The sequence below is a fragment of the Ambystoma mexicanum genome, chromosome 4p (assembly GCF_040938575.1).
Source record: "Ambystoma mexicanum isolate Mex_15411 chromosome 4p, UKY_AmexF1_1, whole genome shotgun sequence".
Taxonomy (NCBI): domain Eukaryota; kingdom Metazoa; phylum Chordata; class Amphibia; order Caudata; family Ambystomatidae; genus Ambystoma; species Ambystoma mexicanum.
Window position 1 is genome coordinate 1,089,186,273 of NC_090927.1, and position 568,613 is coordinate 1,089,754,885.

The 568,613-nt window shown below is 47.3% G+C and overlaps 1 protein-coding gene across 1 annotated transcript; it reads left to right on the forward strand.

The window, feature by feature from the left end:
• The first annotated feature begins 91,621 nt into the window (after window positions 1-91,621).
• Window positions 91,622-486,812, forward strand: LOC138453641 (pantetheinase-like). Its single transcript, XM_069606674.1, has 7 exons — window positions 91,622-91,914; window positions 187,342-187,472; window positions 266,586-266,781; window positions 316,269-316,557; window positions 364,195-364,568; window positions 381,649-381,819; window positions 486,060-486,812. Exons 1-7 carry the CDS (start codon window positions 91,708-91,710, stop codon window positions 486,165-486,167), a joined length of 1,476 nt encoding a protein of 491 aa, XP_069462775.1. The 5' UTR covers window positions 91,622-91,707; the 3' UTR covers window positions 486,168-486,812.
• Window positions 486,813-568,613: the final 81,801 nt, after the last annotated feature.

Genomic DNA, 568,613 nt, shown 5'->3' on the forward strand with positions numbered 1-568,613 from the left:
AAGACTACGATGGTTTCATACAGGCCCTAAAGACCATGTTTGATCGCCCAGAGCAGGTCTTTAGTGCCCAGGAACGCCTCTTAGACTTTCAGCAGGGATCCCAGGATGTGCTCACGTATGTAACCCGATTCAAGCAATAGGTCAAGGAAGCTGATTGGTCTCCGGAGGCAAGTTTTACCCTTTTCAGGAGAGGACTAAATGAGGAGATTGAAGATGAGTTAGCCAGAGTGGCCCAACTGAACTCATTCCAGGCTCTTATGGACCTTGCCATGCAAACAGACTTTCGCATCCAGGAAAGGAAGGCAGAGAAGAAAAAATCTAGAGGAAACCCTCCGATGGTGTCTGTAGAACTCCTTGTTCCCCACAGATGACCATGACCTCAGGTGAAGTACCAGTAACTTCTTTATTTAGTTCCAGTACATTATGGTGGTCATATAATGTCAAGTACATCTGGGTTCAGGGCAACATACACCTGCATCCTCCCAGGTAGGCTTACATCTCCCAACTGACCACATAGAACCCCAGTCACACATAAACATTCTAACCCTTAACACTCCATTGTCAATCAATACACTGACCAAAGGTTCCATTAGGATGCAGGATAATACCAAATCTCTACATATCTCCCTTCCTTAGGGACATAAAAACACAAGTATATAACTTAACCATAATGGCTAATAACAACACGCACACAAACAACCCCACGTTCAATGCACTTGCCTCATCACTCCTAACTGAGAACATTCTGCTAGTCTCATTACATATTCCAAAATAGTCCACACAGCCGTGGGACACAATTACAATCAATGCCCCTTCCTCTTTCTACCAAGTGAGGAAAAGGCACCCAACTGCTCAAACATCCTTACTAAAAACTTTTACAAATAGAGGCACCCATACCTCTCTTCCTAAACTTGACTTCATCGTCCCACAAAAGAACACACACACATCTCCCTCACACCCAACAATGCAAACCGGTATGTACCTAAATACACACCACCTCCAACTAGACTGAGTATCCCAGATACCCGGGTAACTACTTCACTTCTTGTGACACCCTTACCCCTAAGTTGCCCATGTTGAAAGTATTCCTCAATACAATACAGTGTCATGATCTCTGCTTCCAAGAGGTCAGGGTTTTCCCAACTCCGTTGGAAGCAGATCCATAACCCAGGTTCCGAGTGCCAACCAGTCCCAATTGGGACCTTTTGGACCCAGTCCTGGCGCCAGTGGCACCAGGCTCATAAATATGCCCAGTCCCAGCGCTGGAAGCGCCGGGCTCATAATGCTTGGGTGGACTTACCTTCAGCAGACCATGCTGCTTACTTGCCTGCCAGTTGAGCCTCTGATCCTCTTCTGTTTGGAACTACTTTTCCTGTTGGGTGGGGCTGGAGCCACTCCCTAGATTCAGAACACTGGAACTCTTCTGGAAGGCAGGAACTCTTTTCTTACCAGGAACTCTTTTCTTACTTAGGCGTGGCTGTGGAAGGAGACACCTAAGCACTACAGGAGGCTATTTAAACCACACCCGGTGGATGAATCTTGCTTTGCGTTATTCTGCAACCTCTGCAGCAGAACGCTCATCGTGTCTTCTGCATCCGGTCCTGGGCCTAAGGAAAAAGGCTTACCATCCTGAATCCAGTCTTCAGCAACACCTATAAAGACAAGAAAGAACAGGTTAGCATTTCGGCATCTGAAAGGCAAAGGCTTACCATCCTGAATCCAGTCTTCAGCAACACCTATAAAGACAAGAAAGAACAGGTTAGCATTCCGGCATCTGAAAGGCAAAGGCTTACCTACTCTTCGGCGCTGCATCCCGCATCTGAAAGACAAAACAAGGTGCGTTTAAAGACATTGGGGAACTTTAATACTCACGTGCCATGACTCCTTTCCACATCTAATCCAGTGGGTATTCCGGCACCCTGCAGCCGCTCCGAACTCGTACCTGCAAAATAAAAAGACAGTTAGAGCGCATAGTGAAGCAGGCAACAAGCGCTTACTTACGTGCTTCCAGGCGCTTCTATTCATCACACGGGCTCCATCTTCAACTCACTTCAGCCCGTCATCCGCCATCGCCGGAACCCTGCAAAACAAGAGACATCATTACTAAAGACTTTAAAGACATTTGAATGACTCGAAACTTACCGTTCGTGTAGTAAACGACGGACAGCAGTCCTCTGAAGTCAAGAGGCCTGCGCTACCTATCCAGTGAAGAAACTGGTTACAGCACCCTGCCCCGAGGCAGATGGAGAGCTCGGCATTCACTTACCTAAGGTGAGAGCGTTAACCTTTGGGGGTCTACAGGAGAGGAGAAGAGGAAAGAGATAGGGACACCCCAATAACCCCAGTTCATTAACCCCATATTTTCTATCTGCAGACATCTTACTCTACACGTCAGGCATACAGTGCACAGAGGTCCAGCCCAAAGAGCCAACCGGGTGCTACACATCACCTTTGAAGATACGGTAGTCGCCCAGTCAAGACCGGCGCCTCTGCGAGAATCAGGTGAGCGTTACAGAACGCAAAGCCACTCGCAAAACTCTCGCCCAGGCGCTATGGAAACCTCGGATACTGACCCCCTAGCCCGGTTACTTGGGGAACTAAGGGCAGAAGTGCATGCAGCTCGTCAGGAAACGAATGCTCTAAGAAGGGAACTAATTATTTCCAAGGAGAGAACAGACAATCTTGCTAGACAAGTGCTACAGTCACAAGCCGGACAGACCCCGTTACCCGCATCAGGGGCAAATCTTCCTTCAACATCCTCTATGAATCCAGTGCAGATCAACCTACCTGGGAATGTACCTCTGGCTCCGCCCGAACGATTTTCTGGTGACCCAAAGAGGTTTGCAGTATTTATCAATCAGTGCCGGTTGCACTTCTTATGCCGGCCATCAGCCTTTCCAACTGATCAAGCAAAAGTAGCTTTTGTACTTTCGTACCTTAGTGGCAATGCGGCAGACTGGTCGATCCCTCTAGTTAATCAAGATGATCCGGTTCTCCATGATTTTCAAGCCTTTCAGCTTAGTATGGAAAAACTGTTCGCAAGACATTCACAGGGGCAGGCCTTGGACAATGAGCTTCTTTCATTGCGACAGGGTAATCAAGACCTTTTGGCTTATATTGCATCTTTCAATAGGCTAATAGTGGAAACTCAATGGCCTGAGGACAAAAGGATTACGCTGTTTTATAGAGGTCTACGTGGAGAGCTCAAAGACGTTTTAGCCCAAGTAGTGAATCCCCCACAAGACTGTTCGGATTATATAGACTTGGTCGTTCAAATAGATCACAGGCTGCAGAACAGGAAGGCCGATCGTTCCAAGTTTGATGCTCGAGTATTTTCCAAGCCGCCAACTCCTTCCAAAGGAGTAGACTCCGGGGAACCCATGCAAATAGGGGGTCTGAAAGGTCCTCTAACACAAAGGGAGCGGGAAAGGAGGAAACAGTTGCAATTATGCCTATATTGCGGAAACTCAGGGCACTTTCTTCGAGACTGTCCGGTGAAACCTGCCAAGAAGGCAGTAGGAGCTGCAGTTACCAAAGTTACAAACTCTGAGCAGGGAAACGACCTCGCCCGACAAGAATAGAGGTCCTCTTGCCGAGCGTGAAAACCAGTTCCGTGACCTCGCATTTCGTGATACCTATGGTCCTCATTAGCCCTGATAATCCGGATCGATTACATGCAATTGAAGCTTACGTCGACAGCGGTGCCATCGGCAATTATGTGGATCATGAAATGGTTTTGAGGATGAATCTAACTCTTTGTCCCAAGGCTGTAAAGGACGTCATTACTACGGTGGATGGTACGGAGATAGCCTGCGGGCCAGTAACGCATACCACTCAAGAGGTGACGCTAGTAAGTCAAGATGGACACCATGAGAAGATCGTGTTCGATGTGATCAAGGCCCCTCAGTTTCAGATTATTCTAGGAATACCTTGGTTAGAGAAACACAATCCTCTGATCGATTGGCGAGCAAGAACGGTCCAGTTTCCAGAATGTGTCTCTACTCGTCACCCTCCACCTGGTGTTGCACTGGCCGCAATTTCTTCAGAGACTCCCCAGTTACCTCCCGAATACCTAGAATACCAAGATGTTTTCCGAAAGGATCAGGCTAACTCTCTACCTCCTCATAGGTCTTATGACTGCCAGATAGACCTGATACCTGGATCTACTCCTCCTTGTAGTAGAATTTATGCCCTCACCGAGCCTGAGAACCTTCACCTTCGACAATACCTGGATCAATACCTGGCAAATGGGTTTATTCGTCCTTCCAAGTCCCCTGCTTCTTCAGCTTTGTTCTTCGTTCCAAAAAAGGAAGGAGACCTTAGAACTTGTATCGATTATCGCTCCCTGAACCAGATCACCGTTAAGAATAGATATCCGTTACCTTTGATCCCTGAACTCCTGGACCAAGTCAGAAAAGCATGCATATATACAAAGCTGGATCTTAGAGGAGCTTACCACTTGGTACGAGTAAAAGAGGGCGATGAATGGAAGACGGCCTTCCGCACCAAGTATGGGCTATTTGAATATCAGGTCATGCCCTTCGGACTTTGCAATGCCCCGGCCGCCTTTCAATATTTTATGAACGATGTCCTCAGAGAGCTCATAGATGTATGTGTTGTTGTTTACATTGACGACATCCTCGTTTATTCTTCATCGGAATCTGAACATCGGAAACACGTGAAAATGGTCCTCGAAAGATTGCGTCAACACAAACTTTTCGCTAAGTTGGAAAAATGTGTTTTCAACGTGACTGAAGTTGAATTCTTGGGATTCATATTATCACCTGGCGGAGTGCGTATGGATTCAAAGAAGGTCAATGCAGTTCTCAAATGGCCATCACCATCCTCCGTAAAAGGTGTGCAAAGCATGTTAGGCTTCGCTAACTTTTACCGCAGGTTTATCCCCGAATTCTCTCGAATAGTCCAGCCCATCACTGCCTTGTTAAAGAAAAACAAACGTTTTGAATGGTCTACCGAGGCGGAACAAGCTTTCCAGGATTTGAAGACTAAATTTATCTCTGCACCAATCTTAAAACACCCTCGCCCCGAACTCCCCTACATCGTGGAAACTGATGCTTCAAGCCTTGCCATGGGGGCAGTTCTATCACAAAAGGACCCGGTAACCACTCAGTTGCATCCCGTGGCATTTTGGTCCCGCAAATTCTCGCCTCCTGAAATCAATTACACGATTACTGACAAGGAACTTCTGGCTATCAAGTCTGCCTTTAAGGCTTGGCGGCATTATCTGCTGGGGGCCCGACACACCGTTACTGTGATTACGGATCACCGAAACCTGCAATATTTGAAGACCGCAAAAGCCCAATCCTCTAGACAACTCCGTTGGGCATTATTCTTTGCCGAGTTTGACTTCATAATTACCTATCGACCTGGTACAAAGAACGGTAAAGCCGATGCCCTTTCTCGGATGGGAGTGGAAGAACACTTGGTCAACCCTAAACCTGTACCAATCATTCCCGAACAAAGAATTCTGGGTGTAATCGCCACAGAATCCATAGAGGAAGTTAAGGATAAAGCCAGGCAACTTGTAACTCCAGCAGACATACAGAATTGGCATCTGCAGGGAAAGGACTTTGCAGTAAAGGACAACTTATTGTATTTCCAAGAACGATTATACCTACCCAGCACAGATTTACAGAAAAAAGTAATCTCTTGTTATCACGACTCTTTAATGGAAGGTCATCCCGGTATAGCCAAGACCTCAGAAAAGATCAAGCGCTACTTCTGGTGGCCGTCTTGGAAAAAAGATATCAGAGACTTTATAATGTCCTGTGGAGTATGCGCCCAAAACAAGAGTCAAAAGGAAAGACCAGCAGGCCTCTTACACCCTATTGACATCCCACCTCGCCCTTGGCATACGCTTTCTATGGACTTCATCACCGATCTACCTCCATGCTCCGGATACAACACGATTCTAGTAATCGTGGACTTATTCTCCAAGATGGCGCATTTCATTCCGCTCAAAGGCTTGCCAACAGCAGCAACTCTGGCCCGGGAATTTCTCGAAAACATCGTCCGACTGCACGGTTTTCCTTCGGTTCTAATTTCGGATCGAGGTAGTCAATTTATTTCTCATTTTTGGCGAAGTTGCTGTCGGTCGGCTCAAATTGATGTGAGACTATCGACCAGTCACCACCCTCAGACCGACGGACAAACCGAGAGGACCAATCAAACTCTGGAACAGTATTTACGCTGCATGCTGCAACAAACTGAAAAAACTTGGAAAGATATCCTTTGGATAGCCGAGTATGCCTACAATAACTCTGTCCATTCGGGAACTGGGAAAACCCCTTTTTTTCTTTTGTACGGCAGTCACCCTCGAACCTCGGAGTTGGATCCCCTCCAAGATCTTGAAACACCAGCAGTAGACTACCTGCATTCTACAATCACCCAAGCCTTTAAGGAAGCTGTTTCTCACCTTCAAAGGGCTAAAGAACAATACAAGAAAGGAGCAGATCAACATCGGAAGGAAGCCCCTCACTATCAAGTAGGGGATCAAGTCTGGTTATCCACCAAATATCTATCTCTAAAAGGGCCACGCACATTCAACCCAAGATACCTTGGTCCCTATTCCATCACTACCATAGTAAACCCAGTAGCGGTCAAGTTGGACTTGCCCCCGCACATGAAGATACATCCGGTCTTCCACGTCTCTCTATTAAAACCCGTGCAACCTCAAACCCGACTAACCAAATCTCCAAAACCTATCCTAGTGGATGGAGAACTCGAGTTTGAAGTCAAAAGCATTCTGGACTCCAAGATCTCCAAATCTAAACTATTCTACCTAATTGACTGGAAAGGCTACGGCCCCCAAGAGAGATCCTGGGAACCTGCTGAATATGTCCACGCTCCTCGCCTAATCAAAAGATTTCACCGAACATTTCCTGACAAGCCAAAACCCCCGGAGAAGCCCGGTTTGGGAGGGGCCTTGAGGGGGGGTACTGTCATGATCTCTGCTTCCAAGAGGTCAGGGTTTTCCCAACTCCGTTGGAAGCAGATCCATAACCCAGGTTCCGAGTGCCAACCAGTCCCAATTGGGACCTTTTGGACCCAGTCCTGGCGCCAGTGGCACCAGGCTCATAAATATGCCCAGTCCCAGCGCTGGAAGCGCCGGGCTCATAATGCTTGGGTGGACTTACCTTCAGCAGACCATGCTGCTTACTTGCCTGCCAGTTGAGCCTCTGATCCTCTTCTGTTTGGAACTACTTTTCCTGTTGGGTGGGGCTGGAGCCACTCCCTAGATTCAGAACACTGGAACTCTTCTGGAAGGCAGGAACTCTTTTCTTACCAGGAACTCTTTTCTTACTTAGGCGTGGCTGTGGAAGGAGACACCTAAGCACTACAGGAGGCTATTTAAACCACACCCGGTGGATTAATCTTGCTTTGCGTTATTCTGCAACCTCTGCAGCAGAACGCTCATCGTGTCTTCTGCATCCGGTCCTGGGCCTAAGGAAAAAGGCTTACCATCCTGAATCCAGTCTTCAGCAACACCTATAAAGACAAGAAAGAACAGGTTAGCATTTCGGCATCTGAAAGGCAAAGGCTTACCATCCTGAATCCAGTCTTCAGCAACACCTATAAAGACAAGAAAGAACAGGTTAGCATTCCGGCATCTGAAAGGCAAAGGCTTACCTACTCTTCGGCGCTGCATCCCGCATCTGAAAGACAAAACAAGGTGCGTTTAAAGACATTGGGGAACTTTAATACTCACGTGCCATGACTCCTTTCCACATCTAATCCAGTGGGTATTCAGGCACCCTGCAGCCGCTCCGAACTCGTACCTGCAAAATAAAAAGACAGTTAGAGCGCATAGTGAAGCAGGCAACAAGCGCTTACTTACGTGCTTCCAGGCGCTTCTATTCATCACACGGGCTCCATCTTCAACTCACTTCAGCCCGTCATCCGCCATCGCCGGAACCCTGCAAAACAAGAGACATCATTACTAAAGACTTTAAAGACATTTGAATGACTCGAAACTTACCGTTCGTGTAGTAAACGACGGACAGCAGTCCTCTGAAGTCAAGAGGCCTGCGCTACCTATCCAGTGAAGAAACTGGTTACAGCACCCTGCCCCGAGGCAGATGGAGAGCTCGGCATTCACTTACCTAAGGTGAGAGCGTTAACCTTTGGGGGTCTACAGGAGAGGAGAAGAGGAAAGAGATAGGGACACCCCAATAACCCCAGTTCATTAACCCCATATTTTCTATCTGCAGACATCTTACTCTACACGTCAGGCATACAGTGCACAGAGGTCCAGCCCAAAGAGCCAACCGGGTGCTACACATCACCTTTGAAGATACGGTAGTCGCCCAGTCAAGACCGGCGCCTCTGCGAGAATCAGGTGAGCGTTACAGACAGCTCCTATTAGGGAAAACCACAATTCATTCACACCCGCATCATACAAACATCAATAACTCTACTAAAGTTTTTTCTGTATCATCATGAAACACTGCATGGTTTCTAAACAAAACAACCATACAGTTTTTTCTGTATCATCATGAAACACTGCATGGTTTCTAAACAAAACAACCATACAAAAAACTTTCTTTGACACTTAGCACTCTAAACTTAAGCATTAAATAAGCTCCATACCTTCCAGCGTTACAAAAGTCCCACCTGTGGAGAAAACATTAGTGCAGAGAATCTCTTCCATAGTCAATGCATTAACCTATAGAGATTCATTTTCTCAAAAAATGTCCAACCTGAAAAAAATGTGTTAGCACAGCAAGCACATATCATATCCTTTAAATAACATTGCAATATTCATTTCCAATCTACAATGAAATTCACACAAAAGTGCCTTACAACCTATATTTAGCTAACAGAGGCTACGACATACCCACTTCTTGCATTCAATCCAACTCACCTTCACATACAGGTATGTCAAATTATTATAACAAGCCTCACATGACATCTTACCCAATAAAATTAACTAACCCAATTTGTTGGAACAAAATGTACATGTCATCACAACCACAAAACAAATTCCTCCATTAACTGCTCCTCGTGGCAACCTATTCCAAACTAAAAATACTTCCGGGGAAACAGCCCCACTTCCTTCAGGTGATCACCACCACCTCTTCCTAACATGGGCCTCAACACAATAAACATTTTCAGCAATCAGCATATGTTCCTTCTTTAGCTCTCAGAAAATTAAAAGTACCATTAGGTGGAGATACGGCCACATCCCAGCATGCCAACTGCTTCCTTTATCTCGTTTGCCGTGGCCCAAATCACAGACAACGTTTCCATACTGCTGTCTATTGCCGCCTCCTTCATCACGGAAGTGTTTCCATATTGCTCCTGCCATCATCAGAAATGGATTTCCAAATCCATCCGCCGCACTTCCCTTGGTGTACCTCATCTCCCGATACTTCCTTTATTAAGAACTTAACCAGGCGGTGTTCTATTATTCTGTCGCCGGACCCACATCGTAGGGTCCTTTCCTCAATCCGTCAAGAAGCTCCTGAGAAGGCACGTACAGTAACTCTGCGAATGCTGACACTTCTTCATTCCAGTCAAACGCCGACTCCCTCACCGCTCCAAGTGACGTCACCATTTTCACTTGGCATCCACAGAGCGCAGACCTCCAGGCCCCCAACCGTCAATACGCCGACCGCCGCAACATCTCTCAAACCACTGTCCACAGCGCCACTCCTACGGCTCCAGGATCCCAGGGCTTCCACTGTGCCCCTCTTCACCGCACAGCAGGCACTCACTCGCCCTCGACACGGATCCCAGGGCTTCCACTGTGCCCCTCTTCACCGCACAGCCGGCACTCACTCGCCCTGCTCTACTGCCCTCCAGGAAAATGGGACACGCCGATCACAGCAAGGTCAGTTCCAAAACTGTTCACTTAAACATGTATAGCTGCAATGCTACTTTTTACTCATTATTCGAGCTCACAGTCTCTCAGTAGGCTCCAAGCCCCTCAGGAACTACTCACAACATGCCCTCAAAGTTCCTCATCACCTCATATGGGTGATAGCTCCCCCAGGCACCTCCTTAGCGCTGCTGCAAATGGGCCCTTGCCCCTCCAGGCACTACACATGTTGTCTTGGGCAAAATTCTTTCATCTCTGCACATGGGCTCTAAGCCCCTAAGGTGCAGCCACGGGCTACAAGTCTCTTAGGTGCAGGTATGGGCTCCAAGCCCCCTCAAGCGCTGGAATGGCCCCCCAGGACCCTCCTCTGCTCCAGGCGCTTTTCACATTCGCCACCAATCTTCTATTTTAACATATAGGCGCAGCTTAGGTTCCCAACCTCTTCTATTGCTGCTGCCCCAACTCCAGGCCTCAAGCTGTACAACATCACTCCTCATTGTTTCTTTTCCCGGCGCAGCCTAGGCTCCAAGCCTCTCCTGTTGCTACTGCCTTGGGCTTATAGTCCTCAGTTGCACAGCATGCCTCCTCATTGCTTAATTTCCAGGCGCAGCTTAGGCTCCAAGCCTCTCCTGTTGCTACTGCCTTGGGCTATATCCCTCAGCTGCCCAGCATGGCTTCCTAATAATTTCCAGGCGTAAGTAGATCCCAGGCCTCTTCAAATTGCTACTGCCATGGGCACCAAGCCCTCCATGCTGCAGCTAGTGGTCCCAGACCCCTTAAGCAATCAGTCTCTGGGCCCTCAGCCCCTCCTCAGTCTCTTGCTTTCCTCTTTCCCTGACCTGTCCTTCTAGTGACAGGCCAGCTGGCCCCTGGCTTTCTGCCCCTGAGCTCCATGCGCTGGGCCCTTCTGCGCCTACAGTTTTAAGCGCTCGCCCTACCTGGGAGGTCTTCTTCTTGGGTTGGGGGGAGGTGTATGTGCCATCTTCAATGCTGTCCCCCCAGCACAGCCAGCATCCTCGTCGCCAATGTAGAACTCCTTGTTCCCCACAGATGATCATGACCTCAGGTGAAGTACCAGTAACTTCTTTATTTAGTTCCAGTACATTATGGTGGTCATATAATGTCAAGTACATCTGGGTTCAGGGCAACATACACCTGCATCCTCCCAGGTAGGCTTACATCTCCCAACTGACCACATAGAACCCCAGTCACACATAAACATTCTAACCCTTAACACTCCATTGTCAATCAATACACTGACCAAAGGTTCCATTAGGATGCAGGATAATACCAAATCTCTACAGTGTCCTTTGAGGGTACCTCCAAATCTGACACAAACCCAGGATCGGTAACCAAACCAGAACCCATGCAGATAGGAGCCTTCCGTGGACCCATATCCCCGCAAGAAAGGATGAGAAGGATTAATATGAGGTTGTGCATGTATTGTGCCTCAGACAAACACTTGGTTAGAGAATGCCCTCTGGCCCCTCCTCGGCGTTCGGGAAACGCCAACTCCCGATCCTAGATGGAGCAGGGCTTCGGGAGAGAGATGTTTGCTCCACATCAATTCCATCCTTGAACTCTCCTGGACAAAACAATCTAGTGATACTACAGGCCTTCCTATCAACCACTGGGAATAAGACCTATCCTGTTTTGGCCTTGGTAGACTGTGGGGCTATGGGAATATTCATTGATCAAGATTGGGTTTTTAGTCACCACATCCCATACGAAAAACGAAGCATCATGCAGCCGGTGGAATCGATCGGTGGAAGACCCCTCACTTCGGGGCCCATAAGCCTGCAGACCAAAGAGATCCAGCTTTCAATTAACCACCACCAAGAGCGGATTCGATTCGACATTATTAAGTCAGCTCATTACCCCATGGTACTGGGCATGCCCTGGTTACAGAAACACAATCCGTATATCAATTGGACAGCAGGATCACTATTCCTCGGCTCAGAGTTTTGTATGTCTCACTGTCTAATCCTGGATCCCTCCTTGACCCCTTCCAAAGAACCACCAATAGACCATCAAGCACCTCTCATGGTTTCCAATATCGTGCAGGTTCCTAAGGCCTATCAGGGATTTGTTGATGTGCTCTCAACTGCCATAGTCCAGGCCTTACCCCCTCACAGGCCTGAAGACTGCGTCATAGACATGGATCCCTCAGCAGTAATTCCCTTTGGCAGGATGTTCATCCTTTCCGAACCTGAGAAAAAGGCCCTCCGAGAATACTTGGATACCAACCTTGAGAATGGCACCATAAAACCTTCAAAATCTCCAGACGGAGCTTCATTGTTCTTTGTTCCTAAGAAGGACACTAAGGAAATTAGACCCTGCCTCGATTATCGTGGATTAAATCAATGCACCCTCGAGGACCGGTACCCTTTACCCTTAATCTCGGATATCCTGGAAGCGGTCATATGTGCTGGGATTTTCACGAAACAGGACCTCTGGGGTGCCTATCATTTGATTCTTATCCGGGAAGGAGACGAATGGAAAACAGCATTCAGAACACCCTTTGGTCACTTTGAATATCTGGTCATGCCCTTTGGATTAGCTAATGCCCCAGCAGTCTTTCAACGTTTTATGGACAGGGTGTTCTCTGACATGCTATTCCTCTTCGTCATCGTCTACCTGGACAACATTTTGATCTACTCCAAGGACCTTCTAAAGCATGAAGAGCATGTAAAGGCAGTACTACAACGACTCTGTGAACATAAACTCTTGGCGAAACCCGACAAATGTCTGTTTCACGTTGCTTCTGTTCATTACCTAGGATTTATCCTTACTCCAGAGGGAATTGGCATGGACCCTTCAAAGGTAAAGGCTATATTATCCTGGCCTGCTCCCACGTCCGTGAAACAAGTTCAATCCTTCCTGGGGCTTGCCAATTTCTACCGGAAGTTTATACCCACCTTCTCTGAGATTGTTCAACCGATTGTTGCTCTCCTGAAGAAAGACACCCCCTGTGTCTGGTCTGTACCGCAAGATAAGGCATTCCAACTCTTGAAGACGAGATTTACTCAAGCCCACATTCTGGCCCAACCCGACATTGATCGACCATTCCTTGTGGAAACGGATGCCTCTAACTACGCCATTGGAGCGGTGTTGAAGCAAGAATTTGAGGATAGACTAGAACATCCCATTGCTTACCTTTCACGAACCCTGACTCCCAGTGGGACACACTACTCCATCCTGGAAAAAGAACTTTTAGCCATCCGCCAAGACTTTACTGAGTGGCGACATCTACTCCTGGGAGCTAGATATCCAGTCCAGGTCCGCACGGACCACCGAAATCTTCAAATTCTACAGTCATTAGAGTGTCGGAAAAGTCGTCAGGCTCGTTGGGCCTTCTTCTTTGCCCAGTACCAGTTCCACATCACTCATGTTCCTGGATCACAAAACTTGATTGCTGACGCCTTATCTCGACGGCCTGACTATGAAACTACCGAAGATAAGGCCTATCCTAAAATGTTTCCCCACACGATTTTTGTAGCTCAAGCAGTCAATCTCCTGGAAGAAATCCGAGTACAAACCCAATCCTCTGAACTCTGGAAGAATATTTCAAGAAAAAAATCAATGGAACCTGAGAGTCAAGGAAGGATATTTGTTCAAGGACAACACTCTGCTCATTCCTACACAAACATTACAACAAAGAATAATAAACCTCTGTCATGATACCCTTCACTACGGACATCGTGGCATCACCAACACCCTCCGCCTCATACAAAGACAATTTTGGTGGCCTAAAATGAAGACTGACTTACAACTATACGTCCGAGCATGTGCAATCTGTAGTCAGAATAAACATGACAACAAGAGGCCGGCGGGTCTTCTGCTACAACCCGCACTGCCAACAAGGCCATGGGAATTTATCACTACAGACTTCATTGTGGAATTACCGCCTTCCAGAGGGTACACCACCATCATGGTCACCATTGACTTGTTCACTCATATGGCTCATTTCACACCCCTCAGTAAGCTACCATCCACATCTGAACTGGCTGGAATCTTCCTGGAGCACATATTCCGCCTTCATGGACTTCCTTCCAAGATAATTTCCAATCGAGGACCTCAATATGTCTCACAATTCTGGAAACACCTCTGTCAAATATTAGGAATCCAACGCGCTCTTTCATCAGGTTATCACCCTCAAACCAATGGGGCCACAGAATGTGCTAATCAGACTCTGGAACAATATCTTCGATGTTTTGCCACTAAAGTTCAGGATGACTGGTCGCTCCTGATAGCCGTGGCTGAATTAGCCTATAACAATTTTGATCATTCAGCAGTTAAGACCAGTCCCTTTTATTGCAGCCAAGGATTCCATCCATCAGTTCTGCCCTCAGTTCTTCCACAACCCACACCGGTACCTACTGTCGACTCCGGGATTGAAACACTCATCAACATACATAAGGAGACCAAAGAGCACTTAGAGAAGGCCAGAACACAGACCAAGAGATATGCGGATTCCAAAAGAAGACCCGGGTGATCTTATTCAGTTGGAGATCAAGTATGGTTGTCCTCAAAATTACTACCCCGACATCTACGGCCAAACAAATTGCCCCCCCCCGGTATTATGGTCCGTTTTCCATCAAGGAAATTATAAACCCAGTCTCATACCGACTCAAGCTACCAGAATCCTGGAAAAAGATTCACCCAGTTTTTCACATCTCCTTATTAAAACCTTACATTCAATCCTCACGGAAATCCTGCAGACCCACTCCTGTGGTGGTGGACAATCAACTGGAATATGAAGGGTCCCGGATATGCGACTCCAGGTATAAACGGGGTCAGCTTCAATACCTGGTTGAATGGAAAGGATATCCCCCCAGTGAAAGAACTTGGGAACCACTTTCTAATCTGAATACCCCTCGACTGCTCAGAAGATACCACCTCATACACCCAGGCAAACCTGGAGGAACAGGTTTTCGGAGGAGGCATGCTGTCATGACCCACAGGACGCGCCCCTTTTGGTCTTCCTGGTCCTTATCGCAAAGGGCCTTGCATTCCCTGACACTCCCAACATGGCCGTCCAGCGTGACACGCCTTCCGCGGTCTATACGTTGGACGTAACATATTCTACTAATAGACTGCATCCCCGCGGCTCTGCGTGTCTCAATGCTATTGCCAAGTAGCGATCAGACGTGTGCTCCGTAGTTCACTGTATTGCTTTCCTGGTTCTTAGTTTTTCTACTTCCATTCCTTGCCCCTTTCCCTTTCCTCTTGCTTCCTGGACTTGTGCGCCATCAGCACGTCTTCTTCGTTTCCCGGATCCCCGGATTGCTGCATCCCGGAATCTTAAACGCACGCTGGAGTCGGAAGAGACTCACTCAGCCTTATTCAAGTCTAGGTCTGTCCGCAAGAAGGCACCACCCACAGAGTTCAGGAAGGATCGGTCTCAGGTGAGAAGGGGGGAACTCCGTGACACCCTGATGCAGAACTGCTCGCTAAAGCGTATAACTCATGCTCTGTAAGAGGTGAAGGAAATGAGATCATCGGCACAGATGGGACAGTTACAACAGGTGTAGATGCAAGCGTAGGAGTAGCAGAAGGAGGAGATACATAGGGAGGTGGTTCAACTGGGTCAGTACTTGGATGATAATTTATTCACTCGTTCAGTATCTTATTCATCAATTCGTCTGATGTATGCAAATCTTGAGAAGGGTATATTTTCTGTATGTCTAATTGGAAGGCCCTATCCATGTTTCTAATGGCTTCTGTCTGCTTCTGTTGATCATGCACCAGCGATTTCTCTGAATTCGACATGCGTCTACATGCGTGTTTCTCTCTACTCTTTAGACGTTGATTGCCTTCCTTGCTCCAGTCCCTAATAGCGTCAAACGCTGCCACCTGGCCTTTTTGCGTAGCAGTACTGATCCTAAATGCTCTATGCGCGCTAACTCAAAGCTCCCATAATCCGCCCATTGAAGTTTTGATACACGTCTGGTATGCCTATGCCAAATCGCATTAAACACAATTTCCCCAATACTATACTTGATGTACATTTCATACACCGGTGACCCATCGGGTGGCGCGGCCTGGCCAGTTTCCAAAGATTGTCTACCGCAGTGGAAAAATCTCACTAGGCAGGAAGACAATTTCCCAGGCATGGCTAACTCTTACCTCTTACCAGGGCTTTTGTACTCGCAAGTGCAACACTCAACAAGTATAAGGATGTTTACCAATTTGTCACTCAGGATGCAATTCGTCCGAATACAGGTGCAACCAAGAATCGTCATGACCAACGTGTCTGGCACAATCTGCCTCCTTTACGGGACCCTCTCCTTGATGCTCTCTGGGCACTGCTCGTCGATCAGGGATCGGCTGTGTACAGATCTGCAGAGGAGTCTCTAATCACTTCTGTAGGGGCGCCCCGCACACCTTCCGATCCCGGTCCGACAGCTTCATCCTCGACTCCTCCTTCCTTCGATGTTGCGAGGGGGTATCACACAGAGGGTCCCTGTTCGGGCACCATTTTGTAAGACCATATATGGAATAAAGAAACAATATCCATATACTAATGACACACTAGTTGTGAGGTTCGCTTTCCCAAACAAGTCTGGTTTATTTCATAGTATCTCAGTCGGCCGACCGGGTCTCAACACCTCACGACGTGAGTTCACAGACACCGTGAGAGGAGAGAGAGCGAGCATCAATAATGCAGCAATACATATACATAACACATCATCATTGTACAGCATTATTCGGTCCGCCCCTATACATGACATATGCATGACATCCATGCTAGGGTTCAGTAATTGACAGGTCATGTACTTACTTTATTCAGTCTAAACATTCTGTATTTCTAGCCAAGACTGCAGAGACTGCTTACTGTTTTGGGGAACATGGGGCACTGGCACTGGGAAGGATATCATGTTCCAGCGAGGAGACCTTCCTTGCTTTTCAACTAACGTTATCTTTTCGCTACATTCATGGACTAAGGGTCAGACAGTTCTGAAGCAGAGAAAATACTGTTTTTCATGGAGGAGCACATTTAGCCGCATATAATTCTTATTTAACTGCCTTCTACAGCAGCGTTTGCAAGACAGGCTGGCACCTGGTTCGATGATTAGTCGATGCTTATGTACAGCTTCAAGGCTTCACAGAATAAGGAAAACAATGCATTTCTGCATGGTTTCACATTCCTGCCTTGTTAGCATTCAAAGTTCAAGCTGCGGCATCGTACCGCGTGTAGACATGAAGTACAGAATATATTTGCAAAAGTATTCAGAAAGGAAAATGGCGGATAATTACAAAGTGGATTCCCAGTGGTCACATTCAGGTTTTCTGGTTCACAATATTTATCACATGATGAAATTTGCTTCTGGCCAACAGTCTATTCATGCTACACAATTGCATTAAAGTTTTACAGGTGGAGTCACTGTACACCGATTGCTACTCCTTCCAGTAGAACACCAAAACAAATTACAGTACTATAAATTTTCAGCAGAATCTGCTATGGAGCTACGCAGAGTTTTGAAACAAATGAAAATGCTCCTAATAGAGGAGGTGTTTATGTTCTCCAACCTAATGTTGGCTTTGATTCACCTCAGATTGCAAGAGGTACTCAAAACAGACTACTAAGAACTCTTTGGAGGAAAACATGTAATTGTTTTCGGAGATCTCCTTCAATTGACACCAGTCAAAGGTGAACCGATCTTCAAAACCTTAGGACACAAACAGTGCTCTAAGTGTCTTGGAAGCATCGGGAATGTAAATCTTTGGCAATATTTCTAATACAGAGAACGAACTCAAAACATGCGTCAGTCTGCAGACCTCACCTATGCCAACATTTTTAAAAACATACGGAATGGTGTATTATCAAAGGAGGCGAAGTCTACCCTCAATAGTAGATGCATCCATGAGCTTTACGGGCGTAACACATGTGCTACTGATGTCATGTAACAATTAGCTCAGAAAAAGGTCAGCTGTATGGCCTTAATGCCAACTCTAGCAAGCTGTGCACAATTTAATGCAACAATGCTGCAAAAAGAAAAACAGCCACTAGTGCAAATTCATGCCACAGACAAACTGGACGTACACGGTATGACAATGCCCATGTGTCAACAAGGCATAGCACGACTACAAGCCTTGGAGAACTCCATCTCCAACACAGCTGGTCTGGAGAAAATGTAAACTTTGTGTCAGCTTTAGAGTTATGCTAAAGCGTAACAATGACGTAGAGCAAGGTTTAGTTAATGGAGCACTTGGTACCGTTGTTAGCTTCCAGACATACCCACGGGACAACCTCATTCAGTTTGTAAAAATCAAGTTTGATAAACTTTCAGAAATCAAAAATATAGGATGCATAACTGTGAGATTCCTTCTTTTCAAAGACTTGTATGTATGCAGAGAACAGTTTTCCCTCTCGCTGGCTTATGCAGTAACTATTCATAAATCGCAAGGTCTAAACTTAGATCAAGCATTGATTGATATTGGCAACAGAGTCTTCAAAGAAGGCATGAGTTACATAGCACTGTCACGGCTACATACACTGGAAGGACTGTAGCTAGTTAATTTTGCTGCAACTACAGTCAGTGCAGAAATTCCTTGCATCATAGAGTACAATAGACTACGTGCACAGTACACACCCCATCTAAAAATGTACCCTATTCCTTGAAAACCAAAAGGTTTGAAAATAAGGCTCATTCCATCAGAAGTACTAAATTATTTCGCCACACTACCATCAAAGAGATTGAAAGAAACTCATACTACAGCAACGACCAAAACCAAATACAAAAGGAGTAAAATAGACCAACCATACCAAACTCCACACACAAAAAAATGCCTCTGCAAAGAAACCACCTACCCTTCCATCAAAGGGCTCAGACACAGAAGTACCTGGCTCATTCAAATTTTCCAATACAACAGGTGTTCATTGCTATGCAAATGTAACAATCAATGTTCTATTCCAAATACCATGAGTTGTTGAAAACATTTATTTACATGGCGCAGACCTGTTGTGTTTGCAGATGTTCGTCCTTCACAGAAATGCAGTAGGTAATCCTGACACCATTTACAGTGTCTCAGGAATAAGGCAAGAATTGGACTACAGTGCTGGAATGGTGAAATTCACTTAAAACCGATAAGAAGATCCACAGGAATTTCTAATGTACTTACTACAAATACTGGAAAGGAAAAACATACTTATAAATTAAATCTTTCACATTTCCTACATGTGGAAACATACATGCACTCTTTGCAACAATGTCCTTCAGGAGCAAGTCCCTAAAGAATTCTTTGTGTATGTATAAATGCCTAACTGTGACTCCATTCCATTTCAGCAACTAGTGCAAAATGCAAACCATAGCATGTGGTGTACGTTGTACAATTCTGATATTCGTTCAACGCTACATATACACTCACATAGTCAATATGTGATATTAATGCTCTTCAGATACAATGCCGACGGTACCAAAAACAACTGCAAACCTACTGCCTTCACACAAAGACAGGTATCACTTGGCAAAAAAACCTTCACAACTGTAGCCATAATCTACCACACAGGGGATTCCACCAATGGAGGGCACTATACTACATACATTAGAAAGCAATCGTCATGGTGGGAATGCAATGATGCTTCCATCAGTCCAAAGCACAGACTACCCGCAAATCTTGCAAAAGCCTACTTAATATTCTTGAAGCCAAATTGTACTCATTGATGTACAAACCTCCTATACCTTACTCCCCTGCACCAACCAGTACCTTTGTAAGTAGACAAATAAAATGGTTTCCTTCCACACTATCGACCTAAAGCAACGTACCATACTGGAAGCATTGACGAAATGCACTAAAGTATGTGTTAGACAATTTTATCCCCAATGAACCCAAGGAGTACAGTCACACACACAGTACATGCACACAAAGCACAGTACCAGTATTTTCCACTGGATACGTGGAAGGGAAAGTGCTAAGTATGAGGTTTCAAAACTATCCTCAGTAACCTCTAAAATCACCACTTACGCAAATCAGTCACCAGCTCTCCGAGAATAGTGATACAACTCCAACACACATGGACGTATCACCACGTAAATCTGCAAAGGGACATTACCATTTCAAAATATACACAGATGTCCAAGTAACCACTGGAATGCACAAGCTTCTCTATGTACCCTTTACGAACGGGACACTGTAAACAGTTAGAATACGCCAGCTGGTATCTAACTGCAACCTGAATACGACAATGTTATTTGCAGCATCACAACTACCCAACTCAACCTTCAACAACTACTGTGCCACAAACATATCGTCAAACACGTCCAAACTATGAGCAGTTACAGTACGTCAACAGGTACGTAACTACGGTCAGAATTCTGCATTAGCACAAAACAATGTCATAATACTTGCAAACCACCACCAGTAGCAACCAAACGTATAAACAAACAGTGGTACAAAAAGGAAGCAGGAAAACATTTACAAATCACCACCTGCTATACAATGCCACCCATCCTACCAACATGTATAGTCCAGATATCGTACACCCTTACATTTCCTCCTACTTGAAGAGTACACCTTAAAAAGTTCTGTAACCACTCCAAACGTCACTATCATATATTCTGTACCATAGTAGCAACAAAATGTCAACGTTTTTTTTTTTTAATACAGCATGGATTTTTTTTTCCCACAGACCCAATGATTATGCAAAGAACCACAGGAACTGTGCTGATTGCACAGTACACTTGTTCAAAGCATAGTACTTGCGACTTACTAGCTGTGAGAGTCCACAAAATAAAGAAATGTATGCTATGTGTTGGACTGTAAACTAACAAAATATCTGCGCTAACATATTCTGTTCTCTTTTCCCACAGATAATGGAGCAACCAGTACCACAACATTTTACACTCCATACACAAAACACAGTGCAAGCCTTCCTCAATCCAAACAGTAAATCTGCAACGATTGCTAGTATACTTCTGTACAATATCCACAGTGCAACAAGTGCACTTATTTCTGCTATACACATACCAATACCACCATTTACAATGCACACCTATATTACACTATGCAGCTTGTGCCTACGGCCTACATGCTTCACTACACCCTGTACATTGTAGGGCCTCCAGCCATACATTAAACATTGTACACCCTGCTCACTATTGCCGCTGGAGTGCAGAACTATACATACAAACATCTATCCACATACCACTAACCCCACACATAACACAGCCACCTACTCCTTAGCCACTACAGTTGACATTGGCTGCTATTTCATGCACAGAATACATAACCTGTTTCCTACGTACACTGGTCCCCTAAGCCTATCATAAGTGCACACACTGAATTAACAACACAACAGTAACCTACCCTACAATCTGCACAATCACAACAATACAACTTCATGCATGCATCAATACATCTTACGTAACTGTCATAACTGCTGCAACATTTGGTTCCTTGCTTTCCACTGGCACCGTGTAGGCCATTAGGTCATTTTCATGGTTATGTACATCATTTCCAAGAAACGTATCCAACTCATATTTCACTGCAGCGCATATATCATATTTCCCCAGCCATATTGCAACCACTGTCTTACTGCTTAACTTTTTAAACTTCTGTTTCCCTTTTTTATTGTGTAAAGAAAACACCATTTAAAGCCCATAATTGCCTTACAATGTTTGACAAACGTTCACACTAACTGCTTTCCTTTCCTGAACAGTAGAAAGAATGTTAGTTGACAAAAAGGATCATAGTGTTTCTTTCAGACATGCTGCCTGGCTCTCCTTTTTTCACACCCACATACTGCTCTCCCCTTCCTCAGTGTGATGTTCTCCTCTCACCACTCCCCTACTCCCAGATCGACCCACCATCACTCCTTTGACTCCCTGGATCTTTATCCTCTGATGTCTCACACTCCTACTACTGCCTCCACCTTTCGATGTTACTACTCCCTCCTCCACAACACTGCTCACTCCTCCACACCACTATTCGCTCCTCCTCGACTTTACACCTCGCTCCTCCTTCCCCACACTACTACTCCTCCCCACTTTCTTCCCAGTCACATTCCTTTCACTCTCACAACCACTTACATTCACTCGCTACACTCCCTCCAATAATCCCTTTCTCTAGTCTTGCACTCAGAGCACCGTAACCCTTGCATTCACCAACCAATACCTCACCTGCTCTACAATTTACCTCCACACTCTTGTCCACCATCCTTCTGCTTACTGATCTCTTGGTATGCACATACTCCGCCTCTGACCTCACCAGAACAACCCCCCAATTTCCTGGGATCACTTTTATCCTCTCTCCATATTCTGGTTGGTCACCCGGCCCTGTCTTCCACGCCCAGGAGGTATCACATACAGAGAGACTTTCAAATAACGTTTTAAACTCTGCCACTTTTCTCTCCATGTGGGACCGGAGGGAGGTCGCAGTGGTGGCCCACCTCACACAACATCCAAGTTTGTGTTAGGGGGCTCTAGTGTAGTTTTCCCAAAGGTAAGTGCAGTCGATTTTACTTGTTGGGGTTCTGGTCAAAGCCCATGGTAAGGTGTCTGCAGCAGTTTTGCTGTTAATGGAGCAGAGCAGCATTGCGCACAGTATCAGGCAGCTGCGTAAGCTCTGCTGGTGTCCTCTGCTGGTTCTCTCTCACTTTGTCAGTTAAGCTTTTGAATGCAGGTGGCATGGGGCACAAATGGGTTGTGTTGTTTCTGCTCGTCTCTTCCTCCACCTGCAGTGTTGAATTCGTGTCTGCAACTGTCAGGTCCTATAAGGCGTCTTGCTTCAGTGCACAGGGTTGGAAGATGTTACACTAAGGACAGGAATTAATATTTCTTACTGTGATTGGTGTTCAACTCAGTTGGCTGAGAAGAGGTTAATTTAGTGACTTAAGAAGGGCTTGCCCAGTTCTCCCTGACAATTGTGATTCAAGATAGAAATGCGCAGTGCCTTAAGTGGGTGGCTAAATAGAGAGGGGGCTCTAGTTACGGGGTGTGGCCTAAATATGGGTGTACTTAGGCCACACCCCCTAACTAGAGCCCCCCCTCCTCACCTAAAGAGGGACTTGGGAGGGGGGTTTGGGGAAGGGGAGGGCTGGTGCGCACTGGCATTACCACCTTGGGTGCGCCCAGCTCCTCCTTTTAAAGGAAAGGAGTGGCTGGTAGCACCAAAGGTGTGACACCGGTACACCACAGCTCTCACGCACAGCAGGCAGCCCTTTCATTGAACCGCCAGCGGAATCTGTGGGAAATATGGTTTGATGTACCCCATCAGCAGGCAGGCTCTGCGCCACATTGCACACCCCAATCTCATCAGCCTGGGCGTGAGTCAGTTATCCATATAACTTTGTTTAGAAAGAACTGGGTTCTTGTTTTTCAGCCTCGACTCATGCGTTTGTTCATCAGAGCCATTTAGCCACAACTTGCAACTGGCTAGCCACGAAGTATACTTCAAAGTTGGGTAGTTTTATTCCCCTTAGTTCAAAAGAGTTATGAAGCTTCCAAAGCGCTACTCTGTATCTTGAGTTATGCCATAGGAAATTCTATGCTATGTGGTTTATTGAAGAACGACCTCAGTATGGCGAACAGGACATTTTGGAAAAAAATGAAGGAGTCCGGGAGCACCACCATCTTCAGCAGTGCTGCCCGTCCCATCATGGACAACGGTAGTCTAGCCCAAAAGGACATTGAGTTTTCAATTCCTTTCATTGCTCTCACTGTGTTTCGTGTGTGCTCTGAGGGTCATGATAAATATCCACCCTAAATAACGGCATGTGTTCACTTCCCATTTAATGGGCAACGCCGGCAGCATGCGCACTGTCTTCCCAATTTATCCCCCTATATTCCCCTAGTGGAAATAGACTCAACTTCTGTGGATTAATAGTTATATCCGACAAAACAGCGCATCTCCATCACGCCTAGAACATGTTGCAGATTTGTCTCAGGATGTTCCAAGTAAAGAAGCATGTCCTCTGCATACAGCGAGATGAGTTGCTTCTCTCCCGGCGTGTCTATTCCCGCCTCCCCATATTCATCCCTCAGATAAACCGCCAGTGGGTCCAACGCCAAAATAAAGAGCATCGGACACCACCAGCACCCCTGTCTTGTACCCTTACTCAGCTGCTACTGTTCTGATATGACTGCGTCCATCGTGACCCTAGCCACTGGTTCATTATACAACAGTCGCACCCATTTAATATATGTCGGTCCCATACCAAATCTTTCCAACACCGACAACCGCTATGGCAATCTAACTGAATTGAACGCTTTAACTGCATCTAATGATGCTACTACGTATCGTCGTGTCTCCTTGGGTACAATATACTACGTGGTGCAATCTACACAAATTAATGGTAATATTTCTATGCGGGACATATCCTGTCTGGTCTGAGTGTATAAGCTTGGCTGTCATTACTGCTGTATCTTCCCATCTTGATTCAGTAACGAAAGGGGTCTATACCAGTCTGTATGTGGCTTATTCGGTTTCAGAAGGGGGACAGTCAATGACTCTCTTAAGGATCCGGGCAATCTGCCCGTTTCCAAAGATTCATTAAGCATTTCCAGCAGTGGAGCCAGGATTTCTGTCTTATATTCTTTATAGAATTCCCTGGGGAGCCCGTCCGCTCCTGGGACCTTGCCTGTCGGTAGCTCTCTGATCACATGTTCTAGTTCCTCTATTGCAATGGAGACTTCCAACCTATCTCGTTTTTCTATACTTAGCTTGGGCAGGCTAATCTCAGACAGTGCTTCTTGTATTTCAGCCATATCACGCTCTGAGGTTTCCTCATACAATCTTTTATAATATTCATAAAAACAATTTACTCCTTCTTGTGTTTCGCACAACCTTCAATCCTTTCCCACCACTGCTCTATCTCTCGTTAGTTCTCGCTTTTGTAGAGCCAAGCTAGCAATCGCACCAGCTTGTCCTCTTCAGCGTGTTGTCTCTCAATGTACCTCCTATAGCTTAAGTTGCCTAACCTATCCCAATGCTTCCGACAGTCTTGTTGTAGGCGAGCCACCTCTTGTGCTTCTTCTAGGGACCTCTCCCCTGCTTGCGCTATAGCCTCTAACCGGCCCTCCGCCACCCGTAGCTCTCGTAAAACCACTTCCTGTTTGCCTTTTGACTTCGATATGGCTGCTCCTCTTACTACCACTTTAAAGGCCTCTCATAGTGTGCCTGCTGAACTCATACTACCCTTGTTATGTTGAAAATATTCCTTCACCTCCCCCCTTAGATGTTCCCGAAACCTTGTATCTCTGAGTGCCTGCACCCTGAGTCTCCATGTTGGAATTCTGGCTCTGGGGGGTGTGGAGGGAGGGGGTGGACCTGTCACGTGACCACCAAAGGTGCATGGTCTGAGAGGACCCTTGCTTTGTATGGGGGCTGTATAATGGGAATATACTCGGTCTTGCATATGCATTGTCCTCCACACGTCTTCCAACGTGAATGCTTGCAGCAGCATGTTTAAAGCTTTAGCTGCAGGGGATGGATGGGTAAATTTACCATCTGACCTATCTATTACCGGGTCTAGCATACAATTAAAATCTCCTCCCCATATTAGTACCCCATCTCTGTACGGGCCTATCTTGGAATACAGGGATTGGAAATATGCAGCTGTGTCATGATTTGGGGTGTATGTGTTAATCACACATTTTTCTCTGTTTTCCACCCTCCCTCGTAGTTTGACCATCATGCAATCTGCGTTGAAGTAGGTCTGGAGGACCTTGAGCGGAACCGTCGGTGCCACCCAAATCAGCACCCCCCTGGTATATGTCGAGTATGTGGAACCTATGGTCACCCCACCCCACTTCCGTGTGTCCGGTCTCTCCTTGGTCAGATGTCTTTCCTGCAGGAGGGCTATATCAATTTTTTGGCGTCTCAAATGTCATCACTCTGTTCTGTTTGATATAACTATTCAGACCTCTAACATTACAGGTTATTATCCTCATTTCACCCATCTTCTATAAGCCTTTCCGCCCTCACACTCCATTCGTCCCCTCCACCCTCTTCCCGCTGTGTGTGTCTGTAGGCCAACTACCCATTAACTATCCCAACTCCCCGCAATCCCCCTTCCCAAACTATTCCCAACATTTGCCCAGCTTGGATCCGAAGCTCAGGCATCCCCGCATCTTGCTCATATTCCGACTCCACTGCCGGTTTTCGGAGTGCAGCGGGAGGATACCGGACTACTAATATCCTAGCTAACCTACTGAGTGTGATAGTGCCATTCCGGCGCCATCTAGGGTCTGGCGGCACCAGTGCTTCCTGCATTTAGCCAACTATGAATTATTGTGCACTTTAATTATTTAGATGACATCAACTGATCTTTACACTATGGCTGCTTCATAGATCAAATGTACATTATGCAAGCTATGCAGGTTCACTTATCACTTCCACTTCTTGCCTGGCCGTCATCCTCCGACGGAAGGTTCAAAATGCCCATCCAACTGTTCACATCATCAGGACCTTCATTTTTGCAGAGTATAGCAACATGTATTTAAAATTAGCTGTGCGTAGCCTCCTCTTAACCAACACATAGTTTATCCTCTGTTTCTGCACCAAGAATGTATAATCCGGATACGCTGTGATTGTCGCTGATGCTCTGTTATCATTCCTCCTTTCCGAAAATGTTCTAGGATTCTTTCCCTATCTTTATAGTTTGGTATTTTGGGAATAATCGGTCGAGGTGGGGCTCCAGGCGGTGGTTTTCTTGTCAGGGCCCTGTGCGCTCTTTCAAATGTGAACCCCTGAGTGAGTGACTCTGCTCCTACAACAACATGGTTTCGATAACGACTTGGCAAATACGTCTATTGAGGACTGTTTCACTTTGGTCTTGTTAGGTTTTGATGCCATTATTGCGTATGCTTGTCCTACTGCTTACTCTTGCATTACAAGCGGTATGGTACACTGTCCATTCTATTGTTGTTCAGCATTGAGTAGCGTCTTGGTCAGCGCCCTTGTTTAGCTTGCGTGCTCACAATGCTTCCTGGTGGTTGTTTTAGTTACCAAATCTCTTTGTTGCACTCATGTAGCTTTGGAGCACGACCCGTAGTAGGGGATACGTGTGTACTCCTCCAAGGTCCAATCAGGGCCGTAGTGCTACCTGGCACCTTTGCGCTACACCACCTTGTATGTATCTCGGCTTCCAGTCTTAGTTAAAGTTATTGCCCTTTCACAGTATTAGAAGCTCTCTGGGCGTGAATGCGGCCGGTGCAGTTATGTCCCAAAGGGTTATGTGCTTGTATGGGCAGGCACGTGTAGGCGCTTGTTTATCAGGTTCAGGTACAGTCATACGCTCACTCTTGGCTATCCCTCCGTTCTATGCCTAGGAGCCTACGAAAACCTTTGCTTCATCCTCTGCCTGTTAGCACACCATCTGCCCCTTGCCAGGCTATGTTGTTCCATTCTGGGATCTTCATGTGGACTATGTGCCTTTTCCCGCACCTTCTCTGTCACCCACAATGTATGGTGGGTGCGTTTTATGTAGTGCCTAGTGCTTAACGTCAGCGCCTATGCTCTTCTGAGTGTCTTCGATCACGAATATCAGCATTGTTCGGGAGGTTCAGCTGGTGTCTCCTTGGTGTATCCAGGCACTGCCTGTATCGTGAACGGTTGTGAGCCTTATCGGATTTTGTTGGCATGTGTCGTCACACATTCGCAAGATTCAGTACCTCCAAACCTATTTTGTGGCAATTGTCTTTGTACTGAAGCCTGATGCAGTTTTTAGTTGGTACAGGCCTCTAGTGCCCTTCTAGCACCCTGTTGGTTCAACCACGAATGTCCGTGCTGGATCTTATCTGTCACCTTGTACAAGCGGAGTTCGTAGCTGGGCTGCTGTTGTCCTAGACCTGCGAGTAATAGTTCACAAAGCCGCTTGCCTGTTAGGAAAGATTTCATAATTGTAGGTAATTTTCCTTCCATGTGGCAACCCCCAAACTTTTTGCTGTTGTTTTACACCCTGATCTAGACTTTGCCAGAGAAGCGCAGCCTTCCGCGGCACTCCTCTGGGCTTTCGCTCCATTCTTACGGGGAAACTGACATGCCCTTAAGACAGTCAGTACCGGGAGATTTTGTTTCCCTTAGTCATTTCCTCATGTTGCAGCTTTTGAGCAACATGAAACAAGAGTGCACCGTAACTTACATTACCGCGCTCTTGGGTCTCTAGTTATTCCAAAGGCCCTAGAAACTCTCGTTGGACTTATCATGAAATATGCAAGTGTGTCACAGACGGGACTGGTGGCAGCTATCGTTCTTCGTGTTTTGAACCCCTTTTTGCCATGTTAACCGCGCTTCCCGCATTTGGCCCAAATGGGTGGCCTGGCCTCCAAAATGGCCATGCCACGAGGTTCTTTGTCCTGTCCGCTGACCGTCTTGCCCCTTCACCTTCCCCCAGGCCGAGCCGACCAGGGATAGTCCTTATTTGGTCATGCACTTTCCCGCGAAACACAACGCTTTCGCGGGCTTCTGCATGCCTTGTGTGTGCCTCCAGGATGTGGGCTGGGATGTCTGTTCCCAATACACATCCTGGTTGCCAGAGAGTCTAGAGTGTCCTGAATGCCTGGGACCACCGTGGTCTGTGATAGGTCCACATATGGTGTGAGTGTTTGGGAGCGGATCTCCCATTGGGCTCTCTCCGTTTTGGCACGAAGGGAACTTTGGATAAGAGGAGGCTGAAAACACCACTACCATGTCGATCTCTTGAGTTCTCACGATCAAAGGATAAGGAGCCAAGTATCCTGCAACTAAGAAGCTGAGTCGTGGAATCGCTGGTGACCCGCTGAAGGTTTGGCACCCTGCACTGCTGTCGTCCTGCGAGACCACTCGGCCTCTGATCGAACGAGAAGGTCTGCAAAGGCGCTTCAACCCTTTAGAATAGTGGGAACAACTATTCTCGGCATCTTCACCAAATCCTGTACGTAAGCCTTCGGAAGCGTCCCTGGGCCATCCAGTGGACTGACCAGCCTACACAGGAACCTTGCTCTTTCACCACCGTCTGGCTTACTGCTAATCCTGTGTCCTCGGAACTCTCACACGATTCGTACACTTGGTGTTCCCAGGTCTGAAGTGAGACGTGTGCTTTGGTACCGGAATACATGCGGTTGCCGAGTTGCCCTGCTGGGGTAACAATCTGTGCGTGCTCGCTGCTTTTGGGACACCCTCGACCCTGACTCCTGCCGTTGCGGAATCTACACGGCGTCGAGACATCCTGCTGATCGCATCTGAACCTGCCAGTACCGAAACGGAACCGGAGAAGCCTGGGTCTGCCTGCATCAGGGACCGGTGAGTAGTCAGTACCCTAACCGCAGGTGCCTGTGGCTTTCCATCGCTGTCGTAAACAGCAACCATTTTCCGCACTCGCGCCCTGCTTCTGCCCACAAGTGGAGGCTGCGCTTGAGTAGCGGGGATCTGTTCATCATCGTTTTGTTCACCTCTCTGAACTGCCTGATTTCCCTGAAGAGACTCCCCTTTGCCCGTTGGCACCCGCGTGTTCAGGTAATTTTGAGCACAAGGCTCCACTCTTCGTAGGGCTCAGACTTCCTTCTAGTTAGGTGGCCTCTGATGTCGAACTGGGTCTAACAATTACTTGCACTGCCTGTTTTCCTCCCCATTTAAGTGGTCTGCATATTTCGTGCTTCTAATTCCTTAGATCCCTTGGTCTTGTATATATATTGTATTGCTTGTGATGTGTTGGTTCATTGGAGTTTTACCGTGATTCTTTACTATGGTCGATGTTACAAAGGCCTTATAATAAATGTGTCTATATTTTTAATATAACACCTGTCTGGAGTAATTTGTAAGCGTCCTTGCTTTGTGTGCTCATTGCGGGCTTTCAGTCACCCTCACCCCTCTTGAGACCTAGTCTTGACCGCCACCATCGTTACCCTGATTGGTCTGGCTTGCCCAGAGGTTACCCTGTTCCAAGAAACTAGGCTGGCCTTCTGAACCTCTGCCCCTCCAGGACAGAGTTCAGAAATCCATCTTAACAAATTGGTGTACAGTGGTGGGATACGACTGAAGGTATCCAGTGTTGCGCACGAGCGAGGGCATTTCAAGTTACTCCTAACAGGACACGTAGTGAATTGTCGTAGTATAACTTTTTAAAGGCCATAGTCCTATCAAACAGTATGGAAACGGGTACCTTGTTAACTTTAAATGCTTCTAAATCCGAAACATTGAAAAAGATGTGTGCTGAAAGAGGTGTCTCCTCGCAAGGCACAAAAATGGAAATGATCCAAAGAATCATGGCGTGGCAAGAAGCTCAGCTTAGCGCTATAGCTTCAGAGGACAGTGCAGAAGGAGGTGGGGCTGCCCTCACTGGTAGAACTGACAGTTCTGCGGCTGCACTGGTCCACCGCGACCATGAGGGCAGTGAGGATGAAATGTCCAATGTTTCCTCTGCCAGTGCTGATGGGGAAGCCATGCTTGAATTCAAGAAGCAAGAGCTGCTGTTTAGGAAGAAGGAGCTTGAGTTCAATATGGCCAAACTCCAGGACGAGCTTGAGTTCAATAGGGCCAAGCTAAAGATCGAACAGGCAGAAAAACAGAAAGACAGGGCTCACCAGTTGGAACTGGCCAAGCTTCAAGTTGCCAATGGATCCAAGGGTCCTGGACATGGGTCTGGGGCCTCCTCTCATCCACGGTTTCCAAAAGATCTGCTCAGTGTATATGAGGAAAAGAATGACATTATGGACTGGCTGAATACATTTGAGTATGCATGTGAAGTTCAACAAGTTGACAATGCTGATAAAATTGCCTGGTTACTCAGCAGACTGCCCCATTCTGGCTGCAGTGTCATTATGGAAATGTCGACGGCTGAGTGAGCATATTTTGCAATATTGAAGCAAACTCTCATTTTAATTTTGGAAAGACTCCTGCCCAATATTTTAAACAATTCCGATAGTATAAGAAAAAAGAAGGTGGTACTTGGGAATCTTATGTAACCGAATCCTTAAAAAACTTGACTGGCTGGGTCGAAGGTTGTAAGGTTTCTACCTTTGAAGGTATGATAAGTCTTGTCATGCTGGAACATATTTTTGCATCTTCTTCCCCTGAGCTTAAGCAGCATTTGGCAGATTCAAAGGAGATAGATCCTAAGAAGCTTGCCATTGCAGCAGATTTATGGGTGTCACATCGAGTGTCCCATAAGGACAAGACTCATCCTGGTAAGCAGTAGGAAGGGAAAAAGTGCAAAGATAAGGAGGGTGGGGAAACTGATAAATCTTTTTTCCCAAAAGGGCCACAAAAAGAAAAATAAGGGTAAGACGCAAGAGAACTCACCGGGTAGTGGAGGTCAGCCTCCGAAACAGAACTCTGGTTATAGTAAGCCTCCCTATGTAAACCGACCCAATGGATCGTGTTTTGCTTGCGGAGCAACTTGCCACGTGAAGGGGTATCCCAGATGTAAGGTCAAAACCTTGGGGGTCCACTCTGCTAATCTGGCCTTCTACTCCTACGAGGAAGAAGAGATTACCAGAGCATCCTTCTCCTCACACTCCTTCCCCAGTGGGATAGAAGCCGAGGTAGTTTTAGTTTCCCTGGGTTCCTGGGAGCCTAAAGTCGCAGAGGCTTATGCTAGGATTCCAGATAACACCAAGCACTACTTTAAAGACAGTGTGCTGATCAATGGAGTAGATACTCCAGCTCTTAGGAATAGTGGGTGCAGTCGAACTGTAGTGGATTCTACCTTGGTAGACTCAGAGGAAGTTGCCAGAGCTACACTGATGCCCACTAAGTTTGCTGACGGCCCACCTCTCATGTTCCCAGTAATGCCTGTAAATCATACTATGTAATGATTCAACACTAACCTGTCTCGTGCAGCAATCAACGAGGCAAATGGAGAGTCCCCTGAGGCCCCTAACACCTCCCTCCTCCCTAAGAGGGAAACGAAGGGTTGTGCAAGGGATCCCAGGGAAACCCTCCTGGGGGAAAAAACCCTGCTGGAACGGATGTGGAGCTGAATCGGTTGCTTTATCCGCTGGCTGCAGCTTCTCAAGATTACAGGATTCACTGGATCTGGTCACAGAATCACGGCGAAGTCCGGATTCTAGATAAGTAAACAAGAGATGAGTAAAGGAACTAGGTACGAGAGGAATCAATGTAATGGTTGGTGATGTACCTAACGTTTCTGGAAGGGGAGGCTACCAGAGTTTCCTGTAGACTCGTGGGCAGCGGAACGGGAAGGCTAGGCAGAAAGGCAAGGCTGTAGGAAAGAGCAGGAAGGAAAGGTAAGCATAGGAATAAGGTTTAGAATAATAAACTCCCTAGTTGCGAACTCACGTAGCGTCTGTAGAGTGTAGCGACGCACTGAGCTTCGGCTCTGCTGGGCCATATCCGGAATCCATGAGAGAACGAGATGACGTCAGAGGACGTCTGCCATGCGAACGTGAAAACACTGCACCGTAACCCAGAGGATGAGGAGCCATCTTGGAAGAGGGGGAAACGGAGAGTGCTCGCAATCTCCAGCGTTGCCACAGGGAACGCTGGTGCCAGCAAGTCGTGACATACTATCAATGGTACAGCAGTCAGGATTCCAGTGAGCATTCAGAGAAGCGTCCCAGGAAAGGTCTTGTTGGGCAACGATCTCCGAGCGTTAGGGCTCGTGGGAGACACTGCTGACAGACCCTGCACAAGGTCTCAAACAAGGGCAGCACTGACCAAGATCAGTGAGCTGCCCCAGCCAAAGGGGAAACCCAAGGCTAAAGGAGTCAGAAAACCAAAATGAGGGAAAGAAAATATTCCCCCGAACTAAACTACCACTGCGGTGGAGGAAGTTGGTCAATCGCCCGGACCTGACGAGGAGGCAGCGATTCCTGAAGTATTTGATTCCAATGACCATCCTGAACTAAACAACTTGTTAGTAGAAGGTGGTCCTAACAGGGAAGAATTCAGTAAAGGCCAACGTGAGTGCCCATCTCTGGAAGGCCTAAGGAGACAGGCCTGATCCCAGCTTGAGGGTGAACCTCCTGGGAAGCATAGGATTTATTGGGAAGGTGGACTCCTGTATAGTGAGCCCACAGAGTCTACAGAAGGAAACCATGGGAGGTTGGTCGTTCCCCTTGCTGTAAGAACCTTCCTCCTGCAGCTGGCGCATCAAGTGCCCCATGCTGGTCACCTTGGTATTAAGAGGACCAAGCAAAGGTTATCCATGCACTTCTACTGGCCCAAGATGGGGGTGCAAGTAGAAAGTCACTGCAGGAGTTGTGCCTCCTGCCAGTTATCTGGTAAGAGTGGCTCAACAATCCAAGCTCCATTGGTACCACTCCCAGTTGTGGGAATACCATTCGAAAGGGTAGGGATCGACATCGTTGGTCCCCTTGACCCGCAAACAACCTCAGGCAGTAGGTTTATCCTGGTGCTTGTCGACCATGCTACCAGATATCCTGAGGCCATCCCATTAAAAACTGTAACTGCCAAGTCAGTTGCAAAAGCGTTACTTGGCATATTTACTAGGGTTGGCTTCCCTAAAGAAGTTGTGTCTGACCGAGGCAGCAACTTTATGTCGAAGTATATGCAGGCTATGTGGAAAGAATGTGGGGTCACCTACAAGTTCTCTTTCGCATACCACCCCCAGACCAATGGTCTGGTGGAACGGTTCAACAGAACGTTAGAGAGTACGATTGGGGCTCTGGAAGAACCCCAAAGAAGAAAATGGGATCTTCTTTTACCATGCTTAATGTTTGCCTACCGAGAGGTATCACAGGAGGGTGTTGGCTTCAGCCCCTTCGAACTTCTGTTTGGTCACCCTGTGCGGGGACCTTTAGCCATAGTCAAGGAGGAATGGGAGATCCTCACTCCCCCTATTACTACCAACGTAGTAGACTATGTGTTAGGGCTCAGAAAAAAGATTGTACTCCTGATGGGTCTGGCTAGTGACAAGTTGAAGGCAGGACAAGCCCTGGTGAAACATTGGTATGACCAGAAATCTTCCCTCATCAACTTCACACCTGGTCAGCAAGTCCTGCTCATGAATCCCATAAGGCCTAGGGCTTTACAGGATAAATGGTCAGGCCCTTACACAGTGGTGGAGCCCCTGGGTGAGGTCAACTATTTAGTGGACCTTGGATTGCCTAGACAGGCTCCAAAAGTGTTCCATGTAAATAGGCTGAAGGCTTTTGTCCCAACAGTCGAAATCGCAGCACTGCTACTGGCTTCAGATGTTGAGGAAGAGGAGTCTGAACCTCTCTCCGACCTGTTCCAAAGCGGTCCTTCAGATAGCTCCTTTGAGGGTGTCCGAGTGGCCCCTCACCTGACTTCTGATCAGCAGGCTGAGGTGAAAAGTTTGCTTAGGCAATTTTCCCCCCTGTTTTCGCAGTTCCCTGATTTGACACCTTGGTGCAAACATAACAGACACAGGAGACAGCGTACCTACCAAAAGTAGAGGATACAGAATGTCAGACAAAGTACGGTCTTACATTAAGACAGAGGTCAACAAAATGTTAGATCTTGGGGTGATTGAACCCTCTAGTAGTCCTTGGTCCAGCCCTGTGGTTTTGGTTCAAAAGGCAGGTACTTCTGAATTGAGGTTCTGCGTGGATTACAGGGCTCTGAAAGCTGTCACCAAGACAGATGCACATCCCTTGCCTCTAACAGATGAGCTGGTGGATACCTTGGGTGCCTCCAAGCATCTCAGCATGTTTGACCTCACTGCAGGCTATTGGCAAATAGCCCTAGCAGAACATGCCAAGGAGAAGACAGCGTTCTCAACTCCAGACGGTCTTTACCAGTTCAGGGTAATGCCGTTTGGGTTGAAGACTGCACCTGCCACTTTTCAGAGGCTTGTGAATCATGTGTTAAACCGGTTGGATGAATTCTGTCGTGCATATCTGGACGATATAGCGGTTTTCAGCGCCACCTGGGAAGACCATGTGAAACACCTCGGGATTGTGCTACAGGCTCTTCAGAAAGCACACTTGACCATAAAGGCTAGTAAATGCCAGATTGGACAAGGCTCCGTGGTTTACCTTGGACATGAAGTAGGTGGAGGGAGGATATAGCCTCTACCCAGTAAAGTACAAGCAGTACAAGACTGGCCTACCCCCACTACACAGACCCAAGTGAGATCCTTCTTAGGACTCACGGGGTATTACTGCAACTTCATGGCAGACTATGGTACCATAGCTGCCCCTCTGACTGCTCTCACCACTCCGAAGAAACCCAAGAAATTAACTTGGACCGACGAGTGTGAGAAGGCCTTCAATGGCTTAAAAGACTCCTTGTGCCAGGCCCCTGTTCTCAGGGCCCCTGATTACCAAAGACCTTTTATTGTGCAGACAGATGCCTCTGACACTGGGATAGGAGCTGTACTATCGCAAGTAGATGAGAAGGGTAAGGAACACCCTATTGGTTTCATTAGTCGCCAGCTTAAGGACAGAGAGCTCAGATGGTCCACAGTGGAGAAAGAATGTTTCTCTGTTGTGTGGGCCCTATGGAAGCTGAGGCCCTACCTCTATGGGACCCACTTCACTGTGCAAACTGACCATAAACCCTTAAAGAGGCTAATGAACATGAAAGGAGAGAATCCAAAGTTGCTTAGGTGGTCCATAAGTCTGCAAGGCTTTGACTTCACTATTGAGCATAGGCCAGGTGTCCAACATAGTAATGCTGATGGGTTGTCCAGAATGTTTAACCAACCTGAACAAGAAACTCATCCAGGGGTGGACTAGTTCCCCCTGTCCTTAGTCTGGGAGGGGCGAGTGTCATGAAGGATTTCATAACTGTAGGTAATTGTCCATCAATGTGGCAACCCCCAAACGTTTTGTTGTTGTTTTACACCCTGATCTAGACTTTGCCAGAGAAGCGCAGCCTTCCACCACACACCTCTGGGCTTTCGCTCCATTCTTATGGGTAAACTGCCATGCCCTTAAGACAGTCAGTACCGTGAGACTTTGTTTCCCTTAGTCCTTTCCTCATGTTGCAGCTTTTGAGGAACATGAAAGAAGAGTGCACTGTAACTTACATTACCGCGCTCTTGGATCTCTAGTCATTCCAAAGGCCCTAGAAACTCTTGCTGGACTTATCATGAAATATGCAAGTGTGTCACGGACGGGACTGGTGGCAGCTATCGTTTGTTTGTGTTTTGAACCCCCTTTTGCCATGTTAACCGCGCTTCCCGCGTTTGGCCCAAATGGGTGGCCTGGCCTCCAAAATGGCCATGCCACGAGGTTCTTTGTCCTGTCCGCTGACCGTCTTGCCCCTTCACCTTCCCCCAGGTCGAGCCGACCCGGGGCAGTCCTTATTTGATCATGCACTTTCCCGCAAAACACAACGCTTTTGCGGGCTTCTGCATGTCTTGTGTGTGCCTCCAGGATGTGGGCTCGGATGTCTGTTCCCAATACACATCCTTGGTGCCAGATAGTCTAGAGTGTCCTGAATGCCTGGGACCACCGTGGTCCGTGATAGGTCCACGTATGTTGTGAGTGTTTGTGAGCGGATCTCCCATTGGGCCCTCTCTGTTTTGGTGCGAAGGGAACTTTGGATAAGAGGAGGCTGAAAACACCACTACCATGTCGATCTCCTGAGTTCTCACGAACAAAGGATAAGGAGCCAAGTATCCTGCAACTAAGAAGCTGAGTCGTGGAATCGCTGGTGACCCGCTGAAAGTTTGGCACCCTGCACTGTTGTCGTCCTGCGAGACCACTCAGCCTCTGATCGAACGAGAAGGTCTGCAAAGGCGCTTCGACCCTTTAGAATAGTGGGAACAACTATTCTTGGCATCTTCACCAAATCCTGTACGTAAGCCTTCGGAAGCGTCCCTGGGCCATCCAGTGGACTGACCAGCCTACACAGGAACCTTGCTCTGTCACCGCCGTCCGGCTTACTGCTAATCCTGTGTCCTCGGCACTCTCACACGATTCGTACACTTGGCGTTCCCAGGTCTGAAGTGAGACGTGTGCTTTGGGGCCAGAATACACGCGATTGCCGACTTGCCCTGCTGGGGTAACAATCTGTGCGTGTTTGCTGCTTTTGGGACACCCTCGACCCTGACTCCTGCTGTCGCGGAATCTACACGGCGTCGAGACATCCTGCTGATCGCATCTGAACCTGTCAGTACCGAAACGGAACCGGAGAAGCCTGGGTCTGCCTGCATCGGGGACCGGTGAGTAGTCAATACCCTAACCGGTCGCCCTCGCGCAGGAGCCTGTGGCTTTCCATCGCTGTCGTAAACAGCAACCCTTTTCCGCACTCACGCCCTGCTTCTGCCCACAAGTGGAGGCCGCGCTTGAGTAGCGGGGATCTGTTCATCATCGTTTTGTTCACCTCTCTGAACTGCCTGATTTCCCTGAAGAGACTCCCCTTTGCCCGTTGGCACCCGCGTGTGCAGGTACTTTTGAGCACAAGGCTCCACTCTTCGTAGGGCTCAGACTTCCTTCTAGTTAGGTGGCCTCTGATGTCGAACTGGGTCTAACGATTACTTGCACTGCCTGTTTTCCTCCCCATCTAGGTGGTCTGCATATTTCGCGCTTCTAATTCCTTAGACCCCTTGGTCTTGTATATATATTGTATTGCTTGTGATGTGTTGGTTTATTGGAGTTTTACTGTGATTCTTTACTATGGTGGATGTTACAAAGGCCTTGTAATAAATGTGTCTATATTTTTAATATAACACCTGTCTGGAGTAATTTGTAAGTGTCCTTGCTTTGTGTGCTCATTGCGGGCTTTCAGTCACCCTCACCCCTCTTGAGACCTTGGCCCTCATTACGACCCCGGCGGTAAGTGAAAAACGATGCCGGTAAATGATTACCGGCATCGTTTTCCGCTAGGTTCCGATCATGACCCGTGAAAGTGCTATTAGCGGCATCGTAGTTAACGGTGCCGCTAACTGCACCAAGGCCGCGCGCACGCGACCTTCCACGCAGTAAATACCGGCATCGCGCAAAGGTACGCGAATCGCGAATCACGAACCAAGCGGACATGCTCTTAACTCCATCACAAAGGCTATTAAGTACCTTACCGCCATGGTGCTAATTCCGCCATCGCGAACCAACTGTAAATGGCCATGTGCAGTGTATCCAGCTGCCACAGGTGCACAGAATCAGCACAGGTGGAGGCAATACAGACTCACCAAGTACAAAAAGAGCACACCCCACCCCTTCCCACACCCAGTCACACTCCACAATGATTCCAATACGACTAGCAATGTTGGGGCTGGAGGACCTGATTGCAATGCAAGTGCTACAACTACAACTACAACAACAACAGGCAGCACAGAGGAGACGCAGGAGGAGAGGGAGGGCAAGGCAGGGCCAGCAAGCCCCACCAGCACAGCCAGTGCCACCACGCAGGCAGCCCACAATCCCACGCATCAGAGCCAGTCCATTCAACCTCACCGCTGAGCAGATCCACACCCTGTACCGTTTGGACCGGGACACCATCATCACCATCGTGGACATGATACACAACGACATCGTCAGCATGATAGAAACACCCACCGCCATCTCACCCCTACTGAAGGTAGTGTCTGTGCTCCACTTCCTGGCCACAGGCACCTACCAGCACACAGTGGGGCACTTGCATGGCATTTCACAACCATTATTTTCACGTACACTGATCCAAGTGCTCGATGCCCTCCTCAAGCACACAGACGACCACATCTCATTACCACGGTTTGCCCAGGAGATTGCAAACACCAAAGTGGGTTTCCATGCACTAGCCGGCATACCTGGTTGCATTGGTGCCATCGACTGCACCCATGTGGAATTGGTGGTCCCACATGCCATGGAGGTACCGTACCGCAACTGTAAACTATTACACTCAATCAACGTGCAAATGGTCTATGACTCCAACAGGATCTTCACACATTGTTGTGCCCGATTCCCCGGATCAACCCATGATTCAATGGTCCTGAGGAACTCCACAATACCATGCTACATGGAGCGACATGCAGGGCCAAGATCCTGGCTACTCGGTGAGTCTCATGTCATGGACATGGACATGTGAAGTGGGTAGGTGATCGACGTACCAATGCATACTTTACCTGGCTGAAAGGGGGGGGGGGAATGATGCATACTTTACCTGGCTGAAAGGGGGGGGGAATGATGCATACTTTACCTGGCTGCGAGTAGCAGAGGCAATGGAGCCAGCTCATACCCTAAAGCAGCACAAACCTCAGCTGACACCTGTACACATAATGCCCGATGTAAGCAGCCCTATCATGTGAATGAAGGTGTGTCCCAACCATGACACAACCATATGCAAGTGCATTGTACCGATTCAGACCACATTGACTGCAACGAAATGCACCTACATGCACGGCACCAAACACCATCAACTGAAAGGCCTGTCCGCCATAACTGAGCACAAAGGAGGCACATGACGGACAAACACCAAGGCCCAAAAAATGTCCCTATCAACATCAGTAGTGCTCAGTGGGGTCATCATGAGGCTGACAGCAATGTTGCCATGACGTGAGCGTTGATATCACAGGACACGTGCCAGGTCACCAAAACAAACGACATGAACAAACAGAGTGGATGGGCACTCACAAGGCACTTGGCCCCCCTGCATACATTGGTTGTTGGCATGCAAAACAGTCCATGAGAGTAATACACATATACCGGTCGCATAGTGTGAATCCATTTGTGCATGTTAAATTGGTACGAAGTAACAGTCAAATGCATGCCATGGTGGCACATCATGTTTGGTATTTGATGTCATGACTGACACATACATTGTTGCCCACATACAGGTGATGCAGGCTATCCCCTGAAGAGGTGGCTCCTTACACCAGTCCGGAACCCACAGAACCAGCACGAGGAGGACTTCAACCGTGCACATACACGTACCCGTGTGGTGATTGAGCAGGCATTCGGCCTACTGAAGGCACGTTTTCGCTGCCTCAGCAGGTCTGGTGGGGCACTCCTGTACCGCCATGAGAAGGTTGCAAAGATCGTCATGGCATGTGTCATGCTACACAATATGTGCATCAGACGAAATGTGGCCCTGCCCCCTGACGTTGAACTGCAACCACCTGACGATGAGGATGAGGAGGGTGGGGATGGGGCAGCACCTCAGGGAGGCAGCGATGCACAGGAGGGGTGTGAAATGCGTCGGACTCTGATCAACCAATGTTTCTAGCACACACAAATGGGGGGTGTCACATGGAGATGGCAATTGGGGCACTGTGTGTGTCTGGGATATGGACACTGTGGACTCTTCACCAATAAAGCACACATATGCAATTAGCAATGTCAGCACAGATGTCTTTGCTGGAGGATTGGATAGCTGCCTTGACAGTCTCGGCACATCTTTGCATTTCTGCACTGGCACCTCCACAATCGGCCACATGCTGAGTGAGGAGTGTGGACAGTTGTTGTTGCCTCGTCAATATTTGGTCCAGTGACTGTTGGTAATTTGGGGCATCGGATGATGCAATTGCTGGGGTCATTGGGCTACTCCCCTCCTCCACACCTCCCAATGAGCAGGGAGTGGCTGGCCAGGAGTTATCAGAGGATAGCCCCTGTGTGTTGACATCGTGCAGGCTACTTAGGGACAGGTGGGGGGAATGAAGGTGGGCAGTGGGGGGACATTGTGTCATCCTCATCAATCCCCACATCACTGTCAGAGCAGGCTGCAATGGCAGCAGTCTCCCCAATTGTACTGCTTCCTGCAGACACATTCCCCTCAGTGGCCACCAGTTGTTGCATGTCCTCTGCTGGTGGTACCATGCTGCTTGCCTTGGGGATCGTCGCTGCTCTGGGCTGTGTTTTGGCAGGCAATTTTGGCTGCTGTGGTTTTTTAGTGGGTCCAGCCGAGGTGGAGGGTTTGTGTGCTGTTGCCTCTGGCCTGGCCTTCTTGGCAGGTGTGGTGCCAGTCTCGTCCTTGCCGGTGTCCGATTGGGAGCCTGTGGTGGAGCAGAGGAGGGAAAGTGTTATTGATGGGTCAGCGGACATTGAGCAGGCATTGTGATGACTGCCATGAATTTGATGCATAGATGGTGCACTTTGTAGGATGTGACAAACAGGTTGTCTCCTTTTTGGGTGGGTTGAGCATGCAGGAATGTGGGTGCCTACTGTGGAGTGTGCATACTGCATGTGTACAGGGTGTAGGTCAATGATGCCTGTTGGCAGTCTTCTGCTGATGAGTTGCGTTAACCCTATAGGACAAGATTTTGATTCCCATGTATGTGGACTTCAGGGGGTTTCGCATGGCTTAATTTGAGGCACCTACCTGTGTCACCTGATGTCGGAGCTCCTCTCTCCATTCCACCGACCCCCTCAATGCTCTCAATGCCGATCGTTGTGGCACATATCTCCTCCCACGGCTGCATTTTAATTGGGGAGTCTGCTCCTCCGCCAGTTGCCATGCCCATGTTGCGGTTGGCCGACAGTATGCTCCTTACCCGGAGCCGGAGGTCGTCCCACCTTTTGCGACACTGCTTGGTGGTGCGGGGTGTAGTTCCTATGGCACTGACCCGTTGTGCAACTAGTTCCCATATCGCCTTTTTCCGTGCTATTGCTGGTCTGCTCATTTCGGTGGAGAATACAATGTCTTTTCCTGGAGCGTTTCCGCCAACATTGTTAGCTCTTCCCTACTGAAGCGGTCGTGCCGCTGCCGATCGCAGGCTTTTTTGACAACTTTTGGCATTGTGGGGTTGTGTGGATGTGGGTGTAGTTTTCTGCAAGGTCTCGGGGTCAGATGTGCAGTGGTTGTGGAGGATTGCAATGGATTGTGTTTTTAAAGATGGCTGCCGTGCTCTTTCCCGTTCTGGTGCGATGGCGTAATTTCCGGGTCCAGTTTTTTACAGTCACCGCTAATAGCGGTCACCGCTATTAGCGGTGGTCGCTAACATCGGTGGGTAGGGTGGCGGTGGTGCAGTTTACACGGCATACAATGGCGGTAGCTGACGTTTTTGGGAGGTTACCGGCATGACGCTGATTACATTAACGGCATGGCGCAATGGTCGTGCCCGAGAGGTCGTAATTTACTGCTTTTAACGGTTCATGACCAGCACGGACACGTTAGTTGCGCCATGCCGGTAATGTCCATTACTTACCGCCGGGGTCGTAATGAGGGCCCTAGTCTTGACCTCTGCCATCGCTACCCTGATTGGTCTGGCTTGTCCAGAGGTTACCCTGTTCCAAGAAACTAGGCTGGCCTTCTGAACCTCTGCCCCTCCAGGACAGAGTTCAGAATACCATCTAAACCCCTGTCTCTCCCCTGCAGCAGTCGTGCACAGTGTTGTGCTCCTCACATGCCTCTAACGAAAAAGGAGAATCCGTTGTTTGCTGTTAATCTGGTCAATTACCCATTTTTGGAAGCACTGCCCATGTATCTCTTATGCTGGGCTTATGCAACAAAGTATCCACTTGTTTCTCCTGTGAATGTGAGCTGGCTGTTTTTATAACTCAGTGTGCGGTCTTCTCTTACATGCTTCCATTTGTCCCGATTTGGTCGTTCGCACACTGATACTATGTAACCAGCGTCTGCTAAGAGTGCCCGTGTGCCAGCATCCACAGATGTAATTTCTGTAGCCTTCTCTGTGTTTCGGTATCACAGTGAGGTCGCAGTTCTTAGCCGTGTTCGGCTTTTCTCTCGGAAAACACATCATGCTTGTGATCAGGTGCTTAAACAAACATCCCTGCTACTTCTGTGAACCAGCATTCGTTTCCAGCTCCTTGTTTTGGTCCAGTGTCTCACGTATTGCAGGGACACTCGAGTTCATCCTTTCCCCATGGATGTGCACGCTTCTTGCACTACAATCTGATCTCGTCTGCCTCTACAGCTGCAGTCAGATTCCGCCACATCTCTATCCAAGCACTGCAGCTCTTCACATCTTGTTACGCTGCAGTCTCACAGCTCAATATTTTGTTCCCTTTGTTGCTGTCTGTCCGCCATCTTGTTTTGTTGTCATCTAACAGCTCCTCTGCTTCTTCTGTCTCCGGTCCGTGCATTGAATCCCTGCAGATTTACGAACACGCTGCTCCCAGTATCTTCATACACCTGCACATACAGTTTTACTCATCCTCACCTTCTGTAATCAGCGTTTTTTCCCCAGAATCTTAAAGGATCAGCAGGAGCCCATGGAATCAATGCTTATCCCATGGCTCCGTAGCCATGCCCCGGAGTCACCGGCTGTGTTGCTTTCACTGACGCTGCTTTGTTCTTGGAGCGAAGGTCGGTACCACGGCAGCTCGTGCTTCTCCCCGCCTTGATTATTGATGCGGGAGGGCCCCGGGTATCTCAGACACAATGCAGGATTGTTCAGTCTGGTTTCCTGGTCTTACTCTTTCTACTGTCAAGGTTTCCAGAAAGTAATGGTTTCTTGTCAAAAAGGTCAAGGGAACTTCCCTCCTTGCGATCCCCTTCTGTTTTGCCATCTTTCCTCTCTCGTTCAGCTGCTGTCTCGAAACTGCTGTTTTCTTGTGCGCTTTGCAGGGTGTCCTCTCGTGCTCTGCCTTTTATCTGTGTGGGGAAGCTTAATGGAAGCCCCATGTGTGTGATGGTCAGTAATTGCATGACCTCGCCTAACCATTGTATTGGGACACGTTCGGTATACGGCTCGGGTGTTAGTCTGTTTTCTCTCTAAGCAAGCTGTCTGTGAGAAAGAGCTTGTGTTGTAAAAGGGGGAGTGGAGAGTTCCTAAATATCCTACCTCGTAGGATGAGGTAAAGGTGTTATAGGCAAAGGGTTACCGTGTCTCGTCATCCGGTGTCCCACTCCCTGAAAACCCCTTGCCCAGGTGATCCTCCCACAATGGTCCACTCCCAGGAACTGGATCCAAAAATGATGGCCGTGTCCTGGCCACCTGGATGACCGATCCCTGGAGACCAGTGGGTGAGCCACCTTCTGGTTTCACACATGCCCTTCTCTTATGCGATTTAGCTGCCTCTGTTTCACAGGGAAATCCAGAATGGAAATAGACGTTCCCCTTGTCTTTACCTTTTCGGTGCTCCACAGTAAAACAGTAGCGTTGCAGGTCTAGGAACCATCGCATGACTCAAGGGTTAGAGTCCTTGTGTTGGCTTATCCACACGAATGGAGAATGATCTCTGACAAGTGTGAACTTCCTTCCTAGGAGATAGTATCTTAGATGGGGGATGGCCCATTTGATGGCAAAGGCATATAATTCTAACAGTTGTTTTTTTCACATGGGAAGAGTTTTCGACTATTGAATAGGATAGGGTTTTCTAATCAATTACAAACATATGGCAAAACTGCTCCTAACCCTGTAAGAGATGCGTCAGATTGTAACACAAACTCTTTTGAAAAATCTACTTTAAGGATCGGGTTCTGGCACAGGGTTTGTTTTAAGCTGTTGTAACATATATCATCCTCGTCAGTCCAATGAATTATCTGGGGTTTGGCGTTGTTTAATTTGTCTGTCATCCTAGCTGTTGTGTCCGAGAAATTAGGGATAAACCTATGGTAATAACCGATTTATCCTAAGAATACTCTGAGGTCTCTCTTGGTCTTAGGCGTGGGGGTATCTAGGATGGCTTTCACTTTTTCTTGCTGATCACTGCCATTCACAGGTATTTCACGGCTGATTAAGCCAGCTCACATTTGGATGGATTGGCAGTTAAGCCGGCTTCTCTCAGGGTTCTCATAACAGTAAAGAGATGGAGAAGATGGTCTTCCCAAGTCTTTCTATAAATGACTATGTTGTCAATATAAGCCCCACAGAAATCGGAGTAGGGCTGTAATATCCTGTCCATAAGCCGTTGGAAAGTGGCGAGAGCCCTGTGTAGGCAAAAAGGGAGGACTTTGAACTGAAATAGTCTGATGGGCGTTGAGAAAGCAGTCTTTTCCTCATCAGGTCGGTGTTGTCATGCCTGCGCCATGGGCGCATACATTTACGATCAATATGCACTTTATTTTCCATTTGCGAGACTTTGGTGCTTTTCTATTTTTCCCAACAAACTACACTTACCACATTGCACTTGGCTATAACCATCTTTTCCTGGCCATTCCTATTCGCCATCTTCAGAACTACAATCCCCAGAAGCCCTAGGGATCTCCTCTGCTTCCACCAGCTCAGGAACAGAGAGGGAGGTGGCCGATTGTCTGCAGGTGTGCTTAGCCAGGTGCGACCAATTAGCCTGCCTCTGTTCTGGGCTGGGCAGTATAAAACCTGCTGCCTGCAGGGGTTCAGTCTCTTGCATTAGGAGTCTTTCCGGCATCTTGTTGCTTCGAGTTACGGATCTTGTATGCGGTTCCTCCTTACTCCGGCTTTGGATCCAGTGCCTTGCTGGGCTCTCTACATTGCAGCTGATCACGCTCTGCTGCTTTCCAGCCTCCGCCCTTGCCCTGCCGGGCTCTCTGCTTTGCAGCCGATCACGCTCTGCTGCTTTCCAGCCTCCGCCTTTGCCCTTCTGGGTTTCTGCCTTGCAGCTGATCACGCTCAGCTGCTACCTTCCACCCTGGTCTTCCAGGCTCCTGCCCTGCAGCCTGCCTCACTCCGGCTGCCTACAGTCCTTGTCCTCTGGGCTCCCTGCCCTGCAGCCTGCCTCACTCCGGCTGCCTACAGCCCTTGTCCTCTGGGCTTCCTACCTTGCAGCTTACAGTCCTCTGCAGCCTTCTACAGTCAGCGGCCCTGCTCCTCTGGGCTTACTCCTTGCTGCCGGTCCTTCTGGCTCCTTGCCGTGCAGCCTGCTTCTCTCCGCTGCCAACAGCCCTTGTACTCGGGGCTTCCTACCTTGCAGCCGATCACGCTCCGCTGCTTGCTACTTACCTTTGTCCGCTGGGTTCTCAGCCTAGCAGCCCTCTACAGTCCTCTGCAGCCTTCTACAGTCAGAGGCCCTGCCCCTCAGGGCTCACTCCTTGCTGCCCGGCCCTTCTGGGCTCCTTGCCGTGCATCCTGCTTACTCCACTGCCTTAAGCCCTTTCCCTCTGGGCTCTCTACCTTACAGCCCTGCTCCTGTGGGCTTGCTCATTGCTTTCCTGCTCCTCTGAGCTCTCAACCTTGTTCCTTACTTTCCTCTGCTATCCAATCCTGTTGCACGACTTTCGCTTCATTTCCTTCTGCTAGTTTGCTATCAACTTCCTTTTCCTGGATTTGTCTGTAAGTATCTTCTCTTGTACTGTTTGTAGACCCTTTTGTACAGAGGTTGTCTGTTGGTTTCCATCAGGCAACCTCTGCCCCTTCCCTGGTCTCGTTTCTACGTTACAGACACCCATAGTTGTTGTTCCAAGTCATGAGCAAACAGCGTGGGCCTCTGTTATAGCAAACTGTGCAGAAGGCTAGAGTTTTTCCTAAGGTCCATGGAATACTCTTTTCCTATATCTGTATACACCCCTATAGGGAATCCATTCTGTTGTACCTTATTCCTTGCTACACTTGACTACTCTTCGTTCTCATTACTTTCAGCTGTGTGTGTACTCTTCTGTCCACCTTACTTCGGCACAACCACCCGAAACCCGTCCTGGGTGTCCTGTGCCTCTCTTTACAGGGTGTCATCCCGTGACAGGTGTACTGGGACCTGCCAGTAACCTTTGGTTAAGTCTAGGGTTGATAGGAAGGTGGCATTTCTGAGTTGATCAATCAATTTGTCGATGCGCGGCATAGGATAGGCATCAAAGTCGGAGATGGAGTTTACCTGTCGGAAGTCTGCAAAACCTCCGGGAATGATCAGGTTTTGTGACCAATACAATAGGGGAGGACCATGGGCTTGAAGAGGGTGCGATAATATCTGTCTACAGGTCTAGGTTCTTTAGGTGGAAATATGGAGCCATTCCTTGACTTCACCCATGAGTTTGCTCATAAAATTGGATCCCTGATCTGTTAGAATTTCCTTAGGGAAAACAACCTAGGTTTCCTTTCTATACATTGTTTAGAAACTTCAACCTTTTTTGGCTTGTAGTCCTTTCAAGGGCGATTCTAATGTGCCAATGATATTCTTTTTTGCTTGGATCTGCACTCCAAATGACTCTATTGTGGCTGAAACAATAATGACTAAATGTTTTTCTTTATATGTTGTCACTTGTCATTTGTGCGACTCCTGCACCAAATATGATATGATAGACTCTTAGTTCTTTAAATTTTAATTGATTTTATTTTTCATGTATTATTTTCATATATTCCAGTCATCTAGGTTTACATGAAATACACTTTTATTCTCCCAACACATGTTTCTCCACAGCTATTAGCCGTGGTTCCTCAGGAGAGATTCTGTACACAGAAAAATAATAATAATTTAGAATACTTTTAACAAAGTTATTGAAAATTGAGCTCAACATAACATTGTTACTTTCTATACAGTAATCCTTGCCTTAAGAAGAAAAAGGGACGTCCCTTCATGAATCCTTCCCCTTCAGGAATCGACTGCAAGAACGCCTCTGCAAGTCCTGGATCATTTTGCTGGACTAAGGCTAGATCGGGAAGGGTGGTAGGATGGAGGATTCTTCCCTCTTTGCTTCAGTGGTAGATGGTTCATCAGCTTCCCAAAGCCTAAGTTACCTCTCTGTTTCTTCTGGTTCACTCTCTATAAAACAGAGAAATAGAGCCCTTTCAAGAATTCCCTGTGCAATTTTTTTCCCACGATCTACTTCAGAGATTTGCCATGGTTCTGTAGCAGAACCTTTGTCTCCCCGGAAGTCAGGATCTATGATGCCCGCTAGGACATCCAGACCGAATTTCTAGCCCAGGCAAGATTTTGGAGCCAATCTTATATAACATCCAGGAGGAAGTAATAGGACCAAGTGTGTGGGAACCATTCCTTTTTTCCCCCATGGAGGGATAGTAGCTTCTCTGCTGCTAGAGATATAAAAACCTATGGTAACCTTTTGTGGGCAATAGAGGGATCTGAGGCTCTATGACTAAGCTTCTGTAATTTTAGGGTTCCCTAATTTGTCTCAATTGAGTCGCATCCCACTCCCTGACACCATATGTAAGGAAGGCATGGTATCAAACATTAAGACAGACACAAGTGATCACAGTTCAAGCGTGTTTATTGAACTTCAATTGGGTTTAGAAAAAGGCTAATCTAATCCTAAATCTAAAGATGGGAGCAAGCTATGAGATCAAATAATAATAGCGCAGTCCTAGTCGAGCCTGTCAAAATAAAAGGGCCTATACTAATAAACCTATTGGCAATCCTTCTAAATACAAATAGTGTGGGTAACAATGTCATGCAAAACAAATGTGTTCAAGAAATTATATGTCAGGATATTCAAGCCGTTGTCTTCTCTTCCCCACGTTTTCAGCACGGGACAAGGCGGCACACTTGAGCTTAGCACACTCTCTGGCTTTTCTAGAACGAGGATGCAGTTCAAAACTTCAACATCAGGGCCTTCTGTGCCAAAGTCTTGTTGGGAAGGAGCTAGTGCCTTCCTGCACCCACAAGCATTTTAGAATTATGCAAGACTTCTTTTGACTGCTTCTAGGCACTACAAGGAACCAAGGGGGAGGTGGGCACTGGGAAAGCTCCCTCATGCAAATATAATCATATACACAGACATGGGCAGGCACTAAAAGAAGGCAGATATTATTTAAATATAAGGTGCAAGTAACTATTAGCTGAATACATTTGTAAATGTTAAATCCTATGTAGTTTTAAAATCTTAAAGCACAGTAGATCCAAGCAGGCTCTCTGCCGTAAAGAAAGCAGCATGTGATAAAATTGGACCACAGGCTTTGCAGTGTTCATGCCAGCACTAGCAGCATGACTTCATTGACCAGCTGCCTGTTGTCTGTTTAAAAAGCCCATGCATGCATAAAGGGTATTTTAATGTGCACAATGCAGAATTATGGAAAACAAGGAGTTAAGGAGATTATAACACCAGATAAAGATATGAGTGGAGTATGAATGAAATGAAAATTAGTTACAGAAATCTTTAGTTTTTCCTGGGGCTAGGCCTCAAGGTTTATAAAAGTCTGCAGGGCTGCAGTGTGTTTCTATGTAAGGTAGCATTATGTAAGATAGCATGGCCTGACAGAAATCGCTGACAATTAAGAAAGGAAGAGTTTGCAACATCCCTTGTATGGAAGCAGGACGGTTTGGGATGGAGCCATGCTCATATCCAGTAACCAAGCCAGGCGTATATAAGCCCCTGCCTCACATCATTTTGGCAAGAGAAAGGAACGGAAGAGGGGCAGAAGGCTGTTTAGGAACCAGAGTTCTTTGCCCCATCCTCATTTCTGTAAAGAATAAACTTGTTATCCTTGCAAGATAGACTCTTAGCCTTACTTCCCTAGAGTGGTGCATTTACTCTGGTGTGAGCGTGGTTAGGGGTACCCTTATAGTTAGGGATAGCCCTGTAAGTTGGGCTACCCTCACAGTGAAGACGATCCGACGCAATCTCCGTTTTTTGCCCCTGTACTTTGCAAAGGCCCAGGCCAGTCACCAGGAGTCATGCCCATCTAAAGAGACTGGTCCCCCAAATCAAAAAACATGTGTCTCCTGAGCAGTTTTAGTAGGAGCCATTTTAGAAGAAATCCTCTCCTCTCACTGAAGCAGGGTGTGGCTCCAAAGAGAAAGACAGGTCAACATTGGGACTTTGTAAACGGAGGAAACTCGCGTGAACCAAGCACATGTAAGAATACTCTTACAAGTGATAACAAGACTGAGAGGAAAGGGAGCCTCAGAGTATGAAGACTGAGAGCTAAGGGATCCTCAGCCATAATGAGTTGAGAAGGTAGTACCACGCGTTATTCTTTTATGATGATAAAAGCATTGGAATCCTCAGCATATTAAAAAAGCTGGGAAGGTGGTATTACAAGGATATAAGGAAAAAAGTAGAGGCACGGTATGAGGAATTGGCTTGGACTTTAGTCAATTCTTTTTGTATATTTTCACTTGCTATGTTTTGTGGTAAAAAAGGAAGGAAGGTGGATGAGTCGCGGTGTGTGTGTGTGTGGGTGAAATCAAAGTGGAAAAAAATAAAAGGGGTGGGGGAAAAGGTGGGTTGATCTGTATTTTTGTGTAACAAGCAGCAGCGTGCGCAGCATAGCAGTAAGGTTTAAGTGAAGCATTAGGGGTGCGCGCAACATTATGGAGGAAGAAACTAAAATAAAACACATGCATAAGGTCCTGCCACTGTATTGTGTCAGGATAGATGAGTATCACAAACAATGGGCAGTGGAAACAAAGGAAGGGGGGGGGATGTCCTGTTCCTGGCCAGAGCAGGGCTCATTACAGAAACATGCTAGAAAAAATGTCCATCTTTTTAGCAGAAAAATATAAGGGGAACAATTCCAAAGAAAGAAAAGAGATTCTAGATCTCTGCCGATTATTCAAGGATATGGAAGATCAGGAAGGTGAAACAGAGATCCAGTATAAGGGGCTATACCCCATAATACCCAAACCTGCAGTAGGGTACACAAATCCAGTCTATAAGCCTCCAGTGGTGTAGGGAGTGTTAACAACAGGATTATCAGGATTAGCAATAAGGGGAGGAGGACTCAAGAACTTTTGCACCTCCATCTCCATATAATCCATCCACAAGCGCTGACATTCCCGTAGCATCAGTGTATCGAGAGGGTCCACAAGCACATAGAAACAATGAGTTATGACATTGTGGGAAAGGTTGGTCAAGTTACAAGAACCTGAAGAAGTATCACAAGAAGTAAAGGTACCGATGCAGAAAATAGGGGCTTGGAAGTCAGGAGATGTTTTCGTTAGATTCAACCCTGGGGCAATAAGAAATGTTTGTGTTGAAAAGGATGATGGAGAGAGGGTATGGACGGTCCTGGGACAAGAAGTAGAACAAGCAAGGGAAAATGAATGGGAAGATCAAGGTGGCAAAAAATAATGAAGAGGCAGGGCAAGAAAGAGATCAAGTGGAGGAGGCGGTGAGAAACCCGTCCTCGCCACAAGAGGCAGTGAGGAGGGGCAGACCAAGAAATAGACCAGATTTAATGGTGGTAGTAAAAGATCAGAAGAATACTAAAAAAGGGGTAGAAAACAAAATAGACATGCAGATGCCTCTAATACATAAAGGAGTAGGGATAACGCAGTATGTTAAGTCCTGCAGATAATGAACATGATGGAGCAGCCTTCAATGAGGTATGGGATGCCCTACGAAAAATGTACCCAGATACCCCGGACTTATATTCTTTAATGTAATGTACAATGGGTGATGATGAGGACCCAGTTAGGTTTATTCTTAAGTTACAGGAAATGTGGAGAGTTGAGACAGGAGGGCGGTGGGACCATTTGGCACCATTTTTCTATTTTATCATAAAGAGGGGATTACCAAAAGAGGTCCAGAAGGAACTAGATAAAATTGTGGGAGTTGAAGCCAAAGTGTGGATGGAGATACCAAGTATAATAGTCCACCATTGTAGGAGAATCAAGGAGCGGGACATGGAGACAGCCCAGAAGCGGCAAACGGACGAGGCAAAACTAGTGGAAAAGAAACTAAATAAGATTGTCATCCAACAACTGGTTATGGCACTGGTTCAGGGGGAAAGGACAGGAGATACTCAACAAATTGTGAACGCCACAATTGCGGCACTATGGGGCGAAGGACAGGGATAATGGGGTGGGTGGGACAGTACCCGTACCCACAGTGGCAGTATGAAGGAGCATCAAGGGGGAAGAGGAGGATTTTGAGAAGCAAGAGCAGGAGGCTTTGGGGGGGTATAGGGCCCCGGGAAGGAGGATTGGGGACATCACAGTGCTGGTATTGCGGGAGATGGGGCATTTCACAAGGGAATGCAGAAACAGGCCTGGGATGGGATTTAATTATGGGCCATCACCTCCAGGGCAGGGATTCCAAAGGCCTTGAGGAAGGGAACAACAGCAATTTGTGTGAGGGGGTCAAAATCAGTTCCCTTATGGGGCTGACAGGCAAGGGCAACATGGGCCAACAACCACAGCAGTGTGAAGGAACACATTTAACAGGATGGCAGGGGGAGCAGGTGCCCCATTCCAAGGAGTTACAATGGCGGGGGCGGCCCTTTTTCATTCCCAGGACAAATACATATTCTGATTAGGACAGCCAACAGAGAGCACTCGGGTGTCCAATCCTATTGACAACGGCACACCCTGAAGAGGAGTCCTTGGTGGAGGCGCAAATAGGAAACAAGCAATTTATATTTTTGGTAGATTCAGGTGCAACTAAATCATGCATTATGGGGGGGAACTTTTCATTATCGAGTAAAACTCTTGAAACGCAGGATTCTCTGGTGCTATTTCTACAGTTCCATACATTGAGGGCATGGATATAAAAGTGGGAGGGAAGGTAGTACGAGCCCCCTTGTTATATTCAGAGAGTTCCCCTGTTAACTTGTTGGGTAGGGATCTGCTCAGTAAACTAAATGTAACTATACCATTCACAGAACAAGGGGTGGTGTGTTCCACTCCAGGGATGTGTGTATATTGAGCAATGGTAATAATCAATGCAATTGCAAGGGAATCAGTATTCCGTGGGGTTCCTGTGGTCCCGGACATATTTGTCTATGGTATCGAGGTATTAGCAAAAACAATGCTTCAAATTGCGACAAAGTGTTGGAAAGTGCCCACAGATTTTATTTTCTGACCCATGGTGCCACCTGAGATGGTGGCAGGGACAATACTGTCATTAGATTTGCAAGGACTAGTAGTGTCAGAAAAAAGAGTCATCTTGATTGGAACAGACCAGGATGGGTGCGAGTGGCGCACAGTACTATGTATAGACCCGACAGTACAATTGAAGGAAATGACTGATGAGGAGTTATTTGAGGACAGTGAGCAAAATGGGGAGATTACTTTGGAAATCTGCATCCCCTGTGATGTGATATGACGCAGTATAGGAAGGTACAGTGCCCCCTGATGGCAGTGGTGAACCAGTCTTTATTTTTTGAGGAGGACATGCGATATACGCCAGCACAGTTATGGACTGTTAATCCACATAATGTTGGGTTGCCGAGAGATGTGACCACAGTACAGATAACATTGAAGTCAGGTGCCTAGCACAGTCATCCAGTATGTGGATTACTTGCTGGAATGTAGTGAAAATTAACAACAGTGCAGGAGGAATTCTCTTGCATTACTGCACTTGCTGCCTCAGAGGGTAGAAGGTAGATAAAAAGAAGCTACAATACTGCCAACAAGAGGTATTATACTTGGGCAACTTATTTATGCAAACGGAAAAAGAAAATATTACCCGATAGTGCGGCTGCAGTACACGCCAACCCTATGCCCAGTACTGTCAAGGAAATGCAGCAGTTTTTGGGCTTTTGTAATTATTGCAGGGCGTGGATCCTAGACTACGCAGTCTACACACGGCCGTTGCTACAAAGTCTCATGGAAGGACAGAGGACTTAAAAGTAAATTGGAATGGACTGACAAAAAGAATAGACAATTTGAGGACTTACAAGAAGCTATTTGCACGGCCCCTGTTTTGCAACTCCAGATTATACACAAGAGTTGTATTTATTTTTCCACTCTGATGAACGGCTCATGCATTGACGGAAGAGGACATACTATATGTTAATGGGTCATCAATAATGAACCAGGAGATGGGACAGAGGCACAAAGAGGCAGTAGTGGCATGTGGTAAAGGGGGGGGGGGAGAAATACTGAGCACCCCTGTATAAAGCGAGACCACAGTTCCAGACACAGCATTTCCCATATTACAACTGGACCATTATTACCAGGGGAGCTGATCAGCCCCAGGTGTCAGGGTCCTTATGAGGTGGTGGTCTGTACTCCTCTCGCCGTTTGTGTGAAGTAGTTAAGATATTGGGTGCAACTCTCAGATGTCAGAAGAGCACCCAAGAAAAGGCAAAGCTCTATTAACAGAATAAGAAGAAAGGATCCATGCCAGGGTGGTGTGCAGTGGTACACGCCTGATTTTATTATTTTTTCTCTCTTTTCTTTTTTCATTTTATTCTTTTACTTTTTATCTTTTTTAAATTTTGCAATTTTTGAAGGTCCAGAACCCTGTCGGCCCTGGTGGGAAAAGCATCTCTCCCCCTACTCACTCTCCCTCTTTCTCCCTCTCCTTCGCCCTCTCTCGCTTTCTTTCTTTCTTGATAACCCTTTCTCTCCTCTCTAGGAATAAGCAAGGATGCCAACTGATGTGTTCAAACCTCTGTTATGTAGGGATAGTGTTAAAAAGAATGTAATTTGTTTTAGGATTTATATATTATGCTTTTTAAGTATTATATTGTTTTGTATGACACTGGTTGTGGCTGTTGGAGTGTATGAAGAGATGTCTGTTATATGGGGTGGCCATATAAAGGGGGATGGACAGTTGGAAAATAATACTAGTATGACTGTCTATGATGAAAAAGAATCACAAAATGTCTCACTTTTTGCCGGCCAGCCCTACAGGTTTTCTTAGACGAATAAAACAGGAATTACGAATGGCATATGATTTATATAAGGGGTTGGGCTTTGATGTAATTTCTGACTGAATCCTCCAACAGCTGGTACCCCGGTATGCGTACTGCAGGAAAGAAATGTGATACATTAAAGCTGTTACTTGTGTCCACTTATCCCGCACGCATCAGGGGCTCTAAGGTTTTATTTCCACATCCAGTCCCATTTACAGAGGCACAATGCCTGGTACATCTTGCACTATGTAGGATAAAGGACACATTCCAGGCACAAAGCGTGCAGTTGAGGAGCATTGATCTAGACCCAGCGCTATGCAATGGCAATATGAAATACTGCAAGTGTCTACAAGTACCTTATTTTTCCTTGGGAGGTAACTCCCATGTCAACGACAAATGGCAGGACACCACAGTGACGTGCCTAGCAGATGGTCTGATCGAGTACAGCAAAGAAACAATAGCCCAAGCAGAGACCGTGTGTGCACAATTATGGTCCCAATACACCACATGGCTGACATGGATTGCAACAATGGAGAAGCCAGTGCGAATACCTAGAGCCATAGACTATGAACATTGTTTTAGCAATGAAGGAACAGTTCCTGTTGGCGCAAATACACAGTGCAACCCCACTCTTGTGATCCCTGATATGACGAAAAGGTATGGCAGCAGTGATGGATTACTACTCGATTTATGGCCAACAAGCCTACTTGCATCTCCCACTATCATGGAGGGGCAAGTGTTCACTGGCCACCCTGCACTCAGTGCTACTAGTAATCCCTGAAGAACACCTGAAGGGAGAAGAAATGCCTGCCATGGTGCCAACAGCCACTCCAGCACCTAAAGAAGCAGAAAGAAACTTGCAGATCACACAAGAATTTGATATGCTGCCAGAAAAAGGAGGATTTCAACAGCAGGGAAGAAAGAAGAGGTTGTACTACCTATCAGAAGACTCTTCCACATTGCTCAGAGGAATACCTGATGAGTATTGACTTTTTAGCTCAGCAGAGACTTTCTTTTTCATCTTTTTGGCTCCTGGAGTACAAACAGCTGCTAACGCCAAGTGGGTGCAGATAGTGCGATGGGAGCTAATCCAGCTGGCCAATGACACAGAAAATGGGTTCAATGCCATCAAATTAGAGCTCTGAGCATTGAGACTCTATCAATGCAAAAACCCCTACATGTTGGATTTGCTAACAGCCATAGAAGGAGGAGTGTGTAAAAAGTTAGAAGCAGCTGCTGCACTTTTGTACCCCCGGAGGATGCTGAGAAAGGGTCACTATCCCACGTCATCAAGGCAGTGCACAATCTAGGTGTTCAAATGAAGAAAGAAGTTAGAGTTCAGAACACGGATTGGCTATCACTTGCCTTTGATTTGGTCCCATCATGGCTGGGGGCAGCAGTAAAAATGCTGGTGCTTGTTATCGTATTCTTTTTGGTACTGTTCTGCGTGTGCCAATTGGGTCTCTGATGTTGTGTCAATATAGTCCCATGCAAATATAATCATATACACAGACATGGGCAGGCACTAAATGAAGGCAGTTATTATTGTAATATAAGGTGCAAATAAGAGGAGGGAGGAATGTTGGGTAGGAGCTAGTGCCTTCCTGCACCCCCAATCACTTTACAGTTAGGCAAGACTTCTTTTGACTGCTGGCAGGCACTGCAAGGAACCAGGAGGAAGGAGGGGCACTGGGAAAGCTCTCCCATGCAAATATAATCATATACACAGACATGGGCAAGCACTAAACGAAGGCAGTTATTATTGTAATATAAGGTGCAAATAACTATTAGCTGATTAAATTTGTAAATGTTAAATCCTATGTAGTTCAAAAATCTTAAAGCACGGTAGATGCAAGCAGGTTATCTGCCGGAAAGAATGCAGCATGTGCTAAAATGTATACAGGCATTGCAGTGTTTGTGCCAGCACTAGCAGCACGACTTCACTGACCAGCTGCCTGCTGTCTGTCAAAAGCCCATGCATGCTAAAAGGGAATTTTAACATGCTCAATGCATACAATGCAGAATTATAGAAAACAAGTTCTTAAGGAGATTATAAGGCCAGATAAAAATATATGAGTCGAATGAGTGGAGTATGAATGAAAATTAGTTATAGAAATGTTTAGTTTTTCCTGAAGCTAGACCTCAAGGTTTTAAAAGTCTGCAGGGCTGCAGTGTGTTTCTATGTAAGGTAGCAATATGTAAAGTAACATGTTCTGACCGAAATCACTGAAAATGAAGAAAGGAAGACTTTGCAGCATCCCTTGTATGGAAGCAGGACAGTTTTGGATGGAGCCATGCCCATATCCAGTGACCAAGCCAACAGTATAAAAGCCCCTGCCAGGCATCATTTTGGCAGGAGAATGGAACGGAAGAGGGACAGATGGGCCATTCAGGGAGCAGAGTGCTTTACCCCCATCCTCATTTCTGTAAAGAATAAATTTGTTATCTTTTGCAAGATAGACTCTTGGCCTTACTTCCATAGAGGGGTGCATTTATTCTGGTGTGAGCGTGATTAGGGGTACCCTTACAATTAGGGATACCCCTGTAAGTTGGGCTACCCTTACAGTCCCTTTTCCATTCAAAGTCTTTTATTTCAGAGGGAATGATGCAACACGACAATCATTAAAGTTCCTTTCTTCTTAGGTTTTCACATGCAAAACTTCTCGGGGGATTTACTATTCACCATGGGTACCCCTCTGCTGAGCTCAGACCCACTTTAACACAAAGCTTTCAATTTATCTCCTTCTGCCAGGATCAGACCAACTTGATCTACTTTTCCAAGCGTTCTTCACTTCAAAAATCAAAGACTTTCGACTGTGCGCAGGATTTTGCACAACCAGTCGCAGGACCACTCCGATTCACAATTACTCGCTCTCTTCTTGATATAAACTTTTTCTCACTTTCACTTTTGCCACTTCTCAGCTGTATACCTTACAGAGACCTTCGATTAAGCACCCACGCGGAGCTGGACCACTCTGTCAAAGGTATTGTATCTTGCTTTGAAAGTTCAATCACTCATCAGCAGTTCAACTTTACTTGCGTCTTTTGTCACATGCATTTTAACAATGTTCATTCCAGCGCTTGCCATACAATGTTGCTGCTTGCAACCTTGGCTTCAACACAGACCGGTCTTGCATCGGTCTCCCTAACTCACCGGCAGTGTTGATTTCACTGATGCTGATTTGTTCTTGGAGCCAGGTCTCTACCATGGCAACTTCTGCTTCCCTCCGCCTTGACTATTGATGCAGGAGGGCCCGGTTATCTCCAACACATAATGCAGGATTCTTCAGCCTGGTTTACCATTGTATTGGGCACACGTCAGGTATACTGCTTGGGTGTTAGTCTGTTTTCTCTCATAGCGGGCTGTCCGTGAGAACGTTTTTGTGTTGTGAAAGGGGAGGGTAGAGTTTCTAAATATCCTAAATGGTAGGATGGGGTAAAGGAGTTATAGAGAAAGGGGATACCGCGCCTCGCCAGCCGGTGTCCCACTCCCCGAAGACCTTTCACCCAGGTGATCCTCCCGCACTGGTCCACCCCCAGGAACTGGATCCAAATGCGATGGCCATGTCCTGGCCACCTGGATATGATATATATGGCATTTATAGCATGCCTATACACCAGGGATGACAGATCCCCAGGGACTAGTGGGTGAGACACTTTCTGGTTTCTCACAGCCTGTAGAAAAAAAAAGTGAGTCCAAAAAAGTCAAATATCCTCAGTATCAAGAAGAGCTGTGACAAGGGAGAGGTCAGCAGCTACTGGATTACGGTGGAAGTGCAGCAATTCAATCTGTAGACTAGCATTAGTCCAAGTTATTAAAATATGGTTTGACTAAAGAGGTATTCAGTTAATCTTGAGCGCAGAGAGGTTTCTAGTCCATTTGGTGCCCAGGGCAAAACACTAAAATGCACCCCCTGAACCCCATGCTCAGCATCAGCGCCACTCCCAAACTACACTCCACAGTTAAGTAACTCCTACCCAATATCAATAAATCACTGCTATACAAGTTAAACATGTTTTATTACATTGTGATTTAAGAACATTGTAGTAGTTCATGAGACAAAGCATAGTACACAAACAGTAAATACTAGTCTTCGTTCTTAAGGTTTTTGTGTCAATTTTAATCTATGGTAAGGGCACTCTCCTTGATTTTACTGCTGTGAAAAACATGTATTGCTGCTGCATAATCAATTTCTCAACAGTTCACTCTCAAGTGAAAGTATTGCAAGGGCAGATAGACATACTTGCGCTCACAATGGCCGGCGAAACTCTATCAGTTTCAATTTACTAAAGCTCCTCTCACCATTTGCCACTGTAATTGGAATGACCTATTTAGCTGGGAGATCTTGAGGCAGGGAAGTAAGCATTTCTCAGGTCTTCAAATGTTAACAAAATGAACAGTTCCTAGTTATACCCTCAAAAAGTAAGGACATGGTAGTGATCCGACCCCTCTGACCCAAACGGTGCGGTGCCCCCTGAGGAGCACTCCCCTCCCCACAACACATCAAAACCTGACTCTGCCACTGATGACCCTCCCTAGTGATAAAGTTCCCCATGCAATGACCCTCCATGCAGTACCCCCTACTCCCCTCAGGAGGTCCCACCCCCACTGTAGTGCAGCACCAGGGTAATGAAGCTCCCGATGCAGACGTGTCAATGCTTTAGAATTCTGTAACTCTCCCTCCCAGTTTCACTCTGCCCAAATCTTCCCTTCCTAGCCCCCTTCTCACTAACACAGGGGCACGTGCCAACCCAGGACAGGACCACCATCCATCTCTCTGCATCCACTGGGCAGCGTGGATGCAGCAAAAGAAGTGAATAATGACCATGATCCAACTGAGCAGAGTGACCCGGAATTAGAACACGGATACAGAAGTAGAGTGGGGGTGAATGGGGGACAAGGAGATTGTGAGGGAGCAGACATTTTGGGGCAGAAATGGGCAAGTAGATCATGTGACTAGGAAGAGCGAAGATGAGCAATATGACAGCTATAGCGAGAGGCTTAAGGGTTTAATGTGATGGCATGACAAGTGGAAAACATTGAAGCAAAAACAACTGGAGCAAATCTAGAGATGTTTGGAGCATCTCTGAGATGCTCACATCCAAATGTGTTCAACAAAGATTTCTGCAATGGTGTAGAAGCGCTCCAGGGTCCCCAGCATAGTGCAAATCTGAGATGCTCGCAGGAGTTACCTCCATTATCAGTTGCTGTAACAGTAAATGAGTTTGGTGGTATTAAATCAGGAAATATCACTTATAATAAGGCCGTAAGATTTTCAATGGGAGTGGTCCACTGCTTTTTAATAGGGAACCCGCTGTGTCCCCATCTCATTATACTAGGAGCACAAATGGAAACGGAGAAGCTGGACCACCCACATCCCCAGGGACTGCTCTGCTACAAGACCTACCTGCACCATGCTTAACTGGGACACTGAGACTCCCCAATACTTTGGTTGCCATTCAGACCCCTGTGTGCATATGGCAGGTGTCCTGCATTTTCAGTCGCTCATATTGCCACCTCACCCATTCTTGACCCCTCTGAGCGCCCCCCTCCCCTCAAGCCTCTGCTCTTTATCAATTTCCCCATACCCTGCCTCCTGGCCCTGCAATCTCTGATTTCCCGACTTCCTGCAATCCCCTGCGTGTCCACATCCTGCCCTCCTTAATTCAGCACCAGGTACAGCTCCCTTTGTGCTGCAAGCAGAGCTTCAGTAACCCGGCGGCATAAGCACACGTGAAAGGGAGCTGAGCTGCCGCCGGGTTACTGAAGCACAGATAAATGCATAACCTACAGGCCCATGGGATTTGCGTGAACCTATGACAGTGTATGGTGTGAATGGACAAACTACAGGGCAATTTGAGTAACATGTACTTATGCACCAGAACACATTCAGGTTTGTGCCTTGAAAGGTGGGGGGGGGGGTGGGATGTATCGAACAATACGGGAAAGGGGGTACAGAGTATGCTGCCCAACAGATGGCGCCAGAGGCAGAGAGATTTGCCAACCAAACCGTATGCAGAAACGTGGTAACTGACCTGCAGTATTTGAAGCATCAGCACATGCCACATTGAACAGTCAACTTGCACTGTGAAGAGGTGCATTTACCTGGAGGGTGGCGGGTTTTATCATGGCCCTGGGCCACCTAGAGTTGAGCCATGCTTTTTGGAGCGTAGGGATTTTGAAGGGTTGTGGATTGGTTTTAAGGAGATATTGTAGACAAAATAAATGTTCAACTAAAGTATTACAACCCCCCTAAGCTCGCAGGACACATTAGAATAATACTATTGGCCCGTTGCTCCGGCTCAAAACTCTATTCACACAAATTAAGGCAATTTATTTGTGCTGGTCAATGTATTTCAGTTGCACCGGATTTTATTAACAACAAAAAAAGCCTGCGTGCACCTAACACTGGTGGTCCATCAGTCCTTCTGATGTAGGTAAGTATAAAGCTTTTATAAACTCTTACCGAGCACATTTTCAGCCACACTCGATGCATCCCAGCACAAACGCACACACTATCACATGCAGGTCACTCGAACATCCATACCTTGCAGCCGAAGGACAATCTGTGGTGTGGCACGAAACTTAAACAAATGGTGGCCCCGCGCGGTTTCAGAGAGTGTCTGACTCGGGGCTGGAGGGCCGGGGACCCTCCTCTGAAATCCTGGGCGCCCCTTGCGCCCCCTCTACCTCAGCTGGGCTACTTTCTCTGCACTCCACCAGCGCCAGCGCAGCACACACACACAGGGCCACAATCAATTTTGCTGCACACCTTCTTCTTCTTCTTCTTAATTATCGAAAGCGTGGGCGGACCTACGCAGGCGCTTCCCCATCCTATAGGATGATGTGCACCGTACCCACTAATTATTATTTGGCTCCATTTAAGCTCACAACTCCTCCCACCTCCCCGTCTGCCTCACAAAATCCAACATCACACTATTCCTTCTCCTGCCTCCCTCCCCATCACCTCCCAGTATAATCCTCTCATTCAGCTCAGCCACACCCAACGCAGTCAACCGAACCCTCATCAATTCTCTCTCCGTAACATGTCTTTCACACCTAATCAAAAAATGTTCCACCGTTTCAGGCACCCCACACACCATACAGTCCCTTGATTCACGCTTCCCTATTCGAAATAGACAGTCATTCAGCCCCACATGACCTATCCTCAACCGATTCAGCATCACCTCCTCCCCCCTCCTCCATTCTGAACTCCCTGCATCCACCTTCACCGACACTTTCCCACGAACACCGAACATCCACCTGCCCTTCACCCCATTCACCCACCTCTCCTGCCACTCATCCAGGACCCGTCTCATCATCACAGCCTTCACCTCATCCACACTCAAAGGCAACCTCACATCAATCGCTCCCCTCCTCATACCCTCACCCGCCGCCAGATCCACCAACTCATTTCCCAAAATGCCACTGTGACTGGGAACCCACGCCAACTGCAGATCCATACCCTCGCGCACACACCGATCAATCTTCATCCTAATGTCCAAAATCACATCCTTCCTATCACCATCCCCTGCCACAATCACCTGTAACCCACTCAATGAATCTGAGAACACCACCACTTTCTCATACCCCAACTCATACACCCTGTCAATCACCATTGCAATCGCCACCAACTCAGCCGTACAAATAGACACATCATTCGTCAGTCGTCCTATTTTATACTCCCCAATGCTTTCTAGATAAAACGCCATTCCCACTCTCCCAGATATAGGATCCTTTGAACCATCCGTAAACACCTTGTATCCTTCCTTTCCTGCCACATACTCCTGACCCAAAGCTTTGATCTCACCCCGCATACCTCTCTTCTTTGATACCACATTCGCCAACTCCAAACACACCTTTGGAGATCTCATCATCCACCTCGGCCTTCTCTCCAAATCCGTATCTACCACAATCATCAAATCACCCACACCCCACTGCACTCCCTTCTCCCACATGTGAAACCCAAAAGTGCCCCCCTTCCTCCTCCACCGATCCCTGTAATAGTCAAACCTCCAATTATACTTCAAACATTCACGCACCGGATGAGCCACACTCTTCGCACTACACTTCACCCACCATCTCATATTTAACGCATCCCTCCTCAACCCCAATGGCATCTCTCCCACAAGCACCTGAACCGCATTCACTGGGGAGGACCTCATCACACCCGAACACACTCTCAATGCCCTCGCCTGTACTCTATCTAACCGCAACTTCTGACTCGACGTATAACCCACTGACACCCAAAATCCATCACACTCAAAATCAACCCCTTGTACAACATTCGTAAACACTTCTGTTGCGCACCCCATTTTTTCCCAGTCACAGCCCTCAACAAATTCATCCTACGTTTACACTTATCCACCACACCATCCACTTGCATATTCCAATTCAACTTTCTATCCAGAATCACCCCTAAGTACCGAAACTCTTCCACGCTCTTCACCCTCACACCTTTCAAAACCAAATTCAACTCCTGCTGCACTCTTTTCCTTGAGAACACCATACTCACACTCTTATCCACAGACACAGAGAAACCCCATTTCCCACACCACTCCTCCATGCGTACAATCGCAGCTTGCAACCGTCTCTGTACCAACAACAAACACCGCCCTCTTACCCAGACCACACCATCATCCGCGAAGAAATCCACCTGACACCCAATTCCCGCCAAAGCTCGAATCAATCCATCCACCATCGCATTAAACAGCATTGCACTAATCACACTCCCCTGCGGTGTCCCATTCTCCATCTTCCAAACTTCAGACAGTACCCCCCTCACTCTCACCTGAAATGTCCTATCTGCCAAGAATGCCTTGATCCACCGAAACATTCTTCCCTTCACACCCATCTCCAACAGTCTCACTAACAACCCTCCCTTCCACACCATATCATACGCCTTCTCTAAATCCAAAAAGAACGCTCCCACCAACTCTCCATCACATAATGCCTCCTCCACCCCAGTCTCACTAATGGATCAGCCACCGACCGATTCCTCCTGAACCCACTCTGAAAGTCACTCAAACATCCATTCGACTCCAAATAAAACCCCAATCGCTCAACCACCATCCGTTTCATAACCTTACACAACACAACAATCAACGCAATCGGTCTATATGACTTACACTCTGTAGGAACCTTGCCACCCTTCAAAATCGCCACTACAATCGCTCTTTTCCACATCTTCGGCAAAACTCCATTCTCCCAGATCTCATTAAACAACGCTAATACCTCCAACTTACATTCCTCAGGCAACTTCTCCAAAAATACATACATAATTCCATCCACCCCAGGGCTAGACCACTTCCCCTTCCGAATCGCTCCATTCAACTCTACCATCGAAAATGAAACCTCATATTGCTCCTCCCAAGGCCCAACATTCGCCACCACCTCTCGCATTTCCTCCTCTACCACACCCATTCGTATCCTCACCTCTTCTGGGAAGTTCCTTGAACTGTGAACCCCCGCAAAATATTCCCCCAATAAATTTGCCTTATCCCCATCCTCACTAATCACCTCTTCTCCTTTCAACAACACAGACATACCACCCTGCGACCTCATTAATCCGGACATCCGCTTGAACTGTTTCCAAACCTCACTCACACCAGAATCACTCCCCAGGGACCCACAATAGCCCCTCCAATATCCTCTCTTTCTTTCCCTAATCACCCTCTGCACCACCGCCTTAGCCTTCTTATACGCCACCAAATCCACCAACATTCTCGTTCTCACCGCTCTTGCTCTAGCCTTCTTTCGTGCCGCCACTGCTCTTGAACATTCCACCGACCACCAAGGAACCTCGATCTTCCCACCCTTCCCCTTCTCAACCTCCGGAATTGCTGCCACAGACGCTGCTTTCATTCCCTGCACCAAATGCTCATTCCATTCATCCAACCCCCCTCTCTTCCCCTTGGAACAATCAAATCCCGACACACTCCTTTGTACACCTCCCAATCAGCCTTCCTAAAATTCAACCGACTCCCAGTCATACGTGACCTGAACTCTACCTCACCCCTCACAGTTACCAAAATAGCAGAATGATCACTCCCCATGTCTCCATCCTCACACACCTTCCAATCACATTCACCTGCAATTGCAGCAGTCACCCAGGTCAAATCCAAGCACGACAGCTTCCCAGTCCTCACATCCAACCTCGTACCCGTCCCATCATTCAGCAATACCAGACTCAATTCATCCGCCATGTCTTCCAATAATTCTCCATTCATATCTGTCCTATCACTACCCCACAACATGTTGGCACTGTTAAAATCACCACACAAAACACACGGTCCCACATGTCCTCTTACCACTCCAGTCAACACACCCACTTCCACCACCTCACACGGATTATAATAATTCAGCACCAATACTTCCGATCCTCCTACCCGAATCCCTGCCCCAATCGCCTCTACTGCTCCATCCACCACAATCTCCCTTGCAATCAACCCCTTTCAAACTGCTAAAGCCACACACCCCCCCATCTCCCCTCCAACCTATCCTTACGAAACAACTCAAAACCTGGTATCACAAATCTCAAATCACCCCTCAACCACGTCTCCTGAATACAAACCACGTCAACATTCAACTCCTCACACAACAGGCCTTCAACTCCTGTCCATTCCTCAACAAACTCCTCGCATTCCACTGCAAAATCCTCATGCCGGCACCCCACTCAGCTTCCGCACTTTAGCAACCTTCTTAAACACATCTTCTTCTGATACATCTACAACATTCAAAAACCTCCTCCCAGCTTCCACTACTCCTTTCGTAAGATCTGATGAACTGATAAACGTATTCCTCTGAACCAGATCCAGCACATTCACTATAAAACACAAAAATTCAGTTTTCGGAACAACCACCATTTCCACACCTTTCACTTCACCCAGCACTTTCTTTCTTCCCACAACCTCATCCACCACCAACTTTTTCTCACTCCCCTCATTCACTACCCCTACTGGTTTCACCTTCGCAACAGCCTGCGCATAAGACAGACCTTCCGCCGCCCTCACCTGTACCACTTCTCTCGCTACCCTGTAACTCTCACATCCCCTAAACGCGGAAGAATGCTCCCCTCCACAATTCACACATTTCTCCGGAGTCCCCACCTTACATTCCTTTATATCATGCTCTCCACCACACCTCCCACAATGTCTCTCATTCCTGCATGCTCTCGCCATATGTCCAAATTGTTGACATTTATAACACCTTAATGGCATTGCCACATATGCTTTCACACGTTATCTCTGATAAGCCATCTCCACCACCTCCGGACACTCCGTTCTCTCAAATCTCACTGCCACAGTTGTAGACACCACATTCCCATGTGCATCCCTCCTCCCCAACCTCCACGCCTCCACCACCCCCACTCCCGCTAGTTGCTCCTCCACCTCAGACATACTCATAACCACTGGCACTCCATACAGCACCCCCTTACAAAACACTCCACTTTGATCAAACACTCTTACCGCATGTCTACCCAGACAATGCACCTCCAGAATCTTTGCTTTGCTATCAGCATCCGTCCCCTCCACCAACAACCGACCCCCAGCCACCACTTGTACCCGGGAAACATCTCCCACTGCTGCCTTCAACCATCTAGCAATCTCCGTCGGATTCACCGTCTTGTCACGATTTTCGGGTTTCAACACTACCTTCCACACACTATCAGACTGCATCTTCTCTTCAGGCATACTGCTCACTGAGGCTTCCAGCCCCTCCAAAACGCATTTTTCTGGAGCCCTCGACCCTGGGATGTCCCGGACCAGCCCCCCTTCATCATCCCTCTGAGGGGATCTGCTGCGATGCCGCCTCTCATTTCCCCCCTTTCCCCCCTCCACAGGTGTAAATTTCACAGAAGATGCCTTCCCCCTCTTTGCCTCCTCCTCCTCCACCCCCCCTTTCTTTCCAACCTTCCCTTTCCCCTTACCCATTCCTACCGCCTCCTCTGAGCACTCTCACTCCTTGCATCTGACTCCAGAGACCGCTCCTCCTCCTCGAACCCAGCACCCTCCACCCAGTCACTGCTCCGCCCTGCCTGGGTCCGCCTTCTCTGAGAGTCTCCTCTCCCCTGCAATAGAGCCAGCCCCACCGAGGGAGGGGCTCGCACACAACGCTCCGACGAAATGGGTCAGAAGCAACGTCCGTGTCCACTTCCTATCCTCCCTCCTGTCTCTGGCCCGTTTCTCCGAGCAGCCCGCCACTACCACTGAGTTCTAGCCAGGAGCAGCCCGACAACGCTCTCGGAAGTGCCGTATCTAGTTCTCCAAAGTGGCCACACGGTCAGCTTCCTTTGCTGCACACCAATAAAGAGCTGTTAAGTCACCCTGCAGCCAAGAGCAGCCCCTCCAATCAGCATGTAGCGCACGAAACCGCTAATGATAGGTCATTAGTAACTTAATTGGTTTAGTACCTACATTCTGATGGGAGGGGAGGTGATAGTTGGTGTGCAAAAAAGATTCACAGGAGATCTGTGCCCCTCCTAAATGTGATTCCACTGCGTAGTACTAAGTAACTATGCAGGTCAGAAGAGGCACAGGCAGCACATGCTGCTGCTACTTGCCCCATCACACCCTCCCACCCCGCAATCACAAAAGGGGCAATCGCACCCCCCCACACCCCCCTGGGAAATGTCGCCTCCCAGGGCAATTGCGTCACCTGGAGCGTTTGTGCTGCCCGCTTCGCTGCTTGAGCGCGGATCAGCTGAACATTACAACTTCTTGGTGAGAAAAAAGAACTGTGGAGGCACTCAGAGCAATGTGTGCTCAGACACTAATCTCTGGTCAGAGAAGCATCTTCCTGGCAGAGGAGCCCTCAGGGCACTGAGGAAGGGGAGTCACTCGCAGTAGAAGTCGCTGCAAGTTAGGAAAAGAAATGGTAAGTATCAGAGTGAGAAAGGTCTGCCAACAGCCAACGGGATTGATTGATTATTTATATAGCACCTACATACAATGTGTTTCAAAGTGCTTCAATGCAGGGAGGGAACAAGAGACAATACTATGACATTCTTACGAGTCATTGATACATTAAGAATGAGAAAATAACTATCATACTTGGCCTGGTGACATTTCTGATCGTGCAAGAGCTTTTGACAATAAGGAGGGGATAGGGGTGGGAAGGAGAATGAGACAGACAAGCGGCTACCTTACTAGGCCTGATGACAATTGTGGTAGTGCCAGAATATGACGAACGGTGTGGGTCGGGGGAGCAGGGAGAAGGAGAACAAAACAAGCAGCTATTGACTAGGCCTGATGACATTTCAGATAGTTCTGGAGGGGGAGCGGGAGGAAAAAAACAAATGAGGGGGGGACAAACAAGCTGCTATCATACAAGTCAGGCAACATTTGTGATAGAGTAAGAGCTTTGACAAGGGGGTAGGAAGGAGAATGAAACTGAGAATGAGACAGACAAGCGGCTACCTTACTAGGCCTGACGACAATTCAGGTAGTGCCACAATATGACAAGAGGTGTGTGGGGGGGGAAAGAAGGAGAAGAACAAAACAAGCAGCTATCATACTAGGCCTGATGATATTTCAGATAGTGCTGGAGGTGGAAGCGGGAGGAAGAAAACCTGCAACCTTATGGGAAAAGCAAAACTAGAAGTCCCACAATGCAAAGTGCAGTTGACTGAAGAGCCAGAGATATATGGAGTTTACACTGGACCTCTTAGCAATAATAAAAGCCTGGATGTAATTTAGTACCCTCTCTGTAGATCTTTAGCTGTTGCAGGTCAGCCCTGGCACCACAACCATATCAATGCAAATACGGTCCTTGCATATTTTATGGGAAAATTAAACTTCACTATTATACAAGAAAGCAAAATGGCATCGGTCAAAACACCAACATCGGCAGAACATCTCAGATCCTACAGGGGACAATACAGGAGCTCTGTAGCAACATATTTTTGACATATGGGTTTAACAAAGCTGTAATGCTACATGGCAAAGTTACCAGTTGTTTGTCAACATTAGTTTAGAGGTTACTTACATGCAAATTACTATCCTGTGGCTAAGCAATCCAAGGTGTATTGCTGCCGCACACTGCTAGCTAGGAAATATCAAATGTACACTGTTGGTTAAGATATGCGCCTGACAGAGTAGTTAGTCTCCCTTTAGACCAGACACAGGCTTTACATTTTCCCATTCCTCGCACAGGATACGCCACCAGAATACTATCTAAACCTCTTCAATCAATCCCTTTCAACAGAGAAACTACCAAGAGCTTTTTCAAAACTGCATACATCAAACCTTTAGTCAAGGACACAACGGGAATTGTAGAAGACTTCTCAAACTATAGACTCATCTCTAACATCCCTTACCTGGCAGAAATACTAGAGACCTATGTCTACCATCCACTACTGGAGCATATTGAAAATAACCAACTTCTGGATCAGGCGCAGGTAGGATTCAGGCCCTTGAGAGGAACTGAAACACCACCAGTATCAATATGGGATGACTTAAAGATGAACACAGACTCCAATACCAAATCGCCACTGATATTACGCCATCTCTCAGCTGCCTTCGACCCAGCCAACCACAACATCCTAATGAAAAGAGTGGAAGAAATAGGGCTCACCGACACAGCACTGCTCTGGATCAAATCATTCCTCGCAGAAAGGCCAGAGACGACCTGGTTAAAGCCTTTGAAATCCAGGCCACGGGATTGCTCCTGTGCAGTACCACAAGGCTCCTCACTATACCTGCTTCTTTTTAGCATCTACATGATACCGCTAATCAACCTCATCAAAAGACACAGACTAACATGCTACAACTATGCAGATGATACACAAATCATCTTCAAATTTGGGGACATACAAGAACAGAACACATCCCTAGGAGAGTGTCTCAAGGAGCTCTACCAATAGATGAACACCAACAAACTCAAAATCAATCTGACAAAACTGTAAACATGATTACACCGGAAGACAGAGGGAACAACCAGCACATACAATGGGTGATAGAGCTGGGAAACCAACCGATGCCATGCAAAGCTGTAAAAAAACCTTGGAATCCTAATGGACAAGTTAACACTTGAACTCCAAGTGATTGCAATAATCTGGAAATGCTTCCTTCTACAAATGATAAAAAGATCCTACCATTCCTCTCCTTCATGAGCAAAACACTGGCCATCATATCCCTCATTATGTCCAGAATTGATTACACCAACAGCATATACCTCAGAATGCCAGAATACCTCATGGGGAAACTACAACGAAGAAAAAACGCGGCAGTCAGGCTCCTCCTCAAACTCGCAAAAGAGACCACATCACACCAGTGCTCAGGATGCTACACTGGCTCCTGGTCAAAAAGAGAATCTCTTTCAAAGCCCTCTGCATAACGCACAGAGCAATACACGGCTAGGGAACAGACTTTATCCAAAAGAAATTCTCCATCTACAAACCAGTCAGAACCCTGAGATCATGCAACGACATCCGTCTTGAAGCCAAATGGTACCGGAAGAAAAACCAGGGCTTCTCAGCATTCTCCTGGTTAGCCACACATCTATGGAACTCCATTCCAAGGGAAATTCGAACCATAGAGGACCATACAAAATTCTGGAATATGCTGAAAACCTGGCTCTTCAACTCCAAACACATCGAAGCCGACTGAACGATGTTTGCACACCTCCTGATCAACCAAGCAGAGGGAAACGAGAAAGGATAAATAACCAGGAAAAACAAGAATGTGGAATAGGACTGGAAAGAGAAGCACCCCACACCCACCCACCACCCACCTCGCCGGCCAACATAGATACGCAAGAAAGAGAGGGTAATAAGCCAGAAAAACTAGGGCCAGAGAAATGGGCCAATGAAAATCCAGTGTTAGAAATGGGAAAGGGAGGCTTACCCCCCAGGCTTACCACGAGTAAGGGCATCAAAAGGGAACTGGACTAAACACTAACTACAACTCTACTAGAACTTAACCCCCTAACGAATCCAGTGAAGACCTCCCCACCCCGCTGATCAGCCTCTGGGCTAGGAACGGGCATCTAGTCAGAATAGGGACTGCACTCAGAATTCAAACATTCAACGGAGTAGCAAAACCCTTCACCCAGAGTCGACTTTACCGATACAACTAAAAAGGGCATGCAGAAGAAGGGGAGATGCAACTAATAAACTGGAAAAGCTGAAGATCAGCCACTACCACTAACAACCAACACTGTTACTAACTATTCAACCGTCAACCCTCTGCATACACCTTTCACATACTGCACTAAAACAACCAGATCTCCTCAGCACAGCAAACCGCACACAAGTCACAACACTGCAACAACAAGACATAGCACACAAAACCTTGCACAACACCACATGACATCCGCCTCCTGAATCTCACACACAAACTCAGTGAACAGTACATCAGAACCGAAGCTGCCAACAGCTCCCTTGCTCTATCTCTCGCTCCTCTCAATTAACCTATCCTCCCCCTCTTATTTTCACAGAACCGCCAGAGCACAGAGAGACCAAGCAAGTGGCACCTGTGCGCGGTTAAAAACCTTTAGCTTTAACATGAGCATGAAGCAGTGGATGTAGTGGATGTCTGTTTTTGGAACGTGCACCTTTTGCAAGTACACAGTTTCAAATGTGTTACCTCTTATAAACATGGCCAAAGTCAGGGATATGGACCCTGTGGCTCTCCAGGTGTTCTATACTATGATTCCCATGATACCTCACCATTGACTAAGGATGGTGGCTAGAGATGATGGGAGTTGTATTGCAAAACATCTGGACATAATGGTAATTATTTTGACGTTGGACTATGAAACACAATGTTGGCCATACCAAGGTTCAAACTTGTGTCAGAGATCACACAAACCTCTGCAGCGGGTATCGAACACACTGAGCTAGGCTACTATCATTGGCCTGCATGTTAAGGCATATCCATATATGAAAAAAACACAAGCCGTGCGAAGCCTTTCGCAAATTCCCTCCTCCACCACACTATTGCACAAAAACTACAGGAATTCAATCCTTTTAGCAGCATACAGTCCTTTATTGTGGATCCCTCAGCAGTGACATAAAAAAGCCAATGTTACGCATTTCGCAACAACTTGTTGCTTGATCACATACAATGAAAAAACAATGTGGAACAAGTCTTTATACATACAAATGTTTTCTATGGTCACACTGGCTAGAAGGGCATGCACCTTTCTCTATGTTGATTACACATGTGATTACACATACATACACACATACAAAAACTGTCGGCCATATTCGTGTGCCCAAGAAGATGTTGTGATAAAAGGCGTGAACCTGGGAATTTCCCCAGACATCTGGCTCGGCTCATATCTGTCTAGTACATCAGCATTAAAACATGCATGCAGACAACCCTAAAGTGCTTAGTGCTTTACCTGTCACACGAGAAATGAAAAAACGGAAGATGTATTTTCCGTTGGTGAACATTGCACAGATATATGGAAATCCATAAAAAAACGACTCAAAGGCCAAATGCAATTCATCATGAAAAGGACAAAACTGTATAATGATGATTCACATTAACCAGTAATCCAAATGGAATTCTGACACAAGCTATTGACAGGATCTAAGTGCATGGTGCTTAGCCTCCCAGTCACGGCCCAATTTAAAGTGCATCATGCTCTCTAAAGAGCGTGTCAAAAAGTGAGATTAGTATTCCCTGAATGAGATCTAAAAGTTCATAGTGCATTAAATATATATGTGTATATATATTCGCTGCCCTATAGTTAAGGTTAGTCAAACTCTCATAGAAGTCCCATAAAATGTTATTGTTAATAACTATTGATTTGAGTAATGTATTTGACCGAAATTTCGAAAGTGATTAAGAACTCGTGCCCCTCCCTGACCGCAAAGTTGTGTAAAATACATAAAGACATAAATACTATTTGTTTTCAAAGTTGCGGCCTACTTCCCATTCATTTTCCCATAGACAAACAAGGTAAATATTTGCTGTAGCGCACAGCCCAAACTGATGGACGGATTTGGACCAGGTCGGGAAGAACTTGGGCATAATGCCTTAACTCTCGATCCATGCTTGGTTTGGGGGTTATTCCGTGCAGTAGTTTTGAAAATATTTGATGGAGAAGGGGGTGCCTCTTTCTCAAAAATAGATAGCTATATCTCAGGCAGGGATTTACCCCAAACTGGGCGTTTTTAGAAATCAAACAGCTGCCATCTTGTTTTTCTCTCGATGTGAGAGATATTCAGGGTTATAGCCGAGGATATGGGGAAATAAAACAGAGGAAAAAAAGCCGTCTGCAGGTAAAAAACATGCAAATGTCATCAGGCTAGAGGTGTGGGGGGTTAGCTAAAGGGCCCCAAGTGAAATTTGGAGGAGGTCTAGGGACTGAGTTTGCAGCACAAAGCTTCCTCTAGCCTCGGCTACAGTCACGAATAGCCAACATCTGAAAGCAAACAGCGTCACAGAAACAGCATTTGTTGTGGAAGGGAAAGGGAAAGGGCAGACCAGGGAGGTGAGGTGGCCATCTGGGGACTGGGAGGAGCTGGCACAGATGAGGGGGCACTTGGTGAGGCAGGAACGCATATTCTTTTTCAGCTGTTTTTCCGATATTCGTGGCTATAAATTACTACGGATCGCCGAGGGTATGTGTAGTTAGGTACCCAAGGTTACAGGTTTTTTTTACAGCTATGGTAACAGAGTGACATCCGGGGTGAAAAATCACTGGCAACACAATTGCCATCCATGTAGTAACCAGGACAGACCCTGCTTAGCTTCAAAGTGAGGAAAGGGCCAGCTTCCTCAGGCCATGTTGCCAGATAAATTAGCCCAATTTACAAGATCTTGCCTTCCCAGTTATTACTGGCAAGGCTAAAGGAGGCAAGGTTTTCGGGGGCAGCACTGGACTTGTTTCGTGCTTTCCTGACCTCACGTTCTCAAATATTGTCCCTTCACCCTTATTGTTCATCATCGATACCAATCTCATGCGGAGTTCCGCAGGGATCAGCTCTTTCTCCCTTACTTTTTAATCTTTATATTCACCCTCTGTTGATCCTCATTCATCTGTTTGGCTTTAGGGTCTTTTCATATGCAGACGACACACAGATCCTGTTTAGACTTGTCGCTAAGCAGGATGACGTAAAGGACGGGCTTAAAAATTGCTTGGAAGCCGTCTGGGTCTGGATGGAGTCAAATTGGCTCCCACTAAATGGTGGGAAGACTGAGATCCTGATCTCAGGCCCGCCAGGGGCAGCTGACAGATGGACTGATGCTCTCTGGCCAGAATCACTTTGCCCACTACCTAAACCGGCTAAAGTGGTGCGTAATTTCGGGATTAAGTTATCTGAATCCCTGTCAATGGAGGCGCAGGTTAACACAGTATATGGTGCAGGCTTTGCAAAGCTCAAACAACTTTAAAAAGTCATCCCCTTTATTCTAGAGAAATGTCATGCTCAAATTATGGCACTTTGTGTAAATGGGAGCCTGGACTACTGTAACGCAGTCTACTTGGCGCAGCCTTCTTTCCTCATCCAGCGCATGCAAGTGTTACAAAACTCTGCAGTGCGTTTGGTTACACACATACCTGTTGGAACAGGAGTAACTAAGGCCAGACAATCTCTTCACTGGCTTCCGATTGAAGCTCGGGTAAAATTCAAGGTACTGTGTATCATACACCGTGCTTTAGGTGGGAAGGGATGCTTAACCATCCAAGAAAAACTGAACGGATATCTCCCGGCTCGCTCTCTGAGATCCTCAAATGCAGCTTTGCTATTGATACCTAAATATAAGAAAGAATGATTGGGAGGCCGTGCTTTCTCAGTTGCAGGGCCTAGGCTTTGGAATTCATTGCTGGAAAGGTTGAGGAAAATGAAGGATTTCACATCTTTTAAACAACATTTTAAAACATTTCTTTTCAAATCATTTCTGCCTCACAGGGTTACCTCTGATTTCTTACATCACTCCTGTTACTGTTTTTTTTTTAAGCACCATGATGCCTTTGGTGAAAGTGTGCTATATAAATAGCTGATTGATTGAAGATCGCTTAAAGAAACAGGTCAGCCCTTTCCTTGCTTTGAAGCTAAGCAGGGTCAGTTCCGGTTACTGCAAGGGTGGGCGACGGAATGGTCATCCACGTTTATTTTTAAACGTGCTACTGTCAGTCCTTGAACATTTTGCACACAGAGACCATTTTTTGCCTTTTGATGAATTGCATTCTGGTATTTGTAGTCTCCCAGTCAATAATAACAAATATATATATATATATTTACAACAATAGTGGGTATCCCATCCCTGCAGTAACTGGGACAAACCCTGCTTAGCTTCAAAGTGAGCAAGGGGCCAGCCCCCTCAGGCCATGCCTAATATATGAGCCCACCTTACAAGACCACTTAAAGCACTATGGCCTGAGGGGGCAGGATCCTTCCTCGCTTTGAAGCTAAGCAAGGACAGTCCCCGTTACTGCATGGATGGGAGACAGTCCCGAAGGCCGTGTACTTCCGTAGTTTTAAATATCTCATAACACACGGCATCGACACTATTTTTTTTAAACCGTGCTACTGTCAGTGCTTGAAGGTTTTGCAATTAGAGAGAATTTTTCGGCCATTTGCTGAATTGCATTCTGGTATTTGTAGTCTCCCAATCAAGATGGTGCGAATAATGCCAAAATTGTACACTTTTTTGCCTAACCTAGTTCTAGAAGGATTTATATATTTGATTGAAACTATGGTAGGTGTAATTTTCAAGTTATCCTTATGAAGCAGAGTATTGTTGAAAGCCAGACATAGAGGTGAGGAGGGGAAATGATGAGAGGGCAAGTAAGTCATGAGTATTTGCCCATGATGTGGCAAGGGAGTTTGCAATCCTTTACAATGGTGCAGTTATTTCCCCTTAACTGTGGCTGCTCTTCAGGGCACAAGTAAAGGACACATGTGGGTGGACAGCATAACTTTCCTTCAGAGGGTGGACGCAATGCCTTGGGGTTTTTTGAGGTTGGCAAGCTTGCTCAAATATTTGGTTACCAGGATTTTACTGTGGTTGTCATGTTCCCATTGCAGATGCTTACTCACACGACCAAAAACACCTGTTCCGTATTGGGATTTAGTTTTCCAGGGAATATTTCACAACAGATTGCCGGGTTTAAAAAGTGAGCACATTTAATATTTTGCCAGTATATTTCATGGAACATTTCCTCTCTCATGTTATTTTTCTGGTGTTCAGTACTTTTTATCCCCTCTTTGGGAGTCTGCAGCCGTTCTGAGGCACGTTATACAGTCATGGCCCATCTTAAAAGGGCAATACACGTTGGGAGGGACCCACATCTTAAAGGGGCAATACATGTGGGAGGTTCACACAACACACTCCTCCTTTTTCATAAGGAATAAACAAATGTTGCTGAAACATAAATGACCCCCCGCCCCCCGTTACAGAACAACAATGCGTATACCACTTGGGAATTGTACGGTAGGATATGCCACTGCTACACACAGGTATAGTTACAGACATAAAACACATATCAGCACACTCTAAATATAACCAGTGGGTGACAGTCGTGGTTAGCAAACCGCCAGTGGAATGTCGGCAGTTCTACCACATTTTGCAAGACCCTTTATTAACCTGGGGTAAGTGGAACTTCAACCACTGAATGACGCCATCGTTAGCTGCTGGCACCATTTAGAGCATGCCTATACACCACAGGCCCACAGCTTCACATCCCTTTAACTGGGACCACTTTAAGCACATCATCTACATGCAGGCTCACAGCATCTAAACACATGTCTACTGCATCTAAGGAGTACGCCTATTGAACTACATTTGTATGTTTCACTTTAAGATATATGTTCACTTACTGCGCATATATTCATGGGTGCCAGCTTTTGATTTTCGCTATGGGGCAAAAGTACCTGGGCATATGTTATTCTTGTAGCTGGTAATTATGCTTCCCTTTTACGTGCTGCTTAAATGCGGTTAGTTGGGGTTGTGCGATGTATCACAACAGTCACCAAGAGACCCGCCATAAAACATGGGGCTTGTAGTACGCTGCTTAACCAAAGTGTGTGATCCTCGGCAAATAATTTAGTCGCACAGGGCATTAACTAAAAACGTTGGGAGTTCTCAAAGCCTGCAATCTTTTATACATCATTTTAAAAAAAAGATTTTTTACAGCTACAGTGAGGCTGAAAAATCACTGGTGATCCAGATCTCCCATCCATGCAGTAACCAGGACCAACCCAGCTTAGCTTCAAAGTGAGGAAAGGCCAGCCCCCTCAAGCCATGCTGCCTACCTAATAAGTGAGGCAAAGTTACAAGACAACTTAGAATAACATGGCCTGAGGGGGCCACCCCTTCCTCACTTTGAAGCTAATCAGGGTTAGTCCTGTGTACTGCATGGATGGGAGACATTCCACGGGCTGGTGCTGTGTGTTAAATATCTCATAACACACTAAGAAAACATATGGCATCTGCTTTTTTTTTTTAAACCGTGCTGTCAGTCCTTGAAAGTATTGCACTCCGAGACAATTCTTTGGACTTTTGCATTCTGGTATTTGTAGTCTGCCAGTCAAGAGGTGGGGGAATAATGGCACAATTGTAAAGTTTTTGCCTAACATAGTTCAATAAGGATTTATATATTTGAGTGACTCTATGAAATGTGTACTTTTCAAGTTATCTTTATAAAGCAGAATATTGTTGAAAGCCAAACATGAGAGTGAGGAGGAGAAATGATGAGAGGGCAAGTAAGTCATTAGTATTTGGCCACAATGTGGCAAGGGAGTTTGTGGTGCAGTTATTCTCCCCTAATTGTGGCTGCTTTTGATGGCAAAAGTAAAGGACACATGTGGGTGAAGGGTGTAACTTGTTTTCAGAGGGTGGACACAACAAATGGGTTTTTTGAGGTAGGGAAGCTTGCTCAAGTATTTGGCTACTAGGATTTTACTCAGGTAGTCATGTTCCCAGTGCAGACGCTCACCCACAAGACCATAAGTACCTGTTTCGTATTAGGATTTTGTTTACCAGGGAATATTTCACAAAAGATTGCTGGGTTTAAAATGTGAGCACCTTTTATACTTTGCCAGCATATTAATTGGAACATTTCCTGTCTCAGGTTATTTTTCTGATGTTCATAACTTTTTGTAAAGGTCCAATGCTATTTTGTCTTGCACAATTTCTTCTAAGGGGAAGGTCCATTGAACTACAATTGTACATTTCACTTTAAGATATATGTTCATTTACTGTGCGTATATTCATGGGTGCCAGCTTTTGACTTTTGCTATGGGTGCAGAAAGAACCTGGGCTTATGTTATTCTTGCAGCCGGTCATTTTTTTTTCCATTTCCGTGCTGCTTAAATTGGTTTAGTTGGGGTTGTGCGATGTATCACAACAGTCACGACAAGACCGGCCATAAAACAAGGGGCTTGGAACACGTTGCTTAACCAAAGTGTGTGGTCCATGTCAAATAATGTAATCTCACTGCACGTTGCCTAAAAATATTGTGAGTTCTCAAAGCCTGCAATCTTTTATACATCACAATATCACTGACAAACAGGACAAAATCAGTTTGTGATTGACGAATGTCTTTGAGCCAAAGGCCATGGCTAGTGGGTTGGTAGTGTTCGGCCGTGCACACCAGCCATGGCCAAAGGCCATGGTTAGTGGTCGGGTAGCATTTTAAAATGGACAGTGGGCTGACCATGGCCAAACACCATGCTCTGGAAGCATTCTCAAATTCTGTGGAATAACAAAACCCTTGAATTTCAAGTTGCAGGGACGTTAAGGTGAGCAGTACATTGTAACAAAACCTTTGAAATTCAAGGTGGCAACTTTTGTTGCAGGGACGTTAAAGTGAGAACTTAACACAACAAAACACCTGAAATTCAGCTAAAGCCACCTTAACTTTGCATCCCCTGTTGTGCTGCCTACGATTTCAATGATGACATCAAAGATCACATCATTATTACATGTTGTATGAGAACACTGATGACATACAAATCACATCACTGGTGACAACACTAATTAGATTGCATATAACTGATTACATCAATAATGGAATCAGACACAATGTATAAGTTATCTCATGAAAACTTTGATTACATTAATAAAAATGTAGGCCATGGACTTGGCCATGACGAAGGCTGGGGTCACTGGCCAGCAACAAAGGCCATAGCTAATTGTCGGTTAGTGATCAAAAATACCAATGTGCATGGTTAAAAGCCATGCATAGTAGCCCATCACTGTTTTAAAATATACAGTGGACAATGTTGAAAGCTGTAGTCAGTGGCCATGGCTAAAGGCCATGGCTAGTGCCCATTAATATGTTAGAATATACAGTCGGCACAGCCAAATGCTGTGGCCACTGGCTAGTAATGTGCTGAAGACCATGGCTAGTCGCTGGTTAGTGTATATAATATACAGTGGGCACGGCCAAAGGCCATCGCTTATTGCATATTATTTTAAAATATACAGTGGATATGGCCAAAAGATGTACAAACTGCTCAAAGTCAAAGGACACGGCTAGTGGCTTATTTGTATGTTAGCATATATAGTGGGAACAAGCAAAGATTGTGGCCACTGACCAGTATTGTGCTAAAGCCCATGTCTAGTTCCTGATCAGTGTATATAATATTCAGTGGACACGGTTGAAAGCTGTATCCGCTGGTAAAGGCCAAAATCTATGGTTGGTAGTGTTTTAAAATATTCAGTGCACATGGGTGAAGGTTGTGACCACAGTCCATAACTGAAAGCCATGACTAGTACCCATTCATGTGTTAAAATATATTTGTCCATGCACACTAGCCATGGCTGAAGGCCATGCTTAATACCAGTTACTGTTGTAATGTACTTAGTGATGTCATCTTTGATGTCATCATTGTGTTCATAGGCTGTGCAACAGGGGACGCAAAGTTAAGGTGGCTTTAGCTGAATTTCAGGGGGTTTGTTGTGTTGGGTTCTCACCTTAACGTCCCTGCAACTAAAGTTTTTCCTTGAATATATATATATCCTTTTGCTTTATAAAGATCACTAGACAGCATTATATATTGGGGCACACCTAAAGATGGGATGGAATATAGGCTGTTGCTTGAATTGCAAAATGTGGAACAAAGAAATATTCCTTAAATGCTGGCTTGCCCAAAGTGTGTGATCTTGAGCACATCACTTTACATTGCTCCCGCTTTTTCTCTTAGCTGCCAAAACTGGGGTCACCTAGAAGTGATTTTCTTAAATGTGCTTTATAGAAAAATACTCACTCATGCATAATTTAATGTTGCTCCATTGACAGTATTGGTTGTTTATATAATGAACACAATAAGCTGAACTGTTTCTTTGCTCACTCATTGAATGCCACTAGTCATAGCCCTCCTGTCCCATATATATTACTGAATTAAAAGAGAGTACAATGTTTGGTGGGTGGGAGGGGCTTAGAAAATCATATTCCGAATTCTGTAAAGGAGCATGAAAATATGTAAAAATGGCTAGGGGTGTTAGAACTGCCCCACACAGGACCTGTGTTTTTTCACAATTGACTCTTTAACAAGCATTGACAATGTCAATAGTTTTGGCGTGTACTGATGTTCTTTGTACTTTGCATTTATAGGCACCATGGTGCAAGGAGGAGAGTGCACAGTTTCAAAAGAGGATGTGATAAGGGGTGCGAGGCGTGCAATAGAATAAGAAGGGTAATAGAGCAAACTATCAATAGAGGGTGCCATTGATGCTGAGCAAGAGAAAATATGGGCACGAGAGTGAGGGGGTACGAAATAAAGTGAGAGTGTAAGAGGAAGGATGAGAGGGGTTAGGGACAGGGGGGTTATGTGGCTGGAGGAATAGAGGGGGTAGGGTGGTGTAAGGAAGGTGGAGGAATAAAGGGTGTAGTGTGGGTGGAGCCAGAGGGATGAGAGTAAGGTTCATGGTGGGGGTAAAGAGACAAGGGGAAGGTTGAGTAAAGAAAGAAGGGGTAGGATGGGTGGCGGTAGAGAGAGGGGGTAGGGTGGGTGGGAATAGAGAGAGAGGTAGGGTGGGTGGATGTTGGTAGAGAGAGGGTAGGATGGGTGAGGTTAGAGAGAGGGGGTGGGATGCGCTGGTAGGGTAGGTGGGATAGAGAGAGTGGGGGTAGAAAGAGTGGGGGTAGGATGGGTGGGGTACAGAGAATGGGTAGGGGTAGAGATTGGGTCAGAGAGAGTGGGGTAAGGTGGGTGAGGGTAAAGCAAGTGGGGTTAGGGTGAGGATGAGAGAGAAGGGGTAGGGAAAGTGGGGTCATGGTGGATGGGGGTAGAAATTGGGGGTAGGGATAGAGAGGGTAGGGGGAGAGAAGGCGGGGGTGAAGAGGGTGAGGGTAGAGAGGATGGAGTAAAGAGGGTGTGGGTACAGAGGGTGGGTGGGGTGGTGAGGGTATGGTGGCTGGGGTAGAGGGTAGGGTAGTATGGTTGGTGGGGCATAGAGAGAGGAGGGGTATGATAGAGTGGGTGTATCGTGAGTGGATGGGTAGAGAGCAGGCATAGGGTGAGCGGGTAGGGTAGAGAGAGTGGCGGTAGGGCGGGTGGGGGAAGATAGAGCATGGGCAGGGTCTGTGGGTGGGGTTATAGAGAGTGGGGGTAGGGTGGATGAGTGCCTTTAGAGAGATCAGGGGTTGGTAGAGAGTGGTGGTAGGGTGTGTGAGGGTAGAGAGAGTTGTCGTAGGATGGGTGGGTGTGCATAGAGAGCAGTGGTAGGGTGGGTGGATGTAGAGCGAGCAGTTGTCGTGTGAGTGGGGGGCTAGAGAGAGTGGGGGTAGGGTAGGTAGGTGCAGTAGATAGAGCAGGGTTAGGGTGGGTGTGTAGGGATAGTGAGTGGGGGTAGGGTGGGTGGGTGCCTGTATAGAGAGTCGGAGTAGGGTGGGTGTGTATAAGAGAGTGGTGGTAGGGTGGCTGTGGGTAGCTTGGGAGGGTGGGCATAGAGCGAACAGTGGTAGGGTGGGTGTTTATAGAGGGAACAGGGGTAAGGTGAGTGGGTGGGGCTAGAGAAAGTGGGGGTAGAGAGAGCGGGGTAGGGTGGGTGGGGGGAGAAAGAGCGAGGGTAAGGTGGATGGGGTAGAGAGAGTTGTGGTAGCTTGGGTGGGGGGGCATAGAGAGAACAGCGGTAGGGTGGGTGGGTGTCTAAAGAGAGAGCAGGGGTAGGGTGAGTGGGTGGGGGTAGAGAGAGTGGGGGTAGTGTGGGGTAGAGAGAATCATGGTAGGTTGGGGGTAGAGAGATGGGTGTAGGGGGTGAGGGTAGACAGAGCAGGAATAGGGTGGGTGTGTGGGGTTAGAAAGAGAGGAGTTATGGTGGGTGAGTGCCTGTAGAGAGATTAGGGATTGGTATAGAGAGCGGTGGTAGGGAGGGTGGGAAGAAAGAGAGCCGGTGTAGGGCGAGTTAGGGGCTGGAGAAAGTGGTTGTATGGTCGGTGGGTGGGGTTCAAGAGAGCAGAGGTATGGTGGGTGTGTAGGGTTAGAAAGAGAGGCGTATGGTTTACGAGTGCCTGTATACAGATCGGCAGTTGGTAGAGAGAGCAGTGGTAGGGAGGGTGGGAAGAGAGAGAGCGGGTGTAGGGTGAGTTGGGGGCTAGAGAAAGTGGTTGTATGGTCGGTGGATGGTGGGTATAAGAGAGCAGGGCTATGGTGGGTGTGTGGGGTTATAGAGAGTGGGGGTAGGGTGCGTGAGTGCCTGTAGAGAGATCAGTGGTTGGTAGAGAGAGTGGTATTAGGGTTGGTGGGGGTAGAGTGGACTGTGATAGGGTGGCTGGGCATAGAGAGAGCAGTGGAAGGGTGGGTGGCCATAGAGGGAGAAGGTGTAGGGTGAGTGGGGGGCTAGAGAGAGTGAGGGTAGGGTGGACAGGGGTACAGAGAACAGGGGATGGGTTGTTGTGTGGGGTTAGAGAGAGCAGGGGTAGGGTGAGTGGGTGGGGGTAGAGAAATTGGGGGTAGAGAGAGTTAGGGTATGGTGGGGGTAGAGAGAATCATGCTAGGGTTGGGGTAGAGAGAGGGGGTAGGGTGGATGTGTCTAGATAGAGCAGGGGTAGGGTGGGTGTGTGGGGTTAAAGATAGTGGGGGTAGGGTGGGTGATTGCCTGTAGAGAGATCAGCGGTTTGTAGAGAGAGCAGTGGTCTAGTGGGTGAGGTTAGAGAGAGATGTGGTAGGGTGGGTGTTTATAGAGAGAGCAGCGGTAGGGTGGGTCGACGTAGAGAGATGTGCAAAACCTAAGGTGTCTCACCCGCTAATGCCCGGGGATCTGTCATCCAGGTGGCCAGGACACGGCTATTGCTTTTGGAGCCAGTTCCTGGGAGTGGATCAGTGTGGGAGGATCGCCTGGGTGAGGGGTCTTCAGGGAGCGGGAGTGGCACACCGGATGGGGAGACTTGGTATCCCCTTCCCTGTAACACCGAAGGGGATCGCAAGGAGGGAAGTGCACTTGACCTATTCAATGAGGAACTGTTACTTTCACGAAACCTCGAGAATAGAAATCGTAAGCCCAGGAAACCAGGCTGAAGAATCCTGCTTTGTGTGTCGGAGGTACCCAGGATCCTCCCATGTCGATAATCAAGGCAGGGAGAATAACCAGCTTCCGTGGTACTGTCCTTGGCTCCTACAAAAAAGCAGCGCCAGTGAAATCAACAAAGCCGGTGAGTTGGGGAAACTGATACCAGACCAGTCTGTGTTGAAGCCAAGGTTGCAAGCATCAACTTTGTATGATGAGCGCTGAAGCGAACAGCGTATGAAATGCATGTGATAACCAATGCAAGTAAAATTGAACAACAGATGAGTGATTGAACTTTGAAACCAAGATACAATACCTTTGACAGAGTTGTCTGGCACCACGTGAGTGCTCATTCGAAGGTCTCTGTAAGGTATCCAACTGAGAGATGACAAAAGGGAAAGAGTGGCGGCAAATAACTGTGCATCGAAGTGGTCCTGCAATGGGTCAAGCAAATTCATGTGCACAATCGAAAGTCTTCTATGTTGATACTACCAAGCAAGTTGAAGACAAAGTAAATAAAGTTGGTCTGAGTCTGAACAAGGGAGATTAATTGAAAGCTTTGGTTTAAAGCAAATTTGTGTTAGAGTGAATTAAACTGGTCTGAGTGCAGCAATGGGAGACTGATGAACATTGTGTTCAAATGGATCTGAGCCTGGCTGAGGGGATCCAGGGTGAACCGTGAGTCACCGAGGAATTGGATACATGAAAATCCTACGAGCATTGTGTTAAAGGGGATCTGAGCCCGGCTGAGGGGAATCCGAGGTGAACAGCGTATCACCTGAGAAATTGAGGGGGTACGAAATAAAGTGAGAGTGTAAGAGGAAGGATGAGAGGGGTTAGGGACAGGGGGGTTATGTGGCTGGAGGAATAGAGGGGGTAGGGTGGTGTAAGGAAGGTGGAGGAATAAAGGGTGTAGTGTGGGTGGAGCCAGAGGGATGAGAGTAAGGTTCATGGTGGGGGTAAAGAGACAAGGGGAAGGTTGAGTAAAGAAAGAAGGGGTAGGATGGGTGGCGGTAGAGAGAGGGGGTAGGGTGGGTGGGAATAGAGAGAGAGGTAGGGTGGGTGGATGTTGGTAGAGAGAGGGTAGGATGGGTGAGGTTAGAGAGAGGGGGTGGGATGCGCTGATAGGGTAGGTGGGATAGAGAGAGTGGGGATAGAAAGAGTGGGGGTAGGATGGGTGGGGTACAGAGAATGGGTAGGGGTAGAGATTGGGTCAGAGAGAGTGGGGTTAGGGTGGGTGAGGGTAAAGCAAGTGGGGTTAGGGTGAGGATGAGAGAGAAGGGGTAGGGAAAGTGGGGTCATGGTGGATGGGGGTAGAAATTGGGGGTAGGGATAGAGAGGGTAGGGGGAGAGAAGGCGGGGGTGAAGAGGGTGAGGGTAGAGAGGATGGAGTAAAGAGGGTGTGGGTACAGAGGGTGGGTGGGGTGGTGAGGGTATGGTGGCTGGGGTAGAGGGTAGGGTAGTATGGTTGGTGGGGCATAGAGAGAGCAGGGGTATGATAGAGTGGGTGTATCGTGAGTGGATGGGTAGAGAGCAGGCATAGGGTGAGCGGGTAGGGGTAGAGAGAGTGGCGGTAGGGCGGGTGGGGGAAGATAGAGCATGGGCAGGGTCTGTGGGTGGGGTTATAGAGAGTGGGGGTAGGGTGGATGAGTGCCTTTAGAGAGATCAGGGGTTGGTAGAGAGTGGTGGTAGGGTGTGTGAGGGTAGAGAGAGTTGTCGTAGGATGGGTGGGTGTGCATAGAGAGAGCAGTGGTAGGGTGGGTGGTAGGGTAGCAGTGGTATTGAGTATGTGTGAAATCCTGAGAGGAAAAGAACATACTGTTTTTTTGTCACATCAGACCCTCTGAAAGAAGAGACTTTGAAAGGCAAGGAGACTTGGGCACAGAAGACCCTGATGCTAATGTTTGAACTGCACCCTTGTGCTAGAGAAACCAGAGACTGTACTAAGGTTGAGTGTGCCGCCTTGTCTCTGTGCAGAAAACGTGGGGAAGGGAGGTCAATGGCCTCAATATCCTGACATATCATTTCTTGAACACATCTTTCTTTTTCATAACATTGTTTCCCACACTATTTGTATTTAGAGGTAAGGACTGGCAACAGATTTGTTTTAGTATAGTTTTGTTTTGACAAGACACCACTAGGACTACGTTCATATTATTTGATGGTCGTAGCTTGCTCCCATCTTTAGATTTAGCATTAGATAGGTGTTTTTTAAACCCTTTTTGAAGTTCAATAAACACCCTTGAACTGTGGCCACTTGTGTCGGTCTTACTGTTGTTATCCTTCCTTCCTTCTTCCTTACAGAGAGCAGGTGTCGGGTGAGTGGGGATCTAGAGAAATTAGGGGTAGGGTGGCTGTGTGGGACTAGAGAGAGCGGGCATAAGGTGGGTGGGTGTTGATAGGGGTAGGGTGAGAAGGTGGAGGTAGAGAGAGTGGGAGTAGGGTGGGGTAGAGAGAATGGCTGTAGGGTGAAGGTAGACAGAGTGGGAGTAGAGTGGGTGGATGGGGCAGAGAGAGTGGGGTAGAGGGAGTGGGTGTAGGGTGGCTGGGGGTAGGGAATGGGGTTAAGGAAGGTGGGTGTGACTAGAAAGAGTGGGGGTGGGGTAGCTCGGTGGGGTTATAGAGATTGGGAATAGAGTGGGTTTAGGGGGAGTAGGATTAGAGACAGTGGTGGTAGGGTGGGGTAGACTAAGGTTCCTTAGAGTGGGTGGGGTGTAAAGAGAGTGGGAGTAGGGTGGGTGGTGTTAGAGAGATCAGGGGTTGGGTGGGTGTGTGGGGCTGGAGAGAATTTGTTGAAAGAGCAGTGGTTGGGTGGGTGACATGATATGATAGGGTATTTATAACAGGCTTAATACCCAGAGGTTTCTAAGCGCTGACACAGGGATTGAACCTCTGTTGCTCCGTGTCGTCTTGCTTCCTAGGTGAGCACGTTGCCCCTGAGCTATCCTCCCAAAACTGGGCATAGAAAGAGCAGGCGTGTGGTGAGTGGGTGGGTGTAGAAAGTGCGGGGTAGCCATAGTGTTTTTTGTTAGAGTGCTTTGGTAGGATGGATGGGTGGGCATAGAGAGAGCAGGGTTAGGGTTGGTGGGTGGATGTACAGAGAGCAGGTGTAGGGTGGGTGTGGGGCTAGAGAGAGTGGGGGTAGGGTGGGTGGTAGGGGGTAGAGAGAGTAGGGTTAGGGTGGGTGGTGGTACAGAGAGAAGAGTTAGGGTGTGGGGTTAGAGAGAGTGAGGAGTAGGGTGGGTAGGTGCCAGTAGAGAGCCTGGGACAGGGTGGGTGGCGTAAGAGAGCAGGGGACAGGTGGGTGGGGGTAGAGAGCAGTGATAGCGTGGGTGAGCATAGAGATAGTGGGAGTATAAAGAGTGGGGATAGGGTCAGGATAGAGAGTGGAAGTAAGGTGGGGGTAAAGAGTGTGGGTTAGGGTAAGTGGGGTTCCAGAAAGTAGGGGTAGGGAGGGTTTGGGTGGTACAGAGTGGGGGTAGGGTGGGTGGGGGTAGGCAGGTGGGTGTAGTGTGGGTGCGGGTAAAGGGGAAATGGGTAGAAAAACTGGTAGTAGGGTAGGTTGGTGGGTGTAGAGTTAGTTAGGATAGGGTAGTTGGGTAGGGGTAGAGAGAGTGGTGGTAGGGTGAGTTGGGTTAGAGAGAGTGGGGATACGGTGGCTGGGTTCAGGTAGAGAGGGTAGGGTAGGCGGGTGGGAGCAGGGTGGGTGGGATAGAGAGAGCTGCATTAGGGTGGGTGGTTGGGGGTAGAGTGAGGGTAGGGTGGGAGGTGTAGGCAGAGCCATGGTAGGGTGGGTGGAGGTAAAGAGAGTGGGGGTAGGGGAGGTGGGTGCCGGTAGAGAGTATGGGTGGGGGTACAGAGAGCAGGGTTATTGTGGCATTATGGGTGGGGTTAGAGAGAGCAGGGGTGGGGTTGGTGGTGGGGGTAGAGACAGCAAGGGTAGGGTGTGTAGGGGTAGACAGAAGGAGTAGTGTGGTGGTGGAGGTATAGAAAGTGGGTGTAGGTGGTGGTAGAGAGTGGGGGTAGGGTGGGTGAGGTTGGGTAGAGAGAGCAGGTGTAGGGTGGGTAGGTGGGTGTAGCGAGAGTGGGATAAAGTGGTTGGGGATACAGAGACCAGGGCTTTATAGAGACAGCAGGGGCTGATAGAGAGATCAGGGGTAAGGTGGGTGTGTGCCGATAGGCAGAGCAGAGTTAGAGTGGGTGGGATAAGAGAGGGTGGGATAGGGTAAATGGGTTAGAGAGTGGGAATAGGGTGGCTGGGTTCAGATAGAGTGGGTGTGGGTAGAGAGAGTGGTGTAGATTAGGTTGGTGGGGGCAGGTTGGGTGGGGTAGAGAGAGCTGCATTAGGGTGGGTGGTTGGGGGTAAAGTGAGTAGGGGTAGGGTGGTCGGTGTAGGCAGAGGCAGGGTGGGTGGGTGGGTGGAGGTAAAGAGAGTGGGGTAGGGGAGGTGGGTGCCTATAGAGGGAGCATGGGTATGGGTGGGGGTAGAGAGAGTGGGGGTAGGGTGGGCAGATGGAGCTAGAGAGAATGTGCTGGGTGGGTAGGTGGTTGTAGAGAGAGCCGGATAAAGTGGTTGGTGATAGAGAGACCAGGGCTTGATAGAGAGATCGGGGTAGGGTGGGTGTGTGCAGATAGACAAAGCAGAGTTAGGGTGGGTGGGATAAGAGAGCAGGATAGGGTGAATGGGTAGATCGAGCAGGGGTCAGGTGGGTGGAGGTAGAGTAGTGTGGAGAGAGTGGGGTGGGGTGGTTGGGGGTTAGAGAGTGTGGGGGTTTTGTAGAGAGTGGGGGTAGGTTGGGTTAGAAACGGTGGGGGTAAACAGAATGGGGTAGAGAGGGTGGGTGTGGTTAGAGAGACTGTGGGTAGGGTGGGTGTGGGGACAGTGGGGATAGAGGGTCCCTCTGGCACAGTGCCTGCTCCCCTCTCACGATAGCTTTGAGACCTGCAAGTAAAGGAAACTGCCTCCAGTGAGCCAGGACTTGGAGGGCGGGGTGGGGAGGGGCAGATACAGCAGTGGTAGGGCCAACCCTGTGCCTGGGTTTAGAAGTTGCAGATGCCCTTGTTGAAATGTCCCAGAGCCACAAACCTGTTTCTTATGTGGTGAATGACCTTCACACTTAGCTGGCTCTGAGTTTTGACAGCATCAACAATTGTGTAAATAAATACTGTCCTTCGAAAAAGCTTTTCAGTGCAGCTATTCGCACCTCTAATCACATGACACTTTCACGAAAACAGACCATTCAGTCATCCTGCTTCCTATCCCTGAATTCTCATCACAGGATAAGAATCAATTCTGTGCTTTCCGTTTTGATGTGAGGAAAGCAAACAAAAGGCCATCTCGAGCATATCATCTGCGCCATAATGGGACAGAGAGAGCACACAGACACAGCGTTAATGATAAAGCAGTAGAAAAAATGTTGGTTGGAAATATTTAAGCAGAATAAAGATTACATTGTTTTACCTCATGCTGGAGCCACTGATCAGCACTCGAAAGCACCCTTTAGAGCATGCCTGCTCCCACGGGACGGAATCATCTTGCTTTCAACCCAACTTCACGGCTATGCCAAAAACAACAACAAAGGCAGTTTGCCTGCCTCATAAATCAGAGGCTTGCCTGCTGCCCCAGTCTCGTCTGCCAACGGATCACTCCGCTCGTACTTTAAACATATTCTTATAGGAGTTCATCTGACAAAAAGCATTGGTGCATACAAATGAAAATCTAATGTGCATCTAGTTAAGTACAGTCGTTTTGCTCCTACTTCGGTAGCACACACAGCTCCCGGGCAACAGCAGCAGGCCTGCAGACGCAAGCAAGAGGGTCAAGGCCCATCTGGTGCTTCAGCCATTTCATGGCCAAACATAGACAAGTTGCCATGCCAACGCCATACAGTGCTCCTGAGCTCCCCTTTTTCCTTTTTTTAAAAAACATTTACAGCACCAATGGTTTAGCGATTCCCTTCCTTAATGCAACCCAGAAAACCGTTCAAGAACGGCATTTTTTTTTAAATTCTTTAAAAATGTCATCCCTACTAGGGACTCGAACCTGAGCCCTGCTGATATCAGCCCAGTACAACATTGCACTGTGCGATCTCTCTGGTGCTGGAAGGGGATTATTGTTTTGAATAGGCTGCTTAGGACACAAAACCCATTCCCAAGCAGCCAAAACACCCAGCTTGATCTGCATGAATGTCTGTAGACTCAGACTTATTAGCAGGCAATGTGATGGGTGTGTCTGTGGCTGGCCATGTTCTTAAAGAGTTGTGAACCGAGGATGGTGAAGGGGGGGCTACATGAAGGTGCATGCTGAGCGGGACAATGACACACTAATGGCGATCGCTTAAATCCATTTTCTTTCATTGTGTTTTCTTCAATCTTACCAGAACTGTTGTAAAAACACAATGTTGTAGGTTGGAGAGGAGGAGAGGAAGGACCCAGGTATGGGGTTTGATTGCGGATCAGGGGGTGGCGGTGAGTATGGAGGGAGTGGGCAGAAAAGGGTGCGGGCAGAGGGAACATAGTTCCACTACTTTTTTTTTTACACTTCGATCACTGCCCATAAAACCACTAAACACGCCTGGTTTCACTCGCCTTGTGAAATCAGAGGTGTGCATGCAGGGTTGGCGCTAGGCATGGGAGGGTTAAAGCCGGACCCTCCTACCCCCCACTTTGACACAGCAGTCATCACTCTCTTGTTACGCCCAGCCAATGCTCCGATGGCAAGGACCTGACACATTTCTGACTTCGAAGAGCGGTGTATTTACTTAAGCAAATACACAGCTCTCCAAGGTGAGAGAACAGCCATTGAAGTGAACATAGAGGCAGAGGACAAAAGCCTGCCCAGGGGATATCAGTAGACCCTCTCTGCCCCCATGTTGCAGCTAAAGGCTTAACTGCTGGCTCAGCTTTTGCATGGCCCATGTTTTCAATAATTACCATTAACTAAACAAATGTATATTTGGGTGCATGCAGGGATTGTATGTATGCATGCATGAATGTATGCATGCATGCATGTAAGGGAGTGTGCAAGTGGTTGTACGTTTGTATACTGGGGGTGTCTGCAAGTGCACAACTATGAATGAATGCAGTGTGACTGGTGTACATGGGTGTGACTGCGTGTTAATGAGCACACAGTCTAAATGTTCTGGGTGTTCATGTGAATGACGACAGATCAGCTTTGTGGGTGCATGTGTCTGAATATGTCCATATATCTCTGTATCTGTGTGTATGCAAGCTGCAGCCTGGGGAGGGGATTTGGAGCATGAACATTTTTTGACAAGAGCATGGCATGTTTTACTGCTGTTTTTGGGCAAAGGAACGCCAACTTGAGTGTTTTTATGTGATGGTGCGGTTGGAGTGGGGGTTTGGGAGAAATACTACAGTGGGGCTGGCCTGGCTGGGTTTTACTGTGGCATTGAATGTTGTACTCGCATTAAGGTCAAAGGCAACATAATGAGTGCTCTTACATGGGGAGAGCATGTTTCCTTATTTTGACTTGGCTTTTTATTTTACTGGTGTTAAAGTCAAAGGCAACATAAATATTCCTACATGGGGAATATACCATGATGAGTGCAACATAAGTGTTCTTATATGGGGGGATTTGTGTAATTATATGCTATTATATAGTGCTTTCTCCAAAGAGCTGTACAGAGAACATACTTACATAAAATGTATCACCCAGCCAATGTTTGCACTCATTTAATGAGCTTTACTTGTGTATTTATTGCATTTATTGACAGCGCCCAAACCCCGTGAGTATCATGGTGCTGGTACAACTTGTTGAGCAGGGAAAACACGGTACAGTACAGAGTAAAAGCAAGGTAACAAGGTACAGAAGCTACATAATAGTACAAGGCCCGTAGAGGACAGGCAGGTCACTTTGAAGTATTGAAGGCAGAGTCGGCCTTGCAGGGATTTGAACCTACGAATCACACTCGAATTACCACAGCATGCGCTCAACCCACTGCGCTATCTTGCCGGCTAGCCAACAAGAGCATGTTTACTTACTGTGGCATTGCAGTTTATTACTGGTGTTAAGGCCAAACACAACATAAGTATTCTTATATTGGGTTGGGGGCATTCGTGCAGCCTGCAAGGCAATGTTTTTTTTTTTTTTATTACTGTGGCATGACATTTTTTATTGCTGTTAGGGAGCAAGTACAACATGATGAGTGTTCTTATATGGGGAGTTAGGGGGTTGTGTAGCCAGCAAGGATATATTTTCTTACTGTGGTATGGCTTTTTTTCCAGTGGCATTAAGGCAAAGCCAACAGGAGTATGTTCTTACATGGGGATACTGACATGTATTGGGAGAACTAGCATAAACATGCTTTGTTATAGTATCGTTACTAGCATTATGGACAGAGCAAACATGAGTATTTTCCTATGTGGGAATAGCGGCATATATAGGTGCACCATAATGGAGATGTGTGCGCACAATCGATATGAAAAGGTTTTACACTTGCAGAGTACTGGCATATGGTGGGCAAAGACATTATCAAAATGTGGTGCTCCTGTGCATTGTTGGTGGCTTGGCATCTAATGTACTTTTTATATCTTACCCTACAAAACCGATTGTAACCTGTGTGGCTTTTTGCCCAATTTATCACAGAAAGTGCACTATAAAATGCTCAAGCAGACAATGCCGCCCCCTAACCCCCATTGTTTCCCCTCCCTCACTACTCTCTGTCACTCCTATGCCTTTGGCTGGGAGCGGAACAAGTGCCCTTCCTTTTCAGGCTCTTCTTAGAGAGGGCCCTACTCCATTAGCTCCAGGCCCCACTTGTTACAGAATCATGGCTATGCCTCTGGTGAGTTGGGGGGAAAGATGGATTTAATGAGCCAAAGGAAGGCATAATATCTACTCAGCCTCCTGGGTTTGGGGAGGGGGGTGTAGGACAGGGATCAGTAGTGCAATAGGTTTAATGTCCTGTCTCACTAACAGTTTTCAAAACTGCAAGACCGCCTCCCCCCCAAAATATTTGAGGCTGGCCCCGCCCCTGTGTGCATGTGAAACATTAGCTACGCCATCAATTTGGGAAATCAGGTCAAGAGGTTTTTTTTTTTTACATAAGCACGGTGGCTGCAACCCATAAACACCCTATAGCCTTTTCTGACCTACCTTTCATTCCCGGAAAGGGCGCCCTGCCAGAGTACACACCGTTACGTAAGGTGGGGAAGAGCGACGTTCCAGACAAAACTTTCCAAAGTTTCGCAAGCAGCGCCCTTCTTAACCAAGGCCTGTGTAGTTCACTCGGTTAAAGCGGCCACGCTCCCCAGGCTGGCACTCTAGTTTTGGAGACGCTGAGTTCCAGTCATGGCTGCCTTTCGCGCCCTCAGCTGCGTGCTCCTTCTCTCCGTCTGTAACGGACGCACCGTGGACCACTACCTGGCCGCCGTGTATGAGCACGTGCCGGTTGTGCGCAATGCCAGCGACGCCCCTGCTACTGTCGGCCAGGCTTTGGAGCTGATGAACAAGAATATGGATATTTTGGAATCGGCCATCACAAGAGCGTCAAAAGCGGTAATGTTTATCTGCCGCAAGCACTTCGGTTTTGGAGAAATTCTCATGAAAAATGTTGATTTCCCTTTAAAAAAGGAGTGTAACTTTTTGTTTTGGTTTTCTGGTTCTTGGGGAAAATCCAGTGTTGGTGACTGTAGCCCTGTTTTGCGATTGAACACCAGGGGCCAGATTACAGAAATTTTGCACCTGATGCCAGTGCAAAATTGCCGGGTATTGGCAAGAGGGAAAACGTTGCCTTATTTCTAAAAACACTCGACATATTAGAAAACCATTGCACCATGACAAGTGCAGTTTGGCATGGTATAAAGCAGCAGTGCAAAAATCGCATTAGTGCAAAAAAGATACATTTACAGTGCTAATATTAGCACTAGGAAAACGTTTGCGCTAGTGCTTATACCATGTCAAACTCCACTTGCCATGGTGCAATGGTTTTCTAATATGTCCCAGTGTTTTTAGAAATAGAGCAATAGCACTAATAACGTACCACTTTGCACTTGCACCGGTGCACAGTTTCTGTAATCTGGCCCCATAGTCGCAGAACTATTCTCTCTGTGGCCCATACGTACCCTTTGTTGACATTTTCAGCTCGCCGGCCTCAACATGAAATGGGCATGGTTACGTGTGTTTCTATGTCTGGAAAGGATCCGGGGCTAAGCTAGTGTTGGGACTCGGGGCTTGCTAGCCTTATGGCTGTAGCGCCTGAGCTTCTATCTGGGGCTACAACCAGAAGACCCGGGTCTACAGCCCCTCAAAAATCCACAGACTGCGTTCAGTGCTAGCTGGGCTCTGTGAAGCGAAGATCTGGGGATAATACATCCGCCATAGATGGGGTGCCCAACTTTACAAAATGTTTCTGCAGGACACTTTCACCTCACACACTTTTGGCTGGTGTCACGCGCCATGTATTTAGCTCTCTCTACTGCCAAGCCCCACCCTCCACTCAAGCATGTTTCACTTGGATCTCAGCTCACCCACCCCCAAATAAATTATGGTGTTTCCAACCACCCCGTGGACACGAGAGGTTGAGAGCTAGGCGCTTTAGATGGAAAGGCCCATGCCACGCAGTCTGTGCTGCGCATGGTTCCTATGACATCATTCGCGCCACTCTTTTGTCCATGTATCCACTTTTTTGGTAAGATTAGTGGCAAAAGGCATTTTAACAACACGTACAGCAATCGTAGCAACACTGTAGGGTTTATAGGCATACAGGGCACTGACCTGTTAGATTGGCTTCCACTGGCTGCCCTGCGATTTCTGAGGCCCTGTAGGCAAAACAGAGGCAGGCTCCCTTAACTTGCATAAGTATTGACATCAGCAGTGACACTACACAGAAGGGGACATGACAAGGCGTGTCATCGGTCTTTGATACTCTAGGCCAGGGGGTCTGCAATCTGTGGCACTGCGAGTGTTTTGGACTACGACTCCCATGATCCCTCACCTTTAACATAGAAGCTGAGGGGTGATGGGAGCTGTAGTCCAAAACATCTGGGGAGCCAAATGTTGAAGACCACTGCTCTAGGGCATCATAGCTAGTGACATTAAAATAAGTTGCCACGAGAAAGCCAAGGGGCGACTACATTTGTGGTTTCGATATGCAGGGTCGCTATTATAATCCATATGGAGAACTCCACAGTCTAGTAAACAACGAGTCATGCTTTTTTAATACGGTATCGCTTCCATGGTGTCTCATTTTTGTCAGAAAACGTTTGCGGTGGTCATTTTTAATGAAGTCTTTAATTGCACAGAAGGAACAACGCCTCTGTTTGCACTCAAGTGCAAAAAGTGCCCATCCATGAGGTTTTCATCGTTCCCGATTGATTTGTGTGTAAAAGAAAAGCATGGATCCCGGCGTTAACAGGTTTAACACTTTTTTCTTTTGCGGTATGATTGAGGGAAATCGTAAATGTCTGGGCAACCGTTAATCGAGTCAGGCATTCAAAATGGATTCCTATGGATAACAACTGCATTTAGGAGTGGTAATTGCGGGCGGTTTCCATAGAAATCTCATGCTGCCAGTAATGCTGCCGAATTTCTGAGGTGGATCGGTATGGCCACTTCGACCTTATCTATCCACCTTGATAATCCACCAAAATACCCTCTAATGTTAAGGTGGCAGTAAGCATTGCCATCCCGTTTACCTCCACCTTTTCCTGATCCAGGGGTTTAGAAATAAAACCTCACAGAGAATAAATACCCACTTAGGTTTCAAGGTGAAAGCAGGATGTGGGCCTAATCTGCGAATTAATTACTTGACCACATATCTTCACAGCTTTATTTCGTGTACATATTTGTTAAGGTTTGGGCTTCAAAGGCTTTAATAATTAGTTTTATGGAAATGCGTGAACAGTATACAAATCAAATAATAAACAGACCTGATGATGTATAACATCGTTCTAGAAACGGGTTGAGCAAAAAAGTCATGGTCATATCTTTATTCCCCCACCCCATCCTCACTGGAACATTACAGTATCTGCATACAAAATAATGCAGGCCTAAATAAATTTAATTGGGGGTTTAAAACTGCATTATTGATGCAAAAAGACACAGTCCGTTATATTATCAAAACATTCTAATTGCATACAGTCGACCCCCAATGTTGGCACCTATGGGCTGTTGGCTCACCTGCATATCTTTTTCAACTTTTATAAAAACAGAGTGCAAAAGTAAGGAGTAATAAAAACAGGCGAAATTGCATTTACTGTCTGTTTTTACTCTGTTTTGTAAAAATTGTAAATGCTGCCTGCAAATTATGTTTTGCAGGCAGCATTTACAATGGATCTCTATGGAACCGGCCTCCTTTAGCAGGTGCTGAAACATTCCTTTTACGCCCGCTTGAATATCTCACGCGGTTATAAAACTGCGTGCCCTTTGAAGGCAGAGGTGTAGGAATGCATGATGAAAAATGTAAACTCAGCTCCATTGCCCTGCTCCACCTCAATCTGCATCTTTGTTTTCACGCCTTACCTTTGCACTCCGGGGGTTTGTAAAGTGATCCCCCACAGTGAACGAAAATGCAATATCAGGCCATCTGCTTGTTATAATCTTGCATCTTATTTCACACACAGTGCAACATTATGCACGCCTCGCATTTCTTATTAATCACCCACCGTTCGCACCTCTCTACTCTCTCTTAAGGGAGTACTGTCATTCCCAGGGGGGTAAGGGGGGAATAGAAGGGGCGAGATAGCCGTTCGGCTTCCCTGCACTTGAATCTGATCCCATGGCAGAAAAGTCGGCTCTTTCCCCATCCCGGACATGATTTATGCGGGTCACAGCGCATTGCATTGGCGCAGTACCTCATTGTAAGGGACAGTTAGCCACCCGAGTCAGAGATAAAGGTCTTGTGACTTTCGAATCCGAAGATCAGTGTTCAAATCTCTGAGATTCAGTGATTTTGTGATTCTCAGCCAATGGCTAATTCCCCTCACTTTCGTGAGAAGGGGGGTTAGATTACATTAAAGATAAGGAGGCGAGTATTATGCATCACAATCTTTACTTCTGAAACCACAGCAGCAAAGAAAAAAAAACTTTTACAAACAAAAAAGTTTCATTGACAGAACTAAATAGAGTTCAATAACAATGTAAGGGGGGACTCCCCAATCCAACATGGAGGACAGATCATGCCCTGCAGGTGACCAATGAGCAGGGACCCTCCTCTATATAAGTCCTTTACTCTAATCCCAACTCCTCTTTTTGTAGCTGTCTTCAATCAGACGTCCACTGCAGAGACCAGATGATATATCATAGAGACAGGATCCAGTGAAGTTCCAGGATCACCCACTCTCCACACTGTGGCAAAACATTCCTGAACAAAACATCTCAGCCCGAAGCTGTAAGAACAAGAAACAACTGGGTGGGTGGGATAATACTTGCCTCCTTGTCTTTAATAGAATCTAAACGCCCTTCTGATGATGGTGAGGGGGATTAGCCATTCTATGTCAAGACAGGAGGCTTCATATTATGCATGTTTGAAGCCCTTGAATCATATTAATTGCAACATGATCGATACAATAGTGACAATACAATAAAAAGAGAAAAATGTTTTAAATGTTTTCATTTTGAGCAATCAGCTGCCTTCAATATTTCTCTCTAGGCTAAGCCCCCCAGGAACTGTCCTAGATGGCATAGCAGTCTTAACTGCAAAGTACCTAGGAAGATTTGTCACCTCCAGTATCCCTCATAACCCACTAAATCCACTTGGTAAAAAGGGGGGCAGGGACACCAGTCAAAAGGTCTTCCTGTAGTAAAAGCATCTGAGAGGCATTAGGAGTACTAAGCTCCTCTGGGCCTCATTACACGGATGGCGGTGAACCATGGCGCTATTAGCGTCATGGTTCATGCCGGTAAAATACCGGCACCGCCTTGGTGGAAAGGGGAATTACCGCCCTATTCCAAGGTTGGCGGGGCGGTAATTTGCCCTTCCCCATTCCCATTTTTGCCCCATAGGGCTCTATGGGAATGGGGAAGGCGCTAATTACGGTACCGCAAATTGCGGTACCGTAATTAGCTCCCTGGTCCCTTTGCGGGTTGGTTTTTAATGCCTGCAAAAAGCAGGCATTAAATTCCCCAACCCGCAAAGGGACCTCGTAGTAAGGCGGTAAGGATTTACCGGTACCGGTAAACCCTTACCGCCATCTGTGTAATGAGGCCCTCTGTCTTCAACTCAAAACATTTCAAACACTAAATTTCATACCATCTTCTGGCAAACCTCGATAATAATAGTAAGAAGTTAAACACTTAGTTCTCCTGGAGATGAAGAAAGTTACTCCCTGAGGGGTGAATGCTTGTTGGCCACATCCAATGTTTTGATAACAGAAAAAGTCTTATTAGAAAACAAGGCATAACTAAATGGCTACCCTGGAAAACAGATGTTGGAAAGACAAATCTTCATTAGAAGGCCATGAGCGGGAGAAATGGGACACCATATTAACATCCCATAGGACAAAACCCTAGCTTTAGGTGGGACCTTAATGCAAATGGACCTGAGGGCCCTGTATTCCCAGAAGTGCCTACCTCGAGGCTCACCCTTAATTACAAAAAGATGGTCCTAGTCATATTTAACCCCTTTATACCAGTAAGCCTTTCTAAACCAATTACACCAGAAATGCATTACGTCTTCTGGAGGCAGAAGCGGGATGGAAGATTTGAGCCACACACATGTGACCCAGCGGTTACATGCTAAATAGTATCCTGACATAGAAGAGTCTTCTCAGGAAACCCTGATGACACAGAAATATTCCTGTGAAACCCCTGAAAACACCAGGAAGAGCTAAATCTTCCAAGGCACAAAAGACAGAGACCCTTAATGACCAGCTCGAGAGGGACCTGACGAGTCAGACCGAAGCCTCAGGAGGAGAAAAAGAAGACAAACCAAATCCACTGCCAATTCCAGAAAGGGGAGAAAACCCACCTGAAAAGGCCAAAAAATGATGTCGGCAAGCAACGCTTGCGTTGACGTCTTCCTGTGCCATTGAAAAAGGACTCTGCTATCAGTACAAGAGGGAAGATATTTACATAAAGCTGACCCCGAAGAGACAGAACTTGGCAAAGAGAAACCTGTCTTACATCCAGTTGCTCCCATCATAGAGATGTCTGGAATTCCAATCCGCGACAGAGTCGCTTACTCCCAGAAGACAATCCACTTTAACAGAAAGTCCCGATCCCGACCGAAACTACATACCCCTGCTAGATGTGCTAGGTGCTTGGACCTGATTCCCCCCCCCCATGATTAATGCATCACCTAGAGGAGACATAGTCCAACCGAAGAAGGACACACTAAATCCCATGGTCCTTGAGAAAGACTCTAGACTGCAAAAGAAACAGAGCACTAAACAGTTAATATGAAGTTGCTTCCCAGAAGAGGACTAACTTGCGCCTGAGGAAATCTGAACTATCCTGGCACCCCCAGCACACTGATCTGGAATCTGATTCCAGAGCGATCTCCAGAGAGAGAACCAAACAATGTTTACCCTTCTATGCAGGCAGCTAAGTGTCTGAACCACTAAAGAAGTGTCCACCTGCCCTCGGGGAACCGAAAAGACAGACTCTTGCGAGGATGATTGATGTTGAGGTTTTGTTACGCCCTGTGATAGAGAGGGTCGGAAGATTAACTTGGATGGAAGATGATCAGGATGCAAGGCCTGGGGTCCATATTGAAGCCCAGAAATTGAACACCTTACGCCGGCTTCAATTTGGACACCTGCATTTATAACCATCCCCCATGACTGTAGAAGGGACACTGCTAACTTCATTGGAGACTGGAGAAACGGAGAAGTCTTGAGCCAAAAGTATATAATCCGGGCCTTTTAGGACCTGAGGTGAGCCAGCAGCGGCTTTGCTAACCTGGTGAAGTACCAGGAAATTGACAAAAAAAAGCAAAGAGACGGGAGGCAAAATGCCCAGTGCGAGCCCTGCACTGGTCCTGAAGAAGAACTCCTGCTAAGGGAAAAAACAGAAACCAACAGGTGCTCCTCCCTGAGGTGTAACTTTATTATGCAATCCACCTGAAAAGGGGAGAAGTGGGTGTCGAGGGGGGCTTGGGAGTAGAATTATCGTGCTCAGAAATTGAGAGGCTGTGAAGGGATGCTGGGACCATCATCCCTTCAAAAAATGAGGTCTGTGACCTCTGCATGTATGAAAGCCTGACTGGCTTTGCCGGACCCCATGGGAAGGGTCAAGGAAAAACTGACAAGGGGATATTAAATTGAAAATAAAAACTTCCTACAAACTGCAACCCCACCCCCCCAGAGGTCTGAGGTGTCTTGCTGGCCCATTCTCCAAACTCCCTTGATGGTAAAAAAACTGGGCTTGTACTCCTCGAGCAGAGGAGAAATTGTTCACACCGATAGATGCCTTAGCGGGGACAGGCAGAGCCTTGGGAGGAATGGCTATAGGGGCGGGCTCTAAAATGTTATTTTGGTGATCTTTCCCCCCTAATACCAGCAAGCGGTTTCTAAACACTGAATCAAGATCCGAACCTGGGTTGCACAACGTTATCTTGCTTCCAAGACAAATGTGTTGCCCTTGATCCATCCTTGCCCCCGCAAAGATCTTTAATAATGGTCTTGTTTAATGCCATATTGGGATAAAGACACATGAGGGGGGACTACGCCGCTCTTTAAGGATGGAGGCATTGGCGTTGCCGAGCAGGCAAAGCCATCTCCAAATCAAGCCCCGCAGCACTTGAATGTCAATAGAGAAATTAGAGGTTACTTCCCTCTTAGCCAGTTGAGAAAACTGAGTTATCGGATGCAACACACAGTTACCACTCTTCCAGTCTTCATCTACCCCCTTCTTGGGGTCTTTCCCGTTTTTGGGCAAGGAAGGATACCAGGACTGTTTGATCAATGTCGTGAGGGCCAGCTTACCTGGAAAGTGGATGACACCGCATCCGAGGACTGTCCCTTTGATGAGGGAAAAGAAGAAAAAGGGGTCTAAGTTCTTTAGCGCCTTTATGAAGGTGAATAGAGTCCTCCAAATTATCTTTATAAGAAATAGGGACTGTGGGAGCAGTAGCGGAAAATTGTAAGCAAACAGGCCAATGAGGAACAGATTGGAACTGTGGAGACTCCTCTAACCTATGCTTCTGACCCCATTTTACGGAGGAGAAATGCTTTAGGGAAGTGAACACACTGAGTTGTCCTGTACATGTTTGCAATATTAAAGTATCTACAGGGAGTTTCCACTTAATGGGAAAGGGTGACCAACGGAAATGTTATTAATGGGTCTATGAAATACTAAGGCTAGTGTAGAATTGAGGTGTGAGTGATGGCTGGATAGGAAGGCAAGGCCCCCATATAGGTCTGTTAACGACCTCCTTCTCCAACCACTCTCTTTTCTTTGAAGTACATTAAATAAATAAATACAAAGTAATTTTTGCCTAAGAAGTGAAGTTACACCCGAACAGGGACCTGAACCCTGGACCCTTAGATTAAAGGCTTATGCTCTACTGAGCTATCCGGGCTAAGGGAATCTGCCAACAGGAAAACTTTAATGTGCTTAACACGGCGCGCACCGAAGCAAGTACCTGAAAGTACCGCTTGGCCGCGTTACTCTGCTTGGACCCAGATATTTTCTGCAGTTTTGTGGACCATCTGTACCAGAAGGCTTTGCTGCCTATCCCCAGTAGGCGGGGCTACATAAGCCAGAAATCGCACGCGCGCACTGAAGCAAGTACCTGAAAGTACCACTTGGCTGCGTTACTCTGCTTGCCCAGATAGTTTTTGCAGTTTTGTGGACTATCTCTACCAGAAGGTGAAGAAGACCCCTCCAGCTTTAAAACTCTTCTAACACCTATAAGGAGTTAGTATTTACCTTTGTTTATCTATTCACAGGCTTTGCTGCCTATCCCCAGCAGGCAGGGCTACATAAGCCAGAAAGCGCGCGCACCGCGCGCACGCACCAAAGCAAGTACCTGAAAGTACCGCTTGGCCGCGTTACTCTGCTGGGACCCAGATATTTTCTGCAGTTTTGTGGACTATCTCTACCAGAAGGTGAACAAGACCCCTCCAGCTTTAAAACTCTTCTAACACCTATAAGGAGTTAGTATTTACCTTTGTTTATCTATTCACAGGCTTTGCTGCCTATCCCCAGCAGGCGGGGCTACATAAGCCAGAAAGCGCACGCACCAAAGCAAGTACCTGAAAGTACCGCTTGCCCACTTTGCTGCGCTTGTTGCGCTTCTGCGGTTCTGAGCAGTGCTTTCTGGTACTTGCCCGTGTATTTCATTGCGGAGCGAATTGCCTTAAGATATCACTATTAAGAAACAAAATATTGCCTTACTGACGTTAGGCATGCCGTCGCGCACAGCAATTCAAAGGAACACCAACAATGGAATTTCTTTTTCCTCCCCGGATCGGCCTTTAAAACGTGTTCGCTCCTCCTCCACTCCGCTAACAACAAACGGCCAGACAAAGGCCGCCCCTCAGAAAAGTGAACCTAAGAACACAGACATTTGGTCCTTTTGTCAGGACATTACAACGTATAGCAAAATTCAAATTTCGAAATGAACCCTGCTCTACCTGCTTCACGGCTAGTGGGTATTCATCTGTCAGAACATGCTACGACTACCACAGTGGAAGCCAAACGCCATCAGGACTCAGTAAAGCATGGCTATGTTATTGAGGAGGTAAATGTAAAGGGGAAATCAAATATCAACGAATCTGAATCTGTAATTTTTGCAAAAGAAAATGTATCCCTCACGGACAGTGTTCTCCTTCGTAGTGTTCTAACTGGCGCAGCTGCTCTATCTATAAACACCTCTGGTCTGAGCATGCGGGAAGAGCCGGTAGTCATTGATTTAGACCCTAAGGCCACAGAGTTTTCAGCACATACTCTGCCCGAAAATCTATCTAAGTCACCAGACGTGTGTTTGAACTCTAGCATCTCGCAATCCATTAAAGAACTATCCTTCGCTGCCCCAACACCTCTGAGAACGAAACCTCAAGACCCGTCTCCAAATCTTCCCTCCACTCCTTCATTAGAAAAGTCTCTAACCCCCTCACCCATGGTAATGGAAAAAACAACTCCAAAAAAGGAGCTAACAGAAATAGCCCTTACTGCAATGATTCTCGCGATCCAATCCTTGGTAAGCTTGTTTGACACCTTAAATGTTAGACTAGCTTTCCAAGATACACAACTTGAGAAAATCTTAACTTGGCAACAAACATGCCAAGTAGGTCCGCGAACCTTGGAAAAAACGAAAATGCCTGCACATTCACTAAAAGTGAAAAACATTCAACCATCCACACAAGAAGGTGCTCGGGAAAGTAACAAATTAACCCTTGAATCCCCGGCAGTTCGCTTAATAACAACACCAATTGTTGAACAACAAAGTGAAAATGCTCTATCTATCACACAAACTCCTAAAGGCAATCCCATTGAGAATCAAACTCTACCAACGACAAAATCTAAAATAAATTATCCCATGTTCTCAGGGCCTTCTGATCAGAACACGGAACTGCAAGGCAAACGAAATAAGAAAAAAGCTGACCAGGAGAAAAAGCCACAGAATGTCAAAAATCTCAAACGAATTTCGTCATCACAATCGAAACAATTTATTAAAAATGTGTCTCAAACAAAATCGGCTGCTGTAACAGCCTCCAAAGCCATCTCAAAAAAATACTTATTACAATCGTCACTAAAGAAACAATCATATCTTGCAAATAGTGCGAATAAGGTGCAGATTTATCAACCTCTAGATGAATTGGTAGCAGCAGTATCAGCGACTCCAGAAAAGTGCATATCCCCTCCCATTGATCTAGAGCGATCAAGCAATGAGACACTGGCTCTGCGTCGGAGTGAAATACGACATGCTGTCGATGCCTATATGGCTGCTCACCCTACCCAAAAAGTTCTTAGATTTTGTCCCTATGACAAAGATATTACGAACTCAGAAATTAAACTAAATGATCACAGACCTGACGGGCCTTATTTAATCCAAGAACCCAAGTCTATTTTACGAAACCCCTCCTCACGAGAGAAAGACTATTCCCAAGTACTAGAGAAACAAATGGCTGAATCTAATTCTAAAATCTCAATAATCCACCCTATATCTGATCTTGATATTAAACAATCCTATCTCAAATGATAGAAGATACAAAACCTCAAAAAGAACAAGCAAAACAGATTGTGAATAGGACGACTCATCTCGTTAAAACGACTCCACCGATTAAAAGGCCAGCAATATATTCACTTACATTATCATGTTGTCCGTTGCCTTGCACCCAGTACAGTCTGAACCGATCTTCGGTACTTTGAATCTTTAGTGAAATTCCAGCCCTAGATGATATAGGAACAATTGATTTGGAATTGGTTGAATTTGTGGATATATCGAAAAGAACGTCCGTTACGCTGAGGTTGAATTCTAGAGTGGTGCTTAATACCATTTGGGCTGTTAGATCTCACCTTTTTGAACTAGGTTTTGTTCTCCTAATGGGCCCCACACAGTCAGAGAGCCAAACCACTGCTCACTCTTCTAAAGGGCCCTTGTCGGGGAAGGAAGTTGGGAACCACCAGATTCCAAATAATACTCTTTGTAAATGTGGTTCAACAGAGATTCAGAATTAGCTAGACCCAGCAAATCTTAGTACCTTGTCTCTAGTCAGCTGGAACTCACGAGGCTTCAAGCATCGGATAAACAATAAAGATTCCACACTGCAAAATAGGATATCATATTATTACAAGAAACCTGGCTTTCAACTTTACCTTTTTGGAACAATTATGTCCAGGAGACTCCAAGCGAAATCCGCTGCAGTCAGAAATGCAATGCTGTTGTATTTCTAAATGCTACGGCATTTAGAAATACAACAGTGTTGTATTACTGAATGCAGCGGCTTTTACTTTGAGTCTCCCGGGCTCCCCCGACCTGGGGGAGTCCAGGAGACTCAAAGCGAAAGCCGCTGCAGTCAGAAATACAACGTCGTCGTATTTCTAAATGCTTCGGTTTTCTATCTACGTTTCTCGGGCTCCCGGGAAACATAGAAAGAAAAACGCTGCATTTTTAAATACAACAACGTTGTATTTAGGTTTGCTGTGTCTTCAGCTTTGAGTCTCCTGGGCTCCCCCGACCAGGCTCGTGGAACCCCACGAGACTCAAAGCTGAAGCCACAGCAAACATAAATACAGCGTTATAAATGCTGCGGTTTTCTTTCTAAGTTAGAAAGAAAACTGCAGCATTTATTTTGCAGTGCTTTCAAAAAAGAATTAAATGTAAAGCACTTACCAGCAGCAGGTTGTGTTAATCTCTGCTCTCCGGCAATAATGAAGCAAAAGCCACCTGCTGGTAGCTTTTGTGTATTACAGCTGGCTGGCTTTTGCTTCATTAGTGGCGCAAGGGCAGAAATTAACACAAGCACAGGAGGCTCATCCATTTCACAAAATGGATGCTTCCTAGTGATTGACATTTTTGAGTTTGAGCCTCATTTGTTCAAAACTCTACATAGGAACTTTGTTTAAAACATTTTTTTATATATATTTTTGATTATGGGCCATCTTTTTAGCCAATAAAATTTTTGAGTGAACTATCCCTTTAATTGTGCGGGAAATGTATTCTATACATGTCGCCCCCAAATAACTGAAAAAAGGACCCCCCACTTGCGCAGCACCTAAAGCAAAGTCTTGCCAGGTTGCGTGTGGGGTCTGGAGTGGGCGGGTCACTGGCGGCAAAATTCCAATTTTAAACTATACAAGAAAAACAAGTCCTCACATATGGAAAACACGCACTTCAGTGCTTATTCATTTTTATTATATTATTATCATTGTTCTTAGATAACGCTGGAACAGCGCATAACGTAGTAAAGACCCCCCTGCTTCGGGGCTAAAGCTTTGACACGCCCAAGCATGTGGTGCCTGTGGAGGGAGTGCTGGTCGCCGCTCAAGCCGATAAGTATTTTTAATGAAAGAGAGAGCCCCCCGCCGCGCTTAAGGCCTTGAAGCAAATGCTTCTGGCAGGCCCGCATGAAACAAACTGAAGTGGTCGGCAACGCATGCCGGGTCTGAAGCGAAAGCTTCTGACAGGCCCGCGCACGTAGGGACTGTATAACGAAAACTTTGTAGGAAAAGGAAGAGGTAACATTATGAAGCAAAGGGGCTAATAAAAAGCGACGGACACACGCCGTTTCAACAAACCCTTCCGCAATAATACCAAGAAGCAATTTGCCAAAGCAGTAGAGTGTCGCTAAAATAAAACGAAATGAATTCTATACCATAAACATTTTTCACCTATACATTCTACACAGTGGGCCTCATCACGAGTCTGGCGGTAGCCCTTAATTGCGGCGGTAGCGCTATTACGGCCGCATTTAAGTGTCCGTCAGATCATGGCCTTGGCGGATTCCCCCCCCAGCTCTGAGCTGGGGGGAAATCTGTGGCAAATTTGCCGATTTTCGGCGCTATTACCGCCGGCGGGAAATCCGCCGCCGTTAATAGCGCGAATATTCCCCATTGGGCCCAGTGGGGAATGAGGAATTCCCAAATGGGCCCAATGGGGAATGGGCACTAACCATTTCGCCAAACCCGTGATCCGGCGCTAATAGCGCAGGGGGGTTTGGCGGTAAGGCTAATAGCACCGGCGGTAATAGTGCCGGCGTTACCGGCCAACTCGTGATGAGGCCCACTGTATTCAGGCCAATAATAAGGCAAACTACTGATTAGCATGCAAGGCACACAAGAAGGAGTGACTTAGCTGTGGCGTCAGCAGCAAAGAAAAAGGAGTTGGGATTAGAGTAAAGGACTTATATAGAGCAGGGTCCCTGCTCATTGGTCACCTGCAGGGCATGACCTGTCCTCCATGTGTTACGCTCACCTGGTATCCACGCGGGCGCCACACGATATTGGATGGGTGTCTAAGCGCTATCCCGCACACCTCTCTGCTTGGTTATGTGCCAGACGTTGGGTAGCACCTATAACAGGAGAATGGAGGGTTAAGATTCTGGTTCTGTGATGGGTGAACTCCCACCTCCCTGTTGTCCAAATCCCCTCCCTTGGGGTTATTGCTCACCTTAGGTTTTTGTGCGTTGAAATCTCTGTCCGGCGTCTCTGTGCAGTGGCGCGTGGTTGGTGCGGGCGTTCTGTGGATGTAGTTGCTTCACTAGTCCATGTGCCCTTATGTCGGGTCCAGACCGGCTATGACGCTGACTCTGCAGTGCTGTCTTCCAGGTGAGTTTTCTTTGCTGCTGTGGTTTCAGAAGTAAAGATTGTAATGCATAATATGAAGCCTCTTGTCTTGACATAGAATCACTACTTCCCTGTCTCTCATATTGTAAATATGAGCATTGTAATATGAATATTGGTATTGTCCTATTCGTTCAAATTTAATTGAACGCATGGTAGATTTGGCCAAATTCGGCAAGTACCATTTGTTTGATGTGCCGAGGTCTCATGGAAATGTACTGAGATCTGCAGTACAGATATATACAGTGAGCTGCTTCTGATTTTTATACGGCTGTACCTCCTACAGCAAGAAAAACCTTCAAAGTACAGTCCACGGTGGCACACTTCAACGTTCATGTGCAATGGCGTCACCTGCAGCCGTCTTTCAAAATGTGACCGCCGACCAGCTTGCATTCATGCATACCATCCTCACAACATTATCCCAGGTTCCTCTTCATTGTCCCATTGCCAGTATGAAGCTGGTCCTTCTTCCCATCAGTATCTTTGAACATACTTCTTTTCCATTTTGCTCCACAGATCTAGGTACAGAAGTAGGCCCTCACCACCAGCCCTCCTATTATTTGTACTGTTCTCCAGACAGTGTCTCTGCAGTGGAGCCAGGCAAGATCATCTCCTCAGAAATTTCAGGATTCTAAGGGATTTGTCAAGGCCCCTGCCAGTCCCACCCCCTGGCAGAGTCCATGGGGTGATTAACCAGTGGCTCAAGGGAGTAGCTGGGCTCAAGACTGTGAAATCGCAGGGCACCAATGGGGGACCTGCTGCAGGCCTCCTTGGTGTCGTCAGGGAGCCATGGGGGTGAAGAGAGGCAGGACTGCACCAGGTCAGTATGGCAATAGAGGCGGGCCCTTTGTTCACAACTCATAGGCCCTCATTAGGACTCCGGAGCTAAGCCATGGTGCTATTAGCACCATGGTCCATGCCGGAGTCCGCCATGGAGAAAGGGGGAATTACCACCCCATTCCAAGGTTGGTGGGGCGGTAATTCCCCCTTTCTCCATGGCCCTTCCCCATTCCCATTTTTGCCCCATAGGGCTCAATGGGAATGGGGAAGGCGGCAATTACGACGGTATCGCAAATTGCGGTACCGTAATTGCCATCAAGGACCTTTTGCGGGTCCCTACTTTAACGGCTAGTCCAGACCAGCCGTTAAGGTCGGGAGCCGCAAAGGGACCTCGTAGTAAGGCGTTAAGGGGTTAACGGCGCTGCAGCCTTTTACGGTGCCGTTAACCCCTTAACGCCAGGGTCCTAATGAGGGCCATACTCTGGCAGGCCCCTTCCATCCTACACTTCAGCAGGATCTGAATACCCTACTTCCAAAGAACATCACCCCAATAGCTGATCACTCCGCTCAACCCTATTTCTCCCTTTTGGTAGACCACCCGCACCCTTCCTCTGGCCCCTGACCATAACGGGACCTCTGTTACTCCTGCACCCTACTTGTAGCCCCCCTGGCTGCGTCCCCTTTTCTCACTTTATAAATCCAATACATACATACAACATATGTTACAGGTGCACTTTTCATTCTTCTCCATGCCATCCAGAAGGCAAAAATGATGTCTCATTGCTCTTAACCCATGCACTCTAGGTAATCCTGCTGTGCATGCCCGCCGGTGAATACAAATGTTGCTACGTCCTTGGCAGCACTGCTTCAACCCGAGAACCTGGCAGCGCTGCTTCTGTTCTGTTGTAAAGATGGAAAAGCCCTTATAAAAGAGAAAGCACAGGGACCCCAGCCCCTCTTCACCATCTTCTTTACCAGCTCTCCTGCTCCTGGAAAACGGCCAAAGAAACATGGATCCAGGGCTGACAAAGGACAAAAGGAGCAGATTTAGGGAAAATTGACAGGTGGAGAGAAAGGCAGAGAAGTGCAAGACTGGGAGTAAGTAGTAAAAACCTAAGGGCAACCCCTCCTCCTCAACCCTTTGTCCTTCTGATAAATCGAATAATGAGCCCACAAGAATAATTTGGAAGTAAAATCCAAAGAGGTGGTACTAGCCCATGTTTTACAGCACATGCAGCACCACAAGACATCAACAGGTTTATAATCCAGTCCCACCGTGAGGCAGTTCAGATTCTTAGCAAAGAAGAGGCTCCCCTTGATTAGGGATGACAAGGCCAAGCTGCTCAAGGAATGGCAGAGCCCTGACTGCATCCTTCTCACTTGCCTGGGAACCATCCAGCCCCCAAATCTGGCAGTTAGCTCTCTTGTCGAGCCTCACCGGTCATCCATGTATGACCTTAGAGGAGGCAGCGGCCCCTTGATTGAGTGGATAAAATGGTGGACTTGTCCCTAAGTAAGAACTACACAGGGACGCAATTATCACTGAGGAGCAAAACATATGCTTGCTAAACTGCACAAGTGCTCCTTGAGGATCTTCACACCAAGATAGAAGAGGGAGTGGACACGGAGGAGTTGGTGAAGAGAATGCACCAGAAAATAACGTTTCCTTACCATGGGCACTGTAGTGGCAGTAAGGTGACTGACAGATCCATGTGCAGGATTTGATCAGGGGTGCATCACACAAGATGGGAGTCCTGCCTCTTCATTTCAAGGGACCTAAATCTTTTGGAACGGAGCTGGAGAAAACAAGTGTGCAATGTGCACACACAGGCAAGTCAGTGGACACTCCCCAAAGAAAGTGCATGACTGGCAGTGCGTGTTAGCCAGGCAGAGGTGCTCAGACTCAGCAAAGAAGGGTCTCCCCTGGATTAGGGATGACAAGGGCAAGCTGCTCAAGGAACGGCAGAGCCCTCACTGCATCCTGGCGCAGTGCTTCACAGTGAAACTGTACCAACTCACTTGCCTAGGAACCATCCAGCCTAAAGGGAGCTAAATCTTTTGGAAAGGAGCTGGAGGAAAAAGTGTGCAATGTGCACAAACAGGCAAGTCAGTGGGCACTCCCCAAAGGAAGAGCAGAGTCCACCTGGTATTAGTGCTGGTATGCAGGCTCCCATACCAGCAAACTAAGCCTGGCTACCAACAGAGAAAGGCAAAGCCAGGCTATAGGGTTCACCGAAATAGTTTCTGCCCTTCAACACGAGCCTCATCTACCACCAAAGCCTCCCTTTACTGACTGGGCTGTGACCCTAATGGACTGCGGGTATGAGGAAGGCTCAGTTCTCCAGAAAGCAAAAGGGCACAACTCCACTAGGGATCCCTGAGTGCTGGAAATCGTCAAGAAGGGTTACACCAACTAGTTTGCATCATCAATTCTGAACTCTGGGAAAATTAGAACACCCTGGCCTATTGGAAGAGGGCAGGTGTCTCCTGAGGAAGGGGGCCATTGCCTAGGTTGCACTGTCTTAGAGGAACCTACGCAATAATAATGTTGTTATTCAATTGTCTTATTGGTTGAAAAGTCATCAGTATCTTTCTGGACGGTCATGGACCTGAAGATTGTGAACTACTTCATATCGAAGTTGAGATTCTAGATGGAATCCTTGTAGAGAATCAGTTCCTGCATCCCTTCTGGGGATTGATAAGCTTCTGTGAACCTCAAGGATGCCTACCTTTGCATTAACATTCACCTAGGGGAATCCAGATTTCCATGCTTTGCCATTCAGGACAGCTTTTCCCAATTTTCCTCCCTCTGGCTGAGGTTTTGCACAGTCCCCAAGGTTTTCACAAAAAATCTGTCCATCCATGGTGGGTCTGCTACATGCTCAGTGGGTAGCAGCCTTCCCCAGTACCCGGTCTAGATGAATGGCTCATCCAGGAAGCTGACCATCAGAGTGTAAAAGTGTTAACAAGGCATGCATTTCCTCTAGACATAGAGAAATCTCATCTGACTCTAACCCAGGAACTTTAGGTCATAGGTGTTCTCTTCTTTACCCATCTAGGAACAGCACACCTTCCCTTTGGGTGGGAGCCAATTCATCCTCAGAGAGTTGACAAGGCTCAACAGCTGTTTGATGGCCTCAGAAGGCAATTTCTATAAGTAATGGGACTGATGTTGACATCAGTCTTTGTAACTCCTTGGGCCCACATCCATCCCGTTTTACCACACCTCCAGCAGCATTGGCCCAACATCCATGGGCTGCTTGGACTTGGCTCCCATGAAACTGGCCCTGATACAGCACCTGCGGTGTTGGTTAGTTCCTTCCAGCCGGTTAATAAGGTTTCACTGAACCCTTCACCCCTGAAAGTCTTGACAATGAATTCCAGGTGGCTGGGATGGGAAGAATTTCTGGGGAACTTGACCATCTAGAGATTGTGTTTTTATATGGAGTTGGTGATGACTTGCACCTGGAAATAACTCAAGGTGGTCCACATAGCACTGATATTTTTCGATCCCCAGGTGAATGGAGATCTGGTTCTTGTCAAGATAGACAACACAATTGCCCTGGCCTACATCAAGGCCTGGGGTTGGGGGGGGGAGGGGTTAGTCAGCTCAATACCCTTTAAAGTGAACCATTTCCCCTGGTTTGTTGGATAGGGAAGAACCTGTTGTGTTTAGCAGCATCCCACATCATGAAAAACCCACTGGTGGACTCACTGAGCCAGATCGTTCCATCTTGCCATTGGGCTGCATCTACGTCCACATTTGTTCTTGTTGATCACACATATTTTCAGGCGGTTGACCATGGATTTGTATTTTTTAAGGGAGACCACCTGATTGCCTCAATTCATCTCAAGGCACCCAAATCTCAGAGCATGGGGCACATATCCCTTTGTCACCGTCTCGCCCCTCTCTTATATTGAGGTTCTTTTGCAGGGACAGAGGTTCCAGCTGCAAGGTTGTCATGATAATGCCCCATTGCTCAAATAGAATCTGTTTACCTCTCCTAACAAACCTTTATGTCTTTCCCTAGAATAAAGATATTGCGTCCTCCCCTAATCATTTTATTTGAATAATTGCTTCTTTTGGCAGAGGGTCTTCCACTGATCATCCCTTGGTCTACTCCCCCGATAGACAGTGTCTCTTCCTCCCAGAAGATCAGCAGTTTGGCTTGGGTGGCACAATCCTTGAAAGGGTAGCGTTTATCCCCCTCTGGCTCCAAGGGGTGTCTCCACTTCTGTCTAGGGTTCCCACTGCCCCTTCACTGGACGTTCCAATCACAAAGACTGCGGTACTTTAACAATATGGTGTGGAAGAAATGCAGCACTCCTCAAACATCCCTGTTCCTAGATGAATGGTTCCAACAGGGTCTTGTCCCGTCCTCTCTGACAGAAATCGGGGTGGTCTGTCAGCTCTGGGTGGGCATGATGAGGATGAGTGCCTGGTCGCCACGCTGTTCAAACAATTTTCTTTTGCCAAGTTGAGGGTTAGATCTTTCACTTTTTCCTGGGACCAGTGCTTAATCTGTGCCGGTGTTGGCCGGTGGCTAACAGCACTCTTTTTTTCTGCACCAACACTGCACTGCATGCACCGGCACCTGACCTGGTGGCCCAGCAATCAAGTTGTTTCTGCCATTTAAAACAGAAGCTACGCCGCTCAGTAAGCAATCATGCTCTAAGCGGCATACCAGCTTATTTTGTTTTTTTGTTCTTGCGAGTCAACGTTGGATGTCACATGGCCCAGGTCAGCAGGTCACCAGTTTTTTTAACGTCGTCTGCTTGTGCAGTGCATGACTGGCAGTGCATGCTAGATAGGCAGGGGTGCGCAGACTCAGTGAGTCCTAGACATACCCTGGTGCGCACCGGGAGGCAGTGGCACAGGATTCAGCAGAGGCGGGCGGCTGTCGTCGAATGGGCCTTTTTTTCGGTCCTTGCAGTCAGGAACGGGACAGTAGTCCTTTCCTCTGACTCCACTCTAGTTTGTCCAGCTCCCACTGCCAGCATTCCCTTGGTCAAGGTGAGTAAAATAAATGTGTCTGATCCCAGGAAACTCGTTCAATCTCACTGTGCCTAACCCAGGGGAGAAAGTGGAAACAAGGAACAAGTGGTACTCAGTGGTACTCAAGCTACATCCAAAAAGGAGGGAGTGGGATGGTCAGACAGATGGTCAGGAGGGTGGGGGGGGGGTAGAGTACTGAGTGCTGGTGTGTACCTGGTCTCGAGGTCCTTTTGGACAGGAAGCATGACAATGATAACCAGGACCGGATGTGAGGTGAATGTGACACAGGAACACCAGCCTACACCTGCCTTCAGAGAATGTGACCTCTCAGAGGCAGGAAATAGGCTAGCTCTCCCTGCATCTGAAAGGATACCCCAGATTTAATGTGGCGTAAGGACAGTGCAGAGCACTGGACTGGCGTACCACGGCTCGTAGGCAACTGGTAGGCAGCTGGTATGAAAGAAGCCAGAGCACAGGTAGGGTACGAAGAAGACAAGAGAGCCAACAGAATTGGGATGAAGATTAAGCTGAGAGATGGCCAGCTTTTCCAGGAGCGTACCCAAAAAGGGAGTAATGGAAATTGGGCGATAGTTAGCCAGACAAGACGGATCAGCTGTGGGTTCCTTGAGGAGAGGATGCACAAGGGAGTGCTTCAGAGGGGAGGGGAAAGATCCAGAGACAAAGGAGAGGTTGCAGAAATCAGCAAGGGTCGGAGCGAGGGTATCAATGTTGTCTTTAATGGTTTTCGAGGAACAGGGATGGACCTGTTTTGATGAGGCTCTCATAGATCGGACTTGTCTAGCGACCGCATCAGGGGAGAAAAGAGGAAAGGAGGAGAAAGAGGGAGGGGGGTAGCTGAAGGAGGGTCATCAAGCCGAGAAGGAGAGGGGAGAGGAGGGGAAGCGGAGGAGAGGGTGGACAAGATGTCCTGGGTTTTAGAGATAAAGTGAGAGACAACGGCATTGGAAAGAGCCTGGGAGGCGAGAGGAGGGTTGGAGACTGCAGCAGGGTTGGCCAGCTCCTTACAGATTTTAAAGAGTTCGGCTGAGTTGTTAGATGCCGCAGAGACGCAGGCTTGAATGTGCACTCTCTTCTTGGTGCGGACAGAGAGTCGGTGTTGCCTTTGGAGCAGGCGGCAGGCCAGTTTGTCAGAGGATGAGCAGGAAGGCCTCCATTCCCTCTCGGCCGCCCTACACTTACATTTAAGTGTAGCTAGGTCAGAGTCATACCAAGAATTACCATTGGCTACGGACTTCAAGCGGATCTTCATGACAGGGGCAAGAGCATCAAGAGTAGCAGAAATAGAGTAGAGCAGAGAAAGGGCTGTGTCAGGGAATGAGGCAGCCCAGGGTGGAGGAGGGGGGGGAAAAGGCGGGCATTGAAAGCCTTGACTGACACACGCTTCATGGGCCGGATGTCCGAGAAGGTGGGTGGCAATCTTGGGGTAGGCTTGGCTTGAGGGGAGAAGATGGAAAGATGAGAGGAGAGGAGGCAGTGAACGCTGCGGGAGTGAGGAGTGGTGAAGGGAGTAGAGAGGGGGAGGCCAGAGGAGATCAAGACATGAAGTGACCAGCAGAGTGAGTAGGGCAGGAGGGGAGGGTGAATCGCATAGGTCGTGAAAGAGCGCAGATGAGGAGCAGGGAGAATCAAGAAGGATGGTGAGGTCACCAAGGAGGAGGAGTTGAGTGGTTGAGGCCAGGAGGAGAGGTTAGCCCACTCAGAGAGGAAAGAGGTGATTAGACCAGGGGGCCGGTAGAGAGTAGCAACAGTAAGAGAGTAGCTAGGAGAGAGAGAGTCTGCAGACTAGCTAGGAGAGAGAGAGAGTCTGCAGACAAGGCATTCAAAAGAGAAGTAAGTCTGAGTGGGGATGATAGAGGCAGGAATCCACTCAGGGAAGATCAGGGCTACACCCCCTCTGGGCTGGGTGGATCTTGGGGTGGAGAGGATCTTGTAGCCATCAGGGAGGCGAGTGCCAAAGCTTGTGACAGAGCTGGCCATGAACCATGTCTCGGTAAGACTGAGGGCATCAAGGTCAAGTTCTCTCCTAGTCTCTCTTTGTTCTCCTAGTGCTCCTTTGTCTTGCTACTCCCTCTTCCTCACCCCTCATCCTAGTCACAATTCCTTGTCCTAGTCCCTTTTCATTTTCCTCATCCTTTTTCCCGTCCTAGACTTTCATCCCTCTTCCTAGTTCCTCTTCCTTTTCCTAGTTTGTCTTCCTCATCCCAGACCCCTTTCCTCTTCTTCATTCCAGTCTCTCGTCCTCGTCCCTCTTCTGCATCCTAGTCCCTGTCCTTTTTCCATTGAAAGCTCCTCTCCCTCATCCTAAACCATTGTTCCTGTCCCTCACCTTTGTCTTTCATCTTATTCTCTCATCCTAGTTATGTGTCCACTTCTTCATCCTGGTCCTTATTCCTCATCACAGTCCTGCTTCCTCATCCTATTACTTCTTTCTCCACTTGTTTTTCACCATAGACTCTCATGCATGCCCCCATCCCCATCCTTGTCCTGCATGCTAGTTCCTCTTCCTTTTCCTGATCCACACCCTCTTCCTCATCCTCATCCTTGTCCTAGTCCATCTTCCTCATTCTAGTCCCTTTTCCTTATCTCAGTCCCTTGTCCCCATCCCTCATTCTGGTTCCACGTCTTTGACTCAGTGCCTCATCCTTGCCCCTTTTTCTCTCCTTTCCTAGTCCCTCATTTCAGTCCCCTGTGCCTCTTTCTAGTCTCTTGTCCTAGAATCTCATCTTACTCCTAGTCTCTTGGTTTAGTCCCAGCTCCAGCTCCAGCCTACTCTTCATCAGTCTCTTATTCTCAGACACAGTTCTGCAGCCAGGCACTGTCTCTGTGTTGACCCCCCCCTGTCTCTCTTTGTTTCTCTCTCTGTATTTCTTTCTCACTGTTTCTCACTAGATGTGTTGCTGAAAGTAATGGTGGAAATGAAGCAAGAGAAGGTGAAGTAAGAGTTAAAGTCTGCATGGTATGTTTCTACGAGAACTGGATGTTGAGAAAATAAAATGTGATGTAATCTACAAGAATGCTGCTCTGTTATGCCGAAGGAACCACCCACCCCAACCTTCCCAACCTTCCCTATGGATCTGTGTATAGTAGTGTAGTATTTATACATTTGGCACTTGAGGCACTTGCTTGCTTGGAGAGTCCGAGGTATGCATGGAACTGTTATCATGCATGACAGTTACAGATAAGCACAGAGTAACACTGAGGAGAGCAGCTGCCTCACAAGTTCTGGGGGTAAATGGTAGGGCATCAGTGCTGCACAAATGTTTCTCAGTGAGAAAAGTCCATTTGACCTGCATACTAGTAGATCATCCTTAAATAATTTCTAACTAGCAGGTTTACATTTGTGCTGATGCTTTTTTTCCATGGCCATCCCTTGTAAAAAGATGGGATGTTAGTACATCAAAATATTATTTTTCGGCTGCGACCAATAGTATCAAGCAGTACATGCCCCCAAAGGCAAGGTTTCATATACCATGGATGGCTGTGTTATTTTTCAAAATTATATGGTCCTACTTTTTGTCCTTTTAGTAGACAGATTTTTGGAGGTTACACAGTTTTGTTAGACAACATTTACGGCCTTGGGTAACTGCGGCTTGAATGATTGTTTTAGCATTATTGACAATGCAATGCTGGATGGTACAGGGATAAAATAGCTGCAGGCCTTGTGCCTTAGTTGCCAAAATAAAATGTTAGAAATGTTTAACTAGCCTGCCAGGGCTAACAGCGCATATAATAATAGCCATTTGATAACAGGCACTTAAGCTTGCGTGTTCTCTGAGCTGACCTGTTTTCTCATGTGGCCAATAGAATTCCATGCAAATAAAAGTAAAATCCCTATATATAAAATGATTACGTATGTTTCTGTACTCAGCTGATGCAATTCATCAGTGTTAGGTTGTCCTCTGCTGTCCAAATGGCAAAGTGCACCTCTGTGTGCCCTTCCATTTCCACAATAGCTATCATTTTAACAAACAGAATAAGCACAGTTCTACGTGGTCACCTTCACCTTCCACTATCGCCAAAATTCGGAATAATTTCAAGTTGCATCTTTCCTCTCTCACTTCTCATCACACAGGACACAGTGGTTCCAGTGTCAATGAAAAGTTAATGACCGGTTCAACATTGCTGTCTCTAAAGTGTGAAACACAGTACTAATGCCTCCTGACAAGCTAAAACTGTAATTATGCTACTACGCAATCTCATGCAATGACAGGGATTCTGAAATGGAACAAGGTTGACAATTACTCATCTAAAAAGACACATAGAGGCCTGTGTAATTGGTGCAACCTACTGTTCTTATAACGCACATACCTCTCATTCCATCTGATACAAATATGCCTTTCAAATTCAAAAGAAGAATGTTACCTATATGTCTATCCCTTTCAATGACCATTAATAATTCACAGGGACCTACGCCCCCTTCCTAGAAGCGATCGATGGTAATTCCGACATTTAAAGGGGTAGTTCGCTCAAAAACATTGTTTAAAAAGATTGCCCATGATGATAAATATATATAGAAAATATTTTTACAAAAAGTTCCTATGTAAACTTTTCTGCAAATGATGCTCAAAGTCAGAATTTGTATTCACTAGGAGGCACGCATTTTGTAAAAGGAAAAAGCCTCCTGTCTTCATGTTAACTCTGCTCTCGCGGCAGTAGTCAAGCAAAAGCCCCCTACTGGGATCTTTTGCTTATTGCTGCTGGAGAGCAGAGAATGTTGTCAGACTCCAGCTGGAGGCTACACCACCTCCCAGTTGGGGGCTTTTGCTTGATTACTGCAACTAGAGCAGAGTTAACATGAACACAGGAGGCTTGTTCATTTTACAAAATGGATGCCTCCTAGTGATTAAAAATCCCGACTTGGCTCATTTGGCAACTATTTTACATAGGAACTTTTAGTAAAAATATTTTGTACATATATTTTTTTATCATGGTTAATTTTTTTAAACAATAAGATTTTTGAGTAGACTAGCCTTTTAAGAAGGGGGGCAGAAGAGTCCCTATGAATTACCAACCAATATTGACCTTTAAGATCTGATAGAACGGCATATGTTACGCCAGGAACGGCTAGTGAAATGAAAATTCCATATGCTAAAAGTAATGGCAATGTTTGTCATTATTAATGTTACTCAAATGTGTTTGTATTGAGTAGTGTCTATATGATCCATTCACAAACTAATACATAATAATATACATTGATCTGCAAAAATGGTAGAATGTATAGTGTTACAGCAGACATAGAAATGAGCACACTATATATACCTGTTTATACTTAATCTCAAAATCTATGGTGCTACCCATAAACACTAAACCTACTAATATTGTACTACTAGATAATGAGCTGGAGACGAAGTAAAGTTGATTGAGGCCTTTAAAGCAACAAATATGGCTGTTGTCTCGGATGATGTCAGCAACTCTCCGACTTCAAAAGATGCTTCAAGGGGTTTTATTTTCAAGATGTTAAAATCCTTTTTATTTTGGTTAGGGTGAGGCAGGATTCACTAATGGGCTTCCCTCTCCCGTCTCCTATGAGCTCTGTCTACTCTAACCAAGGAGTCCCTACACCTCAGGTTTTCCAACTACTGATCAGTAGCACCTACTGTCTTATTTTGGCTGCAGCTGATATCCTAAAGGCAAAAGGCTGTATCTATCTGGCCTGGCTCTCTACGGGGTTCCTCCAGGGGTGTCATAACTTAACACTGCCCAGGTTTGCCAGTGGGACTTGATGGTTTTCGTGTGCCTGTAACAGACACCCCAGTATGTTCTCTCACTCTTTTAGTCCCTTTCTCTCCTCTCCTCTCCTCTCCTCGATCTTACTACATCTCTCCCCTTCTGCCCTTTTTCTACTCTCACCACCCCCTCACTCCACTACTCTCCCCCTTATTTTGTCATCCCTTCTCACCTCCCCTTCCCATATGCAGGGATATGGTGCCCTGCTGACCCTTCTCTACTAACCTTATCCTCTCTCACTTCTCTGCACCACACAGTTTTATAACTACGCAACTATGTCATATTCTTACCACACTCTCTCTGCTTGTCTATTCAACTACCTTCCTCACTCCTCCCCCCTCCTTCTCTCTGCCCTCACCACTACTTTCACTACCACCTTCGCTTTCTCCACCTCCTCCTAACATACGCTCTCTCTAATCACTCGTTAATTCCCTACACTTTCTCGCCCTCTCTCTGCCTTCACTGTCCTTTCACGCTCATCTTTTACACCCCCCTCACATTACACTACATACAACTGGTACGTCTCTCTCTCTCTCACAATCAATAACTCTCCCGTGCTCTTCTGCAACTCTGCCACCAACCCTTTTGAATCCGTCCTCTGCCTGGTCGGTTGGTCCATCTTAATACCTTTTGACCTCACTCCTGCAACCCACAATCTACTTTCCTTCCTTTTTTTAATGTGCTCTCTTCCTAGCACTGACACTGCCCACCTCTCCATTGGATCCAGCGCTCACCTGACTGTGTAGGTCAATCTAAATCTGTTATTTTCCTTAGGGACCGGGTTACTCAGTGCAATCTCGACTCTCTCTCCCCTTGCGTTTTCTTCTGCATGTCCGGCCTCCATTACGCCGAATCTGGATGTAACGCTCACCTGAATCCCTCGGAGGCGCGGGTCTGGTCTGGGCGTTCTCCGAACCTTCCAAAGTCACTCGCAGGTCTTTGGCACCACCCTGGAAGGGCCCCCTCCTTACTGTGATCTTAATCTGGCGAGTGAGATGTCTGCGGGCAGAGAAGAAACAGGGGTTAACGTCTGCCTGACGGGGTTTCGGCCCTTTCCCCTTCCTGACACTCCTACAACTCCCCTAGGCCGCACATGCTCACCTTAGGTAGGTAAAAGCGGCGCTCTCCATCCTGCGTCTGTGCAGGGGTGCTGTAGCCAGTTACTTCACTGGACGATAGTTCAGCCTTTTATTGCGGAGGTAGAGTCCAGAAGGCAAGACCGTCGTTAGCTGCACGAACGGTGAGTGCCTTATATGAGTCTTTTTATTGTCCTTTCAGAATCTTGCCTCTTTGCAGGTCCGGTAGGCTGATCCGGTAAGTGGAGAAGTCCGGAGTTTTTGCAGGCAAGTAAAAAGTTCATCTGAAGTTAAATGCACTTTTAAAAGTCTTTTTCCACTTTCTTTCAGGTCGCGGTGCAATCGGCGATGAAGACTGATGCCGAAGGATCGTGCCGGAGGATGGACAGGAATCACCACTTAAGGCACGTGAGTAGAAATGGAGTCCTGAGCTCTAATAATGTCCTTCTTGTATTTTACAGGTGCGGACAAATGGCGCTGAACGGAGCTCGCGGAAACCGTGGCACAGGTAAGCAGATATCACAGAGTTATCGCTAACCTGTATTCTTTGTAGTTGCAGATGGCTGGAGAACGAAGAATCGCGGCACGAGGCCTTGGAAGGCGCCGGAAGGTGGTAAGAGCAGCTCTGGTACTTTCTCGTGCTACTCTAATGTTCTCGTTTTCCTTTTCAGATGTCGCGGAAAGCTGGAGCTGGATTCAGGAAGGTAAGTTGAAGATTTTCCTGTTTTCAGGTGCAGAAGAAGAAGATCAGCTGGAGCCGACACGGTGAGCGTCCTGCTGCTATTGCAGAATAACGCGAAGCACGTGAAACCAATCGGGTGTGGTTTAAATAGCCTTCAGTAGTGCTTAGGCGTCTTCTTCCACAGCTTTCAGAGGTAAGAAAAGAGTTCCAGTATGTAATTCTTGGGAGTGGTGCTGGCCCCACCCAGCAGTTAAAGTAGTCCCAGCAGGATTGGATGAAGAGTTCATCCTGCAGGTAGGAAAGCAGCATGGTCTGCAGGAGGTAAGTCCACCCAAGCACCAATCCTTTTTATATGAGCCCGGCGCTTCCAGTGCCGGGACTGGGTCCCTTTATGAGCATGAGCCTGGCGCAGCTGGCGCCAGGACAAGGTCCAAAAGGCCCCTACGGGGGCCGGCATGTGCCTGGAATAAGGGTCATGACCCTGCTGTCAAGGATGTTGGGCTAGGTCTGACACCTTGGAGGCAGAGGTCATGACAGCACCCCCCCTCAAGGCCCCTCCCAAATTGGTCTTCCCCGGAGGCTTTGGTTTGTTGGGGAAGGTCCGATGAAATTTTCTGATTAGACGAGAAGCATGGACATTTTCTGAAGGTTCCCAAGATCTCTCCTGGGGGCCATACCCTTTCCAATCAATCAGGTAATACAGTTTTGACTTGAAAAACTTAGAATCCAAGATGTTCCGAACCTCGTATTCGTTTTCTCCGTCTACTTGGATTGGCTCTGGAGGTTTAGTCAGACGGGTTCCGGGTTGCATAGGTTTCGGGAGTGAAACATGGAAAACAGGATGTATTTTCATTCGAGTGGGCAATTCTAATTTAACCGCCACAGGATTTATCACAGCCGTGATCGTGTAGGGTCCTAAGTACTTTGGATTGAAGGTGCGTGGTCCTTTTAGAGACAGATGTTTAGTAGACAGCCAGACTTGGTCTCCTACTTGGTACTGAGGGGCCTCTTTCCGATGTTGATCAGCACCTTTCTTATAAGACTCTTTGGCTCGTTGAAGGTGTGCGACGGCTTCCTTAAATGTTTGAGTTATGGTCACATGAAGATGGTCCACAGCGGGTGTTCCGAGATCTTGAGGCGGATCTAAATTAGAGGTCCGAGGGTGAACCCCATACAACAGGAAGAAAGGGGTTTTACCTGTTCCGGTATGTATTGAGTTGTTGTACGCATATTCAGCAATCCAAAGAATGTCCCTCCAAGTACCCTCTGATTGTTGTAACATGCAGCGAAGATACTGTTCCAGAGTTTGGTTAGTCCTCTCAGTCTGCCCGTCAGTTTGAGGGTGGTGGCTGGTAGAGAGTCGCACGTCAATTTGTGCAAGACGACAACAACTTCTCCAGAAATGGGAAATGAATTGGCTCCCTCGATCAGAGATTAGGACTGAAGGGAACCCGTGCAAGCGAACGATGTTTTCAAGGAATTCTCGGGCTAGAATGGAAGCTGTGGGTAATCCTTTCAGTGGAACAAAATGAGCCATCTTTGAAAAAAGATCAACAATTACTAGAATTGTATTATATCCGGAACAAGGGGGTAAATTCGTGATAAAATCCATTGAGAGGGTGTGCCAAGGGCACGGTGGGATGTCTATCGGATGCAGTAGCCCGGCTGGTTTTTCTCTCTGACTCTTCTTTTGTGCACAGATGCCGCATGAGGCCACAAAGTCTTTGATATCCTTTCTCCAGGACGGCCACCAGAAATGTCTTTTAATTTTTTCGGAAGTTTTGGCTACACCCGGATGTCCCTCTATTAAGGAATCATGATAGCAGGTGATGACCTGTTTCTGTAAGTCATCACACGGTAAATAAAGTCTGCCTTGGAAGTATAATAGATCTTGATCTATCGTAAAATCCTTTCCTTTCTGCAGCCAAGTCAAGGAATCTTCGGGAGTTATTATTTGCTTGATCTTCCTTTTTATGTCGTCAAGAGACATTGGCCCTCATTACGACCCTGGCGGAAAGTGACTGACCTGACCGCCATAGCGTAAATAGCGTTTCCGCCATTGCACGACGGAGCAAAGTGCGGCTAATTCCGACCCATCGGGCACGAGCACTACGCCATGGCGGAAGTGCAAAGTCCGCGATGGCGGAAATGTCCCCAAAACGCCCCTCACCGCCGTCGTACGGTGCCCTAGGTGCAATTCCGCCACCCATCTTAGCGGTCACCGTAATGAGCGGCAATCGGAAAGTACGGTGACCGTAAATATACGGGAACGGAAGTAAAAACATGGTCCCGGAACGGGAAACAGCACGCCGTACACCTATAAAATCAGAATTCCCACACAACCATAAAAAATACTACCCTGAGACACATCCCAACCCGTCATCCACCCTAGTGAAAGCAATAAAAATGGGAAAAGTAGCGAAAAAAGCGTGCGACCGCAAGCGGCAGGTCCACTTCTCCCGTGAGGAACTCACTGTGCTCACAGAGACCCTCCAGGAGAATGCTGCCGTCGTCTTCTCGACGCAAATGACCAGGACGGCACTTGCGAACAAGAAGGCCATATGGGCCCTGGTGGCACAGCGGGTAAGTGCGGTGGGGACCGCACCCCGCAACCCACAGCAATGCAGAAAGCGATGGGACGACTTGCGGATACGCGTACGGAGCATACTATCCGCCAACCGTAACATTGCCACAGCTACCGGGGGAGGATCGGAATCACCCATCAAGTTGACCCCCTGGGAAGAAATCTGTGCCTCCACCATTGGAATGGAGAGTATAGAGGGAGTCGGAGGGATGGAGAAAGGAGTGCAGACATCCAAAGAATCAGGTAGGTGGCCCAAATAAAACAATGCTAAATCCACAATGTCCAATCATGTGAAGTACCATGTGTCCACATACTGCAACAGTAACACATGTCCAGGAGAACGTCCACATACATTGGCCTGATAGCGCACTTTAAAACTCACATTAAATACATAAATAATTAAAAATCCTAAAAACACCCTCTACACGTGCAGCAGGCACACCCTAACTGCAGGCTGCAAAACAACTGCATCCTCAATCCACACAAAAATGAAACCACCTCCAAGGCCCTGACCCAAATCACCCTCAGGTACCACCCCAATGCATGTGATACATTGCCATTCCAATTTCCACAGACCCATTAATAACGCTCGCCCTCCTTTACTCCACCACAGGGTCTGATTCAAACGACGAGCTCCAGGACACCCCTACCAGCACACCTGCAAAGAGGGCCAAGACCAACGGCCAAAGACCCTCCACCTCAGCTGCACGGATCAAGACACGGCAGCAGCACAAATCAAGTGGCAGCACACAGGAGGGAACATCAACAGGCACCCCAGCAGCCAGCATGACCACAACAGCACCACCACAGGTCCCCCCAATGGATGCCACAGAAGGCACTGCTTCTGGTGCCAGCAGCACCATAGGTGACACTGCATTAATGGCAGCATGCTCCGACACAGAAAACGGGGATGTCGATGTAGGATCCATCCATGACCTGTCTCAATCCCCCTGTTTGTTTCATCCCGTACACCATGAGGATACCACGCAGGGGCACCCACAAGACGACGACTGGCCATCCCCCACAAGCCCTGTGGCAAGGCAACATGAGGTGACCAGCCCCTCTGTGACACCACCGCAAATGGCCATGGCACAGCAGAGGCAACAGTCCCTCGACCAGGTGATCATGCAACAGCAGCAACTGGCCACGCTCCTCAAGGACCATGCTGATGAATGTGGGGGTACTAAGGCAGCCATAGAAACATCTACTGAGACACTTACGGCAGAAATGGAAAGAAGTACAGAGACACTAAGGGCACAAATGGAGAGAAGCACCGAGAGCCTGAGAGTACAAATGGAGAGAAGCACCGAGAGCCTGAGGGGGGAACTGCATGCGACGTCCAAAGACGTATGTGCTGAACTTGCCGCTGTGCGCCGTGTGCTCACTGAGCTCTCACAAACCCTTAGGGACATGCCTGGACGTGAGCAGGCAGAGACATCATCCGTTGCAAGTTCCGTCCAGGGCAGCCCCCAACGTAGATCTGGGAGGAACCTGCGCTCCACAGGCAGGGGTGCCCCTGATACCCGGAGAGGGGGCTTGCAATAGCGTCTGCCCACTGACAATGAGCATCTTTGGACACTGGTGTTCGGGGGGGAGGTAGGAGGGTGGAGGGGGTGTGTTGGGCTCACTTGGGTGGCGGGTCGATGGGGTGTGTAACATAATTTCACATATGCTATAAACAATGCACGATCATCCAATGAGATGTGTGGACATTGATCTTTGTGTACGAGGCCTTTATAGGCGTACAGTCCATATTGTGCATGTTCCAGGCACACACAGTGCCACAAGTCCCGTGTCCATGTATCAGCCACCAGGCGTGAGTGCTAGAAGCATGAATCTATGAGAATCTGACGAATGTCACGGCCCTCCTGTGCCTCGCGGACTCCTTGAGGTGCTGCCACATCCCCACCCTCATCATGACCATCTTCAGGTGCTTGCAGTTCTGCGTCAGGGGGCATGGGCACATTTCTACGTACGCACATGTTGTGTAGCATGACACATGCCATGACCATCTTTGCAACCTTCTCATGGCGGTACAGGAGTGCCCCGCCAGACCTGCTGAGGCAGCGGAAACGAGTCTTCAGTAGGCCGAATGCCTGTTCTATGACTACACGGGTACGTGAGTGGGCATGGTTGTAGTCCTCCTCATGCTGGTTCTGTGGGTTCCGGAGTGGTGTAAGGAGCCATCTCTTCAGTGGATACCCGGCATCACCTGTATGTGGACAATAAAGGATGTTTGTGGAATGACATTGCTACGTACGCACCCCCCCCCTTCCTGCCAGGTCATTGCCGCATCACATACCCCACATTATCATGCATGAAATGAGACTCGCCGAGTAGCCAGGATCTGTTCCCTGCGTGTCGCTCCATGTAGCGTGGTATTGTAGAGTTCCTCAAGACCATAGAATCATGGGTTGATCCAGGAAATCGGGCACAACAATGTGTAATGATCCTGTTGGAGTCACACACCATTTGTACATTAAGAGAATGAAATTGTTTTCGGTTGCGGTACTGGGCCTCCATGGCATGTGGGACGACCAATTCCACATGGGTGCAGTCGATGGCACCAATGCAACCCGGTATGCCGCCAAGTGCATGGAATCCCACTTTTGTGTTCGTAATTTCCTGCTCCGAGCGTGGTAGAGAGATGTAGTCGTCTGCGTGCTTCAGGAGGGCATCGAGCACTTGCAATAGTGTCCGTGAGAACACTGGCTGTGAAATGCCATGCAACTGTCCGACTGTGTGCTGGTAGGTGCCTGTGGCCAGGAAGTGGAGTACAGACACCACCTTCAGTAGGGGTGGGATGGCGGTTGGGCTATCTATCACGCTGACAAGGTCAGCCTGTGTCATGTCCACAATGGCGGTTATGGTGTCCCGGTCCAAACGGTAGAGGGTGTGGATCTGCTCAGCAGTGAGGTTGAACGGATGTGCTCGGAGGCGTGGGATTGCAGGCTGCCTGCGTGGTGGTAGTGGCTGTGCTGGCGGGCCTTGCTGGCCCTGCCTTGCCCTCCTCCTCCTCCTGCGTCTCCTCTGTGCGGCCGGTTGTTGTAGTAGTTAGTGTTCGTCTTCTTCTTGAAGTTGGAGTACTTGCAGTGCTATCAGGTCCCCCAGGGCCAACATCGCTAGTCCTGCCGGTAGCATTTTGGAGTGGGTGTGGTTGTGGGAGGGGGTTGGGTGTGCAATTTATGTGTTTTCAGGCTGTATAGCCTCCACCTGTGGTGATTCATTCCACCTGTGCAAGCTGCAATCCCCTTTGGGCGAGCACGTCCCGCACACAACGCTGCAATGTGACGCATGGCATCTTGCTATTGCAATCATGTATTTGATTCCGATGGCAGTGAAATATTGGTTCATATGTTCATTCTGCTATGGTCCCATTGTTTCACATACTATCTTTGCAGTCGCGAACAAACTTGTGAAGGGTCAGTGGAATGTAGTACTCGATTAACGGTGGACTCTCATGCAGCACTGTACCGAGGTTCACCGACGGGCGGGGCGTCCCATTTGTGAGTGAAGCCAGTTACCATTTTCACACACTGCCGCACTACATGGATGAATTTGTGATTTCAAGCGGTCACAGATGCCTTTTCGACGTGATGTTGCAAATGAGGAATTCGAAGGACAGTGCTTTCGGTTTTCAGCTAGCGGCGAGGAGACGCCCACAGGTCTGACTGCAGACATAAAGTTCTATTGTTTAATGTCCTTCGGACAGGGGCCATGGCGAGAATGCAATGATTGATATGAATAGTATGGGATGCGCAATAGCGTAGTGGACGATAAGGCCGGACGTTCCCAAATACATGTTACTTCACAACACTGGAATTCCGGCCTGGAGCACAGTGGATTTTGCAGACTGCATTACGCACAGACTCAATGGAAATTTCACATGTTATGTGAGTAAATAATCAGGCGTTTTCATTCCGGGATGAGGGAATGATGTATGGATGCATGGACAGATGATTTAATGGAGAGTTTGCCATGTACAGGGCTTTTTGGAATCTATCCACCTCCCCTGCGCTATGTGATGCAGAGCTGCCATAGTGGGACCATCGTCTATCTGCCCTTGTTGAACCCTCCCTGTCTCGACGCGCATTCAAACACTTGTGTCTATGCACGTTACTAATCCCATCTAATGGATTCTGTTTTGACAGACGCATGCACACAAACACTCGTTTGTAATAGTGTTTTCACCTCGATTTTTATAGTTATGATTCGCAAGTGATTTTTGGGTGGGAATAATCCTTTTGAGTGGGCTAGCATGCATATGGCTGTGGATTTAGTGTGATCATTGAAGTGAGTAATTCAAATGAAGTTCTGATGCCCATACTATTCTTTTTCATTTCATTTGGGTGACAGGTATCTCCTCCCCTTTTGCCGCTGCCATCTGTATGCCACTCCTGCAGATGGCTTTTACTCCCGACACCTGCTGCTTCGTGTTAATCAGTGGAGCACCATTACGATTTTATGGGACGATCGCCAATGGGCCACATGCCCTTACGCAGTACTAGTGGCTAGGAGCAACATATCGACCTTTCAGCTGGACTAGTGCCTACCTAATGGGACGGCCCTGAGGTTCTAGGCGCATCCATGTTGCCTGTTTGAACGTGAATGTAGCCCCTGTGTACCATGAAGGAACAGGGCGTCACACAAGAAGAAGCTGGTCATTTATTGCGGATGCAGCCCACAATAATGAAATATATTTTGGAGTTCATGACCTAATGGCTGTATGGGCTTGGTGATTTTGTTGTGCATTAAATTTCTATTCTGATATTAACCGTATAGCGTTCTTCTTTGCAAGTAATGTAGCATATTCCTATTTGTGGAGCGATGTATTGTGAGAAGATCTGCATTGGGTTCCGGCTTCTGAGTATAGTTGCGTGGTACTGTACTGGCCGCGTTTGCCTACGAAGCCCAGTGTGGTCAGGGATAGGGGCTACCATTATGACTGTTTTAATGATGTCATGCTCAGGGGCGGGGGATTAGCTTTTGTGTAACAGATGCCGGTCAGCCAGGTGGATTGGTGGAATGATGTGATTATCAGAATATGGCTGGTCACAGGTGCCTGTGTTTGCGTGCGTTTCTTGGAGGGAGACTGAGGTCATGTCCATTGGAATAGCTTCTGTATTCGTGCCATCTGTGCCCTGCAGCTCCCATTGGCCCCTCTTGAGATGAGCCTGGCTGCTCAGTCACTCTGCCAACTTGTGTGGTACATGCTTATGCTGATGGTTGGTGTGTTTACTGGCAGGAGTACAGGGCTGGTGCAGTCTCACTTAGGATACTGCTTTGAATGTTGCCTTACACTGGTGTCAGTCGATGGGGGGGCCTGTTTTTGTTTGTCTCATATTTCAGTTCATGTTGCTGGACTTGAACCTTCACATGCCTGTGCTGCATCAGTGCGGCAATGGTGCCATGGCAAATATGGATGGCCACTCACAAGGCACTTGGAGCCCCTAGATTCATTTGTTCGTTGGCATGCATGGGTGACTTGTACATTTCACTGGTTGCATTGTGTGACTTCATTGCACCTACGAGGAGTTGTGCAATGTGGCCAGGGAGTGGTGTACAGGCACTCAGTAGGGCCGTTTACGGTTGGTTCGCGATGCCGTACTTCTCACCATGGCGGAATGGTACTTTCCGCCATGCTTGATGGCGTTAGGTACATGTCCGCTAGGGTCAGAATTCGCGTACCGTTGCGCCATGGTGGTAATTACGGTTTGGCATGGCGCGCGTGCGCGTACTTGGTGCAGTTAGCGTTGGCGTTCACTACGGTGTCGCTAATGGCATCATACTTTACGGTGACGGGTCATAATCGCACCGAGCGCTATTCGATGGCGGTATTGCATTTCCGCCATCGTTTTTCGATTTCCGCCAGGGTCGTAATGAGGGCCATTGTGTTGATGACTCCCAAAATCTTTTGTTCGGGGATTATGGGTACTGGTTCTGGATTAGCTGCGAGTTCGTTAACGCCTATTCGTGAAAGGGCATCAGCTTTTCCGTTTTTGACGCCCGGCCGAAACGTAATCACAAAATCAAATTCCGCGAAAAATAAAGCCCAACGGAGTTGTCTTGAAGATTGGGCCTTGGCTGACTTCAAATATTGGAGGTTACGATGATCAGTAATTACAGTGACAGTGTGCCGGGCTCCTAGGAGATAATGCCGCCAGGCCTTAAAGGCGGACTTGATTGCCAGAAGTTCCTTGTCCGTGATTGTGTAGTTGATTTCCGGGGCCGAAAATTTGCAGGACCAAAACGCCACAGGGTGTAATTGGTGTGTTTCAGGATCTCTTTGTGACAAAACTGCCCCCATTGCAAGGCTAGATGCGTCGGTCTCGACGATATAAGGAAGTTCTGGACGAGGATGTTTCAGGACTGGAGCAGAAATAAATTTGGCTTTCAAATCTTGGAAGGCTTGTTCGGCCTCTGGAGTCCACTCAAATTTTTTGTTCTTTTTTAGGAGAGCCGTGATAGGTTGGACTATTCGAGAGAATTCGGGGATAAACCTTCGGTAAAAATTAGCGAAGCCCAACATGCTCTGTACTCCTTTTACCGAAGTCGGAGACGGCCATTTGGTGATAGTATCCACTTTTCTTATGTCCATGTGAACACCGTTGGCTGACAAAATGAACCCCAAAAATTCGACTTCCTTTACATGAAAGGTACACTTTTCCAACTTAGCAAATAAACGATGGTGGCGAAGCCTCTGCAAAACTGCGGTGACATGTCGTCGGTGTTCAGTTTCGGAGGAGGAGTATACCAGGATGTCATCAATGTAGACGACTACACAAACATCAATAAGCTCTCGGAGAACGTCATTCATAAAGAACTGGAAGGCGGTCGGTGCATTACATAGTCCAAAAGGCATTACTTGATACTCGAATAATCCGTATTTTGTGCGAAAGGCCGTCTTCCATTCGTCACCCTCCCTGATTCGTACCAAGTGGTAAGCTCCTCTGAGATCTAGTTTTGTGTAAATGCAGGCGCCTTTTACTTGGTCCAATAGTTCGGGAATCAGAGGCAGTGGATACTTGTTTTTGACTGTAATCTGGTTCAGGGCGCGGTAATCTATACACGTTCTCAGGTCACCTTCCTTTTTCGGGACGAAGAACAAAGCTGAAGAAGCTGGAGATTTTAAGGGACGAATAAATCCGTTAGCCAGGTACTGGTCTAAGTATTGTCTGAGGTGAAGATTTTCTGGCTCAGTAAGAGCATATATTCTACTGCACGGTGGAGTGGATCCGGGTATCAGGTCTATCTGGCAGTCGTATGATCTGTGCGGGGGCAAGGTGTTGGCCTGATCTTTCTGGAAGACATCACTAAACTCTTGGTATTCAGGAGGCAATTGGAGGTTCTCGGAAGCGATGGCTGCCAGCCTGATGTCGGGCCGAGAATAACAAGCTTGGGCGCACTCTGGAAACCGGATTACCTTGGCTCGCCAGTCGATCTGAGGATTGTGTTTTTCCAACCAAGGAACTCCTAGAATTACTTGAAACTGCGGGGCCTTGATTACATCAAACACGATTCCTTCCCGATGTCCGTCCTGGCAGAGCAGCGTCACTTCCACGGTGGTGTGAGAGACTGGTCCGGAAACTATTTCTGTACCATCCACTGTAGTGATTACATCTTTTACCAATTTAGGACATAAAGGAAGATTCATCCTAACTGCCATATCTTGATCCACGTAGTTACCGATTGATCCGCTATCAATGAATGCCTTAATAGCATGCATACGATTTGGTTGGTCGGGGCTTATGAGGACCATGGGCAGTACGAAATGCGAGGTCAAGGAACTGGTTTTTACGCTCGGCAAGCGGACCTCTACGCTTGCCGGGCGAGGTCGTTTCCCGATTCTTGTTGTTTTGCATCCTTATCGGAAGCTCCCAAGGCTTTCTTGACCGGTTTCACTGAACAATCTCGAAGGAAGTGTCCAGACTTCCCACAGTAGAGGCACAGCTGTAACTGTCTTCGCCTTTCTCGTTCCTTTTGAGTTAAAGGTCCTTTCACGATGCCTATCTGCATGGGTTCCACGGAATCATTTCCTTTAGCAGGGTTTTGAGTCTTTGAGAACGTCCGGGTTTCAAATCTGGAGCGATCAGCCTTTCTGTTCTGTAGTTGATGATCTAATTGAACTACTAGGTCGATATAATCGGAGCACTCTTGCGGAGGATTTACCACCTGTGCTAAGACATCTTTAAGTTCTCCACGTAGCCCCCTGTGGAAAAGCGTGATCCTCTTGTCTTCTGGCCACCTGGTTTCAACCACCAGTCTGTTAAAAGATGCTATGTACGCCAGGAGATCTTGGTTACCTTGTTTTAGCGATAGGAGTTCATTGTCCAAGGCCTGCCCTTGTGAGTGTCGTGCGAACAACTTTTCCATACTGGCCTGAAAGTCTTGGAAGTTTTGGAGGACCGGATCATCCTGTGTCACTAAAGGAATGGACCAATCAGCCGCATTGCCACTAAGATAGGAAAGTACAAACGCTACTTTAGCTTGGTCAGTTGGGAATGCAGCGGGTCTACACAAAAAGTGCAAGCGTCATTGGTTGATGAATACTGCGTAGCGTTTAGGATCACCTGAGAAACGTTCTGGTGGAGCCAGGGGCACATTCCCTGGCAGATTAATCTGCACCGGATTGCTTGAGGTTGTAAGTGGATAATTCCCTCCCGAGGTAGGCAAAGGTGCTTGCCCAGCTTGAATTTGTAGCAATTGCCTGGCCAGGTCGTCCGCTCGCTCTTTGGAAACGATCAATTCCCTTCGTAAGGCATTTGTTTCTTGACGAGATGCATGTACCTCGGCCCTCAGCTCCCCAAGCAATTGGGCCAATTGGTCTGTATCCGAGGTTTCCATTGCGCCTGGGTGGGATATTTGTGGTGGCTTCGCGTTCTGTAACGCTCACCTGAATCCCTCGGAGGCGCGGGTCTGGTCTGGGCGTTCTCCGAACCTTCCAAAGTCACTCGCAGGTCTTTGGCACCACCCTGGAAGGGCCCCCTCCTTACTGTGATCTTAATCTGGAGAGTGAGATGTCTGCGGGCAGAGAAGAAACAGGGGTTAACGTCTGCCTGACGGGGTTTCGGCCCTTTCCCCTTCCTGACACTCCTACAACTCCCCTAGGCTGCACATGCTCACCTTGGGTAGGTAAAAGCGGCGCTCTCCTTCCTGCGTCTGTGCAGGGGTGCTGTAGCCAGTTACTTCACTGGACGATAGTTCAGCCTTTTATTGCGGAGGTAGAGTCCAGAAGGCAAGACCGTCGTTAGCTGCACGAACGGTGAGTGCCTTATATGAGTCTTTTTATTGTCCTTTCAGAATCTTGCCTCTTTGCAGGTCCGGTAGGCTGATCCGGTAAGTGGAGAAGTCCGGAGTTTTTGCAGGCAAGTAAAAAGTTCATCTGAAGTTAAATGCACTTTTAAAAGTCTTTTTCCCCTTTCTTTCAGGTCGCGGTGCAATCGGCGATGAAGACTGATGCCGAAGGATCGTGCCGGAGGATGGACAGGAATCACCACTTAAGGCACGTGAGTAGAAATGGAGTCCTGAGCTCTAATAATGTCCTTCTTGTATTTTACAGGTGCGGACAAATGGCGCTGAACGGAGCTCGCGGAAACCGTGGCACAGGTAAGCAGATATCACAGAGTTATCGCTAACCTGTATTCTTTGTAGTTGCAGATGGCTGGAGAACGAAGAATCGCGGCACGAGGCCTTGGAAGGCGCCGGAAGGTGGTAAGAGCAGCTCTGGTACTTTCTCGTGCTACTCTAATGTTCTCGTTTTCCTTTTCAGATGTCGCGGAAAGCTGGAGCTGGATTGAGGAAGGTAAGTTGAAGATTTTCCTGTTTTCAGGTGCAGAAGAAGAAGATCAGCTGGAGCCGACACGGTGAGCGTCCTGCTGCTATTGCAGAATAACGCGAAGCACGTGAAACCAATCGGGTGTGGTTTAAATAGCCTTCAGTAGTGCTTAGGCGTCTTCTTCCACAGCTTTCAGAGGTAAGAAAAGAGTTCCAGTATGTAATTCTTGGGAGTGGTGCTGGCCCCACCCAGCAGTTAAAGTAGTCCCAGCAGGATTGGATGAAGAGTTCATCCTGCAGGTAGGAAAGCAGCATGGTCTGCAGGAGGTAAGTCCACCCAAGCACCAATCCTTTTTATATGAACCCGGCGCTTCCAGTGCCGGGACTGGGTCCCTTTATGAGCATGAGCCTGGCGCCGCTGGCGCCAGGACAAGGTCCAAAAGGCCCCTACGGGGGCCGGCTTGTGCCTGGAATAAGGGTCATGACCCTGCTTCCAAGGATGTTGGGCTAGGTCTGACACCTTGGAGGCAGAGGTCATGACACTGGAGTGGGACCCTGGTCGCCACTAAACAAACCCTAAAACATGGGTCTGGGCGTTAAAACATAAGGGCATCCCACGCGGGTTGGGTCCTTCCTCCCCGATTTTCCATAATCCAGCCTTCTCTCCTGGATCCCATCCACTGAACTTCAAAAATTGGATTGCGGGGGACTTGAATCCCATGGACAACTTTTCGAGGATAACCAGCCTTGCTCCTTCGATCAATGCAAAGCAGCCTTTCATCTAACGGAGACGGACAGGTTCTCTTACATGCAGCTTTGACACTGGTGCTCCCACCCCCAAAACCGTCAAGCAGCGATACGCACCCCAAGCCCTCTTGAGCTTACCCTAAAGGATCTACCGCTTCGGGGGAAAATCTCCACGCTCTACAAACAGAGGGATATACTCACCACAGGGGCCCCTACATGGCACAATGGGAGGCAGATTTAGGGCATCCTCTCGAAGACCAAACGTTGGTGGACATATGGTCTAGGACTCACTCCTCATCCTTCTGCATCACTAACAGGGAATATGTTCATAAACTGCTTCTGCAATGGTACTACCCTCCGCTAAGCCTGCATCACTTTAACCAGGCCCTTGATTCCCAATGCTGGCATCTATGTGGACGGCCTGGGTCATACTTCCATACATGGTGGTCATGCCCAACGTAAAAACCTTCTGGGCTCAGTGCATTGCTGCCATAAAAGACATTACCCAGGTGGTGATCCCCATGGAGCCGGAAACCACCCTACTAGGAGGCCCGGCACCAGGGGCTTACCCGAGATCTGGGAAAACAGCCAAACCTCTAACAAAGCTTCTACTGGCAGGGAAAATTACAGAACCCTGCACCTGGATAACTACTGAAGGCCCCCCAATGACTCTTTGGTGGATCAAACTTTGGGACATTTTGGTTGCAGAAAAAGTCACAGCCGCTAAGGCAGACCTCCTACATCGTTTTGCAAACTTATGGGCTCCATTCCTAAATTATGATCAGAACTTTCCGGCGATGACCCACAAGACCCAGTTTGCCAGAGGGGCCCTCCATTCGGTCATACCCGCTCTACTGAACCAGGAGGAAGGTTGAGTCAGAGAAGGAGAGGGGGGAAGAGGGTGGAGGAGAGTGAGCTTTGGGGACCCCGAACTATGCCTGCTCAGTCTCATCTAACGGAAAGGGGGGTTATTATATGTCTGATATGCTTGTATTGTTTTCATCTGTGCTATCGGTTTAAAATAAACATGTTAAAAAAAACTCTTAGCCCACCCCCTTTTCGGTCTATGTTTACAGGGTTTTCCACATGGCGTTCCTCATGTGCTGGTGAGTTTTGTTTCAATTTAGCTTGTGCAGGGTTTCTGTGTCTTTCTGGCTCCCCTGCAGCATCTCCTCACTCCCAGTTCCTTTTTGGTTGCCCCTCCACCTGTCAGGGATCCACCTGGGGTTGGTAGATCAGTTGCTTGCTGTCTAATCTTAGTTGGGCAAGACAAATCCCAGTTCAAGCCCTTTTAGTTCTTGATTCCATGCCCAGGGTCCCGGTCTGGGTCTTCTTGGTTACGCGCAGGTGCATTCTGAGAGTTGTTTTCCTGAACGAGATAAAAGAGAACTCTTGCCAGATAATTTACTTGGAGGCATCATGTGACAAATAGAGGTACCCACATTTACTTTCAATGAACTTGAGGGTGTTTGTGGGACTGCTCCCATTTGCCTCATATAGTACCGGGCTGGCACTGGCTTCCGTCCTGGTAAGCCTTCCGCGCAACGTGACTGACCTAAAGAAATGGACATGAGGATACCTGAGAAGGAGAGGGCGAGGAAGTGATGCCGTGAGACTCTAATCAACACTAAATATGCGTATGTAATAATCAGCTCTATGGTTTTGCATCACACATTGTTAAGTGATATTGCTTAAGGTATGCCTGGGATTACGTAATGAAAATTACATATGCTATACTTTTTGTCAATTTAAATTACTCATATTTTGAAACTTAAGAGTTCTTATCAATTGCAGAAAGATTAATGTTGCCTCTCTTGGAAGCTCTGTCAATTTGTTCTTGTGTAGTACTCTCTCTCACTGTCACTCTCCTCTCTCTGGGTTTCTCCTCTGTCTCTATTGGTGATTATTATAATATATTTGTTTAATGTATTGTGCATTGGTTCAAACTGTGAACCTTTCACAAAATCCATAAGAACACAAGAACATTTAAAAACACCCACCATCAAAGATGCAACATCAATGAATCATATACAATGTTAAAGAGAACATTCTCCACAAAGTATTAAACCAGATTCATACACAGCTCTCGTGCAAAGAAAGTATTTCCCGAATTATAATTGGCTACTACAGAGGAACAACACAAGATTATTTTTTCAGTGTTTGAAAACTAGCCAGACGGCTCGGCCTCCACTCTATCTGCCTGGGTATCTTTCGCATCAGCAGCCCTGTCTGTGAATGGTACTGCAGCCAAGCTAAAGTTAAGAAATTATCCCCAGTAGTAGCTCAACATGACTTGATTCTGTGTGGTTGATCTCAGCCACATTTAAATGCCCTCTGCCTTAGCCTGCACCTACCTCACGTGGACTCTGCCCAGCATGTGGTGAAGGTACTTCAGCTCAAAAAGAGCAATCTTCTCTACCTTCACTGTCAGCTTTTGGCGCAAACACACTGCACGTTAGGTTTCCACTTGTACTGAAGATTACAATGTCATCCAAATATGCCATTGCAAACAATGGCCCCTGTGCGGTCTGCACTTGACTTAACAGGTATTAGAAAGACTGGGGCATTCTTACTGGTGAAGGTTTGCCTGTTACTCAAAGAGTGTAGGGAGCAGGCGAAATCCAATCAGATCCATGCCCAATTGGCTGGATTTACTTGCCAGCGTACCCATGTTAGGTATGTTGTGCACATGTATTGAGTTGAAACACACTATTCATTAACACATCATGCATTAAAAAAGAGGGTTAACAGACTGCAACTTGCTGAACAAATGCTCTTTTTCTCATGATACGTCTGTCTTTGAAATGGCTGCCACTTAGACACAGCCATTATGCTGCCACATTGTTAGGCTTTTTGTATTTCAATAAAATCTGATTTAATTCCAATTCTTATTTATTTAATGTGTTTTAGTTCATTAAAACGTTACACATTTATAACAATTCAAATACATATAATTTACATAAAATTCCAACAATCTAAAACAGTAAAACTCATATCAAAATATAAATTTCATATCTAATATCATTCCTCAATAAGCTTATTTTTTACATCCAGCCATATTTTGTAGGGAGCAATTTGTGTTGAATTTGAATACGAGTTCAAACACCTTAACCAAAATTCACGATCCTTTATGGTGTCCAAGTTATGGACGAACAGGCTCAAATTTCTAATATATGTAGGCCCCATCATAGGGCATGCTGTTAGAACATGTTTCCCCGTTTCCATGCTCTCAAAGTTCTTACATATTCTATCCTCCACTGGGAGTTTCAATATCACACCGGTATTGGCCAGGACCGGCAAACGATTCAGTCGCAAGAAAAGTACAAACCTCTGCAGCTCCATGAATGGGCACAAAGAAAGGTAAGCTTGTGGCTTCTTATAATTATAAATCATTAAAGATACACATTTATAATGTTTTAATTTAGAGAGATGCGTAAAATTACTTACCCAATCCCACATTTCCATTTTTCTTACCAAACAATTTTTCATTACGTGTAAATCCTCTTTCCACTCAGGTTGCCAGTCTATGTTTTTTAATTGTTTCCCGATTTGAGCCATAAATACCTCCCCATTCTTTGTTTCTGTTTCCCTTCCAATGGACTAAAGGAGCCGACTTTTATCAGAGTTTTTAGCCTTTATATACATAAGGGCTCTTTTCTGCTTCAGGAGAGTTACCAAAGAGATTAATCCCAGCTCTAAGCGGCCAATTTCCATTGGTACACACTGGGGTAGACCTAATATTTTCCTCCAGAAATTACTTTCAATCACATGCAAACCATTTCCAATGTATTATTGTAACGCCTCGAGCCCATAGAGTACCGAAGGTATGAAACACTGGCAGTACAGCATCCTGGCACCTAGCACCGTGAAGCCTCCCGTGCGTTATACATAATGCGAGATTAGTGCAGTTAAATGATTTGCTCTTCTCGCATGATCTCTAATACGTTCATTGTATCCCCGCTGGGGCTCCATAATGATACCCAAGTATCTGTACTGCTCAGTATATTGAATTTGTTCAATAAACCAACAGATAAACAACCTCAACATCTCCCTACCCCCGCCTCTTTTCCCATATTACCCCTTGCGTTTGACCGAGCATCTATTGACCCCTGTACCATCTCCTCCCTACCCCTTTCACCTCCTCTTCACCTATGTCCTCCAATCTCCCGTCTGAACAGCGAACTGGCTGGTCATCTGTGTCCCTCTGGAGTTCTCCCTGTGACATTTCTCACCCCTTCTCTTCCCTCTCATCTCCCTTCCACCCCTACCCTCCCTCCTACACCCCTTTTGTCTCATGGTGGTCTCAAATCTTTTGTTATGCACAGGTCATTTGACAACTGACCCCAGTCTGCTGTTACCCAATCCTCATCTGCCAAGTTTCGATTAGCCTGCAGTATCTCCAGTTCCGTCATAGCCCACCTGCAGACATCCCCCTGCCACAGCGTTGCTGACGTGCCTTGTGGGTGTTTACAGGCTGTATCCACTCAGCGTTTAGTTAAGATCAATAGGAATCTCACCAACTTATTCTGTGACTTATGTCTCTTCCCCTCCGAAAGTATTCCCCACAAACACACTCTTGGGTTGCACTCCAGCCTCTTCCATAACAATTTGTTTATCCCTTTGACAACCGTTTCGCAGTATCTTGCTATGATTCTGCATTCCCAGACCATAAACCAGTGTCCTGCCAGGCCCCTCCCACACCTCGGACACTGGTCAATGAAAGTCCCCTTCATCGCTCGGAGCCTAGTTGAGTTGGGGTCACATATACTCTGTGCAACAGGATAAACTGAATCAGTTGGAATTTAGCGTTTCGCGACACCATTTGGACCTGTTCCCAAATCTTTCTCCATTCTTTTTCGGATATCTGAGACCCACCATCCGCTTCCTATTTACTCTTCACCTTCAATTCCACACGGGGGTTCCTCCTCCTGTAGCGCCCTATAATTGTGGGAGATTTTCACCCTCCGCCTGCCTGCTCGAGTAGTAATTGCATTAACGGGCTGACCATTGGTTTGTCAGGTATTCTCTCCCATAGCTCTGCCACTCTCTTAACTACCGCTCCATATGCCAGGAACAGCCCCTTTGGGACCATGTACATTACGCACCACTCCGAGAATGTCATCATGGTCCCTCCCTTTAAAAGGTCCCCAACCACACAGCAACCCTTTTCTCTGAGTCTCTGTGCCCCAACCCTCCCGATTGCCTGCCTTAATTTTGGGTCCGTGCTCCAGGGCAAGGCCCACTGTACAATCCCTTAGGTCACCTCCTCTGAATATACTTTCACCACACTTCTTTGACCACCTGAAACACATTTGTCATCCCCTTGTTTCCCACCGAGTCCCACAACAGTTGCACCCCCCACTCAGTGTGTCAGTAAATTCCCCACCAATCATTTCAGAGCCTCTCTGCCTAGATGCCCCCATTCCAACACCATTTGCAGTTGTGCTTCTAAAAAATAACCCTCATAATACGGTAAGCCGAGGCCACCCTCCAATCTTGGATGTCGTAGCGTCACCAGTGATACTCTCCTCCTTCCAGTGTTCCACAGTAATCTCCTGATTCTACCATTCAACATCTTAAAAAACACCTTTTTAGTCACGTATGATATGCTGGTAAAGTGGTAGATCAGTCTCGAAAGTATCCCCATTTTACATATCGCCATTCTTCCGATTAGGGAGAGGGGCAACCCTTTCCAAAACTGTACAGAGTCTCCTATTTTAGGTAGTGGCCTCCCCGTGTTATGTACGAATGTTTCCTCCATTTTATGAGAGCGCCACTCTCCTAACATCTTTTCTACCAAAGAGAATCGCCTGGGTTTTATTTCTGTTAATACTCCATTAATTTCCCCTCGCAAATGTCCATAGTTCTTCCATCACTCTTTTCAGTCCCCTGAATGTGCAGTCCAAAATAACCAAATCATCAGCATACGACAATGTAGTACAGCTATGTCCATCAACCTTGGGGGGACAATTCACCATCCTATTCAGGGCTAGTGGAAGATCAGCCAACTAGAGGTTAAAGAGTAAGGGGGCGATAGCACAGCTCTGCTTCACACCCCTACCTATAGCTATCGGGCCTGTCAAGGTTCCCTCACCATCCAACCTCACTCGTACTATCTTATTCTCATGGAACAGCTTTACAAAGTATAATATATGCTCTTGCCATCCACATATTTTCAGTTTTTGGCACAAACGTTCCCTATCGACCGAGTCAAATGTAGTTTTAAAATCTACATATAAAGCGTATCGACCCGGACTGTCCTTTTTTTCTTGCTCTCTTATTCAGCATTTCCATTAGTTATAGGTGATCCCCTGTGGAACACCCAGATCTAAATCCTGCCTGAAAACAATCTAGTATACCCTTCGAGGCTACCCATGTTTGCATCTTTTGTAGCAGAAAATAGGCAACTATTTTCCCTGTAACATTCAATACTGACATGGTCCTATAATTTCCTGGATCCATCACATCTCCCTTCTTATGCACGGGTATCAAAATTGCTGACTGCCAATCGTGAGGAATCACTCCTGTTTTTATGACGTTCTCACACAGTATTCCCAGTATATTGTCCCAGGCCTCTGGCTCATGTTTCAATACAACATTGGCCAGTCCATCAGACCCTGGGGTCCTAGACGATTTGAGCCTTCTAATTTTATATTTAATATCGTCTTTCTCTATGAGAAAACTGGGGTTTCTTATGTACTGGTGGTTCTTTGGCAGCACCCCCACCTATTTATCCAGAGGTGTCTGGAGATGATTAACCCATTGATTTTCACCAATCAGATTTATGACCCTTCTATTTTTCAACCCTTTAGCCTCTCCCAAAGTTTTCCATATATCACAGCCATTTCTTCCCTTCAAAACATTGACCAGGCGTTGCCATTCCCTTATTTGCTACGTATGTTTCCACCAATATACCTGATTTCTATATTTATTTTGTATTCTCTTAAGGGTGAATACTTTACTGCTCATTGAAAGATCACCCTTACTTATCTTCTGTACCTCGCTCCTCATTTCCCGTTTCTTATCTCTAATCTCACAATCATAAATCCTTTTTTCCTTTCCTTCACCCACTATTTGTGTCGATTTAATGATCCTCAAAATTCAAGGTAAATTCGGTAAACCATTCCTTTATTTCATCCCCACTCTTGTCATCAAATTCTTTCAACAACCTGGAGCAGTTACCCAGAATTAATTTCCGGTCAATGTTATTCCACGTCCATTATTACATTGTTTCCAGCATGATTCACTTGGATACTACCACAATGACTGTCTTTATTCCTTGTTCTACTACCTTCTATGTCAAAGTAACTGTTGCATGATCACTGTATGTATTCTCTTTTACTATCATACCAGTAATGTTTGTTAGTAAAGATGTTTAAACAAAGAAATAGTCTAAGGTAGCACTCTTCCCACCCATTTTCTATGTGGGTTTACCGGGTTGATCACCTTCAACATGTCCATTGGCCATCCTAAGATCACATTCCCCCAAAAATCTCAACCATCTGTTCCCCTCCTTTGAGAATCTATCTTGAGCCATCCTACACCAGACTTCCATTCACAGGTGGGCAATATTTCATCTGTCCATACACATCTACAATTAAAGTCTGCACACAGTATGTCCTGTTCACTAGTACCCCCATCCGACCATTCCGCCAACATATCGAACAGCTCATCCTGGATCTTTTCACTCATTCCTCCTCCAGGAGGACTATACAGATTGACCAGAAGTGTTCTTCCACCAGGAGTGGGGTTTATGACCTCTACCTCAACTGCCAATATGAAATAAGAGGCTGGTCCCCAGAATAGCATTCTCACGTTCAGGGAGTGCCTAGCATCCACCACTAGCCCACCATATGCTCTGTCTTTATCCCCTTTCTTTGCCATAGTTTGGTATATTGCAAAACCTGCCACTAATGATCTGACTCTCAACCATGTTTCCTGTAAAATAAATATATGATTTTCAATCAACATTTCCAAAACTTCCTCAGAGCCTAAAATATGACTAAAGCCCTGAGTGTTCAGGTCATTATGGAAACGGTTCAACAAGTTTCTACAGGTACTGTTGTTAAATATTCCACTAGCCACTATAACATTATCTGTACACCTGGCAATGTAATTTCGTCCGACTGCCCAGGACTAGGTATCTTTAATTGCGTGCTTTCCTTATTGTTGAATCCAGGTTTCAGCAGTGTACTGACCTCTTTCTCTGTGTCCACGTTGATCTCCATGCCACAGCTCCTCATTTGGATACTATAGGACAGCAGTACTGTGGCAACAGTTCTGCAATGTACTCTGGACACATTAGGGATATTACATGCCAATGGTTGTATAAAATCAAACTCTTCCATTATCAGGACTCTTAGCTGGGAAATTTGATGCAATGCCTTCAAAAGGACAACTCGATTAGCCCATTTATTCCTCTGTTTTTGGTTAAGATGCTTTATGGTAACAATGTTATAATTGAGGTCAGATGGAGGTCTCAGCTTCTCAGGTATAGATTTAAGAATCAGATTCATGGGGGTATCCTCTCTTTTTCTCTTTCGGGTGTAGAGGTCTGGTTATCGTTAGCCAGCACTCGTGTGTCGAGCTCCCCATCAAGCGAAGGGTGATCCCCCATCCTCCTGGAGAGATCAACGTTCAGTTCCCGACTATCATCATTAATAAGCCAGCTGGTGTACTTTCCTGACCGTTTAGATAAGCGTCTATGTGCCCGAGCCACTTTTTTCTAAACTTTCCTTGTCGGCTTTGGAATTCCAGGGATGGTCTCAGTAGTGCATTTCTGTTGCTGCTTACCCAGTAGGAGTCGGCCGCTTTACGCCTTTCTTTTCTGGAAATTGGAACTTCCATTTCCTCCTGCGTCACCAGATTAAATTCAGCAACTTCCACATTCTCTATCCTACTGGGTTAGGGTTGCTGTAACATCAATGTTGCACTCCCATTTGCCCTCATGGATCCGGTAACTTCACCCAATATCCGCTGACGTATGCTTGGTGTCCATTAGTCCCCCCATTTCAGATAAAGTATCGAAGTTTCTCCGACTTAGCACGAGCAAAATGTTTAAGTAAACTGTGTCGTTAACATAAAATTGTAATTCCACGTTGGTAACTGATCTTTCTTCATTCTCAGCCGACGAATGCGATGCCTCAAGCTGGATCATTAAGTTTGGCGATGCCGCCAGTCGAGTATCTATAGTAGGCGAGTATATGACCCCCTACCCCCCTCCCCCCCATCTCAACTACTTTTTGCAAACCGGGCGTTGCAGGGCATGTTTTTGCAATAACCCCTGGGGCCGCCCTGCTAATACTCTGCTGTAGGGAATAACACAGGTAGAGTACAGAATTGTTATCGACCCCTTCAAAATCTGAAGCTTCCCCATGAATCAAAGTATTAGTAGTCATTACTGCTTCTGCTTTCCCAACTTCATTACTCACTTGGGCTGCGTTATCTTTTGCCTCCAAGTAGTTTGCTTCTATCTGGAAAAACTTGGTAATTAAGCCTCCATTTTGTTTATGTATTTTGTTTATGTAACGCAGTCTTCATGCTAGTCTGCATTGCTCCAGTCTCCTCGATTGGTTGCTTGGGTAATATCACTGTACCTCCCTTTTTCCCTCTGCAAATATTATACCTCACAATATCACTTTTATTCTTATTTGACATTTAGATACAATTTTTTTATCACGATAGATGTCGGGATGTTGAAACCACACGAGTCCTGCCACCAGCTGCCTTCCGAACCGCAGACAGCGAGACTGCCCCTTAACAGTCCACTTGCTTGGACGCGCACCAGCTCCTCCTTAACACACACTCAGGACCGTGTGTGGAGTTCAGAGCCAGGCAAAAGCAACAATGTAACAATCTTGCCCACAGCGTATCCAAACACTGGCAGACTGCGAGACTGCCACTTAACACACTTAACAGCCCACTTGCTTCCAATTCTAACCCCGCCAACCCCTGAAAATTGAAACACTTGGATTCCTGTATTAAATTTCAATTAAAAGCAAGGTCAGTGCTGCCATCTACCAGACATTTACAGGGCTATCCAGTGATTTTTACCAGAAAAATGTTTTCGATGGATTGTTTAATGAAACAAATCCATCGAAAAAACACTGATTTCAAAAAATATATATATATATATTTTGGGAGGCTAAGGTGTTTAAACGGGTGGGGTGGGGATTGGGGTGCGGTTAAAAACATAGGGAAACAGAGGGCTTGGTGGGGGGAACCCAAATAAAAAGAAACATAATTCTGTGATTTCTTAGATGGATTTTATTCAGTTAAAAATCAATTGAAAAAGGTTTTTCGGAAAAATAGTGTACCATTTTCAGGCATTTTCATACTGAATGTGATTTAAACTGATCAAGACATATATATGCTGTGTTCCCCTTAATAATCAGTTATTGTATAGGACATGTACTTTTTTTTAAAGTAGCAATTTGGAGTTCATTATTGGATTCTCGAAGATATAAGGCAGAAAAAGTTCAGTTAGCATTTATTTATTAATAAAAACCACAGGGAAAGCAATACCTTTTTGCCACGAAAACACATACAGAATTTACAATTGATAAAAGAGCAGAGGACATCAGAGAGTGTGACTTTAAGACCAGATGTTGCAGGGGAAGGTGGAAACATAAACCACGGACGAGGACAGGACACAATGACATAGGAACAGGACCGTGGAGAAAGTGCTGAATTAAGGATGGAGGGGTGATGGGGAAAGTGCAGTAGCATTGTCCGTGAAGGGTTAGGTGAGTGTAAAACAGGATGATGCAGTAGTGTAGAGTGCTAGGAAACCGGTTCTTCAGAGAGAAGAGCTTTGAGGTTGGATTTAAATAGTGGCAGAGTTGGAGTAGTACATAGAGGGGTAGGGAGAGCCTTCCAGAGTAGGGGAGCGAGGAGATAGGGAGAAAGAGAGAGAGAAAGAGAGAGCGGAAACAAGATGGAGCATAGTGGGCTTATGTGGTGGCAAGGAGGTGAGCTGAAGATGATCTTAACAAGCTAGGAGTAGAGTAGGGCATGCGATGAGCAGGTAGGGTGGGGGCAAGTCCATGGATAGTTTTGAAGCTGATGAGAAGCAATTTATACTTAGCCCTTTGTTGCATAGATAGCCAAGCAATCTGGTGATGGGCAGAGGTGGTAGAGGTAAAGCGAGAAAGGTTGAAAAGTGTGTGGTCCGCGAAGTCGAGGACTTTGTCCGGAGGTGAAAAAGCATAGTTGGGAAGGCCCTAGAGGAGACTGGCACAGTAGTCAGATCTAGAAAGGACTAAGGAGGAGAGTAGCCCTTTAGCAGTATTGAAAGGAAGAAGATGACAGATTTTTCTGATATTGAGGAGGTTGAGCCTGGTGGCAGTGGCAGATTTGGAGTTGAAGAGCAAGAATTTGTGAGATGGGTTACGGGTGGAAGGTAGTCTGGAGAAAAGAGAAGTTGAGGGGGAGGGGGAGAGGAAGAGACCTGTTTGGCCGGGAAGTAGAGAACTTCAGTCTTTTCCTTTCCACTCCTCCCCTCTAATCTAACCCACCCACCCCTTTCTTTCAAATCCACTGGAGCTCCTGGACCGCATGCAGATGGCAGCAGTATGTGGTATAAATCCCAGTAACGTTACATGTAAAACAGCATTGCCACATGATGTGATTTCTTTCTAAAAGTTGTTGTATGATCTTAACTGTTGCTTTGCTTTGCTAGACCATCAGATTTTATTGGAGAGTTTGAAAGTGATAGGGGGGCTTTCGGAGAAAGCAATCTTCTGGGTACAATCTTTTCTGGAAGGACGTAGATCAAAGGTGTAATGGGGAGATAATGCGTCAGAGGCAATTCTATTGACACGTGGAGTCCCCCAGGGAGTGTGTTTGTCGCCACTACTCTTTAATATATATATACAGCCATTATGCCAGGAGTCGGAGAGATTGGGATTCTTTTTCTCCAACTATGCTGATGATTTTCAGCTCACAATGGAGCTGAATGGAAGTTACTCAGAGGCTCAAGAGAAGGTAAAAAACATATCAGGAAATTAAGAACTGGATGTCTACAAACTGGTTATGTTTGAATGCAGCCAACACTGAGCTTATGATCTATGGCTCTAGTCAAGCAAAGAAAAGACTAAGTCAGTCATATGGAAGCTTTTCTATAGAGGAGAACCTAATTTTAGTAGTGGCCACGGTCAAGACTCTTGGTGTCTATATGGAAGCAAGCCTTAATGCTGATGTCCAGGTCCAAGGGATCGTGAGAAATACCAACTACTACCTTAGAATGTTAATGTAAGTTAGACTGATGACTACAAAAGAGAACTGTGCCAAATTGGCTAGAGCTGTCATTCTTTCACGGCTTGGAACTGCAAGTAAAAAGTCCATACAAATATTGCAAAAAACCCAGAATGCAGCAGTACGCATTGTGTATAAACTGACATGGAAAGACCCAACATCTGTAGCCAGCAAGGAGCTGCACTGGCTACCTGTGGCAGCTAGAATTGGCTTTAAGATTCTGACCCTGGCTCACAAATGTATTTTAGGGACTGCTCCCCAGTATCTTAGGGATAGGCTAGTAGTGCACTAACCTATGAGCGACTTGCAATCAGCCAAAGCCCTTCTTTTGAATATTGACCGTATAAAAAGAGCTTAGGGAAGAGGGCGCTCCTTTCCGGTCCTGGCAGCGTGAGCATGGAATGAATTGCCTGAATCCATGCAGAAAGAGGAAAGCCACCTGGTGTTTAAGAAACTCCTGAAAACCAGGTGATTTGTAAAGTGTTGTATTTTCAGAATAGCTCATAGGCCTTTTGTACTGTCGAGCGCCTGGACGCCCAAGGGCTTTGGCGCGGTATAAATACTTTACATAACAACATAACATACTGTTACTGTATGGCTGTTTACTAAGTTTCCCATAATAATCATATATATGATGGTGATAAAAGGGAGAAGTGGTCCTGAAGAGGCAAGGGTAAAAGCCGGGGACCATGTAGGGGCTGTGTGCAAAGAGAAGGTAGAAAATATGCAGACAAAATGGGCCAGAGATAGATAGATAAGGTCAGACCCGGAGACCATAAAGTTCTGATCTGTCGCAAGAAGGCCGAGTATGTGCAGACTGAAGGGAGGAATGGTATTGAAGAAGAAGTGGGAAAACCGCAGGCCAGGCAGGGCCTGTGCATCAAGAGAAGTCAGGAACTATACAGATAGGACGGGCTAGAAATGGGCAGACAATGGCATAGTCGGAGACCATGAAAGGCCCATGCTTCACTAGAAGGCAGAGTACACACAGGCAAAACAAAGCACAGCAGTAGTGTCAGTTTCCTGCAGAAAACTGCCAAGCAGATCAAGGTAGGGGTGGAGGAATGGCTGCTGATGCTGACACCGAAGCCGTATATTAAAATAGGCATCCAAGCGTCAGTGGTAGCAGCAGCTGGCCACAGAGAACCTCCAAGCAGAGAGAGGTACGCTCACGCTTTTAGCAAAGTAGAGGAGGAGGAAGTGCTGCTGATTCCGATGTTGGTTATTGTGGGAGGCATCGAAGTGTCATCGGCAGTTGCCCGCAAAGAACCGCTAAGCAGGAATTAACAGGAGTGAGCAGCAAGTTGGTGGATATTATAGGAAGTGCACACGTCTCGGCTGTTGCCTGCTGAAAACTACAGCGCAGGAGTGAGAGGTAAGGTGACGTAGCTGTTGACGTCAGCATTGGATAATACAGGAGGCGTCCAAGTGTCAGCAATAGTGGTAGTTGCCTATAGCTTCCTGCTTTTCTACAGATTTCTCAAGGTGTCTCTGGTCTCCAGCAGCCTTCAGTTGGATATGTAAGGCTTGTGAAGCTCTGTGGTACTTGCCACTGTTTATCACTCACTCTAAAAAGGGTTGTTTTTTTGGACATCTCTGGGACATGTGGTATTTCGGAGAGACTTGTTTCGAGAACCCTGAGGATTTGGAGTGTCGCCAGGAGCCGCAAGAAGGTGATACAAGTAAGGTACTATAATTGTATAAATCCCTGAGATCTCTGAGGCTGGATCTAACTATAAGCATAGCATTATCTAAGCTGAGACTCAGTCTGGGTAAATGGGATGTGATTACCCATTATTGTCATAGTAAAAACTGGACATTTTAAAAATTATTGCTGATGGTTCACTTGACAACCACCTTGAGTAAGCTATTGGAGGTAATATTCAATGGACTCCTGCGGTTGGCACATTTTAAGAACCTCTATGGTAATGTATCTGGTACCCAAGATTGTGGTTCTTTCTTTCCTTTAGCACCTATAAGCCTAGCAGAGGAACTTGTGGGTGAAGTAATACAAGTGTAGTCTCTCTCAAAATCGTAAAGGCCACGGCACCAGATTGGTTAACGATAGACCTATTTAACTATCCCCTAGATTTGTGGGTGCGTCTTCTTCTTAATGTATTCAGTGCAACACTAAGGGCGAGAATACTACCCTCGACCTGGACAACCTGTGCAATTTTACCTATCTTTAGGAATGGAGCTAGTGCCTACAGCCTAATTGTGATAGGCCAAAAGCCCTTGCAGAAAGTCCTTTGACAATTTTAGGCAAAGCCAGGATGACTAGGTTATGTAAGTGAGTCAATGAAAACAATATTCTCAAAGATTCTCAACTAGGCTTTAGGCCGCACCTCAATAAGACTGAACAGTATCTCAAGAGCTGAGGTCATGCACTAGTAACTGCCTGAGATGAAAACGAAGCCTTGGGGAAAAGGGAGGATTTCCAGCAATGACACATACACCCTCCTGGTAAACTTAGAACCACTCAAAACATGTACATTATCACTTAAATATGATGGCTGTTTCTGGGCCAGAACCTTGTACTTTATGCAGCATAGTTTGAACTCAGCTCAAAGGTGAATAGGCAACCAATGAAAGGAAACAACAATCAGAGTAAACTGATCAAATATTCTAGTATCATTAATCGGTGAGCTGAGCGAAGAATCGCCTTAAGCAGAGTTAGTGTAGAAGTTGCTAAACTGAATAGGACTGTATCACCATTATCTTTTCTGAAATGTACCTGGGCTTGCACAGCAGTTCTGAAGCCAGATGTTTTATACATTGAAACAGAGATAGCTGGATATGACATATCTCCACCAATTTACAAATGTCTAATTAAAAAGTTTAATGATGTGTCATTAATAATGCCCAGAGATGGGGGGGCGTGGCTAGCAGAGCCATGGAGTAGGTCGCAGGACACTTGAGCTCCTGTGATCCGACATCGATCCTGGACAGAAACTGGCGCGAATTTAAAAAAAAACTACTTTGCCTTGGAGCTGCCGGTGCGAGAAGATTTACGGCGTGGAACGAGCAGTGCGGGAAGAGACACGGGCCCCCAGGCGAAAGTGTAAAGAGTTCGGAACCGGACAAGTCGGCACATCCGCACAGCGAAAATGGCGCTGCTGCGGTGACGGCGGCAACAAAAGACGGCGATCGGACCTGATGAAAGACTGCAGCACGGGATTCCACACGCCTAAGAGCGTACGACTGTGGCCGCCCACACCGAGGCGGCTTGCAACATTGTAACAGTGAGCCGCTGTGAACAGTGACACGCGGCTACTGTATCGAGCGGCTAGCGGATGGTAGCGGAGGAACATGTTGACGAGAGCTCGGGCTGTGACATGAGCGGGGCTCGTAAGGCACAAGATATATCTGCCGCGGATACAAAGGAATGGACAGGCTACCACGGCATTGTGTGGGGGTCAGAAGATAGCCGATCGAAGATGCGCATCGGATGCAAGATGGCGCCGGTAATACTGAGAACAAAGGAACCAGCGCTACATTGAGTCGCGCAGCAGAGTGGAACCTGGCAAAACACAAGCGCAAAGCCGGTAGCATACGGACCGCAGTCAGTTACTGGACCGACCAACGCAGAGCAGATCCAGTGCACTGGTGTGAGTGCATCTAACTTACTGAGCAACGCTGTATGAAGAGGGGGCGTGGCCAAGCAGTGTGTGAATGCCTGGAGTGCACGGACGTACAATACACAGTAGCAGCTTCCCCCTGCTCAGTGAAACATGGGCTGGTAGGCAGCACCACTGGGACACTGCTGGTGTGGAGCGCCAAGGGAAACTTGGGGGTTTGGATGAGCATACGCCAAGCACGGAAGTACATACCACGGGGAACTGAGGAGATGCAGGAGGCTCCGGAGGGGTCTAGGGCCTGCAGTGTGTGGATATAGGCATTTGTGCACCAGGTGCGAAGCTACTGTTGTAGGGGAAGCTGTGAGTGTTCGCTGGCCCCGGAAGATAAGCCATTGCAACAGTGACAGTGGTGTCCAGAGAAAAGACACGAGAGCATTGAACCTAAGCTGGGCATAATAGCTGTGAATGGTGTGCGGTCTCTTGGACGCAGTGGCGCGTCGGATACGGGGGAGGACACAGCCCACTCAGAACTTGGAGCTCAGCATACAGAGGCTGCTTATGCCGGGGGAGGTGCACCGGGGGCGAGCTTACATGTGAAAGCGAGGTTACGCACTGGAGGCCAGTTAACCCGAGTGCATAACGAAAGCTGCAAGATGTCGGGGCGAGGGGCTGGGAGTAAGACCAAGATTAAGCAATCCACAATGGAAGCATTCTCCAAAATACAGCAATCTCCGGCGGTCATAGCGTCTAAAGAAGCAGAGGCACCAGGGGAGAGCGCTGCAGCTACTGACAAACATCAGATATTAGCGGCGATAACGGAGCTGCGAGACTCATGGGGGACAGCGATGTCGGACCTGCGCACTTCCCTGGAGGCCAAAATAGATGCAGTGGGCATAGAGGTTACCCTGCTGAGGCAAGACGTCAGGGGGCTGGCGGAGAGAACAAGCAGCCTGGAAAGTGCCGTGAAAATCAACACGGACACTAGCACTAGCAATGTACAAGAGATCCACGTGCTCAAACAACAGGTAGCCAATCTGGAGACTCGGGCGGAGGAGGCTGAAGGGAGAGCGAGGAGGAACAACATTCGTGTGGTGGGTCTGCCGGAAGGAGAGGAAGGACGGGACCCGACGGACTACATCGAGAATCTGCTCTTACAAGAAATAGGGGCTGCAGAACTCTCGCAGGGGTTTGCAGTAGAACGTGCGCACAGAGCCCTCATGAGGAAGCCACAACCGGGGGCTCCCCCCCCGGCCTATTTATTTTTAAATCTGTTTATTGGCATTTGTTATTTGTTACAAGCACAGAAAAATTGTCAAATCTGTTATCAAGCAGTAAATCAGATTGCGGCTCAGGTTATTAACATTTATAACTTAACAACTTAACATAGAAACTTTAACTATCTCCAGGTGTCTGCTTCTTGAGGGGTCGGTACCAAGTGGGGCTCAGGGAGGGTCAGGATTTACAGGAGGTGAGGGGACTTCCTTTAGGAGGGTTCACATGAAGGTATGGCTGGACTTTCTCGAGGACTCTGCTCCTGTCCTCGGGGCCTTCTACTGCATGCTTGTGGTGATTCATGGGGGCTTATCATCAGAGGGGTAAAACAGGGGGTCTGTAAGCCCTCTCCAGGCATCTAGGGTCATACTCGATGCATCCGTGGATCTGGCTACACTTTCTTCCCAAGCTTTCGTTTCAGCTCGCACCCATCGTTTCAGTTCTCTGTGCCAGATTTTTGGTTGTGGTCCCGATGGTTTCTTCCAGGACATTGCAATTGTCCTCTTAGCCAGAATGCTCATAATGTCCATTAATCTAATGAGGTGTTTTAGTTTTGCTGGTCTGGGGTATGTGCCGAGTAGGCACTCCTTAGGAGTCCATTCATATCTGGTCAGCCCCAGAGTTTCGCTTGTCTGCTGTATGAAGGACCACAGTGAGTGTGTCTTGGCACACCGCCAGAACATGTGGAACAGGTCCGCATTGTCCATTTCGCACCAGGGGCATCTGGAGCTCTGAGTATTATGGAGCTTGGCAAGCCTGAATGGGGTTAGGTATGTACGATGTAGAAGGTTCAATTGTATTTGCCTAAATCTATGGTTTCTGGATACTGTTTTAGGAAATATGAGGGCCCTTTCCCATTCACAGTCTGTTAACTCTCGACCTATGTCTGCTTCCCATTTGGATTTTAGCCCAGCACTGCGTGGATTGGGGGTGTCGTTTAAGTGGCTGTAGATCTGTGACACTGGTCTCCCTCCCTCTCCTAGTTCGTATAGCAATGTGATCAGGGGGTTCGTGTCCGGTTCCTCCGGCCATGTCGACCATCTGGCGCGTGCCGTGGATCTAAGTTTCTGGTACCATAGAAACTGGCCAGTGTGGACATCATTTTGTTCTTGAAGTGTTTCGAATTCCATGAATTCCCCCTCCATGTACAAGTCCCCCCATGAGTAAATCCCCTTCTGTTCCCAGTGCCTGAGGTGTTGCAGATCTGCAGGAGAATTGCATAGGTCTGAGATAAGCGGTATGTTTGGGGAGTACTGGTGTCTGACGTGTGCGAGGGATTCTGCCCTATGCCAGATTTTGCGTCCAAGCGAGACCAATAGGGGGGAATTTCTTATCAAATGGGTGGGGGCCCAGGGAAGTTCTTTCAAGTATAACGGGGAGACCAGCGGCTGCAGGAGTGGCGTCTCCGATGTGGCATCGTCTGCTAGCCACTTGGTGACAAAGCCAAGCTGCGCTGCTAGGAAGTACTTTTCGAAGTTTGGAAGTTGGATTCCCCCTTGAGTGTACGGTAGTGACAACGTGGCAAGCGCTATCTTTCGTCTTCCCTTCCCCCACAGGAAGTCTCTCAGGATAGTTTCCAATAGGCGAAAGAAGGGCGCTTTGATGTAGAAGTGTACGTTTTGAAATCCGTACAGGAATCTGGGAAGGACAATCATTTTAGTTATGGAGGCCCTGCCCATCATGGATAGGGGGAGTTTCGCCCAGAAGGCCATGGATTTCCTCAGGGCCGGGAGAGCAGCTTTAGTGTTGCGCTCATGCATTTGTTCCGGGGAATGCATTATGTGTATGCCCAAGTATTTGAACGAGGTGTGTTCCCACCTTATTCCCACCAAAGGAAGCTCCGATGGTTCTTTTCCCTTAAGACTTGCCAGGGGGAAGAGGCAGGATTTGGCTCTGCTGAATTTTATTCCAGAGACCTTCGCAAAATTATCTAGGACCTCCAGCATCGTGGGCACATTATAATATGGGTCCTTGACAAATAATAGGACATCATCCGCATAGAGAGAAATGATGTGGTCAGTGTCTCCCAGTCGGATCCCAGCATCAAAAAATTGCTTTCGAAAATAGATTGCAATGGGTTCCAGGCCCAGTACGTAGAGCATGGGGGAAAGGGGGCAGCCCTGTCTGGTCCCTCTGCATATGTTCCAGACCTCCGATACATGCTTCCCAGTTTTTACTCTGGCTCTAGGCTTCGTGTAGAGTATCTTGATCCACCTTATGAACCTAGGGCCAAAACCAAACCCCTCCAGAACCGCCAATAGCCATTCCCAAAAGATCGAATCGAACGCCTTGATGGCGTCTAGGGATAACAATGCGAACGCTTCTGTGCCATCCCCAGTTTGGGCGATGACATGTTGCACTCGGCGCAAATTCATGGTTGTGTTTCGGGCAGGTATGAATCCGCATTGGTCCTCATGTACTAATTCCCCTATAATTCTGGCCAGTCTATTTGCTAATACTGTTGTCAGAATTTTCGCGTCGTAATTAAGCATTGCTATCGGGCGATAAGAGTCGCATCTATCGGGGGGTTTATTAGGCTTGATAATCGGGATCAGGAGGGTCTCTCTCATGCTATCGGGTAGTATCCCTGTCTCATATGCTTCGAGAAAGACCTCATGTAGCAGGGGCGTTAGTGTGGGCTCATACGTCTTGTAAAACTCTGTGGGTAGGCCATCGCTCCCAGGGGTCTTGCAAGTGGCTAGTGATCTAATAGCGTCCGTGATTTCCTCAGTTGTGATTTCTGTGTCTAGGGCCTCTGACTGCTCTGGGGGCATCCTGGGGAGTCCTATCTCTTCAAGGGTGTCCGTGATTTTTTCTAGGGGGACCTGGTCATCATGTGAGTAAAGGTGTTCATAGAAGCCCTTAAACGTTTCGTTAATAGCTTGTTGTGTTTGTACCACCTCCCCCTCTTCGGTGTGTAATCCTGTAATAGTGTGCCTGGGGTGTTCTTTTTTGCAGAGCCAGGCAAGCATTCTGCCTGGTTTGTCAGCCTCCGTGTGTATACGATTGGTTTTGGTGGCATAATCAAATTTGGCGAGCCTATTCCATGCCGAGGTGGAATTAGTTCTAAGTGCTCTGAGGTTGTCTTCCCTGTGTTCCGTGTCGACCGGGGCTGCTTCCAGTTGTTCTATTTCCCGCTCCCAGTGGGCCAGTTCACCCCTAAGTTGTCTCCTGATGCCCCCTGCTTTTGCTATTATTTCTCCTCTCGTCACTACTTTCAGGGCGTCCCACATTGTGCTTAGGCGGTCTACGCTCCCAGTGTTTCTTTCTATGAAGTTTTCTATGAATTCGTGTAGGTCCTCCCTAAATGCCGGGTCTCCCAGGGCATCTATCGGCATTCTCCACATTGGGATAGGAGGTCTGGGGCCAGTGTGATTCCAGCCCACCAGGAGGGGTGAGTGGTCCGAAATGGTTCTGCCCAGATATTGGGCTTCTTCTATCTGTGGAAGGTGCTCATCGCTTATAAAAACATAGTCCAGTCTGGTGTGGAGGCCATGTGGAGTGGAGAAATATGAATACTCCCGAGCGTCGGGATGGCACTCCCTCCAGGTATCTGCCAAGTGTAACCTATTGACTAGTAGGGAGAGGGCTGTGGTAGCTGCTGAGGGCCCTTTCGGGTGTGGGAGGGACCTATCTAGTATCGGATCATGGACACAGTTAAAATCTCCCCCCCAAAACAGGATTTCATGCCTGTTTAGTGCAATCTTAGTGTACATGGAGTTTAAGTGTGATGGGATGTTAGTATTGGGGAGATAAGAGTTCACTATGCAAATATCCGATTGTTCTAGCCTGCCCCAGATTATTACAAATCTTCCCTCTGGGTCGGACTCGGTCTTAGTTATCCGGAAAGGGAGTTGTGGGTGAATCCAAGTATATACCCCTCTTGCATACTTGGAGTACGAAGATCCGGCCCCCTGGCCTCCCCAGTGTTCACTTAGTTTCGCTAAGGATTCAGCCGTGCAATGTGTCTCTTGGAGTAACGCTATCTGTACTTTCTTTCTATTTAAATAGGACTTGACCCTATTCCGGCGTAGGTATGATCCCAAACCTCTCACATTCCAGGTCAATATCTTTATATTCATCTTAGCCGCCATTACAGAGTAATTGAGTCACACTCACAGTTGTCAGACCCCTGTTACCTTCATATGTCCTGCCACACCGTCCTGGTCTTCTCCTCGCCCGCCCTCTCGCTCCGGCCCCAGGTCTTTCGCTGGTTGGAGATTTTTTAACTTGTGTAAATCCCATTTTGGTGAACGGGAGGAAAACTAAACTAAACTTTCCAAACTGACCCTAGCAGCCGCTTTTAACTTGCAGCGCTCAGGGGCTCCTGAGCCTTCCAGGCCACTCCTGGCCTTCCGGATCAGGTTGTGTGTGAGCAAACTGCTTACACCTTTGTTGGTGGGGTGGGTTGTTTGTCCGCCGCTTGTGTGCTCCTTGGGTCTCGCGTCCGATGTAGCGGGTTTAATGATAGAACTTTCCTGATGGTTCGTTTAACTACGATTCGTGTTGCTTCCCTTTCAATTGCTGCAGGGATTGCCGTCGCTCACATTCATCCGGGGGTGGGTGGTCATCCCCGATCTGAGTTCGGTGGGTCTTCCTTGTCGTCCGCCAGGTTGTTATGCTCAAGCCACATATTGGCTGCGGCTGGGGTCTCCAGGAACGTTGCTTTTCCTTTATATAGAACCTTGAGTCGTGACGGGTATAAGAGCATATATTTTAAGTTGAGCTTTCTCAGCCGGGCTTTTATCGGGATGTAAGAGTTCCTGGCTCGCTGTACTGCAGGGGTGTAATCTGGGTATATGACTATTGTGGAGCCATTTCTTTTAATCTCCCCGCCTTCTCTGGAGAACCGGAGTATGATTTCGCGGTCTCTGAAGTTTAGGATCTTAGCTATGATTGGGCGTGGATGTGATCCAGGTGGGGGACGTCTCTGGAGAGACCTGTGAGCCCTTTCAACGGAGAACCCCTGGGAGAGTTTTGCCGCCCCTATTTCCTGCTGTAGGAGCGTTTCGATGAAGGTTGTCGGGTCCGGGCCTTCCAAATCTTCAGGGACCCCCAGTATACGAATGTTATTACGGCGCGCCCGACCTTCAGCGTCCTCAGAGCGGGCTTCTAGCCTTGCTACCTTCTGTTCCAAGTCTCTAACCGTCATCTCCAAATCTCGGGTGTTCTCAACATTTTCCTGCAGGGCTGTCTCAGTCACCGTGACTCTTTCCGTTAGATTGCGGGCGTCCTGCCGCATCAGTTGCATGTCAGATTTCACTTCTTCAAGCCGTCCCTCGAGTGATGAGCGGAGGGCCGCTATCGCCTGGAGGACTTGCGTGTGTTTAAGGTCTTCCTCTTGTTGAGGCGGGTCCTCAGGGGTTTCTTGGTCTTGTTGTGTTGACTGTCGTTGGGGCCTGACTGTCGTGAAGGAATCCATCGTGACTAGTTTCGGCTTGGACCTGGGGGGAGACATCCTCTGATTAATGATCTGTAAGTGCTGCCCCCGGCAGGGTGAAGATCCGTCGGCGATCCCTGTGTTGGGATACTAGGGAACTTGGTCCAAAGGATCCTACCTCGGGTACTCGGTTGCTTCTGGTTGCCGGTGTTTCCCGCCGTTTGGTTCAGAGAGTATGGAGGGCCCTGCTCAGGGAGTGGTTAGGCCCAGGGCCACAGGTTGCGTCCGGTATTTTCGGCTTCCTGCCGGTTTCTCCAACGGGATACCGGCCTGTAGGTGTCAGGCTATTGGCCACCCGTGGTGTGAGTGGGTTCTGCCCGCTGGGGTCTTCGTCTCGCGGGTTTACCCGCGTATCAGGCAGCCTCTAGAGCAAACGGGCCAGTCCTCTTCACAGGAGTCAGTATTGGGCCCCAGGCCTCGCTCCCCCAGGCTGCTGGGACTGCGTGAGGTAAACTGCGGGTGGTCCCGCTGGGGAGTGTTGTAAAGGGGACCCAATCTCACTTCAAGCGTTTTCTCACCGCCGGAACTGCTCCGTGTTCCCCGCTCCAGCGTCCGCGGCAAATGCGACCTCCTCCCGGCCGTGCCCGCGCCGCGATTTCATCCACCTCCGCAGCCGACACTGGCAATCGCTGGCGCCGGCCTCCCGCTCTCAGATGTCCGCCGGCGACAGGCTCCTCCGCAGCAGCCGCCCCCTTCTGCAACAGTTCGTGGTGGGACCCAGGGGGCCGAGGCTGGCCTTTTCCTACTCTGCGGCGGGCGCCGCCATCTTGGAATCCCAGGGGGACTCGAGTTCGGGCTTCCCGTTCTCCGCCGTTCGGTCTCCGATTCCACCCAAAGTTGTTGTCGGGTGCTGGCGATCGGTTCCCCCACACTATTCTGGCCTTAGTAAGTCTCGTAGACCCGGTTTCAGCGTAAGTTGTGCGATAGTTTCAGGATCGCGGACGGAGCTCCGTGGAGGTCTGTCTTTACGGCATGCGCGCTGGCCACGCCCCATCCCCCCCGGCCTATAATAGCGAAAATACTGAATTATAAGGATCGTGAGAAGATTTTGGAATACTTCCGCAAAGGAGGAACCATTGAGAGGGCGTCGTGCGCCATCACGGCATATCCAGACTACACAATGCTGGTCCAAAGGCAGCGATTCAGCTATGTGGCGATCAAAAGAAGGCTGCGTGCGGCGGGGATCAAATATATGCTGCTATATCCTGCGAAACTGAAAGTGATACATAAGAGCAAGACGTTCTTTTTCCACACGCCCGAAGAAGCGACGACCTGGCTGGACCTGCAGGGTTGTCCGGAGCAGGAGGCGGACCAAGCGCGAGAGTGACACGATAAGTGGCTGGGGACATTTCATGTAGTGTGACAGGATGTGCAATGGGTGTCCAGTAGAACTGTGGGGGATGGCTATGGCTAAGGGGTAGTACTGGGTACGTGTGGCACTGGGAGCAGAACCCATGGACTTGGGCGCACGCAAGGACTTGAATATAGTAAAGTGCATATATAAGTGTCAATTGTACAGTTAAGGGTCAGAGTTTATAGCAATCAGGAGCGACAGGATGCGAGCACTCTACCCCCCATATTAGTATTAGTACTAGTAGGCTAGCCAGTAGGGCGGCCTCACCCCGTGGAGCAACGAGTACAGGCGTCTGCCAGAAAGGTGCTAGATGCGGGGGAGCCTGAGATCCAGGGATGGAGCTGGGCAACAGTTAAGGAAAAGGGTAAGGGGGTTAGGTGGGAGGATGGGGGGAGGGTGGTGTGGGGAGTTGGGTGTGGTTGGGTGGGATAAAGGGAAGGGAGGGGTGTTTGGGGTGTGTGTAGTTAAGGGAAGTTTGAATGGGGATACGAGCCTAAATATACGAGACCGGATACGAGTAGTGGATCGCGCGGGTGGGATGGGGGCGGGAAGCATAACAAGCCATGGGGGACCTTAAAATAATTACGTGGAATGTTAGGGGTCTAAACAGTTATTTGAAGAGAAATAAGGTCATGTTATACTTGCGGAGACAAAAGATAGATATTGCACTGTTGCAAGAGACCCATTTGACGAAAGAGAGACTGGGAATGATTAAGAGGAAATGGAAAGGAGTGGTGGTGGGTTCAACATACTCGGCTTATGCTAGAGGGGTTCTTATTTGGGTGGCCCCGCATGTCCCCTTTCATGTGCTACAGGAAACTGCTGAGGCGGACGGGAGAATGGTCATACTCAGGGGCATGGTTGAGAACAGAGAGATAAGTGTAATTAATACATACGCGCCCAATCAGAGTACGGCAATGTATTTCAGAACCCTGAGTGTTCACCTTGGTATGTGCATGGGAAGTGCAGTGCTTTGGGGGGGGGACTTTAATTGTGTGTTAGATCCAAGGGTGGATAGATCAGATCAGAAATGGGAAAAACCTGCCCCAGCGGCACGGGTGTTACAAGCGTTGCTCAATGATTTTGACTTGACTGATGTATGGAGAATGAAGCACCCCCGAGAACGTCAGTATTCTCACTATTCGGCCCCGCAACAGCTGTCCACTAGACTAGATTATGTCTTTGCTACGTCAGGCTTAATAACGGAGATGGTGCGGGTGGAATATAAAGCGAGAGTCTTGTCGGACCACTCGCCCTTGGTTGTTAGCTGGCAATATCGCCCTCCAAGGGCAAGGATCCCGACGTGGCGGCTCCGAGCGGAGGCGCTCAAAGATCCTGTGTTTAAAGAAGAGGTGAGGGAGGAGATCATAAATTACTTTGAGGAGAACACGGGCAGTGTAGATTCGGCGTGCACACTGTGGGAGGCCTTTAAAGTGGTGTTGAGAGGCGTGGCCATAGCGAAGTCCCGAAGCCTGCAGGGAGGTGTCCTGGCTGATTTACAAGAGGTTGAGAGGGATTTGGAGAAAGCGCAAAAGGAGGGTGGTGATACTGGTTCGAATGCAGAGCGGGTAATTCAACTTCAGCAGACGTGTGGAGAGCATTGGGATAGGTTGTGTAAACTGAACTATAAGAAATACATAGAGCGGCAGCACGCGGGTGGGGATAAAACAGGACGGCTCTTGGCATGGCTGTATAAGAGCGAAACCCCCAGACCCACCATCAGGGCAATAACGAGGGAGGACGGGAGTGTAGCGGATACCCAGGAGGGAGTCAATCAGGAATTTGCCACGTATTACGGGAAACTGTATGGGGATGTTGAGGAGGATATTCAAGAGAGAATAAGGGAAACGCTGGAAGACATAGGTCTGCCCAAGATAAGTGCTGAAGAGAGGGAAGAGCTGGATGCTCCAATCACTTTGGAGGAACTAGAAGCGGTGGTGAGACAATTGCCAACTAGTAAAACCCCAGGGGCGGATGGGTTTCCGAGCGAGTTTTATAAAGCATACATGGCGGAGGTGCTCCCTCCGATGCTGAATATGCTAAACGAAGCGTTTGAGGTGGGACAGCTGCCAGAGTCGCTAAGGGAAGCAGTCATAATACCGCTCCCTAAACCGAATAAGCCTGAGAACAGTTGTGGCTCCTATAGACCGCTATCAATGCTGAATCAAGACAGCAAGATACTAACGGCTGTTTTGGCGGGTAGACTGCGAAGAGTCATAGACAAACTCATACACCCGGATCAGACGGGTTATGTTCCCAACAGGAACATAACTCACAATCACAGGCGATTACATCGAGTCGTTGAATGGGCGGGGGATAAAGAGGGTGACATGGCAGTAGTGTCCCTGGATGCGGTAAAGGCCTTTGATTCCATCAAGTGGCCATGGCTACTGTCGGCTTTGACGGAATATGGGATGGGGCCCGGATATGTAAGATGGGCAAGGATGTTATATAGTGAGCCGCTCGCCAGAGTTAAGACGGGATCAGTTATTTCAGAGAGATGGAGGCTGGGCAGAGGCACCAGACAGGGATGCCCATGGTCCCCTATGTTATACATATTGGCATTGGAGCCTTTGGCCATATACCTTAGACAGCAGTATGACACCATAGGCATCGAGGTGGGCGGGGAGCGACACTTGATCTCTCTATATGCAGACGATATGTTGTTGTATCTGACGTATCCGGAGGAGAATCTCCAGTATATCCTGGAGGTCATGGATCGGTATGCGGGGTTGTCTGGGATAGCTGTGAATCCTCAGAAGTCTGTAATTTTCCCGTTGGGTAACTATAGGGGACTTCCCGTAGACCAGCTGCCGGTGTTGCAAGTTCCTTGGACTGTTGCTACCTTTCGGTACCTTGGGATAGATGTGTATCATACGACTGAACAAGAACATAGACACAACACGGAGATAGCTGTGGGGAAAATTGAGAAAAGTATGCAATTTTGGGGGAAGCTACCGCTGGCCATGATGGGGCGTAGTGCAATGCTTAAGATGGTGGTCTTGCCTAGGCTCCTGCATTTTTTTGGAAATATTCCACACCTCATACCTGGGAAGTTTTTTGCCAAGCTCAATAGTATATGTAGGGACTTTTTATGGCAAGGAACCAGGCGCAGGATGGCATTGTGGAAATTGCAAAACGTTTATGAAAAAGGGGGGATACGGCTCCCCAACTATGAGGCCTATTATATAGCGAGCCAACTGCAGTACGTGGCTAAATGGCTATCGGATGAAAGTACCCCCGAATCCAGATTGTTTAGTGCAGACTGTGCCCCATTTTACTTAAAGGAAATGATCTGGTTATCCGAAACAGACATGAAGGGGCGCTCCAAAATGATGTTACTTGGGTGGAGGATCTGGCGCCGCGCGTGCAGGATGATGGAAATCCTGGCTCCGTGCTCCCCGCAGATACCGCTGGTTGCGCTGGCGAAAGGAGATAAGCAACTGCGGAGGGGGATTAGAACCCACTGGGAATCAGTGGGGTTGGCAACGATGGGAGATGTTTGGCGGGAGGGAGCCATCATAAGTTGGGAACAGTTGGGCGAGGAAACAGGTCTACACGTAGGTCAATATATTACATATCGTAGATTAGTGTGGGAAATTAAGAGGGCTTGGCCCGAAACTACACTCGAAGCAGAGCCGGATGGTACCGTGGACACTATATATGATATAACAGAGGGAGGGCACGAGATTTCAAGATTGTATGAAATGTTGATGCTTAAGATTGGTAAAGAATCAGTACAACTTCGATCAGATTGGGAAACTGAGGTGGGGGCCCCGATGGAAGATAGGATGTGGGAGCGGGCTTTGTGGTATCATCAGAAGGTGTCGAGAAATGCCAGGCTGAAACAAATACAATTATATATTACGCATAGGGCATACATGACGCCCCTGAGGATATCAAGGTTTAAAAATGCAGGCAGACAAGCATGTCCCAAGTGCAATGAAGAGCAGGCAGACATGATACACATGTTTTGGTCCTGCCCTGTGGTTGGGCGCTTCTGGGGCGAGATAGCGGCGAAAATGGCAGACAAAGGAGTTACACTGGTGGTAGAGTCAGCATGGGCCTGCTTATTGGGGGGGTTCCCTAGATCGCAAAAACTGAAGCACGTTAACAAACTGAAGGACTTGGCATACGTGCTGGCTAAGAGGAGGATTGCCATGGGGTGGAAGGCTTGTTATAAACCGCAGGTGGAGATATGGTGGAAGGAATTGCAAAAGTGGGCGGAAGCAGAGACCGTGGTATGGCAGGAGTCCAATATGATGGGAAGGGGAGAAGAGGTGGGAACCCTGTTGGCTTGGAAATCATTGATATCGGAATTGTTTGGAACGAAGCCGAATTTGGCAGATTCCAATGGAGAATGTACCACACCGCGCAGCGCAAACACAGAGTAAACAGACTTGATGGGCTCGTAGGGGGGGTGGGTGTGGGGATTGGATATCAAATTGCATACTGTACACATCCAAACTGTATTAAGGTATATTGTATTGTATATTTGGTCTGTATTGTTTGTTGGTTGAAATAAATAAAAATGTTTTAAAAAAAATAAATAAATAAAAAAAAAATAATGCCCAGAGATTTTGTAGCAGAAACAAGTCGAGGATAAATGCCCAACAATGTAAGAGCCAAAATGCATAATTGTGCAGCGGACAGTGGAAGAAAAAAGAGCCTGAGGACAGCAAAATAAATATTGTTTTTTTTGGATAAGCTAAGCTGAACAGTTTGCCTCCATTCCTCATAAGATCAGAGACTGTACTTTTGGTAGAGGACGCCTACCAAAGTTGAAACCCAAACATAAAACTGGGTGTTAGCTGCTTAGTGGTGAATACAAATGTACTCGCCCCCAGCCACTGTTAAAAAGAGTAGGTGATGAGCGGCACCCTGTGACAAATCACAGAACATAGAGAGGTGGAGGCCTGCAATCACAGATGTATACCTACTGAGTTGGGCCGAAGAGAATAAACTGGGCCGCTCTAGGACTCCGACCCAGTTCACATGCCACCTGCCAAAATAGAGGTGAGTGTCCTATGGTCTGCTGTATCGAAAGCCGCTTGAGAAGTCTAGAAGAACAAGCAAATGGGCACCCCTACCACCCAGAAGCCTCACTGCGTTGTCCACTGCCTGAAGGGTTGCAGTCTTAGAGCATACATAAAGCACAACAGATTAATAGATCTGGAGGGAATCATTAGTTGAGAAGCTTCCCCAAAAATGAAAGATGAAAAAGAATTGGGATCCACATTTCTACTTTTAATAATGGCAGATCCTCTCCAGCCTTCAAGCCGTCGGGGACACGTCCCTGGGAAAAAGAAGAGTTAATGAGGGGAAACAAGGGGAAGTTAATTAAAGGAACAATTAGCTACAGGGATGTTGTCAATCAAATAAGGACATTCTTACTCATTGAACTGCTCACATGGTCTGATGGTTGTATTGGGGTGGAGGTTCACACCATCGGTATGCTGGTGGCTGTGTATGTCAATGCTCATAAGCCCGAGATACCCTCTTCTGAAAAGGTGAAATCATCAGTGAAGTAAGCCCTCCTCTGCCTTGTTCTTGATAGCTGTCAGGACTGTTGCCGCCCGAACAGACAAAAGAGTGTCCTACTCCTGAGATGGACAGCAGGGAGAGGCAGGACACAAGATCTAGAGAGAAAAGAGAAGGGATAATCAGGAACGTGATCACAGAATAAACCACTCTATCCCCCACCAGTGCAACTAAATACCTGTGTCAGTTCTAGAGCATCCACGTAGGACGAGGAGGTGAGTGTTACCAGACACTGCGCCTGACGCCAGAAAGAAATAGGAACCAAAAAAAGGGATCTCCTAGGCGGCACGAGGGCAAACCTAGGGTAGCATAATAAAAGGTCAGAGAATAGTTTCAGATAGTTTGGGAGAGGAAGGAATAGTCCAAAATGAGAGAAGAAAATGACCGAATGCGTGATTTGGGCCTTTCGAAAATTCCAAACGGCCGAAAAAGTTCGACCAGATCACACATTCAGTGCTGGCGGCTGCGGGGGTGTCCCCCGCAACCCTTGCTCTCTATATTGTGAGCAGGGGCTGCAGGGTGTCCCCCGCAGCCATCCCAGCATTTTTTCTTTTAAAAAGGAGGACTGCAGGGTTGTCCCTCGCACCCTCGCTCACTATACTGTGAGTGGGGGTTGCGGTGGTGCCCACCGGAGCCATCCCGAAAAAAAAGGAAAGGACCCTGCGGCGCTGGTTCCTGATCACGGAAGTGAAAGGGAACAGGCGTTGCAGAGACACTGCGGGTCAGCGCAAGGTAAGTAGGGAGGTGATGGGGATGTGGGCAGGGGCTTGTGGGTGGGGGCGGTCGCAAAGTTGGAAATGTTCTGGGGAGAAAAGACCGATTATTATTTCGGAAAAATAATCTTCTGTCGTTTCTCCCTCGAACATTTGGATATCAGGCTTTCAACCCCGATCTGAGAGGAACTCCAAGACCAGTCCAAGGCCAGAATCCAACCAGGGGTAAGTGATCAGAGAATAGCGAGTCAAGACAGTACATATAATCCTGGGGTAGGTAATTCACACAGACGGGAAGACAAGGGCATGCAATTCCTGGCAGGTAAGGACTCAAGGATGGGACAAGCAATCCAGGCAGCAGGCAGTCCTATAACAGGTATGGTCAATAGGGTCTCAGGCAGGACAGAGACAGAATCGCAAGCAGGGAGTACAAGAACTAGCAGAGTCAATAAGGTTTCAGGCAGGTGTGATGAATCCAATGGAGTCATCACGGATCTCCTGGCAGTAACCTCCTCCCAGTGGACGGCAGCCGCTAACAGATCCTGACCCTGGGGGCGGCTACATGAGAGGAGCACATGGGAGGAGACAACTACCAAGGACATGACATGACTTCATTAGATGAGACGGGGTATCCCCCATATTCCTACGAGAAAGACCCCCCAGATTCCCAATATCCTAATAGGCTATTGCCATGCATCCATTCGCCCCTTTAGGGAAACACCTTTTCCCAACACCCTTAATGCCTAACTCTCCCATCAATGGTCTGAAAAGTAAAAGCTCCAAGAAAACCTTTTTCAGTTCTAATGCATATATATAACTGATCCCTCATATAGAATCATTGACAGAGACTCTCCAAATACCATCAGTTGAAGCCATTGGACTCCAATTCCCACAAGCACCAAAGTACTGAGACGAGGAGGATGAAGGACATGATGCAGCGCAGCAGGAGCCTCAAGCTCAATGTGCGTGCTAGTTGTTTTGAGAAGGTACCTGTGCGTGGGACAATTAAAAATGAAAACCAAATTATAAGAGGCGGCTCAGAAGAACATTTTGCATCCACCTTGGAGGCGGTTGGAAGCGGTGTGGCGGAGCAAAGGCAGTGATCGAAGTCAGTAGGAGCGGTGTTCCACTACTTTTATTTTTTTCTGTTTACCATTCCTCTACTTTTTACAGCCATATTCACCATTCAATATAGAGGATTTGTCCATTCATGTCCCTGCGCAAGTGCAACGTTGTAATAGGAGCCTTAGTTACTAGTCATGTAGACTATTGCAATGCCCTGGCCGCAACACCTAGTCACATTTCACACTAGGCTTCCGCCTACCATCTCCCTTGCCAAGACCATAGTTCGACTACATGTTTCCGGTACACTTCTACCACTGAGCAAAGGGGCTCGCCAGCAAAGAGGGAAAGAATTGTTGCGCTAGCAAGCGGGGCTGCAGAAATGCGACGAACGACAAGATGATTCCTGGGCGTTCGGTAGCTGGAAGAAGCTGCGTTACCCTCACCGGGACATGAGGTTGGGCAAGCGTGCAGGAGCGGAGCCGCAGGAAAAGCCAGAGAGACGTCAAAGCGGTCCAGAGTGGAAGGCAAGCGGCAGAGCTCTGCCACGTATTATATTGTTTATTTGTATAGCGTACCAAACCCTCGGGTATCTGGGTGCAATATGGCAGTTACATTTGTACACAGAAAACAGTTACAGGTTACATAGGCACATACACAACGCATAATAAAATAATATTTAAATCATAGGCAATTTACATGAATACGATATAATAAGGCTTATTTACATGAACAGCATATCATATATGATAGTGTACATGGAAGGAGTCGCGCCACAGTGGTATCTTGGGGGTTAATTAGTTTCTAAAGATACAAGCCAGCTTTTGACGCTTATCCTGAATTGGGAAAACGATGGTTCAATTCTTAGGGCTGTGGGCGTGGAGTTCCAAAGTTTGGACGATAGTACAGGGAAACTACTAACTCCAGATTTCTGACGGTTATACCTCAGGACTTTGAGGCAGTGTAGTTGGGCTGATCTAGTGGGTCTGGATGATTGATTTTTGGTGAATCTGCAGACCAGGTAATTAGGTGCTGAGTTTGTTAGGCACCTATGAGTAAAGGTCAGTGTTTTGAGAGAGATTCTGTTTTTGATGGACAGCCAACCTGCGCTGCGTCTGAATTCAGAGATATGGTGAGAGCAAGGTATGTTGAAGGCTGCTCGGATAGCGTTATTTTGCAGGACATGAAGTTTGTTTAAATTTATTTTGCTAGTTCCTAGGTAGAGAGCATTGCAGTAATCCAATTTGGATAGGACCAGCGCTCTAACTAAGGGGGAACACCTTGTAGGTGAGAGAAAGTGTCTGCAGGCGTTTATTAATTTGCAAGTGTAGGCCATGCCGGAGGCTGAGGTGTTCACTTGTTTAGTCAACGTTAATGAGGAGTCGAGATAGACGCATAGCGTCCTAATGCCTTTGGAGACCGGGATGTTCATTCTGTCAATATGGAAGGAGTTGAAAGTCGTGTCAAGTTTATTTAGTTTGGCTTGTGAGCCAGTTAAAAGTAGTTCGGTCTTCTCATCATTGAGGCAGAGGCCATGTGTGACCATCCATACCTGAATGATGAGGTAGATCTTATTCAGTAGTTTAGAGTCATTGTCATGATTGCCAGAGATCGGGATGAGGACTTGGGTGTCATCTGCGTAATTCGTGTAGGTGACACCCAAGAGGTCCAGATCATCAAACAATGGCTTGGTAAATATATTGTAGAGCGTTGGTGACACACAAGATCTTTGCGGTACACCACATGTCACCGTAGCTGGGTCGGCTGAGGGTTTAGGAGAGAACACTCTCATCATTCTGTTTTATAGAAAGGGTTGAATCCATGCTGTTGCTTCTTTGGAGAAGTAGGCTGAAGAAGTGAGGTGGTTACATAAGACTTCGTGACTAACAAAGTCAAATGCAGCTGATAGAGCTAGCAGTTGGAGGAGCGTTGTGTTGCCTTTGTCTATTTGATCATCAATTAGAGTTTCAGATCTATGAGCGGAGTTTCGGTGCTGTGTGTAGGCCTGCACCCTAATTGTCGTAGGCCCAGGAGATTGTTTGTTTCCAAATGAGTCTGTATTTGGAGATAGGCTGCCCTGTCGAGAATTTACAGTAAGAACAGCACAGTGGTGATAGGCCTATAGTTCGTAGGAATGTCTGGGTCAAGGTTTGTTTTTTTTAAGAGAGGGAGGACCCAGGCATCTTCCAAGTTGGTAGGAACTGTTTTGGATTCAAAAGAGGAGTTTATGAAGAATGTGATGGTCGGTGCGAGTTCTTTAGCTGCCTCTTTAATGATAGTCACTGGCCATATGTCGCCTTGGCAGTGGGAAGGTTTTAGGCTAGTGATTATGTTTTCCACTTCTGAAATTGATAGTGGGGAGAATTTGAAGAGGTTGCAGGGATTCTCTGCTAGGTGTTGAGACTTAGGTAGTCTAGCATCTCAGCTGATGAGTTTTTTCGTTTCCATTTTGGTTTGCAGCGTAAGCGCGAACGTGACCAAAGACGCCACACAGAGCCGGCGAGTCAGCACAAGCGAAGTGGGGACCCCCAAGACAGAATACAAATATAACAATATATGAGTGCATGGAATACCTATATGGGGAAAACTGAATGTGAACATTGAAAGAACTAGAAATACAGAATTGAAGAAAAGACATACAATTGTGAATGTAAAGAGAAACTGTTACAAGCGTATGGAAATAAGAAGTCCTGGCAGGTGAGCTAACCAGGCAAGCTAGAAATGCTTAAGAAGCCCTGGCCGGGAGTATACCAGGCAACTGCAAACCTACAGAGAAGTCTGATTGAACAAAGAAGGAACTTTTTAAAAGAAGGAAAATACAAGGATAAACAGCTTTCTACCTAACAGGAATTGTTGTGGGCCATGGAAAGACATAGAGAACTGTTATACCAAGAGACATTGCCATACCATTGAAGAATCCAGTAGAAGGGAACCACCCTCTAGAACCCAGGGTCTGTTACATAGGATAACCTTTATGTTGGAGCTGTTATTTTTATTTATGAACACATTTTGCAAATACCAAGTTAAATACCAAGTTCAAGACATTTCCCTTCTCACCTTATTATTTAGATTGTAGTGTGATGGTCAGGATAGAACTTTTGGACACAAGGATGGCTTTTGATTTCTGACACCCTAACAAAGACAGCCCCTTAGTTTTGGTTTTAGGTAGGGAAATTCCTCTTAGAGCAGGGCAACAGAAGCATTTTCCCAACCCGTTTATGGTAATACAAGTCTTTAACCAAAAACACAACAACTTTGTGTCTGGCTTTCATTTCTGACCCCTCACAGAGGACAGAGACAGAATTGCTAGGCAGGCAGCCCAGGAACAAGCAGGGTGAAAAAAGGTAAGGAAATCCAGAAAAAGAAGAACAATGGTAGGCATCACAACACAGGGCTCACCGCAACATTGTTGAACACTAGTCATCTTTCCTTGCTTCCTTTCCGGGATTTGTGGCAGTGGCTTCCAGGACTCTGTGCGTGTCTGTGTGTCATGTGTCAAGGTGCGTCATATATTGTCCTGTTGTGCACACATGCTAGCCTCTCTGGGTATGGTAGTTCTGTGACGAAGCATCCAAGGCAGCCGACAGCTGGACCATAAATCCTTTGGTCACTGTGGCCCAGCTGTCTCTTGAAAATAGCCCTTAACATCATTGCTTCCCAGTGCTTTGAGGCATAGTCCATAGTGATGCAGTGAAATCCCTTTCTATGGCTGTTCAGAGGATTGTGGAGACTACCTGTGTAAACCCCAACAACTGGCAGATGAACCAATGAAACCTTAGACTTCTGCTTGCCTTACCAGTGAACTGACACAACCTGCAAAACTCTTCTATGCTATGTCACTCGTAATCATGGGCCCTGTAAAACTGATGAAAAATCTGGTTTGGTCTTTGTTAAGATGAATTTCTGAAATTTGACCTGGTGGGCAGAGGTTCAGAAGGCCAGCCTAGTTTCTTGGAACAGGGTAACCTTCTGGACAAGGCAGACCAATGACGGTTGCATTGGCGGAGGTCAAGACTAGGTCTCAGGAGGGGTGAGAGTGATTGAAAGCCCACAATGAGCACACACAGCAAACGATACCACAAATTACTGTTAGTCAGGTGTATGTTAAAAATATATATACATTTATTAAAGGCTTTCTAAGTCAAACACAAAGTAATTATTCAGGAGTAACAACAAAACCAACACAACACAGCCAACATATATACATCAACCAATGGTCAACAGGGATATTACTCAGTACAGTTCCACAACCTGCAAAGAAAGGGTGTAGAGGAGGTCCCAGACATGGCCTGCACCCCTTCCCCTCATTTCGAGGTACCAGGACCGTACTCACCAAGGTATGTGACGCATGAAGAGCACATGAACCTACAAAGAGCTGCACTGGGACTCTGCCCAGTATACATCAGAAGATCCCTACCGGTTGAAGCACCCATAACCAGACAACCCTGGGCAGCACGGTACCCTATCAGACAGCCATACCAGCCGCTGATACGAAATGAGGAGTACCTACACACGGTCCACGAAGAGACCCCAAAAGCCTTAATGGAAGACCAGTGGAAATGACAAGGGCCTGAACAGATCCGTGAATGAACAAAAGCAGTTATCGAAGATAACACGCCAGTGCGAGTAACTACGAAATTGAATGGAATAGGCACAGAGAGGAGACAATGTTACAACGTGAGGAAACAGTGTTACGAGACAAGATGGAAGCAACCGTCCTGTTAAAACGTGTGTAAATAGGCTTGAAACGCAAGATGCTAAGAAATCCATACTGCTTGCAATGCTTAGTAGAAGATAGAGCGGCAAGAGCCAACCATATATCTTCCTTTAATAGGGCACATTATACAAGTGCGACTCCATTTTGTAAAAGCAGAAAGGTACCCAGGTGGCCAGAGGCCTGACAGGCCAAGTTTCAAAACCCAGCCAAAGGCAAGAAAAGGAGCAAATCGAAACTCAACAAAGAGCGGCTCATGCCTAGGAAATCGAGGGCAACCAGAGAAGGGGAGGAGAGTGTCAGCTCACAAGACTCCAACTTCAGAGTATACCAGCCTGCTTCATGAAGGTCAAGATAAGGGGGGCCCATGCAGGTGGCTAGACACAGAATTAAATGCACTAAAAGCTGGAAACTGAAGCAGATTCATGGTGAACTAACACGTGACCAGCCAGGCACGAAGAAGTACCATTGCCTGATGTCATCCAGGACCCGAGGATGCCATAACCTTTCCCGATAAGAGACTACAGTTTCGAGGCCATCCTTAGCCAACTAATTGACACGTCGCCCTAAAACGCTGATTGATGGAAGGGAGACAGGGTGAAACTTGGGACACCAGGCACAGGGGTGTCCATTCTGCATGCTGCTAATTAAAAGTGGAAATTTATGTCTAGGGGTGTGACCTGCCCAATCACAATGGACCAAGTTATCTGGAGTCCTATAGATATTGTAACCAATAGGACGTCGTAGTTATAGTGACGTCTATCATGCGTGATGTAGAGGGATGGGCGTAGACGCCCACCCGATAAGAGTTATCCAATTTGCATTCCCTACTATCATATACAGATATAACACCTATACTTAAGTTACCTTTCCTAACCAATTATATTGCATTGTGATTTTTGTAAAGTTAGACGTCAGTAATGACTATTTTTGCCTATAAGAAGTGCTGTCCGACTGAAGTTCGAGGAAGTCGGAGCGAGACAGGTGATCGCACTACAGCTGATTCCCGTTTGTTTCCCTGTTTGATGTACTTGTCATTAAACGGACTTCCCTTTGCCAACCTATTGAGTCCTCGTTATTGAGTCGTGTCGTCCTCACATGGTGCAGCTATCTTGTCTTAGCAGTTCTAGGAGGTGAGTGCTGACCAATGGGCCCGTCAGCGAATTCCTCTCCTCCAGAACAAGGGTTTGTACAGTGCCAATATCTCTCTGGCAGCCCTTCACAATTCAATTTTAACTAAGAGGCAGTCCAGTCTCTAGGATGAGTGGAGCCTTGAGCTCAAAAGTACTTTCGGTGCTGGCACACGCTTCTGTGCCGTTAAGTCGAAACAGGGTCTCTTCAAGGGGCTGTAGCGACTCAGGAAGGTGGGTGAGGCGGTGAAGAATAAGTTCCCACTATTGGAGAAGGGGCTCCCTAAGAGAGCAGAACAGGATCCAAGAGTTGGATCCAAGAGTTGGAATAGCTCAGTAGCACAGGCTACCTTGATAAAGAAGAGTGGCCCTCATGGGACACTGGTGCATAAAAATGAATGGATGCAGCAGGGGCCACCGGTAAGGGTTGCAAGTACTCACCAACCCTTGGCACACTCCAGACCAATCTTTGGCAGTTGGGTCCACTTCGGTCGCAAGTTCAAATCCTGCAGTTGCATGGCTCTGCGACTTTCAAGGGCTGCGTTCCAAGAATGATGCTGTGGTGGGAAAGTGGTGATTTCTCCGCTCCTGATGAAGGGATCAGTCCAGTTCCGCTGCAGAGAGACTGAGGGCACAGGGGGGCACAGCAGCAAAGCACCCACAAAGTTCATCACCAAAGCTGGGCGACACAGTTTGTTTGTTTGTTTATTTATTTGATAATGCGCACCAAACCCTCAGGTAGCTGGGCGCAGCAGATACAAGAATATTCGAAGCTTAGTTACAACATAATAGGTGAGTACAGACATAAAACAATTACAGTGAATACAGTAGGGATACAAAAAAGCAGCGGGTGGCAAAGGTACTGTGCAGGTATACAATAGTCATGTCATACACAAGGAATCGTGCAGAGTATCCTAAGGTAAAGGTCTGAGAGTCCTAGGTGTGGAGCGATATTTAGATGTCCTTAGAGCGAAGCCAATTCAGTAAGTTACTTCTAAATCTAGCGTATGGCTGTTCCACTCTAAGGGCCATAGGGAGAGCGTTCCAGGAAAGAGCCGCTTTGACAGGGAAGCTGCCTCCACCCGCTTTGGCGAGTCTGAATGTAGGTATTTCAAGGCAGAGATGGTTAGATGATCTAGTAAGGTGAGAGTATGTTTTTCGGTTTTTCTAAGTCTAGCAGAGAGATAGGGGGGTGCGGCCGTATTCAGGCATTTGAAGTCGAGGGATACTGTTTTGAGGAGTATTCTATTGCTGATTTTTAACCAGTGTTGGTCTCTTCGGGGTATGTTCAGCGCTGCTCTCAGGGCATTGTTTTGTAATATTTGCATTTTGTTAAGAATTTTCTTGTTAGCGCCTACATAGAGGGCATTACAGTAGTCTAGTTTAGACATTATTAATGCATTTGCAAGCGTGATGCAGCTGGTTTTAGATAAAAAGGGTCTGCAGGCCCTGATCAGTTTACAGGTATAAACTGTAGATGAGGCCATGGAGCTGACTTGTTTGTTTAGTGATAACGTAGAGTCAAGGTAAAAGCCTATGGTTTTTACCTCTGTTACTACTTTGATATTGTTGCCATTGATATTGACTGCAGAGTATTTGGGGCTAAGTTTAAGGTTGGAGTCAGGGCCCGGATTCAGTATCTCAGTTTTGTCGTCATTCAGGCAGAGGCTGTGTGAGGTCATCCATGCCTGAATGATGAGGTATATCCTGTTTACCAAAGCTGTGTCTTCGACAAAGTTGCCTGATAGGGGTATGAGGATCTGGATATTATCAGCATAATTGGTATATGTGACGCCCAGTCTATCAAGTTTGTCAAAGAGTGGCTTGGTAAAAATGTTATACATTGTCGGTGAGACGCATGAACCTTGTGGAACACCACAGATAATTTGGATTGAGTCTGCTGAGGCTGAAGGGGAAAACACTCTCATCGTACGGTTAGCTAGGAAGGATTGTACCCAGGCTATAGCATCACTCGAAAAATGTGCAGCTGATGCTAGGTGTTCGCATAGCACTGCATGATCCACCAGATCAAAGGCTGCAGATAGGTCGAGGAGGAGTAGCATAGCTGTTTTACCTTCGTCGATTTGTGTCTTTAGATCGATTAAGGCCGTTTCAGTCCCGTGTTGTGACCGCGTATGATCGGGTTCAGGCACACTCTCCTAATTCCAGACCTAGGAATGCTAGGTGTACGAAACTCGGTGCGAGGGTGCCTTACAGTCTCCAAAGGCCCAAGTAAAAACTCAAGACAGCGGCAGTTCCAGACCAAAGGTCCCGTATGAGCAGGTCAGCTCAATGGGCGGTCCAGGAACACTTCCAAAAAGGCTTGCTTACAGGTTAAGTTGGAGGTGCCAAGCATAGTTGGTCCCACTATTCCAATGGGTCGATGCGCCCTTGCAGGCCTTCTAGTTTCGATCAGAAACAGGGTGTCAGACAGGACCATGAGCTCAGGGTGCCAAACCTTCCAGCGGGTCACCAGCAGTTCCACGGATCTGCTTAGTTGATTCAGGATATTTGGCTCCTTTACTAAGTTCGGTGTGAACTCAGAAGATCAATCTGGAATGGATGTAAGATGCCTTCTCTTATCCAAAGTCTCGTTTGCGCCAAAACGAAGACAAACCAATAGGAGATCTGCTCACATACAGCCATCCCAGATGTGGACCAATCACGGACCACAATGGTCCCAGTCATCCCAGCACACCATACATCCTGGTACCCAGGATGTGTATTGGACATAGACATTTCCAGCCCACATCCTGGAGGCACTCACACAAGACACGCAGAAGCCCATGAAAGCTTCGGTTTGTATGGGGGTCTACATGACCAAATAAAGAATTTTCCAGGTCTGCTCGACCTGGGGAAGGCAAAGGGACAAGATGGCCAAAGGACAGAACAAAGGACCTCGTGGCATGGCCATTTTAGGCACTGGCCACTGTCCTGGGCCAAACCCCGTAAACGCGGTTTGGTCCATTGAAAAGAGTTGAAAACACATAATAAGTAATGGCTGCCACCAGCTCTGTCCAAGGCACACTTGTACATTCACCAAAAAATCCTTAGAGGGTGTCTAGGGCCTTAAAAATTAAAAAGGGACCGCAGCGTTCTGTACTGTAAGCTGCTTTGTGCACTGATAAGATGTTACCAAAAAATAGCAACAAAGTGAAAGACTAAGGGAAACAAAGTCTCCCTGTACTGACTGTCTTTAGGGCATGTATTTTCCACATAACAAAATGAGCAAAAGCCCAGCGGAGTACAGCAGAGGGCTGGGCTCTACTGGCAAAAGTCAGGCTAGGATGGTCAGACAACGGCAAAACATTGGGGGTACACAACTGGAAGGAAAATAACCAATAAATGGAAATCTGCCCTAACTGTCTTCTACAAGACCACGGGGGTCATTATGAGTTTGGAGGTAGTACCCGCTAAGGATGGCTGGTTTTACCAGACGGCCTTAGTGGGTACCGTTAAGGGACCTCGGGATTCGGCGGTAAGGGGTTAACGGCACCAGCATCCTTACCGGTGCCGTTAACCCCTTACCGCCGCACTCGTAATGAGGCCCCATGTGTCAAATGGACACATTCCTAATTTCCCACAATTGAAGTGATTTCCTCTCGAATAATGGAGGGAAACCACCATCCAGAGTCTGGGTTCTGTCAGGGATGGCATTTGGGTTTCACAGTAGAATTGCCTATCTTCCCAGTACATTTAATACCTGGGCAGATGGTAGCATAATTAGAAATATGTGACGAGCCTGCTGTACGGCCATGGTTGAACCTGACCTCAGTGATTCCCTTACCTCTCTGACAACGAACTCCAGTGACCATGAAGTCCAGAGAGCCAGAACGTCTGCCTGTCATGGCCTCTGCTCAGTTCTATAATGTGAGCCCTTGTGGCCCGTGCAAGGGCAACCTTTCTCATGGTAGGAACAGGTGGCTCTGGGGTATGAGACTGCGAGGCATGGAATGGGCACTGATGGTGCACCAGCAGAAACATCCATCTTTCAGGCTCGACTCTGCGTCACCATGACATGAAATTCTCCCTTTAATCCAAACCCACAAGGCAAGACACAGGGTCTTTCTGAGAGGTGCGTTTACCATTTGTCGCCTTTGCTATTTGACAAGTGACCTGTTGAACAAGGACACCGGGGTCATCAAACATGGTTAGCCTGTTGTTATTGTCTGTCAAAGCTAGTACCTCAGCTCTTTTGACCTATATTGGTACCAATCGGTTCTCTAACTGTATGTTCAATCCCAAACCACTGGAATTCGAATAGCAGTCTTTTCAACAAGATACGTCCTCGCACTAAGCTATGAAATGTACACCGGCCAGATGTGGTGTACCCATTTATGTCATTCATGCATTTGTGGGCTACCACCCCACACTTATAGCAGCCCTGGTCTCTGTGGATAATCACTGGTGACTGCTTGGAAAATAGAAACTAAGCAAGCAGTTAACACCTTACTGTTAATGGTTTGGTGTCCTCTTCCCACAAGAGTATCTCTGAATTAGCCTGCAATGCTATATCAAAGAGAAGACTGCATAGATCAGGGACCATTCATGACTAATCCTGTATTTGGAAATCTGTAATGGCCTTCAAGCTTTTATCACCTGGGTTTTACCCGTTATGATAAGAACCACCCCCAGGATGAAAACCTAGAAATAAGAGCAGTACGCCAATAGGGAGTCTGTAGAGATGTGGAGAATTCCCCGTCCAAACAGATATGGGGAAGTTGGGGGGTGTATGAAAAGAGCACATTTAACCAGAGGAGGAAGACGCTGTCTAGAGCTGGTGTCTGGTGTGTAATGCTGCCATGTGATGTCCATGTAGAGCTGTACCTGGAAGTGTCCTGACTCTGCTGTGTTCTAATCCAGAAAGGGCTCTAACCTGGTGTAGCCCCTGTTTTATGGCACTGGTCTGGTTAAAGGTGTACACTCCCTCACCCCAGACTAGGGACATGGAAACCACCCTCCAGGCCCACTTGGTAGGGAGGGGCGCTGCCCCGGTCACAAGAAAATTGCTGTTAACATGAGATGGGCTACACCCATAGTTTTTAAATTACCAATGGACACAGACACCAGAGTGAATTTTATAGGAATCCCAAAGGAGGCCCCTCTTTATTTATTAAAAATAGTTGTCCTTATACTACTTTTTCCTTTTCTACTCTGTAGGATTCCCCTGGTGTGAGCACCAACTAAATGGAGACCTGCTATGCCAGCTCACCCTTTTTTGGAGCGGTCACAGGGTCCCTCATGGAGAGTCTAACGCAACAAACTCCTTACCTAAACTCGGGTACCACCTACATGGAGTGGGAGGCCAGAGGATGGCCTCTGTGGGTGGTGCCACCTCCCTAGGCGGGCTCAGGCAGGCCACCATACTATTCTGTTACCCCACCCCAGGGTACCTCTCTTGTACTTCCTTTCTCTTAACACAATAGCCTTCTCCTACTTAACGTTTAACCAATATAATACTCATGGAAAAACCCCTATTCCCTACGTAACATCTTAATTTACATCTCTTAAATATATATATATAAATATACATACATATATACACTGACATACACCATATTTACAACATATAACATTATGTCAAAATGAGTTCACAGCTGCAGTCAGTCACCTCCTTCACAGTACCTTCATGGGTCTGTCCATGGTGGCTCTGGAACACTGAGGGCTGCTTGCGAAGTTGGTGGAAGGTCAGGCAGTTGCAGGGCTGGATGAGGTGCCTAGTTGTTACAGTGCTGGTTGCAGGCTGGCTGGGTGCCTGTCCCCTTCTGTGCCTTGGTCCTGGCCTCACAGTTAATTCTTCTGGGTGGCCCGGTCGGCAGCATAGGGCCACCCACGATCACTGCATTGCCTGCTCTGTATCACAGATTCTGGGTTGTCCACTGCTCAACCCAGGGTCCACCCGCGAACACCAACACACCTGCAGCTTGCTTTGAAATCTTAGGAGCTGCCCCGTTTGTGTGGGGGCCACCCCACATCACTGATGTGGCCCTCGCTGTCATTTTGACTTCAGGTGGCATTCCTTCTGCCATGGGGATGCCGCCGCTTTCACTGCCACTTCTGGGGCAATCTTGACTTCTTTGACCACCGTGTTCACCACAGCATGCCGCGACATGTTGGGGCTTCTTGGGCCACTCCCTTAACAATGCTTCGTTAGACACATGGGGTGGGCCGCTAGCCTTCACCGAGGTTGCTCCACAAGGCAACCCGAGGCTTTCCTTCACCTGTGCTGCCTAGCGGAGCACCACAGCAATAAGCTCCTTTCTCCTCTTCACCTGGGCTGGCCGGCGGTGGAGTGGACTTCCCTGCTCTTCACCGCCCGTGCCGCGCCTGACATATGCAGCCCTGGAGGGAGGACTTTTTTACGAACGGCCTGCCTCGCTGGCCACGAGGCAAGCAGACTGGGGGCATGGCCGGGCAGCCTGGCCTGCCCCCCTCGCATGGCCCGGGCTGGGCTGTCGTTTTCAGCCCGGGCAGCACCCTGCATGCTTGATAATGCTGGGCCTGTTCAGTCTGCCCACTGGGTGCGCCACCACCTGTCATGCCCCTGGGGAGGCCAGGCTGCACCTGGCAATCAGCTTGGCCCTCTGGCTCACTCCTGGGGCAGCTCCCCACCCGCCGCCCAGTGCAGTTGATGGATTTAGGCCCAGGGTGGGGGGGGCTCAATGCAACAGCCCCCAGGTAAGTCTTTTCCCTTTCTCTCGCTGCTTCTTCTCTGCTAACTTGCTCTTTTCTTAACCGACTCCTCCAACTGTCACTTTTATTTTCTTAAATCCTCTCACAATTCTTTTCTGCCCTGCCCAGCCCATTCTTGGGCAAGGGAGTTCTATTCCTTTTTTCTTCTTCTTTTCTCTACTAAAGATTCCATCCAGCCCCAGGGTGGGCTGGGTGGTTTGATCCAACACCAAACACATGAGCACACCACATACAGAAATAAAACACACGCTGCATATCTAATAAAGTACCTTTAATACCCTTGCGCCTTTGTCTTTATTTCTAGGATTCCTTTGTGGACAAGCATGTAGCCCTTACTAGCCCTGCCCTGTAGGGCCACGGGCTACACTAGACTTCCTGTAAACCCGAAGAGCCCTGAATCAGTGAAATTCATGAAATACAATGGTGGGTGAAGGCTACCTGAACCTGTACATGGCCTTAAAGCCCTGAAGCAAAGTTTAAAATGAGCGCGAATATGGGTGCTGTATCCTTAAAAGTGGGAATTGCTTGAACCTGTAAGGTATCCTGTAGGTGTGGCAACACCGCACAGTATGACTCTGTAAGAGTGACAATATGACTTGGCGAAGTGTCGTGAAGTGTTTTCATTGCTGCCCGAATGTTTGTAGGAAGGCTACTTTCTGGTGTACTGGAGTTTGGCGCTACAAAGAGGAAAAGGGTTGCTGCCTCTTTAAAGACGTATAAAAGCCTCTCCCTACCACGTAGCGACGCAAAGTGTTATGAAGTGTTTTCTGTGTTCGTGGTGGAAGGCGGTGGCTGGCGGCAGGACCCACGACCCCACAGATCCATGTAGAGCTTGCTGACCAGGGGCCACTTAGAGGTTAGCCACCGGTTTGACCCTCCCTCTGGCTCTGGCTTGGCGGATGACACCAACTTCGTCAGTTGCAGTAAGTGTGCTTTCAATAACAGTGATTTGTTGGTTCCATTGCTTGTTTGGGTGGTCATTCACCAGTTATGAAGCTAAGCAAACAGAGGAAGTGCACTATGAGGACCCTCATGAGGAAGGGAGCAAAACGTGCGTATAGCCCCAATCCATCGGGAGCTGCACACTCTGCCAAATCCAAAAAAGACAAACCTTGCAGCTCAGCTGCACAACAGCCCAAAATATCATTTCTATCTCCAGCGCCCAATATTACAACCACCATATCTCGAGCTAGTCACCTCCCATTGCCAATTGACCCATTTGCTCAAGACATCCCAAGCCGGGATTTTACTACTATTGATAACAATCACTTGCACCTAAACACGTGCTTAGGGCTTAGGCAAGACTCAGTCGGAGAAAGCCAGGCACCTAATGGAGCACGCCCAGACTTTGGAAACATCATCATGACCAACCTTTCGGCTAGCCCGGACCTGCAGAAGGCTGGCATTGTATTCAGATTCTCAGAATCATCTAATGATGATGAGAGCACAGCTCTAAATAAGGCCTTAATGTTTGCCAAAGGAAATAATTTTGAGAATGCTCCCAATGTTGCACTGAGTAACTATACGAACAAGATCGACGCCCTACACTCAATGTGAAAAAGCATTGCAGAAGACCAACAGGATATGAAATTAATTCTAGCCAGGGTTGTAGATTCCATTTTGGTGGGCCAAATTACCAAGGCTCTGGATTACATAAAGACCAAGCCGGCCGACAGCAAGGAGAGTCGATAACCAACTTTAGTCCACCACTGCACCCTATTGTTAGGATTGTCAACAAAGAGGTGGTGGGCTTTCTGCCGGCCATCCCTCAGTCCATTGGCAACCCGTCCCGGATGGAGGAAGGGCAGGCTGTGGGTGTAGTATGTACCTCGACGGAATTAGTACCTATTATCAATTCAAGGAGGAGGCGTTGACTCATTTTCAAGAGGAATCTGGGCTTGAAGGAAGTGTGGAAGGGCAGCCGGCTCAGTGCCTTGTCAGGCACAGGGTAACCCGAAGCGGGGAGGGCCCCAATGTAAAAGGGGTCAGAGTCTCTAAACAGCAAGGTGACAGCTCCATCAGGGAGGTGCACTTATGGGGCCCCCTGGATGGTTGGGCCGTACCTAAGGGGCCCAGTTCCCGGGCCTGCGTGATGACACAAACTAACATGACCGGCACAGAACCCACGGAGCCCCCCCGGATCCTGGGCACCCCTACTTGGGCCATTCACCGGACAAGACCCGGCACGATCATTCCACACTGCTGGCTCCCCCTATTAGGGGAACGTTTCTCCATGCTGAAAAAAGTCCAAGAGCCTCCCACAGTGCACTCCTGGAATCCAGCAACCAGGTGCGCTTACCAGTTGGGAGGTGGGTAATCCTATGGGAATTAAACCCAGCATGCGACAGCCCATTTTTGAACCGTTTCAACTTGATGACTCTTTGGTCCCTAGTGCCCAACTTGGTGGAATTCAGTACAACGGACATGACTTGCATCTAACTGCCTGCTGTGGGTGATTGTTATAACTGGGCTCTAATCGAGCTTGTCTCCCCAGGGGTGGTAGCTCTATTGTGCTCTTGCACTTCTGAGCTCCATAGCCTCGGATTTGAACTGACGGTTTGTAGTAAGGCAGTGGCCAATCTGGAGGTGGCACCCAGATCTCGGGCAACTTTCCAAGGTATTGTGAGCATAGAAAGAGCCAGCCTCAGATCATCACTAATCCATAATAAACATGGCTCGTCTGCCCCTTCAAATAGGGTCTTTTGGCTGACGGATAAGCTGAGAGTGGGCAGCAATTGAACCTCTTGCTATCAGAAAGTTATTAATTGGCTATGCTGGAATATGAGAGGGCACAGTTCTATACTAAACCAGGGCCCAGGGTTACAGCATTTAATAAATTGCGATGTTTTTCTATAGCAGGAGACCTGGCTCACCTCTCCGTTCAGGCTGGATGGCTTCCAAACTCTTTCGGAATGCCACACAATCTGATAAAGGTAGGCCGAAATGTGTCATGGTGATTGGTGCCAGGTTGCACATCAGTATTAAGACTTTTCCACATGATTTTCACTCTCACTACATCCTGCCGGCAATAATCACCTTGCCGGGAAATAAATTGCAACCAACATTGGTTCTAAATGTATATATGCCTACCCTTGGAGCTGTTTCAAATTCCGAAATGTTTCATGTTATGACACATATGATTACTTCATGGGAGGTCATGTGCCCTAAAGGTTTGCTGTTGATAACTGGGGACTTTAATTCTCTGTTTATGCATGTTGATACATCAGCCACCTCTGAGGGCTTTATCTCTGAACAGGGAACGCTGGGGAATCATTCTCAGCGGTGCACAAAATGGGCGACGTATGACATAAGATTTGGCATGTCTTAATGCCAAACAATTAAACTGAGGCAAATTGCAACCCACCTGGACCAACAACACTGTATACTCTTGCCCAGATTACGTCCTCTTGGATTGGTCGCTTTGGAACTGCTGTGGGGCCTTAAATATTGGCTTTAACACTTTGAGTGGCCATGCAGTTCTAACCTGGTCTAGTGTATTGGTAAAGCCAGTTGCCCAATCACATTTAGGTACTAATTCCACAGCTACTTTCCAGCTAAATCGCCTAGTATGGTCCGACACCAACATCGGCAGGCTATCGGTTATTTCACCATTGACGGCCTAGCAGTGGTCTACCGGTTGAGCAGGAATCAGTGGAACATCCAACATATAATGAAGATCCTGGCCGGCTGCTTCGCTCTATACCAGCGGGCTAGGCCTGGTTTGGACTCCCGTGGTGGGGTATTTGATAGCACAATACAGAGCAAGAAAAGGGAACACAAAGTCTAAAGCAGAGATTAATAAAAGTCTGAGTTTGTATAATGGGGACACGCTTAAGCAGCTCGCCAGTTTGGCGACCAAATACAAAAACTGGTTTAGAATGTATAAATGTACCCTATCCAATGCAAATTGGTTATTTTTGTTCTAGCTTCTCAGGTCCAACGATAATAAGAAGTTTTGGTCTCTTATTAGGGACTCCCTAGTTGGTAGCATGAAACATAAGGATGTTACCATCTCAGAACAAAATTGGACAACCTACATCAAAGCACTTTATTACAAAGTCCCCAAATTGACCACTTATCCCTTAGTGTATACTTATAAAGTCAACAGGGAACATGACTTTGAAGTGCATGTTCTCCTCATTATAAAAGCCCTTAAAAATGCAAGAGAACATAGCCCTGATGGTTTTGCCAATGTGGTGCTTGTGTCCAATCCGGAGATGTGGGCTTACATTCTTTACAACCTGTTTGTGAATATTTGGAGGACCGGTATCATTCCTCCTAGCTGTAGGAACTTCCTTTCTGATAGAGGTGCTGAAAAAGGGGGCAAAGGACAACCCATCTAACTATCGGCTTTTAGCCATGTTAGATACTAGTTAAGAATATTTGCATCCCTTCTGCCAAAAAAATGTAATGGGTGTGTTGACTCTAATCAGTTGCTGCATAAATGTCACACAGGCTCTCGTAAGTACTATTCCACCTCACATAATATTAGCATCCTTTTAAGTCTGATATTTTCTGCAACAACTGTGAGGGTAAGCCATTATACCTCTGTTACATCGATGTTTCGAAGGCTTTCAACATCATTACCTGCATTTGGGCAAAACTGAGGGATTGGAATATCGATCCCCAACTCCTCTTTTTTATCCAGTCCCTCTATACGGATACCACAGTCAAGATCTGCATTAACCGCGAGGGTTTGTTGACATTGCCAATATCAACCAACATTGGGCTAAAATAGGGCTGTATGCTCGCCCCTATTTTATACAATTTACACACCACAGACATGGTGCAATCCATTAATCAGGTCCATAACTTTCCTCCCTCTATCTGAGGTGAAGGCATCCCTTGGTTATATTACGCTGATGACACAATTCTAATGGACCAAACCCCTATAGGCCTACAGCGCTCCATCACTGCATGTATGCACTATGCTAAAGGAAATGACCTGACACTCAATATTGATAAAAAACAAAATAATGCAAATCAGGCCGGGTGTCAGGTCTAAAAATGTCATCTAGAAACGTAACCATACCCAGATAGAGGTTGTGACTAACTAGCTCTATTTGGGCTTCCCTATCAGGTCTCCCACCTGTAATACTTTTTTTTCGCGATTTTTTGTTACCTAAGATAATGAATAAGTGACAGGTAATAAGGAACTTTATCCGCATCCAAGGGGGAGGGAGCTTGGAAGGCATGATCAAGGTCTATTGTACATCAATAATTCTGGGGATGTTATATGGTTCAGCGTTCTTGCCCAGGGATAGGACCTCTTGGTTAGAAGCACTGGAGGGGAAAATCCTGAGAGTTCCCCAATCAGTGCCTCTGGCGGCCCTTAGATAAGAATTGGGTGTTCAATCTCTCCGATTATTGTGGTGGTGTCCTGCGGAGACCGTGGAAGCTTTGGCATTCCTGGAGGCGCCATAGACTTCCCCGACACACGGCCATAAGGTGAAGTGGCCGGTGCGTAGCATCTACGTCTTTCCGCAGGTTACGCTTGCTTACTTTCACTTTGCCTTCCGAAGTTCACTCTTCCGTGTGAGTTCTTCTTGGGCTCTTCTGCCCTAGATTTTTTTCTTTTCCAGTTGTTTGCTTGCCTTCTGTGCAGCCCCGCTTCTGCTTTCTCCTTTTTTCTTTTTTTTAACCTTCCTCTCAAGCTCCGTCTCCCTTTTGGAGTCGGGTTGTTTTGCTTAGTGCTCTCCGTTTCTGCTTTAGCCTTTGTTTTTCTTTCCATCCCTGTTTCAGGTGTGTCCTTGTCTCCCACACGCCGTCCTTTCTTTCATCCTACCCTTCACAGTAATTCCTGTTATTTTTCTCTCTCTCTAGTCCTGTTTTCTTACTGTTGTTTCCCTTCTCCTGCCGCTCCAGCCGTATACCTCACGCGGCATTATATTTTTCAGTATCACTTTACTTTTCTATACTTACCTTATACTTCATCTCCCCTTCCTTCTCATTGGGATCTTTCCCATTACCACAACCCCTAAAAGACCACTTCAGTGCCGTGATACTTACCTGTGCTGCAATTCCTGGATTGGAGTCCATCTGCTGAGTGTTCCATCGTTTCAAGCATCTTTTATACAGAAAATTAAGGACATTGACTTTAACGCCACATTCAAGACTCTTCAGGGTTTTTTCAGCCAGGAGGCTTTTTCACTGTTTTGGGGCTTGCTCCCGGGGATCCCCGTTGTCGGGTGTTCCGTCATCCAGACAACGTGGCCTGCGACGGAGCTCGCCCTTACCTGCACGAAAAGAAGACCAGAAAGAAGACAGAGGGAAATAAGGAATCCCGCAGCAGACGAAGAACCGACCCCCAGGAGTCTCCATCTAAAAGCAGAGGTGAGGAGGAAGGGCGGGAAGGACTTTCAGACTTTGACAGGTTGATCGCCAGGTGCAAACTCTGGCGCACCATCTTTTCCGCGTGCAATGGCTCGTTATTATCTCTGGTTGTGAAATCATCGTTGACAGCCTCCAATGCTTACTTGGCTGGTCTTCAGACCCCCATCCACGGCCATTTGGCGATGATTGGCATGACACCCAGTGTATTGCTGGCTTGCGCCATGCCTTTCAATCCTTGAAAAAGAAAACTGTGGTCTGGGATGTGGATTTGAGTTTAACTTAACTGCGGTAAAAGAAATGTAATACACATACGTAGGACAGAGTTTTACACCTAACATCCTCTGCCCATACCTGACCAAACCCGCCAACCCTCAACTCAGGGATTTCATTACTTAGTTAAGATTCAACATCTTGCCTACCAACGGACATCTGGGTAGATAGAGGGGGATTCCCTATGAAGAAAGGACATATAGGTTATGTAATTGTGCTATTGAAACTAGCCGCCATGTGTTGACTCTGGCCTATAACAAGGGATATGCATTGGACAGAAATCATGAGTACTTCATTACTTCTGACCAATTTTGGAGTAATCTCTGTTGTGCCTGGTCCCTCGTTGTTACGGCGGGGGCTTTCTATATTTGGAAAGAGATGTTGAAGAGGGTTGAGAACAACATTGCTCAGCTGAGTGATACTACTTCAATGTTATGTACATTTTTATGAGCTGGTCTCAGGGATTGCATTTTATAGTATGTTTTATATATGGTGAAAACTATCGGGTTTAAAAAAAAAAGAAAGATTTTATATGCTTTTGAGTTTTACATGTGCTTTCCAACAATGGTTGTATCATATGTAGGAAACCTTAGCATGTTATGTTTGTAGTTGTTGTTCACGTCAATGATGTTGCATACGGTTTATTTTACCATTGTAAAATAATAAAACAAAAATAAAAGACTCTGTGAGAGCGATGTCCTGTGTACCTGAGGCTGATGTGTCCTGAAGGTGTTGTAGCGCTGCATGCTTTGATCATGAATGCTGTGCCCTTGCTTGTTATGGGCGAGTGCCCATGAGACACGCTAGGGCCCAAAGTCAGTGCCGGAGCTAGTTGGATGCTGGGAAATTATGTGCTGTGTGTCTGGCAGATGCTGTCCACAGGAAATGCAGTAATTTTGAGAAAACCTGGAACCATATACTCGTCCCTGCAGTCAGTCCTGGGACTTTTAGTAAACTTTGTAAATAGCTGTGCCAAAGCAGAGTATCATGTGATTTGAAGTGAACCTTATAGGAACTGTACCCAAGCAAAGTATCTTGGGCCATTTAGTGAACTCTTATAAGAACTGTGGCAAAGCGAAGAATCCTTGAAATGTTGTGAACATCAATAGCCTATGCACATGAGACACAGAAATGCACATTTAGTGTCAATGAAGTATTATAGTGCGTTTTAAACATATAACTTGGTGAATAATAGCATAGTGAACGTGTGACTGAACTAGATAAAGATTTAGGCTCATTGGAGGATGTGTGAGGGCATACACTAGCAAAGAGCTTTATACCTGTGCGGAAGTCAGTGTCCTGAGCTCATTTCAAGAGCTCAAGGGGAGTCTGTTCATCAGGAAAGTAGCTCTACTTGCACCCTCAGGCCAGCACCCTCAGCTACATGGATGGAAACAAAGGCAGGAGGGAGACACCTGGGATTGAGAGAGAGAGAGAGAGATAGAGAGAGAGAGAGAGAGAGAGAGAATTGAAGTAAGCTAAGACCTATATTCTTCGAAGTGAGATGACACTATTTCCATGGGAGCTAACCATTAGCGAGCTAGGCGCTATATTTCTAAGAGCAATAATTATGCTTTGAGCTATATCCCTGAGACTATTTTTGACTAAGTGTCTTGAAAAGTGCTGCTAGGATAGGTCTGAAGATTACGAGGAGGAAATTGTAGGTCACCATTCACTTCATCTTCTGTGGCTTCCAGATTGACTTAGGGGCAGTGACAAAAGAACAAGCAAGGGGTACTCAGCTTTTCCCACCTTGTACCGCCTCCAGGCGGCTTACAGCTTTCACTTTTCATGTGTAACAGTGTGCACTCCCTGTCTAGGAATGAAGTCTTGCATCTAACATCAAGGCATAAAATAAGCAGTGTTGCATAGCAATTTGCCATGCAACTCTGTAGGTTTGCCAATCAAATTGACACTTGTGTAGCAAAGCTAGCTATTTAGGTTACCCTGTTCAATGAAAGAACAGCTCACCCCGCAATCCTCTCTTGCCCCTCGGTGTCTGGATTAGGGGCTGGGGCAGACGAGGTGTTGTACAGTGTGGAAGATGACTGGTTGGCAAGGGAAAGGCTGTGTAAGACTACATCAGCCTTGGAACTGGATTTGCCAGCAGCACTTGGGACCTTTTTGTAGTTTAGCGCGTTCACACGCTGTGGCAGCTGACATTATTTGCAGCCGGCTTAATAGTTGTCAACCGCCCATGCCAGGTGTGGATTATTTTTTTTATTGCACGGGCGGTGACGGCGGATAAGAAGAGGATCTCTGGAAGCAGCAGCGGCATGCCGAAGGACTGGGAAGGCGAAAGAGCACTCCAGGCCATGCGGCGGAGAATAGCAGAGTGCCCACTCCTAACGCTCAACGTCTTCTGTTCCGGGATGTCCCGTGGGGGCTCCCAAACAAAAAGCTAAGTGCAGAGTGCTCGTTTGATTCATGATGTTTGTGTTGTAGTTGGTGTTCCGGCTGCCTGAAACAGTTATGCTACCATTCTTCAAAATGAAAGTGTGACATGGTGATTGTGAACTCAATACGCTCCGAGGAGGAACGTGCTATTTTCTTTGGCAAAACAATTGTATGAGTGAAAACCATTACGCTCCGGTTGAGGAAGGAGCATGGACTTGTAATAGGTTGTTCTGTTTGGAGGGAGCAGGGGAATTGAGTTATGGCTAGGACATGTGTGCTCTAATAACACATATCAGTACATAATGGAACAATGCACGCACAATCATATATATATATATATATATATATATATATATGAGAGAGAGAGAGACTCTCTCTTTTATTAAGCTAACTATATCCTGTCTGCCAAAGACCAGTATGTGTTATCGTTATTCATTTTTAAAAGACAGTCGTGCAATTCCATTCCTAAAAATGTAAGTTGTTAAATAATGCATAATTACAGTATTGATACTGTAAAACACTGCATCATCTCCATCATATTGACAAGTGAACACTTCTGAAAATGTACATGATCACATGTGCTTTTAATGGCAAACCTAGTTCTGTAACTTGCCGGTTGCATAAATCTGTGCAACTGGTGCTCAACCGATGAGCTGATCCATACACCCTGGCATTCTAACTTATCACCCTGTTGCTTTATACCGGCTACCCTGAAAGTGAGAAGGCCGGAAACTACAATATTCCCCCTAATTTGCCCAGTTCTCTGCCTGCTATGCCAACCACTCTGCTTAGTCTCTTACTTTCCTTCATTTTACATAATGAATACACAAAGCTAACTAGATCAATGTAGAGCAAAGTAGTGATCAATAGTTCCATCCATTTTTTTAAATCGACAGACCTACTGCATTACCATGCACTGTAGTTAGCCTCCCCAGCTCGCTTTGCTCTAAAATTATGATTACATTATATAGTGGCACCTGCAAGACACAGCTGGCCAAACTGTTTTCAGGGCCTTTTTATCATTTCTATCTATTTGTATCCATTCAAGCAGCTAACCTTTTACAATTTAAAGACGCTCATTAAGGGCTCCCAAAGTCTTTTCACCTACTCAAATAGTCAAATAGATTTTATGAAGGGTGAGTACCATTTGCAGGGGATGTTTTAAACGTGTATTTAACATTGACTTTTTTTTGCAGTAAATGTCACATAAAGGTTTCAGTGTGCATGGGCGAACTCTGGGTGGCAGCAGTGTTCCAAACAAAAGTGGATTTGTGGTGACATGCAACATTTCACAGAAAGCCTGTTTAAATTAGTTGTCATCTGTTGCCATGGGTCAAACGCATGTCTATTAGGTCGAGTTGACTTGCAGTTCTAGTGAAATTTTAAATAATCTGCAAGGCCTGACTCATCTCACAAATGTCTTTCTTCAGCGGACTGATGCATTGCTGCTCATTTTATGTCTTGGGTACAAATAACCTCTGGTGACAATAAAATATTAGTACAACATTGCTAATCAAATGGGGTTGTTTCACTAATCAAGAACATTTTAATTGGCAAACTCTGCTAATCAATTTTTGAAAACGAATTTATGCCTTAGACGGTATCCCTACAAAATATCTCCACCAAAAATATCGCCGTACATATGGCCGTTTGTCTCGCCATAGGAGATATTTTTGGGGGGGATAATTTGTGGGAGCGGGGGTTGCGGGGGTGTCCCCCGCACATTTTAAAATACTGCAGGGGCTGTGGGGGTGTCCCCCGCAGGGACCATGGGTTAATATTGCCACAAAAATATGGCAATATTTTTGTATCGCGATACTTTTGCGGGGATATTAACACATGAAACCCCTTGGACTTTATCATTAAAGACAGATTTCTGTTACCAAATGATCTTTTACAGATAATAAATCAACTAGCTGGTTCACATCATCAGTGTGTGGATATTTCACTTATAAAGCAACACATTTTCTTTTCCTCGCCGACACCCCGTCCCCCAGCTAGAAACCGCAGGGTGGAGGAATTTATAACCATCTGAACTTTAATACATTAAGAATAGATACGCTGATTGGCCAATAGCATACTTGAATGTAGTTCTTTTATATGAAATTGAGGGAAGTAGCCTATTGTAATAGTTGTTCCAGACATGGAAGTCCCCTATACTGATGTCCTTTTCCTTAGGCTGAGATCCTGTTCCTGAAACGAACTGAGATAGATACCCACCAACCCAAGTGCCCAATCAATGAAGTGCAGTTTTTGTGATGATGTTTTGATGCATGTAGTGACAGTACACCACCCCATAAGTGCGATGGTGGATTGAAGCCTTTTTGTTAGCACACAGGGCAGAGTATACCTTAGCATATCACTTTTTAATAACCTGTACAATTATTTTATATGCACAAGGCATGTTAAATGTTTAGTATTTACAACAGCATATTTTAAGATTAAAATTCACACACAATGAAAGGCATGTGCATCACAGGAAAGGCAATGAAATATTTTTGTTAAATGTACCCCAGATGTATATACTTCCATAGTCCCAACTATGCCAATAAATATGAGAGTGCAAAGGTTGTATATGTGCTACTGCCTGTTTTGAAAAGTACCTTCATTTCAACAGGGAGCCTCCATCATTGTGACTCCAGAACTTGGCATATTTGGCTGGAATTTCACAAGAGAGAGCATTGTTGCATTCCTTGAAGATATCCCCAGTCCAGCTGCCAATTGGATTCCTTGTGCTGATCCAAAAAGGTATGAGTTTGGAACAATTCTGAAGTCTAGATAAGTAGCATTTTTCTTACTATGCCCATGTCCTTGTGTGTAAAGGGAAAACAAACAATATGATTATGAAATAAGCATCACCTCCCACAAAGGTCCCATTATAAATGCAGTACATTGTATTGCTGGCGGTGTAGTTACCTGCTGTGGTGGCTCTGAAGAGGCCCCAGTACTGTTTGTTTATTAGGCCACTTTTAATGACTGTTGCATATTTTGACCAGATCTTTTAAGTTTCCAGCTATTAGGTCAGAAAGTCATGTGACTCTCCTATTGCTGACTCTGTTAGTTCCCTGTTTTTAGCCAACTGTTTGGAATTCTATATTTTTTTGCGTACAGGGAAACATCTTGTGAGCTTCCTAGAAGGCTGAATTCAGATCTGATAGCTGACTTAAGTGGCCCCTAAAGCTAAAAGGGCAGTGACAATACCAGCGTGCCCCATTTGTCCCAGGGTGATTACCTCGCTATGTAAATGTGTTTAGTGTCACAGGCTGGTGGCAGCGTTATACTTTTTTATTTGGCTGCACTTTGTACTAGCCTTTTTCCTCCATTGGAAGTAACTTGCAACCTGAACAGAAGGAGAGCGACGAGCAAGGTTTTGTAAGCACTGTGACCTAGCCACATTATTTTGTGTGTGTTTTCCCAGAGAAACTGGCATTTTGGGTATTTGTGCCTTTGTGGTCTCTCTCCAGAGTCCATAAGGGTTCCTTTATGTGAGCAGCATCCAGTTTTGACTGGGTGAGAGACTTCCAGACATCCCAGTCTGCATCGTTATGTGTTGGTGTTCCTGTGAAAGTAGATTTTGACTAGTGCCCTGAATGGATGCTGCCGAAACCTGGAGCATGGATTCTGATTGGAGGACTGGGGTAGCCCCCAACCCTCTGTTTGTGTATACCTGTGGTGAACCCCAGGCATTCCTTAGAACTTATCTGGAATCGTGTACAAGTAGCTGAAGAAGAAGGTGCTGTCCTCAAGATCTTTGTTGCTCTGTTGGCCTGTGTTGCTTTCTTGATATGTTCTTAAGGCGAAGCCCTGCTTCTAAATGTACAGGGTAATCCTGTGTCAGGCTCTTCCTCCTTTTGATCCAGTGGGAACAACTGGGCCCTCCTCGTCTGCAGCCTGCCTTCGACTTGGACAGATGTGTTTGCCCTAATGGTATGCTGAAATTGAGCGACATATTGCTGCTTCTCAAACTCTTCTGCTCCATTTTGAGACACTTGACCAGACTCCTGCAGCCATTCTTCATTGAGGGACCCATCTGCCAGAAGGCTTTTGTTCTCCCTGGAGCATTGCTGGCCTGCAGCCAAAAAGCCAGCCCCATGGCATCTCGCTTAAGTGGAAGTTCTGTTGTAGACCATCTTGAGGGTCATCTCTTGTGGATTAGCTGACTTCATCTGGGTTGCTGGAACCATCCTTCTGGGCCCAAGGGCACTGTGTGCTGTACCTGGATCATGAGTCAAAACACTGGCCAAAAAAACCTGCTGTCTCCAACCACTGCATCCTCGAACTGTGGCCATTTCCACAGGACTCTGCAGCCTCTCAACCTCACCTTAGGGTCTTTGGTTATCCAGCACGTTGATGGTGGTCATCTTTAGTCCTTGGTCTGCTTCTAATCCTCTTGGGTCACCTCTGCAACCTTCTCTTTCTGGACCTATGGTCATCTAACCAGGGCGAGAAACCGATCTGGTTTGGTCCTCTTTCATTTGTCATTCTTAAGGTTGCAGGTTTCTGCAGCTCCCCTGGATCTTCTGTAATGCCTAGATCATTTACTGTTTTTTTTAAATACTCTTTTTACCTATGTTTCGAATGTGTATTCCTAATGCTTTACCTTAACACGAAAGCATATATCTTTCAGTGAATATACTGCTTGGACATTCCTTTTTTTGTGCGTTGTGAGTCAATGAAATGTACTTGGTGTCTATCCTTGTCATCTCCTAAGAGAGCAACCAAGTTGCTCAGTCATGGTACTAGGGAGAGATGAGTACATTGGTGGAAACAACTACCTAACACTGCACATTGGTTTTTCAAATTCTCCAACTAATGACACTGGAAATCCCACCCTAAGACCAAGACTTTGAGGAATTATTATGAAATTTGACGTGCTTATCATTGTTTAAAATAGGGCACGTAGTGCTGAGGACTGTACATGTTATGTTGACTTTTACTGCGTACTGCTACCACCCAGGGGCAGTCTTCGGGCGCTCCATGCTATCTATTTCTGTATACCCACGGCTTGCATGCCTCGCAGTATTCCTTTTCTACCACCAACAGAAGAGTAAGGATCTTTTGTATAGATCATCAGCATTACAGTTTCCCACTACACAAATGACCACAACTTTGGGAAATGTATTTATGAATGAAGAGGTACATTGCAAGTGAAAGGAGTGAGGAGAGAATCCTCACAGTTGCATAAGGGCCATATGAACACTCCCAAACACCATGTTTTAAGATGTTATCATATCATTTTGTTTGAAGGCGCTTTCCAGGATTTTTGCTCAGTATACGTTTGTGTATTTAGGATGCTGCCTAACTGAAACTGTAAGAGGCATTGTGTGCGATTTTTGCTTGTAGAAGGATTCATGTGAATCCGAAAATATGGCCATGGAGGCCAGGCTTTTTCTGCCATTCCCTGCACATTATCATCACTTTTATGTAAGTCTTGTTTCCCTTTTAGGTTTTGTCTCAGATTTATGTAGCCAAAATGTGTTGTAATTCTATTGTATGGTGATCAATGATGGGATTCATGGATATTTACATCAATTCCAGTACAATTACCAGTAAAAGATTTGATCTAACATCTAAATACATGTTACATTAAGCTGATTTACCATGGCCATATCTGCCTGCAAATAAAAAACTGTCTGGAATCTAGTTGGTTATGTTCAGCTATAAAACCCTTACTTATGTAAATCCTCCACGGTTACAGTGATTTAGAAAGAACAGCTGCCTGAAAGGTAATGGTTTACTTGTGGCTAAAAAAAGGAATACAAACATTTCAACCAAGTGTGCCTCCTTCAGACACTTGTTTTCTTAGCAAAACCACTTCCAGCATGCAGTCATGAATGAAAGTACTGCAGTCATGAATGAAAGTACTGCTTTGCACAAAGGAGATTATCCCCTAACTAGTGATTCAAGCCCAGATGATGCATTTAACAATCTAAAGTAATCTTAAGTAATCCAATGGAATGCAAAGCAGCCCAAAGTAATCAGTGAGTAATTCAGTGCAATGGTTAGTAAACCAAAAGTAACCTGAAGTAATCTGGAGTTTGTTTAGGTTACCTGATTGTCAACTAAAACCCTGTGTCATCAAGTGGATCCTGTAAATAACTTGCAAGCTCCACTCTTTCCCTTCATTGCCATCCCTCTTTTCCAAACTACTCCCTGCTCCACTTTCCCTCACACTTTGTTATATATGGCAGTACCCTACTGCTGCCTTGGAGCTACTACAAAGCGCTCTGTGAAATTGTAGATATGCAAATGCGTAAAATGACAAAATGGAGGTCTAGAAACACACACACACACACACACATATTTTAGTTGACGGGGCATAACGATTTTCTTTATTCTTCTGGCTTCATTCTGCCAGAAAAGGGTGTGGCGAAGGAAGGCATGGATGTATTTGGGTATTTTAGCTGTGTAGAGATAACATGCACAGACATGCGAAGAAGTCAAAAGATCTGAGGCACATCCCTTCCTGTACCATTACTCCAACAATGCAAAGCAGGGATCTCTCATTGCCTCATGCCAGTGTCATGAACGTGTTTGATCATGGCTAGGAATACCACAAGTCCCAGGAAACAAAGTTCATGCTTGATGCTAACATAGCTATAATGTTGTCAATAGATGTCTTGCTCGACTCATTTGTGCAAAATGCTGGGTTCTGTCACATTATGGGAAAAGTCGATCATCACTAGTAAGTTCCAGGCCATATTTTCTCTCGCAAAGTGTCACCGGTATTGTATGATAACGTTATGGTTACAGTAGGGTGGGTACTACAGCAGGCCATGGTTCAAAACGTCCTCTTCACTATGGACTGGGCCTAGTGTTCGGAGCATTGGCAACATGGCCATCACAGCACACTGGGTGGTCTTTCCTTCTTCCAATAGCCAAGAGGGATCCTGAGGAATTCAAGGTGGCAGCAAGTGTATGCAGTTCAGCACCAGGCAACATTGGACAAGCAAGGGTTGCTGGGCAGAAACCACAGGGGAGGTGATAACTGGGAAAAGGTGGAAACATAGAGTCTAAAGCAGGGTTGTCCAACTCTAGGCCTGGAAGGTCAGACATCTGATGGGTTTGCATGATATCTCTCATTAATATTCATGAGCAAAAATGGGCATACATTTAGAATCATTGTATGCAAATTTAAATCATGAATATTAATGAGGGGTATCATGAAAACTGGATCCAGCCCTCAAGTTCTGTAGTTGGACAACCCTGGTCTAGAGCCTCTTAGTTTGCATTTGGGTGATGCTGCAGCAAATAATATATAAAAGGTTCTTGCTGCATTATGAATTGGCAAGACAATACATGCCCGTGCTTTGCACATGTTCTAAACCAAGTGGTCACATGCTTTGTCAGCAGTTGTGAGCCTGTCAAAGATATGATTGCTCTGGCTCAGAAGGTCATCTCCCATGTCAGCTGGACTTGCATTGCCAAAAATTAACTGTAACAACTTCAAGTGTGCCACAGTTTGCTACAGCATAACCTACAGATGTCAGTGGCCACCCATTGCAACTCTACTTTGCTCATGCTGGGCAGGCTAAGTGAGCAGTACCTTGTAGTTCAGATCACTACAACACACATAGCACAGCTATAGATGGGGAATTTTTAACACAGTATCAGTGGCAGCTGTTATCTGTCTGCTCTGTCTCTGGCCCCTAAGGACACACCTTAGTGGTACACCCTTCTGTTCCACTGGTGCATGTTGTCTCTGATCAGTATAGTCTCTAGGGCTCCTGTTGTTGCTTGCCTTTTGCCCCTGCTTGACCTGCTTCCCACCTTGCAGAATACCTCAGGCTCCTTTGATGGTCTTTGCTAGTGGCAGGGCAAAATAGTTTAACCCACTGTACCAATTCTCCCTGTTGCTCCTCCTGACTTTCTCGCTCTGACTGTACCTGCCCCATCGCCACCCACCTCTTTCACACAAACACTGGGCCGAGGAATAGGGCGTCTGAGAATAAAAAGGCCAATCCTTACATATTGCATAGGACATGTCCCGCTAATTGGGTCAGGCAAAGCAGGCACTTGACTTTAAGTACATACATCTGATACCAATTAGCTCTCCTCACACGGATAAAAGGCAAAGCATAGAGACACAATCTGAGCAAGGTGAAACACGAGCAAGAGCAGAACTTCTGGGGCAAAGGTGAACCTACTGAGCAATGGACAGAGGGTGGAGAAACCCAGGAGTTCCCTGTGGGAGGTTGTTGCCTCCAAAGGGCCGCAAAAGACTTGTGGAGCAGGCCATATCCCAAACACGAAGGCTGCATTGTATTTCAAGGACACCAGCGACCCTCCCGGGGGAACGACAGAGTTGGGGAGGCGAGGCCAAGCCAGTGGTACTAACCTTGACTTGTGAATTGAAAAACTGTTAAGACAAGAAAGAAACGCACACAGCCGATGAGTTGGCAAGCGACATGAAAGACCAGTGTGTGTTAAGGAAAGACTTGAAGCTGCAACATTATATCGCAAAATTGAAGGCTGCATGCGTGTGGATGAGATGCGAAGAAAGGCAGACCTGTGAATGCACTTTGAAGTAACGATTGCTGCGAAACCAGCGATACTGAGTAACAGAGTGGGCTGGTGAAAGGAAGTAGTTCGCTCGAAAGTCTCTGTGAAAGGTGAAATGTTTGTAGCGATAGAGTGAATTAACTGTCAAAGTGAAGTGGTCAAAATTAACCCTGATGAAAGGGAAGAGTAAATAGGTGAATGTTGAACTTTGGTGTTTCTCGACATTGAACTACCCAGACCGAGAAGCACTGCGGTAAATAGTCCAAGGGTGTGAGCTGAAGGGAAAGTCTAAGTGGTCCTACAGAGGTCTGTAAGTTAAAGCCGCACACATTTGAAAGTCTTCGACATCAGAAGACGTCTCAGCCCGACTAAGGGAGACTGGAAGTGTAATAAGTTAGGGAAGGGAACCCCAAAAGGATGTGAATTAAGCTTGTGGAAGGGAACCCATGCAAGTGTTTTGAACGTTTGCTTTGAAAGGTCTGAGCCCGACAAAGGGAGACCAGTGTGAACTTTTTGTTGAACTGTGTTTTGAAAGCTGGACAGAAAGACTTCAACGTGGATGGCCAGGCGGGCCTCGATCCATGTTTTGACCTGCCTTGGTGATAAGAACTTGAGCCAGAGTGTGTCAACCTGCCTACGGGGACCGTCTTGCTGTCTAACGTGGGGAGGAGAGCTGACTCAGCCACATTTATTCTTTATATTTGAACACTGACTTTCTTTTGCATACATATTCTCCTTTACACACTCTTTCTTCAAGAGATAGGGCAGGCATTAGGTGTTGTTAATATAGGCCATTTTGATTTCACAGACTCAACTAGGACTGTATTATTTATTATTTGATGTTTGAGACTACTCCCATCCTAGCTATAGGGCAAAGTAGGAGTTTTTCCAAATGATCCCATGCCTGATACCATGCCTGTCTAACAGTATATCCGGGGGAGACCCTGGACCCTTTGCAGATCAGTTTGGAACTTACTTGGAAACTTGATACTGATGACTCCTGATGCTGTTGTGATCTGCTCTCCTGGCTGGTACCTGTCCTGTTGTGGAAGTCGTCTGCATCTGCCTTGATGGTAGAAACCTTGCTGGTCTATTTCTGGCCTTTGTTGCTAGTAACCCAGAGATGTTATATGTGGTAATTCTGGCCTACCCTGATTCTAGTCAAGTAACTATTTTAAGAACACTTTACACAAAAAAGTTCTGAGGAGGGGGACATACCAAAGCCGCTCACACACAAATTTAAACATGCTTAATCCTATGCCCTCTGTTAAGTAACATCCACGCATTCCACCACTGCATGCATACCTTCCCCACTTTACCTATATGTCAAATCCTTACCCCTCCTGCCTTTTCAGTAACGTCCTTTGTCCTTTCTTCTGTTTTTAATATGGATCTCTCGTGTTCACTTTTCCAATTCTCTTAATGTCCATCTGCTGAACATCCTTTCCGCTACCCTTCCATGTTGTGACCAAACATCTATGCTCTACTTCCCTGTGTCTTATTTTATTTCTTCTGTGTCATATATTTGTGTCTCCCTAGCCATGTGCTGAATTTATTATCCCCACTGATCGCTCCAGTTGTCTTTGATAAAATCCTAATCTCTTGACAAGAAGTACAAGGGGGGGAGTGAAGGCTTCTATTTGGTGTACCCAATCTTATACCACAACTTGTCTCAAAGGTGCTTCTGTCGTAAAGGTGAAACACAAAGGAAATAGTATATCTCCTTCACCTTGGGTAGCCTGGTATGAAGACATGGAAAACTGAGCAGACATGTGGATCAACAATCAAATTTTCCAAACATATCACGGTACGTAATGTGGGAAGGTAGACATAAGAGACAGACAAGAATACATGTTTTGTTCCAAAATCCTCTTATTAAAGAAAAGTAAGGCCAATTCTAATCCTACTTCTATTATGAGTTCCCTATTCTGAAAAATTATAAATGTGTGCTTATCAGGATGTCTTACAAAGAAACTCTGTCTTCTGTTCAAACCTACGCTACCCTACATCGGTATTAACACCAACAACGGATAACATATATTTTAGGTTTGGATAGGATTACTTCCCTCTTAGGATGCTAAGCCGTGGCTGGCTTTCTGACCCCCATGAAAGAGTTCTCAGTGTCTTTTCCAGCTCTGGTTGTATTTTTGTAGTTTGGACAAAAAATGTCTCTTAGGCTTTCTCCTAGCCAAAAGGCCTCGTTAGGTAGTTCGAACAGTACCGGATCTATCCATCTCCAGCATGTGTTCTATTTGTTGGAAACAGCAGGCTCTCCTCACCCAGAGTTGGTCAGACTTCACAATACTGAAAATGTCACTCACCACAGTTTGGGGTAATGTGTGTTGTTTAGCATTTTGGATAATTCCCTTGCTCAGGTTGTAAGACGTCTTATCCTCCTGTGGAATATTTTGTGTCTAGGCACAGCTTGGGCTCCTCCACTCTTCAGCCTCTGTTTGGTGATTAATTCCCTCACTCCCTTGCAGGGTATTTAGATTTTCAGCCCAGTGTGGGCTATGGGCTTTCCCAACCCTGATTTGATGCTCACATTTCTCTCCCACTCATGGGGTATTTGGAATCTCAGTCCTGCATGGGCTATGGGCTTTCTGAGCTCTGCTTTTATTGACAGTTCTATTAGCCCCTTGTTGGGTATAGGGATTCTCTGCCCGGTATAGGCTCTGTTGTGCCCACACCGCTCACCAGCCAATCGTTGTATGATGCCGAGTACCTGCTTTCCAGCTGTGGTGCTTGTAAGGGGAGGTGTTCTCTCTGGCCAGCATGGACCTGCACCCTTGAGTTCGCTCCGGTCTGCGCAGTTGGGTCTCTCACATTGGTTCCTCCCCTCTCTGGACTGACAGGACTTTGGCGTCGGTTAGGCAGGACACTGGCATGCTGCTTCTGGCATGGCTGTGCTTCCTTTTTCCTCGGCAGGGCTGAGCTTCTCGGGCTCCCTGACCTTCGCCAAAGGGGCTTCATTCTGCAGGCTTCCTTGGCTCTTCACCCTCTATGCTGTCTGTGTGGCTCTTCTTTCAGGATCCTCCTGTGAGGGAGTCACTCCTTCTTCTGCATGGCTGGGCAAGCCAGCATTTCCCACTCTTTGGCTTCTTCCCCTTTGTATCTCGGTCCCCGGACCATTATGTTACTCCCTGGAACTAGATAGGAGAATCGATTAGTTCAGCTCTTCATGTAAAGGTTCATCTCCCTAGTCCCAAAGGGGGTGGCTCCCCTTGGGGAGAATGGACACATTCCCTGGATTCGTCTCAGTTACAAACTAGCAGTAATGTCCATGCAAGGTTCAATAACAATATGTAGAAATAGGTCGTACCTTGTAATTTTATATTTACGAGGGGCTTGTGGTATATAAGGTACTTATCTATGAAGAAAATGTGAACCACAAGCAGGAGGAAGCTTGTGGTTCACATTTTGTTCACAGGTTAAATAGCAATATAGTATTTACTAAAACACATCACTGATTTCACTGATTAAAACCACTAAACCCCAAATCCTGCAAGTGAAAAGACATAAGAAATCGAGGTCAGGGACATGCTGATATGCAGGATGATTGGTGTGGTAATTGTACTGCAGGCAGGAGGGAAAATATAGATAATTTCTTTTTTAATTGTCTTTATTTTTGTATGGTTTTAAATAAACCTTTGCAAAAAAGTTACATCAAACTTTAAAAAATTGTCATTCTTAAAAACAATATTTTATGGAAGTACAAAAATAAACAAAATGTCATCACATAGTATTAAGACACATCTCATTAATAGAAAAACAAAAAAGAAAATCTTAGAATTTTTTTATTTTATTTGAAAAATCTACAGTTTTAACATATGTAAAAACTTTTGTTTCAATTCTACTGACATTACCCACTAAACTCCTCCAAAACCAATAGCTCTTCACATCAAAGAAAGAAGGCAGATGATCAGAAACTAAGATAAGAACACATCAGCCAGTTTGTACACGACATGCAAGGAGTCAATTCATTCTCTGTTTATTTTCACCAAAACACAGAATTGAATCTTGAGGTCCCAGCTCAAAACGGGCATTTCAGAAGTGCATCTAGATAGTTTAAATTTGCACCAACATGTTTTGCATTTGCGCCAGATGAAATCTCAATAATCACTAAACAGCAAACGTATAAAAGACTCTTTCATAGCTAGTCATACAGTTTACAAACGTTTTAAAAACCTTAAAACGGACCATTTCAAAGCAACTGATTTGCCATTCAAGATGTGTTGCCGCAAATTAGCTCCACCCAAGCCAGGCTAAGAGTAAATATATCAAAATAGGCAATACGGTTGACCCAAAGGACTGGACATGTCAACAGCAAATGATACAAGGTTTCATTCTCCTGGATAATTTTACAAAAAGGACAGGAGGCTGAATCCGGGTGGGAACGATTTCTAATACATATAATCTAATTTGTTAATAAAACGTTAAATGTAAAATGCATAAAATAATTTCTAAAATTTCTATCTGGAAACTGCCTCAAATATTGTTCAACATTCCCTGAACATTTATGGTGAAAGCTTTAATGGACATATAATGTAGACTTTCCCAAGGTTTCTCTTGTAGCAATCCAATAATTTTTCTGTATTCTTTTCTTTACTTTATCCAGATTGGATATTAGTGTTTCTGGCGATATTTCCAGTTTGCATAACAGCTGAGTACAGTGAGCAGTAAACACACTCATGGGGCATTCTTTAAGCCCAACCAATTTCCCCAATTCTGCATATATCGTCTGCTTGGGGGAGCTAAGAAGTTTAATATAGAGAGCTAATTGCCACCCCATACTTTGCTCTGCAACAACTATAAACCCAATTCGTGACGTATTGCTACAATCGAGACACTATGGGGGATGAAATACAAAACTTTTCTCCACATTAATGCTTCATATGCATCAAATTCTAATAGCAGCCACACACGTCCAGTCCAGTCCATAATTAAATTTCGGAATTACCTTTCTTAGGTAAAATTTCAAGACCGGAAGCATAGTGAATTTCCTGTTTTTTTTTTCTATTTTATGCATTTGGGTAGCTAGCATATTTGCTTTTTCTTTCCAAAAAATCTATAGACGGGTGAGTAACAATTGGATAGCCTAAGTACAGCAAACCTTCTCTAAACAGTAGCTGGGAACGATTTATAAACCATGAAAAGGTATTTTTCTTTCTCTGTTTACAGAATTTTAAATTTTCTGAGGGTTCATCTTCAGCCTATTTTCTAAAAAAAAATGAGTAAAGGTATCAATTAATCTCTGCAGACCAATTGGAGTGCGGTCGAATAGGACAAAATCATTGGCTTATGCAAGCCAAGTAACACATAAATCTTCAATTTTGGGAGGTACAAAAGAAGCCTTCGATAAACACTCACCAACATCAGTCACATAATGATTAAAAAGGCAGGGGGCCAATATACAACCCTGTCTAAGCCCATTTCGGGTTGGAATACATTTTGGCATTGCCCCTTCATTATTTAGACGCACTTGCACTGATGTTCTTTCCTGTAGATACATCGGGATACTCAATAAGCCTTTTGGGAGGCCTAATTTGTTTAACTTGGCCCACAAAAAAGTCCTGATCAACTAAATCAAAAGCAATGGATGGATCAATAGAAACGGCATGACTCAGTAAAGTATCATCTTTCTAGGCTAAATTCTGTATGCAAGACATTAGGAGACCCCCAGAATCCGTACCTATCTGTATTATAAAGCCTATTTGGAACATATGTAACACATTGTTTGCCACAAGCCACTCCGCCATTTTGTCCAAAATCGATTCTGCAAAGATCTTAGAATCAGCATCCAAGAGAGTAATTGGCCGATAGTGGGGGACATTTTGTCCCCCTTTCTGGCTTTGGCTTTTGGTGGCATATGCCACCAATATCGCTAAAAAACATTGAACTGTAAAACAAGAAAAGGGGAGTTTGGGAGCAGTGTATGGCATTGGCATGGCAACTTGCCAACGCCTGGCCATGAAATGCCTGAAGCACCATCTGGGCTTCACCCTCTTGCTCATGTCTCCCGGCCGGCTTCTGTTGCCTGGGAGATGTGCGCGCTCTGAACTAGGAGCAAAACGACGGCACTTAAGTAGATGCCCGTTCTATTTTCATTTCTATGCACCAATCCTTTTTTTTCAGTTGAGCTCATGTGGACTATGTTTAAAGTCTGGCGCGAGTGATCTCTCAGAGTCCTGTCCTGTGGGGGGCGGACACTGCTCGAGCAGTACATGGCCCTGGCGGATTGCGTCTTTCTGAGCAAGGTTATGCAGCACGGGTGATGCTGTGAGTGTCCTATGAGAAGCACAGTGCAGAGACGGTGGTTTTCTCGTGGAAGCGAGCATGGATGGATGTCTGCTTCACCGAGAGCGGTTACTTCCCCGAGATCGCGGTGCAAGGGTTCCATGAGGTGTAGGTGCAATGGCGGTAATGCAGCGGTAATCGAGTACGCATATGACAGCTTACTGTGAGAGGGTGCAGGACTGCTGTTTTTTAATGCGATGCACAGCTTTGTTCAGGTTATTGGACAATATGAAAGGAACTTGCTTCATATCGGCGTGGGTGTTGTTTATTTAATATACACGTGATGAAGTAGCGTCCAGCTAGATGTTTAGGGAGCTCCCCATCCCCCCACCCTTTGGGGTTTCACTAAGGATCTGTGCCTTTTGTTTAAGCAGTGTAGGATTTGTGTGAAGAATCTTTGAACTCGCATGCGTTGATTATCAAGCTGCAACATGCAGAGCAAAAACGGGAGCATGAGCTGCTGTGTTAAAGTTCATTTTCGTCCCTTCTGCAGAGAGAGAATCAGTTTGTAGTTTAAAGGGCAATGGTAGGTTTGAGGGGACTTGAGTGAATTCTGTTCCTTTACGCTGGTTTGTGTTTCTGCGCACAGCGTACTTGCAATGTGGATAAAGTTGCAGGGCTAGGGGTGGTGCACGTCTTGAGGGCGTGGTGCTTGGGGTGATCCCAATAACTCAACGGGCGTGCATGCGTTACCAGTGGCAAAGGCCTTGGTTCAAGCTGACGCTCAGGCACAGGTGTAAACTTGCAATCATGAATTTGGTTATAGAAGACATCCAGGCGCCTTCTGGCCTGTGATCCGCAGCGCTACAATGAGCAGTCACGGGGCAGAGAAGGTAACACCACAGGAGAGAAATAAAACGCCATAAAGAAGCATGGGACAAAGGGTAGAGTAGAGGCAGAAAGAAGTCACAACACTGGCCAAGAACTGCTGAGCGCAGGCGCGGCGAGATAAACAGCCAGAATGCAACGCTGAAATAAATGCTAGGAAAGAAGGGGGAGGGTGAGGGTAATGTGTTCGTGTCCAGAGAAAGGAGTGAGTGGGCACAGCTTTTTTTATTTTCTTAAGTGCGTTTTGCAAAACGTACAAAAAGAGGTTATTTGGTCCTGTCGCCAGATGCCTCCCCGTTTGCGAGAGGTGGTATGAACTAGTGATAAACAAATGACTGGATTGGATTCTGCCAGTTCGCTGGAAGGACCTGCGTGGGAAACTCCACTAATTGTTTATTGAATTCTTTTCATTGTATATTCGTGTTCATTGAAAATTCCTCAAAAACTTGCTTGGTGCAAATTTATTTATATTTATTATTCAAAATCGCTTCATGGTAGGCCTATTGCAATGATTATGTCGTCCAATGCATTTCTGTCTATTTGAGACCTTCTTTGGGGACTGTTTTAGAGAAATAAAAAATAACCATTAACATAATAAATGAAAGGTAAACCAAACGTGTTTTAAACATTATTCAATGTACTCAATCCAGAATAACGTGTTCGGTAACATGTTCGTGCACATTGTCAGTCTTCTCTTTCCAGGCTGTGCACCTCTTTTACGCATGGGTAGGTGTGATGGGATTTGTAAAATCTGTCCACGGTCGTTTCACTGCACTTGACTACAAGAGCACCTATTACAATCATATGCTATACACCGGGCTTACTATCCAAGCAGGTGATGGCGGATTGCAGAAAGCTAGCTATATATGCCAAACTATTACACCCCCTTCATCCTCCCTCCTTGGTGATTTGAGGAGGCAAACATCTGAGAGCTCATGTAAAGTTTAAAGCAGTCTCTCAGTCTCTGTTTATCTCTCTCTCTGCCTCTCTCTCTATCTGTCTCTCTCTCTGTCTCTCTCTGTCCCTCTAACCCTCTCTGTCTCTCTGTGCCTCTCTCTCTCTCAGTGCCCCTCTCTCTCTGTCTCTCTCTGTCTCTCTCTCTTTCCCTGTCTCTCTCTGTCTCACATATCCTCTTATTCCATCTTCTTCATGTAGCCCCTGTTTTTTTTCCTGGCCTGTTTGTATTATAAATACTCCGGCCGAGGAACCGACTCACTGACACCACCCCACCAACCTAAACCAGCTGCTCTGTTAGAGCGCTGATCAAACTGCAAATAAACACGTTATCAATCCAGGAGATGGTCTACACCCTGAGTTCTTAAATGACTAAGGACACAGACATCAGAAAGAATTTATCATAGAGACGCCAACAGGGCCCTTCTTTATTGAGCATACCCTTATTCTTAGCTCCTAGACCCTAGGATTCCCCTGGCGTGAGCTCCATCTAAGCGGGGACCGGCTACATCAGCTCACCCTTCCTTGGAGGAGTCCCAGGGACCCTAAGGATGAGCTTGCCGCAACTAATATCCTTCCTAAACTCAGGTACCACCCACATGGAGGGTGAGGCCAGAGGAAAGACTCTGTGGGTGGTCCCGTCTTGCGAGGTGGCCTCAAGCAGGCCGCCAACCTATCCCACAAACTCACACCAGAGTACCTCCCATCTACCCCCTATTTAGTATAATGACCATATAAACATTCTAACCTACTTATCATTTACCCTACTTAACATACCCCCTAAAACCACAGCTTCCCAACTCCCCCTACTTAACGTTTAACCTACATTACATTAAGTGTACACAGAACTTACATATATGAATAAACTCACAACATGTAATAGCATACAGCATCATGTCACAATGGGGTGACTCCTGCAGCCAGTCACTCCTACACAAGGTCTGTCCTTGGGTGCTGGCTCTGAAGGTGTGGATGCAATGCTGCTCCTGAGGGGTAATGCTGCAGATGACTGGGCTTGGCTTTGTTCCACAGATGACAGACAAGGGCTGGCCCCCTCCTCTTCTAGAGTGGCACCATCCACCACTTAGGTCCCCCACATTCACTTCACAGCAGCCCAGGTTCTTGAAACTGTTTTGGGTGGCCACCTGTACGTATGGGGGACCGCCCACTCTCATGGCCGCACACCTGTGGTGTTGAAATTACTCTAGGTGGGCCCCATTGGCAGGGGGGCCTCAGCCAACATCACTGCCACGACCCGCTATATGAATATTCTTTTAGGGTGTGCCCCATTGGCTGGGGTCCACCCGACATCACCACCATGACCAGCGGCATGCTCCCAGTTCACAGGGTCGGCCCTGTTGGCTGGAGGGCCCACCCAATCTCACAGCTGCAGCCCAGGCGCCATTTTTGTTTCGGCGGCATCCTTGTTGCTACGGGGACACCACCACAATCACGCTGCAGCCTCTTCCAGGCCTGCCCCCTCAGCAATGCATTGTAGCAACGCAGGTGGTGGGCCGTGTCTTCACCCGGGACGCTCCACTGGGCACCCTGGAGCTTTCTTCACCTGGGCCGCTCAACAGACCGACCCGGGACTTCACCACCGCCTCATCTTGGTATCCGGTAATATTTTCCCCAAATATATGGTCGCCATACAGAATGTTGCCAGGAAAAGATTATGGCAACATTATATATGGTGACCATATATATGGGGTCAAGGGGAGCAGGGGTTGCGGGGGTGTCCCCCGCATGTTCAATGTAATAATGTCCCTGTAAAAAAACGCCAATCCTTCTGGATCATTCTTAGGCAGGGGAGTTTTTTCCCATAGCTCTTTGCTTTAACATTCCATCCAGCCCCATGGTGGGCTAGAAGGATTCTTCCAAACACATACACAGAACACAAAGAAATAAACACACACTACACTTCCAATAAATAAACCTTTATTACCCTGGTGTCTGCGTCTTTCTTTTCTGCATGTTCCCTCATAGGGCCAGCATGTAGCCCAACAAGTCGGGCCCCATAGGGCCACGGTCTACATTCAACTCACACCTTTGCTCCCAGCCCTTACTTTTTCTCCCATCCTTCCTCTCACACTAACTTTTTCTCTTACTCTCTCACACTTTCCCGCTTATATTTCCTCTTGCTCATCATCTGCACCCTCTATCCATGGCTTTCTCTGTTGCTGGATTCCCCCTCTCATCCCATTGCACACCTGCACCCCTTATTGCATCCTCCTTTAAAACTTAACACTCTCCTCCTTGCACCCTGGTGCCTATAAATGCAAAATGCAAAGAATAACAGTAAATGCCAAAACTACTGGCATTGCCCATGCTTGTTGTAAATAGGAATAACACAGGCTGTCTTCCATGAGGATGGTGAGGACATGCATGCCTTAATATCCATAAACAAGATATACAATATGGAGGCCCATAGACCCAGAGCATTCTTAAAGATTTAATTTGATAGGTGACTAGGACCTCCCACTCGAAATGGACTTGCCTTAATTATTAATCTTTCAATATCGTCTACTGTGACCTCCAATGTCCAACCGTAAGAAGGGGATACTTGACTATCCTCAAAACCACGCCCCTCATTTCCATAGAACTTTGTAAAAGGTGAGATCCATATATCATACGAGATAGGGTTACTTTGAGCAACCATTTGACTCAATTCCAATCCATTGATCAAAGACCAGACATTTTTAGAATTGACCTGGTTCAAAGCAGCCATCTTTGCCTCACCATCCTGTTGGTACAGATTACGTTAAATGTTGCTGTTCTTTTTTTTATCATCATAATTTTCACTGCCATATCTAATGAAGACTTTTTTATCTGGCTGATAGATTTGCGTATTGTCCTTCTACGGATCTGGACCTGTTGATCAAATTTATGAGTATGTTGTTTCCAGGGAAGATTATCCGCAGAGGACACATGTAGTGACTCAACTGCTGATTAATAGTCTTGGTGGTGCACCTAGACAAGTTAGCTTCATATGAGCAATTCACATACTCTTGCACCATTACCATATTAAAACGATTACTATTGCTCTCATGCCAACTGAGCCGATTAATGCTCATGTTTACCAACAAGGTTTTCAAATTCTTTAACAGGAGATGGTCATTACCATTCCCTTCAAATACAGATACCAACATACTATGGTCACCAAGTTGATTCGGGACAATTTAAAATTTTATGCAAAGTTCCAATAAAGTCTTACTTACAAAAATGTAGTCAATAGTGGGTGAGCAATTTCCCCCATGCCAAGTGTGATTATCCTTCACGTTACCCCCAATAGCTCATTTAACATATCAAGACCCCAACCTTCCGAATTCCGACGCCATTCTACCACTTGGATTATTTTTCTCCGGTCTACACACACACACACTCTACGCCTTGATAATCTAGATCAAGACACCAAGAACTATTGCATTCCGCATTGAAATCCCCAGCCACAATAACGTGTCCTCTTGTGCAGGATATGAGCCAGTCATCAAATGGTTCATGAAGCTTTCCCATTGTCTAGTTTATATCCATTTTAGGACTCCAATAGATATTGACCAGTAAGATTAGGCTAAGTGCTCCTTCAGCTTCATTCTTTATGTTTACTACTAAAACCCCCTTAAACAGGTTCACTTGTTTAAAAACACCATACCCAATATTGTTACGTATAGCCACTATCAGTCCTCCAGCAGGGCACCCCGTAGCCTTGCACAGCCGGCTGGCAGACAATTGTGCACCCATCAAATATTTTTGACTAGCCAGGATTCCTGCAACAAGATGATTGAAAAGTTTTGCAGAAAAGTACATAGGTTTGCACCCGCCAGCCAGGCACGGAAACCTCTCGCATTCCAGGAAATATAAGAGAAGGTTTCCTCTCTACAGGGGTTGCTTGTTCATGTTTTAAGGTCTTTAAGTTGTAAGATTGCTTCTCTCAAAGATAATGCCAACCATCGCCATTCCACATCTTCAACCCCATGAGTTGCTTTCCCATAGGGTTCTTCTTTCTGACTTCCAATCCTCCCACAGCCCTCACAATTATTATAAGCTCCCCCCAATAGAAGCCTGAGTGCCTCTAAGTCAGAACCGCTTGCTTCATAAGGTGAACGCTCATCACCTAATTTGCATAAGGTAGAAGCTTCCTTTAGCAAAACTTCATACACCATTCAAGAGGGTATTACCAACTTACCCTGGTTCAATCTTGAGGGACGTATATGTTCCACCAATTCAATGTCCGTAGTGGCGATTAGTGGAAGGGAAGGTATTTCATTACAAACGGCCAAAGCTCAAGATCCATTCAAAATACCAGGGCCTCCTCTGTGGAACATAAATTCCAACAAACTTATATTTCTGAGCAGAGGTTTGTCTCCTTCTTTGTGCCAACCTAGGCCGAGCGTCTAAGACAGTATTAGTCTCCACCTGTAGGTTGCATTTGATCAAAGGTTTAACTGGGGGCTGAACAGTATCTCTAGTTATCGTCTCACATTGTGTTAGGCTCTGAGCATCCTGCCTTTTCGTTTAGCTGAATCATTGCGGGGGCGGGGGGAGGCAGTATTTATCTCTGCATGTAAGTTACCCTTAATTCAAGATTTGACAGGGCTCTGCACAGTGTCTCGAAGTGTCCTCTCGCATAGTGATTGACTCTGAACATCCTGCATCTGTTTTGCCTGAATCCTTTTGGGTTCGACAGTAGAATATGCCCCCCTTAGATCACTAAGAGACTCCGGTCCATTGGGCCACTCCATCTGTCCAGCTTTAAGCACCTGTGTTCAATTAGATCCCCCACCATCCTGCTTGGGCTTCAAGCCCTGCATCAAGGTCTCTGCCTGGCTTTCTTGACACTACATATTAGGTTTGTCCGTATTTAGTGACTGGGGCACAGACGGGTCTTTTAAATATGTCAAATAGCAGGGCACCTTTCCCAGGGCTATTATTGTTATCAGGTTTCCTGCCCTTATTAGCGCCCTTTCTCCACATCTTCTTTAATGCCCAGAATAATAATTGAAGCGCCATCTTCTAATATGATAGGGCTGCTACCTATTGTATCATCCAGCATAGGCTTATCACCTTTTTCCATTGCCAACTTCGAATCATCATCACCCCTGAGGGCCAAATTCACAAGTTCTTCTAGAGATGCTACATTACGTTAAAACTTCCTGGAAGACTTTGTGGTCCCAACCTCTGGATTTTGAACTTGAGATTTCTCCCCATGTGATCCCTTGTTCAAGGGAACATCCAGGTAACTCAAATCAACCTCCGCAATAGCTCGCCCACATTTCTCATAAAGGAGCCCTCTATCTGTTCTATTCACATTATAGCTTTTCGCCCGTGTTTCTCTCCGACTATCCAAAGCTATCTTTTCCAAAGAGGACAGTCGGCTTAATATACTATTTAAATGGCATGTTTGTTCCTTCCACTCACCACACATGTTTTCACATAACTTCTGAAAAACTACAAATAGTGAATGGGAATCAATCCATCTTTGTTAGGTATTAGAGGTTTGCACCTGGGCTGACGTTATGCTCCCCTCAACCACCTGTTCATCCTGTAAACGGTCCGATAGAGCTAATGGAGGAATTTCTCCATCCAAGAAAATTGGGGAGGTATTCAAAAAAGAATTCATAGCCCCCACATTTATTTTGCATGTCTCTGATAACTGTAAATTCACAATACCAAAAATGTGACTTTGTATTGTTTGAGGAATATTATCTATGTCATCATTTTGGAGCAATAGGGGTAAGTTGCTTTTATTTTTGGCAAGTAAATCAAAATGGTATTTCATTTTCCCCCCTCTTTTCTCCTTCCCGTTATCCTTACTAACTAAAACGGTAATTGGTTCTTCCACAGGAGAAGGGGGCAGGGGCAGAGTCATTCCATGATTCAAGCTGTCACGCCTTTGAGTAAAGATCAGAGGTGCTGTTATAATATCTGATCTAGTTACACATGAATTATCCTTCTTCCGCATTTCCAATAAATCAGCTGCTACAATTGGATTTCTTTGAAAAATCAATTAAAAAAAAGGTTACGTACTTGCGCTAAAAACATTGAGCAAAACAAAGGTAAACTCCACTGATCTGCAAAGAAAATATATCAATAAATACTGTCCAAGGCCTCACACTGGCAGATGCTTGGGATTCTTGCCATTATTAAGGTCGCTGTCGGCTCAGGAGGAAGGATCACGGGGCGTCACAAAGCCAAGACGCTACCACAATAGCACTTTTCTATAAGTCTAAAGTTCCTTGATGTGACTCGCACTTCAGGGAAAACCAATGCCATAATCACTTCTCCTGGATGCGCCCTCCTTTTATAAGGCTGCTGCGCCCCCACAGATGTGTAAAGAAAAGGAAAGCAGTCAAAGCAATGAATAAAGAGCGATATCGGCCAGGCAGATAACCACTCCTTTAGTTCTGCATCCAAAAAGACACACGGATCGATCAACCAATAAGGTGAATGAATATTTTGTGCAGCCAGGCAATCTGCTAGCCGCTCCTCTGATAGGAGGGCACAAGGATCAGTCGACCAATTAAATGAATGAATATCGTACGGGTAGCCAATCCAGTAGCCGCTCCTTCGAAATAGCCAGCAGCAAGCTTTCCTTATATGAAAATGCAATGGCAAAAAGGTACTGCTCAAAGTGAAGAAGTGAGAATCTCCACGCTGCAGTTGCCAAGACCCTACCGTCAATTTAGAAGCTGCGCCTTCAGTTGGTTTCGACCAGGACTGGGCAACCCTCCACAAAGCCACAGAACACTCTGCAACACTCCGCTAGGGAGCGGGTGTTTTATGCAGGTGAGACCTCCTCCAGGAGGTAGACACTGAAGACAGACTGTCAGCTTCAGCACAAATTAGCATTGCTGGCACACAGAACACTCTGCAGCACTAGATAATTGATTTAGAAATGGGAAAGCATAGAAGTAGTTCTGGAAATCCAAAGGTTGAGGAATGGGAATCTAAGCTGTCGTCAGGGCCCAGGGTGCGCCCAGAGGTTTAGGGTACCTACGATGTCTGGGATAGCACTTAGTCAACATGTTCTCTTGCTTAGTTCATTGTAGAAGTGTAAGCAGGTCTACTAGGTTCTTCCTATGAATTTGAGCCGCAGTCAAAAGGTAGGGGGCGAAGAGGGTTCAGTGCAGATGTCTCAAAGATGGTGAGCAGCTTGAAGATGTTCAGTTGCAGCATGGTAGACTTGGAACCAAATAGCTGCACCATTGTCCAAAAGAGTTCTTTCCTCACACGTAATCCAGCTCCGCCACCTCCCCTGCTACCATGTATCTTCCTATCGAATCCTGAATACATTTTGCAACTTCTGTTTCACCTCCCACCTTTTGAACCTTTCAACCGTTTAAGGTACTCCAAGACCCTCTTGGTAGGGCCAGCACTCAAAAATATTTTAAATAAAATAGCTCAACTATCTTTTCAGATAGCTTGATCGGAAATAACAGTATGTAAGGTGTATAATGCCCTTAATTACATTTGTATGAGGATTACCCGAGGGAAGGTAAGATTGAACAGCAACCTGTAGGTAAACGTGAGAAATGGGCCTAAACCTTACCGCGCCCATGCGCGTATGTAGAGCATCCTGGGAAGGCCATGGGAAAGTATGAGTATGCACCTACTGGCTGGTGTAATTAGTGCCTCCACCTGTGAAAAGAAAACACCACAATGCCCTTTCTCATGGACAGGTTAAGAATGAATGTTCTCTGAGTGAGAATATTGGCAAAGTAATACATATACCATTAAATAACTACCTATAGTGGTAGCGTGTTAGCAACCAGTGGACCAATAGTTTGAAAAGATAGTACAGACAATGCGTAGGCAGTTTGTAGGAACACATCTCCCCCATGGGGGAAACAACTTTATAAAGGCATATAATTTAAGTATGAATTAGGTTAGCAATACATATTAAATACATAAATAAACCCTTCTAGGTATTTACCATGCACCAGTATGCTGAGTTGTGGTACCTAATTATGACCATCACTCCCTCCATCTTATCATAACAGTTCCATATCCTAACGTGCAGGCATACATTACTTCATAAATAACTAACACTTGCTGCCCTTTTTCATGTACTTAAGCAAGCAACATTGGTTTGAACAGGTGTAAAATTTCAAGAGAAATCCCTCCTTCTTTGAATTACTTAGAACTCCTGTCACTATTGCACTGTTCAGCGCAGTGAGACTGAGAACTGTGGGTACCTTGGCCTCTTGGTCCTCACCTGCAGGCAAGTTTCAACACTCTTCCATAAAAAGTCTGTTATGTGCTGGGGAAGTTAAGGGAAGTGGCTCTCTCCCTCCTTGTTTCAAATGTCTTCACCCCTATAGAAGGGAACTTGGAACGGTCTGATGCTTTCTTAGCTCTGCCCATGTACTGTCTCCTTGTACTGTCTACATGAGAACAAAAAGTGCAATTAGCATCCCTTGTCCATATCCATCCTTCTGAAAAGGCTTGAGGGGTTTGGTATGGGTTCAACCCAATCTATGGATATTGTCTGTTTGGAATCACAAAGGAATTCCTGGTAATGGCTGCAGCCATCTAAAATTTATGAAGTGGAAATTCTTTTCAAACAAATTGCCCTTAAATCAAGAACCGTGGAAATCGACAAAATATGTGAAGCAAAGGTATACCGCCTTGCCACATCACGTATGTATGAATTCCTGAAGTTCAATCTGAGCTGTATATTCTGAAGATATGTGACAGAACTATATGCACTCTTCTCTTTACATACCGACACTTCTGACATAAGCGGAGGAGGTCTGTGTTCATTTGAACAGTGATTTACAGTGGACACCTGTGCAGCAAAGGTATTTGAAGGAAGAGGCCCTGATGAATTAAGGTAGGTAGAAGGAAAGCACGACTCCGACGCTGCCACCATAAGTGGTTTGACCACCCTTATAGTTATTGCCCTATTAATTCACTTATTTCTATCTTTTTTCCTTCTTAGTTGGACCCAAAGAATTGTTAGACATATCCAATTGGCATATGTTCTGATTGACCATCTTTATACTATGTGATGAATCGGGACTATTCGTCCCTTCTCCCCATAGGGGAGTGTGGTGAACCAGAAGAAGGACTCGGACTGCTATGGGCCATGGTGTAGATAGAATCGTTCAAATAAAAATAAAAATGCCTCAATTGGCCCTATCACTATGAGGGAAGTTCTGTGCTTAATAAAACAGAACTAAGTGTGCTCATCATAGCCCCAAAATAAAGAGTCTTGAGTCCAATTCCTAGTTACGAACTGACCCTACCACTTTAGAAAAGCCTGACTAAAAATAAAAGCATGCTTCACAATAGCCTCTGAATTGGCATCTACCTGGCCCGGCTTAGAATTCTGTTCGAATGCACAGTCTTTATATATGGTTTGTCGGTTAAAATGATCAAAAATGTCTTCCATGTGGGTTTTCTCTTCCCCCTCCCTAGAAGCAGTTTACCACTGGTCAAATCCCTCCAGGATCACTTTGCATATACGTTCTTTATTCCGCCTTTATGGAACTGGGACTCCCCAAAGTCCTGTGACTTTTTTTGCGTAGGATTATTGGTTCTCAGTTCAATTGATCTCATACATTTGTTGGCTTCCTCAGCCTGGGTATGAAGCACAAATACCCCACACGTACACCCTCCACTCCATGGTTCACAGGATGTGTTTCCAAGACAGTTATCTTAGATTCTTATAATGTGTATGGCTTCCCAATACTTCATATACAGTGTTCGTCTTTCGTACACTCTGATTTGCTTGGGTCGCATATCCTTTCCACTGTTTCAGACTTTCAGTCTCTTTGAGGCTTCTCCAGCCTTCATATGTAGGATTCACATTTCTCGAATTCTGTTTTACATGGGTCTTGTGCCCGTTCTAGTTTTCCAGCTTCTCGTACCGTGAACGGCTTTGGCAATCTCTGACCCCACATGTTTTTATTTTTATTTCTTTATTTCTTTATTGGTTTAACAATATAAACAAACATCCAGTATTATCAGTGCAAACAATCAAATACATCCATCATTAATTCCCTCCCTTCCCTCCCGCTCCCCCCCCTCAAGACCACAGTCTGTTCATCCGACCTCGCTGTGCCAGCATTTGAGTTAGGGTTGTCTGGGTCCTCTGAGATAGTGTCTTCCCCACCAGGATGGAGCAGAGGCACTGTCAGCGCCACCCATTGATGCAGATCTCCGCTGTTGTCCAGCCTATGTTCCTGTAGCGCGGTCTCCCACGCTCCAGTTTCGACAGTCACCCACCGCAGGAGGTCCTCCCACCACTGTGCCGCACTTGGTTTTTTCGGGCTTTTCGATCCCATGGCTATGCCTCTCTTTGCTGTTATGTATATTAGGTCCTTGAGTTTATTTAGAGGCTTGTTTTTCCTGCTACGTTTGTATCTGCCCAAGATGCAAGCCACCGGTGCCAACATCTCCATGTCGATGCCCACCCCTGCCATTTTTGCCGCAACCTGTGTCCAGAACTCCCGTATCACTGGACATCCCCAGAAACGTGAGTCATAGAAGCCCTGGGTTCATTACCTTTGGGGCATACTTGGATCCCTGCTCCTCTAAACTTGGAAATTGCTTCTGGCGTGAGGTATGCTCTGTTGGTTATGTAAAACTGGGTGAGCTGCAGGCGTGCGTTTCTGGAGATTCTTTTGTGATAGTGAGTTCTGTTCTCCCATTCCTTGTCATCAAATTCCAGGCTCAGTTCATGCTCCCACTTCACCCTACTTTTGAGCTCGTTTCTGGTCGTGCCCTCCGTTAGTGCCCCATATAGTGATGAGGTTTCATGACCTCCTTCGGCCGCGTTTAGCATGGTTTCGATGACCTCGTGCTCTGTTACCATGTTCGTGGCTTCTGGCCATCTGTCCACCATGCTCCACACCACAGCTCTATGGAGCAAGAACTGCCCTGGCGGTAGACGCGTGGTCTCATTGAGTTCTGCAAACGTTAGGATCTCTTGTTCTTGAACCAGGTCCCCCAGCGTGGCCACTTCGTGGGGCTCCCATTGGCTACGTGTTTCCATTTGTTCCCAGGGTCTGTTGGCCATGATTGCTGCTATGGGGATTTGTGGAGCGTATGGGTCATCCACTCTCACAGTTTTGCAAGCGCGTTTCCACAGCCGGGTCCCCAGCTTAACTAGGTATGGGCTGTTTTGCAGTGTGGCGGTCGGGACCTAGAGTAGGTCCCTGAGTAGCAGCCGAGGCAAGGCTGGTTGTAAGAGTCGGGTGTCTGTTGTGGTTTCGTCCGCCATCCATTCCACTATATGCTTGAGCTGACTTGCCAAGTAGTAAAGTTCGAAGTTGGGGATTTTCATACCTTCCCTTTCATAGGGTCTCTGTCGTGTCTCTAGCGCCACTCTGTGTCTGCCTCCCTGCCACAAGAACCGTCTGCAAAGTTTGTCTATTTCCCTGAAGAAGGGAGGGGGGACATTGAATGGGACGTTGGTGAAATTGTGTAGTAACTGGGGCAGCACCACCATTTTGAGGAGGCCAGCCCTCCCTGCCACAGAGAGCGGCAGTTTTCCCCAGAAGTCCATTGATTTCGCCAGGGCATCCTTGGCTCTAACCGTGTTGAGAATATGTTCAGTTCTGGGGGTTCGATGTATAGTGATTCCCAAGTATCTGAAGGAGGTTGTCTTCCATTGGAGGTCCATGGGGGTTAGGGGTCCATATTCGTTGCCGCACAGCGCAGCGAGGGTATAGAGGCAAGATTTGTCCTTATTAAGCTGGATCCCCGTGTATCTGTGGAATCCGTCTAGTGTTTCCAGGATGTATGGGAGTAGGTGTTCAGGGTTGTTTCGGTATAGTAGCATGTCATCAGCGTACATTGAGATGAGGTGGGTTACGGCGTCTATCTCTATGCCCCCATCTCCATATTCCTGTTGTAGGTAAGCTGCTACGGGTTCTATGGCCAAGATCTATATCATGGGGGAAAGCGGGCATCCTTGTCTCGTGCCCCTGTGGAGGGCCCATTTATTGGAGTATGTTTTATTAGTGCGTACCCTGGCAGTGGGATTGGTGTATACCAGCTGGATCCATTTCAAGGAGACAGGCCCTATCTGCATTTTTATCATAGTGGCGTACAGCCATTTCCACCGTACAGAATCAAAGGCTTTGGTAGCGTCTAAAGACGCCACCGCGTATATCGGGGGCCTGTTTTCGGTGCTGTATATGACGTGGTGCAGCCTGCGCAGGTTTTCAGTGATGGAGCGCCCAGGCACATAGCCCGTTTGGTCCTGGTGTATCAGTAGGGGGATCACTCTACGCAATCTCTGCGCTAGCAGGGCCGTTAGGATCTTATTGTCTACATTTAACATGGAGAGGGGCCTGTATGAGCTGCACTCCGCACCGTCCTTCCCAGGTTTCAGAAGGGGAATGACAACGGCTTCCCTCATGGTTTCAGGGAGGGTGCCAGTCTCGTAAGCCTCATTGAACACTTGGGCCAGTAAAGGGGCTAGAGTCTCCTCGTATGTCTTGTAGAATTCCTCTGGGAGACCATCCGTGCCCGGGGATTTTCCAGACGGCAGGGATCTAATGGTTGCCTTCACCTCATCAGGTGTGATGGGATCGTCCAGGGCTTCCGCCATCTGCGTGTCTAATCTGGGTAGCTTAATAATATCCAAGACATCTTCTATTTCGATGTCCTTAGGGGATCTGGTTTTGGAGTATAGGTCTTGGTAGAAATCGGAAAAGACTGAGTTTATTTCTGTCTGAGTGTGCGCAGTGGTGCCATCTGGTTTCCGAATGTGGAAGATAGGTGTCCGGGGGGTTTCCCTCTTATAGAGCCAGGCTTATAGTTTTCCGGGTTTGTCCCCCAGGGCGTGGGTTCCCAGGGCCTCCGAGTGAGTTAGGCAGGTTTATCTAAGTTCGATCTCCCTCTGCAGGTGTTCTAGGGTTGAGTCAGCCTTCCCCTCCGGATCTCCCAGCTCTTTTTCGGTGCACTCTAGTGAGGCTATGATGGATCTTTGAGCTCCTCCCACCGTTGCAATCATGACCACCTTATATGCTTCCCACACCGTGCCTATACGCCTCACGCTATTCAGGTTCGATTGCCAATACTGTATGTGCTCTGGAAAGCTGAGTCGAGTAGGGCCTCGCTCCTGAGCCTCCAAGTGGGCACCGGAGGCCTGGGTGGGAGCACCTCCCAGATGATTGCTAAAGGAGAGTGGTCAGATAGCACCCTGGGCAAGTAGTGTGCTTCCCCAAACTCGGCCTGTTGCTCTTGGCTCACGAATATGTAATCTAATCTGATGTGGACTGCGTGCGGTGGGGAGTAGAAGGAGCATTCCCGTTGTTCCGGGTGTTGCTCCCTCCACAAATCTTGGAGTAGGAGCTAATGTGTTAGTGTGGTTAGAACTTTGGCAGGAGGGTATGGACGGGTGTGTCTGTCATCTGATCTGTCCTTACGGGGATCAAGAGTGCAGTTGTGATCTCCCCCCATATCATGGTTCTATCTCTGTAAGGGCTGAGCCGCGAGTATAGTGAGCGGAAGAAGACTGTGGCATCATGGTTGGGTGTGTAGGTGCTGATTAGACATACCTCTTTTACCTCTATGGTGCCATGTGCCAGCGCCATCCTCCCCTCGTCGTCCGTTTTGGTGCCTGCCTACTTGATGAGAATGGTTGGGCTGATCCAGATCAGGACCCCTCTGGCATAGGAGGAGTAAGAGGATCCTATTAGGGTTCTGCGCCAGGTCTTGGCAATTGCTTCTAGCTTTTTTGTGCTCACGTGGGTCTCTTGGAGCATGGCAATCCCATCTTTTTAAATATGCTTGTATGCGGCGTTGCTTGACAAAGCTGTTCATGCCTCTGACATTCCATGTCATAATTTTGATTTTGTCAGCCATGGGTGCCGGGTGGTTGAGCATCCGAGCGAGGCATCTCTCGAGGCTGTTCTTTCGCTGAACTGTTCATGAAAGCTCCTAGTGGTCTTGGTGTTTCCCCCTTTAGGTCCCCAACTTTAGTGCCAACTCGTTCCCTCCCCCCATAACTTTAAACTCCCCAAACCAAAAACAGGTCCAGTGAGGTTTCCCTCATTATGACTGTCCCGTTTCCGCTCCGTTTGACCGCACATGGTCTCCTGGTGCACTACGGGCGGGTATATATACCCCGATAACTTCAGGGGGTAGAGGGGTGTTCGTCTTCGGTGTCGCTCTTTGAGGAATCATGCCAGCTGCGCCTAGCTTTGGCCATTTTGTTCCCTTATTCTGCGGGTTAAGGACCCTGCTTGCGGCCCTGTGCTATGACTCACCGCAACCTCTGCCTTTTCACATCGGCATCCGGGATCTGTTCCCCGTCCATCCATTTCCGGGCCTCCGCTGGGGTGTCAAACAAAAGAGCCCTGTTGTTGTGTATCACCTTTAGTCTCGCCGGGTATAAAAGCATGTATTGCAGTCCAGCCTTTTTCAATCTGGCTTTTGTGTATATGAATTGTGCTCTCTTCATCCATCTGAACCTGGAAGGTGTAGTCCGGGTAGATAGCTATTTTCTCAGAGTCTCTCTGTATCTGGCCCCCCGATCTGGAGAAGGCCAGGGTGGTCTCACGGTCCCTGTAATTAAGCACATTTGCTATCATCGGTCTAGGCGCGGTGCCAGGGGGAGGCTTTTTCGTGAGGGATCGATGGGCTCTTTCGATCGTGAAGCCTTGCAAGAGTTTTCCAGCTCCTATCTCCTGTAGCAAAAGGGTCTCTATGTAGTTCGTGGGGTCTGATCCTTCGATTCCCTCCGGCAAGCCCAAAAGTCGGATATTATTTCGGCGTGCCTGCCCTTCGGCTTCCTCAGCTCTGTCCTCCAGGTTCTTCACCCTCTGTTGCAGCACGTCCACATCTTTTAAGAGCTGTGTTTTAGCTTCAGTGTTTTCTCGCACCTGGACTTCCAATGTTTCGGTCCTGCTGGCTAGGGAGCGAACATCTTGTCGTAGTAGGCCTAGATCTATGGCCACTGCATCGATTTTATTTTCCATTGTTGTTTGGAACATTTTGATGGCTTCCAGGATCTGAGTGTTGCTTGGTTCAGTTGCCCCCTCAGAGGGATCCGGCAGCGCCTTGGGGGATGTCTTATTTGTGGTTTCAGATCCTGTGGGCCCTCAAGCAGTGTAGGTGTCCATGGTGGTTTGGTGCTGTTTGGCCCTTGCTCCTTTCGTGGACATCCCAGCCAGGTTGCGGTGGCCTTGCTGGGCCTGCACTAGGTTCCAAAGGACGAGGGGGTCTGTTCGATGGGGCACCGCTTACTAGTGTCCGGGGCGGGCCGCTCGGCTGTCTGCGCTCGTTCGTGCTGCACTCGACTTCGGTGCTGCCAAGATGTAGAGGAGGGCAAGTGGGGCGCTCACCTCCACCGCTCGCCTCTTCTGTTTCTCACTTGCCACTGCTTCTCCGACACTTGTCCGCCCCCCTCCGGAGCAGGCTCTCTGGCGGCGACCCTGCGGGCCCCGCGCACCTCCGCCACTTCGCGCTCTTCGGATGTTGCCTCTTCCGCCAGGGGTCTTCTGCCGGTCCGGATCTATGGACGTGCCTTTTCAGCTCCCAGAACGGGGCAGTGTGCTCCCTCATTCCGGACTCGTGGGCCTCCGCTCGGCAGGTTGCGGACTGGGGCCGCAGCTCAGTTTTGGCATGCGCAATGATATGCAGGCTAATGCCTGGGAGCCGTCATCTTGGACGCGGCTTCGAGGTGCCGCTTCGTGAGGTGTATCGGTTCCTCCGGGGCACTCTCGGTCACAAAACTCCATCTGGGGCTTCCTGATGTCTTCTGCGACGGGTATGGTGGCTTACAGGTACCTAGGGCTTCTGTAGTGCATGAAAAGCAGCTTATTGTGGGCACATCGCGCGGAGCTCACCCAAGACACGTCCTCTTCGCATGGCGGTTAGCCACGGCCCCCCTGTCCCCACATGTTACAGCTTTTGCTACCGTCATCACGTTGGGAGCAGTCGCTTCCCTGTTCATGCTCCTCTCGTAGGTAGCACCACTCGCTTTGTGGACTATGGCTCCTTTCTCCCTCCTGGTCTCAGGGTCGACTGCTGGGCACCCGACCCCTCAATGTTCATCAGTGGTTGTGCCACTAGGGAAGACTGTTTGCTCTCTGTCTGTTGTCCGTTCCTGACCGGAGCCTCTTGCTCAGTCAGCGTACCCACTTCTTGGCCTTCAACTAGCGGGCCTCACTCTGGTTGCGCCACTGCTGGCTCCATGGCTTTGCGTAGCTTTGCCCCTCCAGGACACCTCCACAGAGGTATGCCTCTGCGTATTGTAGATTCTCCTCCCTCCATAGGAGTCACATACAGCAAGGAAGGTCTCCCTCCATTCACAGTTCTTTCTGTGACTAAATACGTGATCACAATCAAAAAAGGTATGACCTCCTTGACGGCAGCGTTCAGTTGAAACTCAGCATTACTTGTCTTCCTGAGTAGATATTCTATTTTTTTTTTATTTTTATTTTTTATTTGTATATAATCTTTATAGATGTTTTAACAAAAAAAAGGAAAAGCCGTTTCTAACTCTCGAAGTTCGCACTATTCGGTAGTTAGTTCAAAAGAGCCGGTGGAGCTTTGCATTTAGTCTGTGTGGGAAGAAGCTCGTTAAAGATGTGTTTCATAATGTTTATGGTGGCCAACTGCCATGCCTGTTTGTCTCCGTCCAGCAGTTTGTACCAGCACGTTTCTTCCTTTTGGAGAGTAAAGTTTGTAAAAATGTCTTTCAAGTATCTGTCACGAATTTCTGTCGTCGCCGGACAGTTCAAAAGTAAGTGGCGTATAGTTTCCTTGTCCATAGTGGACTTGCAGAAACGGCAGCAGCTGGACAAAGATTGTTGTCTAGTCGCCAATATTTGCGTTGGTTTCTAGAAGATTTAGTCTAATTTTTAAGAAGTCATTTCGGGCTGCTCTGTTTGGAAATAATTTCAGAAATGGTTGAATGGAGTCAAGTTTCTTAGAGAAGGGAGGGAGGTGACTGCTAAGTTTATAGTTGGAGGCAAGGTCATTGGTGTTAATCCAGTCGAGTTCTTTAATTTTCTTGACAACTCTGACTGGATTGGTAATTAGATCTTCTGTATTGCAGGCAACTGAGTCCAAGATGTTCAAAACTTTAATTTCCCATCGAGTGAGCATATGACAAGTACACAGCCGGATTTCTTCGCTTATCAGATGGTAAGCATATGGCGTATCTTTCTGTATGCATTTCCGGTAGAGCATAACACTGTTACAGTCCACAATTGCTTTTAACGAGGAGAGAGTTAGTTCGCGTCTGATTACTGATATCGAAGTTGTTTTCGGGAGGCCCAAGATTGGACGCCAGAAATTTGCTTCTAGTTTTGGCCATAAATCAAGTGGAAGGTTCGGCATTGCTTCAACGCCGTATGTCAAAGATGGAATTTTCTATTTTTAACATGCTTTAATCTGCCAGTTTCAGATTTTATCCCCTTCCACATACCTATAATTTCCTCCCGATTCCCAATGGTGCATTTGTCTACTGCACATGTAGATTATCTAATCATAGAGAGCCCTGCCAAGATATTAGCAACATTTGTGCTGAATATGATTTGATTTAGATATTGTATCTATTTTGTTAGGATAGATTTATTTGCATAATGATGTTTTCTCAGCCACTGGACCATCCCTCTGCAAGGCGATTACTGTAATGATCAGAATTAACAAAACAATATACTAATTTCTAGACAATTACATGACATGACCATTCAAAAATGTCTAGTAACATCGCTCCTTTGAACTGAGAAGTGTTTCCATTCTGTGAAAAGTTTAACGTGAAATTTCACTAAAGGACCGTTAAAAAAAATATTTCTTTGTTGTACAGTCCCCCTTATATGGCTGACACCTGGATCCGAACACAACGTCGGATTAGTGGTCAACCAATCCTTAATGTGGAGAATGATGTCTGTTGTCAGTATCTAGCTGACCATAGCTGCATGTGCCCAAGCCACGCTTTGTGCAGCACAGCCGGAGTGTTGTGCCACAATGACAATCAACAAGCATGCATAGGACACTGGTGGGCATCGCCACACAAAGAGGTCTGCATTCCAACACATGTCCTCCTCCCAGGGTGCCAGAGTCCCATGGAAGAGATATGATGCCGAAGATCCTCTTACTTGTGAAAAGCATGTGCACAGAAGTATATGCCGTCTGTGGTGACTAAGTTGGTGTACTCCCTCGATTATGGGTGCAGAAGTATCTGGTGGTAGGCCGAGCTCTTCTCAAGGTTGGCATACATGTTCTTTACCCCCCACCAGACTCCAGAGCTCCGAAATCTTGGGGAGGGGGATGTACATTAACTACTATGTTTGAATTAAAACTCCACATGGCCACACACATGCATCCATCTTCATTCGACACTAGGACAATAGGGGAATCCCACTCTGTGGATTCCCCTTCTTCATATATGCCCCGCTCTTGAGATTTTCCAGTATTCTCTTGAGAAGAGGTATGATTCAGACATTATGTTAGAGGGCATAGAGTCCATTGTCAGTCTAATGTGATGTTGGAGGCAACTGAGTTTCTATGTAAAAACATGCAAGTACCTTTCCACAATGCCTGTGCTGTCCCTATGTTCAGAATTTTCTGTGATTTGTAGGACCTTATTATCTCCAACTGTATCCATCCTGCCATCCTAGAAGTGAGCCTTGAAGCTCACTGTGGTGCTCAAATACCGTTGTATGCCCCCGTTGTATCCCGAGTAGTATCCCAGGTCAATGTCTGCAGGCTTAAGTCCAACAATTGGCTTGAGCTCATAGTCGTACAAATCTCTGGCGATTTCTGGTGTATTGTGACCCAAAGTGCTTGCACCATCACTCCTCTTTTTAGGACATCAGCCTCTGGGGTGAAAGCAACATTTGAGGTCATAGTCACTTCTCCAAGGACAATTGAGGGTTATATCCAATCACCCATTGGCTGATGGATCTTGGTTGACCTCTTGAGTGAGGGCCACCTTCATCATGATCAGTACTGATTTCTATGAGTGGCTTTTGTTCTCACAGACTCTGAGAAAATGTCCTCCTTTGCTGTACCCAACACAAGTTTTGACCATATCTCATTGCAATCACTTTCCCTCTGCCCTTCTTATTTTTATCCATATGTAGGGGCAGAACTTCTCCACCTTTGAGGAGAGTACCGATACTCAATAATGTTGCCACTGTTCCACATTTCCTTCTCCCAGCTCAGTGTTCACACTTTCTCATGTGAAACATTAAAGCAAAAAAGTACAGCAGCACCCAGAACAACATACATGCTCACTGTTGTGACTCAAGCATGGCCTGCGCTGTCACATGTTGCTGCCCAAGTGATCACAGCACGTCTCTAACCAGGACGGCTGTGATCACGTGTAGTTTGTTAATAAAAGAGGCTTGCCAGTTATTTTCACTCTTAATCTGGCTCCTTTGTCTCATTCTGTTGTGTGCACTGTAGCTGGGCCCGGCCTCCCCGGGGCCCATAACAACTGGCGGCAAGGGTATAGACGTAACGTTTGTCTGGCTCTCTGTGGTGTGGAGCTCCCTGCGCATGTGTATCCTGCAGTGTGGTTGCCCCCTGCCACATCAGTGTGAGGGTTCCCCCTGATAGCGGTGCTGCTTTCCAAGCTTGCCACTCACATGCCGTTTGGGTCCCGTTGAGGGCCCACAACAGACGTGTGCATCGCTTCTGCAATTGGTAAAGGAAAACAAAAAGCAACATGTAACGTCGACGACAGGAAGGGGCAACTGTCCAACCTGGCAGCCCGCGATCTGCCTGCTGACTCCTGTGGCCCGCTCATTGCCTGCCCACGCTCCCACCTGGAGGATCCCCTCGATGGTGGAGCACAGGCGTCTGAGTTGAAAAAAAGGGACTTGCAGCATTCCAAGTAAGGTGTTCCATGGCAGCAGGACGTCGACCGCGCTCTCAGCAGGGTGCAGTGCGGCTACTGATAGGGCTACAGTGCAAAAAGCCCAGCTGGGGAAGCCTGCAGCAGCAATGCGTGGGGCTGGAGTGAGAGAAGAGGACAGCAGCCATACAGCAGACCAGACCACAGGTCTGGTACACAGACCAGTGGCTGTCTGTAATGAACCTTACTGACAGCTAATACAGTTACCTTGAAGGGGGCCCAGCTCCATTGCTTGTCCACCAGTGGGTGACACTGCCCCCCCCCTCTCAAAAAGGGGAAGAGGCAGGTTATTGGAAGTGTACCCAGCCTGGTGCAATCGGGTAGAGGAGCACCCAATTACATTGGCCTTTCTGCCGCAGCCCTCGAGGGGTGCTTGTGCGGCAAGGCCGTCAGAGGGACTTTGTTGCTGCAACTAGTGGAAAGCAGTGACCAGACACAATCAGACCTCTTCTGCCGCGGCCAGCAGGAGGGTGCTCATGTGGCAGGGTTAAAAAGGGGCACCAGGCGGTATGCCAGTGCAGGAATGTTAGCAAGGGCCCATCATGCAGCGAGGCTCAAGATTTGCCGCAAGTGATAGAGGTGCCGAAGCCCAAGGGGGTGGGCTTGCAACCCCAGGGCTTCTGACCTTCCAGATACCGAGCCCAAGCCCAATGGGTATAGTGCAGGATCTACACATCGTTTCACAGCCACCCGGTGCCAGAGTTTGACATGAAGGAAAGTCCAGCAACCCTGGGCCCGAGCTGGGCTCACAGGCTGAAGAGGCAAGACGTGTTTTCCAGAGTAACAGATGATGCAAAAAAGAAGACACCCTGCTGTTTTATGCAGGGAGTGAGGGAGGTCAATAAGCTTTACAGAGTCCTTCCTCCAGGCGTTGGGTCGTATCAAGCTGTGGAGAGGGCACTGTCCAACTACTTTGCACCAGTGGTCGGTGCTGACTAAAAAAGATTGCAGCGCCGACAGGCTGCTTAGGGGCCCGCTGAGTCCATTGACACGTTCTATACCCGCCTGTGCCAATTAGCAGCATCGTGCGCACATGTAGACGAAGGAGAGTTGAGAGGCCAGATAATTAAAACATGCTGGTCAAATACGCTGGGAACCGAGATCCTGGAGGAACCAGGAATCCCCCGAGTACGAATCCTAGAGCTACTATGAGCCCAAAAGCGTGCCAATGTGCGATCGGCCCAGATGGAGGTGGCGATGAAAAGGCATTAAGTGGAGGAGGTACACACCATAAGGACACTGTGAGAAACCAAAGGGTGTCTCACCCACTTGTCCCCGAGAATCTATCAGGTGGCCAGGGCACGACCATCGCCTTTGGATCCAGTCCCTGGGGGTTGACCAGTGTGGGAGGATCACCTGGGTGAGGTGCCTCCGGGGAGTGGGGTTGAGGCAGCCGATGGTGAGATGCGATATTCCCCCCTTTTTTGTTCACTAAACCCATCCTATTTTTTAGGATTCTCTGAGGTCCGAACCCCCCCGTTTTTACTCAAACACTGGGCCAAAGAAGAGGGTGACTGAGAGTAGCAAAACAAACTTGTATACATTGTACTGGACATGTCCCGCTGATCGGATCAGGCAAAGTGTGGCACTTTACTAAGTGCATACACCTGATCCCAATTAGCTCTCCTCACTCGGATAAAAGGCGGAACCTAGAGGCACACTCTGAGCAAGGCGGAACACGAGTAAGAGCAGAACTTCCGGGGCAAAGGTGAAACTACTGGAGCATAGTGACAGACCAAGGGACGAGAGCAGCGGGTCAAAAACCTCAGAAGTTCCCTCCAACTACTAGCCGTGAAAGACACGTGAAGAAGGTCAGATCCCAAATCAGAAGGCTGCATTTGTTCCAAAGGTGCCAGCGACCCTCCCGGTTGAATGGTAGAGTTGGTGAGGCGAGGCCAAGCCTGTGGTACTAACCTTGACTTGTGAAGTGGAAATCATAAAACACGAAAGAAACGCACATAGCTGGTGAGTTGGCAAGTGACCTGAGAGACCTGTGTGTGTTAAAGAAAGATTGAAGTGGCAAACATTATATCGCTAGTGAAGTCTGCACACGTGTGGATGAGACACGAAGAAAGGCAGACGTGTGAATGAACTTTGAAGAACAGACTGCTGTGAAATCAACGATACGGAGTAACGGAGGGGTCTAGCAAAAGGAAGTAGCCCACTCGAAAGTCTCAGTGAAAAGTGCATTGTTTGTAGAGATAAAAGTGAAAGAACTGCAAAAGCAAAGAAAGCTAAATTAACCCTGAGAGAAGGGGAAAGTAAAATGCTGAACAGTGAACATTGAGTCAAAGTGGTCCTACAGAGGTCTGTAAAGAAAGCCACGCACATTCGAAAGTCTTCAACATCCGAAAACGGTCTGAGCCTGATTGAGAAAGACCCATAAACGTAATGAGCTTGGGTAAGGGAGTCTCCTTGCAAGTATTGTGGAACTTTGTTGTGAAAGGTCTGACCCTGACAGAGGGGGACCAGCGAGAGGTCTGAGCCCGACAGACGGGGACCCATGTGAAATTTGTTGCGAAAGGTCTGAGCCCGACAGAGGGAGATCAGCGTGAACCTTTAGTTGAACATTGTTTGAAAGGCTGGGAAGAGAGACTTTAACGTGAAAGGACAGATGGGCCTTGATCCATGTCTTGAACTGTTTTTATGTTAGAAACGCGAGCCAGAGTGGGTCATCCTGCCTACAGGGACTGTCGTACTCCGTGTGGTCTAACATGGGGAGCAGAGCTGATTCAGCCACATTTATTTTTTCGAACACTGATTTTTCCTTTACATACATTTCTCCTTTATACACTTTTTGTACAAGAGATAGGGCACGCATTAGGTTTTGTTAGCATAGGCCTTTTTGATTTGACGGACTTCACTAGGCCTGTTTATTATTTGATGGTCGAGACCACTCCCAACTTAGTTATAGGGCACAATAAGAGGTTTCCCAAACCCAGAAACTTTAATAAAGATTTTACAAATTGTACCTTTTGTGTCAGTGTCATACTTGTGATACCATGCCTCCCCTACAACACAGAGCAAGAAGGCCGCTCCAATGACATGGGATGGAAGTGGAGCTACTCCAAGGAAGGGTAAGGATGACGCACACCAGAGACTGTGTGAATTCTGTGGAGAGAGGTTGCTACATGTAGGGCTCTGTCCGGCGGTGGGGTGACGGTGTGGCTGGTGCCAAGCAGGACATTATTCCAATTTCTGCAAGGCACCCTCAGCGTCAAACACTGCAGCTAGTGGGCCTGAGCCCTAGAGAACCAGGCGGGTCGTAATAATGGCCAACATGACACTCATCGCAGAGAGCGGCAGCTGAACGAAGGATGATGGAGGGGAAGGCAGGAGCGATATGGAAGTGGTAGCCCTAGTTGAGTACGAGAATGAGGAGGTATTCTTCAGTACATAGCAACTGCAAGGACCCCCAGCACACAACCCATTGGCGGCAGAGAGGAAAAGACACAAGAAGAGGGCAAAAAAGGGCTGGGCCTGCCACCGCAGAAAGGCTAGAAGCCAGGGCTAGCTGCGCAAAGGAACTCTGCAGCTGAGTCTTGTTGAAGTTATAATGGTTATGCTAACATTTTGTGTTTCTACTCTTGGCATGAGATGTTGTGACTTAAACACTGCTACGTCACGTGTTTCTGCTCAAGTGATCACAGCACGTCTCTAACCAGGTCGGCTGTGATCGCATGTAGTTTGTTAATAAAAGAGGCAAGCATGTTCCCGCTCACCAGTTACTTTTAAACTGACTCCTGTGTCTCATTGTGTTGTGTGCACTGTAGCTGGGCCCGGCCTCCCCGATGCCCATAACACCCACCACCCAATCCACTGGCACAAAGTACAGTCTTGCAATCCAGCTCTGTGAGTCGGTGTTGAAGGGTTGCGATCTGTTTTCCTCTTGCAATTGTGTTTAACTGTAACGCAGCAAGCATTTCCTGCTGATACTGAAAGCAACGTATCTGGATTGCTGTATAGTGGCTGTCACCATCGTTGTGCGGCAGACTGTGGTGGCGTGTCAGAGACCCTCCCCACAAAAGCGCTGTTGCAGTGAGAAGCTCAGCGAAGGACAGTCTTACAGTTTGTTGTTTGTAACTGTAGCTTGAGGTACCAGGAAGAGTGAACAACTGTAAGCTGTAGTCCTGTGTTTTCAAGTCTCATTGTTGAACGACAGGAGTGCGACTGAGTGCAGTAGCCTTGTAGCCTGGACGGACTGGAGAAAGAGGGCTTGACAGCTTGGAACGCCTACCCAGCAATTAGACTTTGCACTACATGAGAAGGATATTGAATTGCTGCACCTTGTGTTAGTCGGCGCAGTGTGAAATTATTTGTGGGTGCTACTCTTTGAGCAGGGATGACCTAGTCCTAGAGAGTGGCTAGAATAGTTTGTAATCTACGTAACTGGAATATGGCGACCCGAATAACGCAGACAAATTGCAGTCTGTAAATGTGGTAAAGAGTGGTAAGCCGGTTGCCATGGGGACTGATGGCGAATTCTGGGTCAAATAGTCGAGCTGGTAATGGAAAAATTACAGAATACTTTCATCAAGTAAATAATGTGGACTGCAATCGTCAGCCCCAATCAGATATTAATAAATACTCGGCTAACTTATCATCACATATGCGCATTGATAACAACTAATTCCTGAATTTTTGCTATTTGCTCCAAAATGAAGCCAAATCAGCTAGCTACCCAACTGAATGCCCCTAGTTCTGGACATGATGTGGACGATGCTCTCTTAGTAGATCAGCCTAATGATGTGTCTCCCAACATATATTTAAAACTAGAAATGAGGATGAAATATCGACAGACTCAGGATGACTGGGGGAGAATGTTCATTAAGAAGCAGTGAACTTCGCCCAGAAAATCCTATTGAAGATGACCTTGAAGATTCTAGAGGAGGTTGATTGGAACACTTGTACCATAGATAGACTGGAAAAAAGTCTGATAACTTCAAGTAAAGGAAATTAGATAGTGGACCGAGACCGAAATTGCTCTTGAAAACAATGATGGTGCTGACGCTCTATCCTCTGGGGGTACTGAAGGACGCTGGAACCACTTATTGTAAATGAGGATGGTAGTAATGCAGTGATGGAAATCTGTGGAGCTTCGGTGAATAACTCCTTCCTGTCAAGGAAAGAGAGACGAAAACTAAAAAGACTAAAGAAGCGAAAAGATAACAAAGGAGACATACAGGAGGAGGAAGTGGTGTCTTTGGGGCATGCCCAGAGTGTATGGGACCACAAGACATTGAAGAAAATATGTAAGAAAGCATGCAGACATTCAAAAAGAAAGGCTAAGGGAGATATAAAGACTTCAGGGATTTTGACAAGTTGGTTGATAAACGACTCGTCATTGGTAAATAAGGATGCTGAAGATCCCCTTTTCTCACCTGCATCAGCATCTTTTGAATCTAACAGCCTGTAGACCTGGAATTGTCGGGTAAACCTGAGGTCTTGGGGCCTTCTTCCCAGGCCATTTATGATCAGAGGTACCGTCTTATGGAAGTGAAAAGGGTAAGATTCAGAAATGTGAGTACGGAGAATCGCCAGGCTTCCGATATTACAGTTAGCTGTCTTTTCCCGTATGGAAAGAATATGCTGCTTAATTGTTCAAGATTGCTACAACTATTAGAATGTTAACCTTCCTTGAGAGCTTTAACCAACAAAGACTTTCACCTCGTGGAGCAACTAGAGCTGACACGATATCCAACAACAAGGGTCCATTGTTGCTTGTACGAGGCGGTAAAAACAATAAAAGAACATGCTCCCTCTTTACTTAAACTTGGATATGACATTGATCAAAATTGGATGGACATGGGTCCAGATGAAAGTAGTAAAAATTGTGATATTAGAATGAAAATAACAACATAATATAGGGGCCGCTCCGTGACAATGATGCAGTCACAAGCTAGGGAGGTTGTTGATAATGAAGAAGGGGGACGAGAACTCGTGGGACTTGCTCTCCTCGTTCTTGCCAATCCAGCCAGATAAAGACCATGATGTCTGAAAATTCAAACTTTGGAACATACTTTGCCATTCCATCCCTTAAGGGAAATAATGGGCTCAAGCAAATTGTTTGGGGCAGTGGATGTTATAATGCTGCAAGAAACTTGGTGGATGACTACGTGAGGTTTTTCAATGCAGCTATTAAAGGAATGGTAGGCCGCCCTCTAGGGGATTTGATCACTGCATGTCTTAATACATATCAAGCGATCAAATTAAGTATGGGGATGGAGATACTAATGTCTTGATTTGTTTTTCTTATCATTAGTCCAAATCTATATTGTTTGTGAATATTTATGATCCACCGGGGGCAGTGCTACTGAGCGGATTAAAATGTATGTATATGAGGTAATTGCACATTGGGTGACCCTCAATGTAATGGATTTTGTTATACTGGGCGGGGATTTCAATACATGGGCCCTCATTACGACCCTGGCGGAGATCCATGGTGCAATTTGCACCATGGTCCATGGCGCAGAGCTGCCAACTCCGCCATGGGGGTTGGCGGACTCACCGCCCCATTCCGACCTTGGCGGGGCGGTTAGTCCCCAATCCCCATTTACCATTCCCATTTTTGCCCCATAGGGTATAATGGGAGTGGGGAAGGCGTTAATTACGCCACCGTAAATTACGGTGGCGTAATTAACAAGAGGTCCCGTAGAGCCATGGATTTTTCCGCCCGGAAAATCCGGGCGTAAAAATCACCATGGCGCTACGGAAAGTCGTGATCTGGCGGAGAGGTACGCCATGCATTACGCTGGCGTATACCCCTCTCCGCCAGGGTCGTAATGAGGGCCATGGTGTTTGGAAAGGAAGGATCTGATAAAACCTCTCACCCCATTGAAGGTCAAACAAATGGATATACTACATATAAGAGGTATGGATATCACTGGATGGATTTTTGTAGGGATCTAGAATTAATAAGGCCAAATGGTAAGATTCTGGGGGATATTCCAGCATCTATGATGTGGAGCAAGTCATCATTAATTGATTACATGTTTACGAGGAAACAAGGGGTGAATCAGGCAATGTCCCTACTTCTGAAGTTTAATTTGTTCAGTGATCACGTTATATTATCTTTAGAGGTGAGGATGAGGAGGATGGGGAGTATAAGAAGGTGAGGGAAGTAGAGATAAATGGTGGGTGGGGTCAAATTGGTTGTACTGACTGTAATTTAGAGGTCATAAATCAATGTATCAGTGATTATGATGATAATAGCATAAACCCTTTTCAACAGTGTGCTCGCAATTACATTTTGAGGTGGATGATAGACCTGATGCCCGCATTTCTTCTGAATGGAAATGTTATCATTAGTAGGGACTCAAAAAGTAATGCAGGATCTTATTATAAGGCTATAGATATGCATAGAGACGAATGAGGCAGGACATTCGAAGATGTAATGTGATCTATACTGACCCTGACTACATCTTTTGAAATGTTACAAGAATAAAGAATTAAATTGAGTTGGAACCCACAAGTGCTCGAAAATAAATAAAACATGGCAAAACATGTATTCCATCCTAAATAAGGGTGACAAAAAATTATGGAGTACTTTTGTTAGACTCAAGAGTGAGGAAAAAGATCCCTTAATAAATATTATTGATGGGGAAGAATGGTGTAGATCTACCGCTTTAAAATGAAGCGTGGGTAGGATCTACAAGCTGATTGAAAACACTTCCGTAAAGGGCCCCCAGCAATACTCTTCTTGCTAGATACTGAGAAAGCATTTGACTGGGTTGAATGGTCCTTCCTATTCCGTACTATGGAAGTTATGGGATTTGGCGTATCCTTTCTACAGAAAATCCGGACCAATTACAATAACTGACAGTCAGACCTCTTAAAAATAGCTAACCCTCCCAAACAATTTCACTAAGGAGAGGCACTAAACACTGGTGCCCTTTGTCCCCACTCCTCTACGCAATACACCTGGAAACGTTTCTCAGTAAAATTAGATCTTTGGAGATGATTAGAGGTGTCCCGTTCGGGGTATAGGATCACAAAGTGATGGTATTCGCAGACAATAAGCTCCTCTCACTTATGGACACAGAGCACTCACTCCCAGCGGTCATCCGAGAAATAGTCATTTGGTGCAGTCGCTAGATTGAAAGTAAACATCACCAAATCAAAATTCCTCAATTTATCGGTTGAGGGGAATCATTGACACGGGCAAAGCTATTCATCTCTTTCCGTTGGGCACAAGGGGACATAAGCCTATTGGGGGTGACAATCACGAAAGCTCTGACAGGGCTATATGGGGCAAATTACCAACCATTGCTAGAAGCCAGCAAAGCACAGCTACGTTAATGGGGCCCATTAGCTAACTCATGGCTAGGGAGAATCAACACCATCAAAATGGTAGTTCTGCCTGGAATACTTTATTACTTCCAGGCTCTCCCAGGGTGTTCCCCCAATCTTTCTTCCAAACACTAAACAAAATGCTCTCCACTTTCATATCAAACAACAAAACCCTGGGGGTAGTGCTGAAAACACTAATGGCCACAGTGCACGAAGGGCAGTTGTGTCTTCCAAATTTGCAATATTACTATAGGGCAGCCCAAATGCAGATAATCAGGGAATGCCTAACAGGGTCCACAGAGAAAAATCTGGGCAAGAATGGACAGGGCAGTGCCAGGAGTGCCCCTGGAGGAGGTCCTCTGGCTTAACAAGGTAGACAGAACACTAAATATTCATAGAAGCACCTTTAAAGAACTGGCGGAGAACACTTGGGACAACCTATCAAAATCACATGGGATCACCTCGTGCCCCTCACCTTTTACTCAGTGGCTCCACAATCCCCAATTCACCCCATGTTTGGTACGAGGTGCTTTCTCCCGTTGGAAAGTGTCAGGGTGCGTGAAGCTGGGCTATATGTTCACGAGTCAAGAAATAAAAACATTTGAACTATGTAAAACCAAATTAGGGCTTTGCAAAGGGGACTGGCTGCAATATCTGACGCCAACACATTGGTTAGCGGAACCGTGCAACAAAGAAGCGACCATTGGACCCCCAACACTGTTCCAGAAATATCTGTTCACTAATCCTGGAGATAGGAATCTTATATTAGCCATCTACAAATGTTTAGCAGACAGCACCCGTCAGATACAGGGGACACACAGGAAAAGATGGGAAGACACAAAAGGGGGGCCATTTCGCAAGAGGAGTGGGAGAGGCTTTGGAGAGACATTTCTAAACGTACACAGGCCAAATAGACAATGGAAACATGGCTTAAGGTCATGACCCAGTGGCACTACACTCTCATGCGCCTACACACAATCAGCACAAATACACCTCAATGATGCTGGAGAGAATGCAACTGGTTAGGTGATTGGGCCCATGTCTGGTGAAGCTGTCCAGTCTTAACAGGGTTCTGGGGAACAGTTAATGACAATATGAGGAAAATGCTTGGTAGTCGGATTAAAAGAAATATTGGGGCATTTTTGTTGGGACTGCACGATCCCAAATGTGGATCACGGCCGAAACCAAGGCACAAAGTGTACACAATTCTGAACCTAGCATTGCTGCTGGTCATTGCACAAAAATGGCGATCAAGAGATCCCCCAAGTGAACAGGACTGGATTGCAAAGGTCTGGAACATTGTAGCGTTGAATTGGATTACTTATTCTCTCCAAGGGGACCACTCCAAGTTCTCGCCTGAATGGGAAATGGTCCTGACCTTTTTCCATGAAGATTTTAAAGAATTGTACTGCCCGCAAAGATTACACTTACTGGGAATCGAATGGGCTTCCTACACACAAGAACTCAGCATGTGCATCCGCAACCCATATGAACAAGGCGGGTCATGGGGGACAGGAGGGGATTATGTTTAATGTTCTTATACACGAAAATGTCAATAAATATACATAAAAAATAAATTGAGTGGGAGAGGACTATAGACTCTGTGGTGAAGATTTGGATATTAAGTTTGAATTAGATGACATTCTGGGGATAATCTGTAAATTGAATTCTTCCCTGGCGCTATGGCCAGATGGGATTGCAAATATAGCAATGAAAAAAGATCCAGAGAGATGGGCAAAGACCCTACTGGCTTTATATTTAATTCAGTGAAAACAATGTTATCCCAAAGTCATGGAAGGAATCTCACTTAATCCCCATTTATAAAAAGGGAAATACGAAGGACCACATTTATAGGCTTTTCTCTTTACTTGAATTTGCCAGCAAAGTGTTTTCTGCATTAGTGCTTAAGGAAATTAGTGAGTAGGTAACACAAGCATATATTTTAATTATATTCTAGACAGGTTTTAGGCGAGGCTTGTCAACTGTTTATAATATCTTACTATTAAATAGTATAGCACAAGCAAGAAGGAAAGAGAATTCCCCTCTCCATGTAATATTCATAGACTTCACATCTGCTTTTGATTTGGTCAACTGGTACAGGCTTTAGAATAAATTAAGATGCCTAAATATGCCCTGCAACTGACTTTATGTTATCCGGCTTTTGCACTGTGAGACGAGGGCTAAGGTGCAGTTGAATAGCATGGGTGCTTTTACTAATGATATACCCTTGAGGAAGGGGGTAAAGCAGGGTTGTGTACTGTTGCCTATGCTTTTCAGTCTGTACTTGGCTGACTTGGATAAGGTGTTGCGTATAACTAATAACTATCCTCCAAATGTAAGGAACACTCATGTCCTGTGGCTTGCATACGCAGACGACGTTGTCATTTTGGACCATACTTTGTAGGCTTAAAACAATAAAACAAAGAAACAAAGTAATGGAGCATTATTAAATTATGCCAAAGAGAATGAGATGATTGTCAACATGGAAAAGAAAACTTCTATATATATATATATATATATATATATATATATATATATATATATATATATATATATATATATATATATATATCCAATACATTTGCATTCCGTTATCACATCTGACATTTACATCACACAGTGCTTACAGAGGTTCTGCTACTGGCTGAAATTGTCCATGCTGTTCAATGGTCCCCCCCCTACGTCTTTAAGGTAACAGTGAACGTAACCAAACATCTTTGGGTCTGCTCCTTGTGTGTACCAGTCGTAAGAAACCTATGTGCGTCCTCACTTCCTTTCCCCCGGCATCGTCTGCTCAGGTGGCCAGGGAAAGGCCATCTCTTTTGGATCCCGACCCTGGTGGTGGATATGCGAGGGAGGATCACCTCGGTGGAGGGATCTTGGGGAATGGGATAGGAAGTCCTTGGGTGAGACATGGTATCCTCCATTCCCTTTTCACAATGAACCTGTCATGATGCATACCCCCGGGCAACCAGACCAACTCCATCAGCCCCGGGAGCAGGCATCATGTCGCCTTGAGAAAACCCAGCAACCCCTGTTAGGGGCTGTCTGGGTTCAGTCCTGGTGCCTATGGCGCCAGGCTCATATGGGACATCAGTCATAGGTGCACACTTACCTGAAGCAGACCATGCGGCAAGAAGATCCAAGCCCATGTGAGGCCTGGAAGGGACTACTTTACCTTAGGGACTATTTTGCTACTCGGGTGTGGTCGGGAAGGAATACCTACCTGGGACTACTTTGGAGGCTATTTAAACCACGCCCGAAGGGCAGCACACACTTCGCGTTATTCTGCATCCAGCAGCGTAACACTCACCATGCCAGCAGCAGCATCCAGCCTTCTGCCACGCCCGCCTCGAACCTGGAGCACCTAGAAAGAAGGAAAGAAGCAAAGGTTAGAACAAGAGTATTACCTGATTTCTTACCTGATTCCGGATTCATCGCATCTTCAAACCAGAGGAAAGACTTTGTTTTAAACACGTCGCATCGCCCGCAGCAGCGCCGCGCCAAACTCACTGTTCCACGCAGCATATCTTCGATCCGGCTCTGTCTCCATCTTTACATCGCCGAATCCCGGCACCTAAGGGGGACAAGAAACAACAAGGTGAGCAGAGGGAACAGACAGAGACAATCTCTTTAGCCGCCATATACTTACCTGATTTTACCACCGGAGGTATAATTCATCAGCACGCCACATCTTCTTATTCATAGAGTCAAGCATTAGCTGTAGTTCTGAGGGTGCAGTCACTGATTGCTGCTCTGTAGCGCCTGTTCCGTGGTGTGATGTTTCCCCATCTCTGCAGGGGGTGGATTTGGTGAACGTATCCAGGGAGCCTGCTTTTTTCCCTCCTCCAGTTCACCTCATCATGACTTTAGGCTTGCTGGGTGGCAGGGGGCCTCCTGCTTCAGATATCTTCGGGCACTGTATAATCTGGTAGCTGCTGCCCAGTGCAATATTCACTTCTAACCACATTCTCACTGGCGGCGCCCGTTCCAGGCACTGTCCTCTTTCATATTCCTCTGGTCCAGGACCGCTGTGTTATCACTTGACATTCAGTGACAACCCCACTTTCTACCCCTTGCTTCCTGGTTACAGACTGATGTGGATTGAAATGGAATCAGGGGCCCGCCAAGTACCAGAGTGCTCGTCCCCTCACAAGGGTAGGTATTGGTCCTAGTTATACTGAGCAGAGCCGCAGCTCCTGCAGCAGCTGCCCGTGGCCGCCTCTTCCTCCTCTCTCTCGTCTTGCGACTACCGTGTCCTGTGCCCCTCAGTGGTCGCCACAGTTAACCAATGATCAATGCGCTGCTCACTCTCAGTGACATGCTGAAGCACTAAGCTCCGGTACACATCAGGGTCTTCCCGGACGCTCTGCGATGCCAACCTCGCTGCGTTTTTTGGCAGCTGATCAGGCCGCATGTTGTTCTGGCAGCCACACAAACAGATCTGCTCACAGCAATGGGTTTGGGAGTTCTGGATTGCGGGTCCGCTTTGCGAACCTGTTCCGCTTGCCCAGAATAATATTTTGGGCCAGCCATCTGCGATTTCGGCTACATATTTTGTCGCCTCAGAGCAGAGATTTGCAGCAAAGCAGCCACAGCACCCCCAAAAGACAAAGTAAATGTGTTTTGGAGGGAAAACCCCTGACCTCTCTGGAATTTCTACAATGGCAGGGAATATAGAGAGGGTTGGGTATTATATTTGTTTAGGAACTTACATTGTGTCTAAGGTAAATGGTTCAAAATTAGTCATAGGAGAGGTAAAGCAGTGTCTACTATTGTATTGTATTGTGCTTGTCATTTATATAGCACCTTTTACCATTGCTATAGTCTCAATGTGCTGATATTGGGAATGCCCTTGGTGGACCGAAAACCAGAATGTTTGTGGTAATGAAGTATGATTAGAATGTGTGTGTGCATTTAGCCAATTAAGGAATACCCAGACGATACTATGTGATAATATAGCTTTTTGCAGGTCGCCCAACAAAAAGACCAATTATTTTCGGCCGATTTTGGGCAGCCTACAAAAAGCAAAAGCCTACATTGCCTCGCTGTGCACCCTGACCACCCACCCACACCTCCCCCGCCCTTCCCTGATGGGATTTGTTAAAAATAGGGGGATTTAACCCCCGAACGCCCCTCCCTCAGTGCCCCCCACACTTCCAGAAATTAAACAAACAACAAAACACACCAGACACACACACACTAACACACTCGCAACACACACACACACACTTCCCTGTTCAACGTCGCAGCAGCTTCCGGGCCAATTAGTGTCTGTCAGCCACTGCGTGCACTTGTGTGCTTCGCAGGGACCTGATAGTTCGATTCCATGCGGTCACGTAGCGGTCTTTCTAAATCGATTTTTTTTTTGGTGAAAAGATCTTTATAAAAGATGAGTCAAAAGATGGTGTGAGTGCTAGAGACTCGCTATGTTTTCAGCATGCCCGAATTTGTCATAGGTATTCGTTGCATTCAGAAGTCAGAGTTTTTGAGGCGTTGTCTGGTGTAAACAGTCAGAGAATTATGTGAACAGCACGACCAAATGTTGTCAAAGTCCTTGCTGTATTGTGATGAATGTGGGTAGCCATGCTTGCGGCCATTGTCCACCAGAGGGGTGCGTTATACGTACCTAGCAGATTCAGTGGTGATATGGTGTTTGTGTGGCTGATCTGGTATTGCCTTCTTCTGTCGATTCTTATGGCTGCGATAAAACGGTCAGCAACAGTGACAGTCTATGCTCCAACTATATGCAACTAGAGGAGCTTGGGTTGTGCTTTTAGATTCATATAGGCAGATAGGGTGGCGAGCTATGACTATGATAAAGGCATTCACCGAGAAGACAGAAGGGTTTAGCCTTATAGGGATAGTACAAATTTACACACAAAAATTTAAGGCGAGCTTAGTATATTCACTGAGGCGAATAATGATAAGCATGGTAAGTGGATAGATAAACTGGAAGGGGAACTCTGGCGACGAATCTTCGGTTTACCAAATGGGACGCCTATGGAAGCAATCAGGATCAAGCTGGGCCTTTCTTCCCTGCCTTTAAGGATTAATGCAAATAGATGCAGTTTTTTAAATTAAAATAATGACTACACAAGGTAAATCAATTCTTACAGTTCCACAAAGGGCTATGCTTGATGGACGATATCTTCCATTACTAGAGTTTTGTGATATCAATCATGAATTCTTAAGGAAGATAGTGTGGACCCTGCAATGGGAATAGGGTCGGGGAATTCTTATCCAAGAGTATAAAAAGCAAGCTAAACTGTGGGATTGGACAAAAAGCTTTGAACACCTGGGAAGATTAAAGAATTTAAGTACTTTTGTAAGATTACCTTCATTCTTCCTAAAACCACAAAGGTATTTGTGTCGGTTACCGAGCTCTTCGCTCAGGCGAACGTTTTTACTATTACGCTTAAATCGATTGAAAGTACTGGCAGTGATGGGGGACTGGTATGGAATCCCAGCGGAAAACAGATACTGGTGTATTTCTAAATCAACAAGAAACTTGGAAACGGCAAGGCATGTTTTAACTGAATGTAGCATTATGTTAAATACCTACAGGCTTCATTTTGAGAAATTGGTAAAGGAAATGTGTGATATAGGATTGGATGAATTCTGGTTTAGATGCCTTGCGGCAGAAAGAATGCCACATGTTTTGGCCATCAGAGTATGGTTCGAAGTTGAGCAGGTTTTGACTGAATTTGATTAGTATGCCTAAATTATTGGATTTTCGATAAAGGAGGGATAGAATATGATTTTTTCAATAAATGGATATAGATTGCTGATCGAAATTTTATGAATGATGTGAATGTTGATGAATTTGATTGTATAATGAGTATATGACATTTTGAACGTGTAGTGCCAATGAATGAAAAGTTTATATCTAACTAAAGCACAATAATAAAAAAATTAAAAAAAGAAATGCTGGCAAATATGCATTAGATGCCTAAGAAATCTGTCAGCTCTCATCTACTGGTAAAAGTTTGCTGATTCCATAGGAATTAATGCAAATGCCTCATGGCATGGAAATACATGGCATGAGACATTTACGATTGCATTACGAAGTTCAAAGAACGCACTGAGAGCCACGTGTGCCTGAATTTCCATGCATTTGCACTTTGTGGTACAAACAATCAACATTTCATGGAGGGGGGTCCACTACCACGCCGGTGTTAAGGTGAGCGGTTCTCTCTCTGCAATTTGCACAGGGAAGAAAATGACCACCTACAAGCTAAGCAGTCACAGTGGTATGTTACCCTCAGTAAAATCTGCTGCTCTACTTTCGGGTGATCAGGTTTGAAGACCAGTTACACACCTAACAGTCTGCAGAGCAAGGCATTATGATGATCAGTTTTAAAGTCAAGTTGTACACCAATCTGCTCATTGTTTCCTTAATGCAGCCACCCTGTGTCCCACAGCAGGTTTCACTGGGATTTTAAGTTTATCAGTGACTTTTCTCTTTAAGCACATTAGATTAGCCAAAGATCATAGTTACCCGTTTTGTAGAAGTTGTCTTTCTGACCCTCCTTTCCACCAAAGCCTGCCAACTTTTATACATCACATGATTGGTGCCAAAACCAGGCAGAATCAGTCTATGATTGATGGACGTCTTTGAGAGTTGACTGCATTAGGCTGTCAGAATCAAATTTCAAGCAGATGATTTAAAGGTATAGCATTATACTGAGCTTTCGGTTGGAATCATTGATTGTAACATTTCAGTGCTAGGATCTCAAGGCCCTTGCTCAGAAAAAGGGACTTGCACAGAGAGGGTGAAAATAATAATTGGGGCAGGGTTAAAAAGAACTCACCAGAATTATGCTTGTATTATGTACAATTGTGTGTACTTTCAAAGCATCAAGTCACGTGATAAAGCAACCTGTGAAATATAAGAAAAGTGTTAATTGAAACATATGTTTAGCCAGTCCCACAATCAGGTGCATTGGAATGCAGGTCAGGCACAAATCTCAGCAACAGTCAATCAACCTGCTGACCTACTTTTCCAGATTTGTACCTCTGTCTTCTTTACCCTATTTTCCTTACCTTTCACCCTGCGTTGTCCTTTCCTTGCACCAACATTCTCAATGTCACCTCACCCCTTGTTCCTTACAAGTCATTTTCAGACCTCTGTTGCCCTTTTAGTCCATCCTTTGACCCTTAACTCATCCACATCCCCTCCCCTTGCCAACATTGCTCAAACACCACTTCCTTGCCCCTCACCACCTTCTTTTGTCCTGGCTCACGTGTAGACAGTAGACCACCTTCATTTGCCAGTCAGCCTCTGCCACACACTACAAGAAATTGAATTTGGGGTCGTGCTGGTGGTTGTGGGTATGAGGTGTGATGGCATCATTGAGTGGACACAGCCGCAAGAGTATAGTTTGGGTTATAAACTTTTATTTAAACATAAAACATGTTGGTAGAAGGCCTAACTTGCCCTATGATAAGTTGGGGCTTCCCTACCTAAATTACACTAAGGATGTCCAAATCAAATGTCAGTCTGTGTCCAAAACCTATTCTTGCCCTCACATCTTCAGCAGGGTCTCCTCCAACTCAGCAAAACCACATCCTTCGTTCCCTTCCCCAAGATTCAAGTTGGTCGGTGGACCCAAAGGAAGAGATTCTTCTACCTCTACAATTTCACAGTTCACACAGCTTGCCTTCACAGTTACTTTTCAACAGGCAGGGGGTGCCTGCCAGCCCCTCCTGTTGAACCAGGAATTCATAACACCAAAAATTCCTTGTAATTTCAGAGTTCACACAAGATAGTCCTCATATATAGTTCACAAGCGGTTCCTCTAACCTTCAGCAGGCAGGAGGTGCGTCCCTGCCCTTCCCGTTGACCCAGCTTTCTGAAGCAAATGGCCTCTGGGTTTTCCTTCCCCAATCCTTCCGCTTGTTAGGATTACCAACTTATTCTAACTCTCAGTGCCTCAATATTCAGAAAAAGACCAGTTCCAGGTTAACTTCACCCTCCTTCTGGTTCCCTGACAGTTCATATAGACTACTTTCTTCTGATTCACTTTAGCAATCTCTTTCACACGTGACAATTTATTATCGGTATTTTACTTGACTGTTTCACACAGGGTAACCTCGATCTAGGCACAGTTGTTGGACCACACGATCCACCCATTTATGGTCACGCAACTAAGAGATATATCTTATTTTCTGAATGTCCTTGTTGCAAACCAACACAGATTTCCCAGTACACTCTCCTGCTAGGAAACTGGTTTCCGGTCTTTGACAGCTTCTGAAGTTACTTTGGCTTCTCGTGCCTTTGCTAATATTTTGCTAATATTTTCTCACTATGTGCATACTCTTCCTTGGGTTTTCTTGCGCTTGTCTTTCTGTTACACCAAGACTGCAAGTAATGGAGTTCGGTAATGTCTTCACCTCCCTTTCACTCCATTTGCAATTGTTCATAATTTACTTGTAAGCTGTTTTAGCCTTTCAAAAGTCTTTATCACAATTGCTCATCAGACACTGGTAGGTTATTCCGCATCCCTATTCTGGATTTCCCCAATATTCATCGGTTTCTTCAGGCTTCATATTACTGAGTAATATTGGTTTACTAGGTTTTGGTACTGTTTTGTACAAGCGGTACATGATACAATGGGCCCGGTGCCCTTTATCCCTGGTAAGGCTCATGGTTGCGTTTGGCAGCTTTGTCATCCTCTGCAGTAGCTGCAGGTCGTAGCGGTTCTCCCTCTTAGCAGCTCGACTTTCCCACTGCCTCTCTGGTGTCAGCAGCTCTCTCATCCTCCATGGTAGCTTTAAGGCATAGTGGTTCGCTCGTTCGGCAGCTTGGCTTCTCCATGGCCTCTCTGGTGCTCTCGCCATACGGTCTCTCGTTCCAGGAGCCTCTACTACTCCTTCCTTCTCGGCCATGGCTTTTCCGGTCTTGCGTCTCTTGCCAGCTCCATTTCCACGCCTGTCTCCAAAGTTTGACTCTGCCTGGGACCATGGATCTCTCTTCCTCCACACTTGCAGCATCTTTAAACTCCCGCTTTTGTTGGGAGTTTATATGACTGGCACCAATCTGAATGGTCTGACAACTAGACTACTGGAGTTCATGGTCTTGTTCCTCTAAGACCTCTTCTTCGTCCCAGAACTAGAGTGGTGTTTGTATGCATGAGTCAATGGGAAAATAGGTGTCTGATTGCAAATAACCCATACATGTTTGAGAAACTGAAGGAACATCATAAAAGGGGAAAGGGGGATACCATGTCTTATCTGTGGGGTCCTTCTCTCTCTCCAAGTCTCCCCCGCTGAGGTGATCCACCCTTGCATATCCACACCTAGTAGAACAAGAGTAAGTTCACTGTTGGGGAACTCCCATCCCCTGCACACTATCTATGGCTAGAATAGCCCAGTAATTTTCGAATAGTAGAAATAAGTATTTCAATTCAATTCAAGTCACTGTTTTCTCTGTGGGTCTGTTTATGCAAATAAGATGAAAAAGTAGTCAATGCACAAAGTCTTTTTTTTTTAATGGTGATTTATTCCAAATGTATGTGCCCAACACGTTTTGAGATTCATTCTCTTCATCAGGGGCTGTGAGTTCAATCAATTTCCATTTATCTATAAATATTCAACAAAAATACGAATCAATAAGTGTTTAACATCCACAGTAATCATAGTGTACATCATCTAAAAATTGTTCTTGTACAGAAATCAAGTTCAATCATCATATGTCAACACCTGATCAGATTTCTCATAATGTGACAATTTAAAGAAACCAGAATTTTTTACAATGTTGCCCATCCTAATTTATAATTTCTGAATATAATTCATGATTGTGAACACAATAGGGAAGTTTTGGAAAATGATAAATACCATGTCAAAAATAGAGAAAAACATATGTTAAAAAATAAGCATTCTCTAAATGATGAGATATGCTAGAGATTAGCCTCAAGAATATGTCTATGCTTTGGACTAAGTGTCCTGACTATATAAGTGAAAGAGAAGTTAAAGCACTTACTCAAGTATAGGATGTGGCCAAATTCCAGATGTAGGAAAGCGGCCAAATAAGTGTGGCTGAAGCAGGTAAACCGAGAACAACTCTCACGGTCAAGAAGTCTGTGTTCATACGGACAACAAAACGAAGTAAAAGTAAAGAAAAATAAGGACCCGGGCTTAAAGTATGCCAAGGAATGGTGCGGAACGAGCCTAAGAGTACTTACAATAGGAGGAATCACAAGCTATCCAGTTCTTGCCTGCTCCAAAGCAGCAGAACATGGCGGCATAAATATACGTCATGCGCGTGACGTCATCACGTCACAAACGTGTCTAACGTCATGAAGGTAAACAAGTGGCTTTTGTTGGCTATGCTTTTGACGCAATTGCGTTGTGAACACAGTTCTTATTACTATTGTAATGGAAGGAACAATCATGAATTATATTCAGAAATTATAAATTAGGATGGGCAACATTTTTGTTGAATATTTATAGATAAATGGAAATTGATAGAACTCACAGCCCCTGATGAAGAGAATGAATCTCGAAACGCGTTGGACACATACATTTGGAATAAATCACTGTTAAAGAAAAAAAGACTTTGTGAATTGACTACTTTTGGTCTTATTTGCATAAACAGACCCACAGAGACAACAGTGACTTGAATTGAAATACTTATTTCTACTATTAGAAAATTACTGGGCTATTCTAGCCATAGATAGTGTGCAGGGGACGGGAGTTCCCCAACAGGGAACTTACTCTTGTTCTATTGTATTGACAACCCATATGCCAGGGCTGTTTCTTTTCTCCTCTGCCCCTTAAACCTGTTTTATATTTTCTTGAATTGATTTACTAAAATAATTGTACCATACATTTGGAGTGCATGGTGTCTAATTCGCTAGGATATCCACATCCAGTTTCAGGATCCAAAAGCGATGCCCTTTCCTTGGCCACCTCGGAGGAGCAAAGTCCGGGGAAAGAAGTGAGGACGCCTTCAGATTCCTCACAGAGGTCTGCACTTGGACAACGTAGAGCAAAAGATGACGATGGGACTTGGCTTTTATTGTACTCCCAAATTGCACTTTCTTGGAAAGTCGGCTGCATATTTCAATTCATGGAAGCAGATGGAACTCCAAGGAGAATATGCCTTGAATCTGGTGATGGAGAGGGATCAAGAGCAACTTAATAAATGTATGTGTGTTTTCAAGCAAGGTGTAGTGTGTGTGTTTGTGTTTGTTTCTGTTTCTGTGACTGTGGTGATGTATTTGAGTGTATTTGTGATGGTGTAAAATATAGTTGGAAGAATGTGTCTGTGTTCATACGTCTTTGCTTATATATATATATATATATATATATTTTACATGGCCCACCGTAGCAGCCGTGTAGTAATGGTTAAGTTGCTCAACTCATAGGAAGAGCACTTTTTGGGCAGCTTATAACTTTGCTCCGCCTGGATGAATCCTCACCAAACATTGCAGAAAAATAATATGGCCCACTCTGAATTTCTTTGTTCAGTTTGGTGAGGTTTTGTCAAGGGGGGCAAAGTTTTAGGGGGGGCAACATTTTTCCATAGACGCAATGGAACAAACATTTTGCTCACGCCTACAGACTAAACTGCTGGATGGACTTTCACCAAATTTGCAGCAGGAGTGGCGGCTTGATCCCGAAAGTGTGCTTTTGTAAATCTGGTGGAAATCTGTCCAGTAGTTTTTTTAAAAACAGACAAAATGGAGGTACCAAAAAATTTGAGATATCTGGGTCCACTCCGCTGACCCATTTTCCTTTTCGCGGACTCTGATTGGTCTAGAGGGTTGTGTGATGTTTGCAGACATCCAACGCACCCGCTGATTGGCAGGAGGAAAGCGTGATGTGCGTCATATTTTTCTGAAACACCCGCAATTTTATATCCGCAGATAGCGCGGTGGAGAACAGGGCTGGGAAACATGTTTTGGGGCATTTGGTGTTGGGAAGAGGGGCTGGGAAAGATGGTTGATATGATGTATTTGATTAGGTGGAAGACAACCGTACAGAGCACGGCAGTCCGCGGACACCGCAGTAGTCCGCGGACAGGGCCTTCGGTGGGCGGCTTATCTGGTGAATGCAGGCATGCTTCATTAGGGTAGGGGAGTGGAATGAGGATGATATGAGGATGTTTGTATACGCTGTACTATGCTGTGGTGGTTGTGGCCAGCCCCTAGACCTTAGAGTCTGCCCACTAGTTGCAAGTACTGCAATAGTATGTGTACGGACGTGAATAGGGCCTCGGGCGGCTGGCTCATGTGTATGGGTTGTGGCCACTGGCCTGATTCTTGGGTACATGGCAGTATTACGCTGTGGTGGTTGTGACCAGCCCCTACACTCTTGGGTGGATGGCCGGCGGGAAAATGCACCCAAGAGTCTGCCTACTCGTTGTAAGTACTGTAATAGTATGTGTACAGAAGTGGACAAGGCCTCTGGCGGCTGGTTTATGTGTGTGGTTTCTGGGCACTGGCCAGTTTCTTGGATGCAAGGCTTTATTATGCTGTGATGGTTGTGAAATGCCCCTAGAATCTTGGGTGCATAGCCTGAGGCCATGCACCCAAGAGTCTTCCCACTTGCTGCAAGTACTGTAATCGTTTGTGTACAGAAGTGGACAGGGCCTCGGGTGGATGTCTTATGTGTGTGGGTTGTGGTCACTGGCCAGATCCTTGGGTGCATGGCTGTATTATGCTGGGGAGGATGTGGCGAGTACCTAAAATCAGAGTCTGGCCACTGGATGCAAGTACTGTAATAGTATGTGTTCAGAAGTGGAATTTGGCTATTGGAAAAAACAATAACAATAATATGTGTACAGTAGTGCATAGACCAGGCCTTTGGGCAGACAGTTTATGTGGTGAGTGCAGGCAGGCTTTATTAGGTTAGGGGAGTGGAATGTAGATGATAGGAGGATGTTTGTATAGGTAAATAATAGGCCATACGTCCAAGAATTCAGGCACAGGCACTGCACAACCAAGACTTTACCCACAACTATTGCAGTAGCTAGTGTTCGGTGGCCAGTTGCAGAAACATGTTTGGGCTTATTTGGTGACTGCATGAGGGATTCTTACAGCAGGGGAGTGGAGTCTGCATGCTATTGTGATATTGGCATTGAGTAAAAATAGGGAAGGTGGGCTACTTCAATATGTGCAGATGGTGTTCAAATTGGGAAGGTAAGGGTTAATTGTTGTGTGTGGGTTGTGGCTACTGGCCAGATTCTTGGGTGCATGGCCATATTATGCTGTGGTGGTTGTGACCAGCCCCTAGACTCTTGGGTGCATGGCCGGGGGCCGTAGGCCATAGGCCATGCGCCCAAGACTCTTGGGCTGGCCACAACCACCACAGAATAATACGGGCATGCACCCATGAATTTGCCCACTGGCATAAGCATTGCACATCCATGTGTATAGAAATGCAATTTGCACATTACAAAGAAGCATGACACTAATAAGCGTATACTTACTATACATACTGTTCAGGCACTGCATACATTTTGAAACACAGTGACAGTCACAGTACCTGGGAGAAAGGTGAACCAGGTTGGGTGTGCAATAGGTAGGACTTGGCAAGAGAGTACACTAAGTCTGTCTAGTAAGAGAACTGTTGAAACCAGGCGAGTCTGGGACTCGCACCCATATAAGAAGGACAATTGTTACTCCTATTCATAGTCACAGTAACGGGGAGGAAAGTGAACCCGGTTGGCTGTGCAAAGGAAGAGAAACCAGGGGAAGGTAGACGGCCCCCTGGGATTTGTGAACATTGTGGCAACTCTAAGAGAAGTGAGACATTATTTTGGCTCTTCTAGGAAGTGGAAAAGAAACCTGGGGAAGGGAGTCATTCCCCATGGGACTTGTGGCCATTGTGAGAAGACTAGAGAAAGGAGGCATTCTCTTGACCCCTGTGGAGCTTTGTTTGTTTTTTCCACCATTTGGAACTTTGTGTTATGAACTTGGAAACGAACTATAATGACCCCTTTGCACTCTATAATGAGTTATTTGTTTGAGAGCTAGAAGTAGGGTTCTTGACACAATGGTGGACTTATCTTTGACATCCTGACGGACCCATTTGATGTTTGTGTTGAGGCAGGCAAACTCCTCTTAGTGTTAGGGCTAGTGAGGCCTTTCACCAACCCTACTTTCCTTTAAATAAAAGTCTGTAGCAACAAAAAAGCCACTTGTGTGTCGATCTCTCACCACTGCACTCACACAGTGGCCTTACTTTCTTGGCTAGTAGAAGACGTGACAAATGGCACATGATTACAGATCAATGGTGTATGGGGCACAGTGATTCCAACATTACCATCAGGGGTCACAGAAGCAGTCATTAAAATGTGTACATTGCGCTTGTTGGTTTAAACATGCGCCTACAGGCTAGAGTCTTCTCCCTCTCACTCGCTGTGTAAGCCCACATGTGAGGGCCACCCAGCCACATCTGCAACATTGCTGACATCACAATGAGTGCCTTGCCCCACAGCACTAAATTCCTCTGAAGAAGGCTAGATTGTGAAGTATTTCGTCTTTTTCATTTATTTTTTTTAACAAATTGTAGCTTTGGTATATGGAGCAACAGCTCAGACAGCCAGGGTGGGAGGGTGTGGGTGGGGGGAATTGCTTCTTTAGCCTCCATCCTAGTCAGCCCCTACAGGTAGGAGGGACACTGCTGCCCCCCTGAACACCTTTGAAGTCTCCCAGTGGAGCAGAGCATGCCATGTTTTCATGATCTTTCAAATGGATCCATTCCCCTTTGGAGCTGACATAATAGCGGGGGAAAATGCTGCCCAGAGGAAGAGTCTCTTTATTTGCTCTTATTCTGATAGGTCTTTTTGTGGGGGTGAATTGGGACAGAAACAACAGCTAATGAAGAGACCTGCCGTGTTGCATGGTTGACTAAGGGGGGCCTACCCACACCTGGAGAGAAACTCTGTTGACTGTGACTGCCCATCTGTTTCCGTTCCAGAGGAATGTCGGGTGGAAATTAAACTGTAGACCTGTAAACCTGCCAAACTGCCCATTTTAATGGAAAAGAAGGATTTGGTTAGGTAATTTGTCTCCACCCAGGTTCACCAATTTGTGGGACAGAAATTATGACTACGCTGTGGGCAGCAATGATTGTCTAATCTGTGGGCTAGATTAAGAAGCTAAAATGTATTTGACCCTGATTTGATTTCAGTACAGTTACAGTTCAGTACAGAGTAGCCCTGTTTTGTATGACACCGATTTTGATAAACACAGTTCGTCAATGCTCCGCCACTACTGAGCGGAACACTAACATGTTATTTCTAGAATTGCCCTTTCCAAATGTTTCATATTATTCTCCTAGATGTTGCAAAATAAGTGCGTCTTTCATTTCTTGCATCATACTTCAGCTTCTCCATTTGCTTAATTGATGAGATTGAAAAACTTTGATGGAAGATTTTAAGGTCATGCTTACTACTGAAATGGCCTCCCGAGAAATATGTTTAGGGATTATAGACAATTTGGATTCCCGGCTACCATTCCCACTAGACCACCTGGAGCCTTTGACGCACTTGAAGGGAAGGGGCGCAATGCCGATGAACCCATTGCTGAAGCCCCTGTAGTACGAAATACTAGTGCGAGTATCAGCCAACCGCCAGTGGGCACGGATATCCTATGGTCAGATCCAGAGTAGAGTTTGGCTAAAAGTATGCCAAGGGCCAGTCAGCTGGACATAGAAAAAACACAAACTCGGGAAACCACCTTGGTAAAGGTAAACACTGGCCAGAGGGAGAAGTTCGATAAAAGGGGGCTGGCATTCTAAGTATCCATGTGACACCAGCAAAATAGCTGTGTGAAGTTATGGCTCTGGTGGGCCCTGCAGTTTTGCCAAAGGCCATCTCTCTACATGCTTGGGGGCCAGTTATGGGTGTGGGTGCAGGAGTATTGCAGGCTGCCAGGCCTGTGCCATTACTGTTACCACCACCTCCAGCACAACTGGCAGTGTCCGAACACGTACCACAGACGATGTGTAAGCCCCCAACAAAAGTTACAGATTGCAACAGGAAGGACCCATTGCAAGGCTGGAGACAAGTGAACTTATCTGCACATTTAAAGGACTGGCGCAGAGCAATACAAACGCTTATAAGAGAGCTTTGTCTAAATGCCTTGAGGTCGATTCTTGTTGTGGGTGACATTTCCTTCAAGGCCTTTTCCACTGTTCGTATTCTCTCTGATTGTATGTACTGGTACTGCGGGGGGTGCAATCTACGTATTTGGTTTACTGATCTGTATATCAGAGCATGTGTAATACAGTGCAGAGAGAAGTTGGCAAGCAAGGGCATAGAGATCCTTTTGGATTCAAGGGCCAAGATATGCCACCGTCATGATGCTTGGTTTGATTATATTACCCCAGTGGACGAGAGAGGGGGCGGCGTTGATATCCAGGTGTCTGGCATAGACTCCGCCACTCTGCATTTGAATGATATTGCACCAAATTACCTTGAGTACTCAGCCAGCCAGGCAACCAAGCCAAACCCTTGTAATCTCCAGAGGGGCTAAAGAGTCCATCTATGGTTGTTCATCATCATGTAGGCCGGGATGTCTTTAGTTGAGGTAGTGGGTTTACCAGACTTAAATTGATCTCCTGGAATGTGGCTGGTTTGAGTGATAAAGTTATTGATGGTGAATGGGTTAATTACATTACTGACCAGGATATCCTATGTTTGCAACAGACTTGGGTCGAGAAGGTTCCCCCTTTCAATGGGTATGTAAGCTTCTCCACAAATGCTAAAAGTCTGGGTAAAGGTCCCAATGTGTGTGTACGTGGTGGGGGTGTGGTCATTTTAGTTAGCAAATCTCTCCATTGGGTGCCGGAAAAAGTGGACAGGGTAAAGGAGTTTGCTGTTGTTGTTACCCTGAAATCGGCCACTGAAAAAAAGGGCTTGTTAGTGGTGAAAGTATATCTGCCACTAAGAAATTGCAATTTAGGGGGGCCCCGTGGGGAAAAGACCTGGAGGTACCGCTACAAAACAATGATTATTCCAACATAATAATAGTGTCATGATGCCTACCCCCGGGGACCCAGACCAAGTCCAGCAACCCCGGAAGCAGGCATCAGGTTATCCTAAGCAAGCCCAACAACCCCTGCTAGGGGCTATTTGGGTCCAGTCCTGGCGCCTATGGCGCCAGGCTCATATGGAGAGTCAGTCCTGGCGCCATAGGCGCCAGGCGCCAGGCTCATAGATTAAAATTTACCTGATGCAGACCATGCTGCAAGAGCTCCAAGCCAAAAGAGGCTTCGAAGGGACTACTTTACTTAGGGACTATTTTTTACTCGGGCGGGGCTGGGGAGGAATACTTAGCTGGGACTACTTTGGAGGCTATTTAAACCACGCCCGAAGAGCAGCACACGCTTTGCGTTATTCTGCATCCAGCAGCGTAGCGCTCACCGTGCCTGCAAGTCTGCATCCAGCCTTCTGCCACGCCCGCCTCGAGTTTGGAGCTCCTAGAAAAAGTGAGCAAGAAGGAGAAAAGGTTAGAACAAGAGCAATACCTTTGATCCTTACCTGAATTCCCGATCCATCGTGCCTTCGAGCTGGAAGAAAGAAGTTATTTTATGCGCGTCGCCTCGCCTGCTGCAGCGCCGCGCTGATCTCACCGGCCTTCGCAGCATCTTCACCTTCCACCGCATCCTCCTGCATGTTCCCGCCGCACTCCGGCACCTAAGGAGAAGACAAGAATAGCAAGGTGAGCCAAGGTAATACACAGAGGAATATTAGTTACCCCTCCATAGACTTACCTGATTTTACCACCGGGGGTACTATTCCTCTTCACGGGTCGGCGCAGCTTCCACTGCATCTTCGCCGAACCCCGGCCCCTAAGGGGAAACAAAAGGACAGCAAGGTGAAACAAAGGGACTAACAAGGGGAACCCTCCTCACCACAATAGACTTACCTGATTTTACCACCGGAGGTATTATTCCCTGAGACTTCATACTGTCTCTCAGCGCCTGAATAAGGGAGAAAGCAACAGGTTACATATTGACATTATTTTATCGAACTGTGTTGGAAAATGCAAATCCTTACCAGAATACTACCGGTTGCCACGAGGAACTTTTCATTAGGGTCAAGCTGCAACCTGCAAGGAATCGGACAAGAGTGAAAGTCAGGCATTTGAACTCTTACGAACTTTATACTTACAGCGTCTTGCCGGGAATCTCGGAGTCAATATTGTTCTGGAACTCACCAATTCCTTCGAGTCAGTGAAGCAACTGGTTATCAACGCACCCCTGCGCTCAATGCAGGATGGAGAGCTCATCTTTTCAAACCATCAGGTGAGACTATAAGAGGGGACATCAAAGGTGATCTGTGGGGAGAACAGTGGGGGTTGGGGGATTTGCTCTTACCACCCCCAGTGGTTAATGCCCTTTCTCCATTTGCAGAAGAATATTCCTACGGGCCATGCAAACGAAGTTAGGTGGGCCAGTCCAGTCCGTCATCTCGGCCCTACGCGTCACATTGGTGGAGACCGCAGCTGTCCAGTTCCGATCGACGCCTCTGTGGGAGCCAGGTGAGCGTAACAGAACGCGAAGCCTACCCACAAATTCCCACCCGGGCATTATGGATACCTCAGAGACTGACCAATTGGCCCAATTACTAGGGGAACTGAGGGCTGAAGTGCATTCAGCCCGTCAAGAAACCAATGCTCTTAGGAGAGAACTGATTTTGTCAAAGGAGCGAACTGATGACCTTGCTAGGCAACTATTGCAAAGCCTGGCTGGACAAGCACCCCTACCTGGTTCCGGGGGAAATCCAGCTCCTGTGTTATTGAGTAACCCTGTGCAAATAAACCTACCAGGAAATATTCCATTAGCTCCACCCGAACGCTTTGCCGGAGATCCCAAAAGGTTCGCCGTGTTTATGAACCAATGCTGCTTGCACTTTTTATGCAGACCTGGAGCCTTCCCAAACGATCAAGCCAAGGTAGCCTTTGTATTGTCATATCTCAGCGGCAGTGCAGCTGATTGGTCAATTCCACTAGTTACTCAGGATGACCCAATTCTTCGGGCTTTTCAGGGCTTTCAAACGAGCATGGAAAGACTATTTGCCCGGCACTCCCAAGGACAGGCCCTGGATAACAAACTTTTGTCCCTACGACAGGGTAACCAGGACCTTCTATCCTACATCGCAACCTTTAATAAGTTGATAGTGGAAACTGGATGGCCTGAGGTAAAACGAATCACGTTATTTCATCGAGGGCTTAGAGGAGAACTCAAGGATGTCTTGGCTCAAGTCGTGAACCCACCTCAAGACTGCGCTGAATATATAGACTTAGTGGTCCAGTTAGATCACAGATTTCAGAACAGAAAGGCTGTTCGAGCCAAGTTTGAGTATCTGGTGTTGGTCAAAACCCACGCTAACCCCAAAGGAGCAGATGCTTCAGAACCCATGCAAATCGGAGGGGTTAAAGGATCCTTAACCCAGAAGGAAAGAGAAAGGAGACAGCAAATGCAATTGTGTTTATATTGTGGAACTTCTGGGCATTTTCTACAGGATTGCCCTGTAAAACCACCCAAGAAGGTGGTCGGAGCTGCTGATAAAAGCCATATGGGGTCAGACTCGGGAAACGACCACGCCCGACAAGTGTAGAGGTCCGCTTGCCGAGCTTGAAGAAGGATACTCAGACCTCGCATTTCATCATACCAATGGTCCTCGTAGATCCAGGGCAGCCATCGCGTATGCACGCAGTAAGGGCATACATTGATAGCGGGGCCATAGGAAACTATGTGGACTATGAATTGGCTTCCAGGATGAATCTACCTCTCTGCCGAAAAACCACCTCAGATCGATGAAACTGAAATTGCCTCTGGGCCTGTAACTCATTCCACCGCAGAGATGTCACTATTGGGTCAGGATGGGCATCGAGAGGCTATTGTGTTTGATCTAATCAAAGCCCCACAGTTCCAAATACTACTGGGGATACCTTGGTTGGAAACACATAATCCTTGTATTGATTGGCGAGAGAACAGAATAACCTTCTCGGATTGTGCACAAACCTGTTACCCAAAGAAAAGTCAGAACGCAGGCCTGGCCACAGTAACCACAGCAGTCATGCAGCTACCTCCAGAATACCAAGAATTCCAGGATGTCTTCCAAAAAGAACAGGCAAACACCTTGCCTCCTCACAGATCGTACGATTGTCAAATCGATCTCATACCCGGTGCACAACCCCCTTGTAGCAGGATCTATGCCTTTACGAAACCTGAGAACCTTCACCTACGACAATACTTAGACCAGTACCTTGCCAATGGCTTTATTCGCCCATCCAAGTCCCCTGGATCTTCAGCTTTGTTCTTCGTGCCCAAAAAGGAAGGTGACCTCAGAACGTGCATAGACTACCGCGCATTGAAGCAGATAACTGTTAGGAACCGATACCCATTGCCTCTGATACCTGAACTACTAGACCAAGTGAAGGACGCTTGTATATACACTAAATTAGATCTCTGGGGGTCATACCATCTGGTACGTGTAAAAGAAGGCGACGAATGGAAGACTGCTTTCCGCACTAAGTATGGGTTATTCGAATACCAGGTGATGCCTTTCGGATTGTGCAGTGCACCAGCAGCCTTCCAATACTTCATGAACGATGTCCTTCGTGAACTCATTGACGTTTGTGTTGTCGTATATATCGATGATATTCTAATATACTCCTCTTTAGAATCTGACCATGTGAAGCACGTCCGAGCAGTCCTTGAGAAATTGCGCCAGCACAAACTATATGCAAAACTGGAAACATGTGTTTTTCATGCCACAGAAGTTGAATTCCTTGGGTTTATCCTGACCCCAAAGGGAGTCCGAACGGACTCACGAAAGGTGGACGCAATCCTTAAGTGGCCATCACTAAGTTCAGTTAAAGGAGTACAAAGCATGCTCGGCTTTGCCAATTTCTACCGCAGATTCACCCCGGATTTTTCACATGTTGTACATCCCATCACAGCACTCTTGCGAAAAAAATAAATGCTTTATGTGGACTGAAGAAGCTGAAAATGCCTTCCAAGAGCTGAAAGCGAAATTCACGTCTGCACCTGTATTAAAGCACCCGCGCCCTGAACTTCCATACATAGTGGAAACTGATGCATCCAGTCTAGCCATGGGAGCTGTCCTGTCTCAAAAGGACCCTGAAACTGGCCAGCTTCATCCAGTAGCATTTTGGTCCAGACAGTTCTCGGCACCCGAGTTAAACTATGCGGTTACCGACAAGGAGTTATTAGCCATTAAATCCGCCTTCATGGCTTGGCGGCACTATCTTCTTGGTGCCAGGCATACCATTACTGTGATCACCGATCACCGGAACTTACAGTATTTAAAGACGGCCAAGGCCCAATTGTCACGTCAACTCCGATGGGCATTGTTCTTTGCCGAGTTCGATTTCATAATAACCTATCGACCAGGTTGTAAGAATGGTAAAGCAGACTCCTTATCCCGAATAGGGATGGGAGAGGCATAAGTGAACCCAGAACCAGTACCTATAATTTCCGAACAAAGCATTCTCGGCATGACTACTCTACAGACACTAGAGGACATTCAGGTAAAGATCCAGCAACTCTTTGATCCTACAGCCCTGCAGGACTGGGTAAAAAAAGGCTCGGACTACTCTGTCACCAATGATCTGCCTTATTACCAAGGGCGGCTATTTCTGCCACACAAGGAACTACAAGAACTAGTCATTTCCCGTTATCATGATACCCTAATGGAGGGGCACCCAGGTATTGCAAAAACTGAAGCTAAAATTAAAAGACAATTCTGGTGGCCCACCTGGCGAAAGGATATTAAATCATTTGTGATGTCTTGTGGCATTTGCGCCCAAAACAAAAGTCAAACGAAAAAACCAGCTGGACTCTTACAACCTTTAGACATTCCGCCTACACCATGGCACACCTTATGGTGTGCCATGGTGTAGGCACATTCTACACCATTCAACACCATTCTAGTTATTGTGGATCTTTTTTCCAAGATGGCCCACTTTATTCCTTTAAAGGGATTACCCTCAGCTTCAATCCTGGCCAAGGAGTTCCTCGAAAACATTGTTCGCATACACGGATTTCTATCCATATTGGTCTCTGACCGGGGCAGTCAATTCATATCACATTTTTGGAAAAAATGCTGTCAATTGGCGCAAATCGATGTGAGGTTATCGACCAGTCACCACCCCCAGACCGATGGTCAAACGGAGAGGACCAACCAGACTCTCGAACAATACCTGCGTTGTATGTTACATCAGACTGAGAGTAATTGGAAAGACATTCTTTGGATTGCCGAATATGCATACAATAACTCAGTACACTCTGGAACTGGACAAAGCCCCTTTTATACCTTACATGGGCACCATCCTCGAACCTCAGACCTTGACTCACCCCAACACTTAGAAATGCCCGCAGTGGACCATCTGCACGCTACGATTACACAAGCCTTTAAGGAAGCAACTACACATTTAAAACAGGCAAGAGAAAAATACAAGAAAGATGCTGATCGGCATAGAAGTGATACTCCACAATACCAGATAGGGGACCAAGTATGGTTAGCCACAAAAAATATACCTCTAAAGGAAACACAGACCTTTAACCCCAGATATTTGGGAACTTACTCTATTAAGGCCATTATCAACCCGGTGGCTGTCAAGTTGGACTTACCTGCTAATATGTAAATTCACCCCGTCTTTCATGTGTCACTTTTGAAGCCAGTGCAACCAGGGACAAGACTAACCAAGCCACCAGACCCTATCCTTGTAGACAGAGTATCCGAATTTGAAGTTAAGAACATCCTGGATTCCAAGCTGATAAAGTCAAAACTTTTTTATTTAATCGACTGGGAAGGTTACGGACCACATGAAAGGTCATGGGAACCTAGTGACCATGTTCATGCACCCCGATTGGTGAAAGAATTCCACCGAAATTTCCCAGACAAACCGAAACCAGAGGGAAGAACGACTTTAGGAGGGGCCTTGGGGGGGGGGGGGGTGCTGTTATGATGCCTACCCGCGGGGACCCAGACCAAGTCCAGCAACCCTGGAAGCAGGCATCAGGTTATCCCAAGCAAGCCCAACAACCCCTGCTAGGGGCTATTTGGGTCCAGTCCTGGCGCCTATGGCACCAGGCTCATATGGATTCAGTCCTGGCGCCATAGGCGCCAGGCTCATAGATTAAAACTTACCTGATGCAGCCCATGCTGCAACCTTACCTGATGCAGCCCATGCTGCAAGACCTCCAAGCCAAAAGGGGCTTGGAAGGGACTACTTTACTTAGGGACTATTTTTTACTCGGGCGGGGCTGGGGAGGAATACTTACCTAGGACTACTTTGGAGGCTATTTAAACCATGCCCGAAGAGCAGCACACGCTTCACGTTATTCTGCATCCAGCAGCGTAACGCTCACCCTGCCTGCAAGTCTGCATCCAGCCTTCTACCATTCCCGCCTCGAGTTTGGAGCTCCTAGAAAAAGGGAGAAAGAAGGAGAAAAGGTTAGAACAAGAGCAATACCTTTGATCCTTACCTGAATTCCCGATCCATTGCGCCTTCGAGCTGGAAGAAAGAAGTTATTGTATGCACGTCGCCTCGCCTGCTGCAGTGCCGCGCTGATCTCACCGGCCTTCGCAGCATCTTCACATTCCACTGCATCCTCCTGCATGTTCCCGCCGCACTCCGGGACCTAAGAAGACAAGAACAGCAAGGTGAGCCAAGAGAATACACAGAGGAATATTAGTTACCCCCCCATAGACTTACCTGATTTTACCACCGGGGGTACTATTCCTCTTCACGGGTCGGCGCAGCTTCCACTGCATCTTTGCCGAACCCTGGCCCCTAAGGGGAAACAAAAGGACAGCAAGGTGAAACAAAGGGACTAACAAGGGGAACCCTCCTCACCACAATAGACTTACCTGATTTTACCGCCGGAGGTATTATTCCCCGAGACTTCATACTTTCTCTCAGCACCTGAATAAGGGAGAAAGCAACAGGTTACATATTGACATTATTTTATCGAACTGTGTTGGAAAATACAAATCCTTACCAGAATACTACCGGTTGCCACGAGGAACTTTTCATTAGGGTCAAGCTGCAACCTGCAACTAATCCGACAAGAGTGAAAGTCAGGCATTTGAACTCTTACGAACTTTATACTTACGGCATCTTGCCGGGAATCTCGGAGTCAATATTGTTCTGGAACTCACCAATTCCTTCGAGCCAGTGAAGCAACTACTTATCAACCCGCCCCTGCGCTCAATGCAGGATGGAGAGCTCATCTTTTTAAACCATCAGGTGAGACTATAAGATGGGACATCAAAGGTGATCTGTGGGAAGAACAGCGGGGGTGGGGGGATTTACGCTCAACTCCACGGGTGGTTAATGCCCTTTCTCCATTTGCAGAAGAATATTCCTACGGGCCAAGCAAATGAAGCAAGCAGGGCCAGTCCAGTCCGTCATCTCGGCCCTATGCGTCACATTGGTGGAGACCGCAGCTGTCCAGTTCAGATCGACGCCTCTGTGGGAGCCAGGTGAGCGTAACAAATAGTTAGGGATTTTAATGCCAAATTGGGGCTGATCCCCGGGGTGGGGGCTGATAGTCTGCTGCTGGAAGAACAGTGCAGAATCCCAGTCAGGAATCAATTAAATAATTGATGGTAGGGGTAGGTATGATATGATATGGCATTTATCACGCGCCTATACACAAGTGTTTCAAGGCGCAACGAGGCAAGGGAGGGGGAACAGAGGGAAGACGGGCAATGATCCTACTAGGCCGTGTGTCATTCAGATTGTGCAAGTGCATGGGAGGGGGAAGGCGAAAGTGCAGGGAGGTAAGGGGGAGGGGACAGTGCACTACATGGGATAATAGAATAAATAACAATAGCAAAGTAACGCCAGCAGGTGGCAGGTGCAAAGGTAAAGGGTAAGTGCAGGCATCAGGTGTCAAGTGATGGGACTGTAGGGATACAGAAAAAACAGTCCCCAAGTGCTGGGGTTGCCAGGAGGGCAGTGCAGGTCTGCTATTGGCGGAGGAGGGGACCTGGGCCCGAGATCGGAGGATGGCCAGGTAAACCAGTGCAGTTTCAGTATCAGCCAGGAAATCAGCAGGGGAGAGGAGGAGAAAAAGTAGAAGCAAAGAGAAAGGTTTTGAGGTGCTTCCGGAACCAGAGATGGTTCTCCTAGTTTCCGGGAGGCAGGGAGGCTGTTTCAGAGGGAAGCCCCGGCTGGAGAAAGTGTTCTACCACCAACTTGTTTCTTGGAGAAGCAATTGATCCTGAGGGAGTTCGAGGCAGATGAGCGAAGAGAAGGAAGATATTTAGGAAGAGAGAGGTGGAGGTATTGAGGCCTCAGGCCCCAGAAGGCCTTGTGGACAATGCAGAGGGTTTTGAACTGAATCCTCGTAGCCACTGGGAGCCAGTGCAGAGATTTAAGTCCTGGAGAGATACGATCCGTGGGCTTGAGGCCAAGGACAAGTCTCACAGTATGGTTCTGGATGCTGGATCAGGTAATCAAAGGATTTCATCTTGTGGAACTGAATGGGAGGAGCGCTGGGGATTGCCCTCAATGGAACACGTGGTAAGAGCAGATCAATAATTGACTATTGTTTGGTTGATAGCTATATATTCTCATGGATCATTAATTTTGAGGTTGCCACTCGGTTGGATAGTGACCACTTCCCACCTTTCTTAGAGTTCAAACATCCTAGTAAACCTTCAACCCAGGAATCAGAAGGTATTGTTCCTGCCCAAGGGTATTTTTGCCACCTGATGCAGGAGAAGTGGGTCAATGCTATTTCCTCAACTAGAGTCAGGGAAATCCGTGCCAACTTTAGCGCTCTGCCAGAGGGTGGCACGGATGTAATTAAATGTTATGAAGCATTAGTATTGACAATTACCTAAGAAAGTAATAGCCATCAATGCTTCAGTAGCCATAATGCTAGGAAAGGAGCGAATGGGGCGGTATTGTTTTATCAGGAATGTAGCCACCTGAAAAGGGTAATATTCCATGCAGTGAAGGGTGGTGGTTTAAGTGCAAGGTAATTACACAAGCTCAAGTATGACTACATAAAACTGTTAAAACTTCCCTAACACCGCCCAGCACCACGTCTCGCCCTCTCCCACAACCTGGACAACAACACCTCACGAACTACCGCTCGCTTTCCTCATGACAGGTCCCAATCCTTATCTAAACGCGCCGGCCCTCTGGTTACTACATTTCTCCACCAAACCTACCCCTAATCAACCATGCCCCACGCTCAATCGAAACTCCAGGCTCAGCTCGCACCTGCGCCATCTACCACACCGCCAATCTACAACACTCAACAACATAGCTACGCCCGTCAGACACCTTACTGTGCCCGACATACGCATATTGAATCTTGTTGTGAGTTCTCACCCCTCTCTATCTCAGGCACATACCGCTGCCAACAGTCCCCCACTGTCTCACCACACCATATCAACCTCACCAAACCTATCCAGTCAACCGCGTGCCACTTCAGTCAGAAACCAAAGATTAGCCTCCAGATGTCATCATTGGTCCTACCACCTGAACAACCCCACTATCGACAAAATCTCCAACTCTACCGACAACAAAGCTACTGCCCTCTCGGCTCCTAAAATTAACTCTTCCCTTCTTGCTCACAAAACCAACACTGCCTCAAAACTCAAAGGCGCGCACATCAACGCACGTTCCGTCCCCGTGTATGCCCTAGATATTGCGGATTTCATCGTCATGGAAAACCTTGACTTTCTCGCAATCATGGAAACTTGGCTGCATGCGGCCTCTGGCCCTGCCTTGACCTTGGCCATTCCCGACAACTACTCCATTATCAGGTGTGACAGGGACACTAATCAATCTAAGGGGGGAGGATTAGCCTTCATATTCAAGAGCTCGCTTAATCTCAGAGCCGTCAACAGCCTGCGGCTGCCATCAGCAGAACTACTCTCTATTAAACTGCCGATCTCACCTAATCACACTGCCACAGTGCGTCTCCTCTACAGGCCCCCTGGCCCTACCGCTTCATTCGTGGAGGACATCTCTTCTATCCTAGCTACTAGCACCAAGCCCAATTCTCAAATCATTCTGGGCGACCTGAATTTAGGTTACCAGGATACGAATGATGCCAAAGCCATTGACTTAGCAAGTGTCTTGGCCGACTTCGGCCTTACCCAACATATTAGTGAACCTAACCATATCAAGGGTCGCACTCTTGATTGGGTCTCAGACCTGAAATGTGAGCTTAACGTAACCTCTGTGTCTCCATGCGCCTGGTCTGATCATCACAAAATACTATTCTCCATTAACTCCAGTCCACCTACAGATAAACCCAACCTTGCCCCTCCCACTTACACACGCAACAGGAAGGATATTACGGCTGAGAAATTACTCCCACTTATCCTCCCTCTACTGAACACGGTGTCTTCCACTTGCACAGACCCCACAGTTCTAGTAGACATCTACAACCGCGCCATGGTTAAAGCTCTCAACACTATTGACCCCCTCAAATTGCGCAAACAAAAACCTCGCCTCCACCTTAATTCCTGGTTCACCCCTCATTTACGCGACCTGCGTAGAGAAAAAAGTAAAGCTGAGGCTCACTGGAAAAGCTCACCTTCTCTAGTCAACAAAAATAACCTTACCACTGCCTCCCTTACCTATAAAGAAGCCATCCTAGATGCAAAAAAGGAAGTGTACAACAAAAGGATCATACAAGCCCAATCAAACACCAAGGAACTCCTCAAGATCCTCAAGGAACTAGAGTCTCCAGTTGCCCTGTTTGATACGTGCACCCCTGACACTGAGTGGTGCTCCAACATTCAAAAGGCACTGTTAGACAAAATTGCCTTGCTCCAAACCAAAATTAATACCAAAAAAAGCTACCTTACTGACTCAATGGGTAACCCCAGTCCTTAAAAACCCCCTCACCTAAACACGCCTTCAAACCTTTTAGCTTCACGCCCCTTACCATTAAGGAAGTCGAAAACATTATCATGAAGCTCAAGCCGTCCAATTGCCAAGGTGACGCTTGCCCTGCATCGGTCATAAAGGAAGCCGCACATGATCTTGCCCCATTCATTACCTCATTCATTAATGCCTCCTTCAAATCGGGCACTGTACCTGACAACCTCAAGGATGGTTGGGTCATCCCTCTAATAAAAAAACCTAATCTTGATCCCAGTAACCCCTCCAACTACTGGCCCATCACCACAGTGCCATACCTACTTAAAATTCTGGATCGAGCGGCCTATCTCCAAATCCAGGACTACCTTGAAACCAACAATCTATTAGGGCTTAGACAATCTGGTTTCCGTCCCAGACACGGCACGGAGACAGTCTTAATTGATTTGAAAACCCAAATCGAGGTCCTGAAAGACAAGGGCAAACAGGCGCTCCTGCTCCTCCTTGATCTCTCAGCAGCCTTTGATTTGGTCGATCATCAAATCCTCTGCCACCACCTCAGGATTGCTGCTCACTTCTCTGACGCAGCCACATCCTGGATCAGCTCTTTCCTGGCAAACGGAACCATGAGGGTCTTCTCTTCCTTAGCCGCAGCTGATCCAGCACACGTCCCGTGCGGAGCCCCACAAGGATCTTGTGCATCTCCCACACTTTACGATGTGTTTACTAAACCGCTCGTTGATATACTTGACTATCTAGGTGTCTCCTACACTAACTATGCGGACGACACCCAGATACTTATCCCCATCTCTGGCGACTATGTAACCGATGCCAAAGCACTCAATGCAGTCTACACTGTCATCCAGGCTTGGATGGCACATCATGGGCTCTGCGTTAATGATGAAAAAACGAGTTGCTCATTCTAGGCTCTCACTCCAAACTCACTAAACTTGACCCCAAATACAAATCCTTCATTATGGACGGGAACGATATCAAAGTCTCTAACATCACTAAAACACTTGGAATCTACCTAGACTCCACTCTGTCCCTCAATAGACAAACCAATGCAGTAGTCTCAGCGTCATCTTATACATGTAAACTGATCACAGAGTGCCGCCCCTTTTTGACAACGGGCAACTGCTTGATCCTCGCCAGAACCCTCATCATGTCCAAAATCAACTATTGCAATGCCCTCTACTTAGGGACCAGTCAAAGAAACATTGCTATACTCCAGGTCACTCAGAACAATGCCATAAGGACAGCTCTCAATGTACCAAGGCGCTCTCACATCTCCAACACTAGACGCAACTTGCACTGGCTACCCATCACTCATCGCATATCTCTCAAAGCACTCGTTCTAACTCACAACGCCCAGAACAATGCAGCCCCTGCCTACTTATCCACGTGCTTTACACAACATACAGCAACCCAGACCTCTGAGATCTGTCCAGGCTCACACATTGACTATTCCCAGTTTCAAGCTACAGACAGCCAGAGGCTCGAGCTTCTCTGTCCTTGTGGCTAAGCTCTGGAACACCCTACCCAATGCCCTCAGAAATGTTCCATACACCCACTCCTTCAAAACATAAAACCAAACGGTGGCTACATGAACGGGATGCCCTGGCCACCTCTCTATAATCCATACAGCTGTTAATCCTCTCACCTGCAAATTGGTGTCACGACCCTCGCCCAAAACCCCCTCTGGCAAACCCATTGGCCAGGTGGAGTCAGGACTCAGGCCTCTAGAGCCTGGCATCCTCTTCAAAAGCCCTCATGGGGCCAGTCCTATGGCGCCAGGCTCATACACCATGAAAAACAATGTGCTTGGGAACTACTTTATTGTATTGTCAGCCAACATGGAGGCATCCACATAGCTTGGTTCGTAAGAACCAAGCTATGCGGTCTAGTGTTTTGGGTGTGGTAGCCTAGGGACTACTTTACCTGGACTATTTTTTTGGGGCTATTTCAACCATACCCGAGCAAGACAACACGATTTGCGTTACTTTGAAGCTTGCAACGTGACGCTCACCGTGTCCAGCTATTCCCTCGAACCTCGGAGAAGCAGAACCTGCAAGGAGACAAAAGGAACATCATTAGCAGCAGCATCTTACCTGCAGTCTTCATCTTTAAACACTCGCAGCTACTGAGAACAGCTTCCTCAAATCTGCACGCCTCCTGGACAGAACGACCTGAAAGAGGAAGATAGAGGCAACATTAAAGAAAGCAGTAGAGACATTTACAAATTACAAACTGCTCAAAAGGCTTACCTGGCTGATCGCCTCTCGGCTGGCACCACTCCGGACATTCCACTCGCGCTGAAGAACACCGCGACCTACAAGGAAGGAAAACACAGGTTAGCAAAGGCAAGACTTTGCAGCGCTGTCCATAGTGCTTACTTACCGCATCATAGCGCTCTTAATTCGCCATCATTTACCAGCGGGGCTCAACCAAGCAAGTTCGCCACGCTGAAGCTCCGCATAACTAAGGGAGAAAAAAAAGAGACATTTTAAACAAAGAAAGGCATGCAGGATAGCAACAAAACTAAAGAACAGCAATAAGACCTACCTGAACAATATCAAACAGGCCGGTGTCAGTGAAGTAACTGGACCGCACTCGCCCATGAAAGACAACATGCCCCTGCAAAGAAGGCAGGACGGAGAGCACGCCTAATTTTACCACAAGGCAGAACCTTCCCCGCAGACCACATGAGGGCAAAGCTGAGAAGCATACCAACGAGTAACCCAGCTGGGTGGCATCCCTGTGGATACCAGGTGAGCGTACCAGAACGTGAAGCCTACCATAACAAATCCACCTGGGCACAATGGAGACATCAGAAATGGACCAATTGGCCCAATTACTAGGAGAGCTTCGTGCTGAGGTTCATTCTGCCCGACAAGAGACTAATGCCCTCCAGAGAGACCTAATAGTGACCAAAGAACGCACTAAAGAGATTAGCAGGCAATACTTGCAATCACAGGCAGGACAGACTCCTCTACCTGGAAGCAATCCAACGATTCAAAACCCCGCCATACCACCGACTCCGGTACAGATCACGTTGCCTGGAGCAGTGCCTCTGGCACCACCAGAAAGGTTCTCAGGTGACCCACGGAAGAATGCGGCATTCATCAATCAGTGCCGCCTTCATTTTCTTTGTAGGCCTGGAGCATTTCCAAACGACCAAGCTCGGGTAGCTTTAGTCATATCATACCTGAGTGGTAGTGAAGCAGATTGGTCCGTGCCATTGGTAACCCATGACGATCCTCTATTACATGACTTTGGGGGGTTCCAGAGAGAAATGGAAAAACTTTTTGCGCGCCATACCCAGGAACAAGCAGTAGACAATGAACTCTTGTCCCTCCGACAGGGAAATCAGGACTTGTTAACGTACATTGCTACCTTCAACAGACTGGTTGCCGAAGCTAGGTGGCTAGAAACCAAAAGAACCACGTTATTCCATCGAGGCTTACGAGGCGAATTAAAGGACGTCTTAGCCCAGGTGGTTGATCCACCCAGAGACTGTGCAGAATTCATAAATCTGGTCGTGCAGCTAGACCACCGGTTGCAGGACCGAAAGGCAGACCAGTCTAAGACGGACCCTCGGACCGTGTATGTTCGACCAAGGGAAAACACACCTGTGTACCTGAAAATGCTGTAGAACCCATGCAGATTGGAGGGATACTGCCTGCATTAACAAAACAAGACCGGGATAAAAGACAACAGCTTTGTTTGTATTGTGGGAAACCAGGACATTTCCTGAAGGACTGTCCAGTAAAACCCCCAAGAAGAACAGTCGGGCCACAGAGAAGGATGAAGCTAAGGAATCGGAAAACTACCAAGCTCGACAAATGTAGAGGTCAGTTTGTCGAGTGAGAAGAAAGAGTTGCTGACCTTGCACTTTGCAATACCAGTGATCTTAATTAACCACCAACAGTCGTCAAGAATACATGCCGTTGAAGTATACATCGATAGCGGAGCAGTTGGAAATTATATTGATCAAGAACTGGCAGCAGAGATGGGGCTTCCTTTGTGTTCTAAGCCAACTATGGACAAGGTAACCACCGTGGATGGGACAGACGGACCAGTAACTCAGTGCACAGCCAGGGTAACCATGCTGTGCCAGGACGGACATCGGGAGTCTATTTCATTCGATCTCATTAAGGCACCTCAGTTCAGGTTAATACTAGGGATGCCATGGTTGGTTGCTCACAACCCTTTGATAGACTGGCAGGCACGAAAATTAACCTTCCCCAGTGAATGTTCCCCTGCCTGCTATTACCAAGAGGAGAAACCCGACGTCTGTATCCCCATGACTCCCGGAGCGCCAGTAGCAACCCTGGAAGCAACTAATACCTTGCCAAGTGAATACCATGATTTCCAGGATGTTTTCCGAAAGGACCAAGCCAATACATTGCCGCCGCACAGGCCCTATGACTGTCAAATCAACCTTGTTCCTGGTGTTCAAATCCCTTGAGGCAGGATCTACTCTCTCACAGAACCAGAAAACCTTCATTTGAAATCCTATTTAGACCAGTACCTTGCAAACGGATTTATCTGTCCTTCGAAGTCCCCCGCAGCCAGTCCTTTGTTCTTTGTACCAAAAAAGGAAGGAGACTTGAGAACCTGTATTGACTACTGCGCATTGAACCAGATCACCGTGAAGAACCGCTACCCCTTGCCACTTATCCCTGAGATGCTAGACCAAGTTAAAGATGCCCAGATTTATACCAAATTGGACCTTCGAGGAGCGTACCACCTGGTCCGAGTCAGAAAAGGAGATGAATGGAAAACCGCCTTCCATACTAAGTACGGCTTGTTTGAATATCAAGTCATGCCCTTCGGGTTATGCAACGCTCCTGCGGCATTCCAATATTTCATGAATGATGTCTTAAGGGAGTTAATTGATGTGTGCGCCTTAGTGTACATAGACGACATCTTAGTATACTCAGCCTCGGAACAAGATCATGTCAGGCACGTTCGTTCAGTCCTCACCAAGCTCTGTCAACATCACTTGTTTGTAAAGCTTGAAAAATGCTTTTTTCACATCACCGAAGTAGAATTTCTTGGTTTTATCCTTACTCCAGGAGGCATCAGAATGGACGTGCACAAGGTAGATGCCATTCTGAAATGGCCTTCACCGATGTCTCTGAAAGGGGTACAAAGCATGCTGGGCTTTGCGAACTTCTACCGCTGGTTCATCCCAGACTTCTCTCAGGTTGTGCACCCAATCACAGTACTGTTACGAAAAAACAATAAAAAGTTTGCTTGGACCGAAGAAGCAGAAGAAGCCTTTCAGGAACTTAAACGAAGGTTTACCTCCGCTCCAATCCTGCGACATCCTCGTCCAGACCTCCCTTATATCGTTGAAACTGATGCGTCTTGTCTCGCAATCGGGGCTGTCCTTTCACGGGGAGACCCGGAAACCGGCCAGCTACATCCTGTGGCCTTCTGGTTGAAAAGGTTCTCACCTCCAGGGATTAATTATGCCATCACGGATAAGGAACGCCTGGTTATCAAATCCACATTTAAAGCCTGGAGGCACTACCTTCTGGGGGCCAGACACACCATTACAGTCATCACAGACCACCGAAACCTGCAATATCTCAAACAGCGTCAGTGAAGTAACTGGACCGCACTCGCCCATGAAAGACAACGCGCCCCTGCAAAGAAGGCAGGACGGAGAGCACACCTAATCTACCACAAGGCAGAACCTTCACCGCAGACCACATCAGGGCAAAGCTGAGAAGCATACCAACGAGTAACCCGGCTGTGTGGCGTCCCTGTGGATACCAGGTGAGCGTAACAATTGGCTGTACACTGTTTATAGACTGTTTATACTGTATACTTAGATCCGCTCCGCTCTTCTCTATGCAATGTTCCTAACTATTTGTAAATATGTGTAAAATGTATCTTTTGCTGTAACTTGTAACTGCCTTTCAAAACATGCGCCCAGATGCCCCGTGGCAAGGTGCGCACTACAAATAAAATAAATACAAATTGAGGTGTAAGAGGAGAGAGCATACTCTGAAGCAATGGGACCAGATGGAGAAAACTGTTTCCTCAAAAGATTGAACACTCTTTTGAAGGCGTCCAGGTAGGTCAGGGATTTGAAACTTCAAAGGAAAATGTAACCAGAGTAATGGGTGTCCCATTTTTCTAAGATCCTGTTTGATGCAGATGTTGAGGGAGAAGTCACCAGGGCAGATGACAGTGTAGGAGATATTGTTTTCTCCAAAGAGGAGATACTGGCATGTGTCAAGGTGCTCCCGGCAGGCTGCAGTTCCTGATGGGCTGCATTCAGATTATTTAAAGTGGGGGCCTGATTGGTGGCCAAATATTGTGGTCAAACATTTTAATGCAATCTCTTGTTCCTGTGTTATCGCGCTCTCCTGGAAAAATGCTACAATAGTTCTGGTTTTTAAAAAGAGTTCCATTTATGCTCCTCACTATTACCGCCCCATTTCATGGTAGACATATCAAGCAAAACGTTAAATAAATGTCTGAAATCCAAAGTGGTAGAGTGGGCAAGCTATAATCACATGCTGCATTCTACACACGCTTGGTTTAGGAGTGGTTTTTCAACTATGGATCATTGTCTTATTTTAAATGTTTTAACTGAGTAATACTGTATGCTGAGGGTGGGCAGGTAATACGTGGCCTTCCTGGACTTGGAGAAAGCATTCGACTCAGTTAACAGGGAGGCCATGTGACAGAAACTACTGGACATGAATGTCCCACCTTAACTTCTTTACCTGATTTTAAAGAGTTACTCGAACACTGTGGCAGTAGTCAGGTGTAGTAATGCGTGGAATCCTTCAAAGAATTTCCCTACATACCAAGGTGTAAAACGGCTGTTCCTTGGCCCCACTTTAATTTATTTTATTTCTAGCAGATTTTAATCTTGTATTGCTGGGGTCGAAAGTCTGTTCTCTGTTTGTTGAGAAGATGCCGTTTGCAAACTTATTATATGCTGATATCACAGCTCTAATAGATCAGACCCCTGGGGGGTGCAGCATAGGCTCGATTATGCCGGTGAATACTTTATCATTAATAAGCAAAACCTGAATATGAGCAAAACCAAAATTGTGGTTTTTGGTAAAGGCAAAAACAAAATCAACTATTCCTGGTTTCTAAATGGGGGGGGAACTTGAGGACTCTTTCTGCTATCTGGCTGTAGTCTTGAAAAAAGAGGGAAATGGACGAAACATCTGGATATGCTAAGCGAAATGTTCAGTGGGCGTATGTTGAAGTGTTTAGAGGTGTACAAAAGCAAGATGGGGACTGCTTTATTGTACGGTAGTGAATTCTGGAGGTACCTGAAGTGTGATAAGTTGGATGCCATTCAGAATGGAATCCTAAAGGCGTTAACTCGTCTCCCACTGGCCACACTGAACAGCGCTCTTCCTTTGGAGTTGATTGTCCCCAAATTTGCTACAGTTCAGGATTAGATTTGGTTCTTTTTTTCAGAAATTATTTCAGGCCGAACCCAAGAACTCAAAAATGCAATACATTTTAGAGGAACTAGGCACATCACCCCGTTCCCTGAGTATATATAAAATATTAATGAACTGTGGGGTTGAGGTTTTGGTGCACTGAATCATTCAAATGTGCTTCCTTTAAAATCTTTCTTTACAAGGAGAGCAGGAGGAGGACTAGAGAGCAGCTCTCTTGCTGGGTTCATTGAATGTGTTTTCCTCATTGAGAGGTAGCACAGAAGTTGGAGGAGGTGCGGGTAAAATCGCATCACCTGATTGTTTGCTGATGATTTGTTTAAATGCCCGCCACCTGAAGAATCGTACCAACCAGGGTAAGGGCTAAGGGAGTACCCATTGAAACTGTGTATTTCTGGTCTGGTTGCGCCCGAGGACTTGTGCCTTTTTTTGTTGATCTGTAAGTGGTATTTGAACCTGCAGAATGATCTGCTAAGGCCCTCTTTTATCAAAAACAACATTCGGGATTGTGAGGCAACTCCTTTTCATTATGAAATATTCTGCACAGAGTTTATCTTTAAATTGTGATACTATATGAGAGCGGCCTTTCTTAGCCGAACAAGACATCTGGCAACCTAATTTAATTTGGTTTACTTGTTTTGACACTGCTTCATGGGCGGGGCGGGGGTGGCACATTGCCTGTGCTTTGATGGAAGGGGTGGGGTTGGACAATTTTTTAAATTGTTAAATGGATGAAGTTTTTAAATTAACTTGTTTAAAGTGTGATGTTCTTGTTGTTTTAATGTTTGTACTTGCTAATGGAGAAATCTGATTCAATAAAGTATTAATTCTCCATTTGCTTACATATTTCTCTTACTTTCTCCCCATGAATTAGGTTTGGTCCGACTCCAGTTCAAGAAAGGCTAAGCTGCATGGCAAAGCAGAATTCCATATATGTGGTTGCAAACGTAGGTGACAAAAAGCCCTGCCATCCCAGCAGTAATACCACATGCCGTGAGGACAGGCAATACTTCTACAACACCTTGGTGGTGTATGACAGTGATGGGAAACTAGTGGCACGTTACCACAAGGTGATCATCACATTTTTCTAATGTAACCATTTTAGTTTTTGAGGAAGTACCTTTGACTAAATGAGATTAATGCATGTGTGCTAAAATAACATTTGAGAAGTTAAGACTAAAGTTACCTGGAAAATTTGTGAAAATGAGGCAGTGCACAGTGTTTGATCACTGCCAGCCATTCAGTTGCGGGCTTAGACCTGTGGTGCAAGTCAAAGGCTTTTGTAAATAGTGAAAAGGTAAAACACTAGGTTGAAGGAATGGTAAAAAGTACTAGAGTCGGTGTTGGTTTATGTCGAAGATAATTGCGACGTATACCATCTTAGACAGTTTCAACACTTTCTGGTGTTGCAGTGTGCTTGATTTTGCACCATGCTTACAAAAGCAGTATTGTACAAGTTCCCCAGCCCTAGGACTCATAGCGCGACAACTCATTAATACTTTTTCTTTTCAACATGTGGATTTTTAAGGTGCCATTTTCCCATGGTAAACATGCTTTAGAATGCAGCAATTTATGAACCAGGTGATTGGGTGCTCTTCTGTGAATTCCCACTCTGACTGGGTTGTGAGTGACACAAGACCCATGGTGCAAAGCCTCTCCATGATCTCTTGCTCAACAATGAAGTCCAGCTCCAAAATTATTCTGATGATACTCAGCTGTTGTTCATGCTATCTGGCGACATTGTTGGAGATACTAATCACATTTACCGTCATCAGTTTCTGGATGAGAGATAACTGGCTCTGCCTGAATGATCAAAGGACTGAGCTACTTCTGTTGGCGGCCCCTAATGCCATCATGAAATGTGTTCATTCATACGACTTCATTCCCATTAATACGGAGGAAAGCCAGGTATTTGGGTATCTATCTCAATACCAAGATGAATATGGATGCCCAGGTTTCAGCCACTCTTAGTTACAGTCACTGCTACCTTCATTTGCTCCACCAGATAAGAGCTCTGGCTTTAATGCTGCTGCAATAGGTAGGGCCATTATTGGGACCAAACTTTATTATGGCAAAGCATTGCTTGCTGGAGCCCCATTATATGAGATTGCAAGCCTCCAAGTGGTACAAAGTTCTGCTGCCCGGATTGCGGCCTACATTCAAAGAAGGTGCAATATCACTCCAACATTGAGAAGCATGCACTGGTTGCCAGTTGTATAGAGAATATAGGATAAAACCATGACTACAACTCATAAATGTATTTATGGTGATGCTCCATCCTATTTTAAGGCTCAATTACAGTCCTATAAACGTATTTGCTCTCTTCGCTCAAGCATACAACTCCTAACTAACAAGCGCTACAAGCGTAGCCGCGCTGGTGGCAGATCTCTCCAAACATTAGCTGCAAACTGGTGGAACATGCTACCATATTGTCTGTATATTCACTCTAATCATGCTTCCTTTAAAAAACAGCTGAAAACATAACTTTTCAGAGAACATTTTAAATAATCTTCATGTCCACCACATTGGTCTGACCTCCCGATGTTCGGCTTTTCTGCCCTGTACAAGTTTTATTCTTTGTTGTGTTTGCCTCATCATTGTTTTATATGTGATAGCGCTTTGATGCCCATGGGCTTGAGTGCCCTATAAATAGATAAATAAATGTGCGACATATTAGCTATTAAAGAGGCAGGAGGATCAGTTGGGATGCCATGGATGAGTACTTTATGAGTTCACATTCAGAGCAATGGCACAGGGAGTAGCATTAACCTAGTATCCAAGGTTAGTTCAATAGAAGCATTGCAGAAGTAGATGACAGTCCACTGCCATACTTGCATGTCTCACCCTCTACGCAAGCTGTACCAAGAAAGAAATGTCATCAGTAGTGCCCATTCCAGTGCTTTCATAGGACAATGCACCTGAATATATTGCAAGAAATTGCTCATTTGCTCTACAGATTTAATCCTTGATAGCTCTTTTTGACAGCGACTGTCCCATAAATGATAATTGAAAGTTTGTAAATTGAAGTACACTACAAAACAACCACCAATAAACCAAATCTTCCTTCATGCCACTTCTACTATCTTCTCCTCTTTTCTTGACCTCAGTTGTGAAATTTTATCCTTTTTCCAGTCGTTAACCCATTCCATTTGCTAGCTTCTTGGACTAAACATGATTTCTATGGGATATATTAAATCACATTTTATTTTACATTGCTCTTGCTATGTCCTACATCACAATCATATAAACCTCCCAGTACCCAATTCTGTGTTACCAAGCTGGCATTGTTACGATAATTGTTTCTGCACCCTAACCTCCGGTTTAGTTCTATGTCTCTCTATCTACTCTTCTCTGGAATTCACATTTCATTATATAATGGATTTTTATTTTTTGGCAGAATCATTAGCTTCTGTGCTTGCCAAAGCTTGGCTTTCTCTACTTGGATGATTACCATTTTCTTTAGCCTTTGCTTGAAAAATATAAAACATTTGTAATAAACCCACATAGTAAAATTAAAGAATGTGGGAAGTGGAATGGGAAGAGTGGAAATACGGTGTTGGGGACGAGAGGTTGGGAACTTGTAACAAGGGAATAGCAAGAAAAATAAAGCTAGAGGTTGAAGGGATAAGGGGTAAATGATGTAGGGAATATAACTCTAGAGACCTATGGTGTACATATCTTTGTAGCATTTTCTTAGGTCCACAGGCATGGACTTCCGTAGTCTTATTATTCTTGACTATTACAGAACTATGGGAATTGATTTCTGGCAGCAAAACAAGTAGAAAGTTACAACATACAGGAATCCCTCTTTTTTTAAAAAAAAACATTTTATATTAGTGATAAGGTTTTAATTAGAGCCTCTCCACTAAACTATACAACAATGTTAATCATTATTAAAATCCAACCACAATTGAATACAAGACAATTAAATAATTTCATTACACGATAACTAATTACAATTCATGCATATCATATTTAAACTTGTATATCTAACATTTTAAATATCTCTTTGAAATATCTCTAAAATGATCTTGTATAAATGGGGAAACTTAGAAATGATTTTGCGCACATTAAATTTGATCATAGAATATTATCGCTTTCGGAGGTGCTCAAATCTCGGAATAAAACTAGAATGATGATGCCTAATATGTCTCGTTGCTTCACAAGATAGTAGAAGATGCTTAATTGTCTCCTTATGTTCAATGTTTTTGCAGCAACGACAAGTTTAAGATTTTCCTCTAACGATAGCCTTGAACCCATACATTCTAAAGTAGGAAGTATGTTCAATTTAAATCTTATATAAATGGAGCAAGCTTTGTAACAAGGAAACAAATATATTTGGATAACTTCCTTCTCTTCCTCAGAAAACAAGCAAGTTCCTCATACAGGGAATAAGTACTCATGGCATCCACTGTCATACACCAATCCATATCAAAGAGCTTTCTTTTGATCAATTCTGGATCTTCTTTAAGTTTGTTTCCTACAGTCCCATAGATTTCAATATAGTTTTCATTTCTAAGCAAAAGCCATTTAATGCAGCTTGTAGAACAACCACATCTTAGACCATAACACTATTTCTGCTAATGATATTAACCCAAACTCATGGTGGATAATACAATTAGGAATGGAAAGAGGATGTATCATCGCCAACTTCCAAATAGTACCCTGAAGCGAATTCAGAAAAGGGCCAAAATCATATAGGGAGCATTCAAGGCCATACATTCAAAATGTCCCTATTTTGGCAAGCAATACTTCTGGAACTGAGTCAGAGTGAATCTGCACATTCATAAACGTATTCTCTATAATTGTGCAATGCAGTAACTAGATGTACCTCTCAAACGCTGTTCCATGGATCCCCGAGGCTCTCTATAGGTGAGATTAAAACCTAAATATTTAATTGAATTGGTAAACTCCAAGCAAGCTTTACCACCTTCCTAACCCATGATCTTAGGCTTCCGTCTCTGCGAGAATATTATATTCTAGACTTGTTACCATTAACTATAAGATTGTTATCTTCTACATGCAAAGCAAACGCTGTCAACTTGCGTTCCAGTCCCACTGGTGTCAAGTTAACGAATAGTAAATCATCAGCGAAAGCCAACCAATTTATCTTCATCAAGCCTAATTGTATGGGAAAGGAATTTGTGGAATTCCACAAAACATTTACATTCGAGAGATACATGTAAAAAAAAGAGGGGCTTATAGACATCCCTGTCTCAGTCCCACAAATGCATTTATTGATCTAGATAGAAAGCCATCTTTGGAAATCTAAATCCTCATGCTAGTGTTTTGTTGAAATAGCAATATCCGTTTCACTAGAGCTGATGGAACACACTTGTTTAACAAATGTATGCCAGAGTTTATTTCTATTAACTCTATCAAACGCGCTAGTAAGGTCTAGGGAGGCCATGTAGACAGTACCCAGAGTTCTGTGATGAATCTGGTAGTGTCATCACTACTTCTATGGCAGGAACCTTCATTTCTGTGGCCAGGGTGAGGCAGATTCTCTCTGATCTGAACCTGGGGGTGGCTATTTGAGGAAGCACCATGGAGGATAAGACGGCCCTCATGGAAGTGGGAGTGACTTGCCAGATGAGACATGGTATCCACATTTATTCCTTGAAGATAACATTCCCATGTCTAATACCCCCATGGCCTACTGTCATACATCTACTCATTCTCCTCTAGAGAATAGGGAAACCCCTTTCGCCAAACCTAGAGACCAATTGTCCACCTTTGGTCTACCTTGTGAAGCCATTGAAAATACTTATTCAAGTTGTCGGAATCGATTTGCAACAATGAACCCTTTGCGCCAGAATTCTCAAAATACTGAGACGAAGTAGATCAATCAATGAATGCAGATTGATGGAGGTCGCAAGCCCAGCAAGCGCTCTAGTGTTCGCTCGCGTGCAGACGCAGGCTGCTTTTGAAGCTTTCTTTGCACCAAAAGGGAAGTGCTTTTTTGGAATAAACCATACCGTTTGAATTTATAATTTGTTGGGGAAGAACTTTAACTTGACTAATGTGGACAGTTACTCGAAAAATCAAATTTGGCATATTTAAAGCAAGTTGGTGCTATAGGAAATTAAGCAGACCGCCAACGGTCTTTCAGAAAAAAAAAAAAACTATATATTTTTAACAATGAAGTCTTATTAAATCTAAATAAATATACTTTTTGTAGGGAACTAACCCGGATATTTGACAGCATTTCAACAATCTAATGGGATAAATAACCAGATTTCAGAATACTTACTGTAAGTATAAAGTAAATGTAATCATTTATGTGGAGTATCTATTGAACTAAGACATTTGGGAGAGTTAGAATACTAGCATGATCACAAAATGAAAACAATAATAAGAAGGAAGATAAAAGAAAATTAAAGAAATGTGGCCAGCCACCGCTTTAATGACAAATGCGCTGATTAAGTGATAATCAAGACTTGAACCATATGAACTAAAGGTTGAGCCACATTACTTAACAATGAAATAAATATTGGGTCCCCCCTATGAAGCTGAGATTACAAAATTGTGAATTCATAACTAATAACTGAGATAGGATTATTTCTAGATTTGACCAAATGTATATAGACTATGCTTAACTAACGGGATATGAACTTCTTTGTCCCCTTTTCATACCAATCCTTCCTAGTACCCATTCTAATTTTCTGTCCTTTTTTATTTAATTGTGTTGTATGTAAATGGAGACAGTTAAAAATGTACTAGAGTCACTAGCCCGGTTTTGAGAAAGACCTTTTGTCTGAAACACATGTTAACCACCAAGGGCATTCAGATATATTATCAGCACCGTACAATAATATTGAATAAATATTTGAATATAAAAAACGTTTGGATTAACTCCAATGTATCTGTGTGGATTGATGTCTGGTGCAATACTAGAAGACTAACAACTTCAATTCTGTATAGGAAGGAAGGGGCAATCCTTCTTCGTATTCTCAGGTGCGACAGACATCCCTTATACTTTTGCAAAGTCTGTGTCGCAAGGTGACAGTCTTTAAAGCCCACCCCATTTTCGTCCCCTTTTCTTTAATAAAAGTCTTTAATCAAAAATATGGCAAACTTGTGTCCAACTCTCATTTCTGTCTCCTCAGTCCCTTTACATCCGAGGCCCAAATATGAGACACAATGGTTGCATTTAAGTGTTTTTATTGTTTTTTCGAAACCCAATTTGACTTCAGGCTAAAATATTAAGTTTGGTTACTCAGAGGTCCAGCTTCTTAAGGACAATGGGGGCATACATTTTGCTAGTAGCATCTAAAAGGACGTTAGGTTTATAGTTTACTGGATTTGACCTATCACCCTTTTTTTACAGATAGGAATTATATGAACTAAACTCCACAATGAGAGAAAAGCCCAAGTCTCCATGATTTCTATATAAAGATGGCATAGAATGGAAGCCCATAGGCTAGGATCTTGTTTTAAAGTTATTGGTGCAGAATGTTCAAGTCCCAGAGCCCTGGACCCCCTACTTTTCATTATTAGCTGACTAATGTCCTCAGGTTCAAAAGTGGTCTATGACACTCTCTCCGATATATCTGTATGCAGTAAGGGTGGCCCATTATATTTAGGTTCCATATATGTAGCTGCATAATAAGCCACCCAGAATTCTTTGCTGATAATACATAACTCTTCCACCATATATTTCTCCACATTCTTATTGGTCAACATCCTTTGACTCATCTTCTTAAATCAAATGCTTTACCACTAATAGGCTGTCTTTACTACAGATATAAAACTTCAGGCCTTTAACAGAAGTCTTGTAATGCTTCCTGATTTTCTCTTTTGGAGAGTTGAACGGCTCTTCTGTTTTGGTGGTGAAGGGTACGATGGTGAAGATTTCTCATTTGTTTTGCCTTTGCCACCCGAATATCAAAACAATGGAGGTGGCTAGCCCAATTGAATAACAACCCCTTCTGCATTCATTTATACAGGTAAATTTCCACTGTGTCCTTTATACATTTGCCTGAAAATCTGTCTTGCGTATAATTTGCTTTGTACATTTATTTAGGAGAGAGGTGTTCCATAAAACCCTTAGACCTTTATTGCAGGGTTCCAGAAAACGCAACCAAAGGTAAAATCAAGCTTCTCCAGCATGGGGTCTGGCATGGATTCACATGCTCATGAATATTCCCCGTCGTCAGGCTGGGAATCCTCGGTAAAGAAAAAACCAGTATCAGTTTCGTTTCTGATCTGTCTTTCGTAGTAATAACCAATCACTGGTCTCTGCGTCATACTGACCACAGCCAATGACTGCCCTCTACCTAAGCACCGCCTCTGGCAGCCATCTTCAGATTTTTACCGCACGTTCATGTGTTGGGATCCTCGTGCTATTGCTCTCGAGCGTTAGTGCTATTTTTTCACGTTTTTTCTCCAAAACTTCGTTTTTTTCGGTCAAAAGAGCCTCAAGCTCCACCGACTCTCCATCCGATCAACGGGGACCCGTGTCGGATTCGTCTGCGCCCCTCAAGGGTGAAGATTTCGTCGAGCTACGCTTTTGGAGGACTCCAGAAGTTTCTCAGGCCCGGACATGGCCCAGGAGAAGGGAAGCTCGACGCCCGGAAAGCTGTTCAGGATCTGCCCTGGATGCCAGCTGCAGAACGTCTTTAAGGAGGACGAACACTCCTTTTGTCTCTACTGCTTACATGAGGACAAGACGCACGTGGAGAAGGACTGTGCGTTTTGCGGCAATATGTCGGAGCGGACCATGAAGGACCGCCATCAACGTCTCGCCAACTGGCTGGAAGGGAAGAGCCCGTCAGGCGAGAAGAAGAGGAAGAAATCCGAGCGGTCTTCTAAGACCTTTGAGGACGCCCCGGCGACGGGGGTCCAACACAAGGCCAAGCACCGCGAGTCCGCTGGCACCGGGAGCGCCGAACGGTCGGGCTCTACGGGCGCCAGGCAGGGCGCTCCCTCCCCGGCACCTTCAGCCACGAGCCAACGCTCTGGGTCGGGTAAGAGGAAGGGCGAGCACCCGGCGAAGCTCCTGGAGAGGCCCCGGTCGAGCTCGAAGGCCCCATCGGAGGGGGAGCGAGGCAGTATCCCCCCCTCAAGGATAAGGCGGTGAGCGCACCTAAGGTGGTGAAGGCCTTAATCCATCCGGCCAAGCCCTCTATCGATACTGTCGCGGCGGCCCTGGCTCAGCCTGTGGAGGCTACACCAGTGGTGGCGACCTCGGGGCTCAGAGTCTCCCTGCCACCTCGGAGGGAGTCCTCTTTTGTGCCCATCGATAGGACCCCCGTGAAATCCCCGGCGGGGAAGAAAAAGGGAGGGCAGGGCGTCGTCGTAGATTCGGCCTCAACCTCGGAGGAAGAGCTGATTGAGGTCTTAAGCCACGGCCTTGGCGTGGAAGAAGACCGGCCCGTCGGGATGGATCCCGACGCAGGTGACGACGACATCGTCGAGGGTGCCGACGGGGCCCCTGATCGCCCGTCGGATTCCCCTCTGCCAGCGCCGCAAGACAACTCGGCGGCCATTTTGTTGGCTATACAGTCCTTATGTTCAGAGATAAGGACGAGACTACCGTTGCCGACGGAGGAACCTCTCCCGTCGGGGGATCCTGAACCGGGACCTTCTGGTGTTCCCCCGCCCAAGAAAAGAAGGATTCACCCTCCACCTCCTTTTCAGCCGTCGCGCCCCGTCCAGCCCTCCTCCCCGTCCAACCGAGGGGATGATACGGGGACTGACACGGCAGCGACGGGTACGGACGACGAGGTATACGACGAGGATCTACCGTCGTCACCTCCCACCAGGGCTTCTCCGCCCGACGAGATTGGATCGTTCCACTCCATGATCGCCAGGGCATCCGAGCTTTTCCAACTCTGCCCTGAGGAGAAGAAAAAGGAAGGATTCCTTTATCAACGGCGCGAGGCCAAGAGGAAGACGGTCCTCGCGGTACCTCTACTGGATGACATTTGGGATGAGGGCCTCGCCCTCCTCAAGAACCCTTCCACGACGCCAGCTAGAAGAGACCGGTACGAGAAGAAGTACCGGGTCCCGGACGCGGCCCCCCTGTGCCTCCGGGCGCAGCCTACCCCGGACTCCGTCGTCTCTGCGGCGGCCAGGAAGAAAGCGGGGGGGGGGGGGTGCGGCCTCCACATCGACTTCCCCACCGGACGGCGAGGGAAAGAAATTGGACGCTATGGGACGCAGGGTCATCTCGTCTGCAGCGACGACGATTAAAGCGGCCAACGCCTTGGCTATCGTGGCCCGCTACGACAGGGAGCTATGGTACAAACTGGCTCCCCTGCTGGACTTCCTACCGGACGACAAGAGGGCGGATGCCCTGGAGATCCTACAGGAAGGTGAGGTGGCGTCGGACCACGCCATCACTATTGCGACGGACATCGCCGACACTGGGTTTCGCCAGTTGGGCAACGGCGTGTGCCTTAGGCGGCGTGGATGGCTCAAGGCTACGGACTTCCGTCAAGACGTACAGACCAGAGTCCTGGACATGCCGTTCGATGGGAACAACCTGTTTGGGAAAACAGTGGACGATTCCCTTCAGGCCATTAAAGCGGACACTGAGACGGCCCGGGCCCTTGGGGTTCTGCAGCAACGACGGACGCCCTTTCGGAGCAGCGGAGGCAAGGGCGCCTCCAAAGGTTCCGGCGGCGGTTTCTCCACCTACCGTCAAGCGGCCCGCTCGTCGTCTCAGGAGGCCTACAGAGGACGAGGCAAGTCTGGCGGACCCCGCCGTCGTCGCCAAGGAGGTCAAGGCGGCAAAGCCTCGTCGAAACAGGATTGAACCGGCCGTGGGGTCGGGCCCCCACCGAAGCACCCCGGTGGGAGGCCGGCTGGCGAGCTTCGTCAGCGTGTGGGAGTCCATCTCCACCGACCGTTGGGTGCTGGACGCCTTAGCCCGGGGCCACGCGCTCGAGTTTCAAAGAAGGTGCCCGCGCGTCCCCCCCGTGGCCAGGAAAGAGCTTCACGTCCCTCAGCTTCTCCTGGAGGTAAAGGCGATGCTCAGGAAGGGCGCCATCGAACTCGTCCCAAAGAGGCTTCGGGGCTCCGGAGTTTACTCGAGATACTTCCTCGTGAAGAAGAAGACGGGAGGATGGCGCCCCATCCTAGACCTGCGACGTCTGAACAAGTTCATCAAGGCGCAGAAGTTCCGGATGGTCACCCTCCAGCACGTCCTGGGGCAGCTGGAGGAAGGAGACTTCCTGTTGTCGTTGGATTTGGAGGATGCCTACTTCCATATTCCCATCCTAAAGGGGCACCGAAAATTCCTCAGGTTTGTGGTCCAAGGGCGTCACTACCAGTTCAAAGCCCTCCCCTTCGGACTACGGTCGGCACCCAGGGTATTCACCAAGTGCCTTGCACCGGTGGCGGCGCAGCTGCGCCGCGAGGGGATCCACGTCTACCCCTACCTGGACGACTGACTCATCCGAGCCAAGACGAGGGAGCTCGCCGTGGAGCACACGGCAAGGACCGACCAACTTCTCACCGGCCTGGGATTCTCCGTGAACTACGCCAAGTCCCACCTGGTACCCGCGCAAAACGCACTGTTTCTGGGAGCGAAGCTCGACACAGTGTCCCTTCTGGCCTCCCCGTCGGAGGAAAGGACCAGGTCCATCCTGGGCAGGTACAGCGGATGTTGGTTTCCGACGCGGCCAAGGTGAGGTCCATCAAGTCCCTCCTCGGAATGATGTCTTCTTGCATCTACCTCATTCCCATGTGCAGGCTCCGGATGCGCCCGTTGCTGGACGCGCGCTGGATCCAAACGACGGGCGGCTTCGAGGAGAGGATCACACTCGACGAGAGTTTCCGCCGAGCGGTCCGGTGGTGGGGCAACCGCGCGCATCTGACGGCGGGCATGGACTTCCAGACCCCAGACCACCAGGAGACAGTGACCACGGATGCCTCCCTGGAAGGGTGGGGAGCGCACACCGAAAATCTGCACGCGAGAGGCCTTTGGCTCCCGACGGAGAAGTCCCTCCATATCAACGTCCTGGAGCTCCGTGCAGTGTTCTGGGCCCTCAGGTCCTTCCTTCCGTCCCTCAAGGGCAAGGTGGTGAGGATCTTCACCGACAACACCACCACCATGTTTTACATCAGGAAACAGGGCGGAACCAGGTCCCCAGCGCTGTCCAAGGAGGCGCAGGACCTGTGGCATTGGGCCGTCGCCCAAAGGATGTTTCTGGTGCCGTTTCATCTGGCAGGGATAAAAAACACCATCGCCGACTCACTCAGCAGGGAGCTGCGCTCGTGCCACAAGTGGGAACTACGGCAGGATCTAGTGGATCGCCTCTTCCGATGGTGGGGCACACCCCAGATCGACCTGTTCGCGACGGCGACGAACTCCAAGTGCCGGAGGTTCGCCAGCAGGTTTCCCCAGGCGAGGAGCATGGGCGATGCTTTCTCGTTCCCCTGGGAGGGCCTGTTCCTCTACGCGTTCCCTCCTTTGCCACTGCTAATCCGGCTCGTCAACCAGCTCAAGAGGTCACGGTACAGGATGATCCTCGTCGCACCTGCGTGGCCGAGGCAGATATGGTTCCCGGACCTTCTGGACTTGTCAGCGTCCCCGCCAATCAAGCTGCCGGTGGACGCGGATCTACTCTCCAGGGAAGGAGGCGCCATCCTCCACCACGACCCGAAATCGCTGAACTTGCAGGCCTGGCTCCTGCAGCGCTAGAGTTTGGAGGATACGACATACCGGCCGACTGCAGAGAGGTTCTTGCAAAGGCCAGGGCGTCCTCGACTCTTAAATGCTACGGACACAAATGGAAGAGGTTCTCTGTCTGGTGCCACGCACAGAAGATTAACCCTCTACGGATTACGGCTCCCCAGGTACTGCCGTACCTGCTGACGCTGGCCAAAGCTGGACTGGAACACGCGTCCATCAAGATTCATCTTGCTGCGATCTCCCGATACACCAGAACCACGGGCCGGACGTCCTTGTGGTCTCATCGTCTGGTGAAAGAGTTCATGAAGGGACTGTTCAGATCGTTCCCGCCGGTGAAGGCTCCGGCCCCGGCGTGGGAGCTCAACGTGGTGCTGACCAAGCTCATGGGACCTCCAATCGAGCCTCTGCACTCGGCCCCGTTGAAGTTTCTGTCGTGGAAAACAGCGTTTCTTGTGGCCATCACCTCCGCACGACGGGTGGGAGAGATCCAGGCCCTTTCATGCAAGGCCCCGTACTTGACTTTTCACGACACGAGGGTAGTGCTCAGGACGCACCCCTCCTTCATGCCCAAGGTACCGTCGGACTTCCATCTCAACGAACCCTTGGTGTTGCCTGTGTTCTTCCCGTCGCCTTCGTCGCCGGCTGAGAGGACTTTGCACTCGCTGGATGTGGCTAGAGCGCTGAAGTTCTACGTGGACCGCACGAAGTGTTTTCGGAAGACGTCACAACTCTTTGTGAACTTTGGACCTGTCAATCGGGGGAAGGCTCTCTCGAAGGCTTCCATTTCCAGATGGCTCTCCGGCTGTATCATGTACTGTCATCGGTTGGCAAACCGACCGCTGCCTGGCCGTCCGAGAGCCCATTCCACCAGAGCGATCGCAGCTACCACGGCATTCCTTTCTGGTGTGCCCCTGCTGGACATATGCAGGGCTGCTACGTGGAGGTCGACGCACACCTTCACGAAATTCTACTGCGTCGATCGGGATTCCAGGGAGGAGTCCAGGGTCGGCCAAGCAGTGCTGCGCAACCTGTTCGCCTGAGGTGAGCCTGGTGAGGAGGTAAGATGCTTAATGTTGAGTTTGATGTACTGCTTAATGTTGAGCCTTTGCCACCTCCCGTGGCTGTGCATGTGTGTACTGCTATGTATTCTTTATTCATGAGCATGTGAATCCATGCCAGACCCCATGCTGGAGAAGGAACAAGTTACTTACCTGTAACTGTTGTTCTCCAGCATGGGTCTGGCATGGATTCACATGCGAACCCTCCCGCCTACCCCTCTGCGGCTCTTCACTTGGTCATACTGCCACTTCACGTGCTTCCAAATCTGAAGATGGCTGCCAGAGGCGGTGCTTAGATAGAGGGCAGTCATTGGCTGTGGTCAGTATGACGCAGAGACCAGTGATTGGTTATTACTACGAAAGACAGATCAGAAACGAAACTGATACTGGTTTTTTCTTTACCGAGGATTCCCAGCCTGACGACGGGGAATATTCATGAGCATGTGAATCCATGCCAGACCCATGCTGGAGAACAACAGTTACAGGTAAGTAACTTGTTCCTTCTTGTACAAAAGACCCACAGAGAAAGTTAGGGGTGAATGGTTGCATGTCTGTAGTTTTTTTTTTTTTATAGTAACAGACAAGCTTTGGGGCACTAGTGCTGAGGAAACAAAATCATAGTTGATCCATGAAATAGCAGATCGACGGGTGTAAATCAGCTGGTCGCTTTAATCAATCTTGGGCAAAAGAAGGCAATGATCACAATTTCTGAGAAAATCGCACCATGCCTCCCCCAGCATCTGGACAAAAGACTGTTTTTTTTCAAAGGAGTCTTTGTTGAGTGTTATAGGTCAACCCCACATTCTGCATTAAAATCAACCCATATTTTAATCTCTGCAGCATTACCTTCTCCCAACCATGCCTCCAACACATTTGCCAAATCATCTTGAAAATTGCACAGTTGCTTTTTGACCAGGTTCCAATTCACATTTAGAAGCAGTATTTGCATATTGCTGGTGGGCAGTTTGAGCCCAATTGCCAACATTCCTGCATAACTATTATCAAACATATCACCTCAATCTCAGCTCTAAGATCAATAGCTATGAGTAATTCCCCACTGGGTCTCCCCAATGAGGCTATCGTGGTAGCTTGAGAAAAAGCCTGGATTCCATCTATAGACATCGTGGAAGAAGACATATTGCCTGATCACGGGTCTGGCTGTGTCCTGGCGGTAATACTGCCGGAATACCGCCAGGGCAAATAGCGTTACTGCTAGTCAGTCCGCATCACGAGTAGCAGGGTAACAGTTATTGCCCATTCCCCATTGGGTCCACTGGACTCAATGGGGCTGGGGGCACTAATAGCACTGAAAACTCCCGTTCCACTGGCGCATTTACCACCAGCTCTAAGCTGGAGGTAAATGTGGCCATACTCTGGATTGGACGGACCCTTAAATGCAGCGGTAATAGCGTTACTGCTGCATTTTACGCTACCGCCCAACCTGTGATCAGGCCCATAGTCTCCTGAAACATGAATATGCCATACTCCACAGAGTTAATTGTAGAGCCCCATTTACTTGAGTCAAATTCTCAAGACCAAAGATATGAGTATCTTATTCCAAATGGTTATTGGATATCTTGAGACTTGATTCCTCAATATTGCTGATTTCAAGTACACACTTACTATTTGCTTCTGGATTGGATTGAGCAGCCTGGTTTGCAGCATTATCAAGGGGGCTCACCACAAAATATGTATTGACATTCCCACAATTTATATTAGGCTTCAACCCTCTTCTGTCCACTGGTGTTGCTACCTCTCTGTCCAATGAATATGGTAACTCAGATGTTTCTATCTCATCAGGTACTGTTATAAACTCCATACCTTTTTGCTGTGCTAACCGAACAACATTTCTTCTTTTAGTTTGTTGGATTTTTTCACCATTTGGCCGTAAACCCAATTTCGAGGGGATTGGGTCCTCCGACGTATTCCATATTTATGACAGTAATCACCACAGCTGTGCTGCTTCGGAAAATCTTCGGCGTCCGTGTCCTGCTTTGATGACTTCGATACGCCGCCCTCGAGGACCTGCTCCGACAGCCAACGTCGCTGGATGTTATAAGTAGGACGCAGGACGCCCGTAGCCTCAGTTCCGTTTTTTTCCGCAAACGTGTTCGCTTCGGGAATCTCGGCGCGCCTCGACTCTTTGGAGTTTCTGTTGCTTTCTCGGTTCTTCGAACCTGTTTGTGAAATATTTCTTCATGAAGATGTCTACCTCGTCTTCCACACCGCGTCCGGGCTTTAATAAGTGCGGAGACTGTGGGTCCAAGATGTCGGTCAAGGACTCGCAATACGCCTGACTCTGGTGCCTCGGGGAGGCCCATGACACGGATGACTGTGTCGACTGCCAGTCGCTCACGTCGAAAGCCTTGCGGGAGCGCTAGAAGTTGTTATCGGTAGGTAAGGTATCCAAGTCCCGTAAATCGAGGTCTACGGGGCTTTCAATGGACGACTCGAGGGGCGACTCTCCGCGTCGTCGTCGGACGTCCAGTGGGTCTCGGTCCCGGAGTCGGTCTCGCCACTCCTCTGCCTCTTCGAGGCACTCCCGGAAGCGCCGTCATCGGTCGCCTTCCCCGTCCTCATCCGAGGACTCCGCCTGTCGGCGGATCGCTTACCCCACCAAGCATGCGACACCGGAGGAATGGGCTTCCTTCGCGAAGAAAATGTTGGCGATTCTCGAATCGCAGGGCACTGGTCTGTCCGTGCCTCCGAGTGGGGTCGGTCGTGATCAGCCGAGAGACACTGCTTGCACGCCTTCGGGCTCGGGTGGTTGTCACGATTCGTGGGAAGGGGACTCGTTCTCGGCATGCCCGGTCCAGGTCCGGGTCCTCGACGCGCTCAAGACCACGTGAACCTGTGAAGTCTTCGAGGAAGATATTGACGCCTGTGGCGCCGAGGTCGTCGACAGACTCTCTCGAGGCTCCACCTCCGAGGAAGTCATCGACGCCTTTGGCGCCCAGGATGTCGAGGGACACGCTCGGGGCTCTGCCTTCGAGGCCTGTGTCGACGCCGTCGATGCTGTCAGCGCCGCGTCTGTCGTCGACGCCGATTCTCTCGGCGCCGATTCACTCAAAGCCCTCGACGCCTTCCGGGGCTGTGTCGACGGGGGTACCCCGTGGCTCGGGGGAACCACCTAGAAAGGCTCTGGCAAAGGTCAAGCATGGCTTTGGTTCCAGTTCTGTGCCTTCTTACTGCCATCTGGAGTTCATTTCAAAGGTGGATGAGGGCTCTGATGATGGCATGGTGCCTGACACAGTGCCTGACGAGATTCTCTCGGGCCATAGCCAGTTTGGGGACCTGAGGCAGTCCCGGCATGATGCTAGTGGGCTGGACACCTCTCCGGAGGTGGAGTTTTGTAGTCCTGAGCCTGGCACTCATGCCGATTCTTCGTACCGGCGCCTTATGTCACGGGTCACCGGGTACTTAGGATGGTCTGCTCCCCCAGGGGAGTTTGTTCAGGATGACCTTACGGATATCCTCGACATTGGTCCACCAACTGACCCGGTACTGCCGTTTCATATGGCTCTACAGAGGAGGGTGGCGGTGGCTTGGACTGCTCCAGAGAGTCTCCCGGCAGTGAGCAAGTCTTTGCCGCGAAAATACCACCCAGCCAGTAGTGACCCCTGCTACTTGTCCAAGCACCCTACTCCGGAGAGTTTGGTGGTGCAGGCGGCTATGGCCCCGGCAAAGCAGGCGTCGTACCCTACCATCCCTCCTGATAGGGACGACAAGCGTTTTGACGGCTGGGCGAAGAAAGTGTTTTCTGCAGGGAGTATGGCGCTTCAGGCGGCCAACTCCATTTGTGCCTTGTCTCGTTTCACGCACACTCTGTGGAACTGTGTTTCCTTGGCGGCTGATCATATTCCCGAAGGGGATGAACAGGATGGTTTCGTTGCCATGGGTCAGGATGGCAAGGATGCTATGTGTGAGGCCGTTCAGTCGGGTTTGGACATGGCAGATTGCGTCAGCCGGTCCATGGCGGCGAGCACCGTGATACGCAGGTTTGCGTGGTTGCGGAAGTCGGGGTTTGCTCCTGATGTGCAGGCCCGGCTCCTCAACATGCCCTTTGACGGGGAACATCTTTTTGGCAGCAAGGCTGACAAGAGCCTTGAGAGGTTGCAGACCTCAAAAGCTGCAGCGAAATCGTTGGGCGCTGCAGTTCGGCAACCTCCGCCTTTTCGTCCTAGGGGACAGCAATGGAGGGGCGGTTCCTTTCGTTATTACTCATCCTTTTGTAAAGCGAGAGGAGCTGCCAGTCAAAGGGGCCATCGTAGGAGTGCCAGAGGTGGAAAACAAGGTACTCGAGGTGCCAAGGCTGCTCGGGCTCTTGCCTCTTTGCCCTCAGGCAACGCCGCAGCCACTTCAGCTCAGTCATGAGGCCATGTGCCATGGTTCGCCGGTTAGGGGAAGGCTGGCGCAGCATCTTGCAGAGTGGCGCGCCATTACTTCAGATGTGTGGGTTCTGGAGATCATAACCCACGGCTACTGTCTTCCATTCCGGCAGAGGCCTCAAGACAATCCACCGGGGTATCTCTCTTTGAAGAGTCCGGATCCGCTCCTTGCGCAGGAAATTCAATCCCTGCTTGAGAAAGGCGCCATAGAACTGGTGCCTGTAGCGGAGAGGAACAAGGGATGGTATTCCCCTTATATTTTGATTTCCAAGAAAGACGGGGGATTGAGACCCATCATGGACTTGCACGGTTTGAACAAACTCCTCAGGAAGGACAAGTTCAAGATAGTTACTCTTTCTCAAGTCCTCCAGGCCCTTCAACTTCAGGACTGGTTGGTGTCTCTCGACCTCAAGGACGCTTATTTTCATATGCCGATTAATCCGAAGCACAAGAAGTACCTGAGGTTTGCGGTTGTTGTTAGGCAGAAACCTGTGCAGTTCCCTTGGGGAACACTGCAAAAGATTTAAGACTACAGGTATAGCAGTAAACCCACTTGGTAGCAGTCCGCACCACCCAGATTTACCTGGTAGCTGTGGCTGAGCAGTCAGACTCCCCTCAAGAAGAGTTAGGCAGTATGCAAAGTATACACAATATGTCCTCAGACACAATAGTACAAGCAAACACTGACCAGAGCTTGGTTTCAAAAGTATATAGTTATTTATTTATAAAACACACATAAGTTGAAAACACTCTAGCAAAGTATAGTAAAAACACTTAAAACACAGTTATAATGAAAGCAGTTTCAACCCTTACTCCTATCTAGACAACTCTAAGTTAACTCCACATAATTAAAACAGAGGTGAGCGCTTAACGTTAGATGACACTCTAGTAGGTTTAAGGCAGGGATAAAAAGAAACAGAAATGGGTTAAACACACCACTCTAAGGTCCAGAACACTTGCAATAGGCTCAAAGAAACACAAAGTCACAGGTGAGCAAAAGTCACTAGGCAGGGCCCACTCTTAGAGTAGCCGGAGCGAAAATGTGCCCAAGATCACACTGTTATTAGGGATTCAAAGTCTTGCAAAGAGTTAGAAAGAGTTTAGAGTGGCTTAGAAAGTTTAGCCAGGGTGTCCCAGGCACTCCCAGGGTCGAAAGCCGGGGGCTAAATCTACCCCGTACAGTCGGTAGCAAGGGAAGCCAGGCGGAACACGGTACCTTAAGCGGAAAGGATCCTCCAGCGGTGGCAGTTGTTCCAGGCAGTGGCAGCAAGGCTCGACGTCGGTCAGGGGAGAAGAAGTTCTCGCTGAAGAGCAGAAGAAGAAGGTCGTTGCACTGCCCGGGAAGAAACCAGCCGCGGAGTCCTCCGGTTAAAGGGTTGTACCGACTTTCGTGGTTGGGGTAAAAGTGGTGGGGTTCCGGTTGCCGGGGTGCTTGGCACTGGCAAGGCGGCCACGAGATACCTCGAGAAGCGAAAAGAAGGCGAAAACTGGTTGTCCCCACCAGTCAAGGGAAGGAGCCACTCCGTTAAGAGTTCTCCTCGGTCGTCGGGAAAAGTGGTGAGACGGTTCAGCAGGGCTCCACCGGGTGGTGTCGTCGAAGCAGGTCGGCTCAGTTCTTCCCTCGTCGGATTCTTGGTCCTGTGGCGACTTCTGAAGTTCCAGTCCCCAAAGCCCTGCTTTTATGCAGCAAACCCCCATTCACCCAGCCTAGCTGTCACTCAAACATGCTAAGTGGTGAGCCGGGCGGCTCACCACTTGGGCCAATCAGGACGGAGTGCGACTTGAGTTACCAAGGTAACTCAGTCCAGGGTGCCTAAATCCCCCTCCACCCCTCCTAAGTACCCCAGACAGAGTGGCACCACTTTGGAGGGCTTCTGTGGAGAAGCCCGCCAAAAGTGGAACAAAGGGCTCCACTTTGGGTCAGAGTTACAGAGGCGAACACCAACGCCATTTTAGAATCAAGTTTTGGCAAAAAGTCCCAACCGGAGTTATAAAAATAAATATATAAACCGGTGGTATGTTTAAGGCTACCGTAAATAAATAATTAAATGTGTTAGCCTAAAACAATGGGAAATCCCATAGGAAAATATTCGCGGTCGAATATAAAACGTAGTTTCCACTGCCACCAGCCAAAACTCGATCAGGGGGGACGGAGACGTGCCCCCTCGACTAACAGACCCTGGGGCAATCGAATTGCCCCAGCCAGTACGTCCACAATATGATGGTTTGTACTGGTTCTGTTCAGGATTCAAGACTAGCAAAGTCTTTGGTGACTTTACATGCCCTGGGAGACAGTAGTCAGTCCCAGGGTATGGAGTCTATGTTGGGGAGTCCCTAGGACACCCCTGGGTCACGGCACAGAGGGTGCTGTGTAACCCACATCACAAAAATACATGAGGCCCTATGGAGTAAAAGACCCCATAGCCCATTCAACACAAGGTTTAACCAAGAAAACACACTTCAACATGTCCAAGAGTGAGGGTAAAAGAGTCTCACTCTTGGCAGGAGAAAAAAATAAACCCCAGAAATCCAGCAAAGCTGCTGGGGGACTCACTAGGTAGGGAAATTCAGCCTAAACAGAGAATTCTCCCTAACACTCGCCCCCCCCAGACTAAGGGACAGGAGGATTTAATCCACTCCCGGATGAACCTCATACCTCTAGTCGATGATATACATCCTAGAGAGTCCATCAGCATTTTGATGGTGACACCTTGACCTTTGCTTAAGGGAGAACTCAAAGGTTTTCTTTTGCAAGCTAAAGGACCTACAAACCCTTTGAGGAACATCAGTCTTTTTGTTATAGGGGATCTGGTTGACCAGTCCCTCAGAAGTTGGTACAACTTCTGAACCTATGTTAGGCTTTTTGAAGGGGTCCTTATAAAGGATTCCCTTAGATCTAGAGGGGCCTCCAAGGTTCCTCACCACCTCTCTTGTGGGAGCAGGTTGGGTCTTAGGCCTCTTGGTTGGAGGGGTTGGGGTTAGGCAATTCACCTGCTTCCCCTTCCTCTTAGATCTACCCTTACCTATTTTAGGAGTTTCCCCCCTAATATTAGGAGTTGAGTTGGGGTCTTCAGTAGAAGGTCCAACAGTCTGAAGGTTTTTGGCCTTAGACTTTTCCTTTCTGGTTTTCCACCAGCACTGAGAATTACCAGTTCTCTCAGGTCCAGATAGGGGCCTAGTTGGTCTAGCCACCTCTTCCTCAGAAGCAGGGGGAGGCAGAGACTCTGAGACTAGGGGAACAATGATGGAGCTTGGTTGGGGCGCCCATGTTCCTAGCATACTATCCTGAAATGTGCCTGGGTTAGAGGTCAACTTACTAACACCAGGGCTTGTAGTGGGGTTCTCAGTAGAGGGTCCCACAGGCTTAGAAGGGTCCTTCAAGGTAGCCTTTCTAGCCAATTTGGTTAAGTTCTGCTTCTCCATACTGGGAGGCCTGGGGGTATGTGACACTACTCCTAGAGTTCTTAGGTCATTCCCCAACAGGACCTTCCCAGGTACCTCAGTCTGAACACTGACAGGGATCCTCACTGTCATGTTGTTACACTGAATGAGGGCTGGTAGAATAGGAACCATTTGGACAGGGCCTCCAGACATCTTAGTGGGACCTTTGGGTGCTTTGGCCACATCCTCAGGTTGAAAGAAGCTTTCATCCACTACTGTTCTGCTGGCCCCAGTGTCTCTCCTGGCAGGAGTATCCTGGCCATTGACAAGAACACTGTCCACATAATACACCTTAGAGTTAACAGGTAGGGAGTTATACACAACCCTATTCTGGGGACTAACCAGACCCATAGGCTCTAAGTTTACAGTTGCTTGAAGACCCAAGGGTTCTTCAGCAAAGAGTTCAAAGTGGGCACTAGCCATCTGTACTTCATCCTCAGGAGTGAAGGCTAAGGAGACTGTGCTGATCCCTGCAGGTTTACCCTTGCACTTGGGATCTCCTTTGATATGGTCAGTACCCTGACAGACATAGCATTGTCCAAATGCTCTCTGGAAGGGTGGCTTGTTCTGACCTCCTTCTGGCTTGTGGCCAGAAGGTACAGTAGCCTGACTAGGTTTCCCATGTGGCTTACCCTGGTTATTTTGTGGTTTGGGGCCCTCTTTGGGATAGGAATTATTAGAATTCTCTTTGGAGTCCTTTTTAGACTGTTTCTCCCCATCCTTCTTCTGAGTTACCCCAGAATCCTTGTGAGTGGCCCTGTTGGCAACCCACAAGTCAGCAGCCTTAGCTAGTTTCCTGGAATCCAATTCCCTGGAATCAGCCAAGTGTTGTCTGAGCTCAGGAGAGCAGGCATCATAAATAGTCTCCAACATAAACAAATTCTTCATACCTTCATAAGTGTTCACCTTGTAACCCTTAATCCATCCCTCTAAGTTTTTCAAACATTCACTCACCCAGGTAGCCCAAGGGGTACCATCATGCTTTTTGAGGTTCCTAAACCTCTTAAGATACTGGGAAGGGGTCTTCCCAAACCTAGCTATCAAAGCTAGTTTCACACATTCATAGTCCTTCCTATCCTCCTCCCCCATCTCCATTACCACATCAGTTGCAACAGGGGGAAGCCTAGAGAACAACCAGGTGAGTAAGTCATTCCCTGTGATGTTCTGGAGCCCATGATTATATTCAAACAGAGACAACCAATCCAACACATCCAACTTAGGCTCATACATACCAATCAATTCTTTAGGCATCCGGGGTCTTTTAGGACTGGAACTTCTAGAGGAGCCAGAGAGAGAAACATTCTCAACAGATAATTTCTTCATTTCTAAGTCATACTTGAGCTCCATTTCCCTTAGCCTTAGTTCTTTGTCAGTTTGAGCATTAAGTTTCTTATACTCCAATTCTAGCTTCATTTTCTCCAGTTCAAAGTACTGAGGACTAAATGTGGGACCGGGTAAAGGTCCAGTAGGCACAGCAGGTAGAGCAGGCAGAGGCCTAGGGGGGACAGTTACAACAGCCTCACCCTCCTCTTCTGACTCTTCCTCAGAATCATCAACATTTTGCTCCATGTTAACTTCAACACTGTCATCTACAGTTGCTGGAGTGGTAGGTTCCTCTGAACCATCACCCAGACTTTGGTTAGCTAACAATCTTTCAATCAGCTCCATTTTTTTGCCCTTAGTCAGGAGATCCTTATGTTTACAGAGCACTCTTAAACAATCAGCAGTTTTGGCTGCAAGGGACTCTTGACTATAGCTTTCTATAACTGACATGTTAGAGGTTTTACTTTTTCAGTGCTAAGCTTTGTGGTTAGTTGCACTAAGGTATCTAAAGCACAATAAAATGTATACTCAATACAAATCCCACCGCTGTACACCAGTGTTAGGCAGAAACCTGTGCAGTTCCCTTGGGGAACACTGCAAAAGATTTAAGACTACAGGTATAGCAGTAAACCCACTTGGTAGCAGTCCGCACCACCCAGATTTACCTGGTAGCTGTGGCTGAGCAGTCAGACTCCCCTCAAGAAGAGTTAGGCAGTATGCAAAGTATACACAATATGTCCTCAGACACAATAGTACAAGCAAACACTGACCAGAGCTTGGTTTCAAAAGTATATAGTTATTTATTTATAAAACACACATAAGTTGAAAACACTCTAGCAAAGTATAGTAAAAACACTTAAAACACAGTTATAATGAAAGCAGTTTCAACCCTTACTCCTATCTAGACAACTCTAAGTTAACTCCACATAATTAAAACAGAGGTGAGCGCTTAACGTTAGATGACACTCTAGTAGGTTTAAGGCAGGGATAAAAAGAAACAGAAATGGGTTAAACACACCACTCTAAGGTCCAGAACACTTGCAATAGGCTCAAAGAAACACAAAGTCACAGGTGAGCAAAAGTCACTAGGCAGGGCCCACTCTTAGAGTAGCCGGAGCGAAAATGTGCCCAAGATCACACTGTTATTAGGGATTCAAAGTCTTGCAAAGAGTTAGAAAGAGTTTAGAGTGGCTTAGAAAGTTTAGCCAGGGTGTCCCAGGCACTCCCAGGGTCGAAAGCCGGGGGCTAAATCTACCCCGTACAGTCGGTAGCAAGGGAAGCCAGGCGGAACACGGTACCTTAAGCGGAAAGGATCCTCCAGCGGTGGCAGTTGTTCCAGGCAGTGGCAGCAAGGCTCGACGTCGGTCAGGGGAGAAGAAGTTCTCGCTGAAGAGCAGAAGAAGAAGGTCGTTGCACTGCCCGGGAAGAAACCAGCCACGGAGTCCTCCGGTTAAAGGGTTGTACCGACTTTCGTGGTTGGGGTAAAAGTGGTGGGGTTCCGGTTGCCGGGGTGCTTGGCACTGGCAAGGCGGCCACGAGATACCTCGAGAAGCGAAAAGAAGGCGAAAACTGGTTGTCCCCACCAGTCAAGGGAAGGAGCCACTCCGTTAAGAGTTCTCCTCGGTCGTCGGGAAAAGTGGTGAGACGGTTCAGCAGGGCTCCACCGGGTGGTGTCGTCGAAGCAGGTCGGCTCAGTTCTTCCCTCGTCGGATTCTTGGTCCTGTGGCGACTTCTGAAGTTCCAGTCCCCAAAGCCCTGCTTTTATGCAGCAAACCCCCATTCACCCAGCCTAGCTGTCACTCAAACATGCTAAGTGGTGAGCCGGGCGGCTCACCACTTGGGCCAATCAGGACGGAGTGCGACTTGAGTTACCAAGGTAACTCAGTCCAGGGTGCCTAAATCCCCCTCCACCCCTCCTAAGTACCCCAGACAGAGTGGCACCACTTTGGAGGGCTTCTGTGGAGAAGCCCGCCAAAAGTGGAACAAAGGGCTCCACTTTGGGTCAGAGTTACAGAGGCGAACACCAACGCCATTTTAGAATCAAGTTTTGGCAAAAAGTCCCAACCGGAGTTATAAAAATAAATATATAAACCGGTGGTATGTTTAAGGCTACCGTAAATAAATAATTAAATGTGTTAGCCTAAAACAATGGGAAATCCCATAGGAAAATATTCGCGGTCGAATATAAAACGTAGTTTCCACTGCCACCAGCCAAAACTCGATCAGGGGGGACGGAGACGTGCCCCCTCGACTAACAGACCCTGGGGCAATCGAATTGCCCCAGCCAGTACGTCCACAATATGATGGTTTGTACTGGTTCTGTTCAGGATTCAAGACTAGCAAAGTCTTTGGTGACTTTACATGCCCTGGGAGACAGTAGTCAGTCCCAGGGTATGGAGTCTATGTTGGGGAGTCCCTAGGACACCCCTGGGTCACGGCACAGAGGGTGCTGTGTAACCCACATCACAAAAATACATGAGGCCCTATGGAGTAAAAGACCCCATAGCCCATTCAACACAAGGTTTAACCAAGAAAACACACTTCAACATGTCCAAGAGTGAGGGTAAAAGAGTCTCACTCTTGGCAGGAGAAAAAAATAAACCCCAGAAATCCAGCAAAGCTGCTGGGGGACTCACTAGGTAGGGAAATTCAGCCTAAACAGAGAATTCTCCCTAACAGTTGTCGACTCGCACTTTCAGTTTCGGGTCCTGCCGTTCGGATTGACCTCCGCCCCGAGGGTCTTCACCAAGCTCATGGTAGTGGTGGCAGCACACTTCAGGAAAGGGGGGATTCACGTCTACCCCTACCTGGACGATTGGTTGATCAGGGCGCGCACTTCCGAGCAAGTCCTGGATCATCTGTCAGTCACCTGCCACTCCCGCCACAAGCTGGGCTTCTCCTTCAACTTGAAGTCCCATTTGACACGAACTCAGAGGCTCCAGTACATCGGAGCAGTGTTCGACACGTCCCTGGGGCAGTGTTTTGCTCCCCAGGTGAGGGCTCATCACATTCAGCAGATGGTGCACAAGTTTCAACTTGCCCAGACTCTCCCAGCGTTCGAGTTCTTGAGACTGCTCGGCCTCATGGGATCCTGCATTCTTCTGGTGCCAGAGGCCAGGTTGCGGATGAGATCTTTGCAATGGGCACTCAAGCTCCAGTGGTCTCAGTCCTCCGGCAGGATGTCGGACCCTGTTCAGGTGCCGTCTTCGGTCGCCCAGGACCTTCTGTAGTGGGCCGACAAAGGCAAGCTGATGAGGGGGGCTCCATTTTGGCTGCCCTGGCCGGAGGTGACGATCGTGACGGACGCATCCCTCACGGGATGGGGAGCTCATGCCAACGAGTTGACAGTCAGCGGTCGTTGGTCTCCGTCGGAGTGCAGACTCCATATCAATCTGTCGGTGCTGAGGGCCGTCAGGCTAGCCCTGAAGGCTTTTCTGCCGACTGTGCGAGGAAAGAATGTCCTGATCCTGACGGACAACATGGTGGCCATGCACTACCTCAACAAAAATGGGGGGGCAGGGTCACTTCCTCTATGCAGGGAGGCGATGCAGCTCTGGTTCTGGGCAATCCAGCAGGAAGTTTCGATCTCGGCAGTTCATCTGGCAGGAGACGAAAACGAGACGGCGGACGCTCTGAGCAGGCAGAGCGCGATCTCTCACGAGTGGGAGTTGGCTCAGGAGATTCTCCTGGAGATCTTCGCCCTTTGGGGGGCCCCTCAAGTGGATCTCTTCGCCTCCAGTGTCAACCGCAAGTGCGAGAGGTTCTGCTCGCGGGAATTTCCTCCAAACGGAGCCTTAGGAGACGCGTTCGTGGTGGAGTGGTCATTCCCACTGCTGTACGCGTTCCCTCCAGTCCCCGTCATCCCGCAAGTACTGCGGAAGTTACGGAGGTTCGGTTCCCGGATGATCCTCATTGCTCCGGCGTGGGCCCGGAGGACGTGGTACCCGGACCTTCTCGACTTGTCCATCTGCCCTCCACGTCGTCTTCCCTACCGAAACGATCTGCTCTCACGGGAGGGGGGTCAGGTTCTCCATCCAGAGGTCAGGTCCCTCAACCTTCATGCTTGGTTTCTGAAAGGTTGAGGTATAAGGATTGGGACCTCCCTGAAGACGTGATGGAGGTGTTGCTTTCGGCCAGAAGGCCCGCAACAAAGTCCCTGTACCGTTGCCGTTGGAGAAAGTTCTGCGACTGGTGCAGGGTTAAGAATGTGGATGCTTTTGCATGTGAAATTCCCATGGTTCTGTCTTTTTTGCTTTCTTTGGCCCACAGGGGCCTTCAAGTGGGTACCATTTAAGGTTACCTGGCGGCACTGTCCATATTTAAGCACTCGTCTGAAGAGTGTTCCTATTTTAAAATTCCTTTAATTTCTCAGTTTCTGAAAGGGCTCACTAATGTGTTCCCTCCGTCAACTTTCCAGGTGCCCGGTTGGGATTTGAACCTTGTTCTCAAGTTTCTGATGGGTGCTCCATTTGAGCCTTTGCATTCATGCCCTTTGAGACTGTTAACTCTGAAAACTGTATTTTTAGTTGCGGTCACTTCCGCTTGCAGAGTGAGTGAGTTACAGGCACTTTCAGTTAAGCCACCCTTCACTGTTTCATAACGACAGAGTTGTCCTTAGAATTCGTCCTTTTCTTCCGAAGGTGGTGTCGGAATTTCATTTAGGCCAGAAGGTTGTTCTTCTGGCATTTTATCCTCCTCCACATCCTGGTAAGGAAGAGGAGAGGCTCCATAGGCTTGATCCTAGGAGAGCGTTAAGCTTTTATATTTCACGCATGTCCTGGGTCAGAGTGGACGATCAGCTCCTTATTGATTACGCTGGAAAGCGTTTGGGACAGGCTGTGACGACACAGACTTTGTCTCGCTGGATTATTTTGGCTATCTGAGTGTTACCGGTTGGCGGGTAAGGACCCACCGGTCGGCTTACGGGCCCATTCTACCAGGGGTATGGCTGCCTCTACTGCCCTGCAGAGGGGTGTTCCTATTCGCAACATCTGTGATGCAGCCACCTGGGCTTCGGTACATACTTTTGTACGTCACTATTCCCTCGATTCCACCCGGGGCAGGATCTGGCCTTTGGCAAGGCGGTCCTTTACTCCGCAATTTGATTGGGCATGCTAAATTTCTGTTTTCTAAATTCTTTTTCCCACCTCCTTGCATTGGTACTGCTTTGGGAGTCTGTCATAGATATGGAATACGTCGGAGGACCCAATCCCCTCGAAGAACAAGTTACTCTCTTACCTGGTAACGTTCTTTCAATGGGATGGTCCGACGACGTATTCCATATCGCTCCCTCCCTACCTTCCCCGCTACAGAATTTCATATGCGATTGAAGCTTACGTTTCCGCAAGACTTTGTGTGTCAGACTGGTAGAAGACTGGTGGCACACGTTCTGGGAAAAAACTACAACTGAGGCTATGGGCGTTGTGCGTCCTACTTATAACATCCAGTGACGTCGGCTATCGGAGGAGGTCCTCGAGGGCGGCGTATCAACGTCATCGACGCAGGAGCCGAAGATTTTCCGAAGCAGCACAGCTGTGGTGATTACTGTCATAGATATGGAATACGTCGTCGAACCATCACATCGAAACAACGCTACCAGGTAAGAGAGTAACATGTTCATCCTTCTCACTGTTAGTAGTTGGGTCCACATGATTTGCCTCTGTATTCTCTTGAACTATGGTCAAGTTCCTCAAGAATTTTCTTGAGGATTTTTTAGTGGCTCCTTTGAAATCTGGCAAATATTTAGATTATGGTTTTTGTTCTGAACCTGATCTTTTCTTCTTATTAAGAAGAAGAACTGGTTGAGTATCAGCGGTAATAATAATCGGACACTCATTAGATTTTTGTGAGCATGGATCTTGTTGGTAATCATTACATAAAGGGGCAAACAATTCAGGTGAAGCACTCAAACGAGTAGCATTTAAGCGAGAAGTGCCAATCCCACATGGGGTGATTCTACCCAAAGCCGATAGGTCAAAGCAGGTCTATACTGAGTAAAGCCCCATCTGCTGCAACAGTGGTTTTAGTGTATGCCCTCTCAGTCTGAGATAAGCAGGGCAGAATAGTACAAAATGGGCCAGATCTTCTCTAGATGGATTCCACAAAAGGCATGATTGATTGTCAGTATCCTCTGCCCATGCTGCCACCACGGCTTGTAGAAAAAAACAATCGAAATGTGCCCTAGTGATAAGCATATGATGAGATGTATTCTCAGCTCATAACAAGTAACTTTGTAAGCCAGGTGCCATGATGGTTACAAGCCTCCTATTCAAGGGTTTCAAAATCTCCCGGAACTAACTATTCTCCGAGATGTCCAAATGGACCTTCATTGTCACATTTCCTATTTCACTAGCAGATAAAATGTCTGACGGAGGGAACACATGGTCCACAAGTTTCATCTTAACATATTTGAACCGGGGGATTTGTCCATTAAAATCATAAGGACCAGATATCTAATTAGCTCCTAGGTCAATGGAGCCTTAGAATTGCCCCAGAGTCTGAGCCAGTAGAGAGAACAGGCTGTGTTGAGGTTATATCACTGATGAACTTACAGCCTAGTTCTAAATGTGCTCCAAAGCTGGTGGCCGAATGAGGAAGGCCCAACATTTCTTAAAGAAGTTAATCTCCACCACCTGGATGGAGTTAACATTACTGTGGCCCCACAGCTCCGTACCAAACCTGGGAACCAAGACTGCTTTTCCATTGTACATCTTTAAAACCAGATCAATGGGTTTGGCCTTAAACATACCCATGGCTCTGGTTACCCCGCCCATGGCCTGTTCAAATCCTGCAGTTTGTTTGATAAATGTGGGCCAGGGCTAAAGTTGGAAGAAAATCTGACCCAGAGATAATCAAAACTACGGACTCTTGGCATCTGTACACCCTTGCAAAACATTGCATGAAATTTCAGGGTGCATCTCCCCTTGTAACAGGCCATCACGGCTGACTTCTGCGTGTTAACCCCCAAGATCCAAGGCATCCATAAATGAGGTATAGTCATGAATGAGCCTATAGAGCGCTTGTGGGGTATGCGCCAATAAGACTGTGGGGGTCATTATAAGTTGGGTGGTAAAGGATACTGGGCACCGGTAAGGAGACCAGTGCCGGTAATCCCTTACCGCCCAATTCCAAGGTCCCTTAGCGGGAACCGTAAACCGTAAAGCGGGGACCACACTTCCTTTACGGGTCCCGCTAAGGGACCAGGGCGCTAATAATGGGCCTGCTATTCGCAGGCCCGTTATAAGCGCCTTCCCCATTCACATTGAGCCCTATGGGGGCTCAAATGGGAATGGGGTATGGTTGGTTGAATGGGGACTTACCGGGTCCGCACATGTCGGAATGTCCCGGTAAATCCCCATTCAACCAGACCGGTGCCGGACCCGGTATTGGAGGCAGCCATGGCGCAAATAGCGCCATGGCTAACTCCAATCTCGGAATGAGGGCCTGTGTCATCATCAAAGTCTTATACGGCATTCATCACTTCTCCTAAAACACTCAGATACACTGGGATGTCTTTCATAATCTGTTCTGTGGTCTCAGTTTTCCTAAGGATAGATGATGGACTCCCTATTCAGCAACATCAGAAACATCTCCTACTTCAAAGAACGCATAGAGAAAGACATTTCTTTTTTTATAAATGCTTATTTTACATTTTAATAGTACAAATTATCACATAAAGTTCAAACAATAGTACATCAAAAACATAGATATCAGTGTAATGAACCATATAAGAAACAAAAACATCTCCAAAAACAATAGACAAACACATACACGCTGACACACAACCATACAATCCAAATCAGTCATACCATACGATATGATATGATGGTTTATTTATATTGCGCCCATAAACAATGTGTTTCAAAGCGCTTCAAGGCAAGGGAGAGAACAAGGGAAAATACAATGACATTCTTACAGGCCATGAACAGTAAGGATGTGAAATTAACTATCGTACTCGGCCTGATGACATTTCAGATAGTGCAAGAACTAAGCCATAGATAAGGAAGGGACAGGGAGAGTGGGAAGGAAATGGAAACAGGCAGGCGACTACCGTACTAGGCCTGATGCCATTTCTGGTAGAGCTGGAGAAAAACAAAAGGTGAGGGAGAGGGGTGTAGAAAGGGAGGGGAGGAACAAAACAAGCGACTATCGTACTATGCCTGATGACATTTCAGATAGTGCTGTGGACAATTGAGGGGAAGGGGGGAGACCGAGGAGGTTGCTAACATACTAGGTCCAGGGACAATTCTGATAGAGTAAGTGCATAGAAGAAAGTAAGGGGAGGAGATAGGAAAAGGGAGAGGAGGAGAGACCAGAGAGTAAGCAGTCAAAAACAGTGGAGAAGCAAGAGGGGAGAGCAAATACAATTGTAGTAGTCCGTAGCAACACATAATGCTGCAAACCAGGATACAAAATGATGATGGGAACAGCATGATTCAGTGCCACCATGAGTACAAGATGCAAAAGAAGTCCAGCAGGAGAGTTGAGAAAGGGTGACGCACCGTGAATCCGTGAAGTCCATAAAAGTCAAATCCAGCACTGGCCACAAGACGGTGATGGTGAAACCAGAATGTATCAGGACAAACTCCTGCAAGAGTAGGCTGGAGGGAGGAGGGTGAGCAGGATAGAAGAATCAAGCAGAACAGGCGACACTTGTGTGCAAGAAGGGTGGGATGCACAAGGGAACATCACAGGGGGATCAGAGGGGGTGTGGATGGCCTGTGGGGACAGAGGGAGTAAACACATGTTGGTGCATGCTTACCTGCTGTCTGAGCAGGGGTTCGGGCCATGGGTTCTCCTGGTCCGAACAGGTCCAAACAGGAATTGCCCTTTTCTTTGTCTTCCCTTCGCTTCGGACAGCCAGGCTTGATCTAAGAGTTAAGAGCAGGAAGGAAGAGGGCAAGGCTAAGAAGGTGGGTGGTGCTTAGGACAGGTGACCTAGATCCACTTGCACCTGTTCCCCATCTGCAAAGGAAAAGAGGCTGGAGGGCTCCTTAAGTATTGAGTAAGAGCGGCAACCAGGAAGATGCTAGGTGGGCGGAGCTTGCTTAGTGGGGAAAAAGAGCGACAACCTGGAAGGCACCAGGTGGGCAGGGATTAAGCAAGGTGACCTAGATCCTCTTGCACCTGCTCCCCATCTGGAAAGGAAAAGAGACTGGAGGGCTCCTTAAGTAGGGAAAAAGAGCAGCAACCAGGAAGGCACCAGGTGGGCGGGGCTTGCTTAGTGGGGAAAAAGAGCGGTAACCTGGAAGGCACCCGGTGGGCGGGGCTTAATCCAGGCGACCTAGATCCACTTGCACCTGCTCCCCATCTAGAAAGGAAAAGGAGACAGGAAGGCTCCTTAAGTAGGGAAAACGGGCGGCAACCAGGAAGGCACCAGGTGGACGGGGCTTGCTAAGTAGGGAAAAAGAGCGGCAACCTGGAAGGCACCAGGTGGGTGGGGCTTAGGCCAGGTGACCTAGATCCACTTGCACCTGCTCCCCATCTGCAAAGCAAAAGAGGCTGGAGGGCTCCTTAAGTAGGGAAAAAGAGCAGCAACCAGGAAGGCACCAGGTGGACGGGGCTTAGCCCAGGTGACCTAGATCAAGTTGCACCTGCTCCCCATCTGCCTGACCTAGATCCACTTGCACCTGCACCCCACTTCCCATTCCACAAACCCACATAACGAAATATTCAAATATGCAGTCCATTTAAAGACATCAATTTCTCAAAATATTATTCAACCCTGCCTCTTTTCATAATCAAAACCATCTCAAAGTTCAACAGAACCTGCAACTCACAAATCCAATCATCTGCCTGTGGCTTTTTTCACATCTTCCACACCTCCATTATTTGTGTGACAGCTATCAACAATCCATCTATCCACTGGCTATTCATTAATGCTGCCTCACATCTACTGGTCCTTGATAACAACACAGTCCATAAGGGCAGGCGAGGATACGATATACCCACTTCCAGGTCCAACCTATCCAACATATCCTTCCAAAAATCACGTACCTTTGTACACTCCCGCAGCATATATTTATGTAACAAAGTACCTGCCTCCAAACAACAACCCCAGCACAAATGACTGTCAGTCCAAGTTTATGCATGCGTACTGGCGTCCAATATAAACGTCCCAGTACCTTCTGATGAATCAACCTCAAATATAAATCCAACTCCGCCCTAAAATCCTGCCCTCAACATATATTCCCAATGTTCTGATCTAATCTCACACTGTAAATCTGTATCCTATTCCAGCCTCAAATCTTTCCCAATGGTCCACATATCTCAGTTCCATTGGGAGTAACTTAAGAAAAGTAGAAACCATGCACAGGGCAGTGTTACAAATCTCACCCACCGCTGGTATCTTATCAAGCAACGATTGTAACAAACTAATTCTGTACAATAACAACCTATGAAGCTTGATATACCTTTGCCTTTCTTGTTTCCCCAAACAGTACTTACGTCTCAATACCTCAAAACTTAACATAACCTCATTCTTCAAAACATCTCCAATCTTCATAATCCCTCTTGAAATCCAGCTCTTCCATTTCAGTGATTGTTATCAATCTGCAATACAGGATTATTCAATAAGGAAGCCTCATAATTAAACCACAAATCTTGTTAATTCTCTTCAAACCAAGTAGCCAGCGCCACACAAGTACCTTCAATCAAAGGCAAGGAATTGTTTCCAGAACCCTGCTTATCCCTAGAATATACATTCTCCAAAGTAAACAGTTTTACCACATCCCTCTGTAATTCCACCCAACACAGCACACTACTCTCTGGCATAAAATAGTAAGCCGCCTTCTTCAGCACGAACCCCTTTTGATCCTTTCCCAAATCAGGATAACCAAAGCCACCTTCAATAACCCCTTGCATCAACATAAATCTGGGAATCTTAGGTCTCTTCCCACTGCCCCACAGGATTTTTTTTAAAACTCTGTCAATCCGTGTTAAGTTCCTCTTTGTGAAGTTCAATGTTGAAGATTGCATGATATAAAGTACCTTTTAGTGGAGCGTCATGTTTACCTTTACCCATATACCTAACCTCAACTTTTCCCATCTGCTTACAGTAAGGAAGGCATTATATCAAAGTAAGACAGACACAAGTGATTACATTTCAAGGGTGTTTATTGAACTTTATCAAGGGTGTCATTAACACCTATCTAAACCAGAGGAGAGCAAGCTACGAACATCTTATAATATTAAGGCAGTCCTAGTAGAGTCTCGTCAATAATAAAAGGGCCTATACTAAAAAACCTATTGCCAATCCTTACCGCTAATTTGCAAATCGTGTGGGGCAATGTTCATGCAAAAGAAAGAACTGTTTACAAAATGATAAGCCAGGATGTTCAGGCCGTTGGCCTCCCTTCCCCCTGTTTTCAGCACGGGACAAGCCGGTTCACTCGAGCATAGCACACCTTTGGGCTTCTTTGGCACAAGGACACTGTTCCATTTACAAACATCTGGGCCTCCTATGCCCAAGTCTCATAAATTATCAAAAGTCTCTTGCTCCAGAGGGCCTGATGTATCAAACAAATGAAAAAGTTCCTTTCCAAGTATTCAAGTAGGGCGATTCACTCTTCAGACAGGATCCTTCTCAGCCGGGCTCAGATCCCTTTTGTACCACAATCTTCTTTTCTCGGGTGACTCACGGTTGACCCCAGATCCCGCTCAGCCGGGCTCATATACCTTTTCACAATTAGTCTCCCTCAGCCAGGCTCGTACCAATTACAGTTTGTATAAGCTCTCAAAGACTTTCGAATGCGCACAGGGTTTAGCTTGACCCGTTACAGGACCACTTTGATTTCACAGTTCACAATTTTGCACCCTCAGTTGGATACCTAACAGAGACATTTGAATGAGCACCCACTTGGCGCCAGACCACTCTGTATAGGGCATCTACCTTGGTTTAAAAAAGTTTAGTCACTCCTTGGATATTGAATTATATTTGCATCGCTCATCACATAGGCCTTCTTTGCAGATTTCTTCATACAATGCTGCCGCTCGCAACCTTGGTCTTAACATAGACCGGTCTGCTATCAGTCTCTTCGACCCACCGGCTGTGCTGACTTTACTGGAGCTGCTTTGTTGTGGGAGCCAAAGACAGTACCACCGCAGCAATCGCTCCTCCCAGCCTCGGCTATCGAATTGGGAGAGCCCTGGGTACCTTCGACATGCAACTTTCTTCAGCTGTTTCTTATTCTTGAGGGCTTGTGGATGTAGCAGTTTTCTTCCTCTGAAAAGGCCAAGGGACCTCGTTGCAACCCTTTCTTGTCTTGCCATCTTTCTCTTCATATTAAACTGCCATCTCAGAACTGCTGCTCCCTCATATGTGTTTTTCCTTGCTCAGAGTGTGCTTTCGTGCTCTGCCTTTTATCTATGTGGGGAAGTGTAATGGAAGTCAGGTGTGTGTAATTATCAGTAATTGTGTGACTCTGCCTGACCCTTGTGTTGGGACATGTCAGGTGTACAGCCATGGTGTTAGTCTGTCGTCGCTCATGGTGAACTGTCCGTGAGAAAGTGTTTGTGTCGGAAAAGGGTGGGAGAGGTTGAATTCCTAGGTATCCTACCTGGTAGGATGGGGAAAAGGTGTTACAAGGAAGGGGATACCACTTTCACGCCCCAAGGACCCCTCATCCAGGTGATCTCCAACACTGGTTCAACCCAGGAACTGGATCCAAAAGCAAAGGCCATGTCCTGGCCACGTGGATGACAGATCCCGGGGACTAGCGGGTGAAACACCTTCAGGTTTCTCACATTACATACCCTGAACTTGTCTCCATCGGTCTATCCACATTATAATCCACAATCTTACTCAAGTTTCGCATAAAATAGACTCCTAGATATTACACCTGTTGATCTGACCATTTACAGGCCCATGACTCAAAACAGTTGTTAGTCCAAATGGGTGATAAATGAAAGACCTCAATCTTATCCTAATGTATTTTGTGTCCAGACAGTTTCCCGACCTCCTCGAAAACTGTCTTCAACCACGCACTATTCTCATTCGGGTTGGATAAAATCACAACCCTATCGTCGGCATATGACAGAACATTATGCTCTTGAATACCCAAATATATATCACAAATACCTACCTCTTGTCTAATGCATGTTGTTAGCTGTTCTAATGCCAAATTAAATTAGATTGGGGAATTCGGGCAGCACTGTCTAGTACCTCTCATCATGCAAAATTCCTTAGAGATTACCCCATTCAACCAGATCCTCACATTAGCTCCTGCATCAAGACAATCTATAGTGCCCAAAAAAACCCTACCAAAGCCCATCTCCCTCATTGTAACTTTCAAAAAATATCAACTCACTCTATCAAAAGCCTTTTTGGATGCAAAAGACACATATCTGACTTATGCGGTGGAATAAAATTAGACCTCAACCTCCTTAAAGCCATCACTGATGTTCTGGTCCCAAAGAACAAAGAGGAATTCAAATCATTCTGAGGGTTTCACAAAATATTGTATGTTTGTGTGTACTTCTTTAGCAAATAATGAACCACTGCCAAGCCTTCTCAAATAGCAGCAAGAGTGCATAGGGGCCTTGTCTTAAAAAGATTAATTTCTCACACAATGGAGCACATTGTGAAATCCCCATGCCTGCAGCCATTCGACCGTCAACTCAAAACTTACATTACAGTAGACGCCAGTGTGTATGGTTTAGGTTCCACTAATTCAGAAGTAGCACAGTAAAGAACACGTCATGTCCTTCATGTTAAAAGCTCTACCACATCCGGTATAAACTACTCCGTCATCAAGAAGAAAATATTGGCATATCCATAAATGACAGAGTATTTCTAAACGTAGATATGGGGAAGGAAATCCATATAATCACCGACCACAATCCATCAGTTAGCCTTCTCAGCCCAGGAGGCACCAAAACTTCCACACCCAGGTTGGAAAGACTAGCAGCCAAGTTATAGGCATATGCCTTTTAGATCCTATATGTTCCAGGCTGGGAAAATGGGCAGGCCAACTGCATGTAACTTCTGCCAGCCTCCAGAGAACCAGCTGACCCATGCCTCAAGGATGAATGTGTTTTGACCACACTGAAGGATGTGTGTGATGGAGAGCCTCAACTATAGAGCAACCAGACATGGAAAAAATTGAAATAAGAAATGCCAAGAAAGCAGACCTGTCAAACAGCTGACCATTAGAGAGAGGAGACAAAGTGACATCCCCGGTGAACATTAGAAATATTGTAATGGATCAAGATCACAAAGTACACTTAGGCAGCACCTTCAACAAGAAAGGCAAATGAGGAGCATACTGGTAGCCTCCAAAGAACGAAGACATCCCGAGAGCTATAGAGTTTTATCACAAGTGCAGCAACAGTGACAAACAGATGCAAACAAGGCAAGCCACATTCCAAAATCGTGATTTTCCCTCAGGTACTTGGGGGAAGTGAGGATTCGATTTCATTGGCTCACTCGAAAAATAGGGAGCAAGAAACATTGAAATGACATTGTGCAAATGCATCATGAAGCTAGACAAAGACAACAGATTCAAAGCTCACACAAAATACTTTTATTAACTTTAATGTCAGGATGGGAGAAGGCCCAACTTGCTCTATCCTGAGGTGGGATTTCCCTATCTAAAGTAACTAATGATCGTCTGTGTCCTTGAGTTCAATATAAAAATCTGTCTGTGTCCAAAACCTATACTTGCACTCACATCTAAAGATACATTAAGTGTAAGGATGTCAGCAACCACAAAAATAGTGTTCAAAATAAAGTTCTTAGCTTGTTCCAGCTCTGCGGCTTGTAGTATAGCCCTTCTTTAAGTTCAAAGCACCTTCACAAACCAAACCTCAGAGATCCTTTCCCCAAGGTTAACAAAGTCTCAACAAGGATCTTGGGGTTTCCTTCCCCAAGTTCAACACAGTTCCAAAATATGGCCTTTGGGTTCCCTTCCCCAAGTTTAACACAGTTCCAAAATGATATTCAGTTCACTTGGTTTCCAGTAAGATTCCCATACGAACTTTGCAGTTCAAACAGGGCTTTTTGGTCTAGGCGCAGTTGTCGGACCGCACAGTCCACCCATCACAGGGCACGCAACCGAAAGCCCATGGCACTTCATTATATTCACCAGTTCTCTTTAAAGTTCCTTGCCACATTTAGCTATCTGCAGCACTTTCTTCTTTGGCAGCCTTCTAGGCTCTGTCTCCACGTAACTTTAACAACGTTCAGTTTGAGGAGACTTTCCTTGCCTCCTCAACACACTTTCACACTTTGCAATATTCCTTGTACTTCTCACTTGGTTTTAAAAAGCCCTGGTTACTGGCTCTCCTTTAATTCTTATTCTCACAATGTTCATTGACTTCTTGATTCGACTTTCATTATTATCAGAATTGTATTTCACTTACCTTTTATTCACCACATAGGTTTCACATATTTCACACAACTTTACTTCAGTTCGGTATTAAAAATTGCAGCTACGATTAATTTCATGTGTTTCACATAACTTTTCTTCAGTTCGGTATTCAAAATTTGCAGGTAATATTCAGCAGCTTGTTCGGGTTTCATAAAACTCTCCTTTGGTCTCTTGGCCCAACAAACATTTGCCTCTCTTAAATCAGCATCCTTGCATGCCCGAACCCAAGTCCCTGGAGTGCCCCGGCATGACTTTCCCTCACTGTCACTCACCGGTATCCGGCAACTCCTCTGGGTGCCTTTGGTTCTCTCCTTGGCGTTCGCAAGCTCCCCATCCTCCCGTCGAGAGATCTGGCGAGCTTGGCTCACCTTATCCGAACCTTCCTGCTGTACGCTGCTACTCCCTGGAGTCTTCAGTGTCCCCAGCGACAGCGGGGGACACGTGGCCTTGGACCTTGCAGGACTCCCACCCTTTTCACAGCCCGGTTGGGCTGCAGCGTTTCTCTGCTTGTCCTGCAATGCTCGGCACCCTTTTCACAGAGCAGGCTCCTTTCTCCACACGGGACACCATCTCCTGCATGCTGGGCTCTCTCTCCCAGCTGGATTCCGGCAACCTGGGTTCTCTCTCGCAGCTGGATTCTCAGTCCTTCAGATTTCTTTCTCTTTATATACACCTGCGACCTGGCAATTGGCTCCAGGTTTAAGTCCTTTTCCTGACCCTAATTAGTGGGACTTGCCTGTCTTGGATACTGATGTTTCACAGCCCTCTTCCTCGTCTCAGTAATAGAGTGGTAAAGTGACATGTCAGTGTGTACTGCTCCTAGTCGCCTCTTCCTCGTCCCAGTACTAAGGTGGGTTAGACATGGGGAAATTCTTGATTATAGCCTATGAAGGCCGTGGGAAGGGAGGATTCATTCTCAGAAGCAGATGGGGGGGATACCATGCCTCACCTGTGGATATCCCCTCCCCAATCCCCAAGGGCCCTCCACTCAGGTGATCCTCCCCTGCTTCTCCACCCCAAGGGTCAGGATCCAAAGCAATGGCCTTTCCTTAGCCACCTAAGAAGAGGATCCAAGGGGGGTAGGTGTGACGATACCCTCAGGATACTCACAATTGCTATGGGATTGTGTTAGGGGATTACTTCTTGAAGTGAGTAGAGTTTGAGTGTGTCCCAAACTTAACCACCACCACCATCATTAAAGAACTAAGGAGAATGTATCTGAGTGAAGAAGTACAGAAAGAAATAGTGACTGACATCAGGAAAGATGGCCACATTTGGCACAATTCAACTTTAGGTGGCATTAAACCACCCACAGGCCAAGTTGAAAGGGCCAATAGATTTTCCAAAAGAAGTTTTTAGTTGGTTATAGCATCTAACAGGAATTGCTACGCCATTGAGATAGAAGCAGTTATAGCGCACCAACCATCGCCCAACTCCATCACTCTATTCCTACTGATGAGAGGGTGCAGGGCATGCACAGTATACTCTGCCCTTATGGAAGAAAAATGAATAACAGTTGAAGTTATAAAATAGATAGTGAAGCACAAGGAAAGAGACCAAAAGAAGAACAACAAGTGATCATTTTTGCAGGTACATGCAACTACTAGACTCTCGTTTTCAGATTGCCGGGAAGCCATTTCTGTGTCACAGGGACTTCTGGCATACAACGCTATTTTACGAGGAGATTTGTAGACTGGCCTCGATTGTACTAGTGTTGCATCCATACCTGTTGTAGTGGGAAATGGATTGAAGCCCCTATAAGAGGGACGAAATACAAGCAATGGTTGGAAGGTGGGAGGAGGGAGGAAGGGGAGGAGTATGGGAAAGGAAGGGCAGTGCTGTATGGAGAATAAAGGAGATAATACATGCAGTTCAGAGGCTCCCATGTCATATGTTGAGGGATTGTAAGGGGGCTAAAAACTGGCAATGAGGCACCCCGTCCCATGCTGCTAATACTGCAGGTGAGGAGTACCCTACAAGACACCAGCAAAGGCAAGTAGCTCCAAGACGGTGGAGGTGGGAGCATGGAGAGCATCGTAGAGGGACTGGCAGAAGAGTGAGCAGGCCAGCGTGGAGATTGCTCAGGTACCAGAAAGGAGTCCTAGCGCACACAGACAACCAACCGAAGCAGCCGGCCAGCAGACATCAGGAAAGAAACAAGTGCTGAGGACGCGACTGCAAGACACCGGTAAGCTGTAAGTCAAAAGGGCAAGGCACGGAGTGACATGCGTACCGCACAACTACATGGAAAGCAGCGGCACGGAAAGAGTGAGGGACACGCACACCAAGCACACCGAATGGAGAACGAAAGGGAAGCATATTATCAACGGACATGCGCATCACGCGTATCATACAGGAACCGAAGAGGAAAGCACCACAGGGCTGAGGAGTTAAAAGAGGAGCTGCACACGCATCACACACCTAGGAAGTGAGACACCAGCAGACACAAGTGCCTACACCACACGTGCAATGCGGAAGATAACAGAGACCCAACCTAGAAATAAAAAGCAATCACCCAGACCACGGCGACTGCGCACATGCCCTTTACACTGTGCCACAAGAGAGGACACACTACTGATCACCTCAGAGCAAGTCAAAAAGGAAAAAAAGAGAAGCAAAAGCACAACAGAGAAGAAGACAAATAAATAAAGCCAACCTGCCACACAGTGTGAGACAGATGCTTCAACAAGCCTAAATAATAAGCATAGACAACAGTAGCCATCAAAATGTCAGAAGGAGCATAAGCAGCCGCAAGTGTGGGGCAGATACCCAAGTCACCATTGGGGCAGGACCTGCATCCATGCCAACATTCCTACGGCGCCCCAACCCATTCATGCTATTGGCACATCATGGCCATGGTCAGAGGTGGGAAGAATGGATGGAGGAGTTTGAGGACTTTAAGAGGGCCATAGGTGACCAAGACTCACCCAACAAAATAGACATTTTTGCCAATCTCGCTGGGAAAGAGATTGTGAAAACGATCCCAACTCAAGAGAAGACCACCTACCAACGCCTATTTTCTGCAGTCAACAGGAAACTAATAATCCTCCCCAACAGGGACTATGAGAGGTATACATTCAATCTATGGGAACAACTACCGCATAAAACAATGGGAGAGTTCATCCTCCGGCTTAAAAAGAATGACCCACTGCGACTTTGCCAGTTTCAACGACGATGAAGCAATCAGTCTCTCGATAATTAAAGGATACAGCTCCTTGCAATTTAGGAAACATCTATTAAAAAAAAACTTTCCCTACAAGAAAAATGTCGACTTAGCAAGAATATAGAAAAGGGTGGATGTATAGGCAGCGGCCATGGAGAACCCCAAGAAAGGTGAGACCATCGCGGCAGTGACCACTGGACCCCAACGATATATCCGTTACCCAGGACAGAAAGGCAGACCAAGAGCCCCGGAGCCCACACCAACGAACCCAAGGAGAGAAGCAATGCTACAGGTGCAGATTGAATTCCCCCACAGGGGCCATTGCCCGGCCATAGGACACATGTGTATGAGTTGTGGCCAAGAGAACCATTTCCAGGTGATGTGCAGGGTAAAATCCCCACTGCTTGCAGCATACAGACCAACCCCACTGTCTGCCCCAATCAGGAGACCAGAACAGCCGTGAGGGCCATACCATGACCAAGACATCCCGAAAACTTTCCAAGGCGGACACATACCGCCGAGCCCTGCTCAACCAGGATTCAGAAGGGCAGTTGAAGACCTCAACATTGATTCCCCACCACGATACTCTGATGCATATGACTATAGACCCAACGCATCAAAAGACTACGCTCCTGGGCAAGGACTCAACCAAGAATATGACATAAATGCCTGGTCAGCACCATACTACGCTAATGCTAAGAAGCTACAAAAACACACCACATGAAGCAACGGGACAGACACCCCTAGAGCTAATGATAAAATACAAACCGCAAACCCGCCTCCCACAAGTAGAAGACTACACACCAGAGCAAGACGCGAAAATTCAGGAAAGAGACGCGGAAAAGGAAGGCAAAGGAATGGGCAGACAGAGAGAGGAGAGTGAAAGAGCACCAACTCCCAGTCGGTGAGGTCATTCTAGTAAGGCAAAGACAACAAAGGAAGACCGACACAAGGCACAGCCTAGAGCCATTCCTAGTTTCCAAAGTGAAGAGACCAATGGTCACTGCGACAGGTGATGGGGGTGAGACATCCCGGAATGCCTCCTTCTTCCGCAAATTACACTTGTAAGAGCCAGAATTGATGGAGGAGATAGCAATTGAAGAAGAGGAACCAAGAGCAGAAGAACCAGGTGTCCCACCAGGCACAGAGGAGTATAGGGAGACTCACGAATTGCCAGGACATCCACAACGAGTCATACGGAAACCCCTACGCCTCATCGAGCAAATGTAAACAGCGAACCTCCATGATAAGCAAGGGGGTGGTGTTGTAGTGGGAAATGAACTGAAGCTCCTTTAAGAGGGATGAACTACAAGCACTGGGTGGAAGGCGGGAGGAGGGGGCAAGGGGAGGAGTATGGGAAAGGAAGGGCAGTGCTGTATGGAGAATAGAGGAGATGAGACACACAATTCAGAGGCTCCCGTGTCATATGTTGGGGGATGGTAAGGGGCCTAACAATACCCACCAGGCTGCCATTCACAGCAATTCAGTGCACAGGTCTGAATCAAAATAGGTCATGCAGACTGCATTCGAGATGCATAGCTTTATCTGGTCAAAAAGCATCCTGGCATTCTTGTGGCCAAATAATTCCCAATGTTAGTTGGTGGGGAAACACAGAGGTGCACTAATTGAAGCAAAGTCTTGAATACATCTTGTGCAATAGCTTGCTATGCCTTGAATGAGCGTAGTGCTAGCTGTTGACAGCACAGCACTGAAGTGAGTGCATACACCTTCTCCAGATCTGGCTCTATCTTGTTTTTGGAAAAGATATGTCCCAAGAATTTCACTGTGTTCTTGCTGAACCAACTGAGTGTTACATTTGTGTTTCCACAATTGTACAAGCTCTTCTGAGTGTTGTCATAGACTTCCTCAGTTGTATGATAACACTGTAATTTAGGCATTGAAGAATGTGATGTATAACCGGAGGTTGAAGTGGGTGGGAACTGAAGGGTATTATATTGGAAATATTAGCTATTGTTCCCTTACTTTTTTCTGGCAGAGCACTTTTTCTGGACAGCAGGTAAATGTCTCCTTTTTTTGTTGCCTCCTTACTGGGGATTTGAAACTCGGGTGCTTTTATTTATTTATTTATTAATATGTATGCAGTCAACAAAGACTTTACTTATAAAAACAACACGATTTCACAAGTTTAAAAAAAACATACAGTTTAATTAGTAGTGGTGACTTTCAGCTAAAAATCAATTAAATCTAATTTCATACAACACATTTCTAATATAGAATAGTCAATATAAAATCCCATCAGATAGGTTTTTAAGAATATTCAAACATACTGCATAAAACAACATCATGTGAAATAATAAATTACCATTGTTACCCTTTAAAAGATTTTAACACATTTCATTCAAATTTGTCAGATCATAAGTGTTGTGATACGCCTTTATATATAAGACTCTCGCATTTCCATATTATATGTTCAGCTCTTAGCAATCATAAATGTACCACCCAGTCTACACCATCTGTTATTATGAGTAATGCCACATTTGGCTGCCAAAACTTCTAGAGTATCAGCTACATTAAATTTAAATACTAAGTAATTCCTTATAGATTCACTATCAGGAAAAGCAAATAGATACTTTGGAATTTCAGTACGATTCATCCCATAATGAATGAACATACCGCTGTTCACTTTTGTTGATAATTGTATCAAATCTCTTTCATTGTCTAGCTCATGTATTGCAACTTTCAAGAGATGCTGAATTCTAGCAATCGTATATGTTTGCCAAATTAACTCTTTCTCCTTAGCCCATTTCATAAATGTGTTTCTGATATACAGTAGGGTACGCAACACTGATCTTTTCTCAATCGTATCAAAAGTTTGCATCAGTTCCACCATCATTGTTTCATTTTCTAACACATACAGTTTAGCATATAGCATGGCAGTTTTATATTCTAAAATATCCATGATACACATCAGATTGCATTCTAGAAATATATATTCAGTGGGGAGATATTTGGGTAGTCTAAGCAAGATTTTTTAAAAGGTTTCCTTCAAATCTAACTATCTCGCTTTTCAACTTTTTCCACCATATCTCTGTTCTGTATAACAGACATGGGACCACTTTAGCAGACTATAACATCAATATTGTCTTTAATGAATAACCACCTTGTTTTCCTATAAAATGGCTTAATGCCATTGTGGCATTCATAGATTTGCTTTTTGTTTCTAAACAATGTTGTTTCCACAATATTTTGTGGTCAATGATGACCCCCAGATATCTATATGATTCGACCATTTCAATATTTTGATCTGCTAGATTCCACCTCAAATTCTTTTGATTTCCTCGTGTAGCTTTGCCCAAGAAGGCAATCTACTTTGTCTTTCCCAAATACATTTTTAGTTTGTTAGCAGATGCATAATTGTCTAGCACAGTTAGCTTTCGTTGGAGACACGCTGGAGTATAATCCAACAACAGGTCATCCGCATAGCCTAACCATCCTACCAATTTTAACATCATCAGACATAATCGCACTAAAAACTAAAGGTAAGTATAGAGATTAAAAAGTGTTTCGGCCAAATTACATCCTTGTTTGACTCCACGACAGGCTGGAATTAAAGAGGGAGTTTCCCTTCACCATCCAATCTCACTCTCACAGAGGTGTTAGAATTTATTCCATCATTTGTTGCGTAAAATAGTATCAAAGGCAGAGCTAAAATCAATAAAGGCGCCATAAACTGGTAACTGTCGCCTATCCCATGCATATTCAATCAATGACACTAAGATGGTAATGTTGTGTATTGTGGAAGATTTTGCACGAAGCCTGATTGATTGGGCGGAAATATGTGCTTGTCAGCAATCCATTGGTTCAGGTCCCTAAGTAGGAATCTGGCAAATTTTTCACAGGAATATCCAACATCGCTAACACTCAATAGTGAGTTGGATCTTTCAGCAGCCTTTTTTATATATAGGTAAGATGGAACTTTCTTGCCCCGATTTAGGCACCTTCAGATGTTTGCCAATGCATGTTAACAATAGGTGTAGAGCCTGTGCCCATTTATCAGATGATACTTTTAAAAGGGCATTACAAGTGCCATCAGTGCCTATCGCTCAAGATGATGGTAGAGTTTGTATCATCACATTAATGTCTGCCACAGACTGGTTGCATTCCCATACGGTCACTTCAGGATCTGCCATTTCATCATGATGATCTTGTGCTCCTAGTGTTTTATTGACATGTACTATCCAGTCTTGTTCAAACACCGCAGTTAATAGATAGAGCTTTCTTTTTGGTTTCATTGATTACAGACCAGACACCTTGGTTATTATTTGCCCTGGTCATCTGACCTAATGTTCTCCAAATTTCATTGTCGATTTCAGTTTTGTGTGTCGTAACCATTTCCTATGTTCATTCTTTACTGCTCTTATTCTAAGGTTAGCATCATCCATTTTAGCATTTTTAAGATGTTCAATGGTGGTTCTTAATTTTTTATTTGCCTCATGGATTGCTTTATCAAACAGAGGTTTATGTTTGTGCTTATGATTCCATCTTTCACATTTGGAGGTCCTTTGGAGAATGTGCTTATGTCACTTCTTGTTGAGCTATCTCAAGACTGGTTTGCTTTTGTTTATTTCAGTAGCATGCTTGAGACAAAAAGACCATTCCAGAGCTGCCGCATAGCACTGCATCCACAGCGATGAGCGTTAGTCTTCTGCATTTCAGCAGAATTAAAGTAAAATTGCTGCAGGCACAACCTTGTGAGTAGGTAATGGTGGCTATTATGTTTGGCATGTCCCTTTAATAGGTTTGAACGGTGGGGGATTAAGAAGTGGTTGGTACATACATATTCCAGTTGTGAGGCACATTAACAAACTAATGGTGGTCGTTTAAGATGCATTTTCTTTCACTGTGATTCAGTCTTGATAGTACAGTTGTAAAACACAGTATGGGTTTTGTAGTGGGAAAGAGGAAGTGTGAGGTTGAGCATGGAGGCGGGTGATGGTGTACCCCTTTATTTTAGGTGCAGGTAAGAGGTTGCTTATCCAAGACACCACCATCTGAGACAGTCATCTCAACGCTTACCTTCCACTCCAAGTGCTCTGTCTCAGAGGACACACCTCACCACATTCACACCCCTTCCAAAAGAGAATGCACAGAACAAATCCAACCTACACAAAATGCAAGACTAACTCATAAATGTTAAGCAGAACTGTGTATATAATAAGGAAATAATATCAAGTGTATAACAGGGGTGACTGGGAAGGTGTGGGGCAGAGGGGAACACAGTTGCACTATTTGTTGCAAACTTTGTTCCCTGGTAATACTTGATTTGTCAAAGGGACAGTATCAGAAATCTATAATTTCTTTCATCGCCCAATCTTCTTGAGACTTTGGTATTTTCTGTTTTTAGTCCTGGGACTGAGAAACAAACCCTTGAAGTTGCGTTCTGCTTGAGATCACCTCCATTAAGGGCCTATAGCAGTCACCATCCTCATGGGGCGAGGGGGGTCTAGGAAGTACTTTCTCCTACAGCAACTCAGCACAGAGCTCAATATTCATGGTAAAAGCATGTGAGATGGCAAGAGATTGCATTAGTGATATCTGAGTTACACCCCACTGATCCTGCCCATTCACAGAGTGATGAGTGATTGGGCGGGGCATCAGTGCGTTAGTGGCGCTCCAGTGCAGCTCCTGGAAAAGAAGGGAGGTGCAGAAGAATAGCAATGAGGCAATCAAAATCAAGTTAGCCTGAAATTGATGTTTCTACACCCAGGGGATATGATGGGGGTCTGCAACCTGCAGCTCTCAGATATTTTGGAGCAGGACTTCAAGGAGATCTCACCATTGACTGTGCAGGATAGGGCAGATGGTAGTTGAAGCATCCTGGGTCGGAGATAAGTCATAGATGAATCAGGAATAACACCAGGCCCAGATTAATATAAAAGGAATGCTTGTTTATTTCTTTGTAGTTCTAGGTATAGTATGAAAGTAGGAGACCAGTATGTAAGCATCCTTCAGGTTCCTGTGTGTCTCTCAACTCCCCCCAACAGTCATTTCTGGAACCTTCTATACACCAGTTTGCACACATCACATGATTCCATCCAGCCTCTAAGCTCATGGAAACATAACACACTTAAATACCTAGATTACTACAGTAGTTGCAGTACAAATCATCTGGAGAGCCAAACATTGCAGGCCCCAAGGCTAGTAAAACAAACAGAAGGTCCCAGGGATGTCGGGCAAGATGAGGAAGGAGAGTGTTGAAAAAAAATAAACAACATTACTACTGTTACTGGCCATTTAACCCTTATCACCTCTTCACCCTTATGTGTGGTGTTTTACTCGTGTGCAGTGCTTTGATGAAACTGTACTTTGACAACCATAAATAAATATATCACAATTTGGAGCATTATAGTAATTTGTGTGGCTTTTATATTAGTCTTCATGCATACAGAGTCACTTGAAAGTGCTAGGGAGGAAAGAAAGGCAGTGGGAGGCAAGACTTTAAGTGTCTTAGAGTCCCACTGTGACGCACTAATAAGCAGCCGAAACGATTTCTCCTGTGAGTGTGTCAGCAGTCTTAAAGTGCATGCACCGTGATTAAGAGTAGCATAATTTGACATCCACACAAGCGGAGCGGCCAATGCCTCTCCCCTGTAAATGGAGGCTGTCAAACTGAGCATATCTGGCCTGTCGTTTGCTGACATTTTACTGTTAGGTGGTGTGGTAAATGAAATGTTCACCAAACCCTGCTTGATTTGCATTAGTGCCCAGGATGGGTGCATGCTTCTCTCTATATTAAACATGATTTCTCAAATATAAAACTGCTTCCATTCTTAAATTCCCCAAATTCTCTTCCATTAGCCAGAAACCCACATTGAAGCCATTTGTCCCTGCACTTTGCTCAAAGCTGATTTAGTTTCAAGATGAGGGTAATTTGCTCACTGAATTGAATTCATTGTTTATATACTTTGTGAGGGAGGGATTTAGTTACTGCGGCAAGCCAGAAGGAGGACTCGGACCAGAGTACATGTTGTAAAAGAGTTCTATTTCACTTAAATAAAATGCCTTTCTAGCCCTATTGCTAAAAGGGTAGGTCCCTTCCTAACAAACTATACTAAGGTTCTTGCCAATACTCAAAATAAGAAAATAGTCCGCCGTCCAAACCTATCCTCTAAACTGGCCCTACCACTTGACAAAATACAAAAGAAAAACTAGGCAGAGTTCCCTGCTCTCAGAGTTATTCACCCCAGCCTTTCTCTCTCTCTCGGCTTCCAGAAAATCCCTCCTGGTTCCAGATCCCAATGATTAGCTGTACAAACAATTCTCCCTGTTTTAACTGTCTGTCAAAGTTTTCCCAAGTTTACAAAATAAAGTCTGAAGTTACTGAAAATACCAAATGTCCAAGTTGCCTTAGGTAGAGGGATCTTTCCCTGATTCCTCTCCACTACTTGGGTTGGTTTCTCCCCACTTGAATCATGGCTTGGGTGTCTCTCTGCTTCCCTCAAATCTGTACTTCACATGGTTGATTGGGATCTTCTGGTTCCCTTGGGTTTCTCTGTCCCAATGTCCCACTTATTTGCCCAGAATATAGGTAACCCCTCTTTCCATATGCCCCTCTTGGTTCTCAGAGTTTCTGTGTGCAGTTTGGCTGATTACAACATTCAGATTTCTTGGGCTCCTGTAACTCTTGTTGTTACTTGGTTCTTTCTCCCTCTCGCCTTTATGCCCCTGTTGTGTGATTAAGGTAATCCTTCTCCTTTTCCCGTTTGCTCTATGGTCTCTACGGCCCCTCCAGTATGGGTAGCCTGTGCACCTTCTATGTAGCAGAGTTTGCTCCTGTGAGGTGGCATCTGATCAGTTGCATTGGTGTTCTCCACGGCTTGCTGGCCTTCCTGTCTGGACATAAGCACGTTTCGTGTTCCGCTCAGTTCAGCGTGACTCTGCTCCTCAGCTCTCACATTGCGTGCAGAGGATCCGTTCCTCCCTTGAGTTTTGGTTTCGGAGTCATTTCTCGGGCACTGGGCCCAGCATATCCCTTGCGTGGTCGCTCTGCCTTGGCCTCGCCGACTGTGCAGCTCTGTGCTGGGACAGCAGTATTTCTCCTCCTCTCTTACTTCTCTCCTTGCCACAGCCGGTTCCGCTGTGCAGCGCATCTCCCCCCCTCAATAACATGCTCACATCAGAGGCTTTCCTTTGCGCATTGCTTCTTCTCATCCATTCAAGGGTGATTGCGCCTTTATTCTCGCTCTGTGACCATAAAGGGGCGTGTTGTTTATGTTCAGCTGTCAAGCCCACAGAGAGACCAGCATTGTTTTGAGCCTAAGATTTGGATGCACTTTCAGTAGTATTCTGAGTCCCACCGCTGAATGTAACATCAGTTTCACCGATTGCCATGTATGCAGATGATGCCTTAGGTAAAGGGAATTCCGCATTGGAATGGGAGACCTTGTCACCTTGAGGGGAGTCACCCCCAGTGAGGTCTCGCTTTCCCAAACCTTTAGGGAGGGTTTTGCTGAGCAGGCTCATCTCCCTAGCTTCAAAGGGGGTGGCTCCCTGCATGGGAAAAGGCACAAAACCTTGTGATTTGTCACATAAGAGACAGTGATATAATTACAAACCAAGCCTGGGAAATGTATAGGATAGCTCAGCGGCAGCGTGCTCGACTTGGAAACAAGATGACACGGAGCAACACAGGTTCGATCCCTGGGTCCGCGCTTAGAAACCTCTGGGTATTAAGCGCGTTATAAATAACCTATCATATCATGTCATATCAATATGCAGACTGAACGGAAACAAGAACACGTAAGATCAAGCTGAATGACCCAAAGTACAGTTTTGCAGAGTCTCATGATGTATTGCTTGGATTCAGATGTGCCCTCACTATGCGACACTCAGCAGCTAGGCCACCATGTCTTGTTAGAGCTCCCCCTCGATTCTACATACTACTTATAGCACTGAGGGGTGGGGGGAACGGAGTGGGAGTTACATTAAAAGCAGACATTTAAGTTTCATTGCAGGAAACTAGGCAGGACAAAAGTTTGCAACAAGGTTGCTAGAAGTCCATCAGTCAACAGCAGGGATCAGTCAGATACAAAGTCTTTGTGGGAAGAAATCATTTTCACAGTTGTAAACACATTTTATCTTTAACCTTGCTGTGACTCCTAATTATATAATTTAACAGTACTTTTAAATCACAAAATGTCATTTATTTTCAGTATTACCTTTTTTATGAAGACTACTTTGATAGACCACAGCAACCAGAGCGTGTCACATTCGATGCACCATTTGGAAAATTTGGCTTGTTCACCTGCTTTGATATACTTTTCTATGATCCAGCTGTCGCCCTAGTTGAGAATCTGCAGATCGAAAGTGTTGTGTTCCCCACGGCTTGGATGAACATTCTGCCTCATTTAAATGCACTTGAATACCACTCAGCATGGGCAATGGCTATGGGTGTCAACCTTTTTTCCTCTAATATCAACAACAAGGAACTACATTGGACAGGTAAGAACCTGAACATGTACAACATTATCAGATGCGTCATTTATTGATAGTAATTGTAGAGTTGAAGAAGTAGGACACTGACACATTGATGGCATATTTGTTGGCACAGCCTTTCATTAAAGAGATAAATGAAAAGAAACCTCCTTTCCTGCCGTATGTCTAAGAGGGCTTCCCTGCCTCAACTCAAATGCTAATGACTCTGTCAGAATGTACAAAGTAAACAGTCCAGAGTCCCTATCAGTCCATTTCAGAATCCTAACTCTTTCCCTTACACTATAAACTAAACTGAAGAAGTGGTAAGTTCCCTTGGCTCAGAAGAACCATCCCTCGCTCCTGGACATGGGATCTAAACTTAAAAGTATAAAGTAAGGAGTTCTCAAAATAAAGTTAAAACCCAAATGTTGGGGGAATGTCTCCCTTCCTCTGTCCGTTATCAGGCTTATGCGGCAGTCCAACATCTGATGGGTGAATGTCTGCCTTCCCCAGGCTTTTCTCAGGCTTCTTGGGTCTCTCCTGCTTCCCCCAACAACACTGTTACCTTCAGGTTCGTTGTCGGGTCTTCGTTGCAGGTATGTCGCGCTCCTGCTGCCCTGTTCAGCACTGTGTCTTCTCTCTCCCGCTGGTGTTTTCCTTTCTGCTGCGACTCTGCAGCAATGGGTCCCAGACCCTGGTTACCGGACTTCTCCTCAGGCAAGGAATGTCCCTGTTACTCCATTCTATTTCCTGTATTCCTTCTCTTTCACAGGCTTGTCTCTCTCTGCTCCGGCTCCGCAGAGATGGGTCACAGACCCTGGTTACCAGGCTTCTCACCAGATAAGGAGCATCCCTGTTTCTCCCTTCTGTTTCCTGCATTTGGGTCACTGGGCTGCTTGCCAGGTAAGGAGCTTTCCTGTTGCTTTGTTCTGTTTCCCGCATTCTTTCACTCCTGCGGTCTCCTCTCCCTGCGGTGGCTCTGCAGAGGAGAGGCTGGGCGGTTGGAGTCACCCTCCACAACCACATGTTGTGAGTGCTGCCCTTGGCTCTGCTCTCCCTTCGGTCTGCCGACTACAGCCCGACAAGGGTCGTCGCCTCAGAGTCTCAGTTGGCGTCCTCCTCTCTGGCCCAAGCTGGATGGCTTCCAGGCTCTCGGCTCCTCCTCCGAGGATCTAACCTTTTTTAACATTAGTTTTGTCTTACTTACTACTTATTGTCTAGACCGCTGTCCATTCGGTAGGGCTACGCAGCTTTTCCTTCTCTCAGTGGTATATGACACCAGTTCCTTCAACTCCTGCCTATTCATCCTTGTCCCAGTGGTTTCTATCTCTGTAGTTCTTCAGAAACACATGGAGAGGATGGGGTGTTGGATGTATACCGGAACCTCCCCAAATAGTCGTCACTGGTCCCATTGGGGGTTTCCCTTCCCATGAGATCCTCCAATTGAGTACCACCCCCAACGGGACTATCGGGTAGCAGCCTCAACTCCCTGGCATCATGGAAAGGGTCTCCCCCAGGAAAGCAATGACAACATCCTAGGCTTTGTCACATATTAAAATATGACATTATTTAGTACTTCGTGCCTGATTCTTGACACTTCTAAGAGCTGTAAAGATAAGTTTTATTATTTCCCAATGCAGTAGGACTCAATTTATTGACCATTGAACAAAAAAGGGCTGGGTTAGCCATGCTGGGATTCAACTACAAACTGTACAATGATCTCCGAAACAGGCGCTTGACTCACTGAGCCATCTTGATGCGGAGTGATCAGCATTTCTAATTATTTCATTTTGGGATTTAGACGTTTGATTTATGTGAATAATTCAAAACAAAATGACAACCATTCTGAGATAATATATACATACATATGTATGTCAGAAGGGCAGCTTGTAGAAATTGCTAATGAAACATTCAAGAAAACAAGCTCTGCCTACTTTATCATATACATGTGATTACTCATATAAGAAAGGTTCCTGTTGGTTTTTAAATCCTTCAATCCACTTTATCTAAAATTATGACTACTCAAAGGATGAGATTGGATTCTTAAAGCGAAGGCTATTGTCGACCAAATCCATGTGAAGTTTATTTTCATTCAGGCAACCACATTTTGCTCCAGTATGTAAACTACCCACTGTCCTAGGTTTCATTCACTTCATCTCCTATGATGCAATATTGAAGGGTGAGGCAATGGCATTTAACATCTCTTTTATTCACTCCCTAACACAAGAAGAGACACAAGTTCATACAGCTAGTTGCCAACAGGTTTGACCATCATCCCACAACAAAGGGTTCCATTATCTTAGCAATCATCCTCAGACTCTACATGGAGACACTGGGGGAATTATTTCTCAATCTGAAAAATCAAGTTGCACCAAACTGCAGATGGCATGAAGATCTACATAAAAGTAAACAAATGAGTACAGGAGAGATAGGTGGTATTCCATGCTGTTGCATGGTTTTTAGGTGCTCAATCAATATATGTTCTTTGTTACTATACCTTGCCGTGCACACCACAAAAGATTGTGTTATTAGAAAGGATGGTGACCAATCTGTAAGTCAATTGGTAAAATTAGGTATCTTTTTCTTTTTTCTTGTTTTGACAAAGCTGTTAGCCTGGCCTTGTCAAGCGGGGATGGGAACCCCTCTCAGCCAGGGGGATTGGGGTACCAGAGAGAAATCCAGAGCCAATCATATCCCTGAGGAGGACCGTGGCAGTTCAGAGGGCCTCCATTCCTATCCCATTGCGTTAGCTTATACACGTGTAGTACTACTTTTGTCTCAAACAAAGGCTCTGAAACAAAATGCTTGCCAGACTCTGTTTTTTTTTCTTGAATCGGGGTACCTTAGATGAACAAAGATGAGCAACAACAAAAGTTCAGTGGCACCATCTGGCCCAAACCCAGCAAAATCAACAATCCTGCGTATATAACCAGTAGGCTATCCTGCCAGAGACACGGAGAAGAGAGACCCGACAATGGAGGATCTACATAGTTGCAGTGGGTAGCCGTGGGTAACTTTGCAGCAGCAGCAACAACACCACCCCTCAACTACTGACAGTGTCCCTAGATCACTATGGCATCAGCAGGGGAATTAGGAAAAAAAAAGATACAAATGAATAGGTCCAAGGATGCTAGGCTCAGAACAACACCTCCACATGTATTATCAAACTCTGCATTGCTAAGGAAGGAATCGCTCTTCAATAGTATGTTGTAGAGATAAATCTCATTCTTTTTATATTAAAGTTGTGTGCAAAAAGACATAAATCCAACATTTAGAGAAATTAAAACATGAAAATGGTTTTCTAAAACAGAACAATCAGACAAAAAATATATTTACAACACACAGTGCCAAAAAAACATTTTTTGGGACAATCTCCAAATTGTGTGTGTGTAACAAACCCGACTCCTATTAGGATTCACCAAGAAATTCACATATTGCAGTGTACATATTCAAGTCAACATTTGTGGAAAACACATAGAACAATGGTAGGTACACAAAATTATTTTTCTTGCGTAAACAGCATTAATGTGCTGTAGTTTGGGGGGAGTAGTGCTGTGAATTTCTTGGTGAATCCTAATAGGAGTCGGGTTTGTTACACAATGTTTTTTTGGCACTGTGTGTTGTAAATATATTTTTTTGTCGGATTGTTCTGTTTTAGCAAACCATTTTCATGTCTTAATTTCTCTAAATGTTGGATTTATGTCTTTTTGCACACAACTTTAATATAAAAAAATGAGATTTATCTCTACAACATACTATTGAAGAGTAATTCCTTCCTTAGCAATGTAGAGTTTGATAATACATGTGGAGGTGTTGTTCTGAGCCTAGCATCCTTGGACCTATTCATTTGTATCTTTTGTTTTCCTAGTTAACCCTCCTGGGTAGAATAGGTTCCACACCAGGAGCCCTATTTTTTTATTCTTATCAGCAGGGGAATGACAACCACTAAACAAAACTCACTTAACCAAGTGGAGCCGGACTCAAGGCACCCCAACACCAACTTTGACATTCAGCTTCTTGTGTCACCATTCCTATCCCAGACGGACCCTCATTGAAAAAGTGGGTGGGGCTTAAACTGCTGTTTATGAGCTTTACTACTTCTAAAACCTCCCAGGGAGGGAAGACGGGCCAGATTGGCCAGGGCTAGTAATCCAATGTAGAGAACACGGGTAGCATAAAAGAACAGCAGGAAACAGGAAGTTGTGCATATTTCAGGTGAGGTCAGAGGAGGAGAAGGTGGCAGACCAAGAGACCAGCAGGTTGAAGGAAGCAGCAGTAGAGTATGAAGGTAATTTATGGAGAAGATGAGGTATTGGCTAGCAATCGCAAATGGTACTGCGTTGGGAGGGCGCATGGAAGAGTAATGAGTTTTTTTAGGTGAGGAAGTGTAGAGCGTGAATAGGAACTGGCTCTGTGATTCAAAGGATTGTGTCTGAGTAGGAGGTGGAGTTTAGTGGTAGTAGTAGTGCAGTGGAGGGAGCAGTTGTGTAGAGGGAGTAGTAGTGTAGAGAAGCAATTAGTAGTGTGAATGAGGGAGTATTAGTGTAGTGGAGGCAGTAGTAACATCACTGTTACCAGAGCTCTGGTTCTCTTCAGGATGGACTGCTGCAACAGCCTCTTTCTCAATCTTCCCAACTCTACATTCCGCCCCCTTCAGCTAATCCAGAACAGGCCCGTACGACTTGTCCTTTGGCCTCAAGCCCAGCGACTGCATCTCTCCAGCCCTGAAACACCCCAACACTGGCTCCCGGTGGCTGCAAGGATCAAGTTCAAGACCCTCTGCATCATCCACAAGGCGTTCTGAGGCCACAGCCCACACTATATTCAACTCTCTCTTCCTGATTACCTTCCTTTTAGAGCCCTCTGCTCAGCTTTCTCCAACTCTCTGCGGGTCAGACTTTTATCCAAGCAGAGAGTTGGGGGAGATATTTGTCCTCTGCATGTGCCTCCCTATGCAATGACCTCCCTGCCCCTCTGAGACTTGAGCCGGACCTCCTTAAGTTCTGGAAGCTTCTCAAGACCTTCCTTTTCTCCTCTGCCGTCTCTCTCACTCTCCCCTGATAATCTATCCTCCTGCTCTGCCTACTCCACTTGTCTGGCAGCTTGGTGCCCTTGGAGTTCTTCTCTACAGGGCACCAGGCACCCCTCCCTGTTCAGTCCACCTGCACTGTTGCCTTGGCCATCCCTGCATTGCCGCGTGTCCCCCCTGCACTGCTGCCTGGCCTACTTGCTCTTCCCGGCTGGGACTGCACCTAGGATGCCTGGCCCTCCTCACACTTACTCAGAGCCTTGCTGCCCTATGCACTACCCCCTTCTCCCCTGCACTTCTCACTGCGCACTTGCACGATCCGAATGACACAAGGCCTAGTAGGAACGTTTGTCTCGTCCTCCCATGGTTTCCCCTCCCTTGTCTTGTTGCACCTTGAAATACTTGTGTATAGGCACATTCTACATACCAAATCAATCAATCAAAAAAGGGCACAGACGAGGCCTAGAAGTAATGTGAGACATTGAAGGGACAGAGGGGAAGTGGGAAGAGAGTGTAGGTGGGTGCATTTGGAGGAAGACTGTAGTGAGTTAGTGAGAGGAGAATGTGAGCATGCTAGAAAGAAGACTGAGTTGGACAGAGTGCCTGTAATGCACAATCCCCTACCCGTGAAAACACTAACAACTGGATAGAGTCGAGAAAGTCTTAGGAAGTCTCTGAGGAAGGTTAGAGAAAGCACCTCACCTTTAGGTCATGACATGCAGCCAAGGTCAGAACTTAGACAGAAGGGGTCAATACTATCACTATCTACTAATCAGGGTTCAGGGAAGCCTGGGTTATTTATTTATTTGTATAGCGCTTAAGCCTGCAAGTGTCAAAGTACTGAAACCTATAACAAATAGACAACAAACAAACATGTTGAATAGCAGCATATCAAGAAAGACAGTCATCAGAAGGATTTAGTGGCATTGAATGTGAAATATTCAGAAAAGAGAAAGGGCTTCAGTTTTTTTCTGAAGGAAAAGAGAGTGGAGTCAGACCGTGCACATGTTGGTAGGTTGTTCCAGTGTATCGGGGCGAAAAATTGGAGGGATCTGCCGCCTATTCACATTCCTTTAATATGTTTGCAAGTCAATAACTTCTGAGAGCAGGAGTGCAAGACATGGGTGCGCTTGTGCCATCACAGACGTACTTTAAGATAGTCTGGTGCTTGGCCATATAGACAATTGTGAGTTATCGTAAAGGCTTTGAACTTAGCCCTTTGTAAAACTTGGTAGCTAATGAAGTTTTTTTAGAACAGGCATGATGTGAGGCATCATATGAGAACGCCTGTCGGCATTGCACATAATTCTGCCAGCAGCATTTTGCACGACTTGGTGTCTAGCAATTCCATACGCAGGGCCCCCCATCAACCATCTTATATGCTGGACCTAATGGAAACAGGGAGAATGGGGCTTCTCATCCTCCTAGATCTTTCCGCAGCATTTGATTTCCTTGACCATAATCGCCTAGTAGATGTGTTGCAAAGCACTGGAAACTGTTCAGAGTAGGCCATACAATGGTTCTCCTCTCTTCTTACCAACAGGAAATCCTGAATTCGCTGGGGCAGTGCAATGCCTGATACTATGGATATTGTGTACGGAGTTCCACACGGGGCTTGTTTGTCCCCTACTCTCTTTAATGTCTTCATGAAACACTTTTTTGATTTGCTTGACACTCGGCAGATCTATTTAGTCAACTGTGCAGATGACAATCAGCTAGTATTAGAGCTGAGTGGGAATTATGTATTTGATCAGCCTAGATTATCTTCAGTGTACAACCTGATTAAGGGATGGATCTCTAACAACTGTCTCTGTCTGAATTAATCTAAAACAAAGCTCATGATCTGTGGCAATGCACAACCAAGAGCTAAACTCGTGCCAGAATATGACTTTATAAATTTGGACGGTTCTAACATCACTATTAGTGACAAGATAAAAAAAACCTTGGGTTGTATCTAGAAGCATCCTTAAACTCAAAATCAGAGGTGGATACTATAGTTATGAACTCCCAGTACCATCTTAAAGTATTGAGACAAGCTAAGCCTCTGTTGTCACAAACAAATCGGGATATATTGGTTGAGGCTTTCATCGCCCTTCGCATTGACTACTGTTTTGTTATGTTATTGAAATTTGTACAGCGCACGGTCACCCAAAGGTATCTTGGCGCTAGAGAGGAAAGTAGAAGAGCCAACATCCAAAAAACAGTACTAGACTAAAACGGAGATGTTTTTAATACCTTCCTGAACGCCAAGTGATTAGACAAGTTTTTTACTGTGAGTGGTAGGTCATTACAGATTTGTGCAGCGACAACTGAGAAAGCCCACCCACCAATGCGTGATGGGTGAAAAGTATGCACTTGCAACAGACCGGCCGAGGCCTAATGCAAAGAGCAAGTAGGGAGGTACCGGGTAAATTTGAACTGGCAGTATTCTGCCCCCCGTCCATGCAGCGCCCGATGGACAGTTCAAACTGCCTTAAACTTGATCCGCTGCGCCACCGGAAGCCAGTGCAGGATGGGCAGCACAGGAGAGATCTGGGCCCCGTAGGGAGACCCAGTTGCCACCCGGGCGGCCAGATTTTGAAGGCGCTGAAGCTGTTGGATCATGCCCTTGGGCTGAGCAAGGTATAAAGAATTACAATAATCCAATCTGCTTAGCATCAGGGCCGCCACCACTGGGGAACGGAGGGTGGCCGGTAGCATGGGAAGCACCTTTTCTAGTGTTTTAAGATGAAAATGACCTGCTTTACATACTTCAGATATTTGGTATTCAAGGAGAGGCTGAAAGAATGACTCCCAGAACCTTTACCTTGGTCACAGGAACAGGAAGAGAACCAAGGGACGAAGGCCAAAAAGAAGACACCCAGAGTGCAGGATCAGGGGGGCACCTACCACAATCGCCTCTGTCTTGTCCCCATTCAACTTCAACCAATTGCGACTCATTCACTCATCCACAGCAGTCAAGCACTGATGGAAGCACGACATCTCAGTCCGATCAAGATCTAAACGTATCAGGATCTGAGTGTCATCGGCATAAGAGTAGCACCTGACACTGAGGGAGCGGATGAGACAAATTAAAGGCCAGATGTAAATGTTGAAGAGAATGGGAGACAAGGCAGAGCCCTGCGGGACCCCACAGGTAAGGTAGCAGGAGTCCAAAAGGAAAAAAGAAAGAGAGAGAGCACCTGTGTGCGATAGGCCAGGAACGACGAAAACCAGGCTAGGACCTGACCTGAGGTACCAATCTGAATCAGAAGGGTCAGCAGGGTGGGGTGGAATACTGCAGCACTTGATGCTAGCAAACAATGCATAGCTAAACTAAACTCCAAGTTCTCCAGAATGAGGCTGTCAGGCTCAATTGTGATATTCCAAGGAAAGAACATATACTCCAGCAAGAAAGGAATTTGCATTAGCTTCCAGTAGCCGCGAGAGGGAAGTTTAAATCCCTCTCAATAGCGCACCAATGCACCTTTGGATGTGCGCCGGCCTATCTAAAATAACAACTTCCTCTCTCTTCGGTCTAGTTCTCTAAGCCAATTAGCATTACCTAGGTTTAAAAAATCCAAAGGACTTGGACACTCCTTCGTGGTGGGTGCAGCATCTGCCTGGAACTCTAAAACAGGAACTCTTCGATTAGAATCGTGCTTTATCAAATTTAAGGAAGAATTGCGATATGTGCGGGAAAGGATTCTATGTTGACTATACTGGACCCCAGCGCAGATGGCTAGTTTAGGCTTGTCTGATGATGACATGTGTTGGTGCTGTGGTTGTAATGGGGAGTATCTTATTGCACATGTTATGGGCATGTCCAAGGGTGGTTGGTTTTGGGAATGATGTTCTGAGTGGATTGGATTTGATACTGGGGGGTGCACTACCAAGAACGCCTTATTCAACAATTCTATTGTCAAATAAAGACAGAGGTGTAGTAGCTCAAGAGTATACCGAGTGGTTTAGCAGAGAGTTTGTAGTGGCGGCAAAGCAAATTCTAAGGGTATGGAAGTGAAGGAAAAAAACAGAAGTGAAAGGATAGCTGTTGGACTTGTGAACATTGTCTGGTTATGAGAAAGTCATGCTTAAAAAAACAGAAGCAAGAGGAATATTACTCTGAGATTTGGGGATCATTCAATGAGCTGTATGGCTAATGTTGGTATTATCAAGCAAATAGATATATGTGACATGATAGGAGAAGGGTTTATTAGGAAATTCTGCTACTTGGTGTTTGTTGGTGTTTGTCAATGATGTGTTGTATGGTCTTGTTATATGTGTTGGGTTGTTGCAGTAGTATAGAGGACTTGTACAGTAGATAAAGTTAAGTATTACAACTATTGTTAATATCATAATTGTATTGTTAGATATTGTATATATGGTGTATTCGAAATGTTAACCTCTGATGTTATGAATACGTTCATATTGTTTTCTTGTCTGACTTGTGTTTCAAAATGATAAATAAAGTGTTTAAAAAAATAAGAATTGAAATCCTGGTTGTTTGAATAAAACGGTTAGAAGAGGTCTTGCCCAGGGTTCATTTGTCCTGTTTTTAAAGTCTCTTTGTGCTTGTGTAGTACTGCGCCTTGATGCCTGTGGGCTTTGGTGCACTGTAAATATATAACTAAATAAATAAATAAACACAGCTTTTCCGTAGTCTAGTTTACTGCCAGCAGTTGCTCTCGTGATAATAGCTCTATTGGGGCCCATGATAAAGGGCTTAATCTGATTAAGCAACCTGGTGTAATAGTGGCCGGTACTGACAGTAGCGGAAATGTGAGCATTCATGCTCATATCTGAATTAAGATAGATGCCCAGAGATTTTGCCTTTTTTCAATATGGGGATAGAATAAGAGCCCAGATCAGATCCCAGTTCTTCTGCTACAGATGGACAAGCCAGCAGCAATTGCTCTGTTTTCTGATCATTAATACAGAGCCAGTTGTCCTTCATCCTGTTGCTGACCATATTGAAGGTATCACCTATCATATAAGAGTCCTCAGCCTTATTGCCAGATAACGTAAACAGTAATTGCATGTCACCAGCATAGTAAAAACATGAAACGTAATTTTCCTATCCCGGAGCAAATCGTGAAGTGGCTTAATGTATAGATTGAATAGCAAAGGGGATAAACGGGTGCCCTGTGGAACTTCTTGCAGGATAGAGTGAGCCTTAGATGATGATTGGCCCAACACTATCATGGTTGATCTGCCTTGAACGAAGCAGTTAATCGAACAGAAGGACAGTTGGCCCAGATTGAGATCATCAACCAAGCACGAGATGAGAATATTATGGTCTAGAACATTGAAGGCGGCTGAGAAATCAAACATTAGTATGCCTTCTTTGCCTTCATCAAGAATATCTAGTATAGGATTTTATTGGATATCAAGCATAGATGTTTCTGTACTATGCCTGGGGCGGAAGCCTGATTGATATGATCCAAGTAAATTGTGCACAGCAACACAATGTTGAGAGTATGCAATTTTATCCATGATTTTCAAAAGGAAGCGCATGTTAGCGATAGGACGGTAATTAACTGGGTTTTCTGGGTCAAGCAAAGCCTTTTTAATGATATCCCCACCAAACTCCCCATTCCAACTTCCTTCCTCCCTTTCCTCTTTCTCTCCTGTCACACCTCAAGAAGTTACCAAAGCTGTCCACTACATGAAGGTCTCTTATAAACATGTCTCCCCTTGCTCATCCAGGACCATCAAGGATAGCATTGGCTCTCTTGCCTCTGCTCTCGCTGATTTCTGCAATCACTCCTTTATCAATGGATCTTTCCCCGACTCCCTTAAGCACTCCCTTGTGTGCCCAATTCTGAAGAAACCATCCTCCGACCCTAACTGCCCTGCCATCTATTGCCCTATCTCCATCATCCCCTTCCTGGGGAAGCTACTCGAGAAGCTGGGTTTGCCCCAACTTAACTCTCACACTGAACTTGTTGGAGGCATCCACGACTATCAATCTGGATTCTGAGCTTCCAGAGGCACGGAAACTGCTCTTATGAACACATGAAGAGCGGCTTGCATCTCTGGACTCCAACTCCCCAGGTGTCCTGATCCTTCTCGATCTCTCCTCTGCATTTGACACAGTTAACCATTCCATCCCCATCAAAGGCTCCATGATACACTTGGTATCTCGGTACCGGCACTGGATTGGCTGTCCTCTTTCCTCACTAACCGCTCTTCTCAAGTCATCCTGGGCCCCTTCTCTCCTACTTCCATCTCCACCTGTGGTGTCCCTCAGGGCTCTATACCCTCCCCCTGGCTCTTTAACATCTACCTTGCTCTCCTTACCTGCCACATCTCCTCTTTCTCCTCCAGTGTTACGCAGATGACCCACAGCTCTTCTTCAGACTCCTTGCTGACCCTCTTGCACCCTTGATATCCCTTACTGCCTTTCTGCCATTCAGTCTTGGTGCATCTCCAATGACCCCTGCCTCAACGCCTGTAAAACTGTGATCCTTCCCATTGGAACCCCTGCTCCCTCCTTCCCTTCACTCTGGCCTTCTGCCTTGGGCTCTCCCCCTGTGCATTCAATTGAAACCAGAAACCTTGGAGTCATCTTAGACTCCTCTCTTTCCTTCCTCCCTCACAGTCAGGACATTGCCAAGAAGTCCAACAATCAACTCTTCCTTCTCTAAGGAATTCTACCTTTTCTCACTTTCCCTCAGAGGTTCAATGTGACTCAAGCCCTTGTTCTATCTAGACGTGACCACTGTAACAGCCTCCTCCTGAATCGTCAATCTTCCACTCTGTGACCCCTCCAGCTTATCCAGAATAGGGCAGCAAGACTTAACCTTGGTCTTAAGCCCAGGGACCACATCTTTCCTGCGCTGAAAAGTCTTCACTGACTCCCGGTTGCTGCACTGATTAAATTCAAATCCCTCTGCATCATCCACAAAGCTGTCTGGGCTCAGTGACCACACTATCTTCAACTTTATCTCACTAAATGCTCTCCCTCTAGACCACTTTGCTCCTCTGGCACCAACTATTTGTGTGTAAAGTGTTTTGCTAAGCAGAGGTCAGGGGTCGCTCACTTTCCTCTGCAGGCTCCCTCCTTTAGAATATCCTCCTTCTTCCCCTGTGCGTTGGAGCAGCATCTTCTCAAATTCCGGAAGCTCCTTAAGACTTACCTCTTTTCCTCCTCCTTCTCTCCTCTGCTAATCTCACAGCTCCTGAATCGGTGTCCTTGACCCTTTTGCATCTTCGGGGCCTTGACCCCCCACACCAATTCTTCCCAGCTCCTGTCTTTCCACAGCTCTTTACATCTGCACACCCTCCACTGGAGACTCGCACTTACACCTCCCGCGGCCCAGGCTGTGTAGCACTCAACATTCTAGCACTTCGACCATGGCTCACCCATGGGCTCGGACTCCTCAGCACTTACCCCCTCTTCCTTCTTCCTTTCTGCACTTGCACGTTCTGAATACTTACAAGGCATAGAAGGTTCATCCCCCTCCCTCTTGCCCCTCTGCTCTTAAATATTGTGTTGTAATGTATTTCCCTCACTCCCTCCCTCCCTGCCCTGTGGGCGCTTGAAACAGTATATTCTTATTGTATAAGCGCCTAATGCATGTGTCCTTCAATAAATCTGGGATAATACTGTCAGAGAAGGTCTCATTTATGGTTGCTGTAATTGCATTAACCAAGCACAGGGAACATAATTATTTTGCCATGGCAGGTATCGATCGCACAATTAGTAGCTTTTAGCGCTTGAATGATTTTTACCACTTCAGTGGATGACTCAGATTGAAACTAAAGTGTGGGAATTGTGGCATGTTCTATTTCCATTGGTTCTTCAGGATGTTTTGGGTATTTCAAGCTTTGGTTAATCGACAATTCAGTTTCAATGGCATCCCTGATCTTTTGAATTTTGAGTACAATATAGTCCATCAATGTATCACACCACTCAGGAGATGAGAGGGTTGAAGGTAAGAGCATGCGCCTTCTCCAATTTGCGTAGCAGATTAAATAGCTCTTTGGAGGATTTAGCTGCTATAGAGATTTTATTATTATAAGATTCCTTCTTGGAGTCTAATGAGGCAGTTTTATATTGGGTTTGTTGAAGAGCCCATTGCTACGTATGGTCGGCGATACCAGACTTATGCCATTTCCTCTCTGCTTGATGCTTAGCCCTCCGTGAGATCTTTTAGAAGTGCAGTGTCAACAGTTACGTTTTTCTGGAGCCTGATCGTCTTAGGCGTCATTGGAGAGACAGAGTTCAAGGCAACCTTTAGAGAGGAGTGATAGAGGTTAATTTTTTGTTCCAAAGATTCTTCTAGAAAATAATATTCCTGTAGTGACGTGAGCAGTGGTGTCATGGACTGACAGGAAATTCTATTAAGATTCCGACAAACAATTGTGGTTTTGCTGGTCATAGAGGTCCTTGTTTTACTAGACAAACTTAGATCAAAATTGACTACCAGATGGTCAGACCAAGGGCATTTGAATGGAATAATGTTGGAGACAACATCGCGATTGACAAGAATCCAATCAATAGTTCGTCCCTTTTCATGTGTGGAGCAATTCAGTAATTGAGAAAAATTAAGTTCTACCAGACTTATCAAGCAGTCCAAGGCCTCTTTCTCATTAATATCTATGTACCCTAGGTTAAATTGATGTTAGTTGAAATAGTCATGAAAGGTTCAACTGCTTCAGTAAGGGAGCTTTTAAAGTCTGGCATCTGTTTAGGGGGAACGGAAATAAACATGAGATATTGTAAGAGGTATTTGGATTGACTAGCAGTTCACTATGTAATATTTTGCATCCTGGTATGTTATGCATTTGCAATAAGTTTACTTTAAGGTCTTAGGAGTTATGAGAAACCCGAAGGTGTCTCCCTAACTAGTCCCCGGGATCTGCCATCCAGGTGGCCAGGACACAGACATCGCTATTGGATCCAGTTCCTGGGGCTGACCAGCGAGGGAGGATCACCTGGATGAGGGGTCCTCTGGGAGTGGAAGTGGTACACCGACGGGTGAGATGCAGTATCCCCCTTCTTCTAACACCTTTTTCCCAACCTACCACGTAGGATACTCAGACACTCTATTCCCACCTCCCTTTTCCGATACAGACAGGACTAACACTAGAGCCATTTACCTGACATGTCCCAAAACAAGGGTCAGGCAGAGTCAGGCAATTGACCACACACATGACGCCCCTTTACCTTCCCCACAAGTATAAAAGGTGGAGCATGAGAGCACACTACGAGCAAGGCAGACGGCACAACAGAACAGCTATCCAAACACGGCAGTTCAAGAGGAGGAGAAGGCGGCGAGAAACGAAAGGGTGACAAGGAGAGAAGCGACCTTCCCCTTTCTGACCCAGACCCGCAAAGTCTCCCTGAAAGGAATCGTAAGACCCCGAACAATAGCCAACGTGTGCTGCAGCAGATGTCAACGGTACACGGAACACGCCTACACTGATAATCAGAACAGGGTGAGACGCTTGCTACCGTGGTACTGGCCTTGACTCCAGAGGCAAGAAAAGCCAAGCGGTTCATCACAGCCGGAGAGTTGAGGCGAGAGCCGATAAGAAACCAAACTGTGTTGAAAGAAAGTCGCAAAGGGCAAATTAAGGAAAGTTCAAAGAACTGTTAACATTAAGGGAAAACCAGCTGCAGAAGGGCCGGCACCATGTGGGTGCTCATTCAAGAGACTCTGGTAGATCCCGCGTTTGTTGAAACTACCGATACCAGAAGGCCCTAGGAGAGCCGGAAGTAAAAGGTCAAGTAGGTCACAGGGGTCTAGCAAAACCCCCTGTACAGTCGAAAGACTTTGACCTACACGTAATTGAAAAGCTAAGGGAGGTGAATCCTGCATAGTGAGAAAAGAGAAAGAACTGTGTGATTGACAAGAGTGAACCCAAAGGAAAGGGATGAAGTCTGAGTTCTCAATGAACAGTGGACTGACAAGAGCAAACCCGACAGAGGGATGTCCAAAGTGAACTGTTTAAAAAGACATTAACGCTTGTGAATGTCGCAGTGACACAGAAGGAGGGAGGCAAACATTTGAGAAGGGTCTGAGCCCGGAAGAGGCGGATGCAGGGGTGAAAAGCCATCACCCAATGACACTTGAATATAGCAGAGGAAATCTCCTTGAATACAAGCCATAGTAAACCCGATGGAGGGAGGCTGAAATTTGAGCGGGTCTGAGCCTGGAAGAGGGGGGCACAGGGGTGTAGCAACCTCACCCAACGTACATACCAAAAGGAACTTTTGTTTATTATTTTGAATATACCAGGCACTCAGAAGCAAGATACTGAAACACCGACGGCACTGATATCACTACAAACCTTTTGGTGGATCTGAGCCCAGAAGAGCGAGATCCAGGTTTGAAAAGCCATCACCCAATGACACGTGAATGCTGTAGTGAACCCGACGGAGAGAGGCAAACATTCGAGACCGTCTGAGCCCAGAAGAGGGGGACACAGGGGTGAAGTCATCACCCAACATACATTGGAAAGGAGCTTTTTGTTTGTCATTTTTGGAACCCATCAGGTCCTCGGAGGTAAGAGACTTTTTGTAGAAAAGAGACATAACCACCGAAGGTCCTGATAGCTGAAACAGAACTGTCGTCTCGTGCTGGGAAAGCTTGGGAGTGTGCTGTGCTCAGGATTCCTGCCTTGTCCTGTGCTCAAAACGTGGGGATGGGAGACTCCAGGCTACCACATCCTGACTTATCATTTGTGAACACTTCTTTCTTTCTTGTGAACACTATCCCATACTCTTTTTGTATTTAGCTGTCAGGATTAGCAATAGTTTTTTTTAGTAGCTTGCTCCCATCTTAGATCTATGTTTAGATTGGCGTTTTGCCAACCTGCACATATAGTTTAATAAATGATATGATATGATGTGATAGTTTATTTATATCCCGCCCATACACAGGTGTTTCAGGGCGCAACGAGGCAAGGGAGGGGTACAATGGAGGAAAAACAATAAACATGATGATCTTACTAGGCCCAGTGACAATGAGAACATGCAAGTGCAGGGGAGAAGGAGGGGGGAAAGTGCAAGGGGCAGGGGAGGAGGGGAAAGTGCTGAAACATGGTAATAAATAACACACAGGTAGTGCGGTCGGCGGGTGGCAAGTGCAGTAAATTAAAGTGCAGTAAATTAAGCGCAGACAATGAGTGTCAAATAAGTGCAGGTAAGGGAACTGTAGGGTTGCAGATACAGACCCAAGTGCAAGGGTCGCCAGGCGGCAGTGCGGGTAAGCAGACGGGTGGGCAGGGAGCTGGGCCCGAATACAGAGGGGAACCAGGAGCCCGGTGAAGAAACAGACAGATCAGCAGGGGAGAGGAAGAGAAAAGGCAAAAGGAAAGCGGAAGGTCTTGAGGTGCTTCGGGAACCGAAGGTGGTTCTCCTCGAGTTCCATAGGGAGGCCCCAGTCGAAAAAAGCGATCTACCACCAACTCATTGCTTGGAGAAGCGACTGACCCTGAGGGAGTTGGAGGTTGAGGAGTGAAGAGCTCAAGTAGGAAGGTATTTCTGGAGGGAAAGTTGAAGGTATTGTGGACCCAGGCCCCAGAAGGCCCTGTGCACAATGCAGAGGGTATTCAATCTAATCCTTGCAGACACTGGGAGCCAATGATGAGATTTCAGGGCAGGAGAGATATGATCCCTGTGCCTAAGGCCAAGGACAAGTCTCACAGTCCTGTTCTGGATGAGTTGCAAAGGGCGGAGAGTATAGACAGGCATATTTAGAAAGAGGCTGTTGCGGTAGTCCAGCCTGGAGAGAACCAGACCTCTAGAGACAGTGACCTTCTGGGGGAAGGAGAGGAAAGGAGAAATAATCCTGAGGAGGTGCAGTTGGTAGTTTGACTTCTTAGAGACGTCAGTGATGTGTGGAGAAAAGGAGAGCGTGGAGTCGAAGATGACCCCTAGGTTCTTAGCCTCACGGTGGGAGCAGGAAGGGGACAAGGGAGGCCAGCCGGAGAGTGACAGGAAAGGAAAGTGCAGGAGTGCCAATGAGAAGGATCTCTGTATTACTGGCATTGAGGCACAGGTTGTTGGCGGCACACCACTCCTGGATTGCAGACCGACAGTCAGAGATGAGGGAGGGAGAGGAGGTTGCCGAGGGGAGCCTGAAGATGAGCTGAGTGTCATCTGCATAACACTGAAAGTTGGAGCAGAGAGCAGCGATGTGGTGGGAGAGAATTGCCAGGTATTGGTTGAACAGCCATTTGAAATGTGATCACTTGTGTCTGTCTTTACTGTTGCCACCATGAGTTCCTTACAGAGTAGATAGCAGCCACTCCTCCCCCAACACGATCTAGACAATTCTTACGAAGAATAAGGTGCGAGTCAGGTAATGGCAATAGACAGAGAGGGACCAGCTGCCGAATGAAGCCAAGGCTCAGTTACAAACAGGATATCGATTGTAGATTCAACCGACTCTGTGAAAACCTGGGCATCACAGGTCAGGCCCTGGAATGGCTGACCTCCTTCCTCATGGACTGACCCTCCCAGGTCCAACTTGGGTCCTTTATCTCCAACACCTCTCTCTCTACATGTGGTATTCCCCAGCGCTCTAACCTCTCACCAGGGCTATTCAATCTCTACGTGGCTCCTCTGGCTGGCCACCTAATCTTCACCTTCTGATTTAACTTTCAGTGTTTTGAGGATGACACACAGCTCTCTTTCCGGCTCTCTGCAGCCTCCTCTCCTCGCTCGAACATTCTGGGCTGTCAATCCGCAATTCAGGATTGGTGCGCCTCCAACGATCTCTGTCTTAATACCAATAAGACAGAGATCCTTTTCATGGGGACCCCTGCTACCACTTTCCCCCTCTCACTCTGGCTACCCTCCATGGGCCCTCTTCCTTCACCTTCCTGTGAGGCAAAAAACCTTGGTATCATCTTACACGCCACCCTCTCCTTCTCTCCTCACATCATGGACCTTTCCAAGAAGAGCCACTACCAGCTGCACCTCTTCAGAGGTACTCTTCCTTTTCTCACTTTCCTCCAGAAGCTCATTGTCTCCAGAGCCCTGGTTCTCTCTAGGTTAGACTACTGTAACAGCCTCTTTCTCAGTCTGCCTACCTCTACTCTCCGCCCTCTGCAACTAATCCGAATAGGAGTGCAAGACTTATCCTTGAAGACCGTCCCCCTCAAGACCAGGGACTGTATCTCTCCAGCCTTGAAATCTCTCCACCTGCTCCAGAGAGTAGGGGCAGATCACTTTCCTCTGCAGGTGCCTCCCTCTGGAACGGCTTCCCTGGCCCTCTCAAACTTGAGCTGGTACACCTGAAGTTCTGGAAGCAGCTCAAAACCTTCCTTTTCTCCTCTGCTTTCTCCACTCCCCTGCTGACCTACCTGTCCTTGGCACTTAAGGGGTTAATGAAACAGAAAACGTTAGAAGGCATTGAATGGCAAAATACCAAAATCGTCCTTGGCAACAGGGAGGTAATCCCAAGGACGAGATACCTCGCCCTTGGCACTTAAGGGGTTAACTTAATGGAGTCAGCATGCACCTGCTCCTGGTGTCGAACCACCTAGCTACCCATGCCGGTGTTCAGTGTGGTTCACAGGCTAAAACAAGCATAACAACACTACAAGATATGTTTGGGACAATAACATTGTGTGTTTTTGAGCTGTGAATCATGCAGCCAATGCACTGCAGACTGGCACTCAGGCCGTGCTTTGTGATGTAAGTGCACCTTTGAACAAACAAAAGGCAATAAAGGAAAAGGCTGTGGCACAATGTTTTTGATCAGTCTCCAGGAACACAAATTGTCCAGTACAAGAGCACAACCCAAATTAACTATTGCTGTTCCCCTCACATGAATATGTGATGAATCTGATGGAGTCATCACTGTTTTCCCGGTGGGTACCTCCTCCCATGTGGCCAGGGGATGGCAGCCTCTACCTGATCTTGACCCTTGGGGTGGCTGAGGGAGGATCACGTGGGGGGAGACAACCTCTGGGGAAATACTCTGGCTTCATCAAATGAGACATTGTATCCCCCTTTTCCCCTGCAGGATGAACCTCCAATTTGTAACACTCTAATTGCCTATTGTGATTCTTCCTTGCTCCCTTAGAGGAGAGGCCTGCATCTCTCTCATTCCAATCTGCAAACCAACTTTCAAACACTGACTTGTCCTCAAAATCTGTTAGAAACTTTCCTCCAATGTTTCTGTGCAAGTTAACTAAAAAGGACTACTGTTCCCAGAAACACAAAGAAGAGGTGTGGGGGAATAAAGAGCAGGAGAAGCCCCGAGCACAGGCAACACTCTAGTTGCTGGGAGCATGCACCTGTCCCTGGAACATTTAAAACAGGACCACCAGACTGCTGGTGGGAGCGGGCTGCTCCTATCTGTGCGACTGATGGGTTGAGAGAAAGACAGTGCTGCCAACCGTCTCATGCTGAGAAGAGGAAAGCTGCACGAGGAAGACACCTTGCAGTGGGAACGCCAGATGCCAGTGCAGGGCTCCTGGGCATTCGTCGGTAGAAAGAATGTGAAAGATACTTACCAGAGACCCGTACGAAGCAGAAAAGCCCAGCTGTGATGCAGAAAGCTGAGCTGTGCAAGGAAGAAATCACCTGAAGACTGTTATCAGCAGGCTTCAAGACTGACAAGGAACGCCACAAAGAATCTGTGAGTCCACGCTGGGACGAAGGGAACACTGCGGCATATTGGCGAGCACGGTGCATGCGAATAGTTGAACAAAATAGAATGGATGAAGAAAGAAAGCAGTTTATTGGATCCAAAATAGAGAAAGTGTAAGTGCATGAGTTGAAGAAGGGAACCTTTGATGTGACACTTCTTTTGATTCTGTCACTGGCCCTCATTAGGACCCTGGCGCTAAGTGTTTAACGGCACCGTAAAATGCTGCGGTGCCGTTAAACACTTAGCGCCTTACTACGAGGTCCCTTTGCGGGACCCGACCTGAACGGCTGGTCTGGACCAGCCGTTAAAGTAGGGACCCGCAAAGGGACACTCGAGGTAAGTACGGTACCGCAATTTGCGGTCCCGTACTTACCGCCTTCCCCAGTCCCATTGAGCCCTATGGGGCAAAAATGGGAATGGGGAAGGGCCAATGTTCAATGGGGAATTACCGCCCCGCCAACCTTGGAATGGGGTGTTACTTCCCCATTGAACATTGGCAAACTCGTTACGATACCGGCACCAACCATGGTGCTAATAGCGCCATGGTTTAGCGCCAGTATCGTAACGAGGGCCACTGTCTCCTTTCTTCTGAGATGCTTTCTTCCACCACTTCCTCCCGGCTTTGTGACATGTGGAAGTCAGTTAGTTGATCAGGGTACATGCTTCTGACTCCTTGTCTTTGGCTTTCCATTCACACTTCTGTTGGCAGTCGTTTGAACCAGGAGGGGTTCCTTGAGATCATTTCAGCTCCTCTGTTTGCTGTCATCAGGGTTTCCTTTTTCTACACTACCGCCCAGGGGCTGTCGTCGAACGGAATGGCGAGTGTTGTCTTGTTTGTATTGTTAAGCACAATGACATGATCCCCGGGTGCAGTTTCGATTTCATGTAATGTCTTTTGGTACTCGTTCATTCGTTTGGCCAGCATTGTCGTGTGAGGACCTCCTTGTCTTTGATATTTTTGGTTCAAGACAATTTGTGGTGAGGTATCAACAATTGCAGTACTGTGTTGTACAGAATGTCTGCGGGGGATGTGCCCGTCGATACATGTCAAGTCACTGGGTCGTTTTGCAGGAACCTTTAAAGTTCTACTTCCACAGGAGGGCTTATACCTTCGCAATCCTGACAACTTTATTTATTGTACACATGAAGCAATCAGCGTCTCCTTTGGCTTGGGGCCACCGGTGTGAGATGAAGTCGTGATTTATTTGGAGCTCTTCTAATGATCGTTGAAACTCTCTCCCATGGAATGGTGAGCCATTGTCAATCTTCACTGATAATGGTGGATCGTGGGTGGTGAACATCTTTTTGAGAGCCAGTATGACTGTCTCAGTGGTGCTGGATGGTACTACTTCCACCTCAGGATATCTGGAATGAGCGTTAATTGCAACTAACAGATAGACTACTTCCTGAATGGTGCAGAAGTCTACACTACTGGCTTCCCACTGGAAGTTTCCTCTTGAGGCAGAGCATATCGGCTCTGGTTGTGCGGGTGCTCCTGCTGATTGACACAAGAGACATGTTGCAATCAGTTCGTCGACTTTCCGGTCAATGTGAGAGAACCACACTCTGCTCCTTATCTGGGAATTGGTGTGGGTGTTTTCCTGGTGGTCCTCATGCACGAGGGCAACCACTCAGTCTTGCAATTTTTCTTGGATAACTGTCCTTTCACCTTGGAGGAGCAGGCCTTTTATGAGATTGAGAGAGCGTGGCGAACATTGAAAGCTTCTGTCAAAATGTCTTTGGATTCTTTTGTGCGGTTTTGTGGGTTCTTCAGAAACTTTTCCAGTTGCCGGACATTACTGCATTCTTAGTGATTTCAGAGCACTGGTCTTGATATGATATATTTTATTTATAGCACGCCTATACACATGTGTTTCATGGTGCAACGAGGCAGGGGAGGGGAACAAGGGGGGGGGACAAGACAACGATATTACTAGGCCCGTGACATTGCGATCACGCAAGCGCAGGGAAGAGGAAAGGGGAAAAGTGCTGGGGAAAGGGGAGCAGGAGCAAGTGCATGGCATAGGATCAAAACATCAAAAAACAAGAAGTGGGGACAGCAGGTTGCAGTGTGAGGCTAAGTGCAGAAAAGCAAGTGATAGATATTGCAGGTAGGAGTAGGGGGGACTGTAGGGTTAAAGATACAGCCCCAAGTGCAGGTGTGCAACGGGGCGGGGACAGGGATCGGGGCCCCTGATTCAGAGGGTAGCCAGGTAGCCAGGTAGCCAGTGCAGTAACAGACAGGAGATCAGCAGGGACAAGGAAGAGAGGAGGCAGAAGCAAAGAGGAAAGTCTTGAGCTGCTTCCGGAACTGGAGATCTTTCTGCTCAAGTTTCATAGAGGCAGGGAGGCGACAGACAAGGAGAGAGATCTGCCCCCAGCTCATTGCTTGGAAAAGCACCTGACCCTCAAGGAGTTGGAGGTGGAGGAGTGAAGTGCTCGAGTACGAAGATACTTCAGAAGAGAAAGCTGGAGATATTTTGGTCCCAGGCCCAAGAAGGCTTTGTGGACAATGGAAAGGGTCTTGAACTTGATCCTTGCAGCCACTTGGAGCCAATAGAGAGATTTCAGTGCTGGAGAGATATGATCCCAGGGCTTGAGGCCAAGGACAAGTGTCGCAGTCCTGTGCTGGATGAGTTGCAGAGGTCGGAGAGTAGAGCTGGGCAGATTTAAAAAGAGGCTGTTACAGTAGTCAAGCCTAGAGAGAACCACAGCTCTAGAAACAGTGAGCCTCTGGGGGGGAGGGGGGGAGAAGAAAGAAAGAATACCTCTGAGGAGGTGCAGTTGGTAATTTGACTTCTTAGAAACATCAGAGATGTGCAGAGAGAAGGAGAGTTTGGAAAGGAAGAGGAGAGATCAGGTAGGATGAGGACAGAGGGGACGTTAGAATCAAGGTTAAAGATCGGGTCTTCACGGATGTTCAGAAGAGCAGTTTCTGTGCTTCTGGCTGCTCAGAAGCCAGACTGATTGTCATGGAGACAACCGACAGATTCAGTGTGAAGATTCAGCTGAGAGATGGCCAGCTTTTCCAGGGGTTTGCCCAGGAAAGGAGTGATAGAGATGGGAGGGGTCGGCTGAAGACTTCTTGAGAAGAGGGTGCACAAGAGAGTGATTCAGGGGCAAGGGGAAAGTTCTGGAGGCGAAAGAGTGGTTGCAGAAGTCAGCCAAGGCTGGAGCAAGGGTGTCAATGTGGTCCTTGATGGTTTTGGAAGAACAGGGAAGAACCTGTTTTGATGAGGTTTCATAGATCGGACTTGTCTAGAAACCTCGTCAGGGGAGAAGAGCTTAAAGGAAGAGAAGGAAGGGGGTGGCTGCAAGAGGGCTGGAGGAAGAGGAGTGACTGGAGGGAGAAGCATGAGAAGCCGAGAGGGTTGACAGGATGTCCTGGGTTTTAGAGATGAAGTGAGAAGCCAGGGCCGTACAGAGGGCCTGGTAAGGAGCAGGAGAGGTAGCTACTGCGGCAGGATTGCCCAGCTCCTTGCAGATTTTAAAGAGTTTGGCCGAGTTGTTAGATGCCGCAGAAACAATGGCTTGTATGTAAGCTCTCTTTTTAGTGAGGAATGAGAGTAAGTATTGCCTTTGGAGCAGGCGGCAGGCCAGTTTGTCAGAAGATTTACAAGATGCCAACCATTTCCTCTTCCTTGGCATGTGACTTTGGCGAGTTCTGTGATGTTGATGGCTCTCTGCTTTGCCCGGTGTATGACCTGACAGATGTGTTCCTTTGTGCTTTTGGCCTCTTTGATTTCTGCCATAGTTCCTGGTTGAGGGTGTATCAGGAGGAAATCCGCTGGATTGTCTGCTCCGACTTGTTATTCCAGGTTAAACTTGTATTGCTGTAGGTGTAACATCCATTTCTCAATTCTCACTGGCAGATGAGGTGCCGACCCTGTCAGCATGGGTTTGAGCAGTTTGTGATCCGTGAAAACTGTGAACTTCCTCCCGTATAGATATATTTGGAAGTGCCAACAACCTCTTTTTCTACGTGGGAATACCTTTGTTCAGTTTGCGTGAGTGCTCTGGACGCATAGGCGATGGGCCTCTCTTCGCCTGTGAAGGACTTTTCTATCAGGATGGCCCCTATGCATACTGGATTGTCATGGACGGTGTGCATGGACCTTTCATAATATGCCATTGTTGTATCAGCAGTTTGTGAATCTTTAATGTTCTGAAATGCTTCTTGGCATTGGCCGTCCCAGACCCACTTAGTGTTGTTTTTGTGAGTCCTTCGAGGGGTTCAGAAAGTGTTGCCAGGTTGTGAAGAAATGGACCGCAATAGGTTGTCATGCCTGTCAAACTCCTGACTTGGGCGTCGTGGGGGTGATGCCTTATTGATATCTGAAACTTTGAGGGGGTCCGCAGCTACACCGTTGCTATTAAATACGAAGGCAAAAAATGTGAACTCTTCCTTTAGGAATTCACAGTTATCCTTGTGTAGCGTGAGGCCACAGTGTGCAACCTCTCGAGCACAGCTGCTAGTCATGACATGTGTTCGGTTTTGTTTTTCACATAGATCAGGATGTCACAGCTGACATTTAACACTCAGTGGAGTCCCTGAGCACAGTCTGTATTGCATGTTGAAATACTTTGGCAGCTGAGGAGATGTCAAAGTTGAGGCATTTGTATCTCCTCATTCATAGGTGTGTCGAGAAAGTGGTGATTCAGCATGTAATTTCATTTGGTGGTACCCTGCATTAAGGTATAATTTCGAGAATATTGTAGACACTGTGAGGTCCGTGATGATCTCGTCTAGCGTGGGGGTGACATGCCTCTCTCGTATAATCGCTGCATTGGGGAGGCGCATGTCAATGCAGAGTCTTACCTTCCCTGGTTGTTTTGGATTGCGTGTTACTACCATTGGCAAAACCCATGGGGTAGTTCATGTTGCTTTCTCAATTCTTCTGCATTTTCCAGGTCTTGGAGCTCCCTGGGCACGAGCTTATGCATGTGAAACGGTATTTTTCGGTGTGCCACCATTTTTGGTTGCACTGTGGTGTCGAGATGGAACTTTATTGATTGTCCTTTTAGGCACCCTATTCCTCTCAGTATGATGCAGTGTTTGGAGAAAAGTTCTTGTATTTCATTTGTTGGTGATATGTCGCATATACATTGTATGAGTCCCAGGTCTTCAGCTGATTCCCAAAATAGCAAACACTGTTACTGTTGTTTACAACATATATTTTTGATTGTTTGATAGTGTCACCCTTTTATTTATTTATTATTTTTGCATTTGTAAAGCGCACTAAACCTGTAGGCATCAAGGCGCTGTAGCATACTTGTTACTTACATGGCTTACGGTTGTGGTTGCAGTATATCTTTGCTTAAGATTATGGTTGCATTCATGTTACTTACATAGCTTACAGTTATGGTTGCAGTTACATACATGTTACTTACACAAGTTATGGTTACAGTTGCAGTATATCAGATTGCATCGTGATGATCAGTCATCCAAGACTCGAGTCATGTCCTCACTGCCATATGGTGCAATGCCATCTATATGGCCTTATGAGAAGCCGCTCAGCGGTGAAGGCAGAGGGTCTGATCACCGTTTGCTGGAGAATTAGGGAGCACTTCTGCTGTGTACTAGGTCCCAGTGCATCATGGCAGCAGCCCATTAAGTGAATTGGCGTGGGGGCGAGCAGTGCAAACACACATGCAGCACTTGTCGGTGGTAGTTACGGGGCAGCCAGGCACTCGCTCTGATGGTGTTCACAGGCACTGCTCGCCCCACCTCCTCCTCACCTCACCAGTAGTCCTGTCCTGAAGCATCCTAACCCTGGTAGCGGTTTTCGACACTGTATGCAAACAGTAATGTCTTAGTTTTCTTCAGCACAGGTTTAGGCCTCATCTTTGCATATGTCAATTGTGGGATGATGTGTACTGATGCTCCAGCGTCAACTATGAAATCTGTCGCATCTCCTTTGATCTTCACTGTACATCTGGGTCTTTTCTGTTTTTCTCTCCCCCTCATTCAAAGCTGTGATCTCGTGTATTTTCCTACTTCTTGTCATTATTGCTCTGATCTTTATATTTGCTGCTGTTGGTTCATCTTCTTCCCCTGATTCTTCCGTGGAGGAGTTATCTGTGTCTTCTTGTTGGGTTTTTCCTGTTTCTTCTTCTAGCCGACTCTTGACGTTTTGCAGCATCTTGGTGAGGACCGACACACCTTTGCATAGTGATCTAGTCCTCCGCATACGCTGCATGTTGTATCTTGTGCCAGGCAGTTCTTTCTTCAGAGTTGTGGTACTCCTCACCATTCACATTCTTTGGGGTCTGGTATATGTGACTGCCATGTCAGGAGGCTCTTTGGTGGTCTATCTTGGCGTCTCTGCAGGCTGTTGTCAGAGACTCTTGCAACCGTTGTAGATGGCGTGATCTTTTGTTTCTGTGGGATGTTCCCCATGTACGCAACTCTCACTTGGGCAAGTTCACCCGTTGTAGATGGCGTAATCTTTTGTTTCTGTAGGATGTTCCCCATGTACGCAACTCTCACTTGGGCAAGTTCACGTTGGCGCCCATAGTCTAATATGCTGTGTAGGTGTATTCCCTTCTTACTGAGGACTATTCGCCTCAATTTTTCAAAGTGCATCCCATTGATGACCTGACGTCTAATTTCCTTCTCATCGTCTTCAAATATATCTTATAATGCCAATTTACACAGATGCATATGCATCAATCGTCTCAGACTCTTCTTGAACTGATGTGCAAAATATCAACTGGGTTTAATTGGGGCATGTAGTGATCCATGAGTGCTCTTCTGGCAGCATCATAGTCATCTGAGCCTCTTACATTCGCAAGCGAAATGCATATATGTAGTGATTGATCACCAATGTCCAAAAGCAGGTGTGATCTCATTTTTTTGGGGGGTAGCTATGCCCCTGCAGTCCATCAGCATTTCAAACTTCTGAAGCTATATAATGCCTGTCTTGGTCTGACTGAGGAAGGATCTGTGTATGGGTCAAACAGGGGCATTAGCGTCTAAGACCCTCTATGGTTGCATTGAAAACTGGCTGCTAACCTACTTCATGTCGGTGTGCTTGTGATCCGGCTGTGATCTGAGGAACTGCTTGATCCTGGTGTGGCCATCGTGGTTTAAAAAGTTCTGTTCTTCTTCCTTTCTTGTTCTCCAGCCTCTGGGAGGGTCTTCTTACTGTTCCCCTCCTCACAGTATCTGTGTTAGGCTCGAAATCGCTGTTCAGACAAAGAACGTATGTTTGTTTTTTGTGTGTTCTTTTCTCCTCTGTCATGCGATGGTGATCCCACCTCGTCGCCAGTGTTATAGCCCGAGGCAGCTCTCCACTGCCCTCGTGCATTGTCGGGGGCCTCCTGGGACTTGGCCCATCATGCATGCAGCTTTTCGGGTGCAGCATGAGACAGGAGAGAGGCAGTATAGGCTGAGTAGTGTGGGCCCCCCCCTTCGCTCTTGTTCCTTGTACCCCGACTCTGGAATAATATGACAACCAGACTTGGGTGTGGAAAACTTATAGGCCGTAGGCTTATTTATTTTCTACCGAAAATAACACCAAAACATAACATAACAGAATACCTCACACCAGATGCTTTTGGGCACATCGTGTCCAGGGTTGGAGGAGATGCCCAGCCTTCTCCTCAACAAGTCTTTGTTACCCTTGGGCATCCGACCCCGGACACATGCCGCTGCCTACGACTTTCTTCTACCGTGTACCGAAGAAAGTACTCGGCGTTCCGGTTCCTCCTTCTTTCTCCTTTCCTTCCTTTTTGCAGGGTGGGTTGGGTGGCAAAATGTTTCCTTCTCCCCCTTTTCCAGGCCCTAGGAGCTTACCCGAATGAGGTGAGCTCCTTCCTGGTTTGTCCTTCTTGGTTTCTGTGGGGTTACTTATACTCCCCTGCTCCTTTGTTGTCCCTTTGGGGGCCGGGCTTCCCCTGGCCCCCCGTTGCTTTTCTTTCGCACCTTTCCCTGTTGTGTTTCTTGTTTCCTGGCAGCACCATGGGTGGGGGTGCCGCCTGGCTGCCCCTCCCCTTGCTTTTCGCGCTGTTTCGTCCCCCACCCTGCGCCTAACCTCCCAGGCCCTCCATCGTGCCGTACTTTGTACGGTGCCTGGGGATAGGCTGAGTAGTGTGGGCCCCCCCCTTCGCTCTTGTTCCTTGTACCCCGACTCTGGAATAATATGACAAGCAGACTTGGGTGTGGAAAACTTATAGGCCGTAGGCTTATTTATTTTCTACCGAAAATAACACCAAAACATAACATAACAGAATGCCTCACACGAGATGCTTTTGGGCACATCGTGTCCAGGGTTGGAGGAGATGCCCAGCCTTCTCCTCAGCAAGTCTTTGTTACCCTTGGGCACCCGACCCCGGACACGTGCCGCCACACCTGAGTGGATGTTGCCTCAGCCGCTCAGGTCCCCCCAAAAGCGCCCCTATCTGCCCTGAGAATGTTGCTATAACAAAAACACCCCTCAACCTTAGTAGACAGGTGCGCACCAGGTTCTCCGTGCTATAAATTCTGACATGAAGCTTTCCGTTTTTCCCCCCATTGCATGCCATGCAATGCAGTATACCTGCTGCTGTTGCCTCTATGGTAGTGGTCCTTCTCTCCAGTGCAGTTCAGGTATATTGCTCTCACCTCTACCCGACTGGTATACTAACCTCGCTTTTTGCCTGGCCCTCCCCATCTATCGTGTGACAGGCCATTAGTTCCCCTGCCCTGAAAGCCCCATGGTATGCCCGGCCCAGCTTTTCTTTCTCCCTTTGGCCAATGCCTCTTCCCAACATTCACCCCTTTTCGCCGAAAATACACCCACCTCCTGTGCTCCTATTTCCAACACTGCATTTATTACCTGCTTTTCGTACTGCTTACCTGTTTTGTACGTTAGGGCGTTCCCTGCTTGCTTGTTTATGACCCGCCCTGTATCCTTTTTCCCTTTTGAGTTAACCTTTGTAGTCAACCGTACTTTCCTTTCCAGTTTTTTAATGGACTTTTCTTTTTCCTTTTGGCCAATGACTCTTCCAAACCTTCACACCTTTTTTCTGGCGCAATTTATTCTTTGTTTGTTTTTTTTTTTTGTTTTTTTTCACATTGCACTCCCCTGCAGTCTTACTTTTCCTTTTTGTGTTAACCTTGTAGTTAACCGTTCTTATCATTCCAGAGCTTTTCGTGGACATTTCCACTTTTCCTTTTCCCTTTGGCCAATGCCCTTACCAAGCATTCACACCTTTTCTCAGCTGAAAAATTATTATTTATTTATTTATTTTTCTTTTTTTTTTTTTTTTTGTAATACTTTTTGAGTTAACCTTATAGTCAACCGTTCTTCCCTTTCCAGAGGTTTTGATGGGACCCTTGGCTTCTTTGGTGTGGGCGTTTTCTCCTTTCTGGCGCCCGCCTTGGATCCCTGCACCTCTCGCCACTGAAAATGCGCCAAAGTGACAGCTACACTTTTAATACCACTGGGCATGATGCACCCCCTATACTCGACCCGTGCACCACTGCCATGTTATCCGACGGCACTGCTATTTCTTTTTTATTCAGCTCCTCCCCCGCTGCACATAATGCTACCCAGCTAGGAAACAATTCCCGCCTGCGTGTTATTCCTATCTCATGCAGCCTCCTGCCCTGCTTTTGGTCATTTCTCTGTGCACCACTCTCACCCTAGTGTTGCGCCGACGCCAAGTTCCCTTGCCGCACCCGTGAGCAACACTCTTTTCCCCTTGGTACCTCCTCGTATCCTACCTATGTGGAGCCCCATCCTGGCCCCCTTGTCCTTGGCTCAATGCTTCTTTAGAAAACCACTTACCATTGTTCTATGACCCTTCCCACCGTATTTAGTTTTTCAGCTAGTGCTTGCAGCTCTGTCACGGTGGCCTTGTTCCTCCCTTTTAGCCGACTGCCCCTTGTCCGGCTGAAACTCCCCTCTATGCATATGCCATGAGCTGGCATGCCCCATATGTAGACATTTGCCCCTGAAATATTCCTCCTCCCCTTGCATACCTAGCCATTTCTGTGATAACTTTTTCCTGATCAACTCTTCTTTTAATACGTTTAAATACGTCAGGTTAAAAAAGTCCCATCCCATATCCGGACAGCAAACCATTTCTCATCTAAACTCGGGGTCCTCTTCATTCCATGCATCCCCCCCGCATGCCTTGTATACTTTTAACGCCCTCTGCTGATATGCTACCAATGCTATCCCGTCTTCTGGGAATTTCTGTAATATAATGGTGGGCATTTGTCTGGAAGGCAGTCATACAGCTGTCGAAGCTCTTTACTACTGTTGCCCTCCTCGGTACGCCTTTCTCGTACTCTTTTATATCTTCTATTGATCCATTCATCACTCTTCTTAGCAGAGAATAAATGTCAACCAACTCTTTTCTCCATATTTTTTCCCCCTTTACCTTGTCGTTTATATACCACCCCCTTGCCTTCGTGGACATGCCCTGTGGGTCCTTTCTCATTGTTGGTCTGCCGTATTTAGTCATGAGGGTCCCCTTTCTTTGTCTGCTTTAACTGCGGCTGCTACCACTGTTGGTGCCACGCCCTGCGGTGGGTTCCCTGCCACTGGTACTGCTGTTGCTCCTAAAGGTCCTATTGGCTGTGGATTGGTACCTTGCGGTACCCCTCCTGAGTTTGGCACTATTGGTGCCCCCTGAAGTGTTGGGGCGGAGTCCCTCTGAGTTCCGACCCTGCCTCCCCCTCCTTGTTTACGACACCTTTCCATTTATCCCATGCCTTCCAATGATCCCCTTCCTCATTATCGCTTCTCTCTGTTTCGGATGATGAAACCCCTTGCCCACTTACTCTTTGTTCTCTAAGGTGGATTTCAGATTATTTGGGGTGTTCTGAGACCCTTGTTATTCTATTTGTAATCACTTCTTTACTCGTTTTGCCAGTATTGCTTTCTATGATATCCTCCCGCAATTTGTTCCCTGGTGTCCCATTTCTCCTTTAAAACCTTAAATATGTTTGTCCTCTATTGATGCATACTGTCCTCTCTTTTGGCATTCTAGCAGGGAAAGTCTGATGCTCTATCGACTGAGCTATCCGGGCCCTTCAAAAAATATATATGAACTCTTTTCTCCCTATTTTCACCTTTACCTTCTACTTAATGTGCCATGCCTGTGCCTTCGTGGACCGGCCTTGGGTGTCCTTACCAACCGTGGGCCTACCATACTGGGTCACCCTCCTTTCCTGCTGTGCCAGTGAGTGGCCCTGCTGGGACTACGACTGTCCCTTGTATTGTTACATGGGTGAACCCTGCAGGGGTCACTGGTAAGCTGGGGTTCATCCCCTGGGAAATAGACCCTGACGGAATCCCTTGTGCCACCCCAGTGGTATGGGGACCCCGTTGTCTGCTGTGCACTTTCTACCCTTGCCCTTTTCTGTTTCTCTTTACTCATTACCTCTTTCCATTTCACCCATGCCTGCAAGTGGTCCCTCTCTTCATCTTCGCTACTCTCTGTTTCAGATGTTACCACCCTTTGCTTCTTCTCCTTCCCTCCATGGGCTCTGGCGACTTACCCTGAAACGTGATGCATGTTTTCAACATTTTCACAATTTTGTCCCCAATATTATTAACAACCTTTACAGTACCTTTTTTTGTTTCCTTTCTTTTGCTTTTTCCTAAGTACCTCCGGCTGCTCCTGCGATCCCCTTGTCGCCTCTCATGCCCTTTTCCGGCCTTGTGGTATCGCAGCCTCCTCGTCGCTGCCGCTGGAATCCTCTAGCAGCCAAGGCGACATTGCCCTTGCCCTTTTCTCCGTCTTCATCACATCCAGCACCCATTGTGCTCCATACTCTTTTTCTGCTTCCTTGGCCCATGAACACTTGCGCTCTTCTCGCCCTTTCTTCTGCCATTTCGTGAAAATATTTCTTTTGCTTTTTCCTAAGCACCTCCGGCTGCTCCTGCGATCCCCTTGTCGGCTCTCACGCCCTTTTCTGGCCTTGTGGTATTGCAGCATCCTCGTCGCTGCCGCTGTAATCCTCTAGCAGCAAAGGTGACATTGCCCTTGCCCTTTCCTCCGTCTTCATCACATCCAGCACCAATTGTGCTCCATACTCTTTTTCTGCTTCCTTGGCCCATAAACTGAATGTCTTTAATTGTTGGTTTTTCGTGCCTCTCCTTTGAACTATTGTGTGGGCTTCATGCTGCTTCGTTTTGGTCCACAATGCGTTAATTGTGTGCTGTCCCTTTAAAGATTTTCGGCACGTCCCAGCTCCTTCCGATCACGTGTGTCTGTCGGTAGCCACGCCCCTTGAAATGCAAGTGGCAGAATTTGCTTAATTTTCCGGTCCGTTTCTCGCCAGTCGTTTTTTGGTCCGCTTTGGCTCTGCTGCCAGTAAAGCTCCTCTTTCCGCCCGTTGCGGCTCCTCTTTGTGAAAAAATGTGAGACTTAATTGGCCCCTGCGTGATTTGAACGCGCAACCTTCTGATCTGAAGTCAGTGGTGCCACTGTTGTGCCACGGTGTCCTTGTGTCTGCTTTCCCCCTTTCCGAATTACTTGGTTCGTTTTAACCGATAGTTAAAAGCATGCCCAGGAGGTTCCGGACATTGGATTAGAACTCAGGTCCCCAGCGTTCCAAACCAAGCACTTACCAGTTGAGCCACTGTTGCTGTGCTGGTTGCCAGGCAACGCCTCCCTGGCAAAAGTTGCAGACCTCCTTCGATTGTGTGGGCGGTGCGGCCCCTCCTTCCTGGCTGCTCGCTGTGGCCGTGTGTTGTCTCCGCCTCCCTGCTCTGCTTCCGCGGTCCTCCAGCTGCCTCTCCCCGCGGTGCTCCGTCTCCCTGCTGCTGGACGGTGCCGCGCTCCTCACGCCGTTCCCTCCGATCGCTGTCGACGTTCTGGTTCGTCAGCTGCTTTCCTTTCCCGACGTGGATCTTCCCTCGAAGTTGGTCTGGACGGTGCCTTCAACCGCAGCGAATCCCTTCTCTGGTCCTTAGCACAATGAGCTCCTTCCGCTTACCCGCACAGGTGAGCGGCCGCTTCTATTCCTTTCCTGGATGACTCCTTTCTGCTTACCCGCAGAGGTGAGCAGCCGTGAGGAAAACTGCACGATCCTCGGACCCACTCCTTCACTGGGATTCTCTGCTCACGCCGCTCTGTCTGCAGTGGGGGAGAACCAAAAGAAACGAAAAACCCGCAGAGGCAAAACGACAATGTTTCCTTCTCCCCCTTTTCCAGGCCCTAGGAGCTTACCCGAATGAGGTGAGCTCCTTCCTGGTTTGTCCTTCTTGGTTTCTGTGGGGTTACTTATACTCCCCTGCTCCTTTGTTGTCCCTTTGGGGGCCGGGCTTCCCCTGGCCCCCCGTTGCTTTTCTTTCGCACCTTTCCCTGTTGTGTTTCTTGTTTCCTGGCAGCACCATGGGTGGGGGTGCCACCTGGCTGCCCCTCCCCTTGCTTTTCGCACCATTTCGTCCCCCACCCTGCGCCTAACCTCCCAGGCCCTCCATCGTGCCGTACTTTGTACGGTACGGGGCCTGGGGCATTAGTGTTGGCAGCTCATGCCGCGTGGCAGCTATTTCTTTGGACTTCGCCGCACGTGCACAGTGACGTGTGGTGGCAGCGAGCACTCAACACACATCTCTCTCTGCTTCTCCTTCATTTCTTGTGTATGGAGCCACGCGCAGCCACGCCTCTGTGCATGATATGGGGTCCCACAGCAAGCCTACACTTTGCAAAAGGATAGGCAGAGCCCCTCACTCTTACAGGTCTGCAAGCTGCAGCACACTCACAGACTTCAAGGATGCAGCTTTGCCACTAATAACTGACCCCCACATGGGCAGCCGATGACTCCAGTGCGGATGAGCCCGTGCGCTCAGCCGCCTAAATTGTATTCTCTGTTTTAGCGCCTTCCGGCGTCAATGTGATTGTATGCATGTGTGTGTGTGTGGGCGCAGTACCCATAGCTCTCAACCTTTCATGGCACTTGGGCGGGTGAAAACAGCCGATTTTGTAATTGGCGTGTGAAAGTCTGTTGATTCCTATGGGCGTGTAGGGAGCTTGGCAGGTGAGAGAGCTGCCTAATTGGCGGGTGACACCCACCAAAAGGGTGTGAGTTGAGAGGTATGGGTACTTGCCGACACAGCGGTACCACGCTGATAAACTAAAGTCTCACATTATATGATATCACTTCGATCAATCTCACCTCTTAGTGCAACATCATGCCACGGTCAGATTGCCACACACATATCCTGCTGACTTGGTGGCATGATGCCCATAGGGTGACATGGCGCTCAGTGGCAAAACTGTATGCAGTGAGGTAATGCACTGCAGTGGTTCCACCATCAATACAACAAAGAATTAGGGAGAAGTGGAGGCTTCTGCACAATTAGCTGGCAGTGTGTGTGGATCTGAGCACTCTGCACAAGGATGCACAAGCTCCCCTGGTCTGTACTCCCACAGTGAGTGTGTTGGGAAAAGGGGTGAATTGTTATTCTCCAGCATGGGGTCTGGCATGGATTCACATGCTCATGAATATTCCCCGTCGTCAGGCTGGGAATCCTCGGTAAAGAAAAAACCAGTATCAGTTTCGTTTCTGATCTGTCTTTCGTAGTAATAACCAATCACTGGTCTCTGCGTCATACTGACCACAGCCAATGACTGCCCTCTACCTAAGCACCGCCTCTGGCAGCCATCTTCAGATTTTTACCGCACGTTCATGTGTTGGGATCCTCGTGCTATTGCTCTCGAGCGTTAGTGCTATTTTTCGCGCTTTTTCACAAAAAACTTCGATTCTTTCGGTCAAAAGAGCCTCAAGCTCCACCGATCCTACATCCGATCAACGGGGACCCGTGTCGGATTCGTCTGTGCCCCTCAAGGGTGAAGATTTCGTCGAGCTACACTTCGGAGGACTCCAGAAGCTTCTCAGGCCCGGTCTCGGAGATGGCCCAGGAGAAGGGAAGCTCGACGCCCGGAAAGCTGTTCAGGGTCTGCCCTGGATGCCAGCTGCAGAACGTCTTTAAGGAGGACGAACACTCTTTCTGCCTTTACTGCCTTCATGAGGACAAGACGCACGTGGAGAAGGACTGTGCGTTTTGCGGCAACATGTCGGAACCGACCATGAAGGACCGCCATCAACGTCTCGCCAACTGGCTGGAGGGTAAGAGCCTGTCTGGCGAGAAGAAGAAGAAATCCGAGCGGTCTTCTAAGACCTTTGAGGGCGCCCCGGCGACGGGGGCCCAACATAAGGCTAAGCACCGCGAGTCCGCTGGCACCGGGAGCGCCGAACGGTCGGGCTCTACGGGCGCCAGGCAGGGCGCACCCTCCCCGGCACCATCAACCACGAGCCAACGCTCTGGGTCGGGTAAGAGGAAGGCCGAGCACCCGGCGAAGCTCCTGGAGAGGCCCCGGTCGAGCTCTAAGGCAGAGGAGGAGCGTGGCAGTGCCCCCTCCCTCAAGGATAAGGCGGTGAGCGCACCTAAGGTGGTGAAGGCCTTGATCCATCCGACCAAGCCCTCTATCGAAACGGTCGCGGCGGCCCTGGCTCAGCCTGTGGAGGCTGCACCAGTGGTGGCGACCTCGGGGCCCAAAATCTCCCTGCCTCCTCGGAGGGAGTCTTCTTTTGTGCCCATCGATAGGACCCCCGTGAAACCCTCCGTGGGGAAGAAGAAGGGGGGGCAGGGCGTCGTCGTAGATTCAGCCTCAACCTCAGAAGAGGAGCTGATCGAGGTCATAAGCCACGGCCTAGGTGTGGAAGAAGGCCAGCCCGTCGGAATGGACCCCGACGCAGGTGACGACGACGACATCGTCGAGGATACCGACGGGGCCCCTGCTCGCCCGTCGGATTCCCCTCTGCCAGCGCCGCAAGACAACTCGGCGGCCATTTTGTTGGCCATACAGTCCTTATGCTCCGAGATAAGGACGAGGCTACCGTTACCGACGGAGGAACCTCTCCCGTCGGGGGATCCAGAACCGGGACCTTCTGGTGTTCCCCCTACCAAGAAAAGAAGGATCCATCCACCACCTCCTTTTCAACCGTCGCGCCCCGTCCAGCCCTCCTCCCCGTCCACCCGAGGGGATGATACGGGGACTGACACGGCAGCGACGGGTACGGACGACGAGGCATACGACGAGGATATTCCGTCGTCGCCTCCCGCCAGGGCTTCTCCGCCCGACGAGATCGGATCTTTCCACTCCATGATCTCCAGGGCTTCCGAGCTTTTCCAACTCTGCCCTGAGGAGAAGAAAAAGGAAGGCTTCCTTTATCAGCGGCGCGAGGCCAAGAGGAAGACGGTCCTCGCAGTGCCTCTGTTGGACGACATTTGGGATGAGGGCCTTTCCCTCCTCAAGAACCCTTCCACGACGCCAGCTAGAAGAGACCGGTACGAGAAAAAGTACCGGGTCCCGGACACGGCCCCCCTGTGCCTCCGGGCGCAGCCTACCCCGGATTCCGTCGTCTCCGCGGCAGCCAGGAAGAAAGCGGGGGGGGGTGCGGCCTCCACATCGACTTCCCCGCCGGACGGCGAGGGAAAGAAATTGGATGCTATGGGACGTAGAGTCATCTCGTCGGCAGCGATGACGATTAAAGCGGCCAACGCCTTGGCTATCGTGGCTCGCTACGACAGGGAGCTCTGGTACAAGATAGCTCCCCTGCTGGATTTTCTGCCGGACGACAAGAGGGCGGAGGCCCTGGAGATCCTGCAGGAAGGTGAGGTGGCCTCGGACCACGCCATCACCGTGGCGACGGACATCGCCGACACTGGGTTCCGCCAGCTGGGCAACGGCGTTTGCCTTTGACGTCGTGGATGGCTCAAAGCTACGGACTTCCGGCAGGACGTCCAGACCAGAGTCCTGGACATGCCCTTCGACGGGAACAACCTGTTTGGGAAGACAGTGGACGATTCCCTTCAGGCCATCAAGGCGGATACTGAGACGGCCCGGGCCCTTGGAGTTCTGCAGCAACGACGGACGCCCTTTCGGAGCAGCGGAGGCAAGGGCGCCTCCAAAGGTTCCGGCGGCGGTTTCGCTTCCTACCGTCAAGCGGCCCGCTCGTCGTCGCAAGAGGCCTACAGAGGACGAGGCAAGTCTAGCGGACCCCGCCGTCGTCGCCAAGGAGGTCAAGGCGGCAAGGCCGCGTCCAAGCAGGATTGAACCGGCCGTGGGGTCGGGCCCCCACCGAAGCACCCCGGTGGGAGGCCGGCTGGCGGGCTTCGTCAGCGTGTGGGAGTCCATCTCCACCGACCGTTGGGTGCTGGACGCCCTGGCCCGGGGCCACGCGCTCGAGTTTCAAAGAAGGTGCCCGCGCGTCCCCCCCGTGGCCAGGAAAGAACTTCACGTCCCTCAACTTCTCCTGGAGGTAAAGGCGATGCTCAGGAAGGGCGCCATCGAACTCGTCCCAAAGAGGCTTCGGGGCTCCGGAGTCTACTCGAGATACTTCCTCGTGAAGAAGAAGACGGGAGGATGGCGCCCCATCCTAGACCTGCGACGTCTGAACAAGTTCATCAAGGCGCAGAAGTTCCGGATGGTCACCCTCCAGCACGTCCTGGGTCAGCTGGAGGAAGGAGACTTCCTATCGTCGTTGGATTTGGAGGATGCCTACTTCCACATTCCCATCCTAAAGGGGCACCGAAAATTCCTCAGGTTCGTGGTCCAAGGGTGTCATTACCAGTTCAAAGCCCTTCCCTTCGGACTACGGTCGGCACCCAGGGTATTCACCAAGTGCCTCGCACCGGTGGCGGCGCAGCTGCGCCGCGAGGGGATTCACGTCTACCCCTACCTGGACGACTGGCTCATCCGCGCCAAGACGAGGGAGCTCGCCGTGGTCCACACGGCAAGGACCGTCCAACTCCTCACGGACCTGGGATTCTCCGTGAACTACGCCAAATCCCACCTGGTGCCCGCGCAAGTCGCACTGTTTCTGGGAGCGAGGCTCGACACAGTGTCCCTTCTGGCCTCCCCGTCGGAGGAGAGGACCAGGACCATCTTGGGCAAGGTGCAACGGATGTTGGTGGCCGACGCGGCCAAAGTGAGGTCCATCAAGTCCCTCCTCGGGATGATGTCTTCCTGCATCTACCTCATTCCCATGTGCAGGCTCCGGATGCGCCCGTTGCAAGAATTCCTGGATGCGCGCTGGATCCAGACGACGGGCAGCTTCGAGGAAAGGATCAAGCTCGACGAGAGCTTCCGACGAGCGATACGGTGGTGGGGCACCCGCGCGCATCTGACGGCGGGCATGGACTTCCAGACCCCAGCCCACCAGGAGACTGTGACCACGGATGCCTCCCTGGAAGGGTGGGGAGCGCACACCGAAAATCTGCACGCAAGGGGACTCTGGCTCCCGACGGAGAAGTCCCTGCATATCAACGTCCTGGAGCTCCGTGCAGTGTTTTGGGCCCTCAGGTCCTTCCTTCCGTCCCTCAAGGGCAAGGTGGTGAGGATCTTCACCGACAACACCACCACCATGTTTTACATCAGGAAACAGGGCGGAACCAGGTCCCCAGCGCTGTCCAAGGAGGCGCAGGACCTGTGGCATTGGGCCGTCGCCCAAGGGATTTTTCTGGTGCCGTTTCATCTGGCAGGGATAAAAAACACCATCGCCGACTCACTCAGCAGGGAGCTGCGCTCGTGCCACGAGTGGGAACTACGGCAGGATCTGGTGGATCGCCTCTTCCGACGGTGGGGCACACCCCAGATCGACCTGTTCGCGACGGCGACGAACACCAAGTGCCGGAGGTTCGCCAGCAGGTTTCCCCAGACGAGGAGCATGGGCGATGCTTTCTCGTTCCCCTGGGAGGGCCTGTTCCTCTACGCGTTCCCTCCCTTGCCTCTGCTAATCCGGCTCGTCAACCAGCTCAAGAGGTCACGGTGCAGGATGATCCTCGTCGCACCTGCGTGGCCGAGGCAGATATGGTTCCCGGACTTGCTGGACTTGTCAGCGTCCCCGCCGATCAAGCTGCCGGCGGACGCGGATCTACTCTCCAGGGAAGGAGGCGCCATCCTCCACCACGACCCGAAGTCGCTGAACTTGCAGGCCTGGCTCCTGCAGCGCTAGAGTTTGGAGGATACGACATACCGGCCGATTGCAGAGAGGTTCTTGCAAAGGCCAGGGCGTCCTCGACTCTTAAATGCTACGGACACAAATGGAAGAGGTTCTCTGTCTGGTGCCACGCACAGAAGATTAACCCTCTACGGATGACGGCTCCCCAAGTACTGCCGTACCTGCTGACGCTGGCCAAAGCTGGTCTGGCACACGCGTCCATCAAGATTCATCTTGCTGCGATCTCCCGATACACCAGAACCACGGGGCGGACGTCCTTGTGGTCTCATCGTCTGGTGAAAGAGTTCATGAAGGGACTGTTCAGATTGTTCCCGCCGGTGAAGGCTCCGGCCCCGGCGTGGGAGCTCAACGTGGTGCTGACCAAGCTCATGGGACCTCCGTTCGAGCCTCTGCACTCGGCCCCGTTGAAGTTTCTATCGTGGAAAACAGCTTTTCTTGTGGCCATCACCTCTGCACGACGAGTGGGAGAGATCCAGGCCCTTTCCTGCAAGGCCCCGTACTTGACTTTCCACGACACGAGGGTAGTGCTCAGGACGCACCCCTCCTTCATGCCCAAGGTACCGTCGGACTTCCATCTCAACGAACCCTTGGTGTTACCTGTGTTCTTCCCGTCGCCTTCGTCGCCGGCTGAGAGGACTTTGCACTCGCTGGATGTAGCTAGAGCGCTGAAGTTCTACGTGGACCGCACGAAGGGTTTTCGGAAGACGTCACAACTCTTTGTGAACTTTGGACCTGTCAATCAGGGGAAGGCTCTCTCGAAGGCTTCCATCTCCAGATGGCTCTCCGGCTGTATCATGTGCTGTCACCGGTTGGCAAACCGACCGCTGCCTGGCCGTCCGAGAGCCCATTCCACCAGAGCGATCGCAGCTACCACGGCGTTCCTATCTGGTGTGCCCCTGCTGGACATATGCAGGGCTGCTACGTGGAGGTCGACGCACACCTTCAAGAAATTCTACTGCGTCGACCGGGATTCCAGGGAGGAGTCCAGGGTCGGCCAAGCAGTGCTGCGCAACCTGTTCGCCTGAGGTGAGCCTGGTGAGGAGGTAAGATGCTTAATGTTGAGTTGATGTGATGCTTAATGTTGAGCCTTTGCCACCTCCCGTGGTTGTGCATGTGTGTACTGCTATGTATTCTTTATTCATGAGCATGTGAATCCATGCCAGACCCCATGCTGGAGAAGGAACAAGTTACTTACCTGTAACTGTTGTTCTCCAGCATGGGTCTGGCATGGATTCACATGCGAACCCTCCCGCCTACCCCTCTGCCGCTCTTCACTTGGTCATACTGCCACTTCACGTGCTTCCAAATCTGAAGATGGCTGCCAGAGGCGGTGCTTAGGTAGAGGGCAGTCATTGGCTGTGGTCAGTATGACGCAGAGACCAGTGATTGGTTATTACTACGAAAGACAGATCAGAAACGAAACTGATACTGGTTTTTTCTCCAGCATGGGGTCTGGCATGGATTCACATGCTCATGAATATTCCCCGTCGTCAGGCTGGGAATCCTCGGTAAAGAAAAAACCAGTATCAGTTTCGTTTCTGATCTGTCTTTCGTAGTAATAACCAATCACTGGTCTCTGCGTCATACTGACCACAGCCAATGACTGCCCTCTACCTAAGCACCGCCTCTGGCAGCCATCTTCAGATTTTTACCGCACGTTCATGTGTTGGGATCCTCGTGCTATTGCTCTCGAGCGTTAGTGCTATTTTTCGCGCTTTTTTCACAAAAACTTCGATTCTTTCGGTCAAAAGAGCCTCAAGCTCCACCGATCCTACATCCGATCAACGGGGACCCGTGTCGGATTCGTCTGCGCCCCTCAAGGGTGAAGATTTCGTCGAGCTACACTTCGGAGGACTCCAGAAGCTTCTCAGGCCCGGTCTCGGAGATGGCCCAGGAGAAGGGAAGCTCGACGCCCGGAAAGCTGTTCAGGGTCTGCCCTGGATGCCAGCTGCAGAACGTCTTTAAGGAGGACGAACACTCTTTCTGCCTTTACTGCCTTCATGAGGACAAGACGCACGTGGAGAAGGACTGTGCGTTTTGCGGCAACATGTCGGAACGGACCATGAAGGACCGCCATCAACGTCTCGCCAACTGGCTGGAGGGTAAGAGCCCGTCTGGCGAGAAGAAGAAGAAATCCGAGCGGTCTTCTAAGACCTTTGAGGGCGCCCCGGCGACGGGGGCCCAACATAAGGCCAAGCACCGCGAGTCCGCTGGCACCGGGAGCGCCGAACGGTCGGGCTCTACGGGCGCCAGGCAGGGCGCACCCTCCCCGGCACCATCAACCACGAGCCAACGCTCTGGGTCGGGTAAGAGGAAGGCCGAGCACCCGGCGAAGCTCCTGGAGAGGCCCCGGTCGAGCTCTAAGGCAGAGGAGGAGCGTGGCAGTGCCCCCTCCCTCAAGGATAAGGCGGTGAGCGCACCTAAGGTGGTGAAGGCCTTGATCCATCCGACCAAGCCCTCTATCGAAACGGTCGCGGCGGCCCTGGCTCAGCCTGTGGAGGCTGCACCAGTGGTGGCGACCTCAGGGCCCAGAATCTCCCTGCCTCCTCGGAGGGAGTCTTCTTTTGTGCCCATCGATGGGACCCCCGTGAAACCCTCCGTGGGGAAGAAGAAGGGGGGGCAGGGCGTCGTCGTAGATTCGGCCTCAACCTCAGAAGAGGAGCTGATCGAGGTCTTAAGCCACGGCCTAGGCGTGGAAGAAGGCCAGCCCGTCGGAATGGACCCCGACGCAGGTGACGACGACGACATCGTCGAGGATACCGACGGGGCCCCTGCTCGCCCGTCGGATTCCCCTCTGCCAGCGCCGCAAGACAACTCGGCGGCCATTTTGTTGGCCATACAGTCCTTATGCTCCGAGATAAGGACGAGGCTACCGTTACCGACGGAGGAACCTCTCCCGTCGGGGGATCCAGAACCGGGACCTTCTGGTGTTCCCCCTACCAAGAAAAGAAGGATCCATCCACCACCTCCTTTTCAACCGTCGCGCCCCGCCCAGCCCTCCTCCCCGTCCACCCGAGGGGATGATACGGGGACTGACACGGCAGCGACGGGTACGGACGACGAGGCATACGACGAGGATATTCCGTCGTCGCCTCCCACCAGGGCTTCTCCGCCCGACGAGATCGGATCTTTCCACTCCATGATCTCCAGGGCTTCCGAGCTTTTCCAACTCTGCCCTGAGGAGAAGAAAAAGGAAGGCTTCCTTTATCAGCGGCGCGAGGCCAAGAGGAAGACGGTCCTCGCAGTGCCTCTGTTGGACGACATTTGGGATGAGGGCCTTTCCCTCCTCAAGAACCCTTCCACGACGCCAGCTAGAAGAGACCGGTACGAGAAAAAGTACCGGGTCCCGGACACGGCCCCCCTATGCCTCCGGGCGCAGCCTACCCCGGATTCCGTCGTCTCCGCGGCAGCCAGGAAGAAAGCGGGGGGGGTGCGGCCTCCACATCGACTTCCCCGCCGGACGGCGAGGGAAAGAAATTGGATGCTATGGGACGTAGAGTCATCTCGTCGGCAGCGACGACGATTAAAGCGGCCAACGCCTTGGCTATCGTGGCTCGCTACGACAGGGAGCTGTGGTACAAGATAGCTCCCCTGCTGGATTTTCTGCCGGACGACAAGAGGGCGGAGGCCCTGGAGATCCTGCAGGAAGGTGAGGTGGCCTCGGACCACGCCATCACCGTGGCGACGGACATCGCCGACACTGGGTTCCGCCAGCTGGGCAACGGCGTTTGCCTTCGACGTCGTGGATGGCTCAAAGCTACGGACTTCCGGCAGGACGTCCAGACCAGAGTCCTGGACATGCCCTTCGACGGGAACAACCTGTTTGGGAAGACAGTGGACGATTCCCTTCAGGCCATCAAGGCGGATACTGAGACGGCCCGGGCCCTTGGAGTTCTGCAGCAACGACGGACGCCCTTTCGGAGCGGCGGAGGCAAGGGCGCCTCCAAAGGTTCCGGCGGCGGTTTCGCTTCCTACCGTCAAGCGGCCCGCTCGTCATCGCAAGAGGCCTACAGAGGACGAGGCAAGTCTAGCGGACCCCGCCGTCGTCGCCAAGGAGGTCAAGGCGGCAAGGCCGCGTCCAAGCAGGATTGAACCGGCCGTGGGGTCGGGCCCCCACCGAAGCACCCCGGTGGGAGGCCGGCTGGCGGGCTTCGTCAGCGTGTGGGAGTCCATCTCCACCGACCGTTGGGTGCTGGACGCCCTGGCCCGGGGCCACGCGCTCGAGTTTCAAAGAAGGTGCCCGCGCGTCCCCCCCATGGCCAGGAAAGAACTTCACGTCCCTCAACTTCTCCTGGAGGTAAAGGCGATGCTCAGAAAGGGCGCCATCGAACTCGTCCCAAAGAGGCTTCGGGGCTCCGGAGTCTACTCGAGATACTTCCTCGTGAAGAAGAAGACGGGAGGATGGCGCCCCATCCTAGACCTGCGACGTCTGAACAAGTTCATCAAGGCGCAGAAGTTCCGGATGGTCACCCTCCAGCACGTCCTGGGCCAGCTGGAGGAAGGAGACTTCCTATCGTCGTTGGATTTGGAGGATGCCTACTTCCACATTCCCATCCTAAAGGGGCACCGAAAATTCCTCAGGTTCGTAGTCCAGGGGCGTCATTACCAGTTCAAAGCCCTTCCCTTCGGACTACGGTCGGCACCCAGGGTATTCACCAAGTGCCTCGCACCGGTGGCGGCGCAGCTGCGCCGCGAGGGGATTCACGTCTACCCCTACCTGGACGACTGGCTCATCCGCGCCAAGACGAGGGAGCTCGCCGTGGTCCACACGGCAAGGACCGTCCAACTCCTCACGGACCTGGGATTCTCCGTGAACTACGCCAAATCCCACCTGGTGCCCGCGCAAGTCGCGCTGTTTCTGGGAGCGAGGCTCGACACAGTGTCCCTTCTGGCCTCCCCGTTGGAGGAGAGGACCAGGACCATCTTGGGCAAGGTGCAACGGATGTTGGTGGGCGACGCGGCCAAAGTGAGGTCCATCAAGTCCCTCCTCGGGATGATGTCTTCCTGCATCTACCTCATTCCCATGTGCAGGCTCCGGATGCGCCCGTTGCAAGAATTCCTGGATGCGCGCTGGATCCAGACGACGGGCAGCTTCGAGGAGAGGATCAAGCTCGACGAGAGTTTCCGACGAGCGATACGGTGGTGGGGCACCCGCGCGCATCTGACGGCGGGCATGGACTTCCAGACCCCAGCCCACCAGGAGACTGTGACCACGGATGCCTCCCTGGAAGGGTGGGGAGCGCACACCGAAAATCTGCACGCAAGGGGACTCTGGCTCCCGACGGAGAAGTCCCTGCATATCAACGTCCTGGAGCTCCGTGCAGTGTTCTGGGCCCTCAGGTCCTTCCTTCCGTCCCTCAAGGGCAAGGTGGTGAGGATCTTCACCGACAACACCACCACCATGTTTTACATCAGGAAACAGGGCGGAACCAGGTCCCCAGCGCTGTCCAAGGAGGCGCAGGACCTGTGGCATTGGGCCGTCGCCCAAGGGATTTTTCTGGTGCCGTTTCATCTGGCAGGGATAAAAAACACCATCGCCGACTCACTCAGCAGGGAGCTGCGCTCGTGCCACGAGTGGGAACTACGGCAGGATCTGGTGGATCGCCTCTTCCGACGGTGGGGCACACCCCAGATCGACCTGTTTGCGACGGCGACGAACACCAAGTGCCGGAGGTTCGCCAGCAGGTTTCCCCAGACGAGGAGCATGGGCGATGCTTTCTCGTTCCCCTGGGAGGGCCTGTTCCTCTACGCGTTCCCTCCCTTGCCTCTGCTAATCCGGCTCGTCAACCAGCTCAAGAGGTCACGGTGCAGGATGATCCTCGTCGCACCTGCGTGGCCGAGGCAGATATGGTTCCCGGACTTGCTGGACTTGTCAGCGTCCCCGCCGATCAAGCTGCCGGCGGACGCGGATCTACTCTCCAGGGAAGGAGGCGCCATCCTCCACCACGACCCGAAGTCGCTGAACTTGCAGGCCTGGCTCCTGCAGCGCTAGAGTTTGGAGGATACGACATACCGGCCGATTGCAGAGAGGTTCTTGCAAAGGCCAGGGCGTCCTCGACTCTTAAATGCTACGGACACAAATGGAAGAGGTTCTCTGTCTGGTGCCACGCACAGAAGATTAACCCTCTACGGATTACGGCTCCCCAAGTACTGCCGTACCTGCTGACGCTGGCCAAAGCTGGTCTGGCACACGCGTCCATCAAGATTCATCTTGCTGCGATCTCCCGATACACCAGAACCACGGGGCGGACGTCCTTGTGGTCTCATCGTCTGGTGAAAGAGTTCATGAAGGGACTGTTCAGATCGTTCCCGCCGGTGAAGGCTCCGGCCCCGGCGTGGGAGCTCAACGTGGTGCTGACCAAGCTCATGGGACCTCCGTTCGAGCCTCTGCACTCGGCCCCGTTGAAGTTTCTATCGTGGAAGACAGCTTTTCTTGTGGCCATCACCTCCGCACGACGAGTGGGAGAGATCCAGGCCCTTTCCTGCAAGGCCCCGTACTTGACTTTCCACGACACGAGGGTAGTGCTCAGGACGCACCCCTCCTTCATGCCCAAGGTACCGTCGGACTTCCATCTCAACGAACCCTTGGTGTTGCCTGTGTTCTTCCCGTCGCCTTCGTCGCCGGCTGAGAGGACTTTGCACTCGCTGGATGTGGCTAGAGCGCTGAAGTTCTACGTGGACCGCACGAAGTGTTTTCGGAAGACGTCACAACTCTTTGTGAACTTTGGACCTGTCAATCAGGGGAAGGCTCTCTCGAAGGCTTCCATTTCCAGATGGCTCTCGGGCTGTATCATGTACTGTCATCGGTTGGCAAACCGACCGCTGCCTGGCCGTCCGAGAGCCCATTCCACCAGAGCGATCGCAGCTACCACGGCGTTCCTTTCTGGTGTGCCCCTGCTGGACATATGCAGGGCTGCTACGTGGAGGTCGACGCACACCTTCACGAAATTCTACTGCGTCGACCGGGATTCCAGGGAGGAGTCCAGGGTCGGCCAAGCAGTGCTGCGCAACCTGTTCGCCTGAGGTGAGCCTGGTGAGGAGGTAAGATGCTTAATGTTGAGTTTGATGTCATGCTTAATGTTGAGCCTTTGCCACCTCCCGTGGTTGTGCATGTGTGTACTGCTATGTATTCTTTATTCATGAGCATGTGAATCCATGCCAGACCCCATGCTGGAGAAGGAACAAGTTACTTACCTGTAACTGTTGTTCTCCAGCATGGGTCTGGCATGGATTCACATGCGAACCCTCCCGCCTACCCCTCTGCGGCTCTTCACTTGGTCATACTGCCACTTTACGTGCTTCCAAATCTGAAGATGGCTGCCAGAGGCGGTGCTTAGGTAGAGGGCAGTCATTGGCTGTGGTCAGTATGACGCAGAGACCAGTGATTGGTTATTACTACGAAAGACAGATCAGAAACGAAACTGATACTGGTTTTTTCTTTACCGAGGATTCCCAGCCTGACGACGGGGAATATTCATGAGCATGTGAATCCATGCCAGACCCATGCTGGAGAACAACAGTTACAGGTAAGTAACTTGTTCCTTCTTTACCGAGGATTCCCAGCCTGACGACGGGGAATATTCATGAGCATGTGAATCCATGCCAGACCCATGCTGGAGAACAACAGTTACAGGTAAGTAACTTGTTCCTTACTAAACATTCCTGTTTATGTAGAGGGCAAAGTTTAAGTTACGCGGTGCAGCACATTAAATGTGGTGAAAGGGCAGATATGAACACATCATGTGCCAGTGAATTCGATACTATCGGTCCACACCGCCACATCATTTTCAACTCCAATTTATGTAGCAGTAGTTCTGCATTAAGATTATGGCGCTGGCTAAGTAAGAAAGCCATAACATGTGGTTTTGCGAGTGGGTATCTGCAAAAGTTGAACTGCTATAAGAGTGAACGTATGGCCATTGTGAAGTACCTGTGTCTCATTAGAGTCATCGTCTGTTCCTGTGCCTCAAGTATGCACCACTTTTGATTTGTGGAAAGTGACGACAGGCTGAAGGGAAGTGACATTATTATAAAGGTAAGTGACATTTTCGCTGTGCGGTCCGGTGTGAAATATGGTGACAGCAATTTGCATAGTAAAATGAAACTGATCTCTACTGCTCCAATGAGGCTATGAGCTGCAGGGAGCATAGTGAATGTGCCTGACCACAGAAGGGACATTGGGCCTCATTACACGGTAAGCGGTAAGGGTTAACGGTCACCGGTAAGGGTACCGGTGACCGTTAACTCTTACCACCTGATTACGAGGTCCCTTTGCGGGTTGGTACTTTAACACCTGCTTTTTATCAGGTGTTAAAAACCAACCGCAAAGGGACTAGGGTGCTAATTACGGTACCGCAATTTGCGGTACCGTAATTAGCACCTTCCCCATTCCCATTATGCCCTATGGGGCAAAAATGGGAATGGGGAAGGGCAATGGGGGAAGGGGGAATTACCGCCCTGCCAACCTTGGAATGGGGCGGTAATTCCCCTTTCCTCCAAGGTGGTGCCGGTATTTTACCAGCACCAAGGTGCTAAAGCACCTTGGTCCACCGCCTACCGTGTAATGAGGCCCATTGTCATTGGCCCTCATTAGGACTCCAGCGCTAAACCATGGTGATATTAGCCAAATGTCTTATTTGACATAGAGATATCATCCTGTATGGTATTCAATTTAATGTAAGAAATATATACTGCATTATTTCTTATATTCATTTGAGTGTAATATGCATAGTTTCTCCAATGGGAATATGTGTTGAAAATGCTTTTTTATGTCTCCAAAGTCCCCTTATACATTATGGAATCAAGTAGATGGATATACTATTAAAGCTATACCTGGAAGAGCATAGATGAGGGTACACAGAGCGTTGCACGGCAGACCTATGTGGCTCTTCAGCTGACTCCAGTGGAAGCTTTATTCATATGTTTCGCACAATCTGATCTTCCAATCTTCTTTGTTCAGTCACTCGACCTACATCACTGATTCCCTGCCTTTGTTACTTCTACTATGAAAGAGTTAAAAACGCCTTGTTGCTGGGCATGCTACTTTCCAATCATTTTTATTTCCTTTTCAGGGAGTGGTGTGTTCCCCCTTAATGGTCCTGGATCATATTATTACAACAGCAAATCTGAAGAGGGTCACCTTGTGATCTCACAAGTGAACTGCTCTACCCGCAATCCAAAACCGTTCCATTCTACTACCAGGTGGAACCAGTATGCCACAAGCATCCCAAGATTCCCGAAGGGCGAGAATGATTTTAGCGCATTGGTTATATATGACAACTTCACCTTCACTGAGCTTAGAAAGGCACAGGGGAATTACACGGTCTGTCATAATGATCTGTGCTGCCACTTGAGTTACAGGATGGAGGATAAACGAGCGGATGAAGTGTATGCGCTGGGAGCTTTTGATGGGATGCATACAGCACAGGATCCATTCTACCTTCAGGTAAGCTGTATCTTCATGATCACTTACTGTCATTTGTTTATACAGCATAGCTCTCAAGTTTATTCCCCCATTGTTTGCATCCCTAGCATTTTAAGGTCCTCTAATGTGGGAACTATACCAGCTTTTAAACAAAACAATTATTACAAAATCAAATGTTGTAATTCTTCATCTAAAGAATGCTTGGATCTTAATCTTACAAAAAAACAAAGCAAAATCATGAATTGGACTTGGAAACACTTTGTAAAAGTACAATCTAAGTAAGAGCACAATGTGGATCAGACCACATCAGACACATGCAACCACGTGGCATATACAGAACTTTATTTGAAAACATAATTAACTGCAGGATAATGGCCATCACAGAGTAACTTCCATAATTCTTCCCACCATTAGGGAAGGAGTGAGTATATATCAAATGCGCGAGAATAAAAACTATTTTAATGAAGGGTATTCACATGGAACAATATAAGATGAGGACATTTTATTAAGGTGTGTGGCGTGATATATCCAAACTTTCTTTATTAATAAAAATGTTGGCACGTGTATGCAGGCCATTTATAAAGAACCAGCAGATTACAGGCATTAGGCAAATTGAAATGCTGAAACTATATTTCCATTTTGTTTGCATTTTCCCCCTCCACACACGAGCTCCTTTAACATCCTAGCATGTTTTTGGATGACTTGCCACATATTAGAAAAATAGACAATTATTATTTATTTATTTGTTTTTGTTCAAAATAACTTTTACACACCATAACATCAATAACTCATTCATCAAACCATCATAATTAAAATTTAAAAAATGATTCAATTCATTCATCCAAACAACTAGTTAATAACATTCCCCATTTATCATACCACTAGGATCTTATGCTTTACAAATTACTGATAATAAACAGAACTATTTCTTATATCTGTTACCGAGACCTAGGGCAAGTGCAAAATACAGATAAATCCTTTAAAACCTTTAGAACTTTATCACTTGTACCAGAAAGATCCATTTGACATGCTTACAAAAGAGCAGAAGAAAATAAAAAGGACAGGACAGTGCATTGTCTCAGAGTCTGTATTCAAGCAGTAGGCCCAGAAATCGCCTGTCTTAATAGAGTTGTAGCGGTTCATAAAGCGGCCCAGTGTGCACATGTAGGTAGAGCACAGCTCTCTGCATTCGATGAATACATGCTCGGCAGTCTCTAGCTTATCTTTTAATCTGCATATGCAACAACCTGTTTGTTTTTTTCAGTGGGTATTTTAGTATAAATAGCTTGGGTCACCAATAATGGGAGTTGATTTATACGAAGCCTTAGGACGAGGTTATGAACAGCTGGGTTGGGACTAGGTAATAAATATGATTTTGGTTTAAGAAAAGCATATGTTACACAACTCACATATTTAAAATTGTGTCTGCAATTCAAATATTTGTAGTTATTACTCCAAGCCCAGCGTTCGGCCTTGTACTTAAATATACTTTTCATGCTCTCATGTCGAGTACCTCTGTAAAAATATCAGACCCACTCGATAGAGGTGAATCATTCTTTGCTGAGTTACACAAAGCTGGGCGACCCTGAAGACTCACAAGCATAGCTGCTTGCCAGCATGTAAAGCAGTGGACACACGGGATGTAGCAAATAATTAATATATAACAACCCTCTCCGTATCATCGCCTGACATCCAAGAAAAAACAGCCCTACTTCCAGGCGTATGTAAGCCATTGGAGTCGAGGGGGCCAATTTCAACTTTGATCTCCAAGTTACCCTCCAGCACGTTTAACCACTTGAGGTCCCCCATAGACAGGGCTTCCACGCCGTATAGTATTGTAGGGCAGAAACATTGATTGTAAAGCCCTAGTATTCCTTTAATTGTAAAGCCTGTAGTTTGATTAGCAAATGTATTGATCAAAAAAATTAATTGGCGGGCTTACTTTGCTTTCTTTCCCTAATATTTCTATAATCACCTTTTACCCTAAGTTCCAGACCCAGATATGGGTCTTGCTCAACGTAATCAATCTTTCCAATTTGAGTATATAATGAAACACGGTTTATTTTGTTTCCGACAATGACCATAGCTTTCATTTTATTCATATTTATACACAAGTGCATTGCGCTGGGCATATTCTAACAGGGCCTGGAACATGGCTCGAGATCCACCCACCATGAGGTTCACAGGACCAGATCGTCCGCTTAAAAGCAGACATGAAACAAAATGTGTTCCCACCTTGACTGGGAGACCAACCGTGTTCAGAATCTTTGGTAAGTCAGACAGGTAAAGATTAAACAACAGGGCAGCCAGCACGCACTCTTGCTTGACTCCCCTGTGTAATCCTACTTTTTCTGATGGGGAGCCATCCCTGTCTAAACGTATCCTCGCTACTGTGTCAGTGACCAAATCTATCAGGATCGATAGCAGACACTCAGGGCAGCCCAGTTCCATCAGCTTCTGCCATTGAATAGAGCGGTTTACCGAGTCGGAGGCTGCACTGAAATCAACAAAGATCATATACAGGACAGGGTTGCCTCTGGTCGCAGCCTCCCCCATCATCTTATCCATCAACCTGATGTTATGGGTGGTGGGCTGATCCTCCTTGAAAGCCCGTTTGTACGGGGTCGAGAATATTATTGTCAGCCACCCACTGCTGTTTAGCGGCCAGGACCAAAGCAGCAAATAATTTACCTGTCACGTCTAGCAAAGAGAGCGATCTATAATTAAACGGTACCTCCCTGTCTCCCTTCGTGTAGACAGGGAGTAGGATTGCCTCTTTCCAAGAATCCGGTATGATTCTTTCTTGGCACACCTTATCAAATTTGGATTTTTAATATTCTTGACAAAAGCCCAGGGTCCGCCTTTAGGACTGCATTTGATAGCCCATTTGGCCATGGGGCCCTGGAAACTTTTATCGAAAATATAGCTTGGAAGATCTCGCCTTGCCCCATGTGCAGCAGCCAGCCTCCTCTTTGAGCCACCTTGGCTTCAGTATCAGGTTGAATCCCCCTTTCATCTTTCAGGTGTTCGAGCCACCTCTGTTCTCAATGGGATTAACCAAGAGTTTTCTTTGGTCACCCTTGGCTACTGAGAGCATCTGCCATATAGACCGAGTTTTTCTGCAGGACAGCAAACATCCACTGCCATTGTAGTTTTTTTTTCAGAGAGGTGATGCCACTTGAACCCCTGCCTGTACGCTTGTTTTAGTCATTTTCACCTTCCTGATATTTCGTCTTAGTGTACACTTTGCGTCGCAAATCTTAGGGTCAAAGGGAAGTAGGTGTTTTAACGAGGCAATCACTTGACCCACTGCTCCTTAGCCACTTCGCTTGGCAGGAGTTTTAATCGTCCTTCCATTTAATTCCTGGTAAGCTGTCTAAATGTACAAGGACCACTGAGACAAATCTGTCTACCTTTTGCTATTGCCTGGGCGATGTTCCTCTGGGTCTGGGTCCTCTGGGTCCAGCGCAAGGAGTTTCCTGTATGGTTTACTTCCACACCTGACCCTCCTTTATTCTGCTGGGGGGGTCTCTCCCATTGTTAATGACAACACAATAATTGAATGGTCACTAAAGACTATCACATACGTTAAGGGACTCAACTTGCTCTGCACATGCATCACTTCCAAGGTAATAATCCAAAGTGGATTTCTTACTACCCATCCACCATGTGATCTGTCTTGGACAGTCCCCAATCTTTGTTCCATTGAACATAATTCTTTAGCCCCTTCCTTGATGACTGGAGCTAGGCAGGTATCGCCCCTGGCAATTAGAAGGTTTAAGACCCGCTATTATGCTTACGACTTCTTCAGTAGTTACCGATGAGAAGTGGAAGGGCGAGCATGAATGCGGATGAGAAGTGGACAGGTTGCGTGAGTGAGCGTTAGGAGCAAGACTGTTCTTTTTTAGCTCAATTTTGTTTTGCAGTAGGGCTTTTTTGTCTGAAAGAGCTTTCTGGATGTTGGCACACCATGCTTTGTCTTTAGTGTAATCATCAGAGGGCGGTACAGCTGACTCCAGTTCTCTTAAAACACAAAATAGCTTTTTAGTTACAGATTTGGCATTCTGTATTCAGGTATTATAGATCTCTTATTCATGTATTATAGATCTCGCTTTTAGTATTGGTGATGGCGGCTTTGTAGGATGCCGCAGCAATAGAGAAGCTTTCCTTGTCAAGGGTTGAGAGGGATTTTCTCCAATTGGCTTCGGCAGATCTTTTAGCGTTACGAAGTACTTTTAGATCGGTGGAGAACCATTTATTTAAATGGGCAGCCAGTTTAGCCTTTCTTAATTTTAGTGGTGCGATTTGATTTAGAGCTTGCTCAATGGTGTTGTATAGGTCCACCAGAGAGGAAGGATCCAGATCTGTGTGGTGGGGAGGATCAGTGATGGGGTGTAGTAGAGGGAGAAGGTTGTCAAGAGATATGTTTCATTTGTTCCTCGACAGAGACTGGGGGGCCAGGGCTGTATGAGTGATAATGTGGGTTCCTGTCACTATAGAGAAGGTGATACAGTGGTGATCCGACCAAGCACAAGGTGCATTATTGAGTATTATGGTAGAGCAGTTAAGGTCAGTCAGCCAATCCAGCGTTCTACCTTTAGACTGGGTAGATTGGTTAATACGCTGTTTAAACCCAGTTGTGTGATGGTATTGTCAAGTGTAGTGGCGTTTATATCATTGGAATCATGTAGATCTAGGTTAAGGTCCCCTCGTAGTATGATTTGTAAGCCTGGTATGGTGTTTTGGGTTAGGAGATGGTCGACATCTTCCTCAAAGGATGAGATGGCACCTGGGGAGCGATAGATGAGATGGAGTAGGAGGGTGCGAGTATCGGACAGTGGGAGTTTCACTGAGAGAAGCTCTGCTGATGGAAGGACAGTGTTAGTGAATTCTCTGGGGTTCTGCTGGGATTGGGCTATGAAGGCCATTCCACCACCTTTGCCAGAGTTTCTGTCAGATCGTATGATTGTATAGTTGTGAGGGATAGCTAGCTCCTGCGTTGGCAGCCACCATCCGAGACTTGCGCGATTCCAAGGTGACATATTGTAGTTGGCGTCCTGCTTCTGGCCAGCTCACCAGAACACCAAAGCACACTGTGCACAACACACACTCCTTGTGTGCAGCAGTCTTTAAGCACTTCCTCCTTCAGAAAGGTAGAAAGATTGAGCAGACTCTAACACAGGGACTGAGCACGGCAAACGAGCAGCCTTTGCTCCTCTCTCCTCTCTTCTTCCAAAACACACTATGCACACTGCACGATCCGCATGTTCAGCAGTTTTTAAGCACTACCTCCTTTAAAAAGGTAGAAAGAGTAAGCAGACTCTAACAAAGGAACTCAGCACGGCAAACCAGCAGCCTCTGCTCCTCTCGCTTTCTCCAAAACACACTGCACGCACTGCATGCTTCGCGTGTGTAGCAGTCTTTATGCATCACCTCCTTCAAAAAGGTAGAAAGAGTAAGCAGACTCTAACACAGGAACTCAGCACGGCAAACCAGCAGCCTCTACTCCTCTCTCCTCACTTTCTCCAAAACACACTGTGCACACATGAAAAAGCTTCTCTAACCTTGAACACTGCTGAGTGACAAGGTCCGATCAGGGAGGAGAAGGAATGGGTGACCCACGAAGCTGATGGACCACCATCCTCTCTCTCTTTGATGCTAACCCCATCTGCGACATACATGGCATTCCCTAGGGCATGCCCCCCACATCTAGCCTCATGTGTTAAGTCTCTGCCCAAAACCTCAGAGCTCTGTTGTGGCCCAAGAATCATACCCTGGATCTTGAAATGCCAAGATGGGAGAATTCATGCCACCCCTATCTCTGACCCCCATTCTTGAGTTGGGATATATCAGGTATACGGCTCTGATAGATCGTTGTATTTCAGGGTAATCGGTCTGTGAGAAAGTGTTTGTGTTAAGAAAGGGGGTGGGGTTGAGGTTTTAAGTATCCTGCGGGGTAAGTTGGGGGAAAAAGCGTTGTAAAGAAGGGGATACTGCGTCTCACCCATCAGCGTCCCACTTCCACTCCCCAAGTACCGCCCCATCCAGGTGATTCTCCCGCACTGATCCACCCCCAGGAACTGGATCCAATAGCGATGGCCGTGTCCTGGCCACCTGGATGACAGATCCCCGGGGACTAGTCAGTGAGACACCTTCATGTTTCTCACATACCGTTCCTCCATGCAATGTAGCTGTATTTGTTTCACAGGGGAATCTGGAAAGCAAACATTCCCCTGTTCTTTTCCTTTTCTGTGATTCACAGTAAAACAACAGGGTTGTAGGTCTAGAAACCATTGCATGACCCGAGGGTTGAAGTCCTTGCATTGGCTAATCGAAACTATGGGTGTGTGGTCTGTAATGAGTGTGAATTTTCTTCCTAAAAGGCAGTACCTGAGGTGGATAATGGCCCACTTGATGTCCAAGGCTTCTATTCCACCACAGAGTAATTATTTTCATGTGGGAAAAGTTTCTGACTAGCAACTAAGATAGGGTGTTCTAAACCGTCGCAAATCTGGGGCAGGACCACTCCTAACCCTGTAAGGGAGGAATCCATCTGTAATATGAACTCTTTAGAGAAGTCGACTACCTTCAGGATTGGGTTTTGGCCCATATTCTGTTTTAAGGTGTTATAGCATATATCATCCTCATCATTCTAATGATGTTTCTGGGGTTCGGCATTCTTAAGATTATCTGTTAGCCTAGTTTTTTGTCCGAAAAGCTGGGGATAAACCTATGGTAATATCCTATTAACCCAAGAAAAGCTCTTGGATCTCTTTTGGTCTGTCACAAATCTGTGATAAGACTGCTCCTAACCCTGTAAGGGAGGCGTCTTTCTGCAGTACAAATTATTTTGAGAAATCTACTACCTCTAGGATCGGGTTCTGGCACAGGGTTTGGTTTAGGTTTTTGTAACATATATCATCCTTGTCAGTCCAATGAATTTTCTGGGGTTCAGCGTTTTTTAGTTTAGCTGTCAGCCTAGCTCTCGTGTCCAAGAAGTTCGGGATAAACCTACGGTAATAACCAATTAGCCCTAGAAATACTCTGAGATCTCTTTTAGTTTTAGGTGTAGGGGTATCAAGTACGGCTTTCACTTTCTCGCGTTGAGGTTGCACACTACCATTCCCTACAAAAAAGCCAAGGTATTTCACGGATGATCGGACCAGTTTGCATTTGGATGGATTGGTAGATAGGCCACACTTCTCTGAGAGCTCTCCTAACGGTAAAGAGATGGAAAAGGTGGTCTTCCCAAGTCAATATAAGCTCCACAGAAATCATAGTAGGGCTGTAATATTTTGTCCATAAGCCGTTGGAAAGTGGCTGGAGCCCTGTGTAAGTCAAAAGGGAGGACTTTGAACTGAAACAATCCTAGGTGTGTCAACAAATCTGTCTTTTCCTTATCAGACCCACACACTGGGCCTGCCAGTACCCTTTTGTATTGATAGAAAGGTGGCACTTCCGAGTTTATCAATTAGGTCATCAATGCGTGGCATGGGATATACATAGAAGTCGTAAATGGCATTAACCTGGCGGAAACCTATACAAAACCTCCAGGAATGGTCAGGTTTGGTGACCAATACGATAGGGGAGGACCCTGGGCTTGAAGAGGTTTTGATAATGTTTGCTCTTAATGTTTTATTCAGTTCCTCAACCACTATCTGTTTGCGGGCTTCTGTGAGTCTACATGGTTTCAGATTAACCACTTTTCCTTTAGGTCTTCTAATGTAGTGATAGGTGCCTTTCACTCTTCCTGGTTTCTCTGAGAATACATCGGGGAATGAGAAAATTAAGTCTTTAATTGTTAATATTTTAATATTTTATTTTATTTGTGATTGGTTTGTCAAAACATTTACAAAAAAGAAAAATAAGCCTTCATCACGCATAAAACAAATTATATATAAATAACAATCAATTGCGTATTATAATGTTAAAAATGATATACTAAAAACATCATAAAATAGTTAGACGGGAAAGTGGTGGAAAAAACGGCGAAGCCAAACATGTGTTTCTTAAAATTTCCAGCACATAGAAAAGGTAAAATGATTCTTTAAATACGGGTATTTCCCATAAGTTAACAAAAGTAGCAATCTCTACCCCTTCAGCTATCAATATTGGATTCAGCATTCTTTTCCAAAATTCAGTTAAATCAAATGTTTTAATTGCATCCACAATTGTGTTAAAATAGGAGGTCTGTTCAAAGTGTAGGGAAGGACAATCCATAAACAGATGTTTACTATTCTCTACAACTTCAGTATCATTATACAGGCTGAGTCCAAAGGATCAATGGCACCCCTCCTTATTAATATCTTGTTATTATGGAATAAATTCCACCGAAGGTGTAGTATCATGGAGCGATAATATCTGTTAATCAGAAGAGAAGGGGCTACCAAACCTCTACTCTTGTGTTTATGGGACAGATGTTGCAGTGAAGGAAAGCCTTGTAATGTATCCGTCATGTCTTTTCAGTCTTGATCGTTTAGGGCTATTTTGACCTTTTGCAGCATACATTTCAGAACTCCCACATCCAATCCCAAGTCAGAAAGTGTTAATTCACAATGGGATTTCAGCTTGGATAATAATAAAACCGAACATGACCCAAATTGTCAGTGACAAACCTCTTGCTCTTCTGAATTCAGGATACCCTGGTCAGCTGTGAGAATTTTGCAATACAGAAGTAGAAACTGACATTGTGCATAAACCTTGAGGGAAACAAGCCCTAATTTAAATCTTATGTCTACTAAAGGGACCGTATTAGGCACTCGTAAAACATGTCTCCAGATTTTCCCTTCTATAGTGTCTAACCAGAGTTGGGATTTATTAGGCCATAACTCCAACCCATATATCAGCTTTGGAATTACCTTCCTCTCATAGAATTGTAGGGCTGCTTTAATAGAATAACTTCCATATTTTCTATCAATGAAACTCAATTGGTTGGTTACATTTTTCGCCTTCCAAATTACAGCGGTCTGTATGACTTCAAAGCTGGGTCTTGAAGAGAAGTGATAGCCAAAGTACGTCAAACTGGAGACAACTTCTAATTCTTTTGACTGAAGCAACCATTTGCCGGAGTCATGCTTTCTACCTCCAGAGAGCATCAACACTTATGTCTTTTGTGGGTTTATCACTAATGCATTCTCCTTTGCATAACTGGAGAATGCTAACAGTAGTCTGGGCATCCCGATCTTTGCTTGATCGAAAAGCAAAAAATCGTCCGCGTAAGCCCTCCATGATTTTTTTATTGTACCAAATTTAGGAGGGATTAACGCAGCTGGATTGAGAGTCTCACCAATGTCGGAAACATATGAATTAAAAAGACAGGCAGCTAACAGACAGCCCTGTCTTAGGTCCTGATATGTTGCAACTCTACGTGACAGGTTTCCAGCTTCATTTGATTCCTGTATTAGAATATAAGCAAATAATTAGGTGCAGGAGGCCTGTAGGTACCCCCATTCAGCTAATTTGGACCACAAATTTAGTGGTCGACCTTATCAAAAGCCACAGAAAGGTCTATTGACGTAACGTAGGTTCTTTTGTACTCCAGGCTGATTCTTGTAATTCACGCAAGACAGCTCCACTTATATTGGTGGAGTGGCTGCGCCGGAAAACTGTTTGGATGCGAACCAGTCTACCCGTCTTCTTCGCCCATGTTTCCAGGTGACCCAACAGAGCACTTGCAAAAATCTTACTTTCTACGTCTGAAAGAGCGATCAGTCTTTAATTCATCGGGTCTGACCTCTCGACTCTCTTATAAATGGATCCAGCATGAGACAAACTCCAAGAATCAGGGATCGCTGCCGTATTTATGATGCTTGGAAAAAGTATAGATAGAATAATTGACCATAATTGTGGATCCTTTTTTAGAAGATTTATGGAAAGGCTGTTTGATCTGCGTGCGCCTGAGGATTTGGCTTTCTGAATGCCACAATTTCCTCGGGATCAGGCTTTGTGATAGTCAGGGCAGCTGCTAAATCGCCTTGTATCTCTTTATTATATGTCACCAAAAGATTGATACTGGAATACAAAGTCTTAAAGTGAGAAACCCAGATAGAATCAGGTACAGCGTTAACCTGGGTGCACGATTTAGATTTAATGCAGAGACTGTGTAAATGCTCACCAGCTTGTTCACCTCATCTGTAAAGTTCACAACGAGGTGGTCCCTTGATGTTTGGCCTATAACCATTTGTAGACTAACCAAGCCCCAAGCAGAGGTCAGCAGCAGAGTAGACATCAACATAGATTTTTCCCAATTAATCTTTCAGCCTGAGACTTCCCATAGCTCGATATTACTTTGAAGATGGATTTTTGAGAGTCCTCAGGACATTCCATGAAGAGGAACATGTCATTAATATGCTTTAGGTAGGCATTCAAATATGCACTTGTTACTAGCTTTGAGTGATAATTGACTCTTGGCGAGTAAGAAATGGGGCCTCATTACGAGTTGGGCGCAAAGGGATACCGGGCACCGGTAAGGACACCAGTGCCGGTAATCCCTTTGCGCCCTATTCCGAGTTCCCTTAGCGGGTCCCTTTCTTAACGCCTGGTCCCTTCCTTAACACCTGGTTTTACCAGGCGTTAAGGACGGGACCTGTTAAGGGACTTTAGAGCTAAAAATGGTACCGCAATTTGCGGTACCGTTATTAGCGCCTTCCCATTGATCCCTATGGGGGCTCAAATGGGAATGGGGAATGGCTTTTTCAATGGGGACTTACCGGTCCCGCAAAGGTCGGAATAGACCGGTAAGTCCCCATTGAACGAGGGCGGATTATGTACTGGTATTGGAGGTAGTCATGGCGCTAATACCGCCATGATTACCTCCAAACTCTGAATGAGGCACATGGTCTGCTCTGTGCTTGTGGAGAACAGTACAGGGCAAGTGACATTTTATTCCTGGCTAGTGACTTCCAAGTTGACATTTTTACCCCTCCTTTAAGAATTCTCTGTCCCCTCCAAATTTGATGACGAGTTCTGAAACCAGAATACATATGGTGGGTGACACAGAACAGCTCTGTTTTGTCCTAAAGTAGAACTGCAACTCTGATGAAAACAGACTGAGCACTGATATCCTGGTTTTTGTACCAAGGTAGAGCATAGTCTTAATATTCGCACTTTTTTTGCATTGTTTTTACTATGCAGTTTCTCTGCATCTACCCTCAGAACTATCCCTTGTCATTATTCGGCAATAATAGAGGATTTCAGCAAGAAATCTTGCGTGGGATTGGACCTTCATGCCTCTATGAACACCCACGTAGTCAGTACTGATTAATGGATGTACCATCTCCTCCGGTCCCTGTGCAAATTTCATGACAAGATTTTCGTTACAACATTTATCTGTGAAAGTGGTCTGTAACCATCCTTGAAAGCATAGTGTAAACATAGTGTAAAAAACTGCACACATGAAAAAGGCAGAAAGATATCTATGCTAAATAAAATAAGCGAATGCCCTTCAAGAAGTTGAGGAGCCTATATAATCAGTGCATAAGGGTAAAACCCCAGGCCCTGACTACTTTTCAATGGAATATTATGCCTGCTTCAAGACTGAGGTAGGACTTTAGCAGTGTGCCACAATCAATATTGCTAAAGAATGGGGATGATAACACCTTCCAAACAACTCACATGATTTTTGAATCAAAGGAGGCACTTTTTCAGGGCAGTCATGAATCCTTGTACAGTGGAGGGGGACTTGATGTCAGGTGGTAGAGAGCTCCACTGGTGGGGAGGAAGGAGGGTAAAGGAGCGTGAGCAAGAGGTATTGTGAGGAGGACAAGTAACAAAGAGGTTGTCTAGGGCCTGAGATCTTGGATTAAGGGGATGAGTAGCAGGAGATGGCGTGAGCTATTTACAGGTGAATCATTAAAACCTGTCTCAAGAATAGGGGTTAGCATTGCGTCTGTAAAACACATTTAATTGTTACGTTTCCTCATAACAAAAATCATCTGCTCCACTCAACATATGTCAGCAATGCCCTTTTTCATGCTGCTTGTGCCCAAAGAAAATTGTGCGGCCAGTCTGAACAGTGCATTCCACACTCCCCCATTTCATGCCCTGTGTGTGTCCAGAGGTAATCATGTGGCATGTCCCACGATATGCCAGAACAATATGCCTACATAGCTCTCTTGTCCCTGTTTCATTGACATGCTATCCTCCATCCACCCCTAGCAACCTAGGCACAGGTGTGTACACACACACAAACACTGTGGTTCAATCAATGAGAAGAGGCTACAGGATGAGTCCCAACCAAGGCTAGAGCATGGGGGACCACTCTCTGCAAAGCAATGCTGGCACTGAAGGTGGTACAAGAGGTATCCATCAACTCTTCCTCCCAATCCACAGCCTTGTAAGCATTTCAAACCTTTACAGATGACTGGCCTGATAATAGCTCCCTACCGCAAGACCCACGTGAGTAGAGGGCTGTGTGATTTGTGAGCATAGTCTGCCAAGTAGTGGAGGAAAACATATATGATATCAAATGCGTGGTCAGCAAAGCTAGCCACACGCACACTTGAAGACTGGAAGTGGAGAGAAAAGGGTAGTACTGTGAAAATGGGGAGGCTGAACAGCGAGGCAACCCCATGGCGCAATGGCACAGTCATTGTGTCCGCCATGATAAGGCTGTCTGACTCCAAATTGGCCGGCCCCCTTTCATAGCTTTGACCTCTGGATACAGGGGCCACCTAAAATTCTTCGAAGATTAGTAGTTGCAACTGGGTGCAAAGTGGCAGGTGGGGTCAGCAGTCAATCCCAATCTTTCAATGCTCGGCCCAATTTACCGGATGGTACATATGTTAAAGGGTGCATGGGGTGTTATGTTTGTTATGTGATGGATTGCAAGACGTGTTGAGCGGCAGAGTGAGATAGGAGGTGAGGCGGATAGAGGAGAGTGCATAGTTGAGGAGCAGATAATAGAGTAGAGGAGGTAGCAAAGGCGAGGAGGAGATGCGAGAGCAGGGGAGTTAATGGAGGTGAGGAGGAGTCGAGAGAAAGTAGGAGAGATGGAAAAAAGCAAACACAGAGAGGAAGGAATGATGTTAGAAGAGGTAAAGGATAGAGCGGCAGTAGGAAGGAACAAAATGAGGAAGGCTGTAGGAAAGAGAGAAGACCAAAAGAAAGTAGAAGACCTGGACGATGGAAGTAGGCATATTAATAGAACGGAGGGAGTGCTTAGAGGGAGAAATCAGCAAAAAGAATAGTTGAAAGAGGTGAAAGCTCCTTCATATTCCCAGTGATAGTTTGGCAGGAAATTCAGCATATAGGTTGGTTCAAAGATTGTGAAGTCATGGTGACAGAATACAACCATCCCAGCATCTGAATGGAAGACTCTTAAGACCATCAATAATAGTTAGCAGGGGAACTGACAGACCTGTGTTGGAGGGGAACACTGTTAATAGACTGGGGTCAATCAAGCATAAAGCGTCTGACACCTGACTTCTGTCGGACCACTTAGGGGAAACGGGGTGATGGTTCCTGGTAGCAGTCCATTCTGGAGGACCAATGCAACATTGTGAACCCACATCGTCTGCCACAGAAAAAAACACTGACACCAAAGGAATAGGTTTCCTGGAGTGCATTAATGCTAATCATTCAACGGAACAATGTGTTCTTTAGGCTACACTTTGTTTATTTCTCTCCCGTTGTGATCCCTGTATGACTTACTCCCCAATAATTCATGTTGCAAACTCCAATAAAGAAAAGCAAATTGTAGTAAAGATCCGTCTCAATTTGCCAGTTGATCACTTCGCTGTTACAACACAAAAGTAACACACAACAAGCCCATTCATACAGGCACAAATGATTGTTTTTACACTTACCTTATTTTCTTCTCGGTTGTGGTCGTATCTACTCTCTCCAGCCTGTTTCACTGGCCCAGCCCTTCTTCTTCCTTAAAACCAGCATGCAGGGTTGATTCCCTTCGCCCCTTGCTCCCTCTGCGTCTGACACTATCCCAGGAGGGGGTCTGCATTGTGGCTCTAGCCCTGGCCTGAGACTAGGAAGGAGAGGGAGGTCTGAAGACGTTCATTGTGTCGCAAGAGGCTGAGTGTTCATTCATCTGTGGGACATCGTAAAGTCTGTGACATCACCATCCCTTCACCTCTTGCCTCCCCGATACTCTCTAAAGTGCTGCAAATGTGATCTGTTTTCACCTGGATGGCCTTTTCCCCATGCACTGTGTTATATGTGCATTCTCCTGTGTGTAACCACATACAGTAGCATTAGGAAATTATTTGTAAATAAACAAATAAGCGTTCAGGTTCCATGGAATACAGAATGTATAGGGTGGGTCCTAGCAAGAAGAATTGTTGTGCAGGAGAGATGGAATGTATGGGTTAAAACGAGGAGGAAGTTGAAGGAGAAGGACGGGAGACTGTGTGGGATGGGGTTACTTCATCCATGTTATTACAAATAAAGAATGTTCCATGTACTCGTGTTGTCTCTGGCAGGTCTTTAATACACAGCACTGTGCAGGGTACGGTAAACCATACATTTTTGCATTTGCAAATACAAATACTAAGCAACTCCAACTGTATCATAAAGGGATTGTCAGAAAACGCCATATTCAGAATGAGTGAAGCACAGCATTTCGGGAAGATATAGCACAGGAAATTGAATGATTATTTGAACAAAATGCACTACTGCAGATGTATGAATACTCTCTCACTAAGGCTGATTTGCCAGAGTCCACCCGCGCAGCGGTTATCAAAGTCTTACTGAAACCTGATAAGTCACCATCGAGATGCTCCCTGCACAGGCCACTGTCTTTAATAAACACAGACAATAAAATATTAGCTAAACTATTGGTGTACCGACTACAGCTGCTGATGCCAACACTGATTCTAAACGACCAAGCAGGATTAATACTGGCCCAATCCACGCAAAATTATCTAAGAGACTATTTGCATTACTACATAATATAGACCACAAATTCCGACAGTGGTGACTACCATTGACGCGGTGAAGGCCTCTATTGAATGGCCTTTTCTCTTCAAGGTGTTGAGAAGATCAGGGTTGAGGACCCAATTCATGGGATGGATATGGCTACTGTATATAAAACACACCCAGTTGAATATTAACCCCGTAATGGAAGGCATCCAAACATATGGTGGATTGTCAGATTTTAAAATTAAGAAAAATCGTAAACGTTAGCCTTAACCCCAAAAAATCCAAACAAAGCTTAAATGGAAAGATTACAATATGAAGTATCTGGGGATAGTCATATCTACAAGAATCACAGACCCCTAACAAGATAACCATAGCAAAACCCATAACCTTCTAGAAGCTAAAGTGGAGAGGTGGATAAAACTGCTGCTCTCGCAGGCAGCAGGAATATCACTAGCGAAAATGGTAATTGTGCTAAAACTGCTACACATGTTAAGTAATGTTCCTACAATACCCTCAAAGTCCTTTGGACAAAGTGGGTGATGGTTAATTTAATATGGGTGGATAAACAAGCTTGAATATCACATTAAACACTTACACGGCCTTATGAGAAGGAAGGCCTTGACCACCCTGACCTCTGTGCATACTATCTGGGAGCACACGCACAATACGCCATGTGAGGGTATGCTGAACAGCAGGAATAACCACACTAAATGATAGAAAAAGCTGTGATACACTCAGCGGGGAAGAAAAGTACTTCATAGAAAAAAGATACAGATGGCGCGTACAACCTGTAATGCGTGGGACAAGATAGTAAAACTGGTTGGATTAGTTAGGCTATATTCCCTGAACTTCTCCATCTTGGATGTGGAAAGGATTGAAATAACATAGGAGAAAGTATTTAGACTACACTTTGAGCAACCTGGCATCTTCATGTTGCAAGATGTATACACATAAAGCTGGTCTCCTTAGAACAATTGAAAGAGAAGAGTACAGTGAACAAAAACAATATCCCACTATACATGATGGACAAAAACCTGTTGAAACACCATATATAAGGAACACACCAACCTAACACACAATAGCCCCCATGGCTAGCACATCAGAAACCCACCCACATGCACCCACCCAGATGGTATCTACGATATACAAAATCATTAAAGCACAGAAACTTTACACACAAGATGGGGTACAAAGCATATGGGAGGACTTCTTTGGGGAAACCTTTACAGATCAGCAATAGAAACTGGCATGTCTGCAAACCAGACATTTAGAGTTGAATGCGCCTTGCGACTCACTCATTACACCAGGCTTACCACACTCGAAGTAAATGAAGCACATACACCCAGACATATCCCCAAACTGCCGTAGATGCCGTAAGGGAGAGGCAAACCTTTTACAACTAGCATGGGAATGTCCTCCAGTAGAGCAGATCTGGCTGCATGTTATCAGAGCTACGAACTGCATTAGAGCGGGAATCATGCCAGTTCACCATGATTGTAGATGCTTGGTATATTTAATGCGAAGAACATGCACACAAGTACAATCCTATGCATTGTGTCCATAATAGCCAGAACCCTAGTGGTGAGAATATGGTTCAGAGGACCTACACCTACGCTGGAGTCCTGGTTACGCACATTGTCATACGAACAAAACCCAATGTGGTCTTATGCTACCGGCACGCAATAGACCTAGAGACATTTGAGCCCCATTGAGCGAATACCTCAGCCAGAAAGCGAACACAGGGATACCAGCGGGTCAGAGATGGGGGCAGACATAGACCGCAGTGGCAACAGTTGAAATAGGACTACATGGTGACTGCACTATACAGACCTGTATACCATATGGGCAGAATAGGGGGGAAATGACAATTCATCTGGGATAACTGTACGCATTGTGGGTGAAGGAGAGGGGGAATACGGAACTGATCTGTTTGTTTTGTTTATGAAAAATGTTATAAATAAAGTTTTAAAAAAATGAATATGGCAATCACTTTGCTTTGCCATTTTTGAGCAGTCTCCTGCGTTAGTGGGGCTCTCAGTCTGTTCAACGCTTGTGTTGACAACATAAAGTTAACGTTGGTACAGTTATTTCCTTGTTCAAGTAATGAGTTAATTGCACTGTTCAAAAAGCTATTTTTTTCCTTGTCAACCCGATTTGCTTTGTGTTGGAAAATGCAGAATATTACTTTTGACCAATTATCGCATGAATTATGTTCCACTCCGAACAGATCTGCACATTACTGAAGTGTAAAACCACTGACTTGAAAACATGTGGGAAACCTGCAGAGGAAAGTCTAACAAAGTTTGAATCATTCTCCCTGAGCGGCACCTTTGGCACCAAATATGTCTTCCCATTGCTCTTGTTCAGCGGCATTGAGTTGGGGAAGGAATATTTTGAGGTAGGTGGGCCTCCTGTTATTTTTCTTTTGGGTAAATTTCATTTTCAATTGTTTTAACAAAAAATATTGTTATGTTGGGAGAAGACTGCCGTCCGGTAGATCTGGAATACAAGACCTCTCGAAGACCTACAAGAGTCAAGTGTCCTCTCAAACAGGATTAGGGCTCTCTGGAATTCCTCTGCCCATTTTGGATCTGTCGGAGCACCTTTCAGTTGTAGATACTTACATACTGATAACTACTCAATATTTAAGTCTACTTCCATCTGATGAAATGTCTTAATTTGTCCATCCTTTTTGACGATCTTACTGTTAGCGTCACTTCTTTGGGAGGTGGTAGACCTTCCGCTGGGGCGAGGGCGATGCAACCGTTAACCAAAAATCCCACTGGGGGTGGTGCAATGCGGGAGGATCCCATGCGAGGGAGAAACACTCTTAAAAGGAGTAACACTAAACCAGGGTATGGGCCTTTTAAGAATCCGGGTCACTTGATCGTTCCCTGTTGTAAAACATTTCCAGGGTCATTCCTTTCTGACCGACGGTTGGGAGAGGAGAGGCTGGGGACATAGGGAGAGAGAAACTTCTCTCTCTTCTCTATCCCGAAGACGCAGACTGGACCCCGGGTTCAAGCAGCATGATACAACAGAACCGATATTGTGCTCAAACGCAACACTACCTGACCCAATGCAGGAAGTCTGAGCAGGGGACGACAGCCGGGAGAAGCGATGTCTGGCGACTGACCCCACCGACCCTGCGGGTGAACAATTGTAATAAGAGAGCACTTTGGTCATACTAGGACCTCAAAAGAGGGGCCTACCACAAAGGGAGAGGTGAACCAAAAGAAAGGAAGAACCACCGCAGAGCCACTGAACACTTTCTGATCGTGAAATCCAAGGTGACAGCAATGCTGTTCAGTCGCCCATCTCCACAACACCGTAGAGGGGTTATCTTCTTCCTTTTTGCTCCAGCGCACCTGAAGCGGAAAGGGGTATCTAAAAGGACAAATCCTGTCTGAACAAGTGTCTTTAAAAATGGTTAGCAGAGAACTGCCAGGGTCCCCTCTGATTCAGAAATTCCTTATGAAGGGACCTAAGAGTTGGAAGCATCACCATGTCCCTAGACGGTATAGCCCCTTCCAAAATTATATACAAGTTGGGATCACGGTGACACCAACATCATGTTCACATTGTAATAAGGCATGTGCCCAGATATGTCCAATTACACCCAAAACAAATATGAAGCTGGAGACCCCCCGCCCCCACTTCCAGATACCTTGAGTGCACACCAGGCAAACTGAAAATCAAAGGTACTCTCACACTCTTCTTCATCTCAGTAGAGCCTCGGCTTCCAGAATACAAGAGTTAAGTATTTAAAGGCGGTGAAGAACATCATCATCAAGTCGTACGGTTCCCAGATCGGAGGAAGAGCCGGTGAAGAACTCCCCGAACCAAGGTATTTGCGGAGATATAACGTCTGGGCGGGATCAGAAACCTAACCAAGAAACACCCTTTAGTGTAGATCACTTTCATTCTCAAGTATCTGGCAAATACCACAAGCAGGTAATACTTGTGGGACTGGAGGAAGATCCACTATTACTAAATTCCTTATTGTCCCATGCAGGACCACATAGACTTTTGAGTTTGTTTGCCTTGGAACATTTTAGTTGAACTTTGTTTTCCACACAAGAACACTTTGAGCTTTACTTTTCGTAGGAACTTTTTGTTTCATCACAAGGAGAACTGTTTGTCTCTATGAGGAGTCGGCTGGGAAGAGGGAGCCATCCTTCCTGGTTTATTGGAACATGTTTAGTGACTTTTCCTTCATCCCAACAAACTGTCAATTTTGCCTTGGAGCACAGGGGATCTCATATTTATGTTAGGTTTTGCTGTAGCATTAGGGATAGCAGGGTTTTGACCAGGACTGTTTATTTTAAGAACTTGACTGACCTGACCGCCCAGTTTCTTTTGTTAGGTAAGGAAACCACCTTAGAACAGGAATAGATAGGCATTTTCTTTTTGCGTAACTATAAAGTTTCGTAGAACATGCCTTCTATTGGTCAGTCTCCTGCTTCCTTGAATGCCACACCTTCCATATCTGTCCTACCCTTTGCAACCCTGTCCAGAATGCCTTTTAACTAGCACAGAACATGTGGCTACATCTGCTTGGCACTCAGAGATCTGCACTGGCTATACCTTTAGAAATTCACTTCCTTCAAAATAGCCTGCATCACCTTCAAGGCAATGTATGCAGGCACTCATCCCTATCTGGCAGAGAAACCCAAGCTATTAGGAGGCCATGAGATTACCATGTTGGAAGTCAAGAACTGCATACAAGAATTCAACACGGAACAGTCTACAAATCTGCATCAGGCAGACTCCCTACCTCCTAGCCTTCATAAAGATCTCAAATCTCCAATAATCAAACAACAACTTGCTAAACACTGAATTTTCTTCCCCATCACTATGCCTCCATAGCCCTCCACATATTTGTCCTCTCTTGTACAGTGCACCAATGCGTCCCAACTCAGTGTGCTCTATATTAACCCTTATTCAAACATTCATCTATATATATAAAAGTGAAAATGTGTGTGTGTGTTTGCGGCAAAGCATATGTTCCCTTTACAATTCCACACTGTTTCACCAATCTGCACCAAATTTTGCACAGTCACCTGTTCGAACCCTCCGTACATTACTGGCTACATGACATTTGGACACTCCACCCCTTCCCAAGGGAATTCAGACAAAGTCAAAATGTGTTTGTGGGTTTGTGGTTTGGCGAAGGTTGCACCAATGTTTGCACACTTACCTGTACCTATGAGGGAATAAAAGCCCAGGCAATGTAGAATATATCAGTTAGTATATATGTAATACACATAATTTTGAACTTGGATAAAGTCATGTTCCTTGAAATGATTTGAGTCCTGCATGAGTATTGGCATTGCCTAAAAAGAGGGATTACACCTGTGACAAAATTATGCACTTTTGATATAGGTGAAAGTCTATGATTCTAACCCCTCTTGGTGTACTTGGGTCCACTTTTCTAGGTGAGGAAAGGCTTTTTCTTGTCCCAAAGAAAGTGTAGAAGGAGTTGATAAAGGTGTTGGTAGGTTGCATGCTGTTCAGTATGTACAGTACGATTAGGTGTATACTCATCTCTAATACACTTGGTTTTGACCAGAGACCTAAATGTGCCTCTTTGAAAGATTCATGCATGCCTTGAACAAGAGTTCATGTTCATATGTTCTGTGTCCTGTTCCGGCTTGTCAAGGATTTTTTAGGCTATTCCTAAGGTCAAAATTAACTTGATGATAGACTATGCCATCAAAGGATCTACTGACCTTCATGGACACCTCAGTGAATGTATAAGGCTACGTTGTGCAACATTGACATGGGCTAGAAATGTGGTGAAGGGGACATATTGGGAGGGTATTTGTGATAGGATTTTAACCTGGTCTCATTACAATCATTTACTTGAAACCAAAGTCAGTCATTTTAATGATCTCTGAGTGTATTATCCACAATTCAAGTCACAGACATTGGTTAAAGAAGGCATTCAGTACTGGGAAAATACACATTTTGCGATGCCGGAAAAATTAACAGCTTTCTGAAAGTTGACAAATGAATGTCAAAGCACTAGTCCAATGTCTGAAGCACTGCAGTGTAAGGTGTTGTGTACAAAGGTAAAAGGTACAGAGTATTACATTATTTGTTTTTGATTTCGAAAAGGCCCGTCGACGGGGCGTTTCTGTAACACTATCCCTACTGTGATGTGCACTGTATCCGGGATCCTTTACACGGTGAGGTCCTCAGGTTTTTTTTTTCATCCATCGGGTTGGTCGCAATTGGCAGAGCTCTTCAAAATAGTTTCTTGCTCGTGATGGAGCATATTTGAGTAGATGTATTAATATTGTTACGTACGCCTTCCTTGCCGACACCGCTTGACCGTACCTACTAACCTACTGACTGCCGAAAAACATCATCGCACATGGCTCTCAAAGGTTCCAGAGGTTTGCCACTCAATGTCCTATGACACTTTAGGCTTCTGCCTACACAGTACGGAGAATGGGGGTAAAAAAACTTATAATTTGTTTTAATTTAGAGTTCAATGTCACCATACTATATAGAGTCTCACTGTTCACTGGCGTTAATCATGGAGAATACTCCTTTTAAATGTTGTCCCACATGCAACCGAAAATTTCCCTGGAAAGAGACACACAAATGTCAGACGTGTAAACTCTTCAAACCAAAGACTCTTATGGATTAACAGTTGAAACGCTGAGCGGTCTACATGATGTAAGGTGAGCATCAACGGAATACCTCGCCAGGGTGGAGTAATCTGGGGCTGAGCAGGACAGTCCTGGTTTCATTATTGAGACTGAAGGAGATTTCCAATAGGGAGCCTGAAGATTTCCAAGTGCCAGTCGCCAGCTGCGATCGTTAAGCGTCCCGCTCTATATGGATCCCCTAGTGACAAGGCCAAAAATATAAAACCTCCTCATGGGACAAGCTTGGCGTACAGTGCTACAATGCTGGCAAAACGTAAGCATACTACTACACACAAACATTTAATGCCCACTGCCACTGTTTCAATTCACCCGTCGAAAGGGACAAAGTCTTCAGTGGAACATTTTCTAGGGGAACACAACTGCCTAGCAGACACACTAAGCAGAAACTTGCATCAACCGTTAGAACACGAGGGGGAGCTACACTCTGACATACTAAAAAACATTTTTACACATGTGGGATAACCAAATATAGATCTCTTTGCCACAAAAGAAAGTGCGAAATGCCTAAATTATGCATTCAGGATATCAAAAAAGGAATCTAAGGGGAATGCACTGTGGATCAGTTGGCAAGGGATATTTGAATAGGATCTTGCATGAACAACAATCTCATTACTTAGGTGTTAAGCCTATACAATACGAGTGTACACAATCAGATTAACCTTAAGGCACAAAGAGCCTCATTACGAGTTTTGCCTGCAACAGAATTCGCGTTACCGCTGTGTGGAACAGCAGAATTATCACCATATTCCAAACTGGCGGGCACACGCACCGAACAATAGCTCAGCAGAATTACCACAGAAAACGGAGTACATGGCAGAATTACTGGCAATAATCAGCGTAATCTCCATTAACGCCATGCTGGTCAGCGGAATCTCATGCCGGCGGAAATTCATCATCGCGATAAAAGGAAGCACAGCGGCTACCATTTTACAAATCACAGTTCGTCTAATATCTGGACAGAGGAGTGCCATCAAAACCCCCAGATAATTGCAAAATTGTCAGGAGGAAAGGGCAGAGCCAGGGTGGCTGATATGAGGCTGCGGAAGCCAAAATTCTCAGAGTAGGAGCTTACTGCTTGCAGAGCAGGTGGTGACCCACTAAGAGGAGCTTTATGGAATCCAGAACCGCAAGACCAGCCAACAACAGAAAAACACAGTATGGGCTGAGATCAGGGACAAAGTGGTAGCCATAGGCCACGTCCAACGTGTGTTTGATGCAATGGAATGACCTTAAGGCCAGGGTCCGGAGACTAATATCCTTCCACCGCTGGGAGGCAGCTGCCACTGGAGGTGGCACAGTAGAACCACTGCAACTCACACCCTGGGAGAACATGGTCAGTGGCATCTTGCACATGGCCGGGATCGAGGGTGGGGGAACGGCCGAGATTGAAGCTAGCAGCTAGGGGGAATCTGGTGAGTCCCTGAGTAAACTACAGTCCGATACGTGGTCAACCATGCAGGCATTAACAAACACACAGACTGTTACATGCAAGCGACATGAATCCGAGCAGGAATACAGAATCCTTGTGAGGCAGCCGGCCTCACCAACATTAATCAGTGAGGCAATGGCTCTCCTTACATGATGCCCAGGCAGGAAGGGAAGAGGATGATGTAGCCAAGTATCACCATTGCAATGCAAGTGAGAAGGTACTGTGAGAAACCTGAAGGTGTCTCACCCGCTAGTGCCCAGGAATCTGTCATCCACGTGGCCAGGACACGGCCATCGCTATTGGAACCAGTTCCTGGGGGTGGACCTGTCCGGGTGGATCACCTGGATGAGGGGTCTTCGGGAGTGGAAGTAGGACACTGAAGGGGGAGATGCGGTATCCCGTTCCCTGTAACACCCTTTCCCCATCCTACCAAGTAGGATACCTAGAAGCTCAACCTCCCACGCCCTTTCCTGAAACACTTTCTCACGGACAGTTCATTGTGAGTGACAACAAACTAACACCATAGCTGTATAACTCACATGTCCCAACACCATGGTCAGGCAATTACTGATCATTTGTATTTGTATTTTATTTATTTATATAGCGCACCTGGCCCAAAGGCATCCGGGCGCGTCACTTAACAAAGAAAAACGTAGTACAGATTTACAGATAGTATACAGGATTACAGGTAGGATACACAATCACAGTTAAGGATATCAAAGATGCATATGTACAACAGAAAATAATAATTAATTCGGCCTGAGCATAGCGGTGGTTAGCGAGCAGTCTGACTCAAGGGGTGGTCTTAGGCAGATAGCTAGGCTTTTGCCTGCCTTTTGAATGCTGGGAAGGAAGCTTCCGCTCTGAGAGGGTTAGGTAGTGAATTCCAGAGCTTCACCGCCAAAACTGAAACATATCCCCACGGATCTCTGTAGGTTAAAGTGGGGTATAAGTTGTAGTTAGACTGGGCGCTTCTAAGGGGTCTGTTGGAGGTGTGGATGGTAAATCTTTTGGCCAGGTAGCTACGTGCTTGATTGGCAAGGCATTTGTGAGTAAGTGCTATAGTTTTTAGAGATACTCTTTGTGTTACTGATAGCCATTGTAGAATCTGTCAGGTGTCAGAGATGTGATTATTCCTGGGGATGTTTAATGCAGCTCTAATACCATTGTTTTGAATAATTTGTAGATTGTTAAGGTTGCCTTGGTTAGTACCCAGATAGAGGGCGTTGCAATAGTCGATTTTGGACATTAGCAGAGACCTGGCTAGAGTAGTACAATTAGCTGGTGATAAGAAAGGGCAGCAGGCTGGAATGAGCTTGCAGGTATATGCTGCAGTGGAAGAAACTGAGTTGGTTTGCCTAGAGAGGGAGGAGTCGATATAAATGCCTAAGGTTTTAGTGTCCTTAGTGATTTTAATGATGTTGCCATCGATGACGAAGGATTTAAATGCGGGGTCAAGTTTGTTAAGTCTTTGATGGGTGCCTAAGATGAGGAGCTCTGTCTTTTCATCATTCAGACAGAGTTCATGTTGCGCCTTCCATGCTTGGATGACTTGATAGATGGAGTTAACAGCAAGTGTGTCAGTTGTGTGGTCACCAGTGAAGGGTATGAGTATCTGGGTGTCATCCGCATAGTTGGTGTAAGTGACACCCAGATAATCCAGCATATCGACAATTGGCTTTGTAAACACATTACAGAGTGTAGGGGAAACGCAGGACCCTTGTGGTACCCCACATGTGACAGGTGAGGGTTCAACGGCCTCTGAAGGGGAGAAGACCCTCTTAGACCTGTTGTCCAGGAATGAGCTGATCCACGCTGTAGCTTTGTAAGAGAAGTGGGCAATAAGTTTGAGGTGTCGGCAGAAGATTTGGTGATTTACTAGGTCGAACGCCGCAGATAAATCAAGTAGGGGTAGAAGAGCAAGTTTGCCCTTATCTTTAATGTCCTCAATCTGTGTTTTGAGATCAATCGGGGCTGTTTCGGTTCCATGATGCGGACAGAACCCCGATTGTCTAAGTCCCAGGAGTTTGTTGGTTTCCAAGTAATCTTGCATCTGCATTGACGCAGCTCGATCCAGGATTTTTAGCAGGAATGGCACTGTAGTGATGGGCCTGTAGTTGGTTGGTATGTTTGCATCCAATGAGCGTTTTAGAAGAAGCAGGATTACCCAGGCGTCCTTCAAGTTATCGGGGACTATCTCTGTGCTGAAGGAAGAGTTTATAAATGTGGTAATGAAGGGTGCTAGATTGTGGGAAGCCTCCTTGATAATAGGGGCAGGACATAAGTCACCTTGGCAGTTAGAAGGTTTAAGGTTGTTGATAATATTCTCTACTTCAGTGATAGTGAGGGGTGAGAAGCTAAATGGTTTCTGGGGGTGGAGGCTGGTATTAGTTCTTGTATGATGAGATTTGTCCTGTGGGTCGAACTGCAGACTAGTTTTTTTATGGTTAATATTTATTTGGAGAGTAGCTATTTTTCCAAGGAGCACCTTTTGAATATTGGGGCACCTGGTGCTATCTTTAATGCAAGTGTCAGGAGGGGATACTGGGAATTCCAGTTCTTTTAGAATTTTGAATAGCTCTTTGGTGTTTGATTTGGCTTGTTCAATGCGCTTGTTATAAGTGTCTTTTTTCGCCTGAAGTATAGCCTCCTTGTAGCCACAAACCTGAGTCCCATCACACTTCCCCACACAGATAAAAGGCGGAGCACGAACGCACGCTCTTGGCAAGGAAAAGCACACGAGGAAGCAGCAGTTTCAAGGTGGCAGTTTAACACTAGAAGAAAGGCTGCAAGACCAGAGAGGGCTGCAAGGAGGGAAGTACCCTTGACCTCTAGAAACAGTTATTCTCACAAGCCTTGGAAAGTGATAAGCCAAAGAACGGGAACTGAAGCTTAACAGTCCTACACTGTGCATCAAAGGTATCCAGGGCACTCCCGTGTCACTAACCCAGGCCGGGAGGAGCGATTGCCGCTGTGGTACTGTCCTCAGCTCCTGCAAGAAAGCTGCGCCATTACTAGCAGCACAGCCGGTGAGTAAGAGAAACTGATATAAAATCAACTTGGGCTTGAACCAAGGTTGCAAGCGACAACATGGTATGAAGAAATCCACAAAGGACATTGACTGAAATTGGAACTGTAGCCTCGTGTCGAAGAGGCCAGAGTGTGTGCTTGGATTGAGTGAACCGTCTTGCCCCGTGCTGAAAACGTGGGGAAGGCAGAAAACGTGGGGAAGGCAGGCCAACCGCTGGAACATACTGACTTATCATTTTGTGACCACTTCTTTCTTTTGCATGAGCATTCCCCCACACTATTTGTAAATTAGCAGTAAGGATTGGAAATAATTTATTTTTAGTACAGGCCCTGTTATTTTGTCAAGACTCCACTAGGACTGCATTATTATTATTTGATGGTCGTAGCTTGCTCGCATCTGTAGATTTAGGTTTACATAGGCGTTTTTCACCCCCTTGGGAAATTTCAATAAACACCTGTGCTCTATTGTGTTGGTCTGTCTTCGATACCATGTCTTCCTTACAGTACAATGCACATCCACGTTGCACATCACAACCACCCCTTGCCTGCACACTGGTCACCCATGCACAGGGGACACAACAATCATGTAATCATTTGTCAAGCCCATGTCCATTAATATTCATCAGTGGATGTGTGTGTCAGACCCACATGCCCATCAACTGCAACGCACCATGTAGACACACATTGTCATACCCATGCCCAACATGACGTCCACCTGACTCGCACACAACGAAATGCACTACAATCACCTGACCGCACTACCAGAAAACAAGCATCAACCGTCCCGATGCACATTTAGACAGAACACTCTGTAGGACAACCCATCCCAGGGTTGCACGTCTGAACCAAGCGGGCCACCCCACACCTGCCACATGGTTGCCCAGATACAATGCATGCTACTAACACACTGCCTGACACATAATAAATGCACCCCTAAGAGGCCCAACACACTGTGATGACAACATACTACGAGTGACAGTGAATGTTGTATCGCCATGCACCTCAGCACCAAAGTGCGAACACACATTTCAATACCCCCACCCCCACAGGCCCTCAAGACACCCAGGAAACAACTGAGGTGACCAGACCACCCATGACACCAGCATCAACCAGTCTCAGCAAGCAGCCAGGCCAAGGCAGTTCGGGGAGCGGGAGTGTGCCACAAAACAAAAGGCGCCATGTAAGCATGCCATCTACGAGCAAACCCACTGTCGAGAAGGTCACGGCCACAAAGCCTCCACAGCACCCAATCATGGAAGCTGCGCCACCAGCAATAGGGTGAATGACCACTTCAGCTGTGGCAACTGTAGACTCACACGTGAGCCAAAGTGGGGACAACAGCCTACAATGCCAGCAGGCCACTGCAAGCACTGCAGACGTGCTGGCTGAGTGCATCCCACACATCGAGCCAGCCACAATCCCCCATCCGCCAATTCTCCCCGTAATCCTCCCCCCTGTGCAGCCTCTACCGGCTGCATTCACCACCGTCCCATCGGTCATCCCGCTGTGCTCTACATTATGAACAGGAGTACTCCTCAGATGGGCAGGCCGAACCTGCTCGCCGTTCAGCGCACCATGATGTCCATGGAAGTGGACATTCACCACAGCCAGTGCCGGGCCACACACTGCAGGAAATCTGGGATCAGCTAGACAGGATGGAGCAGAGGCAGGCCAAGATGTGCGCTATACTGCAAGAACAAGTGGAACATTCCTAGGCTATGCACAATTGCATAAAAAGGGCATCTAGACAGTTGTCCAGGTCAATAGATTGTCTGTGCAGGAGCACAGTGCACAGCAATGCCAGCCAGTGTGTCACGAGCCAGAGGGTGAGGGAGCTTGCAGAACAGTTGTCGTCCTCCCATGAGGCCATGGCCAGGGCCATTCACCTCACCATGGACCATCTCCGGGGAAGCGGGCAGGGGAATTCGCAGTCCACTACCCTTACTGAGGGGTCTTTGCCGAGTAGTCTGCCCAAAGCCTGCAGACAAAGGGGAAAAGAAGTGCTAGTCGCAGATGGTGTTGGGGCTGCTAGGGTGTGGTGAGGGAGATGGTGTTGGGGCTAGGGTGTTGGGTGAGAGATGATGTTGGGGCTAGGGTGTGGGGTGGGAGTTGGTGTTGGGTCTAGGGTCTGGGGTGGTAGTTGGTGTTAGGGCTAGGTTGTCGGGTGGGACTTGGTGTTGGGGCTAGGGTGTGGAGTGGGAGATGGTGTTGGGGCTGGGGGTTCCTTGTTTTGATCATTAAACACTGTTGAATCATGATTATTTGAAATGTTTTTATTCAATGGTGTTGAGACACGTGCATTCTGTGCATGTCTGGGCTGCATGTGTGCCAAGTCACAAGAAATTGTCCATGAGGTCCTGGCAGACCATTTGTACTTCCCCCACATGACCCAGGTATGTCATGTGGTGCCATGTTTACACTTTCAACGTCTTCCTCATCTGAGCTAGGGGGTAGAATGGGCCTCATCTGGAGGCATTTTTATGTTTCTTCGTATGCACAAGTTGTGCATCATTGTGCATATGACTATTATATTGCCTACTTTCTCTGGGCTGTACATGAGGGCACTGCCTGTGTGTGGAAGGCCCCTGAATCTGGCTTACAGCAATCCACATGTGCACTCAATGTATGGCCTGGTCTTCCTCTGTGCCAGGGTTTCTCACAGGTGTCATCAGCCATGGTAACTGCGGGTAGCCAGCGTCACCTGCGAGACATGAAGGGACTGTGTGACGCATGGCGGTGCGTGGGTTGGGGAGCATGTATATGGCCCTGGTGTGTTTACCCCTATGTGTGCAACTCGGTGCATGTGTATGGTGCACCTTCTGTGCAATGAGGTTGATGGGACTTGGCCTACATGGTATACTTGCAGTCATTCACATTGTGGGAGTCGACAGTCATCAAGTATTTATCAATGCAAGGTCATCACCAATGCACTTGTCATTTATGATGTGACAGTAGGCTATGTACGGACCATGATAATGCCTTCATGGGTTTGACGGGAGCCCTGCTTGCGTTCTGCTACCTTGCATGGCAGGATGTCCTGTGTCGTCACATGAGTTTAGTCTGTGTACTGTGGTGGGTCAATCAGGGTTCTAGGCCTGTTCTGTGAATTTCTGTTGTTGCTTCATGGGACTTGTAGTTGTTTCACATTGCTACTCTTTAAGTACCCCATCTGTGTGACAGTGATTTCAGTAATCTGCTTTGCCTACTACCTACCCACAAGCCCGGTGAGCTGCCCAGTGTGTCTGTCCATGTACGCTGGCAGGCTGCTGTTCCTCAGTATAATGGCATCCTGTGTAGCCCCAGGGTGTAAGACGCACCAGTGACTGATTGTAAGGTCCAGATTACATGTCATTTGTACATTCATGGAATGGTACTGCTTCCTGTTCCGGTATGCCTGTTCCGTTGCCGGGAGGGGGGAACAATGCCACATGTGTGCAATCCAATGCCACTATGGTATTGGGGAAATGGACAATGGTGTCGAAACGTGCCGTTGCCGCATGCACCTGTGCCTTGCTGATGGGCATGGAGATGTGCTGATGGGCATGCCTCATGAGCGCACCCAGGACTTGGTCCAGCACTGTGACGAAAGTGGGCTATGACATCCTATGCAGTGTCGCATCTGTGTGCTGGAATCTGCCCGTACCACAGAAGTGTAAGACTGACACAAGCTTAAGCACCGGGAGAGTTGGGGAGGCGGGGGGTAGCTCTGATTGCAATGGCACTCTGCAGTTCAGCCTGGATCAGGGTGAGCAGCTCTGTGATGGTGGGACGGTCCAATCAATATAGGGTAATTATTGCTGTCCGTCAGTGTCCATGGGGATTGGCGGGCATGTGGTGTGGATGCCCTCCGCAGCACACGTCTCCTGTGCCTTTGTGGTGGCTGTTTCCTTCCCAGCTGTGGTCTTGCGTGCTGCTATAGCTGGATGTATAGTAGGAGGTTGTGGATCTGCTTGTGGCTGCATGTTGCGTGGATGTGTGTTTGGGGAAGGTGTGGCCCTTTTATGCTCCTCCTGAGTGGTTCTGGTGCACCTGTGCCTTGATATCTGGCACCTGTATGCACTTACCTCCACCTTTTTGGTGGAGGTAACTGTGCAGTGTTTTTTGCTGAATTGCCGCCGATTTTTCGAGGTAATTCTGCTGATTTTGGACTTGTAATGTGGAGGAAATGGTTTTTTATTTTTCGGAGGTAGTTCTGCCAGCGGAATTAGCCCCAGCGCTAATTCGGTCAATTCTTGGAGGAATTACCACCAGAGGTAATTCCGACAGAGGTAATTCTGCCATGGGGGATTACCAACAACTTTTCTGTATGTCGTGATTGGTAAGTAGTGGTAAAGTTGGCGCAGGAAGTGAGTCACTGTTTCTTTCATATATGACATATATGACAATATGGACATAAATCGGTTGGAGTCAGTCCCCATTCTCTTGGTCTTTAATATATTTACTGGCAAGCCCTCGTTTTTACAAAATGTCACAAAAGTATTAATCTGTTTTTTTTTTAACCCAACAGGGGTTTGTGAGATCAAGGCTGCATCGTCAGCAAAAAGGAGTATTGGGCAGGACCCTGAGCCCAATGTTGGGGCGCCAGTAGGGATAGCTAACAAGGCCTCAACGGCTCTGTTTGTATATAGATTGAATAGAGTCAGAGCCAGCATGCATCGCTGACACACCTCTTTTTCTATGCTGAAAGATGCTGTTGTAGAACATCCTAGACCCCATCCAACCCTGGCGTGTGCTTTCATGCAACAATTTGATTGCATTCAGCATTTGGATTGGTATATCAAAATTTGTCAATCTTGCCCATAGCCTTCACCCTGGAATTTCATAAAAGGCTCTCTGCAAATACACAAATGTCACAAAGAGAATCATCTTTCTTAGACATAAACACTTCTGGATTAGAAGATGTAGACTAAAGACCTGATCTGTGGTGGAAACCCTGTCCTAAAACCCTGCCTCCAAGTGGCTGAGGCAGTTATTGTTCTTGGTCCAGCTTTTAAGATGAGCTAACAATACCCTTGCATAGATTTTACCTGTGGCATCCAACAAGGAGATGGGACGAAAGTTAGCAGGATCCTTTCACCCCCGCCCCTCCTTCTTGTAAATTGGAACAATTTCTGTATGCCTCCAAGAATCTGGTATTTTACATGTAATGTTGATATCATTAAAAAGTCGAAATAGAAAAGGGCCCCAGATTAGGGGTTCGGATTTGCAATCCATAAAGAGTGCTTTATTACTCTTTTGTGCTAGTAAGGAGGTTGTTACCTCCTCCAGGGTAATCAGTAATTGATCATCTTTAAACAGTGGAGGTATGTTGAGGATTTCTATGCTGAGTTCATATCAAATGCTCTGGTTTCGCAATATAAGGAGCTGAAATTATCATACCAGGATTGCTCAGGGATAGTACAATGTTGGATCTTGGTCTCCTCAGCCCTGCTGGTTGAAACCAACTTCCAAAATAGAGTAGTTTCTCTATCTTGTATTGCGCATATTAATTCACTTCACTTGTGTTTAGGTAGTCCTCACAGTTTGTAGATCCCCAGGTTCTTGGATAGAGGGGTTTTTAACATAATACAAAAGCTCTTGTTTAGCTTTTTTACAATCACCATCAAACCAATTAGGTTTAGCCAATGCTTTCCGGGCAACTGTATGGCTTGATTTGCTGGCATAAGGGGAAATCTTGAGGGCTATTTTATGATATACCTGGAGGACCATACCCAGTAACCATTGCTGGTTAGAGAGCGTAAGGTCCAATAAGTATAGGATTGCCTGAAAGATGTTGGATATTGTATTGCCCTTGTTCGTGTTGTCCCATTTTATAGATATCTTAGCATGCCCTTCCAGGCTAATCAGAATAGAGTCTATGTGACCACTCTTGTCAACATCTGGATAGGTGGAATTTATCTGTTTGAGTTTAAGGGCGACTATGATCACTATTGACTCTAGCAATGACACTAAAATCCTTCAGTAGTTCTATGAGTTAAGTCCCAATAAAATGTAGTTGATGTTAATACTACTGGAACCCTTTATGTATGTCTCTGTGGCCGGTCTGCCACTTAAAAATCTTCCATTACAGGCCCTAAGGCCAAGCATTGCCCACCTGTGAAATTTCAAGTGCATGTCCATGCTGATTCCTAGGCCACTTGGCCACCAAATCTGGGATGTCCTAGAATTCATCTTCTTCCTCCATACACTGCGTCATCACTAAAAGTGGTTCAAAACGTCAATTTGCCCACCTTTGAAACTAACATGCCCGTACAACATGTTACGGAATCAGGGATTAATCCTACATCCTTATACTAAGACAACCAGCATAGCAGCTTCGCTCATGAAGTCATATAGTTTGGACATCTTAATCTGTCAGCTAGATGCATGAAATATTAAAAGAAGCATGTATGCCTAACACCAGACACTGCTACTTTAACAAATGGAAAAGTTTTGTAGTGTGGTGCAGAAAGTCAAATGTCAAACCAATTGATTGCTCGGCATAACATATAGTACACTACTATACTTGTTGGATTCAGGTCTAGTTATTAATTCATTAAAAGAACCTTTAGCTGCCCTGTCTGAAAATACAACATCGCAGAGCAAGGTTTCATGATGGAAAGTCCCAGTCGTAAAAGCCTTCATGGAACAAGTAAAGTGGCTTTATCCTCCATCTGCTAGCCCACCTTAATTTGGAATTTAAATGCTGTTTTAAGCAAGTTCATGGGCCCATGTTGTGAGCCAATGCATAAAGCAGGCCTCAACGATATCACTTATAAAGTTGTTTTCCTTATGTCCATTACATCTATTAGGAGGGTAAGTGAGCTTCAAGCATTATCTATGACAGAACCTTTTTTCACAATAAATAAAAGCAAAGTTGTCTTAAGAACGCATCCTCGGGAGGCGGGGGGCATGGCTCGGAGCTGCCGCGATCGGCATGACTTCCTAGGAGCTCCTGTCTGGACCAACGCGCCGCAAGCAACAGCACCGGTTCCAGACCCTGTTAAGAGCCACAATTAAAGCATATTGCATGGGAAACTCTGCTGGAGTTATCTCCCGAGTGGGTCCCCGCTCTGCTGCCGATTTGCCATGATTAGGCTTATTTTCCTAAATGGGGCCCACTCGAGAGCAAGATGGCGGCCAAAATCTCAGAACCGTGAAGAGCAACTGTGAGGGGGAGGGGCAGGCGAGCCAAAGCAGCCAAAACCGGCAAATGATCCCAGCTCGCTCGCCCGCACTGCCGTAGTCCATCCAGCACCTCGATCCAGGAGCCTGCAGCAGGAAACACAACACCCTGCATCTGTTACCAACCAGAGTGAGCCCAGCGCCGGGGCAAGGAGACGAGACACCCCAGCGCACACCGCAATAATGCCAGTTGAGATCCGCTGTCCCGGAGCCTCTCATCCCTTCTCACTTACCTGGGTCCGACGCACCATCCCTCCTCCGACGCCTACCTGGACTTGGATCCGATCATCCACTTCGCCTCACAGTCCCAACAGTGAAGTGTCCGCACCCGGCTCCAGAGCGGGGCCCTGAGCGGAGAAGGGAGCAACTCACGGGTGGCCACCTGGAGCCTCTCAGCTCCTCCCTGCCAACTGCTGTGGCCCGCCCTGCGATCTGGGGGGCTGGCCCTACAGTGAAGTGATGCCCTGCGGTTTCCCACGAGGCATGGCTGTACCAGCATAGCCGGACAATCCAAGGCTTCCGGGTGCACCAGCCCTACTCCAACTAACTCCATTATCCAGTAAGCCGACACAGCAGGCCCCCATCCGGCTGGTCACCCACAACGCTTGTTCCCCAGCAACTCCAGCTTACAGCTCAACTAACCAGCATGATTGAAGTCCCTTGGGGCAGACTGGAGGCCCAGCACTCACAGGAGGATACACCAACTCGAACTGCACAAGGTGAGGAGCGGGGGGGGCAGTGGGGCCCATCTGAGTCTGCCCAGCTCCCAAAACTCCTGCAAATTAGGCCTCAGACTCCATCCTTAACGGGCATCATCAAAATGACTCATCCAGACTCGGTTGTGTCCTCGAACCTTACCCCCCTGCAAGCTGCCTCCTCACCCCCTACAAGTGCCCATCAAATAGCTCACTGAGTTCCATCTCAACCAGCAAAAGGCAGGATCTACATATTTACAGCTCCCCTCCCCATCTGAGATCCCACGGCGGAGCATGAGAGGGTAGGAATCAAGTGCTTGCCCCCAAGGTCCTTTCCTGCGAAGTGGAACCAGAAACTTTCCACAGAGTGTGCAGCGACAAATATCTATTAGCTGCAAAATGTCAAAAAGTATGAAGGCATCCAAACAAACCGACATTGCCGCCCTAATGTCCAGCTCATCCGCTGAAAGGTCCGAAAAGGGGGACCCGCCAGAGGACTCCACCAATAACACTACGCCCGCAACATCCGCAACAGCTCACAGCCCATCACAAATGGTCACAAAGGCCGATCTTGAAGATCTACTATCGGCACTGACCAAAGAAATCCAAAAAAGCACGGAAGAGGTCAGAAAAAAAATCAACTCTCTGGATAAGAGAGTGGGGGAGGTGGAACGTCGAACCGCCAAACGTGAATCCGAGGTCTGCGACCAAAGATTTAAAGATGAGCAGGACAGGGACAGAATTACAGCCCTAGAGGCGAGATGCAACCTCCTAGAAGCAAAACAGGAGGACACAGAGAACCGGTCCCGAAGGAATAATATTTGCATACGAGGGATTCCATCCTCCATCCCAGATGCAGACCTAAAAAGTTATGTCTCGGATCTGCTTAGGTTCATAATCACCCTCCCGGATGAATTGCCCCTGGAACTGGACCGGGTGCGCAGAACAACCCCTGGGCAGGCATCCACTCCCCCAAACCCCCCCCCCCCCCGGACGTTCTAGTGAGAATCCACTTTTTGCAAATCAAAGAGGAAATCATACCCAAGGCAAGGCAAATGCGCCAAATCAATTTCCAGGGGTCCACAATATTGCTCTATCAAGACTTGGGGAACTCCACTCTTCAAAAACGAAAAGCTATACGATCACTCACGGAATGGCTGCGCGAAAGGAAGATCCCATACCACTGGGGATTCCCGACCTCGGTCAGATTCATGTGGAAAGGGCCCAGAAGCAAATTCAATCACTGAAAGAGGCGGATGAACTCATGGGCCATGGGAGTACAGATAGGGAGTCGAATCCGAAGAATCAAACCAGGCTCCTCCTAGAAATTCCTTTGGTAGGAGAATGGTCAAAAGCTGGCAGACGACGCAGGCTCCGCGGTCCCCCCAAGAAAGACTCCAACCCGGGATGATCAATCATCAACATTACCAGTGAAATCAGGCTCTCGAGCCCCGGGCAACTTTCCTTTTCGAGTCAAAGATCCAAAGGCAGAGGGAATCACACAGATTGCAATGAGACAAGCTCCTTATAACGAGGAATCCCTTCAGCGAGAAATGCCTACAACTATCCTAACAGTGCGGGAGCAATGTTCGAGCTCCAACATATTTCATTTCAGCGGCCCAGTTGGACAACTTCTAACACATTGGTGCCACCAGTTTTCCCAGTGGCAGTACGATGACGTTTCTCCTACCAGTTCAATTCGGGGTTGGGGGGTGGGGGGGAATGGGTTATTGAAGGACCTGTCCAAAGCTGGGAGTTCCGGTTTGCCCAAGATCCGGCCTCCCGATCAGCATCACAACATGTCATAGCAACAACAATGTCTATACTACACCAACACAGCAGCATCGCTTCTCTATCAAAAACACAGCTCCCGGTGGGGGACACAGAGCGAAGCATACCTAACACAAAAGTAAAAGATGATGGGTGACACAAGCGAGGTAGTAATCCTCTCATGGAATGTCCAAGGCCTGAATTCCCCAAGAAAGCACAGATCAGTGAAACAAAGACTGGGGCAACTATCTGGAGATATTGTTCTCCTCCAAGAAACTCACCTGCTGCAAGAAGATGAATGTCTGGTGAGATTCAACAGGTATAAAAAAGCTTATTTTGCCACATCTGGAAAGAAGAAAAGAGGGGTGGCAATACTACTAAGCGACAGAGTCCCGCTATCAAATATCACAATAAGAAGAGATCCGGAAGGTCGCTTTCTCCTACTCAAGGGCTTTTTCGAGGAACTCCCCATCACCATCATTACAATCTATGGCCCCAACACGTCCCAAGCCAACTTCATCTCAGACCTAATCCCGACCATCCTGGCATTCCGTGAAGGGCATCTGTTCATGAGCGGGGAGTTCAACTCCATGCCATATCCCCAATTGGACAAAACTCTTCCCCCACAAATGCAGACTTTGTGCAAGCGCTGTCCCTAGCTAAACTGCTCAGAGAAACGGGATCTGTCGACGCCTGGAGGCTATTCAATGGAACCTCAAGAGACTACACTCACTACTCCTGTGTACATAAAGTATTCTCAAGAATAGATCTCATACTAATCTCCGGAGTGCTGTTCCCATGTCTAAACAAGGCAGAAATCCACACCGGCATGATATCGGATCACGCCCCAGTCTCCGCAAACCTAGTCATATCGGGACAAAAACACCCTATTCAGAGACAATGGAAACTAAATGACTCCTTTCTGCTAGACAAATGTTTCAGAACGAAGGTGGAAGAAATGATAACCAACTACTTTAAGGAAAACACAACGGAGAATTCCCCCATCAACATCATTTGGGACGCAATGAAAGCAGTCATCAGAGGATCCCTAATTAGTGCGGGGGCAGAACAGAGAAGAATCTCGAACATTGTGGCAGCCAAACTGGAGGAAAAGGTAAACCAACTAGAGGACGAGCTGAAGGTACGCAGCTCCAGGAAAACAGAGAGAGCTCTGAGGAAGGCCAAAATAGCCCTAGAAATGCACTGCGCTGAACGAACTGCCAAATCATTAGCCTTCACGAGGCACTTCTATTATAGTAAAGGAAATAAGGCAAACAAAGTGCTGGCGCAAAAGCTGAAAAAGATCCACAGCTGAAACAACATTCTCAAACTAGTGAGGGAAGATGGGAAACTACACTACTCTGAGGTGGATAAAATCAGCGAACTAATGAGATACCATAAAACCATAATGTCGGGGAATCCCACAGTATTAGACAACCTGCCAGAATATCTGCGTACTATACCCTCCCAAAGTCCATCCCAACTAGAGTCCCTAGAATCACCCATCACCACCGAAGAAATCACTGAAGCCATTAAATCTCTCAAATCCACCGCACCAGGCCCAGATGGCCTATCTGCTAACTTCTATAAAAAATATGCCAGAATTCTAGCACCCCAGATGGCAGCCCTATTCAACACCTTCCTGTCCTCAAGATCGGTCACTGGATCAATGGCAGAGTTGCTCACAGTCCTGCTACACAAACCTGGTAAAGACCCCAAACAGGCGACCTCTTACCGCCTGATTACACTCTTGAACAACGATGGCAAGATTTTTGCCAAAGTGCTGGCCGGAAGGCTGGGATTGGTTCTACCAATCCTAATTGACCGTGATCAAACAGGATTCATTCCGGGTCGAGGGACCCAGGACACCATCAGGAGGACGATAAATATCATTGAAAGCGCCCACAAATTGAAGGTAGGAATGGCGGTTATATCCTTGGACGCTCACAAAGCCTTTGATTTGGTGGATTGGGGGTATATTCGGGCTGTCCTCGAGCATTTTGGCTTCGGCCCAAATTTTATCACATGGGTAATGGCCAACTATCAAACTCCCACACAACTACGGGTTAATGGCACTAGGTCTGTTGCAATACATATATCCAGGGGCAGTAGACAGGGATGCCCACTCTCACCCCTAATCTTCGCCCTATCCATAGAGCCTTTCATGGCAAGAATAAGACAAAACATTAGGATAAGAGGGTTAACTGTGGGAGACGAGGGGTGTGGCTAACTGCCATGTAGAGAAAACGTGTCTCAGGCAGCTCCGCTTGATGTGCCCATTGAACTGCTGCAAACTTAAGCTACAAATTACAAAAGCGAACGAAAATCACCACAAATGCAGATGAATGCCTAGAGCACCCTTGGCCGAAGTTTGGAATGGCAGCGATCCACTGCTGAGACACCGCACCGTGTGACGGAGAACGACAAGCCCAGGAAAATGGTGGCCGCCAGGTGATCCGTCTCCTTGTCAGACCTCGCACCTGAGATCGTAGACGGCGCGAGCTTGCCTGGACCTGGGAGCACCCATAACCCGCTGGAGTGGCGCCACCGGCGCTGAGGGGGATCGGGTGCCTTGCACCGCGCACAAAGAGTACAGCAACCCAAGCACATAGGGACCCAGACCTGCTCCTCACAGACGCTGGCCTGTGGGGGCGAGGTGGGCGGCTGCGGCGCCGGCTGCGGACCTCGCGGTGGACCGAAGCGTAAGAAGGGAGAAGCCCGGAGCGTGCCCGAGATGCTGTGACCGAACAGAACAGCACACCGGACCACGGCCGAGACCCCGGGCTGGCGTTCCAATAAGCCCTGCAGTGCTGTCAGAAGAAACGGCGTAAGGAGTTAGCGGGAAACATCAACATATAAGCGGCGCTGCCCCGCGGGAGCCTCCGATTACTGGACACATACATCCTGCAGCCACAAAACGCTCCCAGCACTGGGCACCACGCAGTGATAGCACGCGGTCCACAGTGATTCATCGCGACCACTGAAGTCGGCCCTGAACAAAATTTTAACACCCTGCTGGTCAGTACCGGTGCGGCCTAGACCCCGGGATAGCGTTCCAAGAAGCCCTGCAGGACTGCCCAAAGACACAGGGTAAGGAGCTGAAGGGAAAGGGGCCCTGCGTCTATCACGGCCCCCACGCAACATATAAGCGGCGCTGCCCCTGCGCGAGCCCCCGATCGCAGTACATAGACAGCCTGCAACCACAAACCGCACCCAGTGCTGGGCAACACACAGTGGCCATGCGGCCCGCAGCGACTCACAGCGGCCACTGAAGTCGGCCCAGAAGGAATTTTAGCATCCTGCTGGACAGTACTAGTGCAGCGAGCCTTGAAATAGCGTGCTCCCCAGCCACCTCGTGCACTGCAGTGACTGATACAGGAGCACCCCACCAAACAAGCCAAGAGAAGCCCGATCCGTAAGCCCAGTACACCACAGGGGCACACCGACCTAACAACACCATAAAGAACCTACTAACTCATCCCAGACTCACCAAAAGGGAAGTGTGAGATACACTCGAGCCAGATAGGCCCCAGGAGGCGCGCAGAAACCGTGCTACCACTAGGCAAGCCATCTCAGCTACCACTAGACAGCCGCTAAAGAGACTCGGCAGGCCCGCCTGCCCTCAGGGGGATGACCACAAATGGGACAAGAAGCAAGCACAAACCACCATGGAGACCTATGCGGCCACTGGCACGATCAGACCAGACGCCTGTACCACCAATGTGGAGACATCGAACACTGAGCCCCCAGAACCGGTGAACTCGCAGCTCTTGGAGGCCATCATGATGCTTCAGAAAACAATGGAAAACAAAATAGACGTTGTCGCAATTGACCTAAACTTATTACCTAGACGATAGAGCTGACGAGGCTGAAGGGCGAGCGCGCCGGAATAATATCTGAATTATAGGCTTGCCAGAGGGTATCGAAGGCAACAACCCCACGAACTATGTCGAGGACCTCCTACTGCAAGAAATTGGAGCCGGGAAATTATCGCAAGGCTTCACTAAAGAGCGAGCCACCCGATCCCTCGCCAAGCACCCAGCCCCGGGGAACCCACCCAGACCAATAATAGCCAAAGTGCTCAATTACAAAGATAGAGAAACTATCTTAGCCTTTTCAAGATCGGGCGGCTGCATACAAACAAACTCTGCAAAAATTGCCATTGTCCAGATTATACCCTCCAGGTCCAAATGAGTAGAGCCCAATTTATCCACACCAAAGCTAGATTGAAAAATGCAGGCCTGCGCTACATGCTTCTCTACCCAGCAAGACTGAAAGTCCTGCACAACAACAAAGCTCACTTAATTCGATACGCCCGCCGAAGTCTGCGAACGGATGGGCAGAGAGCAGGTCCCTGACCTCGAGGTGAAACGGCGCAAACCACGGCAAACAGCACCATAAGAGACAACCCCTAAAATCCCCAGGCACCGCACCCATGATACACCGTACCACGCTACAAAACGTGGCAAATTTGATTTAACCGGAGCCACACTGGACACAAACTGCTTCTTAATCAGCACCATCTGAAGCAAACCTACTCCTACCCCCAGGAATAGTTTGGGTAGTTTACCTGCCCGTAGGGCACCAAGAGGCCCAGGTCTAATGGAGCAGAAACGGGGTAGTCAGAACGGGGGAAACCTCACTAGACTTGTTTTGTTAAGGGGAAAGTTAAAGTTTAATGTTCACAGGGAAGGGAACCCCCAAGCCGGGAACCCAGTTAAAGTTGTATATGAAATGTACCAAGACCACCCAGAGCACGATAAATCGCCAGATCAGAAAGCCGAATGGCCCCACGGGCCACCTACTAGCCCGCAACCACATCAAGCCCATGGCTGACAAAATCAGAATTATATCATGGAACGTCAGAGGAATGAACAGCTGTGCCAAGCAACATCGAATCCATTCTTTTATGAGATGTTGTAAAGTAGGAATTGCCCTCCTGCAAGAGACCCACCTGAACGCACAAAAGCTAACAGCACTATCTAAAGTATGGAGGGGAACTCTATTGGGCTCTACGTACTCCACGTACGCAAGAGGAGTCCTAATCTGGATTGCCCCAACCATCCCCATCAAACTGACACAAACTAAAACAAATGATGAAGGCAGAATGGCCTTAATACAAGGCACCATTGAAGGGAAGGAACTTTGCCTGATTAACACCTACACCCTTAACCATGACGCCACCGTCTTCTTCCGCTCTTTGTACACACGACTGGACCCATACAGAGACAACATCCTGATATGGGGGGGAGATCACAACTGCACCCTAGACCCCCGCATTGACAGATCAGACAACAAACACGCCCGTCCCTTCCCCTCCTGCCAAAAAACTGAACGCACTAACACAACAATTCGCTCTGAAAGACCTCTGGAGAGAACAACATCCTCGGGGGGAAAAGGGTCCTCCTTTTACTCGCCCCCACATGCGATGCACACTAGAATAGACTGCCTTTTTGTTAGTGAGGAACACCTGGCCTCGTTCGAGAACAAACAATACCAGGCCAGGGTGCTGTCAGACCACTCCCCGCTAACAACCACCTGGACAGTGCTGACACCCAGATCCCCCCTCGTGCCCACATGGAGACTCAGAAGCGAGACAATGTTGGACGGGGTCTTTTCCAAACAAATTAGGAAGTGCACAACAGACTATTGGCAAACTAACTTAGGCAGCGTCCAACACATTAGCACGGCATGGGAACCATACAAAGTGGTAATGAGGGGGGAAATGAAAGCGGCCATAGGCGGAGCCCAAAGGTCCATAGTGACCATGCTTGCACGCGCTGAAGATGAGCTAAAGGAACTGGAGGCTAGGGCCTCCCTTGACCCAGCCCACATACAAAGAGTAGTTGAACTCAAGCAATCTTGTCTCGTACACTGGGAGAAATTAGGGAAACTGAGTCACGCAAAATATATTGAAAGGAGTCATGCCCTAGGGGATAAACCTGTGAAGCTATTGGCATGGCTTTACAAGCGAGAGGTCCCCAGGGAACCTATCTGCCAGGGCCATGGGGTGGACGGCTCGGTTACACACACACAGGTGGAAATAAAAAGCATTCACTGAGTACTATCAGGCCCTATACTCTGACCCCCCACCACCAACAGACATCAAGATAGATGACATCCTGGGCATCATCAAACTGCCAAACTTAGATAAACAAACAGCCAAGATCTTAGAAGAGCCCATCACCCCAGAAGAGGTCATGGCCACCATCAGATCACTACCCTCTGAGAAGGCTCCAGGACCTGACGGGCTCCCAGGAGAGTTCTATACAACATACGAGGACACAGTAGCCCCACTATAAGCCCAAGTATACAACGAGGCATACGAAGTGGGCACCCTTCCAAACACCATGAGAGAAGCCGTAATCCTCCCACTACTAAAACCTAACAAAGACCACTTAGAATGTGGCTCCTACAGGCCCCTATCCATGTTGAATGTAGACAATAAGATACTGACGGAACTGCTAGTGAGGAGGCTGCGAAAAACCATCCCGATACTGATTCACCATGATCAAACAGGGTATGTGCCTGGCCGATCCATCACTGAAAACCCGTGTAAGCTGCACCATGTTATACACAGCACCAATAACAGGCCAGAGAAATGCGCGGTTGCGTCCCTGGATGCCTCCAAGGCATTCGATTCAGTTCGGTGGAGATGGCTTCACGCCACCATGGCCAAGATGGGAATAGGGCCGGCGTTCCTGAAGTGGGTTAAACTCACATACACAGATCCCACCGCCAGAGTGAGAACCAACAGCACCTTCTCAGACAAATGGAACCTTTACTGGGGCACCCGGCAAGGATGCCCGCTCTCCCCCATTCTATATATTATAGCTATTGAACCAGTTGCAGCATATTTAAGGCAAGAGTACGGAGATGGGGGCATAGTGATAGATGGGGTGACCCACTTGGTCTCTATGTATGCGGACGACATGCTCCTCTACTTAAAAGATCCCAAACATATATTACCTTACATACTCGAGACCTTGGAAGGGTTCCACAGATACACGGGGCTACAGATCAACCATGACAAATCCTGCCTTTACCCCCTGGCGGCCTTGAGCGTACCCAGCGCTGACAGCCTCCCAACCCTATCCCTTAAGTGGGAAACCACCGCCTTTAATGTTATGACTTGATGGTTGTGAAGATTATGGGGCTTCTGTCCACAAGTTCCGCTCAGAAAGATACAAATAACTTCCTGAGCAATCCTTGAGGCCACAGGTTTTTTGAGTGCCGAAGAACGCCAGGAACCAGGAACACTGGTGACCCCTCGACCGCTGTAAAGCAAGCAATGGGTCAGTACAATGGCAAACAATATACTGAATAGCGAGGTAACCAATATCAAGGGGCTTACCAAGGGTCTGGGGACAGGAAGGATAAAGATGAAAATGGAGGTGTTCCGTGTGGCTGCATAGTGTAGCAAGCGGCAGCGGTGAGGCGTAGATTGTTGTAGAAATAGGCACTGCAAAACCTGTATGGAGAGGGTACTCCAAAAGGTAACAGAGGAGGAAAATCCGAAAACAGTCCGTTAAGAGTTCCAAGGTCAAAAGCCAGCCAAGTTCATCGTAACCAGGGGGTAATCCAAAGGAATCCAAGAATACAGTTCAAAGGTCCTGAAACAGCAGAGCAAAACAATATCCAAGGGCTTGACAGAGGAATCCAAGAAGAACAGTCCGTTGTCCAGGTTCAAGATGCGGAGACAGGAAGACGCCGAACAGTGCCTGATTGGGTCAGCTGTGAAGCACTGAATGAGCGTTCCCTCTCCGGTTTTAAAGGGGCCTAGGAGTGTCACATGATCCATCACGTGACCGATGATGTAGCACGTTTCTTTGTCACATGACCCAAGTTTCCAAAACGCCGCTGCCGGGTCTTCCTGAGGGCGTGACGAAGCAAAGGAAAAAGCCGGCGTCTCCGTTGACTGTCTCCAAGACGCCAGGGCAGCTGCCAACGTTGCAATGGGTGACCATAGCGCGTTAAATGCCCTTGTGTGCGCCGCTGCCGTGCTGCTTGAGGGAGTGGGGACATGAGATCAGAAGAGGAAGGCAGAACAGGACCTGATATCGAGGGCTGAGTGACTGCACGGGCATTCGTGTGCTTAAGGTGACCAGTGGATGGTGTAACAGAGCCCCCCCCCCCAAAGGCCCACGACCCCGTGAGCAAGCAGGGAAATCCCAATGAAACTGGGCCACTAAACGAGGGGCATGCACATCACGGGCAGGAACCCAAGAGCGCTCCTCAGGACCATAACCCAACCAATCCACGAGATACTGGAGCTGCCCCCTGAAGAGACGAGAGCCCAGAATACCTCCAACCTCATAAACATCAGGGTCATCCAGTGACACGGGGGCAGGGCGAGAGACCAGGCGCGTAGGACCAGGGCATGGTTTCAGGAGGGAAGTATGAAAAACTGGATGGACCTTCTAGGTCAAAGGAAGGGATAGGCGATAAGCCACAGGACTCAGGACACCAGACACCCGAAAATGACCAACAAATTTGGGAAGCAATTTACGACAGCCAGGCAAGTGTAGATAACGGGACGACAGCCAAACTCGGTCCCCCACACGGTAAACAGGAGCAGCAACCCGTTTCTTATCGGCTGAAGCTTTCATGGCCAACTGAGCTTCCTGCAGATGGGCAAGAGCCTGGGCATGAACCATGGCCACGTCGCGAACACAAGATGAGGCAGCAGGAGCACAAGAGGAGGCATAATCGGGAATGGGCAATGTACGGGGGTGTTGGCCATAAAGGGAGTAGAACGGAGAAAAGCCAGTAGAAGAGTGCAAGGAGTTATTATGGGCGAAGTCAGCGAGATGTAGCAGGTGTACTCATGATTTCTGATGTTGTAGTGTAAGACAGCGTAAATATTGTTCCATGGCCTGGTTTACCCTTTCTGTCTGGCCGTCGGTTTCCGGATGGTAAGCAGAGGAAGATCACGCATCAATACCCAATAATTTAGTGAGCACACGCCAGAAACGGGACGTGAATTGTAAACCTCTGTCAGAAACCAAGACTGTAGGGAGCCCAAACAAACAAAAAATGGACTTGAAAAACAGATTGAGTTGAGAATTATGTTATGTTAACATAATTCTCAACGTCACGCCTCATCGAAGGCCACCAGCACCAGCGTTTAAGTAGATCCAGAGTACGCTGTTGTCCTGGGCGGCCATGGATGGCAGCATCATGAGACCATTCCATAGCTAGGTTTTGTCATGATGCCTACCTCCAAGGAGCCAGGTCCGACCCAGCAACCCCAGAGGCAGGCATCATTTCCCCCAGGGGAGTGCCAGCGGGCCCAAGCTGGGGCCCTTTGGACGCAGTCCTGGCGCCTTGGGCGCCAGGCTCATGTTGGACCCCTGTCCTGGCGCCTTAGGCGCCAGGCTCATAAAGCTAGACATGTGTTCAAGTGTTTTAATGTGCACTTACCTGATGCAGACCATGCTGCTACATCCAGGCCCTCTTGAGGCCTGAATGGAACTACTTTACCTGTGGGACTACTTTCCACCCGGGTGTGGTCGGGGAAGGATACATACCTGATCGGTGGAAGGATACACACTGGGAACTTCTTCCAAAGCTATTTAAACCACACCTGATCAGCAACTCACGCTTCGCGTTGTTCTGCTCCTCGCAGCTGGACGCTCACCGTGTCAGCTCCTGCATCTGGACCTCAGCCACGCCTGTCAGTATCCTGGGTCACCTGCAAAGGGAGACAAAAGACCTTACCTGCTAAATCAGCACCTTGGAGACATCACACCGACGATCCTGAAAAGGAAGACATTTTAAAAGCATTTCGCTACGATCGCTGCAGCGCTGCATTTCACTCACCTATCCTGGACTCCTCCATCTTCAGCAGCGATCATCAGGATCCACAGCCACTTCCCAGAGCCTAGAGAGAAAAAGACAAGAGCAAGGTGAGAGAAGGAAAGGAATAGGAAAAGCTCAGTTTCCTTCTAAGACTTACCTGTTGGGTCATTCCCATTTCATTTCGGGTCTTGGCGCTTCCAGGCATTTTCCGGACCCCGGCCCCTATGGGGAAAAAAGACAAAGACATTGAATGAGCGAATGCAAAGACATTACCCGAGCGCTCATCCGGAACTTACCTGTCATTTACTGGAACTGCACGTTTCACTTCGGGTCGGCGCCATATCTCTGGCATTCTGCAACAATACAATAAACATTATTTTTAAGCTTGGACTTTAGAACTTGCAGCAGAACTTTTACAGCACCTTACCTGAATAGTCAAGCTTACCTGAACTCCCATCAATCCTCAATCCAGTGAAGTAACTGGGTTTCAACGCGCCCCTGCATCAGAAGCAGGATGGAGAGCTCATCCTTCTTGACCCTAAGGTGAGACTTCACGGGGAATCGTGGAAGGGTATCGTGGAGGGCTGGAGGAGAGTGGGAGGCTTGAGCATAACTCAGTCAGTAGGTAATACTCCCTTTTCACGCACAGGGGAATATTCCTGCAAGCCAGAGAAGCCAGAGTAGAGGGGCCCTTCCTGTCCATCTTCAGGGTCCTGCGCTTCACCATTGAAGAAGCACCAGCACTCGAAGCCAGACCTGCGCCTCCGTGGGAATCAGGTGAGCGTTACAGAACGCGAAGCCTACCCACAATTTCCCACCCGGGCGCTATGGAGACTTCCGAGACTGACCAGCTGGCCCAGCTTTGGGGGGAATTGCGGGCAGAGGTGCACTCAGCCCGCCAGGAGACTAACGCTCTCAAAAGAGAACTGATCCTATCCAAGGAAAGAACAGATGACCTAGCCAAAAGGTTATTACAGGCCCAAGCAGGGCACACTCCTTTACCTAATTCCGGAGACATTTCCTCATCAATGGGTTTGAATAACCCGGTACAAATCAATCTACCTGGACACATGCCTTTGGCCCCGCCTGAACGTTTTGCGGGGGATCCCAAGAAATATGCCGTCTTTATGAACCAATGTCGTTTACACTTTCTATGCAGACCCGGAGCCTTCCCTAACGACCAGACCAAGGTAGCCTTTATACTATCTTACCTCAGTGGCAGTGCTGCCGATTGGTCTATTCCATTGGTAAATCAGGATGATCCCATTCTCCAGAATTTTCAGGGCTTCCAGGCCAGCATGGAAAAATTGTTCGCTCGACACTCTCAAGGACAGGCCATTGATAACTAACTGCTATCCTTACGACAAGGTAATCAGGGTCTTCTGCCCTACATTGCCACCTTTAACAGACTGGTTGTGGAAACTGGATGGCCAGAAAACAAAAGGATCACATTGTTTCATCGAGGCCTGCGCGGAGAGCTTAAGGATGTTCTAGCTCAGATAGTAAACCCACCCCAGGTCTGCGCAGACTACATTCACTTGGTGGTTCAACTTGATCACAGACTTCAAAACAGAAAAGCAGATCGGTTCAAGCACGAAACCCGAATACCGATCAAAACCCACGCTAACTCCAAGATTACCGACGTATCCGAACCTATGCAAATCGGTGGTGTTAAAGGACCATTAACGGAGAAAGAACGAGAGAGAAGGCGGCAAATGCAACTTTGTCTGTATTGCGGGACTTCCGGTCACTTTCTTCGAAATTGTCCAGTTAAACCACCTAAGAAGGTGGTTGGAGCTACTGATAACGAACTATTGACACCTGATTCGGGAAACGACCTAGCCCGACAAGCGTAGGGGTCCGCTTGCCGAGCTTGAAAACAAACTCTTTGACCTCGCTTTTTGTCATGCCAATGGTGCTAGTGGACCCAAAACAGCCTCAGCAGTTGCATGCTATAAAAGCATACATCGACAGTGGAGCTATTGGAAATTACATAGACCGTGAATTGGCTTCCAGGATTAAGCTTCCTCTCCGCCCGAAAGTAACCCAAGATGTCATTACTACAGTAGATGGAACCGAAATAGCCCCAGGGCCTGTAACGCATTCCACTGTTGAAGTGACATTGGTGGGTCAGGACGGTTATCGGGAAGCAATCGTGTTTGATGTGATCAAGGCCCCACAATTTCAAGTAATTCTTGTAATTCCTTGGTTAGAAACACATAATCCCAGAATTGACTGGCGAGCAAAGAAGATAAGTTTTCCTGATTGTGAACCAACTTGTTGTCCAAGAAATCCAGCTATGGGTCTAGCCTCAGCAACTTCCACCCCTGTACAGTTACCGTCAGAATACCAAGAATTCCAAGACGTTTTTCAGAAAGAACAGGCTAACACGTTACCTCTCCATCGGTCTTATGATTGCCAAATCGATCTGGTACCCAATGCTCAACTACCTTGTAGTAGGATTTATACTCTTACGGAACCTGAGGACCTGCATTTGCGTCAGTATTTAGATCAGTACCTAGCCAATGGTTTTATTCGCCCGTCCAAGTCTCCTGTCTCTTCAGCTCTGTTCTTCGTGCCGAAAAAAGAGGGCGACCTTAGAACGTGTATAGACTATCGCGCCCTAAATCTAATAACGGTTAAGAATCGTTATCCTCTGCCCTTGATCCCTGAGCTTATCGACCAGGTGAAAGACGCTTGTGTGTACACCAAGTTAGATCTCCGAGGAGCTTATCACCTGGTGCGTATAAAAGAAGGCGACGAATGGAAGACTGCATTCCGCACCAAGTTTGGGCTCTTTGAATATCAGGTGATGCCCTTCGGTTTGTGCAATGCACCTGCCGCCTTTCAGTACTTTATGAATGATGTTCTTCGGGAACTTATCGATGTCTGTGTCATTGTTTACATTGACGACATCCTGGTGTACTCTTCTTCAGAATCGGATCACAGAAAACATGTTAGGGCAGTTCTTGAGAAATTGCTCCAGCACAGACTATTTGCAAAATTCGAAAAATGCGTTTTTCATACCACTGAAGTTGAGTTTCTCTGATTCATCCTGACACCTCAAGGAGTCCGAATGGACTCGCGAAAGGTGAACACATCCTCAAATGGCCATCTCCTAGTTCGGTGAAGGGAGTTCAGAGCATGCTCGGCTTTGCCAATTTCTATCGAAGATTTATCCCGGAATTTTCCCGAACGGTCCAACCCATCACAGCTCTCCTAAAGAAAAACAAACGCTTCGAATGGACTCTTGAGGCCGAACAAGCCTTTCAGGACCTGAAAACCAAATTCACCTCTGCACCTGTATTGAAGCACCCGCACCCAGATCTCCCGTACATTGTGGAAACCGACGCATCCAGTTCGGCCATGGGAGCTGTTCTGTCGCAAAGAGACCCAAAAACTAACCAACTACACCCAGTGGCCTTTTGGTCCAGAAAATGTTCTCCTCCTGAAATCAACTACGCAATTACCGATAAAGAGTTACTGGCCATCAAATCTGCTTTCAAGGCTTGGCGTCACTACCTTCTCGGGGCAAGACACACCATCACCGTAATTACGGACCACAGAAACTTACAGTATTTAAAGATGGCCAAAGCTCAATCTTCACAACAACTCCGATGGGCTCTATTCTTCGCGGAATTTGATTTTGTAATTACCTATCGCCCTGGCTGCAAGAATGGAAAAGCGGACGCCTTATCCCGGATTGGCATGGAAGAACCTAATTCGAGCTTAGAACCTGTGCCCATCATACCTGAGCAAAGAATCTTAGGCTTAACTTCATTGCAAACTATTGAGGACATCCAAACGCAAGTGAAACAACTTCTAGACTCTTCAACCTTACTGGAATGGAGTCAAAAGGGTCCTCATTACACCGTTAAGGATGACCTACCCTACTTCCAGGAGCGGTTGTTTCTGCCAAGTAAAGAATTGCAAGAACTTGTTATTGCCCATCATCATGAATCTTTAATGGAAGGACACCCTGGTATCGCTAAAACGGAGGAAAAAATCAAACGCCACTTCTGGTGGCCTTCTTGGAGAAAAGACATAAAGTCTTTTGTTCTGTCTTGCGGAATTTGCGCCCAAAACAAAGCTCAAAAGAAAAGGCCAGATGGCCTACTTCATCCCTTGGATAATCCACCGGCACCATGGCACACCCTGTCAATGGACTTTATAACCGACCTGCCTCCTTGTGCTGGTTACAACACAATCCTTGTAATTGTGGACCTATTCTCCAAAATGGCCCACTTTGTCCCTTTAAAAGGTTTGCCTTCAGCTTCCACCTTGGCCAAGGAATTCCTGGAGAATATAGTTCGCATACATGGTTTCCCTTCCGTATTAGTCTCGGATCGTGGAAGTCAATTTATCTCACATTTTTGGAAGAAGTGTTGCCGATTAGCACAAATAGATGTGCGGTTATCCACCAGCCACCACCCCCAGACCGACGGACAAACCGAGAGAACCAATTAGACTCTCGAGCAATATCTTCGGTGCATGTTACACCAATCTGAGTTGAATTGGAAAGACATTCTTTGGATCGCTGAATATGGATACAACAACTCAGTGCATTCTGGAACCGGACAAACCCCTTTTTATACTTTGTATGGTTACCATCCTCGGACCTCTGACCTAGATCCACCTCTGACCCTGGAAATGCCCGCAGTAAATCATCTGCATTCCACAATAACCCGAGCCTTCAAAGAAGATGCAAGTCATTTACAGCAAGCCAAGAAAAAGTATAAAGAAAACGCTGATTTGCACCGAAGTAAAACTCCTCCTTACCAAGTAGGAGACCAGGTATGGCTAGCAACTAAACATTTACCCCTCAAGGGCCTGCGAACCTTCAATCCCAGATTCATAGGACCTTACCCCATCAAGGCTATAATCAACCCAGTGGCCTTTAAACTGGATCTACCGTCCAACATGCGTATTCATCCAGTTTTTCATGTGTCACTTTTGAAGCCAGTACAACCAGGAACCCGATTGTCCAAGCCTCCAGATCCAGTTCAAATTGAAGGGGAATTAGAATTTGAAGTTAAAGACATTTTAGACTCCAAGGTGGTAAAGTCAAAACTCTTCTATCTTGTTGACTGGAAGGGATATGGACCTCAGGAGAGATCGTGGGAGCCTAGTAACCATGTCCACCACCTTGATTAGTACAAAGGTTTGAGCGGAGATTTCCGAACAAGCCACAACTCCCGCAGGAAAGAACCTTGGGAGGGGCCTTGAGGGGGGTACTGTCATGATGCCTACCTCCAAGGAGCCAGGTCCGACCCAGCAACCCCAGAGGCAGGCATCATTTCCCCCAGGGGAGGGCCAGCAGGCCCAAGCTGGGGCCCTTTGGACGCAGTCCTGGCGCCTTGGGCGCCAGGCTCATGTTGGACCCCTGTCCTGGCGCCTTAGGCGCCAGGCTCATAAAGCTAGACATGTGTTCAAGTGTTTTAATGTGCACTTACCTGATGCAGACCATGCTGCTACATCCAGGCCCTCTTGAGGCCTGAATGGAACTACTTTACCTGTGGGACTACTTTCCACCCGGGTGTGGTCAGGGAAGGATACATACCTGATCGGTGGAAGGATACACACTGGGAACTTCTTCCAAAGCTATTTAAACCACACGCGATCAGCAACTCACGCCTCGCGTTGTTCTGCTCCTCGCAGCTGGACACTCACTGTGTCAGCTCCTGCATCTGGACCTCAGCCACGCCTGTCAGTATCCTGGGTCACCTGCAAAGGGAGACAAAAGACCTTACCTGCTAAATCGGCACCATGGAGACATCACACCAACGATCCTGAAAAGGAAGACATCATTTTAAAAGCATTTCGCTACGATCGCTGCAGCGCTGCATTTCACTCACCTAACCTGGACTCCTCCAACTTCAGCAGCGATCATCCGGATCCACAGCCACTTCCCAGAGCCTAGAGAGAAAAAGACAAGAACAAGGTGAGAGAAGGAAAGGAATAGGAAAAGCTCAGTTTCCTTCTAAGACTTACCTGTTGGGTCATTCCCATTTCATTTCGGGTCTTGGCGCTTCCAGACATTTTCCGGACCCCGGCCCCTATGGGGAAAAAAGACAAAGACATTGAATGAGCGAATGCAAAGACATTACCCGAGCGCTCATCCGGAACTTACCTGTCATTTACTGGAACTGCACGTTTCACTTCGGGTCGGCACCATATCTCCGGCATTCTGCAACAAGACAATGAACATTATTTTTAAGCTTGGACTTTAGAACTTGCAGCAGAACTTTTACAGCGCCTTACCTGAATAGTCAAGCTTACCTGAACTCCCATCAATCCTCAATCCAGTGAAGTAACTGGGTTTCAACGTGCCCCTGCATCGGAAGCAGGATGGAGAGCTCATCCTTCTTGACCCTAAGGTGAGACTTCACGGGGAATCGTGGAAGGGTATCGTGGAGGGCTGGAGGAGAGTGGGAGGCTTGAGCATAACTCAGTCAGTAGGTAATACTCCCTTTTCACGCACAGGGGAATATTTCTGCAAGCCAGAGAAGCCAGAGTAGAGGGGCCCTTCCTGTCCATCTTCAGGGTCCTGCGCTTCACCATTGAAGAAGCACCAGCACTCGAAGCCAGACCTGCGCCTCCGTGGGAATCAGGTGAGCGTTACAGGTTTCGAGTGTCACTAGAGGGTAGGAACAACTTGTTGTGAACAAAAGGTAGACCATCGTGATAAATGGGATCCCATTCTTCTAACTGTTGTGGATGTTGGGAAACCCATGTGCGTATGGCTGACAACAGAGGAGGCGAAGAAGTGCATAAGCATACTACATGCCCGTGGTCAAGCACCGTTTCTGGGAAGACCGGAAGTGACACCCCTCCAGGGGAGCGGGATAGAGCGTCTGCTTTACCATGAGACAGACCTGGACGGTGTTTCACAACAAAGTCATAGGCTGCGAAGAATAAGTGCCAACGCACCTGACGACTGTTGACACACTTGCGAGATGCGAGATCCTGCAAATTCCTATGATCAGTGAAAACTGTGACTTGGTGTTTGGCCCCCATCAAATGGTGTCTCCATACCTGAAATGCGTCTTTAATTGCCAGGAGTTCCTTTTCGGTAACTGTATAATGGGACTCAGTAGATGTAAACTTGCGTGAATGATAAGCTACAGGGTGTAAATGACCAGAGGTTGGGCAAGGTTGTGACAATACCGCTCCCAATGCAAAGGATGATGCGTCTGCCTCGACAACAAATGGCAACTCTGGATGCGGGTGTTGTAGGACCGGAGCTGAGGTAAACGCAGATTTCAAAGACTCGAAAGTGGCTTGATGTTCAGGGGTCCAGATAAATGGGACACGTGGACTGGTCAATTTAGTTAATGGTGCCACTATAGTAGAAAAACCAGGGATGAACCGTCTATAAAAATTGGCAAAGCCCAGGAAAGACTGTAAAGACTTCAAGCTTACCGGAACCGGCCATTCCAAAACGGCTCGTACTTTAGACTGATTCATAGTCAACCCACCTGATGAAATATGAAAACCCAGAAATTCGACTTCTTTGGTATGAAACTGGCACTTCTCAGGCTTGGCAAATAGCGCATTCTTGCGCAAATGGGATAGGACTTCTTGAACGTGAAGTATGTGTTCCTCTAAAGAGGCAGAAAAGATCAGAATGTCGTCCAAATAGACCACCACATAATTGTCCAGAATGTCCCCAAAGACCTCATTCATAAACCGCTGGAAGGTGGTAGGGGCGTTGCACAAACCGAAGGGCATTACTAGGTATTCAAATAAACCCTGTCAAGTGCAAAACGCTGTCTTCCACTCATCCCCTTTGCGGACACGTATCAAATTGTATGCTCCCCGAAGATCTAATTTGGTCTAGATGGAGGCGTGTGTTAGTCTATCCAAGAGTGGAGAGATGAGAGGTATGGGGTATCTATCTTTGATAGTGATGGCGTTCAAACGTCTGTAGTCTACACAGGGGCAAAGATCCCCCTCTTTCTTTGGAACAAAGAAGATAGGGCATGCAGCAGGCGAGGAGGAAGGCCGAATGTGGCCTAAACGTAACGCCTCCTGCAAGTATTCTTTCAAGGCTTTATCCTCTACTGGTGATAAGGAATAGATCCAGCCCTTGGGAATCTGAGCATCAGGGACCAGATCTATGGGGCAATCTTAGGGTCTGTGTGGAGGTAAACTTTCTGCGGTGCCCTTGTCGAAGACTGACAAAAACTCGTGATAAACTGGAGGTATGTTGGAAAAGACAGCACCAACCATGTGCGAAGTGGAAGAGTGATGTTCATCAGTCTCGGATAGGGTCAGGTGTGCTAATACACCCAACGCTGCAGCAGGTGTATCGATTACCTCCTCTCTCTCGATAAGACAAAAATGTTGACAGATTTCGGATTCAAAACATACCTGGCCAGTACCCCAATTGATTAGCAGATTATGTTTTTTTAACCAAGCGATGATACCAAATTGAGGGGTGGTTATGAGGTCAAAGGCAAGTGTTTCTCTATGTGTTTCCTGAATGAATACTTCCATTGGAGAAGTCTGTTGTCGGATAGGTCCAGAAGCAAGGGAAGTCCCGTCCACAGCCTGTACAGGCTCAGGAAACTCCTTGGTAACTAGTGGAAGGTTCAAGGCATAAGCCATTTGTATGTCGATAAAGCAGCCAGTGGCCCCGGAATCAATGATAATCTGAACGGGGTGCATTATGTCAGGAGTCGGCTTTAATGTGGCGTGGACTGTGACTGGTCTAATATGCCCAAATGCCGGAGGAGAACAAGAGGGGGACTGTGGAGAACTCGTCCTGGCCCCCATATTCAGGGACGAGCAGTCTGAAAACGCGGATTCTTTTGCTTTGGACGGCGTGGACAAGTCTTGACATAATGTCCATTAAGTCCGCAATAAAAGCAAGCATTGTCGGTTCTCCGCCTTTCTCGTTCCGTCATAGTTATAGGGCTACGTATTCCACCCACTTGCATGGGTTCACTGGCTACATCAGGAGAGACTGACAACTGTGTACCCGAGAATCTGACTTCTGCCTTGCGCTCGGCGCATCGAGCGTCTAACTGGAGTGTTAGATCAACCAGATCAGAGTATTGAGTTGGAAGCAACGGCACCACTGACAAAGCATCCTTAAAGGAGCCACTTAGACCTCTGTAAAACACTACACCCTTCTTGCTTTCCGGCCAGGATGTTTCTGCCGCTAACTGGTTGAATCGTGTTATGTATTCTATGAGGGTGCTTTTTCCCTGAGTGAGGTCTAGTAATTCCAAATCTCTGGATTGAGCTTTGTGTCTAGTGTCAAAAACCTTAGAAATTTCAGTCACTAGCAGATCAAAATCATAAAGGGCTGGATGATTGCTTTCAAGTAACAGGTTGGCCCATGTGGCGGCGACGCCAGACAAATAGGACAGCAAAAACGCAGCCTTGGCAGGTGCATCAGGGAACGCTGAAGGTCTACAAAGGAAATGTAATTTACATTGATTCAAAAATGTACGGAATTTCCTGGGGTCTCCCTGGAATCTCTCAGGGGGTGCTAAAGGAAAATGAGTGGCAGAAGGACCAGGGGTTGGAGGTGTGGAGTCCCCAAATTCGGAATCAGAAGGTAGGTCAAGAAGGGAGTCAAGGCGGTGGTGTAACGCCGTGGTGGCCGCGGCCATATCGGCTCTCACGGTAGTAACTGCTTGCAGTAGAGCGGCCACGGGGTCCCCAGCCGATGCCTCCATAATCTGAACGACCTGTCGGCTTCACAGTCTGTTATGACTTGATGGTCGTGAAGATTACGGGGCCTCTAACCACAAGTTCCGCTCAGAAAGATACAAATAACTTCCTGAGCAATCCTTGAGGCCACAGGTTTTTTGAGTCCCGAAGAACTCCAGGAACCAGGAACACCGGTGACCCCTCGACCGCTGTAAAGCAAGCAATGGGTCAGTACAATGGCAAACAATATACTGAATAGCGAGGTAACCAATATCAAGGGGCTTACCAAGGGTCTGGGGACTGGAAGAATAAAGATGAAAATTGAGGTGTTCCGTGTGGCTGCAGAGTGTAGCAAGCGGCAGCGGCGAGGCGTAGATTGTTGTAGAAATAGGCACTGCAAAACCTGTATGGAAAGGGTACTCCAAAAGGTAACAGAAGAGGAAAATCCGAAAACAGTCCGTTAAGAGTTCCAAGGTCAAAAGCCAGCCAAGTTCGTCGTAACCAGGGGGTAATCCAAAGGAATCCAAGAATACAGTTCAAAGGTCCTGAAACAGCAGAGCAAAACAATATCCAAGGGCTTGACAGAGGAATCCAAGAAGAACAGTCCGTAGTCCAGGTTCAAGATGCGGAGACAGGAAGACGCCGAACAGTGCCTGATTGGGTCAGCTGTGAAGCACTGAATGAGCGTTCCCTCTCCGGTTTTAAAGGGGCCTAGGAGTGTCACATGACCCATCACGTGACCGATGATGTAGCACGTTTCTTTGTCACATGACCCAAGTTTCCAAAACGCCGCTGCCGGGTCTTCCTGAGGGCGTGACGAAGCAAAGGAAAAAGCCGGCGTCTTCGTTGACTGTCTCCAAGACGCCAGAGCAGCTGCCAACGTTGCAATGGGTGACCATAGCGCGTTAAATGCCCTCGTGTGCGCCGCTGCCGTGCTGCTTGAGGGAGTGGGGACATGAGATCAGAAGAGGAAGGCAGAACAGGACCTGAGATGGAGGGCTTAGTGACTGCACGGGCATTCGTGTGCGTAAGGTGACCAGTGGATGGTGTAACATTTAAGTACTTAGGCATTATGATCCATTGTGACCCCAAAACTGAACACAGTGAGAGCCAAAGACAGCCTAGCAAAATCTATGGATTTTTGGGCCAAGCTACCACTCTCGGTAACAGGAAGAGCGTGTCTGCTCAAAATGGTGGCTTTGCCCAGACTATTACACTTCTTCACTAATGTTCCATACTATATCCCGCAGCAATTCTTCAGAGACCTAAATAAACTCTGCAGAAAATTCCTGTGGCATGAGGGAAGACAGAGGTGGGGGTCATTACGAGGTTGGAGGTAGCCATGGTGCTATTAGCACCATGGCTACCCCCTTACCGCATTCCGTGTCCGGGTGTCCCAAAATCAGGACTTACCGGGTCATTCCAACCTTGGAGGACCCGGTAAGTCCCCATCCCGGGAACCATTCTCCATTCCCATTCGAGCCCCCATAGGACTCAATGGGAATGGGGATGGAGCTAATAACGGTACCGCAATTTGCGGTACCGTTATAAGCTCTGAAGTCCCTTAACAGGTCCCTTCCATAACGCCTGGTAAAACCAGGTGTTAAGGAAGGGACCCGCTAAGGGACTTCGGAATAGGGTGGTAAGGGATTACCGGCACCAGTGTCCTTACCGGTGCCGGTAATCCCTTACCTCCAACCTCGTAATGACCCCCACAGAGTCGCTCTTGAAACGCTTCAAAGACCTTATGACAAAGGTGGCCTGAAGGTCACCAACTTCGAACTTTACTATCTCGCAGCCCAACTGAAACATGTAATTCAATGGATGGCCGACGACACAACAACGGACTGTCAAGCTGGTTGGCCCGAGAGGACCGCGTACCTGCAGTCTTGGTGGTTGGTCTCGCAGAGGTCGCCAGTCTGGAGTCCGGGAACTGATGAACTAGCAGCACGAGGAACCAGCCTCTCCACCACCCAAAAGAGGAACTGGGTGGAGGATGGACCAACTCCCAATGTCACGAAAGGCACTCTCCAGATAAGCGTGACAAGAGGATTGTTAGGCTCAGATGGATGGAACCATAGTCCAGGTGGAGCTTGTTGTCAAGACCATGAATCTTCCAAGAACCTCTGTGCAGCGACAGTTGGTAGATAGACCAGTGTGGCAGAAAGGGTATTCGCAGTAGGCAAAAGGAGCTTGGCTGGTGCTGATGGTTCCAATGGTACACAGGATAAAGTTCGGAGTCAGGCAAGACAGGAAAGAGGGAGGTCAGGTGGAGCTTGCTGTCTGGCCGAATAAAGAACTGTCTAAACGTGCCCAGGATGGAACAGGAGAGTGCAGGCTAGCATAGGGTATGACCCAGATACACAGTTGGTGGTAGATGACCCAGGACAGGGCTCAGGTAAGGGCTGGTGGAAGGCTGACCCAGGACAGGACCCAGGTAATAGCTGGAGGCAGGCTGGCCCAACACAGGACCCCCAGGTAAGAGCTGGAGGCAGGCTGGCCCAGGACAGGACCCAGGTAAGGACTGGAGGCAGGCAGGCCCAGGACAGGACCCAGGTAAGAGCTGGAGGCAGGCTGGCCCAGGGCAGGACCCAGGTAAGGACTGGAGGCAGGCAGGCCCAGGACAGGACCCAGGTAAGAGCTGAAGGCAGGCTGGCCCAGGACAGGACCCAGGTAAGGACTGGAGGCAGGCTGGCCCAAGACAGGGCCCAGGTAAGTGCTGGAGGCAGGAACAACGAGGCGAGCGAAGCGAACCGCGTTGAGACGCGACCCGCTTTGACTCACGGCCTCTTTTATGGGCCGCCGGCGCCCGAGAGGCCTGGAACGCAAGCCGTTCCGTTTCCGGGCGCCGGCGAACCCACAACAAGGCTTGGAAGGCAAGCCCCTCCAAGGAGGCGAGCCCAGTCCACGGCGCATGCGCGGAACCGAGACACAGGTCTCCCGCGCATGCGCCGAAGGCCGCCGGCCCCGTAACCAGTCGCTCCCCTCCCGGCGAGTCCCCAGACGCGAACGCGCGGGTAGACTCGCCAGGAGGAAATGGGAGCGGCAGACCCCAGTCTCCCGCGTGACATGACACTATGCCCCCTCCCAGGAAGACCCGGGGCCCCAGGTTTCCAGGGAAATCGTACATAGAACTCACGTATCAGCCGGGGTGCATGCACGTGCTGGCGCGGTTCCCATGTACGATCACAGGCTGGGTACCCCTTCCAATCAACCAAATAGTGGAGTACCCCTCTGCGGTAACGGGCATCACAGATCTCGTGTACCTCAAACTCTGGGACGCCCTGCACCAGAACAGAGGCCGGGCGAGGAGAGGTGCGGCCGTAATTATCGACCACATAGGGTTTCAACAGGGACACATGAAAAACGGGATGTACACGCCAAGAAGGGGGTAGTCGAAGACGGAAGGCTACAGAGGACAGCCGCTTGGTGATAACAAATGGCCCCAAATATCGAGGGGCCAGTTTGACGGGCAGGTTGCGAAGGGGCAAGTTCTTTGAGGACAACCACACCTTGTCACCCTCCCGGAAATTTGGTTCTGCACTCCTCTTCCTGTCTGCCTGTCTCTTCATCCGATCCTTGGCTTCACTCAAGATCTTGCGTGCTAGTTCTTGTTGTTTCCCGATGTGTAAGACCAGGCCATCAGCAGAGGGAACAGTACTAGATGGAACTGGTTGAAAAGGCATCAATCGAGGACGTAGACCAGTGGAACAGAAGAATGGGCTGACTCCAATGGAAGCATGAACGGTGTTGTTGTAGGATACTTCTGCCAGATCTAACCCATCTTTCCAATTAGACTGTGTGGCATTGGCAAAACAGCGGAGGTACCCCTCCAAAGTCTGATTGGTCCTTTCGGTTAGCCCATTGGTCTGTGGGTGGTAGCCTGAGCTTAGAGCTCTATGTATTCCCAGATGACCACACACCTGGCTCCAAAATGATGAAAGGAACTGGGTTCCCCGATCCGATATGATCTTCTCCGGTAGGCCGTGCAACCGGTAAATTTCGTGCAGAAATGCTGAAGCCATTTGAGTAGCTGTAGGGATTTTCTGGAATGGGATGAAATGGGCCAGTTTGGTGAAGCTGTCCACAACCACCATTATACAGGTGTACCCTTCTGATGGAGGCAAATCCACAATGAAATCGGTAGCGATAGTATGCCACGGATAGGGTGCTATTTCAGTGGGCATTTGCAAACCCAATGGTCGTCTTTTAGGAACTTTGCACTGGGCACAAATTGGACAACTTTCGATGTACTTCTGGACCTCGGTCGCCCAACCAGGCCACCAGAACTGTCGGGATATCAACTCTCGAGTGGCTCTGACCCCGCGATGTCCTCCTATGGGTGAATCATGGAATCCATGTAGAATGCCCCTTCTAACAGCTCCTCTAGGTATGTAGAGTCTTTTCTGAAAAAACAACAGTCCATCTCGTTCTGAAACCAATTGCCGACTAAGAAGGGTCGTTCTTTCTGGATCCGACCGAGTGGCTTCCGCGATGGACTTAAGGTGAGGGGACAAGGCCAGCAAAAAATGGCGAGGAGAAATCAGTGGCAGATCTGGACAAGGCGTCCCTTCCACGTTTTCCAAGGACCTGGAAAGAGCATCCGCCTTTAAATTGGAGGTTCCCGGGATATAAGTAACATGGAACTCAAACGGAGAGAAGAAGAAGGCCCACCGGGCTTGACGAGGAGTCCGACATTGCAAAGAGCGAAGATATTGCAGATTGCGATGATCTGTCCGCACCTCCACAGAAAAGCGAGCTCCGAGGAGAAAATGTCTCCATTCCTCCAATGCGGTCTTGATGGCCAACAGTTCCTTTTCAATCACCGCGTAGTTTCTTTCGCTGGGACTCAACTTGCGAGAATAATAGGCCACTGGATGTTCCACTAACGTGGTTGGATCTTTCTGAAGAAGGACTGCTCCTACCGCGAAGCTGGAAGCGTCGGCCTCCACTATGTAGGGCAACTCTTCCTGGGGATGGCGCCGGATCGGGGCAGCCATAAAAGCCGACTTCAAGACGTCGAAAGCCTGAGAAGCCACGGAATCCCATTCGAAAGAGATCTTGCTGCTGGTTAGCCTGGTGAGAGGCGCCGAGATCTGCGAGAACTGTGGAATAAAGCGCCTGTAAAAGTTTGCGAATCCCAAAAAGCGTTGGAGAGCCTTGATATCGTGTGGATGTTTCCATTCTTGTATGGCTCGCACCTTCTTGGGATCCATCCCAATACCTTCCTGATTGATAACAAATCCCAAAAACTCAATGCTGGGTTGGTGAAAGCTACATTTCTCTGCTTTGGCGAATAGGTTATTGATGGACAGCCGACGAAGGACCTCACGAACGTGTTCCACATGCTCGTCTAAGGATTTAGAAAAAATCAATATGTCGTCCAGGTAAACCCAGACGGATAATCCTAGCAGATCACCAAAGATGTAGTCCATGAATCGTTGAAAAACAGCGGGGGCATTACATAAGCCGAAAGGCATAACCCTGTACTCAAAATGCCCAAAAGATGTCTTGAAAGCTGTCTTCCACTCGTCCCCACTCCTGATGCGCACCAAATGATAAGCTCCGCGGAGGTCCAATTTGGAGAAGATTCGCGCAGTGTGCAGGGTTTCAAGGATACTGCGAATTAAAGGTAAAGGATACCGGTCTTTGGCTGTTATGTCGTTCAACTGCCGGTAGTCGACACAGGGTCTCAATGTACCTTCTTTCTTTTTTACAAAAAACAGGGGAAATCCTGCGGGTGATTTTGACGGCACAATGTACCCCTTTCTTAGACTCTCTGACAAATACTCCTGAAGAACTTGCTTCTCGTCACGTGTTAGGGCATATATTTTCCCATGGGGAATGACGTGGTTCGGCAGCAGTTCAATGGAGCAATCAAAGGAACGGTGTGGAGGAAGGGGTATGTCGCCGGGTTCAGAGAAAACCTGTTTAAATTCAGAATATTCCTGTGGGACCAGAGACGTGGAACATAGATGGACCCCACTGCAGTCTGTTTCTAGAGAAGTCGAAACGGCCATGGTGGGAACCGGTAGCTTGCATTCTTGAGCACACATTGCGGATGAAAAGGTCAAGGTCTGGGTTCTCCAGTCTATCAAAGGATTGTGGTATTGCAACCAAGGTAATCCCAAGACCACCTTGTAGTTCGGTGACTTAATAACATCCAAGGCAAGTTCTTCGTAATGATCAGCAATCAGAAGAGCCAGTCCAACTGTGAACTGACTAACGGGTCCAGAAGACAAGGGAGTACCATCAATAAGCTTCACAGACAGAGGTGTGTGTCTGGAAATGAGTGGTATCTTATGTCTGGAGACGAACGTTTCGTCAATGTAATTGCCAGAAGCCCCACAGTCCAATAGACCGGATACTTCCAGGTTCTTGTCTGGTAACTTAATTTGGACCTTCAGGGTCTGTAGCACCGCTGGTTGCATGGGCAGACGAATAGAACAAATAACAGAAGGGTCTGAGGAAGGGATAGGACCTGTCGTTGCCCTTCCAGTATACGACAGGTCTCTTAGTTTCCCGACTTCTTCTTCTGCGGACGCAAAGGGCACGTACCCAAATAATGCCCAGCTGCTCCACAGTAAAGACACAAACGCAAAGACCTCCTTCGTTTCTTCTCTTCTTCAGTCAAAGGTCCTCTCATGGCTCCTACTTGCATGGGCTCAGGTCCGGATTCGGTCGACCCGAACGAACCTGCGGGTGAGCTGGTCGTCCTGGGACCACTTCTGTCAAGCCAACGTCTCTCAGCCTTTCGTTCGGCTAACCTTTGGTCAATACGGAGTACCTGATCAATCAAGAGTTGAAGGCTCTCTGGTTCAGGGATGTGGAGTAGCTCATCCTTGTACTCCTCTCTCAGGACTCGACGAAACAGTGTCTTCTGTGTAATTTCGGGCCACTGGGAGTCGGTAGCCAAAAGTCGGAAGCGGCTGGTGTAGGTGATGATGTCAGTGCTTCCCTGTTTGTAGTCCATCAATTGATTCTGTGCAACGGAGGCCAGGTTCGGCGTCTGGAACACCTCAAGGAAGGCCTTTTCAAAAGCAGCAAAGTCATTCAAAATAGGACTGTTCGTAACCACAAACGGAGTTGCCCAAGCTAATGCGTTCCCAGTTAGGTTCCCCAAGATGTACCCAATCTTGGCCCTATCGTTGTTGAAGTAGGTAGACCTGAAGAGAAAATGTATCCTGCAGTGGTTACAAAACTCTGCCACCCGTCTAGGGTCTCCGTCGAATTTGATGGGTGTTGTATGAGCCAATGATCCCTCTACTTGAGAGTTACTGGGTGCTCCTTGCGTTATCATTTGACGTAAAGTTTGATTCTCCTGACGCAGGGCGGTCATCTCGGCCCTGAGCGCTAGCAACTCGTTCCTCATGTCTTGCGAATCATCCATCTCTGAATCAGAAGGCAGGCGTCTCAATCTGTCAAGCTGGTTGGCCCGAGAGGACCGCGTACCTGCAGTCTTGGTGGTTGGTCTCGCAGAGGTCGCCAGTCTGGAGTCCGGGAACTGATGAACTAGCGGCACGAGGAACCAGCCTCTCCACCACCCAAAAGAGGAACTGGGTGGAGGATGGACCAACTCCCAATGTCACGAAAGGCACTCTTCAGATAAGCGTGACAAGAGGATTGTTAGGCTCAGATGGATGGAACCATAGTCCAGGTGGAGCTTGTTGTCAAGACCATGAATCTTCCAAGAACCTCTGTGCAGCAACAGTTGGTAGATAGACCAGTGTGGCAGAAAGGGTATTCGCAGTAGGCAAAAGGAGCTTGGCTGGTGCTGATGGTTCCAATGGTACACAGGATAAAGTTCGGAGTCAGGCAAGACAGGAAAGAGGGAGGTCAGGTGGAGCTTGCTGTCTGGCCGAATAAAGAACTGTCTAAACGTGCCCAGGATGGAACAGGAGAGTGCAGGCTAGCATAGGGTATGACCCAGATACACAGTTGGTGGTAGATGACCCAGGACAGGGCTCAGGTAAGGGCTGGTGGAAGGCTGACCCAGGACAGGACCCAGGTAATAGCTGGAGGCAGGCTGGCCCAAGACAGGACCCAGGTAAGAGCTGGAGGCAGGCTGTCCCAGGACAGGACCCAGGTAAGGACTGGAGGCAGGCAGGCCGAGGACAGGACCCAGGTAAGAGCTGGAGGCAGGCTGGCCCAGGGCAGGACCCAGGTAAGGACTGGAGGCAGGCAGGCCCAGGACAGGACCCAGGTAAGAGCTGAAGGCAGGCTGGCCCAGGACAGGACCCAGGTAAGGACTGGAGGCAGGCTGGCCCAAGACAGGGCCCAGGTAAGTGCTGGAGGCAGGAACAACGAGGCGAGCGAAGCGAACCGCGTTGAGACGCGACCCGCTTTGACTCGCGGCCTCTTTTATGGGCCGCCGGCGCCCGAGAGGCCTGGAACGCAAGCCGTTCCGTTTCCGGGCGCCGGCGAACCCACAACGAGGCTTGGAAGGCAAGCCCCTCCAAGGAGGCGAGCCCAGTCCACGGCGCATGCGCGGAACCGAGACAGAGGTCTCCCGCGCATGCGCCGAAGGCCGCCGGCCCCGTAACCAGTCGCTCCCCTCCCGGCGAGTCCCCAGACACGAACGCGGGGGTAGACTCGCCAGGAGGAAATGGGAGCGGCAGACCCCAGTCTCCCGCGTGACATGACACGGACACACGTCTCCTGCAGCCCACCATCCCCCACATGCTGCTCAGAGATCTGCTCTGGATCACTCCCCAAGCAAGGCACACGACTCACACTTGATAAATCTAGGGACCCAAATTTGCAAACCAGCCTGCAAAACCACAAAAATAACCGACCCATACTCTCCTCAGATCCCAATTGCTGCAATCATGACGACCAGACCTGAAGGCCAGAGGGAGATGAGGAATATTTGGGAGCCCCTCGGGGTAGACACTCTGGGGGACCTAGCAGACGTTCGGGGTATCCTAGCATTCGCCGAGCTGCAGGAGACCTCAGGTATACCTACGGACAGTTTTTGCTACACGGTGCTGTGGTAAATAAAATCATAAGACGATGGCCTGCAGCTGAGAATCTTGACACAGGGCACGAGGCCATCGAAAGCATGCTAAGTGCTGCTGAAGGGGGGCACGAAACCTCGAGGCTCTACGAGACTCTGCTCAGCTGCACAACCCAACAAAACCTCACGTGCAAAGCAAATGGGAAGTTGAACTTGGCCTGCAGTTTGAGGACAAAGAGTGGGACGCCATAACGCTTTACCATAAAAAAGTATCCAGGAATGCCCGACTGCAATTTATACAGCTCTACATCCTTAACATAGCATACCTTACTCCAGAAGTCATCTCTAAATTCCAAGGGGCGAGAGCCACCGAATGCCCCAAATGTAACGAGCCCCGAGCGGGAATGGCCCATCTGTTCTGGGGGTGCCGAGCAGTATAATCTTTCTGGGCACAAATCAAAGCAAGGGCAGCCGAGGCAGACATAACATTGGATGTACAGACGCCTAGGGCGTGCATCCTGGGCAGATACTCTAAAAACAAAAAGGGCAAACCGCTAAACAAGCTCAAAGACCTGATCTATATTCTGGCAAAAAGGCGCATTGCCATGGGGTGGAAAAGTCCAAAAGCCCCTAGCATAACACTCTGGTGGGGGGACCTCCGTAGATGGTCGGCTGCAGAAACAGGGGCATGGGAAAACGCACAACGGCAAGAAAAGCTGGACACTTCTGAGGACCTACTACAATGGGTGGCGCTCATAGAGACACTGTTCCACCCCAGGGACGACAGCTCCTCCAACGACAACATGGACAGCCCAAATCAACCTCGGCACAAACTGATTCTAACATAGAACTACGTGGTCTTGGGAAGTTGGGTGGGAGGGATGGGAGGGGGGATATTTGAGATTCTTATGAACACAGAATTGATATAATGGTTGTATTGTTAAAGAAAATAATAAAAACATTTTTAAAAAACTGTGGGAGACCATGAATACAAAATTGCTTTATACTCGGACAGCGTATTAATAACAGCGTTGAACCTGGAAATGTCCTTGGGGGCCCTATGGGAAGAAATCAAAGAATTCAGGGTTCTGTCTGGGTTCAGAGTAAACCTGGACAAATCCTCAGCCTTAGCAATTAACCTCTCTAAGCAAGAAAGAGATACCCTCAGCCCCCTAATGCCGATCCCATGGGCGACAGGAGCAATCGAATATCCCGGTGTACAGATCACTAAAGACCCGTCAGGGTTGTACTCAAGTAACTTCCCGCAATTGATTAAAGAACTCCAAAACGATCTAAAAAGGTGGAAACCCCAGGAAATCTCTTGATTCGGGCGGATTACCACCATAAAAACGAACCTACTTCCCAGATGGCTGTACTACTGCACAGCATTACCAATCCATATTCCGGGTACGGCCCTGACAGCTCTGCAAAAGAAAAGGAAAAACCTCGAATCGGCAAATTAATAATGATGCGGGGGAAAGCACAGGGCTGGATGGGAGTACCCGAACGGGCCAGATACACCCTAGCGGCGCAACTGTCACACACATTTTCGTGGGCACAAGAGGCATATACCCCGATATGGACACAACTTGAGGAGGCCTGGTGCCTGGTCACACCTTCAGATCTCCCACACCTACCAAACATAAAACCACAATCAAACAGCGGCCCCCTCTTGGCAACGATCACAACCGTCTGCTGCTGGAGAGCAGCTGCCCAGAAATGGTGCATCCGAGGAGCTCTGGGTCCCCTAACCCCCATTTGGAACAATCCTGACTTTTCACCAGGCATGCCCCGTCCAGCTTCCAGCCCTGGAGGGAGGGTGGCTTACTAAAAACTAGGGACTTTCTAGAAGAAGGAATGCCCATTTCATTTGAGAGATGCAAATCAAACTTCGGGGTCGACGAACGGGAAAGATTCCACTATGCCCAAATCTGGCACTGGCTGTCCCACAGGGTGATTCGGGAAAAATGCTCCAGAGAGTTAACAGCGCTGGAATTATCTCTAACAACCCCAACCAAAAGAGGTAGAACCTCCGCCCTCTACCGACAACTAGATAGGGCAGATCCCTCCAAAAAAGAAAGGTACATGCTGGAATGGGAAAAGGACTTGGGACGAGAAATAGAGGTATAGGAATGGAAGAAAATATGGACCAGACTGCACAAAAGGTCACAATGTATCACAAACAGGGAAGGGGGATACAAACTCTGCTACAGGTATTATGTCACCCCAGCTCAAATCAACAGGGCAATTCAAACATTCCCGGAACATGCTGGCGCAGTTGCCCTGCCCCCGGCTCGTTGTTCCATATGGTATGGACCTGCCCGAAGGCTGAGGCATTTTGGAGAGGTAATAAAACACATCAAGGAAATCTCTGGTCTCTCTATCCCCTGGGATCCTAGAGTTATCCTTCTGGGTGAAACAGGAGGCGGTGCATTCCCAATCTCAGGACTCAAACCAGATCAACCCAAAACGCGGGCACCTGCGATCACCGTAAACAGAGAGGGTCATGGAAAACAACAACCAGGTCACCAACACTCCCCTCCCCCACCAGTCACCATGAGAGACATTATGACCTTTATGACTATTGATTACTGCATTGTTGTTGATGTTGTGCTCATCTGTAAAACCCAATAAAATGTTGTTATGAAAAAAAAAACGCATCCTGACTCCTCACCAAAATCAGTGGTCGAAGTGGGCGGGAGCGGTAGGGAGTGGTGCTCCTTTACTTCTTTTAATTAAGTTTTACCGTTCCTATACTTTTATTTTAAAAAGAAACCGTTACGGAATGGTTTCGTGTTAAAATAAAAGTGTAGGAAGAAGTTGAAACTTGCACTTTTAGTGCACTGCACTGGACGTTCCCTTAAACAGCACGCACGTGTATTTTGGTGTTTGTATTGTGCCTGGGAGGGGGCGTGGTGATGGGGTTTGTGGGGAGCGGTTCAGGCCAGTAGGGAACATAGTTCCACTTCTTCTTTTCATACACTTCGACCACTGACCAAAATACATTTTAAAGTTTCATGTCAATCAATCCATTGAATTGCCAGCTTTTTTCAAAATCCACAATACTTTGGGGAGAGAGCACTCCATACACTAGATGTTCCAAGGGCAGTCATGTACTACCTTTACAAAACAAAACCACTCAGAAGACCAGACCAATTAATTGTGTCTTTAGCTGCCAGAATAGAAGGGCACCCTGTTTTAAAGACTGCCATTGCTAAATAGATTTATAAAGTGCATAAAACACTCTTACACTTTGTCAAATAAAATACTACCATTTACGCTAAAACACACTCTACACGTAGTACAGGTGTAACTATAGCATTCATTGCAAACATACCACTAGAGGCTGTCTGTAAGGCAGCTACATGGAGTTCAGTGCATACTTTCACACAGCAAGAAATGACTCACAGGTGGGACAGGCAGAATTAAAACGTGTATTTGTCTCTATCCCGTCTATCAAACCACCACCTTCATCTAGTACTGCTTGCTAACCTAAAGCTACAGCATAATTGCACCTTTACTGCAGATTTTGAGGAGCAAGCTTAAAGCCTAGCCAAAAGGCTCGGACAACGCTGATATCCGTGGAAGGTTATTAAACATGGAGCTAAAAGGGCCTGTTACACCAATCGGGATGTGCTCTTGGCACCCAGGGATCCGCAAGGTCCGTGAGATAGGGTACTCTGTGTTACAACTTTCTCATCACACACCAACAAAATTTGCCAGTTGGCCAAGAAATATTGGTGGCTGGTTACTTCAACCGGATGTATTACACAGTTGCCTCTTTTTGCTCTTAAATGCGGTTTCAATGTGAGGGATAAACTTGTCCATTCACGTTTTCCTCTCAGAGAAGGGGCCTCTTAAACCACTCTTTCAGCAGATGGGCAAACTTTGAGAACTGCAGTGATGGACCATCACCCTTGTGGCAATTTTGGGGTGTGTTTTTATACCAAAAAAAAACCACATAGTTTGTGCATGCACTTTTAGATGGCAGTTGCGTAAGTTCACCACATGCAACTTTCTGAATGTTATTTGCATCATCTGGTGTCCATGTCAATTGAATTATGTCGGGATGATTACTTGTTAGATCTCTGTGAGAATAAGTGATAATTGCAGCAGGATCAGAAACACTTTGGTCTCTGCCCCCTTGGTACAGCATTTTAAAGAGCATAAACATGGTCCTGATGACATCAAATGGTGTGTCATTGATCAGCTGAAAATAGACAGTTTTGGTCTTCCAATAACATCCCGACTGATCAAATTTGGATCCATTGACTGGACAGTGTCAGGTCTGACCTCAATGGTGAATTGTTCTGGACTTCGCTCCAATACAATCACTACACGTGCTACCTAGATACCTAGCAGGTAGAACTGTGGACGTTGGAGGCCTTACTGGGTAAGTTGACCCCTTTTTTGGTTGTTCCAACATTTACTATTGGGCTCCGGCCCAGTAACCAATCGAGACACACTAGTGCGATATATTGCATTTCCCGGCATGTAGAAAGTTGGTGTAGTGGACCCATTGTTCTCTCACATTTATGCTTTCAGGTCAGTGTTTGGCTTTTAACCTTCCTTGAGTACACATTGCCATTCATTGGCAGCCAGTCCAAGATGGCCACGGGAAGTACCACACGTTTTGGAGTGGTGTAGATAGCCTTCATCTTTGGTTCTTCTAATGAGTGGTGGGGCCAGTCCTCCTTTTTTTTCTCTTGTCAGTTGACTCGGATAATACGAGTTGGAATTCTGTCTCTGACGCTGTTGAGTGCGGTGAGGCTTGTCCCACCATCCATTAACCCTCAACTGCACTATACGCGCACAGTGCCGTGACGAGTATGACTGACTCCACGATGTCTTGCATTGCAGGGACTTAACGCAGCAGAGTTGTGGAGGGCAAATTTCTTGGTTGCTTCGTTGCAGTGCCTGTCCACATGAACAATTAAGGTGGCATTGGGGAGCCTGCAGAGACGACCACGAGTTTGGCATATGGATGTACCTGCAAGCATATATACATATATAGCACAGTGAGGCATGTCTCACCATGTAACAGTCTCTTTTATACTTAATTTCTAAATGAACGTATGGTGTCTAGATTTGTATGATTGACCCTAACATGTCTTGGGCTGTATTGGCTCTATGTGGTAGAGTTTTGGAGGGGGATTTTCCTCGTTCTGGTGCTTGGCACATTGATTAATTGAGGTGGCCACAGGGAGCTTGGAGAGATGGCCATTATTTTGGCAAATGAAGATACTTTCAAGTATATATAATATATAATAAAAAAAACCTGTTCAGGTTTCCCTTTCAGAATTACACTTTCTCGTGTTGTGTTTTACCTTTGGTGAGTAGTATGGTTACATTGTAGGAGGAGTAGAGGGAGTATGCTTCCGCTCTGCGCCCATCAGATTTTTGAAAATAATATGAACAGGTTAGATTCCTGTACTCATAGATTTATTACAGATTGGTACTAAACATTTAAAAGTTTCAATTCATGTTTAAGTTTTGTTTGTTTTTTATATTGCGCAGCGGATATTATTGGAAATGAGAAACAAATGGTCTGTCCATCAGCAATGCTTTGGCGTCTGCCCTGAATAAGGCTGGGTGTTTAAAAGAAAATAGCCCACACCATTAGCCGAAACTCGAGTTGGCAGTAGTAATTGAATGATGATGTGTTTGATCTTTTTGGTCAAATTACCTTGGGCCTTATTGCGTGTTTGGCAGTGCGGGCAAAAAGTGGAGGTAATTCCGTTACCTCCATTTTTCCCGCACTACCAAATTACATGTTTATCAGAATTACCACTGGTGGAATTGGGAGTGATATTTCCACTGATTTTTGGAGGAGAAGTGGAGGATGCACCACTTGCATGATGCTGGAGGTGAATCCTCCACTTTTCCTTAGAAAATCTACAACATTTCCACTCTTAATTCCACCAATGGTAACTCCACCAAAAATTCCCAATGGAGTCCAGAAAATTGGGATTTTCACCACCTACCGTCACTTGTAATGCTGTGGTAAATCCACTGGACCAAGTGGTGCTAACTGTAAATCCATTTGGTGGTATCTCAGATTATTAACCTCCGTAAATATCTCAAAATTCATAATGAGGCCCATTTTATGTTGTTTGTAGGCGGTATGTTACTGAAACGCCACGTTTTACAGAATTGTACCGCAAATTGGTGACAAATGGTGGAGCTAGCTGCGACCTTTTTACTGCCACGCCGTTTATTTACATTTCAGAATACATAAGCAGTATGTTTTTTCTATTTTATTTATGATGTGGTATGATTGAAGTGTACATGAGGATGAACAATTGGGTTTGAAAGTCTGGTGGATGGATTTATAGGCACAGGTGATATACCTTGCAGCTTTTTATGAACATCAATTAATTACATATATGAATGGTCTTTATTGTTTGCATTCTTTGCACATTTTGCATTTTATTGCACGTGTTAAAAGCACTTAACACTTTGTTATTTCCAATTGTATTCAATGTGTTTGCACATGTGATAAACAAAACAATATATTAAGTACAATTGGTTCATGTCTGTGAGCATCTAATGTGGGATTTGAATTTTGAAACCATTGAACATATTATTTCCAAAATTTAAAAATTGTGCTTTCGGCCCATCATTCTTTGTTCTTTTACTTGATTCCCACTGAGCCCTGATGCATAAATTGTGTATGTGGGACGACCTCTGTTTTGTGTGTTTTTGCTGGCCTATGCAAAGCATGTCATTCTAAGCAGATCCACAAGCCTCAGAATACAAACATTACATACCTGTAATCGTCTTTCTGATGCTTGCATCTGCTTGGATTCAATTGCCCCATCCCTCCTCCCCTCTTTGAGTGTAGAAGGTACCGAAGACAGCAGATTTTATGTGTGGGTTTTCAACATCATTTTTCACATTCATATTTCACTACACACTTCATGCTACCTCAGGTCAGAAAATAACAATCTGAGCATGTCTACATGTGAAGGATCTTGGGTAAAGTAGGGCTAGTATTACAGAAATGCCCTGTCGATGTCCCTTTTCAAAATCGAAAACAAGTAATGTAATACTCTGCACCAACCACTAGATGTCGGCCTATGCTAAGCATATGAATCTAAGCAGATACAAAGATCAGAAAGACGTTTACAGATATTAAATACCAGTACTAATAGTCTGAAGGACTGATCAGTTCCCCATAACAATGAGCAAAAGATGAGAGAAGCAAATCTGAAAGCTTTACTACTCTTCAAAGTGTTAGGACAGGATAAAGAAAGCAAAAAGAATGGGGTTCCAAGGAAACTATCGAGGAAAAGTTGGCAAAAAGGAAATCTTTCCTAACACTCAACCCCCCCCAACCCTACACTAGGGACACGGGGAGCTAATCCAAGACTGGATGCGCTTCCTGTTCAATCGGTTACATACCCTGGGCAGGCCATCAGCATTGCTATGTTGTGCACCTAGCCTATGTTCAATGGTGAAGTCAAAGCCTTGAAGGCTTGTGGACCACCTCATCAATTTAGGATTCTCTCCCTTTATGTTCCTTAGCCACTTTAAGATCTTATGGTCAGTCTGCACAGTGCAGTGAGTCCCAAATAGATAGGGTCTTAGCTTCCTAGGGGCCCACACAACAGAAAAGCACTCAGTCTCCACAGTCACCGATCTGAGCTCTGTCCTTAAGCTCGCGAGTAATAAAACATATAGGATATTCCCTGTCTTTGTCATCTAAATGTGAAAGGACAGCACCTATCCCAGTTTCAGAGGGATCTGTCTGCAGTATAAAAGATTTCTGATAATCCGGTGCCCTGTGAACAGGGGCCTGGCAAAGCAAATCCTTCAGGCCTTGGAATGCCTTCCCACACTCCTCAAACCAAGAAACTTTCCTAGGTTCCTTTGGAGTTGTGAGGGCAATGAAAGGGGCAGCTATGGTGCCATAGTCTGCCATACATTCCTGTAGTACCCAATGAGGCCTAGAAAATCTCTCACCTGTGTTTAGGTTGTGGGAGATCCCCAGTCTTGTACAGCTTGTATTTTACTGGGTAGAGGCTGACTCTTGCCCCAGGTAGGTCACTGAATCTTGATTAGTACCCGGCGAGGGGGGTATGTCAGCCTCCCAGCCAATGAGGAGGCTCGGAACGAGAGGACTCTGCTCCAAGCCACCTCAGAGCTGCAGGCTGCCATCTTCCATCGCCGGGACCGAAGGTAAGTGCGCGCCCTGCATCCCCTGCCTCTTTCCCCCACCTTCAACCCCCTTTTCCACATATCCAGTCCCCTCCCTACCCAAATCCCACTTATCTTCACTCCTCTGGATGCATCTCCGTCGCGTGATTAGCCTCCATGGAAAGGGACAAGGGAATAAATGTGGTCCCTTCTCCTCGATCCCTGTCAGGCATTTCTTTGTTGCTTTTTTTTTCTCGAGTCGAGAAACAGTTTTACCGTCGTTTCTCAACTTGGGAAAACTTGATATTAGTACCCCGGTATGACGTGCTGGGGTCCTAATAGCAATAAAACCCTCACAGTGGGGCATTACCCTAATGGCAATGCCCCCCTCCTGGGGTTGTATTGCTTAACTAATCTAGCACTTGGTGGCCTTTATGGTGAAGTGGGCCCGCTGAAGGGCCTGCAACACTATCTTGATGTGCCTTACATGTTCTTCCCAGGTAGGACTGGAGACTGCTATATCATCCAGATATGCCATGCAGAACACATCTAACCCATTCGGAAAAGGGTTGACCAGCCTTTGGAAAGTGACAGGTGCATTCTTGAGAGCAAAGGGCAGTATCTTGAACTGATAGTCTGTCCGGTATGGAGAATTCTGTCTTCCCCTTGGTATTTTCTGCCAGGGATATTTGCCAAAAGCCTGCAGTGAGATCAACAGTGTTAAGTTACTTTGCAGCCAGCTTGTCCACCAACTCATCCGTTCATGGTAAAGGTAAGAATCTGTCTTAGAGACAGCATTTAGAGCTCTGTAGTCCACATAGAAGCTTAAATCTGAAGTTCCTGCTTTTGGTACCAAAACCACTGGACTGGAGGAAGGATTACTAGAAGGCTCTATCTCCCCATGATCCAACTTCCTGTTGACTTCAAACCTGATGTGAGACATTCGTTTTTCTGACATCCTATAACTCCTACTTTTGGCAGGCACTGTCTCAAGTGTTAATGTCGTCCTTACACCAATGTGTTAAGCCTGGAGTTAGGAAATGCAAGGGGGAAAACTACCCAAGCAAAGTTTTCACCTTATTACGCTCACCTGGTCTCCACAGGGGCGTCGAACGGGACTGGCAGGTCTGATGGTAAATGGTTTCACGTGTCTCCTCTGTATCCGTGCCGTCACAAAGGTGTGCCTTCATTTTAAGAATGGCAGGCTCTCCGTCCTGCAACAGTATGCAGGGGTGAGTAGAGTTCTAGGATCCAGTTACTTCACTGATCCTGTCGAGTCTCAGACAACGTTGATTCAATGGGTAAGTCTTTACCATCTATATGGTTCGCCAAGGAGTTCAAATTGCCCAAGTTTCACTTCGTTGTCTTTCCCTTGTAGGTTTCCCTTTGATGTGAAAGTACGTAGAACGCAGAGTTGTTTTCCAAGAAAAGGTAAGTTCACACCAGCGTTCTGTGATAAGTCTTTATATGCGCTATTGCTCTTCTGTGCGACTGACCTGCTGCTCTTGGATTGCAGGTTCTGTACCTCGGACCGCGTGGTGAAGACTAGCGGGATCACTAGTAGGAGCGGCCTTCAGGTGAGTATGACGCTGCAATGAGTTGATTGTTCAAAGTGGCTTTTCCCCAATATGCGCTAACCTGATGACTCCGGAGCGGCGGGCGAAAGATGGGAGCAGTCGAGAGATGGAGGTTCGTTGGTTCGCCGAAAGAGCAGCTCTCAGGTAGGTATGAACGATGCGCTGGATAGCGATGTGGAATCCTTGACCAGCGCGGCTAACCTGATGTCTTTTCCTTCCTTTGCAGGTTGCTCGAGAAGAAACTGGACTGGCGTTGTAGCAGACTGGCCTGAAGGTAACAGACACGGTGAGCGTAACGCTGCAGGAGTGCAGAATAACGATAAGCGTGTTCTGTACTAAAGGCATGGTTTATATAGCCTTCAGAAAGTAGTCCCCAGGTAAACTAGTCCCAGCAACCACACCCAAGCAAATAGTTCCCTAGGCAAGTAGTCCCTTCAGCCTGCCTCAGATTGTTCCACACGTGCTTCACTTAGATTGAAACTTGCCATGTTGGTGATGACAGCATGAGCCTGGCGCCAACAGCGCCAGGACCATGTCCAGGAGGCCCTGAGAGAGTCTTTGGGGCCTTAAAGGCCCTCATGGAAGTCGAAGTCCTGGGCAGGTTGGTCTGCACCTGATGTATGGGGGTATGGATCGTGACGCACCTCATGGTGCTGTTGTAGAGTCATTTGAGGGGACGATTTGACACCCTCAATAGAGTCATTAGAAGGACTGCATTGGAGCAGGTCAGGGAGAGGTTCAGATTCCTCCTCCTCCTCCCTTTGTGAAGCCAGAAGCAAGGCTCCCATTTCAACCCTAGGGATGAAAACCTTCAGTCTCTTTACATGGAACACGTTGGGAGCCTGACCAGGTCTTCCAAGTTTCTAAATAGTTTACCTTGCCTAGTCTTTCAACAATGCAGTAAGGACCAGGCCATTTGCCCTGTAAAGCTCTAAGCCTTGTAGGATTCATGATCAGGATTTCTTAGCCTGGGGGAAAATGAACAAATGAAGCTTTCTGGCCATACCAATGTTTCACCAGTGCTTGTCGAGCCTTCAGTTTGTCATTGGCCTGTGCCATCAGTAAGGCAATTCTCTTCCTCAATCCCAACACATAGTCCACTGCATTGTTAGTGACAGGAGGAATAGGCAATTCCCATCTTTTTCTTTACTATGGCAAAGGGTTTCCAGGTAGCGTGACCAAACAAACAAGAGTTCAAAGGAGCTAAATCTAGGGGTACCTCTTTGTAGACAAAAAGTAAGCATGTCATTAGGAGATGCCACGTTCTCCTCTGGGTCTCCTCAAGAGCTCCAGACATGCTTTTTGGTGTTTTGTTAAACTTCTCAACCAGACCATTGGCTTGTGGATGGTATGCAGATGAATATGTGTATGACAACCCACATTCCTTCCACACGGCTTGCATGTATCTGGACATAACGTTGCTGCCTCTGTCAGCCACAACTTCTTTAGGGAAGCCACTTCCAGTAGAAATGCCAAGCAATGCTCTTGCATCTGACTTGGCAGTTAGTCTTCAGTGGGATGGCTTCAGGATATCTTGTGGCATGATTAATAACCACATGTATAGACCTACTGCCAGAAGATGTTGGAGGGTCAACAGTCAACACTGTCAATCCCTACACTCTCAAATGATATATCCACTACAGGTAGTACTATCAGTGGAGCCTGGATGTTTTCTTCACTCTTGCCAGACAATTGGCAAGTAGTGCAATGACCTACTACTTATGTCCCCTTCTTAGGCCAGTAGAAGTGCATGCTTAACCTCTTCTTAATCACTTAGTCTTCTTGATGCCAAGTTGACCTGCAAGGGGGACCTCAAGTGCCAATTGCAGGAAGAAGGACCTCACATGAAGGAGGGTCACCAACCTCCTATGGTCCCCTTCAGTGGACTCTGTAGGTTCACTGCATAGTAACCCACCTTTGTAATAAATCGTAACCTTCTCATGGGCTTCACCCTCCGACTGGTAGCAGGCCTGTCATTTTAGGCATTCAAGTGATGGGCACTCATGTTGGCCCTTACTAAACTCAGCAAACTCTGCTGTTCAGGGTGCTCATGGGGATTGAATACTTCAACCAGCCCCTTCTCTTAATCATGTTCAGGGGCTTGACCACCTACATCAATGTCATATGTAGGTGAGTTCAGGGGAATATTTTCTTTTACTCTTCTATGTTTTTTCTCCTTTAGCCTGGGTCTGAGACCTAGTGCATGGACGTTCTACAGTGTCCCCCACAAGAACCAAGTCTCTGAGGTCATTCCCTAACAACCTTTCCTGAAACCTGCTGCTGTACACTAACAGGTATCCTTACCACTCCTCCATTAACGGCTATGTGACAGGCATACTTGGGAGATGAGAGGGGGTCCATCAGCCAATTTAGTGACCATCAGAGGAGCTCTGTCCAGAACCTCTGAGTTAACCAAAGTGGAATCCACTGCAGCCCAACTGGCTCCAGTGCCCTTAATAGCAGAGGTGTCTATGCCATCTACCAGCACACTGCCATTAAAGTAATGTATGCTATTGTTAGGGATGGAAGTAATAAGCGTAAGCAACACTAGGTTCCCAGGATCCCAGGGAAACAAACTACTTCAGATACTATACCACTGTGCAAAGAATCTGAAGAAAAGTATCCATCTGTGAGTATCTTATCCTCTTCATAAAGAAGTGCAAGATTCAAACAATGGACAAGTTCTCTTCCTTACATCTGGGGTCCCCCTTCACGTGATCACTTGCTTCACAGGCTACACAAGTTTCACTGGACCTGTCTATGTAGGGAGGCTTATAGTGTCCTTCTTCTTGCTTGGGATGGTGATTGCCCCTAACCTGTCCATGCTCATGTGACTTGCTGCCCTATGGAACTTTTTTTGGGCCATATGGGAAGAGATTTTATCAGTATGCCTGTACTCTTTCTCGTTATGCTTTTCCCGCTCCTCATGCTTACCAGAAGCATTCTTGTCCTTATGGGGGACACTTTGTGAAACCCACAAATCAGCAGCAATGACCAGCTTCAGAGAATCTGCCAAATGCTGTTTCAGCTCAGGTGAGATTGCAGCTAATATATGTTCAAGCATGACCAAATTGATCATACTGTCAGAAGTGGTTATATTATGGCCTTCAACCTATAGACTCAAGTTTTTCAAAGAGTCAGTTATAAATGGCACCAAAGTATTACTCTTTGTTTTCTTACATTCACTAAATCTCTTTAGGTATTGGACAGGAGTCTTCCCAAACTTCTAGAGTAGAGCCTGTTTCAATGTATCAAAATCTTTTTTGACAGCCAGAATGGGGCAGTCTGCTGAGCAACCATGCAATCTTATCAGGCTCTCCTACTTCTTGAACTTCCCAGGCATATTCAAAGTGAGTCAACCAATCAGTTAGTTCATTTTTCTCATCATACATGCCCAACAGATCCTTAGGAAATCATGGATGAGAAGAGGACCCAGAGCCTCTGGAAGAGCCATGAGACACATTCATTTTAACCAACACCAGCTTCCTGAGAAGGCAGGAGGAAGGCCAAACTACAATATGGCAAAAGAACAAGCGGAAATCTTGTGGCATGGACATTTTAGGGCACTAGCCATGTTTAGTAGCCAAATGCGGTAAATACGAATGTGCACACCAAAGATATTGATAAAATGGCAAAAATGTAACTGCTGGTGGCCTGGAGCGCCGCGGATGAGGCAGCTCCATTGATGGCCTCCGTTGGGGTCCGCGGCTCAGACTGATCTTTCGCCGGTTCCCGCTATGCTGTAACGGCCTCCTGGCAGGGATCTGAAGCGGAACGTCTCCTGCGCCCGTGGTTACATTCCTGGCCCTTACTGCAGCAGAGTGGCTGAAAACGCGGCGTTGGAACTTCTCCACGGTGTTCCCCGCCGTGATCCAAGATGGCGGCCGCGACTAGGGCCCTTCGCCGCCACGGCCCGCTGGCGCTCTTCTGCCTGATGCGAGGGAGGGCAGTTTGGCTCCAACATGTAACAGCACTCCTGTAGTACCTGCCGCCTCCCCCATCCCTCATCTGCACGGGGTCTTCTATTGAGACAGCCGGATCCGGCGACCGCCATTCTAACGCTGAGAGCTACAGCGCTGCATCCTCCCCCCTCGCTGGGCCTCCCCCGCAAGACGAGCTCCGGCGGACCCGCCGCTTAGCATCCGGCGCCCTAAACCAGTGGTGCCTGCAGCCACCACCTCCAGCGCGGTCGGCGCTCTACTTTCCAGCCGGGCGCCGCTGGCCCCACTAAGCATCCCAAGCTCCGGCGGACCTGCCGCCCAGCAGCTGGCACCCTGAGGAACCGAAGTGACTCCGAGAGGAGGACCCCCGTGCCACTATCTTCAGCGGGATGGACGCGCCACTCCCCAGGTGAGTGCCTCTGACCCCATTGAGTGAGGTGGCCCCTGAGCCTCCCCACTTGCATCCACGACTGGCTTCCCCCGGGTGCTTGCCCGGAGGCCCGCCGCCATCCCTGAGGCCTTCCGGATCGCGCTCCCCCACCTCCTACTGATCGTGGTCCGCTTCCACTGCGGTGGTCCTGGTGCTCCTGCAGCTTCCTGGGGCGCCCCTGCCCACCATCGCCACGCACCGGCGGAGCGGAACCACCTCCACCCCATTGCTTTGGATCCGGGCCTCTCACCTTGTGTGGCTTCTCATTACAACACGATTACTATCCCGTGAAGGCACTCCTGCCCCTCCTCCCTGAGAAATCTCCTGGGGCGCCCCGGCCCACTCCATTCCTATCGCCACCTTAGGCTCCTGTGGCCCCTGGCAGCGAGAATATTCTCTCCCCCGCCCTTTAAGCCATGACCAAGGTGGTGAAATCATCGAGGGGCACCGACATTGCCACCATGTTGCAGGCCCCGGAGAAGGGGAAGAAAACCGACCCCCCCCCCCAAACCTAACTCCCCAGAGGGCCTCCGATGTGAAGGGAACGCTGGCCACCAAGGAAGACCTCCAAGTCTTTATGTCTGACATTAAAGCGGAATTCCGGAACTGCATGACGGAACTCACAGCCAAGATGGAACAAACCGAACAGCGGTTTGACAACGTTGAACACCGAATAGTGGAGGTTGAGGAACTGGCAGTGGACCATTCTAACTTGATGAAGGAAATGCAACGTAATATCCAAGCATTAATGGATAAAACCGAAATCCTCGAATTTAAGCAAGAGGATATGGAAAACCGATCTCAACGCAATAACTTACGGATCCGAGGGGTCCCCTCATCAATCCCAGACAAGGAACTTCCTGAATATGTCAGCACCCTCTTTCAATCTTTACTGCCGGACTTGGATGAAATGCAACTCCTACTTGACTGCACCCAGCGAATGCGCCCCCGGCGGGGATTTGGCACAGACTCTCCCCCAGATGTCATCACGAGAGTCCACTTCTTCACCACTAAGGAGGCTATCGCTGCGATAGGCCGCACAAAGGACGAGCGCTCCTTCCAAGGATCCCCACTTCAAATCTTCCAAGACCTATCGCCCCTAACCCTTCAAAAACGCAGAATGCTCCATCCTCTCACCCTTTTTCTCCGAGACCAGCAGGTGCGTTACAGATGGCTGGTTCCTACGGCGCTACAATTTTCATATAAAGGCACTCCTCGCACCATCAGTCACCTCGAGGATGCAGCTTCCATTCTACGACCGGGCTCTCCCGAGAGCGCGGGCCCTCCCTTCCATCTCGGTCGGACCCGGCCCTGGAGCCTGGCTCCCCCAAGCAGAAACGGACCCCCTGGTCATGAGTGCAGAGATCTCGCAAACCCAGATGATGGCCCACGCTTCCCCTAAGGATCGAGCGGCACCAAGACTAGCGATATGCTCTTAAGCACGCCGCGGACCCCATGCGGCCTATACCCTCCTCCAAGGTGGATGTCATCGTATTACCCTTGGAGAAAGCTTCAACCATGTTGCCCAGGTCGCCCGCTGCCGGCCTGGGATGTCCAGGGGACCCGCCGACAGTTATCAATCGGCCCCCCGGCCACAGTTAGGTCCTCCCGTTGGAGGCCGAAGTTGGAAGTTTGGATCTCCTGTTGGAGACTATTGTTAAAACCATCAGCCACAGGAGCACTAACTCTGCTGACACATCGCAGCTATGGCTAACCTAGACCCCTCCCAATCCGCCCCCCCGAGGTCCTCGGACTGCCAGCCCCCACACCAGAAACTGAAATTCACCACTCTGAATGTTAGGGGCCTAAACTCCCTCCCGAAGAGGAAATCTATCCTACACAGGCTGCAATCCGACGGAACCTCAATCGCTTTCCTTCAGGAAACGCACTTAATTCCAGCGGACTTTTCCCGCCTCCGAAGCAGACTCTTCCCCATGCAATTTTTAGCATCCAATGGCACCAAAAAGGGTGGCACCGCTATCCTTCTGGCTGTGGGCTTGAACCCCCAGGTCCTCGACGTTCTGCGCTGCCGAGAGGGTCGCTTTGTGGCTGTCAAATGCATCATTATGGGCCAACTCTACACTCTCGTTTCAGCATACGCTCCGAATGAGTTCCAAGAAGGATTTTACCAGGACCTGGAAGAGATCCTCCTCCCGTTCACCGAGGGACAACTTGTCATCGGGGGCGATTTCAACAGGGCTCTGGACCCCCTTAAAGACAGATCTCACCCTCCCACCTCCATGGACCAGAGGCTAGCCCTGGCCCTGCTCCACTTGTTCCGCACGCTTGATGTCGTCGACACCTGGAGAGTGTTATACCCGGAGGAAAAGGACTTCACCTTTTACTCATATGTACACCGCACTTTCTCCAGAATTGACTTCCTGTTGGCCTCACCCCGGATCCTGACCTTCACGGATGACGTCACGATCGGCCCCTGGATCCTCTCGGACCATGCCCCAGTCTCGCTCTCCCTCCGAGTCCACGACCAGGATCCCCCTCCACGTCGCCAATGGACCTTGTATGACCCTATCCTGGGGGACATGACGGTGAGAGATGCGATCGACAGGACAATCAAAACCTTCTTTACGGAGAACCGTAACAAGGACACGTCCCCCGCCAACACCTGGGACGCCATGAAGGCGGTGCTCAGAGGGGAACTGATCGCCCAAGGCGCCGCGTTTCACAAACGGAAGAAGGCGACCCGGGACGCCCTGGAGGCCGAGGTTTGTGCAGCTGAAGCGGTCCACAAGCAGAAGGGCTGGTCCCCGAAATCCTACAAAGCCTTGCAAATGGCAAGGAAGAGGCTGGAGGCCCTCCACGCCGACACCACTGCGAACCTGCTTGCTAGGACCAAACAATGGTACTATGTCCACAATAACAAAGCCAACAAGCTCCTGGTCAGCAAGCTAGCTAGAGAGAAGACTCGGAAATCCATCCTGGGCCTTCGCGACCCACAGGGGTCAGTGTACTATGCAGACCAAGAGAAAATCCGGCTAGCCGCGACCCATCAATCCGAGATTATGACAGCGGTCCCGAGGGACTTGGAAGCGCAGCGCGCCTACATCCGTAAGGCGGCCCTTCCATGCCTGACCCTGGAGGTTAGCCAGGAGCTGGAAATGCCTATCACGGAGGAGGAGGTGGAAGAGGCTATAAAGAGTTTGAAATCAAGGGCCCCTGGCCCGGACGGCTTCACTACCAGGTTTTATAAACTCTTTCGTCCCCAACTGGTGGCTCCCTTGGCTCACCTCTTCAATTCATTTGCGACTACCAGAACGATCACTCCGTCCATGCAGGAATCCATCAGCGTTCTCGCTTTAAAGCCCGGAAAGGACCCCCTTGAGAACAGCTCGTACAGACCAATTTCCCTGCTTAATTTGGACGCTAATATTTACTCAAAGATCTTGGCTAACCGCCTGGCTCCGGTCCTCCCGAACATCATAGACCCAGACCAAACCGGCTTCATCAACTACCGGTCCACGAAAGATAACATTCGCAGAGCTCTGAACCTCATAGAGGTGGCCACAAGAAATTCCCAGCAGCTGGCCTTACTTGCCCTGGATGCGACCAAGGCCTTCGACAAGGTGGACTGGTAATTTCTTACCCTTACCCTCGAAGCCTTCAGCTTTGGCCCAATCTTCCGGAAAATGGTCCTGGCAAATTATCAAGCTCCCAAAACCAGGCTCAGGGTTAACGGCCGCCTGTCGGACCCTATCCTTCCTACCTGCGGAACGAGGCAGGGATGCCCCCTGTCCCTCCTGCTTTTCGCCCTGGTCATGGAACCGTTGGCGCAACGGGTGCGGACAAACCAGCTGATAAGTGGCCCGAAGATAGGCGCCACCCAGCACAAGATTGCCCTCTACGCGGATGACGTCTTGCTAACCGTCACAAACATCCAATCCTCCCTGAGGGCAGCTCTGGGGGAGCTCCGTAGCTTCGACGAGTTAGCGGGATTCGCCATCAACTTCTCTAAATTAATAGCCCTCGGTGTGGGCCTGAGCACGGACGAAAGGGTCGCCCTGGAGAAGCAAAGCCCGTTTCAATGGAGCACCCAAGCGATCCCATACCTGGAGGTCCAGATCCCAGCACAACCAACAAAAGTCTACCAGGCCAACTTCCCCCCGCTCTTCGAGGAATTGGAGAAGAACCTCACGCGCTGGCGGTCGCAGGAAATCTCCCTGCTGGGCCGTATAACAACTTGCAAAATGAATCTCCTTCCCCGCTTCCTATATGCCTGTGCATCCCTTCCCGTCTCAATCCCCCTTCCTCCCATCATGAAGCTTCAACGGAAATTGATCGACTTTATATGGAAGGGCAAGAAAGCGAGGATTCCCCGGAAAACGATGATGGCCAGCGCTAGACGGAGTGCTGGGGGTCCCGGACCTCCGCAAGTATCGACATGTTTCGGTTGAGTTCTTAACATGGGCAATGAATTCCCTTTGTGTATTATATTCAACCTTCTTCAGGACAAGAGACGATCGCCAAATCCGCGTGGTCTCATAGGAAAGTGGGGGTGTATAAGGCAAAGAGGCCTTGGGTCTATAAAATAAGGAAAAAATATATGTAAGATGTCATCTCTGTTTCATAAAAACTCATTTATTGAGTAACAGCTAGCTACTAGAGCTGTGTGCGAATCGGCTCACCTCCTCTGATTTTTTTCAGTGGCTGGCGTGTCCGTTCAGTGGAATAAATCCCGGCATGAGAGATCTCTAATAATGAGCTTCACGTCGTACGTCCTACAGAATAAGGGACATATAAACTCGTAAGTTTATGGGAAGAGTATAGCATACTATTAGAAATGAACATTAGTAAATGGGTACTCACTCAGAGTAGTGGGGCTCGCAAAAGTGTCCGAGCAGTAGGTTCAATCAGACTGCAGGGGAGGAGACAGAGTGTAAGTGCTTCCAAATTATACACCCATATGTCGCGTAACTATTATCACAATATGAAAAGCTTGCTTTAAGAGTTCTTGTAAATGTCAGCTCTATAGAATAGAAAAAATGTAAAAATGTGATGGGCCCACAATAGGGAGACAGGGACCCATGAGCCTACACATCTAAACCTCAGAATGTCTGAGTCTCTACAGTGAACTCTAAACCACTCGTAAAAAATGGAAAAATTATGCTTACTTCTTTGGTTCCCTGTAATGAATCCCTTGGAAGAGAGTATCCGTTGCTGTTCAGTCGCAGATAAAAATGTCACGAAGCTGTAACAGTGCATGGTTTCAGATATGGAGCCAAATGAGCACGAACTGGCATAGACTATATCTGCTGCTGTCTACTTACTCGGTGTTTACCTCGGCTATGTCCGTAGTGTATGAATCTGTTGGCGCTCCTCCGCTAGTGCTCGCGGCGATCCGGCGTACGTACAAAATGGCACCAAGACGTACATCCCTGTGGAGACAGTTTTCGTTTCCGCCTTAGTTCGGGAACTACGTTGTCCATAATGCCGAGCAGCCGCAAACCACTCGGACCAGAATTCCGAGCGGCCGCGCGTCCATTGGTGCCATTTCGTGACATTTGTATCTGCGACTGACCAGCAACGGATACTCTCTTCCAAGGGATTCATTACAGGGAACCAAAGAAGTAAGCATAATTTTTCCATTTTTTACGAGTGGCTTAGAGTTCACTGTAGAGACTCAGACATTCTGAGGTTTAGATGTGTAGGCTCATGGGTCCCTGTCTCCCTATTGTGGGCCCATCACATTTTTAAATTTTTTCTATTCTATAGAGCTGACATTTACAAGAACTCTTAAAGCAAGCTTTCATATTGTCATAATAGTTACGCGACATATGGGTGTATAATTTGGAAGCACACACTCTGTCTCCTCCCCTGCAGTCTGATTGAACCTACAGCTCGGACACTTTTGCGAGCCCCACTACTCCAACTGAGTGAGTACCGATTTACTAATGTTCATTTCTAATAGTATGCTATACTCTTCCCATAAACTTACGAGTTTATATGTCCCTTATTCTGTAGGACGTACGACGTGAAGCTCATTATTAGAGATCTCTCATGCCGGGATTTATTCCACTGAACCGACACGCCAGCCACTGAAAAAATCAGAGGAGGTGAGCCGGTTCGCACACAGCTCTAGTAGCTAGCTGTTACTCAATAAATGGGTTTTTATGAAACAGAGATGACATCTTACATATATTTTTTCCTTATTTTATAGACCCAAGGCCTCTTTGCCTTCTACACCCCCACTTTTCTATGAGACCACGCGGATATCGCGATCGTCTCTTGTCCTGAAGAAGGTTGAATATAATACACAAAGGGAATTCATTGCCCATGTTAAGAACTCAACCGAAGCATGTCGACAAACAGTTTTTCTATCCTCTCCAGATCAGCTCCATCGAAGACATCCACAGACTTAAGATTGGCCTTGCACTAAACCAGTTCTGCGTGTCCAGTGCTTACCTAAAGTTCAACCCATTCAAGACTGTATTCTCACCAACAACACCAAACATCTGGACATGCAGGCCTGGCTCTCTGCCATGAACTTCGAAGGATTGACACTCAGGTAAGCATCTGTGCCAAGTCTCTTGGGTTCTACATCAACTGACACCTTTTCCTCAGGACACACATAGCTAGAAAGACACAAATGGCATGGTACCAACTCTCCCCGCTGAAGGAAATCAAGCCCCTCCTTCCAGCAAGAAACTTTACATCCACTGTCCAAGCCCTTGTTCTCTCTTGCTTGGATGATGGCAACGCTCTTCTGTAAATCCTCCCGATGGTCACCTTATTGTAACGCTCACCTGGTTCCCACGGAGGCGCGGCGTCGAAGGCGCAGAACTCTGAAGATGGACAGGAAGGGCCCCTCTATTCTGGCTTCCCTGGCTCGTTGGATACCCTCCTGTGCGTGAAAAAGGAGTATTACCAACTGTGGAACAATGCTCAAGCCTCCCACTCCCTTCCAACCCTCCACGATTCCCTGTGAAGCCTCACCTTAGGGTTTGGAAGGATGAGCTCTCCATCCTGCGTCTGATGCAGGGGCGCGTTGAAACCCAGTTACTTCACTGGATTGAGGATTGATGGGAGTTCAGGTAAGCTTGACTGTTCAGGTAAGGCGCTGTAAAAGTTCTGTTCAAAAGTTCAAGCTTAATAATAATGTTCGTTGTCTAATTGCAGCAAGCGCTAATGCTTATGTCTTGTTCCCCATAGGGGCTGGGGTTCGGAGTGCCGGAGATATGGCGCCGACCCGAAGTGAAACAGTTCGGGATGAACTCTCAGGTAATGTCCTTGTATTCGCTCATTCAATGTCTTTGTCTTTTTTCCCCATAGGGGCCGGGGTCCGGAGATGCCAGGAAGCGGCAGGACCCGAAATGCAGTGGGAATCATCCAACAGGTAAGACTTAAAAGGAAACTGAGCTTTCCTTATTCCTTTTCTCCCTCTCACCTTTGTTCTTGTCTTTTTTCCTCTAGGCGCCGGGGCGTAGCTGAATCCGGAAGATCGCTGCTGAAGATGGAAGCGCCTTGCAAAGGTGAGTAAAATGCAGCGCTGCAGCGATCGAAATGAAATGCCTTTAAAATGATGTCTTCCTTTTCAGGGCCATTGGAGAAATGACTGCGGGATGCAGATTTAGCAGGTAAGGGCTTTTCTTCTCCTATTCTCTTCCTTTCTCCCCTTGCAGGTGTTCCAGGGTGCTGGCAGGCGTGGCTGAAGTCAGGATGCAGGAGCTGACACGGTGACCGTCCAGCTGCTAGGTGCAGAACAACGCGAAGCATGTGTGGCTGTTCGGGTGGGGTTTAAATAGCCTTGGAAGAAGTTCCTGGTATGTATCCTTCCACCAATCAGGTATGTATCCTTCCCCGACCACACTCGGGTGGTGAAGTAGTCCTACAGGTTAAGTAGTCCCATTCAGGCCTCAAGAGGGCCTGGATGAAGCAGCAAGGTCTGCATCAGGTAAGTGTGCACCCAAGCACTTAAACACATATCCTCTTCTATGAGCCTGGCGCCTAAGGCTCCAGGACTGGGGTCCGCTATGAGCCTGGCGCCTAAGGTGCCAGGACTGAGTCCAAAGGGCCCCGACTTGGGCCCGCTGAGACTTCCCTGGGGAACATGTCTGCCTCTGGGGTTGCTGGGCCCGGCCTGGCTCCTTAGAGGTAGGCATCATGACAGTCCCCCCCCCCCCCTCAAGGCCCCTCCCAAGGTCTTTTCCTCCGGGGGTTTTGGTTTGTGCGGGAATCTTTGAATTAATCGTGGTGCGTGAACATAGTTACTGGGTTCCCAAGATCTTTCCTGAGGTCCATATCCTTTCCAATCAACAAGATAGAAGAGTTTCGACTTAACTATCTTGGAATCTAAAATGTCTTTCACTTCGAATTCTAATTCTCCATCAATTTGGACAGGGCCTGGGGGCTCAGACAGTCTGGTTCCAGGTTGTACTGGTTTTAGAAGAGATGCGTGAAAAACGGGATGAATCCGCATGTTGGATGGTAAATCGAGTTTAAAGGCCACTGGGTTGATAATAGCTTTGATGGGGTAAGGCCCAATGAATCTGGGATTAAAAGTTCGCTGACCCTTGAGGGGTAGATGTTTAGTTGCTAGCCATACCTGATCTCCTTCTTGGTAAGGAGGAGTTTTACTTCGGTTCAAATCAGCGTTTTCTTTATACTTTTTCTTGGCTTGCTGTAAGTGGGTTGTAGCTTCTTTGAAGGCTTGGGTTATTGTGGAATGTAGGTGATTTACTGCAGGCATCTCCAGGGTCAGAGGTGGATCTAGGTCAGAGGTCCGAGGATGGTGACCATACAGGGTATAAAAAGGAGTCTGTCCGGTTCCAGAATGCACTGAATTGTTGTATGCATATTCTGCAATCCAAAGGATGTCCTTCCAATTCAACTCGGATTGGTGTAACATGCACCGCAGATATTGCTCGAGAGTCTGATTGGTTCTCTCGGTTTGTCCGTCGGTCTGGGGGTGGTGGCTGGTGGATAACCGCACGTCTATTTGTGCTAGTTGGCAACATTTCTTCCAAAAGTGGGAGATAAATTGACTTCCACGGTCTGAGACTAATATGGAAGGGAAACCATGTAACCGCACTATATTTTCCATAAATTCCTTGGCCAAGGTGGAAGCTGACGGCAATCCTTTTAAAGGGATAAAATGGGCCATTTTGGAGAATAGATCCACTATTACGAGAATCGTGTTGTAACCACCACAAGGAGGCAGGTCAGTTATAAAGTCCATTGACAAGGTGTGCCAAGGTGCTGGTGGAATGTCCAAAGGTTGAAGTAGGCCGGCTGGCCTTTTCTTTTGACTCTTATTTTGGGCACAGATTCCGCAAGACAACACAAATGACTTTATGTCTTTTCTCCAAGAAGGCCACCAGAAGTGGCGTTTGATCTTTTCTTCTGTTTTCGCGATACCGGGGTGTCCTTCCATTAATGATTCATGATGACGGGTAATGACAAGTTCCTGCAATTCTTTACTTGGCAGAAATAACCGCTCTTGGAAGTAGGGTAAATCATCCTTAACGGTGTAGTGAGGACCCTTTTGACTCCATTCCAGTAAGGCAGAAGAGTCAAAAAGCTGTTTTACTTGAGCTTGGATGTCCTCAATGGTTTGCAATGAAGTCAAGCCCAGAATTCTTTGTTCCGGTATGATTGGCACAGGTTCTAAACTCGAATTGGGTTCTTCCATGCCTATCCGGGATAAGGCATCTGCCTTACCATTCTTGCAGCCAGGGCGATAGGTAATTACAAAATCAAATTCCGCAAAGAATAAAGCCCATCGGAGTTGTCGCGAAGATTGAGCTTTGGCCGTCTTTAAATACTGCAAATTTCTGTGGTCCGTAATTACGATGATGGTGTGTCTTGCACCGAGAAGATAGTGACGCCAAGCCTTGAAAGCTGATTTAATAGCCAGTAGTTCTTTGCCGGTAATTGCGTAATTGAGTTCAGGTGGAGAGAATTTTCTGGACCAAAAGGCTACAGGGTGTAGTTGGTTAGTTTCTGGGTCTCTTTGCGACAGGACAGCTCCCATGGCCGAACTGGATGCATCGGTTTCCACGATGTAAGGGAGATCTGGGCGCGGGTGCTTCAATACAGGTGCAGAGGTGAATTTGGTTTTCAGGTCCTGAAAGGCTTGTTCAGCCTCAAGAGTCCATTCAAAGCGTTTGTTTTTCTTTAGGAGAGCTGTGATGGGTTGAAGAGTTCGAGAAAATTCCGGGATGAACCTTCGATAGAAATTGGCAAAGCCAAGCATGCTTTGCACTCCCTTCACAGAGCTAGGAGATGGCCATTTGAGAATGGCGTCCACTTTCCGCGAGTCCATTCGGATTCCTTGAGGTGTCAGGATGAATCCGAGAAACTCCACTTCTGTGGTATGAAAAACACATTTTTCGAGCTTGGCAAATAATTTGTGCTGGCGCAATTTCTCAAGAACTGCCCTAACATGGTTTCTGTGATCAGATTCTGAGGAGGAATACACCAGGATGTCGTCGATATAAACGATGACACAAACATCGATAAGTTCCCGAAGAACATCATTCATGAAGTACTGAAAGGCGGCAGGTGCGTTGCACAAACCGAAGGGCATTACTTGATATTCGAAGAGCCCAAATTTGGTGCGGAATGCAGTCTTCCACTCGTCGCCCTCTTTTATACGTACCAGGTGGTAAGCTCCTCGGAGATCTAGCTTGGTGTACACACGAGCATCTTTTACTTGGTCGATAAGCTCAGGTATCAGGGGCAAAGGGTAACGATTCTTAATCGTTATCTGATTTAGGGCGCGGTAGTCAATACAGGCCCTAAGGTCTCCTTCCTTTTTAGGTACGAAGAACAAAGCGGAAGAGACTGGTGACTTTGATGGGCGAATGAAACCATTGGCCAGGTATTGATCCAAATACTGGCGCAAATGCAGGTTCTCAGGTTCAGTAAGAGCATAAATCCTACTACAAGGTAGTTGTGCATTGGGTACCAAGTCGATTTGGCAATCGTAAGATCGATGGGGAGGTAAGGTGTTAGCCTGCTCTTTCTGAAAAACGTCTTGGAATTCTTGGTATTCAGATGGTAGCTGTACAGGGGTGGAAGTTACAGAGGCTAGACCCATAGCTGGATTCCTTGGGTAACAGGTTGGTTCACAATCAGGAAAAGTTATCTTCTTTGCTCGCCAGTCTATTCTCGGATTATGTGTTTCTAACCAAGGGATTCCAAGAAGTACTTGAAATTGTGGGGCCTTGATCACATCAAACACGATTGCTTCCCGATGTCCGTCCTGACCCACCAGAGTGATTTCAACTGTGGAATGCATTACAGGCCCTGAGGCTATTTCGGTTCCATCAACTGTAGTAATTACATCTTGGGTTACTTTCGGGCGGAGAGGAAGCTTAATCCTGGAAGCCAATTCACGGTCTATGTAATTTCCAATAGCTCCACTGTCTATGTGTGCTTTTATAGCATGCAACTGCTGAGGCTGTTTTGGGTTCACAAGCACCATTGGCATGACAAAATGCGAGGTCAAAGAGTTTGTTTTCAAGCTCGGCAAGCGGACCCCTATGCTTGTCGGGCTAGGTCGTTTCCCGAACCAGGTGTCAATAACTCGTTATCAGTGGCTCCAACCACCTTCTTGGGTGGTTTAACTGGACAACTTTGAAGAAAGTGACCGGAAGTTCCGCAATACAGACAAAGTTGCATTTGTCGCCTTCTCTCTCGTTCCTTCTGCGTTAATGGTCCTTTAACACTGCCAATTTGCATAGGTTCGGAAACGTCAGTACTCTTGGAGTTAACGTGGGTCTTGATAGGTACTCTGGTTTCATACTTGAGCCGATCTGCTTTTCTATTTTGAAGTCTGTGATCAAGTTGAACCACTAAGTCTATGTAGTCTCCGCAGGCCTGGGGTGGATCTACTATCTGAGCTATAACATCTTTAAGCTCTCCGCGCAGGCCTCGATGAAACAATGTGATCCTTTTATTTTCAGGCCATCCGGTTTCCACAACTAGTCTATTAAAGGTGGCGATATAGGACAAAAGATCCTGATTACCTTGTCGTAAGGATAGCAGTTCGTTGTCAAGGGCCTGTCCCTGCGAGTGTCGAGCGAACAATCTTTCCATGCTGGCCTAGAAGCCCTGGAAATCCCGGAGAATGGGATCATCCTGATTTACCAATGGAATAGACCAATCGGCAGCACAGCCACTGAGGTAAGATAGTACAAAGGCTACTTTGGTCTGGTCGTTGGGGAAGGCCCCGGGCCTGCATAAAAAGTGTAAACGGCATTGGTTCATAAAAACGGCATATTTCTTGGGATCCCCCGCAAAACGTTCCGGCGAGGCCAAAGGCATGTGTCCAGGTAGATTGATTTGTACCGGGTTATTCGAACCCATTGTTGTAGAAATATCTCCGGAAACAGGTAAAGGAGTGTGCTCTGCCTGGCCCTGCAATAACCTTTTGGCCAGATCATCAGTTCTTTCCTTGGATAGGATTAGTTCCCTTCTGAGAGCATTAGTCTCCGGGCGGGCTGAGTGCACTTCTGCCCGTAATTCCCCTAAAAGATGGGCCAGCTGATCTGTCTCGGAAGTCTCCATAGCGCCCAGGTGGGAAATTGTGGTAAGGCTTCGCGTTCTGTAACGCTCACCTGGGTCCAACGGAGGCGCGGCGTCGAAGGCGCAGAACTCTGAAGATGGACAGGAAGGGCCCCTCTATTCTGGCTTCCCTGGCTCGTTGGACACCCTCCTGTGCGTGAAAAGGGAGTATTACCAACTGTGGAACAATGCTCAAGCCTCCCACTCCCTTCCAACCCTCCACGATACCTCCTCCACGATTCCCCGTGAAGCCTCACCTTAGGGTTTGGAAGGATGAGCTCTCCATCCTGCTTCTGATGCAGGGGCGCGTTGAAACCCAGTTACTTCACTGGATTGAGGATTGATGGGAGTTCAGGTAAGCTTGACTGTTCAGGTAAGGCGCTGTAAAAGTTCTGTTCAAAAGTTCAAGCTTAATAATAATGTTCGTTGTCTAATTGCAGCAAGCGCTAATGCTTATGTCTTTTTCCCCTTAGGGGCCGGGGTTCGGAGTGCCAGAGATATGGCGCCGACCCGAAGTGAAACAGTTCTGGATGAGCGCTCAGGTAATGTCCTTGCATTCGCTCATTCAATGTCTTTGTCTTTTTTCCCCATAGGGGCCGGGGTCCGGAGATGCCAGGAAGCGGCAGGACCCGAAATGCAGTGGGAATAATCCAACAGGTAAGACTTAAAAGGAAACTGAGCTTTCCTTATTCCTTTTCTCCCTCTCACCTTTGTTCTTGTCTTTTTTCCTCTAGGCGCTGGGGCGTAGCTGAATCCGGAAGATCGCTGCTGAAGATGGAAGCGCCTTGCAAAGGTGAATAAAATGCAGCGCTGCAGCGATCGAAACGAAATGCCTTTAAAATGATGTCTTCCTTTTCAGGGCCGTTGGAGAAATGACTCCGGGATGCAGATTTAGCAGGTAAGGGCTTTTCTTCTCCTATTCTCTTCCTTTCTCCCCTTGCAGGTGTTCCAGGGTGCTGGCAGGCGTGGCTGAAGTCAGGATGCAGGAGCTGACACGGTGAGCGTCCAGCTGCTAGGTGCAGAACAACGCGAAGCATGTGTGGCTGTTCGGGTGGGGTTTAAATAGCCTTGGAAGAAGTTCCTGGTATGTATCCTTCCACCAATCAGGTATGTATCCTTCCCCGACCACACCCGGGTGGTGAAGTAGTCCTACAGGTTAAGTAGTCCCATTCAGGCCTCAAGAGGGCCTGGATGAAGCAGCAAGGTCTGCATCAGGTAAGTGTGCACCCAAGCACTTAAACACATATCCTCTTCTATGAGCCTGGCGCCTAAGGCGCCAGGACTGGGGTCCGCTATGAGCCTGGCGCCTAAGGCGCAGGACTGAGTCCAAAGGGCCCCGACTTGGGCCCGCTGAGACTTCCCTGGAGAAAATGATGTCTGCCTCTGGGGTTGCTGGGCCCGGCCTGGCTCCTTAGAGGTAGGCATCATGACACTTATCTTCCCTCAAAAGTGACTTACATGCAGCATCACGTCTCAGCAAAGGACTCTGCAAATTCAACCACATTACACCAGCCCTCCTTAATCTGCACTGATTCCCACTGCACACATTCATCTGCTACTGCATCATCTACAAAGCGGTCATCTTCAAGTTTCCCAGATACCTCACCGCAAAGCTCAGGCTCTCTGACCGCCAACACTTCACCAGAAGCCAAGATTTGAGCAGATTAGAACAAATCTGCCTGTAGCAGGGAAAGGACCAGAAAACACGCCTTTTCTGTTTATGCCCCAAGACTCTGGAACCCACTCCCTGTCAACATTAGACTTGTCCTCATGCTTCTGAAATTCAGGAAGGAGCTCAAGACTTTTCTCTTCAAAGACTTGCTCCTCCTAAACCTTTAGGACTTCAACTCTGCTCTCCCTGTTGACCGGACCCATGGGTCCATTCTGTGCTTACCTTGCGCTCATAATGGCCCCTTCCTTTTGCCCGTTCCCTGTGGCCAGTGCAAGTGTTCACTCGCTCATGTATAGTTCCCATACTTTGTTCCTCCACTTCTTCCTGCTGCTACGGTACCTTTTTCTATGTTAACACCCGGTTTCTCCTTCTTTTACCTGGCCCCAGATCACTGTGGCCTGTGTCTCAGGATTGCCCAACCTTCATCACCCAGCCCCAGATCCTATGCTATACTGCTCTGTACTAACTCCCCCTTCCTGTAGTTTCCACTATTCATCTGTAAAGCGCTCAGTTGCGTTACAAAGCTAGGTTCACGCTCAATAAATAAGCAAAATAAAACAAAGGAATTCTCTGGACTTCACCCCATAACTCGCCAAATGATAATTCTCATGGTGAGTGATAGATAATGCTCTTTCTTGATCTTCCTGCTTTCTTGGCCATGTCTTACGGTGGCTTCTTTACAGCTGGTGCACTCTTGCTGGATCTGTTCGAAAATGCAGGATGGAGCCGTGGCTCTCACCAACACCCAAAGTTATAAGCAAAGGGGAGGCCACTCTCAGGCTTCCCCTCGCTTTCTCCCAGGGCCACCTTCCTTTCACAGGGTCCAGGTTCTCTGACCCACTAGTCGGATCTATCGATCTCCCTCTCTCCCTAGGTCTCCTATTCCCTTCTCCTCATCCTCTCTGACCATTCTCTTCACCTTCATCTCCTAGAGGATCTGCCATATGCTCATTCCAATAGCCACTGTTTTTCCCCCCTTTTCAGTTTGGATTCGCCTCTCTACTCACTATAAATTTGACTCCCTTGAAGATTAACATGCCCCTCTGTCTTCTCTTAGTCTCCTCCTTTCTCTTCTCAATATTTTAATTTTACACCACCTTTTCTTTTATCTCACTCTCCTCTTTATAACTCCACATAGTATTTTTCCACCTCCTCCCTTCTCCAGGTATTAACACTCTCTCAAGCTCTCTTCTCTCACTGTTGTCTTCCACCTGCACTGTAGTCCTCCTCCTTCTCCTCTGGATGTCTTCCTCCTTCCATTTCACTCCCGTTATTTTTCAGTTTCTCCTTCACCCTGCTTCTGCAGCTTTACTCTTTAACCTCTCTTGGCTCTCCATCACACTTTGAAGTTCCACCTCCTCCTTCTCTTCCTCCTTCCTACATTCCTCATTCCTTTCTTCAGCACCTCTTCAAGCCTCCTCTCCTACCCTCTAATCTCCTGTCTCCATCCTCCCTTCCTTTTTTGCTTCTCAACTTCATCCTTCGGCTGCTTTGCTTCACCTCCAATCTGTCCATCCATTTGTTATATCCTCATAGTATTTAAAGGGGCCTAACCAGACCCCAGGAACCATATTTGCTTGATACAAGACAGGTTTTCATAAAACTATTCCTCTAGTGGGGACTTGGTGGCCTGTCATGGCTCCCAGATGTTCTTCTGCTCCACTTGGCAAACTCCACCTGGTTCCAAAATGTGGATCAAGCTTTTGTAAATGCCAGCCTCCATCTTGATTCACCACATTGAGCCTTCACAGAGTGAGGCTGCAAAAGCAAATCCCCTTGCTTTGTGGATCTAAAAGGTGATTCTCTACTGCATGCTTTCTTAATTCCACAGGGCTTGCTTTCTGATGACTATTTTGGATATTATGGGAAAGCATCAGTAATTCTATCACTATGCAGACCTATTTAGCCCAGAATAGTTTCACTGGCTTTTTCTCTTTGCATGCAGAATTTGGCGATCACAGAATAATCCACATTTCTTTTTTTTTTAAACTCTTTATTTCAATTTTTTTCATTAAATCATTAAATCCATGTAACAACCAAATACTGAGTTTGAACTATGTACAGATACAATAATAAATCATATACAAGTAATATAGTCACGAAATCAGTTGAATATCCAATACCCAAAAACCAAATCCAGAGTCTCTAAGACACAATTGAACAGACCATAACAGACAATATAACATAACAAGACAAGATGAAAGAAACAAATAAACACCCATTTCCCAGCCCTACCCCTTCTCTTCTCTTCACAACACACCCAATAATCATTTATCAAATTCCATAAAATTCATTGAAAGGTCCCCAAAGTTCTTCATATACTGCTTCTTTGTGCTGCTTACATAATGAAAATGTTTCATATTTTGAAAGAATCCTCATATCATAAAGCCATTCATCAACCAGAGGCTTTTTTCTTGTTTTCCATACCTTTAACACTTGCTTAATCACAACCAGTAAACCTCTGTTAATCCAATTTCTTGTTACATAGTCAACATTTCTGCCACATCTTGGAGATTGCAGAATCACAGGCAAAGAGCTCTGTGGAAAACTGATGCCCAAATTGCATCAATTCTGTCCAGCACATCCCTCCAGTAGTCCATCACTCTATCACAGTTCCATAGCATGTGCAACAGAGTTCATTTTTCTTTCGGACAAACCCATCAGTAATCATTTTCTACCAATCCTAAGCCACACATATGGACAGGGATCCAATAAACTCTACCCAACACTCTTTGGTGGATGTAACGTAAGTTTAAGTCAATTTTAGCCTTAATCGGGACCTTCCAAAGTTGTTCCCATTCCTGCACCGAAATGTCCTTGCCCAGCTCCTCAGACCAGATCATTCTCAATTTCTCCCATGAGGTTAACCAATTACTCTCCAAAGTGAAACTAGACACTTTCTGCTGCATTGCTGAGAATAACCTACACATTTCTTGTTTCTTTGCAAATCGTGTATTTAACATCTGTCGCCTTTCAGAAATCAAATCCTTCAGTTTTCTATACCTTCCCAGTTCCCTCCCATTCATCCCATACTTGTTCCTCATGCTCTCAAAAGAAACCATCTCATCATCCTCATTCCAGATATCACCAATCACCAGAATACCTCTATTACTCCACTCTTCCAAATCAAGATCTTATTATTCACCTGCAAACCCGGGTTACACCAGAGCGATGCGTCTGTATACATATGCAACCCTTGACCGCTGTCCGGTATCATTCTATATTCTATAATCCACATTTCTAATGATATTGAGCCTGACATTCCCTTGAATGGTAGGATTTGGTTACAGTGATATTGGGTATATTTTACATTGCAAGTGTGCTGGAATCTGAATCTCTACACATACTCGTGTTCTTCCTTAAAGGAAGTGGGGTGCCTTCTTGCTCCTTGCGACAAGCCCCTGCTAGCTTACTGGGACTTGATAGGTAGAGTCAGGGCATTGACCCTCCCCACATCACCGTGCCCAACATTATGCAGCAGGTAGTGAACCCGGTCCTTATGGCTACTCTGCCCCAAGAACTAGGCAGGAGATTTTGTCACAGCATGTTGGGGAGTATCTAACTAAGAGTCTTCAACATTACTGTATCTGCCATTCCAAATTGCCCACTGCATCTCCCCTCTTGTTTGTCCCACAGAAAGGAGAGGAGCTATGTTTGTGTATAGACTATCGTACCATAAACAACATCACAGTGAAGAACAAGTGCCCCCCTTTCAACCTTTCACTCTTTCCAGTTTCTCAGGACCAAGTTCATAGAGCTTGCATGTTCACAAAGTTGACTTACGGGATATGGATGATGGAAGTGTACTTCTTTAGACTTTCATTTGTAGAAAGTAGAGATATCGAACAAAATAGGTCCTTGTGGACAAATTAACAACCAAGTCTATGGGCCTCATTACACGGATGGCGGTAAGGGGTTACCAGTACCGGTATTTTACCGGTAAAACCTTACCGCCTTACTACGAGGTCCCTTTGCGGGTTGGAGAATTTAACGCCTGCTTTTTGCAGGCGTTAAAAACCAACCCGCAAAGGGACCAGGGAGCTAATTACGGTACCGCAATTTGCGGTGCCGTAATTAGCACCTTCCCCATTCCCATTATGCCCTATGGGGCAAAAATGGGAATGGGGAAGGGCAATGGGGGAAGGCGGAATTACCGCCCCACCAACCTTGGAATAGGGCAGTAATTCCCCTTTCCACCTAGGCGGTGCCGGTATTTTACCGGCATGGACCAAGGTGCTAATAGCACCTTGGTCCACCGCCGTCCGTGTAATGAGGCCCAATGTCCTATTGTTCGCTGGATCAAACTCTTGTATGTGGCTCCCGTCACTGCGGTCAGGCTCAACAGGGTGACGTCTAGATCCTTCCCCCTGGAGCGGGGGACCCGACAGGGTTGCCCACTCTCCCCTCTTTTCGTACAGACCTGACATGGAGGGTATCCAATTGGCCCAACGGCCAGTAGGACAGGGCCTCCATATATGCAGATGACCTATTAATATGTCTACGTGACCCAAGGGCCTCTTGCCCCATTGTGACTCAAAGTCTCAGTGACAGCAAAGCAGTTACTGGACGTAGGATCAACTGGCACAAATCAGTCCTGTTCCTGGTAAAAGGAGGCAACCTGGCGATCCATCCTGACTGCCCCTATGATGTCTCACAAACGGGCTTCGGATATGTTGCGGTTCACATTGGTCTTGATCCCAATTACTTTCTTCCCCCTGATCTGTATCCAATCACTGAGTGGTTTCTGCAGGATGTGCGACACTGGCACACCCTCCCAATAACTCTTCTAGCAAAGGCAGCACTATTCAAGTTGCATTGCCTAGATATCTCTACGTCCTCCAGAACACCCTCTTCCGGTGCCCCGGTCGCAGTTTGCCAAGGTGGACTCAGCCCTTAGAGACCTCCTGTGGAGTGGGAAACCACCTAGGATCATTCTGTCTATGCTACAACGCTCAGTGTGGGAGGGGGGCATAGGGCTGCCGATTATAACACACTACCACTGGGCTTCCAAAATGGCAGTGATTAACGATTGGCTGCACAGGGATTCTAATCTACTCCACGTCAAGGCTGAACGGGCATATATGGGAAGGACCACGCCACTCCAAATACTGTACAGGGGTGGTGACAACCCAGCTTTACCAGCAATAACCAAACTTGTGTTCAAGGCTTGGGGATCTGCCCTTCAGGGTATTAGATGGGGTGGGAGGCCAACGCTGGACCAGCCTCTGTGGCGGAACTCGCTCCTACCCGAAATAAAAAAGGTTGCTGTGTTTGGGACTTGGGCTCGCTGTGATATTCTGACCCTCAAACATGTAGTAGATGGGGGTAGTTGTTTCCTTCCCCAACCTACATCTCTTATGGACTATCAATGGCAGAAAGCTTTCACGATTTTCAGATTACTCATGCGCTACATGCTCAGTTTTCTGATATATCTGCGGTCCCGCCCGGCTCCTCTTTAGAATCCAACATTGTAGCACAGCGAATAGACAGGAAGGTTGCTGCTATTATGTACCAATGCATATCTTCCTTCTCATCATGGGAATTGATCAAGTTGCAATGTAAATGGGAGGCATAGAGCCTGAAGACTGGATGGAGGCCCTGATGTCCCAGAGAGAAGTGGCAATTTCCTCCCGATTTTGCTTAATTCAGCTCAAGATCTTACATAGAACCTGCTACTCGCATACGCTGCTCTTCAGAAGTGGTCATGCACCCCACATCAGTAATGCCTGAGATGCAACCGAGCGATTGGTACCTTTTTTCATTTCATATGGGACTGCCCGCTGATACGCAGCTTCTGGGAAAGAGTTCTGAAAATGTTGGCGGGGGTTGTGGGGGAACCGTGCCTGTTGAGCCTAAGCTCTTGTTGTTGGGAATCTGGGGTGCCCACAAGTTACTGATATCCACAGCAGCCATTCTGGCTAAGGGAAACACAGCAATGGTGTGAGGCAAACCAGATGTACCTAGGTACAACAAATGGGTATTAATTATGGACAAGTGTATGTCCTATAAAAGGAGAATTCACAACCCAGAAAATATAGCAAAAATGGGAGGAAGCCGGGTGATGGGGTCCTTTAGTCGAGCGAGATGTGTCGCCTGGTTTGTCTGTATTTATGATTTGACCCTTCTGCATTCTGCCCTTTTGAATGTCTGGAATTTCTTCCTTGAATTATGCCAACCATAGTGCTGCTTTGGTTTTGTTTGTTGTGGTTTTCAAAACAAATAAAACGTGTTATAAAAAAAAGTCTCTTTCCCACTTGTCCTGGGGTTGGCATTTGTCCTGGGCCACATAATTAGATGTGGGATTCCCGGGTCTCGTATCCTGGAATATCTAACAAAAACAAGTCCCTCTGTCCAATGTTGGGATTCCTGAAACTCTGATTTGAGGTATTGACGAGTTGCCTTCACCAGTTGAATGTAGTATTCTCCAGCATGGGGTCTGGCATGGATTCACATGCTCATGAATATTCCCCGTCGTTAGGCTGGGAATCCTCGGTAAAGAAAAAATCAGTATCAGTTTTGTTTCTGATCTGTCTTTCTTAGTAGTAACCAATCACTGATCTCTGGGTCATACTGCCCCCAGCCAATGACTGCCCTCTCCCTAAGCCCCGCCTCCGGCAGCCATCCTCAGATTTTTACCGCATGCTCAAGTGTTGGGAGTCCTCGTGTTTAGCTCTCGAGTTTTTTACTGTGTTTTCACGCTTTTTCAGGAGATTTTCTCATTTTTTAGGTTTAATCGAGCATCAAGCTCCACCGTTTCTACTTCCGATAACGGGGACCCGTTTCCGAATTCTTCTACGCCCCTCAAGGGTGAAGTTTTTGTCGAGTTTACACTTCTTGGAGGATTCCGGAAGATCTGTGGCCTACCTCAACGGACATGGCCCAGGACAAAGGAAGCTCGACGCCCGGATCCAAGCTGTTCAGGAAATGCCCTGGATGCGGATTATATAACGTTTTCAAGTAGGACGAGCATTCGCAATGTCTCTACTGCCTCCATGGGGACAAGACGCACGTGGAGAAGGACTGTGCGTTCTGCAAGAACCTTTCGGAACGGACCAAACAAGATCGTCGTTCCCGTCTCGCCTCCTGGCTGGAGAAGGGCACAGCAAGTGAGAAGGCGAAGAAGAAGGTTGAGCGGGCTTCTAAGTCCTTTGAGGGCGCCCTGGCTTCTAAGTCCTCTGAGGAGGAACTGGTGGAGACCGAGAGGGGCCTCATCGAAAGGTCCATAGGCCTCAACGAGAGGTTCATAAACCTCAACTAGAGGTTCGATCCCAGGGGACGGTCCCTGCTGACGTGATCGAAGATAGCGACGAGGAGGACGAACAGGGCCCAGTGGAACGGCCTTCCCGTCCGTCGAAGCCATTGCCCGAGCTCCAGGATAGCTCGGCGGCCACTTTGTTGGCAATCCAGTCCTTATGTACCGAGATAAGGACCAGATTACCACGGACCCTGACGGAGGATCCAGAACCAGGCCAGTCAGGAAACCCTCCGAACAAGCGGAGAAGAGTCCACCCCTCTCCGCCCTTCGTGCCCGCGAGACCGGTGGACCCCTCATCCCCCTTGCCGGGAGAGGGTACGGCGACGGATACGGGGACGATGACGACGATGATACAGCAGACATCCCGTCGCCACCCCCACCCCCCCCCGCGGGCATCCCCAGCCGACGAGGTTGGCTCTTTCCACGCCATGATAACCAGGGCATCCGAGCTCTTCCAGCTCTGCCCTGAAGAACAGAAAAAGGAGGGGTTTCTGTACCAACGACGAGAGGCTAAGAGGAAGACGGTCCTCGCGGTGCCTTTACTCGACGACATCTGGGACGAGGGGCTTGCCATCCTCAAGAACCCTGCCACGACACCCGCCAAGAGGGACAGGTACGAGAAGAAGTACTGAGTCCCCGATGCCGCCGCCTTGTGCCTCAGGGCCAAGCCCACGCCGGACTCGGTCGTCTCGGCAGCGGCTAAGAAAAAGGCAGCGGGCGTGGCGTCTTCAACTTCCACTTCCCCGCCGGACAGCGAGGGCAAGAAGTTGGACTCTATGGGACGATGGGTCATCTCGTCGGCGGCGACGACGATTAAGGCGGCCAATGCCTTAGCGATCGTGGCCCGCTATGACAGGGAGCTCTGGTTCAAGATAGCTCCCCTGCTAGATTTCCTGCCTGATGAAAAAAGGGCAGAGGCCCTAGAAATTCTGCAGGAGGACGAGGTGGCGTTGGATCACGCCATTACGGTGGCAACGGACATTGCTGATACCGGATTTCACCAACTGGGCAACAGAGTTTGCCTCCAACGACGAGGATGGCTCAAGGCAACAGACTTTCGCCAGGACGTCCAAACCAGAGTGTTGGACATGCCGTTCGACGGCAACAACCTCTTTGGTAAGGCGGTGGATGAGTCTCTACAGGCCATCAAGACCGACTCAGAGACCGCCCGGGCAATTGGAGTGCTTCAGCAGCGACGGCCCTTTCGGAGCGCTGGAGGCAGACAGGGTGCCTCCAAAGGATCCAGCAGTGGCTCCTCCTCCTACAGCCAGGCGGCCCGCTCCTCTTCCCAGGAGGCCTACAGAGGTCGCGGCAAGCAAGGGGGTTCCCGCCGTCGTCGCCAAGGAGGCCAAGGCGGCAAGGCCGCGTCCAAGCAAGACTGACCCGGCCGGGTGGTCGGGCCCCCACCGAAGCACCCCAGTGGGAGGCCGACTGACGAAGTTCATCAGGGTGTGGGAGTCCATCTCCACCGATCGTTGGGTGTTGGACGCCCTGGCCAACGGGCACTCACTAGAATTCCTAAAGAAGTGCCCTCGCATTCCTCCCGTGGCCAGGAAGGAGAATCACGTCCCTCAACTGCTGTTGGAGATAAAGGCGATGCTCAAGAAAGGTGCCATCGAGCTCGTCCCCAGGAGGCTCCGGGGCTCCGGAGTGTACTCAAGGTACTTCCTCGTCAGGAAGAAGACAGGCGGTTGGCGCCCCATCCTAGACCTGCGTCAGTTAAACAAATATATCAAGGCGCAGAAATTCAGGATGGTCACCCTCCAGCACGTACTGGGACAGCTGGAGGAAGGCGACTTCCTATCGTCGCTGGACCTGGAGGATGCCTACTTCCACATCCCCATTCTAGAAAGGCACAGGAAGTTCCTCAGGTTCGTGGTTCAAGGACGCCACTACCAATTCAGAGCCCTACCGTTCGGATTAAAGTCGACACCCAGGGTTTTCACCAAGTGCCTGCACCAGTGGCGGCGCGGCTGCGCCTGCAGGGGATCCACGTCTACCCCTACCAGGACGACTGGCTAATCCGAGCAAGGTCAAGGGAACTCGCCGTCGATCATACGGCGAGGACCGTCCGGTTGCTCACGGAGCTGGGGTTCTCCATCAAATACCCCAAATCCCACCTGGTTCCGTCACAAGTAGCACTGTTTTTGGGGGCGAAGCTCGATACAGTGGAGCAATTGGCCTCCCCTTCAGAGGAGAGAACCAAAACCATCCTGGGCAAGGTACGGTGATTGTTAGCCACGGACGTGGCCAGGGTGAGGTCCATCAAGTCCCTTCTCAGGATGATGTCCGCATGCCTCTACCTTGTACCCCTTTGCAGACTTCGGATGCATCCGCTACAGGAGTTCGTCGACACCCGCTGGGTTCAGGCGGGGGGCTGCTTAGAGGACAGGATCCCCCTCGACGAGGAGTTCCGTTGGACGATCCTATGGTGGGGCACCCGGGCTCACCTCACGACGGGCACGGACTTTCAAACCCCGGCGTTTCAGGAGACGGTGACTACGGACGCCTCTCTGGAGGGTTGGGGGGCCCACACCGGAGATCTCCACGCAAGAGGCCTTTGGCTCCCGGAGGAGAGGTCTCTTCACATCAACATCTTGGAGCTCCGGTCAGTGTTCTGGGCGCTCAAGTCGTTCCTCCCGTCCCTCAAGGACAAGGTGGTGAGGATCTTCAAAACAACCACCACAATGTTCTACATACGGAAGCAGGGAGGCACCAGATCCCCAGCCCTATCCAAGGAGGCCCAGGATCTGTGGCACTGGGCCGTCGCCCAGGGGATGTTTCTGGTTCCCTTCCAACTGGCAGGAATAAAAAACACCATCGCCGACTCACTCAGCAGGGAGCTGCGCTCGTGCCACGAGTGGGAACTGCGCCAGGATCAAGTGGATCGACTCTTCCAACGATGGGGCAAACCCCATATCGACCTGTTCGCGACGGCGACGAACTCCAAGTGCCAGAGGTTCGCAGCAGGTTCCCACAGCCGAGGAGCATGGGCGATGCTTTCGCGTTCCCTTGGGACGGCCTGTTTCTATACGCGTTCCCTCCGTTGCCGTTGCTGCTCTGCCTCATCAGCCAGCTCAAGATGTCCAGGTGCAGGATGATCCTCGTCGCACCGGCGTGGCCGAGGCAGATCTGGTTCCCAGACCTTCTGGACTTTGCAACGTTCCCGCCAGTCAGGCTGCCGGCGGACGCGGATCTTCTCTCCAGAGAAGGAGGCGCCATTCTACACCACGACCCACAGTCGCTGAACTTGCAGGCCTGGCTCCTGCAGCGCTAGAGTTTGGGGGGTACGATATCCCGGCTGATTGCGGAGAGGTTCTTGTAAAGGCCAGGGCGTCCTCAACTCTCAAGTGTTACGGTCATAAATGGAAGAGGTTCTCTGTCTGGTGCCGTGCACAGAAGATTAACTCTCTGCGGATTACGGCCCCTCAAGTGCTGCCGTACTTACTGTCGCTGGCCAAAGCTGGACTGGCTTACGCCTCCATAAAAATACATCTGGCTGCCATCTCCCGATATACCAGGACTACGGGACGGGCGTCTTTGTGGTCTCATCGCCTGGTAAAGGAATTTATGAAGGGACTATTCCGTTCATTCCCGCCGGTGAAGGCTCCTGCCCCGGCGTGAGAACTTAATGCAGTGCTGACCAGGCTCATGGGAGCCCCATTCGAGCCTATGCACTCGGCGCCCTTGAAGTTCCTGTCATGGAAGACAGCGTTCCTCGTGGCCATCACCTCTGCACGACGAGTGGGAGAGATTCAAGCCCTATCTTGCAAGCCTCCATACTTGACTTTTCATGACACAAGGGTAATGCTTAGGACGCACCCCTCCTTCATGCCCAAGGTGCCGTCGGACTTCCACCTCAACGAGCCCTTGGTGTTACCAGTTTTCTTCCCGTCACCTTCGACGCCGGCCGAGAGGACTTTGCACTCGCTGGATGTAGCCAGAGCGCTGAAGTTCTACGTGGACCGCATGAAGAGTTTTCGGAAGACGTCACAGCTATTTGTGAACTTTGGGTCTGTGAATCAAGGGAAGGCTCTCTCGAAGACTTCAATTTCTAGATGGCTCTCCGGCTGCATCATGCATTTATTTATTTATTTAATACATTTGTTACTCGCCCAGACCCTGGGGTATCACGGCGAATGGATACAGAAGGTAGTCAATTAATACACAATGTTACAGTTTCAAGACAGTAATATTTTTACAGACGTTACAATGGAAAATATGGTCCTAAATCAGATTACAATTGGTGAGATAGTTCAGTATTTATTGAATAACCAGGTTTTCAGAGCTTTTTTAAAGTTTTGTAAAGATTCCTCCTTTTTGATGCTTAGTGGAAGGGCGTTCCAATGCGAAGGGGCTAGAACTTTGAAACTACTTCCTCCTGCTCTGCTATATTTGAATGTGGGAACTTCTAAGAGGGCAAGATTGTTGGATCTCAGTGATCTGCAAGCCATTTTGTTTTTGATAGAGTTGTTGAGGTAGCTGGGCGCTTTGTTAGTGGTGCATTTGTAGACAATGCTAAGGGTTTTGAATATGATCCTTGCTTCAATAGGCAGCCAGTGATTTTCTCTTCTAATGTTAGAGATATGTTCTGATTTCTTTATCCCTAGAGCCGCTCTAAGGGCTTTATTCTGCAGTAATTGGATTTTGTTTATATTGGTTTTAGATGTTCCCAGGAAGAGGATGTTACAGTAATCTAGTTTTGTTAGGATTAGGGCTCTAGCCAGAGTGATACAATTTACAGGGGTGAGAAATTGGCGACTAAGAGCAATAAGTTTTGCTGTGTAAGCTGTGGATGAGGAGAGGGCTGCTATTTGTTTGTGCATGGAGAGGTTGGCATCGATGTAGACACCTAACGTTTTGACTTGTTTAAGTACTGGGATCTGGGTACCGTCGATGTTAATGTGGGAGTAGTCCGGCTGGAGGGTGCTTAATCTTTTTTGGGAGCCCACGATGAGGATCTCCGTTTTCTCATCATTTAAACAAAGACTGTTCAGGGCCATCCAGTTTTGGATTATGGAATAAACTTTATTGATGGTGAGGGTGTCTTGGGTGTGGTCGCCTGAGATAGGGATGAGGATCTGTGTGTCATCTGCGAAATTGGTGTAGATGACACCCATATCGTCTAGGGCTGAGAATAAGAGTTTGGTGTATGCATTATCTGTGTGTCATCTGCGAAATTGGTGTAGATGACACCCATATCGTCTAGGGCTGAGAATAAGAGTTTGGTGTATGCATGTATGCATTGTCACCGGTTGGCAAACCGACCGCTGCCCGGCCGTCCGAGAGCCCATTCGACCAGAGCGATTGCTGCTACCACAGCGTTCCTGTCTGGTGTACCCCTGCTGGACATCTGCAGGGCTGCTACGTGGAGGTCGACGCACATCTTCACACGATTCTACTGCGTCGATAGGGACTCCAGGGAGGAGTCCAAGGTCGGCCAAGCAGTGCTGCGCAACCTGTTCGCTTAAGGTGAGCCTGGTGAGGAGGTAAGAGATGCTTAATGTTGAGTTGTTGTATTGCTTAATGTTGAGCCTGTTGCCACCTCCCGTGGTTGTGCATGTGTATACTGCTATGTATTCTTTTATTCATGAGCATGTGAATCCATGCCAGACCCCATGCTGGAGAAGGAACAAGTTACTTACCTGTAACTGTTGTTCTCCAGCATGGGTCTGGCATGGATTACATGCGAACCCTCCCACCTACCCCTCTGCGGCTCTTCACTTGGTCATACTGCCACTTGGCGTGCTACCAAATCTGAGGATGGCTTCCGGAGGCGGGGCTTAGGGAGAGGGCAGTCATTGGCTGGGGGCAGTATGACCCAGAGATCAGTGATTGGTTACTACTAAGAAAGACAGATCAGAAACGAAACTGATACTGATTTTTTCTTTACCGAGGATTCCCAGCCTGACGACGGGGAATATTCATGAGCATGTGAATCCATGCCAGACCCATGCTGGAGAACAACAGTTACAGGTAAGTAACTTGTTCCTTCAAGCTAACTTGTTCCTTCAAGCTTCTCAAGGGATGACAGTTGAAGCCAGGTGCTATTACTACTATGCTCTGCTTCCCACACTCCTCCAACTTCCAAGATGTGTTCTCGGCACACTGGGCTTTTAGGGTCCTTATTAGGTTTTGTGCTTCCTCCCACCTTCCCTTTCACATATTCATTCCTTCCTGCTCTTTCTTTGTGTCTCCCCTGCTTGGGCTGTTATTCCCTGCCTCACTTCACCCGCACCTCCTCCCGAGAACCCCATCTAACATCAACCCCTACTCCTTGGAATTCTCATGACCTACCCCTTAAAGTATGAATGCTCCTCAGCCCTGCCTGCTGATGGCACTTCCACCAGCAGACCCGCACATCCTCCTCCTTCTCCTTGTGCTCCCTTCTCCACCAAGTTCTCCCAACCCCCTCCAGCTCCTGTTCTTTTCTCCTGTACCAAACTGTTTGCCTCTCCTACTCCTCCTGTTCTTAGCTCCTCCACCAAACACTTGCCATCTCCTACTATTCCTGGTTCCTCCCTTCTTCAATCACCTCTACTCCTCAACAGTCCTTGCAACATCTTACCTAATCCTCCAACCACCAGTTATAACCTGCTACAACCTGCTACAACCACCCATACCTAGTGAAGTGAGCACCCTTATCTACATAGTGTTCTTTTAATTTCCTTGGGTGGGATGTTGACTAAGCATCTGCCCATGTAAGTAATGATTGGGTAAAGATTAGCTATAGATCTCAGCTTACTGTGGGCCAGACTGAATCTGAGGGTGTTGGACCTAACTCTTTATGAATTCTGACGGCAATTTTGAAATCTCTACGCTTACATGATGAGCCATGGAGAGCGCGTTGTGCCTGTGTCCTGTCTTCAGAGGTGTTTGGGGCAGGTAAGGCTTTTCTTTGATAACTAGGGTCATTCTCATCTCATCACTCATGCTCCCCCAGAATTTAAGATGGATCCTGCTTGCTCACAGGGTACTTTGTTTCATGGGATATAAGACCTGATACATATATGGAACGCTGATGAAGGAAAACCACCTTCTGAAATAAATACAAGCTCTACCATTACTTCGTAATGTTGTTTGAGCATTGTAATGCCCCTGTAGCTTATCCCTACGAAGTCCACAGCTTTTACCAGGCAGGCTCTGTATCAGGGATGGCACTCTATTAAGAGTAGCACAGGACACCCAAAAAGGGTTTGGGTGGTTGTGCCTAAATAAAGTGGACAGAGAAGCACACACACAGCTGAAAGGAAAGAGAACGAAGAGTAGGCAAGAGTAGCAAGGAAAAGGTACTGAATGAATTCCCTCTTGGGGTGTATGCAGATATAGGAAAAGAGTATTCCACGAACCTTAGGAATACTCAAGCCTTCTGCACAGTTTGCTATAACAGAGGCCCACGCTGTTTGCTCATGGCTTGGAACAGCAGCTATGGGTGTCTGTAATGTAGAAACGAGACAAGGGAAGGGGCAGAGGTTGACTGATGGGAACCAACAGACAAGCTCTGTACAAAAGGGTCTACAAACAGGACAAGAGAAGATACTTAGAGACAAATCCAGGAAAAGGAGGTTGATAGCAAACTAGCAGAAGGAAATGAAGGGAAAGTCGTGTAACAGGATGGATAGCAGAGGACAGTAAGGAACAAGGTTGAGAGCTCAGAGGAGCAGGAAAGCAATGAGCAAGCCCACAGGAGCAGGGCTGTAAGGTAGAGAGCCCAGAGGGAAAGGGCTTAGGGCAGCAGAGTAAAGCAGGCTGCACGGCAAGGAACCCAGAAGGACCGGGCAGCAAGGAGTGAGCCCTGAGGGGCAGGGCCGCTGACCGTAGAAGGTTGCAGAGGACTGTAGAGGGCTGCTAGGCCGAGAACCCAGCGGAAAAAAGTAGGTAGTAAGCAGCGGAGCGTGATCAGCTGCAAAGTATGAAGCCCAGAGGACAAGGGCTGTAGGCAGCCGGATTGAGGCAGGCTACAGAGCAGGGAGCCCAGAGGACAAGGGCTGAGACTGGAAAGCAGCAGAGCGAGATCGGCTGCAATGTGGAGAGCCAGGCAGGGCAAGGGCGGAGGCTGGAAGGCAGCAGAGCGTGATCGGCTGCAATGTGGAGAGCCCGGCAGGGCAAGGGCGGAGGCTGGAAGGCAGCAGAGCGTGATCGGCTGCAATGTGGCGAGCCCGGCAGGGCAAGGGCGGAGGCTGGAAGGCAGTAGAGCGTGATCGGCTGCAATGTGGAGAGCCCGGCAGGGCAAGGGCGCAGGCTGGAAGGCAGCAGAGCGTGATCGGCTGCAATGTGGAGAGCTCGGAGGAGCAGGGCTGTGAGGAAGAGAGCCTGGAAGGCTATGGCTGAAGGCAGCGAAGTGTAACAGGCTGCAAGGCAGGAAGCCCAGAGGAGCTGGACTGAGGCAGGGAGCCCAGAAGGCTAGGGCTGTAGGCAGCAGGGTGTAGCAAGCTGCAAGGCAGGGTCCAAGCAGGAGTGATGGTAAACAGCATACAAAGATCCGTAGAAAGACACGAAAGGTGGAGGAAGGTCTCTCAATGCAAGAGGCTGAGCCACTGCAGGCAGCAGCCTTTTATACTGCCTAGCCCAGCACAGAGGCAGGCTAATTGGTTGCACCTGGCTAAGCACACCTGCAGACAATCGGCCACCTCCCTCTCTGTTCCTGAGTTGGTGGAAGCAGAGCAAATCCCTAGGGCTTCTGGGGGTGTAGTTCCTTTGATGACCAATAGGAACAGCCAGGAATCGATGCTTATAGCCAAGTGCATTGTGGTATGCGTAGTTTGTTGGAAAAAATAATAAAGCACCAAAGTCTCGCAAATGGGAAATAAAGTCCCCAAAGTAAATATAGATTGATCCAAGAGTCATAAATAAATGATAAACAAATAGTCCATATTGAGCGCAAATGGATGCGCCCATGGCGCAGGCATGACACTCTGTTCCTGACATCTTTCCTGTCTGAGCTTCCTGTTCTTGATGTCTGCCAGTCCAACTTTAATTTTCTCTGTGACACCCTGCAACATTCTCGTCCCTGTACCCTCACATATTCTCTCTATTCCTTTCTCGTTCTCTCCACTGTCCATAGGCTTCTTTTATATCTCTTAAATGTTTCACCATGTGCTTGCTTCTCCTCCCCTTTAAGTCTCATGCCCTGCTGGCTGAGGGCATGTAGGTCCCACTCCTACCTCCTCATATCCTCTGCCTACCTCCTCCTTTTTTCTCATCACATCTACTTCCCTGCATTCTTCACCTCCTTCCTACTCCCTCTTAACATTTCCTCAGCTCCACCTCATCCCTTTCCTCAGTTCTTTTCACCCCCCCCTCTGCTTGTCTCACCTCCTTATCTGCTCTTCACTCCACCTTCTCTTCCTCAGTGCTTTTTCCTTCCTCCACAGCTTCTCTCACGACCTCATTGGCGCTTATCTATGCCTCCTCCTCCTCAGCTCTTTCCACTTCATCCTCAGCAACTTTCACCACCTTCTTATTAGCCCTTATCTCCTATCCTCCCTTTCATCAGTTATTACCTCCTCCAATTTTCTTGCCATCGCCTCCCTTTCGCTTCTTACCACCTTCTCTCTTAACTCCTTCCTTCTGCCGCCTCACAACCTTTCTATTCTCCTGTCACCAAAGGCCTCTGAACAATTCTCTTGTTCAAACACACACACTAACCACTCTGTGCTGGCCCTTTCACCCCCAAAGTCATGTGATAATTGGTACACCAATTCAGGCCTATGTTTCAGCTGTGTGTGAGTCGTCTGAGGCACTTGGGATTTGTTAAGCGTGTTTGAAACTACAATTTCCACAAGTGAAGTTCCTTCTCTGCTATCTTGGATATCCCCCTCCCCAGCATCCTAGCACAGAGCTAGGGTCTCATGCAGGGCCTGTCCGCTTCTGTGCCACTTCACTTCGTGGCTTTGTTTTGTGCTAATGTTTTTGATCCCCGGTAGCAGATGGAAATCGTCTCCGGATCAGGATAACAAAGTGAATATGAGTACGCTTTCCCCACCTCTCCCGGATGGTGGTTTCAGTGAGCTGACTGTAAGGTAGCACCTGGGCAGCAATGGAGACAGCGACAGATCCTGTGCCCAGGAATCACCTTAACTTAAAGGGACAGAATCAGTTGGTGGTTTCATGTGAGGTTTCCCCGCCCTCTTCCCATTGCATAGCGTGAGCTGACAAGGGATTCTCAGTACACCACACCGAGATCCAGCATCATGCCGCTTGTGGCATATATAGTCCCCTTGGTGACCCCACCATCCTTTGTCAAACCCCATAATACTCTCCTAGATATTGATCCATCCTTGATCTGAATTCTGAGGGTGGACCACTTGGGATGCAAGTCACTGTCCAGTTAGAGAAATTACCATGATAACATGTTGTCCCCTCCCAATATCTTATCATACTACTCTTGGCCACTATAACCTGTATTTTGAACTGTTCCCCCATCTACCTTCACATATTCCACTGTGGCGATGAGCACCTCTCATCTAAATCCTGTCTATTTGGCAAGAAGCTAGCTTATTAATGAAGTTTGCAGGTTTGGCCAAAATAAGAAAATGTAACATAAATGTTAGTAAAACACTTTAAGCCTTTTAAGTGGGGAACCTCAACCATATTCCTCTGGTCATATTGCTTTTTCATGTATTGACTCTGGTCTTCCACTTCTTATCTTTACTTCTGGAAAGGCCCATTTCTCAGGTCTTCAATTCTCACTTGCACCCACAAGATTCCAACAAGACAGTGGTAACGGTGAGAAACCAGACGGTATCCTCATGCCTACTGCCCTTGGATCCTCTTCTCAAGTGGCCAGGGAAAGGCCATCGCTTTTGGATCCTGACCCTGGGAGTGGAGATGAGAGGGAGGATCACCTTTGTGGAGGGTTCTTGGGGATTGGGGAGAGGATATCCACAGGCGAGACATGGTATCCCCCTTTTCCTTATGAAAACCAACTTCACCCTCCCCCTGCCTTTATAGGCTGTTGTAAACCATCTCCCCTCATTTCCTCCCTTTGAGACCATAAGAGTACTCGGACGAGGAACAGGCGATTAGGAGTAGTGAAACTAGCATGTCATGTCACCACTCTAGTACTGAGACAAGGAAGAGGCCTGCAGACTGTTGTATGGGTCAGGCATGTCCGGAGTACTCCAATAATTATGGTTAGCCAATTGAGACTGTGGACTCACACCTGCAAACTGTGAAATGGTTGCAGGTGTATAAAAGGGGGAGCCGACAAGTGTGTGAGAGAGACCAGCAGGAGACAAGCCAGGCCAAGTGTTACAGCCCTGAAGGGAGAATTCTGTGCAGAAGGAGGCTGCCGAGATGGGTCCTGTAGGAGACCCAGTACACCGGCAAGCAACCCCAAGAAGCTGTGGAGCTGAGGCCTGTGCGGGCCGTGAGAGTGCCCCCGAAGTGGGAGCCTCGTTGGTCGGGTGTCAGCAGCATGAGTTGCAGACACGGAAGAGATCTACAAGTTAGCAGCGTCCATGGGAAGCAAGCAGCGCTGCCGGCAAACCACAGACAGAAGGAGAAGTGCAAGTGGGGCTCACAGTCAGATGAAAATACGTTGGTGGAGCAGAAACAGAGAAAGCAGCTGCCCGGAAGAGATGCCAGGGACTTGTGAGTGAAAAGGGGAGAGCACTCAAACTGAGGCGCTCCTGGGGGCTGTTGGGAAGCTGAAGTAGATGCCGAATGAATGAAAGAGTATGTGCAAGATGCAATAAATAAACACAATGCAATGGGTTGTGAGGAATTATACGGACAAGATAAACTGTGAGCAGTAGAGTAAAAGATCAAAGCATTGAATACCGAACTGAAAGCAAGCTTTTGGCAAAGCTATGAACAGATACGTTTGTGTGAAGTATGCATACAGTATATTGAAAGCAAAGCACAGATCATATGAAATACAGTGGAAAGCAAGTGTGGAATATTGCTGAATAGTTTGAAAGCAATGTGGCGAAGGAACAAGAGCACCACAAAGTGACCTGTATGCAAAATCACAGTGCAGCAAAACCAAGAGGCTGGCAAGGAAAAGTCAAGTGAGTGTGAACCATCACACAGGTATAGATACAGAAGAACCTGTGTGGGCCAGAAAGCCTATGGTTGCTGGTTGCACGACCTGTAAGGGGTGGACCGGGGTGTCCGTCAACTGCGTCTATACCGGGGATGCCGTGTTTGTGAAAGCCAAAGAACTATACAGAGAACAAAGGCAAGTGGTTGCAAGAGGTTGCTGAAGTGAAGCAGAAGAAAGCAATCTGTATGAACTGCCAAGAAGCCAGAAGGAGTGTAAAGTTGATCTGGAACTGGTTTTGAATATTTAGAGATTGAGACTAAGTACAAGTTGACAAGCTGAAGCCTTGGGGAAGGGAAACCTAAGACTTTATGAACATTGGTGCTGTCGTGAGAAAGGCAACCTCAAGACCCTTTTTGGAATGGTGTTATCTTGAACTTGTGTAAGGGAACCCTCAGGCTTTGTGGACTTGTCTTGAACTTGGGGAAGGTCGAGTTGTAAAGTAATCCAGGAGCTGGAAGAAGCTCAGAACTTTATTTGGAACACTATTTCTTTTGTTATTGACATCCCTATAAACAGTTTAGCTTCAGTTGTGAGGGCAAGTATAGGTTTTGGACACAGACAGACTTTTAAGTTGAACTTCCTGACTCCGACTTTCCTTAGTTGCTTTAGGTAGGGAAATCCCACCTTAATATAAGGCAAGGTATGTCTTCAACCATCCTAACACTGAACTTTGAATCTGCTGTCTGCGTCTTACTCCATGATGCCTACACATTACTTGAATTTTATAGGGGCTATTAGTCATCTTACCCGCCAACCTCCCTGTTGCAGGGTCCTGTCCTCAGCAATAAAGCCCAGTCCTGACCTTCCCAATTGATAAGTATCAACAATTCCATGCCTAAAGGGACCTTTCCCCACATTTCCTGTCCTCACCTCTTCCAACTGTTCCTCTACCTGTTCCTCCTGAGTTCTTTCCCATGAAATTGTACCTCCAACCTTCATAGTCTCTGCTTCGCCTGCCTCCCGCACATTGACTCCAACATTTGCTTTGATGTTTCTACAGTCCTCCTGGTGTTTCATTCCAACCGCCTCTCTTCCTAGAGTATCTCATCTACCCTGCTCCCCTTCTGATGTGTATCCTTCAAGCTACTGTGGATGTCTCCTGGTTGGTGCAATTGAAACATTGGATTTTGGAATCCTGAAACACCTGATTGTACAACTGTTGGACCAAGCCTATTTTAGAACAGACTCCAGCTTTGATTCCATGCACATGCAGGTGACACAGGCAACTTGACTGCCCTTGTGCATGGATTCTCTCTCTGCTCGCTGCAGAATCTCCAGGTGTCTTCTGGAACACTGCTCGTTCTTTTTCACAGTGCCTACCAGATACAGTAAGGCTTTCATGCAGTCTACTCCTCGCTGGTCACCTCAATTGGGCAGCATTGTACAAAGAACTACTGGGGTTCAGAGCTGTATCTCCTGCATGGGCAGCCCACAGACTGGTGCTGAGTCATCTAAGTGACCCAGTGATAGCCTTTTACCTTAGTCCTCATAATCTGGCAGGGTAGTGTGGGGGGCTTCCTGGGGCTCATCCTCCAGACCCAACATCATGCCACGGGTGATGGCATCTGGCCCCCATTACCACCCTATCCATGCATATGCAGCTTACTTCATCACATATCACCTGTGCTTCTTTCAAGCCCCCCCAATGTTTTTCAACAAAGTGCCTGCTTTACAAAATCAACATTAGCTTGCAAACTGCCCTCTTTGCATAACACAACAAAGGTAAATGGTTTTGAAGTGAGAAACAATCATAACAGCTGTGGATCTGTGTCCTTATTTTTAGCATGCCACGTAGGGATGCAAGATTGGGAATTAGTTTACATTTTCAGCCTGTCAAGTAATACTTTAGTGCATTGATAACCCAATGAATGGCTAGACACTAACTCTAGCACAGCTTTGTTCCTCTCTTGGGGAAAAAGCTTCCGGCTGATACACAGTATGGGGTGTTCTAGCCTTTACTTTCTTGGGAAAGAACAGTACTAGTCTGGAAGTGCCCTTTCATACGACGAATGTCTGGTTGATGTCTGGAAGAAAGAATAGAGGTGGCTGCCATAGTGAATTCTTTAATCTTCTGAAGGTCTCCTATGTGTTAGTCAATTCTACTTTTTTGGGTTTGGAAGCTGTTCAGTCAGGGGTCCTTTAATTGTCAAAGTGCATAATTAAGTGCCTGTAGTAGCTGAGCAGTCCTAGAAAAGCCTGGGTTGCCTTTCTGGTGCTAGGATGTGGGGCTTTGTGTATGACATCAACTTTGCCTTCCTGAGAGTTCACTGTTCTTCTACCCACTTTGTAACCAGATAATGTACTGATAGCAAAGCCAGTGGGCACTCATCTGGGTATGCTTTGAGTCCTGTCTTTCATAAACTCTTATAAATTGCTGTAGATGACAATATCATTGAGGTAAGCCCTGGCATACTTCTGGTGTGGTTGAAGGACCCCATCCATAAACCATTTACATTTTCCTGGGAAAGAGATAAGGTGTTGTTCTCCCAGATGTCTGAGTAAAAGGGGTCTGCCATTACCCCTTTATACATTAGTGCATAGATCTATTTGTGACTGGCCCAATTCTTTTGACCAGCTCGTGTATGCACGGTATTGGGAAGGTGCTGAACCTAGAGTTCTTGTTTTTCTGTAATCTATGCCAAACCTTCATGACCCATTAGTGGCTGGCTTAGTGACCATCACAATAGGTGAAGATCAGTGGCTCTGTATGGGCTCTATCAAGTTCCAGTATTGTTTGCACATTTCTGGAGTGCCCGTCATCTGGCTTCAGGAAACTGCCAGGTCCAACCAGATGGATTTTCCCCAGTGGGGTATCTACATGACACACAAATCCAGTCCCCCTTCCGGGGTTTTCAATAAACATGCCTCAAAAGTGACCAAGATAGACTATTAGGTCGGTAGCCCAGATGGCTTTACAGGTTCTCAAGAATCATTTTCCTTAGACTGTCGGTGAGGTCTGATTGTGGATAGATGGATCTGCTGCCCTTTTACTATTGGGTCTTCTGGGTTCTTTCATACCTTCTACCAGTTGATATGATAAAGCTGCAAGATTTCTGGTTGTCCCTCTGGTGCACATGATACCTCCTGTCACCTAAACTAAAACTTCTGTCACTTGATGGGACCAATGACACTTCGTCAGGACCTTTGTTTTGGAGGAATAAAGGGGCACTAAGACTTGATGTCCCTCTTGACATTTCCCGTGGTGGACCTGACCATTATATCAATGGTTTTGCTTTTCTTGGATCTCTTGTAAGTGTTAATGGACCAGGTCTCTCTTCAAACATGTGCATTCTTTGGTAGTTTAAACAAATAGGGCTGTGTTCTGTCCAGTCTCTTCCTGGTTTTCCCCATCCTTCCATAAGCTGTTGAGGGCAGCTCAGGGCTCCCGTTGTAAGCTAAGCTAGCTCAAAGGGTTGAAAGGGTGCAGAAGAAGGACTCTGATACAAAGGTGGCATATTTGGGGCTATAGACTTTTATTAATAAAAATAAAGCAAGAGAGAACCTATCTTTCCCTAGTTCTAAGAGGGGATTCCCTGCCTCAACTAAAGATCAAAGGTGACCGTCAGGATGTATGTTAAAGTTGATGTGTTCACCGTCCCGTGTCAAGAAAACCCTATTGTGGCCCTTACACTATAAACTTATAAATAACAAAGGACAATGCTAATCCCGGAGAATGCCTCAGTTCTCCTGGGTTATTGTCCAAGTTCCACACAATGAGCCTCGTCACGTGTTGGGCGGAGCTGCAAAAATGCGATGGAAATGCTATTACCGCCGCATTACAGCTCCGCCCAATACCGAGTTGCGGAAGAAAGTGGCAGATTTACCTCCAGCTTTAAGCTGGAGGTAAATCTGCCACTTTCTGCCCATTTTATGGCACTATTACCGCAGCGCTATTAGCGCCGGTGGCAATAGTGCCGATACTAACCCATAGAGTCCTATGGACTCTTAACAAAATGGGGAGTAACAGCCTTACCACAACTCGTGATCCGGCGTTAACAGTGCTGGACCAAGTTGCGTTAACGATATTTGTGCTGGCGGTATCCCATGCGGATTTACCGCCAGAATACTGCCAAACTTCTGATGAGGCCCAATGTCTCCTGGGTGGGACAAGAGAATGCCTCCCTTCTCCTGGCGTTCAGTCTCAAACAACCTGGTTGAATTACTTCCTTCCCCAGGTCACAAGGGTTCCAAATAAAGTTCCAAATAATAAGTCTGGCGAGATGATTCCCTTCCCTAGGTCACAAAGTTAAAGAATAACAGTTACTTCACAAGCCAGGGGAATGTCTCTCTTCCCCTGGCGTTTGGTCTCAGTTTCAAATTAGCCTGGGGGAAAGACTCCCTTCCCCAGGGTTTATGGACCTTTCTCCATTTACACATTACCAGGAGAATGACTCCCTTCTCCGGGTAGTTATGACAGTCTCCTACAACCAGGGGAATTACTCCCTTCCCCTGGTCTTCTCCTCATTAGACTTCACACTTACAACACCCAACTCTGAGTGCTGCGAGGGTCCGCAACCCTGGTTTCTTTCTTTCTTCTTTGACTTGGTCCACTTCCTTGCCAAGTACTGCCATTAGCAAGATGGCTCATATTGCGCTCTTGGTGTGGGTCCTCGACCCTTGCTTCTCTTCTTCCTTGGCTTTGCCCATTTGGTTTACTTCCCTCCCAAGTACTGCCACGAGGAAGATGACTTGTATCAATCTCCTGGACTGGGTCGTCAACCCTTGCTTCTCTTCTTCTTTCTCTTGGCCCACATGGTTCACTTTCCTGCCAAGTACTGCCACAAAGATGATGACTCGTATCACTCTCTTGGGTTGGTTCTTCGACCCTGGTTTCTCTCCCCCTCTTTTCATGTCCCATTGGCTGCCTTGCTTGCCAAGTACTGACATGAGGAAGATAGTCCTGCTCGTAATCTCGGTACAGGTTTTGTGCATTCCACACATTTCAGCCCCTACCGGTCTCCACGCCTCTCCCATTATGTTGTCTGCACCTGGGATGCATGGCCGGTTCTTCCCGGGGTCCTTCTCCTTCTCGGAGTGTTGCGCAGGATGTCTGGATGCCGTCGGGTGAAGGAGTCCTGTTGTCCTCTTAACTCCGGGAGAAGACTGCTCTCAGCTCTTTACTGGCCTTCTCTGCATCTCCTTCGTGCTTCACGGTCTCTCATCCTGGCTGGCTGCGTCTATCTTACAGGCAATCCTTCTTTGGTCTTTATCGTGTAAGCGTGACCACGCCTCTGAGGAAGTCTATGTGGCTGCAGTTCCTTCTTAGCATTGTTCTTTATTGCTCCTTTGTGCCTCCTTGTCCCAGTACTTGTGTTCGCTATAGTCCTGATGTTCTTCTTCATCTCAGTACTTTCCAGGACCTTGAGGTAGTCTACTTTACAACACTTAGACCTAGTCTCTGCAAAGAGATTAGCAGAGGAAGAAGAGGCTAGAGTGTGTGGGGGAGTTATGTTCCAATAAGGTCTACACCTTAGATGGTCATACTTCACCCTAGGGGAGGGAGACCCTCCCTATGAGATCCTCCCTCATTTTACCACCTGCATGGGTAGTGGCCTCACCTCCTTGGCCTCATGGGAAGGGGTTCCCTCCTGGGGAGAAGTGACGACACCTAATGATTCGTCACAGGGGGTAAACTCTGTTGAGGATTGTGGTGTCTTCCTCCCAACAAAAAGTGCCCATGAGAGTGAACCATTCCAGGTCTTGGTTTCCTTGCCAACTATCTTATGTAAGAGGTTCTTCAGGGTCTTAATTTAATCTCTGAACTAAATCATCTGCTTGAGGTTCATAGATGGAGGTGTGTAGTGTTCACATGTGTAACACATGTTTGAATTCGGTCATCAACCGCGACACGAATATTGAGCCCTGATCCGTGAGGATTTATTTTGGGAAACCTACAGCAGAAAAGTACAGAAATAAATGTTTGCTGTTCTGTTGTTTGGTGTTTTTCAGGGGAATACTTCAGGATAATGTACAGCATAGACCACAAATACCAAATTATATCTGTTTCCCCTGCTTGGGAGTAACCCAGAGGACCCATCTAGAGAATGGGAAGTCAATAATATGCAACAATTTAATGTGGCCCACGCTATGCTTATTTGCAACTTCTTTTGGCAAACAGCACATTCATCATAACAGTTGACCTACTGGGATATGCTGGGCCAAAAAAAGGATTTATAATGTCCTGATGGCCTGTGGTCTGCTGTCAATGTGCTAGTTTGAGCACAGCTTTTCTAAATGGGTGGCGCTACCAAGAGCTGATAGGGAATCTGACCATCCCACTAAAGATTATTCTCAGCGCAGTATAATAAGCCCCTTTCTCCACAAAGTGAGATGCCTTCTTACTGCATACATCTTCCATTGAAATAGTTTACTCAAAGGTGGGTATGAGGGGCATGTGATTTTGTTGTGTTATAGCAAAAGTCAAAGAGAGGGGAAGGGTGTCTGCTGGTTCTATCATCAGGTTTAAGTCCAACTTTGTGGGGATGGACCCGAATCCATTCTCTCCCCTAACACTGTTCTGCAGTTCTGTAACTTCAATTAGGGACTGCTTGAAGAAAGTTCACAATACAATTGGACAATGGGATCCCCTTCATGTGCGATAAGCAGATCACTTCCATAACCTAAGATTAAAAGATTACCCCTCAAAAATGTTCATTCACTACTCGAACCCCACATATAAGCCATGCTTTTCTACCAGCCCAGACTTAGGCTTCAATCCACCCGTAAATCCCCTTATGTAACTGGAGTTTCAGGCTGGTGGACACTGGGGCTTGGCTGCCTGGACCCACACTAGATACAACTAACTTTCTCGTGTCTAATATCATGTGTGTGACAGGGTTCCCTGTGGAACTTTGGGGACACACAGTGGGGAGGTAAGAGGCACAGCTGCCCCATGTTAGTGGATGCTGTACCCTTAGGAGGTACATGGGGGGGTTCCCAGACCACCCCAACTGGCTCCCTGGACCAGGGCATGGGGTAATCACAGGAGTACTCACATCCCCACCATGCCCATAGAAATCCATCATCACCAATGGAGGAAAGGGGAGTCAGAATCCCTTAAGGATAACCATTTCCATAAGGTTGGCCCTACTAAAGAGTTCTTCAAGTTCCCTAGCCAGACCCAAACAGCATAAGAAATCAATCCTTCTATTTTAAAGAAACAAAGGTGCAACCCGCCCTACAGGTAAGGGGTGCACCGGACACTTTTACTCCCTGAAATAGGCAAATGGGGAGTAAAAATGCTCCCAACAAATAATAGGAAACAGACACGTAGGACCTTGTGCCCCTGCTTTCTCCCACACAGCTACATGGATATTTTTGGACCAGTAGTGCACGTAGTACCACAGGAAGAAACTGCTATTATTACGGTATGATTGGAAAAAGTGAACTTGTATCTTTTAATGTTTTTGAATAACTAGGTGCAAAGGAATTATTGTGAAAACATTTTCGCTTTCCAGTGAAAGCATATTTTTACTTGCTTATAAAATATTCCCATTGGGAATTGGACTTACATTTTTACTCCCTAGAAAATCATTTTACTCCCAACTGTGAAAAAATAGGGAGTATTACTCGCACTTCAAAATCTTATTTGGAGTACTAAGTGCAACATTTCAGTCACCAGCGAGTGGAGAAAAACATTTCTTTCTTCTGACTGATGCTGAGGGAAACAGTTTCCATTATGCTACTCAGCCAGACCATGGAAGCCCTGCGGATAAAATATTGCACAAGAATATCTAAAATTGACTTGCTTTATATTAAAGAGAAAATGAACAAATACCATTTCCCTGCCTCTGTTAATGTTGCAGGTTTTCAATGTTGCAAATTCCTCACAATAAAGTAGATATCATTCAAATGATCAGTTTCGCATGCTTACCTTAGGGTATCCTGACTGCACATGTTCATACTGGGAAAGCAGAGAGGACCTAGAGTGCAGTAGGCACTGAATGCATAGGTTCAGGGGGAAGAGATTGTGACCTTGTGCATGTCCGAGGCAGTATGAACATCTAAAATGGATGCAGGCCTTTTTGTAATAGGCCAACCCCTATGCGCAAACCACATGATCCCAAGTATATGGCCCAATCCCAGAACAGGACCACTCACACTACACAGGTTCAATGCATATCGCTTAATACCACCAGGGGCTAGTAGGGACCACAGTATAAGAAGCAACCCAGTGTGCAGTATAACAGTATGGGGCATTTGAGAAGGAACTGCAGGAAGGTATTGGAAAGATGTTGAAAGCTTGAAAACCTTTTAGGGGCCATCTGAAGGAGAGAGATCGGAGGTTGGAGGAAGAATATCAAGGAGGCGGGTGTTGGAAGTTAAAGGGAGAGGGCGGAGGAGGTTGGAGCAGGAATTGGTAACACCTGGAGAGAGTGAGCTGTTGCTGAGGTAGGAGAAGTGTCACCTGGTATAAAGGAGGACAGGGGGTTGGAGGACAGCAGAATCTGTACCACCTGGGTATGAGAGGAGAAGAAAGCTAGAGGGGCAGTAAGCCCGCTATCTGAGCAGGCGATAGGAGAACATGTGACTTCTAAAGAGATTAAGAGCAAAAAGGTTCCTGCAGACCAGGTCGGTTCAGGGCATTCTTCAGAGGCAGGAGGATGTATGAGACAATGCAATGTCACTGAGGGTTACACAGAGACAATCTGGAGGAGAGTGCCCCAGGAACAGATCTCTAGAGCGGGGAGGTAGCATTTTGAGAGTGGAGTCCCTGACCCTCTTCTGTTTCTGAGACCCTGGGGTAACCAAGCATTGTGGAAGAAGATCCTCCATTGCCTCATGCTTGTGAAGGTAACCTACAAACCGTTACCACTCTTGTATGTTAAGGCCTCAGACGGCCTCTCGCTCTAGTCCATCACTATCTGTGCCCACATTCAGTTTACCCTGCCTGGTGCATTATGATTAGGTACTTTACAAATATGCTAAATCATAAATCAAATCATGTACTCCAGGCCTGGACAAAGAGGGTTTGAGGACCCGTTAAAACCTGCAGCTCAAAAATATCAAGACTGAACCATAACACATAACACAAGACTGAACTCGGGACAAGCCGGGAACTTACAAGACACTCTTCTTTTGATCACAATTAATTACTGGAGACCTATCCTCAATTTCTTTTGTTGTGTTCATAAAAAACCTTATCTTAAAAGTAATATAATTGTATCGTCGTCTCTATGCTCCCTCGCATGCCTTTGCCATGATACATTGGAAAAAATAATGTTTTAATTCAAAGCTACAATTGCTTAAACAATGAATGTCTTTTCATCGTAGCTCACAGCTAGAAAATATTGGAACTGATTGATGGCACTTGTTTGTAATTATAACTCAGTGGAACATGGTGGTTCATTATGTGGCTATAAAGATGCTTTGAACTACAACTTTCATAAATGTTCCCACTATGCGAGCTAGATCTAATGGGAGTTAAAGTCCAAAATATCTGGAAGGACATATAATGAGTAAGTATGCAATAGTATAATGAATTGTATTGCATTATTAATAGTTATGTTTTTAACTTCGAAACAATAATGAACATTCACATGATAGAAGTATATATATATATACTGAATGATTGCTCTGAAGCTTCTTTAATGAGGTTAGGCTGTGGTGTTCCTAATTTCTCCACTGCTAGCTTAAACGTGGTGTGACTGACTGATGAGTGTACATCTTAGTGCCTTTATATGGTAGATCAACCCATGCCCATCCAACCGGTAATCCTTTTTAAAATCTATGGAAGAGCTATTGGCAAATTATTGTGCAAAGATATGGGTAGATACTATAACTCTGCCATATACATAAACATGCTTAGGATAATTGGTGTATCCATTCCATGAGATTACTTATATATTTTTTATTTTTTATTTAGGTCTTGAAAGATGGACGCTTAGTGAGTCGGGCCAGTATTGCCACCAAACCACTTTTAACAGCAACACTGTATGGTCGATGGTATGAAAAGGACCCATCTAGGCCATAATGCTGTAGAGAGATCCTTACCTTGCACCCATTTATGGAAAATGAATTCCACCAGGCGCATGCTGTACGACCAGATGTCCCCGGTGTACGCCATATTACAGACTCTACTTTAAATTTTTGTTAAATAGCAATGTTGGGCAATGTTTTGTCAGTAAATTCATTGTTTGATACTGTACACAGTGTTTTTTTGTCAATATTGATGTGTATGCTCACCAGTTTTGTCATGACTATAGTGTTCTGCTTGGTTGCATTGCAGTCACAACATTAAGGGGCCACCTGCCATCCTTTTTTTGACACTTAAGCACTGTGGGTAGTCCCCTCTTCAAATGCTAATCCTGCTTCTGTTCGGTTTATTGTTGCTAATGTCCACCTTGCACCACCTACTGGTTCTAAGGCCCACCTAGTATGTCTTACTCATGCCAGGGCCCATCTCCCAAAGTCAGCGCATACTTCACAGTGCCAACAACTATGGTGGCTGTGGTACAGGAAAAAGCTACATCAATATCAGCTTTTTTCCATTTTGAATGTCATCATTACAATGGAAGGAATAATTTCATGTCCATCTAATCCCCCTATATGGGCTATTTGCGCAAACATCTTTGTTCTAAACCAGTTTATTCATGCAATAAATCTTCTGGTACAATGATGTATTTGTTTTTGGTAATTTGGAGAATGCAGACTGACCTTAATCCCATAATGCAATGCCTAGAAAAAATGTATTCTCATCAAGGCATCAATTTCCAATTCAGTTTCTTCAAATTTCTCACCATTCAAATAGAAAACTATGTTCTCAGGAGTTTTCAGGTTTCCCGGTGGTATTGAATACATAAACGGATCCTTTATTAGTACAATGTATGCAACAATATTATACCACAATTATCATTATAAGTGCTATAAACATGACAGCCCCTAAGGAGTGAAGTGGCTTATAATTTGTTACTTTCATGGTAAAACATTGTGCCTCATTCTGAGTCTGGCGGTAACCCTGCCGGTGCTACCAGCAAGTTGCAGCCAGACTTGGAATGATTTACCGCCGCCTTATCTCCTGGTGCCACCGGCTGATTTAGAGTCCGGTGGCCGGGAAGTCAGGCTCAGGTATATTTGTTAATCCCCATTCCCATAGAGTCCTATGGGACTCTATTTTATTATTCTTTATTTGTTTAGTTTCAAATAGTTTCAATATGGGACTCTATGGGAGTGGTGACACGGGAGCACCAACACCGTGGCTAGCGATGCCCCTGTGAAAAGTCTGCCACAATGACCGCTGCGCCCGGCAGAGTCAGACTTGTTGGGTACAGCAGCCCCAGCATGCAGTCTTGTACTTTGCCAGTCTGGAAACAAGGGTGCAGTGAGCTTACTGGCACCCTTGTTTCCGGACCGGCAAATTTATAATGAGGCCCATAGTATGCTAGAAGCAGTGAGCATGGTGGCAATCCTTTATTCAGTTTCAAATGCACTCTCTCTCTATCATATGTTGAATCTATAATATATGTTTGTGAGCTCTACTCTATTTGGCCATAACATTAAGCAGATTCAGGAAACAATGTGGCCGATAAATTGCCCAGTTGAGCAGTATTTCATAATCGAGATATACTAATCTTTTCCTTTCAGCCGGCCATTAAATGGAGTGTGTGCCCTATTGTGTTATTGTGGTGTAAAGTGAGTTTCTCTGGAAGGTATGCCTGTTGTGTTAAATACCTCAGCCCTATCCAAAGACAATCATCACCTAACCCCTTCCTTAATCTTCTGTCCCTTTCTACTAGTATCTGGCCTGATTAATTTTACTGACACCTTGTAGTTGTGGAGGTTTCAAGGGTAAAATATGCCAATCAGGTCTAAGACCTAAGCAGACATCCAGCATGTTTTTTGTAGTGCTTATCACAAACCTGCTAGGCTGTCTGGCCTCTTTATTTGTCAAACATCCTTATGGACAATCCAGTCGCACAGACATCCTGTCAAGGATCCAAGCAAAATCAGGCTACTAGGGGCTCAAACTCCTTCAATGGGTCCAAACGTATAAAAGGAATACTGAATAAACACTCAGTTATTTGTTCTTTTTTCCTATAATGCAGGTTCTGAGGAGGGGCTTCTATGTGGGTATTGCAAGTGGCCGCATCATATGTGGAGAGATCTTGTATCAGATTATAACAAATGTATACATTCATGATTCTTTGTTTTTGATTTTCAAAATGTCATGTTATTCCTCTTTTTCATGAAAATGAACAAATAAAGTTATAAAAAGAAAACCAGAATATTGGCAGCTTCAACTTGATTATTTGCAGACTAGTCATGATGGGCACATTTCAGGAGAGACTCCAACGTCTTCTGTGAGCATTCTGGGCCAAACCTGGTGTTCAGAAACCTTGAGGAAATTGTGCACCTCAGCGCAGCCAACATCCCATTCCATGTCATCTCCTGCAGCCATGACGTTCCAGATCAAACAAACTTGTCAGTAGGTCTTTAGTGGTAGTGCTGATGCCTAAATGATTCTCAATAACCTGCATTGGCATCACTGTTCATTTAGTTTCGTCAGGTCCACTGGTTTTTAGCAGGGACTGTGGGGGAAACCTATGGGGGTGTTTGGGTTTCAAGAGTGGTTGCAGATATCAACTTGTTATAGTTCTAATCTGAGGTCCAGTTAGGACTCGAGCACCCTGTGCCTCTGTACTCTGAGCTATAGTTGGAAGGAAACCTATTATATAGTCTATTCCACAGTACCATGACCCTGAATATGCAGTTTCCACCTTGCTAAGCAACCATCTTCCTTTTCTTCAAACCCAGGCAATTGCTCACCTCTTCAGTTGTGAAGACAGACAGCCCTCTTAGTTAAATTGATTTTTTTAACCCCTGAGTTTTCTTCCAGAAATCTAAATCATATTCCTTAAGGTTTATTGGGTTGGTTGGAAACAAAAACAGAACACTAATTATTAGCAGGCGGTGTTTCATCCTTGGGGACTCCATTTTATTTTCAATAGTTAGCATGATAGCTCGTTTACCTTTATCACAGAATTAGTCATTTTAAGCAAGCACCTGAAATGGTCCCTTCCTGCATGGAGCTAATTGTGTTTTGCAGAGATGCACTTTTACATAAATGCAATCCCTGGGTTCCAGTGAATGGCATACATGCTATGCTTATTTTAATAGTGTTTCCTTGACTTCCAAAAAGACAGACCTGATAGGAGTTAGGAGTGCCTTGCAATACTCCAGCATCATGGTGTGAGTTAAGGGAAAATTCATGTGGGATGCAGTCAGTGGTAGACATGAGCGAAGATACATTGACTGGCCGATTAAGATCTCATGCAGGCTTAGCCAAGTTCTGATATTTGTGTACTGCGAATGCTATAAATGCCAACAGAAGAGTGTGTGGCCCCTTACGATCTCTCTCAGCACGTAACGTGACCAACCTCTTCTTGATCACCCCATTGGGCCTCATTACAAGGTTGATGGTCCAGAAACAACGGTGCCGGTAGGCTTGCTGGTACCGTTGTTTTCGGACCGGCAAACTACGAGTTCTGCGAGCGGGGGCTTCCAGCATGCAATTTTTGTACCTTTCCTTTATCATTTCTCAATATCATCCATTGTGTTATATTTGTTAACAGCATGCAGGTTCCTGTTTCAAGAGGCAGTCACAGTTCCATTCCTGCTGGAAACCTCCAGGCTTTAGTCTTGTAAGTATTGTTTCCTTTGTTGCGCCACAGGTTCCAGACACAAAAGTTGACTAGCATGTTCCCATTTATTGACTGCCCTCATTCACCCTGGCATTCACACACAAACCGTAAACCCCACATTTCCTGCAGCTCTGTGTGGGAGGATTTGGGGCAATTAAGAAAGATCCAACATAGGAGAGGAAAATAACCATTTTTGAAAGCTCTGCAAATGTGGAAGGGACAGAAAAGAAAAGCTGCCCGGTCATGGGGCTCCTCGTAACTCCCTCTTGCTTTTGATACCTGCTGCCAGGTCTGGTTCTTGGGAGAGTGCAGGAGGCTGGGGTGGGGTGGCTGGAATGTGGAGTAGTCCCAGCCCAAAGCAACTTTCACACATACAGATCTGTTGTCCAATGTTTCCTCATCGGCTCCTCCACCTGCCTCTAACAGGCGCTAACTTTATGCCTATACTATCATATTGAGTACATACATATGACTGATGGACTGAGAACATATTTCACAGTGTTATAAATTACTGCTTTATTTTATGGTACAGTGCATATGTGCATTACTATTCTAGACCTCATCTGGCACAGTTATTTTTTATTTTAATAGTTTTTATTGTTTGAAGCAATAATGATAATACAAATATTCGCAGATAACAGACGTCAAGAAGAACATAAAACCAATAATTAACATAAGTAAACAATGTTAACAAGTGAAGAAATTGGATAACATATTACATCTTCATTGAATAATTGAGTTGTTGTACATGGATGTTGGATAACAGCTTATGTGAACAAAATCTTATGAGAGTCCATTGATATGAAAAGTCTGCAATGATACTATTAAGGGGGATTAGAAAAGGAAAAAAAATGGAGAGACAGTCTAGTAGACAAACATAGAAAACACTGGAAACAAAAGGGAAGATGGTAAAGGGGAAAGTGGGTATAATATAATGTATGGTCAACATTAATAATGAAATAAAATAGTCTTATGAGTAAGAATAATAAAAGATTGCTGTAAGGTTATATTTAAGTATATTGGTTCCCGTGCCATGCGCAGTTACATTGAAACAGTTGAGATAGTGAATAAAAAAAAACACCACTTAGCATTGTATGTAGGAATTGAATACAAATTGTTGGCCATGCATAGTTCCATTCTATGAATGTGACAGATAGAGTTCCACCATCCTCTAGTAGAGCTCGAAAGCCTTTCCAGTTAGATGTAATAGATTTCAGCGCTATGCTGATGAATAGATCATAAAGTTTGGCTGAGTCAGGGGAGATGTTTGTTATGGCCAAACTTCCTAAGAAGACATTTAGAAAGGATAACAGAATATTAACATGGAAGATAAGTTTCATGTACTTCCAAATAGCTTGCCAAAACCTGAAAATATAAGGACATTCAAAGAACATGTGCCTATATGTAGCAGGAGTGAAACCCCATGACCAGCACTTAGCATCATAATCAGGTTTAACTTTTGCTAGTCCAGCAGGAGTGATAAATGCTCTATGAATAAGGAAAAAAATATGTTGTGTTATGTTTGCTGAAACTGAAATATTTTTAATTTTAGAGAACAGACGTAACCAAATATAATCATCAAACGTGCATCCTAAGTCAAATTCCCATTTAAGACGAATCTAACGCTCAGCTGGTTCCCACGGGGGCGCTGGTCTAGTCTGGATTGCTGTGGCCTCTTCTAGCGTGATGCGCAGGACCCGGAACACCGATTGGACAGGACCTCCAAATCGTGCTTGCCTGGCCCGTAGGAATATCCTTCTGCAGATGAGAAAGGGGATTAACAGTCTGCAGAATAGTGTGCTAGCTCCCCCCTTTCCCTCTTCCCCCTTCGTTCCTCTCTAACTTCCTCCAAACCCCGGTTTAAGTTCACCTTATGGTTTGGAAGGATGAACTCTCCATCCTGCTTCTGGTGCAGGGGCGCGTGTTCGTCCAGTTACTTCACTGGTTTTCAGAATGGCGCTGGCAAAATCCACTTGACTTTCCTGAGCGATGCGCCGTAAGTATGAAAGTTCAAAGTTCAAGTGAGGCCCCCTTTATGTTGTCGTTCTAACCTGTGATCTGTCCTTTATTTCAGGTGCAGAATGAAGGCGATGCGTCGAGGGGTTAAACTGCCGAGGTGAGTAGTGATGAGGGCGATCCCTCTAAATGTCCTTATCATTCCCCAGAAATGTCTCTTGTCCTTTCCCCATAGGGGCCGGGGTACGGTACCTGCCAACGGGGCGGCGCCGACCCGAAATGTGGAAGAAAAGCCGGTAAGTATTATGGCTGTTAATCAGGCTTTCCTTCTGTGTTCCTTCTGCTCACCTTTTGTTTCTTCCTCTCTCCCCTAGGTGCAGAGATGTGACGTCCGATGCTGACAGCCGCGATGGAGCCGGGAGATGTCTCGAGGACAGGTGAGTGAAGCGTGGCGCTGCAGCGAGCAACGCAATGCTTTTAAATGGAAGTCTTTCTTCAGGGATGCTGGCGAGAAGATTCCGGATGCAGGTAAGAAGTTTGAAATAGTCCTTGGTTTTCACCTTTCTCTTCTCTTCCTTCCTTGCAGGTCTTCCAGGTTCGAGGCGGGCGTGGCTGGAGTCCAGGAGCAGGAACAGACACGGTGAGCGTTAAGCTGCAGGAAGCTGAACAACGCGAAGCATGAGCTGTTGTCTGGGCGTGGCTTAAACAGCCTCCAAAGAAGTCCCAGGTATGTATCCTTCCCCAACTAGGTATGTATCCTTCCCTGGCCATGCCCGAGTGAAAAAATAGTCCCTATGAAAAAATAGTCCCTTTCAGGTCTCAGGGAGGCCTGAAGCGTGCAGCATGGTCTGCATCAGGTAAGTGCACAAAACACCTCCCTTTATGAGCCTGGCACCTATGGCGCCAGGACCGATGTCCAACATGAGCCTGGCGCCAAAGGCGCCAGGACTGAGTCCAAAGAGCCCCTATAAGGGGCCGCTGGGCTTTTACCCGAGGGCATGATGCCTGCTTCCGGGGGTGCTGGGCCTGGCCTGGTGCTCCGGGGGTAGGCATCATGACAGCACTCCCCCCCCCCCCAAGGCCCCTCCCAAGGTCGTTCCTTCTGGAGCTTTCGGTTTGTTTGGGAAATTCCGATGGAACCTTTTTACCAGCCGAGGTGCATGTATGTGATCACTGGGTTCCCAAGACCTTTCCTGAGGCCCGTACCCTTTCCAATCAATTAGATAGAAAAGTTTTGATTTTGAGATCTTAGAATCCAAAATGTTCTTCACCTCGAATTCAGGCTCCCCAACTATCTGAATCGGTTCTGGTGGCTTTGTTAATCTGGTTCCTGGGTGCACTGGTTTCAAAAGTGACACATGAAAAACGGGGTGAATCCGCATGTTAGCTGGTAGATCGAGCTTGACTGCCACTGGGTTCATTATAGCTTTGATCGAGTAAGGGCCTAAATACCTTGGATTAAAAGTTCGAGGCCCCTTGAGTGATAGGTGTTTGGTAGCCAACCATACTTGATCCCCTATTTGGTATGGAGGCGCCTCTCTTCGATGCAGATCCGCATTCTTTTTGTATTTCCCTTTCGCATGTTGCAAATGTGCAGTTGCATCCTTGAAGGCTTGAGTAATCGTAGAATGAAAATGGTCCACTGCGGGCATTTCAAGGCTCAGAGGTGAGTCCAAGTCTGAAGTACGAGGGTGATGTCCATATAGGGTATAAAAGGGGCTCTGACCAGTTCCAGAGTCTATCGAGTTATTGTATGCATATTCTGCCACCCATAAAATGTCCTTCCAATTACCCTCCGATTGGTGCAACATACATCGTAGATATTGTTCAAGGGTCTGGTTCGTTCTCTCTGTCTGACCATCGGTCTGTGGGTGGTGGCTGGTCGAGAGTCTTGCGTCGATTTGTGCCAGTTGACAACACTTTTTCCAAAAATGAGAAATAAACTGGTTTCCCCGATTGGAGACTAGTATGGACGGGAATCCATGCAAACGGATGATATTTTCGAGGAATTCTTTGGCAAGAACAAAGGCTGAAGGTAATCCTTTCAACGGAATAAAGTGGGCCATTTTGGAAAATAAATCCACCACGACCAGAATAGTATTGTAACCATTACAAGAGAGCAGGTCCGTGATAAAATCTAGTAACAGGGTGTGCCAAGGTGCTGGTGGAATGTCTAAGGGCTGAAGAAGACCGGCGGGTCTTGTCTTTTGACCTTTGTTTTGGGCACAAACTCCACAGGACATCACGAAAGATTTAATATCCTTTCGCCAGGAAGGCCACCAGAATTGTCGTTTAACCTTTTCCTCTGTTTTGGCAATGCCAGGATGTCATTCCATCAGGGTATCATGATGACGGGGAAATAACCAGTTCTTGCAATTCCTTTTCTGGCAAAAATAAGCGTCCTTGGAAGTAAGGTAAGCGATCCTTGACTGAAAAGTTAGACCCCCTTTTGATCCAATCCTGCAAGGCAGAAGAGTCCAGGAATTGTTTCACTCGTGCTTGAATGTCTTCAAGGGTTTGTAAAGTGGTTAACCCCAAAATTCTTTGTTCGGGAATTATCGGCACAGGTTCTGAGTTTGTGTCTATTTCTTCCATTCCAATTCGGGATAGAACGTCCGCCTTACCATTCTTATAGCCGGGGCGGTAGGTGATTACAAAATCGAACTCAGCAAAGAACAACGCCCATCGGAGCTGTCGAGACGATTGAGCCTTGGCAGTTTTTAAATATTGTAAATTTCAGTGATCACGGTGATGGTATGCCGGGCGCCAAGGAGATAATGCCGCCAAGCCTTGAAGACGGACTTAATGGCTAATAGTTCCTTATCGGTGATCGCATAATTTATCTCCGGCGGCGAGAACTTTCTGGACCAAAATACTACGGGGTGCAGTTGGTTGGTTTCAGGGTCTCTCTGAGACAGGACAGCTCCCATGGCTAAGCTGGACGCGTCGGTTTCGACTATATATGGGAGATCGGGACGCGGGTGCTTCAAAATAGGTGCGGACGTGAACTTAGCTTTCAACTCCTGAAAGGCCTGTTCGGCTTCCTCGGTCCATCCAAAACGTTTATTTTTTCGCAAGAGTCCAGTGATGGGTTGCTCCACACGTGAAAACTCCGGGATAAACCTACGATAAAAGTTGGCAAAACCAAGCATGCTTTGGACACCTTTCACCGAACTAGGTGATGGCCATTTGAGGATGGCATCCACTTTCCGTGAATCCATTCGGACCCCTTTAGGTGTCAGGATGAATCTGAGAAACTCAACCTCGGTGGTATGGAAAACACATTTTTCCAGCTTGGTAAACAGTTTGTGCTGGCGCACTTTCTCTAGGACGGCCCTGACATGCTTTCTGTGATCAGATTCCGAAGAGGAGTACACAAGAATGTCATCGATATACACGACGACACAGACATCAATGAGTTCCCGAAGGACATCGTTCATGAAGAATTGGAAGGCTGCAGGCGCGTTGCACAACCCGAAAGGCATCACCTGGTATTCGAATAGTCCATATTTTGTACGGAAGGCCGTTTTCCATTCGTCGCCTTCTTTTACTCGTACCAAATGATAAGCCCCCGGAGATCTAACTTGGTGTATACGCAAGCGTCCTTCACCTGGTCAAGGAGTTCAGGGATCAGAGGCAGAGGGTAACGATTTTTAACAGTTATCTGGTTCAATGCGCGGTAATCGATACAAGTTCTAAGGTCACCTTCTTTTTTAGGCATGAAGAACAAAGCTGAGGATGCCGGGGACTTTGACGGGCGAATGAAACCATTGGCGAGGTATTGATCTAAATATTGTCTCAAATGCAGATTCTCTGGTTCAGTAAGGGCGTAAATCCTGCTACAAGGGGGTTGTGCACCGGGCACCAGATCGATTTGGCAATCGTACGATCTGTGGGGAGGTAACGTGTTGGCCTGTTCCTTTTGGAAGACGTCCTGAAAGTCTTGGTACTCTGGAGGAAGTTGCACGGGAACAGAGGTAACTGATGCTAGATTAATCTTTGGATTTTCTGGGTAGCAGGTTTGTGCACAATCCGGGAAGGTTATTCTCTTCGCTCGCCAATCAATTCGAGGATTATGTGTCTCTAACCAAGGGATTCCGAGAATAAGCTGAAACTGTGGAGCCTTGATTACATCAAACACAACTGCCTCCCGATGGCCATCCGGACCTACAAGTGTCACCTCAGCTGTGGAATGTGTTACCGGTCCAGAGGCAATTTCGGTTCCATCTACTGTGGTGATGACATCTTTGTTGGTTTTAGGACGCAGGGGGAGGTTTATCCTAGAGACCAATTCTCGATCCACATAGTTTCCTATAGCCCCGCTATCGATGTATGCCTTTATAGCATGCAACCGTTTAGGCTGTTCCGGATCTACGAGGACCATTGGCACAATGAAATGCGAGGTCTGAGAGTTAGTTTTCAAGCTCGGCAAGCGGACCCCTACGCTTGCCGGGCGTGGTCGTTTCCCGATACAGAGTTTCCATGGATTTTATCAGCGGCTCCTACCACCTTCTTGGGCGGCTTAACCGGGCAATCTCGTAGAAAGTGTCCAGAGGACCCACAATAAAGGCATAATTGCATCTGTCGTCTTCTTTCCCGTTCTTTTTGAGTTAGGGGTCCTTTAACACCTCCGATTTGCATAGGCTCCGAGGCATCAGCCCCCTTGGGGTCAGCGTGGGTCTTGGCCAACACCCGGGTTTCAAACTTGGACCAATCTGCTTTTCTGTTTTGCAGCTTGTGATCCAATTGGACCACTAAGTCTATATATTCAGTGCATTCTTGGGGCGGATTTACAACTTGTGCCAGGACATCTTTAAGTTCTCCGTGTAGACCTCGATAGAATAACATCATTCTTTTATCCTCTGGCCAACCAGTTTCCACAATTAGTCTATTGAAGGTTGCAATGTAGGATAGAAGGTCTTGATTGCCCTGTCGCAGAGATAGAAGTTCGTCATCCAGAGCCTGTCCCTGGGAGTGTTGAGCAAATAACCTTTCCATGCTTGTTTGAAATCCTTGAAAATCACGAAGAATCGGGTCATCTTGAGTTACCAGTGGGACTGACCAATCGGCAGCACAGCCGCTGAGATACGACAACACAAAGGCTACCTTGGTCTGATCATTAGGGAAGGCCCCAGGTCTGCATAGGAAGTGCAAACGACACTGATTCATGAATACGGCGAATCGTTTGGGGTCCCCAGCAAAGCGTTCAGGTGGGGCCAGCGGCATGTTTCCAGGTAGATTAATCTGCACCGGGTTACTGGAAACCACAGGAGCGGGGTTCCCCCCAGAACCAGGTAAAGGAGTTTGTCCAGCTTGACCTTGCAAAAGCTGTCTAGCCAGGGCATCAGCTCTATTCTTTATTACAATCACTTCCCTCCTGAGGGCACTACTCTCTTGATGAGTGGCGTGTACTTCGGCCTGTAATTCCCCCAGTAATTGGGCCAACTGGTCAGTTTCGGAAGTTTCCATAGCGCCTGGGTGGGAATTTGTAGGAAGGCTTTGCGTTCGGTACCGCTCACCTGGTTCCCACGGGGGCGCTGGTCTAGTCTGGATTGCTGTGGCCTCTTCTAGCGTGATGCGCAGGACCCGGAACACCGATTGGACAGGACCTCCAAATCGTGCTTGCCTGGCCCGTAGGAATATCCTTCTGCAGATGAGAAAGGGGATTAACAGTCTGCAGAATAGTGTGCTAGCTCCCCCCTTTCCCCCTTCCCCCTTCGTTCCTCTCTAACTTCCTCCAAACCCCGGTTTAAGCTCACCTTATGGTTTGGAAGGATGAACTCTCCATCCTGCTTCTGGTGCAGGGGCGCGTGTTCGTCCAGTTACCTCACTGGTTTACAGAATGGCGCTGGCAAAATCCACTTGACTTTCCTGAGCGATGCGCCGTAAGTATGAAAGTTCAAAGTTCAAGTGAGGCCCCCTTTATGTTGTCTTTCTAACCTGTGATCTGTCCTTTATTTCAGGTGCAGAATGAAGGCGATGCATTGAGGGGTTAAACTGCCGAGGTGAGTAGTGATGAGGGCGATCCCTCTAAATGTCCTTATCATTCCCCAGAAATGTCTCTTGTCCTTTCCCCATAGGGGCCGGGGTACGGTACCTGCCAACAGGGCGGCGCCGACCCGAAATGTGGAAGAAAAGCCGGTAAGTATTATGGCTGTTAATCAGGCTTTCCTTCTGTGTTCCTTCTGCTCACCTTTTGTTTCTTCCTTTCTCCCCTAGGTGCAGAGATGTGGCGTCCGATGCTGACAGCCGTGATGGAGCCGGGAGATGTCTCGAGGACAGGTGAGTGAAGCGTGGCGCTGCAGCGAGCAACGCAATGCTTTTAAATGGAAGTCTTTCTTCAGGGATGCTGGCGAGAACATTCCGGATGCAGGTAAGAAGTTTGAAATAGCCCTTGGTTTTCACCTTTCTCTTCTCTTCCTTCCTTGCAGGTCTTCCAGGTTCGAGGCGGGCGTGGCTGGAGTCCAGGAGCAGGAGCAGACACGGTAAGCGTTAAGCTGCAGGAAGCTGAACAACGCGAAGCATGAGCTGCTGTCTGGGCGTGGCTTAAATAGCCTCCAAAGAAGTCCCAGGTATGTATCCTTCCCCAACTAGGTATGTATCCTTCCCTGGTCACGCCCTAGTGAAAAAATAGTCCCTATGAAAAAATAGTCCCTTTCAGGTCTCAGGGAGGCCTGAAGCATGCAGCATGGTCTGCATCAGGTAAGTGCACAAAACACCTCCCTTTATGAGCCTGGCCCCTATGGCGCCAGGACTGATGTCCAACATGAGCCTGGCGCCAAAGGCGCCAGGACTGAGTCCAAAGAGCCCCTATAAGGGGCCGCTGGGCTTTTACCCGAGGGCATGATGCCTGCTTCCGGGGGTGCTGGGCCTGGCCTGGTGCTCCGGGGATAGGCATCATGACACGAATGGAACAGACTTCAAATGTAGACGTGAGCAATTTGTAAAATGTTGAGGCTCTTACATCATTAATCATAGTAAGGTGTAATAGTCTGAACGTGTCTGTAGATAGAACCTCATTAGAAAAAAGGTTAAATGCATCTAGACAGGAATCAATGAGTTTGTTATAATACTGAAAGTCTGCTTTGGGGATGGCAAATTGAGATATTAGTTGCTGAAAGGAGCGAATATAAAGACCATGAATAATTTGTTGAATGAATTTAATTCCTTCTTTTATCCATGATCTGCGATTTAAAGCCTTATTGTTGATCACAATATTTTTGTTATGCCATATTAAAGGGGAGAGGTATTTATTAGGAGTTTTGGTATGAGGGAAGAGAAAGGCTTGTAGGGCTGAGACGGATGCTTTAATGGTGTCCAAGACATTCATGGATGTGTGTTTAAATATGTAGATGAGGTCAGTGACGTTCTGAGGAAAAGCTGAGCATTTTTCTAAGGTGCACCATGTGGGGGTATCAGAGATGTCAGGATCTGCAAACGAGTGGCGGGATTGTTTTAGGAGAAATGCAAAGTGATATAACTTGAAATCTGGAAATCTGACCCCACCCATTTCATATGGTGCCTTTAGTTTGGTTAAGCCAATTCTCTTACTTTTTCTTTCACCCCATGTGGCACAGTTTTTACAGATTATAGATCACAGAACTAAACCCTTCCCACCGTGATCTGTGTCTGCTCTTGCTACAATCCAAAAAGGCAGGTATTGTGTAATGTGATGAATCCTGCAGATCCCTCACTAAACCCCTGCCGAAAGCCTCTTCCAGGTGGCCAGGGAAAGGCAGACACTTCCTGATCCTGACATATGGGCTGGGGCTCTGTGGGAGGATCCCCAGGGAGGAGACACGGCTCAAGGTAGTGAGGAGATCCCATGGGATGAAGCACAGTATTTGTCTTTAATGGGGAAGAACCTTTCACAAGTACCAAGGCATGTAATTGCTTATTGTCGTTATGATTTGTCTAATGCACTAATTGAGCATTCTGATATGGATCAAGCTAAAATGAAATCCTCTACTATCCTACATAAGGAAAGCCCATCTGAGACTCATGAACCTGGAACCTCCCCTAACTTACCGAAGTACAGGGAAAGGAAATCTGCTAATGGTGGCATAAAAGAACTGCCTTATCCTTTTCAAGTAAATACTGGTGATGATTCCTTAAAAATACTTAGGGGAATTAAACATCAGTTTAAAGATGGAAAACTGACTACAAAAACGAATTCAACTCCCTAAGTGCTGGGATGAGGAAGAGCACTCAAGAGCAATGTTGTAGAAGTAGTCAGCTTGTTAGAGCTAACGACCCACACCTGAGAGAGGCTTACAAAGCCCCCCTCAGTTGTAGGCCATTAGAAGGAGATGGAGAGGTACCAGCAGATGCAGTTGAAGTAGCAGAAGATCAGCACGTTTTTGGCAGTACTTGCAGAAGTTGGAGGAAAGAATGGACGCCAGGACTTTAGTGAAGCAGATTCCAGCTGCATGTCCTGAGAGGATCCTGTTGCCCCTAAATATGAAGTGCAGAGGTTGTGCGGCAAAAAGCATGAAGCAAGACTGCTGTCCTGCATGTGAACTTACAGGCTGAGACTGCTCAGCAGGAAGCGTGCAAGAGAATGTTGTTGAGACCCTGTATGCAGCCGAGGGTCTCCGCAGAAAGGTGAGCTCTGTTAATACGTGGCAAGAACAAAAACTATTTCAAAGTGTGGCTGTTCGGAAGACGTCGGAGCAGTGGAGGTGCTGCAGCATGCAAAGGGATCAAAAAGAAAAGCCACTGAGTGTTACCAAGCATTCTAATCCCTTGGGCGAACAAAGGCAGGCAGCAAGCAAATGAAAATCACTTGTGTATGAGTGAAAGTGCTGTTAACCGACTGTTACTTGTCAGATAATGAATGTAAGAAAAGTAGCACTCACGTATGAGCGAAACCAACTGAATGGCACTTATTGAACTTTGGGTTGGCTAAAACACAAGAAATATTGATCGCATTTGCCTAAAAGTGATTCTGAAGTGAAGGGCAACTAAAGAGTCATTAATGAAGTAATAGAAAACATTGTAACACAGATTTGAAGTGACTGAACTTTAAAAGATTGGAGTTCCAGGGAACAAGCATTGCCCACAGCCAAGAGTGGAACAAGCATCGCCCACAGCCAAGAGGGATATAAGCATTGCCCACAGCCAAGAGGGGTACAAGCATTACCCACAGCTAAGAGTGGTAAAAGTATTGGCCACAGCTAAGAGTGATACAAGCATTGCTAAAGCCGAGAGCTGTGCATATATTGTTCACAGGTAAAACAGACTAATAACCAGGCATTCCCTCAAGCTAATGAGACCAACAGGAAGAGAAGGTGCAAATGCAATGTCTAAAAGGGGTGAAGCGTGTTTATTGTGATTGTTTCATAAAATTTAAGCTGGTATAAATTCTCACGTTGCCAAAGCCAAAAGAAGGAAAGGTGAATGACATCCTTAAGGTTAAAGGCATTGAGGAGCACTAATGTGAATATTGTCTTTTCTGAAAAGTTGTTGAAAGTCACAGTGCCAAATTGAATCTGTGTTAAACTTTTGGTTGTCAGGAGATTCAGAACTTCAAAGGCATTGTTGAATGTAGAAAGCTATCGGCAGGCGATTATACCTGCATGGTGAATCCTAGTAGAAGTAGGCCTGGTCTGAGAGCAAACCAGGTGGAAGTAGAAATGCTGTAAAGTTATCCTGACTAAAATACCAATTGTGATTTATGGTGTTCAAAGGAGAGCTGTGAAAAGCTGATATTAAGAAGCTATGTTCCTTTGACATGTATGAAGTTGCAACAAAACCATCCTGATCAAGAATATCATTCATGCTATTTGTTTGACTAAAATATTAGTTCTAAGATGACGAAGTGGCTTTGTTTTTGGACATTTCATTATTAGATCTTTTCTTTTGACAAGTTAAAGGTGCGAAGACTTAAAGTGGAACTTTGCTGCAAATCTTGATTTTTGTTTCTTTTTGTTGAACAATGAAACTGAAGTCAACTTAGAACCTGGGGAAGGGGAGATCACCAAGAGAGACTGTGAATGTATTATTCTTGTGTATTTTATGTAGAAGTGTGAGGGCCAGAAATGATTTTAGAATATTTTCTTTAGTTCACATTAGGCAGGGAAATCCTCGTCAGAGTAGGGATAGGGAGGCGTTACTTGAAACTTATGATATAATAAAATGACGCATTTTGAGAAATCATCTAACAGTTGTCTGCCTCACATTTCCGACCCCTCACACTAAACCCAAAGGGAAACACCACTTACGGTAGGCTCCCTCTGATTTCCCTGGCAGAGATTTCAAAAGGTCCCGTAAATGTCATATGTGGCTGTCTGGGGTCCAGAGGAAGGAGGTCAGGAAGGCTGTCAATGTCCTCCAGGGGGTCGTTACAATCCGAGCCATGGCACCATATTGTCAGGGAAAGCAAAATCCACAAAAAGTATTTGGAAATCAACAAGCAACAGGATCAGTTTATTGTATTGCAATGCAATATAATATCATGCAGCATGTTCCTGTGTAAAATTAAAACAACCACCCCCAATGATTACACAGTGTCTTTTATTTCCTCCTACAAAGCACTGGCAATGGGCTTCAAATCGAATACCTCAAGTGGACTTGGAAAAGAGATACAGCCAGGAAAGTTGCATTTTCTGGATCCAGGGAACATTCTCCCTCTCGTCCTTTATAAATGTCCATTGCACTTGCTGCTTCTTTCGATCACATGACCACTCTGCTTCTGCATTGTCCCATCTCGGAGGCAGCCCTGAGGGGCTACACAACACCTTCTCCAACACACAGCACTCTGGGTACTTCCATCTACAAATACCAATCCCGCCCCTGTTCTATTTATTGATCGCAATGTCCGCCCCGGCACTGCTTACTGGTGCCAAGACACATCTAGAACAGTTTACTGAGGCCCAGGCCCACTGCCCAACTTCATCACCTATTTTATAGAGATGGCAACCATGGGGGCTGTGGCCTCGAGGTAATATGTTGTGCTTTTGCATGGTTACCAGTGCACAAATGTGCATATCATAGTTGTTTGCTAATCTTGTCAATCTTTGTTTAATTAGAGAATATCTAATGTATTCTTGTTTCCAAAGAGTTGCTTAAACTTAACTAAATTTTAAAACATGAAATAATCCTTCAATATTCGCGTTGTTTAATTGTCATGCCCGCCAACACGTGTTTCGACCCACCAGGTCTTTATCAAGGCTTAGGTGTGTTTAGATGATGCAAATGAAAAGTTAGGTCCTGGCAAACTTGAGTTTCGTGTGTCCAAATGTTGGAGACGCTTCATTCGGCGCCGTCACTCCACTCCACCCGCTCAACATTGGAGCATGCAGAATCCGTTTTATTCATGTATTTTAATTAACACATTTGTGTATTTCAGAAACTACCAACTTGAGTGTTTGAAGGAACATTCAGGGTAATTCATGGAATTTCACACAAAAGTGTCGCACAAGGCTGGCGCACAACATGCCCGTGCGAATGTCTGCGCCAGCCGCGTGCGATAAAATCGATTTCCGCGCACAGCGTATTCATGGATTCTCGCATCCAAAACCATCCGCAGTGCAGCGTGGCGCAGCAAGCCTGCAGTTACGCCCCCAAGAACGCCCTCGTGCAAGATAAAGCCATCAAAATCCAAAAACCAGCGAAAGGGCTGCGCCAACCCTGGACCGGTTTACCGGACTGCCAAACAGCAAACGCCAAGCGGGGAACGTGTATTACGGGTTTCGCGGTAACACGCGATTGGACTGGGTACGTGTATTCCAGGGGTGCGCGTGTTTACACACGCGATCGGGCCTGGGGGAGCGGGTACGTGTATTTCAGGGATGCGTGGGAAGTTTTACACACGATTGGGCTGGGTATGTGTATTTCATGGGTGCGCGGGAAGTTTTACACGCGATTGGGCTGGGTACGTGTATTTCATGGGTGCGCGGGAAGTTTTACACGCGATTGGCCTGGGTACGTGTATTTCAGGGGTGCACGGGTGTCTTCACACGGGATTGTCCTGGGTACGTGTATTTCAGGGGTGCGTGGGAAGTTTTACACGCGATTGGGCTGGGTACGTGTATTTCATGGGTGCACGGATGTTTTCACACGCGATTGGCCTCGGTGCGTGTATTTCAGGGGTGCGCGGGACTTTTTACACACGATCGGGCCTGGGGTAGCGTGTGCGTGTATTTCAGGGGTGCGCGAGAAGTTTTACACGCGATTGGGCTGTGTACATGTATTTCAGGGGTGCGCGGGTGTCTTCACACACGATTGTCCTGGGTACGTGTATTTCAGGGGTGCGCGGGAAGTTTTACACGCAATTGGGATGGGTACGTGTATTTCATGGGTGCGCGGGTGTTTTCACACGCGATTGGCCTCGGTGCGTGTATTTCAGGGGTGCGCGGGTGTCTTCACACGCGATTGTCCTAGGTACGTGTATTTCAGGGATGCGCGGGAAGATTTACACGCGATTGGGCTGGGTACGTGTATTTCATGGGTGCACGGGTGTTTTCACATGCGATTGGCCTGGGTGCGTGTATTTCAGGGGTGCGCGGGTGTCTTCACACGCGATTGTCCTGGGTACGTGTATTTCAGGGGTGCGCGGGAAGTTTTACATGCGATTGGGCTGGGTACGTGTATTTCATGGGTGCGCGGGTGTTTTCACACGCGATTGGCCTGGGTGCGTGTATTTCAGGAGTGCGCGGGAAGTTTTACACGCAATTCGGCTGGGTACGTGTATTTCAGGGGTGCGCGGGAAGTATAACACGCTCGCCTACAACACGTATTCATGGAATCGAACGTGGCCAATCTGGAAACACGTATGCCAGCAGGAAGCAGGCGTACGTTGACCCGTACAGCATAAAAGTGCGCGCAAACAACAAACAAGCTCAGACGCCAGGATGAATTTACCGTTCCTAGCAGCAGTGGCCGTGGGATACCGCAGGAGGAGGATAGTCAGGGCCAGAATTTTTACACCCAGAACAAGCCTTTTTGGGATGCCCGATGACCATGTGTATGGGAGGTACAGGTTTCCACCTCACATAATACTCGACCTGGTCAGTGAGTGGGAGGATGACCTCACATCAACCACCCTGTGCTCCCAAGCACTCAGTCCCCTGGAGAAGGTCCTTAATGTACTGCACTTCTTGGCCACTGGATCATTTCAGCGGACAAGTGCCATAGTGGGGGGGGGGGGTGTCACAGGCCACACAGTCACGTTGCCTACACCAAGTCTTGGCCATCATCACTGCACGCCCATCAGTCCGCAGGCACATATACCTGCCCAGAACACCTGCAGAAAGGCAGGCTGTCGCCCAGGATTTCTGCGGGGTGGCACAAATTCCCCAAGTGCTAGGTGCCATTGATTGCACCCATGTGGCTCTACGTCCCCCCAGGGCAACTGAGCACATCTATAGAAACCGCAAGCACTGGCATTCCATCAACGTCCAGGTAGTATGTGATGCCAAGGTAATCATCACCTCAGTATACGCCAACTATCCAGGCTCCACCCATGACAGTTTCATTTACAGAATGTCTACACTAAACCGGGACATAGAAGCTGGGCGGCATGGCGATACATGGCTGCTCGGTGAGTATAAATGCTACTGCGCATGCATGCATGTCAGATACTGAGTAATATCACAACCCCACTAATGATACCCATCACCACCTCCCCAGGGGACAATGCCTACCCTCTCAGCACCCACATGATGACGCCAATTCGGAACCCCACCACGCCACCCCAGGTAAGATACAACACAGTACACATTGCAACCCGGGGCATCGTGGAGCGCACATTCGGAGTGCTCAAGTCACGCTTTCGCTCCCTTGACCGTTCTGGCGGACAGCTGTTATACGCTCCCCCAGTAGTGTGCAGGATCATAGTGGCAGCATGTGTCCTGCACAACGTTGCAACACGCCGGGGCCTGGCCGTGGACATGGTGGTGCCCCCACATCCCACATCCCCAACCACATGTGTGCCTGCTGCGCATGGGAGGGCACGGGGTGAGGCAGCCCGTACGCAGCTGGTGGCTAATTACTTCACATAAAATCACACCCCTGTGGAGTGCACACAGCCCTGGCACATACCAGCTGACAATCAATGATGAATCAATCTGACAATGATGATGCCTCAATGGACAGTCAACTGTCACAACCATACCAGCCTGAGATTGTACACCTGGAAGTGTTCCATTGTGTGCTTCCCTACCTACACAAACACCACCAATGCTGTGTCATCAAAAGACACACTTCTATGCTGCTAAAATCATTACCCCCTTGCAAGATACAAAATGACAACAGTGCCATGTCACCCAACCCCTCCCCAGCACCGCCACACAACACACCATGGCATGACATGACATGTGAGAGCAAACAAAGTCATCCCCCAAACATGACACAAGTGTCACAAAATACAGTGTCCCGAATGGAAACTGGCCACACACAATATGCCCACAAAAATGTAGAAATAACAACACACATGACCAAATACATACCACAATACAATCCACATAGCATAAACATGACAGTACTAAGGTAAAGGATACGTAGTCTTACAACATGAGAATGCCAGCACATCCACCATCTCCAACTGTACAGTGTTGTTGCCATGCACATCTGGAAGTCCACTGCTCACAACATGAACTCCCTCTCCAAAGTGGACGGCCTTGTGAAGACATGAGGAATGAACCTGCAAATTAGGAGGGAGACATGGATGCACAAGCACACATCAATACACCATGCAATGCACAATACAACAACAATATGCACTAGGAATGTATACACAGCATTGACTACAGACTGCCCACACATGTCGTGGGAGTCCAACGTCACTGTGTAAGTCACTGTCACTTGGGCACACCCTTTGCAAGCCCATGGAAATGGGAAGCAGGAGGGGTGTGTGTCTCACGAACCCAAGCATCTAACCCAAACTCAGGACAAGCCTGCATGTTCCCAGCCGGAATACAGTGGATGCCCACGGGAGCCACACAAGGCAACACACTGCAACAAAAAATCAAAAATGGCCATGTGTGGGCCAGGGGGGGTGCGGGAGGCCACCCAGGAGGTCCGAGGACAGGGTGCTCACCAACAGCCACCTGTGTGGATGTTGCGAAAAAAAAACACCTCCATGGGCTCATGGCCTGCACGGCTACGACATTGTGGGAGATTCATCGCTGGATTCGCTCTCCTCAACCTCTGCTGCTGCTGCCACAGGAGGTGGTGGTGCTATGGGAGGCAGCCCACGCAAAGCCCTAGTTTGGTCCTCCATGGCAGCAAGCATGCGGGTGTGGAAGGTCCCGTTCTGGAGGTATATGGTGCAGAGATCCCCATGCACCACCCGACGTGATGCCCGGATCTGCGCCCGAGTTGCCTGCATCTCTGCTGAGAGCGTACGGGTGACGCGCTCCAGCAGCTGTTCCGTCCTCGTGACAGTGGAAGCCTCAAGGTCCACAAGAGTCTGCCTGAGGTGCCGGACTTCTCCCCTCAGGGCTTCCCTCTGGCCCTGGGCCTCTAAAGCAATGGATTCCCTCAGATTGTCCATGGCCGCCCGTCTGTCCCTGTTGGACGCCAACATGTCCTCCCTGAGTGATTGGCAAATGGAGTCTGTTGCCTGCTGTAGTTGCTCCATCTGCCTTTCTGGGGGGACAATGGAAGTGGCCACCCTCTCCATGGCTTGAGCCATCATCTCAGATGATGCTGCCTGTTGGTTTGCCATACCGTATATGGATTGCTCCCATGCGGTATTGCCTGGTGGCTGACGGCCACCGCGTTGGCGGGCACCACACCTGTCTGGGGCAAGGCGAACTGCGCCTTGCTGAGTCGGCACTGCCTGAGGCTGCCGGACTGCATTCCCCCTCTGATCTGCTGGCCCAGGAACAGGATCAGAGGTTGCAGAGTGTGGCCCTGCATCCGTAACCACCAAAGGCGCACCTACCAACACTGACATCCCCATAGTGGGCTCTACCCCTGGTGCAGGTGGGTCGGACAGAACAGTATCCCTTCCATGAACACATACCTGCGAATCCACATAGGTCTCATCCGAATCAACACCTGAAAAGAGGTCTGGGGAGGTGCAGCCAGAGACACCCCTGGACACTATGGCCTGCAGCAAGAGAGGGTTCTCCCCCACCACCAAACCACGTCCCCCACTGGTGCCCGGTCGTGCTTGAGATCCCTCTTGGGTCTGCACCATCTCCTCACCCTCAACAGCATCAAGTGCGTAATCCTCTGGAAAAACATGAAAGACAAAAAATGGAAACAGGCATTAGCAGCATGGCACACAATTAGGCCAGACAAGCTACAGAACCAGTACTTGATTGACACATGTCCCACATGACTATAACCCTCCCATGCATGCACTGTCACTGAGTTGGAAGGGGAGGAAAATGTCAGACACTGATGACACCAAGATGGAAGACCAACACATTAGCTGCATGCTGGCTAGCAGTGCCATCACACATTGGCCTGTGAGTGGCATGTCCAATCCACATACATGGCACATGCCATCACACAGATGGCATGTACCATAGGCATGTCATATATGTGACAATAGGGCAGAGAAATGCGTAGTAAAAGTGGGGGAATTTAAACAATCAGCATGAATGAAAACAGCAAAATACGGAACAATGTTGTTGCAGGATGCCACTTCAAGGGCAACTGGCGTGATGTAGTGCAAAATGTCTACTGTGGGCAGAAGGGATACTGTAATACCCAAATCCAGGGCCGCAGAATGTATTGGATGAAGCACATGGGTGACCCGAACCACTCAGGCACACACACCCTCACCTGGCACTCAACCAGAACCCCTCCCACAAACAACATACACATGGATCACACACATATGCATGTGCACTCACCGGACAATGCCTCGTAATCCGGCAGTTCTCCCACACCTTGGATCTGCTCCTCTGTGACGTAGGTCCCAGCAACATGCTCATGTAGAGTGAGTTCAATGTCCTCTTGTGGAGACCCACCTCCAGTCACCAGAGTTGCGGCATGACTTGAGGCCAGCTTTTTCTTTGCCCTGCGCTTAAGGTCGTTTCAGCGCTTGTAGCACTCACCAGCTGTGCGCCTCACAAACCCAAGGGCACTTATGCTGTCCGCGATGGACTGCCAGTGTGCCTGACGTCGAGCAGGTGTGATCTTACACCCTGAGGTGATCAACATTTCGCCGTCATGTGCGGACACATACTGCACAAGTGCATCCAGTTTGGCATCATTGAAGCTAGGCTTCCTTGGCGTGCCGGACTCTGTAGCCGTGTCTGGGGCATCAGCCTGTACTGAACGAGCACTCTTCCTCTTTCTTTTTGAAGGTGGTGGGGATCCTGAGTGGCCTACGCCGCTCTGGCCACTAGGGGCAGGAGCACTGGTGGACTGTGTAGTAGTAGTGTGCGATGGCACACTGACCATATGACTTTCGGCAGGCATTAGCTGAAGTGTGATGTTGGCAGGGGGAACCTCAGTCTGATGGACCGGGACCAACACTGTCCTGGCTGGGAGAGTCAGAGCTGGGGTGGACGGGGCTGCAGCTGCCCCTGCAGCCTCCCCACCCCGCCTACTCGGGGCAGCAGATGACATGGCTGCCCCTGATCCACGTGACCTGGTGACACTGACTTGCATCGCCACCCGTGGCCTAGACTTGGGGACCTGGAAGTCAGCCTGGGAGTCACCCTGTGCCAGGTCAGGTGTCACAATGGGCCAGTCCGACAAGGGCTGACTAGAGATGGTGTCAGCCACGTTTCCCTCAACCATGTGGGGCGCGGGCATGGGTGTCCCTGACTGGTCCTCCACACGTGGGGGGCTAGGGGTAGCCTGCAAATCCCGGCCACGTCCCCTACCACGCCCACCACGCCCACCTCTTGAGGCTCGGCCACCTTTGCCACCCTTAGCGCTTGCTCGCCTCCCAGCCCGATCGCGTGTGAAAACACCCACGCACCCCTGAAATACACGTACACAGGCCAATCGCGTGTAAACATTCTCGCGCACCCCTGAAATACACGTACCTGCTCCCCAAGGCCTGATCGCATGTGAAAACACCCGCGCACCCCTGAAATACACGTACCCATACACGTACACGCTCCCCCAGGCCCGATCGTGTGTGAAAACACCCACGCACCCATGAAATACACGTACACAGGCCAATCGCGTGTAAACATTCTCGCGCACCCCTGAAATACACGTACGCAGGCCAATCGAGTGTAAAACTTCCCGCGCACGCCAGGAATACACGCACACGCTATTTTTGACACAGCGGGTGTCTGTGTTTGTCGCGTACCCCTTTGCACGTCATTTGTCCTAGAGGGCCACAGTATGGGACATTCATCATAGCTGTAAAAACGTGGTTTTTTTAAGCGCACATTTTGGCGCACATTTTTTTCCTGCGCAGGGACGCTACCGCCTGCTTTCGTGTGCCGGACGTGTATGGCCCTGTGCACGTCTTTGCCCGTGCGCTGGTTTGCCCTATTCGATTCCATGAATACGTGTTGTAGGCGAGCGTGTGGGCGTTCCGCGCACTTGCCTCCTGTACTTCCCCCGTGACGCCCACATTTTCACGAGTTGTTCCCCATTCTGCGTGTAACGCCCCGTGTTCCGCCTACTTTTGTTATGTGCGCTGCGCTATGTGCGATTTCGCTGTGGCCTTAGCGCACGCCGTTAGATGACCAGTGCGCCTGCGTGCGCCGCGCACTTTTTCAGCCCACATCCCACATTTTAATCGCGCACGGACTTCCATGAATAGATGTGCGCTGGTTTCCCTGCGATATTCGCACTTGCACTGCGATTTTTCAAGTAACACTGCGAATCGCACGTTTTCGCACGCGTGCGCCGATTTTTCCAGCGCACATTAATTCCATGAATCGGCCTGATTGTTCTAATACACAGTGAGGCAGAATGTGTCCAAAATGCACTGGACTTCATCATTTGTTGTCTGCTTGTGATGCAATAAATAGAAAGACTGCATTAATCATAGTTCATTTTTCAATCTTTCTTTAAAAATTGGGCAAGTTATTAGTCAAGACTGCTTTGATAAAGATTTGATAACTGGACATTATGAGATAATCCATGTATTCACATTTGAGGTCCTTCCAATTCCTGACACATTTGCCAGTATCTAGCTTTTAGTCTAAATCTGCCCTAAGTGCAAAGAGGGCATCGTTGACAACAGGACCACAGAATTTTGTTTTTATAGTGTAATCTATGCAATTCATCATACACGTGGTGCCCACTCGTCTTTCTTTTTCATAGATTTTGTAAATTAACCATATCCGGTCTCCGTTGTGCTGATAGATGATGCAAATTAACCATAGCTGCTCTGTGTTGTACTGATCGTATGCAGTGCTTGTATTTCTACAGTGGGTATTGATAAAAGACACCTCTGTCCTTCAACGGTTACCTTGGTCGGGATTCACTATCTATTATCTTGCTATTGTCTTTATGCATGTGACAAGAAGAACTCTGTTGACATGTACATTAAAATACACATGTCTCTTCTTTGTGTATATAATATGCCAATGATGGTCGTCATAAACAAACTCTCTCTGAGCAATCTTGGGCTGTAGTTACATCCCTGCCGTGTTTGGCTTGTGGCATTGCACGTGTAAGTTGTGCTACTGGAGTTCTCTATGTTTTTTTTTGTTCATTGAAGTATGCTACAATAGTGATGAGGAAAAAGTATCACTCACGACTCTGGTGGATTGGTGAACATGTTTATTAGTAGAAAGCAAGGACTGTACGAACCCAACAGCAACACGAGACACAAAGTTCCGAGCCCCCTTTCCCTCCCAACCCCCAGCCTTTATACTTATCAGGTATCATACTTTCCAATGTAAAGGAGTGGTCCAAAAAGGTGGTGGTTGCACACTAAAATCATCTGCTAGCAAAGAACAAAGCCTCTTATTTTCCTTTCAACTTGCTGACTTTGCCTAGCGTTTGTAGCGCGCATCCACCTTCAGATCAGCTGTGGCCCTGATGATTGCCTGGGACAGCGCTAACATCGTTCCTGTCGCCGCGCTTGCAGAACTAGCATCTGTTGCAACTTGTGATCAGCTGACTGTGAAGGGCCAGCTGGGAAGGCCTTTCAGATGCCCGAGAGGGTATTACTTTCTAACTTTGACTGGCCGACACTGAACTTCCTTTTATTCCGAATCCGGCTGCAGTCTCATTGCACTGGAGGTAAGCCTTGTGGCACTCTCCACAAGCCCCTTCGGCCGAAAAATAACGTGTGCAATGTGATTTCTGGGCCATTTACAAATCAAAAATGTCATAAGAGGTAAGGAATACAAAAGATGGAGTAAAGCATTTGAATGAGGCATTTTTGTTTATTTGGATGGGGCATTTTTGTTGATTAATGCAGCCACTTTTCTGTGAATCGCACGTTGTGCAGAAGTACACGTTTTTTGGGTCTATATTAATTATCTGTGCTCCTTAGTCAGCTGGCCTTTTTTTTCATTCCTTTGCCACAGTTTTTGCACTGGCCATTGACTCACTTCTAAGATGGCTTCCGTTCTCTGTGGTGCCTGTCCCTGCCTACTGACCATTGGCTGACCTGCTACGCATATTTCCATTGGCTGGTCCGAGAGGCGAGAGCCGGCCCTTGTTTCAAAGGCCCATTTCTAAGGCCCCTGTCAGCTCCCCTGTCCGCTACCGGGACGCTTCATGAATCTACTACCGCAACCTGACCCTCCCTGGCGATGTCAGCTCACATGTAACTGGACTACCAAGACTCTTGCTTCTCTCTCCTTGGGTTTAGCTCCCTCCTTCTGTTTACCCTTTCTTTTCCTTCTTGGACTTTCACTCTCCCCTCTGCCTGTTCCAACTGGTCTCCCTGTTATGCTCTCTAATGCTCTCGTTTTAGCACTCACCTCTAACTCATACCTCATTTATTTTACTTATGGTGCCTTAGCATTTGCCATCGAAAGTCTAATTTGGGTGTGTTTTTGAAAGTCAAATTTGGGTGTGTTTTAGTATTCAAATTTGGGTGTGTTTTTGAAAGTCTAATTTGGGTGTGTTTTTTCATTTTACTTTGGCCCTCATGTGTAACCTGCTAGCCCAATGACTGTTCCATACCGCTGTACTTGCATATTTCTCCCACTGCCTCCTCTCTCTACCTGCCCATGGCACTATCTGTTTCTCCAATCTATTCTAACTGTTTCTCTATAAACTATCCTTCCCTTCTCACTATGTCTGGTAAGAAGAAATTAAAAAAGGATATCTTGGCCTCCAAACCAGGTCTCCCCATTGCTGATACCTATTCCAGTGTTCTGCCAGACAAACCCTCACTGACATCCTCTTTGTCGTTCCTTCGGCAGAGCTCTGGACCCCTCATATGATTTCTGTGCTCTGTCCTGTCTCCTCCTCTCCTATTAATGGTGGCAACCGCTGAGAAGTCCTCATGGATTCTTTTGACTCCTCCAGAGTCATCATTAATGTCTACCTAAATGGCACTGTCATGGTGCAAGGCTCTCAGGCCAATCTCCTTCTCTTCGATAGGCGGTTCCCTCGCCTCATCAACTTTCTCTCATCTCCAGCTGTCCCTACTCTCCTCCTTTGGCTACCTAGCCCTTTTTTCCTTCCTCCTCTGCCCCATCTCAAGCTCCCTCCACACCTCCACAGTGCGTACCTCTGATTTGTACCCCTCCCGAAGGTCTTTAAGGCTGGAAACCTTCTTCATCTTGCCACCCTAAACTCTCGCTCTGCTGTCAAACACTCCTCTGACATCTGCCACCTCCTAGAAGAACTTGACCTTGATGTCCTCGGTCTTACTGAGACATGGTTCACGGCCAGCTCTGTCACAAGCTTTGACACTCTCCTCCCTGACGGCTACACGATCCTATCCGCCCTGATATCCACCCATCATGACCACTCAGACTTACTCCTCTTTCGAATGCCTTGTCTGCAGGCTCTCTCTCTCTAGCCACTCTCTTACTGTTGCTACTCTCTACCGGCCCCCTAGTCAAATCACCTCTTTTCTCTCCGAGTGGTCAGACCTCTCCTCCTCCCTCCTGGCCTCTACCACTCCTGGCCTCTACCACTCAGGGACCCATGTCCTTGGTGACCTCAAAATCCATCTGGATCCTCCCTGTTCCTCATCTGCGCTCTTTCGCGATCTCTGCTATTCACTCTCCCTCTCTATCCTCCCCTCTGGCCCGACTCACTCTGCTGGTCACATACTTGATGGGCCTCATTACATGGATGGCGGAGAACCATGGCGCTATTAGCGCCATTGTTAATGCCGGTAAAATACCGGCACCGCCTTGGCGGAAAGGGGAATTACCGCCCCATTCCAAGGTTGGCGGGGCGGTAATTCCCCCTTCCACCATTGCCCTGCCCCATTCCCATTTTTACCCCATAGGGCTCAATGGGAATGGGGAGGCACTAATCATGGTACCGCAAATTGCGGTACCGTAATTAGCTCCCTGGGTCCCTTTGCGGGTTGGTTTTTAACGCCTGCAAAAAGCAGGCGTTAAATCCCCCAACCCGCAAAGGGACCTCATAGTAAGGCAGTAAGGATTTACCGCTACTGGTATTTTACCGGTACCGGTAAATCCTTACCGCCATCCGTGTAATGAGGCCTGATGTCTTGATCTCCTCTGGCCTCCTCCTCTATACTCCCCTCACCACTCCTCTCTCCTTGAGTGATCACTGCCTCCTCTCCTCTTATCTTCCCATCTCCTCCCCTTAAGCCAAGCCTACCACAAGATTGCCACCCACCTTCTCCGACACCCGGTCCATGAAGCTTGTGTCAGTCGAGGCTTTTGCTGCTGCCTTCTCCCCCCGCTCCCTCCACCCCAGGCTGACTCACACCCTGACACAGCCCTGTCTATTTCTGCTACTCTTGATGCTCCTGCCCCTGTCACGAGGATCCGTTTGAAGTCCAAAGCCAAATGCAATTCTTGGTATGACTCTGACCTAGCAACGCTAAAACATAAGTGTAGGGCGGCTGAGAGAAAATGGAGGGCTTCTTGCTCATCCTCTGACAAACTGGCCTGCCGCCTGCTCCAAAGGCAATAACGACTTGCTGTCCACACTAAGAAGAGAGTCCACATACAAGGCAGCATCTCTGGGGCATCTAACAACTCGGCTGAACTTTTCAAAATCTGCAAGGAGCTGGCCAACCCTGCTGCAGTCTCCACCCCTCCTCTCACCTCCTGTCACGCTCACCTGATTCCCACGGAGGCGCAGGTCTGGCTTTGAGTGCTGATGCTTCTTCAATGGTGAAGCGCAGGACTCTGATGATGGACAGGAAGGGCCCCTCTACTCTGGCTTTTCTGGCTCGCAGGAATATTCCCCTTAGGGTCTGGAAGGATGAGTTCTCCATCCTGCTTCTGATGCAGGGGCGCATTGAAACCCAGTTACTTCACTGGATTGAGGTTTGATGGAAGTTCAAAATAAGCTTGACAATTCAGGTGAGGCGCTCGGAATGCCGGAGATATGGCGCCGACCCGAAGTGTAAGTTCTGGATGAGCATTCAGGTAATGTCTTTGCATTCGCTCATTCAATGTCTTTGTCTTTTTTCCCCATAGGAGCCAGGGTCCGGAATGCCAGGAAGCGGCAGGACCCGAAATGAAATGGGAATGACCCAACAGGTACGTCTTAGAAGGAAACTGAGCTTTTCCTATTTCCCTTCCTTCTCTCACCTTGTTTTCTTGTCTTTTCTCTCTAGGCTCTGGGAAGTGGGTGCGGATCCGGATGATTGCTGCTGAAGATGGAGGCGCCCAGGAAAGGTGAGTGAAATGCAGCGCTGCAGCGATCGAAGCGAAATGCTTTTAAAATGATGTCTTCCCTTTCAGGATCGTCGGTGTGATGTCTCCGTGATGCAGCTTTAGCAGGTAAGGTCTTCTTTCTCACCAATTCTCTCTTATCTCCCTTTGCAGGCGACCCAGGATGCTGACAGGCGTGGCTGAAGTCCAGATGCAGGAGCTGACACGGTGAGCGTCCAGCTGCGAGGAGCAGAACAACGCGAAGCGTGAGTTGCTGATCGGGCGTGGTTTAAATAGCTTTGGAAGAAGTTCCAGGCATGTATCCTTCCACCGATCAGGTATGTATCCTTCCCCGACCACACCCAGGTGGAAAGTAGTCCCACAGGTAAAGTAGTTCCTTTCAGGCCTCAAGAGGGCCTGGATGTAGCAGCATGGTCTGCATCAGGTAAGTGCACATTAAAACACTTGAACACATGTCTAGCTTTATGAGCCTGGCGCCTAAGGCGCCAGGACAGGGGTCCAACATGAGCCTGGCACCTAAGGCGCCAGGACTGTGTCCAAAGGGCCCCAGCTTGGGCCCGCTGGCACTTCCCTGGGGGTAATGATGCCTGCCTCTGGGGTTGCTGGGTCGGACCTGGCTCCTTGGAGGTAGGCATCATGACACCTCCCAGGATCTTTGCAATGCCCTTGCCTCTCACTTTATCTCTAAAAACCAGGACATCCTGTCCACCCTCTCGTCCGCTCCCCCTCCTCCTCCCTCTCCTTCTTGGCCTGCTGACCCTCCCTCAGATACCCCTCATTCCCCTTTCTCCTCCTTTCCTCTTTTCTCCCCTGATGAGATATCTAGACAAGTCTGATCTATGAAAACCTCATCAAAACAGGTCCATCCCTGTTCCTCTAAAACCATTAAGGACCACATTGACAGGCTTGCGACGACCCTTGCTGATTTCTGCAACCTCTCCTTTGCCTCTGGCTCTTTCCCCTCCCCTGTTAAACACTCCCTTGTGCATCCTCTCCTCAAGAAATCCACTGCTGATCCATCATGTCTGGCAAACTACCGCCCAAATTCCATTACTCTCTCTTCTACGTCCCGCGCCCCTGTGGCTACCTCTCCTCCCTCTTTCTCTGCCTTTCCTCTGTTCTCCCCTGACAAGGTTTCTAGACAAGTCCGATCTATGAAAGTCTCGTCAAAACAGGTTCTTCCCTGTTCTTCCAAAACCGTCAAGGACCAAATTGAGACCCTCACCCCTTCCCTGCCTGACTTCTGCAACCACCCCTTTGCCACTGTAGCCTTCCCTTCCCCCCTGAAGCACTCTCTTGTGCACCATCTTCTCAAGAAGCCCTCATCCGACCCCTCCTGCCTGGCTAACTATCGCCCGATTTCCATCACTCCTTTCCTGGGCAAACTCCTGGAAAAGCTGGCCATCCCCCAGCTTAATCTTCAGACTGCATCTATTGGTTGTCTCCATGGTGATCAGTCTGGCTTCAGAGCAGCAAGAAGCATGGAAACTGCTCTCCTGGACATCCATGAACACCTGTTCTCTAACCTTGATTCTAATCTCCCCTCTGTCCTCATCTTACTCGATTTCTCTTCTGCCTTGTTAACCATGCCATCCTGCTCAATCGTCTCTGTGATGACCTGGGGATCACCGATCAGGCTCTTGTCTGGCTGACCTCGTTCCTCTCCGATCGACCCTTCCAGGTCCAACTTGGGTCCTTCCTTTCCTCTATCTCACTCTTTGGTGTTCCCCGTGGGTCTAACCTCTCTCCCTGGCTATTCAATCAATACCTGGCACCTCTTGCCCAGCGCATTGCCGCTCTCTGCTCCAACTTTCAGTGCTATGCGGATGACACTCGTTTTCAGGCTCCCCGCTGCCACCTCTTCTCTTTCTTTCATCTCTGACTGTCTGTCTGCTATCCAGGAGTGGTGTGCCGCCAACAATCTCTGCTTTAATGCCAGATAGACAGAGATTCTCTTCATCGGCACACCTGCTCACTCCTTTCCTGTCACTCTCTGGTCGGCCTCCCTTGGCCCTCTTCCAGATCCCACCTTTGAGGCTAAGAATCATCTTCGACTCCACACTCTCCTTTTCTCCTCACATCTCTGATGTCTCTAAGAAGTCAAACTACCAACTGCACCTCCTCAGAGGTATTCTTCCTTTCCTCTCCTTCCCCCAGAAGCTCACTGTCTCTAGAGCTCTGGTTCTCTCTAGGCTGGACTACTGCAACAGCCTCTTTCTAAATCTGCCTGCTTCTACTCTCCGCTCTCTACAACTAATCCAGAACAGGACTGCAAGACTTGTCCTTGGCCTCAAGCCCAGGGACCGTACCTCTCCAGTACTGAAATCTCTGTGTTGCCTCCCAGTGGCTGCATGAATTAAGTTCAAGTCCCTCTGCATTGTCCACAAAGCCTTCTGGGTCCTCAGTCCTCAATACCTACAACTCTCTCTTCATAAATACCTTACTACTCGAGCTCTTCGCTCCTCCACCTCCAACTCCCTCAGGGGCAGTTGCTTCTCCAAGCAACAAGTTGCTGGTAGATCTCTTTCATCGGCTGGGGCCTCCCTCTGGAACAGCCTCCCTGCCTCTCTGAAACTCGAGGAGAACCATCTACGGTTCTGGAAGTACCTCAAGACCTTCCTCTTTGCTTCTGCCTTCTCTCTTCCTCTCTCCTGCTGATTTCCTGTTTGATACAGCTGGCTACCCTCTGATTTTGTGCCCAGGTCCCTACCCGCCCAGTTGCACACCCGCACTGCCTCCCAGAAACCCTTGCACTTGGGTCTGTATCTGTAACCCTACAGTCCCCCTACCTGCTCTTTTGGACACCTGCTGTCTGCACTTACCCTTGCACCTGCCACCTTCTGGCCGCGCCTCCTGTTATTGTTTTGATCCCATGTACAGCACTGGCCCCTCCCCTTTCTCTTGGCACTTTTCCCCTCCCCTGCACTTGGACGATCTCAATGTCACTTGCCCTAGTAAGATCGATGTCTCTGTCCTCCCTCTGTTCCCCCTTCCTTGCCTCATCGCACCTTGAAACACTTGTGTATGGGCGCGTTACAAATGCCATATCATATCATGTAGCTTGAGTTTCATGGCACGGCAAGATTTGGACCCATATCTGGGTATGCGTGTCAAACATAAAGGTAAATCTGGGCATAAAGGCTGGTTGGTCTTCCCTGTCCCCAGAGGACCCGAGAGAAATGTCTAACGGCTCTTCTATGATGGTTCCTTGCTTCTCTTCTGGGCTTCACTACACTGAAAAAGCCAGGCAGACTCTGGTGTAGTGCGTTAATCTAGAAGGATATCTGACATTCAACTACAGGCTGATCTTAGCCATTTCAGAAACCTCTTTATATATGTTCCAAGGACCATCGTTTTGGGAGCCCCAACAACACTGCAGCTTTTAGGAAACTGTTAGCGCTGTCTATTCCCAGGATCAAGTCTAACTTGGGCATACCCCATGTGCTTAGGTTATCAGAGTGAGCTTTCCGTGAAGAATTTGGACAGGAAACCCCAAGTCTGCCTCAATAGCGAGTTTTCTCTCAGAATCTAATAGGGCCTCATGTATACCAAATGGATAGAAAATGTGTACTCTTCACCCCTGGTCCTTATGGCAACATCTCCACATTATTGTTATACCCTCCCTCTTCCAGTCGCCCCCTCCTCCCCCCTTGCGATACTTCAGTGGGCCACATGTAGCTGGTTTCCATGGACGTGGGGAAAATGGCCAGACTTATTAGAAGAGTAAAATTTAGGGGAACTTGATTGGTGAGTGTGTGTTGCTGGATCACCCACATCTCACATCCCCACAGATTTACCTCACAGCTTTTAGCTGGAGGTAAATCTGCCACTTTACGCCCATTTGTGGTGCTATTACCATGGCAATATTAGTGCTGCCGTTAATAGCGTCCAACATGCCCCATAGAGTATACCGCAACTCGCGATCCGGTGCTAATATTTGCATTGGGTGGCATCTCAGCAGATTTACCGCCCGGATACCGCCCAACTTGTGATGAGGCCCTATAACCTTACAGAATTGTTGATACATGTTTATGCTCACTCCTTATAGTATTTATCCTAAATAAATTGTGGAAAAATGTAATATTAATTGGAAACTCAAATTTCTATTTTCAAGACAAAACCTGAATCCAATAAACGAGTCTGTGAAACTGAATAACCATGGAGTAAAAAAGTTGATATTTTATCCGCCTGTTAAATACCAATCAGTTTTTTCCACGCCAGCGCCTATTGGAAAACCTCCTGTACTGCAAAGCACTTTTTATTGTTTTGCATACACAACCCAACACAAATTAAACACATAATACCATAACATGATCGGACAACACTGCAAGGTACATAAACAATAGATCGGGAGTATTGCCTTAAAAAGAAAAACCGTCCGGAAACAACACAAAATATTTCCCCTTGAAAAGGCTGGGTCCCTCCTTGGTAACCTCCGCCTCCCCATTTTTCCCATATCTTGTCCTATTTTCCAGGGGAGCCCCTAGCATTGTATATTCTCTTCTCCAGGTTCATACAACAATCAATTTCAGTGACCCATTTTGCGAGCTCCGGTCGATCCGTTGCCCCCCACATTGCTGCAACAGTTCTCTTCATCCTATGGCACTCAAATGGGAATGGGGGTTAACATTTTCCGGCGCCTGACTTCCAGGAACACCGGGGTTGTAATCCCCTGGTGTTTCTGTGAAGCCAGGTACTGGCAAAATACACAAGTCCGGCGGCAGCCTTACGGTTTTACCAGTATGGCTAACGCCAGACTCATAATGAGGCCCATTTTCTCATACTTGGTGAAGGCAGTTGCTCCCCACATCCCCAAGAACAGCAGCCGCACGTCTCCAGGAATAACCATTCTTGAAATACAGTGGATTTTATCCAAACACTTCTGCCAAAAGCAGCAATCCTGCAGGCATTCCTAAAGAATATAAAAAAGGTACCTTCCGTCCCCCTGAATCTAAGGCACTCGGCATATTCCGCCTGTCCCCATTTGAATAGGGTGGTACGAGAGTAATAGACCCTATGGGCCTCATTACAACCCAGGCGGTAAGTTCCCTACTTTACCACCATGGTGTAAACTCTGTTTACACCATGGTGGATGGTGGATTTACCGCCCCATTCCAAGGTGAGTGGGGCGGTAAATCCCCATTCCCCATTTACCCTTCCCCATTCCCATTTTTGCCCCATAGGGCATAATGGGAGTGGCGAAGGCGCTAATTACGGCACCGTAAATTAGGGTGCCGTAATTAGCACCAAGGCGGGTTAGCGCCTTGCATTTTAACGCCTGCTAAAAGCAGGCGTTAAAATGGTAATCAGGCATTAAGGGTTAACGGCGCCGACGGCGCCATTAAACCCTTAACGCCTGGGTTGTAATGAGGCCCTATGACTACATGACTATCTTAAGTTGTATTAGCCATATGAGAGCAGAGATCCCTATTTGCCTCGGGGACAGCAAAGCCTCCACCCAATCCTCGGGTTCCAGCGGGCCCAGATCCCTTGGCCACTGTGTTTTAAGAGCGAGCAATTCCTTTGCGACAAAGGCAGTAAGCACCTGGTAGAGGGTGGAGATAACCTTCATATTTATATGCTGTGGGAAGAGATTTGCCTCTATCGGGGAGCAAGTCGGCTTATCCTGGAGTGACTGAAGCTGAGCCGACAGGGCATGTGATAACTGCAAATAATGATGGGCCTCATTACACGGTAGGCGGTAAGGGTTTACCGGTACCAGTATTTTACCGGTACCGGTAAACCCTTACCTCCTTACTACGAGGTCCCTTTGCGGGTTGGTGAATTTAACGCCTGCTTTTTGCAGGCGTTAAAAACCAACCCGCAAAGGGACCAGGGAGCTAATTACGGTACCGCAATTTGCGGCACCGTAATTAGCGCCTTCCCCATTCCTATAGAGCCCTATGGGGCAAAAATGGGAATGGGGAAGGGCAATGGGGGAAAGGGGAATTACCGACCCGCCAACCGTGGAATAGGGTGGTAATTCCCCTTTCCACCAAGGCGGTGCCGGTATTTTACCGGCATGGACCAAGGTGCTAATAGCACCTTGGTCCACCGCCATCCGTGTAATGAGGCTAGATATCTTTTGGTCTCCGACAATGCAAACTTTTCACACAACTCAGGAAACGGGACCAGCGCCCCTCCCTCACCACATCTGCCACACTCAACACCCTACACCTCATCCAGACCCTCAGTCTACCGATCTTGCCAACTTCGGGGATGTGAACATTGCCCCGTAGGGGCTGAGCAAGGGTATGCCTGACCCCCACCCCACATGGCAATGCGAGTCCCTCCACATCTGTATGGTTTGCTGCATCATGGGCAGAAGCGGCCACTTCTTTCAACCACTATAAAAAAATCTGAGGGTGAGTGAGACCCGTCATCCATCCCCGCTCCGCCCCAACATATGGCAGTAACACATCCCTGTGCAACCAATCATTTACAACCGCCATTTGACCAGCCCAAAAATAGCTGCACAAGTTAGGGAGCCTGATACCCCCCTCACATAATGAGCGCTGCAATGTGACCAGGACAATACAGGGTTGACCCCTCCACCCCAAAGAAGGGTCCGAAGCATGGAATCATCCCTGTCAAATTCATCCTTGGGGATTTGCAGGGGGTGTTCTGAAGAACATATAGATAACGCGGTAGGGATATCATCTTGAAAAGGGCCGCCTTCCCCAGCAGTGCCAACGGGAGGGACCTCTAATGTGTGACATCACGGGTGAACATTTCCATGATGGGATGCAGATTGCAACACACATAGGGCCTCGGGTCCGGGTCCGGGTCCTGCAAAAAGGGACTTACCGGGCCATTCCAACCTTGGAGGGCCCAGTAAATCCCTTTTGCGGGACCCGGTACATCCCCATTCCCATTTGAGCCCCCATAGGGCTCGATGGGAATGGGTAGGATGCTAATAACGGGCCTGTTAACGACAGGCCCGTTGTTAGCATCCTCGTCTGCTAGCGGGCCCCGCTAAGGACGCCTGGTCTAATCAGACATCCACAGCGGGACCCGCTGCAGACCTCGGTATAGGGCGGCCTGGAATGAACGGTGCCAGTCCCTTACCGGCACCGTTCATTCCACGGCCGCCTGCCTCGTAATGAGGCCCATAGTCTTTAAGGACCACACCCAGCCACCCCCCCAAATATTTGAAACCCTCGGCCGATGCCCCATATGGACAGTCCTGAGGGAGAGCCTCATCCATCCCCTGAGGTGGGAAGAGGATGGTCTTGACCCAGTTTACCCTCAGCCCACTATCCCCTTGGAATTCCTGCAGGATAAGTGTGACCCAAGCGCAGGACTCCTGTGAATTACTCAGATACACCAAAAGATCATTCCTGCACAGCAAGACTTTATCCTCTCCCCCATGTTTCCAACAGAAGCCTGTGTTGGTTGTTAAAAATCTGTGGGTCATTTTATCGTCAACAGTGTGCATGGCCATTCAGGTCGGAAAATTGTGTAAGGCCAGCCACTTCCACTTGAGGATCTTACGTAGGGTGCTCCCTTTTCTGCCAGGTCATCTTAGACCTCTCGTGGTGGCCTCTCAGGTGATGAGCCATATAGACTACTGTAACTGCTTGTTCCTGGCTAAGCCAGTGTGGCTGATCCACTGGCTACAGCTGCTGCATAATTTGGCAGCCAGGGTGGCCACTAACATTCCTTACAGCGCCCATGTTACTCCAGTCCTACGTTCCCTCCACTGGCTTCCTGTCGCCAAGCATATAGAATTTAAGGCCCTTTGTTTAGTTCATCGGCCTTCAATCGCCAAGGTGCAGATTATCTATGAGACAAATTATCCGCATATCTTCCAACCAAAGCTCTTCGCTCTGCAAATGCCTGTTTATTTCTATTCCTAGAGTTCGACTATCAAGTGTTGACACCCGCCAAACTATGGAATACACTTCCTTTTGTCTTGAGAGGTAACCCGAACCATCTACAATTCAGGCGTCTCTTGAAAATGCTGCTCTTCTGAAGTATAGTGGACTTTCTAGTTGTGCTTCATGCTTTAGTGGCAAGGTGATTTTGGTCCTACGAGCTCTCTATAAAATCTTTTAACATAACATAACATAAAAGGCCTGACCACGTCTGGTCCGGGCCAGGCGGATGGCCAATGGCTCAATAGCCAGCGTGAATAAGAGTGGGGAGAAGGGGCAGCCCTGGCTCATCCCCCTCTCCAGCAGGAAGGCCCCAGAGGCCACTACATTAACCAGACCTCCGCACTTGGAGATTCGTATAGTAGGCAAACCCACTGAACGCCATCCACGACATCACCTCCCACAAGAACCTCCATCCCATAGAATCAAAGGCCTTTTCCAGGTTCACTGAGAGGAGGGTTATTTGATCATTCAGCTCATGCGCCTGAGATATGGCCATGAACAGCCTGCGAATATTCATCCGGGTGGACTTGTCGGGCATAAATCCACACTGATCCGGATGGACCAAGGAGGCAACCACTCTCTCGGGACATCCGCCAACACCCGAGCCAGGGTCTTAGCTGCCCCATTAATCAGCGTGAACAGCCTATGGGAGGCACAGATCTCTGGGGCCTGCCCACCTTGGGGATGATGACAATGCATGCTCTCCTGAGGAAGCAGGCCAGTAGCCTTCGAGTGATTAAATAAATTGTGCAAAGTGAACCTTTTCCAGACCTCCACTAGAAATCCATTGGGCTTGGGGGCCTTCCCTGACTGAAGGTGCGATATAGCAGCAGTTATCTCCTCCCTAGTGATATCCGCCTCCAGATCAGCCCTTTGGGCAGGGGTCAACCGTGGCAGGGTGAGGTCCTCCAGGAAGGGAAAGACTCCCCCTGGTCCCTTACCTGTCGGAAGTGGTAGAGCTCCTCATAGTAGCTAGCGAACACTTCTGCAATACATGTGTCCTCCATGATTCGATCCCCTCCCGGATCTACAACCTCCCTCACTTGCCTGTTCCCCTCATCCCTCTTCTCCAACCAGGCCAGCATTTTGCCGGCACGATCCCTGATCTCATAAATGTGGCTTCTCTTAAGCCATTGCGTCTGTTTGGCATTATCCAGGGAAATGTTCTGCAGTTGCTCCTGTGTATCACAAGGAGGGTAGCCGCCGATTTGAATTAGAGAATACCATAAGTTCTGTATGCTATTATGTATGATTTTTCATTAGATATTGAAATACATTAAGCATCAAGACTATTTGTGAATCAATTACACACTTATTCATAGTCTCATTTGTAAAGCTTATGCATGAATTTTATTTGTTTCTCAGCATGTTCAGTCAAGGTAGTACATACCAGTTTATCTGAGGTAATTAACAGAATCAGAGCATAAGTCTCAAATTTGTGTTAAGCCAAGCATTTTTAAGAAAACAAAAAAAACGTTACTTCACAATAGGTAGACGATACACTGTGCGTTAAAAAAACAACTGCATTACATTGTTGAAAATCAATAGCAACAGATACAAGAAGTCAAACGACATAATGATACAAATATATATGTGTTACACAAATTGATGGTGCGGTAAGATAGAACGTGGGGGGTGCAGGAATAACTGTCCTTCTTAGATAAGGACAACCCGTCTAATATGGGTTTCTCTGTGGTTTGGTGTTGACCAATCCGGCAATTGCTCCTGAGCACTCCAAAGCTTCTCCCGCCTGCCCGGGGTACCCTCTTCCAAGTATGCCTCCTCTGCAGCCCTCTCGTTCACTTCTGCCTCCCTTACCACCTGCCTGTGCACAGTTCTATGAACAGCCACTAGGGAGATTATCTCTCCCACGTAGGACCATCTTGTAGCCTTCTCATAACACCTCTGGACTGTGTACTGACCCTTCATTTATGTCAAAGTACTAATTTGTCTTGGAAGTCACCGCCTCCAAAAAATCAGGAAACCCCAGGTAACAGCTATTCATGGGCCATGGAAGCCTACTCTTTTCTCTTCCTGCGTCAAGCTCCATGATCAAAGGAGAGTGGTCAGAGATACCCCTGGCCAGAAAAATTGGCGATCTGAGCCTGTGCATGTCCTCCTGCTGGATAAAAAAGTAATCTAGCCTGGATAGGGAGCCGTGCACGCCCAACAGGAAGGTGAACCACTTATTCACTGGGTGCACCGCCCTCCACGCATCCACCAACCCCAGCAAGAGGGAGAATGTGTTCAGTTTTGTGGGCGTGCCAGCCAATCTACCCCTAGTATGCCGACAATGCACTGCTGGATCCATCACATCGTTGAAATCCCTTTCCAGAACCCAAATCCACCTGGGTATGGCATAACACTGCCTGGATATCATTCAGGAGGTCCATCGCCAAGGGTGGAGGTACATACACACATACCACCCCCCAAACGCCCCCACACAGCTTTTACTAATACAAATCACCCTTGTGGGTCCAGTTTCACATCCAATAGCCGGAAGGGGATCCGCTTGTGCACTAATATCAGAGCTCCCCTCGCTCCGCCCTGGAGAAGCCAGCATGTACCGCAGTACGGTAATTCGTGTGCCTACAGAAACAACACTCAGATCCCACCAGATGAGTTTCAGTAAGGAGGACCACATAAGGTGAATGCTGATAAAGAAACTGCAGTACCAGTCGCCTCTTAATACCAGACCCCAGCCCATTCACATTCCATGTGAGAAAGGAGAGCTTCCTAGGTCCATCCCTCCCTGCCATACTTTTGAAACAAACACAGTATTCCAACAGAAAACCCACCCTTTTCACCCTGGCCCAGACCTAAGATAGAAAGACCGCCCAGATTGTCATCCCCTGCGGGGTCCTGATCGTTAAAAGATCCCTTCCACTCCCTCCATGCTCCTCAACTCCCTTTTGTGTAAACAACTCCTCCACCCCGCACTTCCTTCCAACTAGAAGAACATGTCGCCCGAACACCAGAGAACACAAACATAATTGAACCCACTCAAACAGAATTAGGGTTATCTACGAGCATCAGCCGAGCCCTCATTCAGCCCCCACCAGGGACCACTGCCTACAGGAGCTTCAGTTGCAAAACATAACACCAATATTATTCATAGGAACCCTAAGATGTCCTCCTCAGCCCAACTGGGTAGAGGCACTCCCTATACCCCCACCCCAATCAGCCTGTGTCCTCATGTTCTTGCCAACAAGCAGCAGATCCGGCCAGATTGGTCTGCTGCTTCTCGAACAGGGCCGGGGACAATTCTCGTTTGCGGTTCACAGCAGCCCGGTCCTTGGCCGATCCAGAGACCAGCCCAGACAGGACGTGTGTCTCCATCCAATCCCAGGCGTCTTTAGGGATGTGGAACAGTTGAACCATGCCCTTGTTGTAGACCTTGAGCACCGCTGGGAAGAAAAGAGCGTATTTTATACTTAGAGACATCAGCTTTCATTTAACAGAGTCAAAGGACTGTCTGGCCCGTTGTACCTCCTTTGTATAGTCCGGGAAGAAACCAATCCGATTCCCGTTACACGTAATCTGGCTGTGTGCCCTCACCATGTGTAGGAGAGTGTCCCAGTCCCTGTGGTTTAACAGATGTGCTTTCACAGTGTGTGGAGGTGCTCCAGGTATGGGCCGACCTGTCGGAACACGATGTGCCGGCTCTATTGAGAAGAAATGTGAACGTTCTTTGGGTGCCATCTGGTCAGTCAGCCAACGCTACAGAAATAATTCCATACTGGGCCCTTCCTCCTTCTCAGGCAGCCCCTAAAGACTGGCACACCCATTACGTCTGCCACCACACTGCTCCCTTTGACTACTGGCCACCCCTGTCGCACTTTATCTGCACATGTCCATGAGGGGCCCATGACAGAGCTCCCACTTCCCAAGAACAGTCTGAGCCAATGTTTCTTGTAGATGTGGTTGGCCTTCAGGGGACGTCCTGCACTGACTGCAGAGAGGGTGGTTCATGTGTGGTCAAGCCCCACTCAGTGTCCTCCTTGGGCATCCCTCCCTCTATTGACTCTTGCAAGATATGGTGGCCAGATCCCTATAGGTGCTGATGTTTCCAGGGAAGAGTGAGGCTCCATTATCCCAAATGTTGCCCTGTCTCCTCCATACTTTATTGATGTCCATCCACAGGTAAAGGACAGGCAAATTTGCACAGTAAAAAATGATCTGAATTCAAAATTGATGGTGGAGCCTGCACATGCGTGGTGCATGGCCCTTGTGCACACTGACTCTGCCACCGGTAACACCCACCAGTCTCTCTTTCCATTCAGGTGGGGCTGGTTGCACAGCACAGTGCTCCTTTTTCTCCTTTAGCTTTTTTTCCGCTGCTCTGGGACTCCTGCCAATCTTCCCCTGTTTATGTCCAAAGTAGGGTTGTTGTGTTGTTGCTCATGCTTGCATCACTTTTCAGCATGGAACCAGCGCTCCTTGTGTTTGGAGTGCATGGGCCCTGATCACCACTGGGACATGAGCGTGCCCTGCAATTCCCTTTTCCAGAAAGCACTGTAGAATAGTTTTGTTTCTTGGCAAAATATTTTCGGTGTGCAACCTCCACAACTCTGTAGGTAGTTTGTTTCACCATGCAGTAATAGGGTAAGTAAACATCCTTTACTAGGGCACCACAGCACAGTGGCTCCTTCTCAGGGGTGAACCCATCCTGGAGGGAGCAATTAGGTCCTTCAAGTTTTACCAGGGCCAACAACGAGGCCTCTAAGGCTCTCACTGTTGCTTGCACAGAGGATACCAAGCGATATTGTACCGGTGTCGGCACAGAGGGATCCTCAGACCACTTACCAGCCATTCGGCTGAGGGTTTGTCAGAACCTCCATTTTAGACTCATACTGAGGTAGCTCGCCTCGAGGACCGATGGCCTCCTTTTGGAGCTTGCTCCGATGCCCACACCACTATAACCGAACTTTGATCTGAAGGTTCGACTGAACATCCAGATCTCAGCTGGGGCAAAGTGAAGCCTAAGCAAACCACAAAGTCCTTTACTGCACCACAAGAGTTGTCTCACAAGATAGCAACACTCCACTATGGGGTTTCAAGTGTAATTTTGAACCTCCACAGACTCCGAGGTAGTGGTGTCCTCCCCTCAGGACTTGGCCGACTCGCCTCAGGATTTTATTATTGAGGAGACCACAATATCTGGCCATGCCCCGATATAGCTTTCACCTATAGTGTCCAGTAAGTCCTTTTCACCTAGAGTTGAATTTTCACAACCAGCTCCATTCGTGGCTCCAACACCACCAATGCCTACGGCTCCTATGACACCAAAGCCTCCAGCATCATGCTACCAATGGTACCCCCACCACCACAAGTACCAGCTCCAGTTCTCCCTGTCGACCAGTTAGTGGTACCTCCTGTTCCAACAACGTAACCTCGCAAGACAGGGCCGGATCAGTAACAGACACAGGTAAGGGTGAAATGTCACAGGAAGATACAGAGGTGGAGGTTCTGCCCTCCTCAAAGTCCTTTCATGAAAGGTTGGGTGATGTGACAATGCTTCTGCGCTTCTTAGCTCCAGCCGGAAACCCCCACCGCCTGTTGATTTCCCAGACTGTTGTCTGGCGTATTGAGCATAAAGATGTCCAATTATTCAGGTATTCTGATCCAAAAGGATGTACTGGCCTAGGTGGCAAAAGTTTAGAGAAAATTGCACTCAGCTACGCCTGTCAATATTAAACTAGATCTGAGTTACAGACTGCTGTTTTCAGATTTGATAAATTTTTTGGTGCTTCATTCACCTTCTTCTTCTGTCATAGCGGCACCTTAAGGGGTGCTTGAGTACAACCTATTCTACCTCCTCCATGTCTTTTTCTATCCATCCTGGTAAAGAAAAAAGGCTGTTAGACTCCTCAGGAAGATATATGCCAGCTCTGCACTTCATCTGAGACAGGCTAATTCTGACGTTTTGCTAGCATCAATCAACCAGAAACTCTGGAAGAAGTTATTAGAATTCCAAATGATTTGCCAGCTGGCAAATATGTGGCTTTTTGGGATGCATGAGCAGATCCAGGACCATAGCCCAAGATCTTTTTAAGCATCTGCCCATCATATCGCTATTGCGGCTAGAGCGATGAGCATTAGAGCAGAAATGCAGACGCAGGCATGGCTTCCCTCCTCAAACTTTGTGCAGGATGTTCAAGAAAAAATCCTGGACTTGACATTTAAGGGATTGGAGCTCTTACGTAGTTCTACCAGTGAGGAGCTTACTAAGAACAATGCTCCACCAACATGTCAACGAAACAACCGTAGAACTCTTTTAAATCTAGTTCATCATCTAGGCAGCTTTTCAGATATTGAAACTGTTGGTTTAAGCGTCTTTCTGGCAAGAAGGCAGAGGCAACTAGATAGGTCTCCCAGCAGCCCCAGGAACAAGCTAATCTTATCTGTTTGGGTCCACCCATCTCCGGTTGGAGGCAGAGTCTTCGATTCCATTGTAGGGTGTAACATCATCTCAAGGTATCCATGGATTGTATCCATGAACCAGGGGATATAGGCTAGCCGATCCAATCTTGCCCCTCCGTCTCCCTCTTTGCAGCGGACTGGGTCAACAGAATTTCTCCAGGAAGTGTGAAAACTCCTAGAGATGAGATCCTTGGAATGCATCCCCTCCTTCCAGTGAGGCCAAGATTCTTTTTCTAAACTGTTCCCTTTTCCCAAGAAGAACCAGGCTGGCCTGAGGTCAGTGCTACACCGGTCGCCCCCTTAATGTTTTTTTACCCCTAGAAAAAGTCATGATGACGACTCCTGCTCACATCCATGCTACTCTGACCCAAGAAGACTGGTTATGCACAGTGGACCTAAAGGAAGCCTATCTTCATGTCTCCACTTGGCCTCCTCACAGACAATGGGCCTCATTACACGGATGGCGGTAAGGGTTTACCGGTACCGGTATTTTACCGGTACCGGTAAATCCTTACCGCCTTACTACGAGGTCCCTTTGCGGGTTGGGGAATTTAACGCCTGCTTTTTGCAGGCGTTAAAAACCAACCCGCAAAGGGACCAGGGAGCTAATTACGGTACCGCAATTTGCGGTACCGTAATTAGCGCCTTCCCCATTCCCATAGAGCCCTATGGGGCAAAAATGGGAATGGGGAAGGGCAATGGTGGAAGGGGAATTACCGCCCCACCAACCTTGGAATAGGGCGGTAATTCCCCTTTCCACCAAGGCGGTGCCAGTATTTTACCGGCATGAACCATGGCGCTAATAGCGCCATGGTTCACCGCCATCCGTGTAATGAGGCCCAATGTCTGCACATGACGTTGAAACATGTGCGCTTCCAGTGCATAATGTTGCCCTTTGGCCTGAATGTAGCCCCCAGAGTCTTCACAACGCTCATGTCAGCAGTGAGTGCTCATTTTCGCCTGAGGTCAATTCACATATACCAATACCTAGATTACTGGCTCTATGCACTACCTAGGTCGAACAGGCAAGGGCAATCCTGTTCTTCTGGATCTCCTGTTCAATCTGGGCCCCGTAGTCTGGGCCTCGTAGTCTGGGCCTCGTAGTCAATCAAAAGAAGTGTCGGTTTCAATCACCTTAGTCCATTGACATCATGGGGCTTCATCTGGATATCATATTGGCAAAGGTCTTTCAAACTTTGGAACGTGTGCAGGACATAAAGGAGACATCTGGCCATGTTCTAAAGCGGGCAGAGATCTCAGTGTGGTGGTTTCAATGCCTGCTGTGTCTCATGGTCTCCTGCATGCAAGCCATCCCCTAGGCATGTCTTCAGATGAGGATGATACAGAGACATCTGGTCGAGCGTTGGACTCAGGCTTCAGATGCCCAGTCACATCTACTCCTGGTTCCAGAGGCATTACAAAAGGACATGCTCTGGTGTTCCAGAGAAGAGAACATGTTGACAGGTTGCTCTCTCACAGATACCCCCTATGAAGCCTTCCTCAGAATGACCCATTCTCTCACACGATGATGTGCAACCATGGACCATCTAGCTGTTCATCCCTAGACTCCCTAAAATCAGCAGGGGTACATTAACATTTTAGGAATATTTCAGTGAGCCCTGGTCACAGTTCTCCCTTCAGTGAAGAGCAAGACTGTTCTCATTCCGACGGACTTAAGGACCTGCATGTCTTATATCAACAAGCAGACCAGCACCAGGTCCTCAGCTCTATGCAAATTTGGCTATACAAATTTGGGAGTATGCCCTGAAGCGCAGCATTACTCTATGAGCCATTCACCTTCCCGGAGTAGAGACGGTTGAGGCAAACAGTCTGAGCAGGCTTTTCCAGTTCAACTACAAATAGGTATGGTGCTGTGGGACAGCAATTTTCCAGAAACGGGATGTGCCTCGGCTAGACCTGTTCGTCTCGGATAGCAATGCCAAATGCAGGTGTTTTGCCTCAGGGTTAAGTCGTCAATCTCAGGGAGTCACCTTTCAGATTTAGTGGTCTGTTTGGAGTCTGTATTCTTTTCATCCTATCCCCGTCATTCAGAGAGTTATTAGCAAATGGAACTCTACAAAACACTCTTCAATGCTACTGGTGACCCCCTCACTGACAGGCTAAAACCTGGTTCTTTGACCTGATGGTGATCGCTTCGGAAGGGCCAAGGATTCTGCCCTCTGGAAATAATAGCACAACAGAGAGGTAAAGTGTGTTACCCAACCCCTGGATCACTGAGCTTAGTGAGCGGCTTCCTGAAGAATTGCCACTGGGTCATTTGAGTGTCTCACAGGAAAATTGTCAAGTCATTCAGGCGGCCAGAAAGCCTTCCAGGCACTCCCAGTATAAGACCAAACGGCTATGGCTTTGCCATTGACAGAAATATTAATCCCTCAAAATGCTCCCTTGATCAGGTGTTTCTTTCATGTCTGACTTGGCAGCCCTGTTATACAAATCAACTCTTGTACAACATACCTAGCGGCAAAAGGCACTTACAGGAATTCTGCAGAAATATATTTCTCAACATCTAATCCAGTCATTTGGTGCCATTTTGAGGGCCTTCTGTGGATGTACCCTCCCTCCCCCCGCCACCAGTTAAAGCCCCCGGCCCTCTGTGAGACAGATCAAAAATGCAACTTAGTAGAGGCGGAAGAGACAAAGATCAACAATCATACTCAAAACAAAACATTTGGAGCTCAAGAGTCCAAAAAAACTATTCATTCTTCTAGCCATTATTTGCAAAGGCAAAGAATTCACGGGAGTGTGAATGAGTGAAACCACATAGCCCGGAAGAAACCAGGAATAATTGTTGTGCTCCTGGAACACTCTGGGTTTTTGACACTTGACGACAACCTTGGATGTGAACTTAGGTAACTACGATATAGTGTGTCTCCAGGAGACCTGGTTAACTGCAAAACCCAGTTTAGATGGATTCGAAGTGTCACTATCTCCAGCTTTAAAGAGACCTTCTGGTAGACCGATTTCGGGCCTCCTTACAGCAATCAAAGCAGGCAGTGGTCTAACACTGGAACACACTCTCAGAGCTTCAGAACTCATACAAGCTGTTCTGGTTTCATGGAATAGATCAAAAGGTCATGGAAGCCAGACTCTAATGGAAACGCTTCTAGTAATTAACACTTACTGGAACCCAGCCAGAACTGAAGACGTAAAATACCTACAAGCGATAGAACACACCCTTGAAGAAGCAAACACAGCATTCAAAATTTGTTAGACGCTCCTCTGCACATCAGAACACTGCTGGTACCTCCACAACACCTTCCCTGGGTTGCCACACTACTCCCTCCAGGTTTCGAGACTCACGTGATGTGGTTGCCCCAAAGGACCGAAAGCTCCGTACCGGTTACACTGTACGTGCCCGGTTGCAGCCCTTCCTGCATTGGCAGTTGCCATGGAGAGCATAGAGCAGAAGGGGCGACGGAACGCTTCGGCATCGAACAATCATCCGCTCACGTGATTCACAGCGGCGTTTCCCATGTGACGATGGAAGGCGTCACATGACTCGTAAGCGCACAGTACTTAACGCTTGATGCACGGAGCACTCACCGCTTCTCAGCTGTCTTTCGACTCTGTTTGGTGCTACGTTTGGACTTGCTCTGTTGGTTTACCTTGACTTTGGGTCACTCACCTGGACTCCCTCGGATTATCCTTTTGTACCTTTGCTTGGAACTGTTTATTCATTGCTGAACCTCGACCCGTCCCTCACCTGCCTTCGGATCATCCCTTGGTACTTTGTTGGACTTCTACGCCATTGCCCTTTGGGAACTCACGCTACGCCTCCAGCTCTATTCTCAGGTGGGCTGTCCTGTGTCCACGTATGACTCTGGTCCCTGTTGTTCTGGAGACTGCCTCTCATCTGAGTCTCGAACCTCCCTCACTAGGTCTCCTGGGTTTTCCAACCACTGGATAGGTAAGATTATTCAGATCCTCTGATTCTTGTATTCTATTGTATTTGCCTGGTACTTAACCCCGTTCTTTCTGCAGCAGCATCGGTGTTCCAGAGGTTCCGTGGATCCGGGAAGTAACATCTCCCACCTGTGGCTCCAAAGGTCGCACAGCGGGGTTCTTTTGGTTCCCCTGTGCGTCACTTGGGGACGGAGGTCTCAACGGTCTACACGACACTCAAGTCAGAACAGACTGAGAAGCCGTATAGTCGTGTTGAACAATGCAGGGGTCCACGGAAGAACCCATAGCTGCTTTAGTGCAGGCAATTACAGTATTAAGGGCAGATATGGCCGCCGCAAACACCGTGATTCACCAAAGGCTAGATTCCATACAGAGTGTCCAGCATTCCCTCCCTGCAGACTCTGAATTCGAGGATGCGGCCACTCCAGCCACACCTCCTCCATTGGCAAGTACCCCAGCTCCAACACCGGTGGTCCTTCCAGCCCCTTCTCCCCTGGCTGCTCCTGAACGTTATCAAGGCGACCCCAAGAAGTTCAGGACCTTCATCAATCAGTGCAAGTTACACTTCCTGTGCAGACCTCTGGCCTTCCCTAATTCCACTGCTAAAGCGGCCTTTACCCTTTCCCACCTGGCCGGAACGGCTGCCGCTTGGGCTAATCCTTTACTGGAGAACAATAGCCCAGTTCTCTATGATTTTGATTTGCTAGTTACCGAGATGTCCCGAGTCTTCGACACCCGACACAAGGCACAATCCAGGGATCTGGACTTGTTAGAACTAACCGAGGGTAGAGGGGCCTTGATAGATTACATCACCCGCTTCAACCAATTGGTCGCCGAGACATCATGGCCAGAAAGCAAGCGGGCGGTCGTATTCTATAGGGGGTTGAGTAATCCAATGAAAGATGCCTTAGCAGTGGTCCCTTCCGTGCCCACTCAGTATCAAGAACTAGTGGATCTTGCCCTGCAGGTAGATGCACGTCGCTCAGAGCGCAGGGCTGAGTTGGGCTTTTCCCATCCTACAGCGGTCAGTACTCCCACCTCCAGCACTGAGGAACCCATGCAAGTGGGAGGTTTACGTAGTCCCATCACGACATCCGAGAGAGAACGTAGGAGGGTGGATAATGCATGCTTTTATTGTGGCACCACGGGACATTATGTTAAGGAATGCCCTCAATGTCCCAAGAAGTCCCAGGTTTTTCGGACAGCTCAACCCTAGACGCGGAGACCAGGTCGAGCTTCCAGTCCTCATCTCCGTGTGCCTCTCCTGCTTTCGCTCGTGTCCAGCCCATCTTTGTACAGGCCACTCTTTGTCCCTCTGCGGGTATCTCCCACGCAGTCACGATCATCATTGACTCTGGTGCCACGGGGAACTACGTAGACATTGCTTTATCCCATTCTCTCAATCTGCCTTTAGTGGTGAAAACCCGACCCGAACCGGTTCAGGCCGTAGACGGCACTGCCCTAGTCTCTGGTCCCGTTAGACACCTTACTGCCCCCCTCTTATTGACTATACAAGACATTCACACAGAGACGCTAAGTTTTGATCTGATCACCACACCCCAGTTCGGTATCATATTAGGAATACCCTGGTTGCGTGAGCACAATCCTCTCATTAATTGGCAAACAGGCACGGTCCTCTTTGAGTCAGAAATCTGCCAGAACTTTTGTCTCCCAACCCATCAGGAAACAGATACTCCGTCACGGACCTTGCGAGCTCTCGCTCAGCTCACATTGAATGACGGTGGATCAGTGGTTGTGAATTCCCATACTGTTGGAGGGGTAGTTAGCGGAATTCCCCCTGAGTACAAAGAATTCGAGTCAGTGTTCGATCGCGGTTCTTCCAAGGTGTTTCCTCCACACAGACCATATGACTGCCAGATTGAACTAATCCCGGGTTCTACCGTTCCTTCGGGCAGGATCTATTCTCTGTCCCCCTCGGAAGAACAGGCTCTGAAGCAGTATGTCCAGAACGCCCTACGACTAGGCCACATCCGCCCCTCTACTTCACCAGCTGCAAGCCCTATTTTTTTGTTCCCAAGAAAGAGGGGTATCTACGTCCTTGTGTGGATTACCGACGCCTTAACACCATCACGAAAAAGGACAGGTATGCAATCCCTTTGATCACCCCCCTCCTGGACCGATTATCCCATGCCTCCGTTTTTACCAAGCTTGACCTTCGGGGCGCGTACAATCTAGTGCGCGTCCGCGAGGGCGATGAGTGGAAAACTGCCTTTTGCACCCGTTACGGGTTGTATGAATACTTAGTCATGCCCTTTGGCCTAGTCAACAGCCCTGGCACATTCCAGCGTTTTATGAATGACATATTCCGGGACATTCTGGACGTGTACATGGTTGTTTATCTAGAAGACATCCTGATCTTTTCGCGGGATCTTGATGACCACGTGCAGCATGTCCGGGAGGTCTTATCCCGTCTAAGGACACATTCGCTGTTTGCCAAACCCGAGAAGTGTCAGTTCCACAAAACGTCTGTCGAGTTTCAGGGCTTCCACATCACCCCTGGGGCTCTATCCATGAATGAATCTAAGGTGAGGGCAGTCCTAGATTGGCCGATTCCTCAGACACTCAAGGCCTTGCAGGCCTTTTTGGGTTTCGCCAACTTCTACAGACGCTTTATTTCGTCCTTTTCTACAATTGTGGCCCCACTCACGGCTCTGACTAGCCCTCAAGTACCCTATCAGTGGCGGAAGGAACATCAGGAATCCTTTGAGGCTCTGAAGACCGCTTTCACCACCGCACCCATCCTTCAGCACCCCAATCCCGAACTTCCATTCATAGTCGAGGCTGACGCCTCTTCTTTCGCCCTCGGTGCGGTGTTGTCTCAGACATGTCCGACCACGGGCAAGTTGCACCCAGTGGCATATCACTCTTGCAAGTTTTCCAGTACTGAGGCCCATTATACTGTAACGGAGAAGGAACTTCTGGCTGTCATGGATGCCTTTCGTGTCTGGCGCCATCATCTCCTGGGGGCTAAGCATCCAATCACTGTCTACTCCGACCATCAGAACCTGCAGGACTTGGCCTCCCTAAAATGCATCAACAGCAGACAGGTCCGGTGGCATCTCTTCTTTTCTGCCTTTGACTTTCCCATCACTCATCGTCCTGGGGTCACTCATGGCAAAACGGACGCTTTGTCACGCTCTCCGGGTGGGGTCTCATTGCCAACCTTCCCTGATACTGTTCTGGGTAAGAGCCACGTGATTTGTCTCTGTACTCCCTCTCTCTCATTGTTGGATTCTGTGCGAGCATGGACGAACAGTCACTCTGACCAACTGAGAGATTGGGATCTGGTGTATTGTGACGGCTTGCCTTTCGTGCATGATCGTTTGTTTCTTCCCACGCCTGACACCTGTAACCTGGCCCTTGAATGGTCTCATGATGCCCCCTTTAATGCCCATCCCGGCCAGGAGCGTACCATGGACATCCTAAAGCGCTGGTGCTGGTGGCCCTCTATGAAGCGCGACGTGGAATGTTATGTCAACTCCTGCTCTGTTTGCGCTCAAGCCAAACATCGAAGAGGCCGCCCACTCGGCCTGTTGCTTCTGCTACCGGTACCCCCTAGACCTTGGCACACACTGACTATGGATTTCGTGACCGATCTCCCCAAGGTGCGGGGTTTTGATACCATCTGGGTGGTGGTGGATAAATTTACTAAAATGGCTCGTTTTGTCCCCTGTAAGGGGATCCCTTCGGCCCCGGTCCTGGCTGACTTATTTTTTGAGTCTGCTTTCACGTTGTTTGGGCTCCCTTCTGTCCTTATCTCCGACCGGGGGTCGCAATTCACGTCTCGTTTTTGGAGAGCTTTGACTAAGCTGCTTGGCATCGATACCAGGTACTCCTCGGCCTATCACCCCGAGACTGATGGACAGACCGAAAGGACAAACCAATCTATGGAAGAGTATCTTCGGTGTCTTATCTTGCAGCAGCAGTCCTCCTGGTTAAGTGTTTTACGGCTTGCCGAGTTCGCCTACAATAACGCGGCTCACTCTGCTACGGGTCTCTCTCCTTTCTACACCCTCTATGGCCAACACCCCAAGTTCCTGCCCGTCTCTGACGCTTCTGTCTCCTTTAATCCTGCGGCCACGGCTTGTCTTAGAGATCTGTCTGCTGTTCATGCTCGTACTCTAATCCACCTTACTGAAGCAAAGGCCTCCATGAAGTCCCGTGCTGATGGCAAGCGCTTGGCTGCTCCTCCCCTTGCAGTGGGTTCCCGGGTGTGGTTGTCTTCCCGTCACCTTCGCCTGGTTGGTTGTCGGAAACTTCTGCCTCGCTTTGTTGGGCCGTATGTGATCTCCCAGGTTGTGAATCCAGTTACTTTTCGTCTGGTTCTCCCGAGCTCTTGGCGAATCCATCCTGTTTTTCATGTCTCCCTTCTCAAGCCTTGCCCTGATTCCTCCCGTCTTCGTGCCCCGGTGGCCCCGGTGCCCCTGGCCTCCCCTGATGTCTTTGAAGTGTCAGCTATTCTGGGTTCCCGTTGGTTTAGGGGTGGGCTTCAGTATATGGTGGACTGGACGGGTTATGGCCTGGAGGAGCGCTCTTGGGTTTCCACCCTGGACGTTAACGGTCCTCGGTTGGTACCTCCACAACACCTTCCCTGGGTTCCCACACTACTCCCACCAGGTTTCGAGACTCACGTGATGTGGTTGCCCCAAAGGACCGAAAGCTCCGTACCGGTTACACTGTACGTGCCCGGTTGCAGCCCTTCCTGCAGTGGCAGTTGCCATGGAGAGCATACAGCAGAAGGGGCGGCGGAACGCTTCCGCATCGAACAATCATCCGCTCACGTGATTCACAGCAGCGTTTCCCACGTGACGATGGAAGGCGTCACATGACTCGGAAGCGCACAGTACTTAACGCTTGATGCACGGAGCACTCACCGCTTCTCAGCTGTCTTTCGACTCTGTTTGGCGCTACGTTTGGACTTGCTCTGTTGGTTTACCTTGACTTTGGATCACTCACCTGGACTCCCTCGGATTATCCTTTTGTACCTTTGCTTGGAAATGTTTATTCATTGCTGAACCTCGACCCGTCCCTCACCTGCCTTCGGATCATCCCTTGGTACTTTGTTGGACTTCTACACCATTGCCGTTTGGGAACTCCCGCTATGCCTCCAGCTCTATTCTCAGGTGGTCTGTCCTGTGTCCACGTGTGACTCTGGTCCCTGTTGTTCTGGGGACTGCCTCTCATCTGAGTCTCGAACCTCCCTCACTAGGTCTCCCGAGTTTTCCAACCACAGGATAGGTAAGATTATTCAGATCCTCTGATTCTTGTATTCTATTGTATTTGCCTGGTACTTAATCCCGTTCTTTCTGCAGCAGCATCGGTGTTCCAGAGGTTCCGTGGATCCGGGAAGTAACATCTCCCACCTGTGGCTCTAAAGGTTGCACAGCGGGGTTCTTTTGGTTCCCCTGTGCGTCACTTGGGGACAGAGGTCTCAACGGTCTACACGACACTCAAGTCAGAACAAAATTGATTACACAATAATCGTGGGAGACCTTAATTCAGTATGCTTCAAGGAGGATGACAAAAAGGCTCAACTCTGTGAAATAATCCCCTCACACGAAAGGGGCAAGAAATGGAATCGCTTAATGGATGCTTACGACTTGCACAATTTACATAAAACAAAAAATAAACAAAGATCACCGGTTCCGACATGGGAAGGAACTGGACGGGGTCTCACGCTGGATCACACGTGCGTCTCAAAGAACCTCCTGGACTTAGTAGTCAACTTCAAAGTAATGAGAGTAGTTCAGAGTGACCATAATCCACTCATTACTACCTGAAATTGTACGGGAAGGACATGGAGACTTCATGTCCAATAATTTGGAACCCTGCAGTGGGAATTCATGGCTGAGGCTGAAGGAGAGTCAAATAATCTCTCTGCCTACCAACTACCAACAAGCTAAAGAAAGATGGGGAAAAAGCAGCATAGATCTTTTCGATTACCACCCTTTTCAAAAAGTATACAACGTCCACAAAACTACTGCAAAAACCGCTGTGAAATCCTAAAAGCAATCAATCGCGAAAAAGAATATAAAATGTGGATACGGCAACAAAGAGCCAATCTATACCAAGCCGATGCTGAAGAAATGCTACGGATTCTGAGTAATAAAAACTCTAGGGCTTTTTGGACACTGATCGAGCCAAGGAACAAGGAACAAACCACCCTTGATAATAACGTGCCGGAGAAAGCGTGGAATACTCATTTTAGATAATTATATAAGGCACCAGAAAATAGAGGTCCAGAGGGAATGACAATCCCAAAAGTCAAATGGAAGATCGACTGGGATAAGGAGACTATAGAAGATAAGATAAAAAAGCTAAACAACTCACGAGCACCGGGACCGTATGGGATAACAAACTACCATCAAAAACAACATCCAAAAGCCTGGGCCACTTTAATAAGTGAGATTTTCCGGAATTGTGTCAACTGTAGCAATATTCCATCAACATGGTTAAAAAGGTTGATAAGACGGACCGTCCTATAGCACTCTCGGATACAATCGGCAAGATTTTTGGCTCTTTGGCATTGGAGGCTTTCCAAGAATGGACTCTCGCCTCACAAACCTATGATCCACTACAGGTTTTTTTTATTCGGGGCCTAGGAGCCTCAGTAAACATCTTGCTAATAAGTGTTCTAAAAGAAAAGGCTTTGGAAGAAAATGTCCAGTTAGGCTTAACTTTCGTGGATCTAGTTCAAGAATTTGACAGGGTAAATAGGGACACCCTGTGGAAGAAGTTGATACAAAGGAGTTGTCCAATGTCCATTATTCAACCCATCCAGGCCCTCTACTCACAAACTTCCATGAAAGTCAGACTAAACAAAGCTGGCCTCCTGTCAGAAAAGATTATAACAGCTCGAGGAGTCAAGCAAGGATGCCCATTGGCGCCAGCTCTATATAGCTCATACATTGCTGATTACGGCGAGTCTCAAGAACTAATTAGATCTTTTCCTCCTTCTCTGGGAAAAATGAAAATCCTGAGAATCTTATATGCTGACGACATCATATTGCTAGATTATACACCCATCGGCTTGCAAAGACAGAGGGACAACTTGAAGACCTATTTGAGTGAGAATAATCTGGAACTCAACGAAAACAAGACCAAGGCAATGTCGTTCGGCAAAAAGACGTCAGGGAAAAAAACTCTTAAACTGTTCTAGGATGGTAAACGACTGGACAATGTCCCTAGCTTTAAATACCTAGGGATCATACTGAGTAGTAACAGTCACTCAGAGATACCGATGCAAGACCACTTACAAACCAAGATGAGATCGCTAATTGTTCAGACGAAAATCATGAACAGAAAGTTCGGAAGATTTTCACTTTTACCAATTCTGAAATTTTTCAGAACTAAAGTGATTCCAAGCATTGTCTATGGAGCTGAAGCCATGCCATCCCTTCCACACCCCATTTGGACTAGGCTTGAGGGCATTTTTTGGCGTGAGGTCTTGAACCTCTCACAATCAACTTCAATGATACTGATTTGTAGAGAATTGAATTTGCCATCTCTTAAAGTAATAGTTGAAAGAAACAGTTTGATGCTATATCGGAAGTTAATACAACTCAAACCGAATGCTGGAGATACTTAAAACTGCAATGATGAATGGCGAAAGTCAAATTCTAAGAGCCTGGAGATTAAAACACAGGAACATACTGGAAAAAATTGGAAGTTCGGGGGAGAAACTAATTTTCAACCCAGTAAAAGTAAACAAGAAAATTCTAGAAATGGACTGAATTGAAACACAGTCGGCGGCCAGAAAAAGTTCTCTGACAAAGGATTTCCCACATGATCATAAAAGAATAAATGAGACCCTACCTTACCTTCTAAAATCTCTGAGTAAAGATCTAAGAGCAAGTTTCATGAGATTTAGATTGAACCTATTCAGCACAAACGAGATCTTAATGATCAGAAAGCAGGCGGTTTCAAACAATTGTCGCTTCAGCACTCAGGATAAACAGGTGGATATGAGGAAACATCTGTTGCTATCCTGCCCAGGCCTCGTAAGGGAACGATCGAGATGGTTAGGCCACCTGTTCAAAGACTTACACGTATACGACGAGCAGGAGTGGTGGCTGCGACTAACAAGTGGTGAAAAGTCTAACTGGGTCATTTCTGTAGTAGACTTTTTTAAAGCAATTGGGCTGGATGTGCAGAAGAGCACCACCGAACCAGAAGGAAACTAAACCAGTCTGTTTCAGGAAAGACTGAAAATCGGAAAATTAAGTCGAGGATCACATATCAAGGAACTAGCCAGCTGACGAACTGAAGCTTCAATTGAACTAAATCGATTTGTTTGATTCGAATTTAATCGATTTTCTTTTACTTCTACTTTTGTAAAATTGTTTAAATACAATCAAACAAATAAAAAAATGTAAAAAAAACGTGTCACCTGAAAAACACATAGGCCAAAAACATCAGTGAAATTCAAGAGCTCACAGCCTTCAAACCATATGCTCCTTTACATAAGGTCAAGGTAGTGATGCAAAGTCAACCTAAATGTATTCCGAAAGTTGTATTTTCATTCCACTTCAACCAGGAGATATTGCTAGCAGTGTTGTTTCCCTATCCTCAGTCTAAAGCAGGGCATGGTTAGCACTGCCTGCAGGTTCGCAGTGAGTTTAAGTTGTATCTAGATCAAAGGAAGCCTACTGGGAATGTTGACAACCTCATTGTTGTGTCTGGTGGAGCCTAACCTGGAACTAAGGCCTCACAAGTGTCCATAGCATGCAGCATAGTAGCATGCATATCAGAGTAGCATGCATATCGGAAGCCTATTCCCTTCAGAGAAAGCCATTTCCAAAGGGCCTACATGCACATGCAGTCAGGGTCAAAGGCACAGCAGTAGCTTATCAGACACAGGCCCTGTGAGATGTTTTTGCTAAAGCAGCCTTCTCCTTCCACCTTCTGCAAGCGTTATTACACTGGCCCCAGTAGCAGTGCTGATTCTAGGTTCCCCCAAGCAGTCCTTCATGACCTGTTTGCTTTAGATGGGTCCGGCCTCCTGGAAAGTTTGGTGCTTGATACTCCCCATAAGGTATGGAGGAAGAGGAACAGGATGGGGGAGTAAGAAAGTGTTACTGTAGTGACTACTGTACTCCTAGATCCCTTTCCTCCATACTCTTCTCCTTCCATCCACCAATAATATTATTCCATGTGTGCTTGGGTGTGTGAAGCCATCTAATTCTCGGAAATGGGGACTGACGGGTGTTGCTGGTGGGCGAAGTCGGCATGTGGAAGGGCGTGTACATAGGCACTGCCCCCCAATTTTGAATTTAGAAAAATGTTTTACCATGCAAATGTGCCGCTCTCATCACCATGGGACAGACACTCATGAACAATGGAATAAAGGGGACTATGCACTAGGAGTGCAGTGGTCAATACGGTGAATGACGTTTTCTTTTTTCCCCCTTCCACAAGGTGATTTAATTGGAGGGGTTCCGGTTAGTGGGTTGGGGGGTCTTCCCATTTGGTGGCTGCTGCAGATTGAATGATCTTGGTAAAAAAGCGGGTTTCTATTTTTAAAGTGATTTGAGTGCCCTTTGGAGGTATGAAGAGAGGGAACTGTTGAACTGCTTGATGGCTAAAATGTTTTTGACCTCCTCTGCTGTCCTACCCACAAGGCTGAGTTACTCAATTTAATGTGTTCACACACACACACACATACACTAGAGGGGGGCGGGAGAGGACATGATCTTTTGGGCCAAGATGCTGACTCAAGACTGACTCGCATCTTAAATCCTGAGCCCAGCTTTTCCTATTTGTCTATCTTTCACGGGGAGGGCGGAGGGAACAGTCAGGGGGGGAGAGGGGGCGTGTGCTTTGTCTGTCCTATGCCACTCCCCAGCTCAGAGCCTTGGATTCCTGCTTGGCCCTGAAGTGGTCACACAGAGCAGGGTGCTTTGCAAATGCAATTGCAGTTCAATGGGCAGATAATGCGCCATTATGATTGAAAAGGCAACACATGAACTGACAGCAGTCGGAGCTAAAAATTGATGCGAGACGTCCTGTTCTCTGTGATTGATAACTTCGAGACCTCCAAAAGCCAGGTTCAGCGCGGGGGGAGGTGGGGTGGAGAAGCTATAGCCATTCACATCATCTTTAAACACTGTATTTGTGAGTGGCATGTGCTGCGTGCCACAGACACGCATGAACTTCAAGCGTTCACTCTTCTACTGTTTACAGATTGCCGTGAAGCATGCACACACGTGTACGAATAGCGCAGTATTTTCGGATTGGACGGTAAACATAGGATAAAATAGTGTTTTTTTCCCCAAACTGTATATGTGTTTGCACCCAAGCACTCGATTGCTTGCATTAGCATTTGGTTACAAAAAGCACATTTAAATGGTGTCAGGTTTACAATCCTGGGGCCTATACCCACTAGATTTCCAGATCTGAAAACGGATGTAACATCCCGAGTGCTGCCCTTCCAGATTTGAGCATTCCTGAAATTCATATTCAAGAGCACAAATAGTGCAGGGTTTACACATGGCCAATTTACTAAGCCTTGTTTCAGGTGGAAAGCTGTAAGTTTAGATTAAAATTCTAAACATACATCTTTCGAATAGTGCTTACAAAGTAATATTGGGGGATCGGAGGGCCTTATGAAGTTTGGAACGAGTGCCTGTTGTCTCTGCGCAAAAAGCGAAGTAGAAGCTGACAGACAGGAGCGGGCTCGGGTGAAGATGTGTGGGGGCCCATTTCAACATGATGGTATGGAGCCCCCCCCCCTTGCTCAGAGCAGAAAATAGTCAGAGGCACCGGTGGGGTAGGGACGTTGCTGGGGGTTGCAGATAGGATCCCTGCAAACTCAGCTGCAACCCCCGATGGCTCCCTTTCTACCCCTGGCCAAAATAACCCACATTTTTAAAAGAAAACATCAATTTAAAAACTGGCTGCGGGCGGCTCTCGGGCCCTTCGGGCCTTTTTCCACCCCCCATGCCACTTCTTGCACTCCCGCTGGAATCAGCCCTCCTGGGTCCAATACCAGCCATAATGCAGTCTAGGATCCTTGCCTCCCTGATCCCAGGATTGCAGCCTTCTTTGTTCTTTTGCACTACTGCTCCTCCAGCAAAAGTCCTTAAAGCACTTGATCACATGTTGAAGGCTTGCACCCCTCCTGCAGCCTAGGCCCTGCGCTCACCACCTCCTTCCACAGCACTATGCAGCCGTCTGTGCTGAATGTTGGTGCAGTGCAAAACACCTCAATTAATAATCAGTCCATTTGTGCTGCAAGCTACATCTCTCTTCTAGAGTCAGAACGTCAAATGATCAATTGCCTACTTTATCCACATTACGTGATGCACCACATTAGACATCTGGAATATTGTGCCAGGCCTTCCCAGTAACGCTACGGCACCGCTGCCACTTTCAGGTTTCCCATCAGCCGGTCATGGCTTTTGAGGAGAGAACACTCTGGGAAGAAGGTTTTCTTTTCCCCCTCATTCTCAATATGGGCCTACAAGTCCCCATCCTGCAGGGCACTGTTGGGGGAAATCACATGTTCATGTGACCAATTAGCGGCTGTGACTTGGGGACAGTTGATGTGGTGTGACTGGGGAAATGGGCGAGAAGGGAGAAGATGCACCGAGCCATCATGATAGATGGTCATAGTATTTCTTTTTTGCAATTTCAGTTGATACTGGAAAAAGCTAATCTATAATAGAAGGAAAGAATGTGAAGGATCAATGCAGTAAACGGGTCTAGGATGCCAATGCAGGATCTTTTGGATTGGTGTTCCTGCTGGTCAGTGTCACGCTCCCGTCTGTCACACATCACACTCACACTCCTACACATGTCCCTACAACATCTAGGTGCCCCATAGCGGCCCCGGGCCTCATATCTCCCCCCTCTGCTACTCACATAGGGCGGGGGTCACGTGAGTGGCTGGTTCCCCTTTTCCCTCAGGGCCATGTCACCTATTTGAGGTGCGGCAGGCGCCTTCGGCCCCGCTTGTCTCCCTTCCTTCACTGGCGGTTGCCATGACGCATGAGGGAAGGCATCCCTGGATGATTGTGTCGAGATGTGTAAAACGTTACACCCTGAAATAATGCACAGACGCGGAGCCTTCATTCAACACATCCTTTATTTCCTCACACGGTCTCCGAAGTGGTTACCCCACGTCATATCCCGTCCCTCCCCTTCCTGTTGCCCCGTGTTCCTTCACACGTGACTAGGGAGTCATGTGACGACATCACACCCCCCGATACTAAACATTAAGTTCATTATCAGGGCATCTCCTCAATGAGACGCGGTGGTCGACGTCGAGATCTCTGAGGTCTACAGTTATTTCTTTCGCTCGATTCCGGAGGTGGCCAACGGGGCTCATCAGTGTCGGAATCTTCTTGGTCTCCTTCATAGGGTGCATCCCGCATCAGAGTGTCCCTTGGCATGTAATGTTCGACTAGGGGTATGATCCCTGGCATTTTCTTGAAGTGAGAGCTGTTTCTTGTCATCGTGTGTGTTGTTCCCTCAGCCGTGATGAGAGAGCCTTTCCTCTGTGTGATGGTGAGGGGCTCTTCATTGAACGATGCCATGTTTTTGCGATGTTGTGGCTGTCTCGCAATGACGATGTCTCCCGGCTCCAAACTATTCTCCTCGGCCCTCCTTTTCTTATCTGCCATGGTTTTCATATTCATTTTCTGGGCCGCGTCTTGTTGTCTCATTTCAGTGTCTCCTTTGTACCGTTCTTCCTCCAGTTCTATGTGCGGTAGTCTAGTTCGCACATTTCTGCCAAACATGACTTCTGACGGTGACTTGCCAGTGGTACTGTGTGGGGTATTGCGGTAGTCTCTCATTAACTTGCACAGTAATTTTTCCAGTGGCTCTCCAGTCAGGCGAGCTATCTGCGTGGTGCGTTTAATACTTCCCATGAACCGTTCAACTGTGCCGTTCGCTTGAGGCCACAACGGTGTTACTTTTCTGTGGTGGAAACCCATGTATTCTGCGAAGGTTTTGAAATCTTGTCCGGTGAATGGGGGTCCATTATCTGATTTCACTACTTTTGGAATTCCGTATATGGCAAACATTCTGTCCAATGCGGGGATAGTGTGATATGCTGCTGTTGACGGTACAATTTGTGCATCTGGGAATCTCGAGTACTCATCGATGGCCACTAAGACATATTCACCCCCTTCCAGAGGACCATAGTGATCGATGGCAATTTCTTCCCAGGTTCCGTTTGGCAAGTCCGTCATTTTGAGGGGTTCAGGTCTAGTTTGAGGGTTAAGAACCACACACGTGGGACAGTTTTTGAGTAGTTCTTCCACTTGTGTGTCCATTTGGGGAAACCATACCCTTTGTCGTAACATCCTTTTTGTGGACATTATTCCCCGGTGTCCTTCATGTGCAAGCTCAAGGACCCTTTTTCTTAATGAGCGAGGAATCACTAGTTTTGTCCCTTTCAGTAAGAGTCCTTCTGTTTCCGCAAGTTCTTCCTTTACTGTGAGCAGACAGGTGATGTCTTGCTTGGTTTCTTCTTCTGCACCTTCTTTGAGTTGCTTTGCCTGTTTCCAGTGCCCTGTCTCAAGACATCTCATAATGACCTGCATTGCAGGGTCCGAGTTGGTTTCTCTGGCTATTTGTTCCATGTCCAAACCTTGTGGTGTACTTTCTTGGACCACATACATGATGTATTGATCTGCAATGGATGGATCGGAGTGGCAGTCTTGACTGGGATGACGCGAAAGGAAGTCTGCAGGATTTTGTTCTTTTCTGGGTCGATGAATGATGTTGAATTGATAGTCTTGTAGCCTTAAGGCCCATCGAGCTATTCTGGGAGGCATCTTGGCCTGAGCATTTCCATAGATGAATAATAGTGCCTGGTGGTCGGTGACTATGGTGGAAGGTTTCCCATATAGGAAAAGATGAAAATGTTCGCATGCCCACACGACCGCCAAACCTTCCCTCTCCGCTTGTGAATATGCTTGTTCAGTTTTTGAGAGGCTGCGACTGGCATAGGATACTAGGTGTATGGCCTGGCCATCTTTGTGATCTAGTTGAGTTAGAATGGCTCCTAGGCCAACTGGACTAGCATCCACTATTAATTCTGTGTGTTTCTGTGGGTCAAAGTATGCCATGTTTTTGGCATCAGCGATGCGATCCTTGATGATTTGGAACGCCTGTTGGCATTCATCCGTCCATCGGAAATCGGCGTTAAGTTTGGTGAGGGCTCTCAAGGGTGCACTGACGGATGCAAAGTCCTTAATGTATCTCGTGCAATAGCTTGCCAGACCAAGAAACGATCGCAGATCGGTGACGGAGGTCGGTGGTGTTGTGTTTGTGAGTGCTCTGACCTTCTCAGGATCCGGAGTCATTCCATTTTTGGAGAAGATGTGGCCGAAGAATCGCAGGGTTGGCTTTCTAAATTCACATTTGTCCTTGTTCAAGGTGAGGTGTGCTTCCTCCAGTGCCATGCACACACGCATAAGGGTGTCATCGTGCTGTTCTTGATTTTGTCCAAACACTAGGATGTCGTCACTATAGTTTAAGCAATTTGGTACATGTTTTATTACGTTATGAATTTCCGACTGAAATATTTCGGCCGCTGAAGAAACTCCAAAACTGAGCCACTTGTATCTGTAGAGGCCCAGGTGAGTGGCAAAAGTGGTGATGTACCTGGACCTTTTGTGAAGTTCTAGTTGATGGTACCCCTTATTGAGGTCCAGTTTTGAAAACACTGTGGCTCCATTGAGTAGATGCACCATGTCCGTTATCCTAGGAGATTGGTGACGTTCTCTCAAAATTGCTTCATTTGGTCTTCGCATATCTACGCAAATGCGAATGTCAGCGGAGTCTTTTTTCGGGACTGGCACAATGGGGGATACCCACGGAGTGCGGCCTTCAGCAGGTTCAATTATGTCCGCTTCTAAGAGTTTCATTAACTCGGTTTCCACTTGTTTTTGTATATTGATGGGAATGCCGCGGTAATGCTGCGCTACCGGAGGAATGTTGTTGTCTATATGTAGTTCAATTTGTCTGTCCTTCAATTTTCCGAGTCCTCTGAACAGTGCAGGGAAAATTTTGTCAATGTTGGCGGTGGGATCCAGGTGTTTGTGCATCATGAGTCTATATAGAACATGAATTAGGCCCATGTCGACCGCAGATTTGTAGCTGAGAATACATCCACTGTCAGTGGCAGCTTCAAGAACATGCATGGGTATTTCCTTCACGTGATCTTTGTATCGACATGACGCCGTGAAAAAGCCTTTGCATGGTAGCGGCGTCTTGGAGCCATATGGAAAAATGAGTGCTCTTGCGGGTTGCAAACGTGGGGCATTTGGCATGTTGTTGTACACTTCCTCACTCACCACGTTTACTGTGGCTCCTGTGTCCACCAGAAATTCGGCAGCCACTTGGTTGACATTTATGATGAGAGTAGGGCTATTTTCTTTTGCTGTGGGGTTTCCAAGGGCATATAGGTAACCTTTTGTCCGTGGTTCTCCTCTATGTGGATTTGATTCCTTCTTGGGTTTGTCCTCTGAGGAGGTGCTAGAGATGCTGTCAGAATGTGATTGTTCTACCAGACACCTGACATATCTCCGGGGACGTCTTTTCCGTCCGGAGGACGAAGATTTGTTGTCACGCCATTCATGTGTGGTCTTTGGCTGTTTTCTATCGGATGTTTCTTCTCGTTGTCGGCGGCGTGTTGCGTCATTATGGTAGTGTGACTCACGACTGGGACTCATACGCCTCACTTCTCTTTCTGGTGTGGAGCGTCTATTTCTTCCACTTCCTCGCACTTTGCTGCGATAGATGAAACACACAGCCTTGTAGTGATTTTCTCCCCCGCAGGCAGAACAAATTTGACCCATGGCAGGACAGGTGCCTTCATGAGGATACTCATGTCCACAGCGATAGCAAAATGGATCTGTGTTCCCTCTGGTGGTGCTTTCAAGTTTGTGTAGATTTTCATGCTTCCCGTGAATGATGGTGATGCCATCAAGACCTTCCACCTGTGCTGTTAGCGCCGCCTCGGATCGAGCCAGGCGTAGAATCTCTTCCAGGTTTCGAGTTTTTTGTAGAAGTCGTTTTCTGAAATCACTGCTTTCACACCCTACAATTATCTGTGAGCGAAGGGCTTCCTCATTAGAGTAGTTGTTAAAATCGCAGTGTTTCATCTTTATTCTTAATCTGATCACAAATGCATCCATTGTTTCACCTTTCAGTTGTTTAGTGGTGTGAAAAATGTGACGCTCATAGTCCACGTTTGTGTGTGGCGTGAAGTAATTGGTTAGGGTTGTCTTTAATTTGGTGTAAGTGTCTATGTCATCTTCAGGAATTTCATCTAGAATGTCTCTCACATTTGATCCTATGGCATGTGTGAGCAAACTGTGCTTCCTTTCATCCTCCAAAGGCCCTACCGCCTTGAGACACACTTCGAAATCCCTCACCCACTTTTTCCACCTTGGTCCCAGTGTGCTGGTGTCGCTCAGGTCAAAATTGGGGGGCAGTTGTGATATCAGGCCGTCCGTCATGCTTGTGCGTGTTGTTTTGGCGGGAGTTACTTGTACTGTTAGTGATTCCTCAGACGAGTCATCCAGCATGACAGACAAAGTATAATTGCGCACTCAGTAAGTGTAGTGGATGACAGATTAATACGTTTTACTTGAAGACCTGATGATGGTGGATGTTCCGTGTGGTGTTTGTGTACGGAGCCGATGTGCTCCACTTGCGTGCTCTTTAAATCGATCGTACCTGTGTGAGCGTGGGGAGCCGACGCGCTCCACCCACTGATGTTACTGCCTTTTTTCTTTTTGGCAGGAAACGCTGTGAGGAGCGGACGCGCTCCACTCACACGCTTCAGCGCGAGGAGCCGACTGCGCTCCACTCACGGGCCAAATCCTTTCCACGGAAAAGAGCCGTCGCGGGGAGCCGACGCGCTTAACCCACTGATGTTGCTGCCTTTTTTTTTCTTTTTGGCGGGAAGCGCTGTGAGGAGCCGACACGCTCCACACACACGCTTCAGCGCGAGGAGCTGACTGCGCTCCACTCACGGGCCAAATCCTTTCCCAGAAAGGAGCCGTCGCGGGGAGCCGACGCGCTCCACCCGCGGAATTCCTACACGTTGCTGGTGAGGGAAAAACGCTGTGAGGAGCCGACCCACTCCACTCACGCGCTTCTGTGTGAGGAGCCGACGCGCTCAACTCACGGATGACTCTGCCACTCTGGAGCGGTCACGGGGAGCCGACGCGCTCCACCCGCTGACCAACCTGTCGCCGTTGACAGATGCTTACGAGACCTCGCTCGGACTTCTAGGAGAGTCTCAGCTGGCGGGGAGTGTATATTTTCTCCCACCCGCCGTACGCCGTACGCTTCCGTGTGTTCGCTGCGTGAGTTCCCTCGTCGCCAATGTCGAGATGTGTAAAACGTTACACCCTGAAATAATGCACAGACGCGGAGCCTTCATTCAACACATCCTTTATTTCCTCACACGGTCTCCGAAGTGGTTACCCCACGTCTTATCCCGTCCCTCCCCTTCCTGTTGCCCCGTGTTCTTTCACACGTGACTAGGGAGTCATGTGACGACATCACAGATTGTGTCCGTGTCACGTGACAGTTGGCCCTCGGTCACATGCTACAATCGTGCATCACTTGACACAGAAGCGCTCGGTATTTAAACAGTGATTCGCCTGCTGCTCCTTGCTTCACAGCTGTTTACTAGGAGCTCTGTACGGCGATTATTGTTAGTGTTTGGATCACAGATCTCACAACCTCGGAACTCTTTTGCGGACTCAATTCGGATTTGCCCTTCTGTTACGACAATTGTGCTCAGACTTTACGACCTCGGAATTGAAACTTGGACTTGTTTGGATTACCCTTTTGTTTTGGTGTTCTGCACTAGTTTTTTGGATATCTGGTAATTCAAGGATTGTTATCACGGATCCTCTTGCTCTTCCAAGCTTCAGCTACAGGTGGGCCAGTTGGTGTTCCTTACACACCGCTGCGAGTCATCTCGACTCACCCTACTTCCACCTGGGGTCCTGCTCACGTGTCCCCCACGGAACCACTCCCTAAGCCCTGTGGGGTTAGAAGCAACATCACTGCTCCGCTAGGTAAGCCTGTCATAGTCCTTTATTTACACTGTAATTCATACTGTGATCGTTTGGTGCTAACTGTCATTTTGTTTTCCAGCGGCCTTGGGGTTCCAGCGTTCGGTGGTTCCGGGCTTTGAGCATCTCCCACCTGTGGCCTCAAGGAATGCACAGAGAGTGGTGTCACTTTCTCTCTGTGTGGTACTTGTGGACGGAGGTCTCTTTAATCTTCACGACAATCAAGACTTGACAGTCAGGCTATATATGCATGAGCCATGCATGAGAACTCACGTTCACCAGTAGACTTGGCCCATCAGGTGGCACCTGGAAAGAGCCCCATTTTAATAGGCAGAAAAATCAAGAAGTGTTTTGGCCTTTAACGATTCATACAGACTACCCTGCCCCAGTGGACTGCAATAATTAGTACAGGTTACTTGACTTGTAGTGAAATGCAAAGAATACACTTACACATTAATTAAAATAAATAACTTGCTTAATACCCGGGACCAGTCTCTAAGCGCGGGACTGGGATTCAAACCTGTGTTCCTCTGCATTGTCTTCCATTCTAGATAAATGATTGCCCCTGATCTAATCCAAATAAGGTTTCTAATATCCTTCAGAAATGCAGAACATGCAACCGGCCAGGAATCCCCATCCATGCTCTTGGGTGGTTGAACCTTTAAAATTAGACTGAACAGGAAAGCCAAAGGAATTTCAGACCCAAACACATTCGGACTGTGGCACAAACCGTTTTAAGCCAAAACTATACCTTTGGAGATATTCTGGTGGGTAGGAACAAAACTTGCTTTGGGCCAAACAGGAACATAAGTATGATTCTCGGCAGGAGTAAAGCAAGATCTTGCATTGACCAGCTGGTAGGACCGAATGGCCATGCACCACAAAACATCAATCCAACAGAGGACGCTGTCTCAAGTATTCCTACAAAGCAAGACATCAGACTGCTACATAGATCATCATATCCATCCATCCAAACATAAATCAGCTGCAAGAAGTTCAGACCCCTCAGCAATCAAAAGAAATGGAGGATGTGGCGGCCGTCAACATCCTGCTCTAGCTACAGTCATAGAAATAATAACTGAGACCAATAAATATGGAGCAGCAATAGACTAAACACCATACCACCAACATCTGCCAAGTGTGTCCAGTTTGTATGCACAACCCATAGATGCTAATGGAGATATACATATGCTTCCAAGAAAAAATACTGAGGTCAATTTGAACAAAGACGGCATTAAAGGGTTAGTTTGGAAGACTTTGTTCTATGCTTAAGCAGTTTGGTGCTTTAGGTATTCCATGCAAATGTAACCCTGCTGTCTGTATCGTGACATCTTTCTTCTTTCTTATTGAGCCACCCCCCTGAATATCTTCATATTGAGGTCAATCACCAGTTGCACCTTGGAGAACAGCAACAGACTTGCACAGACATCTCAATTAGCCTAAGGAATGAGCCCTCCATTCGGGTTGTGTGGGAAATAATTGTACAGTCAGTCAATCTTTCCAACTCTCTGCTCAGTTTTCAAAACAAAGTTTGGGGCCTCAGAGATCCAATCACTAAGTACCAATATTGCATTTGCTGTTAGTTTAAGAATGAGCTTCTTGCAAGTCCAGCATTGTGATGCTTTGTACATATCCTTTCTGCAAACCGCAGAAAATAACCTGACCAAAATGCACACAAAAAAGACACACTCCCACTATGTCCAATGGTCACAGTACAACCCAGGACTAATATTCAATGTATTGGGCTCAGGCTTAACAAGCTTTTATAGAGACATAAGGCTTCCAGGGCATTATCTGTGGAAAAACAACATATCCATTAGGGGCAGGCATGTACTAATAAGGTGTAATGGCCATTCAAAAGCCACAATTTCAGCCCACAATGCAAGTGTAACGGGTAGTCCTTGGAGGAAAAGAGCAGCACCAAGAAACCCTATTTTTCACAGGATAACCTGACTATTGACTGACGATTCGATAATTGAAAAATATTCACTTTTTGGCTGTGCCCATTAGTCACCACCTATAATCGCAGGCAAATGCCGGCCTCCCTTTCTCTGTGGGCAGAAGCTGGGTTTACAGGCTGTAAAAAGCTTTTTAAAACTTTTTTGTTCTGGGCATATATTGAGCTCAGTGTTTCTCACTTGTTCATACACTGTTTTCTGTTCCAGAAGCAACAGTTTGTCACTGGCCAGTTGACAGTGCTTTATTGCCTTACGAATGTTGGCACTATACACGCTGATATTAATGCTTGTATGAAATGCATATCATATTACAGTGATATTGTAACCATATTTTTCTTAGTGTACTGTAATAATGCTATGTGATGCCACGTCCTGTTTTACCACGGGGTGAAAGGTCATGTGACATCACGTCCTGTGATGTCACTTGGAATTGGGGCAAATTACATCACTTCCTGTGATGTCATCAGAGGACAAGGGTCATGTTATATCACTTCCGCTACCCCTGGCATTTTGGAGAAACGGCATCCCTGCCGTGGGATGCATACTATTTAATGAAGACAAAGAAATGCAGCTGGGGCTTAATAGTCGCCGATTATCACGAGACGGCCAGCAAGCAGGGTGTTGAAACACTACATGCCCACTGAAAGGCTATAACTCCTTTGTCAGCAAGTGGCTGATGTTGAGGAACCAGTGTCAAAAGGCAACAAGATGATAAGGCTTATTTTTTTCCGTGAGGGAAGTGAGGGCTGGAAGGGCTCCAGCAAACGCAGTTTGTAAAGCGAGTGCTGGAAAGTGCACATTTAAAGCCCCACGACGAAAGTAATTTAGAAAGGAATATATTTCCGTTTTAGAAGACTGCTAGCTAGCAAATGTGTGCAGTTGCTTGTGGTCCCCTGAGGCTCGAGGCCCCTTTGAACACACAGAGTTGAAAGGCCCCGACACAGTCCCTGGACAGGAGATGCTGACTGACCGAAAATGCAGTTATGCAAAGGCACTGACAGGCTTGTGGCGCCAGGGCACGGAGGTGGCACGAGCAGATAACTGTATAAACACTTATGGAGAAGTTTGTATGTAAGTATGTATGTGTGCTTGCTTGAAAGTGGTTCTCTATCAATGCACGTGTGTGAATGTGTCCACGTGTGAATGTGTGTGTGAGAGAGTGCAGAAGTATGTATGTGTGTGCTGGCGTGAGCGAAGTGTGTATGTGTAATGGGTGTATGTGGGAGAGGGAGAGAGGTCTCTGTTGATTGCCAAAGGGTTGGGGGATGGGAAAATGTGGCATTACTAATTAAACATGTCCCCTTCTTGTGGAAATACCGAAAGGTATTGGTGCAGCCAGCATGGACATGTTTTCTTAGTGTGGCATTACTGCATTATGCGCGAAGCCAATATGTATGTGTCTTAGGATGGGAACAATGGTGCAGGAAGATCAAAGCTGAAATGGATGCCCCCGTCCCATTGCATCAGAGGTAGAAAGGAACAAGAAAGGGGCACCAAGATGAAACACAAAGGTAGCAGCTGCTACCCTTGGCAAAGCATAGTTGACATTCCTAATCTCTCACATGCTGTAGAACCAGTGGCAAAAACAAAATTATAAGACCCAGCAAAATGTGATCATCTGCCCACTCGTCCATCATCCGTAGACATACAAAGGTCTTGTGGCATCCTGGGGGACAGATAACAACAGTGATCACGCTGCACTTTGGGGGCTATGGAGGGAAACTGCAACCGGAATCAATATCACTCCAGAGTCAGAGATCCTGCTGAATGTATTGACTTTTGACAAAGGTGTTGACACCTTAAACTAGTTCAATATAATGTGATTCTTTGGAAGCACCGTGGTCGTGGAGCTGCAAACACATTGGATAGTCCTTGCCCTCTCCCTCAGTGGGGAACTGGGCCAGTTAACTGCTGAATTTCTCTAATGCTGAAAGAGTGATTCAAAATTACAGGAACACGTCTGAGTTATTAAATGAAATCATGGTGAAGTCTCCATCGTTCTTATTGTATATGTCTCTGGCAATGCGTTTAAGGCACTTGCCTTTCTCCCTTTATCTTTCAATATTCCCCTCCAATTAAACGGCTAATTCCTGTTAATAAAAAAGTTCAACTGGAATGATTTAGTCATGTCTTATGTGCTAAAATAGTCCTAGAATTTCCTAACTTGTGCACTTTTTGTTCCTCATTTCTAGTCTCACTTCTGTTTAATGTGCACTTATCGGGACTACGGAACCAGGATCAGCCTGCTGGCCTCTTTTAACAGTAAAAGGTACTCAAAGCCCCAGTCACCAGTGGGAAAAACGGCTGTATAATGCAGATGATGTATTATTATTGTTATTTAAAAATATAATAAACCACACTTTAGCCTAAACAAGTTAACAAGGTGCTCTAGGGGAAAAACATTAAGAAAGGGCACGTTTAAAATATCCAAAGGAAAAACAGAAACAATGAAAAAAATTAAACTACAATTAAAAATAAAGATTAAAGAAACGGGTGCAGGAAAAACAAGTAACAATCCTACTTTATAAAACGAAACGGTTGGTTGGGGAATTAGCATTGGGATGAGGTAATATGAAGAAATGTGTTTCAAAGTTTTTAATAAAACAAGGAAAGCAAATAAAGGAACAGGCACATTAGTATTGAGCATGGATCTGCAAAAATGTTTGTAGAATATGGAATGATGAAACCTTGAAATGTCCAGTCCGAGAGTAATCGACTACAGCCAGTACGAGAGCCAAGCCATACAAGATCCTAAGTTTTCCTAACGAATAGACACATCACGTCAAAACCATTGCTTCCAAGGTTATGTAAAGTTTAAGCTGAACTGTAAAGTGAAGAGGGAGTCAGTGTAGTTAATTTAAAAGGGAAGTGAAGGGTACAATTTTTCAAGAGTCTATATTATGTCGAGCCACGGAATGATGAATAGCATTTAAAGGAGTGATTGAGGAGACACTAAGGCCAGGCAGAATAGCATTTCCACCATCAAGCCTGCACAGAACCCAGGCTTTTAGGGTTGTATAAACCTCATGAAAGGCACGTGTTCAAATTATGAAATTATAAGAAACAGAATTTGGTGACTGTGGTTTCATGACAATGAAAATTAAGACAGGAATCCTTCATAAACACAGAGATTTCACAGATTAAACCCACGTGTGGAAATACCAACAAAAGAAGGATGTGTGTCCACTGCTAAACAGTAGATAGGAGGATAAACTCAGTTTAAGAAGGATTATATTTTAAAGAAAACAATTACATCCAACTCTCAATAGCAAAGAGAGACAGTCTCAGAGGCAGTTGACATCAACAAAGTCATCCGCATACTGGTGAACGGACACTATAAAATCTGCAACCACAAATCACAACAGCTCCACATGGATTGAGCAAATTTTGGGGACAGGATTTGATACTAGGGCATGTCACACATTACAGGTAGGGGAGCGGGTATCAAGGAACCCATCAGTACATTCCATGTGCCCTTAGACAAGAAAGATGAAAAACACTGCAAGACGTTGTGCCTCACCCCCATATACAAAGACAGTGTGAAAGCCAATTCCCTTTAGTCAATCATATTGAGGGCCGCCAAGAGATCAAGGAGCACAAGCAGACATCTCCACCATCCGGCATGCACATGACTAAGTCCACAACCTCCAGAGATGCAGCTACCTTTTGGCCAATGGATACTGGCATAGCTCATCCAAAACTGTTCTTCTTGCCTTACAAGGGACGCTGCAGTCTTCCTTCTTGTATGGCCGGGTTACCATTTAGAACAAACAACTTAGCAAACTGTGCCTATGCAGGAATACATTGTAGCTGCTGTTTAGCATCATTTTCTATATTATAAACATTTATATATAAACACACCTTCCCGCCATACTCTCAACACTTCACTCAATATTCTTAGATTTTATCTGGTCCAGTAATTCTGCTTAATACCCTGGTTTCCCATATTGTTACATTGTGTATATGAGACCCTGCCTGCCTGGGTGTTTTGATGGACAGGGAACAGCTGCGGAGTTACCTCGTGTGCTCTGCCAGCCTTAGCGAAAAATACGGCAGTGCCTGTAGTCTATTTTTAACACAGGCTGCATTGCTTTTGGCCCAGAGGATTCTGCTCTTTACCGTGCTCTGAGAAAACGAAATACAATGTAAAATATTTACAAATGTATTCAACTAATAGTTATTTGCACCTTATATTTAAATACGAACTATTTTCATTTAGTGCATGGCCACGCCTCTGTGTGATTATTTTTGCACAGTACTATAATGCTTTGAGAAGTCTTGCCTAGTTGTAAAGCACTTGGGGAGGGGTGCAGGAAGGCGCTAGCCAAGGCGCTAGCTCCTCTCCAACATTGATACAAGGGGTGCAGGGTTAGAAACCAGTAAAAGGATTGGGGAACAACAAACTGGACACTAGTGTCTTCCACCTTCAGGGCTCCTCGCACAGGTGCTCTGGTGTTGAATGTGTGATTGCTGTGGTGTATCTGCAATAAGAAGGCACTCTTGGTTAGGCTTATGCAACAACCATGACCCATGGCCCCACCATGTCCACCACCCACTTACCTTGGTCTTACCCCTGGTGTGGAGGGTTTTTCAGGTGTAGGATGGTTGAAGTTTGTAGCATTCCCAAGTAGTTGATGTCACTATCTTGGCGGGAGGAGTCCGGCTACTCCAGGCTGTAATGGCTGCTCAGGTTCAGATTCTTTCAAAATCCCCCTGCCCTATAGTTAAGGCACTGGAAGCATTTATAAGGTCATTGTAGTTTTGTGTTCTTGTAAACCTTGTTAGCTGTCGTGAGTACTTTAAGCACTGCTCTCTGGTTAGTGGGGATGTGCATTGTTGTACTAATTTAATCCTTCTCTTTACAGATCGTAATGTGTAGAGGGTGGCGTGTGAATCACGGTGGATGGAGAGGAGTGGTAAAATAACATGTGGTAAGTATGAGCACTACTAGCCGCAGACTGTGAGGCACTGTTCCTTACTTATTTTGACAGAGTTCTGTTCTTAATTTACATGTGCAAGGTCTTCTTTGGAGGCAGTAAGGATCTGAGCTCAGAAGAGTACAAAAGCCAATGAGACAGAGGCATCAGGAGTGGCGCATCGGAGACAGGATCTGCGATGGTAAGGAGCTGGCAGTTGGCATCATGTTTAGAATGCAAAGCGTGGGCAGTGTTATTTCTTCTTCTTGCTGACATATTCTATCCATCAGCAGTGATTATTGGATGCGGTGACTTGAGCCTCATTACTCCATCTTCTCAGATTGACTGCATATTCATGGGTTGGATTTCTTCATGGTCTTTGTGGACTTGTCACAGTAAGGCTGGTTTCAAAGGGTCTTCGCTGTGATGGGCCACTGGTAGCGGTCAAAAGGGTTTGCAGTGGTGGCAGTGAGTCTTCTGATCAGAGGGCTCAGGTTCTGATCCAGTCTTTGGCAGAAGTTCTTGCTTAGCTTCGCTAGGTGTTCATCCAACATCTTGATGTGCAGTTCTCTGTGAAGGTCAGCTATCCTTGTGAAGATTGAAGCTCCAGATGCTATTTGCAGAGCCTTGTTCTGGACTATCTGAAGACTCTTCCAGTACCACTCATGGCAGGTCATTCATGCTGGGGAGGCATACGTCTGAGTAGGTCTGATGATCACCTTGTAGACGTTGATCTTTGTCTGGAGGGGCATGGACTTAGTCTTCAGGAGTGGGTACAGCGCCACCATCTTTCCTGATGCCTTCCGCTGAGTATTCTCGATATGGCTTGCCCAGTTGAGTTTGCTGTCCACCAAGGTAGCGGCTCCAACTCTCCCACTTCATGGTCTCCCTGTTGAGGCTGATGTGCGGGTGCCTATTGATATTCTTTCTGGTGGACAGCGTGGCTGTTGCCTTGCTGGTGTTGCGATCTATCTGCCATTCACTATAACAAGTCGAGATGGTATCCAATGAAGCTTGTAATGGGTTATTTATTACGTGCTCAATACCTAGAGGTTTCTAAGCGTGGACCCAGGGATCGAACCTGTGTTGCTGCACATCGTCTTGCTTCCAAGAGGAGCGAGTTGCCCCTGAGCTATACTCCCGAGGTTCTTCACCACTTATTGCTGTAAGTCTGAGAAATTACTGCAACATGGGCAGGTTGCCCAGTGTGGTTTATATAGGCGGGTAAACATGGCGGCAAGATGGAAAATTCGCACATGAGAGTGTGGCTTCCTTGGGCTTGTATTTCCCAGAGCACAGTCCTCCATGTATGCATTAGGCTTTTCCATGTTCTCCCTCCAGGACCCCACAGCATGCTTGTAACCTTCCTGCACCCCTTCTGTTCTGCTTCTGAGAATATGGTGCAGGTCACTATGAATTAAGTAGTCAAACAAAGCAAAAGGGTGTACATTAATAGTATGTAAAATAAATTTTAATGTTGGGTATTATTCTTCTATTTCTTCTTTAATGCCAGCTCATATGCATAGTTTTGTCGCTGCTCCATAATTTTTCTTCTGTTCTATTCAATTCTCTGTTTGTTTCCTCATCTCTCGGCTCTTGGCCAGTCTTCATTTTCACTATGTTGTCCATAGACCACGTTTGACTATTCTCTAGAATCACACTTTTCTCTCATAAGCTTATCACTTCATGTGTCATTATACTTCAATAAACTCCTTACAGTTCTGCATGGATTCCTCACTCAGATCCAATCTCCTAGGTCAACTGTCATGTTGGTTGTTGCATTTCTGTAATCTTAATATTCTTTATATTTCTTTTGTCTTTCCTTCACACTCTTCTAAGCACCTCATTCATGGCGATTTTATTTATCTTGTCTCTGTCCATTGTGGATTTAAACGATTACAGGCTTACTCTCCCCCTCATCATAAGTAACGGTTCCATATCTGTAGTAGAATGAGGAGTAACTTTGTGCTCATTTAGCATTTCCTTAAGTGTGTCCCTCCATGACTCCATGGGAATGAGTTGGCTATTGCTAATTGAATGGTGCCTTTAATGAACCAGTTCATGTGTTCCACTAATCCATTTGATGCTGGATGATATGAGGTACGTGCATGTCTGATACAATGATCTTTCACAAATGCTTGCATTTCTTCAGATATAAATTGGACTCCATTGTCTGTAATTATTTATTTCCGGGTTACCTTCCCTGTTAAATATTGTGTCCAGAAACTTGATTGCTTTCCTCATCGTTACTGTGTCTTATACAATACCCCATTCTAATCATTTAAAAATTTAGTTATCAAAACAATGATGGAAACTATGTAAGGTTTGGATGTTTCAAACGGGACCCCAACATCCATGGCTAATCTATTCCATATAGTTTCTGGTATAGGTTGCAATGAAGTAGTACGTTTTATTTTGTGTTTTATCACTATTAGCACATGCTCTGCAGTCTCTCAGCAGCTCTTCTGCATCATTTAACATTCCCAGCCACCAATATCTCTCCCAGATGCATTGCTTTCTTAGGTTCCTACCAAGGTGCCCTTCATGTGCCAATTGAAGAATGAAGTTCCTTATGCATGTGTTGGAATTAACCGATCCCCTTGTAGCCTGCCACCCGTATCTTCAACAAGTTTGTTAAGGGTTTACAGATGGGACCTCACATCATTTGTCCACATACCTAGCAGAGAAACATGGGTCCATCCAAGACTCCCCACCACAAGAACCGGAAGACTCAAACATGGGGCAAAGTATACTGTCTTTATTATCAAAATAATTTGTCTCGACCCCAAAAACATACAGGGTGTCCTCATTGGTCAGTTTGAACTAACTAGGTATACAAAAACTATACATTATTCTGTTTATTGGTCCACCATATTAGGCGGCTCTGCCGGAGACAATCCCTAAGTGTTACAAACTACACTGCTGCAGGGTCGCAGGAAGACCATTGGCCCCTGCAACATTTTATACCACCTCATAAATGGAGCTTCTCGATTGTCTAGTGCGGGTCCTCCGAGGCCTGGGACCCTGCCTGGTCACAAAGCTCAGTTTACCTTTTCAAGGTGATGGGAAGGATCATTGAGGGCTGTGTGTTCCATATTGTTACCAGTATCTGATCACCTAAGCCTGAGAGTGTGCCTGCAGGTTGCAGTTTTGGTGGGAAACACTTGTATCATTCCACTCTGTCTCGCTGGGAACAGCTTTTCTTCCCACCGCAAGTAAATTAGCATTGTCCTGTTCTGCTGGGTCACATGTGAGGGGACCGGAGAGTGAAGCCCTTCTGTCTGCAATTATAAGGATTGCATTCTAAAGTCTTGCAGATGGCTTGCTGCCTCAGGAACCAGGACTTTTCCACCCGCCATTGTCTTTGGCTGTTAACACCAGCTCTGGGAACACCAGCGCTGCGCCTCCAACCCGATTCACTTCAGACACCATGTAGGTTCCCTATTTGTCTTCATGGCTTCTTATGGTTAGTTGCAATAAAGCATATGCAAGCTTGGTCCACGTATATTCTGCATCATGTGGTTTTGCTTTGGTGAAAGAAAGGAAAGGTTCTTAGCATTATGTAAATGTATCCATCCTCTACTTACAGGAGTTATAAGCATGTGTTTCATGTCTACAAACAATAAGCTTGTGCATGTCTGTGTAGCTTCATGAATGGACACTGCAAAAAGAGGGGGTTGGACTCTGGCTGCCTCTTCCTCTGAGACACTAACAGGTGTCGCGCTAGCATACATGAGACCAAGTCTACGCTAGTAAGACTTGTGATTTTTTGTAATAGAACCCAACAACAATTTTTCACGGGTGCTTAAGAATTTTTATTTGGGACACACCCCAAAAGATTTTTTAAAAAAAACATAGACAAACTAAAAGTCTATTGTCACAAATTGTATTTTCATTATATTGTATCGGCATATAATGTCAACAACACTTAGTCATTAATACAACAAGGTTATCAAATGCAATATTATTGTACATGCACTGAGAAGGAGTCGACACTTAGATGTGTTTCCAGCTATATAACAACGCAGATGTAGATGGTGGGTTGTTCTATAGCTTTCCTCAGGACTGTGAAATCGGGTAGGCTTGTGTGTGTTTCTCTGACCAAGCTGTGGATGAGGAACAAGAAAAAAGGGGGGGACATGTGCTGTTTTAAAAGGGTTCTATAGAATAAGAAACTAAAAAAGCATGATGCTAAGCTCAGACATACCTGTCTTCAACAGTATTTTGTCTCAGGGCAGGATGGTGCGTGGGGAATGGCGAATCCGAGTATGCCAGACCAGGTGGTGATTGTTCTCTGGAGTTGCAGGAGAGGTCTCCGCTGCAATATATAGGACACAGCGTGTGTTAGATGCATGGGTCCTATTTGTGTCATGAAATTGACACTGTGCACGTGAGAAATTAAAGTGCTGTTAGCCTACTATTGGCCGGTGCAGAGTGTAGTTAGCTGTGCGTGGACACATGTCTCCTGTTATAATATATAGACAATGTATCCTAAATGGGATGTCAATAGACTGTTATAGTCACTTTGGTATTAATACTTGTAACACCCCGAAGGAGAGGGCGAGTTGCTTACCTTCTCGTACTGGGGAGAGCTCCTGAAGTGAGCTGTGTCGCTGACCGTGCTCCGCGCATGCGTGGTGTCACGTCGGTGAGGCGGGCAACCAGAAAAAGGTGAGCCAAAATGGTTTGCGCATGCGTGAGTAAATAGTGGTGGAGTTACCGCGCATGTGTGGGAAAAGAAAGTGTACGTGCGTTCATGGCTGGGATACTGTTGCTATGTCGCGTCAGAGATGGGCGTAGTCTGTCTGCACAGTTGATAAGTCCCGTGATTTGCAATGTATACAGGGGGGCTATGTAGTCCATGTGTTTTCCAACAATACAGCACAGTCTGCATTTCATACATTTTGAGATTGAATTTCAGTAATACAGAGTGCGTACATGTGTATTTTGAACATGCGGACAATAACATACATAGAATTTTGTACCTCATTCTATCCTATGTAATATGATGATTGGTTAATGAGGAAAGTAGGGAAGTATACTAGTGGGAGGTAATTAAGGTGTATTTAGAAGAAAAGGTTCCACTCTATGCAGATGTTTAATCCATTCTTCACCGTATCTAATCTGTGGATCCATTTCTGTTCCAATTTTCTCAGGGCTAGGTCTCTGTCACCTCCTCGTTCCTTTTCATCTATGGTTTGGATGATCGCCCATTGAAAGTCTGTATATTTATGTTTAAGTTTGCTGAAGTGGGCCACTAAAGGTTTGTCCTCAACGACGTTTTTTAAGCATGATCTGTGTTCGCAAATACGTTGCCTCACCTCTCTTTTACTTTTGCCGATGTATAATAGATCACAGGGGCACCGTATTACGTAAAAACTCCACTTGGTACGGCAGTTGGTGAAGGTTTTGTACTTCCATTCTAGGCCATTAAGCGAGATGGTTTTTTGGTCCTTTGTCAAATTGCAGACTGAGCAGTTGCCACATCTGTGATGTCCAATGACAGGGGGGAGATCCCATAGGTTGGTCTGATTGGATTTTTTCGTGGAGCCTGGGTATGTGTGTACTAGGCGATCCTTTATGTTCTTACTTCTTTTAAATGCGAATCTGGGCTTTTCGGGGCTAAAGTCTTCTGTTTGTAGAAGTTTCCAATTTGATAGCACCGATTTTCGAATGCAATTGCTTATTGGGGTAAAGGTGGTGACACATGTCATTTTTTCAGCGTGTTCCACTCTCGGTCTCTTGGTAAGACATGTTTCCCTGCTCATATGCCTTGCTGTCCTACGTGCTCTACGTATAATATTCGGTGGGTACCCTCTTGCTTTTAGGCGAAATTCTAGGTCCTTTCCATTTTTGTCATATTCTGGTAGGGTGGTACAGTTTCTCCGTATCCTGAGGAATTGGCCGAAAGGGAGGTTTTCTCTGAGTGATTGTGGATGAAAGCTTTCAAAGTTTAACCGTGTGTTTTTGTCTGTTGGTTTTCTGTAGAGGGTAGTGACGAGATTGCCTTCTTCTGTAGTTTGAATGTTGAGATCCAGGAAAGGTATACTGTCATTGTTAAAATTCATGGTGAATTTGATGCACGGGTCTATGGTGTTGAGCCAGGTGTGGAAAGATTCTAATTCCGAAGGGGTGCCTCTCCAGACGGTGAAAACATCGTCGATGTATCTGACCCAACCGATTAGATTTTGTTTATATACGTTGTCTACGTTGTAAATGTGCTTGCTTTCCAAATTGTCCATGTATAGGTTTGCTATATCCGGAGCGAATGTTGAACCCATACTGGTACCTCTTATTTGTTGAAAGTATTTGCCTTGGCACATGAAAAAGTTTTCTGTGAGAGCTATCCGTATACATTCTAGAATAAAGGATGTCGGTGTTGATTGATCTCGTCTGTTGTCTAGGTAGGTCTTTAGTATTTCCAAGCATTCTCTTTGTGGAATGCTGGTATATAGGGCTTCTACGTCGAAAGTGACCAAGATGTCATTTTGTTCTGTTCTGATACTGGCGAGATGATGTATCATAGCCGTAGTATCTTGTATGTATGATTTCATTTTCTGGACAAAGGGTCGTAGGAAGATGTCTGTATATATTGATAAAGGTTCTAGAAGTGAGCCTATTCCGGACACTATCGGTCTCCCCGGTGGTACTGTGGTATTCTTGTGTATTTTGGGGATGCAGTAGAAGGCCGGGGTGATCGGGTGTTCTGTTGTGAGAAACATTTTTTCATCATTGTCGATCCAGCCCTGGGACTCTGCAAAAAGCATAAGACTCTTGATTTCATCCATTAGACGTGTTGTTGGATTATGATCTAATTTTTTGTAGAACCGTCCGTCTTGGAGATGTTTCTGTAGTTCATTGTCGTAGAGATTGTTACCCCAGAGCACAATGCCCCCTCCTTTGTCTGCTGGTTTGATACAAAATGTTTTTTGGTTTTCCAGATGTTGTAGTGCCAGTCTTTCCTGTTTTGTGAGATTGTCTCTTTTATGATTTTTGGTTTTGAAAAAGGTGTCCATGTCTCTTAGGATTTTATTTTCAAATGCCAGTATTTCTGGGCAGATCATTGATGTTGCAGGGGTAAACGTGGATTTCGGTTTTAGGCCCGTTGTGGTCATGTCTTTGGGTTCGTTTTGTTTGGAATTTCGGAAGAAGTATCTTAAGCGTACCGTTCTGAAAAATTTTCTTAATTCTACTTCTGTAGTAAATCGATCTGCTCTGTTTGTAGGTACAAAGCTCAGTCCTTTGCTGAGAATGTTCACATCCTCAGGGGTGAGGGTATAGTTGCTCAAATTAAAGATTGGTATTACCATTGTTGCTGTGGTGGTTGTTGTGGGGTCCATTGTCGTGTTCTCATCCCGTGGTACCCTTGTTGGCGTGTTCTGCCTTGTTTCCCACGCCCTTGAAAAAACTGCCCTCGTTGTTGTCCTGTGCCTGATGTCGACGGGCCGCTAGCGGAAGAGTCTGATCCACTGCTGTTGGAGGAATTCGAAAAAGATACGTATTTTTTGGGAAACCGTTGTTGAGTGCCTCCTCTGGTGTTGTTGCCTGTGTTTTGTTGTTGGTAGAATCCTGGAACAAGGTAAGGGTACGTTTTTTCCTCTTGGTAGTTCTGGATGTCTTTTTTCAGTGTCCAAATTTTCTTATCCAGAGTGAATTCTTTAAATTTCTTTATTTCTTCTTCTATCTTTTCCAATTGTGTTTTGATATCTGGAATGACTGAGTCTTCGATGATTTTTTCTTCGAGATCCTTGAGTTCTTCTGTTTGTTTTTTCGCTTCCTCTTCAGCTGTTTCTATTATCAATATAATCCAATCTCTGGAGCATTTGTTTCCTACGCCACTGAATTTTGCCTGAAACCTGGGGTTGTCCAAAAATACCCTCGGTATGTTTTTAATTTGCAGGCCTTCTGGTATGACTCCGTTTTTAAGATACTCTAGCATGAGCAATCCATGTGATTCTGTGCGAACTAGTTTTTTCTTTTTTTGCAACAGAGTGTCTAAGTCTGAGGTAGAAGTTGTTTTTGCTGCTGGTGTTGTTTGTGGTGTTTGTCCCAGCAGTGAAGGTTTTTCTAAAAGTTTCCGATATAGATCATCTGGGAATGACACAATATTTACATTCTCCATTGGTTAATTTGCTAGTCTTTTTTCCACCAACCGTTGGGTTGTCCGACTAAGGTTTATAAGGAAGGGAAAGGGGGGATCCTCTTTGTATTTTATAGAGGGGCCTGAGTCTGGAGGACGAATTTACACTGCAAAAAGAGGGGGTTGGACTCTGGCTGCCTCTTCCTCTGAGACACTAACAGGTGTCGCGCTAGCATACATGAGACCAAGTCTACGCTAGTAAGACTTGTGATTTTTTGTAATAGAACCCAACAACAATTTTTCACGGGTGCTTAAGAATTTTTATTTGGGACACACCCCAAAAGATTTTTTTAAAAAAACATAGACAAACTAAAAGTCTATTGTCACAAATTGTATTTTCATTATATTGTATCGGCATATAATGTCAACAACACTTAGTCATTAATACAACAAGGTTATCAAATGCAATATTATTGTACATGCACTGAGACCACCCCCACAACAACCACCACAGCAACAATGGTAATACCAATCTTTAATTTGAGCAACTATACCCTCACCCCTGAGGATGTGAACATTCTCAGCAAAGGACTGAGCTTTGTACCTACAAACAGAGCAGATCGATTTACTACAGAAGTAGAATTAAGAAAATTTTTCAGAACGGTACGCTTAAGATACTTCTTCCGAAATTCCAAACAAAACGAACCCAAAGACATGACCACAACGGGCCTAAAACCGAAATCCACGTTTACCCCTGCAACATCAATGATCTGCCCAGAAATACTGGCATTTGAAAATAAAATCCTAAGAGACATGGACACCTTTTTCAAAACCAAAAATCATAAAAGAGACAATCTCACAAAACAGGAAAGACTGGCACTACAACATCTGGAAAACCAAAAAACATTTTGTATCAAACCAGCAGACAAAGGAGGGGGCATTGTGCTCTGGGGTAACAATCTCTACGACAATGAACTACAGAAACATCTCCAAGACGGACGGTTCTACAAAAAATTAGATCATAATCCAACAACACGTCTAATGGATGAAATCAAGAGTCTTATGCTTTTTGCAGAGTCCCAGGGCTGGATCGACAATGATGAAAAAATGTTTCTCACAACAGAACACCCGATCACCCCGGCCTTCTACTGCATCCCCAAAATACACAAGAATACCACAGTACCACCGGGGAGACCGATAGTGTCCGGAATAGGCTCACTTCTAGAACCTTTATCAATATATACAGACATCTTCCTACGACCCTTTGTCCAGAAAATGAAATCATACATACAAGATACTACGGCTATGATACATCATCTCGCCAGTATCAGAACAGAACAAAATGACATCTTGGTCACTTTCGACGTAGAAGCCCTATATACCAGCATTCCACAAAGAGAATGCTTGGAAATACTAAAGACCTACCTAGACAACAGACGAGATCAATCAACACCGACATCCTTTATTCTAGAATGTATACGGATAGCTCTCACAGAAAACTTTTTCATGTGCCAAGGCAAATACTTTCAACAAATAAGAGGTACCAGTATGGGTTCAACATTCGCTCCGGATATAGCAAACCTATACATGGACAATTTGGAAAGCAAGCACATTTACAACGTAGACAACGTATATAAACAAAATCTAATCGGTTGGGTCAGATACATCGACGATGTTTTCACCGTCTGGAGAGGCACCCCTTCGGAATTAGAATCTTTCCACACCTGGCTCAACACCATAGACCCGTGCATCAAATTCACCATGAATTTTAACAATGACAGTATACCTTTCCTGGATCTCAACATTCAAACTACAGAAGAAGGCAATCTCGTCACTACCCTCTACAGAAAACCAACAGACAAAAACACACTGTTAAACTTTGAAAGCTTTCATCCACAA

Coding starts and splice junctions, on each gene's coding strand:
- LOC138453641 (XM_069606674.1), top strand. CDS start 91,708: ATGGCTGCCTTTCGCGCCCTCAGCTGCGTGCTCCTTCTCTCCGTCTGT. Junction 91,915..187,341: donor TCACAAGAGCGTCAAAAGCG/GTAATGTTTATC, acceptor TCATTTCAACAG/GGAGCCTCCATCATTGTGAC. Junction 266,782..316,268: donor TAGTGGCACGTTACCACAAG/GTGATCATCACA, acceptor ATTTATTTTCAG/TATTACCTTTTTTATGAAGA.